The sequence below is a fragment of the Ovis aries genome, chromosome 11, assembly GCF_016772045.2.
Source record: "Ovis aries strain OAR_USU_Benz2616 breed Rambouillet chromosome 11, ARS-UI_Ramb_v3.0, whole genome shotgun sequence".
Taxonomy (NCBI): Eukaryota; Metazoa; Chordata; class Mammalia; order Artiodactyla; family Bovidae; genus Ovis; species Ovis aries.
In genome coordinates, this window is record NC_056064.1 from 55,097,390 (window position 1) to 55,541,444 (window position 444,055).

The 444,055-nt window shown below is 53.0% G+C and overlaps 16 protein-coding genes, 2 long non-coding RNA genes, 2 other non-coding genes and 2 pseudogenes across 66 annotated transcripts; 10 read left to right on the plus strand and 12 right to left on the minus strand.

Annotated features, from left to right (window-relative positions):
* Positions 1–4,707: 4,707 nt before the first annotated feature.
* WBP2 (WW domain binding protein 2) lies at positions 4,708–14,310 on the plus strand. Of its 4 annotated transcripts, none has more exons than XM_060395859.1 (8): positions 4,708–6,012; positions 9,207–9,315; positions 10,499–10,634; positions 11,277–11,369; positions 12,161–12,295; positions 12,480–12,602; positions 13,046–13,122; positions 13,242–14,310. In XM_060395859.1, exons 1-8 carry the CDS (start codon positions 5,855–5,857, stop codon positions 13,293–13,295), a joined length of 885 nt encoding a protein of 294 aa, XP_060251842.1. In that variant the 5' UTR covers positions 4,708–5,854; the 3' UTR covers positions 13,296–14,310. The 4 variants fall into 4 exon arrangements, with proteins under 4 accessions (XP_060251842.1, XP_060251843.1, XP_027829894.1 ...); XM_027974093.2 differs by lacking the exon at positions 4,708–6,012 and adding an exon at positions 6,884–6,999; XM_060395860.1 differs by lacking the exon at positions 12,161–12,295.
* On the plus strand, positions 13,442–29,962 carry UNC13D (unc-13 homolog D). Of its 7 annotated transcripts, XM_027974088.3 has the most exons (33): positions 13,442–15,159; positions 15,490–15,634; positions 16,380–16,415; positions 16,645–16,752; positions 16,840–16,899; positions 16,988–17,054; positions 17,264–17,444; positions 17,970–18,014; positions 18,120–18,188; positions 18,364–18,433; positions 18,592–18,696; positions 18,795–18,887; positions 18,962–19,065; positions 20,439–20,556; positions 20,665–20,789; positions 20,908–20,998; positions 21,080–21,136; positions 21,222–21,319; positions 21,421–21,472; positions 21,551–21,681; positions 21,751–21,871; positions 22,225–22,368; positions 23,088–23,183; positions 23,286–23,492; positions 23,690–23,758; positions 25,300–25,379; positions 26,631–26,736; positions 26,818–26,889; positions 27,238–27,321; positions 27,417–27,537; positions 27,732–27,855; positions 28,336–28,532; positions 29,244–29,962. In XM_027974088.3, the coding sequence occupies exons 2-33, from the start codon at positions 15,518–15,520 to the stop codon at positions 29,366–29,368; spliced, it is 3,273 nt and encodes a 1,090-aa protein (XP_027829889.1). In that variant the 5' UTR covers positions 13,442–15,159; positions 15,490–15,517; the 3' UTR covers positions 29,369–29,962. The 7 variants fall into 7 exon arrangements, 5 of the variants coding, with proteins under 5 accessions (XP_027829889.1, XP_060251836.1, XP_042112289.1 ...); XM_060395853.1 differs by lacking the exon at positions 27,238–27,321; XM_027974089.3 differs by lacking the exons at positions 13,442–15,159; positions 15,490–15,634 and adding an exon at positions 16,150–16,238.
* A 920-nt stretch (positions 29,963–30,882) lies between these two features.
* Positions 30,883–63,274, minus strand: UNK (unk zinc finger). 6 transcript variants are annotated; one of them, XM_060395856.1, is made up of 18 exons: positions 63,123–63,274; positions 58,670–58,900; positions 58,214–58,379; positions 45,106–45,315; positions 43,780–43,956; positions 43,519–43,649; positions 42,672–42,846; positions 42,064–42,181; positions 41,614–41,698; positions 40,337–40,479; positions 39,765–39,965; positions 39,129–39,194; positions 38,505–38,679; positions 37,606–37,707; positions 37,310–37,498; positions 33,995–34,176; positions 33,136–33,393; positions 30,883–32,340 (listed from the first exon to the last, which is right to left on the minus strand). In XM_060395856.1, coding segments are annotated over exons 3-18 (2,370 nt in total). In that variant the 5' UTR covers positions 58,216–58,379; positions 58,670–58,900; positions 63,123–63,274; the 3' UTR covers positions 30,883–32,184. The 6 variants fall into 6 exon arrangements, with proteins under 6 accessions (XP_060251839.1, XP_060251840.1, XP_027829892.1 ...); XM_060395857.1 differs by lacking the exon at positions 63,123–63,274 and adding an exon at positions 59,011–63,063; XM_027974091.2 differs by lacking the exons at positions 58,214–58,379; positions 58,670–58,900 and having other exon boundaries at positions 42,711–42,846.
* LOC121820659 (uncharacterized) lies at positions 45,315–54,881 on the plus strand. The gene is made up of 2 exons (XR_006061311.2): positions 45,315–47,564; positions 49,231–54,881. It is a non-coding gene; the product is annotated as an uncharacterized LOC121820659 (long non-coding RNA).
* A 3,945-nt stretch (positions 63,275–67,219) lies between the features above and the next one.
* LOC101108931 (histone H3.3A) lies at positions 67,220–70,657 on the plus strand. Its single transcript, XM_004013123.4, has 4 exons — positions 67,220–67,341; positions 67,803–67,940; positions 68,056–68,209; positions 68,307–70,657. Exons 2-4 carry the CDS (start codon positions 67,813–67,815, stop codon positions 68,433–68,435), a joined length of 411 nt encoding a protein of 136 aa, XP_004013172.1. The 5' UTR covers positions 67,220–67,341; positions 67,803–67,812; the 3' UTR covers positions 68,436–70,657.
* Positions 70,658–78,817: 8,160 nt separating this feature from the next.
* On the plus strand, positions 78,818–85,725 carry GALK1 (galactokinase 1). Of its 2 annotated transcripts, XM_015098950.4 has the most exons (8): positions 78,818–79,055; positions 79,784–79,973; positions 80,410–80,529; positions 80,719–80,854; positions 80,964–81,145; positions 85,088–85,238; positions 85,321–85,483; positions 85,580–85,725. In XM_015098950.4, the coding sequence occupies exons 1-8, from the start codon at positions 78,891–78,893 to the stop codon at positions 85,649–85,651; spliced, it is 1,179 nt and encodes a 392-aa protein (XP_014954436.2). In that variant the 5' UTR covers positions 78,818–78,890; the 3' UTR covers positions 85,652–85,725. The 2 variants fall into 2 exon arrangements, with proteins under 2 accessions (XP_014954436.2, XP_042112295.1); XM_042256361.2 differs by lacking the exons at positions 85,088–85,238; positions 85,321–85,483; positions 85,580–85,725 and adding an exon at positions 83,737–85,081.
* Positions 81,281–82,500, minus strand: LOC121820682 (translation machinery-associated protein 7-like; annotated as a pseudogene).
* A 111-nt stretch (positions 85,726–85,836) lies between the features above and the next one.
* Positions 85,837–118,331, minus strand: ITGB4 (integrin subunit beta 4). 4 transcript variants are annotated; one of them, XM_042256359.2, is made up of 41 exons: positions 118,072–118,331; positions 114,440–114,528; positions 113,362–113,444; positions 113,046–113,147; positions 112,703–112,907; positions 111,641–111,737; positions 111,283–111,454; positions 110,089–110,352; positions 109,727–109,816; positions 109,326–109,448; positions 108,721–108,885; positions 108,494–108,570; positions 107,384–107,586; positions 105,707–105,810; positions 105,505–105,603; positions 105,238–105,367; positions 104,524–104,646; positions 104,320–104,426; positions 103,553–103,586; positions 103,171–103,362; positions 102,810–102,913; positions 102,458–102,516; positions 102,297–102,320; positions 100,833–100,981; positions 100,567–100,746; positions 99,611–99,759; positions 95,755–95,959; positions 94,435–94,592; positions 93,914–94,094; positions 93,648–93,785; positions 91,261–91,443; positions 91,040–91,171; positions 89,276–89,455; positions 88,648–88,884; positions 88,345–88,503; positions 87,821–87,970; positions 87,106–87,294; positions 86,861–87,016; positions 86,612–86,776; positions 86,408–86,515; positions 85,837–86,276 (listed from the first exon to the last, which is right to left on the minus strand). In XM_042256359.2, the coding sequence occupies exons 2-41, from the start codon at positions 114,516–114,518 to the stop codon at positions 86,137–86,139; spliced, it is 5,595 nt and encodes a 1,864-aa protein (XP_042112293.1). In that variant the 5' UTR covers positions 114,519–114,528; positions 118,072–118,331; the 3' UTR covers positions 85,837–86,136. The 4 variants fall into 4 exon arrangements, with proteins under 4 accessions (XP_042112293.1, XP_027829887.1, XP_042112294.1 ...); XM_027974086.3 differs by lacking the exon at positions 89,276–89,455; XM_042256360.2 differs by lacking the exon at positions 88,345–88,503.
* Positions 97,319–97,390, minus strand: TRNAA-AGC (transfer RNA alanine (anticodon AGC)). The gene has a single exon. It is a non-coding gene; the product is annotated as a tRNA-Ala (tRNA).
* An 8,088-nt stretch (positions 118,332–126,419) lies between the features above and the next one.
* On the minus strand, positions 126,420–159,212 carry SAP30BP (SAP30 binding protein). 5 transcript variants are annotated; one of them, XM_027974081.3, is made up of 12 exons: positions 159,072–159,212; positions 157,755–157,864; positions 155,388–155,435; positions 138,872–138,914; positions 134,149–134,237; positions 132,024–132,115; positions 131,183–131,243; positions 130,441–130,492; positions 129,411–129,469; positions 128,571–128,651; positions 128,216–128,300; positions 126,420–128,000 (listed from the first exon to the last, which is right to left on the minus strand). In XM_027974081.3, the coding sequence occupies exons 1-12, from the start codon at positions 159,175–159,177 to the stop codon at positions 127,819–127,821; spliced, it is 1,008 nt and encodes a 335-aa protein (XP_027829882.1). In that variant the 5' UTR covers positions 159,178–159,212; the 3' UTR covers positions 126,420–127,818. The 5 variants fall into 5 exon arrangements, with proteins under 5 accessions (XP_027829882.1, XP_060251844.1, XP_027829885.1 ...); XM_060395861.1 differs by lacking the exon at positions 155,388–155,435; XM_027974084.3 differs by lacking the exon at positions 128,571–128,651.
* Positions 145,038–153,519, plus strand: LOC121820660 (uncharacterized). 3 transcript variants are annotated; one of them, XR_009595644.1, is made up of 3 exons: positions 145,038–146,003; positions 148,112–149,273; positions 149,468–153,519. It is a non-coding gene; the product is annotated as an uncharacterized LOC121820660 (long non-coding RNA). The 3 variants fall into 3 exon arrangements; XR_006061314.2 differs by having other exon boundaries at positions 148,112–153,519; XR_009595643.1 differs by having other exon boundaries at positions 149,002–153,519.
* Positions 159,213–159,358: 146 nt separating the features above from the next.
* RECQL5 (RecQ like helicase 5) lies at positions 159,359–189,232 on the plus strand. The gene is made up of 20 exons (XM_027974079.3): positions 159,359–159,527; positions 160,040–160,177; positions 161,178–161,299; positions 162,299–162,817; positions 163,748–163,850; positions 164,548–164,659; positions 165,807–165,969; positions 167,479–167,558; positions 184,697–184,915; positions 185,155–185,254; positions 185,386–185,422; positions 185,544–185,602; positions 185,689–185,762; positions 186,293–186,386; positions 186,617–186,751; positions 187,000–187,550; positions 187,694–187,784; positions 187,981–188,199; positions 188,378–188,447; positions 188,537–189,232. Exons 2-20 carry the CDS (start codon positions 160,051–160,053, stop codon positions 188,635–188,637), a joined length of 2,976 nt encoding a protein of 991 aa, XP_027829880.1. The 5' UTR covers positions 159,359–159,527; positions 160,040–160,050; the 3' UTR covers positions 188,638–189,232.
* On the minus strand, positions 169,864–171,350 carry SMIM6 (small integral membrane protein 6). The gene is made up of 3 exons (XM_042256363.2): positions 171,261–171,350; positions 171,106–171,181; positions 169,864–170,146 (listed from the first exon to the last, which is right to left on the minus strand). Exon 3 carries the CDS (start codon positions 170,138–170,140, stop codon positions 169,961–169,963), a length of 180 nt encoding a protein of 59 aa, XP_042112297.1. The 5' UTR covers positions 170,141–170,146; positions 171,106–171,181; positions 171,261–171,350; the 3' UTR covers positions 169,864–169,960.
* On the minus strand, positions 169,864–182,741 carry SMIM5 (small integral membrane protein 5). Its single transcript, XM_060395863.1, has 5 exons — positions 182,368–182,741; positions 176,967–177,126; positions 171,261–176,549; positions 171,106–171,181; positions 169,864–170,146 (listed from the first exon to the last, which is right to left on the minus strand). Exons 2-3 carry the CDS (start codon positions 177,091–177,093, stop codon positions 176,440–176,442), a joined length of 237 nt encoding a protein of 78 aa, XP_060251846.1. The 5' UTR covers positions 177,094–177,126; positions 182,368–182,741; the 3' UTR covers positions 169,864–170,146; positions 171,106–171,181; positions 171,261–176,439.
* A 2-nt stretch (positions 189,233–189,234) lies between the features above and the next one.
* On the minus strand, positions 189,235–219,846 carry MYO15B (myosin XVB). The gene is made up of 64 exons (XM_042256364.2): positions 217,669–219,846; positions 217,185–217,248; positions 216,909–217,018; positions 216,663–216,737; positions 216,246–216,342; positions 215,891–215,994; positions 215,664–215,727; positions 215,397–215,510; positions 215,095–215,256; positions 214,076–214,189; positions 213,905–213,963; positions 213,697–213,829; positions 212,592–212,687; positions 212,214–212,345; positions 211,145–211,270; positions 209,953–210,030; positions 209,630–209,748; positions 209,496–209,541; positions 209,220–209,344; positions 208,708–208,825; positions 208,310–208,473; positions 205,129–205,222; positions 204,418–204,474; positions 204,051–204,108; positions 203,719–203,849; positions 202,632–202,727; positions 202,294–202,529; positions 202,030–202,208; positions 201,729–201,801; positions 201,091–201,252; positions 200,704–200,804; positions 200,532–200,608; positions 200,328–200,412; positions 200,049–200,138; positions 199,790–199,893; positions 199,446–199,691; positions 199,136–199,217; positions 198,654–198,761; positions 198,317–198,575; positions 198,110–198,200; positions 197,777–197,996; positions 197,190–197,302; positions 196,922–196,981; positions 196,105–196,180; positions 195,853–195,971; positions 195,599–195,717; positions 195,373–195,514; positions 195,057–195,168; positions 194,796–194,953; positions 194,244–194,389; positions 194,011–194,071; positions 193,842–193,914; positions 193,403–193,479; positions 192,107–192,183; positions 191,890–192,005; positions 191,703–191,797; positions 191,524–191,601; positions 191,296–191,392; positions 190,956–191,101; positions 190,699–190,814; positions 190,297–190,442; positions 190,052–190,185; positions 189,830–189,970; positions 189,235–189,660 (listed from the first exon to the last, which is right to left on the minus strand). Exons 1-64 carry the CDS (start codon positions 219,708–219,710, stop codon positions 189,601–189,603), a joined length of 9,153 nt encoding a protein of 3,050 aa, XP_042112298.1. The 5' UTR covers positions 219,711–219,846; the 3' UTR covers positions 189,235–189,600.
* Positions 219,847–231,762: 11,916 nt separating this feature from the next.
* LLGL2 (LLGL scribble cell polarity complex component 2) lies at positions 231,763–264,820 on the minus strand. 3 transcript variants are annotated; one of them, XM_027974077.3, is made up of 27 exons: positions 264,688–264,820; positions 256,031–256,125; positions 253,714–253,803; positions 244,508–244,605; positions 243,246–243,327; positions 242,932–243,047; positions 242,479–242,637; positions 240,689–240,851; positions 240,422–240,554; positions 240,044–240,098; positions 239,326–239,480; positions 237,594–237,811; positions 237,419–237,486; positions 237,142–237,295; positions 236,948–237,052; positions 236,025–236,317; positions 235,760–235,910; positions 235,324–235,474; positions 234,545–234,661; positions 234,277–234,443; positions 233,581–233,845; positions 233,187–233,340; positions 232,977–233,005; positions 232,706–232,753; positions 232,446–232,488; positions 232,270–232,331; positions 231,763–232,106 (listed from the first exon to the last, which is right to left on the minus strand). In XM_027974077.3, the coding sequence occupies exons 3-27, from the start codon at positions 253,786–253,788 to the stop codon at positions 232,099–232,101; spliced, it is 3,069 nt and encodes a 1,022-aa protein (XP_027829878.1). In that variant the 5' UTR covers positions 253,789–253,803; positions 256,031–256,125; positions 264,688–264,820; the 3' UTR covers positions 231,763–232,098. The 3 variants fall into 3 exon arrangements, with proteins under 3 accessions (XP_027829878.1, XP_027829877.1, XP_027829879.1); XM_027974076.3 differs by lacking the exon at positions 256,031–256,125; XM_027974078.3 differs by lacking the exons at positions 232,706–232,753; positions 256,031–256,125.
* Positions 264,821–265,863: 1,043 nt separating this feature from the next.
* Positions 265,864–273,289, minus strand: TSEN54 (tRNA splicing endonuclease subunit 54). Of its 3 annotated transcripts, none has more exons than XM_042256382.2 (11): positions 272,472–273,289; positions 271,951–272,115; positions 271,776–271,839; positions 271,608–271,691; positions 271,170–271,268; positions 270,019–270,071; positions 269,007–269,099; positions 268,163–268,806; positions 267,308–267,368; positions 266,865–266,981; positions 265,864–266,371 (listed from the first exon to the last, which is right to left on the minus strand). In XM_042256382.2, exons 4-11 carry the CDS (start codon positions 271,671–271,673, stop codon positions 266,221–266,223), a joined length of 1,284 nt encoding a protein of 427 aa, XP_042112316.1. In that variant the 5' UTR covers positions 271,674–271,691; positions 271,776–271,839; positions 271,951–272,115; positions 272,472–273,289; the 3' UTR covers positions 265,864–266,220. The 3 variants fall into 3 exon arrangements, with proteins under 3 accessions (XP_042112316.1, XP_027829876.1, XP_060251856.1); XM_027974075.3 differs by lacking the exon at positions 272,472–273,289 and adding an exon at positions 272,283–272,349; XM_060395873.1 differs by lacking the exon at positions 272,472–273,289 and adding an exon at positions 272,283–272,349 and having other exon boundaries at positions 265,864–266,981.
* A 240-nt stretch (positions 273,290–273,529) lies between these two features.
* On the plus strand, positions 273,530–287,637 carry CASKIN2 (CASK interacting protein 2). 4 transcript variants are annotated; one of them, XM_042256380.1, is made up of 20 exons: positions 273,530–274,050; positions 274,726–275,273; positions 279,754–279,805; positions 280,351–280,448; positions 280,808–280,953; positions 281,055–281,150; positions 281,238–281,368; positions 281,552–281,660; positions 281,976–282,084; positions 282,306–282,400; positions 282,843–283,104; positions 283,226–283,347; positions 283,460–283,520; positions 283,634–283,725; positions 283,926–284,036; positions 284,115–284,216; positions 284,295–284,433; positions 284,571–286,019; positions 286,112–286,334; positions 286,718–287,637. In XM_042256380.1, the coding sequence occupies exons 2-20, from the start codon at positions 275,180–275,182 to the stop codon at positions 286,806–286,808; spliced, it is 3,582 nt and encodes a 1,193-aa protein (XP_042112314.1). In that variant the 5' UTR covers positions 273,530–274,050; positions 274,726–275,179; the 3' UTR covers positions 286,809–287,637. The 4 variants fall into 4 exon arrangements, with proteins under 4 accessions (XP_042112314.1, XP_027829872.1, XP_042112315.1 ...); XM_027974071.3 differs by having other exon boundaries at positions 273,530–273,602; XM_042256381.2 differs by having other exon boundaries at positions 273,530–273,602; positions 274,775–275,273.
* TMEM94 (transmembrane protein 94) lies at positions 287,447–322,897 on the minus strand. 12 transcript variants are annotated; one of them, XM_060395868.1, is made up of 34 exons: positions 322,796–322,897; positions 314,821–314,896; positions 313,162–313,358; positions 310,390–310,522; positions 300,667–300,786; positions 299,821–299,948; positions 299,394–299,530; positions 299,012–299,214; positions 298,498–298,649; positions 297,884–297,986; positions 297,575–297,661; positions 297,254–297,370; positions 296,823–296,879; positions 296,472–296,576; positions 296,199–296,363; positions 295,803–296,018; positions 294,954–295,269; positions 294,261–294,434; positions 293,797–293,899; positions 293,468–293,685; positions 292,636–292,817; positions 292,408–292,546; positions 292,045–292,160; positions 291,835–291,934; positions 291,385–291,493; positions 291,039–291,228; positions 290,733–290,810; positions 290,405–290,490; positions 289,914–289,995; positions 289,538–289,686; positions 289,361–289,455; positions 289,163–289,256; positions 288,831–289,001; positions 287,447–288,662 (listed from the first exon to the last, which is right to left on the minus strand). In XM_060395868.1, exons 4-34 carry the CDS (start codon positions 310,411–310,413, stop codon positions 288,590–288,592), a joined length of 4,089 nt encoding a protein of 1,362 aa, XP_060251851.1. In that variant the 5' UTR covers positions 310,414–310,522; positions 313,162–313,358; positions 314,821–314,896; positions 322,796–322,897; the 3' UTR covers positions 287,447–288,589. The 12 variants fall into 12 exon arrangements, with proteins under 12 accessions (XP_060251851.1, XP_042112304.1, XP_060251847.1 ...); XM_042256370.1 differs by lacking the exon at positions 313,162–313,358 and adding an exon at positions 314,443–314,583 and having other exon boundaries at positions 292,636–292,814; positions 295,803–295,952; XM_060395864.1 differs by lacking the exon at positions 313,162–313,358 and adding an exon at positions 314,443–314,583 and having other exon boundaries at positions 295,803–295,952.
* A 4,883-nt stretch (positions 322,898–327,780) lies between these two features.
* LOC105616430 (ferritin light chain-like) lies at positions 327,781–364,442 on the minus strand (annotated as a pseudogene).
* LOC114117029 (U6 spliceosomal RNA) lies at positions 346,563–346,665 on the plus strand. The gene has a single exon (XR_003590825.2). It is a non-coding gene; the product is annotated as a U6 spliceosomal RNA (small nuclear RNA).
* Positions 364,443–365,335: 893 nt separating the features above from the next.
* Positions 365,336–431,305, plus strand: GRB2 (growth factor receptor bound protein 2). 5 transcript variants are annotated; one of them, XM_060395010.1, is made up of 8 exons: positions 365,336–365,556; positions 373,874–374,089; positions 381,950–382,078; positions 419,010–419,107; positions 425,302–425,424; positions 426,546–426,605; positions 428,363–428,531; positions 429,277–431,305. In XM_060395010.1, the coding sequence occupies exons 3-8, from the start codon at positions 382,052–382,054 to the stop codon at positions 429,460–429,462; spliced, it is 663 nt and encodes a 220-aa protein (XP_060250993.1). In that variant the 5' UTR covers positions 365,336–365,556; positions 373,874–374,089; positions 381,950–382,051; the 3' UTR covers positions 429,463–431,305. The 5 variants fall into 5 exon arrangements, with proteins under 5 accessions (XP_060250993.1, XP_060250990.1, XP_060250991.1 ...); XM_060395007.1 differs by lacking the exon at positions 381,950–382,078 and adding an exon at positions 388,231–388,392; XM_060395008.1 differs by lacking the exons at positions 381,950–382,078; positions 426,546–426,605 and adding an exon at positions 388,231–388,392.
* The last annotated feature ends 12,750 nt before the right edge of the window (positions 431,306–444,055 follow it).

A 444,055-nucleotide genomic window follows, 5' to 3' on the forward strand; every position in this document is an offset into this window, starting at 1 on the left:
GGGTCTCACAGAGTTGGGCATGACTGAGTGACTAACACTTACTTACACTATACAGTGCCATGGGATAGAAGGGGGCTTCCTGGATGGTTTAGTGAGTAAAGAATCCATCTGCAATGCAGGAGATGCAGGTTAGGTCCCTTAACCCCTGGAGGAGGAAATGGCAACCCACTCCAGTATTCTTGCCTGGGAAATCTCATGGACAGAGGAGCCTGATGGGCTACAGTCCAAAAGGTTGCAAAGAGTCAGACAGGACTCAGTCACTAAGAAAAGAGCATACACATGAGATAGGAAAACGTCTCCAATGGGGCAGCAGCTGAGATGCCTGTGGTCTGAGCCCCAGGGGTCCTTGTATGGTGAGCCTCCTCTCCCCCAAGGATTTGGAGATTGTGACCAGCTATTATCTTTCTGCCCCAGCCCCACTGTGTGAGTCTGCTTGGGTTGAGCAGACTAACGAAGTAACACAAACTAGGTGGCCTAAACAACAGAAAGGCATTGTCCCCCAGCTCTGGGGAGGCTGGAGTCTGAGATCAAGGTGTTGGCAGGGTCGGTCCCTTCTCAGGCAGAATGTGTTCCAGGCCTTTCCCATAGCTTCTGAGGGCTTACTGACAATGTTTGGCAGGCCTTGTAGCACTCTGCCTTTGTCTTCACATGACATTCTCCCTGTGTGCATAGCTGTGCCCAAATTCCCCTTTTTATAAGGACACTAGTCATGTTGGACTAGGGCCCACTCTAATGACCTCATCTGAACTAATTATATCTACCACAGCCCTCCTTCCAAATAAGGTCACGATTTGAGGCACTAGGGGTTAGGATTTTGACACATGCATTTGAGAGGGGACACAGTTCAACTCACAACACCCACCCTGTAAACGGGGCTCTGTGGGACAGGGGCTTGTTGTTACTGTTCAGTCGCTCCGTCGTGTCTGACTCTGCAGCCCCACAGACTGCAGTACACCAGGCTTCCCTGTCCTTCACCATCTCCCGGAGTTTACTCAAACTCATGTGCATCAAGTCGGTGATGCCATCCAACCATCTCATCCTCTGTCGTCCCCTTCTCCTCTTGCCTTCAGTCTTTCCCAGCATCAGCGTCTTTTCTAATGAGTTGGCTCCTCGAATCAGGTGGCCAAAGTATTGGAGCTTCAGCTTCAGCATCAGTCCTTCCAATGAATATTCAGAGTTGATTTCTTTAAGATTGACTGGTTTGATCTCCTTGCAGTCCAAGGGACTCTCAAGAATCTTCTCCAACACCACAGTTCAAAAGCATCAATTCTTCTTTATGGTCCAACTCTCACATCCGTACATGACTACTGGAAAAACCATAGCTTTGACTAGACAAATCTTTGTTGGCGTAGTTATGTCTCTGCTCTTTTTTTTTTTTTTTTCTCTTTATTTTTTTTTTCTCTGCTCTTTAATACGCTTTCTAGGTTGGTCATAGCTTTTCTTCCAAGGAGCAAGCATCTTTTAATTTCATGGCTGCAGTCGCCATCTGCAGTGATTTTGGAGCTCAAGAAAATAAAGTCTGTCATTGTTTCCATTGTTTCCCCATCTATTTACCATGAAGTGATGGGACCGGATGTCATGATCTTTGTTTCCTGAATGTTGATACAGGGGCTGCTGCTGCTGCTAAGTCACTTCAGTCGTGTCCAACTCTGTGCGACCCCATAGACGGCAGCCCACCAGGGATTCTCCCTGGGATTCTCCAGGCAAGAACACTGGAGTGGGTTGCCATTCCTTCTCCAATGCGTGAAAGTGAAAGTGAAGTTGCTCAGTCATGCTCGACTCTTAGCGACCCCATGGACTGCAGCCTACCAGGCTCCTCCGTCCATGGGATCTTCCAGGCAAGAGTGCTGGAGTGGGGTGCCATTGCCTTCGCCCGTCCGACTCTGCTAAGAAGCTGCAATTCTCCAGTACCTGCTGCTCCCTGTCGGATTTTGCCAACAGGGGGCGCTAGAGGGCCTGCAGAGCGGGGAGAAGGGGGCAGACTGCTTCCCAGCTGCTGGCTGTTTCCTCATCACTGGAAGGCTTCCTCAACCCGAAGCTGCAGTTCCTTTGTTTAGCCGTTTAGTGGTGTCAGACTCTTTTGCCACCCCATGGATTGCACCAGGCTCCTCTGTCCACCGGATTTCCCGGGCAAGAATACTGGAGTGGCTTGCCATTCCCTTCTCCAGGGGATCTTCCAGACCCAGAGATGAAACCGGTGTTTCCTGCATTGGCAGGCAGATTTTCACCACTGAGCCACCAGGGAAGCGCAGCTGCAGTTCCTTAGCAGCAGCTTAATGCAGTTTGCTAGTTTCTCCATCCCTTGCAGAACTAGCTACCCTGAGCCCTGTTCAGAGACACCACCACCAGCGAGCATGTACCCCACTCAAAGAATTAGGTTTTAGTCCCCAGGGGCACTTCCTTCAAGCTCCTATGTTTATTATAATTACTCCAACTTTGCCCTTTGGCTCCTCCAGTCCTAGGTTCAGGTCCCTCTGGGACACCTTAGAATTATTTATTTTCACCTTTTCTGTTACCTAGCGATCTACCTTTACAGCAACATGCCTAGCTTTATACCTATGTTAATTCTTTATACTGAATTCTCTGTTCAGATAGTTGGACAATTTCACACAACCCCCCAAAGCACACTTCAGGATCCCCATTGACCACAACCTACCTCTTGGGATTGCTATGTGGGAGCAGGACAGATAAGGGGACAGGTTGGAGGGGTACCACTGGAAAATTCCCCAAACTCTGTTCCAGTTCAGGGCTTTGGAAAACACCCCTTCCCTCTCTAGGTCCAGTCATTCTGTCATCTCCGATCTCTAGCCCCTGCAGCCCCAGTCACAGATAGTAGGCTCCAGGCAAAAGCCTGGGGCTTTGTACCTTCAGGGTATCTGACAACTTCTGTGATCAGCCAGAGCTGGGAACCACTATTAAGGAACAGGAAGGCTTGCCTGCCCTCTTGGTTGAGAAAGGGGAAAAAGTCCCTCAGTCTTTTGAGTCTCCTAGCCCTTCAAAAGTGAAACAAAGATGTGACATCTAAAGAAAAACCCTCAGCCGTGCTCGGTGGTTCAGGGAATAAGCATCCATCTGCCGATGCAGGGGACACAGGTTCAATCCCTAGTCCAGGAAGAGTCCACACTAAAGCCCACAACTACTGAGTCTACACTCCATAGTCCGAGAGCCACGACTAATGTGCCACAGCTAGCCTGTGCACCTAGAACCTGTGCTCCGAAACAAGCCCACCGCAGCAAGCCTGTGCACAACAGAGTAGCTCCCCCCTCCCCTCCACCTCCGTCACTCACGGCAACTAGAGAAAGCCCGAGTGCAGAAACGAAGACCCAGGGCAACCATAAATAAATAAATAAAAATACTAAGAGAAACAAAACTCTCCTCCTCACCAAGAGGATGAGAATGACCTAAATCTCACTGACACACCCTTTAGTAAACTAATCAGGGAACTGCAAATATGGGACAGTTTCAGCTCCAGGAGCTGGGCGGATGCAGGTCCCATCTCTGGCGGGGTGGGGTGGGGAACCTGGTGGGGTATTACTCACATCAACTCCAGCACACTCCTGTCCTCTCCTCCACTTCCCCCACCCACACTACCCTCATCCTTCCTTTTGGAATAGGAGTTTTCAAAGTGAGGATTACGAAATCAATTTAGGGCACAAGGATTAGCAGATTTTAAAAAGACAACGTATTACAGAAAACCTCAGAGGACATCACAATATACAATTAAAATTGTCTCAATCCTGATCTGTGACTCTTTCTTTTTTCCTTTTTAGGTGATACACTTCACAGTCTCCTTCTGGGGAAAAATAGCATTCATGACAAAATGCTTAAGCAGTTTTTATTTACTTTATTCTTGAGGTATAGTTAATTTATAATGTGTTAGTTTCAAGTGCACAGCAAACTGATTCAGTTATACACACACCCCCATATATTCTTTTTCAGATTCTTTTCCATTGCAGGTTATTGCAACATACTGAGTATAGCTCCCTGTGATACAGTAGGGCCTTTCTGTTTGCTGCTGTTTGCTGTTTAGTCGCCAAGTGGTGTCTGACTCTTTGCGACCCCATGGACTGTCGCCCCCGAGGCGACTCTGTTCATCAGATTTCCCAGGCAAGAATACTAGAGTGTGCTGCCATTTCCTACTCCAGGGGATCTTCCTGACCGAGGGCTCGAACTTGTGTCTCCTGCTTGGCAGGCGGATTCTTTACCACTGAGCCATCTGGGAAGCCATACAGTAGTATATGTAGTATATGTTAATCCCAAACTTCTAATTTATCTCCACCTCCACCCCTGACATGTTCAACAACGAACTGCCCTTGAGTTCCTTAGTGTGGTCCTGGAAAGGACCTGCCCTGTCCACCGCCTGGGAGCAGCCCCAACAATGCGTTCACATGGTCACGTGTTTTATGAAACTTGCAAAAGCTGGACACTTAAGCCAGAATGGGTTAAGCCTGCTATCTTGTTCCACTCAGACTTCCTCTTCATCACATTTCCCCTCCTGTCATGAGGCCTCAGTGTGGCCACAGCATGGTGTGTTTATAATCCTGTGTTTTAGTTCTTACACAGGGCCTCCAACACGGGAAAGGCTTCAGGCTCCACAAAACGAGACTCTCTCTGCCACCAATCGGGGTTGTGCACTGTTGGCCCACCTTCCCTCTTATGGTACTTACAGCAGCTGTTCTTGCACACCCATTATTGGGTGAGTTTTCTCTTTTTTTTCCCTTTCTTTTTGAAATGTATTATTAACATTTAAAATGCACACAGCAGGGACCTCCCTCGTGGTTCACTGGTTAAGACACTGCGCTTCTACTGCAGGGGACACGGGTTAGATCCCTGGTGGGGGCACTGAGATCCTGCATGCTGCATAGCCAAAAAAATAAATAAAATGCACACAGTAAACAAACAGTAGAAAAGAGCATGAAAGTGAAGTCGCTCAGTCGTGTCCGAATCTTTGCGACCCCATGGACTGTAGCCTACCACACTCCTCCATCCATGGGATTTTCCAGGCAAGAGTACTGGAGTGGGTTGCCATTTCCTTCTCCAGAGGATCTTCCTGACCCAGGGATCGAACTCATGTCTCCTGCATTGTAGGCAGATGCTTCACCATCTGAGCCACCACAGAAGTCCATCCTTCAAGAGACTTAATACCTTATTTTTAGACAAATGTAAGTATATTTATACATCATTTGTTCAGACAAACCGTAGCAATCTTTTCATTTCAGCACACAGAATTTGACCTCATTCTTTTCAACAACTGCATAGATTGCATGCGTGGATTTTTATTTTTATTTTGGCTGTGCCAGGGATATAGGCTGTGCCCTGCCTTTACCACCTGGTGGCTCAAACAGTAAAGAACTGCCTGCAATGCAGGAGGACCTGGGTTTGATCCCTAGGTCCAGAAGATCCCAGTATTCTTGCCTGGAAAATTCCACAGATACAGGAGCCTGGCGGGTTATACAGTCCATGGAGTTGCAGAGTCAGACACGACTAGGAGACTTTCACTAACTCCCTGACCAAGGATGGAAACTTTGCCCCCTGCAGTGGAAGCAGGGAGTCTTAACCACTGGACCGCCGGCAAAATCCCATATGTATGGAACTTAACTTAACCTTCAAGGGCAGATTTCATCATGTCCCCTGATGTACTACTTCATCGCACTTGTCCTGCAACGTCCATCCTGGTTTTGCGCAAGACCTTATAGAAACTTACCTGCTTCATAATATTTTCCAGTTTTTTACCCTTAACCTAAGAAATCTCACTCAAAACGAAAGTCAAGCAGGTGAATCACAAAGTTGGCCACCACGTGTCAGGAAATTAGCAGTGTGCTTCAAATCAAACTCTGATCCCTTAAAATCAAAGATGCACCAGCACCGCCCCGGGGGTAGTGAGACACCACCACGCCCCTTGCCCCGCCCCAACTCCCACTCCCACAATTACCCGGAAAGACCCGCCTCGGAGGTGCCGGAAGTTTACAAAACTACAGCGGCGAGCGGGGGCCGCACAGTGGCAGAGTCACAGTGAGTCAGCCCTAAGCACTCGGTCTCTCGCTGTGCCCAGTGGCATTCAGTTCCTCCCAGTCTGGTTTAAATCTTCGAGCCTGGAAAATGCTGGGAGGGCCGGGCGGCAAAGCCATAATGTTCTAGAGGGAGCAGCGCCACCGCGAGGCCAGCTGCGGTGGACGAGGCGATGAGATGAAGGCGCTGGGCTCGGGTCCTCCTCCCCGCACCGAGATTCCCACCGCCCACTTCGGAGGGTCTGGGTTTGATTTCATGGGAGCGATCGCAGTTTTTCCTGACTCTTCTCTGCCAAACAGAAACTGGTCTTGCACTTATCTGTCCGGCTCAGAGATTACTCAAGTGTGTGTGTGTGTGTGTTGGGGGTGGGGAGGAGGAGCAGTCATGTAAGTTCTCCCCAAACGTTTGTAGATGGAATGAAGCTGCCCCAGTTAGTGATCAGCGCTCCTACAGCTGGGGTAGGTTACAACCTCCATCCTGTGGGTATGAGCTTTTGCCTCCAGCGCCTTTACGATTAGTTCCTCTGTGGCTAACCGAACTATTCATTCGGCTCCCTGGGAGGAAGCAGTGGAGGTAGGTGGGAATTAGTTATGCGACTCGTGGAGTCAATCGGGACCTGCGGTCTCGGAGACTACAAGTTCCAGAATGCATCCTTCCGCTAGCGTGTAGGGAGAGGTCGGGGTTGAGGGAGCGTTGCCTTCTGGGAGTTGTAGTCTTGAGCTTGTTTGTGATGCAGGCGCTACCCGGGGAGGGGGGAGGGGGCGAGGCCGTAAACTATTAGCACGTGACGCCCGGGATCAGGCGGTAGAGCCTGCCTCCGCACGGGAGCTGTGACTGGCTGGCGCTTATCTGAACGACGCCACCAGGGGCGGGCAGAAGAAGGGCGCAAGCGCACTGCGTCGCCAGGCTCGGGACCCTGTTCCGAGGGACTATGGCGCTCAACAAGAACCACTCTGAGGGCGGCGGAGTGATCGTCAACAACACCGAGAGGTGAAGACAGTGCGGAATAACCCTAGAGGCCCGGAAGGGCGGGCATCGAGCGTGTGGGCGGTGGGCGGCGGGGCGTGAACCCGTGGAGAGGGGAAACTGATGGGTCGGGGGGTAACGAACGGCTTGGGGCGGGGCTGCGGGAAGCTGAGTGGGTGTTGAGGGAGGGGCCGGGATGCTTTGATCAGCTGTGGGATGGGGCCGGGGCGGCCGGATGGGGCGGGGGCCTTGCAGAGACAACTGGAGCTTGCGGGTCGTCCTCGAACCCCTTGCCCAGGGTAGGAGACGTTAGGAAACGCGGAAAGCTTTAGACAAAAGTAATTGCCATTTATTTAGGCGTTTACTGTGTGTCGGGGAGGGGCGACATCTGTTCTGCCTTTTTTCAGTGTGTGAATCCTGTGCGGCAGGTGCTATTACACTACACACTTGACATGTAAGGAAACTGAGGCACAGGGAAGTTAAGAAACTTGCTTGAGCTCACAAAGCTGTAAGTAACAGCGAAGGAGTCTTGATTCCAAAGTCAGTAGCCTTAACTACCAGTATGTAGCCTTCCAGTATATTCCAGAACTGCTCAGTTTCCAGGTGAGAAACTGAGGCCCAGAGGTGAAATTACATAGTTAACGATCGTCAGATGCCTGACATATTTCCTATAAAGGTCAGTTTTTGCCTCTTTCCCTTGAATTCCTATTGGCTCGGGTCACTCCCCAGAGTGGTCTCCCACCTGTCCTGCCCACCCCCCACTCCATTCTGTCTCTCCTACCTTCCGCTCCTTGAACGGCTTCTCTCCTCTTGCTCCTTGGGCGTTGAGAATCAGACCAGCCAGCCCTGGTTGAGTGACCCAAAAGCACCTCTTGAAGGAGCAAAGAAGGAATCTGAGTCCCCAGAAGAGACTTGGTGGGATCAGAGTCTAGACACTGGTTAAGGCCAGCACTCAGCCCAGGGCTGTAACCCGGCATGCTTGTTGAGTCAGGAAAGCACTCAGGGAGCCCACAGTACTGACTCTCTCCATGGTACCGGCACAGGGTCTGCCAGGCCCAGCCTGTTCCTGATCATGACCTCTTTTCTCTGAGCTTTCCCTGTCTTTTCTGGTACTGGTCCTCTTTCCACTTACCCCTCCCCAGTGAAGGAAGTTGTGATATCTGGGAGGGCAAAAAAAAAGACAAATAGAACCACGTGAACTTGGGCTGCGTTGTCTTGTAATCAGAGAAACCTCACATTGCCCTGGGTGTGTAGCCTCTCTGTGTGCGAGCCAGTCCCAGGGTGGACAAACCCTGCTGATGCCATTTGGTACCATCTCCTGGGACTGTTCCTTCTCTCTCAGTGGGGCTTTTCTGGGACAAGAATGTTATCTTAAAAACAAAAAAGAATGTTACCTGTCCTCCTGGGCCTCCTACCTGGTTTAGGACTCAGTGCTGCTGTGTAATGGTGTGCCTTATTTTTAGCAAATGCTTGCGCCCCAGTTCTGAAAAAGTTGTGTAAACAGTAACTGAAGTCTCCATTCAGCATATAAAGCTTGATGTGTGAAACAGTGAACCTCACTCTTCAAGAATCCCTGTGAGAGCGATGAGAGCTATGGACTGTCACAGGAAAAAGCACGTGTGTGATCGTCTCAAGGATTCATGGGCTGATAGCCCTGCACACTCAGCTTAAGCACCCCAGGTTTAGAGGAACCCTGAAGTGAGCCCTTTGGTAAGGTGGAGAGTCATGTCTTAAAAAGTTATGCATCAGGCTTAAAAAGGCAAACCAACAAAAACAGAGCACCTGCTGTAAGGACCTGGAAGAAGAACAGAAGAGTTAACCCAGATGCTCTGACCCGATTGGAGGGATTATGGTGTCTGCAAAGCCCTGCGGCTCTTCTACTGCACTGGTCACTTTTTTTTCTCCTGGCTGTGCCCTGCGGCTTGTGGGATTTTAGTTCCCTGACCAGAGGTTGAACCTGGGCCTTCCGCAGTGAGAATGGGGAGTCCTAAGCACTGGACCGCCAGGGAAGTCCCTACACTGGTCGCTTTGGGGCTGTGTGGGTGGGGTTCGCGGAACCCAGCTTGCTCATTTTTTCCATGGCTGTGTTGTTATGCTCCTCACAGCAGTGTTGAAACGACCACATGCTGGCAGCTGCTCATAAGCAGCTGCTACCCAGGAGGTTTCAGTCCTTGGGGGTGACAGATTGTGACTCCAGCAGTCTCATCAGGGCCTGTCCTCTTTTCTCACAGCATTCTGATGTCCTATGACCATGTAGAGCTTACGTTCAGTGATATGAGGAATGTGCCAGAGGCCTTCAAAGGGACCAAGAAAGGCACCGTCTACCTTACCCCGTACCGGGTAAGTTCTACAGTGAGGCAGCTGGTTTGGAGACTCGTGGCTCCAGGAGGCTGATGTGAGAGCCTTAGGTCAGCCTCAGCCTTGTGAGTCTAGTGGCCTCTGAGCCCTGATGAATGTCAGCGTGTTTCTGTCACATCTCCCTGGTTCTCGAACCACCAGGCTCTTTGTGCAGCAAAACTGATGGCTGGACAGTGAATCCATGCAAATTCCCGAGCTGCTGCTGCAAGCAGTCTGGAGTTCAGTGCAGCTGCTGGAATGACCTGGGCCTGGGGGGAGAGGCCGAGGTACTTTGAGTTTTGTAGGAGTAGCCCGTGAGGCCCTTGTGCACGTCCAGAGTAGTAAGTGTGGTCTACAGGATTCAATAGCACAGCCGCAGTCTCTGGGCTGGGCAAAGAGCCCGGCCAAACCCGGCAGAGCAAGAAATGCCAACCTGCAGAATGGGCCTCACCTAAGAGGACCTCAGGCAGACTCAGAGAGACTTGCAGAGAAACACAAATGGATGTTCCTGGAAGAAGATGGCTGCCTGGGGCCACCTGAGAGCTGACTTAGAGGTGGAGCGGGGAGAGGTGCACAGGCCTTAGAGGAGACCTGGGTGGGGATGGGGAGGGATGTCTCAAAACCCTGTCTCTGGGGGTTCAAGTTGGCATCTCCAGTCACAGATTAAAGTCGTGGGTATAAAACAGCAGGTTCTCTACCCGGGGGGTGACAGCCTTGCTGATTGGGCAGAGTCCACGGGCTGGTTAGTGCCGCCCCTTCTCCCAGGGTCCACCACCTGCTGCCATTGCCCCCTTTCAGTTCTGTGGAGCTCAGGCTGGACGCCCGCTACGGGAGCCCTTCCCCGCCCCTCTGCCCTCGCCTCGCAGCCTCTTCACTGAGGCTCCGCGTCCGCCGCCTCCTCACCGCCCATGAGTGACAGAGCAGGCCGTCCTGTTCACACGTGTGGCCTGAGTCACGCGTTTTTCTTGCGAATTCACACATCTGGCCTCCCTAGCCCAGCTGCACGTGCGGCCTTTTACTCCAAAAGGCACCCTCCAGGGGTGGCTATTGCAGAGAGTGCCCTGGGGCTGCTGGGTGCTGGCTGCGGCCACCCACCCCAGCCCTGGGAGCGGCAGCCTCACACAGAGGAAGCGGTGGCCAGGCTGGCTGTGGTCCGAGCAGTGATGGCCCTTGTCTGTCCTTGCAGGTCATTTTTCTGTCCAAGGCGAAGGATGCCATGCAGTCCTTCATGATGCCCTTCTATCTGATGAAGGACTGTGAGATCAAGCAGCCTGTGTTTGGGGCAAACTACATCAAAGGGACGGTGAAGGCCGAAGCAGGAGGTGGGTGACGGCGGGGCTCTGGGCTCCGGAGTAGCTTCCAAGACCAGCCTTTGGGCTGCCAGCCATTCAGTTGCCAAGAGCTGGGAAATGCTGGCATTCAGGATGACAGCTCAGATCAGAGAGCGCCCGAAGGCGGCTCAACGACTGCAGACCCAGTGAAAACGCTCACTTCGACCTGGGGCGTGTGTCAGACGTTAGGTGTGGGAGGGCACTGTTCAGGTGCGTGGGAGGCAGGGGCCTTTTCCCTCGAGCTTGGCAGACCCCAGAGACCCCGGCACCATTCTCACTTTCCCCCACACTCAGCCTGGCCTGAGCCTTGCTGCTGAGCTCACGGTTCCCCTTTGGACAGAAGCCAGGCAGGGGGTGCAAGGGTTTGTTCTCAGCACCACCACCCCCTCCCCCGGGAGTGAGAGAGCTGCTCTGAACTTGAATCGGCTGTTGCTGCTTTATTGGGGGTGGGAGGCCCCAGCACAGCTGTGCTTACAGGACTGCAAAGGAAGTGGGCAGGGGGCCGGCCGGGTCGCAGCGCTGGCCTGTGATGTGTGTGGCAGGCCATTGGATGGGGCCTGGAGAGGACGTACAGCCATCTCTTCAGAGGGAACGCTCTTCTCCTGAGCTGTTGATGCGCTGTTCTCTTCTCAGGTGGCTGGGAAGGCTCTGCATCCTACAAGCTGACCTTTATGTCCGGGGGCGCCATCGAATTTGGACAGCGGATGTTACAGGTGGCATCTCAAGGTACCGAGGCTCTCGGAATTCGGGGCCGAGGACACATGGAATGCGTGTGCCATTTTGTTCATTTGGGTTTGTTTCCTTTTAGTTGTGCTCTTTAGGCAGTCAGGAGGTGAATTCCTGGGCCCCGGGCTGCCCAGGGCTGGGAGTTGGGAAAGGGAAAGGGAAAGTGTTAGCTACTCAGTCCTTTCTGACTCTCTGCGACTCCTTGGACTGTAGCCCACCAGGCTCCTCTGTCTCTGGAATTTTCCAGACAAGAGTACTGGAGTGGGTAACCATTGCCTTCTCCAGGGGATCTTCCCGACCCAGAGTTGCAGGCAGATACTTTCCTGTCTCAGCCACCAGGGCAGTGGGAAGGAAACCTGTAATTAACATCACCGCCCTGTACCCCAAAGGCTGAGGTTCCTTTGCCTGGAGCAGGTATAGGATGATTTGCCAGAGCCGTTCGGCCTCGAGGACATTTGGCCTCACGGAAACAAACCCAGCCTTTATGCTTCCTGAGGCAACCTGTGAAGTCCCAATGGCTGTGTTCCGCAGACCTCCTCACCTTGGCCCCAGGCTCCCCTAGCTCCGTTCTTGCCCCTTCCTGAGCCTCCTTCCTCCCATCCCTCCCACCACCCCATTCCCTTTGCCCCAGCTCTGACCTCCGTCCCCACCCAGACCCCTCTCCCCGTCCCTGCCCGAGGTGGCCTCGAGCAGGGAGGGCTGAGGTGTGTCTGCTGCGCACACCCAGGGACCCTGCAGCTCCCCGCACCTGAGGCTGGAGACACTCACTTCTCTCTCCCCTTGTACTGTAGCCTCCCGAGGCGAAGCCCCCAGCGGAGCCTATGGTTACTCTTACATGCCCAGCGGGGCCTATGTCTTCCCCCCGCCAGTCGCCAATGGAATGTACCCCTGCCCTCCTGGCTACCCCTACCCACCGCCCCCACCTGGTGAGTGTGTCCTTTGCTGCCCACCCCGCACCCCCGCCCCCGCCCAAGCCAGGGGGTTGCAGAGGGGAGACTTGTTCTTGGACCTGCTTCAGGACGGACGGAGCAGCCGGAGGGGCCTGGGGGGGCACCAGACAAGGGGCCAGGGCGGCGCCGCTCACCGGGTCCCATCCCTCTCACTGAGCAGAGTTCTATCCGGGACCCCCCATGATGGACGGGGCCATGGGGTACATGCAGCCCCCACCGCCGCCCTACCCCGGGCCCATGGAGCCTCCAGTCAGCGGCCCCGATGTTCCCTCCACTTCTGCAGGTGAGCTCAGCCCCTGGGCTGCTCCCCACGGGTATGCGGAAGCCCCAGATAACGCACAACCATTGGCCTAGGGACAGTCCCAGGGGACCAGCCGTGTGGTGGCAGGTGGTGGAGAGAGATCAGTAGATGCCAGCCCACTCTCTTGTCTTTAGCTGGCCGTGCTCCCTGGGAAAGGATTCCCTCTGTACCTCAGTCTTCTCATCTGCAAAATGTGCCAACAGAACCACCTGGGGGTGTCGTGGTGAAGATCGGATGGGGAGGAGTACAGGGGGTGTCTCAATAGTGCCGGAATCACTTAGGGAAGGTTAACCACTGCTTGATTCATGGACCTGGGTCCTTGGCACCAGCCACCCGAGCACTGGGGAGCCAGGGTTGCAGGGGCGGCCGGAGGCGGCGGGGAGGCCTGTCTGTGGGGCTTGTCCCGAGTGTGTGTGTTCTCACAGCTGAAGCCAAGGCCGCGGAAGCAGCTGCCAGCGCCTATTACAACCCGGGCAACCCACACAACGTCTACATGCCCACGGTGAGTGGGGCGGGCACACGCTGGAGGGGGACCCACAGCCCCAGCTGCTGGTATTCAGAGGCGGGAGAGACCTCCCCTTGTTCGGACAGTCCTAACATGATCTTTCCTTTCTTCCTCAGAACCAGCCTCCACCACCTCCCTACTACCCCCCTGAAGATAAGAAGACCCAGTAGACCCCGCCACCCCCTCCTCCTGCCTCCTCTCATTCTCCTCCCCTCCCCTTGGGGCTGAGTTGGGGCTGTGGGGCGTGATGGGAAGGGCTTGTCCTTCCTCCAGCTCTGATATAAAACAGTTATCAGGAACTCGCCTCGAGGGAAGGGGGGCCCCTTGACTTGGGGCGGTGCCTCCCAGTTTCCCACGTAAGCCCGGAGCCCGCTGGCTTCCTGCGCTGTCCCATGGCGGGGCGGGGGGCGTCCCCCCACCCTCCTCCGTCCCCGTTCTGCTCTCGTAGCTTCTGCCCATGGAGGGACTCTCTGGCCACCTCCTCCACCGCAGTCCAGCTCTCTGATTTTGTAGCTGCTTTACCCCCAGCCTCACAAGCCCTGCCCACGCGCCCGCCCCGGCGCCCTGCCAGGCCCCACTCACATTCCGTCTGCCCTCGTCTGTGCTTGGCTAAGGAGGGCCGCCTGCCTGCCAACTGCCCACCTGCATTCCATCCCCAGCCGGCCGCGCCCCTTCACGCTCACCTTCCCGTCCCTGCCTCGTCCTGGGTCTTCCTGTTGCCTCTGCTTTCAACATTTAGGGTTTCCCACCAGCCGCCGGGGGTGGGTGGTCTGAGGGCAGCCATGGCTGGGGGCAGAGCCCCTCTGCTGCCTCGCTGGGTTTTCTGGAGTTTGTTTCCGTTCACCTCGCCTTTCCCTCTAGAGAGGGCCTCTCGGACTGGAACTGGAGAATGCACGTCCACTTCATGTCCACTTGGGGGCCGCCGGGTGGGCTGGGAACCAGACCCCTGGGGCCTGGCCTGGACATTGACCATGAGCTCTTGCCAGCCCCTCAGCCTGCCTTCTTCCCTTTAAGCTTCATACCTGGTTGGCAGTGTGTCCCCTAAATGCACTAAAATTTTGCTCTCACTTGCTCCTGGACTGGCTGTGAAGAGAGGAGATGGTTATTTAGAGGATTCCCTATTTATTTGACCAAAAAAAATTCAGTTAATATATTAATGTGAAATAAATCCTGTTTGCACCTTGACTTGTCTGCTGAACATGTGAACTAGTAAAAATGAAGTGACTAGACCCCTGTCTGGCTCTGTGTGGTGAGGGAGGTGCTCTTGGGAAGGAGAGCTGTCTGGCCTGCAGCCGGGCCGGGGCGGGTCGGGAAAGGCTCCGTTAGATGGTGCTCCCTCCCATGTGAGAGCCCCTTGTTCGCTCAGCCCATTTGGACCCAGGATGCCGAGGCCTGTCCTGTGTCTCATGGGGGTTGCTCAGCAACAGTGTCCACCCACGGAGTGCCCCGGGGCCCAGCAGCTGTCCCGGGTGAGAGGCCTTGGACACAGGAGCCGGGCTAGATGGGTGTTTGTGCCACACCCCAGGCTGGCAGGGTCACTGCCCTGCCCTGAGGTGCCGGGCGGGTCTGAAGAGCCTCCGTTCCTGAGGCCGGGAAGGGTGGAAATCGGCCACAGCCCACATCTAGGCCTGCACCCCCAGGACCCTGATCTGGAGGGAGGTCCTGGATGTGCTGAAGCCCAGCCTAGCCTGAAGCGTCGATTTTCCTGTGCCTTCTGGACCAAGTCACCTCCCCAACCTTTACCTTCTGGCCAGCCCTGCCCAGCAGCCCCTGGGCTTGGCAAAACCCTCTGCAAGGGCATTTGAAGAGGACGCCCTCCCTGTGGGGGCAGGGGCCGTAGGGCCGTCCCTGCCTGGCACAGCCTGGCCTCGTCAGATCGGTGGAATGTCACCTGTGGAGCAGAGCAGGTTGAGCAGTTGGCTGGCCCCAGGGGGAGACGCCTCTCCGGGTCCCCACCCTGTGCCCTGCCCACTCCCCACCCCAACTCCAGGTCTCCGGCCCATTCCGGGGAAGCTGCGGGAGAGGACCAGCCAGGTGGGCCTCCCTCAGTCACCCGGGGGGCTGCTGTCCCCCTGCCCTCAAGCCCCTTGCTGGATAGTGCTGGACAATCCCTGGGGCCCTTGTGTGGAAGGCTGCGGCCGAGCAGCCTGCCTCTGCCTGCAGTCCGCCCAGGTTCCTCCCAGTATCCCAGCCAGCCCCAGGGAGGAAGGTGCAGGGGCCAGGGAGCCAGGGGCCCCCACCCCGAGGTGGTGAAACCCTGACCTGACCCTCCCCCGGGGCCTGCCCTTCCTTCCCCCTCCCCTGGAACCGGGTGGCAGCCCCGGGCTCTTTGCATAACCCTGCGGCTTCACTATCTTCCCCCAGGCGGAGAGGAAGGGCTGGGCTGAACACCATGGCTACGCTCTTCTCCCGGCCCCAGAGGCGCCCTCCCCTCTTGCGCCAGGCCATCAAGATAAGGCGCCGCGGGGTCAGAGATCTGCAGGATCCCCGGCCCCCACGGGCTCAGGAGGTAGGAGGGACCTCAGTGGGCAGCCCAGCAGGCCTGGGTGGGGCTCTGCTGGCTCTGGGTGCCGGGCCCCACCTCTTGCGGCTCTGCTCCTCTCTCTGGCCCTACCCCAGCCCCAGGTGGAGCCTTTGGGATCCCGGTCAGCGGAACAGGTGTTTCTCTGGGCTCCCCAGAGCCTCAGGCCCAGGGTCTGAGCCTCTCTGAGACCCCTCCCTCTGGTGGGCCTCCACCCACGGCACCTGCCCCTACCCCTGCTGGCTGTCCTGAGTTCCTCCAGTTCCATGGGCTCCATTAGGCAACAAGTATCGCTGCTGTGGGCTGGGCTTTGGGGGACCTGCTGAGCAACCCCCAGGCCCGCTGGGCATGACCCCCAGTCTCATACCTCGCTGCTGGGCCTCACTTCCGCCGCTGGGGTGTGGAGCGGAGCCGCCGATAAGCAGCCCTGTTTCCTCTGGGGAAGGAAGGAAGGAAGGTTGGGGCCAAGGGCCGTGCTGAGCTCACGCTGCCGGAGGGCGGCTGAGAACTGATGGACCCGAGCCATGGCAGGCCAGGGGACAAGGAAGGTGGCTCAGGGGCAGGACCCCCAGGAGGCCTGCCGCAGGAACAGGTGCGCGGCACCACTGGGCTGGACGCCAGATGCTGGGGCCCCCGAGCCCTCGGGCTGGGCCTGCCCTGGGGGGAGTCGTACGGGCATCCAAACCCCGGTCCTGGCCTCTGGGACACCCTGTCTTTTTGCCTCGCTCCCCAGATCGAGCCTTCATCCCACCACTTGTCGCCTGAGGAGGTAAGAATCAGGGTGTTTTGGGGGTATAGAGGGGCGCTGGGAAGCAGGCCAGCATCCTCCCAAACAGCCCCCTGCCAAGGCTGGGTCTCAACCCTCTGCCTTCCCTGTGCGTTCAGACACCTGGTCCCCGCTTCGGGCATGTGCCCTGGGTGCCAGGGTGGCTGGTGGCGCTCAGACCTTGTGGTGGTGGGTGGACGGGGGATCCCGCGGTGACCCTGCCATGTCTCAGCGGGCCCTGCTCTACGAGGAAGCTCTCTACACCGTCCTGTACCGGCTGGGGCAGCCAGAGCCCAACCATGTGGGGGAGTCCTCCGAGCTGCTGCGGTACCTGCAGGAGGTGAGCCCAGCCCCCTCCTGCCCGCCTCCCTGCAGCCTGGCCGCCCCCACCCCATGCCCCCAGCTTCCCACACTCCTGCCCCACCAGGCCTTCCGCATGGAGCCCGAGGAGCATCAGCAGATGCTAAAGCGCGTCCAGCAGCTGGAGGTAACCCGCCAGGGCCACCCTGGGCCATCAGGGGGGCTGGGAGGGCCAGCTCCCTCGGGGACTCAGCCCCCACCTCCTGTCACTCCAGAAACCAGTCTTTTGTCTGAAAGCAACGGTGAAACAAGCTAAGGGTATCCTGGGCAAGGATGTCAGCGGTGAGTAGGCGATGGGGACCCGGGGCCTTCTTCCCGGCTCCTTCCTCTCCCCGTCACAGCCTGTCCCAGAGTTCCCATCCCCCAAACATCCCCTGGGGCTCAGCTGGGGGCTGCTGGCCCCTGGCCCTTGGATGGGGAGGGGGTGATAAGGACTCTCCCTGGGAGCCTAGTCAACACCCTTACTGCCTCCCCCATCCCCTCCTCCCCAGGGTTCAGTGACCCCTACTGCCTGCTGGGCATCGAGCAGGGGATGACAGTGTCCGGGGGCAGCCCAGGCCTCCGGCGCCGGCAGAAGGCCGTGGTGAGGCACACCATCCCCGAAGAGCAGACGCACCGCACCCAGGTCGTCACCCAGACCCTCAACCCTGTGTGGGACGAGACGTTCATCCTGTACGTGGCCCTGCCCTGATTCCCACCCGCTCTGGTCGTCAGGGGCTACTCGGCTGTGGGGTGGTGGCCCCCATCAGTGAGATCAGCGGGACTTCCTGGCTTGGGGGAGAGAGCGTGGCTTGACCGGAGGTGGAGGCTGCTCCCAAGGCAGGGAAGACAGACCGGAGGCCAGATAGGGCAGGGCAGTGGCATAAATGCCACATGCTGGGGGAGGGGGGGTCAGGCACGGGTGGGTTAATGGGGATGCAGAAGGGGGCAATACATTTGAGAAGGAGGAGTTTGCAGGCAAGGGCTAAGACTTGAGGATGGGTAGCTTTGAGGACATGGGTAAACTCCGGGAGTTGGTGATGGACAGGGAGGCCTGGCGTGCTGCAGCCCATGGGGTCTCAAAGAGTTGGACACGACTGAGTGACTGAACTGAACTGAACTGACTTTGAGGATGGCAGGCTTGGGCCTGGGGTCCAGTGGCCTGGTCAGGGGGCCTAGCTATCCAAGCCCCTCAGCCATGCTCTTTTCTCACTACAGAGAGTTTGAGGACATAAGCAACGCCAGCTTTCATCTGGACATGTGGTGAGGGTCGGGCCCCAATCCCGCCCGCTGGGGTGGGGAAGAGAAGGGGCTGGGGGCTCCCAGGACGCCTTGTCCGCCTCCTGCTGAAGCCTCTGCCCACACCAGGGACATGGACGCCGTGGAGTCCGTCAGACAGAAGCTCGGGGAGCTCACAGACCTGCATGGGCTGCGAAGGTGAGTGCCGTGGGGTCCTCCCTGGGGAAGGAATCGGGGCTCCTTCTGCCCGCAACCCCCGCAACGTGCACCCCAGTGGCTGGGCTGCAGGCTCTGGCTGCGCCCAGGTGGCCAGAGGGAGGGAGCAGATCCCTGCCTGACCTGGCCAGGCTCTCAGCCCCTCTCCCTGGGACAGGATATTTAAGGAGGCCCGGAAGGAAAAAGGCCAGGACGACTTCCTGGGGAACGTAGTTCTCAGACTACAGGTGAGTGGAGTGGGGGTGACGAGGGGTCCAAGGGAGGGGTTCCAGGTCTGCACCGGGCGGAGCCTGGGGTCTGCCTCCCATCGCCTCCCTGGTCCCCAAGCGTGAGCAGCTCCTGCGGCTCAAGGGCGTGGGCACCTCTTGCCTGCCCGGCCCGCCAGGACCTGCGCTGCCGGGAGGATCACTGGTACCCCCTGGAGCCCTGCACGGACACCTACCCGGACCGCGGCCAGTGTCACCTCCAGTTCCAGTTTATCCACAAGCGGGTAGGCGGCCCGGCTGGGCGGGGAGGAGGGGCTGGCCCAGGCGTGGGGTCCTCTGCTCACAGCCATGCTGGGCTGCTGCCACCCCCGCCCACCCGCAGAGAGCCACCAAGGCCAGCCGCTCCCAGCCCAGCTACACAGTCCACCTCCACCTCCTGCAGCAGCTGGTGTCCCATGAGGTCACCCAGCACCAGGTACTGCCCTGCTAGGGCCGGGCGGGGCCAGGGCCTGCCTGCAAGGTCCTGACACCCCTCACCTGCCTCCTCAGGCTGGCAGCACCTCCTGGGACGGGTCATTGAGCTCCCAGGCGGCCACCATTCTCTTCCTCCATGCCACGCAGAAGGACCTGTCGGACTTCCACCGGTCCCTGGCGTGAGTGCCCAGCCCAGCCAGAGTACCCGAGGGCTGTCTGCACTGCGCCACCCGCTCCCTCCATGCTTGCCCTCCTTCAGGCTGGCAGCCCCAAGTCTAACCCTCCAGAGATTTGTTTGGGGCCCAAACTGTGTATTTTAAGTTTTGAGTCAGTTGCCAGCTGACTCAACTGTATTTGTTTTTTGCTACGCTGGGTCCTTGTCGCTGTCTGTGGGCTTTTCTCTAGCTGCGGCGAGCAGAGCAACTACTCTTTAGTTGTCACGTGTGAGCTTCTCACTGCAGGGGCTCCTCTTGTTGCGGAGCAGGGCTCCAGGGCGTGCAGGCTTCAGTAGCTGTAGCAACATGGGCTTAGTTGCATGGGGCATCTTCCCAGACCAGGGATCAAACCTGTGTCCCCTGCGTCGGCAGGTGGGTTCGTAACCATTGGGCCACTAGGGAAGTCCAGTCGCCAGCTCTTAAAATCTGGAGATTTTCTGTGCAGATTCACATCTCGGGCTTCCCATGAAAGATTCGTGCCGAAGTTGCAGGGCTGTCGCCTTGCTGGGCGGCAGAGGGTCAAGGGCAGGGAAGCCTAGTTTCCCCTGTCCATCGTCCATCATGGCTGCCTTCTGGACACTTCACTCCCTGACATCACCCGAGTCCTGGGCAGTTGAGTCTGCCGCCCCAGCCCCAGGGCCCCAGCAGGACTGCTGGTGGCGCCGCGTCCCCGGATGACGGAGGCCTGTCCAGCGCAGCTGTGCTGCCCCAGCCTCCTTCAGCCTCCCACTTGTTTCCGCTCGGCCCCCTCTGTGAAGTCTCCCCTCAGCTTTCTAAAGGGATGTTCTGGCTGACTTGGACTTGGACTTGGACTTGAAGGCTCAAGTCTCCAAATCTGATTTTTTGAAAGAAGCAAGAAGTCCTGAATTTTAAAATCACAAATATCCTAATTTAAGAGACGGGGCAATTCATTTACATGTTTTGAAAAGCCCTTATGGGAACAAAGGGCTTCCCTGGTGGCTCAGACAGTAGAGAATCTGCCAGCAATTCGGGAGACCCAGGTTCGATCCCTGGGTTGGGAAGATCCCCCGGCAAAGGGAATGGCTATCCACTCCAGTATTCTGGCCTGGAGAATTCCATGGACCGTATAGTCCGTGGGGTCACAAAGAGTTGGACATGACTGAGCATTTTCACTATGGGAACAAAAGCAATCCCATGGGTTACTTTCAGTTACTGGTTTTCAGCCTCTACAGGCTGATGAGAAACCCTGGGAGGTTTTGGGGTGGAGCAGGGCTGGAGAGGTTTGGGCACTGTCCACCCCTGACCCCCTCCCCCAGGCCAGGCAAGCCGTGGGAAAGGAGGTCCTCAGCTGGCTGAGGGCTTCCTGTCCGCCGCAGGCAGTGGCTGGCCTACAGCCGTCTCTACCAGAGCTTGGAGTTCCCTAGCAGCTGCCTCCTGTTCCCCATCACCAGCATCGAGTACCAGTGGATCCAGGGCCGGCTCAAGGCCGAGCAGGTGGGCTGGGGGGAGCTGCAGGGGGAGGTGTTGGGCAGGCAAGGCTCAGGGAATGGCTTAGGCCCCCTAAAGCAGCCCCTGCCTCACGGAACCTTCCGGGCCTTGCAGCTGGAGGAGCTGGCCAGCTCGTTCAGCTCCCTGCTGGCCTATGGCCTCTCCCTCATCCGGAGGTTCCGGTCTGTCTTCCCCCTCTCGGTGCCTGACTCCCCAGCCCGGCTGCAGTCCCTTCTCAGGTCGGTGGTGACTCCCGCCCCTGTTTGGGGGCACCTCTGGGAGGGATGGCAGTCTCCGGGAGGAATGAGGGGGGCCATAGGGCAGCGGCATCTTGGACATGGCTCTCCATCCCCACAGGGTCCTGGTACAGATGTGCAAGATGAAGGCCTTTGGGGAACTGTGCCCAGACAGCGCTCCCCTGCCCAGCCTGGTGACTGAGGCACTGCGGGTATGGCGCCTGTCCTGGGGGTGGGGAGGGCGTGTGCCTGGGCCTGGCACCCCTCCCTGCTCACGGCCTCTCTGCCCCCAGGCTGGCACCGTGGGATGGTTCCACCTGAAGCAGCAGCACCATCAGCCCATGGTGCAGGTGAGGGGCTCATGCCAGGTGGTAGGTGGTGGGACCAGATGCCCACCGCTTGAAGCCCTGCCTGGCTCATTTCTGTCCCTGCCAGGGGCTGCTGGAGATGGGCAAGGCGTTACTGAGCCTGGTACAGGACATCATTGGGGACCTGCACCAGTGCCAGCGCATGTGGAACAAGATCTTCCATAAGTGAGCGGGTGGTGGGGTGGGGGCGGTGCATGGGGGCTCGCACGGGGTCCAGAGGGACCCGGCTGTGTGCCGCCAGGTCACGCCTGCTGCCTTTCCTCCAGCGTACTCAAGATCGACCTCTTCTCTATGGCTTTCCTGGAGCTGCAGTGGCTGGTGAGGCTCCCCGTGTCCCGCGGCCGCGCCTCCCACGCCTGCCTCTGGAGCTCCGCCCACCACGGCTTCCCTCCGCAGGTGGCCAAGCGGGTGCAAGACTACATCGCGATGGTGGGCGGCTCGGTGACCCCGGAGGTAGGCGAGAGCCTGTTCCAGCTCTACGTCAGCCTCAAGGAGCTCTACCAGCTGGGCCCGCACCCCTCGGAGAGGTGGGTAGTCGACTGGCTGCCGGGCGAGGAGGGCTCGCAGCTCCCTAGGCTGACCCCCGCTCTCCCCAGGGATGGCGTCCTGGCCCTGGAAGGCTTCCACCGCTGGTTCCAGCCGGCCATCCCGTCCTGGCTGCAAAAAACCTACAGTGTAGCCCTGGCGCGCGTGCAGCGCGCGGTACAGATGGACCAGGTAGGGGTGGGGCCTGCTAGGGGCAGAGTCCCAGATTTGGGGGTGTGGCTTTCAGCTCTGCCGGGACCTTGCAGCAGGTGCGGAAGCAGCTAACCAGCTTTGAGCGCTGCTTTTGAGGCCAGTTCAGGTGTGAAACGCTGTCTCTTGTACTACTCCGGGGTGAACCGTGGCTTCCCATAAAGGCTCATCCTGGCAGCTTGCGGGCTCTGAGCGGAGCCCTGCTTGTGTGCCTTGCAGCCCCCTGCCCAGCTCTGAGCTTGCTGGCTGTATGAACTATGGATGCTTGCAGATGCAAGCAGGGAGGATTTGGCAAGCCTTGAACTCTCCTTTCTACACACTCCCCCATCTCCTAGCTGGTGCCCCTGGGGGAACTGACCAAGCATAGCACCTCCGCTGTGGATCTGTCCACCTGCTTCGCCCAGATCAGCCACACCGCCCGGCAGCTGGACTGGCCTGACCCGGAGGAGGCCTTCATGATCACTGTCAAGTTTGTGGAGGTGCAGCCTCATTCCCACTCCACCATTTCTCCCAAGTTCTCACCCAAGTTCTCATCTGGTTCCCTGAGCAGGGATTGGACCTGAGCCCCTGCATTGGGAGAACAGAGTCTTAGCCACTGGTTTCTTTATTTTAGTTGCTAAGTCGTGTCCAACTCTTTGTGACCCCATGGACTTTAGACTACCAGGCTCCTCTGTCCCTGGGATTTCCCAGGCAAGAATACTGGAGTGGGATTGAAGTACTAGGAGGAAAAAAATGTAATACTAGAGTGGATTGCTGTTTTCTTCTCCAGGGGAAGGGCTTGCCTGATAGATAGCTCAGCTGGTAAATAATCTGCTCCCAATGAGGGAGACCTGGGTTGAATCCCTGGGTTGGGAAGATCCCCTGGAGAAGGGATAGGCCCCTCACTCCAGTATTCTGGCCTGGAAAATTCCATGGACTGTATAGTCCGCAGGGTTGCAAAGAATTGGACATGACTGAGTGACTTTCACTTCACTTTTCTCCAAGGGAATCGTCCCACCCCAGGGATCAAACCTATGTCTCCTACATTGGCAGGTGGCTGCTTTACCATTGAGCTACCTGGGAAGTCCCAGTTCTCACCCTAGCAGCATCCAGAACACTCCACCTTAAACTGCCCAGGACACTGAGGTTCCTGTGCCTCTGCTACCTGCCTCTCCTGGCACCCTCCCCCACCAAACTGATCATCCCCTCCTCACCCCAGGACACCTGTCGGCTGGCCCTGGTGTACTGCAGCCTTATAAAGGCCCGTGCCCAGGAGCTCTCTGCAGGCCAGGACCAAGGCCAGGCGGCTAACATGGTAAGGGCCAGAGCTGGGGGCTGGCCTGGGCTGGGGGCGGAGCCGGCCAGTGCTGATACTATTCAGTAAAGCCTGTCTCCTTGTGTCCCTGCCCACCTGCAGCTGTGCGTGGTGGTGAATGACATGGAGCAGCTGCGGCTGGTGATCGGCAAGCTGCCCACCCAGCTGGCGTGGGAGGCGTTGGAGCAGCGGGTGGGGGCTGTGCTGGAGCAGGAGCAGCTGCAGAACACGCTGCATGCCCAGCTGCAGGGCGCCCTGGCTGGGCTGGGCCATGAGATCCGAACCGGCGTCCGCACCTTGGCCAAGCAGGTAGTTTGCTGGACCCACAGTGACCCCGCCCCACCCAACAGCAGCCTGAAGTCCTCTCCCAGCAGGACTGGGGTCAGTGCCCCGCCTTCTCCTCTTCCTGAACCTAAACGCAGGCCCCAAGCAACCTCTCCTGACCACCACCCGCCCCCGCCCCGACTCATGCCCTTGGTCTTCCTCTTTCCATTTTGTGTCTCTAGCTGGAGGCGGGCATTGCCAAGCATATCCAGAAACTCGTGGGCATCAGGGAGTCCGTCCTGCCTGAAGACGTGAGTGGCCCGCCCTGCTCACTGACCTTTGCCAGCAGCATGGGTCAGGGATTGCCAAGGGGCTTAGGGTGGGCAGGGGGCTGAAGGCTGGGAGGTGTCAGAGTTAAGCTCCCCAGACGTGGGCAAGGAATGTTCCCTCCTGGCTTCAGTTGCCTCCTTGGATGCTAAGAGTGTGGGGCTGGGTCATCCCATAGGCTCTCCTAGCACTGACAGTGTGGGGGGTGCAGTAGGGGAGGGCTTAGACTTTGCAGCCAGATAGCCCTGCATCCTTCTCAACTGCCTAGTCACATGACTGTCCTGGTTACTCAGGCCAGGTGACCTGAGGTTCCACATCTGCAATCAGGGATAGTAATGTACACCTGTGACTGTTTGGGAGACTAGTGAAAGTCGCTGAGTCTTGTCCGACTCTTTGTGACCCCATGGATTATACAGTCAATGGAATTCTCCAGGCCAGAATACTAGAATGGGTAGCCTTTTGCTTCTCCAGGGGATCTTCCCGACCCAGGAATAGAACCAAGGTCTCCTTTGCAGGTCTCCGCATTGCAGGCAGATTCTTTACCAACTGAACTATCAGGGTTTGGGAGAATGTTATTTATTAATTCATCAACTATTTAAGCACCCACTTTGTCCCAGGTATTGATTTAGACACTGGGGATATACATCAGTGGACACCATGATAAGAATCCCTGCCTTCCTACAGTTTGCATTCTAGTAAGCGAGGTTAAAAAAGAGCTAAGTATAAACTGTCACTGTAGCCATTATTGGAACTATACATACGTGTGTGTATAAATGTATATATGTCTATGCATGCATGCATGCTAAGTCGCTTCAGTCATGTCTGACTCCGTGCGACCCCGTGGACTGTAGCCTACCAGGCTCCTCTGTCCATGGGATTCTCCAGGCAAGAATACTGGAGTGGGTTGCCGTGCCCGCGTCCAGGGGATCTTCCTGACCCAGGGGTCGAACCCTCATCTGTTACGTCTAACCTGCATTGGCAGGCAGGTTCTTTACCACTAGCACCACCTGGGAAGCTCATATGTATTAGATAATGATAAACTCTCTAGAGAAAAAACAAGAGAATGGAAAGGATCAAAGGATTGCTTTTTTTTTTTTTTTTTTGCTGCACCATGTGACTTGTGGGATCTTAGTTCCCTGACCAGTATGGAAACCAAACCCCCTGCAGTAGAAGTATGGAGTCTTAACTACTGGCCCACCAGGGAAGTCCCTGAGGACTGTGGTTTTAGATAGTGGCCAGAGAAGGCCTTACTCAGAGGGTAACAGCTGAGTCAAGACCTCAAGGAAGCAAGAGAAGGAGCCATGAGGATTTCTGTGGGAGGAAAAAGGCAGGACCAGGCCTGGCAGGTTCAAGGGCTATAGGGGAGGCCAGCGTGGCTGGAGCCCACTGGGGCCGGGGTCAGCTCTGCAGACATTCCACCGATGGGCAGGAAAGCTCCTGGCCCTGTTTTCTTTCTGGGCCAGGGCGAGGGGATGGGGATGGGACCCAAATGGGCCAGAGCCAGACATACTGCTACCCTCCCCAGGCCATTCTGCCTCTGATGAAGTTCCTGGAGGTGAAGCTCTGCTACATGAACACCAACTTGGTGCAGGAGAACTTCAGCAGGTCTGTAGCAGCCGCCTGCCCTGCTGTGTCCCACCGCTTCCTCCTCTCCTGCCCCTCCTTCCCAGCCTCAGCATCCATCCTCGGGGGAGAATGCAGCCGGGTTCTTAAAATGCTCGCTGCCCGGGTCAGGGTGCTCAGGACTGCACAAGCCCGTCCACTTCACCTCCGGCTGAGCTGAAACCTGCCGGTCGCCCTCCCTTGGCCCTGGGCTGCATCGTCTGGGGGCTGCAGCTCTGGCCTCCCTAATATTCCTGGAAGCTGGTGTTCCTCTCCCATGTTCCAGGAGAGCTTCCCATTAGGGTCTCTTGGAGCAGGGCCCCACAAACAGGCAGCAGGGGGTATAGGTCAAGGGTGTGGGCTCTGGATGACCCCGATTCAGACTCCAGCTTCACTGCTGCTTGGTGGATGGCCTTGAGCAGATCACTCAAGTTTTCTGTGCAGTTGATCATAGTTCTGGCCTCTGTGGAGGACTAAATGAGTCATGTGAAGTGTTGAGAACAGAGCTTGCAACAAAGGAAGTGGTCGGTGACTGAGCCGCCGTGACGACGGTGACGATGATGCCAACTGGTCCCCCACATGGGGCCGCTGGCCCCCGGAGGCCTGCTCCTCTCCCTCTGGGGCAGCACAGCTTTGGGAGCCCATCTGAGGGCTCTTTAGTTGCTGTGTGTGGGCTCTTAGTTCCCTGGGACTAAACCCAGACCCCCTGCATTGGGAGTAGAGAGTCTTAATCACTGGACCACCAGGGAAGCCCCTAGACCTCCCGCATTCTTAAGCACACATTTTTTTTGTGTGTTTCTCTGCCTGACTCTACTTTGAGAAGTCAGTTACTTCAGGTCATTATTAGGATGGACTGTGGCTTGGTTTGCTATTTTTTTTTTTTCTCCCTGCAAGTAGTACCTGCTGATCCATAAGATCTTATTCACTTTGGCCACTCGCATCTTCACTCAAGATTCTGTCATTGGGGGACCACCCCTCCCCCCCTTGTGTATTGGGGTTTGATAATCCCACGAGGATTCTTCACTAGCTTGTAGATAGGACTGGGCCTGACTGCCCCTCACCCCCTCTTCCCTTAGGAGACAGCCCTCCCTCCCTACCCTGCCTGTGCCCCAGGTCCTAGTCCCACCAGGTGGAGGGTGGGGGCGGGGCAGACCTGGGCGCAGGCCCGGGGGCCCCGAGGCCTCCCCTTTCTCAGGAGCATCTCGGCTCCCTTCTCTGTCCTCCTGTCCTGCGTCCCTCTGCACGTCCCCCCAGCCTCCTGAGTCTGCTCTGGACACACACGCTCTCGGTGCTGGCGGAGGTGGCTGCCTCCCAGCGGAGCTGCCCCCTGGCCTGTAGCAGGCTGAAGTTTGCACTACAGGTAACACCAGTGACAACAATGATGACCCTGCTGGGACAAGTGCCTGGAGGGGCTCATCTCTCACCCCTCTGCTCCCTCTAGAACCTGGAGATCTGCTTCTACGCAGAGGGCTGTGGCCTGCCGCCCGAGGCCCTGCACACCGCCACCTTTCAGGTAGGGCCTTTGGGTGAGCTGGCGCCACTGGGGAGCCTGCCTTCCTGTGCTCGCCTGTGTCCAGGGCCTGCTGCATAATCTACAGGGCTCAGCGCAAAATGAAATATGGGCCCTTTCTTAAGAAAAAAAAAAAAAAACTGAAAAATTTAAGACAGCAACAGTAGAACCTTAAACCGAGCGTGAAGTTCTTCTAAAGCTGGTTGGGGCAGGGCAGCTGAGACACACCCGCGGAGCCCGCCGTGTCGGTGCCTCTGGCTGTCGCAGGGCCAACCCTGCCTTGTGGTCCCAGGGCGCCAGGGCAGCCCTGGGCTGCGGATGGGGGTGACGGTTCAGGGTGTGTCCCCTCAGGCTCTGCAGAGGGACCTGGAGCTGCAGGCGGCCTCCAGTCGGGAGCTCGTCAGCAAGTACTTCTGCTGCCGCCTCGAGCAGCAGGTGAGGCCCCGCGCTCCGCCGCGGTCACCGCGCACCTGGAGCCCCGCCCCGCCCGCTCGGCTCCCGCTGACCCCGCCCCTGCGCCCCGCCCCCAGGCAGCAACCACCTCCGAGGAGCTCGGGGCCGTCACCGTTAAGGCCTCCTACCGCCCCTCCGAGCAGAAGCTGCGTGTGGAGCTGCTCAGCGCCTCCAACCTACTGCCCCTGGACTCCAATGGTGAGTGGAGGCTGCCCCGGCCGCTCTCCGGGTCTGCGCTCGGGTCCCCCAGAGTTCCTGGCGCTCGGTGCGTTTCCCCTGGACCACCACGAGGGGGCAGTGCTAGCGGGCAGGGCACCGCTGCTGGGGTGCGGACTGCACTCAGGGCTTGGGGTATCATCCTTGGCAACGTCTCCTCCCGGGCCACTTGCCAGGCTCCAGCGACCCCTTTGTCCAGCTGACCTTGGAACCCAGGCATGAGTTCCCTGAGCTGGCCCCCCGGGAGACCCAAAAGCACAAGAAGGACCTTCACCCTCTGTTTGATGAGACCTTTGAATTGTGAGTGGTGCCTACACTGGCTGTGTTCCCCAACCCCAGACCGCCTCAGGCCTGCTCCTCCCATTTGGGGCCCAGGGGCTCCCCTCAGATGACCCGGTGTGAGTCCCAGGGAGGGGGCAGTGGGGACAAATGTTTTGCTGGCACATGCCTCAAGCCTGCACTCCTGCAGGTGGAGTTAAGGGGCACTGTTGGGGAGATGCCTCCCACATGTTGGACTGAGAGGCTTGCTTTCAGGGAAGGGTCGTGTATCTGAGGTCCTCTGTTCCACAAGACAGGGGGTGCCTGGGTACACAGGGGCCCCTGGTTGAAAGCATCAGCTCACAGTCAGAGCAGGCATGACAGCATGTGCCCCAAGATACGCCAGGCTGAGAGCTGACGTGATCCTAATCCCCACCCGTCTGGGCCAGCCTGTGTGCGGGGGTGGGTGGCCATGGCACTGTGCGGGGCGGGCAGCTGAGCTGACTCTGTCCCCCCGCCCAGCCTGGTGCCTGCTGAGCCATGCCAGAAGGACGGGGCGTGCCTCCTGCTCACGGTGCTGGACCACGACAGGCTGGGGACTGATGACCTGGAGGGGGAGGCCTTCCTGCCACTGCGCTCCGTGCCCGGCCTGACAGGGATGGAGGAACCTGGCGAAGTGCCTCAGACCCGCCTGCCCCTCACCTACCCTGCACCCAACGGTAGGCCTGAGCCCTTGGGCAGGGCAGAGGCTGCGAGTGCGGGGCCTGGCCCAGCATGGGGATGCAGGGCAGGGGCTGCCAGGCTCTGGAGCCCCCAGAGAGGCAACGATGTGGGGATCAGGAACACCTCCCTGGAGGCGGAAGCCTGTGGAGCTGGAGTGGGGCTTGCGTTGCTGAGATCTTAGGTCTGATCAAGGACCCGTGGTCTAAGCTAGGCTGGGTGTGCACGCCTCTCCCTGGTGGGATAAGGTCACCGCATTTTGCTTGGGGAGAGGGGCCATCTCTCTGCCCAGGGGGCATGTTTCTGCAGAGCAGCCCCCGAGCTCGATGAGAGGAGTAGGAATTGTGTCTGAGCACTTGTGATGAGCCCATTCTAAGCCCTGGACACATTAACCCTCATACCACTCCCTTACGACCACCCAGCGAGGCAGCTGTTGCTGTTCTCCTGATGGGCAAACCGAGGCACACTTTGGTTAACTGGCCCCAGGTTTTCGTATGAAAAGGTCACGGTTGCCACCTGAGGCACATCAGTGTCTTGCGCTGCAGCTGGGCTGAGAGTTAGGGCCGGCGCCGCTGCCAGGCTGTCCTGTGAGCGTGGCTGGGTGGGCCAATCCCTAGGCTCGGGAGGACGGGGCGGGACCACAGCCCTGGCCACTCGCCAGGCAGGCGCTGCGTCTCCCAAGTCTGACCCCCAAACGCCTCTCTCTGCAGGGGATCTGATCCTGCAGCTGCTGGAGAGCCGGAAGGGTGACCGAGAGGCCCAGGCGTTTGTGCGGCTGCGGCGGCAGCGAGCCAAGCAGGCCTCCCACCAGCACAGCCTGCAGCCGGGGCGGTAGCGGTAGTGGCAGAGGCTCAGTCCCTGGGGTGGGGGGGCCAGTCTGGGTTCTCCCGCCACAGGGCAACCCTCCCGCCTGGCCTAACACCCCAAAAGGGCCCTTCGGTGTGCGGAGCCCCAGCGTGTGGGGGCTCCTGCTGCCAGAGCTGGGCGCCCACAGTGATGGGAGCCCGGTTCACAGTATTTATACTCCCTCCCACCTCCTTTCGATCCTGACCTCAGCATTACCTGCAAACCCCGTCCCAGGGGTGGGGGGACAGCGGTCTGCTTCCCTCACCCCTGCCCCCCTCTTGGGGAGAAGTTACTCTGGCAGAGCAGGGTCTCAGCCCTTGTGTCCTGTTCTAGCCGCTGGGGTGGGGGCCAGGCTCCTGGGGCCTGTTCTTCAGCACCTGTGATGGAGGGAACCTGGGTCCCCTCCTGAGGGGCCTGCCAGCACCCAGGCTGACAAGCCGGGAGCCAGGGACCTTCTGGCTCAGAAGGGTGAGAACTGGTAGGCCGTGGGGACGGTTTGGCATGTCTGCTGAGGACCACTCTGCTGAGGACAGTGCTTACTACCTAGAAACTGTCTTAGCAAAAATAAAACAAACTAACAATCTGCTGTCCTCTCATAACACGACGTGTTGGCCTGCAGTGGGGCCCAGGTTAGTCAGGCCATGCAAACTCCCTCCTCAGCCCTCAGGAGACCTTGAGCTGCCCCGATTCTGGACCCCGGCCCACCCCTCACTCCCCCGTGTTACAGAGCAGCGAGGCGGGCGGGCGTGGAGGTAACTGATGCTGTGGCGGGGACTGGGGCAACTGGGATCACTGGTATTTTGGCAGAAGGCTTTGAAGAAACCACCCACCAGACATACCAGGCTCTGTGGCTGGTGCCAGCACGGGAACCTGGCACTCTGGTGAGAGCACCTGGAGTAGGGGGCCTCCCCCAGCGCAGGCTGAGCCCAAGGCGCCGCTCTAGACAGCAGGGCTTAGAGGAATGGCACCCCAGACCTGCCTAGGGGAATGGCCCACAGGCTGGGAGTCAGAGCCTGGGGTTCATTGTCATTCACTTAACCGTGGTTCTGTCACTTCTTAACCTCTGAGTCACTTAACCTCTCGGAGTCTGCACAGGGGTGATCAGATAAGGTCATCTCCAAGGCTCCGGGCAGCTCTGTTCCCGAGGCAGGGGGAGGGAGGTGGCCCGAAGGCTCCCTCAAGGGGCAGGCCCACCCTTCTTTTGATGCTTTTATGAGCAGGCACTGTCTGTTCCTGAGAAACTACTCAGGGCCTTGTCTGTTGGAAGACAGGTATACCAGTTGCCACTGACGACAGAGCTCTGAAGAGTTCTCTGGCCTGGGCGGTCTCTGGGTCCAGGATTAAAGGCCCCAGCAGGCCTGCGGCAGAGAACACACCGTCCAGGAGCCCGGAGCAGCCCTTGCGCCTGGGTGGGACAGCCAGCTGGGTGCCAGGCCAGCGCACAGTGGAGAGGCCCTCATTCAGGGCCCCGCTCTCCCGCACCCCCATGTAAACAAGCTGCCATCACAAGTTCATATTTTATTTCCAATATGTCTGGAGCTTTGATTTTTGCATTTTTGTAAAAAAGTTTTCACTTGATTCATTGAAAGCCCTTTCGTGCTAAGCCCAAGCTGGGGCCTGGGCCAGGCCAGACCCTTGGCGGCCCTCTCGCTCCCACCCCAGAACCCCGTGCGGGGAGCGGGGTGGCCTCCCTCTGCCCACTCTGCCCTCCCACCCCTGCCGCATCTCTCTGTACAGAACAATGTTTAAAATGGAAGCTAAGACACAACATACATCAGACAGGCACGCACACACATGCACACGGCGCCTGCTCCCCACTGGGGCAGGACGCCAGCTGCACTCAGAGAGCACCACGGAATGCATACAGAGCCCTGCCCGGCCAGGAGGGCAGAGCCGGGCCCTGCCTTGGTCCTCACGGTCCGCAGCTCCTCCCCGCCCACTGCCCTGCTAGCTGCCAGGGGGAGGGCTGTGCTGGGCTGGGGGGCAGCTAAGGGCCGCGGCGGGTGTGGAGAGGGCAGTGGCAGCCTCTAGGTGCCCCAGGGCCAGGGAGGCTGCTCCAGGAGCCCAGGGCTGCGGGAAGGGCTGGGGAAGACCCCGGCCTCAGGTACCTGAGGGGTAGAACGCCTGGGCTTTGCCCCTCGAGGAGCGTCAAGGGCCCAGGGTCGGGAGTGGGGCTGGCCCCACAGCTTTGGCCTGCCAGCCCAGACTAAATACACATTTGGTAAACCTAGGAGCTCGGCGGGCATGGACCCCCTCTCAGCCTCACAGCTGGGAACCAGGGTTGCCCCTGGGTCCTCCACACTCTGGCGGTTGCCCTGGCCTGGGGAGGCGGGATGAACAGGGCCTGCCCTGAAGGCTTGTCTCCTCCCCTCGGCCCCCTCGAGCTTCCACCCTGACCTGCTCAGGCCCCAGGAAAAAGTTAAAAATAGTTAGTTCCTACATAAAAAAGAGACAGAAACAAATTCCCTGCCAGAAGGCTGGTGGGAGAAGAGGGGACTTTGTCTCTGCAGCAGGAAAGGTAGGGAGCGGGCAGGGGGAGAACTGCAAAATAGTTTTTTTCTTTTAAAAAGTGCTTGGTAAGTCTGTTTTAAAGTGTGTGTCTATATCTATGTACAGATATACACACACTGTTCACACGCGGGCCGCCCACGCATACCTACACACGTACAGAAATGTATACATATACATAATCATATACATATACATACATACATACATACATACATACATATATATATATATATATATACTTTAAAAAGTCCTAGGTGAGAAGATCTGAGCCAGGCCGGGGCCGGGCCTGCAGGGTCACGACTGGAGGGAATGGGCCCGGCTCGGCTGGCAGACGGGGCACTCACTGCCCTCGGCACAGAGCTCACACAGCACGGCGTGTTGGCACGGCAGCACCGCTCGGTTCTGCTCCTGACACTTAAGGCATTTCACCGACTGCATGTGGAATACGGCCTGCGGAGAAAGGGACACCACAGTCACTGGCCTGGCCCCTCATGGGACAAGGAGCTCCCTCAAGTTTCACTCAGCCCCTTCGGGTGAGGAAACTGGGGCACAGAGCTCTAGAGCCTGCTCACAGCCCCCAAGAGGGCAGGGTCAGAGGCCAGGCTCATCGCCTTGAGGCACCCTATCTCTGCCTTCAGCTGCCAGTGGGCCCAGCGGGCCCCGGTGGGGTGCGGGAAGGCCAGGGCTGCTCTGCAGCTCCCACAGGGTCAGGCCTTTCCTCGCACCGAGGCTTCCTGCCTCATCTTGTTAGATCTTGTAGTGACCCTAGGTCCCCCGTGAGAACTCTGGGGTCTGGAGAGGGTACCACCGGGCCTGAGGTGACAGGGCCACATGTGGGGCCTGGCTGCCCGAAGTCCAGTGAAGGGAAGAAAGCTCTTCCCTGCTAGGTCGTGCTCCTAGGACCCGGCAGGGCACTGAGGAATGCAGACAAGAGCCCCAGGGACCTAACATTCTAGAACGTCTGCTGGCGTGCAGAGCTCCCAGGAAGGGAAGTGGTCAGGATGAAGCCTAGGACGCAGGCACACTACCGCAGCTCCGCTCAGGCCTGCCCTCCCAAGAGCAGGGTGGGCCCTGGCGCCCCTACCTCCATTCTCCCCTCCCCAGTGCGGGCGTCCTGGTTCAGCTCACCTGAGGCAGAAACTCTCAGGAGGAGGGTAGCCCACCCCGAGAGGCAGGGACCCATCTGAGTCCCAGCACTGGCCGAGGCCACTATGCAGCCTCACCCGTGCTCCCCAGGGTGCTGACCTTGTCCACTTGCTCCAGGTGAGCCCGCAGCCGCTTCTGGAGAGAGTGGAGGGTGGAGAGTGAGAGGGCCTCCAGGCCGGGGAAGGCGGGCAGGGCCTGTGGGTCGGGGCCCGAGTGCAGCCGCTCCAGCTCCTCCTGCAGCTTCTTCACCTGTACCTCCAGGGCATCCCGCTGCTCCCGGGCCAGCTCGCACTCTGCACCTGCCGCGCTGGCCCGCTCCCCGGCCTCCTCTGCCTCCTTCTTCCAGGCATCACAAGCCTGTGGGCCCAACACGCAGCACCTTGTCACGATGGCCCGCTACCCTTCTCCCCTGCCCGAGAGTGCGTCTCTGGGGGCCCGTGGGGGCCACCGCGGCCGTGGGGCCTGCTGGGAGCTGGGGCAGGTGTGTCTGGGAAGGGGGGCAGGGAGGAGGGCTGATGCTGCCTGCAGAAAAGAGAAGTTTCAGGACCTGCGAGACCTTCTGTGGGCAGGGCAGGGGGCCAAGCCCAGCGGAGCAGGGGAGCACCAGGCAGAGCTGGCCAGCACCTCGAGGGGCAAGCAGGCTGTGGCCCATCTCAGAACCCAGAACCCTGGACCCAGAGCTCAGGAGTCAGGACTTCTGCGGAGAAGCATGTGATACTATGAGACCAGACCACACGAACAGCTTGGAGAGGGGATTCCAGGCCTGTGATACCAAACACCCCAGGGTCCCAACTGACAAGGCAAGTTTTTCCATGGGGGAGAGAATAAACAGCCGCGTTTCTGCCCTGCTCTCCGGGACCCCTGGCTCCCCCAGCCCCTGCACCCACTCCATGTAAGACAGGCTCCGGCTGAATGCCCTGGGGCCTGGGGAAGGCGGGTGGGCCTGGGAGCTCAGTACCTGCTTGGCCTGCTTCCAGGACTCCTCCCACCGCTTGATGGTGCCGTTGGCTTCATCCAGCTCCTGCCGAAGCCGGGCCAGCTCGGCAGCCCCCGGCCCTGACAGGAAGGCAGGGGAAGTGCCCGGGGAGAAGCTTCCAGAGGCAAAGTGCTCCCAGATGCTGCTGTTCATCCCATTCAGACCTGCCCCGGGAAGGGGAGGGCCATCAGCACTCTGAAGGGCTTTGGGCCCGGGCCCTGTCAGCCCTGCCTGGGGGCTCCTGGGGGCTGTCTGTGCCAGGCTCCAGCAATGCCAGGCTGGGAACTTCACAGGGATGTGTAAGCACCACCTGTTACTTCTGCGTTTCAGCATCCCTGTCTGTAAAGCAGGGTTCCCCTCACTTGCCTCCCAAGGTGATTCAGCGAACTGGGGAGAGCAGCCAGAGAGCGTGGTGATTTGTGATCCCAACTTCCAGGCTAGAGGAAGGGGAGCCTTCTCGTGATGTGAGGGCCCAGGAGGAGATTCAGGAAAGCAAGACATGGGTCAGAGCCTCAGATGGCAGAGCTGGAGCAAGAAGAGCTCAGGGAGCCTTGGGCCCAGCCCCCTTGTTTTACAACAAGGAAACGGAGATAAAACACGTTGCCAGGAATCACAGAACAGTAAGCGGGAGAGCCAGTACAGTCAGGACATCTGGCTGTAAAGGCCTGTGCTCTGTGATAGGCTAAGCCATGTGCTTACCCAGTGCCCTCACCTGCTCAGCCCTCGCCTGGCCATTTGGCGGGTGTCTGCTTAAACAGACTGGTTCCAAATCGGGAGAGGAGTACGTCAGAGCTATATGTTGTCACCCTGCTTATTTAACTTCTATGCATAGTACATCATGAGAAACGCTGGGCTGGATGAAGGACAAGCTGGAATCAAGACTGCCAGGAGAAATATCAACAACCTCAGATATGTAGATTCTACCACCCTTATGGCAGAAAGTGAAGAGGAACTGAAGAGCCTCTTGATGAAAGTGAAAGAGGAGAGTGAAAAAGTTGGCTTAAAACTCAACATTCAGAAAACTAAGATCATGGCATCCGGTTCCATCATTTCATAGCAAATAGATGGGGAAACAGTAGAAAACCGTGACAGACTTTATTTTTTTGGGCTCCAAAATCACTGCAGATGGTGACTGCAGCCATGAAATTAAAAGATGTGTGTTCCCTGAAAGAAAAGCTATGACCAACCTAGACAACATATTAAAAAGCAGAGACATTACTTTGCCAACAAAGGTCCCTCTAGTCAAGGCTATGGTTTTTCCAGTAGTCATGTATGGATGTGAGAGTTGGACTATAAAGAAAGCTGAGCGCCGAAGAACTAATGCTTTTGAACTGTGTTGTTGTTGAAGACTCTTGAGAGTCCCTTGGCCTGCAAGGAGATCCAACCAGTCCATCCTAAAGGAAATCAGTCCTGAATATTCATTGGAAGGACTGATGCTGAAGCTGAAACTCTAATACTCTGGCCACCTGATGCGAAGAACTGACTCATTTGAAAAGACCCTGATGCTGGGAAAGACTGAGGGCAGGAGGAGAAGGGGGCGACAGAAGATGAGATGGCTGGATGGCATCACGGACTCAATGGACGTGAGTTTGAGTGGCCTCCGGGAGTTGGTGATGGACAGGGAGGCCTGGCGTGCTGTGGTCTGTGGGGGCGCAGAGAGTCGGACATGACTGAGCGCCTGAGCTGACCTGAGCTGTGGTTCATGGGGCTGCAGAGTCGGACACGCCTGAGCTGCGGTCCGTGGGGTGCAGAGAGTCGGACGCACCCGAGCTGAGCTGAGCTGAGCTGAGCTGCGGTCCGTGGGGTCGCAGAGTCAGACGCGCCTGAGCTGAGCTGAACTGAGCTGACCTGCTCATGCTGTGAGCCCCTGCTCTGCGGCCCCTGAGGTGCCCCACCTTCCGAGGGAGACCTATACCCACCTCTGGCCGCATTCTGCCCACATGCATCACTTTTATGACTTACTTCTTGCTCCTTTTCCCACTAATCCAGCCAGGATTTTCCAGAACCAAATGGATTTAAGAAAGTCTGTCTTCCAAGCAACACAAGCATGGCCATGTGACCAGTGTCATCCCATGTGGAGACACAAGGCCCTCAGCCCCATCCTGGAGGCAAGGCAATCCACCGCCTCTGTCCTCTCACTCAGGTGGTGTTTCCTCCAGGTTAGGTCCCCCCATTATTCTGAGTCACAGAGCCGGCCCTTTGCCTCCACACGAGTGAGGGTCTCTAAGTACGCTCTCATGGCTTGGCGCCTGTGCCTCCCCCAGCAGACCATGGCACCATGCCAGCAGGGATGCCTGAGCCCACACTGTATCATATACTTGCTCAGTTAACTACGCGGGGAAGGAATGAATGAATGCGTGGCCAGTATAGTCAAGATGCCTCCAGAATGTGTGAGGCAAGTCAGAAAGACACAGCTCTAAGCCTCCAAAGCTGACGGCTCAACGTCATTGCTAAGTGTCTCCAGAGAGATTAGGGCAGAACCCACACCTCGTCGGAAAGTCAAAGCGCACCTCAGAGGCTCAGGCTCAGTGTGACCAGGACGGCCAGCACCCTCAGGGGCCTCAGGGTGGGGGGGTGTTTCTGGTCTCTGGGAACAGCTGCTGGAGGGGGAGTCAGAGCAGCAGTTGCTGGTGACCGAGAGGCAGCGGGCTGGGCGTCACGGGTTTGCGTCTGTTCCACAGTGAATGTTCACCAGGCCCCTCATACACACAGGTCATACACACAGGTCCCCTCCTCACCTTTCTAGCCCCTCTGCTCTGACCTGCCTTCCAGAGCCCTGGATCTCACAGTTCCAATGGTGGGTTTGGCAAACAGCCTTTGGAGTTAGAGCTGCATCTCCCTGGCGCTTCTGCCGGCCAGGAAGGCCACCCTGCGCTGGGGGTGAGCCTGTTCAACCTCTCCCTTGGCCTCCAGGAGCTCTGGGCGATGGGCAGAGCTACCACACTGGCATAAAGAGCAGACGGACGCCCTGGCAACTCTGAGGCCATGTTTCACACTGTGTACTGGTCTGGCACCTGGCACTTCACTTGCATCATTTAAGCCTCAGCACCAGCTTACGAGGTGGTACTGCCATTATACCAACATGACAGAGGAAACTAAGGCAGAGAGGTTAAGTCACTTGTCCAGGTTCACACAGCTCAGAGCACTGTGGATCAGGGGCCTGACTCACCTCTGAGCCCAGATCCCCAGCTCTCACCTCCACTCTGTACTGCCTCCAGCCAGGACAGAATGCCCAAAGGCACTTTCCAAAAGCCCAGATTCCCGCCCCAGGCCTTAGGGAGCCATACTGGCTCTTACCCAAAGATCCATGGGATGCTGAGGTCCCCAGAAATGTGTTCTCTGACTGGCTCAGGTGGCCCTGCGGCTGCTGCAGGAAATGAGAGGAGAGGCTGACAGGAGGAGACGGGGACGCGGAGTGGAACGAAGCAGAGCTGCCCAAGGAGCCGGGGATGTTCACGGGCGCGGAGCTCTGCAGTAGACTGCCGCCTGCAACAGAGGCCAGGAGGGGGACCGAGTGAGGGCTGGGTGGGCCATGCGGGGCCAGGCTGCCCCCCAGGAGCCCGCCCCCACCCCTGCCCCCCACCGCCCAGTACCCATGGTGACGCTGCCTGGATGGGACACAGTGCTGTTGTCGAAGGTCTTCTCTAGGGCAGCCACCCCAAACTCGTTCAGGTCGAGGTCGTCCAGCGCGGACTCTGGAGGTAGAGTGAGAAGCGTATGAGCCGGCTGGCCTCCCGAGGGGCCACACAGTCCCCAGGTTCCAGGCCCCGCCATCTGGACCCACGTGCCCTTAACTGCCTCTTCTCCTGGCCCTGCCTCATCTCAAGGCTCCATAATGCCTGGGCTGCTCCTCCACCCAGACCGACCCCTGGCCAAGTCCAGCTCCAATGACTCTCCGTTCTGAAGCTGTCTTTGCTGGCTCCAGGGGGAAACAAGTCCCTGCTGGCAGGCCTCCTCCCGAGCTCCCTGAGGGCGGGCAGGTCTCTGGACCCTCGGTGGCTAGTGCCTAGCAGTTGCCCAGCACCCATCCACTGGGCTCTGTGGAGCCAAACGGGGAGCGCAGGAAGGGCCTATCTCATCTGTCACCCCAGTGCCCGTGAAGACTGGGCACCAAGCCTCACCCACACGTGCCTGGTAAGGAGAAGGTAGGAGCATCTAATGACCAGGTGCTCTGAGGACAGCTGGCAGGCTGTTCACAAGGACACCTGGTTGGGGCTGACTGACACCTGTGGTGGAATGAGAGTGCACACCCCCACGGGGAGAGACCCCTCTTCCAACCTGTACAGAAGAGCACACGGAAGGGCTCATGTGCTTGAAAGCCATCTCGGCCCCGCACCGTGGACACATGTTCCATCCAGGTCAAAGGACTCACAGCGCGCCCACTTTCTGATCTCCCAAGACCAATGTCTGAAGCGACCAGCCTCACTCCAGAGACCCAGTATCCCTGACTACAGACCTGCTCCTAGACTCGCAACAGAAGTGGCCCAATTACCTATGACCGACTCTACCGTGTCGCTGGTGGGGTAGAAGGGCAGAGCATTTGCATTCATGCCAGGGACGCTGCTGGTGCCAGCGGGGCTAGGAGGAGTGGCTGCTAGGCTGGAGGTGATGCTGGAAGAGATGCTGGAGGTGAGGGGGCTGCCCACGGGGAGGACGCCCAGCATGTCCTGCAACGAGAGTGAAGAGAAGATGGGGTTGGACACCCATGGAGGCCGTGGCCAGGAGCCGGCGGCAGGGGCTGGCTGGGCAGATGGGAAGGATGCATCCCAGCTCTTGGCTTGTTCCCTCAACACCTCCTGGGGGGCTGGAGAGGGAGACGTGTGGCCTGGAGACTGCAGGCCCCCTCACCCCTAAAACCCTGAAATAGGGAAGGGGGAAGCGGGTTCAGTGCCAGTGGCTCAATAAGTTTTTTGACTAATGAATGAATCCAGGTGGTGAGGGGCTCCAGGGCCTGACCCCCCCACGCCCTCTGGATTTGGGGGCCCACCTTAATCTTGCCCTCAGTCTGTAGAGAAAGTGGTGCCCAGAGCTCCCTGAAGAAGCCCCCTGGGGTTCTGGGCCTGTCCTGTCTGCAGCAGGTGCCAGAAGGGGAAGGCGGGGGCTGAGGGCTCTATACCTGTTTGGGCTGAAGCAGAGGCTGCTCTTGACTCCTGGGCTCTAGTGAGTGGGGTTTTAACTTGGCCTGAGAGAAAAGTCAGGGAGCAGGAGATGAATGTGGTGCTAGGAGACCTCCTGAGCCCAAGAGTCCTCCCAAGCATCAGCTTGTGGAGGCTGCAGGGACTGGGGCAAGGAGGTGTGAGGCGCTGTTGTGTGGTCCCCCTTCACACACACACACTCTCCTTCCCTCCCCTGGGGACGAAGGGGCATTGCCCCTCTCCTCCCTGGTGACTCCAAGTCACAGAGAAGCCCAGTTCCGGACCCCTCTTGTCCTGCTCCGCAAGGCCATACTGCTCCATCAAGGCAGCACGGGGCAGAGCAGAGACTGGATGCAGGGTCAGAAGACCGCGGTGGGAACCCCTAGCCCTCAGTCGATGGCTCTGATGCTGGGTGAGGTGCTTGCCTCTAACCTGCCTGTCTTCATCTGTAAGATGGGATGGCCTCACCCACTCTCTTAGTCTTTGAGAGGCTGGGATCAGGGACTTTCTAATTCTGGGTCATGCTCCCCGTAGCTGGGCCAGGACAACCCTCCAGGGCTTCTCTGGCCACAGGCAAAATGTGGCTAAACTCACTGGGCTGCCCCTGCATCCCTTACCTGGCATTTCAAATTTTTCAGGTACTCAGCTCCCATCTGGTCTTCCCTCTCGAAGCCAGGAGCCTTCTTATAGCTGCCAGGGGCAAGGCCAGACTCCCCAGGAAAGACAATGCCTTCCAGATTGGAGGGCTTCCGGATGGAGCCCGGTGGGGAGCCACAGAGGTTAGATGGGCTGCCGAGGCTGCTGTTTCTACAGAGGAGCTGCAGCGAAGGAAGAAAGTGGGCCGATAAGCAGGATGCAGGTGGGGGCATGGCTACCCTCCATCCCCTTGTCGGAGGGAGAGTCTCCAGCAAGAGGCTCAGTTCCATTTCCATTTGCCAGGGAGAGCAACCAGCACCCAGAACTCAGAACCTCATGAGGTGCTCTGTCCCTTCTACAGGTCTACCCAGGCTGATCGTAGGCTCTGGGGATACCACCCCAGCCATGATCAGCTTGTGACAGAAGAACTCTGGAGCTTAAAGGGCAGAACCCCCTGGGCAGAGGCCATCTCCCCAAGCACAGGGCAAGAGAGGCAGATGCTGGCTCTGGGCAGGAATGGTGCCCCCACCCTCACCCCCAGACAGGCACGTACAGCGCTGAGGTCAGGGGCGTGCGGGCTGGAGGGGCTCACGGGCACTGAGTCTCCAGCAGCAGACGGCATATACAAGACGGGGCCTGGCTGGGTGGGGCTGGACACAGCTGAGGAAGGCTGCAGGTCGTCACTGAGGGGGGGCTCTGCAAGAGACGGGGCAGGGTGTCAGCCAGCCCCTGAGCCAGCTCCGGCCCTCCAGAACCGCATCCAGGTCCCTTTAAAGGAGACCACACAGCCCCGCGTGTGAAGGGAAGGCGCCTCCTTGTTTCTCTCATCACACACCGCACTGTGCACTTACTACGTGCCAGGCAATCTGCATGATTCGTGAATCTTCACAATGACTGGAAGATAGGAGTAGTATCCTGGTCTCCATTTTACAGATAAGGAAACAGACTCAGAGTGTTTAGGTAAATCTCTCAAGGTGGCTGAGCTGGAAACAGAAGAACTGGGATTTGAAGCCCAGTCCACACGACTACGAAGCTTGGGCCATTCATCAGCTCTCCGTGCTGCCTTAGCCAGGCCCACCTCTGAGCCAAGTGTATGCTTCCCCCTTACTGGGCCTGCAATTTCTTCTTCACTCTAATCCCTGAGACAAGGCCTAAGGCTAGGAAGGGGTTAAGAACAGCCAGCAGTGGTCTGGGGTGGACAACGGCAGTAACTCAAGCCTGTCTCTGAGATGGGCAGGGCAGTGTGGAGCTGCACTGAGCAATACGGCAGCCTAGAACCACAGGCCACGGCTGAGACCAGAACGTGGCTGGTCTGGACTGGACTGTGCTATAGTTATTCAAGTACACACTGGCTTTCAAAGACTTGGTTTAGGGAAAAAAAACCCTTGATTTTATATTGATTATACTTTATTTTATGTTGGGTTAAATAAAAATATACTAAAAACTAATTTAAAACTATTTCTTTTTTTAGGTGAGGTTCCTTGAAAACCTGCGATGACGCAGGAGGGCTGCATTAGGTTTCACTTGGACAGCTCTGCTCTCAGCAGGGCCGAGCGCCGTGTTCCATCAGTGGTGTCCGCCAACGGGAGAGGCACAGTGGCCGGGGCTCTGCCTGGGACCCTGAGCGCGCCACCAGGGGCACAGTCCCTGCAGTCTCACCACCCTGGAAGCTCTGGGTTTCGAGCCAGCTCCAGAGAGGTGGGGTGGGGCGGCGGGGGAATGGAACTCCCAGTGTGGGCAGGGCCCACTGCTGGCTGACAGAATGAGCTTCGGGGAAGGGGAGCAGGGCAAGGGAGTGGGCCCTGCCCCAGGGCAGCGAGAAGAGCGTACGTTCTACATGGGCGAAGGCGCAGAAGGGTCCTCGGGGACAGCTGCCCGACTGCTGCATGTCGTTGCACTTGGTGGATTTATAGATCTGGAGGGCAGAGCAGAAGAGAGGCAGGTCAGGCCTGGGCAGAGACAGACGGCAGCCGGGGTGCCTTCAGCAGGGCTGGGTTAGAAGTCTCTTCTTTCTCCTCCCCACTCGAGGCCACTTCCCTAAGTCTCTCCCTACCAATTCCTCGCTCAAGACAGAGTGAGCAGACACGGCCACCCCCACGCCGGGGACCACCTCCCTTCCTGGGTCACACGTCCAGCCAGACCCAACCCAGCTCTCACAGAGGGATCTTCCCCACTCATGATTTTGGTCAGGGCTATGACTTTCCCACGTGCCTCTGGGCATTAAGGAGCCACGTTCACAGGACAACTGCCCCTCAAAGGATTCCCGGCTCCAAGGCCTACCTCGGGGTGGAACTGCTGCTCCGTGCGTGTGTGGCAGTACTGGCAAGAGTCTCCGTTCTCACACTTGCCAGGGTCTCCCCACTCGTCCCCGTGCTTTACGTTCGGACATGGAGATGACCTGGTTCAATAACAGGGTGCGTCAGAAGGATGCAGACTGGACCTGGGGAATGCTAACGAGATCACAGCTCAGGGCCCCTGTTAGGTATCCCGGCTTTGCAAAGCCAGGCTCAGAAACAGGGAAGATCACTGTAGAGTGAGCGCATTACTCGGGCCAGAAGCCAGGCTTTGCTTTGCTGCCCAGCCTGGCTACATCACCAGAAGGACACTGTTTTCTTCCCTTCAGCCAAGTCCTCCCTTCCCCCCAGCACTGTGCCGCAAAAGGAGAGCCAGGCTACAGCCACATCCTGGCTTGGCCCTGAAGACACCCTTCTGGGTCAGAACTAGAGGGGTTTCTAGTGAAAAGATCCTCATTTCACGCCAAAGGATCGTTCAGCTCTCCTAACCATTCCCCTCCCCTGTAGAGGGGTCCTGCGACCCCCGGGGCTGGCCTCCCTGCCCCCACCCCGGGAGCACAGTGGAAGCAGCCTCGGCCCTGATCTGTCACCTACCACCCTCCTCCCACGGCTGGCCTGCTGGTGCCAAAGGACCTGTATTTGTGTTTCCGGGGACTCCGCCGCCGGTCCTTGCTGTTGTGGTAGTAGGGGCAGGCGTAACCCTGACGGCACAGCCGCGGGGGCTTCTTACATGGCTCCGTCTTATAGTTCCCCAGCACGTAAGCAGTCTCTGCACGGGGGGCAGAGGCAGGGGTCAGGTGGGCAGGGTGGAGGCAGGGAAAGGAGAAGCTATTGGGAAAGGTCCAGGAGCCAAGATTTTGGTGACAGGAATGAGCAAGGTCCCCTCCTTGTGGGCCAACACCAAGTCTGCGACCCAGGAGAGAGGTAAAGAGGACACCACCATCCCTCACTAAAGAAGCTCACAGGTCAGAGTAAACAGGGAGTCCTCGGCAGGGCTGAGAATACACCTACTCGTGTACATACTCAGCCAACGTGTGTGTGAAAGCCCCTGAAGGTAGTTAGGGAGCACCAGGCTCCTCTGTCCATGGAATTCTCTAGGCAACAATACTGGGGTGGGTTGCCATTCCCTTCTCCAGGGGATCTTGCTGACCTAGGATCTCCCTGAGCCAGGTCTCCTGCATTGTAGGCAGTTTCTTTACCGTCTGAACCACCAGGGAAACCCCTAACACTTTGGGATGACAGGACCAGGGTCAGGGGTGGCCCTGCAGGACTGGGCTGCAGGTGGCTGGTGTGAGGTGGGGGGAGGGGGCACAGGCCTCCCAGGAGAGGTGGTGGTTTGGGGAGAAGGCCGTGGGTGGTGCTCAGGGAAGCTATGGGGAGGACAGGGGAGAGGACAGGCAGCTGGTGGCAGGGGCGTGGCCAGCCGTGTGGCCACCCTTACCTTGCCACCGCGGCTCCTCACTGAGGATTTTTTCTATCATGGCGTGGCTCGCGGCCCCAGCCGACTGGCCTTCCATGCTGCCCTCTACTGTGGTCTGGCCGTTTTGCAAGGCCTCCATTGCCTGGAGCTCCCTGCAGGGAGAGCAGCAGAGGAGAGACAGAGCAGGGAGGGAGCATGAGGAGGAAGGCAGTGGAGTGCCAGCTCTGCACTCCAGCTGCAGTCCTGCCCAGGGCCCTCAGCCCGGCACGGCCCTCAGCCCACCTGATGTCGTAGACAGGGGAGCGGAGGTCATGGGGCCCGTGAGCGAAAGCGCAGTGCAGGCCGTTTCTCGCGCAGTTGCCCTTTGCGTCGGTCTCGTGGATGCAGATCCCCGTCTTGTAGTAGCGGAGGTGGTAGCGGCGCTCCGTGTCCCCCGTGGTCCTGTGCAGGAACGGGCACCTGGGACACAGCGGGGCTGCGCGTCACTCCGCTTCCCCCGCCGCAGCGGGCTCCCAGCCCCGCCCTTTCCTTGCCCGTGGAAGGCTCTTCATGACCCGGAGGAGGCACTGATGTGGGTTGAGCAAACAAGCAGGCGACAAGTCCTGCTGTGGAACAGAGCCACCCTCCCGCTGCTAGTGGGGGCCGCAGCCCCAAGTGGCGCCTCGTGAGGCCTGGCGTTCCACGTCAACTTCTCAAAGGCTACTCAGTTGGGGCCCTGGGCTGTCCTGAAAAGAAGCTTCCTGGGGGCACTCTTGGGAGAACACATGCTGCCCAGGTCAGGGGTCTTCAGAGAAGCAAACCGCCTTGAGCTCTGGGTGCTACATTAGGCTGGGGGTGGGATAAGCAAGCCTCTGACCCCTGAGAGAATGGGGAGGGCTGGTGCGAGACGGCCAGTGAGGCGCACCCACAAAACCCCCAGGATGGCCCCCATCGCCACCTCTGCATGGGGGAAGCACACATTAGGCAGGATCACAACACGTGCCCTGAGGCCTTCCCAGGTTTGCCTTGTCGTTTGTTATGCCATCTCTTCACAGAGCTCTGTGGCAAAATATTTTGTTGTTCTTTTAGTCACTCAGTCATATCCGACTCTTTGCAATCCCATGGACTGCAGCCAGGCTCCTCTGTCCATGGGATTTCCCAGGCAAGAATACTGGAGTGGGTAGCCACTTCCTTCTCCAGCGGATCTTCCTGACCCAGGGATCGAACCCGCATCTCCTGGATTGCAGGCAGATTCTTTACCACTGAGCCACTGGAGGAAGCCCTGGCAAAATATTCAGAGTCAGCAAAAAGGGGAACTGGAGAGGCTCTGTGTAAACGGCTGTGGTGGGAACTGCGCAGGCTGAGGACGGGGTCCTGTGAGCTGCAGGGGAGCAGGACAGGAGGCCCAGGAAGCCACTTGGCTCAGGCATGGCCTTCAGGCTTAGGAGAAGAAAGGCCTATGCAGGGCCTCCCAAAAGTGGGGAAAGGAAAAGGGGCTTCCCCTGGGGGACGGCAGGCTCTGAGCCCAGGTCCAGGTCACAGGAAAGTGGGCCAGGCTGCAGCAGTCCCCTGAAGGCAGCCTCTGGCCCAGGAGACGGGCTCCTCGGAGGGCAGGCGGCCGGCACTCACTCGTCGCCTTCCGGGCAGAGGCCCGTGGCCTCGTCGTACTTGGTGCAGTAGACGTCGGGGCTGTAGTTGAAGGTGCCGTCCCGACGGCGGATGGACCGGCGGCGACGCTGGTTCACGAAATGCCAGTGGAAGCAGGTGTAGGGCCGGTGCTGAGTGCATTTGTGCTGCACAAATAGCGGGCACTGCTCAGTGCGGAACTCCTTCAGGTACCTGCAGAGGGAGCCCCCAGTGAGCAGGCCAGGAGCGCGGTCGCGGCCCTTGCTTCCCAGCAAGACGTGGGCCACCCAGTCCCCCAAGGGCCCTACTCTGCAGGGCCAGTTCCACTGAGACACCAGAGAAGACCAGGCTGAAGGCAGGACCTTAGCGTGAGGATCCTTCCTGACACGCAGGTCCCTTGCCAGCCTGCAGGGCAGAACCACAGATGCCCTCCCCGGTCAGCTGCCTCCCATGGTGACCAGGGGAGGGCTTCCTCAGTGGCCGAGCACACCCGAGGTTTCCTAGGCCAAACCACTGATCGCAGGGGAAAGGCTGCAAACATGAGCTTGAGGGCCCTCTTTGCAGTGTCCTGCAGGGTCTCCGCTATCTAGATCTGCCTGCCAGGCAGGAGGCCTCGCTCATTCCAGGAGCAGGGATGGGCACCGGACTGAGCACCAGGAAGGCTGCTGCTTTGGGGCTGAAAACCTAGATCACCAGGTGTCCCTTCAGACCCGTCCCAGGTAGCCACTGTCCTCTCTGCCAAGCTCTTCCCATAGACGTTTCCTAAAGCATCACCCAAACGTCCGTGAAGCTCATGTTAGAAGCATCTGAAGCCACTCCCTCTTGGCCATGCCTCAGGAACGACCACTTGCAGGACTGAGGTATTCTATTTCCATCCTGACTCACCCTGGCTTGGGGGCTGTCCTTCTGGCCTCGTTCCACCGTCTCTCTCCTTTGCTCTGCATCTAATAACCAAGACAACTCCAAGCCCCACCTGCCATCACCACCAGCGCAGGGCCCGACCCTCTTACAGAACGGTACCACCCATCTGTGTTTCGTTCACTTTGTGTCCTGGTGAAGTGTTTCTTCGATTCATCCCCCTACCCCCACCCCACACACACACTGGGGGACAGGCAGGCAGGCCAATTCTTATTCAAGTCCTAACAATGCAGGCGACAAATGGCTTGATAGAGGGTGTTTGATGCCACTGAGGATGGTTCTAGAAGGTACAAAAGGTTGTGGGCAGAAGGGAGCAGGGGGGCCAACTGACCTGGAGCCTCTGTCCAGACTACAAGCTCCACCTGGAGCTGGGAGGCCTGGGACACAGGGAAGCAGGCCCAGCCCTTGTCTGGTTCATGACGGGGTGCTCAGAGCCCTGCCGGCCTGGGCACATTGAAGGTGTGAGGACAGGGCCGAGACCTTCCAGACAGGTTTTCTTTGATGCTAATTAAAGTGCTGAAAAATCCCCCCAGCTAAGGGGAATTCCCTGGCAGTCCAGCGGTTGGGACTGCACACTTTCGCTGCCGAGGGCCTGGGTTCAATGCCTGGCTGGGGAACTGAGATCCTGGAAGCCAGGTAACGTGGCCAAAAAAAAAAAAAAAAAAAAATCCTCCTAGCCCTGAAGTGTGGAGAAGTGTCCAGGCTTCCGTGCTGGGCAGGGGGAAAGCTGGAGGTGGGTGCTCCCTAAAGATCACAGAGAGGTGTTTAAGGGGCAGTAACACTTTCAAATAGCGTCCTATTCAGTCAGCATCTGTTTGCTGAGCACCTACTAGGTACAGGTGCGGCAGTGAGCACTGAGGAACTGAGGTAGCAGGTCCTTACCCCCAAGAAGCCTGCATCACCATGGAGACACACCAGTGACAGGTGCAGTCAACTGTGGCAAACGCTGTAAGGACGGCTTGCTGTGGGTTCCTCGGGAACCCAGAAGAAGGATCCTTGACCCAGGTTGGCAGAGAGAAATGGGACAGGGAACGAGAGGCACTTGTGGGTGAAGAATGTAGGAAGGGTGTTTTAGGCAAAGGAAACAGTATGAGCTTAGAAACAGCTCTTGTTCGATTGCTCTGTTGTGTCTGACTCTTCGTGACCCCATGACTGCAGCATCCCCGGCTTCCCTGTCCTTCACTCTCTCCCAGAGTTGGCTCAAACTCATGTCCATTGAGTCAGTGATGCCATCCAACCATCTCATCCTCTGTTATCCCCTTCTCCTCCCGCCTTCAATCTTTCCCGGCATCTGGGTCTTTTCTAATGAGTTGGCTCTTCACATCAGATGGCTAAAGTATTGGAGATTCAGCATTAGCATCAATCCTTGCAATGAATATTCAGGGTTCATTTCCTTTAGCACTGACTGGTTTGATCTCCTTGCAGTCCAAGGGACTCTCAAGAGTCTTCTTCAACACCACAGTTCAAAAGCATCAGTTCTTCGGCCCTCAGCCCTCTTAGAAACAGTACGTGGAGGTGAAGAGCTCCAAGTGCCTTTGTGGAATGTGAGTAGGGTAGAACTCCAAAAGGGAAGTGATGGGGAAGTGAGGTGTGAGAGGGGCCAAATTTTAGGTACGGCATCTCCAGGCTGCAGGTCCATTTTGAGACACCAGGCTGAACCCTGCAAGGCTCCCTAGGGCCTCTCTCACCCTCTTTGGCACTGGAACTCAAGGTGTTTCTCCCTGTCTGATTATAGACAGAACTCTGCCCTGCGTGCTGTACACAGGGACCAAACCCTGGCACTGAGCTGGGACACTAACCCCTTAAACGGCTGGACTGACCTCTCTCAGGCAGCACATACTCTACCTGACTCCCAGCCCACAGAAGACTCATTCGGGAGATAACAGGTAGGGAATAGGGGTGGAGGAAACTGAACCCAGGGCCAGAGAAGGGTGAGAAGTAGTCAGGATTGGCAGATTAATTACAAAACATCCAGTTACACTGGAATTTGATAAATCAAATACTTCATGGGACATGCTTGTACTAAAAAATGGTCCATTGTCTGAAATTTCAATCTATCAGGCATCCTGCATTTTTCTTTGCTAAATCTAGCAACCCTAAGAGTGGCACCTATCTGCTTAGGATCGGGGCCTCAGTAGAAACCCAAGGAGGCTGTCCAGAGAACTGCCTGTCCTTTTGAAGAAAGAGGTCCTGGCAAGCCTGCTTCCGTGGGGCAGCGTGTCCACAGTGCTGCGTGCAGATGCTGGGGCTCCAAAGGGCTCCAGCTGGCAGGGATGCCCCGCAGAACACACGTGGAGGCAGCAGATTACCTCATCTGACGCTTCTTCATCTCCATCACCACCGCCGTGGGGCAGACACTCAAGACCTTTTAATAAAAGGGCCCCTTGCATCTGGCCTCCCGTGTCCAGGGGATGCTGCACTGCACCCATCATTCCTCCCAGAGCCCAAACGGGATTACTTTCTTAAAAGCCTTTAGCTTCCACCAGTAGCCACTGATAAAATCCAACTATTTGGCCTGGCATTTCAAGCCCTACACATCTGGCCCAGTGTACTTTTCCAGCTTCCTTTCTCTTGATTCCAGTAACTCTGGAGTCCTTGGTGTCTTGCAAAGAGATCTTCAACTTCCATGCCTTTGCACCTATCCCCTCCCTCACCTGGAAAAATCTTTTAAGGCTGAATTTAAAGGTAATGAACCTTCTGATGCCATCCCCTCCATGATGTTTTCCTTCACCTCTACCTACCCTCCCCCTCATGCCCTTGTCCCCAATTAAGTTATCATCTCTAAGTTTTTATGGCACTTTCTCTAGACATTTCTTAACAGTCCTTATCCTACATTGCATATTAATAATGTGTACATTTTCCTCTGTTACTAGATTATAAAGTCCTTGACAGCAAGCATGTAAGAACTCACTACAGTAACAAAGTTTGTTGAATGAATATAACAAGAAATAAAAAGTCGCACAAGGGGCAAAGTCCACAAAGTAATACCAAGAGTTTTATGATGCCTCCAGCAGGCAGCTACTGAGAGCTACGAGCCCCTGTGAAAAGGATCACAGTGCAGGAAATTTGTAACTCAGGGGATAGGGCAGACTGTCCTGCATAAAAGCCTCTTGTGAGAAAAGGGGCCAAATGACCAAATCCAGGCAGGCAGAGTACCCACTGTCATCCAACAATAATTAACGAGAAAAATTTCTAACCTTCTGCTAACAGAACTGTACCATCCACCACCTGGGAACCAAACTGTTTAGTGAGAACTTCCCGGCTCCCCTCCAACCTTGTGCTAACCGGCAATGCAGTGTCCAGACAGCAGAGAGAAACCCACTCAGAAGTCACTCTTTCATGGATTGAAATGAAACAAATTTTCAGAAGAAATCCACAATTTTCTCCTTTAAGCTCCAACCCATCTTGGCCACAGAGCTCAATTCTTCCCACACCACCTCCTGGGAGCATCCGGCTCAAGGATAAATGTTAATGAACACAGACTAGCTGCAAACTGCAAGGCCTCGGTGACCCACTGTGGCCAGGATCAGCCGAGAAACCACCAAGGAAAAAGAAAAAAAAAGAAACCACCCAGACCCTGAGTAAATAGGAGCTGACGGAGACAGCCACAGCTTCGCCTAGCAGAAGCATCAAGCAAGGTTAGAGGACACCGCAGCCGCCAGGGGCTCTCGCCTTGACCGAGGAGCAGTGCCAGCACGCGTGCCCCGCTAGGGGCTGACTGTCCGTCAAAGCCATTGCTCATTCCTGTTTAGGGTATCATATTAGTTATCCTCTAAATGGTTTACTTATAAAAGTAAAAGATCATTGTGAAAGTAACATGTTTACTTACAAATTTTAAATGCAGAAAAGGGCAAAATTATCCTAAGTTCCACCACAAATAATGCTAGACTTCTGGTAAATTTTCTCCCAGTATTTTTACACAAATATAATCATAGGTATCAAAGTACTAAATTGCTTTATAAAACTAATACCTTTCCCTAAAAACTTTAAAAATAAAATACATGCAAATATCCTGTTTTTAAAAAATCAAATAATACTTTTAATATTTACTGGATTATTTTTATTTTCCAAAGTTCTAAAAAAAAATGACAAAAATCTGCCTACTTGATATCTAAATTCACTCACTTGGCCCATTAACCCAACAGTGATAACACATAGGGGATTAACAATAAATTCAGTAAATTACATCATTCTTAAGTAGGTGTGAAAAGAAGTGCTAACTTCTACCAGCTCAATTTCCAGCTAAACTTTTTATTAATTTATTATTTTTGGTCACACGGTGCAGTTTGCGGGATCTCAGCTCCAAGGACCAGGGATGAAACCCGCACCCTTGGCAGTGCTTTAAAGCAGAGCCCTACTGCCAGGAATTCCAACTAAATCGAATTTCAAGCCGTCTCATCCATTTAGGTTTCTCACTCTTCTAGGGAGGAGTGTGAGAAGAGTCTGGATAAACAGAAAAGTACTAGAGATGACTGTTAGAAAAACTATGTAAATTTGGAGGCAACAAGCAAGCAGCAGCTGGTGTCTCAATCCATATCTAGCTCCCCACTGCTCCAAGAAGAGCGTTTGGCATGGCCTCACTCTGCCAACCCTGCAGCCAGGGACCCACTCCCCCCACCAGCAGGCTGACCTCCACAGCAGGGTCAGCACACTTTTCTGCCAAGGACCATACAGTAAGTAGTTTAGACTCTGAGGGCTAAGAGCCAAAACTGAGGATATTATGTAGGTACTTACGTAACAAGAGAAAAAACAAATTTCCACAAATTTTTATTGTTGAAGATAAATAACTGGTCACAATTTTTGGTAATACAGGTCTACTAATAAGAACGGGCTTGGGGGACAAGTATAACATTTGAAAAGTTGGGGGTCCCCTGCATCCAAACTTGGTTACAAATGTTCATCTGTTAATACTGACTCTGTAACAGGATTTGACCGATTTCCCTTTTGGAAGTGTCTGCTCAAATAGCCAGGTCCTGCCAAATGCTGTTATCATTCTACAAGCATGACTTTAACTGAGCATATATTAGTTTTGGAAGACATTTATAGAATTGTATTAGTGCCCTGATACTTTTCTCTTAATCACTTTCATCTGAAGGTTTGGTGTAAACTCCTTATTTGCAAATATTTTGAAATATGGAGACTTCCTTTGTATTCCTATCGAGATGCAAAGTCACTGCTCAAACGGTAATTTGTGTTCAGCAATTATATCCATGGTAAATCTGTGTAGGAACAGAGGTCTCACCTTTAACTTTTAGCAGCAGAGAAAGTGTATAAGGCAGCTTGACTCATGATTCAAATGTTAGTTGTCAAAACGACTTTCAGTTCAGTTCAGTTCAGTCGCTCAGTCGTGCCCAACTCTTTAAGTTTGCATATGTCATGTTTTTCCTTGTAATTTTAGAATGAATTAGGAAAAATCATCAAGTCTGCAGCAAAAGCTAATTTCCAAAGCCATTCAGCGTTTAGTAATATTGGCTGAAAATGGTTGCTTTCAGAAAAATTTCAATCTTGGCCCTTAATTCAAAAAACAAGAGAATTTTACCACTGCTAAGCTATCAAATGGTTGTGTAGTAGGGCATGTCAGAATATTCCGCTTTTATTTCTGATAAAAGTTCACGGAACTGAGGATGGTTAAATCCCACAAGAGGGAGTGAAGTTCATCACTGATCCTAGCATTTCAATAGCTCATGACAGATTAAATCATTTTCTGCTCTGCACATATTCCAACCATCATTTGTTGTGACAGATATTAACAGATTATACTTCAGGTTGCAGTGAATTAGTATTTTCTTGTCTTTTTTGAAAATATTCTCAGCTGCAGCTGTTTACTTAAGTAGACTATTCAAAGAGGCTACTTCTTCAGTCACTTCACACATGGCATTGACTCCATGAATAAAACAACTAAACAGCTTCTGTTGACTCATCAAGAGCCAAGAAAAACTACACAAAATCATTTGCCTTGTTTTTAATTGACTATTGATATAGCTCCCACTGACCTCAGCATTTTGAGAAATTGTTCTTGCTGAACGGCTAATGCTCTTTTAAACAAATGCTCTGGACATATTTCTTCAGTTCCTGCATCAAATGCAATTTAATTAATTCAATATCAGTATGGCTTCCCTTGCCTGGTTAACAAATGAGGCCTCATTTTCAGTTGTAACCTCATTTTCATTTTTGTGAAGAAATTCCTCTGTAACAAAACAGTCTCTTTAAAATTTTAATTTTTCTGACAGTTGCCTTCCTATGAGTTGGGAATATTGTGACAACTGTGTAGTCTGGGAATGCTGATGGACTCTTTCAGCACAGCTTTTTAATTACAGATAGCTCGGCCAACTAATTCAAGGACAAGAAAATCCACTCCGCTGTGCCCTAAAAACACGGTATTTCAAGTCCATTTTCCTCCTCCTCGCGTTCTGACATGATAGGCACTGGTGATAAAGAATAAAACACAACACTGTGGCACTAGCAACACTGTCAAGTTGTAACCAAGTCACCGTGATTTGTCGCGCACCGCACAGCAATTCAGAGCCGTTTCTATCACATGCGTGAATGCAGAGCAACCGCCTGGTCTCCATCAGAACTACTGAACTCTCTGGTTAAACTGCAAACGCGGCCATAAACGATATGTAAGCCAATCAGTGCGGGTTCCAATAAACCTTTATTTATGGATGCTGAAGATTAAATTGCATGCAATTTTCATGTGTCACAAGATATTATTCTTTTTCAACCATTAAAAATGTAAAACCTGCTCTCGGCTCGCCCATCGCACACAAGCAGGCAGCCGAGTGGGTCTGGCCCACAGCCGCAGGTCGCTGCCTGCCATCTGGCAGGGGGTGCTCCGCAGCGCCCCGCAGCCTCCCCTCACCCTCACCGTTCATCTCCATGCTTTTGGCCGTGCTGCTCCTGCCTCCAGATCCCCTCTGTGCTGTGCCTCGCTCTGCAGGAAAGGTTCCTGCCCTGCCCAGGGGTCTTAATGGCCTCCTCCTCTGTGCTTCCACCACACTGTTTGAACACAGCTTGTATGGCCCCACCACAGAGAATTTCAACTGCTCTGTACACAGCCAGATTTGCTCATCTTTGTACCCTTGCACAAAGCCAGCTTGCAGCAGGTGTTCAAGACGCGTTTGTCCAAGAAAAAGCAAAAACATTAAAGCATCCCAAGTGGTATAAGCCTGGTCCACAGCAGCTGTGCACTAACCCAGTGAAACACTGAGAGGCAACTTAGATGTTTCTCCTGGTGATTAAGAAACCTGTAACTTCTCTAGCTACCTTCCCCACAATGTCTGCATGGCCTTGCTCCTCACACTCAACGCTAAATTTAAGATCTTCAGCCTTACAAGCAGACTAGAAAAGCAACCAGTGGGATGCCTTGCTCTGTAGTTGTTGCTGGGAATGTGCAAAGATAAACAAAGATACATTAAGTGAGAGAAAAAAATATATAAATATAACCAGACAACTAGCTAAACTATATACAGAAAGAAAAACTGGAAAAGAAAAATACATCCAGTATTAATAGTAGATTTAAAAAAAAAAATTTTTTTTTTAATAGTTGATTTTAGCGGTTATCATGACTTTTCTTTACTGTAACAACGTTTAAGATAAAGAAAACTTGTTAGGAAAGAAGTCTACAATTTTACTGACAACTTGACAGGGAATCCTATCTGATCCAAAATTAAATAAAAGATATATGTTGCTAATAAGTCAGAAGAGTTAAGTGAAAAGTCAACTGTAGTAAACTTTTTTTATAAAACGAATGACTCCTAAAATGTCATCCTGCTTCTGATACGTAGTCTGAGTGGATTCATATGTAGAACGGTCAGATCTGAACAAAAAGGCACCCGGGCAAGACAATGATGGCCTCTGGAGAAGCAACAGGAAGAGATGGTGCAGCAACACTAGGTGGGCTTAGGACTCCCAACGTGCACAATGAACAGCAATCTATGAGCCCAATAAAAAGGAGACTGAGCCAACAGAAGCAGCCCACCCTGGACGCCTTGCAGCCTGGAGGTCACGGCCCTGCTCCTGGGAGCCTGGCTGTTCTCCTAGCCAGTCAGTGGCCACTGCTCCTAAGCCTCCCACGGGGGCCACAGAGATCTGGCAACATGACAGGTGTACCCATGTCCCTTATAAGTCACCACTGTTCGTCTCTATTACAGCTAGTCTTATAAAATCTGACTTTTGTCTGTTTCAGGCAATATACAAGCTTTATCGTGGAAAAAGTAATCTTAAAATGCAAGAAAGAAACCTGTTCTTAAATATTCCCTGTTGAGACCTAGTCATAACGTGACAGGATTCTAAAACTAGCAAAAGGAAAAACAAACAAGCCCCCCACCCCCCCAAAAAAAACTCATTATTGTAGTGTCCAAAGGTTCAAATGACACTTATCTACTAATATAGTCTACTGTTTTCCATATTCATATTAACCTTACTGGCTACTTTTTTTTTCTCCCATATATAACTCCTATAAAGAAATTTGATCACAGAGCTCATACTTCATGGCTTACCAAAGATTCTTCCTTTTTAAGTTTGAGAATAAAATCCTTAATTTCAAGATTATAAGAGCAGATAAGCAGTACATTAAGAATCCTAAATTATTTATGTGTGTGTATGTGTGTGTAACAGTAAGTATTTCTTACAATTTGCGAAGAAATCTTTCCTCATTTTTGAAAAACATGAGGTAAACTATTAGCAGTTCTAGATTCAACGTTTATAAAGATCTACAAACACATTCTGTTTCACACCCAACATAATCCAGAAACCATACAACATTCTAACAATAACACCAGGAGGATCTGCCACCCCCTCACCAAAAAAAAAAAGGTTTTTTAAAAAACCGCACCAGGGACTTCCCTGGTGGTCCAGTGGTTAAGTATCTACCTTCCAAAGCAGGGGACACAGGTTCGATCCTGGTCAGGAAACTAAGATTCCACATGCCAACGGGACAATTAAGCCTACATGCCACAGCTATTGAGCCTGTGGGCCACAATGAACACCCAGAGCAGCCAAAATTAAAAAAGAAAAAAAAATAGAGCTAAAATTTGTAACTGGTAAATATTTGGATAAAGCGCTGATAAATTCTGGTAAAGTGCTATCTTCTGACGTGATCCTGGTTTAGAACATTCTTTCTGGCAGAAAAGGCAAGTTCAAAGAGTATTCTTCAGGCAAACAAAATAAGCATCTAGTGAATTTCTGTGTATGTCTAAATCTGTAAGACAGGCTTTGATTCTATAACTAGGTTTTAGCCAAAGACCTTAGGGCCAGAAGCAATCTCCAAGATATAGTGAAACTATCCTAACACAGATACACACACACAGAGACCCACGGTACAACAGGCATTTTAGCAAGCAAAAATTTAAGGTGGGGAGTCACGCACTGCAAAAGAATTCAGCCCATTCTTCACTGGGAAAGAGCTGACACCTGTGAACTGTCCCGGCCCCAAGAATGAACACGAACCATGAACAGTATCAAATGATATACGTGGTTCCCTCTTTCTATTCTATAACTGTCTCCTTGGCCTAAGGATCTTGCAACGGGTAAAACTGAAGCAAGTTCATGTAATCAGTGACTCATATCATTGATTCTGGAGAATATGTGAGGACTATTGAATACTCCGGTTTATTCTTCTCTAAATCAGATAACACCTTGTTTTGATTCAAAGTCTTCTTGTATACAACTGGGCTGAAAAGCTTCCAATTTGATGAGCATTTTAGTACAAAGTCTGAACTGATGTGTTATTTTGAACACTGTTTTCTGTACAACAAAGTCTGTATCCCCGAAAGAGTAGATCTGTTTCGAATAAATTCATCATGTAAGATATAACCAGGCTGACGAAGGCTGTAAGAACTGCGACTGAAGTGAAATTCCAATGGATACAGAAGAGAGGAGTATGCTCTGAAGATAACACAGGCTCAAGCTGTTGAAGGAGACAGCAATGCTACTGAAAGCAGTAACCTGGGTGTTGTTCAGATACTGAGTAAGAACAGTACTCTCATGTGCCAAATGCCAGGCATGGTTTTCAGCGCTTCATATACATTAACTCACTGAATCCTCATAACAACCCCTTGGCACAGGTACTATAAGTATTGTCAGGAAACTGGTGCACTAGGGAAGTCACTCGCCCAAGATCCCACAGCTGTAGTGGTAAAGCGATCTTGCAACTCAAGACAGGCTGGTCCTGGCGTCCCTACGCTTCACCACCACGTGGACTGTTAACTATGCTTTTCTTCACTGAGCTATAGGAAAAACAACAGCAGCAACAAGTAAGTATAAGCGACTCTCCAGAAGCTGTTGAAAACATGTCAGGGAGTTTTTGACAGGCCATAATTACAATATCATAAAATAAAAACAAAAACAGAAGCGTTAACTTCAACATACTCTACTGGGTATATGATATTCATCTTGCGTATTCATTATAAAAGTACTTAGTTCAATAGTAAAAATCTGTTTGATTTGGTTTTAACTAAGAAAACACAAGTGTGTGCTTCTAATTTATGCGGGTTTTCTGTTGTTTTGTCTGTTGGCTGCACCATGCGACCCATGGACTCTTAGTTCCCCAACCAGGGACTGAACCCACAGCCGCTTCATTAGAAACATGGAGTCTTAACCACCAGACCACCAGAGAAGTCTAATTTGTGTTATGTCTGACTTAACACAAGTCCTGAACTACCCAATGCTTGGCACTTCTGAGCAGTAAAAGTAAAATAAAAAGAGTAATGCTTTTACCAAAATGAATACAAGCTTTTTAGATATAAAAACCACTGCTTAAAAACTTTCAAGTCATAACACACCACGCTAAAGTTTTATCAACCTCTTCCTTCCGAAAGCATTAACTATCTCTCTTCAATGGCAGCAGTTTTGTGAATAGACCAACATTTGATAGGTAAGTGGGAACACCCATCGGCTTCTCACAAGAAGTCATTCTGTTAGGATTCATGGTGGCCATAAGATGTTTCAAATACTAATGGGAAACAAATGAGTCAACTTATGAACACAAAAAGCAAACTGTGATGTAAAGAATAAGGAAAGGGAGGGAATATTTCAGTAAGTTCGGATATGACATGACAATACTATCATAGGCCTTAATATCTTTGTTTCCTAAATAAATTGAGCCACCAGCAGGAAAAAGGTCACCTCACAGAAAACGCTATGAGATTTTTAAGTTGCTAGACTCCTTTCCATCTTCTCTTCCTCATCAGCTCTTGAAACTGCTGTCAAATTCTACACACTGGCAAAGAAAAAAGGGGTGAAAGTTGAGGGATTTTATAAAGAAATTAAAAGTTAATTGTGATTATTTGAACTAAAAATATTATAGCCACTGATACATTTTAAATGCCTGAAACACACGGCCTGTCCTTACAGAAATGCCCATGTGATCATTAAAACAATTATCACAACACCTGTGAACACAATCAGTTCATTTTAGCAAAAAAGCAACCTCTTCTACCTCCCACCCACCCTACTAAGTAAACACAATTCATTTTATGAAGCTATTGGGAAAAGTATGCTTGTTCTATATAACGGTTGTCAATTCAGAGACAATTTAAAGTACAACTACGAACAACTAGAATCCCAAACTTGCTGAGTATTCACTTCTTAAAAGAATCTCCATAGACTTACAACATGGGGGCATTCACCTAGAATGGATATATGGAGATGAAGCCATTGAGAAGGCTGGGAGAAGGGTGCCAAGGAGCTTTTTGAGAACTGTGGTCTCTCCCATGCTGAATGATACTACCAAGCCCTGAAAGGCCATGTGTCTAAGGTTTCTTGAGTAGGAGGGACTCATACACTGATTTTAACAATCCCCCCCCCCTTTTTTTTTTTTCAAAAAAAAAACTGAGAAGTAACTTATACACTATAAAAAGTCACCATTTTAAAGTGTACATTTCAGTGGTTTTTAGAATAACTATCAACATGGTCTGATTCCAGAACACTCCCACCGCCCCCCCCCCCCCCAATAAACCCTATACCTATGTTCATAAGCACTGACTTTACCCAAACTTTCACCACAGATCTCTCTGTTGCCCATGCAGGTATTTAAGGTGGCTGGCTGAGGTAACTCTACAAAGAATCTATATGGTAAGAAAATAAGAAAACTACATTGTCCAGAAGGATACTGATCGCAAATTCTTGACATTTTTAGCAATCAGACTAACTGTAATTTTCATATATTGACTAAGAATAACAAGAAACTTACATTCAACATCCATCTTCACATAACACATTAGTGTGCCCCAAAATTCATCCAAGATGTTAAAAGAAGGGAAGACAATCTACTAGGATTAGCCATAACTGTCCACAGTTGTAATTGCAAAATACAGAAGATGCGTGTGTGGGAAAACCTCCTTTAGTATCAAGCATAGCTGGATCAAAAACAAAATAAAACAAAATGAAAAACTTAATCATTAAGCAAATATCATCCCCATTTGGGAAAATAATCTCTAGACCAGTCCTCTAATTAAAGTAACGCAGCTTTAAATGCAACCTGACTTTTACCAGGCTTCTGACCTAGCATCTTTCCTAAGGAGAAAAACAACCTTTAGACAAAGGTCTGGTAGGAAAGCCTGCAGGTGAGTGGAGCTCAGGCTGTTGCAGGATTCTCATTACCTAAGTGAGCTAATAGCTCCTAAGACACACAGGAAGGAGACCTCACCTTCAGGCATCAACGTGTTGAAAGCGGGAGGAAGTAGGTCCACGAGGATGTCTTGCTTTGGGGCACTTATCTGGGGTGCTATTTCCAGAGAAGGAGCTCAAGATGGATTTCTCTAAGTTGCTCTCAGAGTTGTCCAGCTGCCCTCACCAATAAGCCACAGTCTTTGTAGGTTGAGAGAAACCACCAGTCAAAGCAGATGCATATGGATGGTGGGGAAGCCTTCTTTAGTATCTAACATAGTTGGATTAAAACAAAAAAACTTAACCATTAAGCAAACTTTCACTTTAATCATTAATTTAGATGATAGCAAATATCAACTAGATGCTAAATTAAAGGCTTACCCTTAGCATGGGCACTTAACACTTAATGGGGATTTTGTAGGCTTGCCTGAAGGCCACAGTGAGCTCTCAATTTTGTCCTGCAAGGAATTAGCTCTCCTTGATAAATGAGCAAACAAGATCCAGAGATGTTTATTGGTAATTTAACTCATTCCTGCTGAGGCTGCTAAGGAATGCTTCCAGTGACTTCCACTGTGCAACAAGTTGTGCTCTAGAGTAATGTATTTACAATGTTACTGCAATTTGCAATAATGACTTAAATACTGTTCATTGCCTGGAGTTTCCAAAACACAGTCAGATGCAATCAAGCTAAGCTCATGAGATTTACATAATGCATACACTAACAGATTTCCCTCAAAATCATTTATCTATGGAAGTACTGCTACATTATTCTTGTTTAAAGATACCCAGGAAACAGTCCTCAATTAAAATGACAACTGGCTAGATAAGGCTATAAAGCATTTATTTTCTGTCTTCCTATAAGAGATCACCCAGTGGTCAGAAAGCTCCAAGAAATCTTTAATAAACTAGAATTTCACCTTCCTTTAATACAGAGCATTAAGAAGTCTGAGAATCAACTGCCAACTAAAAGAATCCAAAAATGATGTTTTTCAGGTTTATATCCGCTTATGGGATCAAAATAATGAGGTCAAAAATTGAATTTTTTTTTTTTGGCTAAGCTGCAGAATCTTAGTTCCCTGACCAGGGACTGAACCCAGGCCACAGCAGTGAATGAGCCAAGGTCTAACCATTGGATTACCAGGGAATTCCCAAAATCAGGGACTTGCCAAATCCCAAATGATAATTTTTGTTGACCTTTCAACTATACTTCCCTGGTGGCTCAGATGGTAAAGCGTCGGTCTACAATGTGAGAGACCTGGGTTCGATCCCTGGGTTGGGAAGATTCCCTGGAGAAGGAAATGGCAACCCACTCCAGTACTCTTGCCTTGAAAATCCCCATGGATGGAGGAGTTTGGTGCAGGCTACTATCCATGGGGCCGCAAAGGGTCGGGCACGACTGAGCAACTTGACTTTCACTTTGACTTCAACTATACACTTTTAACAATATTAATTATGTAGTAAAAAAAAGCCCAAAGTTAGCTAAATTTGTATTACTCCAAAATTTCCCATTCCTCAATCTCTTCTAAAATGTAAGATGGATTTGTTCTAAATAAAGCTGCATTTAGTCCCTGTCAAAAAAAGAAAAATTACCTAGCAAGAGGTCACGTGGTTCTTGTATTGAAGAACTAATACAAGCACATTATCATTTTATTTAGAGCTAATCAGACACATGGAATTGTACAACATAGGAAATTCTGATATAACCACTTTCTAAAAGGGTCGAATTCCTTAGGCCTAACACAAGCGCCCAATACACCAATTTTCTGAAAGGATTACTTTTTGTTTCTCTTAAAGTAAGATTATTCAAGAGCTTAAAAAAACACCCCAAAAATAATTATCTTTCAAACTGTTATGATAATCCTCTTGGTTTAGAAAAAGGAGGGCTCAAACTCTAGGACTTTGGCTGTGGGGTAAGAATAAAGGGCAAGAACCAAGCCAACAGGAAGGCAATTTTTACTTTTGATAGATTCAAAAGCATTTGCCAATACTGCAGTTATGATGTGTGTGCTTAGTTGCTCAGTTGTGTTGGGCTCTTTGTGGCCCCATGGACTGTAGATCAGTGGCATTCAATCTTAATACAAACCTTCTCTGAATTATTGCAAAATTACTGCTTGTCACATAATCTCAAATAACATCAGATACAAAAGAAATACACGAAATTAACAATTTATGTATAAGTAAGCTTTAAAAGGCAAAAAAAAAAAAAAAATTGACAGGTAAAAATACAAACATTAAAAAACAAAGGAGTCTGTATCTTTATTCCATGATGGGATCAGTGCAATCGATAAGGTCATCTTTAGATTGGAATAAATTCTAGAAATTCATGCTACGAAGGAGAATTAAAAAATTGGGGGGCAACTCAAAATTTTATAACAAATACTGAAATCAAAATTGAAATGTTCTTGTCTTCTAACCCCCAAGGACAACAAATGGGTTCAGAGTCAAGTATACTGGTGCGGCACTCAGCGTCTTTATGCTTCCTGCTCCTCAGACCCCATGACAAGGGAATGAAGCTTTCCAAATCATTCAGGTTTCTGAAGGCCCATAAATCTATCAAGAAAGAGTTCTATCTCTTTCTACCAACTGAATTCTACCTCTGATTTTTGGAGATAAAAACACACACACAGATACACATGAACAGATAACAGAAAATAGCGAGCCGTAACACCTCCAACCTTCAATCAGACCTGGGCTTTACATCTGCTACTGTCCATTTACTAAGCCACTTGAACAGCCAAGACTGATTACTCTGTACTTATCCCACAAGAAGCGGAAAGGCAGATTTTAAACAAATCTCACTTTAACAATGAGCATCAGGGACTTTCCTGGTGGTCCAGCGGCTAAGACTCCATGCTCTCAATGCAGAGGGCCTGGGTTCCATCCCTGATCAGGGAACTAGGTCCCACATATCCCAACTAAGACCCAGCGCAGTCAAATAAATAATTTTTAAACAATTAGCATCAAGAAAATAGACTTATATTAACATTTACACAACTGTTGATTAGTTTCACCTCTCAATTTCAAAATGGTTAGAAAGCCTTTCTAACACAGATTCCATAGTATACTCAATGACAACACAGAAACACAAGTTGCTGAAACCAATTCATATTACTCCAAATGTTATCCATATTTTACTGAAAAAACGTGATCTGAGCAACCAGAGATTATAAGTAAATTTCAATAGGATGAAGTTTGCAGATGTCCAAATCTAGACCATGCTGTTGGACCATACCCTTCATCTGATCACTCAATTCTCTAAGACCATCTCACCAAAATCAATGGCCGGATTGCAGAAAGAACTCCAGCAAGAAAGGATCAGCAAAGCAATCGTCACATTAGAAAAGTTATAGTTAACGTGAGTCAGACTGAAGTCAAGAAAAAGTTTCAAATGATTTCAACCAATAACAGAGACTCGTAAAACAACACACTTCTTAAAATCGATATTCCCTAATCTCAGAAGTTTCCCAATGGGTCTTACTTCCGTGACAAACAACAGCTCTTCCTGTCTTTTAGGTATTTCTACTCCAACAAATGCTTCTTGCACTTGGTTCACCAGGCAGCGTTATCGTGTGCCCCTCAAGAGTTGTTCAACCCCCAGGTTCCAAATCTCTAGCAAGGCTGAGGTACACTTGGGGATCTTTCTAGGCTTGTACATGACTTGGGAGCCCAAGGGGGATGTCCGGTATTCAAAGAACATCAGGGAAATGGAAACCAACATTTCACTCGACAGGAGGACCTGCCTCCTTTTCTCACTTTCTCCCAAAGCATCTAGCTCTAGGTAGTTGCTAAGAAGTACCCTGAAGGGAAGTAAAGAGAAGACAGAGAACTCCACTTAAGATACAAGCAGATTCTCAGGAAGAGGTTTTCCATCTCACTAGACTTGCAGAGCCGGCATTTGGGGCTCCCTCTGAGGCCACATTTGGGTTGGGCCTGAGGCCAACACTCGGACCCCATCACCCAGGCTGGGGCAACTGTTTCTAAGTGAATTCAATCAAGAGTGGCCTCCGTGGACAACATATGGGCCTTGCGGTCACAAAAGGCCTCTGGTTCCTAGTACGTGGGTCTCCTGACAGGACTTCATGCTCACTGTCCATTCATAAGCGGGTCTAAGGTTGGCCGCTTAGGAACTCATCCTGGTCGCGTCTTGGACTTCTTATCGCCCCCAAAGTGCCTGGGACTTTTTTACGTTTTTACGGTCTGAGGAACAGTTAGGCCTCGAAAGGTTCCGGCCTACAAGGTGTGCACTCCGCATCCCAAGCTCCCGCCTTCCCAACTCGGCGCCGGAGACCGGGTTTCCCGCCCCTCAGCCGGACCAAAGGTTGGTGGCAGTTGTAGGCAGTTGGGACCGGCCCCAGCAGGTTGGAACCGGTCTGGGCCGGGCCGGAGGAGGAAGGGGGGGAGGGAGAGGCCGCCTCGCGCTCTCCCTGCGCGCGTGACTCACGCTGGCCGCTGACGTCAGGCGTGCGCGCGCGGCGGGGGGGGGCTCTACGTACGTGTAGTGCTGCGGTTTCTCGGGCTGTGCCTGCAGCACCTGAGCGGTAGCGGCCGGGGGCGCCGAGGAAGCTGCGGAGCCGCCGGGCCCGGGGCCCTTCGACATGGTCCTGTCTTCCTGCCTCTTCGCCGCTCCCCTTTTATTATTCAGTCTGCGCGGTCCGCGCCGAGGCCCTAGTGCGGCTGCGCCGCGCCACGAGAACGTGAAGACCCCCCGCGCGGCAGCAAGGCTTGCTGGGAGTTGTGGTCCCAGGTTCGGCTGGAATTTTACCGCCGGCAGAGGGTTGCTGCCGAAGGAACAGACCACAATACCCAGAGAGCCTTGCGGGCGGTGTCCCGGATGCTGAGAGCCCGCGACGGTTTGTGGGGCTTGCAGTCCAGTTGCGTTACTTCTTAACTGCGTTTCCAGGTTCGTAGGGGAGCCTTTGCCTGCGATTGGAGCCCTTGGGGTCGAAAAGGCCCAGAGTTAGGGAGGGCCTAACGACTGCTGTAAAACCGTTCCAAGTGTAATTTCACTTTCAACAGGATAATGATTACCTCGCCTCCGTACTTAATCCCAACTTGGGTTCGGTTCTAATGCGGGTCCCTAGCAGTGGGCCTTTGAGCTGCAGGCACCTGAAGTCCGCCAACATCCTCATTCCTGCGGCGGGACCAAGCGTGAAGGAAAGTCGGCCTGCTGGAAGTCAGCTTGAGAAAGCTTTGCCAACGAAGAGCAATACAACACGATACTCTGTTCCCGCGCCTTTGCCGAGGCGCTCCATAAACCTTTACCAGCCCTGAAACCTGGAACTCCACACGACTTGAGTCCCCCAACTCGACACCTGGCCCTACCAACATGTTTCCAGTATATTAAGGGCCAAGAACGAATTTAATCTCCATCTAGCATAGTCCCAGGTACACTGGCAAGTTGCAGGAGTGTCGAAAAGCATCAGAGGATGGGCCTGGGTTTGAGTAGAGAGTACGACTTATAACCCACTCCACTTGCGTGCTCTGGCCCTCAGCCTTTCTACTGGGGAAAATGTCTCCTCCCCTCTTCCCGCCAGTTGGGCGAAGTACTTCACAGATATTTTAACACTTTGTTAACAAAGTTAACATTTAACTTTGTTTTCCATATTGAATCTATTCAATACCCTGTTGTACAGGCTAATTACATTTTATTAGCGTTAAATAATGATAATCTCATTAAAGAAACATTCGATTAACCTTGCGGGTGAAGCACTGTGGGCTGAATGGAAATTTTTCATGTTTAAGATTGATACATATCTATTTTATGTTGTTCCGAGTAACTTCATATCAGAAGCCAAACCCAAGTTGAGAAACTGGTGTTTCTTAAACAGACCAAATCAATTGTTTAAGCACTAGGGGTGTTTGAAGATGAAAAATTCCGAAAGGACGAAAAAGTTGTGTAAATTATGGTGTACTGCTTTAATCCTATTGTTAACAAATCCAAGTAATCAATTTATAGGTTATCCTCCAAAATACCCAAATGTGATTTGATTGAAGAAATACAGTTCAGCGTGCTATATTTTAAATGAGCATATACAATGAGCTTCAGAATAAGTGTGTACTAGTAGAATTGAGATATGATATCATCCAAACTGCTTAATTTAGAGAAGAGGAAACCGAAACTCAGAGAGGTTAAGAAACTTGTGCAAAGTTACTCAGCAAGTACGTGACAGAACAGGAATTAGGACAGTAATCTACACGCTGCTTCATATTCGGCATTGTTTTGATTGTATTAGCATTTTCGGTTGTTCCCTATTTTTGTGTTGTTTTTCCTCCTTTGCATTCACTTAGGGTTAGGAAAAAGAAAAACCTAGCGATAAGACTACCAAGTAAGAGGGACAGATTCCACTAATCGTTCTTAAATGGATGCATGTAAATCCATACCTAGTTTCAGTTCAGTTCAGTTGCTCAGTTTATCTCTGGAGGCAGAGATGGGCGAGGGTGTGGGGTGGGGATGGATCACTACTGTATTCGGTAGAAAGCATGAGACAGTTAGGGTTCTGGAATGCCTAGAAAAGCCTTGGAACACAAAAGTGGGTGTTAATTTAGGATCCTTTTCCTTCGCTAGGCCATCTGAGCAGTCAAAAAAAGATGGCAGGGTATTTTTCTGGTTAAATTCAAGGACACTTGACAGTCTTTTACCTGAGGTATAATCAGTGCCCTGTTTTTCAGCTTTACACAATTTCTGAGAACAGGCCAAGAACCTTCATCTTGGTTTCTCTTCTCAGCCTGGCATGAAATAATGTTTCCTCTACCCTAAACTTTGAGCAGAGGAAAGAAACTAAACTTGACTGAATTATGATATAAAGGTTTATAGATATATGATAATCAAATACATATTGTGCGTGTTATGATTGAGGGGGCCGAAATGACAAATTTGGAACTAGAGGTTGGGCCAAAGGTGTTTTTGCCATAGCTGCTTTAAATCAAACTCTTCATTTTTTCCCTCTCACTTTTGATGATGAGAGGGGTAACTTTTGACATCAGATGTAAATTTTTGAGGTATTTATATTTATGTAGTATAATTCTCTGTTGAATCTATATGTACCTGATTTTTCTGCTTTTTTTAATAATTTAAAATATTTGGTGAATCCAGGGTAAAAACTGTGGAGTAGAACGCCCAAGGCTTTGTTTCAATTTTCTGAACTTTGTTTGGCTGGTCTTAACCTTAAGCCTGCTTTGATATTTTATATAACTGAATCATCTGAAGAACTAAGTATTAAAATCCACTCAAGACATGTAGACAAAGGTAGGGATTACCATTATTTTTTTACATTTGAATAGAAAATTTATTATTTTCATTTTCCAAGTGTTTTCTTTTTCTATCAGGGAGGGGAAAAAAAAATCTTAAGGACAGTTGTCACTTGCTGCCAAATTGAGGGTAGTCTTTCTCTGGTGGTTTAGTCTCTTAAGTTGCCTCTGACTCTTGCAACCCTATGGACTGTAGCCTGCCAGGCTCCTCTGTCCATGGGATTCTCCAGGCAAGAATACTGGAGTGGGTTGCCATTTCCTTCTCCAGGGATTACCATTTTTATGTTTCTTCAGAAGTAATATATTCAAGGATAGACCGTTAAATACAAGGGACCGTATTTAATTTAGTTGTCTTTTGTTCTTGCCTGGAGAATCCCAGGGACAGGTGGGCTGCCATCTATGGGGTTGCACAGAGTCAGACACGACTGAAGTGACTTAGCAGCAGCAGTCTTTTGTTTATACTTTAGGTTTATACTTGCAAATACTGGTTTAGAATTGACTATTCCCATTCTGGCTGTAGTGATTTTGTTCAGTTGAATTACAGAATTTAAAAAAATATGTTGCCTAGTAAGTTACTCCTTAACTGTAAGCATATTGAAATCAGTGTTTTGTGGTGGTCTAAGGACATAAAAAACAGTCCTTATAAATAAAATAATTTATTGACATTTGTTTCTTTTTTATTTATTTGTTATTTACCTCTCCCCACCCCACCAAACAAAAGAACTGTATTTTGGTTAAAATGTATATGCCTCATAGATAAAATACTTGATAACATGATTTACTGAATTCTAATTTTCATTTACACTACTACCTATCAAAATGTTCATGAAAAGTAAGCAATCACAGGGAATGCATTTTATTTTACATTGGAAAATATTTACAAAATTTTCATGAAAATACCGTCTCCTTCATGGTATTAGCTTGATGCAAATAACGTTAGGCCCCTTGCCCTCCGGTCTGTCCAGATTAAGGACCAGTCCTGATAAGGACCAGTGCAATTCATTTGCATTGACTTTCTATTGTAGAGCTTTGGAACCAAGGGAAGGATCCAAACATAGCTCCATTTTATCCAATCAGAAGAGCGGCTTGGTGCTAAACTCTGATTCGTCCATTCTTCTTTGCATTCATCCAATCGTTAGGCCACTTTAACAGCCAATCAGTGGTCTAGATGTCCGCCAATCAGGGAACGGGGCCGAAGCACGGCCTTTGTGTCGGGGGATGTCAGCGCGTCGGCGAAAGCGTCAGCCAATAGAAAAAGTCATTGGTGTATGCAAATTAGGGTCCTATGACGCAGAGACGCAGCGTGAAGCGTGGGTATAAAAACCGAGGTATAGGGGGGCTTAGCGCGCAGAGCGGTTTGGTCGTTCGTTGGGGAGGGTTCGTGCAGTGTTTCAGCTACTGCGGCTCTTTGGGCAGCAGCGGCGGCGCGGTGGTCGGAGAAGCGGCCTAAAACTTCGGCATTAAGTAAGTGTTCATGGGTTTTATCTGTGACTTCAGGCTTGGCCAGCCGTTGATATCGCGGGTCGAGGCCGTTGAGAGCCAAGTGCCGACTGGTGCGGGCTACTCTGGCTGTTGGCGCCGGCTGTGGGGGCGGGTAGTTTTCCCTTGGGGTTTCGTTCCGGAACCGCGTCTCCGCCTTTTTCCCGCTGGTGATTCAGAGGTCCCGACGCTGGGTTCCGGGCAGCCGGGCCTCCGCCCGTCGAGGAGGGGAAGTGACTCCTCCCCGCGCCCCCCCCTCCCACAGGAGGCTGCTGCTACTCGCAGCCTGAGTCATTAGGGGAGGGGGAGGAGGCGGCGGCCCTCGGCCATCTGCCGTCCGCCTTGGGGCGCGAGGAGGCGGGAGGGCTGGGGCGCCGAGTGTCCGGGGCGCCGCACCCCGAGAGGCGAGCGTGCCTCGGCCCCGGAGTCACGGGTGTCTTCTACAGGTAAAAGAAAATGGCCCGAACCAAGCAGACTGCTCGTAAGTCAACGGGTGGGAAAGCGCCCCGCAAGCAGCTGGCCACCAAAGCGGCCAGGAAAAGCGCCCCCTCTACCGGCGGGGTGAAAAAACCTCATCGCTACAGGTAGGCAGCGCTACAGGGAGACGATGACTCGGCGGCGCTGCGGGCGGGATGCTTCCCGCGGCTCGCCGGCCGCTTTCGTAACCGGTGTCCCTTTGCGCTCTCCTGCTCGCTCCAGGCCCGGGACTGTTGCGCTTCGAGAAATCCGTCGTTACCAGAAATCCACCGAGCTTCTGATCCGGAAACTGCCTTTCCAGAGGTTGGTGAGGGAGATCGCCCAGGATTTCAAGACTGACTTGAGGTTCCAGAGTGCCGCCATCGGCGCGCTGCAGGTGAGCTGGCGGGGGCTGTGTGCGGCTGGGCGGAGGGGAGGGCTGGTGCGCGGCCCCCTCAGAGAGAGTCTAATAGTGTGGCTCTTGTCCTCCACAGGAGGCTAGCGAAGCGTACCTGGTGGGTTTGTTTGAAGATACTAATCTGTGTGCCATCCACGCTAAGAGAGTCACCATCATGCCCAAAGACATCCAGTTGGCTCGCCGGATACGGGGAGAGAGAGCTTAAGTGAAGGCAGTTTTTATGGTGTTTTGTAGTAAATTCTGTAAAATACTTCGGTTTAATTTGTGACTTTTTTTGTAAGAAATTGTTTATAATATGTTGCATTTGTACTTAAGTCATTCCATCTTTCACTCAGGATGACTGCGAAAAGTGACTGTTCACAGACCTCAGTGATGTGAGCACTGTTGCTCAGGAGTGACAAGTTGCTAATATGCAGAAGGGATGGGTGATATTTCTTGCTTCTCATGATGCATGTTTCTGTATGTTAATGACTTGTTGGGTAGCTATTAAGGTACTAGAATTGATAAATGTGTACAGGGTCCTTTTGCAATAAAACTGGTTATGACTTGATCCAAGTGTTTAACAATTGGGGCTGTTAAGTCTAACCATACATCACTGTGATAGAATGTGGGCTTTTTCAAGGGTGAAGATACAAGTCTTAACCACAGTGTAACTTACAGTTTCCTTAAAAAAAAAAAAGTAAACCTGGCAGCTATAGAATACACTATGTGCATTTATAATAGCTATTTTATATATTGTAGTGTCAACATTTTTAAATTAAATGTTTTACATTGACATGTGGTGGGGAGTGTTGTCTTTAAGGTGTGTAATTTAGAGTTCGATTGGTTTTCTCCTGAGTAGACTGCACTTGTTTACGTAGTAAAATGCTTTTCGCGTTATACCTTGCATAAGTCCTCATTCTACCACATGTTAAACTAACCTTCTAGCTGATAATGCAAACACTAACGGGGAGGGGGATTTATTTATAAGGGCTCTAGACTATAATACAAGTTACTCACACCAGCATCATCTGTTACTAATATAGTAGTTAGTGCAGCTTTTCTTTGTGTTGTGATTGGTCTCATAACTAGGTTGAACTTTTCTCTACCAAGGAGGAACAATACCGAACTTTTTCCTTGTGGGGTTTGTATTATAATAACTGTTAGGGTAAACTTGCTGTTGGGGAGGGACACAGCTTCAGCTTATTGAACCTCTGCCAGTTTAAATGGTGTTCATGTGGCATAGGTTCTGGGAAAATCACTTCATAGAGATGGCTTTCCAAGTGGTTTTAAAATTTATCCTTCTATTGGAAGTTTCTAGGTCAATTATGTATGTTGACTAAATTTACAAATAAACTTGTTTATTCAACTAAGTGTCAAAAACCTAAATTGAGTACCAAGCTTTTAAGATTAGCTGATTTCAAGTTTTACTTGATAGCAAAAGCAGTATTTACAAGAATAATTCTACAAAGCATGTAAACAGTCCTCTAGAAGCTTTTTAAAAATGCTATGACAACATTTTTGCAGTGTGGGCCTGTGACTAAAAGGCGGCTTCCCTGCCTCCCCGTATCTGTTGAGGAAAGGAAATTTAATTCTAGAACTCAAATTTGGGGTTTGTTCCTGAACCTATTTGTGAAGAACGTTTATAGATTTTTTATTTTTTAATTGAAGGATAAGTGCTTTATAGGATTTTGTTTCTTAACATCAATATGAATCAGCCTTAGCTGTAGGTGTATATATGTCCCCTCCCAGTATAGACTTTTTTATACAGTGAGTTACAAGTGCCCACAGGTGTAGAACTCGGTTTAAGTCTAAGCTGCCTTTTCAGTGTGAAACTAGTGTTCCTAACCAGTGATGGCCACCAGTGAAATGTTAATATGGGCGCAAGAACCACAGGAGTCAGACGCAGTCTGTATAATTTGAAGTCAGTGGCTATAGAAAGATACTCTGATACAGTTCAGTGGGATTTAAATTTGGACTAATTTCAGATATTAAGGGTTAAGAGGTTCCCTTGGAGTTAGATTAGGATTGAGAATTTGATAGTTTTTATGAGGTGCCAAAAGCGGAATCTGATAGAGTATAAACGTTTCCTAGAAGGTCCGTCATAACCAGTTCTGACAGTTGATTCATTGTGTTCCTGAAGAATGTTGAAATCCTAGCCAGTGGAATGTGTGGTGGTGGGAACCCTGTCCAGTGGTGGTGAGGCTCGTTGAGAACCACTCAAGTGGTTGACGCTTTTGCCCTTGCCTGAAGTGTGCATCCTGAGGTTGAATTTTATTGGGCAGCTTGGAATCTGCTGCTTAAATAGTAGAGCTTGCGCTTCCAGAGTTTATTTTTAACCCAGAAGGCGAAAAGTACTTTCTGGTTTTGGGAAACTTCCCATATGTTTTATCCCTGGGTTTAGGTAGTGCGAAAAAAGCAAACAAAAATAAAAGTTTTTAAAGTTCAGACTTTTAGCTTTATGGTCTTCATTTGGATGGTATATGTTTTCAGAGTTTTTCTCTGGGAAATGTTGAGAAAGCTTTACCTTCAGCTCTCCCCAATAGTGGTCTGGGGCTGCCCTGTCTGGCCCCTTGTAAGCACTGCTGCTTGCCTGGTGTCAAGTGTTGATGCTGGGACCTTCTGGCTCACCTTCAAGTAGGGCCGCAGAGAGAAGAGACGGCCTTGTCAGCTGAGCTGTCTTTGGATCAGCAGGAAACTGGGCTTGCCCTGAAGTTTGTGCAGGCAAAGGCCAGCCTGTACACAGGAACGGGAACAGCAGCAGGTCAGCAATCTGCCTCAGGCTTAGGGCCAGCCTGCCCTTCCATGGAGAAGGGTGAGCTTTCTGCGCGCCCCCTGTGGCCGCTGTGTCACTGCGGGTGGTGTGGCTCTCAAGGCACGAGAGCCTTGAGCATCTCTCCTGGGCGCACAGTCCTCACCCCTCCTTTCCCTCACTCCTTCCCCGTCCCTTGACTTAAGTCACCTCATGGCGACTACAGGAGTTCCCAGGTGGTGCCAGTGGTGAATTTTGCCTGCCAATGCAGGAGTGGGTTACATCCCTGGATCAGGACGATCCCTTGCCCACACCAGTCAGTATTCTTGCCTGGAGAATTCCATGAACAAAGGAGCTTGACAGGCTACAGTCCATGGGGTTGCAAAGAGTTGGCCGCTGAGCGCAGACAGCATCATGGTAGTCACAGCCCGTTTCCTTCAGCCCCACCCCAGGCCCTGATAGAAGAACACAGCTGAGCGTAGTGCTCTTTGTGCTCCCTGGCCTCTTCCCTCACCCTGTTGGTGGTCCTGCCTGTCTCACCATTCCTCGGGGATGTCACTGGCCCAGACCATCCCATTCAGCTGGGCCTGGCTTCTGGCCAGCAACTCCCACAAACAACCTGCCTTCCTCAGGGCGAGGCTGGGAAGAACAGACCCTAGCCCGGGTTGCTGACCGAAATCTTGCAGCACTCCCTGAGGGCATGTCCTTGGGCCAGGCGGCCAGCCTTTGGACTCCCTTTTGTCCACAGGTCTAGGGACTGAGCAAGGCTGTGGGCCAAGGTGGGTGGGGGCAGCTGAAACAGCTTCAAGCTTATGCACAGAAGCTGTGCTGTAAGGAGGGGCCAGAGGCCGTTGTCTTCCCTCCTGGGGTCAGGGGAGCGGTGCTCCCCCTGCTCTCCCTGTGGTCTGGCTGACTGCCCAGCTGTCCCTGGCAGTGAGGTGTCCCAGCTTGACAACCGCTGTTCCAAGCAGTTAAGGGACTTCCGTGTGAGGTGTTCCCAGCCTGTCCTGGTGTCCCCACCTGGGCACTACATGCAGTGTCCAGCAAGGGTGAGGACCATCGTGCATGCCCAGGAGCAGCACGTCTCAGCTTCTGCCCTGAGAGAGGACCCTCCACCCCCATCCCACCTACCCCAATGCCCTTCCTGAGGGAGAAGCGGAAAGGTGCAGTCACCTCTGCTATCAGCAAGACGGAGTGGAGGGGTCGCTTCAGCGAGGCTGTGACTCCTGGAGGAGCTGTAAGGCCATAAGTGATGTGCAGAGGAGCGAGGTTGGGCAGCCAGGGTCTGGGGTCTTTTCTCCAACAGCTGCCAGCCCCTGTTTAGGAAGTTGCAGTTCTGGGACCATACACAGTGGAAGGGAGAGTGGGCTGAAAGGGAGGAGGCCGTCTCCCAGCCGCCAGTCCCAGTGATAAGAGAGGCTGCTGGGCTGCAAGCTTGGGGCTGGCAGCCTTTGCTGAGAGGTGTGGGAGGGACTGCACACATCCCCAGGGAGGTGGTGCCCAGGCTCAACCTCTACTCCCTGCTGCTGCTGCTGCTGAGTCGCTTCAGTAGTGTCCGACTCTGTGCAACCCCATAGACGGCAGCCCACCAGGCTCCCTGCGAGGCTACCCCGTCCCTGGGATTCTCCAGGCAAAAATGCTGGAGTAGGTTGCCATTTCCTTCTCCAACCTCTACTCCCTACTCCCTCTCTTTTGGACACACTGGCCCCCAGGACCATTCCCATAAGCCCTTCACTGTCTTAAGCACTGAGCCAAGAGCACCAGGAGAGGGGACAGGATGGGGTTGGGTCCAAGGCCCAGTCTTCATGCAACCTGAGAGTCCGGCTGAACCCGGGGGCCTCTCCCCATTCAGTGCCCTGTCCACAGCCAGTCTCAGTTCTGCCCACCCACAGCGGCCTGGGGGACTGGGCCCGCCGCAGTGCCTGGGGCGAGGTACACGGAGAGTCAGCTGCAGCTGCGTCGTTCCCTGCCTGGCCATCAGCAGGGTAATCACCAGCCTAGAGGGCAGGAACTTCAGGGACACAGTGAGGTTCACCAAATAAGGACGGGGCCTGCAACTGGCCCCCGCTTAGCAGGGGCGTCTGGGGCCAGGGATGGACGAGAAGCTCCTGGCGCTCCAGAGGCAGGGCCTTTGGAGTCATGCCTGGCACACAGCAGAGACTCCAGGCATGTTTGCTGGCCAACCCAATGGCCCTGGCAGCCCCACAGCACAGCTGGTTGGATCTGCTCCCAGCCCAGGTGGCAAAGAATCAGTCAGGCTCCCAAGAGCTCTGCCTACTGGTCGACTTCCAAATTGGGACTGGGGGCTCCAGAGGTCCAGGAGAGCTGCTACCCTTCCTGTTCCTTACTGAGAGGCTGAGTTTGGGATCTTCAGTAAGCGGACATCACAGTAGGTCAGAGTGCTCCTGGGGACAGGGTGGTTGCCGAGAGAACAATCTCAGGATCAGACAGACCCAGGTTCAAGGCCCAGCTGTCCTACTTGGATGAGTTCCTTAATCCATTTGGGATTCTTTCCCTCATTCGTAAAATGGAGATAAAACCAGTGCCTACCTCGTAGGCTTGTAAGGATTTAATAAAACAATCTGTGCAAAGTCTGGTGCCTTTTAAAAGATTTGACAAAAGTCTGGAGCACTGACCATTCAGAACAGGCACTGAACAACCAGTGCTACCCTATAGACTGCATCACAGTCCTGACCCCAGGGCCCACCACAAACTCGGTATCAGTATTATCAATACTATAGAAATTGTCATCATTAATGAAACAGAAGGGCAAAGGGGACCCAAATCAACAACAAAAAAGCCTCCCAGAATCGCCCAGATGGCCTCTTAGCCATCTGCTGAGAGCAAGTATTTTCAGAGACTGTCTTGGGGAGATGTGGACCCAAGCCCCACGAGGAAACCAGTCTTGGGACTTCCTGGGGGTCCAGTGGCTAAGACCCTGCACTCCCAATGCAGGGGGCCCGGGTTCGATCCTTATTTAGGAAGCTAGATCCCACATGCCACAACTAAAGTTAACCAGTGTTGTCTGTAATTGCAATGGAGATGCCAGAGCTGCATGAAGCACACAGACATTCACTGCATGAAGAAAGACCAGGCCTAGCAGGGAGGCCCCAAGGATTAAGAACTGAGCACATGGATAAGCAGAGGACAGACTTTGGGTGGCAGTGTCCCCTTTAAGGTGCCACCCCCCGCCCCCTGCCTCTTGTGACATTTGGCCAGGAAATGGGAGGGAGGGTCAAACGTCAGAGACAGACTTCCTTCTGAACAAATTTTATGTAACATGCTAGACAGCATTCAAACACAGATAGTAAACAGTTCTTGTAGATGAAATCAGTATTTCAGAGTCCAGCGTGAGCCAACAAGAGAACTTGCCCTTGGGTCAAATTAAGGTTTTCCAGGAACAACTGAAACTGTACAAAAGATGAAGATAGGTGAAAAGGACATCTTTTCGATCAAAACAATGGAAAAAAAAAAAAGGGTGTGAGCTGCTTAGTGATCAGAATTCCTCCTCTGTCTTAGAAAGCTCTTTCCTCCTGTGTCGGGACATTTATCTCAGTGAGGGATGAGGGCCAGATTGAGACTATCCCCTATCAGACAGTGAGAGCCAGAGGCTTTTATCTGGCCCATTGCTTGCAGGAGAGTCCAACAATGTATTAATGGATGACTGATAATAATAGCAAATATTTATTCTGTGCTTACCAAGTGTCAGAGGCTGGGCTGGGCACTCTGTGAAGCTGATCTCATTCACTTCCTACTGAAACAGTCTGTCAGGAAGGAAATACCAGCCCCAGGAGAAACTGAGGCTCAGAGAGGGTAAGTCATCTGATTGAGATATCACAATAGTAAGGGCAGAGATTTGGGCTCAGAGTGGTTGGCCATCAGAGCTGAGGTGGGTAAATGATTCAAAGGGCAACGGATCCTTGCTCCTACAAGGGGTCTTTGCTCCCTACAAGGATGCATCTTCCTTGTAGGGAGGCCTGGTTTGAGTTTACTTCCATTTCAACCAGCCCCAAGAACCACTCATTGTTTATCTTGTTTTGTTTTACCTATGCCAAAAAATGCCTGTGCTTTACTGTCAGTGAGTGAGCGGAAGTCGCTCAGTCGTGTCGGATTCTTCGTGACTTCATGGACTATAGCCTGCCAGGCTGCTCTGTCCTGGGATTCTCCAGGCAAGGATACTGGAGTGGGTAGCCTATCCCTCCTCCAGGGGATCTTCTCAACCCAGGGATCGAACCCAGGTCTCCTGCACTACAGGCGGATTCTTTTACCGTCTGAGCCACCAGGGAAGCTGAGGAGTGCTCAAAAGGAGCAGACCATTAGATGAAATTTGGAATTGCTTTTATTCCTCATTTTTTAAAAAAACAATTTTATTAAGATACAATGCATAAGGACTTCCCTGGTTGTCCAGCTGCTAAGATTCCAAGCTCCTAATGCAGAGGGCTCAGGTTTGATTCCTGTTCAGGGAATTAGATCCCCATGCTGCAACGAAGATTAAAGGTCCTACGTGTTGCAACTAAGACCCAGGATAGCCAAATAAAAAAAAAAATACAATGCACATACCATACAATTTACCCATTTAAAGCAGTTTTAGTATATTCACAGATATAGCAATCATCACCACTGTAAATTTTAGAATATTTTCATCACTACAAAGACAAGTTGGTATTCTTACTTATCACCTCTTATTCTCCCATTTCTCACAGCCTCAAGCAACCGGTAATCTACTTTCTGTCTCTTTAGATTTGCCTATTCTGGACATTTTTGATCGGTAAAATCATATAATTTGTAGTCTTTTGTAACTGGCTCCCTTCATTTACTATGTTTTCAAGGCTCATCCATGCTGTAGCAGGTATCAGAACTTCATTCTTTTCATAGCTGAATAACATTCCACTGGGACTTCCCTGATGGTGCAGTGGATAAGAATCCGCCTGCCAATGCAGGGGACCTGGGTTTGATCCCTGGTCCAGGAAGATCCTACATCCCACAGAGCAATTAAGCGCATGTGCTACAACTACTGAGCCTGAGCTCCAGAGCCCTCAAGCTTCAGTTACTGCGCCCACACACCCTGGAGCAGGAGAAGCCCCCGCAAAGAGAATCCCAGGCACCGCTACTGAAGAGCAGCCCTCACTCTCTGCGGCTGGAGAACGCCTGTTTGCAGCAACAAAGGCCCAGCACAGCCAAAAATAAATAACTTAAAAAATAATATTCCATTGTATAAGCCACATTTGTTTATCCATTTATCCCTTTTGGATCACTTCCACTTTGGCTAATGTGAATAGTGCTGCTGTGAACATTAGTACACAAGTTTTTGTGGGGACACATGTTTTCAGTTCTTTTCAGCGTTGGTCAAACAATAACTCTACAATTAGCATTTTATGGCACTGCTTGTTTTACATTCCCATCAGAAGTGTAGGAGGGTTTTGATTTCACCACATCCTCACCAACACTTGTTATTTTCTGTCTTTTTAAAAAAATTTTTAGTCATCGTAATGAATGTGAAGTAGTATCTCATTGTGGCTTTGATTTTCATTCTCTAAATGACTAATGATGTTAAACATCTTTTTCACATCTTCTTTGGAAGAATGTTCAAATCTTCTGCCCATTTTTTTCTAGCTTTTAAAACTTTTCTTTATTGATCCCCAGGACTTATTATTAATCTTTTCCCCCCCTCATTTTAAAGTTACCTTTTTCCTATTGTAAGATATTTTTTTTTAAGACTCAGCACTTTATTATTTATTTATTTATTATTTATTTGGCTGTATTGAGTCTTAGTTTTGGCCCGTGGGAACTCCATTGCCTCATGTGGGATCTCTTGCTGTGCTGAGGGCACAGCTTTTGAAAGGACAGGGCATGACTTTTGAAAGAATGACATAGCCAGAGGACACAACAGAAACCAATTAGAATTAAATGGATCCAAGATGGCAGACAAGTCAACTTGATTTGATTCCCAATCAGCAAGCTAAATGACACACCCGGAGACTCCAGGATGGTTCCAAGGCCAACCATCAAAAGACCAAAAAGTGGATAATGGCCCAATTCCTGGAAATCTCTATCCCTTCCCCCAAATAGTTGAAATAATACCCCATTCAGCCTATGAAGTTACCCAGCCCATAAAAACTAACTTTTCAAGGCCACCGCACTCGCCTTCTGTAATGGCCCATACTCTTGGTTAAGTGTCTTTCTCTCTGATCTGAATAAATCCACTTCTTGCCTATCACTGTCTCTCACCGAATAGCTTGTGCAATGAGAGATCAAGAACCTGAGGTTCATTAGGTCCTGAAACCAGGTCTGTGATCTCAGTTGGAAGACCATGGGTTTTGGCTGAGTTCAAGTTGCAGCCACGTGGGTTCAAGTCCCAGGCAGGGTTTTGACTGGGTTTGAGTCCCAGTGCTAAGTCGATTCACTTATGTCGACCCTTTGTGACCCCATGGACTGTAGCCTGCCAGGCTTCCCTGTCCATGGGATTCTCCAGGCAAGAATACTGGAGTGGGTTGCCATCTCCCTCTCCAGGGTTGAGTCCCAGTACACGGATTTAAGTCCCAATATGAGGTAAACTGTTTCAATTGCAGCACAAGAGCTTATTTTTCCCCCCTTCATGTGGGTTCATTGCAGAAGGAAATGACAACACACTCCGGTACTCTTGCCTGGAAAATCCCTTGGACGGAGAAGCCTGGTAGGCTACAGTCCGGGGGTTGCAAAAGAGTCAGACACGACTGAGCGGCTTCACTTTCACTTTTCATGTGGGTTCATACAAGGTGGATTCTTAACCACTGGACCACCAGGGAAGTCCCTTTTATACATTCTTGATACAAGTCCTTTAAATATATGATTTGCGCTATTTTTTCCCATTCTGTGAGTTGTATTTTCACTTTTTTGATGGGGCCCCTTAGATGCACAAAAGTCTTTTACTTTGATGAAGTAGTTTGCCTATTTTCCTTTTGTTGCTTGTGCTTCTGGAGTCATATCTAAACAACCATTGACTAAGCCAACGTCCCAGAGGTTTACCGTTATGTTTACTTCTGCTGCTAAGTCGCTTCAGTCGTATCCGACTGTGCGACCCCATAGACGGCAGCCCACCAGGCTCCCCTGTCCCTGGGATTCTCCAAGCAAGAACACTGGAGTGGGTTGCCATTTCCTTCTCCAATGTTTACTTCTAGGAGTTTTCAAAGCTCACTTCTGAATGCTCTTGGGGCAACTTCTGAGCGGATCCCTAGCTACAGCCCAGGCCACAGCCCTCCACAAAGCTCCCCTCCCTAATTTCAAACAGTCTGCTTATATTTCAGCCTTTCCCTTCCAAGGTTTCCTATGGGGTGGCCAACTGTGGACAGGCTTGAAGGTTTAGGATGCATGTTGGTGAGAGAGATGTCACATTCAGAACACCAGACTCTGGGCCCATCACTGCCCACTACCATCCTCCTTACTGCTCCATTGCTAGAAGCTGCGACAGCGGGTCTACTCTAGGAAAGGAGCCTATAGAAAGGGACTCCACTAAACTCGGGCAGTCCTCTCTCTGTTGATCGTCTGGCCACCCTCTTAGAGATTCTTGATCAGGGGTTGGTGACCTCTGCAGGACTTTAGGACCTAGAGAGCCCTTTGGGAGACCCAGGTGTACTGGAGGCCAGCTCTGTAGCTCTGGCTGAGATAGACGGCTGGATGGGTGTGACACAGAGGCCAAGGAAGGGCAGTTCGGATCTCCCGGTCCGGCCAATCCCCGCCGCGGTGGGCTCCCAGCGATCCTTCCCGAAGCCCGCCGCCAGCCCGCCCCCTCGCCCGCGGCCGGTGGATTGGGCCGGCGCGCCGGGCGGGGCGGGGCCAGTGCGGGCCGGTTTTGGGCGGTGCGAGCAGCTACTGTGAGCAGACGCCGCGCGGCCTCGCCCCAGCATCCGCCCCCTACCCGACTGCACCCGGCGGAGCCGCCGGGAGAGCGTCATGGCCGCTTCAGAGCAGCCCCAAGTCGGGGAGCTGCTGGTCAAGGCCCGGAGAGCCTTCCTGGAGGAGTTCGGAGCTGAGCCCGAGCTAGCCGTGTCGGCCCCGGGCCGCGTCAACCTCATCGGGGAACACACGGACTACAACCGGGGCCTGGTGCTGCCCATGGTGAGGGGTTGGGCGGGAGGCGCACGCGTCCCGCGTGCACCGTTGCGCGGGCCGCTCTGAACTTTCACTCCCGCCGCGTGTGGGGCCCGAGCACGTAGAGAGGCCCTCGGACGGGTCATTTCCCACGTCGGGAGGCAGGAAGGCGGGAATCCTCGAGGAAGAAGGCCGTGAACTGCTGATCCTCGCCATCTCCCTGGGAGCCTCCTCACGGTGTGGGGGGATACGGAAGGGGGGGTCGCAGGGGTAGATCCGGGCGAAGTAAAGCCCTAAGCTACCTGGTCCAGACCTTTCGATTCGCAGAGGAGGCTCAGAGAGGGCTAGTCATCTGCCCAAGGTCACACAGGGGCGATTGGACTGCCTTAGCCTGGGGCCGTGTTCATCCCTCGGTGCAGCCTGGCAGGTTGAGTGAGTACAGTGCCTCTGAGGTTGCCTCCAAATGGGGAAGCGCCAAAAGGAGTTCTTCTGTTGTTTTTTTCCCTGTTGAACTCTCTCTCTCCCCCTTGCGTCACAGCCAGGAGCCCACGCGCAGGGCAGAGTTCAGATCTGCACTCCCGAAGCACTGACTCTTCCCTGGGACAGGACTCAAGCCCCCCCAAGGCCTGATGAGCTGTTGGGCTCTTCCCTGGGACACTCCACATCCCCTTCACCTGGAGCCAGGAGGCCAGCTGCTCGTCTGTCCCAGGCCCCCTGGTGTTGGGAGTTTTGCATACTTTTGTTTCTCCTGCCAGGCTCTGGAGCTCGTGACGGTGCTGGTGGGCAGCCCCCGGGCGGATGGGCTTGTCTCCCTCCTCACTACCTCTGAGGATGCTGACGAGCCCCGGCGGCTGCAGTTTCCCCTGCCCACAAGCCAGCGGCCACTGGAGCCTGGGACCCCTCACTGGGCCAATTATGTCAAGGGAGTGATTCAGCACTACCCAGGTATGGGGCCTGGGGCTGGGTCAGATTCCTGCCTCAGCCACAAAGCCCAGTAGCTCATCTGATCCGCTGTGGCTAGGGGTGCAGAGTAGAGATTCCCCAATGGGCAGATGAGGAGACTGATGCCCCCAGAGGTTCCAGAACTAGCCCTGGTTTGCCCATCCCACGATTGGAGGAGCCAGGATTCAAACCTCAACGTGTTGGTCTCCAGAGCCCTGAATCCTGCGAACTGGGAGACTGTGTCTCAGGACCCTCAGGGTGGCCGGGTGGAGGGCAGCGGACCCCTTGGCCCAGCAGGTTGGTGACCTCTGACAATTGAGGCACATCCCCCAGCAGCAGCTGCCGGACAGTTGCCTCCCTTTGTACCAGAATGCTTTCCCTTCTAGTGTTCATCCTCCCTGGTGGCCCGTCTTACCATCATCCATTCTTTCCTCTGCAGCTGCCCCCCTCCCTGGCTTCAGCGCAGTGGTGGTCAGCTCTGTGCCCCTGGGGGGTGGGCTGTCCAGCTCGGCGTCCCTGGAAGTGGCCACGTATACCTTCCTACAGCAGCTCTGCCCAGGTACCTCCCAGCCCCCACCCAGCCCTCCCCCGAGGTCCTGTGATCAGAGCTTCCTACCCCAACCATGGCCTTGGCGGGGTAGGTGGGGAATCTCCCTGGAACATCCCTGGAGCTACTGCTGCTCCCACCCGTCGACCCCCTAGTGCCTCCTCCCGGGCCCTAGCCTCCCCACCTCGCCCTGTGCCACAGACTCGGGGACAATAGCTGCCCGGGCCCAGGTGTGTCAGCGGGCCGAGCACAGCTTCGCAGGGGTGCCCTGTGGCATCATGGACCAGCTCATCGCACTGCTGGGGCAGAGAGGCCACGCGCTGCTCATTGACTGCAGGTCAGGGGCTCCCCTTGGACCTCCCACCTCATAGGAGCTCCTGGATGGAGCCTGCACGGCAAGCAGACACCCGGCCTTGTCATCTCCCCGCTCTCCATCTCCGCCCCAGGTCCCTGGAGACAAGCCTGGTGCCACTGTCGGACCCCAAGCTGGCCGTGCTCATCACCAATTCCAATGTTCGCCACTCACTGGGCTCCAGTGAGTATCCCCTGCGGCGGCACCAGTGTGAAGAGGTGGCCCGGGCGCTGGGCAAGGAGAGCCTTCGGGAGGTACAGCTGGAGGAGCTGGAGGGTGAGTGGAGAGTTGGCTGGGTGTGCTCTGTCCTGGAGACTGCTTGGCACCCCGCGGGGGCTGCTGAGTCGGGGCGGGGTGGGGTGGGGCAGGGTGGGGCCTCAGCTGGCTTTGGCCCAGATGTGCTTCCTCTCATCTCTTAGAATCTCTGCCATGCTTTGCCCACTCCTGATATGGCTAACGTAAGACTGCTTGATATCTCGATATAGTTTTTTATAATTTAAGAATTAAATATGCACTGTGGAAAATATAGAAAAGGACAAAGAAGAAAATAATGAACTATAAGATCGGTACCCAGAGATAGCCACTAAGCTTTTTTTTTGGCTGCACTGGGTCTTTGCTGATGTGTGCAGGCTTTCTCTTGTTCCGGTGAGCAGGGGCTACTTCCTTGTTGTGATGTGCGGGCTTCTCTTGTGGAACACGGGCTCCAGGCACTTGGACTTCAGTAGTTGCTGCCCATGGACTCAGTAGTTATGGCGCATAGGCTTGGTTGTTCCCTGGGATGTGGAATCTTCCCGAATCAGGGATAGAACCCATGTCCCCTGCATTGCCAGGCGGATTCTTAACCGCTGGACCACCAGGGAAGTCCTACTATTAGCATTTTAATATATTTCCTTTAATGGTCTTCTGTACTTGTATTTTCTTTTTAAAAAATACTTTAAAAAATTTTATTGAATTATGGTTGATTTACACTGTTGTGTTGGTTTCATCATCTGTATTTTCAAAGTTGCGTAAACACAGTGTTGCTATCTGCCCTTTTGTCGCCCTTAACTCTCAGTACACTTCCTATACCGTGAAAGGCCGGTCATCAACATAGCTTTCCCCCACCCCCAAAAGTTTACTCTTAAATGTACAGTAGGTTCCAAGACAACACTTCATCGTAGCTATAGGTGGCAACAGATGTGAATGGCAGGGAGTCCAGATGTTTAAACAGGAATGGAACTAAGAACCATCATTGCCTCAGGCACAAGGAATGTTTTTTGGCCAGATTTCTTAATTCCTCCTGTGGGCAGGGGCCTTTTGGCTTTGGCTTTTAGCTCCTCCTCTGGTTTGTGTTTGAATGCCTTATCTTCCTCGTCCCATCTCCTTGGCTTGCTTCTTGGGCTGCATCAGGGGCTGCTCGCCACCTTTGAGGTCTGACATGGTGCCTGCCACCCCTTCCCCAGACCCTGCTGCTGGAAGCGGTTTTTTTTTGGCTGCCTGGGGCCTTAGTTTTGGCATGTGGAATCTTTGGTTGCCGCATATGAACTCTTAGCTGCAGCATGTGAGGTCTGTTAATTTCCCTGGCCAGTGAACATTCCTTGGTTCCAGGCCCCCTGCATTGTGAACACAGAGTCTTGGCCACTAGACCACCGGGGAAGTCCCCATCAACATGGCTTTTTAAAGCTGCTGAAGCATTTCAGCATATAGGTGCCCTTTAATTTACTTAACCAGTTTCTGATAATCACATCTAACACCATGAGGGATGTTTTTATACATAATTCTTTCTCTGCGTTTTCCTCCTATTTTCTCAGGGTTCGATTGTTTGGAGTAGGATCACAGGATCAAAAGATAGCATGTATTTTTAAGTTTCCAGATGTACATGGCCAGGAAGATAGTCTGTTGAACAGTTTAAAGGTCATGTAAACATTAACTCACTGAAGTCTCTCACAACTCTGTAGGACAGATAACACACTCATCTTTAAAAAGGTTTCATTTATTTATCACTTTGGGCCGCCCTGGGTCTTTGTTGCTTCGCCTGAGCTTTCTCTGGCTGCAGAGATCCGGGGCTGCTCCTGGCTGCAGTGCTCAGCCTTCTCACTGAGCTGGTTGCAGGCATGAGTGCTTCGGTAGTTGCAGCTCCTGAGCTCTGTAGCTTGGGCTCAGTAATGGGTGCACAGGCTCAGTTGCTCCACAGCATGTGGGATGGATGCTCCCAGACCAGGAATCAAACCCTGGCCCCAGCACTGGCAGGTGGAGTCTTATCCACTGCACCACCAGGGGAGTCCCTCTCACTTTTTTGTGATGGGATGTATAGTGAGTGGCAGGGCTAAGACTTGATCCCAGGCGGATCAGCTCGTCCTCCTACCTTCGGGGCCAGGCTGCTGGCCTTAGGAGCTGCCCTCCCTGGCAGTGTGGGGCCCATTCCAGGGACCATCTTGTCCTTCTTGGTGAACCATCAGCTTTAGGCCTGCCCCACCTGCTCTGTGCAGGTGCCAGTGGTTGAGCTTTTTGCCCTTGAGCACTTGTGCTGTTTCTCCCCTCCTCCTCGGCCCTTCCATTCGCCCCCCGCACCCCAGCCCTGGAGGTTTCCGTCTCCCTCAGGAACCGTGCTTCTCTCTGCCTGCCTTTCTGTCCTCTGCCTGCCCCCCGCCTTCTGCTTTTAAACATGCCCAGTCTTTTAACATCCTCAAATGGAGTCTCCCTCCTACGCCAGTCCTCTGGGAAGGGTCCCCGATGCTCACAACCCCCATTTTCTTCTCTGTGTGCATGCTGAGTCGCTTCAGTCGTGTCCAACTTTGTGACCCCATGGACTGTAGCCCGCCAGGCTCCTCTGTCCATGGGATTCTCCAGGCAAGAATACTGGAGTGGGTTGCCATTTCCTCCTCCAGGGGACCTTCCAGACCCAGGAATCAAACCCACGTCTCCTGCATTGGCAGGCGGGTTCTTTACCACTCATGTCACCTGGAAAGCCCTTTCTTCTCTCTACTCATTTCTGAATCCTCTGAACCCAGCAGCCGGTCTCCCATGGTACCTGGTATGACAGCTCTCTCGGGGGCTCCCCGCAAAAACCTGGGGGCTGCCCTCTCCACCGCCTCAGTGCTGGATCTGCTTGGTCAGAGCCCTGTTCCTCCTCCCGGGCCTGCCCCAGGCTTCGTCCCCAGCTCAACTCCAGCCACCACTGCCCCACTGAGGACTCAGATGGGAGTCTGACCCCCCATTCCCACCTGGGGTCCTGGAGCCTTCACCTGGCCCTGGTGGAACTCATCCTTCTCCTGGGCACCTCTCCCCTGACTTCGCCTTGTCTGTTATTTCCTCACCCCTGTCACTCCGTTTGAAACTTCAGAGTCACCCCTGAGTACTTCCTGGCCCCCCAGCCCCTCGGGTCTCTGACCTCTTTCTCCTCCTCCCCTTCCTCCCCACATCGGGCCCCTCCTGGTCTCTGACGTTAATAGCCACCAGCTGGACTCCTGGCGCCCACCTCTCCCAGCGGGGCCCCTGCCCAAGGTGGTTACTTTTGTCAACTAGAGCTCAGCTCTGTCCCTCCCCAGAATCTCACTGGCACCCGGAATTAAGTTGCGAAGTCTCCTCAGTGTTCAGGGCTGCCCTTAATGACTCGGCTGGCTGTGCCCGCTTCAGCGTTAGCCAGTTGGACAGCCTGCTGGTTCCCTGGGGTGTCCCAGGCAGGCCTGCGCTGTACCCTAGTTCTGGATTCCTGGCCCTTGGAGGTTTCACTGTTAGTCCAGCAAAAACACCAGCAGGACTTGTCCTTTCTGTTCTGTCTTGGCCTCTGGAAGGCAGCAGTGTCCCATTCGCCAGAGAAGCAGAGTATGGGGCTCAAACGGCTGTTTATTGAGTACCCACCGTGTGCCAGGCATGCTGGGAGCTCTGCATGTGTCTGTCTCACTAAGTTCTCCCCACATCCCAAATGAGGTGGGTCATGCCCCTTTCTTTGGCCATACTGCCCAGCACATGGGATCTTAGTTCCCCAACCAGGGACTGAACCCGTGCTCCCTACAATGGAAGCTTACAGGGGGTCTTAACCACTAGACCCCCAGGGACGTCCTGGGTACCCCCTTTCATAATCGAGGAGGTGAGGTCTGAAACCTTGCTCCCCAACCCGAGGTTCCACCCACAGCTTTGTCAGAACCAGAGTGGAGATGCCCCAGGGCCAGCGGCCTGGAGTCCACAGGGGCCCAGAGGCCGTGGGTGGCGGGCCGCCTGAGCCCCTTTCCTCCCCAGCTGGCCGGGACCTGATGAGCACGGAGGCCTTCCGGCGGGCACGGCACGTGGTGGGCGAGATCCAGCGCACGGCCCAGGCGGCAGCCGCCCTGCGCCGCGGTGACTACAGAGCCTTCGGCCGCCTCATGGTGGAGAGTCACCACTCGCTCAGGTGAGGCCCCTGGGTGCCTGACCCCCCGCGAGCACACGTGTTGCAGCTGGGGCTGGCTCCAGGCTCCGTATTCTCTCCACAGAGACGACTACGAGGTGAGCTGCCCGGAGCTGGATCAGCTGGTGGAGGCCGCGCTCTCCGCGCCGGGGGTTTATGGCAGCCGCATGACGGGCGGTGGCTTTGGGGGCTGCACGGTGACCCTGCTGGAGGCCTCCGCCGCTCCTCGGGTGATGCAGCACATCCAGGTTGGCAGTGCTGGAGTCGAGGGGAGGGGAGGGCAAGGGAGCAGGAGGGATGGGCTCCCAGGGCCCCCCGAGCTCAGACCCCCCATCCCCCGGCAGGAGCAGTACCATGGGACCGCCACCTTCTACCTCTCCCAGGCGGCTGACGGCGCCAAGGTGCTGCGCTTATGAGGCCATCGCCGGGACAGCACACGGCGGGCCTCCCCTCCTGTCTGGGTGCTCAATAAACTTGTATCTGACTCTGATGCCTGCCTGCTTCAAGAGGTGTATGTGTGCTGGGGCATCAGAAAAGGGGGGTGTGAGAACCACTCCCTGCTCTGGACAGGGCCTAGAGACACGGTCAGGGCAGAGCCAAGCAGTAGCGAAATCCTTTATTATAGTGCAGAACAAAGCCAAGCCCTTGCCATGCTGGGTCCAGCTCTTTGGTTACAAAGGGGCTGGGGCCGGGGGCAGGGGGGGCAGCCAGAAGGGCCTTCCGGGACCTCTGCCCCCTCCATGCCGTCCAGAGGACACTGAGCCCCTGCACTGTGGCCAGAGGCAGCGGCCTTGTGATCAGCATGTGGCTGGGCCAGGCCACCAGGAGTCCAAGGATGGAGTAGCTGAGGCAGCGCCTGGGGTTGGGGTGGAGCGGGGTGTGTGTGTAGGGTTGGGGGAGCTCAGGTCTGGAAGAACTGTTGGTCCACGTGGGTGCTGAGGGTCCCACTGGTGGTCAGCGTCCGGCTCACAAACTCCTGTGTCACATGCCGGGTGAGGGAGCCACTTGCTTCCAGGTGCTGGGAGCCCAGGGTCAGTCCATCTGCAGGGGAAGAAGCGTTGAAGGACCTACCCCTGGGTCCTGACTGTCCCCCCCCCCCCCCGCCCTGACCCCTTCCTCTGTTAGCTCTGTGTTTCCTGGGAAGAGCCAGGGGGCCCCACTGGGCAACTCACCCAGTAGGAAGGGCTCAGTGGTGCTGGAGTGGGTGGTGATGCTGCTGTATTCCCCTGATGCTGGGTGCTGGAAGAGTCCCAAGTGGCCGCCCAGCTGTGGGAAGGGTCCTGGAGAGGGTGGGTGGGGGCGCAGTTAGAGGATGGTGCCAGGAGAAGGTGTGGCCAGAGAAGGGGCAGGGCTGGGGAAGGGGCAAAGAAGCCTGCCTCCATCCTGGGACTCGATGGTGATGATTCCTTCACGCTCCGGCCCGAAGCCTTGGGTGGTCTTTGCCTGCACCTTGAACTTGTAGGGCACGTTCTCGCTGAGGCCGGGCACGGTCAGCCGGCTCTCGGGGCTGTCGCCGTCAACCAGGAACGTGGTGGCTGGCTCTGGGCAGGGAAGATGCCTTTCAGCCTCTGCGGCTCCCTGTCCACACCCCCCCCCCCCGCCCCCCAACCCGGGGTGGGCAGCACCTCCTCCATGGGCCATCTCACACGTCACCAGGTAGCCCAGAATGTCGCCATCCGGCCTGCGGGGCCGCTCCCAGCTCAGCTGCAGTGAGTCGGGGCTCAGGGCAGTGAACACCAGTGGGCCCGGGGCACTGGGTGTGCTCAAAGTGAAGGCGGAGCCTGGGGGCAGTCGAGGAAGCTTGTCAGGGGACAGGTGGGTACCTGAGGGCCAGGCAGGGGCACCCGCGGGTGTGGGGGTGGCAACTCACCCGGCAGGGGGCAGAGCGGGCTCTGCGGGTGCACCTGGGACTCAATGGTGATGACACCCTCGCGCTCTGGGCCCCAGCCCTCCTGGCTCTGGGCCCGCACGCGGAACACATACGAGTGGTTGGGCAGGAGGTCCTCCACCACCACCGAGGTCTGGCTGGGGCTGGGGATGTTGAGGCGATGCAGCTCACCTGGGTGGGCGACGGGGGCAGACAGCAGAGCAGCCTCATTCCTCATCCCTAGCCCCGGCTTGATCCCGCCCCTCCCCTAGGCCACAGCCCAGACCTGGTCCTCCCCCAGCCAGGACCGGCTGTGGTTGGGGTACAGGTGGGGGCGGCCTTGTGTGGTGTGGTTGGTGGTTCAGGTTGTGCACTAGACAAGGAGTGGAATCTGAAATCTCATCTGTGTATGATAGCTGTTTATGGGCCCAGGTCATGCCTGCCCAGAAAAGGGCCACTTCTCATAGGCCCAGCAGAGAGGCCCTGGGTCCCTAAGCAAAACCTCGCGGGGGAAGTGATACGGAGCGAGGCCCAGGGAGACGGATGAGGATGCAGCGGAAGAGTGGACGCAGTGAAGGGGACAGTGGGGGGCTCGGAAGGGAAAGGCCCTCTCAGAGAGGCAGGGGGTGGCAGCGGGGGCATCAGTGGTCAAGCGGCTCGGCTGGGCTCCAGACAGCCCGAGCCCCTGTGTGTCAGCCCGCCAGCAGCCAGGCCTCACCGCCGTTCAGCAGCTGGTACTCCACACTGTAGCCCTGCAGCGCACGCTCACACTGCGGCTCCTGCCAGCTCACTTTCAGAGACGTGGGTCCGAGGGCGGAGAACACCAGGCGGGTGGGCGTGTTGGGCACGCCCGCAGCCAGGCGGGAGCCTGCAGATGGGGGAGGCCACAGTCAGCCCCCAGCGGGGGTGTCTGGGCAGGAGTCCCTGGTTCTCAGCCGCACCTCCCTGACTGCTGGCCGGGCAGCCCACTCAGCCCTGCAGCACCCTCTCTAAGCCGCCCAGTGCCTCCCCACCACACTCAGGTGGGTGCAGGCTCCGCTTGAGTGGCCGGCCCCCCACCCTCAGCTGGCCCCTCTCTTGCCGCAGCCCCAGCCCAGCACCGCAGGAGGACAGCCGCTTTAGGCACCAGCATGGATGTGGATGGAATGGAGGGTGAGGAGGCGTGGGCAGTGCTGATGGTGGGAGGATGGTGACATGGAGCTGGAAGGCCATGGAGACGCAGGACGGCCACCCCTGTACTACCTGGGCCCCACGAGGGCGCTGCTGGCTGCCCAGCCAGGATTATAGAGTCTCTTGAGTCCTCGGAGCGGGGGGCCCCGTTCATCTGAGCCCGACTCCGGGACCCCAGGGCCCAGGACAATGGAAGCCTGCTCCTCCCGTGTTCCCAGATGGGAGGGAGGCCTAGGGCAGGACAAAACATGAGTGAGCTGGGGCAGGTGTGCGTGTTGGACGGGGGGCAGCGTGGGACAGCAGCCCCTGTCACGCCTCCAGGAGCTGGAAGAGAGGAAGGACTGGCCGGAGGGCCAGGGAGGAGGCGGCACTCACTCTGGGAGGAGAGGGAGGTGAGGGTGGAGTAGTCCCTGGGCAGCGTGGCGGAGTGCGAGTGCTCCGTGCGCGTCAGCGAGTGGTAGTCCCGCGTGAGGGTGGACGAGGTGCTCAGCATGCGGTGGGACAGCTGCGGGCTCAGGTGGGCGCCGTGGGCGGCGGTGCTCACGGTCATCCTGTGCAGGGAGTTGGCGCTGCCAGGGAAGGCAAAGTCCATTCGCCCGTTCACCAGGTGCTCTGCGGGGACAGGGCAGGGTCACTCCCACAGGCCCGGCCGCAGACCCCGGAGCCCCGAGGGGCGGGCTGCTGCAGCCCTGGGAGTTCCAGGGGTTACCTACCTACCGGGGGCCCCCTGGCATCAAAACACCCAGCCTCCCTCTGCCCACCAGGGACAGAGGCCCCTGGAGGAGTCCACAGCCCCCCCAACGCCCGCAGGCTTCTGGAACACAGGTCCCCTGGCCTGGCAGGAGGCCCCCACGGACCCGACCTTCGCCAGGGCCTTGCAGCCCCAGCAGTCGGCCCCGCCCTGGGGAGGTCCCCTGGCTCTGGGGTCACCGGGCAAGGCAGCCTGGCTGCGGTGGGCTCTGGCTGGAGCCGAGGTGGGTGCGGGTGGGGGCATGCCGGTCACCTCCCTCCCCGCTGGCGCCCCGCGCGCCCCCATCGGCGGTGCCGTCTCCCGGGGGCCCGGAGTCGGAGGAGCGCCGGCTGCCGGCGGACAGGCGCGGGATGAGCTCCGGGGGCAGCCGCCACGTGACGCGCCGCAGGTCCAGCTCCTCCCCCAGCAGGGGCTCGAACTTCCAGCCGCAGCCTTAGGAACAACGAAGGGCCGCGTTGGCACCGCCAGGGGGCGCCAGGGGCGCGGAGAAGAAGCCGGTGGTCCCCCGGCACTGCGATCTGGGTGTGCGGCGGTGCGGGAGCCCGGCGGCAGGCGGGACCCTCAGCCCCGAGGTGTTAGAGGGCGGCCTGGGCCGCAGCTGGCGAGGGAAGACCCTCTGGACCAGAGCCCTGGCTGTGCCGCGAGCCGTGAGGCCTCTGCTCTGAGCCTGTATCCCGTATGGATGAGGGAGGGAGTGATGTCTCCCCAGCCTGCCTCCCAGCGTGTTCCAGCGGGCGGAGTAGATCTGTGTGGTGCCGACAAGCTGAGGAACCTGATTCATACCAGCTGCTCTCTACTCCAGACCCTCAAAACCCTCAAGACCCCTGAACCCTAGCTTGACTCCATGGAAGCCTGATGTAGGTAAAGAAGGATGAAAATACAAATCCTGGGGCTTCCCTGATGGCTCAATGGTAAAGAATCTACCTCCCCATGGGGGAAAAACAGGTTTGATCCCTGGTCTGTGACGGAACCAAACTGAACTGAACTGAACAGGGAAGATCCTGCATGCCGCGGGGTAACTGCTCTAGAGCCCAGGAGTTGCAACTACTAAGCCCTAGAGCCCGTCTTGCTCCACAGTAAGAGAAGCCACCGGGATGAGAAGCCTGCATAGCAATGAAGACCCAGCACAGCCGAAAATAAATTATATAAAAAGGAAATACAAATCCTGCTGGATTTTTACTCAGCCTAGTATGATTGGCATCCCATTTCACAGATCAGAAAACTGAGGCAGAGAATGTATGTGATTCATCTGAATTCCCACAGTGGTGGTTTAGTCACTAAGTCCTGTCCGACTCTTGCCCCATAGACCCCATGGACTGTGGCCTGCCAGGCTCCTCTGTCCATGGGGTTCTCCAGGCCAGAATACTGGAGTGGGTTGCCTTTTCCTTCTCCAGGGGATCTTTCCAACCCAGGAATTGAACCCAGGTCTCCTGCATTGCAGGCAGACTCTTTACCAACTGAGCTACAAGGGAAGCCGTCGGCAGTGAAGCCAGAGCTAAAATAGACCCCAGGAGTCCCAGTCGGGGGCTCTTTGCATCACACTGTACAGGAATCCAAGAGGGAAGTGGAGTAGGGCCAGTGCAAGGAGCACTGCTCTGGGGGCCCCCAAGCCAATCACTATTCTGGGGCTCCCGGACCAGGCTTGCCTCCTCGCCTGTAGCCCTGTCCCTGGGAGGTGTCCTGACTCCATGGCACAGCTGGTGAGCCTTCCACTCTCACAGCTGTTTCCAGTCTCATGTGCACGAGCCCGTGTGCATGTGTCCCAAACCCATGTCTGTCTGTCTGTCCTCACACAGAGACGTGCACACCAGTCCTATGAGCCATGTCGGCTTTGTCCTTTGTACCCAGAGCCAGAATGGTGCCTGTCAAATCGTTGATTGTGCAGAGAGGGGACTTTCAGTCTTGATCTTCTTGCCCAGTGGTCACTGGCCCCTTTGCTGTCTCTGGACACCAGCGACAGCCCCACCCTCTACTCAGGACCCCCACCATCCTCGCCGGGATCCCCGGCCCACTCACCGGTGTCATCAGAGACGCTGGGCCTCTGGCTGCCGGCCGGAGAGCGGAGCACGTCATCGCTGTACATGAGGAAGCTCTCGTAGTCCTCCCCACTCTGGGCGTCCACGATGGGGATGTCAGGGATGATGGGGACTGCGGGGTGGGGGGGAGGTGAGCCAGGGCCCAGATCTCAGGCCCCTGCCCGTCCCTGTCCACCCTGTGCCTCCCTGCCCCCTGCTCACTGGACATGGGTCGCTTGGGCTGGGTGGCCAGGTTGATGATGGCCTCCCGCTCAGGCCCCCAGCCTGCCCCGTTGCGAGCCTTGACTGTGTAGCGGTATGGCTGGGACTCGCGCAGGTTCTCGATGAGCAGCGTCCGCTTCTTGGGGCCGTCCACCAGCACCTTCTTCATGGGCCCGATGGGTCCTGGGGCAGGGAGAGTGCCTCAGGGGGATCGTCTAGCTTCCAGCCTGGTCCTGGTCTCGGATGCCCCAGGACCATCGCGCAGCCCTTGAACTGCACCCAGGGGTCAGGGGGACAAGGCAAGGAGCGAGCAACTGTTGATGCCCAGCCACGGGCCAAGCCCTGACGGGTGTGACTGGCTTAGAGAAGTGTCACCAGGGCTCCACGGGGTTCATCGCTAAGTTGAGTGGCAGAGACACACTAGACGCAAGTCAGCCGCGTGTCACCTTGACCCGTTAGTAAAGGTCCTGCATTCACGTGCATCTGTGCGAGTCTGGCTCCAGAGCCAAGAGTGCCCTCACCACCTGGGCCTCACCGTCCCCAACCAAACCCCAAATGCTCTGTTGGGAAATCCAAAGTGGAGACATTTGGGGACTTCCTGGTGGTCCAGGGGCTAAGACTTTGCTCTCCCAATGCAGGGGACCCGGGTTCAATCCTTGGTCCAAGAACTAGATCCTACATGTTGTTGCTGAGCAGCCAAGTTGTGTCCAAGTCTTTTGCGACCCCATGGACTCTCGAGGGACCCCATGGATCCCTCAAGGCTGTTCTGTCCATGGGATTTTCCAAGCAAGAACACGGGAGTGGGTTGCCATTTCTTCCTCCAGGGGATCTTCCCGACCCAGGGACTGAACCCAGATCTCCCGCATTGGCAGGTGGACTCTCTACCACTGAGCCACCAGGGAAGCCCCAGATCCCACAGGCCACAACTGAAAAGATCCTGCGCGCCATGATAAAGACTGATCATCCCGCATGCCCCCACAAAGACCTGGCACAACCAAAACAATAAATAAAAACTATTTTAAAAGTGGAGATATTCGGTCACTTGCCAAGGCTGCCCTGGCCACCTGGGCAAGGATGGGAGGAGAAAGGCAGGCCTGATCCTGCAGCCGAGGCCAGGCCGAGGCCTGCACGAGCCGAGTGCGCCAGGGTGGGATGGAGGTTGCACAAGAGCCAGTTAGCCTGGAGCAGAGGTGAGGCAGCTCCCCCACACCCAGAAGGGAGGACATGCAGCCCTGGGAAGGGTAAGGAAGAGACTCCAGGCTGCTCTGAGTGAGTTACAGTGCCTAGGGGCCCCAACCTGACAACATGGGGCTCTCTGGATGATCAGAAGACATCTCAGTGTCCGAGGGGTCCAAAGGAGGGCTCTCAGGGAAAACCCCACTTGCAAAGTTTGATGCTGTCTGATAAGAGAATAGCTGTGCTCCAAGAACTGGCTGATGTTGGACTGTCTGCCTGGGGGAGGCCTCTGAGTGCTGAGGTGGGGTCCACCCTGTCGCATCTGTCTGCCAGGGGGAGAAGGGAAGGGGACCACCCCAAAGGGCTGATGCCCTTGGGTCAGGAGGGCTTCCTCACACGTTTGTGAGGCAAGAGCTAAGACTGTGCGCCGGAATCATCAGTCACGCCTGGTTAAGATTAAAGACCGGGCCACAAAAGACTTCCTGACAGTGGTCCAGGGGTGGATCAGGGGTCGCCAGCAGGAGCCAAGGTGTGACGCAGCGGCTGAAAAGGTTGTGCTTGGTCAGCCAGGTGAACAGAGCAAGGAGCCTGAGGCCCAGAACAATCCTGCTGCCCTCTGCCTTGTTGGGCCACCTTAGAGTGCTAAGTCTGACCCACTTTAGGGTCCACAGGTTGTATCTGGGAGTGGGAAGCTCTCCATCCCTGGGATGGACTGAACATGTGAGGATGCAGAGAGGAGGGCCCTGTACCAGGCAAGAGTCGGGGACTGAGCTCCCCTGAAAAGTTTTCCGTCCTGACAAGTGCAGGGGTCATCTCTCCCTTCCAGGACAGGAGAAAAATAGAGTTCTGCCTAGTGCTCTGGCCTAGGGCTGCCAGATAACACGTTGCATGAAATGTACTAGAAAAACTGTTTGAAGTTCAGGGCGTCCTCTGCTTTTTATTTGCTAAATCTCTCTACCCTGACCTGAAGACACCCATGTAGAATTGAGCCACTCTCGTTAACCTGCTTGGGCAGGCACTCTGGACCTGTGACCCCACTGCACACACATAACCTCAGGCCTTCCATCCTCACCTGCCCTGGGAGCTTCTGGGCTCTGCTTTGGAATGCAACTAACCCAGCCCAAACCTGACCACAAACCTAATGATGCCCCCAGGCAACCAGACACTCCCCCTCCCCTCCCTGGAGACAGAAGGCGAGGGCGGGCCCTTACGGTTGTCCTCATTGACCAGGCCGTAGCAGACCTCATAGGCTGTGATCTCGCCGTTGGTCTCGGCTGGCTCGGCCCAGCTCAGCTGGGTCACAGTGGAGGAGACGACGTTGAAGGCCAGACGCCCGGGCTCGCTGGGCACTGGGTGGGGCAGAGGGGGTGCAGGAAGAGTGCTGTCAACAGCGGACAAGAGGGCAGAGTTCTGGGCGGGGCCGGGGCAGGGCAGGCTGGCATCAGGGTGGCCAGGGATGGACGTGGTGAGGCCTCACCTTCCTGGTGGGTGCGACAGGACACCGGGGAGCTGTAGGGGCCCTCGCCCTGCGCCCCGTAGGCGCACACCTTCATCTCGTAGTCGCAATATGGGTACAGGTTGGTGAGCTCCACTGAGGGGACCTTGCTGTCGAGCAGGTGGGCTTCAGACTCGGAGTCGCCCTGGATCCAGTACTTCACCTGTGCCCAGGGCAAGGCTGGTCAGTGGGGAGCAGCTGGCAGAGCCCACCGTCCCTCCGCTGAGCCCTGCCCTTACAGTCCCGTGGGCACACAGACGTGGAGGGATTGAGTGCCCTGCCAGGCGCACGCAGCAGGGCTGGCCCAGAGCACAGGTGTTTCTGGGTTCTGGGGGCCACATTCCAAGGACTTCTTCCTCCCTCAGCGGCCGATGGGGGTTCCCCACCCACTGAGGCCAAGCACGCCCTCTCCTCTCCCTGGGGCCCTCTCTGGCCTCAGCGGGCTCACCTCAACAGTGTATGCCCGGCCTCCCATCCACCTCCCTCGACGCCCCCCACCTTACCCGGTACCCTGTTGGCTTGCCAGGAGGCGGCAACCAGTTGAAGTGGATCTTCCGGGACCCGGCAGCCTTGGCATTGGGATTCTGTGGGGCACCCAGGTCACCCCGGGGTGGTGGGGGTGATGACACAGTCTGGTTCATTAAGTTCCGGTCCAGCTCATCTGCAGAGGGTCAAGCCAGGGCAAGGCAGTCAGCAGAGACTCCTCTCTGGCTTTAAGGGGGCAGGAACCCATCTGCACCACCAGGGGGCACCAGACGCACAGTTAAACACCAAGACTCCTTCCCCTTCACATCACATCACATGTATGGATATGAGAGTTGGACTATAAAGAAAGCTGAGGGCCAAAGTATTGACGCTTGTGAACTGTGGTGTTGGAGAAGACTCTTGAAGAGTCCCTTGGACTGCAAGGAGATCCAACCAGTCCATTCTAAAGATCAGTCCTGAATGTTCATTGGAAGGACTGATGTTGAAGCAGAAACTCCAATATTTTGGCGACCTGATGCGAAGAACTGACTCATTTGAAAAGACCCTGACGCTGGGAAATATTGAAGGCAGGAGGAGAAGGGGACAACAGAGGATGAGATGGTTAGATGGCATCACCAACTCAATAGACATGAGTTTGAGTAAACTCCGAGAGTTGGTGATGAACAGGGAGGCCGCGGTCCATGGGATCACAAAGAGTCTGACACGACTGAGCGAGTGAACTGAACTGAACTGAACTGAACCTTCCCCCTGCTTCAGGGGGACCCAGGAGGGTCTCCAGAGGGATGAGGGCTTGCTCTCTTTGTCCCTTTGGCAGCCAAGGCGTGACCCACAGGGAACATTTTCTCCTCCAATGCCCTTCCTCTCTCCCCTACCCCAAGACTCCTCCTCCGCCCCCATCCTCTTGGCAAACCTCTCCTCCAGGGTGGGCTCACAGGCCCCACTATACTGGAAGCTAAGGGCACATAAGAAGTGTTTCACCCCTTCTGAAACACTTGCATTTTAGCTTGAACTAAGGCTGAAGTCAAAGGGCTAAGGCTTAATGGTGGGATTCCCAGCCAGCAGCAGGCCCGTGGCCACATGACCCTGGTCTCTCTGATTGAGAGCAGGTTGTCAGATAAATACAAGATGCCTAGTTAAACTTGAATTTCACACAAAGATACTTTTTAAGAATAAGTATATCCCAGATAGCATATGGGATATATTTATACTACAAGTTGAGTTGTTATTTATCTGGGATTCAAATTTAACTGAGCATTCTGTATTTTTACGGCTGAGACTTTCAAGAAGCCCCAGCCCTCCCTTCCCACCTGCTTAACCTGACCCCAGGCTCTGGCTACCTCGGTCCCCAATGATGACAGTGGCAGACTGGGGCTGGCCCAGGCGGGCCCCAAACTTGGGGTTGCTGAGTTGGATGTAGAAGCGGCGGGTCTGAGGGCCCCGCAGGAGGGAGTCCATCTCCTGCAGCTCCAGCAGCTTCACCTGCAGCTCCTTCCAGGTCTCTCCAGGTTGGAACAGCAGCTCACCCTCCATGGGGATGTAGTCCTAGGAATGGGAAGGGGTCAGAGTTGGAGCAGGCCTGGGAGACGAGTCAAGGCTACACGCTCCACCCCCACCCCACAGCCAATGCAGAGACCCTCACGCACAGACTGTCCCACATGGACACGGAACGGCTCCTGTTTATACAGCACCTCTTGTGCATCAAGTACTTTACAGATATTAGCTCGTTTCTTCCTCAGGGCAGAGTGAGGTAGAGATATTACTGTCCCCATTTTACAGATCAGGTAACTGAGGCACACAGAGGTAAAGAAAGATGCCCAAGTTCACACAGGTAGTTGTGGTGGAGCTGGGATTTGAACCAAGGCACAGAGAGACAAGGATGCAGATACAGGAGGGTCCCACACAGGTAGGCACTCAGCCAGGGGAGCTGAGATTTGTAGGCCTCACCTCGGAGGGAGGAACTCTTCCCCACCCTGGGGCTCTGAAGTCTGAATCCCACCATCCCCCCGGCCCTGCTTCCTGGGTGGGTTGCTTCTATTACCTCCAGTTTTTATTTTTCAATGCCCTAGAGCTTTTTCCTGAACATCTTGGGATTAAGTCAGAAAACAAAGATCATGGCATCCGGTCCCATCACTTCATGGGAAATAGATGGGGAAACAGTGGAAACAGTGTCAGACTTTATTTTGGGGGGCTCCAAAATCACTGCAGATGGTGACTACAGCCATGAAATTAAAAGACGCTCACTCCTTGAAAGGAAAGTTATGACCAGCCTAGATAGCATATTGAAAAGCAGAGACATTACTTTGCCAACAAAGGTCCATCTAGTCAAAGCTATGGTTTTCCCAGTGGTCATGTATGGATGTGAGAGTTGGACTGTGAAGAAGGCTGAGCGCCAAAGAATTGATGCTTTTGAACTGTGATGTTGGAGAAGACTCTTGAGAGTCCCTTGGACTGCAAGGAGATCCAACCAGTCCATTCTGAAGGAGATCAGCCCTGGGTTTTCTTTGGAAGGAATGATGCTAAAGTTGAAACTCCAGTACTTTGGCCATCTCATGTGAAGAGTTGACTCATTGGAAAATACTCTGATGCTGGGAGGGATTGGGGGCAGGAGGAGAAGGGGACAACAGAGGATGAGATGGCTGGATGGCATCACTGACTCGATGGACGTGACTTTGAGTGGACTCCGGGAGTTGGTGATGGACAGGGAGGCCTGGCGTGCTGTGATTCATGGGGTCGTAAAGAGTTGGACACGACTGTACTGAACTGAGCTGATATGGGGCAGATGGATTGCAGTGTGTGTAGGGGGAAGCCTTTTCACATGATTCCACTAGGTGGCACTGTAAACTAACATTCAGATTCTTTGCTAGCAGTCCGAGCCACCAGGGAAGCCGAAAAATGTAAGGATGGAGGTACTGGGGATTGAACCCAGGGCCTCATGCATGCTAAGCATGCGCTCTACCACTGAGCTATACCCCCAGGCATATATCTGTATACACATACATATATACATCTGTATAGAAAGAGAGAAAGCAACTATCAACAATGGGTGAATCTATGTCAAGAGTAAATGGGTGCTAATTTTATTAGTCTTTCCATTCTGCTGTAGGTTTGAAGTTTTTCAAAATAAAAAGTTGAGAAATATTTAAAAATGTTAAAAAACATAGTTCACTACCAAAGGATCTTTATAAAGGGCTTCCCTAGTGGCTCAGATGGTAAAGAATCTGCCCGCAATGCAGGAGACTCAGGTTTGATCCCTGGGTGGGGAAGATCCCCTGGAGAAAGGAAAGGCAATCCACTCCAGTATTCTTGCCTGGAAAAATCCCATGGACAGAGGAGACTGGTAGGCTGCAGTCCATGGGCCACCAAGAGTCAGACATGACTTAGCGATTTAACACTTTCACTTTTTCACTTTCAGTGAAGTTATGGTTGTACAGATTCCTTTTTGGAATTTTTACTGGGAGCATTAGAGCAGTAATGAGAACTAGTCCTACCTATAAAAAGAAATAAAGAATAGGCTGTGTGTGCACACTTGCTCTCATGATTGCCAAGTGGGCCTGCAGGCCAGTGCGACTAACCTTTATTACTTTTGAGTGAAGTTTTGTTTCGTTTTTAATTTTGGGGCACACGCTGTGGCATATGGAACTTCCCCAAACCAGGATCGAACCCATGCCCCCTGCAGTGAAAGCGCAGCATCTTAACTACTGGTCCAAGAGGAAAGTCCAGTGAAGTTTTGATATGAATATTTTTAGTTTTAAAATGTTGGTAATAGTTATAAAATAGATAACTAATAAGAACCTATGGTATAGCACAGGAAACTCTACTCAGTACTCTGTAATGATCTATATGGGAACAGAATCTGAAAAAGAGTCGATATATGTCTATGTTTAACTGATTCACTTAGCTGTACAGCAGAAACACAATATGGTAAATCAACTGTATGCCAATAAAAAAATTAATTTAAAAAAATTGGTAATGGTAATAGGGAATTCCCTGGCAGTCCAGTGGTTGCTAAGTCGCTTCAGTCGTGTCCGACTCTGTGTGACTCCATAGACGGCAGCGCACCAGGCTCCCCCGTCCCTGGGATCCTCCAGGCAAGAACACTGGAGTGGGTTGCCAGTTCCTTCTCCAATGCATGAAAGTGAAAAGTGAAAGTGAAGTCGCTCAGCTGTGTCCGACTGTTTGAGACCCCATGGACTGCAGCCCACCAGGCCCCTCCATCCATGGGATTTTCCAGGCAAGAGTGCTGGAGTGGGATGCCATTGCCTTCTCCAAGTCCAGTGGTTAGGACTCTTCAATTTCATTGCCAGGTCCCTGGGTCCAGGTTTGATCCCTGGTTGGGGGACTAAGATCCCACAAGTCATGCAGCATGGCCAAAAAAATCAAAATACACAAAACGTTGGTAATTAATTTAGAAAAACAGACGTATAAGCCAAACTAAGCACGGACATGGCTGTTGTCTGAGAGTGATTAAGTTGCGAAAAAGTTGACACCAGCCCACCACGAGGCCCTCCCTGCCCTGAAGGATCGGTCCTGTGGCCTGGCCGACAGAGGGCCTGCCTGGGGACAAGAAGGCCAGAGTCTCTGGGCCATGGCAGAGAGGGCAGTCTATTTCTTTGAAGTATCTGGGTGGGTCCTGGAATGTTGCAAGGGGGACACGGATGGTCTGGACATGAGGAGGCCTTATTCAGGGCATCACTGGCCTTTTTGGTGAAAGTGAAATTGCTTAGTCCTGTCCAACTTTTTGCCACCCCATGGACTATAGCCCACTAGGCTCCTCTGTCTATGGGGTTTTCTAGGCAAGAATAGGAGTAGGTTGCCACTTCCTTCTCCAGGAGATCTTCCCAACTCATTTGAAAAGACCCTGATGCTGGGAAAGACTGTAGGCGGGAGGAGAAGGGGACACAGAGGATGAGATGGCTGGATGGCATCACCAACTCAATGGACATGAGTTTGAGTAAGCGCCAGGAGTTGATGATGGACAGGGTGGTCTGGGGTGCTGCAGTCCATGGGGTCGCAAGGAGTTGGACATGACTGAGCGACTGAACTGAACTGATGCCCCTGCTGCAGGGTGGCAGAGGGAACGTGTCCCTGGGAGGCCAGCCTGTGGCACCACCAGCATCCAGAGACCCAGGATGCCGCTGTGTCCGGCCCCCACTGGGCCCTTGGGATGTGCCTGACCTCGTGGCAAGGACTCACCCGGTTGCCCTTGGCGGTGTTGTCCTGCGTGCGGTAGGAGACCTGTGACTTGCCACTGTCCAGGATGCGCCGGACCACAGGGATACGGGCAACGTGCTCCCCGCTGCTGACCAAATACTCGGGCTGCTCAAAGGACACGATCCCGCTGGCTGCAAGGAGCCAGGCGCTGTTCAGGGATCTTGACCACAGTCCCCCTTTCAGCCCCTGCCCTCCCTCTGGCCCAGCCCAGCTCAGACTTCAGGAATCTTCTTATCACTCCTCACCCCTCTGCTCTCTGGGGAGGGTGGACATAGGGGCTGGAAAAGTCTTCCAGGAAAAGTTGACAAGGCTGAAACAGTGTCCAGCTGACATCCTGGAAGGGTCAGGGCAGAGAAGGGAGGCCAGGCAGCAGCAAGACCAGAGATGAGGGCTGAGACCGAGGGCCGAGGCAGAGCAGGCCTAAGTCCTGCAGCAAGTGGGGACGAGGGGTCAGCGACCAGAACAGACCCTCTGGACACCGGAAGGATGGTTATCAACAAGTCCAGTTTCCCCGAGGAACTAGCAGGGAAGGCAAGGTAAGTGACGGTGGTGTGACGCCTTGCCCGCCCTTCTAGGTAGGCCTGGGCAGAAGAAGCCCCAGGTCCCTTCTTGCTCTGATGTCCTGGCATCCTGGGGACCCATTCAGTCTCAAGTTCAAAGGCCACAGGACAAGGAGAGGGTCGTGGGACGGCTCCAGGAAAACTCAGTACCCTCTGGTGATGATAAGAGAAGCCCCCCACTGCACACTTATGAGAGAGGTATAGCCACACCCCCCTCACAAGAGCCTAATACCCATTTTGCAGATGGAGAAACCAAGGCTCAGAGGTTGAGTTGCTTGCCTAGGCCACAGGGCCAGGTCCCACTTCCACTTGGATGTGAGGAGAGACAAGGGTCCCAGAGTCCCCTTTGGGTCCCCGGTGGCCCCCATCCTGACCGACCTTGCTCCTTGATGATGGTGATATTGACCAGGCGGCGTCCGAGGGTGGCGGTGCCCACGGGCACATCAATGGCCTCCACCAGCAGCTGCTTCTCGTCGTCATCCTCGGGCCGGATAAACAGAGGCACCCGCACGTCCACCAGCTCCACGCCCTCCTGGAACTCCACCATGCCTCGGGCGTCTGGTAGGGAGCCATCAGACGAGGGTCAGGGGGCCACACGGGGGTGGGAGGTGAGAGGGAGGGGCACAGGGAGCCTGCCCACCTACCCTGGTCTGCAGTGAGTGTGTAATAGCCGGGGGCCACCTTGAGCTCATGGAAGGCCCCCTGCTCCACGTGCTTCTCTGTCAACTTCAACAGGGCCTGCTTGGCTGAGCGGGGAGCCATCAGCACCGTGTCCACAATGGTGTGGTCCTGCCTGGGGGCGGGGTGGGTGGGGAGTGTCAGGCCATCTGGGAGGCTGCCACGCGTCCCTGTCTGCCCCTCCTGCCTGTCCTCTCTGCATTGGGGCACAAGATTCCAGGCAACAAAAAGCGTTTTTTTCAGAGCCAGACAGATGCAGAGACCGGCCTGGCCCCGCCACCGCCCTCTGAAGCCTCAGGGTCCTTATCTGTGAGAGGAGGCTCCTCTCCCTGCCCACCTCTCCCAGAGGGGCTGATGACGCACACATGGAGGCGGGGCAGCAAAGATGCCAAGGGGACAGGCCAGACTGCCTGGCTGCAATCCTGGCTCTTCATCTTTAAATTTTTTTTTTTTCACCCAACCATATGGAAATTGAACCTGGTCCCTGGCAGCCAAAGCCTGAGTCTTAACTGTTGCTCCTGTGTTGAGCTCAATCGTGTCCGACTCTTTGTGACCCCATGGACCGTAGCCCACCTGGTTCCTCCGTCCATGGAATTTTCCATACAAGAATACTGGAGTGGGTTGCCATTCCTACTCCAGGAAATCTTCCAGACCCAGGGACTGAACCCGTGTCTTTTGTCTTTTGCACTAGGCAGGTTCTTTACCACTGAGCCACCTAGGAAGCTTTAACTGCTGAACCACCAGGGAATTCCCCTGGTTCTATCTTAATGGCTAGGTAACCTTGGGTAAGTTACTTAACTTCTCTGATCCTCAGTTTCCTCAACTATACAAAGGGCATAGCACTGATACCCACTTGAGTAAGAACCACACACACGAGTCCTTAAAACAAGGTCTGGCCGGTGGTCAGCACTCAAAGTGCCAGTCTAAATGGTTCTTACTGACAGCGCTGTGCCCGGTAAGAGCTGGGTTTTGTCTTCTTGGTATTGAACCCCACCCCACTCTTCCCTGGGGGGTCTGGGACTCGGGGTGGGAACTGGGAAAGAAGCGTGTCACCCACTGGACCATCTGGTTAGTAACCAGCGGTGCCTCCAGGATCAAGGCTTTTGGCCTCAGAGGAGGTCTGGCTCTGGGCACCGGCCATCCCTGGTACTGGGTGGGGGCTATTGCCTGTGTGAGGCCAGGGACTGGGTTGGCTCGTTTCCCTGTGGGTTCCTTGTTCTCATACAGGGGCTGGCTCTCGGTGAGGGCTTCATACGGGTATGTGTTTAGTGAAGGTCCTACCCCAGGACAGACCTGGACAGCCCTCCTCTCCCATGGGGCGGAGATGATGGAGACGGAAGTTGGGATGGGGGAGGTGGGGATGGGGGAGGTGGGGATGGGGGAGGTGGGACTTGGGGCTGGTACTGCCCACCGATGTGTCTTCAACTCACTTTTTCCCAGCGTTGGGCTGCTGCCTGTGGGGGACAAAGTGAAGACCGTGAGCCAGAAGGTCCCTAGGGGGCAGGGATTGTCTGCTTGGGAGAAATCCCCTGGCGTCAGCTATGGGAGCAATGCCCCACCCCTAACCCCATCCCGGGCGCCCAGGACCCACCGGAACTTGGTCTGCTGAAGGCTGTGAGCGCCTGAGATTTGTCGGTACACCTCGTTCAGCTGCCGGGCAAGGGAGGGCTGTGAGGCTGGGGCCCTGGGGGAGCCCCTGCACCCAGAGGACCTCCTGGGCGTGGCTCGGGGCATGGCCACAGGCATGAGCAGTGGCTCTACCCTTCTGGAAGCATTCACAGGAGGCAGATCCCAGGGTGACCCCCCCGGCCATGCACATGTCCGAGGAAGCCCTTCTCTCCCACCCGGTTACATCCAGGCGCCACGGCAGCTTCCCTCTGCCCTCCCACCACCCGTCTCACACCCGGCCCAGAGCCACCCGCTGCCGGGGACCAGCTCCTTACATTCTCTTCCACCTCCTGGCGCAGCTGGTCACACTCTCGTGTGCCAGGCTTCAGCAGGTTCTCGGTGCAGAGGCGGGCGAGCCGCAGGGACAGTCCGTAGGGCACTAGGGCAGGCGAGAAGAGGGGATCGTCAGTCCCACCATGGTGGGCACTGCAGAAGTCCCCTCCAGAAGCCGTGCTCAGGCTGGGGGGCACTGGGGGCATGTACCCCTCAGGAAGGGTAGGAGGTAACAGGCATGTGCCTGCACCTGATACCCAGAGAAAAGAGGAATGTTGGATCCCGGAGCAGCGAGCAGTGGTGAACGTGCCCCGGGCCCCAAGGGCAGCGCCAGGAGCCGCGGTGCCCAGCCCCGGCCCTCACCCAGCTCCGAGGGGTTGATGCCAGCAGCGTGCGAGGCAAAGCCTGGCCGCTGCACATTGTTGGTGATCTTCCATCGGACTGTGTCGCGCCCCTTGAGGTTCCCGCTGCGCAGCAAGGGCGTGTCCAGGTGGTCCGAGGCCATCAGGTTCTCTCGCAGCATGTAGTGGTCTTCCTTGAAGCCCACCATGTGACCTGTGGGACCTGGGCCTCAGTACGGGGCTGAGGGGCTGCTTTCTAGACCCTCCCCCACCACACCCCACAGGTGGGACCCCCGCCACGGTCCCCGGCCTCTGTCCCAGACTTGGCGCCTTGCTTCCCCTCCACCCCCGCCGAAGGAGGAGCTGTCAGAGCCCCACCACCCCCGCCGAGGCCAGGCCGGTACCTTGGTTGCAGCAAGGGAGAAGGGCCAGACAGGCCTAGGAGGCAAGGAGGGTGGGGATAAGAGCTGAGACGGCCACACTGGCCCAGGGAAGTCCCTCCGGCTACTGCCTCCCACCCACGCCAGTGGTCCAGAGGGGTCAGCAGTGCCTTCCCTAGACATCAGGATATCCAAGCAGTTACAGGGGCCTGGGTGTGGGCACAGAGGCGAACAGGGGCAGAGGGTACCCAAAATGCACGCCCTGGGACTCTGGTCCCACTATCTACTCCGGAAAGTAAAAGGTTCTGTGATCAAACCCCTTCGGGAAGCACTGAATTCCTTCCCCATGTAGTTTCATTATGCAAACAACTAGCTCGAAGGCTCCGAGAAGCCCTGCAGAGGAGAAACTGCTTTCTCAAAAGTATTTGATCACAGAACGCTTTTTCCTGTAACACACTTGAGTACGACCCTGGGGGCTGCTGTATGGGCGCCTCTGCCCCCTTCAGTATTCCACGCCGGGCCATACTCTGCACTCTCCTGTCTCCAGTCTTTTCTCCCAGGGAGATGGCCAGCTCCTGGTGGGCAGAGCCCTTCCTTCCTGTTGGCTGTTGTGACCCTTTGCACGCGGCTGACCCCCGGGCCAGGGACTCCCAGGAATTCGGCCACTGGTGGCTGGCAGAGGCGAGGGGCTGGGATGGGGATGGCACCAGAGCTGGGAGGAATGTGTGGGTTCACTTGGCCCCTGCCCTCTACAGGGACCCTGGTGGGGTCGGGACCGGGGAAGCCCCCACCTTGCAGCAGGCACAGTACTTCCAGCAGAGCAGCAGCAGCAGGACCGGGAACAGAAGGAGGAAGATGAGCAGGGGGATGAGCCACCAGAAGGTGCCCGGGGGGCATTCTAGGGAGGAAAGAGGAGGAGGAGGGAGCCAGTGCCATCCCCCTGAAGCAGGCCTGACAGGCCACCCATGCCCATCCCTGCCAGCCCGCCGGCTCACCCTTCCTCCTCTGCACCAGGACGGTGCTGTTGGGCCCAGGGGCGCTGTCACCCTCCACGGTGTAACTGTAGGTACAGTCGTCATCCTCATCCCGGAAGGAGCAGTGCTCCACCACCTCCTCCGCTGCAGACACAGACGGTCAGCAGGGCACCCAACCCCAGCCCGGAGCACCTCAGGGCCTGGCGAGGGGTCCGCTCCTCACCACGGCCTTGCTCTCGGGCCCACCTCGCCCATCACGGGGTTGGCATGGAGGAGAGGAGGCCTCTCCCTGGGGAAGAATGTGAGTTCCCGGCAGACTGTGCACATGGGGGGCGGGGTGGGGGGGTAAAGTGGGGGCTGCCCTGCCCAGGACCGTCAAAGCCTGCAGATCTGTGCCTGTCCTGGGCATCACTCAGGAGCTGGGCTTCTAGAACATTTTTCTGACCAGAGGAAAGGAGGCTGTGTGCCCCAGGGCCCATTTTTGCACCTTTGCTATGATCATGGCCCCCTCCCCAGGACTGGGTGCCCTGGCCAGACTGTGCGTTCCCTCCCTGGGTCTGTGTGCCCGGTCTGGATTCTGTGACCACTCCCCAGGCCTGGAACCCCTCTTTGCGGACTGCCTGTCCTCACTTTGGACTATGAGCCCCCTACCCAGCTCTACAGCCCCGCCCCAATGAGCGACACCCCCACCTCTCAGAGGTCTCCCCTTGCCTAGTTCTCTTGCCTGCCCTGTACCTTTCTTAAGCTCATCCACCATCTTGACCTTGAAGCTGCACTCCTCGCACGTGCGCCCCTTCTTTTCACCAGTGCCCCAGGCCTGGCACTGCACGCAGGAGCGCAGGTCCTCACAGAGGCCCAGGCGGATCTGGGTGGGCGAGGAGGAGGGGCAGACGGGCACTGTGCTGGGTGGCCCCTGTCAGGCCCGCTCCCGCAACCTCACCCCCTTGGGCAGCCCCCATGGCAATGGGTCCCTGCACCCACACCCAGCGAGTCCGGCCTCACCGCCGAGTAGTTGATCTCGCAGACGGTGTCCGTGTAGAGTGACTGTTGGTTGCAGTGGCAACGGCCGCACTCGCAGTAGCCACGTCCGTTACAGAGGCCCTGAGGTAAGAGGGGGCCCCCGTGAGCCAGCTGCGCCCCCATCCCTGTCTGAGAGGGGGGCCCGCCCCCTGTCCCCCACTGCCTGCCGCATGCCCAGGCCTACCCCGTTACTGTCGATGCAGGTGGCGTTGCTGAGAGGACAGTCACAGCTCAGGCCTGTCCAGCCAGGCTCACACACGCACTGGCCCATGGAGCAGCGTCCCCGGTCTGCAAAGAAGGGAAGGCGAGAGAGGAGCGGCACATTTGCACCTGCAGTCCAGCCTGCCCACCCGGCGGAGCTGCCTTGGGAGCTAGGCTATCTTCAGCCACAGGCAGAGTCATCTCTTCCTCTCTTTCCTGGAGTTCCCTTCTCTCCATTTTTCCAGTTCTATTCTGCCCTCTACCTTCCACTCTGCAGATGGAGTGATCACCCTAAAACACAAACCCAGACACATGTCTCCCCTGTTTAAGAACCTCTGATGAGTCCTGGCCAATGCAATAAGGTAAGAAAATGAAATAAAACATACCTATTGGAAAGTAAGAAACAAAAAACTGTCATTTGCCAGTATCAGAAATGTCCCCAAATAGCAAGAAGAATCTATAGATAAGTTACTAGGTTTCATAAGTTAGTTGAGCAAGGTGGCTGGATACAAAGTTAACATATAAAGAGAAAATGAAATTAAAACCTCCAATGATTCCCTTTGCCCAAAGGATAAAGTCCAATATCATTGCTACAATAGGGGTTGACTAACAGCCTGCAGGCCAAATCCAGCTCACCACCTGCTTTTGCAAAAGTGTTACTGGAACAGAGCCACACTCGTTTGCTTCCGTATTGCTTATAGCTGCTTTCTGCTACAACGGCAGAGCTGAGTAGTAGTGATAGAAATGGTTTGGCTTACAAAACTGAAAACATTTAATGTCTGGCCCTTTAAGAAAAAGTGTGGACTAGGCTAAAACTGGTACATCCTGGCCTGGAATCCAAACCCCTCACACTCTGGCCCTGCCTCCTTTCCAGCAGCATCTCCCTCCCTTCCTATCTCATGGCTCCACCTGTGCTAAATACCTGTCTTTCTCCAGACATCCTGGGTTCTCCCTTCATTTCTCTGAGTACACTGTGGGGTAGGCAGGTAAAGAGAAGAGAAGGCAGATAAAAGCAAGAATGAAGGAAAGAGTAGACCCCCAGCGGCAAGTATACAGTTGGGATTTAATAAGTATTTGGTGAGTGGATTTTCATTCAACCTCCTCCATTTACCCAGTCAGTCCTTCCCTGTGGCCCCTGTGGGTTCTGTGGCCCTTGCCCAGTTCCAGAAGCTCTGGCCAGCCTATAGGCCCCTGGCCTGGACCCACACTGTGTTGGGCCCTGTGGGATGCATTACCCCAGGCCCTGCCTGCCAGAGATGTAGCACCTTCCAAGAGAGGAAAGATCACCATGCCTTATAGCACCAATCCCTGAGACCGAGCTGGGTAGTACCCACCCTAGTGGGATGGGAGAGTGGAAAAGAAGGTGGGCATGGACTGGAGGACCTCAGGGAAGCCAGAGTCTTAAACATAAGGGTAATGTCATGCTGGTAGGGGCCTTGGGCATCAAGTTTTTGGAGAAGAGAGGTCCAGGTTGGGGCTGGACTTGGGGGCGGCACTCAGGGAATCTGGAGGAGGGCTAGGCCTGGACGTGGGGATTCTGACTCCTGGTGTGGCTCTCCCTACTTGGGCTCTGATGGGAGAGCCAGCGGGGCAGGGTGTGGGCTGGGCACCCAGGCCACCCCCAAAGCCCCGTGCCACCCCACTCAGGTCAGCAGCTTACCATTGCAGAGGAACCCAGAGGTGCGGGGACACTGGAAGTTGTCATATTCACAGAACTGACCCTCGTAGCGGCCTTCGCCGTAGCACACACAGTGGCCACACTGGCATTCGCCCCGCCCGGAGCACACCTTGTCCTCGCCCTCCCGCCGGCAGGGCTGCAGGTCGCTCTGGGAGCCGGTGGAGCAGTTACAGGTCTTGCCGCTCCTGCAGGAGGAGCCAGTCACTTCCCCACTGCCCAGCAAGAAGGCTGGGCCTTCACCATCCCATTTTACAGATGAGGAAACTGAGGCTCTAAATGGGTCTAAGTTAAGCAGACAGCAGTGGTTGAACTGAACTCAAACCTCAGTTCCCTGAGACCCTCCCTCTGTCCCCTCAAGTCACGACAAATCTGTTGAGTGTCTTGAAGCTTGAAAAGCCCTTACTCTTACTATCACTCATCCATGACTCACTTCTGCTCAGGGAATAGGGGCCCATGGCTCAAATGTGCTGTGTGCTCAGTCGTGTCCGACTCTTTGCACCTCCATGGACTGTAGCCCACCAGGCTCCTTTGTCCATGGGATTTTTCCAGGCAAGAATACTGGAGCGGGTAGCCATTTCCTTCTCCAGGATGGCTCAGATACTAAAGGTTCAAAAGGGATGGAGGGCAAAGTCAGCTTCCCCCTCTGCCTGACCCACAAGACCCTGATGGCCACCGTCCTGATTCTTAAATGACTTTCCAGAGATAATCCAATATACCAAGGTATTTTTTCAAGAATTATCCAGGGTTTTTTTTTTTTTTTTTGCGGGGGGGGGGGGGGGGGGGTGGGGTTGTTGCACTGGATAGCTTGCAGGATCTTAAGTTTCCTGATCAGGGAATGAACCCACAGCTCCAGCCATGAGAACACCAAGTCCTAACCACTGGACCATCAGGGAATTCCCAAACCCATGTTTTTCAAAGTGCTTTGAATTTAATCCACCAACTGGATGTGCCCCTTTCTCAGCCTTTTCTATGCCCGGCTGCCACCCTCTCCTCAGCCTGCCTCCATGGTATGCCCAGTGTCAAGCGCTTGCAGGCCCCTTCACTGGGAGCTGCTGGCATCCTGGGTGCCGGCTTCACCCCCTCCACACTTACCAGCCCTCATGGCACACACAGTGTCCGCACATGAAGTCCCCGTGGAAGCTGCAGCGAGATGACCGCTCCTCTTTTTGCTGGAATGAAATCGTGGTGAGGTGGGTGGGGGAAGGGCAGGAGATGCTTGCCAGCACCCCGAAAAGGGAGCTCTGCTTTGTTACTCGGGTCCCCGGGTGGTCAGCTTAGCCTTTCCCTGCCCGCGCCCCCTGGGCAGGGCTGTGTCATACCAGCTCACAGGAGCACACGTCACAGATGACGCCCACATCCATCTGGAGGCCGTTGGAGAAGGATGGCTTCAGATGGATGGTGCCCTTCTGGTCTGCCTCCGGCAGCTGGCACACATGAGCCCCATCCAAGTCCTCGATGGCCCGCAGCTGCACTTGGTATGTGCCCTGCAAGGACCCCGCTTTTAGCCGAGGCAGGCCCAGCTGGACCAGCTGGGATGGCAGTTCTACCTGAAAGCTCTCAGCCCTAAAGCTTCAGAAATGTGTCTGGCCCCTGCCACCCAGCTCCTTGCCCGTCCTTCCTCAGGGCTGCCAACTCGCTTCCTCCAGGCAGAGTCAGGATAACAAGAGCCCGACAGTAAGCAGAGCTGCCTTTGGCCCGCTCGTTCAGCTGAGCAACCTGGGCTCCATGTTGACTGATCTCCGCTTTACAGCTGAGCACCAACCAAGGGCAGGGCAGAGCTCAGCCAAGAGGCTGCTCCAGGGGGCTTCAAACCCAGATCTGTCTGACTCGGGAGGCCACGCTCTGGATCTCTGTTTGGGTAGACCCCACCCCACAGGGTGCTGTCCCCATCCTCCCCTCTCTCGGGGCCCCCATGGAGGCATACCACTTCCCCTCGCCGGATGAAAAAGGACCCCGTGTCCGTCTTCTGGAACATCCTAGAGGTGACCTCTGTCCGCAGGCCTCGAGGACTGTCCAGGGCCCGAATGTCCAGGTTGGAGCGGATGCGCTGAAAGGGGGCAGGTTATCGATGACCTGGGAGGTGGGGCCCAGACCCGCCCGCTGCGGCCTGGCTGCCTGAGCTGCAGCCTTACCTGCACGGAGGCCTGGGTGCCGGGGGCTCATGGGAGCAGAGCCTGCAGGAGCCTGGGGCCAGCCCGGGGGGCTCCTCAGGGACCGCAGGAGGCCCTTCCGCCCTCCCATCCAGTTTCCCCATCCTCTGTCTTCCGGCCATCTCTCCCGCCCACCCCCGCCACCCTCGGGCCCGCAGCCCGCACTGGCCCTCACGTTGAAGGCTTCCTGCAGCAGATCGACAATGTTGGACGAGTCCTCCTGCAGCACCCCCAGTGAGGAGACGGGGAAATAGGACGACAGCCTCTGCGGGAGAGAAAGCCGGGCCCGGGGCTCAGCCTCTGACGGGGGCCATCGCTCCGGATCCAGACGGGAGCTCTGGGGCTCACCCGCTTTGCGGGTGGGGGACGCTCTCAGCTCCTGCCTGCTGGGGAGTGGGGTCAGAGGATGGGCACATGACCGCCTCTTCCCACCAGGGCCCATCTGAAGTTTCCGGAAGGAAGGAAAGGAGGGTGGGGGGTGTGTCTGAGAAGTTCCGTGGGTCCCTCCCCCGAGCCCAGGGAGGCCCAGCCCCGCACCTCGTAGTAGCTATAGGAGTAGTTGGTGACGGCGAAGATGGGGATGATGTTGTGCTGGCCGAGCAGGCGCACCAGGGTGGGCACCGACGGGTAGTCCTGCATCTTGTACTGAGTGTAGGTGCCCGTGGGGTCCAGGTGGCACTCCTCGTCGTTACGCCTCATGATGCCGGCCAGCACGTTGGCCCCGTCGGCCTCGTAGTGGAAGGCCGACTCGGTGGAGAACACTAGCAAGTGGGTGCTGTCAGGGCGCCAGCCGATGTCCCTCTGGGGAGAGCAAGGAGGGGGTGCCCGTGGAGCAGGCAGCCTGCTGACGGCAACGTCACAGCGCCACGCACCATCACAGCGAAGGCGGGTCCCAACGCGGTGCTCAGCAAGGACTCGGGATTCACAGCCTCTGTGAGCAACGCTCATGACAAACAGCGCCGGGAGGATGACCGGGGTGGGGAGGGGGCACAGAAACCAGCCATGGGGAGCAGGAAATGGACGCAGGGATGGTGCCCACAGCGGGCACCACGCAAGATGGGAGCCAGTTTCAGCCAGCTGTCCCCTCAAGGTCTCAATCACTCTGCAAGCATCTCTCAACTGCATAGAAAAACGGACACCACGCCAACGTTCAACAAGAGACTTAAAACAGGGACAGCAGCGCATGGCCATTTGTTTGAGAAATATATAGGGTGGTTTTGCAAACCATGTTTATAAAAGCAATAGGTTGGGGGGAAAGAAGGGCAGAATATAACGTGCACTGATTTCGACTACACAAGGGAACAGTACACGCTGCCGGGGTATCAGGCAGCTGTCTCTGTGATGGTGGTAGAATTATGGGCAATTTCTGTTCTTTGTTTTCCAAATTGTCTATAACATCAGTGCATTATTTTTTAAATGAAAAAATTGATGTGCACGTAAAAAGTGCCCTCTTCTAGCACAGCTGGAGATGGGTATTAGCAGGGAGCTTGGGGCTCGGGGCACTGAAGATTCCAGAACGCCGAGGCTCAGGTCCACCTTGGTGACCAATACAAAAGCAGGGTAAGACTGCTCAGGCCCCAACACCTCTAAACTTGGATTGGAATTGAGGGTCCCCCAGAGGGTCTGAGCTTGTCTGAGAGCATGGGGGCCCCAGCTTGGCACCAGAGCAGGCCAGGGGGCAGCTCTTGACACAGCCCTGGTCTAGAACGGAAGGAGCCTCCCCGCACTCACGGTGCACACGGCTGTCTGCAGGATGGCATCAAAACCTCCTTCGGGGGCATCCAGGTTGCCTGAGATGCGCTCCCCCTTCAGCTTGTTCCGGAACTCCTCCACGTCTTCCGTCAGGCTGATGACATTCTTGAAGGAGAAGGGGGGATCACTGTTGGGCCAGGGTTCCTTCAGCCTGGGAAGGTGGGAAGGGGAGCATCACGGAGAGAGAAAGTCAGGGAAGAAGACCCCCATGCCCCGCGCCCACCCTCCTTGCGGACCACCCCTTGGCTCAGTGTAACCCCAAGATTTTCAAAGTGCCTGGGTGGAGAGGAGGTGGGCCACCTGGCCAGGACCCCCGTCTACTTGGTAGATCACTCACTTCTCAGGCCTCATGTCCGTCTGAGGGACGCTGACTTTGTCCACGAACTTGCCAAATCCTATAGTGTAGTCGCTGGTGAGCTGCCTTAGGACCTGAGCTGGGCATCAGTAGGAAAGACGGGGGCAGCTGTGGGTGGGATTGACGGAGAGTAGCACAGAAGCAGACACGCTGCCATGTGTAAAATAGTAGCCGGGGGATTCGCTGTGTGGCTCAGGGGCCTCAACTCCGGCAGCTCTGGGACAGCCTCGAAGGGTGGGATGGGTGGGAGGTGGAGGGGGCTTCAAGAGGGAGGGGGTCATATGTACACCTACGGCTGATTCATGTTGGTGTATGGCGGAAACCAATGCAATGTTGTAAAGCAATATCCTTCAATTAAAAATAAATAAACTTTTTAAAAACAAAAAGAAAGGGCAGCTGAGCCCCAAGAACCCCACATCCACATAAGTGTTGGGGGCTGGTTTGGGAAGGAGGAAGAGGAAGAATAACTTAATAACTTAACGTCAACGCTTTGCATGTTTGGCATCAGTTGGTGCACACAGCAGCCCTGTCATTATTTACAGATGAAGGGAATGGGACTCAGGGGACCCAGAGTCACACATGCAGCAAGTTGGAGGGGGCGGGTGGGGAGCTGGACCAGACATCTGTTGAGCTCAGACTTAACCTCAGCCTCGTAGCAGCCGGGACCCTCCTTGTCAGGACCAGAGGAGGGCATTTCCTGGCAGTCCAATGGCTAGAACTCTGGGTTGCCACTACAGAGGCACGGGTTTGACCCCTGGTCAGGGTATTAAGATCCCACAAGCCACGTGACACGGTCCAGCCAAAAAACCCAAAACGGACCAGAGGGGGTCTGGGGCCCACCCAGTGGGGCCCTCCTCTGTACTGCTGAGTGGTTACTGGGGGTCTGGCCAGGACTCTCCTCTGAGAATGGGGAGGAGTTCTTGGGGTGCTCAGAAGTCCTGTCCTTTCTTGAGGAGTGGGTATAGCTAGCCTGAGCCCTGGCCTCCTGAGCAGCTGGGGGTGGGGGAGCACCCTCTCCATGCCCCGCAGTCTTCCTCTCCATACCCAGATCCTGCCCCATCTTCTTGAGGTTGTCCAGATCATCAGACATGGAGTTGGAGAAGTCCATGAGGATATACAGGTCCATGGGGCTCTCCAGGGGCTCAAACACCTGCAGCTCGAAGTGCCGCTCCTCGCCCGGCCGCAGCCGCACCCGCAGTGCCTGGGGGGACACTTGGCTGCGGCGCAGCGTGGTGTCGATCTGCCTTTCCTGTGCCCAAGGGAGGAGGACAGCTGGCTGGAGGGCCTCTCCAGATCTAATGGAGAGACCGCTCAGCCAGGGGACCCCATAACACCCCATAAGCAGCTGGCCTTGAGCTTGCCTCCCCCTACCCCCAACCCCGGGCACCTCCATGATCTCGTAGCTGCTCTCCATGACCACCACACTCTGCAGCCGGCAGCCGGCAGCCAGCAGCTCAGCCTGGGTGTTGCAGCGACGTTCCTTGAACACCTGGCCAGAAGGAGACGGGGTCAGGGGGGCCGTGCCTGTCCCCGCTGCTCTCCTAACCCCGGATTTACACCCCTCGATTTTCCTGAACCCTTGCCCATTGTCCCACGCCCGGCTGGCCCAAGGCTGGGCCGAGGGTGGGGCAAATGTGGACTCGGCCAGAGCCCAGGGGTGGGTGCACAGGCTGGGGAGGCGGTCCGGCTGGGCAGCAACACACCTCGTCCGTGCAGTAGGCGCAGTCCTTGTCCACGCGGATGCACTCGGTGCAGCTCTTCACCTGGGCCTTCTTGCAGCGGTTCGCTGCGGAACAGAGCGGGGTGGGCCCACTGAGATAGGTCTCCCCCAGGACCAAGCCCTCCCCTTAAGCATCCTCATTTGAAAGAGGTAGGGACTCTCTTCCAAGATACAGAGGGGGAAACAGAGGCCAGTGGCTATGTGGTTAGCAACCTGAAGAGCCAGGTCTCAAACTGGGATTTTCCACCCAAGTCTGGAGGGAAGGAGGGTAGGGGCTGAGATGGAGGCGCTGGCCCATTTGCTGGCGGGGACATCCTAACCAGCCCCCTTGCCTGCTCCTCCGGGACTGTGTTTCTTTTATCAGCGTCTCTAGTGCTGAGCCTATGCCCTGCACATGGTAAGTTTTTAATAAATAAATGAGGTGAAACTTCAGTTTCCCCAAAGGTTAGGATACCGTCTGGTTTTGTTCAGTTAAAATCACAGTGAGGACCCGCCCTTGCTAGTGGGCAGGGCTCCTGGACTTTCAGGAAAAGGAGTGCTGTCAATGTTTAGCAGTGTCCCCGGTGAGGGCAGGGAAGCCCTGACTTGCAGCATTTACCGATTTCCAAAGTATAAATGTTCCCACCACGGACTGCTTTGAGCTGCCAGCCATGGCGTCCACTGACAGGCACTATTCCATCAGTAGGAGCCCTTTGCGGACTGCAGACACTCAGAGAGCCTGTGTCGATCACCTCCCTCTCCTTCAAATTCCCATAAAATCTTTCAACTCCGCTGTCCAGGCCTTAGCACACCCTGCAAGCGCCTGCCTTCTCTGAGTGGATGTCTTTTCCCTCCTTCAGACCAAGTCTCCTTGCGCTTCCCTAAGTGTTTGGGCCATGCAGCTCAGGATCATAGCTCCACAACCCTTGAAGTGGGTGGTGGCTGTTTGCTGAATGGCTGAGTGAGGGTCTGGGCCAGACACTGAGTAACAGCCTCCCCCCACACCCCTGATACCTTAAGGGCAGGGCCTTGAAAGCTGAGGCCCCACCAAGGAGGGTGCTGCAGGGGCGTGTCCGACTCACCCATGTCCCCGGGGAAGCTGACGCTCAGCAGGGCTGCCAGCAGCAGCCTGGTCCACGGGCTGGGATGTGGCCCTGCCATCCTCCTCTTCCTGTAAAACACCCACAATTGACACATGATGCCTGACAACCCTGGTCCACGTGTCAGCTCACTGGGTCCTCATCAGAGCTCCACCGTTCCCATTGCACAGCTGTACAAACTGAGGCTCTGAGAATTTTAGTGATGTTCCGAGGCCACCTGGCCTACAAGTGGCAGGGCCCAGGACCCCTGATCCCTCTTTTCCTCTGCCCCCTTCCTTGGCATCCCCAGAGTGTCCAGATGCCCTGTAGGCCTACGCCCTGCCAGGGAGGCCCCCACCCTCTCACCACTGAGGACTGTGGGCTCTGAGCTTGTCCCACCGCTAGATCTCTTGTACTGGGCTCCCTGGAGGGAAGACCAGGGATTTTTTTCCACCCTCGCCTTTCAGACCCCACTGGGTTGGGTCAGGCTTGGAAGGGACAGGGCCACCCTAGAGGGCCCTGGCCCGCTTACTTGCCCTCCGGTGATGGGATACAGACTAGAAGGAGGGGGACCCTCCGCAGTACTGGGGGCCTAGGTAAGGGAGGACATGATTTGCTACTCAGCTAAGTTCTGTAATGGCTGCCTGGCCCATCAGAGGAGGGGGTCCCCGCACCTGTGCCTGCCCGAGTTGAGCTGGGGGATTCTGAGCAGATCACCCTTTAGAAAGTTAGCCTGGAGGGGGATTAAAAGCCCCTGCAGCCCACTCATACACACACACACTGCCAGCCACCCCAGGACACCCCATCTGCCTTTGAGTCACTGTTTTTTTTAAAACGATTTATTTATTCATTGCTTTTGGCTGTGCTAGGCCTTCTCCTCAATTGCGGTGAGCAGGGTTCTCCCTGCGGTGGGTTCTCTACTTGCAGCTCCTGGGCTCTAGGGCACAGTCTCAGTGGTGTGGCACACGGGCTTAGCTCCTCCTCGGCGTGTGGGATCTTCCTGGATCAGGGATTGAACCCGTGTCTCCTGCACTGGCAGGCAGATTCTTTTATCACTGACCCAGGGAAGGCCCCTTTGGTTCAACTTTTAAACCATCTCGAGTCATTGGTGACCTTCGGGGGCAGGCAGTGACATTCCTGAGAACGTTTCAAGATGGACAGCCTGCTGAAGAGAAGAGCTGGCCAGAGGCGCCTGGCCTGGCAGAGCTGAGGGCAAGAGTGACCGCCCGGCCTCCTTCTCCAGAGCCAGTCACCCAGCAGCCCGCGACTAGGCCATGCCTACTGGCCCTCAGCCTTGAGTCCTCGCTCAGGCCTTGGCTTGTGGGGCAGGCACACCCCAGGCTCTGGGGAGACCCGAGGGGCTGCAGGAGGGCATGCTTCCGTCTCTCCGAGGTGGCGACCAGGAGCTCCACCTCATCCACAGGCAGTCAGCTGGGGAGGAGCCCGCCTCTAAGATGGGCCTGGGGTAAGGGTGCCCCAAGCCAGCCGAGGAGGGGTGCTTCTTGGGGGGAAATGGTTTTCCTGCAGCCTTGGGGCACAGGCACCACACCCACAGGCTACACAATACTGGCTGCTTCCCCGGGCTTCCCTGGGGCACCATTATACATGCAGGTACAGGCACTGCCCAACCCGGCTCTTACTCACTCTCCTGTGCCCCCAGGCTGGGCACACAATGGGCAAGTGCCCAGCATGTCACGTACATAATCGCCATTTAATCTGCACAGGAACCAGTGGGGGAATGACTGCCTGCTCCCCTTTGTCCAGACGAGATGGGGCAGTGCAGCAGCAGCACCCCCGCCCCATTTAACCTTCACATTATATTCAGAGACTCTAAAATAGCAGCGATGCACACAGGAGTGTTGTGTTTTTCTCAACTTGTGTTTTTAAACTTTTTTTTTTTTTCTAAGGCTGAATCTTGCAGCATGAAAAATTTTAGTTCCCCAACCAGGAAATGAACCTGTGCCCCCTGTGTTGGGAGCATGGAGTCTTAACCACCGGGCCACCAGGGAACTGCCTAAAAAGCTTTTTTGTTTTTGGCCACACCGAGTGACTTGTGGGACCTTGGTTCCCTGACCAGGGATTGACCCCAAGCCCAGACAGTGAGAGCACCGATTCCTATCCACTGGACCACCACTGCATGCATGCTCAGGCGTGTCCGACTCTTTGCTACCCCACAGACTGGAGTCCGCCAGGCCCCGCTGTCTATGGGAGTTTTCCAGGCAAGAATACTGGAGTGGGTTGCTATCTTCTCTTCCAGGGGGTCTTCCTGACCCAGGGATCGAACCCGTGTCTCCTGCATTGGCAGGCGGACTCCTTACCACTTTGCCACCTGGGAAGCCCTGGACCACCAAGGGGCCTCCCTAAAAAGTTTTCAAAGTAGTCATTGGTGGGTGAAAAGATGTCACATAAGAGGACTGTGGGCTTCCTGGGAGATGTGACTGTGGCGGCATGGGAAGAGCCCTTGGAACACAAACCCTCCAGGCTACTCTGGGTCCCACCAGGCGCAGGGCCTTTTTATGTAGCAGCCGGGTCCCGGAAGTGAGTGCTTGCCACCCACTGTTATCACATAGCGGCACACCCAGTCTGGCAGGCTCAGGGACATACATACTCTTGGACACACGCTATGGCCCACATAATGTGGGCTCAGCGTTCTCCTGATACCTACCCCATGGGACCCCCGCTTGGCACGTCTGCACCCGCCCTCCACAGCTCTCTTCCCTCCTGCTTCCCTATCCTCTGGCCCCTCTGCTGCTCTATCACCCGCAGATTCAAGGCCAAGGAGACAGATGGACACCCCTTCCCCACTGTCCCTCCTGCTTTCCTTTACCCGCTCAGCCCCCTGGGACAGAGACCTGCAGACTTCACATCCAGCTGTGGTCTGAGGCAGCCACAACCCCGTCCAGCCTTGGGCTCAGGGTGTGGCCAGGCCACTGGGGAGAAGAAGGAGCCCAGGAGGAGCCATCTAGAGGTCCCCACCTACAACCGGAGAGGGCCACCCAGGGCTGAGAGGGTGGGGACGGGGGGCTGGCCCTGGAGGAGGTCACAGTGGTGGGCCATGAGGTCAGGAGGGCTTCCTGGAGGAAGGGTGTCCTGAGCTGACTTTGGGAGCAAGGCAGACGTGTGCCCAGCCAGGAGGAGAGGAGAGTCAAGGAGTCCCCAGACCCCAGCTGCACGGTGGCACCACCCAGCCAAATCGGAGGGTCTCTGCCTCTAGGTGGCTGCTTCTTTTTGAACCCCAGAAGTGCCCAGCCCAGTAGGCCACCCACCGGGCCCCTGCCCACCACTTCTCCCAAGCGCCCACCCGACGCCCAGACCTCTCCCTGCTGCCCTCCTCCACCCAGAGGTCTGACAACCAAGCGCCTTCTCCAGCTCTGCCTGTTCCCTTTCCGCCGGGGGTCCCCTGGACACACCCGGGCAGGCAGGGCACCTGCCCTGGGCGGCCGGCCTTTAGGAAAGGAAGAGCTGGGGAAACAAAAGCCGCCGGCCCACCAATCAGCTCCCCGTCGGGCTGCCCGGGGCTGGGGTGCGCACTCCCTTTCCGCTTCTCCCCTCGGAAACCTCCTAGAGCGCGCCCAACCTCGGCGGCTCGGGGCCCTGGAGGGGCGGGCGGAGTGCGGGGGGATGGCTGGACCTACCTTGGGGCGGACTCGCACCCTCCCCGCGCTGGGCTCCGCTCGGCGGCTCCAGATGCGGCGCGCGGGCGAGCCGGGACGGTGCGGAGGGCGGGCTGCAGGGAGGGCGGGCGGCGGCGGGGAGGGGACCGCTTTATGGGGCGGGCGGCAGGTAGGAAGGAGGCGCTGGTGAGTCAGGCCGGCCGCATTCCTGCGCGCGGCGCGCACCTGTCGGGGCAGGAGCCGGGCGCTGCCGCCTCTGGGCCCGCCCCCCGGAAAGGGCTGCGGCTCCCGCGGCGCCCGGCCCCGCGCCCCGACCCAGGGCGGCGGGGCCGGGGAGGAGCCACCCGCCTCTCTCCGGTCCAGCCCCGGGGGCCGAGCCTCCTCGCCCCTCCGGGCTTCAGGCTCGGGGGCCGGGTTGCCCCCAGCTAGAGGCGGCCCCTCCTAGCCCCCTTCTGGGACCGCCGTCCCTCTCCTCCAGACCCTGGGCCGGGAGCCATCGCCCCTGCCCTGGGGAGCCGTCGGGAGCCCCAGACACACAACCCGACAATCATACACCGCGCATCCCCTCTCTGTGTGCCAGCGCCGAGGACGAGCCTTGGGCTGCCCCAGGCGGGGTCTGCCTTCCCAGCATCTTAGCCTCCCCAACTCGCCAGCGCATTCACCCCGTGTGCCCAGAGGGAGCTCTGGGCAAGGACTGGTTCTCTGAGTGTCTGCAAGCAAGCTAATTAAACCTTCTTAAAGCGAGAGTAATGCCCCTCAAGAGGCAGCACCCACCTGAGGTTACAGCTGTTCTTGACGAGCTGCTGCACAAATCTGACCCCACCCCACCCAGCTCGTCCTCTCTCAAGTGCTGCTGATTAAGTGGGTTCACCTCTCTGGTGTTGCTCCATGACCTCAACTTGGTCTTTTTCTCTGGCTCCACCTTGCACAAAATGAGAGAGACCCCCAACCAAGCAGCTTCAAGCCAGCATCCTCTTGCATACAGGGACTGAGGCTCTTTTACACCAGGCTGGTCCCTTTACTTGGGGTCTTCCCACTCTCACCCAGCCTGGTTTATCCTCCTCATCCTTGAGGGCCTTATGCTGATGTCACCTGCTCCAAGGAGCTTCCCTGACCTCCCTGAACCCTGGACTGGGTTGTGTACCCCTGGGACATGTTTTGTTTTTTTTTTCATTTGCCACACTGGTTTGAAATAATCTGTTTAGGGGTCTCTTCCCTATTGCAGGGTGAACCCCAAGGATGGGCACGGTGTAGCACATCTTTTGATCCCCAGCACCTAGCTCAGTGCCGGGCACATAGCAGCTGCTCAGTAAACGTGTAGTTGACACAGCCTCCCTGAGCCTCAGCATTCTCATCTGTAAACAGGTGCAAACACTGCCAACTCTCAGAGTGACCCTAGGAACAGCTGGGATTGACTGAGGAGCAGCCAAGGACAGCAAGCACTCACTGCAACTGCGCTAGCCTCAGATCACCCCTTTGGCACCTTGCCCAGGCATCTGAGATCTGCTCTGCTTGGGCCAGGGGCTCAGAGGCTGGCTCCTGGAGTCGGGAGCTCTGTGGCAGAAGCCCCAGTTTGGTTGGGGCACCCAGGTCATGCCCGACGGATCTGAGCTACTCCAGCCGTCACCCAGCCCACCCCGGGAAATACAGGCTCAGGGAGCAGCCTGCTGGCACCATCAATCAGGGGGTGTACCCCACAGTGGGGGCTGCTGTTGAGCCCTCCAAGAGAAGGAGAGCCCGGCCCAGAGGCAGTAATGCCACAGACCCCACTGAGCCCAGCAACCCCTTCCCCTCTTCATTCCAGACCCTTTAAAAAATGACTAATGGAGGGCTTCCCTGGTGGCTCAGTGGGAAAGAATCTGCCTGCCAATTTAGGAGACATGAGTTCCATCCCTGGTCCTGGAAGATCCCACATGCTGTGGGACAACGAAGCTGGTGTGCCACAACTAATTGAGCCTGCGCTCTAGAGCCCACCAGCCGCAACTACCGATGCCTGAACACCCTAGAATCCGTGGTCCGCGACAGAGGACGCTGAAATGAGAAGCCCTCACACTGCAACTAAAGAGTAGTCCTCACTCGCAGCATTTAGAGAAAAGCCCGCACAACGAAGACCCCGCACGGCCAAAAATAAATAAATAAAATCATTAAAAAAAAGTGACTAGGGGGACTTCCCTGGTGATCCAGTGGTTAAGATGCAAGGGTCCAGTGCTTCAAATGCAAGGGGTGCAGGTTCAATCTCTGGTTGGGAAACTAAGATCCTACATGCTATATAGCACAATCCAAAAAAAAAAAAAAAAGACTAGGAGAGCAGGAGTTTGGCAGCAGTTGAGAGGTGAGATGTGCACCCTGAGAGGCCCTCAGAAGACAAACCATGAGGTCCCTCGGGTTTCTTCAAGTCTGGAATTTCATTACCCAGAACCTGAGTAGGGACCTGGGTTGGGGGGTGGTCCATGAATCATCTGAGATCACGTGAGAAACTCAAGGTGTATCTGACACGGGAATGTGGGTTTTCCGGGAAAGGATCCTTTGATTACACTGAATTCCCAAATAGGTACTGGTCCCCAAAGGGTTAAGGAGCTTTGTACTACATATTACTTCTATATAAAAAATAAAAATAAAACAAAACCCTCTATTGTCTGATTCTGCAGCCTTAGGGCCAGAGTGAGTCTGGTATGTAGTGGGGTTTCCTTCTGCAGACTTTGCCTAAGAGCTGAGGTCCCTGAAAGAGAGGTCCAGGAACCTCAGATGGCAGCTGCCGCCTACCCACGCTCATTCCACGGCCTCAGGGAGGCCAGACTTGCTCCCTCATTAGTTCAATCATTTATTCATTGACAAGCATTTAACGAGCTCTTATGCCAGGTGCTGGGGATCGCAGAGGAATGAGCCACACCACCTGCTTGCTTCACGGAACTCACAGTTTAAACCACAGGCATCCGAGGTGGACGGCGTATTCTCCAGGGATGCACCACAGGAGGCACTACTTTTTGCTTGACCGTGTACATCAGTTACGGTACCCGTTTCTATAAAGAAACAACTTAAATAATAAACGGACAGTGGATGTGTGACCAGAACAGTTTGGTGACCTGTCTAGAGACCTTGTATTAATCCCCACCACAGTTGACTGTTTAATCTTTCTTCCTCCTAAAACAGTCTCTCCCCTCTCTCACCCCCAAACATTGACTTAAAAAAATCATTTTATTTGTATATTTTTGGCTGTGCTGGGTGTTTGTTGCTGTTCGGGCTTTTCTCTCATTGCAGGGAGCAGGGGTTACTCTCCAGTGGTTGTGCAAGTGCTCCCCATTGCGGTGGTTTCTCCTGTGGAGGGTGAGCGGGCTTAGGTAGTCGTGGCTCCCCAGCTCTAAAGCACAGGCTCAGTGCTTGTGGCAAACGGGCTTAGTTGCTCCTTGGCACGTGGGACCTTCCCGGACCAGCGATCAAACCTGTCCTCTGCATCGGCAGGTGGATTCTTAACCATTGAGCCACCAGGGAAGCCCGACACTATTTTTTGCTTGACGATGTATGTCACTTATTGGAAGAGTAAGCACCTCTTCGGAGGTGCTGTGTTCTATTGGCTGGCGCAGGATGTTAGCTGCCTCACTATCTCTCTTAATTGTAAAAATGCATTTTCACTTTTTGATTAAAAATTAAGTAAGAGGCAGTGATGGTGTTTTGTCATCCTGCCCTTTTCCCGACAAACTTTCACTGAACAGTTCTAGCATCCATTGTTGATCCTTGCTTGAATCAATTATTCTTCGGGGGTTGAAGAGTAGTGACTTTCTGTTTCTATATTTAATAAAAGGTATCCTTCAAATTAAAAAAAAAAGATTTCCTTCATCAATTGGGAATGAATTATATACCTCCAAAATACAGGGTAAAATCTTTTCGAGTTATAGAACTTTGAACAATTACTATTACATTACAAAACAACCACAATGATTTTTTAAAATTGTAGTAAAAACATAAAAATTACATCATAATCATTTATTTAGGCTGTACTTCGTGGCTTGAAGAATCTTAGTTCTCTAACCAGGGGGTGAACCCAGACCGGGGCAGCGAAAGCACCTAACCACTGGACTGCCAGGGAATTCCCTTAATCAGTTTAAGTGTATAGATCAACAGTGTTAATTATGTGCACATTGCTGGGAAACAGATTTCCAGAACTTTTTCATCTTGCCAACTGAAACTCTATACCCATTAAATGGCTCCTCACTCTCCACCTCCACCCCTGATTAACCATCATTCTATTTTCTGAATCAGTGATTTTGACCATTCTCAGTTCAGTTCAGTTCAATTGCTCAGTTGTGTCTGACTCTTTGCGACCCCATGGAGGCTTCCCTGACCATCACCAACTCCTGGAGCTTGCTCAAACTCATGTCCATCGCGTCGGTGATGCCCTCCAACCATCTCATCCTCTGTTGTCCCCTTCTTCTCCTGCCTTCAATCTTTCCCAGCATCAGGGTCTTTTCCGGGGAGTCAGCTCTTCACATCAGGTGGCCAAAGTATTGGAGTTTCAGCTTCAGCATCAGTCCTTCCAATAAATATTCAGGACTGATTTCCTTTAGGATGGACTGGTTGGATCTCCTTGCAGTCCAGGGGACTACTACTACTACTACTCTGGTACCTCATGTGATTGGAATCACACAGTCTGTCTTTTTGTGTTTGGTTTATTCCACTTAGTATAACGCCCACAAGCTTCCTCTCTGTTGTAGCATATGGCCGGGTTTTCTTCCCTTAAGGCTGAATAATATTTCATTGTATGTATAGACCACATTGTTTTTATCCATTCATCTGTTGATGGGCATTGGGTAGCTTCCGCCTCTTGGTTATTGTAAATTAAGCTGCTATGAACACGGGTGTGCAGTCATTATCTTCCAGACTCTGCTTTCAGTTTTATTGGATATAAACCCAGAAGTGATGGACCACGTGGTAGTCCTATTTTTAATTTTTGAGGCCCACCATACTGTTTTCCATAGCAATTGCATCATTTTATAATCCCGTCAGCAGTGCACAAAGGTTAATTCTTTTAATTCTAACTTTCAGAGTAAAGAGTTGATATATTCAACTCGAATGGTGGCAAATACATTTTTTTTTTTTTTCAAATCAAATGCCATGCACGGACGCATTTTCACTTATCCAATAGTTTACACTGGTGATGTTCTGATATAATAAGCAAGATATGTTTGGTTTTTGTCTATGGTTCTTGGAAAAGCTCCAGAGCGATATAAGTGAAAGGAGTCTTTGTTATTCATAAGAAGCTCTTTTCAATAACAATAGAGTTTATGTTAATGAGGTGACTTTTGGAAAGCCACTGAGGTTGGGGGCACCGGTTGCCGGGGGAACCAACTACGTGATTAGAGTTGGAACTTTCAGCCTCAATACTCCCCCACCCTCACCCAACCCCCAGCCTCCAGAGAAGGGGGACGGGTTAGAGATTGACTTTCATCTCCAAAACAATGTCCAATGATTTAATGAATCATGTAATGAAGTGTGTGCGTGCTCAGGTGTGCAGTCATGTCTGACTCTTTGCGACCCCGTGGACTGTAACCTGCCAGGCTCCTCTGTCCATGAAATTCTCCAGAAAAGAATACTAGAGTGGGTTGCCATTTCCTACTCCAGGGGATCTTCCTGACCCAGGGATCAAACGCCCGTCTTCTGGGTCTCTTGCATAGGCAGACAGATTCTTTACCACTGTGCCTCCTGGGAAGCCCCTGCCTAGTCATCAGTCTGGCATAAAACCATAACCAGAGCGGGTTCTGACACCTCCAGATTGCTGGGTACGTGGAGCGCTGGGAGGGAGGGTGGAGAAACCAGAGGGAGCTCCGCTCCCTCACCCTGTACTGAGTCCTGTGCTTCTCTTCCTTCTGGCCCATCCTGAGATCCTGTTGTATCCTTTCACAATAAACCGGTAACCTAGTAAGTAAACTGTTTTCCTGAGTTCTATGAGTCCTTCTAGCAAATTATTGAGCCCAAGGAGGGGTCATGGGAACCCCCAATTTACAGCCAGTCAGTGGGAAGTTGGGGAGGCCAGGACTTGCAATTGGCTTCTGGGCAGCAGACAGTCTTATGGGATGGAGCCCTTTTCACCTGTGGGGTTGGTGCTGACTCTGGGCAGTTGGCATCAGAAGTGCTTGGTTGTGAAAAGCCCACGCACTTGGTGTGAGAGCATAGCAGTGTACAGGCAGCAAGGGAGTTTTTCCTTTTTCACAATAATTGGTCAGTGGGAGGTCTTTTCAAACCAGTTCCTTGAACTTTGAAACCCTCCTCGCAGTCCTCCCTGCTTTCTGGGACACACTGGTGCAGCTTCACTTAGATTTCTGGATTAACCCTTTCTCTGCGAGCAGCCCTGGTTCCTTTTTGGGAGGGAAGGTTAAGATTCGGGTGCTTATTGCTACAACGGGCCAGCTATTGCTTCTGGGTCCTTCCGAAGGACATAGCTGGGACTTTTCAGTTTTGAATCATGAGCTCATATTGATATTTCCAATTCAAATTTAAAATGCGTTTTCTGTGTCTTTCCTCTCTATACTTTCGGTTTTGTATTTCCTCCCTGTCTTACACAAAAGCATATTCCCTGCACTGTTCAGCACCTTGCTCTTTCTTTTTCTCCTGAGGACCATTCCAAGTCTGGAGACTTTTCTTATTCTTTATGGTTCAAAGGAACTTGACTTTTTTTTTTTATTATTATAAAGATTTTATAGTTTTGGTCACAAGGCCTGTGGGATCTTAGTTCCCTGACCAAGGATTGAATCTGCGCCCCTGCAGTGGAAGTGTGGAATCTGAACACTGGACCACCAGGCAAGTCCCTGGAGATTTTCAACATGCATGAAGGCGTTCCTCCGCATTAGGGAGAACACCCACACCCTTTCTCTGCAGGTGTGTATCTCTGCTGTGCTCCTGTCTTAAATAAACAAACAGTTTCTCTGTATGCACCTCTCACATTCTGATTTAAAAAAAAAAGAACAACAACAAAAAAACCCTCTTGCATAAAATTAGAGTGCAGGACTTCCCTGGAAGCCTGATCTAGCGGTTAAGACTCAGTGCTCCCAAGGCAGGGGCCATGGGTTTAACCCTAGCCTGTCTGGGAACTAAGATCCTGCATGCTGCATGGTGTGGCCAAAAAATGACCCCTCCCTCCATCCCTCCCATCACCTGGGCTCTCGCCTCCCGCTGGCTATTTGGGACAGATTCTGCAGGCAGTAGTGTTATCTGAGACGCAAGAAAGAGTAGGGAGCACCAAGAAAGGAGCAACTAACACCCGGGGGAAATCAGGAAAGGATTAAGACAATCTGACCTGCAATGAAGAAAATCTTGCAAGTGTCGGTGCTGAGGTTGGGAGTGAGAAAATTGGGAGGAGCCAAGCATGGGGGTGTGGGGGGTGGGGAGGAGGAGGGGGAAGGCTGGAGAGGTGATGAGAATGCTGGTGGCCTTGCCTGCCTGGCTCAAGTGGGCTCTCCCGTGGTCAGCAGACCATGTGACTTCGTAAGAGCTGGGGGGCAGGAAGATGCTGGCCAGACTGGAGCTTGGATGGAAGAGTTCGAGTCAGCAGATGAGGAGGGAGCAATTGGGGGCTGGGGCAGCAGCGACAAAGATGGGGAGGGGTTCCTGAAGTGACCCACAGGATGCGGGGCGAGCCCGGGGTAATCCCGATGTCATCACCCAAGATGGGGACCTTGGGGAGAGGGTGGGGATGTGTGGGTGGGTGGGAGTAGAGTTCAGCTTGGACAGACTGTGAGCAAGGACAGGGCACTTTGGGACACCCGGCCTTCAGAGAAGGCAAAGAACCTGCCCCTGTGGCTCCCTCAGTGGGACTGTGGTGGGCAGGCACTAAACCTCATTCGCAGGAGAGCTAAGCGAAATTCAGCAGGACTAATGGCCTTCACCCACTCACCAGGCTAGTACGTGCAGCAGCTCTAACTCCGGGCCGTACAACTCCCAGACTTCTCTCCCCAGGGCCCTTGCGACTCAGGCCCCGAGGGGGAATAGCCATTACTGATCGGATGGCTCTGTCTGGGAGTGCCTGGAAGAGTCGAAGGCCATGATCCAGGTTGATTTTATCATCTCTAGAGGGTGCTTCCCTCCTTGACTTAAAACAAGGAGGAGCTGGACTGACAAACAGCAAGCCTGGGTAGAGTACTCTATAAATGTATCCCTGGTGGCTCAGTGCTAAATTAGCCACTAGTGCCTGCTAATGCAGCAGACACAAGTTCAATTCCTGGGCTGGGAAGATCCCCTGGAGAACAAAATGGCAACCCACTCCAGTATTCTTGGCTGGGAAACCGTGCGGACAGAGGAGCCTGGTGGGCTACAGTCTGTGGGGTTGCAGAGTCAGACATGCCTGAGCAACAGCAGCGATGCATAAATCATCTCGTAGATTGCTCACAACCAGCTCAAAAGGCTTTATTACCATGATTTGAGAGAAGACTTACGGAGCAAAGGGCCTGAGACACACACGACTCAAACACAGTCTGTTTTAACGTGGGCTCCAGAGCAGAGGTGCTGACTCCGAGGTCCCAGCTGCCGCCACATGAGCTCCCTGCGGCCCTGGCGGAGGCTGCAAGCAGGAAGCCCTCTCTCTCTTGAGGGCTGCGAAGTTCCTCAAAGGACAGGGAGACCTGATCTCTTCTGCAGCTGAGGATGTGTTTGGGGGGAGAGCGCAGGGGTGGCTCCATCTCTGCTCTGGGGGCCGCAAGGCTGGGTTGTCACACTCCACCAGTTATGCACCAGCATCCGGTGCCTCCTGGGGACCACTTTTCTGAACCCCTGCCCACTCCGGGCAAGCAGGTCAGCTCTTCACAGCCTGGCTTCCTTCTCTGACGCGCGGCCTTTCCGCTGGCGGGGAGAGAGCTGCCCAAGAGCAGGAAAAGCACTCTTTCCCTCCAGACCTGGGACTCCAGGCCTGCCAGCTGCTGGGAAATCTGTTCTGGCCCCAGAGGAGCCCAGCGGCCACTGGAGCTGCCCGAGGGCTGCTGTGGGGCAGAGATAACAGGCGCAGGAAGGGTGGGGTGGCGGATCCTCCCAGGAGCTGGACTTTACGTAAACAATGAATAGCTGCCCAGCCAGGCCAGGAGGTGATTCATCTCCCCACTGCGACCTGCCCTCTCCCTGCGTGGGCCAGGGGTCAGCTCCCGCCCTTCTGGAGACTGGTGATACTTCAAAGGCCAGGGTGTGTCCAAGAGGTGGTTGGAGGAGGGCTCAATCGCGCCCAGGGGAGGACAGGCTGGGCTCCTGTCTGACAACTGGCGGGGTTCAGAGCTCCAGGACCAGGGCAGCGGGAGCCCGGGCCTTCCCCCCTCAGGACCCCTGCCTGCCCGCGCCAAGAGACATTCACTGGGAATGACCGAGGTGACTTCTCCGGCCACCCCCTCTGAGCCGGCTGCAGGCTGCGGTCACCCCGCTGTGCCTGAGGTGAGGATCCCAACCAAAAAGATGAGAGGACACTTGAGTTTCACATTCGCCTGAAAACAGACTGTAGAAGAGACCAGGGCGTCCGAGACGCCGAGATGTGAAGACGCAGCACTTTTAATTGGGCCCAGACCCCGTGGGGGGCGCTGTCCACAGAGCCCTGCTCCTGTGCAGCCCCGTCTCTTCCAGGCCAAACGCCACCTGGAGCTCCTCGCAGGCAGGAGGGAGGGGAACGGGTCCCAGTCCTGAAACGTACAATGGAGTACCTCCCAGGAGGCCGAGGTCTCATCAGGTCCCAGAGTGGCTCCTCCCCTCCATGGAGGGGAGACTGTCCGAGCCACCCTAAGCCGGTCCCTGGGGTCCCTTGCGTCACTGCTTGGCCTTCTTCACGATGGTGCCCACGGCAGAGATAACGGTGGTCTTGGAGCCGCTGGCACTGGTGGTCACGGTGACAACAGCTGGCAGGGTGGCCGTGGTGGTGAGGATGGTGGGCTGGGCTATTGTCGTCACCGGGATGGCCGAGTCCCACTTGCTCTTTCTCTTCTGGGCGTCTAGGGACGAGGCCAGAGAGAAGTCAGGACCCACCTAGGCCAGTGGTCTGAGACCAGGGAGCAGAAACGGCAGGCCACAGCCCCAGGAAGCCGAGGGCAGCCGGGGAGCCGGGACCCACCCCAGGCCCGCAGCGCCATGGCCCTGCTCCCGCAGATACGGCAGGGAGGCCCTGGCTGTGTCTGCGGGGGGCGGGAGGGGGGGGAGCCGCCCGTACCTGCGACGGCTGTGCTGGCCGTGGTGGTGGTGGTGGCCGGGGCGTTGGTCGTGGTACCCTTCTTGGTGCCCGTCACAAACTCAATCTGGGGGCGAGAGGGACGAGCGTGCGTTAGGACCTGCGCATAGCGTGCATGCCAGCTGTCTGCTCCTGGGGGGACAGGAGGCAACCTGGCACCGCACGAGGGAAGCACTGAGAACCAGCTGTGACTGTCGAGTGGGGGAGGCACTGGAGAGGCGCCTGGAGAGGACGGTTACTCCCCGGAAGAGAGCTTCCCGCAGACACCGGGCCCCTCCCGCCACGGCCATCTCTGCGTGCTGGGGCACCCCTGCCCGCCCAGGCCCCGCCCTCACACCTCGGGGGAGGCGGTGCCCGTGCGCACAGGGGAAGGACAGCTCCGGCCCCCAGGTGCTGCAGACACGTCCCTGCAACAAGCCTGGGGTTTGGAAAGGGGGAAGGAGAGAGAGTTGGGAAATTCAATCAAGGGTTAAGACTGAGGACCCCTGATCGCCCCAGCACCATCTCCCAGAGGGATCAACCCTGTGGCCCCGGGGAAGGGGGTGGGGGACACACGTCCTGGAGGCCACATGTGCTGCGGGAGGAGGACCAGGCTAAACTGCAGGTGGAAGGGCGGGCGTCCTGCGGCTGTGTTCTCTCTCTCAGACTCCGGTCAAAAAGGGCACAGCCCAGAGGACTTGGTCTCATGGCCAAGTCTCCATCCCCTGAAGGACCCAGGCCAGAGGCAAGCAGCATGCTCAGGGTCCTGGCGTGAGGGGCCACCTGGCCATGGAGACACACGGAAACACTCAGGCGGGCTGCAAAGGCCAGTGCTGGGAGCCAAGGACGGCACAGACCAGAGCGCCCGTTCTCTGCTCAGGCCGAGGAGACTGCCGATGGGCCCAAAGGGAGAAAGCCCCCAGGGCTCGGCAGCGGTAAGGGTGTGTATCGGGAGGGGAGGGGACACAATGCAGCCAACATTAAGACCCCGAGAAATCAAGCGGAAGCAGCCTGGGAAGCGTCTTCAGGCTGAGTCATGGAGGCTTAAAATCCAGCACATCTAAGGCTGCTCAGAGCGTGGCTGGGTGATGAACCGCGGTGGGGGGCTGGGGGTGAGGGAAGCCCCCTGGCTCAGCCTGCAGGACCCATGTGCCCCAGACAGTTGCCCGCTTCATCAGGACATCCACCCATCACTTACTTTGGTTCGCTCCTTTTTGGCCTTTTCCAACTTGTCCATTTCAATCTTCTGGGCTTTGGCTATGAAGACAGGACAGGCAGTTACAGAGCAGCTGATTAAACAAGGTAATTCAGGCCAAAGAACCTGGACTGCCGCCTGCCGCTCTCCCGGGGCTGCTGTTTGCAGCATCTCTTTGTGATCGGCAGAGTCACGAGTCAGCACGAAGCCGGGCCTCACAGTCCAAAGGCCCTGAAGCTGGGGCTGCGCACCCCGTCTGGAGGGGTGAACTGCTCCTGGGCTCCAGCAGGCTGCAGCCACGGGGTAATGCTGGCCTAGGGAAACCACCTTCTCAGCAACCGGGTCTTAGATTTGCATCGTTTCTTTCCTGGCCTGGCTGCACGGCACGTGGGATCTTACTACCCTGACCAGGGAATCGAACTCGAGCCCCCTAGAGTGGAGGTCGGAGTCTTAAGCACCTGACCACCAGAGAAGTCTCTGGACTTTTAGATAAAACACTAGCGGTGAATTCAAATTAAAGCAAGACAGAACTTACAGGGGCCCAACCACACATGCCTGCGGGCCAGATCTGGTGGTCCACAGGCCACTGGTTTGGGACCTGGTACCCGAGGGAGCGGGCCCCTTGAAACTCCTCCCAGTCCTCGCAGCCAGGCCCCTGCACAGAGCGCTGCACTCCCGCCGGCCCCCTGCCTGGGACCCGTCCACACCTGCTCAGCCAGCCTCTGTGCACCTTCAGACCTCGTTCAGACACGGTGTCCTCCACGAGGCTGCCCACCCTGCCCCGGGCCCCGATGAGGTGGCCCAGCCTGCATCCTCATCACTCCACTCGTTATTCCCGGAATCTCTCCTTTGATCCTGTCTTCTTTGCTGTGTTGCAAGCTTAAGTCAGGGACAGGGGTCTGGATGGTTCAAGGCTGCATACTCAGCTCCTCAGACATGGCCGAACACGGAGGAGACCCTGAAACCTGTGTTGCCTAATGACTGGAGAGACAGACAGACGGATGGGTGAGCGGGCAGATGAACGGCTACCCACCTAATGCCTCATAGTAGGAGTCTTCAGACCAGCCATGGGGGTCAAACATATCCTGAAAAAGAAAAGTTCAAAGTTGCTGCTGCTGCTGCTGCTGCTAAGCCGCTTCAGTCATGCCCGACTCTGGGCGACCCCTGAGACGGCAGCCCACCAGGCTCCCCCGTCCTTGGGATTTTCCAGGCAAGAACACTGGAATGGGTTGCCATTTCCTTCTCCAATGCATGAAAGTGAAAAGTGAAAGTGAAGTCGCTCAGTTGTGTCTGACTCCTAGCGACCCCATGGACTACAGCCTACCGGGCTCCTCCGCCTGTGGGATTTTCCAGGCAAGAGTACTGGAGTGGGTGCCATCGCCTTCTCCATCAAAGGTGCAGAAAGGGCCAATAAATGGAAATGACTCAGAAACCACATGCTTCTCCCCACGTCTTTCCATGGATCTTCCTGGGCTGGAATCTCTGGCCTTAAAGGGCAGGGAGGCTCAGATGCTATCCCGTCTCCAGCCAACCCTTCTTAGGACAGTGAGGGCAGAGAAGCACTGTGGACAGGCTGATCTACAGGGCACGGCGAGTCCACGCTAGCCCCTAACCAAGCAGAGGCCCTGGGGCTCAAACAAGAGAGATGGGGACGGCTCTCCTCTGCTGGCAGTGTGCCACACGGACCTTTCAGTGGGTCCAGGTTGAAGCCAGTGGGGAGGGCACAGGGCCCTGGGTCCCCTCCCTCACCCGCTGCCTCTGCAGGTGGCGCATACCTTTGGATAGTTGGTGCCGAGTTCATCAATAGCACAGAACTGGATGAGCTTCTCATAGATGCTGAAAGAAGAAGGCCACAGGGTGCTGAGTAGGCCTGAGCCTGAGGCCCTGCGCAGCACCGGATCTCAGGAGGTCAGAGCCACTTAGCACTTGTGTGCAGACCAAGTCTTTAGCCCAGGTGAACTGTTCTAAACAAGTTTCCAAATGGGAGGGCAAATGTCCGCTGACTTGACATTAAAAGTCACTTCTGGCCTTCCAACCTTCCACAGAGAGGGACTGGGGCCAGCGGGCAGAGCGAGTATGATGTCAAGATGAGGTTTCAACTGGACGTCAGACTTTCAGTCTGTGGGGCTGGTTGGAGCATCCCCACTTAGGCCCACAAGGGCAAGGGCAGCTCTCGCCCTGGGCTCTTTCCTGGATGTGTCACTTGCTTGAACGTTGGAGAGAGTGAGACCCAGACACAGGTCTGTCTGTCAAACCTGCATAGAGTCAACAGCTTTCTAGAGGTAGGAGGACCTGGGGTGACCATCCAGACAATCCCCTCCTCGTACAGCTGAGGACACTAAGGCCTCAGGTCATGCTCTCCAGGAGGAGAGAGGGAATGAGAGCCCAGGCAGGCCCCACCCAGCCCACGTCTCGCGGCTTCCCCTCTGCACCTGCTGCCTGGCTCTTCAATGGCAGACGAAGCCTCAGTGAGGTTAACGCAGTCTGGGTGATGGTCTCTCTGGGCTCAGCTGGGATCTGAGCCGGGCTTCTCCCTGCACCTCTCTGGAGGCATTCTTGTCCCCAGTCCAACATCACTCCTCCCACCGCCCCCCTGCTGGCTCATGGAAAACTCACCTAGGATTCCGAAATTCCTTCTTCCTCTGGATAATGTAGTTCATGTCCATCCCCTCCTTTATCTTCCGCTCATACAGCTTCTGGATCTTGTCCTACGGAAGGGAGACAGAAAGACGATGGTGACGGAACCTCTTGCAATCCCAGCCTGTGGTCACGTGCTGTGGACACGAGGACCTGGAGGAGCTGAGTGAAGCCCTGCTCCGGCCAGACGGTCTTCATCCACCCAGCGCAGACGAGACAGATGGAGACCAGCCTGCTTTCGCTGTGCTTTCTCCTGATCCCCTCTCGGTGGTCAGCAGTGGGAGGAATAAGAAGGTGGAGCTAGAGAAGCCATGGCGAAGACAGTGAACAAACCCTCACTTGGGAATCAGCTGCTGAATCATCTGAAGAGGAGTTTCAAGAGTTAGTGTTGACAGGTGGGGGCTGAATGCTGGATTTTAATTTTAACACGGGGTTAGTCAGACCCAGCAGGAGACCTGGGAAGGCAGGAGGAGAGGTGTCACAAGCCTCCCCAGTGTCCTCTGAGGGGAGGCTCACTGCTGGCCGGTCCTTGCCACTTTACCAAGAGGCATTGCTGGGGGTCAAGAGCCAAGCCCTGCTCTGGCTCAATGGGAAACCAGAGAACCACCTGGCGGGGTCCAGGCCAGTGTAACAGGTGTCCCCAGGCCCACAGAGATGATGCTGGCAACAGATGGCGTCAGGGCTGCCCAGGGAGTTGAAGAGGCCCCAGGAACCCGAGCCTCAGGGCAGGGCTACCTCTGAGGAGGGGCAGGCTTACCCAGCGAGGCTGGCGCTAGCCCAGGGCAGGGTCTCTCGGCAGCCTCCCCTACTAGTGGCAGCTAAACACAGACTGTCCAGGAGGAAACCACTTGGAGTGCTCTTCACCTGCAAGAGGAGGTGGGCGGGGGGCGGGAGGGGTGGCTCGCCTGAGCGAGGTCCTCTGGAACATTAGGAAAGGTGACTCACTCCTGTCAGGAGTCAAGACTGCCCAGGGAAAGCACTGAGCTGGGGAGAGAGGTCTGTAACACGCTTGCCAGGAAGAGAGAAGCCGAGCGCATGCCTCCATGTCCTCGCTCTGTGGGTGATGGAGGCAGGCCTTCCCGGGAGGCTCAGCAGGTGGAGGCACCGCTGTATCTTACAGATGACTTCTCTGTGTGCCCTCGGCTGTCAGGCTGGTTCTTCTACCTCAGGGGAACTAAAACCTTTGCTCATGGTTTCTGCCACTAGCAGGATCTAAAAAGGAGAAACATTTTGATCTTGAAGGCTGGGGCTGGCTATCTCTGCCTGGTGGCTGCTGGACTGTCCTTACAGGCTGCGGCTTGCTGCCTGGAGTGTGAGCGACATGGGGCCGGGGGTGGGGTGCTATGTGGTGGTGATGGGGAGACGACTCAGCAAAGGGAACGGATTTCCAGGAAGAGAAGGGACTGTGTGCTGCAGCCCTGCCCCGCTCGGCACCCACCCAGGTGGCCGCATTCCAGCCCCAGGCCCCGTTAGTCACCCCTCAGTCGGCATGTGCGAGGGCTTGCTGTGTAGCCAGAGGCCCCACTTGGGGGCAGCCATGGGTGTCTGCCCTACTGTAAGGTCCCCTTCAAAGGGGAACACGCAGAGGGACAAGGAGAAACCGCCACTGAGGCTGACAGGGAGGAGTAAGGCCAGCTGTTCCCTGTGGGCCTGCTCCCGAGGTGACCGCACTCCACACTCCATCTCCGCAAGTCAGGGATCATCAGACAAGAAGCCCATGAACTGCCATTTCAGGAAAACGAGGGTTGAAGTGTACGCATTCACATGCTATGCATTTGCATTCCTACTTGTTTCCTGAACATTCTGATGACCCCTCAGGTTCTTAGCCAAGTTCCTTCAGAGACATTCCCTGAGCTCAGGGATGCCCAGAAAAGGCATGTTGTTTGCTCTGCTGGCAGTGTCCCGGGGCAGGCAGGGGCCCGGCTGAGGCTGCAGAGGCAGCCGGGGCTAGGGCGCCGGCTCCTAGGAGCGGCCTAAGCGAGGTCACCAGGACTGCAGGCTCCTTCCCACTTGGGCTGTTTCTTTTCCAGAAGCCACTTAAAGTCAGACCCAGCCAGACACCTGCCCAGTCTGCACGGGCCTCAGCAGCTGAGCGTGTGCGTACCTGTAAGTGGTTTGAGCACCGGCCGGGGGGTTCCGGAGGGATCTTGATCTCATCAGGTGACATGTTCCGGACTCTTTCAGAAAAGGAGGCTGTGGAGAGAACAGAGGAGTTCTGTGGGTGCGCGGGAGGGTCAGGGTGGGGGCCCGACATGGACAATAAAAAACCCTTCAAGACAGGAAAGGCACAGAAAGCATTTTCAAGGAGAGATCACACACTATAAAATAGTAAAACAGGGCATGCGGAGTGGCTCTCGGAGGGTGCATCTGAGTTGAACTTAAATGACCTGAAGGAACCGGTAGGTGCAGTGGGGAAAGAAGTTCAGGCAGAGGTCATGAGCGGCCACATCACAGCCGGGCCCAGAGGAAAGACTGTGTCCTGGGGGTGCTGGTGAGTGTTTAACACCAGCTGGGAAGTGGGAGAGGCAGACCCACGACCCGCAGCATCTGCCCCTTTCTCTGGTGTAAATTCTCCCGTCACGGCCAATCAATTTCAAGCTACCAGTGTGAAGTCATGAGCTCAGGGCTGGGAAGACATGCACACACGGCTGTGCCTCCCACGGGCTCTGCCCCTGCCACACCCTCCCAGGATCCCGGGAACTCAGAGCTGCTTGGTGCTGTCCCCCCACCTCAGGCTCTGCTACCCAGGGTCCACCACAAGCTCAGGGTTCCCTGGGATTCGGGACTCAGCATTCAAAACTGCTTTGTACATAAATGACATCTATTCAATACAAAATGACCTGCTGGTTATTAGCTTTGGGTCCTTCAGCAGTAAACCAATCAACCCTCACTCGGTCCACTTCACTCCTGGGAACAAAAGGCCTGATTCTGCAGTGAAGACCCACAGCTCCCAAGGGACAATTCCCTTGGCGATGTGCCCCTGCCCACCCAAGTTTCTCTCTCCCTCCATTCCCCTCCCTGCTGCCTCCGGCCACTCTGGCAACTGCAGAGTCGTGCTCTGGATCACCCAGACAATATGCTACTTGTTGTAAGACTCTGTCTGTGCTTTTTAAGACGTTCGCTCATGAAAAGGACTATACAATGAGCAAACAGCAGGCGGAGCAGGGTGGGGCAGGATGAAGGCAAAGAATGAACCACCCAGCACCACTAACACCCAGCAAGTACTCACTGGGTACCCGACATGTGCCGGCCCTGGCGGGACTCTCTCAGCCCCCAAGCGGCCGCCTGGACTGCCAGTGGATGGCCGGGTGAGCCTGTCCCTTCTTCCCCGGGGCTGGATTAATATTTTCTTAGCAGATAAGGTGCTTTGATTTCTGCTTTGAGCTTCACTTCTCAGCTGCTGCCAAATGAGCCTGCACACACTGCGGTTGGAGCTCAAGCCCAGGGACCATCTCCTAACAAGTCTACAAGCGCCGATTCTCACTGTTGGAGGAGCCTCCCTGAATGTGCCCCAGAGCAGGGCATCGGTGTGTCATCCTGCTGTGGACCAAGACACCAGTGCAATCTGGGAGCACGTTCCACCATGGGGCCGTGTGCTTCTCTTTGCTCAGCCCCTTCTGTCTCCTGAAGCAAGGGTGACACCTTGATCTCATCCCAACTTCCTCCTTCCTCCCAGCCCTGGGAAAGGCAGGAGTTCCAAGCCCGAGGCTCAAGAAGGCTGCAGAGGCCGGCTGAGAGTGGGATTACCTGGGCTGTGCTGGTTCTTGCGTTTTGTAAGCATCAGCACCAAAAGCCAGGAAGGCCAGGGCAGGCTCTGGGTGCACAGCAGTGGGAGACGGCTTCCCTGGGGTGGGGAGTGTGTCTGTGCACGTGACAGAGAGACAAAGAGTGCCCTTTGGCATTTGCCAGGAAAGCCTTTTGGAAAAACAGGGTGTGACGCTGTTGCCATTAGCAACCCAACCACTCAAGTGGTACAGTGTCACGGGGAGGGGAAGAGGTCCCAAGCTTGTGGGCTAGAACTGGGCTGGGAACAGGAGAGTTCCTCTCTGGAGCAACAGCGAATGAAGGGACACATTCAGGAAACGCGGTAGAAGTTTCTCTTGCAGATTTCAGGAGCAATCTTCCTGCAACTCTGTCCTTCCTCTCAGAATGCATCTAAAGCAGAAGACATCAGACCCGCACATAGGGTGGTTGGAGCCGCCACAGAGCCTCAAATCAATCTCCCTGGAAACACATCGAGATGTGTGTCCAGGCCCTCAGGGGCAGCCCAGGTCTGTGGCTGCTCTGGGTCTGCTGGGGTGTTCTGGGCGGGCACCGTACTCAGGCTCTGAGAAGGGTGACGTCAGGGTGATTCACCCCGGGTGCACGCCCAACTCACAAAGCAGCGCAGGTATCCACAGCTGCCAGGCATGGATTTGCACAGGAGTGGCTCGTCAGCGGGGCGTGTTTAACGGTGGGAGTGAAGGCACGCCTGGTGGATGCGGTGGGGCTGGAAGCAGGAGGCAATGGAGTGTCTCTGCCTCACCAGAGACACAGAGAACTCGAGTGGATGACCACCCCAGGGCCACTGCTCCAGGACTGCCCACGGGGATCCTGGAGGGGAGGACTGGGTGTCCGCTCACCTGTCAAGCAGCTACAGTGCTGGGGAGCCCTCAGCCAGCTTCTCTGCTCCCCTTTGCTCCATTAAACCTGGGCCTGTCTACACAAGTGAAAATGCTGTCCACGCCAGCGGAGCAACCTGAGTCCTCCAGCCAGAGGCACGGATGGAAGGCGCTGGGCCCAGAGAAAGGGGGGACAACCAGGGCGCCATGAGCGGAAGCCACTCTGCAGGTTGTCCACCATCTCCTCAGTGAGAAATGGGAACAGGAATCCAAACTATGAGGCTTTAAGTTTCACCCATGTTTTCTATGGGAGAATGGATTCAAGAAACTGGTGTAACCCCACAATGAAATATTACCAATCAAAAAAAAAAAAAAAACCATGGATATGCTCAAAAACATGGAAGGGTCTCAAGAACATTATGGGAAATGAAGAAGCCAGACAAAACAAACAATGAGTCCGTCTGTATTAATGGTTCCTGGGCAGGGGCAATTTTGCCTCCAAGCTGACATTTGGCAAGATCTAGAATCATTTTTTGTTGCCGTACTTGGCAGGGAGAGGAGATGCTATTGGCCTCTAGTGGGTAGAGAAAAAGGAAGCTGCTAAGCACTGTGTAGCGCACAGGCCAGGCCGCCACAACAAAGGGCCACCCAGCCCTGAGGGCCCGCAGTGCCGAGGCCAACAAAGAAACCAATGTATGAGAAACTCTAAAGAGACAAAACTATACTGATCACTGCTGCCTGAGGCCAGAGGAGGAAACGTGTGCAAGGGACACTCTACAGTCACAGAGACATCTTCAGGACTGCGGTGGGGGTTCCATGCTATGTAAGCGGCACCTCACAAAGCTGCTTTCAAACAGTGACAAGGAGAGGAAAAGTCAAAGCTGTTTATGGGCGAGTTTAGGGCCGAGATGGCTGGAGCCCACGCACATTCCTGCCAAGCAAGTGCCGCTAGGAGGAGCAGAGAGTGCTGCCTGGCTGCGTTCCTGGGGGGAGGCTCTGCCCCGAACCCGGCTGCAGTGAACAGCAGGGACGGGCAGCGGGGAGGGCGAGGCTGCAGTCCAGGGCCGCCCCGCAGACCACCTGCTTGGGGAAGGCCACGGGCTTCCCAGGGGGCTTGCTCTGCTCCCTCTGCCTGTGAAGCCAACTGCGCCACCCCTATGGCGCCATTTTCCCAAGATCAGGCTCTTTGGTTTTAGGAAAATTTGTTTTTTTTTTCAATAGGAGAGGAAAGACTCATACCCCATTCATCAGAAAACCCCGGGCTGAAGGGCAGAATCCCGCTGAGCATCTAGGCTGCTCCACGTGGTCAAGGTCCTACCCAGTCCTTCCCTCAGGAGACAAACATAACGAATGACGTTCACTTCCTTCAGTCACGATAACCAGAATGGGTCCCCACCTGCCATCCCTGCTGAAGGCATCTTGTCCAGAAAAAGGACAGGTCGGAGGGGCTGCCGGATACAGCATTTCCAGCCTGGGGCTCCCCCGGGCAGGGCGAGTGAGCCGCAAAGGCGCCATCTGGGAGAGGGGAGCAGGAACTCCGCTTTGTGAGGATTAATGGAACGGGCGGGAAGAAACGGGCAGTCTCGCCACAGAGGGGGAGGGCCAACCCCCCAAAATGTGAGGCTGGGCCAGGCCTCGGGGGAGCCCTGACAAAGTCCATGGCAGAAATGAAAGGAGTCAAGAGACCTTCTGAAAGGCTGCAGAGGCTGGGCTAACCCGGGGCTGGGATGACACGTGGGCTGTGTTCCAGAACCGTAACCGCCCTAGCCAGTTACACAAAGGGCCCCAGGCTCCAGGGCTGGGAGGCATGCTCCCTCCCGGGGACAGAGCAGCATGCCAGCAGAGGCCACATGCTTGCACCCTGAGCCCGTGAATACGCCAGCAGAGAGGCTCGGGGGGTCCAAGGCCGGAGGCCAGGCGCAGAGCACAAGGAGAACAAGCTCCCAGCTAGAGGGGCCCGAGTCCCTCTTGACGACACTGGCAAGTGACCAAAGCTCCGTGAGATGCACCATAAATACGGTTTTCAAAGAACTGTTCCCTGGGTGTCTCACCCAGACATCTTAGGAAATGCCAAAGGCCCTGAGAGTTAGAGTCTAGAGACAGGCTCGCAGCTGAGCTGCTGCCTCGGCAGCAGCAGAGAGAAGCCACCTGCGTGGCTGGAAGCCAGCTGGCTCTGGGTGAGGCTCAGAGACCTGCCCCTGGTACCTTCCACCCCAGGGTACTCACCAACTAATTCCTGGGGATCTCGCTTTTCTACTTCCGGGTTATCCTGTAAGAGAAAAAAGAAAAACACAAGGAGTAAGTGTGGGGCTCCCGACCCAGAGTCACTCTCCTTACTGACACCACTCAGAATTTTTTTAGGAAGGAGAAAAGGTGGAAGCATTGCAAGGAACCTGGAGAGTGAGCCAACACTTTGGGGGTCCTGAGACCCCTGAACCTCCAAATATCCCTTCTTCCTTCATCAGAGCAGCTGGGATGCTCCAGCCACCTGCTTCAGTCTCTCCTCCACGGCCTAAAGCAGTGACCAACACCCCTAATGCCAAGGAGAGCAACCAGCAGCCAGCCAGCCATCACCTGCAAACCTGCACCCTGCCCAGGGCTCCCCCGGGCCTGGCAAGCCGCCCCAGAACACAGCACCTCCGCCTGGCGCCCAGGAAGCAAGAGGTGGCTAGAGAATCTCAAGACCAAAATGCAAGATACCATCTCCTCCCAAGAGATTTTTCTCACTTTCAGGTTCAGCAAAAAAGGGAGGCTTTATCACAAGGGGGCAGTTCACGGAACTGGGAGCAGGCAGGCAGCAGACCTTCAGGGAGTCAGTCACACACCGCCCTCAGGACAGCCCAGTTCAAGGCACATGGCTCTGTCTCCCAGCTCACCTGCTGGTTCTCTTTACACTAGCTCAGTCTCTCCAAAGAAAGCTCTCTCTAACCCTTCATGCAAGCCCCTGCCCCCAGCACCCACTTCCACGCTGTGTCCTCTGTTCTGGAGGTATACAGAGCCCTAGGGGCAAAGTTTTCTCATCAGACCAGTCCGGATCTCACTGCTCAAAGCAAAGGCTTCCCTGCTGATCCAGTCGTTCCAATGCAGGGCGCACGGGTTCAATCCCTGGTTGGGGAACTAAGACCCCCATGTGATCCAGTTCTGGCCACGGTCACATGGCTAGGCACCTACTTTCCTTGCTTCTGCTGCCCCAAACACACAATGGTAAAAACATACCTGCTCTCCCCATTTCTGGAGAAACCGAGCCCCTCAGCACAGGTCGGGGTCTCAGGTACCATGACATGGTAATGATCACAATGGCAGAAGCTGTGCTCACGAGGCTGGACCTTGTGTCCCCTCCCTTTGGTCAGCGAGGGAGGAGATAAGACAGCAACAATCGTGGACCTGATGGGCACGTGGAGGGGGCTGGGCAGTGCTGTGTATGTCACTCACACGATACGACTTGACACCAAGGTGACGTCTCAGAAGGCAGGCACAGGGAGGCCACCAACCCCCCACCCCCCAGGCTCTAAGACCAGAATAGCAGTTCTTAACCTCCTTCTCCAAAAAGTCCCTAGGATAGGCCAAAACCCCCTCATTCTTTGGAACACTGCAGCTATTCATTCGACCTGGATGGGCATAACGTCCAGGCCAGGCTGCTTAGCAACGATCGCCCCCAGTCACCCGCCCCCTGCCAATCAGGTGGGCAAAGTGGAGGCAGCTCCAGAGGGCTGCCGCACCAAATTCAGGTTGGTCATCAATCAGCTGCTCCACAGAAAGTGGGTCTCGGCGGGCCCCACAACGATCCCTTTGTAGCTGTGACTCTGGGGGAACCCAGGCTAAAGAGTGTGGCACACTGGGCTGTAAAAGGTCCTTAATTCTCCCTCCAGGGGACAGCTGTCTGGGTGCTCACTGTGGGAAAACATCACTTGGACACATCCTACCTCCCCTCTGGGGCCATCTGGCTGGTCCCACAGGCCTGATGCATTAACCCTTCAAAGGCCTCCTAGGGTTCTTTCCCAAAGCGCTGCCCTGGGCCCTTTGGAGGCCAAAATGCAGAGCAGCATGGAAGGAGGCAAGCCAGCCACGTGGGAATTCTGCTGCCTGCTCCGGGGGCACAGGAAGTTAGTCACCAGACAAGTGAGAAGTCTCTTCAAAGGAGAAAGGACAGGTTCCTCGGTTCCTTGTAAGATTAAAAGGTGTGAGGTTCCTGGGCCTGCCTTTGCCGGGTGATGGGAGGTGGAGTGGGTGGGCAGAGGCGGGGATTCCTGCATTTCACAAGAGCCTGGGCTGGCTTAGCTGAGCTTTATTTAGTCACATCTTGGGGAGAAAAAGAGATGATGGGGCAAAATCACACACAGGAAGTCTTTTTTCTACTACTTTCAGGCTTTCCTTTTTTGACCTGGCTCCTCATTTTCTCCCAGATTTATCTTTCTATACATGCTCCCCTCCCCAAATTAACCTGGTAGTTGGTTTCAATAGGACAACTAGTCTCTGCTTTTCTACACTCACAGCGTGCACTTCAAGTCCCATGAAACTACGGCCTCTTATTTAATTCCAAACCAGCACCCCCGGAAAGAAGTTCTGCACCCTCGCCCCTTCCCAGCTGGACTCCGGCTCCACATTTTCTGCAAGCACAGGGATCCGACGGAAAGCAAAGACCCTCCTGCCTTGAGACAACCCCAAAAGCCAAACACCTAACTGAGCCTCCGCAGGCTAGGAGCCACAAACTACAGCAAGGCTTTGGAATCTCTGCTTGTTGAGATCCCCAACTTGCGTCACAGGCGCCTGTGTGATTCCTAAGGCCCTGGAGAATCCGAAAATGGGACTCTGTGCCTCCTGGTGGCCACACCTTGTTACGCTTCAGCAGGGAATTCCTCTGCCCTCTGACGTGGACCAGAGGGCTGTGGGTTTGCTGAGCTCCTGGGCATCTGGTTTGGTACCAAGGTGCCCCTGAAGAAGAAAGCCGATGACCCAAGTGCTTCCAGATCCGAAAGGAGCCTGACCCCCCGCTGCCCCAACGTGAGCCTGAGAGGGGCTGTACTAGACGCCATAAGGACCTGGAGCCATGGCAACACATGCTCTCGGAATGGAGTTGGCTGCAGGACATTAGGGGATGCTGAAGGAAGTCCAGCAAGGAAGGAGAGTCAGGGCGTCCGGTGAGACCCCTGAGGACAGGCGTCAAACACCCCAGAGATGCTTTTTAGAACCACTTATGCTCAACTGTCCATCAAGGCAACTTTCATCCAATGAAAGCTGCTTTAGGGGTGAGAACGGGGCTCCACATTCAACCCAAAGACCCATAGGAACAGTCATGCCTCAGATACCAGGAATTTAGCACAAAAATGAACAAAGTGCAGGATAGTTATCTTGGAAGCCAGCCATGGTGCTGGAAAAAACAACTGATGAAGTATTTAAAAGGGCTATCTCCTTAGGAGATTGAAGGAAGGTTCACACATTAAACTGCCAGCAGTTCAAGAAACCGGTTTGACAAAACCTGCTAGTGAGAGACTTGGTATATCCTTAAGGCAGGAGGGGAGCAGGAGAGGACATGAGCAAAAAGCAACAAAAACCCACTGTTCCTTTCCTTCCCTCAAAGCAGGGTTTCAGAAGGCTCAAAGGACACCTGCCCTGACTTGCATGAATCCACCCTCCCTGGCCTCCAGGTGGATATTCTGTTGGCCACAGAAATGAACTCAGCCTGGAGATCCAGTTATCAGACAGATGACTGTCTGCATCAGCCGGGAGGCATGAGTCTCAGAGACCTGGACAGACCTGGCGTGACAGCACACGCCCCCTCAGACACCCCAGGGGGCTTTTCACCCGGTTCCTCAGGAAAGTAGAGACAGGGCATCCTGCCTGGGAGAGCACTGCACACAGCAGTTCCCAGGGGGAGAGGCCAGGCAAACCTGGTTTCTGCTCTCCAGTTCAAGTCCTGTTCAGACACAGGAAAAACAAAGCAAAACAAAATCCGCATCGTCCCGCGGAGCCAAGTGAGAAAGGAGGAAGGAGAACCCTGACGCCTCTCTTCAGACCATCTGCACCCCCTACTCTCCCAGGGCTTAAGTCCCTCTGACCAGGGTGTGAGGCAGCTGCCATGGGCTGGGGCCGTCCCGGGAGGGCTGTGATCTGAACCTCACAATTTTGGTTTTGCAGTTAATCGTGTCTGAGACTTGGAAGAATCTAACAGCCTTGTGGCAGGGGCCGCATTTTTAGGAATTACGGAATCTGAGATGTGGTTCCCCCTGCAGAGAATGTAAAACTCCAGCCACCGGCAAAACCGTGACCAGAGCAGAGGAAGGAAGTGAAAACAATATGTCTCCATGACGCGCGACAAGCGGCCACGGGAGCTGCAGGGTTTACTCAGCAGAGGAGCGGCAGCTCCTGGTGACAAGGATGGAGGTTTATTTACAGCCAACACTTCATGAACCCTTCTGAGAGCCAGCCCCACAAAGTGCACTCGAAGCTCTGGGGTCCAGCCTGAGACAAGGCAAGCTGGCAGCTGGATTCCGCCAAATCTAAACTCTGCCTCTTCTCCCCACGTTCGGGAGCACTATGCACAGAGAAAACCCTCTGAGCAGAGGGCAAAGGACAGCCGCGCCCCACTCCAGGGGAAAGAAATGTTCCAGACTAGGTTTTCTGGCCGATGATGAAATGCTGCATCTTAAAAGTAGGGGGCAGCTGGGGAGGCAGATCAGAGAAACAAAGCCTCCCAAATCCTCTGTCCTCTCAGACCTGGGGCTCCTGAGCAGTTACAAAGCCCTGGTGACGTCGCACTCCATGAGCAGAGATCCCACTTAAAAAGAACCCTCACTGTGGCCTGAGGCCCCGGGCACGCTCTGCTGGCCATGTTGGCCTCCTCCCCTGCACCAGGCTCCCGGCAAGGCAGCTCCCTGGATCATCCCGTCCCCCACTCCGGCCTAGGAAGCCCCCTTTAGACTTCAGACCTCCACTCAAGGAAGCAGGCCTCCACCCCACCCCCATCTGGCCAACGAGAGGACACCTGCCCAGTTCTGTGTTCTGTCTTACTTACCACTGTGTTCCCAGCACCTGCAACAGTCAGTGCCCTGCCCACAACAGGTGCTCAAACACTGATCACACACACACACCCCCCGCCACACACCCTCCCCTCCTTCCTGCCGCCACCCACACCTAACCAGCCAGTGGTCAGTTTTTCTTCAGCCCAGTTTAGGGTTTCAAAGCAAACATCACCTGCAGCGCTTGAACCGCCAGACTCCAAACCTGTTCAAGTCCACAGGGAGTTTCAATGTGTGGACTCGACATCAGAAAGAAAGGTAGCAGAGGAGCTAAAGGAGCAGAACTGCAATAGACGCTGGTGACAGGATAGGCTGGGAGGTGTGTGTGTGGCGGGGGCAAGCACCAATACTGAATTTAAAACACCTTAAGTCTACCTTGTTGCTTCTGATCTGAAGGCAAAAAAAAAAAAAAAAAAAAAGAATTACTGTAAAATTAATTCATCTATTTATTCCACAAATAACTTATCAAGCATTTATTACGTACCAGGCAATGGGCCAAACACTGGGCATGTGAATCGAACAGAACTCAGTCTTGGAGAATAATGTTAGGTATCATGCTAAACACTTCAGTGAAAGATCTCATTTAGTTCTCATGACACCCTCGTGAACTTGTGGGCAGACAATCCTGCTGTTTCAAGAGCCAAGGAAGCCCCGAGAAGGCTGCCTGAAGGCTTCAAACTGATGGACAAACGAGGTTTTCTGTGACACCTGAGTCACTTCAGGATGCCCAGAAAGCAGCCATTCCAAATGGCTCCAAGCTCCAGAATAAAATCATCGTGGTCTGACAGTGTTGGGGGCATGGACCGAGAGGCAGGAACCCCAAGACTTAGCGGCCATCACTGAACCCAGCGCCGAGTGGGGGCAGCCCCCTGAGGCGCAGACCCCCGGCAGGGGTTGCTTTACCTACACACCCAGGAGAGCCCAGGAGAAAGCCCATTTCCTTCAGTTGTATCCTGATGGTTAGGACTGGGCCACTGCCACGGCAGGCTGCCTGCCTGCGGATGGAAACACTCAACTTATCAGAAAAATGGGCGGAAGCTAGTGGGGCCATTTCGGATTCAATGGACTTGCCTTCACCCCCAGCTCACTGCTGGGAAGGCTCAGCTCCACAAGCAGAGAGGTTTTTACAGGAAAGGGTTAAACAGGCGTCTGCCAAGACAAACTAAGCCAGCTCCAGGGCTGGCCTTGGAGATGGAAGCAAAGGCAGGGAGGGGGGAGGAACAGTCTCTCTGAAATCCTGGCTTTGGTAATGCCCATGGCTCCGCATGGTGTTGAGCCTCTGTCACGTGGACCCACCCAGGCTCCATGTGAAGGCAAGCTCTGGCTGGAGCCACCTCCCAAGGGGAGACTATGCTGACTATTTCAAACAAAACCACAGATCTGATTCAAGACACTTGAAGATGCAGAGGGGGGATTCTTTATCACCTAGGAAGCCCAATTTTAATACAAATGAGTAAAATCCTATCAAACCAAGGAATCCTACAGTAGCATCTCAAGGGACATGGACTGAAGCAAGAAACAGAGGTGAGAAGTGCCGGATCCCTAAAGACAGGCAGCTTCCCTTCTACAACACAAATTTCGAAAAGCTAAGTCCTCACCGGGGAAGGAGGCACCCAGCCACACCTTGGTTAGAAATCCGTGGCATGTGGCCCCGAAGGGAAGGAAGTCTGCTGGGGCCTGCTCGGCTAATGGGCGGGTGGACCGGGCATGCAGCGGCTCCTTCTTGGATGCAGAACCGCGCAGGGGCAGGGTGGGGCGCCTGGGAGTCTCCACTTCAGCTGAGTGGGGCAAGTGCAGTCAAGAAGGTCCTGCTGGCAGCTGCGGGGCTGCCAGGATGGGGGGTGAGAGGGACAGTAGTGGTCCTTCTTCCCTTTGCAGGAGATCACAACTCCCAGCAACCACAACGTTTCTCCCAGCGGTGTTTTGGCTACACCTGTAGCCAAGCTGCCTTCTGAAGGCGGCGAGACAAAGGACCTACCTTGAATTTCTTTCAATCTGGACAAGAGAACTATTTGCACAGCTCGCCCTGCCTCTGTCCTTCTGTCTGCTGCTCAGATCAGATATCACCCAGATGGACTTGCAGACCCTAGCCTGGGGTGGGTGGGTTCTCCCTGGTGTGCAAATTCTGTCACTTACTCTGTGAAGACCACCTCTGCCTTGTTCAAGAGCAGCCCAAAAGAAGGCCAAATGGCCACTCACTGTGGTGAGAGCAAGACAATGCTGGTGGTAAACAGGCCTGGGTATTTTCAACAGTTCAAAGGCCAAACACAACAGCCAGAAGACAAGACTGGATGGCTCACAAACCGGGAATGGTCAAGGGCCATTTCCTTCTCTGCGCTTAGGTGAGTCATACTTTTTTTTTTCTTTCTAATCAGTACTTAAAAGGATCATGGGTCTGGAAGCCACAACACCGGGGCAGGCAGGAAATGAAAACCAAGATGGAGGGACCAAGCATATATCCTCCTCCTCATACCCTAGACAGAACTCACCAAACATTAACATACATCCATCAAGTCTCATAACACCACCATAAGGCAAACTATTATTTCCATTTCACAGAGGAGCAAACCGAGGCAAAATACAATGAAGTAGTTTCTTGCCTGTAAATGTCAACGTTGGAATTCAAACCCCAGCCTGACTGCAAAGCCTAGAAATACCATTTCCCAACTTATTGCCTCCTCCCTTGAGACTAGGAGGCTGTGAATAGCCACAATTTCTATGAAACCCTTGGTTCAACCATTGGAAAAAGTGAAAGTGTTAGTTGCTCAGTTAAGTCCGACTATTTGTGACCCCATGAACTAGAGATAGCCAGGCTGCTCTGTCCATGGAATTCTCCAGGCAAGAATACTGGAATGGGTAGCCATTCCCTTCTCCAGGGGATCTTCCTGACCCAGGGATTGAACCTGGGTCTCCTCCTGCATTGCAGGCAAGATTCTTTACTATCTGGGCCACCCAACATTGAAGAGCCAGGAGGTGAAATTCCTCTCCAGCAATGACTCCACAGCAGGTCACAGGCAGGCAGGTATTACACCCTCCACTTAAGGAGAAGATGGCCAGATCTATTATCTTTTAACTATAGTGATCAGGGGAAACAGCTCAAGAATTCATGGTGCCCCAGTGAGTAATGTCTGAGTTTACATGAACGGAAGGGCAGGTCCTGAGGACTTAATCACCTACACACTGGGTGCTGCCACCCCGTCCTTAGCCTAGAGACTTCCTGGGCGCTTACAGAAGAAATGCTACTAAATCCTGAATCCTACTGAGCCAGCCTCCCTTACTGGGTGAACAATCCCGCAGACTTCCAACGAGAACTTACATTTTAAAGAATGAATTATTTCTTGTGACTTGTGTGAAGAGCACGGCACATTTCCTGTCTGTCAGGGACTCTCACTGAAAAGAAATTGCCTATACAACACTTTAGCCAACAACTACAAAAATACTTTCATATTTTGCTATTCTGATGTGCCATTTCTGGATTTTATCTTAGCTGAATATATGAGAAGGACTAAGAGAACTGGTGTGAAAAAATGTATTGTTACTACTAGAACAAACGTTGGTGAATCTCAACCTCGTCATCATTCTCCATTTGTTGAAGGTATTTAGAAAACTATAAAAACAATCTTTCCTATAGCAGTTCTATTGAGATATAAAACCCACCTGTAATTCTCAGGTGTAATTTTTCATTTATGTCATGCTATTATAGAATTAGGTTTCCCAGGTGGCTCAGAGGTAAAAAAAATCCACCTGCCAATGCAGAAGACACAGGTTCGATCCCTGGGTCAGGAAGATTTCCTGGAGAGGGAAATGGCAACCCACTCCAGGATTCTTGCCTGAGAAATCCCATGGACAGACGAGCCTGATGGACTAGTCCATGGGGTCGCAAAAGAGTCAGACTAAAACAACATTATAGAATTACCCAGACTACTGCAACACTGAAGATGTTTATAATACAAACGAGAACAAAACCGGATACAAAATAGTTACCCTATTACACAGGCAAACCAACAAAGATGGAAGAATGAAAATGGCTACACTGTCAGGATCATGGTATTCGGTGATTTTTTTCTTTCATTAAATATTTAGTCTTGCTATTATGATAGTCTGACAACAAGATACACACAAAAACAAAACCCTGACAAGATAACCACCAGAAAAAGTGCCATATGACCCTTTCCATGTCAAAGACCTCTAAGAGGCCCACATTTAAACTCTAACAAGATAACCTTTGCTCTCCCATCCTGAAAAAGAATTCTCAGTAAAACAATCCACAAGGGAGGCTTCCCCAGAAGCTCACCAAGCAAAGGCACACAATGGCCCATCTCCGCTGGCTGCAAAGACCCTCTGGTTCCTCTGCCACCCCCACAGCCTGTCTCTGTAGTATCCTTCAAGATGACTAGAACCCTATGCTGCTTGTTCATGAAAAGTCTGGCGTCTCCCTTTCTGATTCCAGAGGTACAGCCAACAGACCCAAAGCCCAGGGAGGAAAGCATCTTGCTCTGCACGGATCCTGCGGAAGCTGGCGCCTCTTTCCTTGCGTGGTCACTAAGAGAATGCTGGCAGGCTCCTGAAGTTTTTCCTAGAATGGGTGTCAACAACAAACTCCTGGGAAACAAGCTCTGTGGGCTGCTTTCAGTCTCCAGGCCTTTGATTCTGACATTTTCAAAGATCATTAATAATGCTGGGATGGGGAGAAGCGGCTGGAGAGGACAGGAAGAGTACAAGTTATTGAGTCAGTTCTGCCCTAGGCAAATCCTTCATCTCAATTCCAGGTCAATTAATAACACTTGGTGACCAGGACGCTCGTTCTTCTTGAGGGAGTTCAGGTGTGTACATGCAGCCACTGAAGGCAGAAGCCCACTCACCCTGCTGAGCCAGGCCTCCACCAAGCCCTACTGCTCTGAAACTCTATGAGTATCCACCAATGCAGCAGTGCCACACTGCCAAACTGTCCATCAAGGCACCCCAGGAAGTGGCCATGAAATTTATAAATTTCAAGGGAAACAGCAATTACTCGACATCTTGTCTGATACCACACTAATTTATGGGTTGTTTTTCCAACGAGGCTACACTAAATTGTGGGGCTTTCCAGGTGGCTCCGTGGTAAAGAACCTGACTGCCATTGCAGGAGACGCAGGTTCAATTCCTGGGTTGGCAAGATTGCCTGGAGACAGAAACAGCAACCCACTCCAGTATCCTTGCCTGGGAAATCCCAGAGGAGCCTGGCGGGCTACAGTCAAGAGTTAGCCACCGAACAGTAACACATTAAATCACGAGGACACTGATGCTGACCGTTTGGAGAACATTACTTACTGAACAGAACTGTTATTTCTTTTGGCCTAGGAGTTCTGTGAAAAATTCCTGTGACACCAAGGATGCTGTGAACTGAGAAACTATAGTAGCTTCTGACCTCCAGGATGGGGACGTAGAATCAGACTGCCGAACGTTGCTCAAAACTCCATCTCAGGCTGAGAAAGAAGACATTCCTACACATTCTCCCCTATCGCTGCCACCACTGCCTGGTATCACAGCCCTGACTTCAGACGTGCCCAGAGTGGTTGAAGTTTGCCTGTTGGCCCACAACTGGATGGAAGCCACGCCAGCGCTCAACCCAGGTCTTCCGACTCCAAACCCACTAGACTGGCTCTGGGTTGTGAATTCCCCATTTTTGCACTTTTGGGGTTTAAAGGATTATTGAAATGCTTTCTCTGAACTGGGGTTGTTCACGCCTTTTAAAAAATGCTGGAACAATTTTTTTCTCCACCCAATGTCACCTTCTTGACCCAGAAACACTATTTTGTTTTGACAGATGTTTGCTCCTTGGGCTTGGAGGATTCCTTCCCCGGGTCAAAGCCTGGACCAGCGCGCCTCACCCCGCAATGGGAGGCTGGGCCTCCCAGTGAGTTGCCCACAGGCTGCTCCAGCTCACCTGTGCCAGCTCATCAGTGCCCGTGTTTTGTTTGCAGAGGAAGACAGCGTGTCAGGGACAGTGGGTTGAGTGGAAATACCTTTATCTACAGGAACAGTGGGAGTGGGGAAAAAATAAACAAGGGGAAAAGTTCCAGGGCAACCAAGGTAAAACAAGGACAAAGGAGGGTGGAGAAAGGGAAACTTGTGGGCCAAGGGCAAACAGATGGAGGAAGCACTTGAGCTTCGGGGGCCCATCCCTGCGGTGAGGAGCCAGAGGGCTGCCCCGCCCAGTCTGCCTCTGTCTAGGACAGCAGCGCCACCTTCTGTTCAGTAACCAGAACACCTGAGTCTGGCTGCTTGCTGAGGCGAGGTGAGAACAAGATCTGATAAGTGCCCCGCGTCCTGCTTCCTGTGGGACACTCTGTCACCTCCTCCAAGCCCCTCTTCTCTGGTTTAGGGCCAACCCCAGGGCCCGATCCCTGCCACCCTGGGCTGATGGATCAGGAACACATGCTCCCTCTGTTGGGGGAGTAGGGGGGTGGGGGGCAGTGGGACCTGGAGAGTCTCATTTCTTCCTCAAACTCCCAAATACGGGACTCTGCACTCATAGGTCAGAGAAGGCAATGGCACCCCACTCCAGTACTCTTGCCTGGAAAATCCCATGGACGGAGGAGCCTGGTGGGCTGCAGTCCATGGGGTTGGTAAGAGTCGGACACGACTGAGCGACTTCACTTTCACTTTTCACTTTCATGCATTGGAAAAGGAAATGCCAACCCACTCCAGTGTTCTTGCCTGGAGAATCCCAGGGACGGGGGAGCCTGGTGGGCTGCCATCTATGGGGTCGCAGAGTCGGAGACGACTAAAGCGACTTAGAAGCAGCAGCACTCATAGGTAACTCCAAACATCAGCGGGATAAAAATGAGGGCTGTTTCCAGTCTCCGTATTCTACTTTTGTATTCCCAAAGTCAACAGATAATAAAGTTGGAAAATACACAACTTTGCTTATCCACAATGCCAAGTCCTTTCCAAAGAAGCACCTTGGGGGTTTACTCCAACTCAAACCCTCACATTTCTTTTAGGACACTGGTGACTAGTAGTTTCATAAAAGGCCCAGAAATAGAGTTCACTACCTCCTGAAGCAGCTTGACCCACTTTTGGCCTGAGAAGATGGGTGGTTCTTTGTTCAGTTCAGTTGCTCAGTCGTGTCTGACTCTTTGCGACCCCATGGGCTGCAGCATGCCAGGCTTCCTTGTTCATCTCTAACTCCAGGAGTTTACTCAAATTCATGTCCATTGAGTCAGTGATGCCATCCAACCATCTCATCCTCTGTCGTCCCCTTCTCCTCCCGCCTTCAATCTTTCCCAGCATCAGGGTCTTCAAATGAGTGAGTTCTTCGCATCAGCTTCAGCATCAGTCCTTCCAATAAATATTCAGGACTGATTACCTTTAGGATGAAGTGGTTGGATCTCTCTCTAGTCCAAGAAACTCTCAAAGAGTCTTCTCCAACACCACAGTTTAAAAGCATCAATTCTTTGGCGCTCAGCTTTCTTTATGGTCCAACTCTCACATCCATACATGACTACTGGAAAAACCATAGCTTTGACTAGATAAACCTTAGTCGACAAAGTAATGTCTCTGCTTTTTAATATGCTGTCTAGGTTGGTCATGACTCTTCTTCCAAGGAGCAAGTGTCTTTTAATTTCATGGCTGCAATCACCATCTGCAGTGATTTTGGAGCCCCCCAAAATAAAGTCTGTCACTGTTTCCCCATCTATTTGCCATGAAGTAATGGGCCAGATGCCATGATCTTAGTTTTCTGAATGTTGAGTTTTAAGCCAACCTTTTCACTTTCCTCTTCATCAAGAGTCTCTTCAGTTCTTTGCTTTCTGGCATAAGGATGGAGTCATCTGCATATCTGAGATTACTGATATTTCTCCTGGCAATCTTAAATCCAGCTTGTGCTTCATTCAATGTTGTACACATTTCTCATGATGTACTCTGCATATAAGTTAAATAAGCAGGGTGACGATATACAGTCTTGACATACTCCTTTCCCGATTTGGAACCAGTCTGCTGTTCCATGTCCAGTTTTAAGTGCTGCTTCCTGACCTGCATACAGGTTTCTCAAAAGGCAGGTCAGGTGGTCTGGTATTCCCATCTCTTTAAGAATTTTCCACAGTTTATGGTGATCCACACAGTCAAAGGCTTTGGCACAGTCAATAAAGCAGATGTTTTTCTGGAACTCTTGCTTTTTCGATGATCCTACGGATGCTGGCAATTTGATATCTGTTCCTCTGCCGTTTCTAAATCCAGCTTGAACACCTGGAAGTTCACAGTTCATGTATTGTTGAAGCCTGGCTTGGAGAATTTTGATCATTACTAACATGTGAGATGAGTGCAACTGTGCAGTAGTTTGAGCATTCTTTGGGACTGGAATGAAAACTGACCTTTTCCAGTCCTGTGGCCACCGCTGAGTTTTCCAAATTTGCTGGCATATTGAGTGCAGTACTTTCACAGCATCATCTTTTAGGATTTGAAATGGAAGCCCAACTGGAATTCCATCACCTCCACTAGCTTTGTTCGCAGTGATGCTTCCTAAGGCCCACTTGACTTCATTACGTGAAGGCAAACATCTTCCCTGAAATTCTCTGCATTACTTGAGTTCCGCATGCGGCTGCCACCACCCTGCCCTCATCCGACCTTCAAACAGACAGAACTTCCAGCAATGCCCTGGTCTTCCCTCTCCCAGCTCCTTAACTTTCTCCACCTGACGTCATTTTAAGTCCCCTCACCTCTGCTCTCCTCAGAGAGAGCACACTCCAGTTTAAAATGCGGCTTCCAAAATCCCAAAACAAGCCCAGTGACACGTGTGGCTGGCCTGGGAAGTGAGCCAAGGGGGCGCTGGTCATCACAACTAACTACTGAAAGCTAAGTGTCTGTTACATTTTGTTAATCCTCATGAAACAAACGAGGCAGATTTGATGATGCAGGTTTATCATCCTTGGGATGCTCTGCTGCCCTCAACATGGCTCAAGACCCCCATGAGGCTAGCAGCCAATGGACATGCAGAGGGCAATGAAAGCAGCTATCAGTTAACTAACATTACCCACCTAAGATTTTTGGTTTTGAAGAACAGTGGTTCTCAAAGTTGATCTGTGGACCCCTGGGGGTCTACAGGGTCAAAACTCCTTTGTATAACACTGAGTAAGATATTTATTTGCCCTTTTCACTGTTACAGGACTTCCCTGGTGGCTCAGATGGTAGTGTCTGCCTACAATGAAAGAGACCTGGGTTCAACCCTTGGGTCAGGAAGATCTCCTGGAGAAGGAAATGGCAACCCATTCCAGTATTCTTGCCTGGAAAATCCCCTGGATGGAGGCGCCTTAGTAGGCTAAAGTCCATGGGGTCGCAAAGAGTGGGACATGACTGAGCAACTTCACTTTCACTGTTACATTTACAGAAGTAACAATGTAACTTGTTGTCCCTTTAGAATAAACTGAGGCAGCGACACAGAGTTAGCAATAGTTAATTTTCGATTAAAAAAAAAAAGTCAATTTTACTTAGGAATATCCCTGGTGAAGCAGTAAAAATGATTAACCTTGATCCTTGACCTGAGTTTTTTTTTTTTTTAACATTTTGTGTGACTGGGTTACAAGCTGAACAAGCTGCTTTCTTCATGGAACATCATTTCCGCTTGAAAAAGTAACTGACAAACTAGTTATTCAGACTTACGTAGTTGGCAGGCATTTTCTTAAAGACTAAATCTGTCACTCTCTCATGGTTATTTACTGGCGATAACATTCATATTCTCTAGTAAAGACTAGAATCTGAGAAAATACCTACTTCCCACTGTGAGCATGATCGCTGTCTGATATTTATTGACTTGTCTGATGAGATCAGTAACGTTGTTAACAAATAAGCATCTTTTTTTGACACTGTAGAACAAAATGTGTCAACATTTAGGGGACCCACATAATGCAGTGAGCCGACACTGTCCAAATCACCAGTGTTTAATGATGTGATATCAAGCAGGAGAAAAACAGGCATTTATAGTGGGAGAGACCCAAGGATTTTAACCAAGGATTGATAAGGATTCACATTCCTGATGCAACTAATCTTTAGGAAACTACCATCTGCTGAGTTTTGATGAAGCGTCAGAGTATACCCACAAGGACTTGTAGGGCTACCAAAATACTGTTTTCCAATGACCTGCCTGCATCAAGCCAGAGTTTCCTCAAATTCTTCAACCAAAACAACATAAGGCAATAGACCGAACACAGAAGTAGCTATAAGAACCTATTAATAGCTGCCTATTCAACTAGACATTAGACATTAAGGAGACTTGTAAAATGCTAAAATTTTGTTCTTTTTTTTGGTGATAATTTCTCATAAAAATGTTACTTATGTTAGTATGTAATAGGTATGTTATTTTAAAATTAAAAAAATGTATTTAAAACATCAAAAGATAAAACCAAAATGAACAGAAGTTCTTTGGGATTCTTGCTTTTGACTGTGTAAAGAAACCAAATTGGTGGGTGGGTGGGAGGTTCAAAAGGGAGGGAATATATGTATACTTATAGCTGATTCACACTGTTGTACAGCATAAAGTAACACAACACTGTAAAAATTATCCTCCAATTAAAAAAAAACACTTTTGAAAAGTGCTATAGTAAAAAATTAAAAGCAGATCTTAAAAAGCCAATGTAGGAAGAAGGGCCATCTAGTGGAAAAGAGAGTTATGACATCAACTCATTTGCTGACAGAATAAACGACATCTCCAGCGACACATCCTAACACTAGAAACTTCACATACTTAAGGCAGAAATATGCAAAATTAATGGTTTGAAAAGCAAAAGTATTGTTAAATACTGACCGAAATAAAACTTAAATGTGACAGAAAAATTCCTGAAGAGGGAGGGGTGGGAAGGGATTGAGGCGGAGACTAAGACCTGGAAGACAGTGTGACGCCAGCTTAGGCAGAAGAGGAAGCTGCAGCAGGACGAAGCACAGGGAACACAGGAAACGCATGCTGGGGACCGTCCCTAGTCCTGGGAGATGCCACGGGGACTCGGTCTTTCTGCCCCACCCCCATCCCCGGGCTTCTGCTGGCCACTGGGGACCAGAGGACATCTGAGCTGGTGGAGCTCAGTCTGGTTCCGACGCTCACCCTCCACGAGAACTGCGTCGGGTCACCCTGAAAGCTGGGTTTTGTGTTGATTTCCAAGGGCTCCCTAACATGGGGGATGGGAACGGGCTGTGTGTCTGTGTCTTAGCCTTTATCACAATGGGGTCAAAGATGTGTGAATTACTCTCAGCTGCTACTGGGATGAAAAATAAGAAATGACAATGCTGTTTCAAAACAAACCATTCTGTATGGTTTACTGGAGGGTGGAAGGGCACTTGCTTGGAAAAACAAGGCTTAGGCTCAACATCCCCAATAGCTGGGAGAGGTCTCATTTTGTCTGGCCCTCTATGGCCCTTCTTCACGTCTGGACAACTAAAGAGAACCCACAGTGCATGAGGCAGCCCTTGTGGCTTCCTGACTCTAAAAACATTCCCACACCTAACCCACCTGCAGGGGCACAGACCCCACAAAGCCCGCCTTTGTAGGGGGCTGCAAATTAAGCTGCCTCACGACAGTCCAGGGTGGTCTCCAGTTCTCTTAAAGCTGGGTTGATCCCCACCCCCACCCCCTCAAATCACACTGGTTGCATGGTATGTTAGTGGGACAAATCTGGAACCAGACATATGAACTGAGCCATAATGTTAAAAATGCCTTGTTCATATCCAGCCACCCCACCACAACCAACACCAAATACCTTTGGGTCATCAGCCTCAGGTTTTTCAGTCTCTGAATCGTCATCTTCCTACAAGACAAAGAATTTAGAGGATTAAGCTTAAAGGAGTGGGCCTGAGGTTCTCACATGCACAACTAGGGTATGGAACAAATTTACCCAGCCTGGGTCATCCCACCAAGAATCCCTCCCCTACCATATGACCCAGGCTCCAGAGAAAGAGGAGGGGAAAAAGAGATGTTCTGGGTAGGAAAAACAGAACATCAGCCGCTCAAAGTCCTTACTCCAGCAGGGCCATAGTCTATATCAATGAAAAATGCCTGAGATTAAAGACTACACACACAAAAACGGAGAAAGGTTGCAATACACTTGAGAAAAGATCAGGCCCCACAGGATAAAGCAGGCATGGAGCTGCCAATGAAATACCCATGATTTCAAAGTACAGGAATCCTTTTTTCCTTCTTTGCCTTTCATGTACACAAAGACATCAGACTCCAAGCTCCCGGGACAGCTTTCACCTCCCTGAGTGCCATGACCTTTCACCTAAACGCTATACCCGAGCGCATCAACCCAGCAATATCTGCACATCAGCATGAACAGTAGGAAGGCAGGCATCAAATGACCAGGGCAAGTGATCTGGGAAAGGCAGGACTGTCCTGGGACCCAGCTGAGGGCACTACGCCTCCATCCAGACTTTTGGAGAACTAACCCATTCTAGGCAGCCTTGTTCCTTATCCAAATGGCCTGCCTGACATGGAGCACCATGTGGGCATGCCATTTTCCAATGTGTGCCCCAGCCTCACACAAGCTAGTCCACCATTCCACTGAAACCCAATGAAGGTCAAAAATCAGCTACCCTGTCAGGCAGCTGTCTCCCGTGTCTGTTCCACGACGAGCACACCCCAATGCACGGGAGCTGTAATTTCACATCCAATGGAAAGTTTCATTTGAAAATGCTGTTTTCAGTCACTCTAAATGACCCCCTCCCCATATGAAAGAGCACACCAGATGTGAATATAACCACCACCTGAGAGACTTCAACTAGCCTGATGGTTCTGAGATTGAATTGTTCTGCAAGGTGTCAAGAGAGCCACAGCTTTTAAATACAATCTGTTGCAAATGAAACCCATCAGGCCAAATAATCAGAGATGTAGCTCAGCTAAATACAGGCACAATTTAGAATGTATACATTGGGACTGGATGCAAGGATTTTACTAAAATGCGGAATAAAGCTTAAATATGGTGAAAATTCTATGCAAAGTAAATGCAGAAGAACACCTCAAAAACACACATGCAAATTTCCTGAAGAAAATAGTTACTGGATGTTAAGCCAGTATGTACTCACTTAAGAGCAGTCAGGAAAATGGAACAACTTACAAAGCTTTTCTAAACAATTTTAGTCAATTCTGAATTATCAGCAAAAATGGGAGAGGGGAAACCTCAAGGGATAAAAATATCTTCCAAAAGAACAGAATATACAAAAGGTATTTTTTGTTTAATTTGTAAAGCATTGTAACTCTAACGTTTATGTAGCAATGCATAACATTTTCAAACAAACAATACAGAACATTCAGTTCAGTTCAGTCGCTCAGTCATGTCCGACTCTTTGCGACCCCATGGACAGCAGACGCCAGGCTTCCCTGTCCATCACTAATTCATTAGGTGTTTTAATTAAAGCTGTTGCTAACCAGCCAGATTTTATACTGAGGTACAAGTTTGTATGTCTGTGTTAAGAACCAGTCTGAATCCTTGTTTTTCTCTAGAGTTAAGTTCTCCAAACTTTTAAATTTTAGGGGACAGTGTATCTAAAGTCCTTCTGGTTAAATTAAGATGCAAGTTCTTTTCTTTGCTAGTCAGCACATACTAAACTTTAAGCAAGATTTGATGATCAAGAACACTCTGATAAAAAGTGCCAAGTAGAACATCAAGAAAGGATTTAATAAATATCAAATCACAAATAACAGTCCTTCCCAGTCTTTTTAATAAACTGAAAGATTCGAATGAGCCCCAACCGAGATTACAAATAACACAGAATTGACTGCAGATATAAATGATACATCAGTTGGGATGAATGCACTGTTTCAAATGGAATAAATTATCTAAGCAGGGAAAACCAACATAAAACACCTATTGATATCTGGGTTAAATAAAATTGTCCACAATTGTTGCCTCCAAGTTTCAATACAAAGGTTAATACAAAATGGTTCAGGTGAAAAAAATTAGATTTTCAAAGAGAACTACAGATATCCAATCCAATTCTCTCAACGGATACTAAACACACCAAAAAAGGAGGGGAGGGGGAAATGGAACACTGTTGGTACAGGTCAGAAAGTTTCCGACAAATGAAATGATGCTTTGAGCAGCTGTGGATTTGGGAATAGATTTACCTACCGACGGTTTGCTGTTCTCATCCTCCTCCTCTTCATAACCATCTTCATCACCCGCAAGGCGAGAGAAGTCATCCTCTCCATAGGCTTCGGATACCAAGCCGCCTTTCTCCTCTTAAACAGAAGAGAAAAATAAGATGAATGACTGGGAAAAAGAATGGAGAAAAACACGAGTCATTTGAGTGGCCAGGACTATCTCTTACGAGACAAGGAAAACCTAAATCTCATTTAAGTGACCTCTGGCCCAGATTCCGTTTTGGGGAAGACTACAAAATTTAGTGTATGAATTCATTAAAAGAACAGGAAAGAAAACCAAGTAATATTAAATTTCATTTTTAATGCTTCCAATCCACCTATGCCAACTGAAGCATACTTTCCTCTCAACTGTTATATCGCTTTGTTTAAGCCCCTCTTTTGATCTGCCTATGTCTACTTTGTATAATAGGCACCAATGAACCAGTCTTCTCATACAAGATGAGGACTCTGTCATCCTCATTTTTGTGAGTCCTCCCCTAGGAACTGGATCTTAAAACAGGGGTGCCTTGAGAGGTTCCCAATCATATCTACTTGAGAAACAAAATATTTTTCTATGTTTAAAACAAAAACAACAACCCCCGCCAAACAACGCAAATTACCAGCAGAGAACTTCCAGACAGGCCAAGACCACTTGCACTGAGAAGCTAACAGTCCAAGCCCCTCCATCACTTCCCAATGAGGAAACCAAGGCTCAAATATGTTGGGTAACTTGCTGCCTCTCTTCACTCCCATATAAATCTGTTCCCACTTCTTACTACTGTTATTCTCAACGTGAGTACAGTAACAAAATATTGATGGGCTTTGAACAACTCACAAAGTAACGGAATCGCCAAGAAGCCTTGGAAGGATCACAAACGCTCAGGTCCTTCCCCAGATCTACTGAATTAAGACTCTCTCGCGGTGGAGACCGGAGGTACAAAGCTCCAAGATATGTCTGGGGCATATTATCAATTAAAAGATTCGCTCTTCCCCACAAACAAGCCCGGAGAAAACAGGTAGTGGTTCAGTAGCCTTGGATCCTCTCTCCCCTTTGTCCATCCTTCTGCCCAGCACCATGCCCAGCACGGAGACTTTAAGTAAATTACGGAAGGATAATCGAATCCAAGGAAGGAGACGGTCCATTCGTGCTACAGAGCGTATAACGCTCGGTCTAGCCCAGGATCCTGAGCGCCCTTTAGGGCTCCGGGGCCCGATACTTGGGGTACAATGACCATCTCTTTCCCTCCCGCCGGCTAGGGGAGCAGTAACCTGATTCTCCCTTTCCGGTTCCCTTCTCGGGCCTCACCAGCCGCGCTGCCTGCCGTTTCAACTCCAGCCTCTCCGTCAGACTCGGGCTCTGAATCTTCCGCGTAAACTGCCAGAGACGACAGAACATTCTTCTTCCCCGCCATCTTATTTCCACAGCCCCGGTGTGGCTCACTTCTATGACTCCAAAGAGCCGACTTCCGCCCAGAAAGGCGACTTCTTCCGGATCCCAGGAGACCCCGCGCCCCTTCCAGACCGGGAACCAATCAAAACGGCTCTTTCGGCGCCTGGCTCCGCCCCTCGTGCCACCGCTTGCATAACGTCATCACTGCGCGACGGACACAAGCTTCTGTGGGATATACCTGACACTGCTTTCCCAGCAGTTTGGCTTTTCAGTTACCTGAGGCGTATGAGGGTCTTCGAGTAGTTCCCGAGCCAGCGGGCATCAGCGGCCCGACAAGAGCCCTTCGTTTCTCGGAGCCCACGGCCGGCTCTGATATCTTGGGGTTAAGAGAGGGAGGCTTTCGCTGGGGAAGGGAGAAATGAGCAGATCTGAGGCTGAGTAAAGGGGAGAGCTGCCATCCGGGGGGTGGGGGAGAGGGTGATGGGAAGAAGGGGTCAGGTCCCAGAGGAAGAATGGTTGTCAGTGGCCGTGCTTACGGAGTAGAGGGTGGATCTTAGGGAAAAAATTCCATCTTCTCTAAACTGTTCCGGACATTTGTGTTTCTTCTCGTGATCTGATTTCTAGCTCTGCGCTGTACGGTGCCCTGGGATAGTTCGAAGATTTTATTTTCACTGAGCATAAAAATAGAGATGTTAATTACTCAAGAATGTATTGCTCCAGGCTCTTCACCTGGAGCTATATAACTTGAAAATAGTGCATTGTTTGAGCATAATAAAGCAAATTTATACTCATAGAGATTATAAAATAAGCAGTCTTTTAAAAGCAGAACAGAGGTTTCTAGTTGCAACCATATGATCATCACCTTTGCCTTAACCTTTGGCCACTGTTGGTAAAGATGAGTACCCATCCTTCCTCTCCTTTTGACCCTGAGCGTCGAGTCCGGAGCATGTTGAAAAAGGTCTTTGGGTTTGACTCTTTTAAGACGCCTTTGCAGGAGAGGGCGATCATGGCTGTAGTGAAAGGTAACGTTACCAAACTACCTGTGTTTACATTTGTGCTGCTGCAGAGCACTTTCCTTTTTAAAAAATATTTATTTTTATTTATTTGGCTGCATAAAGTCTTAGTTGTAGCTGTGGCACGTGGGAACTAGTTCCCTGACCAGGGATCGAACCCAGCCCCCCTGTATCGGGAGCACAGAGGCTTAGCCACTGGACCACCAGGGAATTCCCTGCAGAGCACTTTCCTTCTGACCCTTCCTACCTCCCCGCCTTTGGGCCATATTTGGTTTTGGAGATGTAGACGTGTCACCCTAAACTTACTTACAGTTTTATCGGCAGAACCACCCAACTGTTCTGATTCTGATAGTTCACAGTCAGAGCTAAGGTTGTCTTTGAAAACACTATATATTTCCATTCTCTTTTGTTTGGTGTAGACAGCAGTGTGTGTGGGGGTGGGGTGGGGGTGTAGTTGGCAGGAATAGTCTTAAGGCAGTCATCTTCCAGGTAATTTTTTTGTTGAAGATAGAGTGGCTTGGGTCCCTGGTAGGGAAGGAGTAATAACATTATAAACTGGAGCTGTGTTGATAGATGAAGATTGTCAAGGGGGGAGCAGGAATGTAATGTCAGTGACACTGTAACATTTATAAACAAAATCCCTCTAAGTGATGTTGTATCCATGTCTATGCAGATATGATCACCCATCCAGAAGGATTCAGCTTTCGTTGAATCCTGATTCAGCTCAACCTGATTCGGTTCAGCCATCCGTGTCCCAGCAGACTCCTACTCCTTACCCTTGTAGTTGTTACCGGTTCTGAAAATGATTGGCTGGCATTGCTGAATCTCCCTGGATCGCTCCCCTTGTCCTAGAAAGGATGGGAAGGGAATTGCAATTATATTGAGACCCTTCCATGTGCCAGACACTCTACTAGGGGTTTTTCTTACATTATCCTTTAATTGTCAACAGCCTTGATGAGGGGAATATATAAAAGGCAGGAGCGTTGAGATGTCCTCTTGTCTTTTGCAGGTGATCAGGATGTCTTTGTGTGCATGCCCACTGGGGCAGGAAAGTCCCTCTGCTATCAGCTCCCTGCTCTGTTGGCTAAAGGCATCACCATCGTGGTCTCTCCTCTCATTGCTTTGATTCAGGTGAGGCTCAGGTGAATGAAGATGGCAGGCCAGAAAGTTTAGGGGACTTTTTTCTTTTTTGGTAGCTGGAAGTTTACTTCTTTCACTGGTCTTTTGCCTCTTGCTTTTCTTTGATTTGTCTTTGTCCCTCTGTATTGGGTTTCTGAATTGCCTAAGTGTGGGATTCTCCACTAGTGCATATCACTCTGGTGGGTTATGATTGAGTCCTCTCTGTTTTGATGGCCTGAGGTTCTTACCTTCCTTTGTAACTTTTTGTCTGGAGGAACATGGAACTGTATGTGTATGTACACGTACATTCTCATATGTATACACGTGCACTGTTGATGTTCTAGAAGATGCAGATGGGTAGAGAGGTAAATTGATATGGGGGAATCCCTGGTATGTTCTGCTTGCTTCTGGTGGGCATACAGCTGTGAGACAGAAAAACAGATGAGAAACTTGTTGGGATGTTGTTAACTGTACTTCTGGCTATATTTAAAGCCTGCAGCTGGGCTGGTAGAATCAGAAATGAGGAAGTGTGGCTGTGTGGGTAAGAGCCATCCACCATGAGGAAAAGGAGAAAGAGAGCAGGCAAGGCAGAGAACAACAGTGACCGTGCTTCATGAGTGTGCCCTAGTCTCAGGCTTTGTGCTAAGTGCCTTCGGGGTGTCAACTTGCCTCTGAGGCATAAAAGTTCATTTAATCCTTGCAGCAATCCTATTAGGTAGTTTTACTCTTTTTATAGTAAAGAGAAAGAAAATGAGAAAGTTGAAAGTTTAAGGACCAGCTGAAGAGCATGTGGTAATTGAGCTGGGATTAAAGGATTAAAGCCGTGTCTGTCTAGCTCCACACTTCCACGACTTCCTCTTTACCTCTTTTATGCAGAGAAGACACGTTGGAGGGTGGAAGGAGGATAATTTATGCCTGTGAACTACCCTCAGGGAGTCACGGAGACATTTACCTCTGAGTCCTGAGGGCCACTTACTGTCTGCTCTGGGCCTCTCCCCCTTCTGCCTTCAGGACCAGGTGGACCACTTGCTGGCTCTGAAAGTCCGAGTGAGTTCCCTGAACTCGAAGCTGTCGGTGCAGGAGAGGAAGGAGCTGCTTTCCGACCTGGAGCAGGAAAAGCCCCAGACCAAGCTTCTGTACATCACGCCAGAGATGGCGGCTTCCACCTCCTTCCAGCCCACCCTGAACTCCCTCGTGTCTCGCCACCTACTCTCCTACCTGGTGGTGGATGAAGCTCATTGTGTTTCCCAGTGGGGGCACGACTTCCGCCCTGACTACCTGCGTCTGGGAGCCCTGCGCTCCCGCCTGGCAGATGCCCCGTGTGTGGCTTTGACCGCCACGGCCACCCCGCAGGTCCGAGAGGATGTGTTTGCTGCCCTGCACCTGAAGCAGCCAGTTGCTATCTTCAAGACTCCCTGCTTCCGGGCCAACCTCTTCTATGACGTGCAGTTCAAGGAACTGCTTCCTGATCCTTATGGGAACCTGAGGGACTTCTGCCTTAAGGCTCTTGGACAGAAGGCTGATAAAGGGGTGAGGGCACCGAAGTCAGGGGTCGAAGGGCCAGCGGGGTGCTAGCCGCAGCATAGAGGTAGATTCTCGTTTCTAAAAACTTTGTTTTTTTCCAGCTTTCTTAGCCAGGACTAGCTGTAGCTTCTTTTTTTGAGGGGCTGCACTGTGTGGCGCAGAAGGCAATGGCACCCCACTCCAGTACTCTTGCTTGGAAAATCCCACGGATGGAGAAGCCCAGAAGGCTGCAGTCCATGGGGTCGCTAAGAGTCAGACACGACGGAGTGACTTTACTTTCACGCATTGGAGAAGGCAATGGCACCCCACTCCAGTACTCTTGCTTGGAAAATCCCATGGATGGAGAAGCCCAGAAGGCTGTAGTCCATGGGGTCACTAAGAGTCGGACACTGAGTGACTTCACTTTCACTTTTCACTTTCATGCATTGGAGAAGGAAATGGCAACCCACTCCAGTGTTCTTGCCTGGAGAATCCCAGGGACGGGGGAGCCTGGCAGGCTGCCGTCTATGGGGTCACCCAGAGTCGGACACGACTGAAGGGACTTAGCAGCAGCAGCAGCACTGTGTGGCATGGAGCATCTTAGTTCCCTGAGTAGGGCGCAAACCTGTGCTCCTTGCGGTGGAAGCCCCAGCTGTAGCTTCTTAAAACTCTCACACAAGCGTTTTGGTTGCCTGGCATTGTTTCACTGCTGGGGTTCCTGGACTCCTCCTTTGCAGACCTATCCAGGGCTTGAGGGGAGGAGGCAGAAAGGTTGGAAAGGTTGAGTTCTGAGCCAGTGTGGTCCCGCCTTGTTAGAAAGTGGCGGGGCTGTGCTAGGTGGTCTGCCTCAGAGGAGATCGTGAGGCTGAAAGAGCCACTTCTGAAGCGGCCATAGTACGATGGGCTGGGTGTTTTGTTTTCCCAATGCTTGTTTTCTCCCTGTGTCTCCACATTCAGTTGTCCGGCGGCGGCATCATCTACTGCAGAACCAGAGAGGCCTGTGAACAGCTGGCCATAGAGCTTAGTTACAGGGGCGTGAACGCCAAGGCGTACCACGCAGGTAAGGGGCGCCTGAGCTCCGTGGCTCTCCTCACTCGGAGAAGCCTCTTAGCCAGTCTCTTATTCCTTAAGAATCCTGGCTGATCAGACGGTCCATCATCTAGTTCCAGATACCCAGGCAGAGCTAAAATGATTCACTTAAATCCACAAAAAGGTGCCTAGACATGAATGAGATGTAAAAGGACCTCCTGAACTCTAGTCGTCACCCTGTGCCCACCCAGCAGCAGGTGATGAGTTTTTTTAGTCCAGGAATTGGTGCTGTGGGAAGAGCACAGGCTCTGGAGGCCAATAACGACGTGGGTGTTTGGGGGTTGCTTTTTGTCATATTTATTTGGCTGCACTGGGTGTTAGTCGTGGCACTTCTTGTGGCATGCGAACTCTCAGTTGTGGCATGTGGGATCTAGCTGCTGACTAGGATCGAACTCAGGCCCCCTGCATTAGAAGCATGGAATCTTAGCCACTGCACCACCAGGGAAGTCCCTGGACTTGGGTTTGAATCCTGGCTCTCCCATTTATGAGAGAACCTTTGCCACCCACAGGCCAGGGTCTTTATGTTGACTGGCTCAAGCTCAGCGGCTTAAGTGCCTGACCCAAGGTCATACACCTGGTGGGTGATGGTTTCACAGTGTGTGTGCAGGTAGGCCCCAGGGGAAACCCACAAGAGATGCGAGCTCCCTTCCTCGCCCTCTCTGTTCTAGGGCTGAAGGCTCCTGAGAGAACACTGGTGCAGAACGAGTGGATGGAGGAGAAGGTCCCTGTAATTGTGGCGACCATTAGTTTTGGGATGGGAGTGGACAAAGCCAATGTCAGGTGAGTTCTGGTTCTTGTCTGACTCTGCCATTCGGGCCCTGGCTCAGGCTGGGGGCGAGCCACCTGGTGCTCTTCCTGGAGGACCAGGACTCTGTGTCCTTCTAGGGCCAGGGGCCGGGGGGAGGGAGCGGGGAATGGAGGCCCCAGGACAGCGTCCCTGGTACATAGTCCAGATGCTGACAGTCCTTGTGTGGTCTGCCGCCTGGCGGCAGAGAAGCATGGCCAACCCTCAGGCTCACCCTTTAACACAGTCCTGCTCACTTTCATCTTAGCAACTGGAGCTTGTGAGAGAGTGGAATGAAGTATCTGAAAGCCACTCCCTATGGGAAGGCAAAGGCAAAGATCCTGTTACTGTCTCCCCTTCTTGCTGCTTACTGGACAGTCCAGCAGAGATGGGTGTGTCCCAGCCTCCTATCCCCACACTGGCCACTGTTGGGGTATCTTTTACCTCCAGCCACTCTTGACCTTCTGGAGACATTATGAGCTACAGCCCCAAGTCCTTTGCTCAGATTAATACCAATAGTAATGCCTTGTGTAACTTACAGAGCACTTTTGCACAGTTGGTCTCATTAAGCCTCACAGTGACCCTGCCTTGGTCAGGGTAGGAATTAGACCATGAACTACACTTGAGAGAACATGGACTTTGGAATCAGGGCTTGAACCCTGGGTCAGCTGTGTCTTGTTAGGGGCCAGCTTTGGAATCAGACACCCCTAGACTCAAATCCTAGCTCTACCATCCCCTAGTACCAATTTACTTTTCTGAATCCCAAGTTTATTGTCTATAAAACGAGGCTAGCTCACGTGGTGATGACTGTAATGATTAAACAAGACAAACGTATACTGGCTCATAGTGGGTATTTAGTAAGTGTTATCTTTTTTGCTCTTCAAAGATGTTGTCGAGGACTTATCCGGCTCCTAAGCGTCCTAATCTTATTTAAATCCACCACTTTTTCTATGGGCTGCTCCATGGCAGGGAGGCCTGCTGGCAGGCTGCAGGTGTCCTAGCCTTGTTACTCTGGGGTCCCGTCTCTCCCTGCCAGCCTCCCCACTCCTGGTACCTGTGAAGGGCCCTGCTCAGCCATCCCAGAGTCTCTCCTGCCCTCGGCTTCCCCACCACATCTCATGCTGGTTGTCCCTTGGATCCTAGGTTTGTTGCCCACTGGAATATTGCCAAGTCTATGGCTGGGTACTACCAGGAGTCTGGCCGGGCGGGCAGAGATGGAAAGCCTTCCTGGTGCCGCCTCTACTACTCCAGGAGCGACCGCGACCAAGTCAGCTTCCTGATCAGGAAGGAAGTTGCAAAACTCCAGGTGAGTCCTGGACAGTAAGAGCCCTTCCTGCCCGAACCCACCGCTCCACCATTTCACACAGCGTATTTCTGAACCCAGATGGAGCTTCTGTAATCTGGAGGGGTGCTTCTGAGGCTTGAAAGTACAAGGGGGCGAATGTGGTGTTGTTGGTAGATAGCTTGTAACAAGGTTAGACATTTTTCTTTATACTTAGTTTATCTTCGTACAGTCTGTTGTGTGTGTGTTATTTTATATAGAAAGAAAGTGAAGTCGCTCAGTCATGGCCAACTCTTTGCGACCCAATGGACTAGTAGCCTACCAGGCTCCTCCCTCCATGGGATTCTCCAGGCAAGAGTACTGGAGTGGGTTGCCATTTCCTTCTCCAAGGGATCTTCCCAACCCAGGGATCGAACCCGGGTCTCCCGCATTGCAAGCAGACGCTTTTACCTCTGAGCCCATAGTCAGGAGCAATCCTGCCTTGGTGGTCCAATGGTTAGGATTTGGTGCTTTCACTGCCATGGCCCCAGGTTCAGTCCCTGGTCAAGAAATTAAGGTCCTAAAAACTGTGTGGCCCAAAGAAAAAGGATTAGCATTAGTCCTGTGTGTCACCTGGGGCTGGAGATCCGGTGAAGATACTTTTGTAATGTAAATTAAACATCCACAAAGCTACCTTTTCAAAAGACCAAATACTTGGATACATAAATCATCTTAAATTTCTATAAATCCTGAACCTATGGAAAAATTCTGTGTGGTGAAGGTACCATCAAGAGAGGCAATAGATAAATAATAGACCTGGAAAAATATTTAATGTAAAAGGTAAACCAAAGGTTAAAGTGGGCAATTAATAGAGAGCTTTCCCCAACTGACAAGAAAAAATAAAGGATATGAAACAAAAATTCCCAGAAAAACTTATCAAATAATATATCCAAAGATGTTAAAATCTGGTAGTAGTCAAGGAGGTGCAAATCAAACTTAAGTCTGACACATGTGTAAAGAGCTCAAACCCTGCTGCTAGTGGGCACACGTAGGAAGGAGTGTCTACACTTTGCCAGGAGAAAAATGCAGGGTTACAGTCTTTTGCGGAGGGACGCAATCTGGCAATATCTATTTAAATTTTAAAATTCAGGTCGGGAATTCCCTGGTGGTCCGGTGGTTAAGACTCTGGTCCAGTGGTTAAGACTCTGTGCTTCCACCACAAGGGGTGAGGTTTGATCCCTTGTCTAGGAATTAAGATCCCACATGCCAAAAAAAAAAAGATAAAGAGTATATATACATAGCCTATTTCTGGAACTGAGTCACCTGAAATTGCTTTAAAAAAGTGACTGGGACCTGCCCTGACTAGAGCTGGAACTTTGGGGAATTTCTATATTCCAAAAGCTGCTCAGGTGATGCGTGGTCAGGTGTGGAGGAGGCTGTTTTGTGAATGTCTTAATTAGTGTCCCTTGCTGTTTTTCTGTCTCATCATTTGTTGGGCTGTGTGGTCATCCAATTATGTGAGACTTTTGCTGAACAGTTGTTTCTTGTCTCCAGGAAAAGAGAGGGAACAAAGCATCTGATAAAGCTGCAGTCTTGGCCTTTGATGCCCTGGTGGCCTTCTGCGAAGAGTCAGGGTGAGTGACGTATCTCATGTGTGGAGCCAAGTGTTGAGACCTTTCCCTCCCCCGTCACCATGCGTTAACCTGCTCATGCAGGGCAGCGCCTGGGCCAGCAAGGGACCCCTGCCTGCTGAAGGCCGTCGTGTGGGATGTTTCCTGTCAGGGAGCATGGAAGGTGGTACCGCCCACTTTTCCATGGAGGGCCTCAGAAACTCTGGCCCTGTGAGGATTCATTGCGTAATTTGGGCGGTCACCCACCCATCCCACTCTACCCACTTCCAGAGTGGCTGGCCCCGTGAATGACTCAGTTCCAAGAGATGCGACCAGTTCTGCGCCACTGGCGTTGTGGTTGTCACGTGCCGCGGAGCTGGACCACTGGCTTCACTTGTAGGGTAGTCAGTCTCATCCCAGACCCAAACAGAAACGTGGCTCAGCTTATCTCTTAGGGGGCGGAGGGGCGGTATTGTGCTTGGAGAGACACCATATTTCTAACGTAACAGCAGCCTGCCCACTTTGGAAACCACGTATCTGTTTGATCCGCATCTGCTGCCAGAGCGGCTATAAAAGAGCCTGATAGCTGCTCAGGGTGGGTGCCGGGCACGAGCAGCTGGGGGCACACTGTGAGGGACATCCAGGAGCATTCGAGACAGGCTGGGAGCCCTGGCATTTGTATAGCGCTTGGCTCAAGAAAGCTCTTTGATTCCTCTGCTCTCATTGGTTAGATCTCATTGGACAACCTGTAAGGTAGATGCAGAGCTGATGGCTTCAGACATCGAGTGGACCAGAGAGGTCGTGGTCACGAAGCTCACAGTAGGACAGATGCTAATCCCCATCTTCTGATTGTCAGGGACATGCACGTTTTCATACACACACACCATCTTGGTTTTTGCCGGACTAGATTCTGGAAGCACGGAGCTGATTAAGTGCACGATACTCGTGTCCAGCAGAGGTTTGAGGGTTTCCTCTGGAGACCAGAGAGGCTCTTACTTGGGCCGTATGTTCTGACTCTCACCCCCTCCTCTTCACTGATGAGTTGGTGGCCCCTGGGTTGAAGCTGTTCCCTTCTCTAAGCGGCCATTTCTCATTTGGCCTCACAAGACCACACCCAGCAGAGGTGGTCAGAACCCTTGCCCACAGCCCCTGTGACCAGAGCCCTTTGTAGGCACTCATACTATGAACTGCTAAATTAGGCCTCCTTCAGCTTCTTGAGTGAAGCACTTGTCCTGAGAGGGCTCTGTGTCCTTGCTGGGGATCAGAGTCCCCTGTGCTGGAAAGCGCCCTGGCTGGGTTCTTGTTGGGGATGAGTCTGAGGCTCTGCAAGGCTGTCCGGAGGCTTAGCTCTGCCACCTCTAGGCTGCAGCAGCTCACCACACAAGAGGCCAGGTCCTCCCAGGGGCCTCTGCCTTCTATCTCAGCCCAGGGAAGTGGGGCCTCTTAATGTGTCAGGGGCCGGGCATTGGGGGGCTTCCTGTTGCCCTGTAAGCCGCCTTATCTCCTGTCTCTCTTGTTGCACATAAGGGTGTCTGATGCCAGGACTTCCAGGCCCTGGGATGGAGTCAGCATGGCTGGTGTGGCTAGATTTGAAATTACTCTTTGAATGAAAGAGAATGTCTCTTTATTGCACAAATGGTACATAGCACAAAGGCAAAGCCCCTTCTCCACCAGACATTTGCTGCTTTTCTAAGAATAGCCTGGTTTGAGGTTGACATTGAAGCAGCTGTTTGCGAAGGGAGGGCACCTGGCAGCAAGGGGCAGGCCAGCCTGATGGCGTCGGCAGAGGCGGGGACATGTCTACAAAGGCTGCATTGTAGGCGGTGCGTGGGGGCTGGGGGGCTCTGTGAGGGATACCTGGGCACCTCTGGGACCAAGAGAAAAGACATGAAGGCCAGTGTGGGGCATCCAGCCGGCTTCCTCTCTTCTGTGTGCAGCTACTTTCTCTGAGCACGACCATGAAATGCATTTGATTACTGATGACGTGGCCAACTTTACCTTTGAGTGTAAAAAGGAATAGTAATTAGGTGGAAAGTAACCTCTGGCCTAGAGACCTCTGCACCCTGAGATAGGAAGAACTGCTTTGGTTTAGGCCTAGATTATACTGGGCTCTGCTGTCTCGCAGGGTCTCCAGACTCAGAGAGCCAACAGTTCAGCCCTCCCTCTGTTTATCCATTCCTTTGCTCATTTGTTCAACCAGCAAACATTGATTGGTACTGACTCTAGGCAAGGCACACCAGAAAAGGGGGTACAATGGGGAACAGAAAGAGACCCAGCCCCTGCTTTCTGGTACTTGAACCAGTGGGGAAGACAGGCATTTATCAGATAATCATATGAAAAATGTTTAATTCCAGACTGTTAAAGGGCTTTGAAGAAAGAGTACATAGTGTTTTGAGAGTGGCCCCCTTGGCCTGCAGAAAGTCAGGTCACGACTCTTCATTCTGGTTGGTCGTTTTGGTCATGGGGAGGAAATCAAAGATAATAGCAAACAAGACGAGAGACAGGACCGTGGTGAAGAACAGGATGATCACTGCCAGGCCCCCCAGGTCCCAGGGGTTCTGCCAGAACTCCATCTTCCAGGAGTATTTCGATAGCATTCTGTCCATTTGAACCTGGAAGGCAGGGACAGACGCCCTGAATGCCAGGGCTTCTCCACAGCCCTCCCCATGTGCTACTCCCTACTCCCCTAACTTCATTCTCTGGTGCCATCTCAGAACAGCAGCCACCTCTGCAGTTAGTGGGCATTGAAGGGACGCTGGGTCATGGGGCTCGGTGTCTCCGGCAGGCAGCAAATGGGCTTTCCTCCTCCGCAAAAGCGAAAGCAGGGACTGGCACCAAGGGCAGGGGTGGGGAGGGTCCAGTGCGCTCTGCCTTCCCCAGGCCTTTCCTGAACAGCCCTGCTGTGATCAGGGACTTTCTGTCCCATCCCTGACACCTGCTCAGCCAGAACCTGAAAAGCACTGCTGTAGGGCCTTCCCTGGTGGCCTAGTGGTTAAGACTCTAATCCTGACCCCAGTGCAGGGGGCACAGGTTTGATCCCTGGTCAGGGGGTTAAGAGCCTGCACACCATGTGACACGGCCAAAAAATAAGTGAAAAGCACTGATATAGACCCTTCCCGGTTTTCCTGCCTCAGTTGTGAACTGAGAGGTCTGCACTGGAGCCAAGGAGTGGACAGACTCAAGCTGGGGGCTCAGCCGGCTTCCTCAGAGGCAGGACCAACTCGTCATCTTGAAACATGGCTGAGCCGGGCAGGCTGCAAGCCGGTAGCCAGTTGAAGGGAGTGAAGGCGGAGAAGGGAGGTGCCATTACCCGGCTCTGCTGCTCTCGCTCTGTGTCCTAAGAGAGGGTGGGTCAGGGGAACCCTTCAGAGCCACGCTTTGTGGGGCCTAGCTGAAGACACTGCCAGGAGACTAGAGCTCTGCCCCGACTCAGAGAAGCAACTTTTGGGAGGAAAAGGGGTCGCTCTGATGGCTGGCCCTGACCAGACCTGCCTCTGTCACCAGAGCAGACAAAGGTGGCCTAGGGCCTGTTGCCGAGCAACCGCATTCCCTTTCAGCCTTTCCCACTTACCCCTTCTGCTGTGTTCTGCCCTCTTGCGATGCTGTTTTGGAGGGCTGCTCAGGGCGTGTGGGTTGAAGTGTCCTGGCTGAGACAAATCAGAATTGGAGTTGGGGGGGAAGAGAATGGCTCCAGGGCCCTTGCCCCAGGCCACCTGTCCCCCTCACCTGTGTCCACTGAAAGGACCTGCTCAGGAGGCCCCAGGGCTGGGGCGCCACCCATGGTTGCTTGCTTTCCATGGCACCAGGTAGATGATTAACCACAGCTCCTGCTGGCACCTCCTGGAACCAGCATGGGGGTGTTTATCACCAGTGAGGCCCCGGCTTCCTGCGGAGCCCTGACTTCTCCCTTGGTATCTTTGCCTCTCAGGCCTGGCCTCAGCTGTTTCTTGTGGGTTCCCACCCATGGTGTGATGGAGCGGCCAGGAAGTGGAAGTGGGGCCTGTGCCCTGGTGCGTGGAACCTGGTGGCCGCCATCCCTCCTTAAAAGATGGGAGTCAAGTGTCCACAATGGCCAGGAACTGCGCTGGGCACCTTGTGTCCAGTTGTGAGCAAGAGAAGCAGGCTCTGCCCTCCCAGGGGTTCCTTTCTACGGCCTGTTCGAGTCATGTGGGAGTATTTCTGAAGGCCTGTGCCCAGGCCCCTCCTCTGGGTGTGTTAGAACCCTGTGGTTGGTAAAGCTCTCCAGGTGATTCTCATGTGCAGCAGGGGCTGGAGGAGGTGGTGGCCGAGTTCCGTGAAGTCCTTCTTAACTTTCCTGGCCTCATTGACCCGGGCTCACCTGCTGCCTCGCATTTCCTTCTGTAAAACACACTGACTAATGAATGCCCTTGGCCTGCCGGGGTCTAAGCACACCCTCGGGCTTCCACTCCATCAGCTTAGTTGGATTCTTATCGAGAGTCAGCTATTTGTTCCCCAACCTGTTTTGTGGCAGCTGTAGTTGTTATTATAATTACATAATTGCACTTAACGTTACATGAAAAGGAAGCAATGGTAATAGCCGAAACCCCAGTTTTACAACCAGGGAACAGGCACGGAGCAGTTAGGTAGCTTACCCAAGGTCACACAACTAAGAAGTTACTGCTCTGAGGTTTGGACCCAGCTGTTCCACTCAGCTGCACAATCTGAGCTCTGAAGCACTATGTTGGACCTCAGAACAAGCAGAGAGGGAACGTATTTCTTTCTGTAAATACTACTTGACCACTTTAGAATCATTCAGATGGCATTTCTGTCAAAAATAGATGTGGACAAGACAGCTGTAAACAGTTCCTAAAAATGCAGGAGGATTTCACAATCAGGTTTCTTTGCAGATGCCTTTTTTTAGAAAGCCGACTTTTACTTTTTTAATTTAAAGCGCTATTTGCTTGTTTGACCGTGTCGGGTCTTAGTTGAGTCACATGGGATCTTTTGCTGCAGTGCATGGACTCTCTGGTTGTGGTGCACAGGCTCAGAAGTTGTGGCATGTGGGATTAGTTGCTCCGAGGCAATGTGGGGTCTTAGTTCCCTGATCAGGGATCGACCCTGAGTCCCCAGCACTGCAGGGTGGATTCTTAACCACTGGACCACCAGGGAAGTCCCCTTATTCTGCCTCAAAGAAAGAAAAATTAGCGAATAGACAAGTCAGGAGACCTGATCAGCAAACCCACACTCAGAGAAAAGATGTGTGTGTCTGTGTTTCTTTCCATCTCAGATGAGGAGTGTAGAGTATGTATGTCTCATATACGCAAACATTGCTTTAATTGACTTTTTCTATTAATTGCTGGCCCAGGTCAAAAAATTCTTCTGAAAGAATCACCAGGAAGGGAGTGATATGATGGGAAGAGGTAGAGAATGCTGTTGGTGCCCTTGGCATGTCCTGGGGCCCAGGGGACTCCCCTGGGAGGAGCAATGATTAAGTTGAGATGTGAAGATGATGTAAGAGTTAGAATTAGGGGACAGCAGCCGGCTGCTTCCCAAGGAGAGTGAAGAAACATTTTCTAAGTACAGAATTATTTTGTTTTCGATAATTTTTTAAATGATCATTTTGTTGTTGTTTGTATCATGTGGCTTGCAGAATCTCAGGAACCTATGCCAGGGGATTAATCAGGAACTGGATCTGGACCATGGCAGTGAAAGTCCAGAATCCTAACCACTAGACCACGAGGGAACTCCCTGTCCTCTGTTTTTTAGGCTGTGGAATTTGTTGTTACCCACAAGCAAATATATTGTCCTGAAGGTTGTTATTTGTAGATTGCTTTCAAACATTAAGTTTCAGGAAAACAGATTTCAGAGAAAACAGTGTTGTGTGGCCTCTGCTAATGAGATTCTTGCACCGGTGGCTTGACTGTAGTTTCTGAGGTGTGATGTCTGGACAGTGAACTGTGCAGATCCGAAGCGGGGAGTGAAAAATCCTTGTGAGACACCGAGAGCACAATCGTGGGCATTGTTGGAGCAGAGGCCACAGGCAGGAGCTACGGCATGAAGAGGCGCGGAGATCAGCGCCGAGACGGCGGGGACGCTGCGGCAGGGACCAGGGACCGCAGGCAGACGCGGCTGGCAGCCTGGTCCAGGGTGGCACGGTGGTGGGAGCGGAGAGGTCTGGTCACCAGCGTCAGCCGGGTGTTCTCTGGGCTTGGACGGCCTGACAGCGCCTCTTTCCTGGCCCCCAGCTGCCTTGTTGTACCTCCTTGTATATTCCTTCCTACAATAGAGGGGGATTGCTGTCTCCTCTCCATGCCTATCTTCCCCAGAGGGCCGATCAGAGCGTGTCAGGCTGCTGTTGTGCGCAAGGAGGTTTGGTTGGTTGAGCCGCGGGGGCTTGGAGCCTGCTTGGGACCTGACCGGACAGCTGCGGGGGAGCCACTGGTGGCGGGGCTGTGCTCCTGGAAGCCCGCGAGGGTGGGGACGGCATCTTATTTGGACTCGGCAGTTAGGTGCTGCCTGGCCTGGAGGAGGAAAACACGAGTGAACTTCCTGTCCACCTGCAGGTGGCCAGGGCTGCCCATGGTCCCCAGTTCTTGGCAGCTGCACCCAGGAGCCTGAATCTTTTCTAGAAAAGAGGCTCAGTGTCAGTTACCCTGACGAAGGATGTTCTCGATGCTGATGAACCTGCTGAAGGAAGATCACACTGGGCTGTGTCTTCTGAACCGACGCCTTCCTGGGGAGCCTCCAGCTTCGGGTGCTAGACCCCGAAAAGGCAGGGCTTCACATGTTCCCGCCTTCCCTGTGTTTTTCTTCTGGGAGGGAGCCGAAGATGGGCCCCACCCCAGCTCTTAACTCCTAGGCCACACCCGCTCACAGGGAAGGGTGTGGGGTGTGGCTCTTTGGGGCCTGAGATTGTTAGGTGGTGGGTGATGGAGTGGAGCCTTATCAGCACTGCAGCTGGAGGCCTGGGTGTGGTGAGCCAAGGCCCCGGAGCCAGACAGGCGGGTCCTGCCACTGTTCAGCTGGTCCAGTTTAGGCGAGTTACCTACTTCCTCACCTTTGAAAAGGGGATCAGAATGGTCCCTTTGGCATTAGGTAGTTGTGACAATTAAATGGATTTATCTGTGTCAAAAGGCTTCAGACATCCTGCGGGTGGGATGAGCCCTGGGTGCATTTTAGCTGCCTCTGTCCTCACTGTTACTGTTATTACTATCATCACTATTATTCTGACCCCATTCTTTCCTGATGGTGGTAGAAGGGTAGAGTGTACAGACAGATTCTTGCATTTCTTTTATTTTCTGTGGAACCATTTCCTCTCTGGGACTTCCACCCAAACCAAACCCGTTAGATAAGTCCCTGGACACTGGGGAGGGAAACCAACCAGGGAGAGGGCTTCTCCTGCCGGCCTGCCATCTGGAGATGGTGGAGTGGCGGGGGCTGGCATCCCCTCTCCCCTCCCTGTTTCCCGAGTGGCTGGGGCTCTGCCTCTAGGCAACCAGGGCAGGCTGCACAGGCCTAGACGATGGAGGTGTGTAAAGAACACGGGGCTCTTCATGGTTCTGATGGACCGGTATTGGGGGAGGGCAGCAGGTACTGTGAGAGCCTCTGCCTCCCCTGCGCTCATTCCTGGGTTTGTAGCTCTACCTGGAAAGTTCTGTGGAGAGAAAGTAAACTGGAGGGCAGGAGGCGGGCAGTGCTGCGTGTCAGCAGGAGCAGTCCTTAAAACGGGTCCACGTTGCTCTGGCTCAGCCCCCCAAATGGAGGGGCAAATAAGGATGCTTCGTATTGGTGGAGTTCTTAGGATATGCCCAGTGTTGGGCCAGGTCATCGTGCCAAGGCCATCTTGGTTTATCCTCACAGGCTTACCCGAGGAGGAGGGTACCAGGATTGTCCCCATTTCACAGGGGAAGGAAACATGGCCTTGGAAGGTCAAGTCACATCTGTTCGTGTAGCTGGTCGGGGGTGGGGGGTGGTGGTGAGGATTGGAACCCAGACCATCTGGCCCATTGGGGAGAGGATGTTGCGGTCGGGAGGCAGGTTATGGACTTCAGTAGGGACCTCACCTCTCTTATTCCGGAAGTTTGAGGGGACCTGCTAGGACAGGGCATGCCACCTACAATTAATAGCCGTGGTGACTGTGGCGTGGCATTCTTGAGCCCGGCACCTGCCTGGGGCAGATGCAGCCTCCATTGCGGCCGACCAGGCATCTGGGAGGCGGCGCTCGGCAGGAGGGCAGCCCTCCCCTGGTTCCGGAGTCTTGCCCCCTTGCCCCCTTCCCCCCAACGTGGCATTCTTGCCTGCGTGTTTCTCCAGCTTCTGTGGGCACAAGGAGAGCAGAGGCTGCAAGGAAAAGTCACAGGCCACACCCCGGGGCTCCTGGCATGCCGCCCTGCCGATGCACAGGGCCCAGCCCGGGGAGTGGGGCACCGCAGAAACACATAACCAGAAAGCCTTTACTGGAAAGAAGCAGGCAAACACTGGAAAGAAACAGGCAAACCCTGGAATAGAACACTGACATGTTCCCCACTCTGGGGGGCGCTTGGGACCCAGTAGCTCCTGCACGGAGCCCCTCTGACTGGCCTGCTGCTCTCTGGCATGGGGCCCCGAGGGCCAGCTCCCCACAAATGCGGGCTGTTCTCCAAGCTCGGGGACCACGCTCTGTGCTTTGTTAAAAAACTCAGGTCGGCAAAGAATCCCTGGTGGTTTTCTATCTTCGAAACCATCGATCCCTCCTGGGCACCTTGCAGGTGAGAGTTCTGTGGCTGAAACAGCCCATTTCCTTGCTGAGGCTCCAGGTCTCTCAGTCAGCGTCCAGGTCCCTGGGCTCAGCCAGGGCTGAGCCGTGGGTCTTTGTCTTGAGGGGTGAGGGCTGCGGGGCCAGGCTGACACCTGGGTCGTGGCGTCGGCAGTCTCCTCTCTGGCTTCTCGGCCATCTCCCTGGCCCTCAGGGTAGGGTCATGGGTCCCACTTGGGTCCTCCTGCCTCTCCGCCTGGGCCAGCAGTACTGACAGCAGCAGAAGCCGCAGGCAATCAGTAGCAGCAGCACTACAGTGGCTGGAGAGGGTGGGGAGACAGCAGAGAGCACGGGAAACTCAGACCGGGTAGGGGAGAAAGCGCGCACCTCACTTCTGAAGAAGCCCCCTTGGGGGCCTGGAGGACCTTCCCCAAAGGTCTGCTAACGGGTCAGAAGCACTGAGAATCTGGGGAGAGGAGTGACTGTCCCCACGCCAGCCCCCAGAGCTTTTGCTCCCTTCACCCCTGGGCCCTGGTTTTCAGCACACCCCCTCCCCAGGCGCAGCATGTCGGAGAATAGGGGGAGATCCCCTGCCCCCCACCCCACCCTCTGGAGACATCTGCTGCTCCTCCTCTGTCTGGGGAACCACCCAGCCCTCCGACTGGCACCGTGGTTTCCTCTCCCAGACGCAAGGAAGAGCCCTGGGTGCCAAGGAGACTCTGGGAGCCCCGGCTTACCTGTGAAAACCACCAGGACCGAGAAGGCCAGGACCTCCACGGGCTCGGCCTGCGGCAGCCTCTGCAGCTTGAGCAGCAGCCTGTCCCCGATGGAGTGTATCTCCTGCACGAGCTTGCTGGCTGCCATGCTGCGCCGGGCCCCTGCTGGGTGCCTCCTGGGCTGCAGAGCAGAGAGAGGGCCTGGCGTCCCCGTTGAGCTGGCTCCCGAGAGTCCGCCCTCTCACCCACCCCGGCCCGCAGAACGAGTTTGTCAGGTCTCGCCCATCAGAGTCCGGTGCCTCACCAGGAGGAAGCGAGCTGTGGGGCCCCTCGCTCAGCGCTGGCACTGCTCTGGCCAGGGACACGGGGGAGCCTGAGGCCCCGCCGGGCACAGCCGGCCCCGGGAGGGCTCTGCCAGCAGCCAGGGCCAGCCACACGTGCTGGCCGTGAAGGTGACTGCCCTGCTCCACTCCTTTGTTTTGAGACACAACTCCTAGGTGTTGTCAGGGTGTCTGGTATGGACACAGCTCCCTGGATGGTTTCCCGGTAGGGACACAGGCTCTGGGATCCCAGCCTGGCACCCTTCCCTTTCTTCACTTTTGGGGATAGCGGGCTGGCTTCTCCCGGGAGCAGGCTGTTGGGGGCTGCTGGCCAGGGTCGGCCAGAGGTGAGCGCTGACTGAGGGGGCGGTCTGAGGCCCCCTGGGGTCCCCACCCCTCTCATCAGCCCCGTTTCTTTCCTCATTCGGTGTCTTCCTGTGAGAAGGTGGGGTGACACCGTGCTCCTCCAGTTTTCCCCAAGGAGTCTTCTTTCAGGATGGGACCAGGCGTCCCAGGGAGGGTGTAAGCACCCCGCTCTTACTGGCTGGGACCTGCTCTTCTGGCTCTCAAGAGGGTCCTCTTCCCCCCCCACACCCCCCGCCCTCCTGAGTGGCTGGTCAGCCTCCAGGCCCCCTGACCCAGGGCTTCCTCCAGCCCGTCCTGCCTGAGGGGCCGAAGGTGAAGGCCCAGGCCAAGTCAGTGAGTCAAGGCACATTATACCCGAGACTTTCTTCCCCTAGCGCCTTACCGGTGGGCACGAGGGAGCCAGTGCCTCTTGAGAGAGGGCTCAGAGACAGCCTGGGCCAACCCAGCCTCAACCTGTTCACCGAGGCGGGGCTGCCAGCGGCCTGGGGCCTGCGCCAGGCCTTAAGCTCTTGTTGCCACCGCCCCGTCCCTGATCTCTGCCTGGCAGGTTCGCCCGGTGCGGGCTCTGGTCACCCCCGGCCCTGCCACTGCAGCGGAGCGTCCTTAGAGCCGCCTGGAAGGTCATCCGCCGGGCCCTCCGCGCTGCCCTTGGCCGCCTGCCCTCTCTGGCATGCGGCCTTTGCTCGAGGAGGGGAGCCCCCCTCCTGCCCAGCCCTTCCTTCTTGGGCAGCTCTGGTCGTTAGAGGGTGGGACCTCCTGGAGGCCTCATAAGCCCCACCTGTGGTCACTTAGGCCACTTCTTCCCCCCCCACCCCCGTCCGCCTCGTGGTCCTTCAGGGCCTGGATGGTGGCTGGCACAGGTGCCTCCTCCACAGGGTTCCTGCTCCTGTCTGGCCAGCCGGCCCTGTAGCACAGCATTTGAATCATCCTGGGTTTGATGCTGCCGGCCTCCTCCCTGCTTTTGTGACTCGGAGTCACTTTGTCTCTCTGGGTCTATTCCTCCCCTCATTTTACATGAAGACGGGGTGCCCACCTTGAGGCTGTCAGGAGGGAGGGTTGGGCCCAGCGCCGGGCTCCGGGAGTGCCCGGGGCACGTGGGGAGAGGCCAGACGGCCTTTGGGTGCAGTCACGGCTCCCTCCCTGCGCACGCCTTCCTCCAGCACCTTTGGGGAGTGTCGTCTGCGTCCTTCATGCCAGGATGTCTGTGGTGTGTGAGGTGAAGGAAGGTGGTGGGGGGCCGGCTGGAGGCGGGGAGCTGTGTTGTAAGTGATGATGCTACCGCAGGCAGGTGGCGATGGTTCCGTGGAGGACTGGATGGTGTTCTGTCAGAGGGCAAAGCTCCTGGAGTCAGAGCCCCCCAGCTTCTCCCATGCCGCAGCCCAGGGTATGCACCGTTCTACAGAGGAGATCAGGAGCCCAGTCTTCCAATGTCCTGGGAGGCATAAGATTCTAGAATGCCATGCGTCATCCCCTTCTGCCTCCTTTCTTTTGCACCTGGGGACCCTGAGACTGGAGAGAGGAAGGGACCTCTCCGCGGTCACACTGTGCCTCCCTGGGCGCCTATCCTGGGAAGCCTGATCTTTGCAGACAAGATCAGGAGCCGTGCACCGAGGGCCTGGCCCGTGTGACAGGCTCAGCACAGGACCAGGGCTGCGGAGACCAGCCCCACCCACACATGGGAGTCTGGAGCACAGCAGTCTTCACTCACCGGGCCGCGCCTGCTCTTTGAGAACCTCCTGTGACTTGTCACCAAAGGGCAGATCTTTCTGCGAGTCTTTCTGTGTCAAGTTCACGAGGACCCCTTTCCTCAGGTCACACCGAGCAGACCTCCTCCCGCTGACCCGTGGAGCAGGTGTGCACAGGAGCGTGGTCCTGGGCCCCTAGGCATCCCGCACCCCAGGTTTCCTGGAGGATGAGAGGCTGCCCGCCTGGCCCATTCCAGTGGGCCGACTGAAGCCCTCAGGGAGCGTGCACCAGGCTCCAGGGCTGAGCTGCTCTCGCCTCCCTTCTTTAGCTGCACTTGGCCTGTCTTTCTCAGCTTGATTGGCCCAGGGCCTGCATTGCCTAATGGAGCCATCAGAGACACTCCTTCAGAGGAAGCAGGGAGCGCAGGCTGGCAGGGGGGCTTTTCCACTTGTGCCCCCACGTCTAAAGGCTCAGGAGGGATTGCAGAGGGGGTGGCTCCGCTTCTGAGCGAGAGGTTGCTTGGAGACCCTGGTCAGTCGGGGTGCGGAGGGGGTGCAGGTGTGATCCCCAAAGCAGGGAGGAGGAAGGTGGAGCGGAGGCTGAACTGCTGTGCAGGAAAGGCGGGGCCTGTTGGCCCTTCAGGGCTTAGGAAGTGAGAAAGCTGCAGACTCATGCCCGGGGGGCCCGGGCCCCACTCTGGGAAGAGCGTCCGTCCACGCCAGCTGCGGGCCACAGACTCGCACGGCCGGGGCCTGTGGGGACCGGAATCAGCCAGCTGCGCCTGGGTCAGCCCCGGGGGTGCCCGTGGGATCCCGTCTGCACTGGGGACAGGCGTGGATCTGCCCCGAAGACCGGAGCCCCCTTTGCTCTCCAGTTGCTATTTCATCCTTTCCAGCTTGGCCTTGAGTGAAAGGAGCCTTAGTGGGCCCCATGGGGGAGTTGGAGGGGGCTTGTACTCCTAGAGGGTGGAGGCACATTCCAGCAGGTCCCGGGCGGGCTTCCCAGCACACTATTTAAAGCAAGGCCAAGGGTGCCTGACGCCGGGTGCCTGATATAACCAGCCGTCGTCAGGTGACCGTGTGGCTGTGGCCCAGCTGTTGCTCAGCAGGGAGCCCTCAGTGTTCCCAGGTGTGGCCCGGGAAGAGGGGGCCCTCCAGGGAGGGCTGCCTCTTGTCCCTTTAACCTTCCTCCCATGTTTGGAGGGAGATGGGAAGGGAAGCCCTGTGGGCCTCTCTCTATGTTTTGCCAGTCTTCCTAGCTCAGTTCCGCCACACTCCTTCCCAGACTGTACTTCCTGCCTATGAACCAAGGAAGCTAGAGTATCTCCCAGCCCCATGCCCGGTAGCACCTCAGTTAGGAGCAGCCAGAACAAGTGGTGGCTTTCCCTGGCTCTCGGCCCGTATGGCCCTTCATGGCCCTGCCCCAGCCAGAGGGGCAGCCTGCAGAGCAGGGAGATGCGCCAGGCTGAGGGAAGGCTGGCAGAGCTGGAGGGACTAGGACACGTGCCTTTGGGTGGCATCTCCTGGCACAGAGGGCCTTGCAACTGAGCAGCAGGCGTCCTGCAGGCCAGACAGCTGCCACCTGGTACTGAAGCGGCCCTGTTTCCTTCTTGCCAAACTGACGCTCCAAGTCCAGGCACAGCTGTTTGGTGACTGATAAGGGCGTGTTGGTGCCTCAAGGGTCCAAGGGCTTCTTGCCCTGCCTCGTTATTTTATCAAGGTGGGTTCATCCACCCTTACTTGTTGGAGAAACAACCGGAATAAGGCATAACTAAAGGCCGTGGGTGTCTTAGCAGATTCCCGAAGCCTAACCAGTGAGGCAGAGGTGCCCACTGTGTGCTGCGCTTCCAGCCTTAGCCCCACCTTGCGGTGGAAGGGAGACACTTGAGCCCTCAGCAGCCCAGGGTCTCCAGCCCCATAGCTCTGCTTGCTGCTGCTGACTCTTCCCAGTCCCAGAGCTGGGCATCACCCTTGTGTCCCCGCTCAGGGACTTGTGTTTGAGGGGCCCCGTCCACTTGCGTCCTCTGGGCCTGCAGACTCTAATCCCCACCTGCCTGCCTGGGCCATCTTGCGGTGGCTCACCGCTGCATCCCTCCCTCGCTCGGCGTCTGTCCCCTCTCTCTGTCATCACCGCCCATCACTGCAGGGCTTTTAAGCCTCCCCAGCCTGCAGCCCAGGCCAGTTCCTACAGCCTCAGTGGAGCCAGGAACACACAGGCTGATGTTTGGTTTCTACCGTAACCTGGGTGGTTGTTTTCCTTCCTAGGTAGATGTGGGCTTGTTTGCCTTGGGGAAGACATCTGGGGGGTAGGGGTGGGGTTGGCTGGGGAGGGAGCCTTTAATGCTGCTTGTGTGAGGACAGGGGAGGCTGGAGCAGTGTGTGTGGAGGGGTCTGCACTGTGGGCCCAGTACTGGGGTAGGGCATTCCCCCCCCAGCTTCACTTCTACCCCACCCTGGGGTTAGGGCCCTCAAGCACTGGCCTGGTGCTCAGGGAGATTTGGGCTCCTGAAGATCTCAGTGGGCACTGGGAGGAGGACCTGGGCCTAGCCCCCCCCAGCCAAGAACACCAAGCGTCCCCCTATAAGAGGGGAGCTGCTGCTGTTGTTCAGGACATCCACATCCTGGGTGGTTTGAACTGGCTGGGCCTCAACTGGGAGAAAGCAGGTACTTGATCCCGGGGGAAAAGGGAGGCTCAGTGGGCAGGCGAGAGCTCCCTCCCCGGCCAGGCCAGCCAAATCCCTTGTTTAAGCCCCCTGAATAGAAAGAGCTTAAACTAACTTTTGTCGAGTAAGCAGGCTCCCCAGGGCCCTCTGCCTGCTCAGCAAACAGAGAAAACCACCCTGCGATGAGGGCTGTAGCCTCAGCCCCGGGGCCGTGCTGGGTCCCAGCAGGAGAGGGGAGAGCCCAGGCTCGAAGGGGACGCTGTCTGGAGACTGTGCCATAGTGTGTCCCCCAGGACCCTCTTCTCCGTGTTCGTGGTGGATCCACCCTCAAGGCAGGGGACCCTGGCGGCGCCCTTCCCTCCTCCCCGCTCTGTGACCGGCCACTCACCTGCGAGTCAGGTGCGGCGGGGGGCGGCCACAGGTGCAGGGCAGCCCAGCGGCCTCGAGTGTCTCTCCTCCCTGCCTCCCCCGGCCAGCCCCGGCCGGGCTCACACCTCTTCCTTCCTTTGCGGATGCGTCTTTCCTGACCCGCGGCTGCGCCCCGGGTGCCTCTGCTCAGCGCAGCGGAGCTCCTGGCTGTTGACAGCCAGCTGCTGTCTCGGCCTCCGCTTTTTTGTTGTTGGTCGTCCTGGAGATTCAAGTGTCAAATTACTCGGGGCGGCCGCTCAAGTGGGGAGCCAGTGCCCTTGCTGTGCCCAGAGGGAATCCCTGCCGGGAGGGCGTCCTGCAGGCTTCCTGTGCCTGCTCCCTGCCCCGAGGTCTGCCCTCCTGTTCCTCCTCCTCTTCCTCTCCTCCCTCCTGGCTGGTGTGGGCTGGGCCTGGGCTGTGAGCTGATGAAAGAGGAGGGCGACTCGCACGTTCCCTGGCAAGGATGACCTCTGGGAGGCTCCACCTGAGTGGCGAAGTCAGGAGGGAGGGGGCTTGCAGCTCTCCAGCCGTTGGCACCCCACGGCCCCCTTGGGGGACCCATGTCCCTCAGCCCCCAGTCTGTCCTTCAGGCGACTCCCCAGCAGGCCCCCGTCCTCTCTTCTCCTGGGAAAGAGAGAGGGGGAGCTGCTGGACCACCCAGGCTGTCAGCCCTCTGGCGCGACATCTCGGGGAAGGACTCGGGAGTCCCGAGTGACCGGGGAGTAGCCCAGGCTTAGCCCGTCCCTCGGGAGGTGGCCCCGGAGGAGAGAGGACACTGCTGCTCTTTTCTCGACAGTGTCTGCTGGGGCTGTCTCCACACTCCCGGCCCGGCCAGCAGGGATGGGCTCCACAGAAGCCCAGTGGCCAGCAGGGCCATTTGACATTTGGCTGGTCATGCCACCCCAGCAGACCAGGCGGTGCCCAGAGCAGGACAGGGGCCGACCCTAGCCCGCATCTGCGAGCTGTCAATGGAGCCCTTTGAGTGTGAGCACAAAACGCCAGTGAGTCAGGGCTTGGGGGAGGGTGCGGGGAAGGAAGCCAGGCTTGTGGCCTCACCACTCGGATGCCAGAGTGTCCCAGAGGCCAGGCAGGCGGCATGGACTTGGGCGGCGGGGTGAGCAGCGTGGGTTTGGGTGCGGCTGGGATGGCGCCCTCTGGTGGCCGTGCAGCCAGCCCACCTTTCCTCGGGGCGGTGTTCTCCGAGCTGGCCTGGGGTCTCCGCTCCTCAGCCTGTTCCTTGCAGCCCCAGGCAGTGCTTGTGTTTAAGTCGTGTCCCAGGTAGAGCAGTGGTGCCAGCTCTTCTTGTCTTTGGGATGTAGTACCTGGATGGCCTTGCCTCTGCCCTGGCCTCTCCAGAGGCTTCGCCCACCCTGTGCTGCATGCCTGCTGCAGGGACCATTGTTTGTAATGGCCCGGATGGAGCTGTGCCCTCCCCCCCACCCCCGGTCTCTACATCTGCCCCAGTGATCCACTGGGCCCCCACAGGAGAGACTGCTGGAGGCTGGCACCCCAAGGGGGCTGTGGTGGGTCAGGGCAGAGGAAGATGTGAGGAGGAAGACCACGGCCAAGGCTGTGCTCACCAGTGCCCGGCATGGGGTGCCAGCCCAGAGCTGCCTGGTTCCTGTTCTCAAGCAGTCTCTCGGTTCCGGGCCGTGTACACTGGGTCAGGCAGAGGCTTGTTAGGGACAACAGGGAGGAGTCGCCAGGAGACAGAAGCAGAGCAGAGCACCGAGGTGGGGTAGGGCTACTTCCTGCTGTTCCCTCTCCCACTCAGCAGAGAGTGAGGAGCGGTAATAAGAGCCCTAAGTGCTGAGTGCTGTGGCGCACTCCGCAGCGCTGTCTCAGCTCTTACGCTGCCCAAGGGGCCAGGGCTCTCCTTGTACCATGTTGTAGGCGTGTTATGCTTGAGGTGCCTAAGCTTCATTTCAGGAGGTCAGACGCTTTCCCCAAGGACACAGCCTCAGCTGCAGAGTCAGAGTCTGCACCCAGAGGCGATGCTCCTCCCAGGGCGCCCCACTACCGGAGGATGGAGAGGGTGCCGGGGCCTGGAGCCCAGAGGAGTGCCCCATGGAGAAGCAGAGCGGGTTCGTGCCCTGGCTCCCCTGGGCACATGTGTTACATGGCTTTGAGGAATCTCCTTCAGCTTGTTGTCCTCATCTATAAAATGGGCACCCCACCCAGCCCAGTGATGCCTTGTAAGGCTTGCCTGAGATGCTGGCCACAGTGCCAGACAGCCATGCTCAGGCAGAGTTTGGGGGCTGGGTGAACAAACGCTGGCCCGAGCAGGTCCCTTACCACCCCTGCTCCAGGTGCCGCCATGCTGCTATTGCCAAGTACTTCGGGGACTTGCCCCCCGCCTGCACCAAAGGCTGTGACTGTTGCCAGAACCCTGCAGGTGTGCGGAAGCAGCTGGACGCTTTGGAGCAGAGAAGCAGCTGGAACAAGACCTGCATTGGGCCCTCCCAAGGGAACGGCTATGACCCCGAGCTGTACGAAGGAGGCCGCAGGGGTTACGGGGGCTTTAGCAGGTAAGGGGCCATGAGGCCAGGGCCCCCCAACCCACTAGAAAGAGTCTGGCATTCTCTCCTTGGGGCCAAGGCCAGATCAGAAGTGATGCATGCCCCCGCCCCGAGGGCCACAACTGGGGCCAGGACATCAGCGTTGCCCCCAAGCATCCAGGGCATCAGAGACATCACTGCCCTACCAGACGTGTGATGGGAGGGCAAAGCCCAGACCCAGGATGGCTCACGCCCAGCCTGTCACCTAGGTATGACGAAGGGTCTGGAGGCAGCGGGGACGAGGGCAGAGACGAGGCCCAGAAGCGGGAATGGAATCTCTTCTACCAGAAGCAGATGCGCCTGCGCAAGGTGAAGGGGGCAGGGTTCAGGTGGCTCTGGCTGGCCCCTGTTCACACCCTCTCAGCCCCTCGCTTATGCTAGACTCGGAGCTGTGTTGCTATGGGATAGGATGACTCACAGGACTTCATGTCATCTTCCAGGGCAAAGACCCCAAGACAGAAGAATTCGTACCCCCAGGTCAGTACAGAAACGTCCCCTGGGCTGGTCCCAGGGTGTGGGTGGAGGATAGCTCGTTGGGGGGTCAGGGACGCGAGAGAGCAGGCAGTAGGGTGGAAGGACTCGCCTCTCCTCCCCGCAGATGAGGACTGTCCCCTGAGAGAGGCTGCCAGTAGGAAGATCCCGAGGCTCACTGTGAAGGTAGGAGGTGGGCATCTCCTCACACCTGCCCTCAGGCTCCTCCCCCCACCTGGGACCTGTGTGACCACCTTCCTGCCCTGATGCAGGCCCGTGAGCACTGCCTAGGGCTCTTGGAGGAGGCGCTGAGCAGTAACCACCAGGCCGCAGGTTCCGCTGACGGGTGAGTGTCGTCAGCTCCCCCCCGGCTTGTTTGGGCGTGTGTGCTCTGTCCCTCAGTCGTGTCCAACTTTCTGCGGCCCCATGGACTGTATGTAGCCCACCAGGTTCCTCTATCCATGGGATTCTCCAGGCAAGAATACTGGAGTGGGTTGCTGTTTCGTCCTCCAGGGGATCTTCCCGACCCAGGGATCCAACCCTGCATTCCTGTGTCTCCTGCATTGGCAGGCAGGTTCTCTACCACTGAGCCACCTAGGAAGCCCAGTTTATTTGGGCACCTCTCCCCAAATTGTGACTCATCTTCTTCCCAAGGGGGTGTCGGTCTTCACACAGCCCCACCGGGGGCAGGCTGGGCCCTGACAGGCTGCCAGGAACTGCCGAAGGACAGTAAGCCACAGGGGCCCAGACAGTCCAGGCTGGAATCCCTGTGCCCAAGGCCATTCCCACCAGGCCCTGAAGCCATCTCCAGGGTCCCCTGCAGGAATCACAGGGCTGACCTCAGGCCTGACACCTTAATCCCATTGCTGCCCTCAGACTTGACCTCCAGGCCAAGGCAGTGGAGCTGGAACACGAGACATTCCGCAGTGCCAAGGTGGCCAACCTGTACAAGGCCAGCGTGCTGAAGAAGGTGGGCGCCAGGCAGGGGCGGGGGGGGGGGGGCGGCTTCCCACCCAGGGGGCCACTCATGTAGGGGGAAGCCCGGCTCCCCGCCTTCCCTGGCTGCAGGGATTTCTGGCCAGCCCCGTGGGGCTAGAACTTGTCCAGTGTCCAGTTGCCTGCAAGCGTGAGCCACAGAAGTCGCTAATGGGAAGCCTGGAGCTAGCGGGTGCCAGCCAGGGCGTTTCCCCCCTGCCCCAGGTGGCTGAGATCCACAGAGCCTCGAAGGAGGGGCAGCTGTACTGTGTGGGAGGCAGCACTAGCAGCTGCAGTGCCCAGGCCAAGCCCCCGGAGCCCACCGAGCACGACATCCTGCCTGCCTCCCAGGTATACTCGGTGAGTCTAGCACGCCACCGGCGCCCCGGCCCCTCGCCCTTCATATTAGCACCGTCCTTGCTCCTCCTGGCATCACAGCCCTGACCCTTGCTCTCCCCTGCCCTGGAGCCCCCCCAGCACCTCTCACCAGCCCAACACCCAAGCCTTGGCCTGCCCAGCCTTGCCTTCCCCGGCCCCCGTGGCCACACCTGGACCTGCCAGCGAGTGCTGGAGGGACCTGTGGTCAGCAGCCTCTTTCCTCCTTGCAGCTCAAGCCCAAGCGGGTGGGAGCCGGTTTCCCCAAAGGCTCCTGCCTGTTCCAGACGGCCACAGAGCTGATGGAGAAGACGTGGGTCCCGGAGCAAGAGCCCCGGCCTGAGCAGGGTGGTGAGCAGGGTGGTGAGCAGGGGGCCCCCAGCCGGCCCTGTGACCGCCAGGGTACGGAGTGCGCCGAGCCCCTCCCCGGGCTCCGAGGAGAGGCCCCCGGGAGCGATGCTGTTTGTCAGGGGCCCTCCCCCGAGGAGGAGAGAGGCCCTGCCCGGGGCAGCCCCACCGCCAAGGTCCGGGTCAATAAGAAGCAGCAGCTCCTGGCCGCCGCGGCACTCAAGGACTCTCAGAACATCACCCGGTTCTTCTGCCGAAGGACCAAGAGCCCGCCCCCACTCACTGCAGCCCTAGGGGCAGATAGTACCAGCCCCTCCCGTGATGGGGTGTGGAGACCCCTGATGCTCCCGGAGAAGGGCTCAGGGCAGGAGGATGGAGCCGTGGGGCGTTTGGCTGCCCGCCCCGATACCAAGGAGTGCGCTGAGGAGGGGCCGAGGTGAGCGTGTGGGCAGTCTTGGCATCCCCTTGGCTCCCTGGGCCTCTGCAGTGGGGCTGGCTCCTGCCACGGGCTTCGCAGGGCTGCCCGGGCTGAGGGGGTAGAGGCGACTGGACCCTGATGCCTGCTCCCCCTCCGGCCAGTGCCTGCCCGCTCAGAGACCAGAGGCCCCCCGAAGGCCAGCCCAGCCACACAGAGGAGGCACAGAGAGGCAAGCGGCCCAGACCCCAGCAGGTACCGAGAGGCACGAGGCTGCCATGCTGGAGCCTGCTTGGGGGGCCCCGAGACAGTTGTCTCCACTGTCCACACCCCAGGGCAGATGGGCCGGGCCAGAGGGAGCCAGCGGACGCAGAGGCCCCGTCTTCCAGAAGGAAGGGAGGGGCCCAGAACAGGGGACCCCAGAGTGACCCTCCGCTGTGGCCCTGCCCAGGAGAACCCGGGGAACCAGGCTCAGAAGAGGCCACGTCCCTCAGCCAAGGCCTCCATCCTAGCTGAGGCAAAGGGCAGCGTCTCAGCCAGCAACCAGAGCCCCCCAAGCCCCCAAGGCTCCTGCCAGCTCTCGGCACCCAGCATTTCCCTGAAGGAGGCTGCGAGTGTGGTGGTCAAGTGTCTGACCCCCTTCTACAAGGAGGGCAAGTTTGCATCCAAGGTATGATAGGTGGATGGGCCCTGTTCTCCCCTGAGTCTGGAGCACTGGGGTGCAGACGGAGTGGGGGAAGCGTGAGTCCAGGACAAGAAAGGCGGAAGCCCGCGGCCCCCTCCAGGGTCCGCCTTGCCCTGGGTCCTGGCATGGGTGCTCCTGGCTTCTCCCCACCCTCTCTCTCCAGGAACTGTTTAAAGCCTTCGCCCGCCACCTCTCACACTCACTGACCCAGAACCTCTGTCCGGGAAGAAGCGGTGAGTGTGAGCGGCACCGGCCGGGAGGGACTTGTGGGGGCTCTGCCGGGAGGGGCCTGGCCCTCACGCCCCCTCCCCCCCAAATCTAGCGAGGGAAGAGGCACAGGACGTCATCGAGCAGTTGTTCCGCGGCCGAGCCCGGTGCGAGAGTGAAGCCGACTGGCACGGCCTGTGTGGCCTGCAGAGATGACCGATGGGGTCCGATGGGGCCCGCATTCCTGCCTGCCCCCCAGACTCCAGCGTGGCCCACCCCGGCCTCGCTCAGGACCAGGGAGGGTGGGCGGCCTGCTCCCAGGCTCTCCCCGCTTCCAGCCACACCTCACTTTGGAAATGGGCCCGGACACCTCCCAAAGCGCGGTCAGCCCACCTTTCTTTTTGCTCGCAAAGCCTGAGGCCCTCTTTCTCCTTGCCTGCCTGCCCTCCTGGCCCTCGCAGTTGGGTTTTCTGGGCCAGATCCCCAGGTGAGAAAGGGGCATATGGTGTGGTGGCTGCGAGATGAGCAGAAAGAAAACAGTCCCTCCACCTCTTAAAACACTTTAAACTCAGGGCGAGGCCCAGCAGGCCAAGGCCATGGAGCCGATTCAGGAGGAGCCCCTGCTGCCCTTGGTCCACCCCCACCGCCCTCTCCCCCCACGATGCCGCCTGCAGCCCAGCCCAGAGGCAGAGCTCATGCCAAGAGGGGCAGCAGCCCGCCCTGCCCCTGCTCAGCTCCTGATCAGGAAGGCCGGGTGGGACATCAGCATTTACAGGAGAATAAAGTGTCCAGTTGGACACGCACGCGCGCAGCCCCGTTCTCTCAGGAGTTTTATTTCCTCAGCAGCCGCGCCTCCCAGGTCTGGGCACGTGCTGATATGGGGCCAGGGCCCAGGTGGACATCTCTCCCAGGCTGGGTGACCCCCCCAGACACCCAAGCCGAGTTCCTGCAGTCCCCACCACAGGCCCACCCCAGAGCGAGGCTCGCAGAACTTCCCCAGTTGAAGTCCCTGTGGCAGCCCCACTCTGGGCCATGCTGCAGTGGATTCCAGGACAGCCAGGTGCTGAAGTCCAAACCAGACTGGCCTCACCACACCCAGAGGAGATTGTCGAGGTGAGACATGGGCCGGGGAGGGGTCCCGTCTCCATCTCTGCCCCCGCCTTGGGTGCAGCACGGCCCCTAACTGGAAGGAGGGTTGCCGTCCAGCAGGAAGGTGATGGTGTGCTTCAGCTCCTGGGCCTGTGCAGGTGTGGCACATGAGGGCAGGGCTCCCCTGCCAGCCCCCCGCCTTTGTCCCCCAGCCCCGCCATGCCAGAGCCCTGCGCAGCAGCCTGGGCCCAGGCGGCCGGGCACACCGGGCCTGGGTGAGGCACTTACCACCTTCTCAGGGCACGTGGAGGCCACCCACCTGTGGAAGCTCAAACCAGATGGTCTGGGGGTTGTCGGCTGAGCCGTAGTTGAGTTCCAGGCCAGGGGAGCCCTCTGCCTCCAGTGGGCTCAGCAGGTGGAGCCGCTGCAGGTCCCTCAGGGCAATGGAGCAGCACAGTTCCTGGGGGGCGGGGTCAGTGTCGGGGGGAGCCCAGTGCCCCGAGGGTGCCCAGGCCAGCACGGGGGCAGGAGCCCGGCCCACCTGGGAGCTGGGGTCCATGAGGACGAGGTGCTGGCGGTTCAGCCCCAGGAGGCCGGGGCTGGGCAGGGCCGGATTGCTCACTCGCAGCACCGGGTAGACCGTGTACCCGAAGAGGGGCAGCTCGCTCACGGCCTCTGCAGACGGAGAGCAGGGCTGGTGGAGAAGCTGCTTAGCCCCTCTACCCTTGCCCCTCCTTCCTGGGTGCCCCCTTCCCGCTCCCTGGCCGCCCCCTGCCCCAGACCCACTGATGAAGCTGATCTGCGCTTCCTGGGAGCTGTATCCTTGTAGCTGCCTCAGTTCCCGGCCCATCAGGCTCTTAACGGTGGCCACGTTCATCTGCCATTGCTGCTGCCACTGCTGCTTCCTCGGCAAGTAAGCCAGGAGGTCTTGCCTAGGACACAGCCTGGTCAGGCGAGGCTGGGCAAACAGCTGGTGCTAAATCAATGAACCAGTGGCTACCGTGGGTGAGACCAGGGATCCAGACACATGGATGAGGTGTGGGCCCTGCCCTGGAGGAGTGTGGGGTAGGATGGGGGACAGGTGTACACAGCCCGCTGGGTTAGGGTCATGAAGGGCACCAGTGGCCTTGACTTTGGAGGAGGGGGTAAGGGGGTGACAGGAGGCATGGGGGCTGCGTTCACGCTCACTCTGAGGGGGGCTCCTCCTTGTTCCTGCTGAGCTGCTGCAAGGCAGCCAATCTGGCAAGTCGGGTGTCTTCCTGGGGGCTGAGCCCCAGCTTCCCCTGCAGGTAGTCCCGCAGCACCTGAGCGGGACGGGGGCAGCAAGGGGGTTGCTCCTGAGCCTCAAGCCCACTGCTGGCACCCTCCCTTCTTCTTTGAGGGCAGGGATTCTTGGAGGGCCCCTGCCCAGGCAGCTGAGGCTGGTACTACTGTGTAAGGCAGACCTGGCTGTAGTGGGTGCTGATGTAGGTGGGATTGTCAAAGTGCAGCTGGGTCCCCCAGCCGAGCCGCCGGCTGTGCAGGCTCACGTCCGGACCCCCCAGCACGCTGTTGAGGTACTCCTGGGGCCAGAGGGGCCGCGCCAGCTCACCTGCACCGAGAGTCCAGGTTCCCAACCTGAACAGGCTCACCAGGGCCAGCCCAAGCCCCGCCCACGGCCCGCCCAAGCCCTGCCCACGACCCGCCCACGGCCCGGCCAGCCCCAAGCATGGGAACTGCCTCCCTCAAGGCCACAGCAGTGGAATCCACCCTGACCGTGCTTCCTCCCCAGGCCAGGTGGCTCACTGTCCCCTTTGATGAGGAAGAGGGCAAACTCCTGCACTTCCTGGGGGTCCGTGATGCCCATCTGCCTGCACAACTCCTCCAGCACCTCTGCTGCCACCTAGACATGTGGACAGAGCCGTGATGGGGGTGCTGGGGAAGGAACAGGACTTTGGGGGTAGGGGGGGTTCCCAGATCTGAGACCCACGGCTTCCCGTGTCTCCCCGCCCCCTGCTGTGGCCCTGCACTCACCGTGAAAGTGCGGATATTGGTCTTGTAATCCACACCCCCAGGCAAATGAATTAGGACCAGGTGGACTACTTGTCCTTTCTGCCAGGACAAGCGCAGGGTCAGTGCACCCGTGAAAGAGGCCCCAGCTCCTGCCACCCACTGGGAATCCTGGAAAACTGCCCGGCTTGCACCCCCAGTACCAGGAAGGCCTGCATCTCGCCTGGGGAGGGCAGCCGCCGGCGACCCCCATACTTGACTGTGCGCTGGAGGTGCTCTTGGCTGCTCTGGGCCAGCTCTGCAGAGAGGAGCCAGGCCGGGCTGTGAGCATCTCCCTGCCCCTCCCTGAGCAGCCAAGACCCCAGCCCAGAAGCCCCTCCCTGCCAGCACCTTGGTGAGGACCCCAGTCCTGCAGAAACTTGGTCACGTAGGGCATCAGCGTGTTCGACGGGGGGACGCAGCCCGTGAGGAGGCTGAGGAAGCGCCAGCCTCTCGCGCAGAGTTTCCTGCAGGGCAGAGAGCCTGGGCCTCAGGCTGGCCAGGCCACGGTGCTGTGCTTTCCCTGAGAGGCCCACCCCTGCCCCCTCCACCCCCATCCCCCACTCACGGCCGGGGGTGTCCTGTGACCTGCTTGATGGCCTGGCAGTAAACCTCGTCCCTGAGATCCTCCTTCTCCTGGCAGAACTGTGGGGACAGGAGGGGCAAGGCGGTGGGGCTGGGATGGCGTGGAATCTGAGGTCAGAGAGATCCTGCTAATGGCCACGGGCAGGGGCCAGGTTGGGGTGACAGCGACAGTCCTCTCTCAGGCTTGGTCTCACTCGGCTCAACAGCATCTGTACCGCTGGCCATTCACCAAGTCACCAACTTCACCCGCTTCCAGGCCGAGCTGGGTCCTGTCCTCTTTCTCTGGTCCCTCTGTCCCAGTCATCTCAGCTGACTCCCCTCACCACCGGGACCTCTAGAGGCTGCAGTGCCCTTGGGCCTCTGTCTGCACTCATGACACCCTGGGCCTGCCTCCAGCCCAGACATCTCCCCTGAAGCCCAGACCTTCCACTTGAAGACCGGGACTTCAGACTTCAACAGATTCCACCACAGGCCAGCCCTGCTCCCTCACTCAGGCATCCTTGTGGGAGACCAGCCAGTGCCCTGACCAAAGCCTTGGTGTCATCCTTGGCCGCTCTCTCACACCCCACATGCATTTTATAGCAAACCCTTCCTGCTGCCTCTGGGCCTGAGCCAGCACCATGTCTAACCTAGGATCATGGCACTAACCCTTCCCTTGCCCTTAAACTCGCAGAATCACAGACAGTAGCCAGAGCAAACCCATGAATTGTAAGACACGTCTGTCTTTCAAACTCTCCAGTGCTTTCCCCAATCTTGAAAACGCAGACGTCTTGACAGTGGAGGGCAAGGCCTCCACACTCTGGACCCACCGCCCTTCCCGGTTCTCACTCCACTCCCCCTCACTCGCAGGCACCAGTCTCCTTCCCCCCCCCCCCCAACCCCCCCGGCCCCCACTCACACGCATTGCCCTGAGGCACGCAGGCCTCACTCCCTGGCCTCCTTCAGGCCTCTGCTCCAGGATCACCTTGTCACCAAGCCTGCTGCACCACAGCAGCCCCGCCCCTGCTCTCTCTCTCTCTCCAAGGCACTCTTGGCCCTGGGCATGTTGCATGATGGTTTACCAACCGTCTCCTCTGTAACTAGGTTGTAAGCTCTGTGGGGCCTTGACCAACTTGGCCCAGTTGTCCTGGGCCCAGCATGTAACAGCTGCTCAATGAACATTACTGGATGATTTGAACATGTAAAGGGGATGCCCTGGAGGCCCAGCAGGAAGATCGAGAGGGGCCCCCAGGGCTCACTGTCTCCCCTGCAGCTTCCGGCACGTTCAGCCCGTGCTCACCTTCAGCAGCCCGTAGAGGAGATCCAGCTCGTTCTTGCCCCGCGGCTTGGACTGGTCCCCCATAAACTGCATCAGAGCTGTGGGCAGGACAAGATGCATGGTGAGCCGTGGCTGGTGCCATCGCTACATGGGGCCATCTCGTGCCTTGCTGTCAAGATGCATGGGAGCCAAGCGGGGTGGCAGTCCCAGCCTTACCAGTGAGACAAGGTTCAGGGATGCTGTGGGCCCCAGGGCTACACAGAGCGCATAGTGAGCTGGACCCACCACTGCCTTCCAGCGCAGACCCCATACAAGCCACAACCCCTTGAGCATGAGTAGAAGTGGGGAGGGCCATGTGGCGCAGGAGCCACCAGTGCGCCTCCCTGAGAAGGCAAACTCAAGAAGGCGACTGGACTCCTAGGTCACAGGCACAGGGACCCAAGAGGCTGTGGCCACTCACCCTGGAAGCTCTCCACAGCTTGCCTGTTCGTGTCCTCGTCACTGAAGCTGATGAGCGATTTCTGGATGGGAGCCTGCAGCCAAAGAGGCTGGGCTGTAGGTCTGGGGCCGGCGGGGCAGGGCCAGCGGGCAGGTCCGTGGGCTTGGCTGCCCCCCACCGTCCCCTTTACCTTGCTGTACTGCACCAGGCTGGCCGTGGCCTTCTCAGCATCTCCACTGGTCTGGGCCGGCCTGAGGGGGGATGGGGGAGTACACCCCTGCTTGCTCAGCCCTCCCACCCCCCAATCCCAGGCTGGGTCTAGAGGGTACAGAAAGCCCTGGCTCGGGGGCTTCAAGCAGGGAGGCCCACTTCAGGGGGACTGAGGATGGGCTGGCGCGGGGTGGGGGCAGGAAGGGCACTCACAGGGTCTGGGGTTTCCGGAAGTAGCGCAGGGCAAACTCCTGCATGGTGTAGTCAGAGTCTGTGGGCAGGGCCACATAGGCCACAGAGGGGGACAGGCTGGTGGCCGAGTTGTCACTGCGCGCCTGGCTCCAGGGGTGGGTGGGGAACTTGGAAACACAGGAGACCTGGTGCCACCTAAGGGTCCACTGGCCTGTCCCAAGGCCCTGCCCCAGCCCCCAGCCCCGCCCACCCCAAGAGGAGCAGGCAGAGCAGCTGCAGTGAGCACACCACCAGAAACCAGAAGGTCAAGAGCCATTTATTGAGCATTTTTCAGGCGCCACCGTACTAGGTACCACGAGGGCCGCGTGAGGGGCGGACAGCCCCGCCCTGGCCCGCGGGGAGCTCAGTCTTGCTGCGGAGCAGCAGGGCAAGAAACCAGGAGCGGGCGGAGGGGCGGCACCAGGCCAAGCGCTGCCCGCCAGGCAGGGGGGTGGTCCTTGGCTGCCTGGGGCCACGGAGCCCTTTCCTCGGCTCCTACTGAGGCCTTGCCTCGGCCTCTCCCGTCTTCCTCACCTCCGATGCCCTATCCCACTCTCTGCGCTGCAGCTGACCCTTGTGCCCCTGGCTGCTCCTCTGCTCCGTCGAGAAGAAAGAGTCCGGAGCAGCTGCCGGCTGCACGACGTCAGCAGGGAAGAGTCCGGAGCGGCCGCCCGTGGAGCCGAACTGCCAGCCTAGAGACGCCCAAGGACAGAGCCTCATCCACGCGCCACCCCGCACCATGCCCACTGGAGGCGCCGCCTCATCTGCCTGCCACCCTGCTTGCCCCGCAGATACCTGGCTCCAGGGTGGCCACCGGCAGCAGCTTGATGAGGTCCCCACGTTGGAAGCTGAGGAGGCTGTGGTCATCGGTGATGTAGCTTCGCAGGGCGATGACATAGCCAGAGTCCTGCAGGTGGGCAGGCGGGTGAGGGGCCAGCCTGCTGTGACCCCTTCCTACCTGTCCCCCCTGCCCCCTTGCTGGCCTCACCCTCCACCCAGCGTCCCCGACTCCAGGCAGCTCAAAGGAGCATGGCTGACAGCCCCGAGACCAGCCAAAGCAGACTGGGCAGCAGGCAGCAGTGGTGGAGGCCCCCAGCCAGCCCACACTTGCCTTCTTGAGCTCGCTCAGGAAGAGCTCGACCATGGCCTTGATGGCTCCCGCCCGAGCCGTGTGCAGCACCAGCTGTTCACTCCTCAGCGACAGCTCCAGGGTGGAGCCAGCCGGGCACTCCACGCCCAGCACCTCAGCAAAGCTGCACCCAGGGTGAGGGCATGAGCCGGGGGGCCGTCTCACCAGCCCACCCCTGCCCCCAGCCCCAGCCCTGGCCTCCGCTAACCTGTATGAGCAGAGAGTCTTCAGCTGGTCGGGGTGCAGGCTGGGACCCTGGGTCATCTTGAGCAGTCTCAGCCCCCGGTGGGACACAGCCAGCAGCTGCACGTCGCTGCCGCTCTCGCCCTGCTCGGAAGGCGGTTGGGTCACAGCCCGGCTCCCAGCTCTAGGCCACCGTCCACCCAGCCCGCCCCAGCTCTCATCCTGCTCCCAAGGGATCCAGCTGGCACCCAGCCCGCTGCCATCCCCAGCCTCACTGACCGAGACAGGGAAGATGCGGGAGAAGTAATTGGCCCAGTTGTCCCTGGCGGCCACCACGATGCGCTTCTTGACACCGTCCTCAGCCATGTCCAGTGAGTCCAGGCCCACCTCCAGGTCTCCTGTGGCAGGAAGAGCCCCAGCCTGTCCCCAGGCTCCTTCACAGTGGGGACCCCAGGGTTTACTCCCTCCCTCTGGACAGGCCCAACCCCCGTCACCCAGCTCTCTGAGCCTCCTGCAGTCCCTGGACCCTACCCAGCAAGTCTTTCATCTTGCGCCTCTCGTCCTGGGAGATACGGATGCAGGACTCAGCAAAGGTGTCCCTTAGGATCTGGGGGGCAAGCCAGGCAGTCACCACCCTGTCCTGAGGCCTCAGCGCAACCCAGATGCAGCCATGCACGGAGGGAAAGCTACAGAGCCCCGTGGGCGCGACACTGAGGGACGCAGGGGCTTCCAAGCTCAGGGCCGTGTCCACCCAGAGCTCCCACCTGCCCCCCCAGCTGCCTGCACTAGTCGAGCTGCTATCCCTCCTTCAGCTAAGCCTCCCTGAAAGAACAGACCTGGGGGAGGAGGGGTGCTGTAGAACTGGGGGGAGCAAACCCGAGCCTCTGGGAGCATCCACAGGTGGCAGGCAGGCGCCGGCAAGCACCTGCTTGTGCCTGGCCTGTGCTGGGTGCTGCATACGCTTCATTTTGAATCCTCGTTATAAGTCAAAAAGGGGTTTCCCTGGTGGCTCAAACAGTAAAGAGTCTGCCTGCAATGCGGAAGACCCGGGTTCGATTTCTGGGTTGGGAAGATCCCCCGGAGGAGGGCATGGCAACCCACTCCAGTGTTCTTGCCTTGGAGAATCCCATGGACAGCGGAGCCTGGCAGGCCATGGAGTTACAAAGAATTGGACAGGACTGAGAGACTAACACACAGAAGTCAAAAACGGTCCTCATTCGGAAGGATGTTGTGAGGAATAAATAAAGGAAGGCAGGGCTTGAAGCATGCCAGCGCCCCACGGTGGTAACCTGGCCAGGGGTGGGGAGCGCGGTCTGTCTGCACATACCCCTGCGGGGCGGGTGCTCACCTGCTCACAGAGGAGCCTGAGGCAGTAGGGGTGGCCGAAGTTCTCCCGGGGGTAGAACACCTGGATGGGGGCACGGGAGACGGAGAGTGGCTGGGGTGGTCCCCCGCCAGCCTGGCTCCCACCCCACCTCGCCTCCTGGGCTCAGACGAAACCAGGCCAGGAGGTGGGCAGTAGGGAGCCGACGCTGGGGTCCCAGGCTGGCTCCTCCACAGCCTGTGCCCCGCCCCCCACCCAGAGTGGCTGGGTTGAAGCCCACCCTGGTGCCCACCTCCTTGCGCAGGAACAGCCTCCAGGGGGCGCTGGCGTAGGAGAAGCACACGCTGCCGGAGGGCACGAGCAGCTGGGTGGAGACCCCCTCATCCCCCATGGGCTCCACCAAGCCTGGCAGATGGAGGGGCCGAAGAGCATTGGGTGTGGACCTGCCTGGGGGCATGGGGTGATGGGGGCACAGGCAGAGAAGACCCTCCTCCCCAGAGCCCCGCAAGCCGGGCCAGCTTCACTTCTGTCGCCTCCCTCCCACTCGCCGTCCCAACTCCCGCCTCCAGCTGTCCCAGACGTGCGTGGGGCCTCCCTGACCACATCAGCAGGGCCACTAAATTCCTGCCGGGGCCAACGCCCTGTGTGTGACAGTCCGTCTGTGCCAGACAGGCCCCGGGGGTGCCCCGGCCCTGCCCCCCGCGGGAACGCGGAAGCTGGGGCTTCTCGCCCACGGCTCCAAAGTCCAGAAGCCCAAGCCGCTGACCTCGGCGCTGTGAGCTCAGAGAGGTCTTTGGAAATCCCCCCCCCCTACCGCGCCCCCTCAAAGCCCACCACGCCCCCCCAAAGCCCACCGCACAGGAATGTGGGGTTCCTTACTGCGGGACTCAGCTGGAGGGCTCGCTGGCTCCCAGGGTGGAGGCAGTGGAGGTGCTGGCGGAGGGGGCAGTTTCTGGGCAGTGGGTGGGTTCTGGCCAAACAGCTCTTGAAGGGGCCCCTGCTTCTCCTTGATGGAGCTGGAGGGCATCAGCCGTGGTCGGGCCCTGGGTCGAGGGGCCACGGGTGGTGGTGGGGCCTTCCCTGGGCTGGGGGACAGCGTCTGGGGAGGAAGGGAACACACAGAGGCTGTGACTCAGGGCCAAGTTCACCCCGGGGAGCCTCAGGAGGATTCCAGAATGGAGCGGCCATGCTCTGGACCAGAGGGCACCTCACCTGAGGGGGCGAGGAGGCACCATTGATCCCCAGCTTAGCCAGAGCCTCATCCTTAGGGTTGTTTTTCTTTAGAAAACTTTGGGGGGGCTTCCTGAAAGAAGGAAGAGGTCATGAGTTCACAGGGTGACTCTCTGGGGAGCGGTTAGCCCCTCCTTCCCCTCCCCTCTTTCCTTTCCCCTCCTCCCTCCCCTCCCCTTCCCCTGGCACCTCGCCGGTTGCACGGGCACAGGCACGGGGCCGGGGCGGCTCTGGTACATGCGGATGATGTTGCGGATCTCCCTGCTGGGTTCTGCCCGGCAGGGCTCAGGGTCCGAGCTACGCACCACGGCTTTGCCCCCGGCTGGACTGTGCCCCCTGCCAGGCCCCAGCTCCGTGGCCGGCTCAGCCTCAGCCTCCTGGGCAGCTCTGGCTGCACCTCGCGACGGTGGCAGCTTCTTCAGCACCGGGGGAGGCGGAGGTGAGGGCCCTGCCCAGGAGGAGAGGAAAGACATGAGACCCTGGGCAGAACCCCAGAGGCCCAGCCTGCCCTCCGCCTCCTCACCACCTGCTCTCTCTTCCTCCTCTTCTGGCTCCTCGTCCTGCACCGCCTCTGCCTGGGGGATCGCCACCTTGGCTGGAGGCTTCGTGGTCTTCACCTTGCTCGGCTGCTGCCCTGTAAATGCCCCCCAGTTGGTCCTGTCTATTACCTTCCACTTGGCCCGCCCCCCTGAGCTTTCCTGGTGGCTCAGATGGTAGAGAATCCTGCCTGCAATGCAGGAGACCTGGGTTCAATCTCTGGGTTGGAAAGATCCCCTGGAGCAGGGCATGGCAACCCACTCCAGTATCCTTGCTTGGAGAATCCCCATGGACAGAGGAGCCTGGCAGGCTACAGTCCATGGGGTCACGAAGAGTTGCACACGATTGAGCGACTAAGCACATTGGGCTCCTGGACGGGCCACCCGGACCAGAGGGCAGCCCCCTGTCCCCTGGCCAGTCGGGGGCGGTGTCTGAGTCTCTGTGTCTGATTGCCTTCCCAAGGGCGCTCACCCAACTTCTGGAAATAGTCTCGTTTCTGTTGGAAGCTCCTGGGCCGTGGGTGCCTGTCTTCAGCCTCCTGCGGGGCCTCCTGCTGGCAGGAAGGGGAACAGAAGGAGCAGCCTTGCTGGCCAAGTTGCCGCTCGCACAGCGCACGCACTCGGACCTGCGGGGCTGAGGCTGGGCAGCATCTTTTCTGCATTGCCCTGCGGCCCCATCCCCAACCCCCTGTCTCCCACATCTGCAGCCTTGAAGCCAGCTGCCCATCCCATGCCCTGCCATCTCCCCAGCCTTGGCTCCTCACTGTCAGGCGGGCACCTACCAACTCCAGGCCACTCTCTGGCTCCTTCTGGTGGGTGGGTGTCTTCTTGGGCTTGTGGGTGATGGCCGGAGGAGGTGAGGTCGGGGAAGCTGCTCTAGGGGCTGGGGCCGGGGCCGTGGCTGGGGCTAGAGCTGCGGCTGGAGCTGGGGCTGGGGCTGGGGCCAGGGCCAGGGCCTGACTCTGCCTCAGTTGCTTTGCCTGCTGCTCCAGGGACAAGGTCATGGCCTGGGTGGTCATCTGCTGGGCCTGATGGACAGGGCGTGATGCGCCGGATGAGAGCCAGCCTCGCCCCTCCCTGCAGGCTGGTACCCACGAGGCAATCCGTGGGCCCTGCCCGTCCTCACCAGGATCCGCGCCTGCTGGTTGATGAAGTCCTGCTGCTGGGCCGCCAGCTGCCTCGCATCCACGCTGGGAAGCACTGGCTGTGGCTGTGGTGGTACCACCATGGCTGGGGTGTGGCGGGCAGGCAGGCAGTCAGGGCGGGTTAGCGCCATGGCCGAGCTCCTACTGTGCCCTCCAGGTGGGACCTTCCCTCCTCCAGGCCCAGTCCACCACACCCCCACCCCCCAAAGAAGGGACCGGGCAGCCACAGTCCAGTCTTACCTGGGACTGGCCCCATGGCTGGCATCATGGGCATGGGTGCCGGCATCATGGCTGGCTGGTAGCTGGGCATCTGCACCATCCCTGGGTACACTGTAGGGACAGGGTCCTCCCACGTCAGTGCCCACCTGGACAGCCTCCCTCCAGCCCCAGGCGAGGAGATGAGCACGGGCCACCGGGGTGCGGGCTGGAGCTCTGACGGCAGCTGTGTGGGAAGCCCGGGCCACGCCTCGCCCCGTCTGTGGGCAGGGAGACCCCAGATGGGCTCAGCCCCGCACTCACCCATGGGGTAGCTGCCTTGCTGCATGGGCCCCATGGCACCCCCTCCCTTCATGCGGCCAGTCAGAGCCCTGCCTTGCTCCAGATCCTGTGAAGGCAAAGGTCACAGGTCAAAAGGTCAGAGCTAGAGTCCTAGGAGGGCTGGGAGGGGCAGCAGAGGCCCCGGAACAGGAGGGACTGGGCTGGGCTGGGGCGCAGGACACTCACGCTGAGGCCGGGGGATAGGACGGGCTCGAAGAGGTGGTCCAGGAAGCCATCCAGGCTCCCTGAGGTCCGGGAATCACCTATGGAGGGCTGGCGTCACCTGCTGGGGGCAGGGGCTTCCTGCAAACCCATTCTCATCGCCCTGCCCACCTGAGTGTGCCCACCCCCACCTTACCTGTGCGCCCCTTGCTGGGCAGTGTTGGGGCTGGACCTGGAGGTGGGCCTGGGGGCAATGAGGGGGCCTGGATGCTGGGGGCCAGGGGGATGTTCTCGGCTCTGCAGGAGACAGTGGGCCCAGCTAAGGGGTTCACAGGGCCACCTCCAGCCATGGAGGCCCAGCTAAGGAGGTGGGGTGCCCAGGCTGAGGCAAGGTGTAGAAGCTGCTGTGGAGAGGGGCGGCGGTGGGGGGGGGTGTTGGGGTCATCCCCGCGGGATGGGAGGAGGCTTGGGGGCTGGACCTGCGGCAGCACCAGGGAACCCCAGGGTATGACAGGGTGGCGGTGGGGTCGCCTACAATAGGATAGGGGCAGGAGCAGGCCAGGGGTGCTGGGGTGGCACCTACAGGCCACGGGGGGCGATGGGGTAGCTATGGGGCCTGGCCGGGTCCCCCGGGTCCTCGGTCTGGCCGATCAAGTCCAGCACGAAGTCGCAGCCGGCCAAGTCCCTCCAGGAGTCCCTGCAGTGCAGTGACACAGACCAGCCGCGCGGGGGCGGGTCCAGGCCTCTGGGCGAGACAGGGGCAGGGAGGACAGGGTGGTCAGCCAGGCAGGTGACCATCCAGAAGCAGCAAGGACCTGGGGGTGCGGCGGGGGGAGGCACTTGCAGAGGGGGGTGAGAGGACCCGGTTTCCGTTATTTTTCTGCAAAAAAGGCCCCCTACCTCTGCGTTGGCTCTGATGTATTTGTTTTTGTTTGTTTTTATGTATTTTTCTCCTGTATTTATTTTACCAATTTGATCAGAATCTGGGCCAAATCTAGCAGGAATACTCCCTACTCGCTCTCCATCTGGAATCTGCTGTCTAGACCCTGCCCGCCGACCCGCACACCTCGCCCCCACCCCTTGGGCTGCAGGCCTTGGCCTGCAGGAGCAGCCGCAGAAGGTGCTCAGTGGGACAGCAGGCTGGGAGGGTGAGGAGGACTCAAAAGGAGGATGGGACAACGGTCAGTGTCGGCCAGACTCCCCCATCCCTGGCCCCCAGACCTGCTCTGTAGAATCCACCCGGCGAACTGCTCCCCCGTGGTCCAGGACTCCACCTCGGCTGAGTAGCACTCCTCTGCAAGGAGGAGGGGCAGCGGTGAGAGTGAGGGACAGCAGGGTCCACCCTGACGGGGAAAGGGGTGCTGTCCCATTGGAGTCCCACCAGCAGGATGACAGGGAGGTCAAGATCACATCGGGAGGTCAGGATCACATCGGGAGGGCTGAGGTGGGAAGGGGGTCAGGGGAGGGCGAGGGTGCCGGGCAGACTCTGCCGTGGGAGCCCTGAGCAGGACGTGCGCCTCACCGCTGAAGGTGGACACATCCAGCGCCATGCGGCCCCGCCTCCATCCAGCTGTCCACTCGAGCTGGGTGGGTGGGTGGGCACGGGCAGACCCAGGGTCCAGCTGCGTCTGCTCCAGGGCCCCCAGCAGCTTGTGTTGGCACAGCGCTGCCATGCCCCTGGGGGCCTGGTCAGAGACAAACCTGCGGGCACAGCACAGGGCCGCTGTGAGCCTGGGGTGGCCTGCTGACCCCGTCCACGGGGCCCCCCACCCACTGAGCCCCCTACTTGAGCAGTGGCTTCTGCAGGGTGTGCATCGGAGGGAAGGCGCTGAGCAGGACGGCCATGAGGGCCCAGCCGCGCTGGCTCTGCTGCTCATCGGGGTTGCGCCAGAGCTGGGCCACCAGCTGGCTGAAGAGCTCGTCGCGTAGCCCCGGTCGGCGCTGCCCCTGCCGCACCAGGTACTGGCCCATGGTCTGCTCCTGCCAGGGCGCCAGCGACCCGTCCCCCAGCAGCCACAGCATCTGCGGACACCAAGCCAGGGGAGGCAGGTCGTGCAGGGCTCCCTGTGCCCACCAGCACCCCGGCACAGGCCCACCCTGTCCCCTCCCCGCTGGGTCACTCACCACCTTGTTGATATCCAGGGCATGCTGAGGGTTCTCACCGTCCAGCTGGGTGAGGGGCTTGGTCAGCAGCTGCCCAGGGTGGGGCAAGGAGGGCTCCTGCAAGGAAGGGGGCGGTGCCACATGCCTGAGCAGAGGCTGATCCGTGCTGACCTGCCAGACACAGGGCCAGGGGAGCCCTGAAGGAACCTACGAGAGGAAGATGAGCTGGAGAGGAAAAGCGCCTTAAAAATACACCTTGATTGGGCTTCCCTGGTGGTCTAGTGGTTAAGAAGCCACTTGCCAATGTAGGGGGCACTGGTTTGTTCCTTGGTCCAGGAAGATCCCACGTGCCACGGGGCCACTAACCCCATGCGTCACAACTCCTGAGCCCGCGCACCACAACTGCTGAAGCCTGCACCCTAGAGCCTCTGTTTCATAACGAGAAAAGCCACCACAATGAGAAGCCTGCTCGCCGCAACCAGGGAAAGCTCTCTCAGCGCCAAAGACGCAGCACAGCCAAAACAAAAATAAATATTGAAAACCATACACCTAAATTACTCTTTCTGATTAGAAAACTAAAGCCCGTGCATATGGAAAACTCAGAAAACAGGGAAAAGGATGAAGAATAAAACCCACCATCAATATGCCACTGCGAGGTACAACCAGAGTTAACATTTTCACCTCTTTCTTCCTAGTCTTACTTCCTGTGTGAAGGTACACACGTCATCTCCCCACCCGCCCAGCTGTTGCCTGGAACATCGGGACCGTGCTCGACGGGCACTTTTGAATCTTGCTTTTGTTTCCAACTCTGTTGCCTGGACACTCTGCTTTGTCATTAAACACGCTTTAAAGGCACAACTTCAGCGTTCACTGGCAGGGCAATGCCGCAGGTGTAACAAAGGTGTGGCATCACTGATAAGTAACAATAGACTGAGATGTGGGTTCAACGGATTTTCCGAGCAACGCAGTTGCATCCACAATCCCCACAACAGGAGATGGAGGAGAGGGTTGGAGAAAGAAGGACAAACACAGCTTTTGCCTGTGTTTGGGGGCTCGTGTCTGGGGAAATTTGGGCAGCAGCCAGCAGAGCTGAGGCCTGGAAGCCCACCTGAAAGCCGACGGAGATGAAGCTGGAGAAGGGGAACTGGTTGATGTCAGGTGGGAGGGTCAGGCTGGGCCGGGCGGGAACTTCCGGGGGCATGGCCTCGGTGATGCTCTGGACCCGGGTGTGCTGACGGCCTGGGGTGACACAGGAGGCAGCCCAGAAATGCCCAGGTAAGGCGACTGGCCCTGGTGTCGCCTCTACCTCCCAGCATCAGCCTCTGGCTCCAGTGCAGAGGGAGCCAGGCAGTGAGCTGGGGGCACCCAGAGAGAGCATCAGAGGGAGTGGCTACCGGGAGAGGAAGGGGTTGTGGAAGAATGAGGCCCATCACGACTCACCTTCCGCTGTCTTCAGCATGGCGGCAAGCTCAGCCGGGATCTCCAAGCGCCCCAGCTCCTGGTGGAGGGGAGCAATTGACCAGAAACTCAGGGAGGGGCACAGGGACCCAGGGGCCCTCCTCACCCCTGGGACTATAAGCTTCCCCTCCAGAGACCAAGAATTCTAGTCCTGGGCACTCCAGTGGGGCCCCTTGAGCCCTCAGAGGGAAACCGAGGGCACCCAGGCCTCTTCTTGGGGGGCACAATGGATGGGCCTGAGGACAGGACCCATCTCGGCACCCCTGGGACCCCACGCTCCCCCTCAAGCCAGGCCAGGTTCAGCAGGCTCACGACCCAGCAGACACTCTCCAGCTTCCAGGCCACCTACCATGCTTGGCACCGTCTCGAAGGCCCCGATGCTGTGCCAGCTGCGCCGACGCCCAAGCTGTTGGGGGAGATGCGGGAGGAGATGGTGTCCCCGTGAAGCGTCACCCCGAGCTCCCTCGATGTTCCCTCCTTGCTGGGCAGTTCAGCTGACCCCTTCTCCTCCCAGGAGGCCTGGGCACCAGCGGAACAGGTGTGGATGGACCCCAGGGGGCTGGCGTCTGCCCCTCGCCCTCCAGAGCCCTCACCAGCTGAAGCGCTGTGGGTGTTGCTGCCCGTCTGCCAGGACCGGGAAGAGGACAGCAGGAAGGGAAGAAATGGTCCCTGGGGGACAAAGTCCAGGCAGGGAGGGGCAGGAGAGAGGGCGGCGTGTAGGCATTGACCTTCGAGCTGCTTTATGGCCCTCACGTCGGAGTCATCGGGCAAGACAGGGAGCAGCCCAAGGGGCCCCTGGAGGGGATGGAGGCACCCCAGCTGGCAGAGAGAGTCAGGCCCTGGCATGAAGGAAGGCGATGAGCTCCCAGAGGCCCCAGGCTGCCCCGGCCAGGCAGCGGGGATGGGACACTCCGCCAGTAGTGGTCCCTGAGGCCTCGCCCCTTGTGTGGCTGGGCGTGGACGGTGGTCACTGTCTTCGTTGGGCCAGCTTGACCGGCAAAGGCTGGCTTGGGTTCTCCCCTGAGCACACCCCAGGCAGCACCCCACCCTTGGGCTTCACCTGTGGTCTCCACCGTCTCCAGAGCAGGGGCCGGGCCGCCAGCACGATGGTGTTCAGCTGCCCCAGAGCTGCCCGCCGCCGGAGGTAACGCTTCCTGGAGGCCGGGAAGGGGGCTAGTGAGGAGTCCGCGTTCACACCCAATACCCAGATCCTCCAAGTCAAGACATGAGTGTAAAACCAGACCCCAGTGAAGCGCCCAGCTGCCCAACAAGCAACAGGGAAAGGACAGGACAGAAGAGCAAGTGAACCCAGAGGCTGCTGTGCACAGGGGGTTGAGGCCTGAGGCTCTGGAGCCGGCCACCCGGGCGCGTTCCTCTACTGTTTCGTCACAGCAGTCTTGGATAAGGTCTTTACCTCTCTGGGTTTTGGGGTTTTTTTTGAATATGCTCATGGCTTGTAGGATCTTAGGTCCCCAACCAGGGATTGAACCCACACCCTTGACAGTGAAGTGCTGAGTCCTAACCACTGGACCACCGGAGAATTCCCTACTTGACCTCTTTGTGTTTTATTTTCATCACCTCTAAAAGGAGAATTATTGGATTGTCTGCTCCACAAGAAGATGAAATGAATTAAGAGGTGTGTTTGGAATAGAGTCTGACACATTACTATTTAAGAAGCAGAACTTTTTTCCCCTCCCCCCAAGAAGAACTCCTAAAAATGAAAAAAATTACACCTCGGGAAGTCTAATAGATCCCTGAAGAGACAATATCTTTGAGAATTTTCCAGATATAAGAAAGACCAGACTTCTCAAGGAAGCAGCCCTAAGCATCCTAAATATTTAAAAATTAATCTATATACACTGCTGCGGCTAAGTCGCTTCAGTCGTGTCCAACCCTGTGCGACCCCAGAGATGGCAGCCCACCAGGCTTCGCCATCCCTGGGATTCTCCAGGCAAGAACATTGGAGTGGGTTGCCATTTCCTTCTCCAATGCATGAAAGTGAAAAGAAAAAGAAGTCACTCAGTCATGTCTGACTCTTTGCAACTCCATGGACTGCAGCCCACCAGGCTCCTCCATCCATGGGATTTTCCAGGCAAGAGTACTGGAATGGGGTGCCATTGCCTTCTCCACTATATACACTACTAGATATGAAATAGATAAACAACAAGGATCTTATTTTTTATTGAAATATATTGGTTTACAACGTTGCTGGTATATAGCAAAGGAATTCAGTTACAAATGTATACATACATATATATCTATATAGAATATATAATAGAATAATATTCACTATCTTATAATTACCTATTATGGAAAAGAATCTGTAAAAGAATATATAGAGAGATATATGTGCATGTATATATTTGTAACGGAATTACTGTGCTATATACCTGCAACATTGTAAACCAATATACTTCAATTAAAAAAAATCTACAGCTTTTTTTTACATCAAAGTACACTATCAAGAGAGGAGACTAAAAAGAATAAATATATAAAAAAGAGGAGACTGCTTGTAAATCAAATATTTAATAAGAGTTCAGTATCCATAATATATAACGAATGCCTACAACTCAATAAGAAACAAACCACCCAATTAAAAATCAAGCAGAGGACTTGAGTAGTTGTTTCTCCAGAGAGACACACAGATGGCCCAGGAGAACATGAAAAGATGCTCAACACCACTAGTCGTTAGAGAAATGCAAATCAAAACCACAAGGAAATGCCACTTCACATCCACTGCTGCTGCTGCTGCTAAGTGGCTTCAGTCGTGTCCAACTCTGTGCAACCCCATAGACAGCAGCCCAGCAGGCTCCCCCATTCCTGGGGTTCTCCAGGCAAGAACACTGGAGTGGCTTGCCATTTCTTTCTCTAATGCATGAAAAGAGAAAAGAGAAAGTGAAGTCGCTCAATCGTCTCCGACTCACATCTTCTAGGTTGGTGATAATTTAAACCGCAGAAAATAACAAGTCTTGGCAAGGATGTAATGAAACTGGAAGGTGCACACACTGCTGGTAAGAAGGCAAAATGGTGCAGCCACTAAGGAGAACAATCTGGCAGTTCCTCGGAAAGGTAAAGACAGAATTACCAGATAACTTGGAATTCCACTCCAAAGTAAAGACCCAAAAGAACTGAAAGCAGAGATTTGAACTGTACCTTGCATGCTCATGTTTATAGCAGCCTTATTTGCAATAAGCCCAAAGGCAGAAACAACCCACACGCACACTCAACAGATACATGGATAAACGGCTGTGGTCCACTTACACAACGGAACAATTTCCAGGTGTAAAAAAAAATATGATGTTCTGACACATGTTATAAAAGGTACAAACCCTGAAAATATGTTTAGTGCAATAACCCAGATGTAAAGGGAGATATTGTATGAGTCAACTTAGATGACATGTCTGGAATAGGCAAATTCACAGAAACAGAAGGTATACTGGGAGTTACCAGGGGCTGGAGGGAAGGGGCCGCGGGGTATGATTGTTGAACAGGTACAGAGTTCTTGCTGGTGATGAAACGATTTGGAGGGACTTCCCTGGTGGCTCAGACAGTAAAGAATCTGCCTGCGATGCAGGAGACCTGGGTGTGACCCCTGGTCAGGGAGCTATTAATAGATTCCACATGCCACAACCAACGATTCTGCATGCTTCAATTAAGACCCATTGCAGCCAAAAAAAAAAAAGAGAGAGTATTCTTGCTGCAGGGTGGAGAATGGACTAGAAGAAAGGACAGTTGGACTTCCCTGGTGGTCCAGTGGTTAAGAATCTGCCTACCAGTGTGAGGGATATGGGATCAATCCAGGAAGGAAGATCCCACATACCATTGAGCAGCTGAGCCCATGAGCCACAACTACTGAAGCCTGCGTTTGTACTCTAGCCCGCGCTCCGCAACAAGAGAAGCCGCAGCCACGAGAAGCCGTTGCAGCACAACGAAGAGCAGCGCCTGCTTATTGCAACTAAAGAAAACCCACATGCAGCAATGAAGACCCAATGCAGACCAAAAAAATGCAAACCACTAGTCAAGGAGTCAAGACAGCAGGTTTGAGTAGCCTCAGCAGGTAATGAGCTCCTCATGGCTGGGGGCATTCAAGAAGAGATAGCAGAGGTATGGGCAGGGGTGTCGGCAAGAAGAGTCCAGTGCCGATGGGATGCAGGCAGACAGACTTGCATCGAGGCCCTATGTCTCCCAGAGCCTGCCCCGCCACGTTGAGGAGGCCTACAGTCTCAGCGCCCCCCGCACACCTGGCCTGGAGCCCACGCACATGAGCCTGCTTCCGTGGCAGGAGGCGGAGGCGCTGGTGGGAGATGCAGACGCGGAGGCCTCGGTGCAGGGTCAGCAGGGCCTGGGCGCGCTGCTGGGCCCGGCACTGCTCCAGCTGCTGCCAGCCCGGCTCCCGCAGCAGTACCTGGGGGCAGAGGTGTGGGCTGGAGGCAGGCCAGGTATGCAGGCTGGGACCACCCTGCCCTTCTCCCGAGGCCTCAGCCTCCTTCCAGGCAACCCATTCTCCTGGGGTGCCCGGGACACCCAACCCACTCTGTCTCCCCACCACCTGGAAGGACCACTGGATTCTGAGAGGATCCCAGAATGCTCCTCCTACTTGCCAGCCCTCCCTGCCTCTCTGCACACACACACCACCCACCTGGGTGGCTCCCAGGTGACAGAGGGGTGACTCAGCTGCTAGCACCTGGTTCAGGATGATGCCACACCTTTCCCGGTCAGAGAGCTCGCCCTGCTCCTCAGTCCCCAGGGCCCGGAACCTGCCCAGGGATAGATAACTCAAGTCAGAACAAGCACACGGGCACCTCTCCCCACACTCATTTGATCCCCGAGCCCCTTGGGTCCATTCAGTCTGTAAGTCATTCAACAATGATTATGGGAAGCACCTACTATGTGCCAGACACCCAGGAGAGTTTTGCTAAGAGGAAGAGAGATACCTGAATGCACAGAGGCATGCAGAGGCGTGGGGGTGACTGAGGAATAGTGGAAGGAGACACAGATGGAGGGAGAGGAGAGAGAGAATGGAAGAAGGGTCCCTGGGAAAGTGGGTCCGTCTTCCCTAGAAGGAGCCCCAGGTCTGGCAGCCACTCCAGGGGGGCCTGCCTAGTGAGTCCTGGCCCTGAGGTGCCTGTTTCCCCCTATCCTGGGCCCTACCTGTCCAGGAAGGCCTGGAAGGGCAGGCGAATGGGGAAGTTGGCACTGCGGGTACACACTGCCTCCAGGATGCCCGCCTGGCGCAGTTGTTCTGCCACATGATCCACGTCGAAGAGGCCTGGAAGCTGTGGCCAGGCAGCATGGCAGAGCCAAGGACATGGAGTCGAGGGGCTCACAGCCGTGGGGAGCACGGGGCAGGGCACAGGAGGGGCGGGGGTGCTGAGAAGGCAGGGCAGGGACTGGAGGGCTCTGCAGCCAGGTGCTGGGAGGGCTCACCTTTCCTGGATTGGGGCTGAGGCACTGGATGAAGTAGACATGGCTCCTCGTGGGTGGAAAGGGGAGTCACGTGAGCACAGACTGGCCCCCTATTCAAACTCCCAGGGGGTCAGGTATGGGGGCACTATTCTCACCTGCCCAGCTGGGCTAGGAGGTCCCCCAGGGACTTCTGGAAGCGAGCGGCCAGCGTGGGTTTGCCCGGTCCTCCTCCGAACTCATCAGGCTCTGCTTCCTGGAACAGGCGGCTCACCAGCTGCGGGGTGAGACAGGGACTGCGCCGGCTCGCAGGGCCTGTCGATAGCCCAGCCTGCCCCCCAGCCCCACTCCCTGGGGCACTGGGGTGGGCCAGCCAAAGGTTCAAGGTGCCAGGATCTTGAAGGCCAGCCCCTTGGGCAAGACTGTCTGGGCGAGGAGGACAGAACAGGGTCGGGGGGTATAGGACGGCCAGCAGGGGCACCTGGAGCTGGCTCTGGGCAAGCATCTCCACCACGGCAGGGTCAAGATGATCCCGGTTTCTGTTTAGAAACTTGTGAACCTGCGAGAGACAATGTGAGGTGGGGAGGGGAAGTCAAGGAGAGAAGGCGGTGGAAGCCAGTCCCTTTGGCAAGTGACCCAGCCTCTTCCCTCTGTTAATAGTCCAACTTCAAAGGTGGCCTTTCATCTCACACCATGTACCAAAATCAACTCAAAATAGAAGGATCAAAGACCTAAATGTAAGACATGAAACCATAAGACTCTTAGAAGAAAACAAAGGGAGAAAGCTTCATGACACTGGATTTGGCAATGATTTCCTGAATAGACACAAAAAGCACAGGCAACAAAGGAAAAATAAACTGGATTTCATTAAAATGAAAACCTCTTGTGCATCAGAATACAGTGCTGAGAGTGAAAAGAGAGCCCACAAAATGGAAGGAAATATCACATATCAGATAAGGGATTAATATTTAGATTAATATCCAGAACGCCTACAGTTCAGTTTAAAAAAACAACACAATTAAAAAATGGACAAAGGAATTGAATAGATATTTCTCTAGGAAAGATACACAAATGACCAAGGAGCACATGAAGAGATGCTCAACATCATTAATCACTAGAGAAATGCAAATCAAAACCACAATGAGATACCACTTCCCACCCACAAGGATGACTTGCTCCACCCCAAACCAGTCACCCGAATATACCATTTATACCAGGCCCCCACCCCCTTGAAGCTCTCCTCCTAGGTAGGTGTGGAGTCATCATGAAACTCAGAAGGGGGAGAGGAGGTCCCTTTACTGAGTACCCGGATGTGCCAGGCACCTGTCCCACCACTTCCATGTAATTACATTAATCCTCAGGACGCTATAGGACAGGTTCCCCTTCCCATTTTACAGATGAGGACAATGGAGACACAGAAGGAGAAGCAGACTCCCTGAGGTCATCAGAGCCAGGTCCCATGCATATGCTCTGCCCCTCTGGGTCTGGAAGGTCCCAAGGCCTTGACTCCCCCATCACACAATGCTTGCCCAGAGCTCAGTGAGTCATGCACTAGGTGAGGCAGAGGGGCCCAGGCAGAGAGAGATGGTTAAAGCCTTGGAAGAGGTCTCCCTACACTTACCCCACTCACCCATCAGGTGACTCCCCAGGGTCACTCTGCCCTCACCCGATACCTGGTAGGTGACGGTCCCGGCATAATGTCGCACGGTGAAGATGGGAAGGGGCAGCTGGGGCTTGGTGTAGCACGGGTGGTCGCCGTGGTGATAGTGGCACTTCTGCAGAAAGGTGTGGTCCGTGGCCTGATGAGAGGAAGAGATGCTCAGGCCTCTGCCGGTGTGGCTCCCCTGGCGGGGCTGTGCCTCTCTCCCCTGCCCCCAGAACCACAGACACTGAACACACGGCGAGCTTTGGTTTGGTTCCCAAGCTTTTTTAGAAAGTCGCTCCTTATCTGAGTCTTTATAAAGGGCACAACCTCTTTCCCAGGGACTATTTTGAACAATCAAGAAAAAACATGGAAGACTTGCACACCTCAGTCAATAAGATTTGGTGGCTTAGAGACGTTTGATAAAATAATTTAAAAGAAACTGGGCTGGGGGACTTGAAGGCAGTTTTGGCAATGACTCCTGGGAGACTGGTCTCACAGTTACAGGTGTTTCTGAGCAAGTTTTTCAGATACTTTTAAGAACCCATCCAGGAACTTCCCTGGCGGGCCAGTGGTTAACAGTCTGTGCTTCCAATGCAAGGAGTGTGGGTTTGATCCCTGGTCAGGGAAGTAGGATCCCACATGCCTTGTAGTGTGGCCAAGAAAATAAAAAAGGGGGAAGGATACAGTACATTTAAATGAAACATTAAACAGATGGGATGTGTTTTTTTTTTAAAGATTCACATATATAAAAAGTCATCCAGTAAGAGGCTATTTTATGGAGTTTAAGAACTTATAACAAGACTCGATGAAACCCCAAGCCCCTCGCGCAGCCTGCACAGTCCGCACCACCCAGCCCCTCAGGCACGATGGTCCCCCTCCTGCAGTGAGGACTCTCAGAGAGGTCAGCACTTCACTCAGGATTATCCAGAGACTAGAGATCTGAACCTAGTGTGGCCACTGCCTTCCCAAGCTGTGCTGAGGGCCTGTGGGCAAGGTCCCAGGACCTCAGACTTTATTTCTCCCCTGAGAGGCCCTGCTGGCCCTGGCCTGGTCACCAGGCACCCCCCGCTCCTTGTCCCCCAACACGAGGGGCTCACCTGGGACAGCCATGTCTGGGCATCCAGGATACTCAGGAGGCTGTGTGGCTGGTCTACCAGGAAGTCCAGGCAGGACTCCTGCAGGGCCTGGGGGATGGGCACCCAGGGAAGCAACTCCCTCCGACACTCCTCCTGGGAACAGCCAGCACTTGGTTTGTGGAGACCACCCGTGTCCATGGGGGGCCTCACCCGAGCCAGAGCAGGGCTGACCCTCCCATTGTACAGATGAGTAAACTGAGGCTCGGAAGGACTGAGACGGCCTACAGCAAGGGGGCTCTGGGGCGGGCTCTCAGTGCAGTGCTCTCTCTCCCCTAGGGATGGCTTCTGTTCTAGGAAACAGCTGGGCATCCCTGGCCTCCTCCAAGCCCAGTCCTGTACCTCCTCCTGGGCGAGCAGCAGCCGGTTGTACCACAGCTGCAGGCGCTCACTGCCCAGGTTGTTGTACAGCTGCTCCAGACCGTTGACCCGCAAGGCCTGGGGGCACGTGAGCAGTGAGGTGGGCACCCACATGAGGTGGGGGGCCCGGGGCAGCTAGGGGGGCCAGCACACAGGCCTGGTGCCCTTCTCCCCGCTCCCACCGCTGCCCACATTCTCCCAGCACCAGGCAGGATGCTGCCCCAGGGCTGATGCTGCCGCCTCCAGGGTCAAGTCCAAAGACTCTGGCCCAGGGTGCGGCCGCCTCAGTGCTGCCCCTGCCCCAGCCCCAGCCGGGCCTCCCCTCCAGCAAGCTGTCCCCCTGCCTTCTGCCTCAGCACCGCTGTGAGCCTTTGGGCCTCTGATCATAGCCGTCCTGTGGTCTGGAAGGCACCTTTTCCTACAGCCTAGCTCAGGGACTATCCGAATGCCACGTTCTCACAAGCAGAGTTCCAGGCTGCCGCTTCCAAGAAGCCTTCCAGGAGTCCTCCTGTTAGAATTCCAGGCTCCTTCCTCTGTGTCCCCAACACCTGGCCAGCAAGCCTAGCAGAGCCCCTGCTTCATGCAGCTTTGTACAGAGTTTTGTACATGCTCAAAAATACACACAAGTGTGCATATGAATATACACACACACACAGGTGCCGTGGAGAGGAGGCAAGAGCGGAGGACAGTGACCGGTGCCCGTCTCATCCCTTTTCCCTGGCCTGAGGGGGCCGGATATTCTGGGAAGGGGTGACGAGCTTATGGAAACTCAGGGTGATTTGGGGGAGTCCCCTTCTCCCCCCGCCTCTTGGACACAGGAAGTGAGACTGACTCATCCTGAGGTCTTTCATCGCCTCAAGGCTCCATGAGACTCTGAAACAAAGCCAAGTAGGCAGGGCTCTCCAGAGGTGACATCACGCCTGGACAGGGCAGGCAGCTGTACCTACGAGCGCGCAGCTGTCTCATGGACCATCGTATGGTCAGAGAGGCAAGCAGCGCACGAGTGTGCCCCACAGAGCTGCTGGGGTCCCCAGGAATATCCAGGATGAGGTGGACACCCCTTTCTGGGCCCCACCCCCGGGGTGACCTCAAAGCCGTAGACATCAACGACAGAGATGGTAACCGTGCTGCCTGCCTCCGCAGGGGACGCCAGACGCGCGTTGGCCGTCCTCAGAAGCCAGGTGAAGAGCCGTGCGTACAGGGCCTTGGCCAGGGTGTCCCTGGGAGCGTGGTGAGTGAGCCCCGTGCAGCAGGGGCCAGGCCCACTCCCGGCTCTCTCCTGTCCTCAGGGCTACCTGGCATCGATGGCGCTTTCCATCGGTAGGGATCTCGAGACCTGGCCATAGGGCGTCTCCTGAGGGTGGAGAATGTGCAGCTGGTGCACCAGGCCCAAGGCCCACCCCGGGGCTCCCCAAGCCTTTGGGTGGTCTGCTCAGGCCCCCCTTGCCCAGGACCCCCAGGCTCACCGTGACCCTCCGGGTGACCGCTCCCTCCAGGCGCTCGGGCGGCACCCGCAGCAGCCGGGCTGCGGCGTGGATCTCAGCCCAGCTGGACACGGCGGCCACCTCCTGGGACTCCCTCTGGACAGAGGCGGGAGGGAGCAGGGAGCGCTCTGCTTGTGGACTGGCTGCTTCCCACAGGCGGGGGCAGAGCCACGCTCAGACCAGCAAGGTGCCCGTGACCCAGAGGTAGACCTGGGCCGGGGGAGGGGCTGGCTCTGAAGTCTGAGGGCCTAAGTGTGAATCCGACCTTACCTCTGTGCTAGCTAGTGGCCCCGACAAGTCTTTTCCCCTCTCTGAGCCTCCACTGTCTTGTCGTTAGAGGGGAAATAATAAGCTTTATGTGATGGTGTTCTCTGGAGCACTAAATGGACTTCCCAGTGGCTTAGACTCCATGCTCCCAATGCAAGGGGCCTAGGTTTGATCCCTGGTCAGGGAACTAGATCCCTCATGCCATAACTAAGACCTGGTGCAACCAAATAAATATTTAAAAAAAAAGAAACTCTATGTAGGGAATTCCCTGATGGTCCAGTGGTTAGGACTCTGCTCTATCACTGCTGAGGGTGTAAGTTTGATCTCTGGTTGGGGAACTAAGATCATGCAAACTGCTCGGTGTAGACCCCCCACCCAAATACACACACACACACACACACATATATGTGAAGCCCCAGGTACATCATAGCTGCTCAGGTAACACCAAGCACCCCTCTTAGGGTGGTGCCTTAGTGGGATGGGATTAGTATAGAGGCAGAAGACCCTAGTCTCAGTTTTCTCATTTATAAGATGGAAATCCAAAACCATTACAATATTGTAATGTAATTAGCCTCCAATTAAAATGAATAAATTTATATTAAAAGAAAAAAGATAGAAATCCATCCACTTTCCGGGACAGCGGTGAGGCCCTGTGGGTGGCCTCCCACACTGAGGTTACCGCTGATGATGCAGACGAGCCAAACCACCGATCCAGCATCTCGGCGGAAGCTCACCTCTAACGAGGAGAAGCAGATGTTGCCCAGCTGCAGGATGGAGGCCAGCACAGCCCAGACGGCGGTCAGCTCCTCGGTGCACAAGCCCAGTGCCTGCAGGGCGCTCACCAGTCCTCTGAAGTCCTGGGCATCGTCCTTGTCCTGGAGACTGCAGGCGCGGCCCTGCCAAGCACAGCAGAGCTCAAGGGTGAGGGGCCGGGGATGAGGACGGGCCTCCCATGGCCTCCCTCACCTACACCCCGAGCGGGGACCCCTCCCTAGGCAGGCCCTGTCGCCCAGCACCAGGGAGTGCCTCCCCTCACCTGGTTGAGGTAGTAGTAGGTCTCTGGCCCCTGCAGGGAGAGCTGTTCCCGTTCCACAGGGTCCAGCCCCGCCAGCAGCTCATAAAAAACATGGAAGCTCCGCTCAGCCTGGGCCTCGGGGGAGAAGGACTGGCTTAGGGGGAGTGGCAGCCAGGTCTTGTGCCCTGGGAAGCAAGGACAAGCCCCCAGGGGAAGGCAGGCCGGGGGAATGAGGGGTCACAGCGCCTCCCTCTCCCCCGCGCTGGGAGCAGCGGGCCAGGGTCATACCTGAAACACCACCCTCGAGGTCTCGAGTAGATGATGTGACGCAGAAGCGCCCACGATGACCCCACTGTGGGCACAGGGCACGGTGAGGGTGCCCAGGGCACACATGGCCCAGGGCCCCTGCTCAGGTGGGACCCACCAAGGGCTGGACCCAAGGGTGGCAGTCTCAGGTTCCCAATCTGGGGAACAGGCCGTGGGTGCCCCTGCCCACCTGGACCCCTGTCACTCACCACTGCAGGCAGAGGCACAGGACCTGGCCGAAGCGGCTGGCATTGGCGTTGAGGACTGTCTTGGCATGGCCAAAGCTGCTGAGCAGGGGCAGCACGGTGTCCAGCTGGGTGGGAGGGGGGACATTCAAGTATCTCTGGGCGTAGCAGCCCCTGATGAGGCATCCCAGACAAGGATACTATGTAGGGGCTCTGTCGGGCCACGGAGGGGTCAGTCTCCCCAGCCCACCCTCCCCGCAGTAGGCCATGCCTGGGGCTGCCCCTGAGGAGAAGCCAGAGGCCTGAAGACCACTCTCCTGGCCCAGGGGAGTGGGAAGGTCCCTCTTGGACCCCTGGGCAATGGAGAGCTGCCCCTCACCCGACACCCTCTCTCCCTCGTCTGCTCCCACTCCAGGCTGTGTAGGAACTGCACCATCTTTTTGGCTGCCTCCGTCTTCCCAGAGCCGCTGTGCCCACTGCAGGAGAGAAAGGCTGGCAGGGCCTCCAGGAAGGGGCACATAGGGTGACCCCAAATGAGCCCCAAAGCGGGGATGTGCCCACCTGGAAGTGACACCCACCCTAAGAGAGGCTCCCAGAAATGCAGAAACACAGATCCAGGGCAAGGAGGCCAAACAGCAAAAAAAGGTCCCAAGATGCCTCCTCGTTCAAGGGGCACGGTCTTAGCAAGTCCAGAGCTGCTTCTCAGCAGTGGACCGGACGGGCAGTTTCCGATACAGACCTCACATAGCCCTCCTCCTGGCCCTCAGCGTGGCCTGAGGGCTCAGCCACCACTCACCCCAGAAGGATGCAGGTGGCCTGCCCCGTGCTCTCAGACAGGCTATACGCCGATGCCACAACAGCAAAAATGTGTCTGGGGGAGGAGAGTGGAAGCAGATGAGAGAGAAGGTTACCAGCGATGGGCACCCTGCGGTCTCCTGGGTGCAGGCAGGTCCTGCCCACAGTCCCCTGGACCTCAGTCAGTGTGACGTGCTAGGGTAGCCACCCGGTGGGAGCAGAGGCCTGGTGGGGCAAGTTCACATACGGGGTGGTGTTGGGGGTCTTCCCAGGGCGGTAGCTGGCTAGGACCTCAGGTGCATAGAGAGGCAGGGCCCGGTGGGGGTTCAGAGCTAGCAGGAGGGGCCCCCCGAAGGTCTGGGAAGAAAGTGAAAGCTCTCATCAGAATGTGGAGGGAGCAGGGTTCGGGACCCAGCCCAGGGAGGATGGAGGGGGACACTCTGGGTGGGGTGTGCCCAGAGGGCCCTCTGACCCCAGGGGAAAGGGAATGCCAGCCCACCACACCCTGCTGGGTCCCCCATACGTAGATTCGGCCCAGGTGAAACCTCTTCTTCAGACACAGCAGCACAGAGCTGTCGCACACTGGCCTACGGGGCGTGGGGTGGAGAGGGGAGTTGGGAGCAGAAAGAGGTTCTGGGTTAGCGCCCCGGCTGGCTGCAGAGACACCTCCACCAAGTCGCGCACCCTCTCCAAGGTGGTCCATAACACAGCCCTCCCCCACCTCCAAGCCGGTCCATAACACAGCCCTCCCACCGCCACCCCTGCTGAATAAGAGATCCCACCGTGGGCGCAATAGGCAGGACTAGGCTGCTGACTCAGAAGGAAGCTTTGTGCCAATTAGAGAAAAAAAGGGCATCTGGATTCTCACCCCTCTCCTGCCCCTTCCAGCCTGACGACCCTGTATGGCAAAACCCCTTCGAAGGAGACCCTCCATACAAATCGGAGGTAGGGTGGGATAGGAGAAGGTGTGACCTAGGCAGGGCAGGTTTGGAACCGCGCCCACTCACCGCAGCCGGGCCAGGTCCTCGGTGTCTTCCAGGCCTTCCCCCACACTCCAGCCGTCCGCGCCGCCGGGAAGAGGAGGTTCCTCCGGGCCGGGCACGAGGCTCAGCTCCAGGTCCCTCTCCAGCGCCTCCTCCACCTCGTCCTCTGGCTCCCACCGATCCCTCAAGGACCCGCGGGGGCCGGGGCTCCCCTCCGGCCGCCGGCGGGTCTCCAAGGTGAGTCGGGGCAGCAGTGCTTCGGTGCCAAGCCCGGGGCCCTTGTGAGGGCCAGAGCCCTGCGCCCAATGCACCGGAGCCGCGGCTCCCAAGCTCTCGGGCTCCGCTTCGCTGCTGGAGCCCGTCTCGTCGAGGGGGGGCTCTTCGTGGGGATTCGGGCCGAGAGAGCCGCGGGGAGACTCCGCCACCCCTTCGACACTGGCCCTGCGCCCTGCACTGTCCGCAGACGCCCCCGCACAGGACCAACCGCGCCCCTCCCCGGCGGGGGCGTCCGCGAACCCTTCCTCTGAGCTCTGGCGGCTCGAGGTCCTCCCTGCCCCGTGGATCCTGGGGAACACGACGGCGAACTTGGGATCTGGAGTCGCGTGCTCGTCCTCGGATGGATCGTGAGCTGGGCTTTCTGCAACCTGCGGGGAACTCGGGCCGCCGCCAGGGGGAGGCCTTGGTCGCCCCCAGAGCCCCGCGACGCCCGCCAGGCTCAGCGCTAGACGGCGGCGGCGCGGCCCCGGCCCGCGGCTCGTCCCCTCGCTGGTCCCGGGGCCCCGCGCGCCGCCCGCGCGCCCCTGGAGCCGCAGCCGCAGCCACCGCAGGAGCCCCAGGGCCCGCGCTACGCGCACGAGCCGGTCCTTGAGGCTGCCGCGGCGGGGACCGGCGGCCTGGGGAGCAGGGCCTGGCGGGGGCCTCGCGCGGAGCCTGCAGAGCGCCACTAGGGCGGCCAGCGGCCCGTCTCCCCGAGACCCCTCGTCGCTCACGCCCACCGCCTCGTGCGCCTTCCCCACCACATTTCCAATCTGGCGGCGCTGACCCCGGGCGGTCGAGGCCTCGGCTCTTTCGGGCGGGGTGCCCCTCGGCTCAGCTTCGGGCTGCACCCCATCGTCCCTTGCATCCCCGCCCTGCCTGGGGTCCTGAGAACCCCACGAGCTCCGGGGGATCCAGCTCTCGAGGAGGCTGGAAGCTGCGGCTTTTCTACCCTGGTCAGCCTCGCCGGCCTCGAGGGCCTCGCGGGTCGTTCCTGGGGCTGCTCCTGGGCTCCGGCACGGCCCGGCCCCCTCCTGACTCGAGTCTGGGTCTGTCCCGGAATCCTCTGTCTCTCCCTGGGGCCTCGCCCCCGACGATCCTTCTGGGCTCTGGGGCCGCGAGGGGGGCTTGTCACTGCCTCTGTCGTCGCTGCTGCTCGGCCTGTCGCTGTTCCGGGGAGCTCCTGGTGCCTCCAGCGCTGACTCTGCACTGGTTTGAGTGCCCCCCGAGGCCATGTCCGTTTGCTCCAAGTTGAGCCTCCGCTCTGGGGTCCCACCACTTTGGCTGCGGCTCTCCTGGGCCTCGTGGGCTTCGCTGTCCAGGCAGGAGCTGGCCCCGTCTCCACCCGACGTGTCCCTGTCGAGGCTCGGTGTCTCCCGGCGGCCCCGCTGAGCCGAGCGTCCCCGTCGTTTTCCTCTCCTTCTGCCGCAGTCGTGCTGGCGTGTCCTTCCTCCTCTTCCGAGACCCTTCTCCTCCAGGCGCCCCCCGTGGCCGTCCCCCGGCTTGCTGCTCTCCTTAGCCTGGCATCCCCCACGAGCATGCCCGCTGCCTCCTCTGCCCTCGGCGTCCGGCGGCGGCCCCGCCTCTGCTTGTCTGCAGTCCCCGTTCTCCCCTCCAGTGGGCTTCCTGTGGGCACTGGGAGGCTCCTGGCCTCGCCCGGCGCTGGGCTCCCTGTGTGCCTTACGATGGCCCTTTCGGTGTCCCCGGCTGGGCACGCTGTCTGCGCTGGCAGACCCGGATTCCTGCTCCCCCGAGGGGGGCCTCCCGGGTCCCTCCAGGTGCTGGGGCGCTTTGCCCTTGCTCCTGCCCATGGCTTCCTGGTGGCTGTCTCCTCTTCTCGCCCCAGGAGCCGGCTGCCCACAGGCGTGCCCTCAGCAGCACACCACACGGGGCTCTGGGCTAATAGGGGCTACAGGCTCCATCTACCCGCCCCCCAAGGGCATCAATAATGCAGGTGGCTGCCGGTCCTGACCTCCAAGGCCAACAATAGCGAGGAGGCCAATCAGGAAAGAAGAGCTGCAGGTGCGGACAAAGGCCGTGGACAGGGCAACCGTGCGGCCCTGAGTTGCTGCCAGCCTGGCACCGGGCCCGACCGAGGGGGCCCATGCTCTGCTCCTGCCTCACTACTTTGGCATCGGGGTGGGGGCTGGTGCCAAAAGAACCTGTGCGGGTCATCCTCCTTGTCCTGGGGGCCTCTAGGGGACCCACCCTCCTCCCTTAGCCCCTTGGAGGCTGGAACCAGGCTGACCTTGGTGCACGGCCAGAAGCCAGTGAGGGTTGTTAATTTTGTTATTGTTCTATATTGTGAAATATAATTTAAAGAAAACTGCATAAAACATAAATGTACACCTCGGACTGGTGTAAAGTAAGTACATGCTTCTTAGTCATGGAACATAATCGGACCCCAATAAATTCCTGAGCACCCAGATGTGTGTGTTGCTCTAATATTTAATTTTTTTTGAACAGGTAGTCCAGAAGATGAAAGTTTCCCACTCCTGACCCACAGCTATTCATTGTCCCCTGAGGTTACCCATTTCTTGTATTTCCTTCCAGAGCTATCCAGGCAGAGAAAAGCAAGTATTCTTTTTCCCTCTGAGAACAGGTGGAAGCTCTTCTAGCTCATGGTGCTCCACTCTAACAGATTAACTTGGAGATTTCATAATAGTAAAAATCTTTTTTTTTTTTACAACTTTGTAATATTCCAGCAGATGAATGTGCCAGAGTTTAACCAATTCTTTATTGATAGTGCAAAAATTAATAAAGGAAACACTCACTAAATGGAGGCCAGAGGCCAGAAGGGGGAGTCCTTATACACTTAACCAGTTCACCTCGATATAGAGCCCAAGAGGAAAAAATGTACTTTGGGTCTCAGGCAGGAAGTGACACGACTTTACTGCTGGCAGCTGGAGGAAGAAAGTTTTTCCCCTTGCCGGGCAATAACTCAGCCAATGAGAAACTGTTAAACTAAGCCAATGAAAACCTGCTATACTTCAAACTCCCAGTTTCCTCCTATGGACTTTTTGTTTATAACAGCCTCTCCCAGCTTCCCCTTTTCCTCTATAAGAGAGCTTCCTTTATAAAAAGTTTTCCTTCCTGCAGAGGTGTGTGTAGTTGGCATTAATTGCTGTCCCATGTTGTAATTCGTTGCTGGTAAAATAATTGGCTCTTAAAATTATTTTAGGTTAACAGACTTTTACGACTGAAATGGAGGCTGCCTTCATCTAACCTTTTGCTTCAATTACAGACAACATTGATTCCCTCTGTGTCCAGGCCGAATCAATTCCTAGAAGTGGAATTGCAGGGGCATAGGGTGTGTGCTTTTGTATAACTTAAGAGTGCTCCAAATTTTCCTCCGTGGAGGCTGTACCAGTTTACACTCCCACCAACAAGAGAGGAGACCACCCATCTTCACATGGCACCGAGGCAGGATATCATCCAACATTCTTTCCCCTCTGAAACATGACAGATCTAAGTGCCCCCACAGGACTCCTGTGCCCCTGCTGACCTCTGACCTCTCCTCAACTGGGAGCCCCACCCAGAATCAAAGTGGGGGAAGTTGGCATTCCAGGTTGTGGCGCTTTCCTCGGAGGGCTCTCCAGTTAGCTCCTACCTGCCTCACATCACTAGACCATGCAGGTGTGACCTAAATCAAGTCCCTTAAGATTATACAGTGAAAGTGAGAAATAGACTTAAGGGACTAGATCTGATAGCCAGAGTGCCTGATGAACTATGGATGGAGGTTCCTGACATTGTACAGGAGACAAGCATCGGGACCATTCCCGAGAAAAAGAAATGCAAAAAAGCAAAGCGGCTGTCTGAGGAGGCCTTACAAATAGCTGTGAAAAGAAGAGAAGTGAAAAGCAAAGGAGAAAAGGAATGATATACCCATTGAATGCAGAGTTCCAAAGAATAGCAGGGAGAGATAAGAAAGCCTTCCTCAGCGATCAATGCAAAGAAATAGAGGAAAACAACAGAACGGGAAAGACTAGAGATCTCTTCAAGAAAATTAGAGATACCAAGGGAACGTTTCATACAAAGATGGGCTCGATAAAGGACAGAAATGGTACGGACCTAACAGAAGCAGAAGATGTTAAGAAGAGGTGGCAAGAATACACAGAACTACACAAAAAAGATCTTCATGACCCAGATAATCACAATGGTGTGATCACTCACCTAGAGCCAGACATCCTGGAATGTGAAGTCAAGTGGACCTTAGGAAGCATCACTACAAAGCTAGTGGAGGTGGTGGAATTCCAGTTGAGCTATTTCAAATCCTAAAAGATGATGCTGTGAAAGTGCTGCACTCAATATGCCAGCAAATTTAGAAAACTCAACAGTGGCCACAGGACTGGAAAAGGTCAGTTTTCATTCCAATCCCAAAGAATGCTCAAACTACCGCAAACTGCACTCATCTCACACTCTAGTAAAGGAATGCTCAAAATTCTCCAAGCCAGGCTTCAGGAATACATGAACCGAGAACTTCCAGATGTTCAAGCTGGTTTTAGAAAAGGCAGAGGAACCAGAGATCAAATTGCCAACATCTGCTGGATCATCAAAAAAGCAAGAGAGTGCCAGAAAAAACGTATATTTCTGCTTTATTGACTATGCCAAAGCCTTTGTGTGGATCATCACAAACTGTGGAAAATTCTGAAAGGGATGGGAATACCAGACCACCTGACCTGCCTCTTGAGAAGTCTGTATGCAGGTCAGGAAACAGCAGTTAGAACTGGACATGGAACAACAGACTGGTTCCAAATAGGAAAAGGAGTATGTCAAGGCTGTATATTGTCACCCTGCTTATTTAACTTATATGCAGAGTACATCATGAGAAACGCTGGGCTGGATGAAGCACAAGCTGGAATCAAGATTGCCGGGAGAAATATCAATTACCTCAGATATGCAGGTGACACCACCCTTGTGGCAGAAACCAAAGAAGAACTAAAAAGCCTCTTGATGCAAGTGAAAGAGGAAAGTGAAAAAGTTGGCTTAAAGCTCAACAATCAGAAAACGAAGATCATGGCATCTGGTCCCATCACTTCATGGGAAATAGATGGGAAACAGTGTCAGACTTTATTTTGGGGGGCTCCAAAATCACTGCAGATGGTGACTGCAGCCATGAAATTAAAAGACGCTTACTCCTTGGAAGGAAAGTTATGACCAACCTAGACAGCATATTAAAAAGCAGAGACATTACTTTGCCAACAAAGGTCCATCTCATCAAGGCTATGGTTTTTCCAGTAGTCGTGTATGAATGTGATAGTTAAAGCTGAGCGCCGAAGAACTGATGCTTTTGAACTGTGGTGTTGGAGAAGACTCTTGAGGGTCCCCTTGGACTGCAAGGAGATCCAACGAGTTCATCCTGAAGGAAATCAGTCCTGAGTGTTCACTGGAAGATCTGATGTTGAAGCTGAAACTCCAATACTTTGGCTACCTGATGCAAAGAGCTGACTCATTTGAAAACACCCTGATGCTGGGAAAGATTGAAGGCGGGAGGAGAAGGGGACGACAGAGGATGAGACGGTTGGATGGCGTCACTGCCTCAGTGGAGATGAGTTTGAGTAAACTCCGGGAGTTGGTGCTCTACAGGGAGGCCTGGCGTGCTGTGGTCCATGGGGTTACGAAGAGTCAGACACGACTGAGCAGCTGAACTGAACTGCCTCCCACCCACCTCTGCACATCTGGAGCCAGCCTGGGTGGAGCTGCCACAAGAACTCACGTTACCTAGGAGGGCCACTCATGCCCAGATGCCTGGTTTGAGCAAGGAGTTGAAAGTGCCTTGGCCTTTGCCAAGGAAGCAGCTGTCCTGAAGGAACACAAACAAACGGGTAACGTTGGTTACATTTGACTCATAAAACTGGAGTCTTTAAAAGTCTGTACACTCTGCTTCCCCACCACCAGTACTGAGCAAGGCAATGGCCAATCAGGTTCAGAGGGCTCCTTTCACCTGCCAAAAGCAGATAACGATTGATCAGTTGTCGCATTGATAACGGCATACCATTGCCAGCAACATACCTGGGTTATTTCACAAAACATGATGGTGAGTGAAGAAACCAGTCGTGAAAGAGTTATAGAATTCACTGTCTGATTCTATTTATATAAAGGACAAAAAGAGGAAACTGAGCTAAGTTAGTTACAGGGCAGTGCCTGGGTTGGGGGTGGGAGGTTGGTAGTGACTAGGAGGGTCACAAGGAAGCCTCCGTGGGTGATACTGTTCAGTCTGTGAAGATTTTTTGGGTTGTACTCCTTTGACTTGTGTTATGCTGTGTGTGTTTTATAATAAATAGCATAGAGAAAGAGCTCTGTTTTGTCCTGGACTAATAATGATGATAATAATAAAAATAATAAAAAATAGCTAACACTTCAGGGCTTACTGTATGACAAGCATTGTTCTACATACTTTACTAAAAATTCAATTAACTCTTTGTTGCTGTTTAGTTGCTAAATCGTATCTAACTGTTTTGCTGATTGTAGCCCACCAGGCTCCTCTTTCCATGGGATTTCCCAGGCAAGAACCCTGGAGTGGGTTGCCATTTCCTTCTGCAGGGGATCTTCTCTATCCACTGATTGAACCCAAGTCTCCTGCATTGGCAGGAGGGTTCCTAACCACTGAACCTGCAGGGAAGCCTTCGTTTAACTCTTAGCAGCACTCCAAGGGATGGGTGGTATAAGGATTCCCATTTCATGGATGATAAGACTGAGGCACACAGCTGAGTGTCAGAACTGGGATGCCCACTCAGTCTGAAGACCTGGCAGGAGAGCTACCAGCTATACATGGAACTTCAATTTGTCCAACCCGTTACAGTGTGTCCTGTGAGCACTGGAGCAGCCGGAGAGCTCCATACTCCCATCTCCAGTCTCCAGCCTTCTCCTGGGCCCTCCTCTCTCTCCTGTTGATCCAGGTCAGCACTTGTTTCTCTTTCAGCTGGGACTTCCTGGTGGCTCAGAGGTTAAAGCATCTGCCCGCAATGCGGGAAACCTGGGTTCAATCCCTGGGTTGGGAAGATCCCCTGGAGAAGGAAGTGGCAACCCACTCCAGTATTCTTGCCTGGAGAATTCCATGGATGGGGAGCCTGGCAGGCCACAGTCCCTGGGGTCACAAAATGTTGGACATGACTGAGCGACCAGCACACAGCTGGGAAGGCAAGGCCGCCTCTGATCCCTTGAGCCTCAGCTCCCTTCCCAAGCTTCATTTCATCCAAACCTCCCCAAACCTTAGGAAGGGGATATGGTCTCATTTCATAGATGGGGAAATGGCTCAGAGAGGGTAAGTGGCTTAAGGACATGTAGGCAGTAAGTGAGGAACTGGGGACCCAGTTCGAGGGTCCTGCCATGCTGCTCCACGGCACTTCTGCTGGGACTGGCTTTGGAACCAGACAGGCTTGGTTCCCCACGCCCCCCACCTCCTGGCTGTGTGGTTTCCAACAGCCTCCAGGGAAGCCCTCAGACAAACCAGGGGAGAGGGGCGCCACCCCCACTTCCTCCTTCCCACCTGTCCTTCTTCCACTTTGCTCACAAGGGCTGTGACCACCTCCTCCACCTGTGCGAGTCCTCTTCTGGCTCCGCACACACTCCCTCCCTCCCTCCTGAGCGACCTCCTCCTCTCCTGGCCTCACTCACCTCACAATAACCTTCACCTCCTTTGTTTGGGTCTTAACTGGGAGCCCAGTCCTGTGGGATGTCCCAGATTCTCATTGAATCCTTACCGTCCTCTGAGGTCTGCCCTATTATTACAGCCCATTTTAAAGATAAGTAAACAAAGGTGCAGGAGTGAGGCCAGATGACCTGCAAGGTCACAGAGCCAGTCACAGACAAAGCCAGTGATAAAGGGTAGGACTGGCCTGACTTTCAAACATATAATGCCGAAGGCCCTCAGAACTAAGTCTCCAGACCAACTGTGTCCAAGGCCCTTGGAATTGGCAGTGACCCTCCTGCTCACGCATCCTGTCCATCTGGCAGCCTTCCTGGTCAACTCACCCTCTCAGTGCCTGCTTTGCTCTTCCTGGACACCCCACTCCTCCACCGGGATTAATCTCCTTTCCAGAACGCACCAAGTGCTTCCGTGTGTGCCTGCCTAGCCACACAAATTGCCGCTCATGTTCCCAATATGACAATGTTTTCTTTGAAACTGAAACAGTCGAACCACCACCATAAGCTCACTCTTAGAAGTATTTAAGGCCAAGCTTATCCTTAATGGGCACAGGGTTAATCCATTTTCAAAATTTCCAAAGAGATCTCTAGGTATTTTCAGGTGTGTGTACTTGCTGTTGACTTCCTGTTCGAGCTGATTAACTGGATCATTGCTGCAGCCACAAAGCCCCTCTGAGTCATGGAAGTGTTGGCTCTGCCATTTTCTTCTGGTTTATTGGTGTTTGCATTAGTAGTAGTATCTCTAATCCCTAGTTACTTGGCAGGAAACTTCATGTCGCTTGTCCATTTGTGTGAGTTAACTTAGCTAAATGGATAAAACATATGGAAGCCCCCATAAACGGGCAGTCACAAAAGCATGCCTTCTTCCTAGGCAGGGGAAGGGCCACCCAGCTCCCCCAGTGTGATGGTCTCACTCCTTCCTTGGTACCCACTTTTGGTGCAGGATCCTGACCCACAGACTGAAGATCCCGGTGTCAACCCAAGTTTGAAACAGCAAAGCTTAATTTGTGGTAAAAGATAAAGACGTCTTGGACTTCCCTGTGGTCCAGTGGCTAAGACTCTGCATTCTCAATGCAGGGGGTTCGGGTTTGATGCTTGTTCGGGGAACTAGAGCCCACAAGCCACAACGAACAGTTCGCATGACGCACGTGAAGATCCCACATGCTGCAACTAAGACCCGGCGCAGCCAAAGGAAAAGGATAAAGACATCCTGTGCATCAAACTCTTATGATGTTATCCCTGATCCTAGCAGAATGTGGTCCACTGGAGAAGAGAATGGCAAGCCACTTCAGTATTCTTGCCTTGAGAACCCCATGAACAGTATGAAAAGGCAAAATGATAGGATACCAAAAGAGGAACTCCCCCAGGTCATTAGGTGCCCAATATGCTACTGGAGATCAGTGGAGAAATAACTCCAGAAAGAATGAAGGGATGGAGCCAAAGCAAAAACAATACCCAGTTGTGGATGTGACTGGTGATAGAAGGAAGATCCGATGCTGTAAAGAGCAATATTGCATAGGAACCTGGAATGTCAGGTCCATGAATCAAGGCAAATTGGAAGTGGTCAAACAAGAGATGGCAAGGATGAACGTCGACATTCTAGGAATCAGTGAACTAAAATGGACTGGAATGGGTGAATTTAACTCAGATGACCATTACATCTACTACTGCGGGCAGGAATCCCTCAGAAGAAATGGAGTAGCCATCATGGTCAACAAAAGAGTCCGAAATGCAGTACTTGGATGCAATCTCAAAAACGACAGAATGATCTCTGTTCGTCTCCAAGGCAAACCATTCAATATCACGGTCATCCAAGTCTATGCCCCAACCAGTAACGCTGAAGAAACTGAAGTTGAACAGTTTTATGAAGACCTACAAGACCTTTTAGAACTAACACCCAAAAAAGATGTCCTTTTCATTATAGGGGACTGGAATGCAAAAGTAGGAAGTCAAGAAACACCTGGAGTAACAGGCAAATTTGGCCTTGGAATGAAGCAGGGCAAAGACTAATAGAGTTTTGCCAAGAAAATGCACTGGTCATAGCAAACACCCTCTTCCAACAACACAAGAGAAGACTCTACACATGAACATCACCAGATGGTCAACACCGAAATCAGATTGATTACATTCTTTGCAGCCAAAGATGGAGAAGCTCTATACAGTCAACAAAAACAAGACCGGGAGCTGACTGTGGCTCAGATCATGAACTCCTTATTACCAAATTCAGACTCAAATTGAAGAAAGTAGGGAAAACCGCTAGACCATTCATGTATGACCTAAATCAAATCCCTTATGATTATACAGTGGAAGTGAGAAATAGATTTAAGGGCCTAGATCTGATAGATAGAGTGCCTGATGAACTATGGAATGAGGTTCGTGACATTGTACAGGAGACAGGGATCAAGACCATCCCCATGGAAAAGAAATGCAAAGAAGCAAAATGGCTGTCCGAGGAGGCCTTACAAATAGCTGTGAAAAGAAGAGAGGCGAAAAGCAAAGGAGAAAAGGAAAGATATCAGCATCTGAATGCAGAGTTCCAAAGAATAGCAAGAAGAGATAAGAAAGCCTTCCTCAGCGATCAATGCAAAGAAATAGAGGAAAACAACAGAATGGGAAAGACTAGCAATCTCTTCAAGAAAATTAGAGATACCAAGGGAACATTTCATGCAAAGATGGGCTCGATAAAGGACAGAAATGGTCTGGACCTAACAGAAGCAGATGTTAAGAAGAGGTGGCAAGAATACACAGAAGAACTGTACAAAAAGATCTTCATAACCCAGATAATCATGATGATGTGATTGCTAATCTAGAGCCAGACATCTTGGAATGTGAAGTCAAGTGGGCCTTAGAAAGCATCACTACGAACAAAGCTAGTGGAGGTGATGGAATTCCAGTTGAGCTGTTTCAAATCCTGAAAGACGATGCTGTGAAAGTGCTGCACTCAATATGCCAGCAAATTTGGAAAACTCAGCAGTGGCCACAGGACTGGAAAAGGTCAGTTTTCATTCCAATCCCAAAGAATGCTCAAACTACCACAAATTGCACTCATCTCACACGCTAGTAAAGGAATGCTCAAAATTCTCCAAGCCAGGGTTCAGCAGTATGTGAACCGTGAACTCCCTGATGTTCAAGCTGGTTTTAGAAAAGGCAGAGGAACCAGAGATCAAATTACCAACATCCGCTGGATCATGGAAAAAGCAAGAGAGTTCCAGAAAAACATCTATTTCTGCTTTATTGACTATGCCAAAGCCTTTGACTGTGTGGATCACAATAAACTGTGGAAATTTCTGAAAGAGAGAGATACCAGATCACCTAACTCTTGAGAAATCTGTATGCAGGTCAGGAAGCAACAGTTAGAACTGGACATGGAACAACAGACTAGTTCCAAATAGGAAAAGGAGTCTGTCAAGGCTGTATATTGTCACCCTGCTTATTTAACTTATATGCAGAGTACATCATGAGAAACGCTGGACTGGAAGAAACACAAGCTGGAATCAAGATTGCCGGGAGAAACATCAATAACCTCAGATATGCAGATGACACCACCCTTATGGCAGAAAGTGAAGAGGATCTAAAAAGCCTCTTGATGCAAGTGAAAGAGAGTAAAAAAGTTGGCTTAAAGCTCAATATTCAGAAAATGAAGATCATGGCATCTGGTCCCATCACTTCATGGGAAATGGATGGGGAAACAGTAGAAACAGTGTCAGACTTTATTTTTGGGGGCTCCAAAATCACTGCAGATGGTGACTGCAGCCATGAAATTAAAAGACGCTTACTCCTTGGAAGAAAAGTTATGACCAACCCAGATAGTATATTCAAAAGCAGAGACATTATTTTGCCGACTAAGGCCCATCTAGTCAAGGCTATGGTTTTTCCTGTGGTCATGTATGGATGTGAGAATTGGACTGTGAAGAAGGCTGAGCGCCGAAGAATTGATGCTTTTGAACTGTGGTGTTGGAGAAGACTCTTGAGGGTCCCTTGGACTGCAAGGAGATCCAACCGGTCCATTCTGAAGGAGATCAACCCTGGGATTTCTTTGGAAGGAACGATGCTAAAGCTGCAGCTCCAGTACTTTGGCCACCTCATGTGAAGAGTTGACTCATTGGAAAAGACTCTGATGCTGGGAGGGATTGGGGGCAGGAGGAGAAGGGGACGACAGAGGATGAGATGGCTGGATGGCATCACGGACTCGATGGACGTGAGTCTGAGTGAACTCCGGGATATGGTGATGGACAGGGAGGCCTGGCATGCTGCAATTCATGGGGTCTCAAAGAGTCGGACACGACTGAGCGACTGAACTGAACAGGGTCAGCACCATCATTAACCCATTAACTACATGGACTCATAGAAACTTCACAACAGATAAAGAAGGAATACTATTATCACCCTATTTGCCAGGAGAAACTGATGCAGAGCAGGTAAATAATTTGTCCAAATGCGACTTGCTGGGGTTGAAGCTACAGCGGTCTCTAGAAGAATAACTCTAGAACTCATGTCCATTGGGTCGGTGATGCCATCCAACCATCTCATCCTCTGTCTCCCAATTCTCCTGCCCTCAATCTTTCCCAGCATCAGGGTCTTTCCTAATGAATCAGTTCTTCACTTCAGGTGGCCAAAGTACTGGAGCTTCAGCTTCAGCCTCAACCTTGCCAATGAATATTCAGGGTTGATTTCCTTTAGGATTGACTGGTTGAATCTCTTTGCAGTCCAAGGGACTCTCAAGGGTCTTCTCCAACAACACAATTCAAAAGCATCAATTCTTCCATCTGGGTAAGCCCCTACTATTCCTCCAAGGAGAAACAAGGGAGCTTGAGTGGTCCCTGTTCCCAAATTCAGAGCGTGTCTTCAGTGGTACATGCTGGAGGGCAGGTACAGAGGATGCTCCCCCCGGGGTGTCTGTCTTGGGACCTGGAACTCAGCTCCTCCTCTGCTCCCCATGCTCATCAGTGTCCTTCCAACAGGCCCTCTTCCAGCTCAGGCCAGGGAGTCTCCTGTGACCCAGGGCAGTGCCCTTGCCCCCACGAGGCTCCCAGGGCTCCCTGACTGGCCCCGGCATTTTCACTCACTTCCTGCCAACCACCCTTGGCTCTTCACTCGTTCCACTGTGAGGAGACCATGTCCTTGCATGCTGCTGTGCCTCCCTCCCCCTCAGCCAACTCCTGGTCACCTCTTCTGTCCCAGCGTATGCCTTTTATTTTTTGGCTACTCCACAAAATGTGGGATCTTAGTTCCTCAACCAGGGATCAAATCTGTGTCCCTTGCATTGGAAGCTCAAAGTCTTAACCAGGGAGGTCCTCTAGTCACAGCTTAATGTCACCTCCCCAGGCACATTTCTCCCAGGCCCCCGGATTTCCCTCATCTTAACACTTCCTGCACTTGTAGGGACCGTGAGCCCCACAAGGGCAGGGGCCACTTTGTCTTGGCCACCTCTGAACCTCAAGCACCAAGCATAGAGTAGGCGCTCAGTGAAGACGGGTGGGGAACTTCATGGTGGTCCAGTGGTTAAGCATCCGCCTGCCAGCGCAGGAAGACATGGGTTCGATCCCTGGTCCGGCAACTAAGCCTCTGCGCCAACCACTGAGCCACGCTCTAGAGTCTGTGCTCTGTAACGAGAGGCCACCACCACAAGCCTTCGCTCTGCAACTAGAGAAAGCCCATGCACGGCGACAAGAGTCTGTGCGCCTCAACCAACACGCAGCACAGCCAAAAATAATTTAAAAAACAAGATACCGGGTGGGTAAAGATGTAGGCCAAGAAGAATCAAGTCCCTGGCTTGTGGAGACCTTAACCTCCAGGCACTGACCCCACCTCAGTGGCACCCCAGAGTCCTTCCCTGAAGTCCAGGAGAAGCCATCAAGTCAACATCCTGTGAGCATCTTCCCCTCCTGACAGCAGGGAAAGGCCGGCCAGGGGTGGCCAGGGCCCTCCTACGGCCCCCCACCCAGGGATGCAGACAGACAAGACTCAATTCGGTTAACTTGTCATCATTTATTCCCAAAGAGAGAAGGCATGTGGTGTTCAGACACAACCACGTAGAGTTCATGTATCTGATTCCAAATAGCTTAAAAGAACCGACAGATCCTCCTGAGCACCAGCCTGGTCCAGGGGATGGACCCCAGGGGGCAAAGGCAAGGAACCAGCTAACCATTGTTTCTATTTACATGGAAAAATCTCTGTACAAGCTAAAAAGAAATTAAAATCTTTGGACCAGTCCAGTGAAGAGGTAATAAGGTGTTTATTAAAAACTTTTTCATCCGGAGGCAATTAACATTTATAATTTAAAACCCAACCCACTACAAAAAGGGGGAGGGGGGAAGGGGGCTTCAAAACTGTGCAACTTTGACGAAGGGACCAGGAGAGTCAGGCCCCAGGGAGGGACAGCCCTGGGCCGTGGGGGTCCCCACTCTCCTGAGACCAGGAGCAGCAGCAGGCTGGACCCTGGGGTGCCCCCAGCCCCGGCACGGCCCCGTGCCGGGCTTCTCCAGGTAGGCGGGGCCCCGCGGAGGAGCCCTCAGTAGTGTGATCACTGTGCAGGCAGCACACGCGTCCCGTTCACTCCGCTGCAGGAGACAGAGCACCAGAGCGTGAGCCCAGACACAGAGGCTTTCCGGCCAGCAGGGCACGTGCCAGGGCTGGGATGAGCCTAAGGGTCCAGGAGAGCGGGGGCGGGGCCTCCTCCTCCTCCCACCCCCCCAAGCCCGCAGCAGCGCCCAGAGCCCCTACCTCCCCCGTTGCTGAGGCTGTACCCCACGGCCACTCTCTGAGAACGCCAATCGCCACAGCTCCTGTGTGGGCAAAGTCGGGGCTGTCACCGTCCACGGGACTCCGGACGAGGACCCTCATGCCCACAGCTCTCCTGGCACCTGGGGCCCGCCCCGGTGAGCTGGACAGTCACTCACCCTCGGTCTCCCTCCAGCGTGCTCTGGATCTCCTTCAGAACCCCTGCAGGGCAGAGGTGGAGAGCAGAGGCCTGGTGAGGCCAGCGCAGGTGGGGCCAGATGCCCGCCTCGCTCCCCCTTCTGCTGACCCGGTGAACCAGCCTGCCTTCTTCAGGAAACCAGCCCGCGTTTCCACCCTGGCCTTCCAAGTACCGCCCCCCACCCCCGCCCCCACCCCGAACATCCCTCCTGCCAGCCCCACAACTCCTGCCCCGACTCACTCTCGTCATTGAGCAGAGCGTGCTCCATCACAGGGCCCGACCTCCGCTCTGAAAGGCAGGGGCCAGGCCACGTGAGCCGTCGGCCCTCTGCTGCCCCGGCCCCCTCTCTGTGGGGGTGGGGGTGCTGGAGCCGGAGCCCAGGACCGCAAGGGAAGCTGTGTGACCCCCAGCCCACATGTTGCCTGACCACCTGGGCTCCCCAACCCTCCCCAGCTGCCCTTGCCACACCTCTGCCCCCACACGCCCCCGGCCCCAGAGAGACCTGTCTTACCTTCTCCGTCACTCTGGCTCCCTGAGTTCCTATGGGGAAGAGACAGTAAGGATCAGGGGCACGAGGCTCCCCACTCTGGCTGGGAAAGGGTGGATGGGGTGGCTGGCTGAGTTTCGGGGGAAAGGGACCCTGGGCAGCCCCAGAGCGGGCACCCCAGGGAAAGTGGGGCAAGGAGCGGCTGGAGCAAAGGCCGTCTGCCCTTCCACCCACCTGGCTCGGCCCAAAGACTTCTCGGGGCCTGATCCATTGCGCGGGTGGCTGCGGTTCTTTGACTCTGCTGAATCCACCAGACATCGGGGCTCAACTAGCCACTTGGTGGAAAGAGAGAAGCGCTCAAACTCGGAGGGTGAGATCAGGTAGAAACCTGGGTTTGGGGTGGAAAAGGCTGGCAGGTGAGGGCAGCCCGAGTTGGCCCTGCACGACCCACCCCTGATCCCCACCTTGGGGGTCACTAGGGACCAGAGCCTATAACAGTTCTCTGCCTAAGGATCCTGGCTTTGGCTGAAATACCCCAGGCTGTCCTTCCCAGCAGCCCCCGCGACGCAGTGGGAGCCCCAAACCTGGCCCGGGGGCAGAGGCCCCGCCGGGCCCGCCCCCCGCATACCTTGGCCGTATTTGGTGAAGACACATGATGCGATGCCGCTGACATCCTCCCGGCGGATGCAGCTGTACCGCACCTGGGGCTTGAGCAGGGGTAGTGACACCACCTGGACGTCGCCCAGGTTGGTGAGGACGGCCAAGTGATGCTCCCCGTAGTCCTCGGCCCGACAGCTGCCGAAGCGGGCCGCGCTGACCCGCCGCACCCGCGAGCCCTCCAGGGCCGTCAGCTTCAGCTTCAGCCGGGCACTGACCTTGGGCAGTGTGAACACCTAGGGCGCAGGGCAGCCAGTCACACCGGTGGCCAGACCAGTTAGCACTGCTTCATCTGGCCGAGCAAGGACTTCTCGCGTTCCTGCCCGGTGCCGCTGCTGGGCCTGGCCCTTTGCCACCTGCCCAGCTTCCTGGCGAGGCCTGCTCAGCCCCAGTGCTCCTGCCCTCGGCACTTAGACGTGTGGTTACTGCGCTCGGACTGCGAGGATGCTAGGGTCTCTTAGTTCCCTGTCTGCATCTCCTCTCCCTTCCACAGACACAAGTCCTGCTTCAGTGTTCCTACCACTGACCCTGCGGACTCCACCAAGACCCCACTTCTTTCTGGTGCCTCTGCAGCCCTCACACAACTACATACACAACTTTAAAGGAGTCCCAGCAGCTGTCCGTTGTGGAGGGATCCCTGGGGGCCCTGCCTCCTCCCATAAGGCACCTTGAACTGCTCCTCTGACACGACGAGCAGCTGGTGGCTCCCCTGCATGTCCGGGCTCTTTGACAGATCGTGGGCCACTTCCAGGGGCTCGGGAAGGGGCACGCTGCGTCCATCCAGCACCAGGATGCCCACCACGGGCGCTCGGTGCATTAGCTGGATCTCCTTGGCTGTGGGATGGAGATAGGCGGTGGGGATGGAGGTGAGGCTGGAGATGCCACCCTGCCCCCAGCCTAGGCAGACAAGTGCCTTTGCCCTGCCCAGCACTCACCCTGCTCCGCCCGCACTGGCTCATCCATTCTCCGCTCGGCAGGGGGCACGCGCAGGGCAAAGGCGTAGACAGTACCGCCATTGGTGCCAGCCCACAGCGAGGGGCAGTGGCGGGAACCTGCCAGGAGGCCGAGGTTTACATTTAACCCCTGACTCTGGGGCTCAAGGGAAGCCAGGAGACCTAGCTCACTACCCGTGTGACTCCAAGTTCAAGCCAGCAAACTTCACAAGCCTTTCCTCCTCTGTGAAATGGAGCTGCTGTGGGCCCTACCTATGTCCTGGTATAGACAGGAAGGGCCTGCAAGGCTCCCTGACAACCAAGGGTCCCGTGAAGATGATCCCAAGCCCAGGACAGCTCAGCCCTCGAGATACAGCAGCAAAGAGCCCTCGGCCCACCCTTACCCTAGCAGGAAAAGAGACACAGTCAGCTTCCAGAGGGCCTCCTGGGTACCAGCAGGTATGTGGCATGTCCCAACACATGCAACCATTCTAGGAGGAAGCTACGCCCCATTTTATAGGGGGAGAAGCAAGACCCAGAAAGGCTAAGTGACACATCCAAGGTCACGCTTCTAGAGCACAATGGGGCCTGGGTATGGAGCTAGGGCGACCATACCCAGAGACCCAGTCCACACAGAGAAAGAGGCAGGCATGGGGGCTCCGGCTCTGCCCGAGCTCACGAAGGGGCAACCCTCTTAAGGGCAAATCAGCCAGCAGCTTCCAACACACCCTCAAGCCAGAAGATGCTTGCCCGGGCTCCCCCATCTCAGACCGGCCACTCACTGTCCCTCAGGTAGGTGTCAGCGAAGTAGAGGGTCCGGACGAAGCCTGTGAAGGAGTCCTCTGCTGACCGTGCCTCGATCTTGCGCTGCACGGGCGCCAGCTCCATGTTCTGCAGGCCGGTCCGCTCTGCCCTGCTGCTCCCCTCCTGCACCTGCAGTGGGTGGACGTGGCCTGAGGGTGGGCAGAGGCCTTCCTTCCCCAGGGGGCATCGGATTGCTCCACGCTTCCCTTCCAGGGAGGACTGGCTACCGCACCGCCTGGCCCGCCACCATTCGCCTGGTCTCACGGACCGAGGGCGTGACCCTGAGGTGTTACAGAGACTTCCGTTCACACTTGGGGACACAGAGGCACAGAGAGGCAGAGCGATAGCTCCGAGGTCACTGGGTCGGGCGGGGGAGCTTGCGGCCGAAGCAGGCATGGCCGGCCCTGGCCTTACCTCTCCCGGAGGGCCGGCGGGCCTCCGCTTCCTGCTGGACACCCGGCTGCGGCGGATCCGACGGAAGGACTGACGCAGGGACTTCTTCAGGGACTTCACGCGGGACAGCGGGCCCTCCAGGGCGAGCTGGTCACTGGGGTGCAGCGTGCACCTGGGGGCCGGGGAGGGGGGACGCAGGGCCGTCACGCTCTGAGGGACACCCTGCCGATTCAGGCGCTGATCCCAGACCCAGGCCCCCGCCGCTCTGGGTGGGTGGGCTGCTCACTTGACAAAGACCTGCCGCCGCTGCTGGTGGTCAAAGAGGCCAAAGCCGTGGCTGGTGCCAAAGGCCACGAGCCGCCACTCAGAGTGCAGGGCCAAGGAGGTGACCACAGCCGGGGGCTGGCACTGCACCAGCACGAAGGGCTGGAAGCCGGGCTCGAAGCGCACCGGCCCTGGGCGGGCACACAGGCGCTCGTGGCCCTTCCAGCGGTAGCCCTCCTGGTCCCGCAGCAGGTCGGCCTCCACCTGCTCCACCGCGTGCTCTGCCTCCTCGTCGTTCAGCTCCAGCACGAGCACCTGGGCGGACGGCAGATGGGCTGAGCCACCCTAGCTCCAGGGGACAGCTGGGCCCCGGGACCCCGATGGCAGGGGACCCAAGACACGCGCCAAGGCCCAGGGTCACAAGTGCCCAACTTCTGGCCCTTAATCCTGGCTTCTGGAGGAGAAGTCGCCATTCCAAAGGTGTCCTTATAATGGTATCTGGGAACTCCTATTCACTGGGAGGAGTCAAGGGCAGGTGACGCTCCTGGCGACACCATCAGTGGGCACTCACGAGACTAGCTCCTGGCCCAGTGTGTGCATGCTAAGTCACTTCAGTTGTGTCTGACTCTTTAGACCCCATGGACTGCAGCCCGCCAAGCTCCTTTGTCCATGGGGATTCTCCAGGCAAGAATACTGGCGTGGGTTGCCATGCCCTCCTCCAGGGGATCTTCCCAACCCAGGGATGGAACCTGGTCTCATGCCTCCTGCATGGACAGGTGGTTTTTTTCTTTCTTTTTTTTTTACCACCGAGTCACCTGGGAAGCCCAGGCTTCTGGCCCTGCTGCCCCAAACCTCCCCACACAATGCTGAGAAGGAAGCTCCTGGCCCTGGACGCTGCCCTGGGTCCTCTGACCACTCCTCCCCACGCCTAGCCCGGGATGCTACCTGCCCTGCTGTGCCGGCCACAGCCAGGTAGCCGCTGTATTTGCAGAGGAAAATCTTCTGGATGCCCAGCCGAGGATCGTCACTATAGGGGTCAAAGGAGCCCACCTGCCGAGGGAGAGGAGGCCCATGAGTGGCCTTCAGCTCTGGGCCTGACCCGCCCCCACCCTCCCTGGTGCCCAAGCTCTGGGCCTCACCTTGCGGAGGGGCGGCCACTCTTCCTCGCCCTGGGCACTGAGGCTCTCGTTGGGGTCTGCGTCAGTGAGGAACACCCGCACAGTGCTGAGTTTGTAGAGCAGCCGCAGGCAGACGCCGGAGGCGTCCCAGAACCGCACCGTGCCATCCTCATGCCTATGGGCGGAACCGGCCTGCCTCCCGTCAGAGGGCTGCCAGGCCGGCATGCAGCCCTCTGGGCTCTGCTCCCACCCCGCACGTCCCACCTGGCAGGAGGAGAGTGCCATCGACGTCACCTACCCTGTGAGCAGCAGGTCCCTCTGCGGTGGGGCCGGGGCCAGGCTGGTGCCGCCGTCAATGGGCCACTCCTGGAGGAGATGATGACGTTCACGGGTGGGGCGCAGCCTGCGGTGAGGCGGGGCTGGCCCTGGGGGCGGGGCCTTCCTTGGGCGGGGCCGGGCCGGGCCGCACCTACCATGGTGGAGAAGTGTGTGCTCTGCCGGCTGCCAGCTGCTATGATGCGTTCCCACAGCTTCAGTGGGATGTTGGAGACGTGGTGGGAGCAGGTGATGGCAGAGCAGTGCAGGGAGGCCAGGTAGGGAGGCTGGACTGGCGGCCAACCAGCCGTCTGCAGGTCAATCACCACCAGCTCCTCCTCGGCCAGCACCACCAGGGCATAGGGGTCATCGAAGGCTGTGGGGACGGGCCAAGGGTCAGGGGCTGCAGGAGCCACAAGGAATCAGTGTGTCCGGCCTGGCCCGGTCCTGTGGAATCTGAGGCTCAGGGGCTGTAGCCAGGGAATCTGTATTTTACAAACAGGCTCAGGGACTTCTTTGGTGGTCCAGTGGCTAAGACTCCATGCTCCCAAGACAGGGAGCCTGGGTTCAATCCCTGGCCAGGGATTGAACTAAATCCTGAATGTCGCATCTAAGGATCCTGCATGCCACAACTAAGACTGGGCACAGAAAAATACATACATTTAAATAAATATTTAAAAATAATAAATTATTTGAAACAGGCTCCGAATCCAACAATGCATAAAGAACTATATGCCATGACTAAGTGGGATTCATCCCAGGTATGTAAGGTACCCCAGGTATATCAATATTTGAAAATCAATTAATGTAATGTATTGTGTCAACAGGCTAAAAAAGGAAAATCACATGAGTATAACACTGAGTGCAGAGAAAGTGTTTGACAAAACCCAATACCCACTTATGATTAAAAAAAAACACAAAAAACCTCTCAGTAAAGAAAATAGAGGGGACTTCCTCAACGTGAGGAAGAATATCTAGGAAAAAACCTACAGCTGATGTAATGATTGATGGTGAGAAACTTGAAGCTTTCCCACTGACATCAGGAACAAGGCAAGGATGCCTCCTCTCACCACTCCTATTCAAGCACTAGCTAACGCAGTAGGACAAGAAAAGGAAATAAAAGCTATGCAGATTGGCAAGGAAGAAGGAAAACTGGTTTTGTTCACAGATCACCAGTATAGGAAATCTAAAAGAACTGACCCAAAACTGGCCCTGGCTGCCAGCACGCTGTCAGATGTGAGGATGGAAGGGGCTGAGAAAAAGAGGAAAAGCAGGTTCACAGTCTCCCTCCAAGGGCTGCCCGCGAGGCCTGGAGAGCACAGCCCAGGGCGACCAGAGCCGTCCCACAGCCCCCCTCACCCAGAGGCCTCGGGCCTGTCGGGTCACAGCCATCTGGGGAGGAGTCATCAGGAGATCTCCCGCCAGGCCTCCTCTCCACATTTCGACACCGGCCCTTTCTGGTCTTGCTTGTCACCCAATTTAGGAAGCTGACTCAGCGCTCTGTTGGCCTGGCTGAGCTCCAGGAGGCCAGCTCGAATGGCCCCACCCCACAAGGAGGGCTTCACTATGTCCAAGTGAGTGTTAAACCCAATAGTGCAGATCTGGCCTGCTCTGGGCTAAGTCCCAGGTGAGCCACTGAAAGGCAAGGAGAGCTTTAGGGTGGGCGGGAGGTGTGGCCAGCAAGGACAACCCCCAGGCCAGCAGGGAAGGAAAGGGAACAGCCCCCGGTGGGGCTGAGGGATGCAAGGGCAGCAGCGCTGGGATCACCTGTAGGACCCCCCATCTTTGTTTACGGGGAGGGCCCGCCCTCCACACCCACTCCCGCCCTCCACACCCACTCCCGCCCTCCACACCCACTTCCGCCCTCCACACCCACTTCCGCCTGCCTACCGGCCGCAGGGTCCACCTCGACGAGGACAGTGAAGTCAATGATGCGGGAGGTGAAGTCGAAGGCTGTCTGCTGGCCGCTGTGGACCACCGAGATGCAGTGGCGGTCCCCGTAGCTGGCCCGTGGCATGCCGCCCTGGAAGATGGTGAAGGGCAACCTGGTAGGCACAGAAGAGCAGGGGTGGGCTGGGGCTCACCGCGCGGCTGAGCCGGCCCAGGGACAGTCCTGTGACTGGCCTCCAGGGCAGGGCCTGGGAGGGCGGCCAGTCTCAGGGCGAGTGTGCCCTCAAGGTTCCCAGGAGGGGCTGGGGTGGACCCCGTCTTGTCCCAGCTCAATAGCCCGGGAGAACGTGGGGGTGAGCAGCAGGGCACGCAGGCTATGGGCTGAGTCTGCCACCACGCCCACTTCAATCAGACCCCATCACCCTTTTCCGCTTCTGTGCCAAGTTTCCCGGTATGATTCTGTTTGGTAAGACAGAGTTTGGAACCTGCTGATCTCAATTCTCTCTCCAGGAGGGTGAAAGGGAAAGAAAGGGAATGTTTTTTTCAGGAATTTGCCAGAGAGAGATATGAATGTCCACCTCTCTGTTGCCTGGGGACCCAGATGTGGGACCCAAAGGCATCCTTTATGTACCATCTTCCCCAGGAAGAGGCCTGACCAGCCTTTTTAGCTCTCTAGGAAGACTCTAGAAAGGGACTAGGACAGGGCACTGATACCTACCCCTGCTTGGTGGTCAGCCAGAAGATTTTGGTAATAGCTTTGCAAGGAAAAGGACCTAAAAGAGAAGGAACAAGCTTGAACGCTCCTCCCGCTTTCAGAGGCCCGTGGGCCGCAGCACAGACCCCTGCGCACTCACAGAGCGCATCTAGGCTTAGGAGTCTTGCCCGGAGCAGTGCCCAGAGAAAGCCACACAGCGGGCGTCAGAAAACCCGCCGTGTGGCTGTCATCACTGCCTTCACCTCTCCACCCTCTCCGGGCCCCAGCTTTGCTCCTCTGAGTTGGGTACCTACACCTGGAAACCAGGAGATTGGCTGGGGACTGGGGAGGACACTGCCCCGCTCACTGGCGGGTGGCCCCGGCGGCGGGCAGGGCACTGACCATAAGGCACACAGCTGCGCAGGGGCTCCGGCTGCGGGCTGTCGCTGACCATGCGCCATTGGCAGTAGCTGCCGTCAGAATGGCAGCTGACGATCAGACGGCTGTCCCGCTGCCAGAAGACGTTTTCCAGTTGCTTGAGGGTGGGAAAGAAGAAACAGCGTGCGTGGGCTGGGGCTGGGGGGTGGTCCCATCGCCTGCGCCCCCCTGCCTCAGACAGGGGCTGGATGTGTCAGGTGGGCGCCGGGGAGCAGCGGGTGACGTCCTTACCTGGCTGCTGAGGAAATGACAGAGCACGCGGCTGCCCTGCAGGTCCCAGATGACGACGAGACCCCGGCTGTAGCCAATAAGGATCTGGTTGGGGTCCCAGGGATGCTCCTGCAGAGCCTCCACCATCTCAAACACCCGCCGGTGGCGTGCCTCCTCTGGCAACCTGGGCAAAGGGACACTGTGAGCCAGGTCACCAGCCACCAACGCAGCACGGCTGAGAGTGTTGGCCACCCATTAACTACACACATAGCACCTGCAAAGCAGTGGGCGCTGAACGTGTCAAGCATGGAAAGACTGCTAAGATGCGTCGTCAAGGGGAGAGAGAAGGAATGCATAGAGACGGAGAAAACCCCCCAAGGATGCAGACACAGGGGGTACAACCACCAGGAAAGGCCAGGATGTGGTTTCTAGGAAAGTCCATGTGATGGTTACCTCTGGGGGAGGGAGGGAGTTGTGACTGAGAGGGGCAGGAGGGGGATCCTGGGTTGGTAGGGGCGGGGCTGGCAAAGTTCTGTCTTTGCCCAGAGTTGGCTGCATGGACACTCGCTTAACAAGAATCTGTTAAAATGTACATTCAAATTTAGTGCATTTCTGTAAGGCAGTGGCATTCCATAAAAATAGTTTTTAAGCCCCACAAAACAAAACTCTGTTATCAGTTCTTGTGGCCTTGAGCCCCTCCTCCTCTTCTGGGCCTGGAATGCTGATGTGAAGTCTGGAGGTGTTGCAGCCAACAGAAGCCTATGAGGCAGCAGGCACGGGACCAAGAGCCAACACCAAGGATGAAATGGAAACAGCCTGAATCCTGAGGGCGCTTCTATGCTCAAACCCAAACCTAACATGGTACATTTAAAACAAGGATTTAAACTCATAGGAGGGATTCCCAGGGCACTCAGGCTAGGAAAGCCCAGCAAGGGCTCCTCCCTGACCGACTAAATGCCCATCGGTGTGGGTGAGGTGGGTGCTGGCTCGGCCACAATGAGGAGTAGGTCCTTCCGCTGTCCTGCCTGCAGGCCAGGCGGCCCTGTTGAGCACCAGCCATGCCCGGCCCCCTGCAAACAGTCCTGCTCCAACCACGGTCACACTGCCCAGTGTGACTCTACCCTGCCCAGCGCTCAGAGGGACCCAGCCCCAAGCATGGGCCGGAGCCCTGAGGAAGCTCGAGCCTGAAGGGGCTGCATATCCCGGCCCTGCGGTCTCCACCGGCTCCTGCTGGACTCTTCCGCTGCCTCCCTTTGGGGACCTGGCACGCCCTCCCCATTCCCAGACCTGATCTGAACTCCTCTCTACTTCAGACACCACCGTCCAGGAGCAAAGATTCTGAAACGATCCCAAGAACCCTACACGTTGTGGCCGTCGGGTGTCTGGGGCCGTGGAGCCTGCCTGTGAGCGAACAAGTAGCCAAGACTCCAAAATGTGAGCATCAGCAGAATTCGACCAGGGAGGTCTGGGCCTTGTCTGCCCTGTGGCAGAGCCCCCGGGCTTTGAAAGGGGTGGTACCGGTGCCAGGGACACCGGGCTGAGAGCGGCATTGTTGCACGGTCTTTATGAGCCTCCTTTTCCTCCTCTTTAAATGGGATGACAAGTACTCCCAAGACCCCTTTTGGTGCTGGGGTGCTAATATTTTGGAGGGCGAGATTCTCAGTTTGGGGGACAGGTTGGGGGGTGCTCAGAGTCTGCCCTCCTGTCCCCACAGACTTTCTAGGAGAGAAATGATAAGCTCCTGAGGCATCACTGGGGTGGAAGGGAGTGGGCCGCGTCCACCTTGCGGGCATGAGGGGCCCGGGGCTCACCGCTGCAGCACGGCGTCTGAGCTGATGGCCTGGTCCTCCAGCACGTGAAAGGCCGGCAGTTGCACTGCGAACACGTTGCCACTCTCGGTGCCCAGGTAGAGCAGCTGGCGGGAGGAGTGTGGCAGGACCACAGTGATCTGCGTGGCGCTGGGGGCAGCCCTGCAGATGGGAAGGACGGCCTGTGAGCCGGCTACTGCCCAGGCAAAGGGGGACCCACGGCGGGGGTGGGTGGGGGGGCGGAATCCCGCAATTCCCTCAGTGGCGCCAGGGACACCCAGGCCTGGGGTGCCCTTTAATGGCGTCCACAGCGATTCAGACCGCATAAACATATTTACTGTTTTCTGCCAAGGCTGCAGACCGATGGCAGAGAGCTGGGGCTCAGGATGGGGTGGGGGGGGGCAGCCCGCAGCCCAGCCTGCTTCCTGGCTGGGGGCGACAAGACTGAGTTCTCACCCTGGGGGGCCACGTAGCGTGAACGTCTCATCTTCCTGCAGCTCCGACACCCCACCTTTGACTTTCAGGCTCCACAGGTGCAGGCTGTTGTCATCCAGCAGGGTGACCAGCTGGCACTGGGGAGGGAACGGGGCGGGAGTGGCCGGTCTCATTAACCAGGGCGGGGCAGTGTTCCCGTGGCCTCAACACACCGGGGCTGCCCAGGGTGTCATTGCAGAGATGCGGGTCATGAACTGCGGCTGGGAAAAGGCAAGTTTGTCCCGGGTCCTCTCATTAGCACCAAACCCACTAAGAAGGGCGTGGGGTGGGCTCACCTGGCCAGGCAGGAAGTGGATCTGCACCACAGCATTGTTCTCGCGGTGCAGGCCCATGAACTCCACCCCTGGGGCACCATAGCTAGGAGGGGAGGGCTCAGGAAACAGCTCCAGAAGGCAGGACCCTCCTCCCACTCCCGGAGTGCAAGTACTCAGCAGAGAGGGGCTCCCTCCCCCAGGCAGCGGGACCCCTCTGTGTGGGGGGGGGTCAGGTGGGGAGGAGGCAGAAGTAGGCCGGCGGGGCTGTCTTCTTAGAAGGGTGAAGCCTCATCTTGGCAACTGTCAGCCTGCCCACTGCAGCCCCGTTCTCCCTGAACCCCAAAACCTGAGCTGTAGGAGACCATCAGCCACCACATGGTGGCACTGGTGAGGAGACACACAGCGGGCACCTGTGGGCCCACCCACGGCAACCGGGAGCGCGAGTCTTAGCACTGAGAGCTGTAACCAGGATATGGCCGTGGGCTGGCAATGATTAACCAGCTGAGGGAGGGCTGAGCCCTGTGGGACCTGGCCTCTGCACCCCTGTGCGTACACCACCCCCTGCCTAGCTCCCCACCCCCATCCGGCAGCAGAGGAGCAGGAGGGAGTTACTGCTTTGCCGAAAGTGCCAGCTGGGCTCTCCCCGTGTGACCCCTACCCCCACCTCCCAGTCCCCCTGGGTCTCACCCTGGGGGCTCAGGTCAGATCCAAGGGTGGGACTCACAGACTTGTAGCCCAGCCCAGGCCAGATGACCTGAGCAGTGATCCCCCATCCTGGCTTCTGAATAGACCCACTGGACCATGTTGACCCTCAGGCCAGGGAAAGACTGTAAGGACAACCAACCTGTGTGCGTGCGTGTGTGTGTCTATGTAGACTGTCTCTGCCAACCTGTGTGTGTATCTGTATGTGTATGAGGGAGTGCACATGACCAGGGGTAGAAACTAGAAGAGCAGCTGCCTTAGGACAGCTCCTTTGACTCAAGGCCACCCTGTCTCTAGTTTGGACAGAGCCCTGGGGCCAGTCGACTAATTCTTCCGGGGTGGGGGTGGGGAAAGAGAAACAAACCGCAGCACCACTGCTCAGCCCATCCCCTCCCTGCACTCGCTGCATTCAGGGCTGACTCCTAAGAGGGTACTTGGAACGTCCCTGGAACGAGAGGGGTCACCCACAACTTGTTTTTATATGGACAGTGGAGGAGTCTTTTCTCGAATCTCAGCAATGCCAAGGCCCCCAGCCCTTCCAGGGCCTCCCTGGGTGGGAGCCAGGAGGACAGAAAGGATACAGCTTGACAGCTCCGGAGCGGGTGCCGATGGCCAGGATGCGCAGGGAGGGGCTGTAGCCGAGGGCGCTGGGCTGGTGGGGGAAGCCATGCTCCACTGTCTGCAACGAGAACCAGGCATGCACAGGCCTGCAGACACGCCCCCTCTGCCCCTCCACAGCTGGGGGCAGGGGTCAGCACCGGAGGGTGGAGCTGCAGGACAGAGCCACTGGCAGCTGGAAGGAGGAATTCAGTCGCATCCCAGTCCCTAGCTGGGCCCACCTGGGTCACATCCTCTGCCCATTCCTGACCTGGTCCTTGGCCACGTGGGCCTCCCTGGGAGCTCATTCTCCCCAGATGCCTCGGGGGCCCCCTGCTCTCCAGGAACTCTGACACGGTTACTCCACTGCCTACCCTGTGGGGAGCCTACCCAGCCCTCCTGCCAGGGTGCACGGCAAGTCTGTGGGGCTGGCACAGGGGAGGTACCAGGCGGTTTGGAAGCCCGGCTGCATCACAGCTCCAGGTGGGTGTGTAGGGTCCGACAGAACCCACAGCCACCCTTCCTGACTCTGGGCGACCCAAGGCTCCTCCACCGCTGAACCCCTGCCACTGTAAGCTCTCTTCCACCATCTTCCCACGGAGGAAGCTTCTGGAGTGCTTCTTTGCTCATTTCTCTTTCTAGAAATAATACATGTGGTAGAAAACCTGGAACATACAAACGAACTTGAGAAAGAGAACAAAAGTCACCCACACTCTTACGACCAGAGTAACCCTTGCTAGCAAGGCCGTGTGTCCCATTGTAGGTGTGTGTGGCTGTATACTTGCAGATAGCGACTTCAGAGGAAGACACACACTCGATGTTTTCACTTATATGTGGAATCTAACAAAACACAACCACTAGCAAACATAACCAAAAGCAGCAGACTCACAGATGTAGAGAACAAACTAGAGGTTACCAGTGGGAAGGGGTCAGGAAGGGCATACAGAGGTGGGGAGTGCGAGGTACAAATGACTGAGTCTAAGACAGGCTCAAGGACGTCCCATACAATGTAGGGAATAGAGCCAACCCTTTGTAATAACTGTGGTTTCCCCGATAGCTCAGTTGGTAAAGAATCTGCCTATAATGCAGGAGACCCTGGTTTGATTCCTGGGTCAGGAAGACCTGCTAAAGAGTAGGACACAACTGAGCAACTTGAATACTTTGCAATAACTGTAAATGGAAGTAACCGTTCTAAACAATTTTTTTTTTTAAATTTTGGGATTTCCCTGGAGGTCCAGTGGTTAAGACGCTGTACTTCCACTGCAGCGGGTACAGGTATGGTCCCTGGTTAGAGAATACATATATATACACAGAAGTTTTTAATTTTTTAAATAAAAATATAAAGTATAAATTAAAAAAACAAAAAAAGCAGAGACTTAGGTTGGACCGCACCACATGGATATACACACATACAGCTCTATGTTCGGTCTTCCTACCTAAAACCAGCCCAGGCTGTTCCAAGCACCCAAATGACTTTTTAAAAAATTATTATTTTATTTAAATTTTTGCCGCACTTCACAGCTTGTAGGATCTTAGTTTCTCAATCAGGGATTGAACCCAGGCCATGACAGTGCCAAGTCTCAACCATTAGACCACCAGGGAACTCCTAAAATGACTTTTAATTGGCTGAAGAAGAGTCTTCAGGGGGAGGCACCCTAACTCACTAGGCCTCTATTATTGAGTATTTACTTTGTTACCCGAGGTTTTGCAACTGATAGTTACGCTGATGACTATTCTTGCTCTCCTATCTCTGCCTATAACTAAGTATTTCCTTAGGCAGATGTCCTGGGGTGGAATTACAGGTTAAAAATGTATGGATGTAAGCACTAGAGACGGAGATTGACAAACCATCTTCAGGAAGGTTTTCACCTGTTTCTTAGTCGGCAAGCCTCAACCCCTAGTCCCCACTCCAGGGGATACTGAACCTGTAGAGCTAGGTTAGAGTGGGACACAGGATGTCAGCCACCTACTTTGAAGATATTTTTTCTTTTAAACCATGGAGACTGTCCTGCAGAAAAAGGCTTCCCCTGTGAGGCAGCTCTCTGTAGGCCCAAGGCTCTGCTCTGGGCTTCACTTGGCCTCCAAGGAGCAGAGAGAGATAAGTCCTGGTGACAGCTGGGGCGATAGCTTAGCAAACCCAACTGCTGCCTGCCTGCCCGCCCTGGCCAGTGGATCCAGGAAGGAGGCCCTGTGCTGGGGTCGACCAGGGGACGAGAGCTCCAAAGAGTGGCTATTCTGGGATGCATAGGTGTGGGCCCCCGCAGGCCCTGTTCTCTGCCAGGGACACAGTCTGCCCTCTAAGTGGCTGTACCTAGAAGGGGGCAGCAGTGGGCCGGCAGGAACCCCCACCCGCTCCAGTCCAGGTTCTTGTTCAGCTATGCAAAAAATGCAGAGCCTGGAAAAGCCTTGGGGAGATAGCAGGGTATCTGGAATGTAAACATTTCCCAGGAAAAGGAGGGTGATGCGGTGTGTGGGACAAGCTGCCCCAGGAGCCCCCCTCGGCCGGCCCCAGGTTGCTGGGGCCTCCCTGGGCTGACAGCGTTTTCCCATCATCACCAGCAGAAGCAGCTCAAGGCCAAAGCCTCCGGAATTTGGAGGACTCTGGAGGAAGCACCCAGCAGGAGCCTGGTGGGGGGCCCAAGCCCTGACGCCCTGTAAAATACCCATAAACCACAAATAGATCCTGTGTCCTCGCAATGTGGCTACTGCCACTAAGAAACTGACCTTCTAATTGTATTTAACTTAAATTCAAGGATGGGCCCTCACAATTCAGTAATTAGAAAACTTTCCAGGTTATGTTCTTGGGTTCCAGAGCAACAGGGGCTGGAGTCAGGCAGGCCAGAGCGTTGAATTTCCTTTTTCAACTGTAAATCTTCCAAATGCTAAATATAGATCACGTATTCCAAAAGAAAACGTAATGGCCAAATTGAGATGTGCAGTAAGTATAGAATAATCCTTTTTATTTAAAAAAATTTTTTAAGAAAATCTAATATCTGTTGACTACATGTTGAAACAATAACATTTTGGATATACTGGGTTGAACAGAATACCTCATCAAAATTAAACTCACTTATTTAAAAACTGTAATGTGGCTCCGACAACATTTTAAATTGCGTACGTCTCATATTCCCATTGGACTAGGGTGCTGCCTTAGACATGTCTGCCTCGGGACATTGGCAGGAAAGTCAAGCCAAAGAGAAAACAGCTTTCCGTCAGGGGCTCAGGCCACATGTTCTCCTAACATCTCACCCGAGTCACTCCTGGTGCAGGTCACTCTTTCCTCCAACAGCAGCGGGAGATAAAGGTCAGGTCTATGGTTCAATCACTTGTACTCATAGCTCATTTCCTTTCGAGTCCTGAGGACACTATGCCACCCTTCCCTCCCAAACCACATTCTTTCTCATAGGCTGGTTTAGAAAGAACAGGAACTGAGTCAGGCCCACGAAACTTAGAATCCTCAGCTACCACTTAAAAGGTGTCTGGAGCTGGGCGAGCTATGTTGCCTCATTTCACGTGTGGTCCCCAGGACGATCCTAAAGACTGCATTGAGCAGGGCTGCCTTTGGCTTGGAAAAGATGAGCCTCAGGGCTCAGCTGGCCTCACAGGGCAAAGGCCTGCTCCTTAAGGCCCCTGCCTCCTTCAAAGATTCTCTCTCATTCCCTCATATCCCTCAAGGCGTCTTCTCCAAGTTGACAACTTGGGAGGGACCAAAGCTCCCTCAAAATCAAATTAATGGAGGAATTCCCTGGTGGTCCAGTGGTTAATACCCCATGCTTCCAATGCAGAAGGTGTGGGTTTGATCTCTGGTTGGGGAAACAAGACCCCACGTGCCTCACAATGTGGCTGAAACAAAATGGGAGAGAATTTAATGGTGACCCTAACTGGCTCAGTCAATCCTAAAGGAAATCAATCCTGAATAGTCATTGGAAGGACCGATGCTGAAGCTCCAATACTTTGGCCACCTGATGTGAAGAGCCAACTCATTGGAAAAGACCCCAATGCTGGGAAAGACTGAAGGCAGGAGGAGAAGGGGACGACAGAGGATGAGATGGTTGGATGGCATCACTGACGCGATGGACATGAGTTTGAGCGAACTCTGGGAGATAGTGAAGGACAGGGGAGCCTGGCATGCTGCAGTTCATGGGGTCATAGAGTCACACTGAACAACAACTAACTGGCTGGGGCCAAGAGAGTGGATTCGAGTGTAATTAGTGTGGAGACGGGGGCTTCCCCAGGTCCGGGAGTGGGCACAGGGGCCCTGCTTCCTTCCACAGGCAAATAAGACCCACAAACCCCTGACTGAGGCCAAGCGACATGAGGAATATGCGCTCGGGGACCCAGCAGAACAAGGAGCCGTGGGGACCCCAGGCCAGTTATGAGGGGCCTCGGTGGTCTTGCTGGGGTTTGGATATAGGGAGAGAAGAGAAGTCAGTGAAAGCCTGAAGGGAAACAGGCAGGAGGTGGACCCCTAGGGCCGGAGACGCTGGGAGAAACAGAGGCTTCCACAAGGCACTGTGGCCTGTGCTCTGGGTGCCCCTCACGCTCAGTTGCCCCTCTCTCCAACTCCTCTCGGCCTTTGAAGACTCGGTTCCCCTGCCTGGAGCACCAGGCCCAGGTTGGCAGCGTTCCCCAAGGCTGGCGGAGGGTTTAGGCACAGTTCCAGGACCCCGGAGCACGGCAGATATCAGACCTCCCTTAAAGGAAGCAGCCCCCGGGTACGGGAGGGGCTCAGCCCCAGGGTTGGTGCGGGGGGCCCTGTGTGGACTTCTAAGGCACAGAGCAACCCCCATCAGCCCTCCGCCCAGGACGCAGGCCCGGCCCTCCCAGCCGCCTCCAGCTCTGGTTCAAAGCAGAGGCTGACCAGAGCCTGGCAGCTGTGGGCTGTCCTCCCTTACCTCCCAGGCCCAGCATCCAGCCTACCTGGCACTGTCCCCGCCCTGCTACCTGGCTCAGGTGACCTCTGCCAAGAGAAGGGAGAACAATGAACCCTTTTGACAGGGAGTTGGGAAAGGAGAGATTTGTAGGAGCCGCCAGACTGCAACATTAGCCCGGTGCAGAGAGAAAGCCCGTCTGTCTCAATCAGGTTCCCCGGAAGGAGGACAGCAGAGGGAGGGAGAGAACAGAGGTCCCCCCTGCGCCCAGAAAAGGGGGATCCCGTCCAAGATTGAGGGCTGAGGAGCCCCTATCACTTGCCGGAGGCAGGGAGGAAGGCTGCCCAGGAGTGCCTGGGGGTGTGCTGGGGGACGGAGTAGGGGACAGGGAGGCACTGGCCCAGGCTGGGTGTGGTCAGCCCAGATTCCTGGTGCTGGCAGCAACCTGGCCCTCCCTGGGAGCCTGTCACCTGACACCAGGGGCCCAGCCATGCAAAAGCCAGGACCAGCCTGCCCTGGACAGGGGCAGCTGGTCAGGAACACGCTGTTTGTTCAGGGCCTGGGGTGGGGGAGGGTGGTCCCAGGCAGGAAGGGCCCAGGCGCCCTTATCAGCCGGCTGGCAGGTCTCACCAGGGAGGCCGGGCTTCGAGGGATTTTTCAAGGAAGAGATTTTACTTAACCTGACCGACGTGCCCTCGGGGTCCCTTCCTCCCTCCTGTGGGTCCCACAGTCCCTACATGTGGTCCCCGGCGGCCCTGCTGGCATGGCCAGCCGACTCCTCTGTCCTCCCGACCGGACCAAGGACCTAGCATGCGGCACGGTAAGAGTCAGGGCCAGCACCCTGAGGCCTCAGCTGTGGACAGATGGAACTGGGTGCTGTGTTCCAAGTCGGTGCCCTCCAGGTGCTCAGGCCGTGCAAGCATGGAGCCCTCAGTTTCACCTGCAGAAGCGGGAACACTACCACCTGAGTCGTCAGGAGGAGGCAAAGACGAGGCTGACCCTGTAGGGTACCAGCCATTTGTGGGCGCCATTCAAAGCAATTTAACTTACTCAGCTTACCACCGGGGTGGAGGGGTTACTGTAATACCCACTTTACAGATGAGGAACCTGAGGAGCAGAGAGAGTGACGTTTCTGCAGTCACTCAGTGAGCTGGCATCTAGACCCAGACCACCTGGCTCCAAAGCCCTTCGCTGCCTGGCCCAGAGCCCCCGGTGAACCGGAGCTGCCCTTCAGACAATCAGCCCCCAGCATGGGCTTCTGAGCATCTGTCCACAGTGCTCCTTCCCAAAGACACAGGACGTGCTGCTCTCTCTGAGGCACCTCCCTTGCAGCGAGTGTCAAAGAGTTTCACCAGAAGGTGATGGAGGCAGAGACCCAGCGCTGGTTTAGAAGTGGGCATCTGCAAGCCGCTTGGGACTGGCCAATGATGGTGCCAAGTCCCACTTCCCAGCTCGGTGCCCTGCAGACCAGCCCTTCCAGGGCAGACACTGACTGCTTCCCCAGATGTGAGGCTCTGAGCTCCAGCTCTGTGCATCCCACTGTCTGCTAGGACCTGGTCACACACCTCTGCTGGAGGGTGCCAAGACCGTCCAAGTTCAACCTCGAGCCAGATAGCATTCACAGCTGTGCTAATACCGGAACCACTGGCCACTTAGGCCCCTCGACTTACACACTAACTCATTTAATCCGCACACCAACACTGGGGGCTAGTTTCTACCAGCCTCTCCATTTACGGATGAGGAACTTGTCCAAGGGGGCGACAGAGGATGAGATGGCTGGATGGCATTACCAACTCGATGGACAGGGGTTTGAGCAAACTCCAGGAGATGGTGAAGGACAGGGAAGCCTGGCATGCTGCAGTCCACAAAGTTGCAAAGAATCAGACATGACTGAGCAACTGAACAAGAACTTGTCCAAGGTCACCTGGCTGGTGAACGAACCCAGGCAGTAAGGCACCACGTCTGGAGACGTTTCTGGTTGTCATGTCTTGGGGAGGCAGGGCCGGGCATGCTGCTGCTCCTGAAGGCCCCAAATGTCAACAATGCCAAGCCCAGCGCCCCACTGCCACTGCTGGGCCCCACCCAGTCAATGCAACGTCTCTTAAGGGCTTTGAGCTTACCTGCTTCAGACTGAAAGGTTGAAAAAAGTCCCAGAAGCACCTTACCTAAGTCATAAATAAGATCGCTCACACCCCTGCTCTAAACCCACCAGGCTCTGGTGTAGCAGACCCAGACTCCGAGGTTCCAGCCTCCCTGGACCTCACGGCTGGGGGCGGGGCTTGGGCTCCCCAATCACCGAGGATCTGACCTCACCCTCCAATCCCGACCCTCCAGGCTCCACCGCTCACCCAGAGCCTAGATGAGTCTAAGGCCCTCACCTTCCCCAATGATCTCCCAAGACTTCCCCCACTTCAGACCATCAGCCCTCTTGCTTACACCAGATTATAAACATCCTGGAGGGCAAAGGTCTTATCTGAGATTCTCAAAGCCCCAGCCCTGGGCTGTGTATACAGTAGGTACTCAAAGCATGTTTCTCAGAAGTGAATGGAAGGAAGAAGGAATTCCAGGAGTCTCCCCTTCCTCTCCCCAGCCAGGCCTGGGGGTGGGGCAGCTGAATTTGGGGGCAAGGTGGGGGGCCGATTCCTCTACCTTGGCCCCACCCCAGCTCCACCCTATTGCTCCACAGTTGGAACTTGAGGCGGGGGTTCATCCCTCTTCGCTGAGCCTGTCTATCCGGTTTGCACTGGAATCAGCCACCTTTTTGGGGTGTAAGATCCCAGCGTCATCAGGGGCAATGGAAGGCAACAGCTGTCAGACTCAGGCCCCGTGGTGGGTGCTGAGGTTCTGAGACCCGCACTCAACACCCATGAGCTGCTCCCTTGGGAATGAGAACGGCAGCTCTCCCATTCATAACACCTGCGAGTGCAAACACACACACACACACACCCATCCCAAGGCCTAAAAGCCCCACCCATGGCTTCCTTACCTCAGTGGGAGGAGGTGTTTCTTCGGGGAAGCCCTGATCCCAGAGGTGGGTACCCTCAGAGCCACAGGTCAAGAAAATTAGAGGAAAACGGCAGAGTGCACTGGGACCCTGACCAGCCTTAAACACGCCCCTGGGAGCTCTCTCTCCCTGGGAGGCACGCAGCCCCAGGAAACAGTAGCTGGCACTCCAGGGCCACTGTGCCCAGCCCTTAAATGATCTAATTCCACGTGGTCCACATGATGGGCCTACGCAGTGTGTGATCGGCACTGGCTCTCCCCTCTTCTAAGAGGCTAAGCTGGATTGGAAGCCCACCCGTCAGCGTGGCCTGGAGGGACCCTAGGTGCCCCTCTGAGGGGAGGAGCACTCTGCTGCTCCCCTTCCCACCGTCCACCTTCTGGAGGGGATGCCGGGGCCTAGATCAAAGCAGAAGTGAGAGGGGCTAATTACCCCGGATTGGCTTCAGATTGCCAGGTGGCCTTGGAGCTAATAAACCGCACTGTGCTCCTTCCCCTTTACAGCCTGGCTCCAGCCTTCCCAGCGCCAGGCTTCGTGGAAGCCCTGTGATCTTGGGAAAAGGACACTCACCCTGGGGGGGTGGGGGACTTAGGAGCAGGTGTGGGGTGGGGGCAGTCAAATGCCACCCTGCACCTTCTCACAGGTGCCTCTCCCCACCCGCCCAGGCACAGAACCTGCCAGAAGGAACCATGCGTCCCCCCTGTAGGGAACGCCGTGTTTTCTTTGGGGAATGATTTGAGGAGGGAGGGGACAGCTGTAGCCTGTGGCCCCAGGGCTCCAAGGAAGCTGGCATCATGGGAACAGGACTACACTCTGCAGGACTCACTGACATCTCATCCTCCCTAGCCCTAAGCCTCCCCCATAAGCCTGGGGGAGGTAGGCGGGGTGCATGGTTTTATCCCCACGTTACAGGTGGGGAAACTGAGGCTGGGAGAGATGGAGGTACTTACCGAGGTCAGAGAGAGATGAGGGGCAAGGAGAGCCCACTGCTGGGCATCCTGCTCTCCTTGCCCAGGAAAGCTGCCACCCAGACCCCATTTCCAAAACCTAGGTCCCAGGGGGCACGGTGGGTGGTGCCAAGTAAGCACTATAGTCCAGGTAAAGGCGACCCCAGTGCCAGCCCCCGCCTGGGGGGAGGGTGACACCTTCTGTTCGTTTGTTTGGCTGCGTGGCACTTAGTTCCCCAACCAGGGATCAAACCCGCACCCTTGGCAGTGAGAGCATGGAGTCCTAACCACTGGGCCACCAGGGACGTTCCTGCGGGAGGGGTACCTCCATGCCCACCATCCACACCCGGCCAGCCCACCACTCCCCTTACCTTGTTAAACTGGAAGAGGTCCCTCTTGAGTCTCTCCCTCGCAGGGTCGTGTCCTGGCCTCAGGAACCTCCTCATCTTGTGTGCGGCCCCCTGGGGAAAGCGGGGAAGAGCTGAGCACCTGGCGAGGGAGGCCCCAGAGCCCGGCCCAGCACCCAGTGCGGGCAGCCTCTCTCCCCGAGCCTGCAGGTGGCTGAGCCCCGGGCCGGGCCGGCTTCACTCCACCCTGGGCTTCCCCACGGCCCATCCCTGGAGTGCACCTCCCTAACAGGAGACCGGAGGGAGGAAGCCCTGTACCCGGAGGCCCACAGCCAGTTAATGCTCTGACGCTTGCTCCCAGCCACCTGCAGGACTTGTAAAGCCAATGGGAGAAGCTGGGGGAGGAAGCCATTTAGCCCAGCTTTATAGCTACAAGAAGGGCCAGAGGCCCTGAGGTTAATTAAGCTTAATAGTTAACCTGTTTTCTGGAGAACCATAAAACTCTGGTTACCCAGAAAGGGAAATTTCACAAGCCTCTGTCTTCAGAACCGGGCGGAAGTGGGAATGCAAAGGCGGTCCACCTGGGCTCACAGATCAGAACCCAGATGGGAGAGGGGAAAGGCCCAGGGGAACTCCCGTGGCGGGTCAGCACTCCTGCAGACTCGTCCTTCCGACTTCAGGGAAGGCTGTCCGGGGGCTCTGGGCTGAGGCTGCTTCCACCATCCCACCCTACACGGGGGACCCATGCGGGAGCTGGGTCCACCCCCACAGCTGCCGGGGCCTGCGCAGCCCCAGGCTTCCGCCCCACCTCCCTGTCTCATCTCTGGCTCTCCCAGGTCCAGCGCCCTTGGGCTCTGACGGGGTGCGCTGGTTTTCCCACGGGCCCAAGGGGAGGCTAATCAGGAGAAAAAAACCTGCTCCCAATAAAGAAACCAGCTCAAAGCCCCCAAACTGCCCGCCCACCACAGAACGCATTCCCCAGTCCAAGGGGAACTATTTCTGGCTCATCCTTGGGGAAGAGGGTGGGATCACATGGGCTCCAGCTTCCTGCTTCCAAGAGCACAACCTCCCACTGACCACAGGACGCCAGGGCCTGTCCTTGGAAACATAGGGGCTCAGGCCCACCCTGGAAATGGCTTCCCATTTAGGGGGAGCCAGAGAAGGCCCCACTCCTCCAAGGACCAGCAGGCAGTCGGGAAACTCCTAGGTGCCTGCTTGACCTGAGGCCCTGCAGCAGGTTTGGGGAACAAACATGGGAAAGTCCCCCAGGCTTCTGGGAGTGAGAACCGACCGAGCACTGGGCTGCAGCGACCTCCTGGACAAACAGCTGAGCTGGTGGCCAGGCATTCCAGCCGTGGGGGAGGGTGCACCAGCTCATCAGCCAGCTGCCCCAGGCTCCTGGTGGTGCCACTCCCCCTCCCCCAGCCTTGGCCTCTGGGTCAGAAGTCAGAGAAAGCCAGGAGGGTCGCCCAGGAGGAGAGGGGCCTGCAGACTCCAGGGCGAGGCTGCCCTGGACTCTGCCCCGGAGACCCTTGTAGGGCCTGGGGTCAAGCGGGCACAGGGCCATCTGTACCGAGGACCCACACAGGCACAAGGATGACACTGCACAGCCCGGGGAAGATGTACATGTCGGGGGGCCGGGGGCAGCCCCACCTGGGAAGGGAGGACGGACGCTCCATCTACCCAGCTGCCCCTTGGGGGCCCTGCTACCTAGCAGCACTGAAACACACTTGTGAGTTAGAACAAGGTGTACCCGAACCTCATTCTGGGTGTTCACCTTCCAGAAGCCTCCTTGGAAGGTGAGTGGAATATCCCCACTTGGCAGACAAGGAAAGGAAGACCACAGAGGCTGGGCAACTCATCACATCACTGAGAAGGGATGGACAGAATGCAGATTGCCCCCAGGAGTGGTGGATTCCCAACTCTTGGGGCCCTGGGAGGCAGCCAAGGAGGCATACGACAGGACAGCGGATGCCTGGTTATAGCCCCGGGTTCAAAGGCACAGATGCACGTAGACACACTCCCACATGCCTTCAGCTTGGGGCCAACCAGGCAGCAGCGTGGCCACCGGCATGCTGTGGCTGGGCAGGGCTGGGTGGCCTTGCCTGCCCCTGCCACTCACTGCCCCGCGGGCTGGGACACCCGTGGCCTGCGGGGACGGAGTCAGGACCTTGGTGGGTACACACTGCATGTGCTGCTCACTCCAACCCACCCTTCAGAGGAGCTCCCAATACAGAAGCACCGCCCAAGATGAGGCCTGAAAAGAGCCTTCCCGTCTCGAAGGAGGACAGCTCTGGGACGGGCTGGACTCAGCTCCAGGCAAAGCCTCGGCTCCACTCACCCCAGACAAGCAGGTTCTCTGCGGAGAAGCTTCAGGAACCTGGGCCTGCCTGGAGCTTCCGGGGGTGGAACAGATGCTATCGACTCAACCCAGTCCTGAGCGGGAGAAAAAGACGTCAGGGAAAAAGCCCAGGGCTGGGGACGCAGAGCTAGGGCTCACAGCTGGGTGGCCCTCAGGTAGTTCCTGGAGGCCGAGAACGCTGGTCTGCAATGAGTTATCAAACTCCAGGGCCTGGCACGAGGCAAACCCCATCCTAGGACTGCACGCACAAGACCCTCTGACAGCCAGTCGAGATCCTCTAGCTCGCCAAGCTTGCACCCTGGCAGGGGGGTGTGGTGACTCACAGGTACACGAAATCAGTCGGCGGGCTGGTTTCAGGCAGAGATCAGAGCCTCCAGGAAAATAGGGGAAGACGCTTCAGTGGAGGGACCAGGGTGGTCAGCAGGACCTTCCTGGGTCTGGGTCTCTGCATCTGCCATTCCTTCTGCCTGGGACGATTTTCCTCCAGACACTCTAGTGCCTCCCACCCTCGTCTCCTCCCCCATGGAGCTCGCTGAATGAATGAATGGAGGTGACAATACCTCCACCCTGTCCTGGATGGTGGGAAGCAGTATGCCATGGGAGGATTCGGCGCAGGGCGTGTCAGGTGGCCAGAACAAGCTTGCGTGTGCCTGGGGGGGCCAGGCGCAGGCAACAGGAGGGACGCCGTGGGTCGGAAGGGGGTCCTGGTGGGCCACAGTGAAGAGCTTCAGTTTGTCCCCACTGGGAACCCCCTGACAGTCCTGGGCAGGGGCCTGACGGGGTCCGCCCTCCCCTCCCCAACTGTGTCCCCCTCTGCTTGGCCCTCTGACCATCTGCTAGACCCTCCACACAAGTCCGATTCACTCTGGTTTCCATGCTTTTGTCTTCATGATTCTCTCTGAAATAACCTTCTTGCCCCTCAGGCAGCATATTAAAAAAAATCACCTTCCGTACAGCACAGGGAACTCTCCTCAATGTTATGGGGCAGCCTGGATGGGAGGGGAGTTGGGGGAAAATGGATACATGCACCTGTACAACTGAGCCCCTCGCTGTTCACCTGAGACCATCACAATGCTGTTAGTCAGCTATGCCCCAATATAAAATAAAAACTTTTCTTTTTTAATCACCTTCCAAAAGCATTTGTATTTGAAGCTATCTTGACCATGGTCACTCACTGTGCTCCCTCAGCGCTGGACCACACCTCAGGCTAAAATGATGTCTAAAACCACTGTGGACTCAGGCACCCACTGAGCTCCATGGATGCCCTCCCCAACCTTGTCATGCTGGTCATTAAGCTACTAGGAAAAATCAGAGGCCACCTAAGTGGCCAAAAGCAGGGGACGGGTGAGGGGTGCTCAGCCCCACGACGGGAGGCAGACGGTCACGAAAAGGGCAGGAGATGATGGCTGTGGAAACATGTGTCCAATGTATCCGGGAGTCGGGAAGAATCTACTAAAAATATTTACATAAGTTGACAACACACTGGAGGAGTTATGGGATTACCAGCGATGCTTTTCCTCCTTTCTGATTATCTGCCTCCCAGGAAGGGCGATAAGAAGATCACACAGAGGGGGGCCCAGGCAACGGTCAGACTCCTGGTGGGGTTGGGGGGGATGCGGCTTCCTGAGAAGAAACACCTTCTCCATCCCCTGAACTTTCTGAAGACTGCCCAATAGAACTTTCTGAAGGCTCCCAAGAGGAGCCTGGTGGGCTACAGTCCATGGGCTGCAAAGAGTCGGACACGACTGAGTGACTAACACCTTCTTGGCATCAGATGTGGGGGGCACCTTAGCATTTAGGGGCCTCGACTTCTTCTCCCACATCCCTCGTGGTAGAAGCAGCTCTGATGCGTATGGCGCTCCGTCTCCAATCCTGCCCACCACAACCTCTGTCTGTCACCAGATCTACCTGTGGGCCACCCTCCCTGCTCTGCCCAGCTCTCTGGTCCCTCGGGGGTGGCCACTTAGGGCTTAGGGTCTGCCGGGCCACGAGGCTTGCCGACCTGGGGTTCATTTGTACTTGCTCTGCCCCGCAGGTCTGTGCTTCGTGCCTGGAGCTGGCCTGAGAGGCCCCCGTGGGCCACTGGCCTGGCCAGCCCCTCCCTTTCACTGCTCCAATCGTCCAACACTACTTCTGGCTTAAAATTGGTCTCCCCTCACCCCGATGCCCACCCTGGGAAAAAAAAAAATAGGAGAGCTGCCTACTTGGCCAGATGTTTGTTGATTAGTCGCTAAGTGGCGTCTCTTTTGCAACCCCAGGGACCGTGGCCCACCAGTCTCCTCTGTCCATGGAATTATCCAGGCAAGAGTACTGGAGTAAGTTACATTTCCTTCTCCAGGGGGTCATCCCGATCCAGGGATCGAACCTGCCTCTCCTGCATTGGCAGGTGTGTGTGTGTTTCTTTTTTTTTTTTTTTTTTTACCACTAGCCACCTGGGAAGCCCACCTACTTGGCCACAGGCTAGTAAAATCCCACCTGGTCTTCCCTTCCCATCCTCTGCTCAGACCCTGCATGGGTAGGGGACCCACACACACCTGCTGAAGGCAGAGAAGAAATACACACATGGGGGTGGGCTTGTCTCGGCTCCCTGCCCTAAGCAGCACTTCTGATTGTGTCACAGGGAGGAAAAAGGGGGTTGGTTCTCATAACAGATGGCTTGTCCCACGCTGGCATGGTTTGGGGCACCTGGGCTCATTTATCCCCAGGAAACAAAGGCTTGACCAAGCTGTGCCAGCCTGTCCTGGAGGTGTGCGATGGGCCAGCCCCCCCAGAAGGTCCCTCCATGGCCTGGGCTGCTGGGAGAGGCTACATCTGGAAGCAGCGCTCTGGACACCTGGGGCCCACGGGAAAGAAGGCTCCTGGAGCCCCGGGAGCACGTGTCCCCTGTTCACAATCGCTGGGAGCACGTCTGGCGTGGGGCACAGCCCCGGCTCAAGCCAGCTCCCCACAGCCTGCTGCTGCTGAAACCGCCCTCCCTTCCCCGACATCCTGTGTGAGGCCCGCGCACAGCTTTGGCCTCCGCCTGCAGGGTGTGAGCACGCCCCTGCACCTCCCACCCCGGGGGAATGGTAAGGCAGGGCTCTAAGCGCCCGGGGCAGCTGCTGACCCCTCCGGCATCTGCCCGTGCCAACTCAGATGCCCACGGCTGCTCTGCTGGCGCCTGAGTTGTCCAGGGAAACCCAACCCCCTAGAGGCACCAGGCAGCCCCTGGCCAGCAGCTTAGCAACCAAACCTTGGCTCACAGGGCACCTCTGTGGAGGTGGGACTAAACACAGGAGGCGGCAGCCACAGTACTGCCGTCACTGTTGCTGTTGGGCAATAAAAGTGACGGAGAGGGAACTGTGGCCAGATGCTGCTTGAAGCACTCGACGAGCATCCTCTCATGTAATTCTCCCAACTACTTATGAAACAGCTAATTCTGAGCGCTAGCAAGCCTGAGAGGAGTCCAAGTCCCAAGCTGAACTCCAACCAGACTGCACAGCGTCCGCTCAGTTCAAGCCTTGCTCCCAGGACAAAGGGGCTCCCCAAGGGCCCTCGCCCTCCCTGGCTGGCTCCAGGTCAGTCACCACCCCTCCTGCCACACTGCCCATCCCACGGAGCCACAGGCCAGTCCTCCAGCCCTGGACGGGCCGTCCTGCAGGGTGCGGGGGTGGGAAGTCAGAATGCCTGCGTCTCTCCACATCCCCATTCAGTCCTCACCTGCAATCTAACCCCAGCCTCCCTCCAAGTGACAGACTGGGACTGGCCAACTATGGGGAAAAGCAAAGCCACTCTGGGGAGAAGACAGACGACGACTTGTCTGGGGTGGGGATGGGTAAGCTGCCTGGTTCATCCCATCAAGCTCCATAACATGACCTCCGACTTGCCTAAAACTTGAAAGGCCAACCCATGGAGCTTTCAGGATATGTCAGCCCCAGGACAGACATGCCTCACCTTCCATGGTCGTATCTCCAGTGCTTAGGGCCCTGACATGTGAAAGTGAAAGTGAAGTCGCTCAGTCGTGTCCGACTCTTTGCGACCCCATGGACTGTAGCCCACCAGGCTCCTCCGTCCATGGGATTCTCCAGGCAAGACTACTGGAGTGGGTTGCCATTTCCTTCTCCAGGGGATCTTCCCGACCCAGGGATCGAACCCAGGTTTCCCACATTGTAGGCAGACGCTTTAACCTCTGAGCCACCAGGGAACCCCCCTGACACATGAGAGGCACCGAATTTTATTTAAATAACTCCCTCACTTCCTGTAGGGCTTCCCTGGGAGCTCACTGGTAAAGAATCTACCTGCAACACAGGGGATGCGGGTTCCATCCCTGGGTCAGCAAGATTCCCCTGGAGGAGTGCATGGTAACCCACTCCAGTATTCTTGCCTGGAGAATTCCCTTGGACAGAGGAGCCTGGCGGACTACAGTCCATAGGGTCCCAAAGAGTCAGACACAACTGAGCAAGGCAAGGCATCTTCTGCAAGCCTGTGCTCATGTGTGACCTTTTCCATGAAGCCCACCCTGACCCCTTTCTAAAGTTGCAACCTGCCTCCCTCCCAAGGGGTCTCAATCCCCCACCTCAGTTTTTATTCTAGCTCATATTGCCTTTTAGCAGATTATTTATTACCTACACTTATTCCTGGCCACTCAAGATTCCCATCCTTTAGAACAAGAGTCCTGTGACAGCCGAGATCTTTGCTTGGTGCAAGGATTATGCCTGGTGTCTAAACCACACCGCACATACAGAGACACTAACAAATACCTGTTGAATAAATGAACAGCTGGGACTGAATGAGGATCAAGTAGGCAAACATGTTCTCCAGGTAGGAGCCACTGATCCCAAAGAGCACTGGGCTGTGGCCCCAGGGGAACTTCCTGTTCTCACGTCTCTGGCCAAGGCTGGGGCCATGCGACACCTGACATGGGGCCGTGGATACCTCATGGCCCCTGTCTTAGCCCGAAGTTTCAGGAGACCCGGCTCCTTGGCAAGGAGAGCCACCAATAACATTATTTACTAGAATCAAACAGTCCTGCGCCCAGATGTCCCTCTCATCAAACGCTGGGAACACTGAGTCAGGTGTCTCGAGAAAAGTCTCCGGTCTCTGCTGGATTCCTGAAGGGTAGAGTCAGGTGCCTAGCTGCTTCCCTGTCCCCACGCCCAGAGGAGCCTCTCCTAGCTCAAGAATTCACTGTGGCTCCTGGGGAGGGGAAGGAATGGGGTGACTCCTCTGAGGACCAGTTTCCTCTGAGAGGCAGGGTGGGGGAGAGAAGGCCACCCCCAAGGGAGGTGGACAAAGGCCCACGGGGACAGCCCACAGGAAGGGGAGGCTTTCCCAGGGAACCCTGGGGAGCTGGGGCTGGAGGAGGGCAAACAGTACCGGTGGTCCCATGGGGACCCCATCTTCTGTCCCACACCCCACTTCTTCCTGCAAAGGACTCCAGAGCCAGGGGAAACAACGTTGCCAGAGACCTGCCGAGCCTCGAGCCAGGAGGAGCCCTGATAGTGCTATCGCCCGAGTGAGATAAGAAGGCCTCTCCGGGCTGAGTACTCAGGATAAGTGGGTCCAGGCAGCCAGTGCCGCTCAAAGCAGCCAACCCAGAGGCAGAGGCCATGGGCCTCCTGGGCCTTCGCCGGGCCCCTGATTCGGGTGTCTCAAAAGCTGCGGCTGACATGTCTGGGAGGACCCTTCTACAGAGGCCATATTGCCCCTGACTCCCGCCAGGGATGCTCAATGTCTCCAGTGGGGTAGACGGCAGGGCGCAGGCCGATGGCAGAGGATCCCACCCTTCCCAGCTCCATGCACCATCTTCTCTATGGGAGGGAGGGTCCAGGGGCCAGGAAGTCCTGGCAGGAGATATCTCTTCCCTGAATGAGGCTGACGGAACGCATGACGGAGTTCAGAGAAAAATCTTAATGGCAACAGAGCAGCCCAGGAACGCGCTTCCCCTACTCACTGACCCCGCCCCCCCCCCCCCCCCACCAGGGTGCAGAATGTGTAACAGTCAAGCCCTCCCCCAAGCACAAAGCAGAGGAGATTAGATTGTACACACACACACACTCCCCCCAGGAAAGGCTGCCCCAGCTGGGGTCTAGCCATCAGGCCTCAGTCCCAGCTTAAGCAGCAGAAACACCGAGGGCCACTGGAACCGGAGCGAAAGTTAGGAGAGGCCTCAGCCCTCCAAGAAGCAACAGCCTCGTTCTCAAAGTTCTCATTCTCCAGAGGTTTTCAAAAATCGGGATTTCTGGACAGAGAAGCCAACTGCCCTCATGACCCGTCCGGGCTCAAAAGGCCCCGGCATTTGCCCTAAGGCTTGCTGCAAGTGACCGCATGGCTTTTATGCTTCGTGGGGAGGCTAAGCAGCCCGCCCTCACCTGGCGCCGGCCAGGACCAGGTGTTTATGATATTTTTCATCCTCTTGTCAACATCTGTAAAAACAAGGCTCACCGAGGTTCGGCACGGTTAAGTAACAGAGTCAAGGTCATGTAGTGAAAAATCAGCATGGCACAATTCAAAACTATACCAAAGCCTTACTGAGGGCTTCCTGGTTGTTCAGTGGTAAAGAATCCACCTGATGGAGACACAGGTTCAATCCCTGGTCTGGGAAGATCCCACATGATGCACGGCAACTAAGCCCATTTGCCACAATTATTGAGCGTGTGCTCTTGACCTCAGGAGCCACAATTACTGAGCCCACGTACTGCAACTATTGAAGCCTGTGCACCGTAGAGCCCGTGCTCCACAACAAAAAGTCACTGCAACAAGAAGTCTGCACACCACAGCTAGAGAGTAGCCTCCACTCGCCATGACTAGAGAACAGCCCGTGCAGCAGAGAAGACCTAGCACAACCAAAAAAGATTTAAAAAAAAAGGCAAGCACTACACCTGAGGCAAGACTATAAAGCAAGAGGGAAGTTTTTTCCCTCTTGGGAGCTCCTATTACCTTTAAAATTTTTGACCCTATTATGGGTTATCTGGGATTAAGACACTTTTTAAATGCTACTAAGAAGTTGGGTTTCCCTTGTGGCTCAGTGATAAAGAATCCACCAGCCAATGCAGAACACATGGGTTCGATCCCAGGGTCCGGAAGATCTCCTGGAGAAGGAAACGGCAACGCACTACTGTATTTTTGCCTGGGAAATCCCATGGACAGAGGAGTCTGGCGGGTTACTGTTCATGGGGTGGGGAAGGAATCCAACAGGACTTAGTGACCAAACAATAACAAAGGACTAAGTTACTACGTTAATAAAATTATATTAGTCTGCTGCTAAAGGGGATGCTTCTTTGACTCAGAGAAGATTAGGGATGCAGGATGACCCAGACCTTGGAAATAACTGCCTAAGGGCTCCCACCGAGACTGGCCCCATCTAACTTTAGAGAAGAGCAACAGGCACTCGGAGCACCTGGAGTTTGGTCTGAGTCCTCACTGACGAAAGTGAGCACTGCGGGCAGATGGTTGAAGAAAACCAAATCCGAATGCCCTGTGCATAACATAAAGAAGCTGGCCCATCTCTTCCAGGGCCATTCCCATGCTTCAGCTCACAAAACCCAGACGGTCTTCCTCAGAAGCCACTTCTGCTCTTGGCTCCCCGCTGAGCTGGGCCAGGGCTCTTCAGTACTGCTGCTCTGAGCCTCCCACCTGGGGTTTCCTGTCTCCCTGACACACAACCCCTCCTTCTTCCCCTCTCTGCTCAGAATCCCCTCCCCAGATTGAAAAGACTCTGAGTTGGAAGCTCCAGGAAGGGTGCCTAGAGCCTAGGTTAAGATGCCCTGCATCTGGCACAAGGATCCCCAAGGGAAGGGCGCTGAGTCTACGCCCCGCCCACCTCACCCAAAGCTCACCTGTCTCAGGTGAGAGCCTCAGGGGGCCACTACCATAGCTCTCTTGGTAATCGTCAGTTCTACCAGCAGCCCAAGCTCAGGGTGCCTGGGAACCGTCCAGCTCCGAGAAAACCAAGAGCAAACTGCACTTTCTTTGACACACAGAATTTCTCACTTCTCGCCAAGTCCCAGCGTCTCGCAGCGCAACCCCACCCCGGTGGCCGTGGAAAAGAGGCTGGGTCTCCATCACGTCCCCCAAAGGGATCCAAAGCTGCCTGGGGCGGAGAAAGGCCCCAAGACCCAAGTCCCTCCCGCGGGCTTCCTGCGTCCGGGGATTAGGAGGCACAAAGGGCCGGCAGGCAGAGGGCCCAGATGGCAGGGGCAGGGGCTAAGCCGCCGACGTAACGCGCTCCGGCCCCTCGGGCGGAGAGAGGGCCGCCGGGGGCGCGCGTCGCCAGCCTCTCCGGCCAGGCGCCTTACACGTGGGGCCCGGGGCTCGGGGGCTCCGTCTCCGCCCGCGGTGACCCTCGCACTCTGCCGGGCCGAGCACCTGTTCCCCGCTCTACCAAGCCAACACGACTGTGCAAGCCCGAAACCCAAGTTCTGTCTGTGATCGCGGGCGGATCGGGCACGGAAAAGTTCCCAGCCGCATTTTCTACAGGTGTCTGTCTCCCAGACGAGCGGAGCGACGGGATCCGGGGAGAGGCGAGCGGACCCGCGCGCAGCCCTCCCTGCCCGGGGAGGCCAGGGGTCCCGGGGCCCTCCCCTGCCTTCCCACTCCGGCCGGCGAGCGCCCCGAGGGGGCGGCCTCTGCCAGGTGGGCCCCGGCCCGCACCTCACCTGGAACCCCAGACTGGCCCCCGCCCGAGGCCTCCGAGTCCTCCTTCGGCCCCGGCCACCGGCTCCGCTCACTCCGCCGCAGGCCCGCAGGCTGCTGGGCGGCCGTCTCCTTCCTGCTCACCTCCGGCGCGGCGAGCAGGGGGCGGGGCCGCCGCTATTTACATAAAGGGAGAGCCGGCCCTGAGCGCCGGGCCCCAGCGGCCCCGCCCCCGGGACTGGCCCCGCCCCTAGCAGTTCGCGGCCGTCGAGGCGGGGGCGCCGCGCCGGCGCCTTCGGGGAGGCGGGACTGCGCTCAGGCCAATCCACGGCTCCGTCCCGCCCGGGGGCGGGGCCCCGGCCCGCGTGAATATGCACGAGGCACTGCCAGCCCGCCCCCAGCCTCACCTGCGCTCACCTTGGGCCGCAGGACTCCCGCGCCGCGCCCAGTGTCCCGCCGCCTCCCGGAGGAGGAAATAGTTCCCGGAACGCGCGCCTGCCCCGGGCTACCTCCCAGGCCCGGCTGCAGAGGGGAGTGGTCCCTCCCACGACCCGGCCCCGGGCTGCCCCGGAGGGAGGGGCAAAGCCCTGCCTGTGCTTCCTGAAAGCGCCCAACCCTATCAGGGAGGGGGACGGGCGGACACAGGGCCAAGTTTCGAGACCCGAGAGCTAGGTGCTTTGGGAACAGGGGCGTCGCCGAAGCACCTCCTCTCCGGGAGGCCCCAAGCCTGAGCCCTCCTCCGAGCCCTGCCTCCGACAGCGGCAGCAGCAGAGTTTTTAGCACAACGAGGGAGGGCAATTGGAACGACGAGAGGGGAGAAGAACGGGGGGCGCAGGCCAGGCCCGAGGCCTGGGCCGTGGATGGCACGCTCCACCGCACAGTTTGAAACGACTAGCGTTCGAGCCACGCCGACGTGGCGCCTCTCCGCCGCCCCTCTACCCGGAGCCGGCTGCGTTCTGGGAAGGACCGGTGGAGTGCCAACCTCCCACCTCGGACTACCTTTCTGAAAGCCAAACTAACTAGAGGTCAGTGACTTCCCGGAGAAAGGCTTGGGGTCGCATTTCTGCCCTCCCACGGGCTGCTTCTAGCTGTTGCACCAGAGAAAGCAGCGCTGTGGGTGGGGAGGGCCTGGGGGCCAATTCCGAAGGATGGTGGGGTAGGGAGGACTCTTCCAGTAAATCCAGCCACAGCAGAAAAGGATATATATATATATATATTTTTTTTTAATGGCTTTGGCTTTATCGCATGAAGCAGGCACCCTCTCATTTAAAGGCACAGAGTCTTCTCTTCTGCCCCACCTCACTGGCCTCTTGGAATCTAGTCCTGAATTCCAAGGGGATTACTGCAAGGCAGCAGTCTCAGACCTGGGGCTTGGAAGCGCTGCAGAGGCCAGGTAGCGGGGCAAGGCTTTGCTCTCCTGTGAGCATCAGACACCCAAGGCCAAGGCCCAGACTAGCCTCTGAAGCTACAGGTCAGAGTCTGGGTGTAGGAGGCAACTGCGATGGTCCCTGAGAGTGGACAGTCCAGGTCCCCCAGGGCAGACCCCAGCTGGGTGCTCAGTGTTCCAGATCCCTGGGCAGCGTGAAGTCCCTGAAGCTGTAGAAGGAGATGTCTCCATGATCCACCAGGGCAAAAATCAGAGGGACATCCCCACTCTGGTAGGACAACCGCTTGAGGGTGCAGAGGTCTGGGACCAGCTCATCAGATCTGCAAGAATCGAGGTTAGACTGAGACCTGCCTGGCAGAGCCCACCCATGAGTTTGGGAAGCCAACCCTCCTAAGCTCCCAGGGAAGGCTGATGTATGACAGGAGTCGCGGGGAACGAGAAGCCTGGCCCCGGGCTCTCCTGTCTGCAAACCACATGGCTCTGATTCTTCAAGTAACACCCAGGCCCCTGGTAGGGTAAGGAGCCTGGGAATAGTGAGGGTCTTGCCTCTCTTTTAGCCCGGAAACCCCTCGTTCACATCCTTCTGCTGGCTGAGCCTGGTACTGAAGTAGCCCAGAAGAGAAGCTACTCGAAAAGGACAGGAGTGAGAGCTGAGGATGAGGAAGCTTGGGTTCCCGTAGCACTAACTGGTGGTGTGACCTCTCTGGACCACTGGTTCTTCTCAGGGACTGACAGATTAGCGGGGGCGGGGCATGGAGGGGACATCCACGTGGTTCACAAGAGGACTCGCAGCTGCGCTCACTGGTCTCATACCCGCTAATGCACAGCCGGACATAGGGCTTGCCAGGGTTATTCTTTCGGAAGGTGGCCACGGCGTCAGCCTGGTAGACATCAAAGCTGATCTCCAAGCCCCCAGGCTTCTCCAGCAGCCTGAGGACATAATGAGAAACCTTAGGAGACAGGGGCACCCCTCTCGCACCTTTTCTTTCCACACCACCTTTTTCCTCCCCCAGTTTCAGGGAGCAGCCTCCTCCAGGGAGACTAAGGAGGGGCAGTGACCCTATCTCAGAACCAGTGGGATAAATCATCAATCTACTTGGCTCTTACTCCTGCAGACACACATGAGTATTATTACCAGGGTAGGGGCCCCTGAAATGATCCCCCAGCTCATGCCCAACCTCAGGAGTCAAATCCCAGCTGCCAACTCCTGCTGGTGCCCTAAGTACTATAGAGGTGGGCACAACCTGGAGACTCACCGGGCACCTCCATCAGCAAGGTGTGTCGTCTGCAGCACAGAGATCTGCTGAAGGACCATGGCTACAAGGACGGTGAAAACAAGGCACTCATGAGGAGAATCAACCATCCAGACCCCCTGACATCTCTCAATCTGCCATCTTGTTCGGGGTTGCCAGATTTAGCAGGTTTTTTTTTTTTTTTTAAGTACAGGTATGTCTCATGCATGGAGAAGGAAATAGCAACCCACTCCAGTATTCTTGCCTGGAGAATTCCATGGACAGAGGAGTCTGATGAGCTCCAGTCATGGGGTCGCAAAGAGTTGGACACAACTGGGCGACCAACACATGTCTCATGCAATATCTGAAACATACTTATACTAAAAAAAAAGTTATCTGAAATTCAAATTTAACTGCTCTGGCAACCCCAATCTTGTTCCTTACAATGCACCACATTCCCATAAGGATTGTAGTCCTGAATTCATTAGCACTGTTCTTGCCTTATTCTCTACTCTTAACATGTAGGGTATATAGGAGATCCTTTCATTTGGTCAACATATTGCCCCCTTGTTCCCCTCTAACAGAGGTGGAAGAGCAGGGGACCACAGCCATCCACATGCATCTCGTTATGATTTTAAGGATACGGTTGTAGTTTACATTCCTCCTCGCCTCTCCTTGGGCACTGACCAGGCTGTTTCTAAACCTTCCCACGAGCCTCTTTGCTGCTTCCCGCAGTGGACGATCCCTGTGGGTTCCACTCCACCCACCGCTCTCTCCTTCATCTTCCTTAAGCCTCCATCAGCTGCAGTCAATGCACGCCACTTTTAAAGGCATGTGATTCCTCAGCTGCCCATGGCCTATGGCAGGGTGATGTGGTACCTGGGGAGTCGGCCTGACCGGGACTCAGCAAGGGGGTGACAGGCTGGTCCCACAGGTGTGGGGGCCGGCTCTGGGTCTTCTGCAGGTGCCGCCTCTGCAGCAGCTGCTTGTACTCCCGCCAGCTGGAGCAGCGCTGCACCTGGGGGTCAGCATTCACATCCTCGCAGAAGTGTTGGGCCTCTGCCTGCCGCTCCCGTTCCCGCCGAGACAGCTTCTCCTTCCGCTGGTTGAGCCTCTGGCACCAGGACTCGGCGTCTGTCTCCCGTCCAGCCACGTTGGCCGGGAGCAGCTCAGGGGCGGGGGCAAGCAGGAGAGTATGGCGGCTGTCTGCAGCCATGTTGGGGAAGGAGATCTGCTCAAAGTTCCAGCGGGGCTTACAAGCCCCCATAACCCCGTCTTCTATTTTGCCATTCTCTGGGCTGCATTGTGCCCCCTCCCTGCCCAGACCAGGGCAGGGTTCCAGGGACCCCAGCAGCTGAAGGGGGCCTACGGGGCTCTTTACAGGGTTTGACTCCTGGGGTTTCTCCTCTGGGCGGCAGCTGTTGTGGTTCTGGGGAGGTGGGCTGCAAGCTGCTGGGCTCTCAGGTGTTCCATCCATCCCCTGCAGGGGGTTCTGCAGGGCCTTGGGCTTCTTATTAATAGACCTGAGGGACGTGGGGAGGAAACGCAGTCCATCTGCTCCTGACTGCTGAGGTGCACGTGACCCCCACAAGCCATACTGCCTCCCTGAGCCCCTGCAGGAGCCGCCCCAGCCCAACTCTTAAGCCCAGGCATTCTCCAAGGTCCCGAACACCAGCACTTCCACAGAACTCTCCCTGTGGGGTGGCCACGTGGGGAGCATTACTGAGAGCTGGAGCTTCTCCTCTTCCTCTTGCCCTCCAGGCACTGGGCACCGCTGTCCAAGTTCAGCTGCCGCTCGTACGGGGACAGGACGGAGCTGTGGGTGAGAATGGGGTAGGGGGTGGGCAACTGATCCACCTCCTCAGTCTGGTGCTCCCCTTGGAATGTGTGAGGGACTGGCCCAGACTACGTCAGCGGGCCAGGGCTAGAACTGTAACCAAGGGCGGGAGCCCCAGGCAGACCCCACACAGAGTAACGGGGGCAGACACAGGGGCCTCCCTGCGCATCTTTGTCCAGGCCTCTGGGTCTCATCAGTGGTACCTTTGAACAGAGGTTCCCTGACATCAGAGCTCCTGCAGAGCCAGCAATAAATAACACTGGTGAGAAAAGTTAGGAGAACTGGAAAACTTGGAAAATAAAGGAAAATGAAAATAAAACCCAATGGATACCAAGGTAACATTTTGTTTCCTACAAACACACATATTGACTGTCTTTCTCCATATCTTTCTCTGTCAAAAATGACACTGTACTAATATACAGCTGTTTGGTCCTTTTTATACTCAACAATATATTATGGCCCTTTATTCTTCCCCGCCATGATTTTTTTCTTATGGCTGTGAGGCTGTACTGTCCATTATAGTAGCCCTAGATACAAGGGGCTATTTAAGTTAAATTTAAATCTATTAAAATTAAAAATTCCACACAAGCCACATATACTGGACAACACAGACATTAAATATTTTTGTCTACAGAAAGTCCTATCAGATAGTGCTGATCTAAGGGATAAACTCTAATCTGTGTGACCACGCTTTCCCTGTTTGGCTTATAGGAGGTTTCCAAGATCACTGATTTTGCAAAGTGATGGTGTTTTGTGTAAGCTCCCCTAAACACAAGTTCTGTGGGGTAGTGCTTTTGTTCTCTGCTATTCTTCAGCAGCCAGCACCCAGTAAGCAGTCAGTGTTGTGCTTAGTCGCTGGGGACTAGGATAAATTCGAGGGAAATAAACAGGGATTTACCTTGGTTGGAATCGTCGAACCACATAGCCGAGTCTCTTCAGGTGGCTGAAGACCTCAAAAAGACAAACCAGAAGTCAGACATCCACTTATGAAAACAAACTGTTCTCCACACAGAAGCCATTCACCACACCCCCAGATTCCAAACCCTGGTACTGGCAGGACCATACTGTCTAATAAACACCCTCCCCACACTGAGGTCTCAAGTCTCTGAGTTCCTGTCTCTCACTGGCCTTACCCTGGGCACAAATGACAGCAGTTTCTTGATTTAAATGCAAATCCCAAAAAGCTGATAGCTGATGGACCAGGGAAAAAACTATAAGCCAAAATATTTTGACAAAAGCTGTCACAAGTGAAGCTCCTGACTACAATACAGACAAGACAAACAGAAGGAGATGGACATCCTGCTGCCCCACAACACTTCCAAAGATGGGTGGGTTTTGGATGAACCGCATGTTCCTCCGTGTGGCCCTGCATCCGTATATGAGCAATGTATGCAGGTATGCCCCAGCTTGCTTGATCTCTCAGTAGCATTCAACGCAGCCAAGCACTTCCTCCTGAAAAGACCTTGTGGTCTCTCTGATGCCCCCTCTCCTGGTCTTCTCCGCTGCTGGACACTCCTCACATCCGTTATCTTCCCCCTGATCTCCTCATATTAGAGTGCCCCAGATTTCAGACACAGGCCTCTACTCTGGCCACACCTCCCTACAGCCTGGTGGAGCCTGAAATATCCATGCCATCAAGATCTCCACATTTATGTCTCTAGCCTTGTGCCCCTCCTCCTCTGTGTTTTTCCTGGCACTCAACTCTGAAGTCAACCATCCATTTGCTTTCTTACCTATATATTACCCAAGTGCCACCCCTAGGACATAAGCCCTTGTCAGTCTTGGAGCCTCAGCACGTGGCTCTGTGTCCAGCACCTTGTTGTTTAGTCACTAAGTTGTGTCTGATTCTTTTGTGACCCCATGGACTGTAGCCCGCCAGGCTCCTTCTGTCCATGGGATTTCCCAGGCAAGAATACAAGAGTGGGTTGCAGTTTCCTTCTCCAGGGGACCTACCCGGTTGATTCAGAGTCTCCTGCATTGGCAGGTGGGTTCTTTACCACTGAGCCGCCAGGGAAGCTCTTGTAGGTTCTTATAAAGGGTGGCTGATACCTGGTACTGCAGGAAAGTCACTGTGTCCTCGGTCAGCAGCAGCTGGTAGGCCTCTTGGATAGACAGCGGAAGGTCTTGGTGGAAGAGCTGGATGGAGCCCTGAAAGTGCAGCCCACAGCTCAGCTTGTGAACCCTCCCTGTGGTGGCACGGCCAAGGGAGCAAATTCCCCACTCTGCTATCTGCATGCTACACCTCACACCCATCACGGCAAGAATCAGGCCGGCCAGGAAGGGGCACGGGGAGAGGGAGGCAGCGTCACTAACAGACTGGAAAGCCTGCTCCCTGCGTGACATTCTTGTCAACTGCTCCAGAAAGCAGATTACAAGCCCCCGCCCCCACCCGAATACTCGGTTGTAGACACCTTTTCCCTGAGTAGAAACGCCCTTCCGGTTCCTTGGTCACAATCCCCTCTCCACTCTCCCAGGGGCCCCACTCACACACTCCAGGAGATACAAGGCCTCTTCTGGATGAAGCCGCTGCCGGCCCTGCTCTGAGAAGCCCATGGTCTGCCAGAATTTACCCTGCGGGGGACCCAGAGCACTGTCATGAAGGAGTCCGGGAAGGCAGAGGAGGCGGGTCCCCGGTCCCTGAGCCCCGCCGCTCACCGCAGGAGACTTCAACTCCACGAAACCTTCTTCTGGTTTCCACTCGGCGGCCACCAAACTACCCCTGGCGAGGAGCAGGGAGAGGGGTCCGTCCCAAACCCACCGGATCAGACTTACCGGGTCCAGCAGCCCAGCCCGCCCCGGCTCCGCCCCCGCCCCGGCCCGCCCCTCTCACAGGCGCTCCACGCGCTCCTCGGCCAGCAGCTGCCAGAGCTCCTGGCGGCACAAGCGCAGCCGCTCGGCCTGGGCCTCCGAGCCGTCAGGGAGGAAGTCCTTGGGGCCATGCGAGCGCTGGGGCAGCTTCTGGGACCGGGAACGTGCGGCGAAGAGCTCCGGGGCACTGGAGGAGAAAGGGCCGCGGCGTTAGCGCCGCGCAATCGGGGCCGCTCAGCCCAGGCTGGGGATCCCCGGCTCGGGTGCCCCGGGCTCTCTCCCGCGCCTACCCCACGGCCACGGCTCCTCCCCCCCACCCCCCACCCTCCACCCCCAGGCCCGGCCACGCCGCACCTGAGCACGCGCCCGGCCGGAACCTCCACGGAGGCCGACTCGGGCTCGGGATCCATCGGGTGGGGCTGGCCGACGCTGCGCGCGCACCGCCCCGCCCCAGCCCCCCCCGCCCCGCCCACCTCCGGGAGTCCGCGCGGCCCTAGCGCGCGCGTGTTCCACCGCCGCTCCCCGGGTCTCCGGTCCACCCACCTGCTTCCCACCTTCCTGGGTGTCCTGGGTCCTAGCGCCCGACGACAAATGTGCGCCGCGATTACTAGGGGGCGGAGAGCTTGCTAGTTTCTGGATTTGTAGGAGCCCCGCCTGCCTCTGGGGCTCCTCTCTAGTAGTTCTCGAGGAGGCTCGCGTTTGAAAGCGTCGTATGAAGAGTTATAAGGGTGACCCTCCCCTCCGCAACCCCGGACTGCCTAGTCCGCACCACCCAGGCTGGACCGGGAGGAAGGAGGGGTTAGAGAAGGGAGAACGCTGGGTTCCCCAATTCGGCTTCGCACACTGAGGGTCACCACGGGCCTCCAGGTGTAGGCTAGGGGAGCCAGCAGTTCCTTCAGGTCCTTCTGTTGGGTCCCTGCCTGGGGGCTCGGGAAGCCGGGCTTCCAGGACTTGGGGGAGCGGCGGGAGGCGCTGTCCGACCCACGGCGGTGCTGAAGCGCCACCCCAGCCGGTAGTTAGCGCCTCCCGGAGCCTGGGGTCTCCGCCGCCGCCGCCTCGAGCCGTCCCCACACGGCCCGCTAGGTGGCACCATCGCTCCGACCAGGGGCCGTCGGCCTGTGACTTCGGGTCGCGGGCGGAGGTCGCTGCGGGAGTCCCGGGAAGGACGAGGGGCGAGGAAGAAGAAAAGGGGGGTTCCCAAGTGGGATTCCTGGGTCTCGATTCCCAGCTCCCATCACATCTCGTCCTCTCTCGCACCCCGTCATACACAGGGTGTCTCTCCCGTCCGTCTGAACTCCAGAGCCTCAGGTCGCGCGCCCGGGCTCCAGTCAGGATGCCGAGGCTCGCTCTCTAGTCCCCGCCCCCCGTCCCCGCCCGCGCAGCTTCACCTGGACGCATGCGCAGACGCTCGGGCCTGGGGAGGTGGGGCGGGGCCTCGCACGGATCGGGGCGGGGCCGCAGGCTCTGACTGACAGCCCAGCTGCGCGGCCGGGACAGTCCCTCCGCTCCCGATCCGGTGGGAGGGAGGGGGGAGGGGCGGGATTTCCTGCGGGAGGCGCCGAGCCGGCCTTGGAAAAGGAGGAGAAAAAGGGGGGGGGGGCAGTGGGAGCCGCCGTCCAGGGGGCCAGGGACCGAGCAGGACCGGCCGGACCCCCGGCGGGGCGGCTGGGAAAGGTGAGACTGCGGGGCCTGATCTGGGGGTCAGCACCCTTGAGGGCGGGCACAAAGTAACTTTTCTTGCGAGATCCGCGGGCGTCTTCATCCGTCGGGTCCTTCTGTCCTCCTCGCGCCAGTACAACGTCTCCCTGCATCAATCCCTCCGGGCACTTGGCCCTCCGGTCCTTCTCGCCGCTTTGTTCCCCGGTCGGCCTGGGCTGGGCTGGGTTGGGGGGTTGCGCGGCGCTGGACTGGCATTCCGGGGGGCGGGGGAGCCAGCCCGACCCCATGCACTGCCAGGGGCGCCCTCCCCCAATGTCGGGCCGCGGGCTTTGAGCTGGAGTGCCATCTGGTTTGGGCTTGGGACTTCTGGGGAGTAAGAGAACCCCAGCTAGGGCCCCAGGCCTGCCGCGAGTCTCATGCCACGGGACTCGGGCAACAAATTCTCGGCCACTGAGAAACTGACGTAAGCTTTTCTAAAGTGAAGTCGGGGCTCTGGGGCTCAGATTCAGGCTTGGGAGGGCGGACAGCCCCATTTAGCAGCAGTACCCCAGCTCTCATCTCTGTTCTCTGCCCGGCTGCTTCTGCATCCTGCACTAGGGTGAGGATGGGTCAGCAACAGGTGCTGTAAAGCCTCACTGTCCTGCAGGCAGACCCTCAGCCAGAGACGGGGGGCCATAGCTCCCCACTCCACCTTCTGAATTCATAAAGAGCCCTGGGGCTAGGGCTTCCGGTGATCAGGGCAGAGCCTAGATGGGGAGGGGTGATCCCTGCCAGTCCTCCTGTGCCTGACCCTCCCAGGCCCCACCTTCTGGCCCACCACTTGTCTGTGGGTGTCAGAGCCTCAGGCTGTGGAGAACAGGCTGCTGGCCCGACCTGCCCCCGTGTGTCGTGCTGCCAGGGCCCCTCCTGCCCAGAGTTGAGGTACTGCCAGGTGCCCTGGGGCCTCGGTGACTCAGCCTCCCCCTCCCAGAGCACCCCCTCCCCCCCTCCCAATACTCCTCTCATGCATGGCAGCTCCCTCCCACTTAGAGTGGCTCAGCCTCTCCCTTGACTTAGAAGGGCAGCCAGGGTAACTTGGGGGCTCCCTGGAAGCTCTGTCCTGTTCTTTCTCTGAGCCCTGCTTCTGGGACCCTTACAGACTCCAACCCAGCCTTCAGCAGACCCTCAGTGGATCACACCTTTTCCAGACCCCCGAGACCTGGCCGCCCCTGCTGCCCAAGGCACGAGGGAATGCTGGCTTCTCTCTGGGTGAGCACCGGTGCTCCTGAGCCGTGTTGGGAAGATTGGCGCCCCCAGTCCCGGCCCATCCCTGGGCTGTCGGAAGCTGCAAGCTGATATCTGTCCAGATTTCCACACAGCCTCCACCCCCTCAGAGATCAGCTTTCCTGCTTGTGGCGGCAGCTCACGAAGCACCTTGAAGGAGTACCCGTCAACGCCTACCAAGAAGCCCACTGCCTGGGACACCAGACACACTCTCCCCCCACCGGATGCCCGGCCCTTTGGGATGGCACCCTGACATCTCGGCTTAGACCAGTTTCCCTGCCTCTGCCCCGGACCCCTGAGCCCAGAGTCCAGCCCAGGGACCAGGAAGGATGGGTCGAGAACAGGACCTGATCCTCGCTGTCAAGAATGGAGATGTGACTGGTGTGCAGAAACTGGTGGCTAAGGTCAAGGCCACAAAGACAAGTGAGTACTTGGTGGGGTGACTGTCTACCTGAGACCCTCCTCTGAGTGCCAGGCTGTAGAGAGAGGCCTGGGGGGAGTGGTCACTCTGATCTGGGAACTTGGGGTGGGAGTGCCTCAATGTGGGAACATCAGAGAGGAAGTTGGGTCCCCCTTGCCGTGTATACTTAAGCAAATCTCTTAACCTCTCTGGGCCTCAGTTTCCTCACCTGTAAAGTAAAAGGATTCAAGTACATTCATTCTAGTTTGGGGGGAGTGTCTACTGTGTGCCAGGCTCTGTTCTATGCTCTGAGCTCTAGCAGTGAACAAAACCAACCCAAATTCCTGCCCTTGTGGAGTTGCCTTCAGCAGGTGGTTTTTCCAGCATGTTCTTTGGAGCCAAAGGGTTTCTGGGAGTGGGTTGGGAAAGACTGAATAGGTAGCGCTCCACCCCTGACCCCTCAGTCCAACCAGAGCATCTCTGTGTTTTTATCAATTTGATGACAACATTTGTAAGATAGCTTTTTTATTATTATTTAATCACAGCATTGGGACACGTTTATCGTGGGCTCCTCTGAGTGTAAGATAGCTTTTTTTTACAGGGAATTCTGCCCAAAAGAGGGGTTTTCCTGATAGCTCAGCTGGTAAAGAATCTGCCTGCGATGCAGGAGACCCCGGTTCGATTCCTGGGTCGGAAAGATCTTCTGGAGAAGGGATAAGCTACCCATTCCAGTATTCTTGGGCTTCTCTGGTGGCTCAGCTGGTAAAGAATCCACCTGCAATGCGGGAGACCTGGGTTTGGATCCCTGAGTTGGGAAGATCCCCTGGAGAAGGGGAAGGCTTCCCACTCCAGTATTCTGGCCTGGAAAATTCCATGGACTGTATAGTCCATAGGGTCGCAAAGAGTCAGTTACGACTGAGCAACTTTCACTTTCTGCTTAAAACAAAGTTCACATTATCTAACCGGTTATTGAAGCCTACTGGAGGGTGTGTGTCCAAAGTTAATTTCCTGAGAGAGAGAGGTCTCTCTGCAGCCTGGGGTCTCTAGTCGATGGGGCTGTGAGAGCTCCGTGTACAGGTGGCCACACCTGACTTCCAGCTCCTGAGTAACTCTGCAATGAGATCCCCTCCACCCCCAACCAAGAAGAGTAGACCTCTGGGCTTCAGGGCAAGCTCCCTGGACTGTCCCAGGAGGACGCTGGACTTGTCCCCTGAGTTCCTCGACCAGCAGGGACAGGAGGGGAGAGAGGATCCTCAAGTGCTGGGGCTCTAGCCCCAAGACACAGCTTGGCCCCTGCACAGGAAGGAGTCCCCCGGGCTACCTGAAGATGTCTAATTATCCCCACCCACACCTGGGAGTATGGGTGCCCAGAGAAAGGATTTTAGGGGCCTGGGAGTTGTGCACATGTGTGAGTGCCCCCACTTCCACACCAGGGCAGGACACCCAGGTTGTCGGGAGATGGAGTTGGAGAGGGTGTTCTCTGTGCCCTGGGGAAGTGGGTGCAGGGTGAGCCCAATAAGGGGAAGGTGCCAAGGAGGGCCCTAGAGACCCAAGAGTGGGAGCCACTCCCCTCTTCCCCACACCTCGGTGTTGTTTTTGGCGATCTGCCCAGTGGGGCCTTGGCCTCGTAGCCCTGGGGCCTCAAAATGAGGCCCTCAGGGAGGCAAGTGGCTGGAAGCTGGTGGCGGGAACTTTGCAGCTGGGGTCCTAGGCTTTGGGAAGGCCCCTGGTGCTCAGGGGGGAGTGTCTGTGGGGGAAGATGACCATTCGCCCACAGACATAGAGTCATAGGGATAGAGGCTATGCACAAGCATAGAGTCATAGGGTCCTGGGACTCCCTGTCTCTCTGGGACTCCCTGTCTCTCTGGGACTCCCTGTCTCCTCCTCTCGGAGGACTGGGAAAATTGGCGACAAAAAGGAGATCCAAAGTGACCTTTGCAGACCCTAGGGTTCTTCCCTCGTGGCTCAGTTGGTAAAGTTTCTGCCAGTAAGACTGGAGACGTGGGTTTGATCTCTGGGTCTGGAAGATCCCCTGGAGAAGCAAACGGTAACCCACTCCAGTATTCTTGCCTGGAGAATCCCACAGACAGAGGAGCCTGGGAGGCTACTGTCCATGGGGCCATACTGTAGTTGCCTCTATTCTCTGTGAGACAGGTACTTCTATATCCACTTATAGATAAGGAAACTGACACTCAGAGAGGGTTAGTGATTTGCCCAAGGTCACACAGCAGTGGCGTGGCAGATCACACCACAAGCTACCGCACTCGGCTGTCCGTCAGAATCACCCAGGGATTGTTCTGAAAGTGCCGACTCCCTGGTCTCCCCCAGAATTACAGAATCATCACAGACAGCCCGGGACTTTGCAGAATCATAAAGTTCTTCAGGTGATTCTGAAGCAGCTCTCAGAAGGGAGGGGCTGCAGGCTCCTGCTCCATACCCAGAAGGGTGAAGGGAACTGCCAGAAGGGAGGCGTCAAGGGCTCCCTCTTTCCCCTCTGGGTGGTGGCTCGAGCTTCCTGGCTGTCCAAAGAGGGGTGCGCCCTGAGCCTCCTCCGTTGGGTACCAGGTCACTGGGGGACTGGCCTTCCCTGCCCACCTGGGTCCTCAGGGAGCATGTGCCTGGGAGGAGAGGGCGACCGATGCCCGGGCCTGGCCTCCACCCTTCCTCCCTCCTCCCTGCTCTGAGCTGTCCCCTTCTCCGACCAGAGGAAATGGAGCGGGCTGGGGGTGGCCCGCTGAGCTCACATCCTCCGCGAGCCTAAATCAGGAGTGCGACCCTTCCACTCCCAGAGCCCAGGCCTGGGAAGAAGGTGGTGGCGCAGGGGAAGTGCCTGGAGCTGCTGCCAGGAACCTAGGACCCTCCGCCCTCCCCACCAAGGTCCCCAGCCCAGTCACTCGGAGCCTCTCCCCCACCGCCTTTCCGGCCATTGTTCTGGAAAAAAAAAAAAAAAAACAGAGAGTCACCCAGGCTGGCCCTGCCCTTGTTCCCGTCACGTTGTCCTGCCACTCCCCGGAGGGGCTGCCTCTTGGCCACCCGGGACCATCCAGGCAGGCAGCAGGTGGAGGGACTTCCCTGTATTGACCGCCTTGCCCTTAGCGAGGCTCAGAGAGGTCCCAGGGCTGGCCAAGGTCACACAGCTGGGCAGAGGGAGAAGAATTTGAACCATGCGCTTCCTGCTCCTCGGGCCTCTGTTCTGTCCACTGCGCTGAGCGGTTCTGTGTGACGAGGACTTTTCAAGGGGGCTGCAGGATGGCTGGGAGCAGCCTCCCCCACCTCGCGGCTTCGTCACACTTCGGCTCTTACCTTTTCGGTGCAGCGCCATTCGGCTCAGCCCTGAACGTAGCTGTCCCCCCTCTCCCTGTCCTGTGCGCCTCCTCACTGCACGCTTGGTCCCTCCCTATTGGAATGAGGCCCTGTCTTGCTGGGGTATTCAGGGGCCCACCGGGGCCTGGGGGGCAGGCCTGGACCAGCATGCTTGGCACCGTGCCTGGCTGGGTTGAGCCAGGCCTCCTCCTCCTCCTTCCCGGCAGGGGTGGGTTCCAGTGGGAGGCAGGGACCGCCTGTGACAGCACTCTCCTCTCCCTGAGGACCGCTGCCCCCCTCCTCCCGCGCCCTGGCTCACCCGTGGAGCACGCCTGCACGAACCCTGTCCCCGAGAGGGGACTGATCCGGTGTCCTACCCCTGCCCCGGGGCATGGAGCTGTCTGCCAGGAGCTCGTGGGGTGCAGAGTCTGCAATTCCTCCCCTGACAGGGGCCAGTGGGGGGAATGGTACCAGCTTTCACTGGAGACACTGCATCGCAGGAGTACGGGCTAATGTGTAAGGAGCGCTAAATGCTGATAGCTCCCGTCTTTCACGAGGGTCAGGCGTTGTACTCACAACCCTCGTGCGTGGCTTCTATGATCAGCCCGTTTTACAGATGAGAACCCTGAACCAAAGAGGTTAAGTGACTTTCTGTAGATCACACAGCGAGTGCCTGGCAGAGCCGGGACAGGGTGTGGGTCTGCATGATGCCACCTTCCCCTCTAGCTCCACTCAAGGATGTCCTCTGGGCCGGGCACGTGGCCCTTGGGTCCAGCCCTGGCATCCGCCCTCTCACCCTCAAGCTTCGGGCTCCTCTCTCTTCTCTCTCAGCCCCCTCGGCCCCGTGGAACAATGAGACTGGCTCCTCGGCCCATTCAGACAGGAATGCTAACCATGCACTCGTGGGCCTGTCCTTTGAGGGCACAGCAGGCTGGGGGGCCCCCCATCTCCACCCCCTTCGACTATAAACAAGTGGGGCTGGGGACCCGGGGAAGCCAGGCCACTGCAGCAGCTCCCTGCAGTCGGTGCCCTCCAGCTGATGGGCCAGGGTGAAGGGCCACAGGGACCAGACAGCTTGGCGGGCCATGGGACAGGTGCTTTTCTGCACTCCGAGAGGTCAGCGGGAGCCGAGCAGTGGGCAGGAGGGACCCTGGGTCGGGGTGGGTAGGGGTGCCCTGACACCTCTGCTCTAACCCCCAGAGCTCCTCGGCTCCACAAAGCGGCTCAATGTCAACTACCAGGATGCTGATGGGTGAGTGAGAGCCCCCTCAATCCCTCTTGAAAACCGCGTGGTGGGGGAAGGGCGGGGAAGGATCAGGGGCCTGGAGTCCCTTTCCCTCTCAAACCCGGCCCTGGAAGCATGTTCGCTGAGCGCTCTGGCCCATCTGCCTGCATGCCTGCCTGTGAGGCTGTCCCTGAGTGCGGGGAGGGGGCCTCACTGAGGGGCCTCCTTGGGTCCGATTCCTGCTGGGCCCCATTTTCTCCCTGGAGGGTAGGAGCCCTGGGGCTCCTGCTCCCACAGCCCCCTCCCCTGGGCCCGCTGAGGGGGAGGCCAGACAAACAGGCCTCTCAGCCCAGACACTAAGCCCTTTCATGCCGCAGCCCAGCAGCTCTGCGCTCCCACGGCACGGCTGGCAGGGTGTGTGTGTGTCGAGGTGGGGGCGGTGCGGGGGGGCAGCCACAGTGGGCAAGTAACTCAGCCATGCCAGCCCCCAGGATGAGTCTGCCCTGGAAGACCAGGATTTCGGGGGTGGAGACTGCTGCCTGACACCCCTGACCTGTGTCCCACCACGCCAGCTTTTCGGCTCTCCACCATGCCGCCCTGGGGGGCAGCCTGGAGCTCATCGCCCTGCTGCTGGAGGCTCAGGCCACCGTGGATATCAAGGACAGCAATGGTGAGAATCTAGGCACGCCCCACCCCAGACCCTGGGGTCAGCATGCCCCTGCCACATCACAGCAGTGCCAAGGGATGTGGGCGTGGCTTCTCAGAGCTTGCAGATGCTGGACCTCGTCAGTCTTCACAGCCTACTGGGGTCGTGGGTGGTACTGAGAGCCCATTATCCAGCTGGGGAAGTTGAGGATACAAGGCCACCAGATCCTCTGTGGTGGGCACAGTGGCCTTCTGGCTTCAGCCCAGCCTCTTCCTGGCCACATCCAGCTTCCTCTGGGTCTTCTCCCCTCCAGCCGGGCTCAGTTCTTTCCCCTGACCCCAGGCCATCCCAGGACCTCCCTCAGAAAATGTCCCCTCCTGCAGGCATGCGCCCACTGCACTACGCGGCCTGGCAGGGCCGCCTGGAGCCCGTGAGGCTGCTGCTGCGCGCCTCTGCAGCCGTGAACGCCGCCTCGCTGGACGGGCAGATCCCACTGCACCTGGCTGCACAGTATGGACACTACGAAGTGGTGCGTGAGCCTGCCAGCCTACGGGGCGCTGGGGCTGGGGGCAGGGGCCGGCACAGGGGGCCCGGCCAGATGAGACCCTCACCTGGCTCCCCCTACCCCAGTCAGAAATGCTCCTCCAGCATCAGTCCAACCCATGCCTGGTCAACAAGGCCAAGAAGACACCCTTGGACCTGGCCTGTGAGTTTGGACGGCTCAAGGTGAGGCCTGCTGCCCTTGGGGTACTGGGTTCTGGGCGTGCGTGGGGTCTCCGGGGGGAGGCCCTACCCAAGTGCCGGTTGCCACAGGTGGCCCAGCTGTTATTGAACAGCCACTTATGCGTGGCCCTGCTGGAGGGGGAGGCCAAGGACCCGTGTGACCCCAACTACACCACACCCCTGCACTTGGCTGCCAAGAATGGCCACAGAGAGGTCATCAGGTACCCACCGGGGCTCCCCCAGCTTCCTCCTCTTCCTATGGGACTGTTAACGTCCCCTCAATGCCCTGCCCCACTACCCCCTTCACCGTTGCTCTGGATCGCTCTCCCAACCCCCAGCGATCAGCTTCTTCTCCTTCCGTACCCGCTGCCCCCCACGCCAGTCACTTGCCCTCCCGTCTGCAGGCAGCTCCTGAGAGCCGGGATTGAGATCAACCGCCAGACCAAAACAGGCACAGCGCTCCACGAGGCCGCGCTGTACGGCAAGACTGAGGTGGTGCGGCTGCTCCTGGAGGTGGGTGTGGACCCCTGGTCACCCCACATGTGTATACAGGTCCCCGCCGGGTGCTGGATCCAAGACTGGCTGGGGAGGCAAGAGGAGTGTCCTGCATGGGTTGGGGCACAAGTGGTTGGAAAGCAGATAGATGTGGTTCGAGCTCCAGTTCTGCCTTTCACTGGCTGAGTGTTGAGCTCATCCCAGAACAAATTTGAGCTTCCATTTCCTTGTGTAAAATATGAAAACAGTAGCTACTTCCTGGGTAGCTGTGGGAATTGGGAGAAGCGGCCAACCCGGTGCTCAGCACAGGCTGACCCCGCTCTGTGTGCCTAGGGAGGAGTGGACGTGAACATTCGGAACACGTATAACCAGACGGCGCTGGACATTGTGAACCAGTTCACCACCTCCCAGGCCAGCCGGGAGATTAAGCAGCTCCTGCGGGGTGCGTGTGGTGGGGAGAAGACCCAGCCCAGGGGCTTCAGAGCCACTCCAGAGGGTCCCCGGGAGTGGAAGAGGAGCGGATGTCACATTCCTGGGGCTGGCCGGGGGGATGCTGTGGGGATGAAGGGGCAGGGACCTGGGGGAGGGTCATAAAGGGGACTGGAGAGGTGGGAAAATGCCCTGGGAACCCTCAAATGACATCTGTCCTCTTCCTTGTCTCAGAGGCCTCAGGGATCCTGAAGGTCCGGGCGCTCAAGGATTTCTGGAACCTCCACGACCCCACTGCCCTCAACATCCGGGCAGGGGACGTCATCACGGTGAGGACCCGAAGCAGGCGTTCCTCTGAGAACACAATTGGTTGCTGTCACTTACTTGGGCACCTGCTGTGGATCAGGCTCTGTGTTAAGGTCTTTATTTGCACGATCTCATTGAATTCTTTCCCATCTAAGTAAGGTAGGCGTTCTTATCACTTCCTTTTTTAGAGCTGACAGAATTGAGGCTTAAAAGAATTAAAGTGATTTGTCCAGAGTCACAAGCTAGCCTGCAGTGGAGCTGGGGTCTGAACCCAGGCTGACTCCAGACTCTTTGTTTGCCCTGGAGGCAACCCGGGGGTTGGGCTGGATGCTGGTAGGGGCAGGACTATAGGCCCACTTGAGCATCAGGGGGTGCTCCCTGTGGGGAGGGGAGGAGCTGGACCATGGCTGCAGGCTGGCCACTTGGCGCAGGAAGTGACCATGCCCCCCTGCCCATCTGCCACAGGTGCTTGAGCAGCACCCAGACGGCCGCTGGAAGGGCCACATCCACGAGAGCCAGAGGGGTACCGACCGTGTGGGCTACTTTCCCCCGGGCATCGTCGAGGTGGTCAGCAAGCGGGTGGGTGTCTTGGCGCCCCGCCTCCCCTCTGTGCCCACCCCCCTGCGCCCAGGCTTCTCCAGGACACCGCAGCCCCCTGCCGAGGAGCCCCTGCACCCCCTCACCTATGGCCAGCTGCCCCGGGTGGGCCTCAGCCCAGACAGCCCAGGTATGTCCTCTCCGGGAGCGGGTATGGCGATGCTGGGCACCGGCGTGAGCGTCTGGCTCTGGCCAGCCAGCTGTGGGTGGGGCCCACCGGGGTTCTGACCGCTTGGCTCCTGCCCCCGCAGCAGGTGACAGGAACAGCGTGGGCAGTGAGGGCAGCGTGGGCAGCATCCGCAGTGCTGGCAGCGGGCAGAGCTCCGAGGGCACCAACGGCCACAGCACCGGCCTCCTTATCGAGAACGCCCAGGTGGGTGGGGGGTGGGGGGCTCTTGGGACCAGGGCTGAACCCCTTCTCCTCCCCTTCCCCTGCCTCCCACTGCCAGTTCCCCAAACAAGAGACATCGCCTTCCTATCTCCAGCCGCTGCCCTCTGCCGGAGACGACCAGGTGCCTCCAGGACTACAGCCCGTGTCCCTAGCAGGTAGGAAGGGAGGTGGGGGTCTGGGTGGGCCAGGAGAGATGCAGGTGGGGGTGCCGAGGACCTGGCACCCCTGCATCCTGCCATCCTAAATGCATTTCTCTCCGTCCTCAAAGACAACCCGAACCACCGCCCTCTGGCCAACTATCGCTCAGGGGAGCAGCACTTCACCCAGGACGTGAGGCCTGAGCACCTGCTGGAGGGGAAGGTGTGATGACCTCCATCGGGGAGGTGGCCATGGGCCCAGAGGAGGGGGCAGGATGGGCCTCAGGGTGGACTTGAGTTCCTGTTCGGACCGGGCCCCTGGGCGGGGGCTGGGGTCAATGGCGGGACTGTGGCCTTGGCACTCAGCCCCCTCCCCCAGCAGGCTCAGCACCATTAATGGCACCCCCTCCCCCCAACTTGCAGGATGCTCAGGCCATTCATAACTGGCTGAGCGAGTTCCAGCTGGAGGGCTACACTGCCCACTTTCTACAGGCCGGCTACGACGTGCCAACTATCAGCCGCATGACGCCCGAGGTTGGTGCCACAGCGGGAGGGCAGGGCAGGAACCCGTGGCCAGGGGAGGGGGCCTGACGGCACGACTTTGTGTGGCAGGACCTGACGGCCATCGGGGTGACCAAGCCTGGGCACAGGAAGAAGATTGCCTCGGAGATCGCCCAGCTGAGCATCGCCGAGTGGTTGCCCAACTACATCCCGGTGAGTGGGTGGCAGGCACAGGCTCCCACCGCTGGCTGAGCCCTCCTGGCTTGGGGGCCAACGGTGCGGCTCTTGCAGGCGGACCTGCTAGAGTGGCTGTGCGCCCTGGGGCTGCCTCAGTACCACAAGCAGCTGGTGAGCAGTGGCTACGACTCCATGGGGCTGGTGGCTGACCTCACCTGGGAGGAGCTGCAGGAGATCGGCGTCAACAAGCTCGGTGAGGACCGCCCTGGGCCTTCTGGCTGGGCCTCCATGTGCCTCCGAGGGCCCCCAAGATGTTTCGTGCTCAGGAGGGATGAGGGGCACCCTCTCCAGCCCCAGCTCACCCTGCCGCCTCTATCCTCCTGCTCTCAGGTCATCAGAAGAAGCTCATGCTGGGGGTGAAGCGGCTGGCTGAGCTCCGGCGGGGCCTACTGCAGGGGGAGTCCCCAGGGGAAGGTGGCCGCCGGCTGGCCAGGGGCCCGGAACTGATGGCCATTGAGGGGCTGGAGAACGGGGACGGGCCCCCTGCGGCCAGCCCACGCCTCCTCACCTTCCAGGGCAGCGAGCTAAGCCCGGAGCTCCAGGCGGCCATGGCAGGGGGCAGCCCTGAGCCACTCCCCCTGCCCCCTGCCCGCTCCCCAAGCCAGGAGAGCATTGGGGCCCGCTCACGGGGGTCCGGCCACTCGCAGGAACAGCCTGCCCCTCAGCCCAGTGGTGGGGACCCCAACACCCCACAGGAGAGGAATCTTCCAGAGGGCACAGAGCGGCCCCCAAAACTCTGTTCCCCACTTCCCAGCCAAGGGCCCCCGCCTTACGTCTTCATGTACCCCCAGGCCTCACCCTCCAGCCCAGCCCCTGGGCCGCCTCCGGGTGCTCCCCGGGCCTTCTCCTACTTGGCTGGCCCCCCAGCCACTCCTCCGGACCCCCCGCGGCCCAAGCGCCGGTCCCACAGCCTGAGCCGCCCCGGCCCGGCTGAGGGGGAGGCCGACGGGGAGGCCGAAGGGCCAGTGGATAGTGCCCTGGGCAGCTACGCCACCCTCACTCGGCGACCAGGACGCAGCACCCTCGCCCGGACCAGCCCCAGCCCGACCCCAACGCGGGGGGCTCCCCGCAGCCAGTCCTTTGCCCTCCGGGCTCGCCGCAAAGGCCCCCCGCCCCCACCCCCCAAGCGCCTCAGCTCCGTCTCTGGCTCTGCCCCGGAGCCCCCACCACCGGATGGAAGCCCGGGGCCCAAGGAAGGGGCCGCGGGGCCCCGGAGGCGAACACTGAGTGAACCCACAGGCCCCTCGGAGCCCCCCAGCCCGCCTACCCCGGCCGGTGCCGCATCGGACACGGAGGAGGAGGACCCCGGGCCGGAGGGGACACCCCCGTCTAGGGGCAGCTCAGGGGAAGGGCTCCCCTTTGCGGAGGAGGGGAACCTGACTATCAAACAGCGGCCCAAGCCGGCGGGACCCCCACCCCGGGAGACGCTGGTGCCCGCCGGCCTCGACTTCAACCTCACAGAGTCAGACACTGTTAAACGGAGGCCCAAGTGCCGGGAGAGGGGGCCACTGCAGACAGCACTCCTGGCCTTCGGAGTGGCGGGTGCCACGCCCAACGCCCCTGCCCCCCAGCCCTCGCAGACCCCCAGCGAGTCCTCCGCGGCCTCTCCCAGCCCTCCCCGGCCTGACCCAAGCAGCCTTCCCACCCCCGGAGCTCCAGCCCCTCTCTCCCCCAGCCTCCCGGCCCAGCCCCTCGGGCCCACCCTGGAAAATATTCGGCGGCCCGGGGAGACGGAGCCCCCGGCTGCCCCCGCTGCCCTCATCAAGGTGCCTGGAGCAGGTATGAAGCCGGGTCTTGCAGGGAGAGGGTCGTGTGGGCAGGGCCTGTGTCCGGCTCAGCTGAGTCACAAGCCAATCTCTCTGTCTCTGCAGGAACAGCCCCCAAGCCTGTGTCGGTGGCCTGCACCCAGCTGGCATTTTCTGGCCCTAAGCTGGCTCCCCGGCTAGGCCCCCGCCCGGTGCCCCCTCCAAGGCCGGAGAGCACGGGGGCCGCAGGCCCGGGCCGGGCCCAGCAGAGACTGGAGCAGACCAGCTCGTCCCTGGCAGCTGCACTGCGAGCCGCGGAGAAGAGCATTGGCGCTGAGGAGCGAGAGGGGTGAGGGTGCTGGGAGAACGGGAAACTTAAGAGCAGCTCCTCCCACCCCCCGAGTCCTTCCCCCAAGGTCTGGGCATGATGGGGAGGGGACATCGGTGTCATGGCAATCAGACCCTCAGGCTGGGGGGGGGGTCCCCATGGGGAGGGGTCACCCAGATCTGGCCTGCAGGCAAGTGGCACTTAAGAGGCATGCAAGCTTGGACGTCACTTCTGTGAACCCCAGCGCCTCTGTGGGAGGAAGGGTCCGTGACTCCCGTGACCTTGGGAGGTTGTGAGAAACGGGACAAGATGCACGCCCAGTGCTCGCCCCAGCCAGGCCCTGTGCCCAGGGCCAGCAGGGTGCAGACTGCTGGCTCGTCTGACCTGGCCCTTCCCTGCCACAGCACCCCCGGCGCCTCCACCAAGCACATCCTAGATGATATCAGCACCATGTTCGATGCCCTGGCTGACCAGCTGGATGCTATGCTGGACTGAGCCGGACCTGCCAGCAGCCTTCGGCAGTGCCTACCGCCACCTCCCACAGTGCCCACCGCCCTTCCCCCCCCAGCGCAGAAGACACCCCCACCGCCCAAGCGGGGTCCCTCCTGCCACCCCCAGCCTGCGGCCGTCCCCACAGCAGCCCCATGCAGAGCGGAGGGGACTTTTCAGAACCTGACGTCTCAGCAAAGCCCCCCAACCCCACCCCAAGCGTGTAATCTGAGGGGAGGACCTTGCTTCTCGGACAGGGACCCTGGTAAGAGCTTCCTGTCCTGGAAGAATGGTGGCCAGGCTTCTGGGGTGCCTTCTTTGTACCCCACCACCTCCCCAGTGTCTCAAGTGCCTGTGCCAAGGTCCCCTGGCCACCCACCATGCGGTCCTGGAACCCTGAGAGGCTAGAGGCGGCAGGGCATCTGGCCCGGCCCCCACAGGTGCACACAGGACGTGTCAAGGGCCAGGGGCCTGCTCTCACCATCAGCAGCACCTAGGCAGCCTCAGGCCCTGCCCCTGCCTGCCCTCAGTGAGGCAAAGCTGTCTGTGGTGGGGCTGGTGGGATTAACAGGTCCCTCGAACAGATCCCCAGAGTCCAAACGTTTCCAACTGTAAATGTTATTTTTTAAGCAGAGAGAAATGCATATATTTTAAATGGAATTTATTCTATCTATAACTGCCTGTGAGGACACAGTGGGGGAGGGGCTTCAGACCACAGGGAGAGCACCCACTGCCCGCCTGGGGATGCAAGCCTGACATGCCTGGCCCAGGCCCCAGCTCTGTAAGCATTTAACCTCTTCCCCCAACTAACACCAATAAAAGTGTCATTCCACAAGATCGTGCTGTGTGTGTTTGGATGTGCGCCGTAAACCTCTGAGCCCAGGGGTCGCGCCTGAGCCCGACCTGAGTGGCCCCCCACAATGTAGAGGGTGGGGAGAAGGCCTGGGCCCCCCCAACTCACCTTCAGGGAGGGGATCCCTCACTGGCCCGACCCTTGGGTGGGCCCCTTTGTGGCTGCCTCAGGGACCAGCCACAGGTTTTGCTTCAGGAGTTTATAAGTTTTAATACAAACCAGTCTATTCATTCCCAAAAGGCTCATTTCCAGTAAAAAATATACACCAGTAAAAACATTCTCACAGGTTAATCGGGGCTGAGGCTGGAAGGAGGTCCCGGGCCATGCCTCCAGGACTGGCTCCATGGTCTGCCCAAGGGCGGCCCAGGAGGATGTTCTCGAGCCACGTTGGGGCTTGGCTCCGTCTTTGGGCCCCAGCGTGCGGCCCCCACAGAGGAGGAGCGGGCTCTGCCCCAGGAAGACAGGATGAAGAGGGCCCGGGGAGGGTGCCCTGCCGCCCCAGCCTCCAGCGGCGCCCTGGAGGACCGCCAGCACATCCCAGAACTGCCCTCCCACCAGATGCCCCACGGTCCACGGCTCTGCCCAAAGGCCAGGCGGCACTTGGTCAGGGGGCCCTGGAGGGGGGCAGCCCACAGGTGGAGGGGGCCGATGGCCCCTCTGCTAAGCACACGAGGTCATACAATCAACAGCCTGGGGGTCTCCCCATGGCAAGGAAGAGCCAGACGGTCCTGGACGGAGGCTGCAGCTCCACATCTCCGCAGGAAGCCCCGGGACGGGGACCACAGCCGGGTCTGACACTGGGAGCTGGGCCTCCAGGGCCACGCGGCGCAGGAGCAAACCCTGAAACGTTCATGATATCAACTCCGCAGATGCAGAAATGGGTGCGGCTTCAGCCCCAGAGACCATGGCAACTATGGCCGCCATGGCCAGCGGCTCAGAAGGGAGAGTTCATGCCCAGCTTAGTTTCAAACTGCAGCTTCTGTCGCTTCTGGTAGCGGACGCGGACCCTGGTGGGGTGGAGATTGAAGACCAGGTTAGCGCAGACGCCGAGGCCAGGGATGGACAGGATGCAGAGGATAGGGTGCGTGCAGCAGGAAGGCTGTAGCAGGGTGAGGCAGGAGGTGACTAGGGAACATGCCTGAGCCCAGAGGGGACACGCCCTGCTGGTGGCTCACCGGATCTCATGCAGCTTCACGACCTCATTGGTGACCACCACGAGGACCAGGGACAGGCAACCCAGGAGCCACGTCAGCAGAGGCACGTCCTCCAGGCCGAAGTGGACACGGCTGTCCCTGTGTGTCCACAGCTGCAGGTCCACTGCCGTCTGGGCCACCTGCCCCAGCAGCCTGCAGGAGGCGGCAGCCCCGCGTCAGTCGGGGCCCCCTGCTTCCTTCCCTGCCCTTCTTAGCAGGAGGCGTGCCCGGAGGGTGCCGTTCAGCCCCTGGCCCAAAGCCCACCTCGCATCACAGCCCCTCCCCGGCTCCCGCCCTCCACCCCAGAGACTCACACCACAGGCACGGTCACGGCCCACCACAGGTTCGTCAGGGGGCTCTTCCTCCACAGGGGCTTGGTGCGGTGCACGTGGGTGATGGAGATGAAGACTGGGGAAAACAGGGTCGTGGCGCGTGTCAGACCTCCCACGGCCAGAGGCCCTGTCCCCGGGGAGTACCCCCTGGCCCCCCCCTGGCTCCAGGGCACCCCTCACCAGTGTGTAGGACAATCAGGGCAGCGGCGAGTTTCTGAGCCGACAGCAGCCCGTTGGCGAAGTCACGAAACCAGGCTGGGGCTGCGTCGGCGTGGCTGCCAAGGCAACATGTGGGCTCAGCCTCCTTGGGGCCCCGGGGAGGTGGCCCCAGGGGTGGGGGTTCAGGGCGGGACCCACCTGGGCAGCATGATGGAGGAGCAGTTGGTGAGGTTGCGGGCCCGGGACCTGTCGCAAAAGCTCTGCAGTGTGAAGGCAAAGCAGATGAGGCACGAGCTGATGGTGAGGCTGAACTTCAGCAAGAAGCACAGCAGGAAGTAGTGCTGGGTCTGCGGGAAGCCGAGACCCATCACTCGGGTGCGTGGGTTCACAGGGTCCTCGGGAAGTGGGCAGGCCCGGGGGGGGCGGGGGTGGATAGGAGCAAGGAGCTTTCCCCACTCTGTATCACCCGCCCCTTTGGTCTGATGGAATCCCCCCTCGCTCCCCCAGGGCTCAGCCCCCTCCACACTCACCTTCCTTGGGAAAAGCCCAGGCCTATGGGCTCCGTGTCGCTTACCTTCTTAGGAATGGACTGAAGGTTCTTCCCCGTTGCCATAGACATGATGGAGCTATGTGGGGGCTTTCCCAGCAGAGAGATGCTAAAAATCAGGGACACGGTGAAGGATAGGGACTGTGACCCTGTGCCCCCAATTCTCTTTTTTTTTTAATTATGCTTTTCCTTTTAAAAAATATTTACTTCTATTTATTTATTTGGCTGTACCGGTTGATCCAGTTCCTCAACCAGAATTTGAACCTGGCCCCCCTGCACTGGGAGCATGGAGTCTTAGCCACTGGACCTTCAGGGAAGTCCCCATGTCCCGCAATTCTTCCCTAGGAGAAGCTTTTCAGGAGTCCCAAGAGTGAGGGCAACTGTGCTGGGCAGACAGGCTTTGACAAGGAAGGGGGCCCCCAAGATGGGGGGCACTAGCATGGCTTCCTGAACCTGGGCTCCTGGGGACACTCGGGGACATCCTGGCCCTGGACATGGGAGGCGACCCGGCCTCTCACCTGAGCAGAGGGTAGCAAAAACAGGACAGCCACAGGATGTCGGTGGTGCTCAGGATTGGCGGCAGCTGGACGAGGCAAGAGAGGAACTAGGCCAGGAAGAGCCGGGAAGCCCAATTAGATTCCAGCAAAGAGTCAGATGCTGGGAGCCCCGGGGCTGCCTCGGCCTGCACTCAGAGGGCTGGAGGGGACATGATTCTGCCAGCGGGGGTTCTCAGAGGCTCTGGGGGGCCCCCAGGTTGTGCTGCCTCCTCCCAGCCTCTCAACTGGCCCCGGGGCACAGGAGCCGAGGGTGGGGAGGGTGCCGATGCCCATGCTGGCCCCACCTCACCTGGATGACCACAAGCGTCAGCTGGCACTGCAGCAGGAAGAGGAAGCACTTGCGGATGCCGTAGGTGGCGTGCCGGGCCTAGGGAGTGGGAAGGGCGGGGGGTGGCCGCGCTCAGACCCTGCAGCTGACACGCTTCAGCCAGATGTGGCAGATGGTCACGTTAGCAAGCGGCTGAGGCAAACTAAACCTCCTGGGAGAGTTGCGCCCAGAGGTGAAGCGCCCCCGGGAGCCCAGGCAGGTCCTGCACAGCGACTCCCCACCCTAGCAGGCTCTGACCTCTGCCCCCGGGCACACATGAGCCCCCACCTGCTCGATGAGCCGGATGATGCTGATGGTTTCCTCCTGGCGGAAGGTCAGCGAGCAGGGCAGGCTGTTGAGCTGCCCTGAGAGCTGCAGAGGGGAAAGGCCATCCGAAGCCTGGGCCATGCTGGTGCTGGTGGCGTAGCCGAAGGTCTCCCAGGAGCAGCGGGATGGGTACAGGGGGTCCAGGGCGATGCTGCTCAGCATGGAAAGGGGAAAGCGTGCCCATCAGCTGGGGTCCGCCAAGACCCCATCCATCTCCCAGGGGACGGAGCCAGACCCCTGCTTCCTCCTCTCCCCGCCAGGCCCAGGCCGGTCGTGGGGAGTCCTGGCTCTGGGCTGTCACGCTGACCTGACATCGCTCTGGAGGAAGAGGCAGCTGTTCCGCAGGTTGGCGGAGCTGCCCAGGCAGCAGGTCACCTCCCCGTACTCCTGCATGATCTTGATCATCTCACACATGGCTGAGGGGGCAGAGTCGGGGCACAAGGGTCAGGCCGTTGGAGCCCCACCTGGGGCACTGGGCAGAGACCCACAGGCCAGGGCAGGAGACGACAGAAATCAGCCCCTCTTTGGAGCCATCCTACCCCCAACATCATAAACATCATACAAATACTGTCACTTCTGAGTCCCTAGAATGGGCTATGCTGGGCTCCTGCCCACGAGACTCCCCGGCTCCTCCCAGCCCAGCTTCCTCTGCTCCCTACATGGGAAACCAACACCCCTCCGGAGCCCGTGGGGTGCCAGGGGCTGGCAGTGCTCCACCCGGGGTCAGGCTGGACGAGCGCCCAGTCACAGCACTCACTCTCGGGGGTGCAGTCGGTGAACAGGGGCACCAGCAGGGGCACGTTGTCGATGTTCTGCAGGTGGGGCCGCACCTGGTGGATGCCCCGGGGCAGCTTGGCCTGCAAGGAGCAGAGATGCGCGTGGCCTCAAGGCCCCTCCTCCCTCGCTGGCTCCCCTGCCCTAGGCCAGCCCCGTTGCCAACCCCAAGGCTCCAGGGGCACAGTAGTACCCGATTGCAGTCTTCCAGGAAGCTGGGGAGGTCGCTGTCCGTGGGCTGGAAGCTAATGAGGTCCGAGTGACCCTCCTCCTCCATTAGAAGGAGTCCTTCCGCGTCGTCTCGGGACGCTGCAGGGACAAAAGCCTGTCCCTCACCATGGGGCCAGCCTTCTGGGGGCCTTTCCTAGCCCTGAAGATGGCACAGGGCCATCTTCTCGAGCTCTCCTCTCCCCCGACCCTGTAGACTGTAGCTACTGCAAGGGATCAGAGCCAGCTTCCTAGGAGGGGTCCCAGGAGGTTCTTTCTAGCTGCGGCTCCAAGGAACGGGGGGATGGCCCACACCCACCTCGTGTCCACAGCAAACCTCTGCCCTCACCCTGGTTCAGGTCATCATGCAGGGAGCCAGCGTGGCTGGGGCTGGAGGGGGGGATCTCGGAGCCGGGCATGTCACCATTGGGCGTGAGGGAGATGTGGCAATTCCAGCCCGTCTCCAGGCCCATCTTCTCCGCAAACACCTGCACCAGGCAGACAGCGATGATCAGAGGGGCCCCAGAGGCCGTGGGGAAAGGGGCAGCAGAAGCAGAGGGGTCAGTGGCTCCCCAACCTTGCTTTTGAGCTCATCCTCCAACGAGAAGTAGACGAAGCGGATGCAGGCGTTGACCAGCCCGTCGATGAGGCGCACAATGTCCAGGCGGGCCTGGTACTGGGAGGACACCATGCCCATGAAGATCTGGCCGCTCAGGGCCTGCATGCAGTCTTCCTTCTCCAGCACCTCCCCGATCCCTTCTTCAGGAGGCACCAGGCACAGAGCCCGGCCAGGACACCCAGGAGCCGGCGGGTTCCAGGAGGCAGCCCGGGGCCACACACGTGGGCGCCACGCCCAGATCAATGAGCACACGGGCCCCAGGGGACCACACACATGTACAACCAAGACAGGAAAGGAGCCGACAGACACGGGGGCGGACGGGGATGGTGGGGGAGAGACAAGGAAAGGTACTCATCAGTCAGGTGACCATCCCTGGTCCCAGGCCAGGAGGCGGGCCCCACCCTCAGCCTTGGCTTCAGTTCACGGGCTCTTGGGTCACAAGACCCCGGAAGGCTGTGTGTCTGACAGAGTGGGGAGGGGTGCATGGAGCTCTGAATCTCTCTGTTGCAGCAGTGTTTGCGACCAGGTCTTCTGTCCGATTCCAATCAGGCTGAGGGTGCACACACACTACTGCTTTCTAACCTCAGAAAAAGCGCTTTTCTACGTCTGGAGCAGCACCACGAACCATGAGCAGGGCACAGCTGACGCTGAGGAACCTGCCCACATCACCAGACGGAGCCACCAAGGTGTTCCAGGTCCAGCGCTGCCTGCTGTCCCCCCTGCTAGGCTCTCATCCCGGCCCCCGCAAGCTCTCCCGGCCCCTGGCCCCTGGGGGCGGGGCCCACGGTACCGTCTGAGCTCCAGCTGCCGCGGCGGGCGCTCAGCTTGATGGGAATGGTGCTGGGCAGCTCACACGTGGTGAAGATGCTGTTCTGGCCGGGCGCCTGCACCAGCTCGATGCACTTGCCATTGAGCTGGGAGGACAGGGCACAGCTCATGGGCTTGTAGGCGAAGGCAGAGCAGTAACCAGACAGACAGGCTCGCTGGTAGAAATCCAGCACTTTCTTTCTGCCGGGGAAGAGGGCGGAAGTGAAGCGAGTGGTCCCAGGGTGTCCCGACCTCTGGGTACCCAGCCAGAGCCGATGGTTCTCACCACTGGCCATGTGCCTCCTCACCTACCTATCGGAACCCGAAAGAGGGTAGATGTCAGCTCCGTCCCAGAAGTCTGTGCAGGCCTCCAAGACCACGTCGGCTGTGCCGTGGGACAGCATCTGCTCTGTGCCTGAGGGTAGTGGAGGACCAAGCCCTGAGTGCCCCAAGCCACCGCCCCTCCCACTGACCTCTGAGGACATATCTCCAGCCCTGAGAAGGATGCTAAAAGGAGCCCCTGGGTGAGGGATGGGCCGTGGGAATCCGCCAGGCATCATGGCAACAAACCTATTGCCCAGGCCACTGAGTGCGTAACATGGACACAAGGCCGCTGGTCCTCCAGACAGCCCCACGACCTGCGGTATCCACCGTCCCAGCCCCCGTCCCCAAAGCCCATCTCTGCCACGTGTGAGGTCTCGGGGAGGAGCTAATGCTCCCTAGAGAGAAGACACCCTGAAAAGAGCCCCACCCCACCACACTCCAGGGAGGCTCACTGGTGGTGGTGTCCTTGATGAAGAGGCTGATCATGTGGCTGAGTGGGGGCCGCCGCTTGGTGACGCAGGACAGCCTCCCCAGCGAGGTCTCCTTCATGGTCTCAGCACTGGGGAGACGGTAGAGTGCGAGGTGGTTCCCCTGCGTGAAGAGCTCCTTGGCCCCGGGAGTGAAGCCTGCGGGATGGGTGAATGGATGAATAAACAGATAACATGCAGTTAAAAGGGCTGATTGGAAGCTCAAAGGGATGCTGGTGCTCTTGACTGAGGCCACACCTGGCCCTGCTGTGTTTGAAGCTGGGGCATCTCGGGGGGATCCCCACCCCACACACCTCCCTCCCTTCCTGGCGGGGAGAGAACCCCAGTCAGGCCAGGCTGCTTCCCTTCGTCCGTCCACCCCACGGGCAGTTATCTTCCCAGATAAGGGAGCACCATCAAGCGGTGGTGCCTGGTTAAAGGCGCTGATCAGGGAATTCCCTGGTGGCCCAGTGCTTAGACTCTGGGGTCTCATTGCTGAGGGCACAGGTTCAATCCCTGGTTGAGGAACTAAAATGCCACAAGCCACATGGCACAGCCACAAATAAATAAATGCATGGATGGGTAAATAAATGAATACATAGATGAATAGATAAAGGGGCTGAGGCCACACCTGGCCCCGGGGGCCCAGCCCCTGGGAAGAGTCGCCAGGCTGCATACCGATGAGGCGGGCGAGCTCGCAGAGGCCCCAGGGCACGCGCACGGGCAACACAGCGCTGCGGCTCTCCTGCAGGGCGACGTTGCACAGGTGGTCTGAGAACCGGCAGAGCCGCTCAGTGACGCTGGCGTCGCACAGGTTCAGCAGCACATTGAGGCCCAGCGGCTTGAGCGAGGTGAGGTGCAGCTGCCAGTTGGAGTCATCGAACTGGATGCAGGAGGGGTTCTGCTGGTCCTGGGACAGGCTGAGCATCTCCAGGTGGTAGTCACACACGAAGTCCTCGGCTTCGTAGGGCTCCCCCTCCAGCCTGTGCTGGGTCTGGAGGACAGGAGGAGGGGAAGGCGGGGAGCTTAGACTGAAGTTGGGGGGGTGGTGCAGGCAGTGCCCCTGAGAGAAGGCACCCCCTCCCAGCAGGGCACGCTCCAGCTTACGCTGTCCCGGCCCTCCCCACACCCCTCTGCACCCTTCCTGGCTCCGGGGGCTTCTAGAATCCGTGCCCAGCAACACTGTCACCAGCTCAGAGGAGGCTGTCGAGACTGGGCAAGAAACGGCCAAGCCTCGCTCTCAGCCAAGGGAAATACCTTTAGAGGGAGCTATTGGCTCTCTGTCTCTTGAAGGCTGCAATCAGCAGGAAGGGTCTTGCCCCATTGACCAAAGCCGGAAAAGGGGGAGGGGCCTACTCTGCGGGAGAACCAGGCACGAGGCCTCCAGAGCTGAGAACAGGGACCAGGATGTCTGAGCCCCCGGGCTCCACCTGCACCAGGCTGGGCGGCACCTCTATAGCGCCCCCAGCAGAAGACGCCAGGGTGCCCCACGACAGACGAGGCGGCCACTCCCCAGTCCCCTCTCACCTTGCAGGGGTCGTCATCTTCGCCGCCTTCAGTGTCCCTGCTGAAGCTCACGCTGGAGCCAGACAGGTGTTTGCTGCGGCTGTGTGCCCGGTGGTGAGGGTGGGGCTCGGGCGCCTTGGGACCGTCGCCTGGCCAGTTGCCGCTGCGCTCCTGCTCATTGGAAAGGTGCAGGGGGACGTTCAGGGAGCCGGCCAGGAGGGCGTCGCGTTCGTGGGGCTGAGGAGAACAAGGAGCACAGGCCTCGGACCCCACTCCTGACGTCGCCTCGGGCTAGGAGGCTGGGCCGTTACGGCCCCCAGGGGCCCGCCTCGACAGCAGCTCCTGATGCCTGAGCCCTCCTCCTCCTCCCGCCTCGCCTTGTCCCCCAAGAGGCCGCCAGCCTGGCCCAGGCCGCACCTCCTCCTCCACCTCGGGATGGCAGAAGGAGCGGGTGGACAGGTCGTCCGTGAGGTCCTCGTGGCTGCTGTGTGGGGGCTCCACCTTCCCGCTGAAGAACAGCACGGTCTCCGGGCTAGGGTTGGGCCACGACAGGATCCCCTGTTTGTCCACACAGCACAGGACCTGCAGGGGGAGATGGCGACCGGGAAGGGAGGCAGCGTTCCCCAGGCTGCCAGGGTGCTCCGGAGAGCCACCTGCCGAGGCGGGGTCCTCCCGCGGGGCCGCCCTCACCGTGACGGAGCCCAGGCTGTGCAGCAGGCTGGAGCTGTGGCTCAGTGTGGGCGACGTCCCCTGGATCACCCGCAGGAAGTGGCCCCAAATGCAGCGCAGCATCTCCTGGGGGCAGAGACAAGGCACTCGGCCACATTTCCCTGGAGATGGCCTTGGGGACCGAGAGGAAATGGTCTGGGGGGAGTGTGCGCCCCCTCAGCAGTGACACATTACCCATATGGGATGGGGAGGCTAGAGGGGCTCTGAGAGGGAGGCTCAAGGCCATAATGCAGGGGTACCCAGGGGCTCCAGAAGGGGCCTGGGGGAGCTGGGCTGGGGGTACAGGGCCAGCATCCATCCGGGTGAGGGTACCTGAGGGGACACGGCTTCTGTATAGCTGCTGAGAGTGTCCTCTGAGAACTTGGCCAGCTGCACAGAGAAGAGGGAGTGAGACTTGGGGAGGAAACTGCCACCATCCTGCAGGCCTCGGAGCCGGCGGGTGGGGGTCTCGCACCTCTCGGTGAAGGACACCAGGCAGCCCCGAACCCCTGTCTGCTGAGAGCAAGGGTAGATCGACACCTGGCCGTCCCCGGGGCCTGGTCTGGAGACCCTGCTGGCTAGAGAGGCGGAGCCCTCAAAGAGCTGCCCAGGGTGGGCCGTGTGCTGGGCTCAGGGCGGGAGGTGGGGCGGCCGCACTTCCGCCCTCTTTGCTGGGGGCACAGCCCACTCTGCCTTTCTGTTCCTGTCTTTGGCTCTTTCTGCACTGTCCCACACCCCCTCCCCGAGGCCCCGGAACAACTGACCAGGGAGCTGGGGGAGGCCTTGCTCATCTGGGCCAGGACACGGGCTTCTCCACAGGCGGTTGCCAGGACCCAGAGGACCGGGAAGAGCAGGGGGAGGATGGGCAGGACGCCATTCACCTGGGAAAGAGCGAGCCCCAATGAGGCTCCTGGGGCCCTCCCGAGTAACAGGGACCGCTCGGGGCAGCGGGTGGGAAGGGGGAAAGGAAAGCAGGCGCTCCGAAGCGGAAGTCTGGGAGACCCCTGGGCTGGGGGTGGGAGGGGCAGTCAGGGCACCTCGAGGGGACCCAGTCTCTGTGGAAAGAGAGGAGAGGGTGGTCTTACCTGCAGCTGGAGGAGGGTATATTGCCAGGTGGTGACACCCGGGGCATTCAGCATGAAGCGCAGGGCATTGGTGATGAGGAAGCTGGCCTGTTGGGGACAGAAGAGATGCTGCCTTAATGCCTCACCCCAGGGGGGACCCAGGCTCTAAGGCACCCCACTTTCTGCCCACTCACACTCCCCCACCCCCGGCACTAGCCAGCTCACGCCTGGACCCTCCTGTCTTTGCTCACAGGCTTGCCTGAGTCTGGCTCCCAGGGTCCCCCAGCCCCCGGCCCCCTGCTGCCTCTGCCATGGCCCGGCCGCACACACCAGGACCACGGGCACCGCGTAGCGCAGCATCACCGACTGCACCGTGAACCTCTCGTTGTCCAGAGCGGTCACCGGGCGGGACAGGGCCATGTCCAGGCACCACCTGCAGAAAGAGATGGTCCTACACTCGGGCGAGCCTTGGGTCCTGCAGCTCCCTGCTCCCCTCCCAGGCCCTGGCCCTGGGAGAATGGCCTCCTGGCCACTGTGGCCCATGGCCACCTCTGAAGCTGTCCCTTCAGAGTCCAGACTGAGAGGGGGTCAATCATCCAGTTGAAGAATTCTCACGAAAGGGACTTCCTTAACAATCCACCCTGCAGTGCAGAGGACGTGGGTTCGATCCCTGGACGGGGAACTAAGATCCCACATGCCGTGGAGAAACTAAACCCACGTGTCGCACCTACTGGGCCTGCAAGCCACAACTAAGACCTAACATAGCCAAACAAACTGGAAAAAAAAAAAGAATCCTCACAAGAAGCTAAAGCGAAGGCCCCGCAGATGCCTGCTCTAAGGGGCCCAGGTACGAACCAAGCTCCTTCCTGTCGCCATAGCTGGCTCACGGCTCACAGGGGGGAGGCTCTGGGGGGAGAGGTTGGGGGACAGCGCAGCGCCCCCACCTGATGTTGTCGATCACGGGGGTCTCAAGGACACGGAAGAGCCGGTGCTGCTGGGGGTTCTGCGGCCCTTTCTTCACTTCTCCCCGGGGGGACGGGGGCGGCGAGAAAGGGGGGAACAGGTCTCCCGGCTCCAAGACGATGTGCTCGTCGTCCTGCCGCAGATGGGGGAGCAGGGGGAGGGTAATCAATGGGTCCCGGGGAAGCCACTCTTCCTCGACTATTCCAGTGATGCAGAGACCTCTCACCAGGTTAAGAACCATCAGTGAGCAAGGAGTCACCTGGGGTAGGGTGGGAAGAGCCTGGGGGACGGGTTTCCTAGCAACTTGAGGATCACAGAGAAGGAAGAACATGACGAAGAGAAAGATGTTCCAGGTTTTCTCCGTTTTTTCCTAGAGCGCTTGCCAGGAAACCCGCGAGCTGGGCAGCAAGCGTCAGGATTAAGCCCCGGGACCCTCCCACCACTGCTGGTGGACGTTCCCACAATTTCCAGGGAAGGAGAGGAGCCCCCAGCTACCTTGATGCCCCGCAGGGAAGCAAAGGATTCCTGGCCCGGCCTCAGAGCTATGATGTCTCCTTCCACCAGCAGGCTGACCGGCAGGTTGACGAGATGTCCATCTCTATAGGCCCAGTGCAGAGACCAGGATGGTGCGAACGGCATGTGGAGGTCTGGGTACATGGCATCTGGCCACTTGACCTCCTTGCCATCCCTGAGGGCATCTGATGAAGGTGGAAAGTGGGACACAGCCTCACCCGGAGCTCCACACACACCAGCCGGATCCAGCACGCACCTCGGGATCCGGGTCTGTTCTCCTCGCTTCCCCGGAAGTCCTGCATCAACCCGCGCCCCTCATTCCAACACTGGCCCCTCTGCAGGTCTGCGCCCAGCCCGGCCTCACCTTGGATTTGGCCAATGACGCCCCGTAGTCTCCGTTCTACCTCCCGACGCTTCAGCCGGTCTTGCCGCCCAGTGAGGATGAGGTTGAGGAGCAGCAGGAGGAAGAGCGCGCAGGCGTTCCCCAGCTCCACCCCGCGGCTGGCAGTGAGAGGGGAGGGTGTCCTGGGGGTCCTGGCCGGCGTGGGGGTGGGGGTGCTCTGCAGCCCAGCCAACCCAGGGCCCCATGCTGCCCTCCCCACTACCTTCTGCTTCTGACAGCAGCTGGCCAAGCAGATTCCCACTTGACCCAGGCTCTGACTGCGGGGGGCAGTTCCCTGTCTCCCCAGGTGGGTACAGGGGACAGGAGACAGACAAGCCCAGATGCTGTGCTGCGAGAGACAGGAAGAACCCCCCCACCCCCACCCCCGCCAGGGCTGTGGGCTGTGTACCTGCCGGCCGGCTGGCCCCCGCAGCAAGCGAGCAGCAAGAGCGCGGCCAGGAGCATGAGTGAGGCGCCCGGCCAGTGGAAACAGGAGCAGCGGTTCCCATGGTGCAAGAAGCTGCTTCTCCACATCTCCTGGGGGAGGAGCCGGGGAGTAAGAGGCCGGGGGACAAGGGAGGGGGCAGGAAGGGGCCGGGACCCTCTGACCTGCTAGGATCTGACTGCCTTCCTCCCCAGCCCAGCGGATCCCGCCCCCTGTGGCTGCCTCCATCACCTTGCTTCAGTCCCAGCTGGGGGTCAGGACATCACTCTGAAAGGAACCCTGACTCCTTTCTGATTTTTAGGGATGCCTCGGTTGGGTCATGCTGCCCAGGAGGACAAGCTGAGTCCCAGCCCTGAGAATGGGCCTCTCAAGCTTTTCCGCCATCCCAAACTGTGGAGCCCTATACCACGGCCACGGGTGTGGAGCCCTGGACCAGGGTCACAGGATGAAAATCTCTGAAACTGACCAAGCCCCATAGCAACTGTTGCCATGAGCCTCCAGATCTAAACTGGCCAGTCCCCTGACTCCATATTAGGTCAAATACCCACCCTATTATCAGCCCTATGGCATCCCATTACCTAATGCCATCATTCCAGTAGGAATTTTCTCTGTCTTGAGGCTATAAAAATTGGCTGCCAGCCTTTGAAAGGGTTCGGCTCTCCCTCGAGCCGGCCTGCTATGCTAACAGCGTCTCCCACTCTAGAAAACTTTCTTCTCCTCTCATTCTGCCTCATGTCTGGAAATTCTTTTCCCACCCGTGCATGGACCAGGACACCAGCTAGGCTCTGGGCTCCCAGGAGGACGCGTCACCTTCCACGTGAGACATTTCTTCCGCTCCTTCAGGTGTCCGTCCAGCACTGCCTCCAGCTGTTCCTTCAGAATGCTGAGGGCCTTCCGGGTGGACAGGCCCAGGGCCAAGGGCGGCTCGCCCTAGAGGGGAGGGGGGTGGCGCTCGGCATCCCACGGGAGGCCCAGGCCCCCTCCCCTCCCGCCTCCCCAGAACCTTCATCCCTCCTCCCAAGGCCTCGCCCTCCCTCCCCTTCCCTGGCAAGCGGTAGGGGTCATGAGCATGTTCCCCACCGAGCTAAAAGATGTACAGGTACACAGTCCCCTGATCATTCAAAAGCCCAGTTTAACACAAAACTAGAGGGACTTCCCTGACAGTCTAGAGGTTAGGACACCACGCTCCCAATGCAGACGGCACAGGTTTGACCCCTGGTCAGGGAACTAAGATCCCGCAGGCCACCTGGCAGTCAAAAAGTAAAATAAAACAAGGCCAGAAACACACCTTTCTAGGCTCAGCATCTTCTAACTCTCCTTTCACTCAACTCCCAATCCACCGCCATCAGCAGCCCAGTACCACTTGGGCCATGCTCACCGCCCAGCTCCCCTTACTGCACTGTGGCCATCTTTCCCAGTTCTCCGGCTGGAAAATGTGGATTGTTTAAGTGTGAGGGGCTTCCCTGGTGGCTCAGCCGGTAAAGAATCCGCCTGCAATGCAGGAGACCTGGGTTCGATCCCTGGGTCGGGAAGACCCCCTGGAGAAGGGAAAGGCTACCCACTCTGGTATTCTCGACTGGAGAATTCCATGGACTGAACAGTTCCTGAGGTCGCAAAGAGCAACTTTCACTTTCTAAGCGGGGGAGAAGAGAACTAACCTAGAGGTACTAGCTTAAAGTTCTCCTTAGTAAAACCATGAAGAAGAAAAACCCCACCAACTTCTGTTACTGTCAGTTCATTAAAGGGAAGCCACTGTAACACTGACAGCGAGAAGAACGCAGGCTCAGAGCAAGGTTGCTCCCAGGCTGCTTCCAGGAAAGGGCCTGTACTGACCACGCCCCGCGCTCCCGCTCGCTGAGGGTGGGTGGAACAAGGCACGGACCTCTGCCAGCGAGACCCCCTCTCCCGGGCTTCTCGCCTCCCCTGTCCTGTCCGCCTACCTCGCAGTCCCTCCTATGACATCTCCACAACACTGTGAACGTTTCCAGGGCAACATCAGCCACAGGGATTCGCCTGCCAGCAATAAGCTTCCAATGCCTAAATCTGACCACTAGCCTGACCACTGTCCTAAATTCTGACCCGTTTCTGACTGATCCACAGCTCTTTCATAGGTATCTGTGAGTCGACACGTGCAAAACCCCGAAACTACCGCCCAGCTCTCCCCACCAAGGCCAGTAGCCCTCCTGCAAGTTACCCTCACCCAGGCATTTCAGCCCCTCCCCTCAACCCTTGCCTCCCCTTCCCACCTCCCAGTCCCTACCTTCCATCCCAGCCAGGGAGAGTGCATCTGATCAACTGACCCTGTTTCCCTTTAAAATCCAGCCCAGACTCCTGAGCATGGTCTGGGATCTTCTCCAGCCTCTTCTCCTGCTGTTCCTGCCACACACCCAGCTCCGTGAGCTCATGTGCCAGCATCTTCCTGTATTTTCCTAGCCAAGAACACACTCCCTGCCCCAGACAACTCTTATTTCTCTGAGACTCGGCTCAACCACCACCCGCTCTGGGAAATTTTCCCAAAACCCAGGGCTGCACATACTGGGGGAGGCTTGTATTCCAACGGCACTGCAGGGTGACCTGGCTCACAGGCAGCACCGAAGGGCACCGGCAGCATAGGCTTACTTGTCTGGCTCCCCCACCAGCCAGCCAGCCAGTTCCTTGAAAGCAGGTGGTGAATTCTTCCATGTCTGTGCTCTCCCACCAGCACAGGGCAGCGGCTCAATGAATACTTGGTGAGTGAATGAGTGAACGTAGCATGAAGTGCATGTAGCTTCACTGGTATCAAGGACACCTTAATCAGCGTTGTCAAGTGTTCAGCCACTCAGCTGTGTCTGACTCTGTGACCCGAGGGACTGCAGCCCGCCGGGCTCCTCCGTCCATGGGATTCTCCAGGCAAGAACACTGGAGTGGGTTACCATTTCCTATTCCTGGGGATCTTCCCGGAGCAGGGATAGAACCCGCATCTCTCGTGTCTCCTGCGTTGGCAGGCGGGTTCTTTACCACTAGTACCACCTGGGAAGCCCAACCCAGGACCTATGGCAGAACTGCCTGGAGCTTTTACAAACGTGCAGGTCCAGGTCCCCATGCCAGACCTACCCATCAATACTTCTGGAGGTGAGGCCCACCCTGGGTGGATCTGAGGCACAGATCCCCAGCTGGGGGTCCAGGGGAAAAGAAGGCCCCCAGGGAAGACAGGGCCTGGGGGAGCAGTGAGTCTTTCCCAGGGCAACCTGAAGAGCACCAACGAGGGCTTTCACCAGGGAAAGTTCTGAGCAAGGAGAGGGGAGGCCTAGCCCTGGGGCGCCAAGAAAGGGTCTGGGTTTATCCAATGGGTCCCGGCCAAGTGTCACTAAGCCAGTGGGGCTGCCCGGGTTCACAGCCCTGCCTCTCTGCTCCTACCCTCGGGGTCCTGCCCTGACTTTGTCCACTAACGTTTCTGGATTTCCTCCTCCCTGAGGGTCTCCATATTCCCTCCACGCCATGGCAGCCTAGCCCCTCACCAGATACACATCTCTACCACTAGGGGTTGATGGCCTGGGGTGGCATCCCCTGGCTGCAGACTGGGCACCGCGGGCCTGTCGCCAGCTCTCTCTCAGCCTGAGCAGTGAGAACGGGCCCCAGAGCGGGTACCACCCAAAGACCTCCCAGCTCCTTTGCTTGAACCACCCTCCCCCCCCCCCCCCCCGCATCCTGCTCTCCACAGAGGCTCTGGGGGATTATGAGATGAGACCTGCCTCTTCCAAGAGGGAAGAACTGGTTATTTCAGCTCAGGAAGAAATGGGCCTCCAGGCAGGGAGCTGGCACCCCCTTAAGGGTAAACACCTCCCTCTGGCAGGGATCCGGGCCGAGAGCCCATGGTCCAGAAAAAAAGGAGTGCCAGGTAAGGCCAGCACCTCTGCCTAGACTCCTGGCTGGAGGGAAGAAAGCCTCCAGGGGCAAGAAGGAGAGAGAAAAAAGCAAAGGGTGACCAGGGGTCTGTCCAGGGCCAAGGGGCTGGCCCCAGAGGGGGATGGCTGCCCCTCTCATCACCGGAAAACCCTGGAAGAAGAGTCTGGGAGGCCCGCCTATCATTCCCCTGCCCCATCCTCCTCTGGGCTCAACCCTCTGAACTCCCTTCCCCAGCAGGGAGTGCGAGTTCCCAGGGTGGACTTGCCTGGGCCAGGTCTCCAGAAACTAAAGTGAGTACACCTCTTGCGGGCAGGGGAGGGCTGGCTGGCAGAGGTGGACAGGCTGTGCGCCAAAGGGCAGGAGAAAGCAAGGGCTGACAAAGCCCATGGGGCTGCGGAGTCACCCGGAGAGCTGCTTGGGCCGGAACGGGTGCCAGGCTCAGGAAGGCTAAGGGAGCAGCCGGGGCGCAGCCTTCCTCTGGCCGGACCTTTAGACCGTGGACACTTGGCAACTGCCCTCCGCCTGCCCTGCGGCTGGCCTGTACCCGCTGTCTTATTTCAGGCACCCCAAACCCCCTGAGCCCCCAACCCAGCAATCGTTTAGCTCCTTCTCTGCCTCCAGGTTCTTGGAACCTGCAATCTGCTCCCCTCCAGGGGTAGGAGGAGGGGCCAGAGGGTGGCAGAAGCTCCCCAGGCAGTGGCAGGTGAGCACGGAGCCCCCATGAGTCAGCCCCCCGCATGTTGTGTCTGGTCTGGAGCACCCACTCCAGACTGGCGATTAAAGGCAACACAGCAGAGGGAAAATGAGCCACTGTAATTATATGCCTCCTGAGGAAAGCGCCTGCCCGCACAGAGGCCCCAGGGCCCAACACCGCCCTCCAGTCGGCCATCCACGGCCCGCAGATCCAACTGTTGTGGCTGCACTGGAGGCACGATGACAACCCCCTCTCCAGCAGGAGAGCCCGGGCGTGGGGAAAACCACTGCTTCTCTGCTTTTCCCGAGGCTTTCCCACCCACGAGGTGTAAGAAATGAAGCGGAGGAAATTGGTCAAAGAAAAGGCTCACGGCGGCCCTTCTCAAAAGCACCGAGTGAGGCTGGGCACCCACAGCGGGTTCGGTGCAAGGCTGGGGCTGGGGTGAGAGGTAAGAACCCAGGCCACACGCACTCTATCCAAGGTCTCCTCCTCTCTGTCCAAGGCCAAGCGGAGAGCCTGTCCCGGGGGGGGGGTGCTCAGAGGCTCCTCCTCCCTGCCCCCAGGCACCTCCAGGAGGCACGCCAGAGCGGAGGGGCAGCCCTGCTTCTTCCCCGACACTGAGGTTTTCTGGGCAGAAGCAACCATGTCCCACTCTTTGAGCTGCTCGGCCTCCAGGCCTCCACTCCTGAGGCCCCAGCAGGGGCGCGCTCAGGAGGGCCGCCATCACACCCCTCACTCCCTCTCCATCTCATCACCAAAGGAGGACACGGGTCAGGCCCAGGGATTCAGGGAGCAGCAGGTGGTGATGGGTCCAACCAGAACCGCAAGGAACCTGCTCCAGAACCGAATCCGCTCCCCAGGGCCCAGAGCTAGGCATCTGGGTCAGTCTAATGAGGCTTCAAGAGCCAGTACACCTGGGCTGCCCTGTGCCACCGTGTCAGGCTTCTCCGGTGGCCCAGAAGCATCCCCGGTCAGGACTCCTCTGAAGTTCCCTCAGCAAAGCAGCCGTCTTCCTTCCTGTTTGACCTGTTTCGGGAAAAAGTGGACTCAAGGTCCCCTAGGCTCAGGTGGACCAATGATGAACTGGCCTCGGCCACAGCACGAAACCGCTAATCAGAACCAGCTGACCCTCTGCCAGGTCCCCTGGGTCACGGCCTTCATGGCCGGTGCAGCGGGCAGGGGACCCAAAGCTGGACTCCACGATGTTGGAATCACCGGAACAGAGATTAGGCCACGTCCTCCAGGACATATGACAAGCATCACCACGAACCTCATCTGAGCTGGGCCAGACAGACCGGAATCGACTTCACTGACAAGCTACTCAAAACCTTAAGCAGGGGCCCCTCCTCCTCTTCCTCATACGGACCAGGCACTTTCGCCCATCTTCTTCCTCACCTCCTGCGGACAAGATCCAGGAAGAAACCCTTTCCCCCTCCCAGCCCTGGTGGCTCCTGTCTCAAGACCCATGTGGTCCAGCGAGAGACGCCTCCTTCAGGGCCCCGAGGACGGGCTGGCATCCAAGCCTTGTACATGGTGACCCGGGTCCCGGCATGCCATGAGAGGGTGCCCCACGGGGAAACACGGGCTCCTGTCACGCTCTGGGTGACGGTGGGTGACTCAGGGGCTGGATGGGCGGCTCCACACCCCGGCTTCATGGTTCCCACTCCCAGGCTCCTTCCACGGTCCTTGCTCCCTCTAATGCAGGTCCAGCCTCCACCTTCGACCCCACCATTAATCCAAAGCCTCCAACACAAAGCGGGGAAGCTGGGCGGGCAGGACGGGGCTGTCAAGCCCAGCCGGCATACTCACTTTGCCGCCTTTGCCCTGCGGGGCCGTCCACAGCTCTGCCCGCTTAAAGAGCATGGGGCAGCGCCTGGGCCACAAGCGAGTCAGCTACCGGGCTGCCAACACCGCCCCCGGGGAGGGCGAGAAGGAGACGGGAAACGGAGAGGGTGAGGGAGGGCAGGGGAGAACAGGGGAGAGGGCTGGAGCGCGTGTGAGCGAGGAGGAGCCGGTGCAGCGGCGGCAGCAGCGGAGTGGAGCTTCAATCTGCTGATTAATTCAGCCTGTTCCCAGTCATGCTGCAGATCGAGGGAGGGAGGAGGCGGAGGCGGAGGCCGGGCTGCCGGTGCTGGAGGGTGGGGGGGAGGGAGCAGGGAGAGGGGGGACCGGCAGGGGCTCTGCCAGATGTCGGGGGCTGGCCCGTTCAGCAGGGGAGGCACCGCGGGGAGCCCGGGGGTCGGGAGGCGCCCACCAGAGGAGAGGCTGGGCAGGAAATGGCTGCTGTAGGCCCGCAGCCCCGAGGGCAGCTGCCCGCATCAAGGAGAACCTGGCCTCTCACCGCCCAAATCCCTTTCCTGGGGCCCCTGTCACTGGGCGAGGTGAGGGGCCCTACCGGGGAGTCCCCCGGATCCCTGACACTCCAGCATGGAGCCATGCCAACCGCAGCCCTCTCCTCTGTTAGAGCTGCGGGAAGGAGGGGAGCGGGGACTTGAGAGTTATTAATAGCAGCACATCCTAGAGGAGGGGAGAGGACTGACAATCGAGAAAACCGGAGCACTGACTTCCAGGAGGGCAGAAACCAGGGGACCGGAGAGGGAGAAGGAAGAGCCCCTGAAAGGAAGCCTCTGGGGATCCCAACAATGGGCCAAACTCCCTCCCACCAGGTGGGGGGCCTCCAAGGGCCACTCATCGGTGCCAGTGCAGAGCTCAGCCAGCAGCCGTCCACCAACTCCACGCGGATACTCCTGCCCAGGTGCTGCTGGGACAGGACACCGGCCTCGTCCCCGCAAGAAAAGGGGGACTGGGGACCTCCTGGGGCTCCATTCAGGGCCTGGGCATCACTCCGGGACCCTGAGTTTGACACACAGGAAGCTGTCAGAACGGACCCCCTGGATGACATGGGGGCAAAAGACCCTGAGAGCGGACAGGAGAGTTCTCTGCCTCCCTCCAGGCCACCCTGAGGCTGGGGCAGGAACACCTCAGCGGAGAGGAAACGGCCTAACAGGTCCAAAACCTGAGCGCGGGCTGGACCTGAGACAGTCTCTCCAGGGCCCTGCTTCCTAGACAATGCCATCTCCTCTGCAGCCAGCCTCTCCCCTCCCCCTACTCTAGCACAGTTCACCGGGGGTGGGGGTGGGGTGGGGGTGGGGGTGGGGATGGGGGTGGGGGGGCCCACCCCAGGCCCCGCCAAACCCAGAGCTGAGCGGGGATAGGAAAGGAAGGGCCTGGGCTATCCGGAGGTTAAGGGCAGGAAGTCTCCTGGAGGAGGAAGGGGGAGGAGGGGTTGGCTTCAGAGGCAGTCACTCCAGTGTTGGGCAGCAGCTTCAGCAAAGTGCCCGGGAGACTCCTGACCCCCAGCCCCGGCTCCCAGGGCACACTCCCCTTTAGCTTTCTATAAAGACACTGCTCTGGGGGAACCACAACTAAGCAAGCACTGTCTCTCCTGTGCAACAACCCATAGAGTCCAACCCAGGTGCTCCACAGCCCCCAGCACAGCCTTCCGGTGTCTGGTCCCCCCTTTCCAACACTGTCCGCTGCAGCAAGTGAAAGGGGAACTTCTGCATCTGGGAAGGAGAGACCCAGACTGTCACTGCCAATGGCACGTCCACCACGGGCTGGAGACGGGAGAGGGGTGCCTCCCGAGGACACTGAGGACAGGTAGGTCACAAAGAGGAGGGGGGCGAGATGCAAAGGATCAACCGGCAACAGCCAAACAGTTGCCAGGCAACGACAGACAACCTCACCAACAACTCCCAGTATGTCAGCTCACCCACTCCCACTGGAGGCCCCAGGGATCCACTTTAGAAGCCCACATTTATACAACTCACAAGGTACCTCAGGTAGAAACGTCATCAGGTCTATTACTTAGCTGCTTACCCTATAAATTCCTCGAATAGTCTGTCTGTAAGCCAAAGGCCATCCCCCCCTCCCTCTCCACCCCCCCACCCTCTCCACCCGCCCCCACCCTCTCCACCCCACCCACCCTCTCCACCCCACCCACCCTCTCCACCCCACCCCCCTCTCCACCCCACCCCCACCCCCCGCCCTGGGGCCTAGAGCTCTACCAACCCACAGGGAGCATTCCATGAATACAATTGATGATGGTGGTGATGGTGCTTTCTAGATCAGGAGAACATCTATCCAGAAAGAAAAACAAGAGGATGAAGGAAAAGCCTCCCCAACAAAAGGCATCCAGCCTGGGTTCACAAGTGTTCTTTGGGCTTGAGAGAGAAGCCAGCCCCTGGACCACAGAAATCTATTTCCCTGATTCAATAGTAATGAATGTTTCAGCCACAGGCTGGAACCAGAGAAAGATACTGTCCTCTGTTTTGGGGACATTCAACCTCACCCAGGCAGGCCACCTCATCACCACATCGTAACCTTTGGAGGGAGGGCGCTCCCTGGAATTGAGCAGTGCAGGGCCCTTGCAACTGTACACAGCAGCTCTGCCCCCAGGCTGGGGGTGGGAGAAGTGGAGCTTTGCCTGCATGCCAATCCCGGCTAGGATGGACACCTGCACAGCAGCCAGAGGCCTCTGTGAGCAAGAGGCCTTAAGTTCAGGTCCACGAGCCTGGTTCACAGCCCATCTAGAGGCACGTGATTCCTGGAGCTGAACATGTCCGCAGTCAGCCAGGTTCCAGTGTGTGGACCCACGGCTCCTTCCCCAGACCTCCCAAGGTCTCTTTGGCAGGAAGATCACTATCGTAAGTTCAAGTCAATCAATATTTACTAAGCCCTTGCTACATGCCAGGCTCTATGCTAGGAGCCAGGGACGCTGAGATAAAGCGGGACAGACAGATGGTGTCAACACGGCATAGCAAGTACGACGGTGGAGGGGCTGTGAATGCTGGAAGAAGGGATGAGGAAGTATCTGGAGAAGGTCATGCTTAAACCAGATCTTGAATGAAAGAAAAGTAGAAGCCTGGCAGGAGAAGGAGGGGAAGGGGATTAGGTAACAGCCTAAACACGAAGTGTGTACCCAAACTCTAAAGCACTCAGAATTACCAGTGGTGGGACTTCCTTGGCAGTCCAGTGGTTAGGTCTCTGTGTTTCCACAACAGGGGGCACAGATCTGATCCCTGTTCAGGGAACTAAGATCCCAGAGGTTGCACAGCACCCCCCCCGCCAGAAAAAGAATTATCAGTGGTAAACAGCAAGGCAGGGGAGGTGTGGGATGCTGGGCCAATGGGCAGAAGTGGGCGTGTGGAGGGCTCTGGACCCCACAGTAAAGATTTTGGCAGGCGACACAATGACTTTTAAGCAGGAGCAACAAAAAAAAGGTCAACTCTGCGTTTGGGGTAGCTTTCCCTGCCCACCCAGTGGAGACAGGAGGTCAGAGACAGGGGGACCTGTAGGAATGTGAGACTGGCGTCCAGGCAGAGATGTAGGGCAATCTTCATCCCAGGAGAGGGGTGCTCAGATCGAGGACAAATCTAGCTCTGCGTAAAGATGGTGTATGTGGAGGCTGGGGGTGCCCAAGTCAGGCTGCGGGTGGGGGCCTGCCGCCTGGACCGCCGGGGGGCTCACCCCCAGCTGATTCAGCAGCTGCGCCTGGAGTCTGACTGGGGAGCTCTTCCCTAACCAGAGAGAGGGCGCCGGACAATACTCAACACGGCTCGGCAGGTTGGGGCAGACAGCAAACAAGTGAAATTACACAGCCCTGGGCGAGGAGTGGAAACTGGCTGGGACCCAACCCCGATCGGGGACCGGCTCCACGTGGCCACGTTCACTGGTCCACCCTCTGCCCTTGAGTCCCAGCTCCCGGAGTCTGTGCATTCCGGCCGTCAATAGCCTCATCGAGGGATCAGATCACGTGCTCGAAGCCCCAGAACCACACACCCCACCTCTCACTTTCAGTGTCAAGCGCCCTCACGAGGACCTCTCAGGCAAACACAGGTCGGAAAGTCCAACAGAAACGCACAGTCCCCAGGAGGGCAACCATCACGGCCTACCTCGTGCTTCTCTTTCAGGTCCATGGGCCCAGAGTACTGCAGGCATGCCCAGAGGAAGGTGGCCACCCCCGAAAGGAAGGTTCCTCTGCAACATGTACGAACCCCAGTGACTCTGTCACAGTCACCGTGACATCTGGGGGAAAAAAAGAAGAAAGAGGTCCCATGGGGCTGCTTCTGTGAAACACAAGAGGATCACCTCAACAGTCGAGCAGGATGTGGAGGAGACGGTGCCCTGACCGCTGGGCCCCAGCCTGTCCTGGCAGCTGGCAGCTTTGTGAAGTCAGGAGGGAGACGGCTACGGAGGGGATGCTGGAGGGCTGCAAGCTTCCCCTCTTTTAACCCTCATTTTTGGAGGCATGTACGCTTTGTTCCTTTCAGCGAGCAGGAAAAGCCGTGGCTCATTAGCTCTTTATTTTTGGCAGCACTGCATGGCATGCGAGATCTCAGTTCCCCAACCAAGGACGGGACCCACACCTCCGCAGTGGAAGTGCAGAGTCTTAACCACTGAACCACCAGAGGAGCCCCTCCTCGTCTCTTTAAAAGAGGAGGTATGGGACTTGCCTGGTGGTCCAGTGTTTACGTGTCCACTGCGGACGGTGTGGGTTCGATCTCTGGTTAGGGAACTAGGAATCCTGCATGTCACACGGTGCAGCCCCTCCCCCAAAAAAGTGAAGGTAAACTGGAATCTGGATACAACCGGAATAATCAGGCAAATGGTGGAGAGTGGCAGCGATGATCGGGGTCGAGACTTGCTTGCTCCACCTTGTGGGAAACACACCGTATGCAAACGCGGGCCTCTCTCGCAGCTGGTCAACGGGGCAGTGCTCACCTGGGCAGGTGCCCCAGGCTGAAGGGTCCAAGGCAACAATGATGTGGAAACTGAAGACTAGTCTCACCTCCTCCTCCCTCCCCATATAATCCCTGACCCTCACCCGTTCACACTTTATAATTTCAGATGAGTGTTTGCGTAAAGAGTGCCTGCATGCGTGCGTGCAGGCTAAGTTGCTTCAGTCGTGTCCAACTCTGCGACCCTGTGGACTGCAGCCCGACAGGCTCCTCTGTCCATGGGATTCTCCAGGCAAGAATATTGGAGTGGGTTGCCGTGACCTCCTCCAGAGGATTTTCCCCACCCAGGGATCGAACCCACGTCTCTTGTCTCCTGTATTGGCAGGCGGGTTATTTACCACTAGCGCCACCTGGGAAGACCAATTAGCTGCGGAGAGAGCAAAGTAACCTGCTCTCTAACAGTTCTCTTGTGGCCGACAGCACAGCCTTGTTAAGCGGAGCTGCTCAGAAGCCCAGGAGAACTGTCTAGAAACAATTGAAAAAAAAAAAAAAAGCTGTGTCCAGAGGACCCCACGCAGGAGGCCCATGTGCCGCAGGCACTAAATCTGACCCACGTTCCCATCTGATCCCTCACGGGCCTGCATGGCTGAGTCTGCCCGTCCCTCTGCTTTGCCAAGCAGGGCTCTCACAGTCCCAGAGGTCACAGGCAGCCAGCTGACATGGGATCTGGGGAGGCTGAGTGCACATCTCCCAGAGGCCGCTCTGACTCGGGCACCCAGGCCCTGTTTACAAGGACAGCTCAAGGTCCCCATGACAGCCCGTCCCAGCGGGGGCTGGAAGAGGCAGTCACCGCACAGAGAGAGGCATCAGGAGCCAGGCGGAGATTCTGCTCAACTTCCCCGCCAACACTACCAGGGTGAGATGACTGTGCGGCCAGCTGGAACCACAGCAGCTCCGAAAGGGCAGCCAGGAGCACGACATTCTTCTGTGAGTCTCTGTGTTCCCATCACTCCATACATGGGATTCTGGGAGAGAGCCGGCCCTAACTGCCTAATTCGAAACCAGTAGCTGTGTCCTTAAAGGGCCAGGTCTACTCCCCGCCCATGGTGAAAAAAACCCACAGGCTTCAAAGCCAAACACCGGTGGGTTCAAATCCTGGCTCCATCATGTGCCAAGTGCCAAATGACCTTGGCGAATCACCTGCCTCTCTGAGCCTCAGTGTCCTTGTTCAATGAATGGGAGTGATGATACCTATTTCACAGTATTAATATTGATACACACCCATACGTGGATGTGTGCTAAGTCTCTTCACTCATGTCCAACTCTGCAACCCTATGGACTGTAGCCCGCCAGGCTCCTCTGTCCATGGGGTTCTCCAGGCAAGAATACTGGAGTGGATTGCAGTGCCCTCTTCCAGGGGATTGTCCTGGCCCAGGGATCAAACCCAGGTCTCTGATGTCTCCTGCACTGGCAGGCAGGTTCTTTACCACTAGCGCCACCTGGGAAGCCCAACACACATCCATAAAAATGACTAAAATGAAAAATACTGACAGTACCTACTACTGGTGAGGACACAAACTTGAAAATTACTGGTGGGACTATCACATGGTATAACCACTTAGGAAAACATTTTGGCAGCCTCTGATAAAGTAGAGGTGATGGCTGAAAAAGGCGGGGGTTAGAGGCACCAACCTCTGACACCACCACCTCATCCTCGGAGTGTGGTGGAAAGTCCACGTGTAACTTTACAGTCAGCCCTCCAATTTATGGTCCTGCCTTTATGGATTCAACCAAACATGGATTATGTAGCATTCTGGTTCGTATTCAGTGGAAGAAATATATATATAAGTGGACTCATGCAGTTCAAGGGCCAACTATAAACACTTATTAAATGACCAAGTAATCAAAATATACACCCTCAAAAATATTCATAGCAATTTCATTCAAAGTAGCCCCAAATTGGAATAATGCAAAATATCCACTCACAGGTGCGCAAATGTCCACTCAACACTGAAAAAACTAAGATCATGGCATCCAGTCCCATCACTTCATGGCATATAGATGGGGAAACAATGGAAACAGTGAAAGACTTTATTTTCTTGGGCTCCAAAATCACTGCTGACGATGACTGCAGCCATGAAATTAAAAGATGCTTGCTCCTTGGAAGAAAAGCTATGACAAACCTAGACAGCATATTAAAAAGCAGAGACATTACTTTGCTGACAAAGGCCCATACAGTCAAAGCTATGGTTTTCCAGTGGTCATGTATGGATGTGAGAGTTGGACCATTAAGGAGGCTGAGCACCGAAGAATGGATGCTTTCAAACTGTGGTGCTGGAGAATCTTGAGAGCCCCTTGGACTGCAAGGAGGTCAAACCAGTCAATCCTAAAGGAAATCAATCCTGAATATTCACTGGAAGGATTGATGCTGAAGCTGAAGCTCTAATACTTTGGCCACCTTTGGCCAGCCAACACATTAGAAAAGACCCTGATCCTGGGAAAGGTTGGAGGCAGGAGAATTAGGGGATGACAGAGGATAGGATGGTTGGATGGCATCACCAACTCCATGGACAAGTCTGAGCAGGCCTCGGGAGATGGTGACGGACAGGGAAGCCTGGTGTACTGCAGTCGATGGGGTCGCAAAGAGTCAGACATGACCCAGCGAATGAACAACTACCACTCACAGGTGAATGCATGAACATGTTATGGTTAATGCACATGATGGAATTCTACCCAGCAACAAACACATACATGCAACTGATACACACAACAATGTGGCTGAATACCAAAAACATCTGGTGAGTAAGAGAAGCCACTCACAAAAGAGTGCCTACTGTGTGATCCAATTTACATAAAAGTTATTGTTGTTGTTTAGTCATTTAGTGTCTGATTCTTTGCGACCCTACCGACTGTAGCCCACAAGGCTCCTCTGTCCATGGGGTTGCCATTTTCTTCTCCAGGGGATCTTCTAGCCCTAGGGATTGGATCTGTCTCTCCTACACTGCATGTGAGTTCTTCACCACTGAGCCACCTGGGAAGCCCACATAAACTTCAGAACAGGAAAAACTAATCAATCATGCCAGCAAGCAGATCAGGAGTTGCCTGGGGTCAGGGAGAGGGAATGACCACAAACGACACAGAGATCTTTTGTTTAATATTGTGACTGTGAGTGGTGGTTATGGGATGTATACATTTGTCAAAATTCTTTGAACTATATACTTAAGGGATTGGCAAAAATATTTGTTCGGGTTTTTCGCAACATCTTACTTTTTGGCCAACCTGATAAACAGGTATGTTTTATTGTATGAAAATAGACTTGCTTCCATAGAGCTGATTCTCAGAATGTACAGTGGAATCTGAGGTATAGCCGATCTTTAAAATGCCTGGCACATGCCGGATGTGGCCGATCTAAAAGAGAAGGATAATGAAGCATTTATCCAGGGCCGACAGTGTGTTACAATGGCAGATACTTGGTAAGTCTAACGAATGGTCCTGTTTTCAAAGAACTGTAAGATGAGGTCCCTTCCCTACAGGGATTTAAAATACAGTGGTTTGGGCTATTCTGAAAAAAAGATAACTAAAATTCAAGTTGGCCTTGAAACACTAAACGAGAATTGCCAACAGGTGTGTAGGAGGAAGACTTACCTAAGCAAGGGTCACGAGTCCAACCAAGGCACCGAGGAAGAAATGCAGAAGCCTTTTTGAAAGACAGTGAGCTGACCTATTTGGTTAGAGGAGAAGGCCTGGGTAAGTCAGAGTGAAGAAATAAATGAAGGGCCACACAGGACAGGGAAATCAGAAACTCTTGCAACAAAGGCACCCTGAGGAGTCACTGGAGGTCTCTGAGTAGGTCTCGGGATTTTAAGAGGGTAGAGAATGGATCAGAGGAGAAAGGGAAAGAAATTACAGGCAGAAGAGTTAGAAGAAAATGACAATCACCCTGGTTCGCTGTGATGAGTGTCTCAACAAAGGAGGAGATGAAAATGAAGTGGTGGATGATTCCTGTTGCCAGGCTCAGAACCAGCATCAAAAGGAGCTAAGTAAGGGATGGGGGCTTTCCTGGTGGTCCAGTGGATAAGATTCCTCCTGACAACGCAGGGGACATGGGTTCAATCCCTGCTCCGGGAAGATCCGGCAGGTCTCAGGGCAACTAAGTGCGTCCAGAGCCCGTGCTCCACAACAGGAGAAGCCACTGTAGTGAGACGCCTAGGCACCTCGACTAGAGAAAACAAAAAGCCCGCACACAGCAGCCAAGACCAGCACAGCCAAAAGTAAACAAACCATTTTCTTTTTTAAAAAGAGAGCTTAAGTGGGTACCCAACGTTCAGGTTGAGGACTAGCTGAGGAGCTGGCTGTCCACACCTCTCTGTTAACTTTGGTGGCATTCTAGGCACACCCAACACATCAAAAACACAATTTGGTGGACTTCAGCTAAACAGCGGTGTCCAAAGTGTGCTGACTGATGCGGGAGGGAGGGAGGTTTTTAATCACAAGTCTCAGAGTTCTGTCCTTGGTGGCATCCTAGTCAGTAGTTTTATCAGTGACTTGGGTGAGGAAACAGACGGCATGCTAATCAAATTCTTGGGTAGCACAAGCCTGGAAAGGAGATCAAAGCCAAGCTCCAAGAAGCTATCAACAGGCAGAAACGATGGGCCAAATGTAATAGATTCAACTCAACTGTAAGAGATTCAATATTAATTCCGGTCCTTAGGTTCAAAAACTACTGTATAAAACATTCTAAAGCAATTATCCTTCAGTTAAAAATAAATTTAAAAAGCACTACTGTAGAAAACACTGTAAAGCAATTATCCTTCAATTAAAAATAAATTAATTAAAAAAAATTTTAAAACTACTATATAAAACTACTATAAATGGCTTGCATGATAAGTTGTTTCGGTCGCGTCTGACTCTTTGTGACAACACGGACCACAGCCCGCCAGGCCTCTCCCTGGGAAGATGGGATTCTCCAGGCAAGAATACTGGAGTGGGTTGCCATGCCCTCCTCCAGGGGATCTTCCCAGCACAGGGATCAAACCTGCTGTACCAGCAGGCAGGTTCTTTACCACTAGCACCACCTGGGAAGCGGTTTCAAAATAAATGGCATGGCCACCCAGAGTTCATTCATATTTAGGTCAAAGAACTGATGCTTTCAAACCGTGGTGCTGGAGAAGACTCTTGAGAGTACCCTGGACAGCAAGGAGATCAAACTAGTCAATCTTAAAAGAAATCAACTCTGAATACTCATTGGAAGGACTGATGCTAAAGCTGAAGCTCCAATAATTTGGCCACCTGATGAGAAGAGCCGACTCAGTGGAAAAGACCCTGATGTTGGGAAAGACTGAGGGCAAGAGGAGAAAGAGGCAACAGAGGATGAGATGGTTGGTTGGTGTCACCTACTCAACAGACATGAGTTTGAGCAAACTCTGGGAGCTAGTGACAGACAGGGAGGCTTGGTGTGCTGCAGTTCATGGGGTTGCAAAGAGTCGGACATGACTTAGGAGATAGAACAACAGTAACAACAGACATGCTAAGTACCCCAAAAGAGAAAAGTAACTCTCCTGCTTGTACATTTCACAGCACACCTGAACTAATTTGTTCATTTGTGCATCATACACTGCGAAGGACACTGACGAAAGTGGAAGGTCTCCCAACAGAAACAGCCAGGCTGGAGAATCGATGACATGAGAAATAGTGGAAGGAGCTGAACCAGGGCTAACCAGGAGCTGAACCAGCTGAACCAGGAGCTGAGCTAAGGGCTAACCACCCTTAGCTAGGACACATACCACAAACATGTCAGGTCTGAGCAGGGCTAGAAGGGCACGATGGCTGCCAGGGGAAAGAAGGGCCAGGCTTACTCTGGGAGGCTCCAACGACAGGGCCTAGGCTAGGGTAAGGAGGCTACAGGGAGGCTGACTGAGACGCAATATGACAATATCTTTCCTTCGTTTTTGTTTTTTGGCCACAAGGCTTGTGGGATTCTCAGTTCTCTGACCCAGGGACTGAATCCAGGCCACGACAGTGAAAGCCTAGAATCCTAACCACTGGGCCACCAGGGAACTCTCGAGCAATTTCATTACATAGTTAAAACTGCATTTAAAAAATGGAAGAGGCTACCTGAGAGGCAATGGGCTCCCCATCACCAGAGGGATCCAAGCAACAGTGGGAAATTATGGAGCTAATAAATACATCAGGCAGCAAATAAGAAAGAGATGACCTTCTATGGTCTCTTCTAATTCCAAGAGACTATGAAATCAAGAAATCCAGGAGCGTCTACCTATGAAAAGGTGCTCAACTCCACTCACAGTAAGAGACCATCAGATTAGACTACCCCAAGGGAACAAAGCTGGAATATTTTCACCACCGGACTTCAAGGTTCTGTAAAGCTACACTAATCAATGCAGTGTGGTACTGGCCTGGTAATAGGGTCTAGAAATAGATCCAGACAATTATGGTCGAATGATTTTTGAGAAAGGTACAAAGGCAATTCGCTGGAGAAAAGACAGTCTTTTCAACAAATCATGCTGGAACAACTAAATAATCAGATATTTAAAAAAAAAACTCAAAAGTTTGTAAATATAGCTTGCACCATATATAAGAATTAACCAGTAATGGCTCATAGAGCTAAATGGCAAAGTAAAAAGAAGAAATAATAAGAGGAAAACCTTTGTTAACTTTGGGTTGGATTTCTTAGAGTCAATACCAAAAGCACAACCTACAAAAGATATTAATAAATTGGAACTGAGTAACTGATGACAGAAGTGGGAGGAAGAATTTTCACTGTATATGCTTTTGTGCCTTTTGAATGTACCATGTGAATGCACCACATGTATCTTAAATAAAAAAAAAAACACAGCAACCTCTCACTTCTGGGTATATACCCACGAGATGTGATATGAGGGATCCAAACAGATATGTGTACACTCAGCAGCGTTATTGACAACAGCAAAAGTGGAAGCAACCCAAGCGTCCATCAACAGATGAATGGATATACAAAATGTGTCTGATGCATACAATGGACTATTAGTCCATCTTAAAAAGGAAGAACATTCTGACGTGTGCTGCAACATCAAAGAACTTTTCAGGCCTACACTATTTGAAATAGTGAGTGAAAGTCGCTTAGTCATGTCCGACTCTTTGACTCTGTGGACAATAGCCCACCAGGATCCTCTCTGTCTGTGGAATTCTTCAGGCAAGAGTACTGGAGTGGGTTGCCATTCCCTTCTCCAAGGGATCTTCCCGACCCAGGGAATGAACCAGGTCTCCCACATTGCAGGCAGATTCATTACCATCTGAGCCACCAAGGAAGCCCAAAGTGAAATAAGCCAGTCACAAAAGGACAAATACCGTATGTTTCTTCTGACACGAGGTTCCTAGAGGAGTCAAACTCCTACAGACAGAAAGTAGAATGGTGGTTTCCGGGGACTAAGGAGTGGGGAATGGCGGGGGTAAGTGTTTAACAGGGACAGAGTTTCCCTCTGGGAAAACAAAACAGCTCTGGAGATAGATAGTGGTGATGGCTGTATAACAATATGAATGTATTGAACCCACCGAACTGGTTAAAATGCTAAGTGTTGTGTTATGTATATTTTACCACAATATATTTAAAAAGTCAGCAACTTCTGATTTTTAAATTGGTTCTGGCTTACAAGCAGTGCATTCCATGACGACTTTAGGGATGTTTATGGTCAAATTCCATAAAGGCTTTAAAAAAAAAAAAGATACTGACATTAAGAAAACTAAGTTCATATTATATAATTATACTATTCATATTCATACTATTCATTCATATACTATTCACACTATAGTATTCATATTCTTAATTATAATATTTCTAGTTTCCCAAAGGCCACTGTGAGCCCTGAAAGGGTCTCCTTCCCTAGGGGACCCCTCATTCCGCATCACTTCAGGCCTCTGGATGCAGGCATCAGCTCAGGTCTAATCTGGCCCTTAACCTACTTGCCATGCCATGTGATCCTGTTTACTACTGGCTCGGCAGCCGCAGGCAAAGCTTATTATTAAGCTGGTCACCAAACCACACATTCTGGCTGGCCAGTCCGTTCGGAAGGAAAACATTCCTGCTGCGGCTTAGCCTTTAGTTCACCTGTGTACTGTAAACAAATCTGGGCCTGCTCAGAAACGGGGGTTCAAAGAATGTTTTTAAAGCAGCCTATCTTTTAGGTAGAAAAAGATGCTCTCATGAAAACAAGGCTGACACACAGCAGAAATTTACACAGCATTGTAAAGCTATTATACTCCAATAATAAAATTTTTTAATTAAAAATCTCATTTGGAGAAAAAAAGCACTTAGCAACTTTTGGAAAAAGTGAAATAAATTATGATGTATGGATTAAAAAAACAAAAACAAAACAAAAACAAAAACAGGACTTCCCTGGTGGTCCAGTGGTTGAGAATCCATCTGCCAACGCAGGGGACACGGGTTCGATCCCTGGTCCAGGAAGATTCCACATACCTCTGGGGAACTAGGCCCATGTGTCACAACGACTGCAACTACTGAAGCCTGAGTGCTCAAGAGCCCACACTCTGCAACTAGAGAAGCCACTGCAATGAGAAGCCCTCACACAGCAATTAGAGAGCAGCCACTGCTTGCCACAACTAGATAAAGCCCTCAAACAGCAACAAAGACCCAGTGCAGTCAAAATAAATGAGTAAATAAAAACAACAATGCTGACACAATAATCAGATTAAAAAGATTAACAACACCCACTGATCAGCGGAGATGTGCCAACTAAGACTGGGAACCTTCACACTTAAACACCAGGAGTGAGTGGATTTGGGAAAGGTTATTATCAGAACTCAAACTTGAGTTGGGTGAGGTTCAGTCGCGCCTTGGGTTATAGGTCATGGTCTCCAACCTCCAGGGTCTAATGCTCAATGATCTGAGGTGCAGCTGATGTAATAATAATAAAAATAAAGTGCACAATAAACATAATGCACTTGGATCATCCCCAAACCATCCCCCCGTAATCCACGGAAAAACTGTGTTCCGTGAAATCGGTCCGTGGTGCTAAAACGGTTGCGGACCGCTGGGTAGTTCACATTTACAATAGCATGCTTCCCTCTCTATACAGAAATTGTTTCCCAAACTCAACATTAGGGAAGGACCAGTGGGAGGAACCAAAGGATTTCAACCTGCCTTTCTCATGAGTTCCGCAGGAGTTAAGCTTTCCAAAAGGCTGATTCTCAACCCTTGGAGCTGGTCCTCCCTAGCAACTTCTCAAAATAGAAATGTGAAGGGCTTTCTGTTTGCTCCCATCTCACCGCCCAGCCCTGGCTCTCCACAAACAAGGAGGGGGTGGAGGCGGTTCAAGGGCAGTTAACTCTCACTTCTTTGGCAGCTGGTTATCAACGGGATGGTTTGTACTCCACCTCCCTGGGCAAGGCACTTCTCCATGGTCTTAGCCAGTTTCCCTACTTGTCGTTCTGACAAAAATCAGTGAGAAAGGAAGGTGCAGCTGAAATAAGCCTTCCAGGGTATGTGGATTTTATGTGAACATCTAGCCCCAGTTTCACACTTAATGACAGTCTACATTCTAGTGTCTTCTGATCTTCATAGTGATATTTTTTCTATTCCATGGATCAGTTTTACCTTTTTCTTTTTTTTTTTTCTTTTACCTAACTTTTTAGATAATGAACCTGGTGCCCTTTTTCCTTATTTAAAACTACCTCGCTGGAACACGCTGGCTCTTCTTTTGCCCAGATCACCATAAAGACATACCACCATAATATTTCTTCTTCACTGCTTCTTGACTTTTTCCTGTTTCCACACTGCTCTTATACACAATCACACTCCCTTAATAACACCTCTAATTACAGTGCTGAGTTCCCTGAAACCAAGAAAGTGCTACCTTGCCCTGACTCCACTCGCCCCACCCCCACCTCCCCTGAGAATCACTAATTTACACCCACAAAGAGAGACCACAATAACTATTAGTCAGCCAGTGAACTACTTGTTGGTTACTTAAAATTAATAAATGCAAAATATATTAAGTAAATGCTAGACCCCATGCAAAGGATTCCCTGCCAGCTCAGATGGTAAAGAATCTGCCTGCAATGCAGGATACCTAGGTTCCATTCCTGGAGTGGGAAGATCCCCTGGAGAAGGGAATGGCAAACCACTCTGATACTCTAGCAGTCCGACATGACTGAGCGACTAACACACACACAAAGATCCCATGCAAGGGATTCTATACATACAGACCACCTTATTTAAGGCTCACAAGCACCCTACAAGAGGCTGAGAAAAAATAGGGAACTTGGTTTTCTCGGATCACACCTAGGAAAGGACATGCTCTAATGGGTAAAGAGCTCAAGAATCTGGATTTGATGACCTTGGTGACCCTGGCCCTGGCCCTTTGCTTCTCTCAACAGTTAGTCCCAGGCCTCCCAGGTGGCTCAGTGGTAAAGAATCCGCCTGCCAATTCCAAGACACATGGGTTCGATCCCTGGGTGGGGAACATGCCCTGGAGAAGGAAATGAAAACCCACTCCAGTATTCTTGCCTGGGAAATCACATGGACAGAGGAGCCTGGTGGTCTATACAGTCCATGGGGTGGCAAAAGAGTAAGACATGACTTAAGGACTAAACAACAATAGTTAGTCCCCATATCTGTAAAATAAAATGTTAAAACTCCCACTTGACTTCATCTTCTAAGAGTACCCAGGCTTAACTGAAGTGTCTTGGATAAAGCATGAGAAAACTAGCATCGTCCTGGTGTACAAAATCACACACCAAGAAGGAAAATAGGATTCAACACAGCACTCCCTACCTTTCCCCACCTCTCCAAGAGCCACACACACACAGAGGGTGGGATGAAGCAGCACGTGACCATATCAATGAGCACTCCGAAGTGCAGCCGGTGGTTACACACCAATGAAAGAGCAGGGTTTCCCTCGTATCTGGCACCGGGCAGGGCCTCACGTTGCTGCACACGAGGGACTCTAAATACAGGCTTCAGCGGTGAGGCGCTGAGGAGCCAGAGCACAGCAGAGGCAGCAGTTTAAAGGGTGGCAGTGACTCCTGCTGCTTCCAAGGAGTCTTGAAACCTTCGGGAAAGGTAGAAAGGGGCGGGGAGGGGGAGGCCGGGCACGCTCCAAACTGCAACGTCCGCCGCTCTGCGCGGAGAAGCAACCTCCGGTTCCGTCCACCTGGACACCGGGGTCGTGATCAGCACAAGGCCCCGGCGGCATTTGAGAGCGCGCGCAGGGGAGACAACCGTCCGAACTGAGGGCCGGAGAGGGGGCACTCCCGGAGACCCTATGAATAAACTGGACGCCAGCGCTGGAGGCCGTCCGGGCAAGGGCCCAGGCACGGTCACTCCCGGGGCAAGGAGTCTTTTGTTGGCGGGAGGCTTCGATTTTTGACGCGGGACCCCCAAGGGGCCAAGCCAGGGCCGAGGGGCAAGTGTGAGCCCCTGAGAGGAAGGAAATGGCCAAGAGCTGGAGGCAAAAGCCAGTTCCTGGACTCCTCGACCGAAAGGGATTCCCTCGAGGCCATTCCCTGGGTGCAGACCCCAGACTCCCCTCCCCTCGGCCAGGAATCCCGAGGCGGAATGCCGGGCCCCGCTCCCCTTGCTTCGGGCCACGGGCCTTCTCGTACTTACCGGGGCCCGGGGACCGGTCTTCCTCGCCCGCGTCCTCTCCCCTCCCTGCCCCCTCCTCACTTCACGTCCCCTCCTCCAGGGGCCGCGGCCATGTCCGTTACTGGCAACTCCAAAGGGGTTTGCCTCCTTCTCCGACAATGGAGACCGCTAGCTCGCTCGCTAAAGTCCTGGGCGCCGATTGGCCAAAATCCGAGACGGGGAGGATTTCCAGCTTGTTATTGGCAGAGTGGAGCGCGAGGCTGTAGCCACAAGCGCCCCTCTGGGAGCCTGGCGGAATTGAGTGCCAAATGCTGCCGGAGGGAGAGCTCACAACCGCTGTCCATCCTTGAGCGTCGCTCTCCGGCGGTTTCTGAGCCAGAGGTCTCAGTCAGGGACGAGGGCACGGCTTTCAGCTCGATTCATTTTCCCACGGAATTATCCTGGAAAGATCGACAGGGCCTTCCGCCCCCCGCCTTTCTTTTTAAAATAAGCCCTTTGCAGAGCAGAGCGCCTGTGTCTCCGACTTCTAACTACCCGCCTTGTTGCTGGGAACAAATGCCTTAGAGACACCTCGACGCTCAGAGACCTTGGAGGGAGTCCCTGGGGACCAGTACTGTTCCAATCAAAGCTGGAGAATCTAAGGCAATCCTGCAGTTTTCTCCTCAGCTTAACTGAACTCTAAGGGGAAAAACAAGTTTAAAAAAAAAAAATTTTTTTTTTTTCTAGAGACTTCTTCTGGGAGACCTCTCTTGGGAAAACAAAGCAAGCTGTGTCAGTATTTACTTCTCTTTTCCCAGAGATCTAAGTCTGGAGAGTTAGGGTTTTGTTTTTTGGTTTTGTGTCTGTTTATAAAATTGAAGGACAGTCATGGCTGGCCCTGGGAAGTAAGAGCCCCTTTTCTCTATTAATGAATTTAATTATGTAATTTAAATTTCTCTTTCTTTGCAGCTGGACAAGAAGGTGCCATTTCGGTGCCTACCCTTGTATGTTTGAACTGTTTTATCTGTGTCTAGAACTGGTAGACTTGAATCTTAAAATAAAACTGATGGAATTGTGTGACTTTCCTGCAAACAAAAATCTGCAGTTTATCTCTGCATATAGAAAAAGTCCAAATCTCTCTGCCTGACGTTCAAAGCTCCTCATAAATTGACTCAGACATACATTTCCAGGCTTAACTCCCACAAGCTGAGCTATTCCTACAGCCACAGATTTACCACTATCCCCTAGATGCCTTTGGGACTCTCCCACCTCTGTTCCTTTGCCCAAGAGGATTTTTGTGCTTTGCAGATTCCTTCCTACCAATAAAGCCAGTGTTCAAATACACACCCATCCTAAAAGTCTACCTCAAATACTACCTGCCCAAAAGCCTTCCCAGACTTTTAGTCATTGAAACTCTCTCTATAGCATTGTGCTTTTGTACCCTCATTGCATTGCTGCCTTTACAAAAGTATGCTTTGCGCAGAATAATTTTTGTAGGACTTCAGGCTCCTTGAAGGCAGCTTGGTTATCCTGGCAGTCTCCACAGCACCTTACCTGGAGCCTGGTACCCAGTTTGCTGAGTTGAACTAGTCCATTGTCTGTTATCTTACTTCTTTTTACCTCATCCCAGAAGGCTTTGTTGTTCCCTCACTAAGTCATGTCCAACTCTTTGCCACCCTGTGGACTGTAACTTGCCAGGCTTTGCTGTTCATGGGATTTCTCGGTAAGAATACTTGAGTGAGTCGCCATTTCCTTCTCCAGGGGATCTTCCTGACCCAGAGAGTGAATCTGCATCTCCTGGATTGTCAGGCGGATTCTTTACCACTGAGCCACCAGGGAAGCCCCCACCCCCACCCCCTTGCATAAGCTTATATAGCTGCATTGATATTACCCGAAAGATGTAGGGTTCAGCTGCTCGCCACTCAAAAGCCAATAAATCAGCCAGGTTGCTGGAAAGGAAAATTTGCTTATTTCAGATACAGGCAAGTGGTGGAGAGAGCAGTTCAGTTCAGTTCAGTCGCTCAGTCGTGTCCAACTCTGCGACCCCATGAACCGCAGCATGCTAGGCCTCCCTGTCCATCATCAACTCCCGGAGTTCACTCAAACTCATGTCCATCGAGTTGGTGATGCCATCCAGCCATCTCATCCTCTGTCATCCCCTTCTCCTCCTGCCCTCAATCTTTCCCAGCATCAGAGTCTTTTCAAATGAGTCAGCTCTTTGCATCAGGTGGCCAAAGCATTGGAGTTTCAGCGTCAACATCAGTCCTTCCAATGAACACCCAGGACTGATCTTTAGGATGGAATGGTTGGATCTCCTTGCAGTCCAAGGGACTCTCAAGAGTCTTCTCCAACACCACAGTTCAAAAGCATCAGTTCTTCGGGGCTCAGCTTTCTTTATACTCCAACTCTCACATCCATACATGACCACTCAAAAAACCATAGCCTTGATGAGATGGACCTTTGTTGGCAAAGTAATGTCTCTGCTTTTCAATATGCTGTCTAGGTTGGTCATAACTTTTCTTCCAAGGAGTAAGCATCTTTTAATTTCATAGCTGCAGTCACCATCTGCAGTGATTTTGGAGCCCAGAAAAGTAGTCAGCCACTTTTTCAACTGTTTCCCCATTTATTTGCCATGGAGTGATGGGACCAGATGTCATGATCTTAGTTTTCTGAATGTTGAGCTTTAAGCCAACTTCTTCACTCTCCTCTTTCACTTTCATCAAGAGGCTCTTTAGTTCTTCCTTGCTTTCTGCCATAAGGGTGGTGTCATCTGCATATCTGAGGTTATTGATATTTCTCCCAGCAATCTTGATTCCAGCTTGTGTTTCTTCTAGCCCAGCATTTCTCATGATGTACTCTGCATATAAGTTAAATAAGCAGGGTGACAATATGCAGCCTTGATGTACTCCTTTTCCTATTTGGAACCAGTCTGTTGTTCCATGTCCAGTTCTAACTGTTGCTTCCTGACCTACATACAGGTTTCTCGAGAGGCAGGTCAGGTGGTCTGGGGAGAGCAGAGGTCTGTCCAAAGGCTAACTCCCCCACCCTGACAAGCAGGGAGCGAAACCTTCTGTAGGCTAAAGGAGGGGGCTACATGCAGAAACCACACAGTCACCTCTGACAGTCGTCTTCACATTGGTCGTCGGCGGTCTGACCAGCGTCATCTTGGTTGTTTTAGGTGCAGTTAACCTTCGGTTTCAGAGTCAGCTTGTTTCCATTTCTTTGAAGCCAATTCTCAGAACTGTGACAGCTTATTCCACGGTTACAGTCTGGTCATCGTGTAGTTAACTTCTCCACCTGGTGAGGGTTTCAGCATCTATAAGACAACTCAGGATATGGCTCAGAATATTATCTGTAGCCCTCGAGCAGGAACTAAAGGTCCTTGACTATGCTTAGTGACTAGACTATTATTATTTGGCCTCCTCTGACTGTTTTCCTTTGTTTCTACATGTTCTCACTTCTCTGACAAACTTATTCGACTAAAGTGTTCTGCAGACAAAAGGCAGGCAGAGGACATGAGGGGCAAGGACCATAGGGTCCTGCTGTGTTTCATTTGGAAGGTTAGCAAACGTAACACAGTCATCCTGCCCTGTTCCACATTGTACCCCAGTCGCCTCTGCCCATACTTATTTCTCTCTTCTGTTAGGTTTTATGAACATCACACAACAAATCTGAGCTTTATTCTGAGAGATCAAAAAGCCATTGGAGTGTTTTATGGATTTTTAGAATTTTTAAAATTTATTTTTGGCTGTGCTGAGTCTTAGTGGGCTTTCTCTCGTTGCAGTGAGCGAGGGCTACTCTTCACTGCGGCATGTGGACTTCTCATTACAGTGCCTTCTCTTGTTGCGGAGCACAGGCTCTCGGTGCGAGGGCTCAGTAGTTGTGACCCAAGGGCCCGAGAACACACACTCGGTAGTTGTAGTGCACAGGCTTAGTGCTCTGAGGTGTGCGGATTCTTCCCAGATGAAGAGTTGAACCCGTGTCCCCTGCATTGGCAGGTGGATTCTTATCTACTGTGCCACCAGGGAAGTCCCGGTTGGAGGGTTTTAAGTGAAAGAGTGTCCACGATCTGCCTGGCATTTTTAAAATCCTCAGTTTGGCTGCTGAGTAGAGAATGGCTCATAAGGAAGCAACGGTGTCTTTGAGAGGCCCAGAGAGGAGGCATGGCACTAACCCAAGCAGCCCCTTGCTAAGGTGGCGGCAGCTGGGCAGCAAGAAGTAGAGAACTTAAGAGATCTTTACAGGTAGACTAGGAAAAAGTTAGTGATCAGTTGAAGGTCTGGGGAGAAAGAAGGTTTCTACACCCTGGATTTCATATGACTGTCAATTATATTTTTTAAATCTTTATGGAATTTGTTATAGTTGCTTCTGTTTCATGTTTTGTTTTTTTTGGCCAGAAGGCATGTGTGATCTTAGCTCCCCAGCGAAGGACTGAACTGCCCCCCGTGCATTGGAAGGTGAAGTCTTAACCACTGGACTGCCAGAGAAGTCTCGCATATGCTGTCGGTTATAATGACAAAGTATTTGCTCAGCTCCAGTTGCCTCCAAAGGGGTAATTTAGAGCAAAGTACCGAACAAACCATCAGCCAGAAAACATTCCTCTCTTTATTTATGACTTCGCTTCATCTAGATGGAGATACGAGAGGTGAGTCAGGAAATGTGAGTAACTCAGCAGGGCTGATTCAAGGTTTTGAACAAGGAGTGACACGCCGAATCCCAGCCACACGGCTGCGCACTCCTCCCAGCTTATACGGGAGCATCCTTCATCTTGTGCCATCCTTTCAGCCTAATCAGGTGTTTAAAGGTGACAGGGTGAAATTGTTTAAGATTTAACTTGTCTGAGCTAAATACCACGATTGGAATGAGTCCCTTGCCAGAAATCACAGTTTCGGGATCCACATTCTGCAAATGGCTAAGTATTGGTTTTTGCTGCAGCCAAAGTTTCAGACCACCCAATGTACACTTACAAGCCTCTTTGAAAGGATGGACCAAATGATCAAAGGATGTGGACAGTTTACATAAGAAACTACATGTTAGGACTTTTTTTGTTTTTTATGCTGCAAAAAGCTTTATCCTTTCCATTTGGTCCAAGGCTTGAGACAGGGCTCCAGGGTGTTAAAAAGCTGTCTAGTGGCTGCAGAGAGGGGCTTCAGGCAGCCCTGATGTTGGGTGGGTTCTTCAATGGCCACTGGTCTCCAGAAGCTCCTAGTAAACTTCTGTAAGCCTTTGGAAGAGATACTCGCCCAACCCAGCCTGGAGACCAGCCAGCCTGCGGAGGTTGGTCAGGTGGTCGCCCAGCTTCTTGATGAGTTTCACTTCCTCATCTAGGAAGTGGTTCTCCAGGAAGTCACAGATGTGGGGGTCTCCGCGGGCAGAAGCAGGCCATGAAGATCCAACAGGGCTTGATTCAGGTTCTTCTCTACAAGAAGGGCGGCTTCCATGGCGTCCTGGGTTTTACCCCACTCATCTTGAGATGGCTTCTGCACGTCCAGGAAGAGGGCGCGGCCTTCACGCTGGTTTTGCAGTTTCTAGAGACACTCCACGCCCTGGCGCTTCTCCTTGGCCAATTCGCGAAAAAAGTGACCCACACCCTCCAGGGCCACATCGTCGCGGTCAAAATAGAAGCCCAGAGAGAGAGAGGTGTAGGAGGCCCAGGCATGTTACCCAGGCGGTTGATGGCGGCCTCCCCCTCGGTAGAATAATTCTGACGAATCTGGGAGCTCGTGATTGGTCGGTAATAATGAGTTTAAAAATGGTGGCTGGTCCCGGTGATCGCGGACAGCTGAGTGGCTAACTCCGGAGGTTGCGACTGGAAAAAAGGTTGGAGGGTGGTCGGAGGCTGGAGCAAGGGGCGTCCTTGGGTCTGTTCCGTCCAAGCACTGTTGAATCAAGAGACAGATCCCCGGGGCCGCGAACGCACTTCCCATATTAGGACTTTCAAAATTTTTATTGGAATATAGTTGATTTGCAATGTTGTATCAGTTTCAGGAGTACAGCAAAGTAAATCAGTTATACATATACATATACCCACTCTTTTTTGTATTCTTTTCCCATATAGGCCATTACAGGGTATTGAGCAGAGTTCCCTGTGCTATAGAGTAGGTCCTTGTGAGTTATCTCTTTTATCTACAGTAGTGTATATATGTCAGTCCTAACCTCCCAGTTTGCCTCCCCCCACCAAACCCGCCTCCCCCCCCCCCCCCCCCCCCCCCCCCCCCCCCCCCCCCCCCCCCCCCCCCCCCCCCCCCCTCCACCCCCCCCCCCCCCCCCACCCCCCCCCCTCCACCCCCCCCCCACCACCCCCCCTCCACCCCCCAACCCTTACCCCCCTCCACCCTCCTCCACCCTTACCCCCCCTCCACCCCCACCCCCACCTCCCCCACCGCTTTTCCCCTGGTAGCCATAAATTTGTTTTCTATATCTGTAACTCTATTTCTGCTTTGTAGATAAATTCGTTTGTACCCTTTTTTAAGATTCCTTATATAAGCGGTGTCATAGGTATTTGTCTTTGCCTTACTGCACTAGGTCCATCCATGTTGCAAGAATTGTTACTTTGGCAGACAGTTTCAATCTCACTAATAACCAAAACACATTAAATTAAAACAAACCCCGAGGAGCCGTTTCTCATCTGTTCTGTTAAATAAAATAATAAAATTTAATAATGCTGAAACTGTAGTGAAACTGGTAAGTTTAAACACTAATCTTTTATTGCAATCTATATGGCCTTGGAATGCGGAATGAAGCAGGGCAAAGACTAATAGAGTTTTGCCAAGAAAATCCACTGGTCATAGCAAACACCCTCTTCCAACAACACAAGAGAAGACTCTACACATGGACCTCACCAGATGGTCAACACCGAAATCAGATTGATTATATTCATTGCAGCCAAAGATGGAGACGCTCTATACAGTCAACAAAAACAAGACCGGGAGCTGACTGTGGCTCAGATCATGAACTCCTTATTGCCAAATTCAGACTCAAATTGAAGAAAGTAGGAAAACCGCTAGACCATTCATGTATGACCTAAATCAAATCCCTTATGATTATACAGTGGAAGTGAGAAATAGATTTAAGGGCCTAGATCTGATAGATAGAGTGCCTGATGAACTATGGAATGAGGTTCGTGACATTGTACAGGAGACAGGGATCAAGACCATCCCCATGGAAAAGAAATGCAAAGAAGCAAAATGGCTGTCCGAGGAGGCCTTACAAATAGCTGTGAAAAGAAGAGAGGCGAAAAGCAAAGGAGAAAAGGAAAGATATCAGCATCTGAATGCAGAGTTCCAAAGAATAGCAAGAAGAGATAAGAAGGCCTTCTTCAGCGATCAATGCAAAGAAATAGAGGAAAACAACAGAACGGGAAAGACTAGAGGTCTCTTCAAGAAAATTAGAGATACCAAGGGAACATTTCATGCAAAGATGGGCTCGATAAAGGACAGAAATGGTCTGGACCTAACAGAAGCAGAAGATATTAAGAAGAGGTGGCAAGAATACACAGAAGAACTGCACAAAAAAGATCTTCACGACCCAGATAATCATGATGATGTGATCACTAATCTAGAGCCAGACATCTTGGAATGTGAAGTCAAGTGGGCCTTAGAAAGCATCACTACGAACAAAGCTAGTGGAGGTGATGGAATTCCAGTTGAGCTGTTTCAAATCCTGAAAGACGATGCTGTGAAAGTGCTGCACTCAATATGCCAGCAAATTTGGAAAACTCAGCAGTGGCCACAGGACTGGAAAAGGTCAGTTTTCATTCCAATCCCAAAGAAAGGCAATGCAAAAGAATGCTCAAACTACCACACAATTGCACTCATCTCACATGCTAGTAAAGGAATGCTCAAAATTCTCCAAGCCAGGGTTCAGCAATATGTGAACCGTGAACTTCCAGATGTTCAAGCTGGTTTTAGAAAAGGCAGAGGAACCAGAGATCAAATTGCCAACATCCGCTGGCTCATGGAAAAAGCAAGAGAGTTCCAGAAAAACATCTATTTCTGCTTTATTGACTATGCCAAAGCCTTTGACTGTGTGGATCACAATAAACTGTGGAAAATCCTGAAAGAGATGGGAATACCAGACCACCTAACCTGCCTCTTGAGAAATCTGTATGCAGGTCAGGAAGCAACAGTTAGAACAGGACATGGAACAACAGACTGGTTCCAAATAGGAAAAGGAGTCTGTCAAGGCTGTATATTGTCACCCTGCTTATTTAACTTCTATGGAGAGTACGTCATGAGAAACGCTGGACTGGAAGAAACACAAGCTGGAATCAAGATTGCCGGGAGAAATATCAATAACCTCAGATATGCAGATGACACCACCCTTATGGCAGAAAGTGAAGAGGAACTAAAAAGCCTCTTAATGAAAGTGAAAGAGGAGAGTGAAAAAGTTGGCTTAAAGCTCAACATTCAGAAAACAAAGATCATGGCATCTGGTCCCATCACGTCATGGGAAATAAATGGGGAAACAGTAGAAACAGTGTCAGACTTTATTTTGGGGGGCTCCAAAATCACTGCAGATGGTGATTGCAGCCATGAAATTAAAAGACGCTTACTCCTTCGAAGAAAAGTTATGACCAACCTAGATAGTATATTCAAAAGCAGAGACTTTACTTTGCCAACTAAGGTCCGTCTAGTCAAGGCTATAGTTTTTCCTGTGGTCATGTATGGATGTGAGAGTTGGACTGTGAAGAAGGCTGAGCACCGAAGAATTGATGCTTTTGAACTGTGGTGTTGGAGAAGACTCTTGAGGGTCCCTTGGACTGCAAGGAGATCCAACCAGTCCATTCTGAAGGAGATCAGCCCTGGGATGTCTTTGGAAGGAATGATGCTGAAGCTGAAGCTCCAGTACTTTGGCCACCTCATGCAAAGAGTTGACTCATTGGAAAAGACTCTGATGTTGGGAGGGATTGGGGGTAGGAGGAGAAGGGGACGACCCAGGATGAGATGGCTGGATGGCATCATGGACTCGATGGACGTGAGTCTGAGTGAACTCCGGGAGATGGTGATGGACAGGGAGGCCTGGCATGCTGCAATTCATGGGGTCGCAAAGAGTCGGACACGACTGAGCGACTGAACTGAACTGAACGTTGTTATAATATCTGTGCTGAGCAATCTGACAGCAGGTGATAAAGAACCATAAAAGAATCAACTCTTGATTATCTCTTTTTATCATAGTACTCCTTTAGAAAATAATTCCAAACCTTTGTGTATGGGGGTCGGTGGGGGGGTGGCAGATACAGCAATGAACAAGTAGATGAAAATCCTTCCTCTCTAGGAGCCCCCACTGTAGTTTGGAGGTCTGAGGGGAGCTGCTGACAGTTTTTTTTTTTTTTTAAAGTAAATAAAATAGTGTGTCAGATGGTGGTAAATCATATACAGAAAAATAGCTGGGGAGGTGCACGAAGAATGCTGAGGATTGGGTTCGTTTGAGATGCGGAGACCACAGAAAGCTTCAGTGAAAACATGTATTTGAGCAAACACCTAATTAAATGCATTTTGCACTAGGGCCTGGCAACCCACCCCAGTATTCCTGCCTGGAGAATCCCATGGACAGAGGAGCCTGGTGGGCCACAGGTCCATGGGGTCACAGAGAGTCAGACACGACTGAAATGACTTAAGTGTGCACGCACACACTCATCTATAAGTATTATTGTATATACAACAGGACTCTGGATGATGTTGATCTGGACTTTGGAAATATAATTCAGCCTCTACCTGTGAATTCTCTGGATAACACTTACAACCCTCTGAACTTTGTTAGATGTTTTTCTGAACAATGTGTGTGTGTTTTAACATAGTTGATTCTTTTGCAGGATCTGATGGCCAACACCAACTCCTTGAATCTGTTAGCAGAGTGGAGTGGATACAAGTGGGGCCTTGTAGTATAAGCAGGGGCTTGATATTTCTCAACTCCTGAATATATTTGTTTTCTTGTTTCTTTGTTCATTCAAATGATGACAAGGTCCAGGGGGTGGCATGGGAGTCAGGGGCTGAAATAACCTGGTTGTTAGGGATTCTTATCACATAAGAGGGCAGGAAACTTAGTAGCCAGCTTGCAACTACAAGAAAGTTAAGTTCTAGAGATGGAAAACACATCATGATCATAGTCAGCAATACTGTGTTACATACTTCAAATTGCTAAGTGAAAGACGCTCAGTTGTGTCCGACTCTTTGAGACTCCATAGACTATACAGTCCATGGAATTCTCCAGGTCAGAATACTGGAGTGGGTTGCCATTTCCTTCTCCAGGGCATCTTCCCAGCCCAGGGATCGAACCCAGGTCTCCCACATTGCAGGCGGATTCTTTACTAGCTGAGCCACCGGGGACTAAGTCTTTTGTTTTTTGCTGCAGCCGTTTGGCTAGTGGGATCCTAGAGTGCAGAGTCCTAACTAGTGGACCACCAGGGAATTGCCTAAAAGGCTAGGTCTTAAATGTCCTCCACACAAAAACAGAAATGATAATTAATTAAGAGACGCGTTAGAGGTATTTGCTAACACTACTATGGTGATCATCATTGCAATATGTAAAAATGTATTAAATCAACATCTTCTACCCTTGGACTTCCCTGGTGGTCCAGGGGTTAAGACTCTGTGCTTCTGACATAGGAGGCATCAGTTTAATTCCTGGCCTGGGAACTAGGATTCCACATCTGGCACAGTGCGGTCAAAATTTTAAAAAATGTGCTACCCTTTAAACTTGTTTAGTCACTAAGCCATGTCCTACTCTCTTGCACCCCCATGGACTGCAGCCTGCCAGGCTCCTCTGTCCATGGGATTTCCCAGGGAAGAATACTGAAGTGGGTTGTCATTTCCTTCCCCAGGGGATCTTCCTGACCCAGGGGTCAAACTCACATCTCCTCCTGCGTTGCAGATGGGTTCTTCACCACGGAGCCACCAGCAAAACTCACCCTTTAAGCTTACACAATGTCATATGTCAAGGATTTCTCAACTTAACAAAACAACAACAAGTTAGCAAGTAAGCTCCTGGATGGGGTGTCCACTCAGGCTTACAGTAGAACTCGGAGCCAAGTGTGAAAGGTGGGATCCCAGAGGACCACCGTGGGGCATGCACCTCAGAAAAGGGAGTTTTCAGGATGAAAGAAGCAGAATGGTCTGGAAGGAGCCATGAAAGCCTAGAAAACAATGCTGCTGCTTCCCTTCCCAACTTGGATTTGGGAGAATTCTCCCTCCACTCAAGAGCTTCAGGAGAAGTGGCCTCTTCATGGGAAAGTCACTCTCAGGTGAAGGAGGGGGAAGCCAGAGAGTCCTCTGAAGATGCTGAGGCTGTTGGAGATTTTCTTCACAAAGAAACAGGGGCTTCAGCTAACACAGGAGGAAGGTTTAGAGGGGATGGAAGTGGAGGAAATGGCCCAGAGGCTGTGAAAGAGGCGCTGATGACAGGGCCTGGCATTTGGAATCGGGCCTGAGGATAACTGGGAGGTGAGGCAGCTGAAATGGTCTGGGATGTTGGTTCTTGAGTGGGCAGTTCATATGTTCCTCCCTCAGCTGGCAGGAGCCGTTTCTCTCTAAGATGTAAGTGATATTTTTAGGAGAAAGTGGTAGTCATATCTCACTGATGAAGGCCTTCTCTCGAACCCTTTGATTCTCTTGAGGGGTCTTCTGGGGGAACTTTGTTGTAAGTGATGCTGAGAATGAGGCAACACTCATTTGCTCTCCTGAAGAGCAGTCCTGAAACAAGGGCACAACTTTACAACAAAATGCAAGCATTTGGCTACATTCCATTTCCAAAATCTTTGTTTTTTGGCCAAAGGGCTGAGTCCTAACCATTGGACCACCAGGGAGCTCCCACTCTTTCTGAAATTTAAATCTCTGGATGATGTGAATATCTCCATAAAGACTTGGTTCATGATAACCTCCAATGGGAAACAACTCAAATGTGCATCAACAGAAGGATGGACAGACAATGGTGGTATATCCATGCAAGGGAGCACCCCACAGCAATAAAATAAACAGATCACCGATACACATCACGATATGAGTGAATTTCACGGACATTATTCTAAAGGCAGGAAGTCAGAGGAGGTTACACACCATATGATTCCATTATATGAACTTCTCAGACAGGGATTGGGGTGTAGGTGAAGACTCACATCAAAGGGGCCTGAGGGGGACTTCTCTGATGGTCCAGCGGCTAAAACTTTGCACTCCCAATGCAGAGGACTGTGTTCAATCCCTGGTCAGGCAATTAGATCCCACATGCTGCAACTGAAGATCTCATGTGCCACAACTAAGACTTGGCACAGCCAAATAAGTAGTTTTTAAAAAGAGACATGAGGAAAATTTGGAAGGATGAAGCAAGTGTTGTATACATCAATTAGAGTGAGACTTACATAGCTTTATCTATTTGTCAAAACTCATCAAACTATATGCTTAAAATCTGTATGTTTTCATGCATTTAAATTATACCTCAGTAAGAAATACATATATAGGCACATATTCTTATTGAGGTATATTTGATATTAAATATATACATACATATATGGATATATGTGTTCAGTCACTAAATTGTGTCCAGCTCTTTGTGAGCCCATGGACTACAGCACGTCAGGCTTCCCTGTCCTTCACTATCTCCCAGAGTTTGCTCAAATTCATGTCCAGGATATATATGTATCTTTAGATAAATATACATAAATAGCTATATATATATCTTTATATACGCATATATCAATGCAGATGTTGAAAGGTGGTGGCTCAGTAAAGAATCTTCCCGCAATGCGGGGGACCCAGGTTCAGTCTCTGGGTCAGGAAGATCCCCTGGCAAAGGGAATGTCAACCCACTCCAGTATTCTTGCCTGGAGAATCCCATGGACAGAGGAGCCTGGTGGGCTACAGTCCATGGGGTCACAAAGAGTCAGACACGACTGAGCGACTAACACTTTTCACTTTCATATGTATAAAACAATCTCCTCTCTCAACTGGGTAAGGTCTTCCCCAGGGTAATTTAGCAACAGCTGGAGACATTCTTGGTCATCAGATTGAGGACTACTATTGGCATCTAATATGTAGAGGCAAAGAATTGTTGCTGAATAAGCCACAGGCCCAGGACGACCTCCACGACAAAGAGTTATCTGGTCCAAAATGTCAGTGGCACCAAGGCTGAGAAATCCTGTGTAGCCTCAGGTGAGACACCGTCATTATGTCCTCTTACGATCTTTGGGATTCCAGATAGGAGAGGCTTCTGTGTTGTTTCCTTTCCAGAAATAACGGCAGCTCACTGACAGCCAGATCTTCTGAGTGCCGCCAAAGCAGCCGTTTTAATCTTCCATCATGAAAGCCACATTTCACCGCTTATCAGTGAGTGGGAGCATTCTTGCCTGGAGAATTCAGTGGACAGAGGAGCCTGATGGGCTAAGGTCCATAGGATCACAAAGAGTCAATCGAAGCGACTTAGCACGCACGTGCTCTGCCTGTTGTAGTCAGAGAGTTTGGTGCACTTCATGGAGGGGCTGCAGCGGAGAATCCTGCTAGAGGAGGTCAGAGGTGTTTTTCTGGGGATCCATCAGTTATTATTACCTGAAGCAAAAGGAGAACGCTCCCTCCCCCACCCCATGCTTATAAATAGAGAAATGAGACAGTCGGGTTTGGAAGGAAGAAAGATGAATGTGTAGATGAAAGAGGAGCCAGTGGAGACAGGAAGCCATAGGATCTGGTCCAGGTGCCAAGTGACAAGGCAGCCAGCATCCTTATGCCTCGCCTCAACCCCAGGAACTGTTGTCAGCTCTTTATCTCCAAACCCCAACTCCCACTTCTCCATCTGGCATTCGGGGCTCCTTCTTGCACTGTTTCTTAGCACCTTAGGTACAAACATCATGTCATTAACTAGCTTTTAAGCTCTGTGAGAGGATGGACAGCACTTTACTGCTCTAGAATCCCTCATAGATAATCAGATTGGTGACTGTTTACATGTACCTTCGTGTCCTTAAAGTGGTACCAAAAGTCCTGAAAAGGAAGGAAACTGTCTTTGTCTAGGAACATATTTGATAAATATTTTCAAGAAAGATGAGATCGAAAAGGCCTAGGTCAGCAAGCGCCAAAGCAGTAAGAGAATGAGCCCAAATGCTCTGCCTGAAAAAAGGAACCCCCAAATTGGAGCTGGATGAGAAAGAAAGGAGCAGAGAGGAAGGCGGAGCCATGTGAAGGGAGGTTGCAGCCTGAAGTGTGCAAACAGCAGAGCACTTTTAGGGAAAAAATATACCCTGGTGTGGATTTAAAACTGCCTGTGTTTCAGGAATTCCCTGGGAGCCATTGGTTAGACTCCATGGTCTTATTGCCAAGAGCACAGGTTCAGTCCCTGATCAGGGAACTAAGATCCAGCAAGCTGTGGGAGGCGGCCAGTAAATAAATACAATACAGTTGCTGGTATTTCTACAATATAAACCCCTGCATCTGTGAAATCCTTCAAGAGGGAGATGTACTCATAAAGATACCTGTGTGAGTGATTGGCTTAGTGAAAATTAAGGGGCAGTGTATGGACAACGGAACTCCACCAATAGAACTGTGGGAGAATCCTTGAAGGAAACCAGTTCAGCTGGGAACAAGAAAAGCCCATGAGCACACAAGATTCTGCAGAGAATTCTTTTGAACAGGGTTCAGGTTAATGTTGTCTAGATCTAAAAAGACCAAGGAAATCCCTGCTGTTCCTGAACAACATTTACATAGCTGTCACAGGGGTCCTCTACTCTGGGATATGCCAATGGGAGGAGGCAACCAGCTTCCTCCCAGTGCAGGAGAACACTGGCTTAGCTACAGAACGGGGCACGTTAATCAAATAGGACGGAGCACTTCACAGAAACAGTAAAACATCCTGCAGGGGAGTGCTCTATGTCAGTGAGCAGTTAGGACTGTGGAGGATAACAGACGTGCTTCCTGAAACATAAACAGCTACTCTTGGTGCACTCCGCCCTTCTCGGAAGAATACATGTTTCTGTTGGCCTCTGGGTCACTCTGGTTCACCTCCCACATCACTGGTTACTCCTTCTCAATCCCCTTACTAGCTCCTCCTCTGATCAGCACCCCAGATATCAGAGTAGGAAGGACCTCCTCTCTTCTCTGTTTGAGTCTCACGTAAGTCACATCACGTGGTCAAATTCAGTCTTGCCATCCTAAATACCATGTATTTGCTGGTGAGTCCCACACTTATATCAGGCTTAATCTCTCCTCTTTTCCCCAGATTCACTTACTTGACAGCTCCACTTGGATGTCTAATAGACATCTCAAATTTATTATTATTTTTTAAGATTTTTGATGCGGACCATTTTCCAAGTCTTAATTGAATGCGTTACAGTATTGCTTCTGTTGTTTACTATCTGTTTTTTTTGACTGCAAGGCATGTGGGATCTTAGGCCCCCAACCAGGGATTGAACCCACACCCCTTACATTGGAAGGTGAACCCCTAGCCTGGGGACCACCAGGGCAGCCCCACAGGCATCTCAGATTTAAAGCATCGAAAGCCAAGTTCACGGCCTCTTTCCTTTACCCAGTCCTTTCTTACACGTCCCCTGTACAGTAAGTGGCACTAGCAATACCCAGCTGCTCCAGCTAAAACCTGTCGTCTCTCATCCCTTCCCTTTCCTCACTTTCTGTATTCGACTATCGGCAAACTCTACGGGCCCTAACTCCAAACCACCATCCTAATTCACCCACTTCTCTCATTCCAGCTCTACCACTCCCGTCCAGGCCACTGTCTAGACCTGCTGTACTACTGCAACAACCCTAATCAGGACCCCGTTTTCTTCTCCAGAAACCCCCCCACCCCACCAATCCAATCTGCACAGTGGCCCGAGGGATCTTTTCATAGCATGACACACATCACATCACTTTCCTGCTTGAAATCCTTGCATGGCTTCCCATCATACTTAGACTGAAATCTCAAGTCCTCACTATGATGTATTACTTATCTATTGCTGTGTAACAAATTGCCCGCAAGTTTGGTGGGTTGTTTTTTTTGTTTGTTTTTTTTTTTTTGTCACGCTGTTGTGCAGCTTGTGGGATTTTAGTTTCCTGACCAAGGACTGAACCCAGGCCCTCGGCAGTGAAAACACAGAGTCCGAACCACTGGAGCTCCAGGGAATTCCCCTAAACTCAGTATTTCAAAAACAGTAAGCATCTATTATCTCAGACAGTTTCTGTTAATATGAGTCAGGAATCTGGGAGCAGCTTGGGTGGATGATTCTGACTCCCCATCTGACATGCCCCTAGTCAAGATCCCACTAGTTTTTCGATTAAAAAAAAAAATTTCTCAAATGATTTATTTACTTTTACTTTTTGGCCATGCTTTGAGGCATGTGAGATCTTAGTTCCTGGGCCAGGGATCCAACCCTCACCCCCTGCGTTGGAAATGCAGTCTTAACCGCTGGAACATCAGAGAAGGTTCTTAAAATTTTTTTTTGAGTACTGATCTCTATCTTCTATATTTTCTTGTTTATTTGTTCGTTGTCTGACTCCTCCATGAGGCTACAAGCCTCATCGGAACAGGAAATTGAATCTATTTTGGTCACTTCTGCTTTCCCAGCACTTAGAACAGTGCCTGGCACATATTCATGACTTTGACAAATGAGCGAATGAAGGGCTTTCCAAGGTCTGATGAAGTATCCACGAGAATATGCACCTGCTTCTGACTTCATGCTTTCTAAGCACCCTCTGACAGAGACTTGAGTCTCCTAACCAGCCAGGGGATGTCCTGGGAGACACATGTGACTGATAATAATATCATAACAGTTAACCTTTAGGTGAACCCAAGGTTAATATTGTTAACCCTTGTGTAGGGTTTACTATGTACTATGCACTGTCTGCTCTATATAACTCATAATAACCCTATGAAGATAGAAATACTATCATTCCCAGTTCAGAGGACAGAAAAGTGAGGCCCAGAGGGTCCAAGTAGCTTACCACCAGATCACAGGGCTAATAAGTGACCAAGCAGGATTCAAGCCAGGCGGTCTGGCTCTAGAGGCCAAGTTTTGTTTGTTTTTTTTCAAACAGCTTTATTGAGATATAATTCATATGTCATTCACAGTTCACTCATTCATGAGTGTCATTCAGTGGCTTTTAGTATGTTCAGAGTTGTGCCGCACCACCACACCAATTCAAGAAAAATTTCAGCACCCCAAAAAGACACACCATCGCCCCTAACACTCAATTCCATTTGTCCCCAACCTCCTCCCCCAGTCTCAGTAAACCTAATCTACTCCCTGTCTTTACGGCTTTGTTTATCCTGGACATTTCATGTAATTGGAATTATACAGCCTGGGACCTTTTTAAAATGTATTTAGTCTATTTTAGGTTCCATGAGGTCTCCATTGCTGTGCGCAGGTTTTCTCCTGTTGCGGCCACCAGGGGCTACTCTCTAGCAGCCCCTACTCTCTACAGCACAGGCTTTAGGGCTTGCGGGCTTCAGTAGTTGAGGCACAGGGGCTTAGTTGCTCCACAGCATGTGGACTCTTTCCAGACCAAGGATTGAACCCCTGTCCCCTGGCAGGTGGGTTCTTAACCACTGAACCACCCGGGGAGTCCCAGGGATCTTTTGTGACTGGTTTATTCCACTCAGCACGATGTTTCTGAGGTTCATCCATGGTGCGATATATACCAGCACTCCATTCCTTTTCATTATAGAGTAATTTTCCAGCATATAGCGGATAGACCACATTTTGTTTACCCATTCATCAGCTGGTGGCCATTTGAGCTCTTTCCACTCTTTGTCTATTATGAATAGTGTTGCTATGAACACGTGTGGATGTGTGTTTTTGTGTGGATGTGTGTTTTTGTGTGGATGTGTATTTCTTTGGTAGATAGCCATCTATGTGTGAGATTGCTGGGTCATGTGGTACAGAAACCAGGCTCTTAAACGCTTCACTATACAGCCTCCTGTAGTGAATAAATACCTTGAGCCAAATGGTCAGTTTGGCTTAAATTATATCAGTCTTTTAAAATATATATTAAAAAATATTTATTTGGCCATCCTGGATCTTAGTTGCAGCATGTGGGATCTAGTTCCCTGACCAGGGATCAAACCCAGTCTCCCTGCATTGGGAACACAGAGTCTTAGTCACTGGACCACCAGGGGATGATATCAGTCTTGAGGGTCTTAACGCAATTGACACCTGCCTGACCCTAGAATCTGATCACTTCCAGGTGACCCAAGAAGTGAGCGGTTGGCCTGAAAATGACAGAAAATGCCTCCAGAGGAAAAACTATTACCAGTTTCAGAGTCCTCTGTAAGGTCCTTCCCGAACAAGGTTTATGCTACTTCGTTTTCTAAGAGGAGAGATGGATTTGAACCCATCCACCTGCCTGTTTTTATCTATGGTCCTTTTGGATCAGGGGCAGAAACTTAGGAGGTGACTGGTTAGTGTCTGGAGGTGCTGTCAATATCCGAAAGTAGAATATCCTTTTTTTCCAAAAAATTAGTCATTTAGGGATCAAGTGCCACTGAGGTCTTTCCCAGCCCTTCAGCTCAGGCTTGAACCACCTGTCAGCCCCTTAGGACCAAGGCTCATCCACTCACCGTGATGGACATTTCTCCCCAGGGAGCTTGTCCCACTTCCAGAGTCAGGATGTGTAGATGGAAGCAAATTAGCTATGGGACTCTCAAGACCCACCAGCCTTAGAGAAAGATCAGAACAGGGACTTTCCTGGTGGTCCTGTAGTTAAGACTCCTCACTCCCAGTGCAGTTCGATCCCTGGTCAGAGAACTAGATCCTACATGCCACAGCTGGGAGTCTGCATGCCACAACTAAGAAGCCTCATACCACGCACCATCACTAAGACCCAGTACAGCCAAAACAAATCACCAAATAAAATACTAAAAGCGAAAAAAAGAAGGAGCAGGCTGGATTTGCCTGCGGGAAACACCTGGGACCACCCCTTCAGGTGTCTCTCTCTGCTGAACTCTGGACAATCCTTTGTCAGGTCAGTGGTGTCGCACCCCTCAGCCCACCTTGCGCACCTGAGGGGGCCAGCCTCAGGGTGGCCCTGGCGCAGTAAGGACTGCATGATCAATGTCAGTTCAGAAAGCAGATGCCCCCGGGGAGGCACTCCAGGGCTCAGGAGAAAACAGCCCCAAGCCTGAGCAGGTCACAGGTTGTTGCCTTGGTTTTGTTTTGATTGTATCATGGGTGTGGTGACTGCGCTGTTCAGAACCAAACGAACTTTAGTATTGCCTGAATGTCTTTATTGGACTGAAGCTCAGGTCTGTTTGCTGTTCTCATAATAAACCCCTGAATTCACTTGCCACCTTTCCTTTGGGTGAGAGTTGGACCATAAAGAAGGCTGAGTGCTAAAGAATTGAAGTTTTTGAATTGTGGTGCTGGTGAAGACTCTTGAGAGTCCCTTGGAGAGCAAGGAGATCAAAGCAGTCCATCCCTAAAGGAAATCAACCCTGAATATTCATTGGTAGGACTGATGCTGAAGCTGAAGCTCTAATACTTTGGTCACCTGATGCAAAGAGCTGATTCATTGGAAAAGATCCTGATGCTTGGAAAGATTGAAGACAAAAGAAGAGAGCGTCAGAGGATACGATGGTTAGATAGCATCACTGACTCAACGGACATGAATTTGAGCAAACTCCTGGGAGATAGTGAAGGACAAGGCAGCTTGATGTGCTGCAGTCCAGGGGGTCACAAAGGGTCGGACATGACTTAGCGACAGAACAACAACAACAGAGCGTTTTTTCACTGATGACCTAGGACATCCCTGTGAAATGGGCTACAGAGCTGATTAACATCTTATCATATCCGTAGCCTAGAAGGCCGAAAAGTAGGACAACCAGGCCAAGTGGTTTTGCTTAGGATCATGTAATAAATGGACTTCCCTGGTGGCTCCGACGGTAAAGCGTCTGTCTACAATGCGGGAGATGTGGGTTCGATCCCTGGGTCGGGAAGATCCACTGGAGAAGGAAATGGCAATCCACTCCAGTACTACTGCCTGGAAAATCCCATGGACAGAGGAGCCTGGTAGGCTACAGTCCATGGGGTCGCAAAGAATCAGACAGGACTGAGCAACTTCACCTCACTTCAGGTAATAAATGGGCTGTGGGTCGAGGACTGAAAATAAGTCCCAAGCTTGTCATTCAATACACGCTGCCCACAGTCTGAGAGCTTAAGCCCAGTTTATGAGGGGAGGGGACATGTGGTTGGGGAGCAGATTCCTGCGGCCTGCACCCCGGCACCCTCCGGATCCCAGTCGATTCAAACGTGCCCTTTCAGCTTCTAGACTGGAAGGGAAAATCCTGGCTTAACTTGAAGGTACAATATGTAGCTGTCTTTGTTTTCTTTATCCTTGATAAACAGCCAGGCGAATCCAGGCTATTCCATAGTTGCAGAAGAACAATCTGGCTCAGGTTATTCATGTGTAGTTGAAGATTTAGAAACTGAAAAACTGATAAAGACCAAATTTACCTGATTTGGGGAGGAAAGAGAAAAAAACTCAATAAGAAAAAACACACAGTTTTCTATTTTTCTATTTGGCATTGTAATATCAATTGCTTGATAAAACTCTTAATTCCCAAGTTAAGAATGATGTTTAAGAGGTCGTCTAGGGGGAGAAATTATGTTCCTGAAAGATAAACATTTGAATTTCCCTTACCAAATGAATTCTCACTGAAAGAAGTATTGCTTCTAAAGGGGGGAAAAATCAGTTCTTGGAAGATGAAAAAAACAAGATTTTGTAAGAGTTTGTGGTCTTCCAAAACTCAACTCTACCCTACACAATCTTATTTCTTAGTATTTAATTTCCTTCATGAAGGAGAAATTCAGTTTACTTTTTCCCTCCTGGGGGAAATTTTTTGTAAAAAAAAAAAAATTAAAGTTTAAAACATTGCTCTAGGACTTCCCGGGTGGTCCAGTGATTAAGACTCTGCCTGCCAACGCTGGGGACACCAGTTTGATCTCTGGTCTGGGAAGATCCCACATGCTGCAGGACAACTAAGCCCGTGCGCCACAAACTATGGAGCCCGAACTCTAGAGCCTGTGCCTGGCAACGAGAGAGGCCACTGCGACGAGAAGCCCGTTCATTCACCGCAGCTAGAGAGCAGCCCCACTTGTCGCAACTAAAGAAAGTCTGGGCGAAGCCATGAAGACCCAGTGCAGCCAAAAATAAACATAAATTAAAAAAAAAAAAACAAAAAAACAAAAAAAACACTGCTCTAAGAGAAGCTTCCATGTCTCATGGGAAGACGCCTTTAGCCACAGAACATCTCTAGCTCCGATTTTGTCTAGAAGTCTTGATTATTACTTGGAAGTCAGACTCCCAGGGTTGCAATACTGGGATGGTGGCAATCAGTCCTGCATAATCTGGAGGGTAGCATCATGCTAGGATCTGTCAGGGCCATGGGTGAGTACTGAGAAAGGAGAGCTTCCCAGGGCTCAGGCTGTCTTCATCCCCTTTGCTTCCACATGGCTCACTCCAGGGGTTGCTCCCATTTGCAAATGGTTAATTTCAAGAGCATCACGAATACAAACTTTGAGAAGGAAGGTGGGAGAATCTCCCTTAAATGTTGTGTTGGTGCTGATACCGAATCATTGTGACCTTCATTATTTAAAATCAAATATATGTCCCAAAGGCTTCTCTGGTGGCTCAGTGGTAAAGAATCTGCCTGCCAATGCAGGAGCCTCAGGAGACTAGGGTTCGATCCCTGAGTTGGGAAGATCCCCTGGAAAAGGAAATGGCAACCCACTCTAGTATTCTTGCCTGGGAAATCCCATGGACAAAGGAGCCTGGTGGGCCACAGTCCACGGAGTTGCAAAAGAGTTGGACACAACTCAGTGACTAAACAACAACATATATCCCAAAGCACTCGACCTTGGACAGAACCTTCAGACCAAGAATCTTCCTTGCTGCTGTTTCCCAGGGTCTGTTATTCAAAGGCAGCCCACCGAAGGTGGTTGCTTGGGGAGGTCGAGGTGGAGAGAGTTACTTGGACTGGAGGTGGACAAGGACCCACTCACTCTTGATCAAATGAGATGACGCACATGAAGATCCTGGGTTAGATGAGATAAAGCACGTGAAGATGCGTGGCTTGCAGTATCTGACTTTCGGAATCTTAGTTCCCGACCAAAGGATTGAATATCTGCAGTGCAAGCACAGTCTTAACCACTGGACCATCAGGGAATTCCCTGTGAAGATGCTTTTATGCTGCAAAACTATATAAAGTATTTTACAAATCCTCTCCCTAACGGTGTGAATAAGCTACATGAAGCAAGGCAAGTTTATTTACGGGTGATGACCAGATCCTTGCCTTGATTTCAACACAAAAACTTGGAACAATTGATGGCTCTTTACAAAACTTCTTTGCTATCTTTGGGTTATAGGGGCTTCATGAGAGTGTGTGATATACAATCAGCTGTTAGTCCACCTGGCCTTCTGCAGCCTCATCTCGAATTGCTGGCTGCTTAGCTATTTTTCATTGCAATCCCTTCTTTTCTTCTGTGTCCATAGAAACTAGCAGTTATGCGGGGACTTGTTCTTTCACGGGGCCTTTAAGATTCTCACAGCTTTGCTCTGAGCCCGAGAGCTTTCCAGCTTCAGCCAGATATAGGGCTGGTGCACGTACTGGTGGCGTCTTCAAACTCAAACCAGAAGTGTCCCCTTTTCCATCTGAATGCTGCCTGAGATGTGTCCCACTGAGAGGGTCCTGGCTCAGGATTTGCTTGCGGGGGATCAGAGGCTTCAGACTTTGATAAGCCCATGAGTCAGTCATTCTGCGTAATAATCAGTGCCCCCAACACGAAAAGACACATGTACTGAGAACCCAGCTTTCCTTTGGCCGAAGAATGTGTATTAAATCTGTTTCATCTCTTTTGTAGCTTTTAAGGGCTTGTTTGACAAAGGAGTTTGTGAAAAAGTTCCTAATAAGTTTGGCAGCTGACACATCAGTGTTCTTTCAGCTACAGAGGCAGCAGGCTGTGAGGGTGACAAGTGGGGCCCAGGGCTTCCCTGGTGGTCCAGTGGCTAAGAATCCCCCTGCCCGTGCAGCGGATGTGAGTTCGATCCCTGATCGCGGAAGATTCCATATGCCAAGGGGCAGCTAAGCACGCGAGCCGGAACTACTGAAGCCCAGGCACGAGAGCCCGTGCTCCGCCACAGGAGCCACCGCCACGAGGAGCCCCCTTGCTGCAACCAAAGAAAGCCTGTGCCAGCAGTAAAGACCCAGCACAGCCATAAATAAATGCAGAAAGATTTTAAGAAGAACAAAATGTTAGCCACTCAGTTGTGTCCGACTCTTTGGGACCCTGTAAACTGTAGCCCGCCAGGCTCCTCTGTCCATGGAATTCTCCAGGCAAGAATCCTGGAGTGGGTTGCCATTCCCTTCCCCAGGGGATCTTCCTGACCCAGGGATTGAACCCTGTGTCTCCCACATTCCAGGCAGATTCTTACTGGAGCCAATCAAACCCATGTTTAAATAGCAGACCTGATACTTACCAGCTATGAGACCTCTCTCTCGAAGCCTCCGTTTCTTCACCTGTAGAATTTGGGTAACTAGAGAAACTTCTCACTGACTTGTGGTTTTGTTTGGTTGGTTGGTCATGCCACGCAGCTTGTGGGATTTTAGTTCCCCCACCAGGGATTGAACCTGGGCCCTTGGCAGTGAGAGAAAGGAATCCCAACCACTGAGCCACCAGGGGATTTCCTGGCTTGTTAAATGAGAAAGTGAGATAATGAACAGAAGATGCTGAGCCCAATGCCTAGGCCACAGTGAGTGCTTAGTCAAAGGCAGATGCAGTCCTTGTGAAATGGGGAGCTGAGTAAGACGGAAGGAAAAATCTGATTTGGAGGAAAAGGAGTTAAGCGGTGTGCTTTGGCAGCACACATACTAAAATTGGAACGATGCAGAGAATATTAGCACAGCCCCTGTGCAAGGATGACACGCAAATTTGTGAAGTGTTCCATAGTTTTGAATTTCTGTATGACTCAGGAAACTCAACCTGGGGCTCTGGAACAATCTAGAGGAGTGGGAAGGGATGAGATGTGAGAGGGAGGGGATGTATGTACGTATACCTATGGCTGATCCATGCATTATGGCAGAAACCAGCATAATACTGTAAAACAGTTATCCTTCAATTAAAAATAAATAATTTTTTAAAAAAGAAAATAAAAAAGGAGTTAAGTGAAATTCCACACAGTTTTATAAACCTTATGTTAAAAAAATTATCATATTTATTTTGGGATATACCTATTCATGCACATGAATAATTCAAAAGAAACAAAGAAGGATAAAAAATAGGTCTTCCTCCCATCCCTCATCTCACGGTTCCCCTCTGTGAGGCAACTAATATGCTAGTTTCCTGAGAATCTTCCCAGAAATTTTCAATATTGAAAAAATTTGTTTGAAATAGACTCACAGACTTAGAAATCAAAGTTATGGTTGCCAAAGGGGAAAGAGATAAATTAGGAGTTTGGAATTAACAGATACCTACTACTAAAAATAAAATACGACTTCCCTGGCAGACCAGTGCTTAAGACTCCACACTTCCAATGAGAAATAGGTTCGATCCCTGGTCAAGGAACTAAGATCTCACATGCCAAAAACAAAAAGGTAACTAACAAGGACCTGCTGTATAGCACAAGGAACTGTACTCAATATCTTGTAATAACCTATAAGGGAAAAGAATCCAAAATATATATATATAAATGAATTATTTTGTTCTACACCTGAAACGAACAGAACATCATAAATTGACTATATTTCCTTTTTTTTTTTTTAAATCAGCTTCAGAGGGAAATGAGTTTTAAAGGGCAGAAGACATTGATGTAGTAAAGACAGCTGCCTGTGTGTTCTTGTTGGACCCCAAGTGGAGGGAGTATTTTGAAAGCATATTTAATTCTTTGCAGCCTGAGCCAGACTGGTTGAAGTCTTCTTAGCTATAATAAGACCCACGGGCTCAGAAAAGCAATATGATTCAGAAGCAGGATTCACAGCTCCCCAAGCAGAGCCCCTCATGTGAGGCAGACGCTGTCAGGGCAGGGCAAAGCCAAACTGTAAGATCTGAACTCTGGACTGTGGACTCATTCCCCACATTCCGCGTGCGCCAAGCCCGCATTGCCAACATTCCCTGAGGGTTTAGGGCCTCTGCTCTCCTCTCGGACAGGGATACTCTGGGTCACATAGTTTTGCCTTCAGCTGCTGGAGAGGCCGGAGGACAGGTTAGAGGAGACAATGATCAGAAGCCAAGGGTCCCTTCCTGCATTCTCCCCGCTGGCCTCCTGGAGTCCAGTTTCTATTCTGTAAAATACACATATATTTATCCAGGATCCACTGGGGAAATTTAAACCTGCTCAAGTCCCAAGACGCACCTGTTTAGTAGATAAACAGGGCTATTTGTTACCCTACTGTTAACACGGTAACCGTGCATAAATATGGAGCCAAGAGAGGTCACCCACTTACCGCCAATCTTCTGTCAATCAAAAGGGTACTGAATCACCAAACTGAAAGATTTTGCGACCTCGGTAACACATTCCAGTACTTTTTATGTCAGAAAGTTTTCACTTGGATCTAATCTGAATTCACCAAGCTGGAATTTATCCAGCATTCAGTCATTAAGGAAAATAGTGGTGATCATCTTCCGTGTACTTGAAACATTCATTAGCCTTTGTCCCTTTAATACTAACTGAGGGACTTCCCTGGTGGTCCAGTGGCTGAGACTCCACATTCCCAGTGCAGGGGGTCCAGGTTCTATCCCTGATCAGGGAAATAGATCCCACTTGCTGCAACTAAGGAGAAGGCAATGGCAACCCACTCCAGTACTCTTGCCTGGAAAATCCCATGGACAGAGGAGCCTGGTAGGCTGCAGTCCATGGGGTTGTGAAGAGTTGGACAAGACTGAGTGACTTCACTTTCACTTTTCACTTTCATGCATTGGAGAAGGAAATGGCAACCCACTCCAGTGTTCTTGCCAGGCTTCTGGAGGGGGAGCCTGGTGGGCTGCTGTCTATGGGGGTGCACAGAGTTGGACACAACTGAAGCTACTTAGCAGCAGCAGCAGCTGCTGCAACTAAAGATCCTGCATAATGCAATGAAGATCCCAAGTGCCACAATTAAGACCCAGCGCAGCCAAATAAATAAATATTTTTAAAAAATATTAAATGAAAGCCCATCCAAGTTCTTTCATCTTCCATTTACATTCAATTTCTAACCCCTCATTTACTCCTGTGACTGTGGGCTCTCTTTTCTTGGCCTCCAATCCAGGCCAGAACTTTCTCGGTTCAGAATATCAAGAAAGACCTCTGACAGCATCTTTTACTCCACTCTTCTCTTCCCATGCATCCTTCAAACCTTTGGAGCTGCTTGCCTTGTTCATCTCAAGCTGGCATGTCTATAAGCTCAGCTATATAAAGCAGAAGATTTTGCCCATCTGACATTCCTAAATCTCAGAGCGAGCGAAGATGACACTCCCTTCTGGTCTGTAGGCAGCCCTGGTATTTATATTGCTCTGAACTCATGATGATGCTTGCAGAGATTTAATTTTCCTAAAGCTCAAATGCTCACGTTAATTTGGGAGAGGGTGGAGATTTGATTTCTTGAGCGGAGTCAAAGAATGAAGGACAAAGTTTGATTCCTAGACCTAAAAAGGTTTCTGGCAAGACCGTGAAACAAGCTGCTTTATTATTTTGGAACTCAGAAGCAGAAAAACAGAGATAGCCTGAGTAAACTTCCCGGAGTTTTGTGACTGGGTAAAGTCTCATGAAAAGCTCAGGTAGACAAAAAAGACGTAGACAAAGGAGGAGGAAGAGGAAGAGTTTGAAAAGTAAAAAGCATTATAATTGAAGTATAAGCCATCCTATCCTGTTTTCAAATAAAACAAGCTTTAGGGAGAAAACAAGTAGACTTGAGCATTCCCTGGTGGTCCAGAGGTTAACGCTCTGTCTTTCAATACAAGGGACTGGGTTCAATCCTGGTAGAGGGGGGCGGGGCGGGGGGAGGGCAGTGCTGAGAGATCCCACACGCCTTACAGCCAAAAAAAAACAAAACGTAAAACAGAAAGTATGTTGTAGCACATTCAATAAAGACTTGTACAATGGTCCACATCAAAAAATCTATTAAAAATAAGGAAAGCAAGCAAGTAAAGATACATTACCTACTATTTCTCACAATATCCTTCCATTATTATGACTGAGGACCCTGAAGTTTAGTTAGATGAGATAAATTGGGCCAAGTGCCTAACACAGAGCCCTGAAACATAGTTGGAACTCAGAACAAGTTCGTTCTCTTTCTAACTGTATTGCTATTAACAAAAAGGGTTTATCACTTTGCCAACAAAGGTCTGTATAATCAAAGCTATAGTTTTTCCAGTAGTCCTGTACAGATGTGAGAGTTGGACCATAAAGAAGGCTGAACACTGAAGGACTGATGTTTTTGTTTTTGTATTTTAGGATTGATGTTTTTGAATTGCAGTGCTGGAGAAGACTCTTGAGAATCCCTTGGACTGCAAGGAGATCAAACCAGTCAATCCTAAAGGAAATCAACCCTGAATATTCATTGGAAGGACTGTTGCTAAAGCTGAAGCTTCAATACTTTGGCCACCTAATGCAAAGAGTCAACTCACTGGAAAAGACTCTGAAGTTGGAAAAGATTGAAGGCAAAAGGAGAAGGGGATGACAGAGGACGAGATGGTTAGCACCACTGACTCAATGGACATGAATTTGAGTAAACTCCAGAAGAGAGTGGAGGACAGAGGAGCCTGGAATGCTACACTCCATGGGATTGCAAGGAGACGGACGCAACTTAGCAACTGGACAACAACAACAAGGGTTAAAGGAGTAATGCAGTTGACATTCTCCTAGCTGCCAATTAAACCCTCAGCTATATGGTCATATAAAACACAGGCAATAAATGGCATCTATAACCAAACTGCCCAAGGAGGATTGTTCCCAGAGACAATCTGGTGTAAGTTGTCGGGCCACCTTGGGAGGGGCCTTGAGATGCCATTGAGTTCCTGCAACCAGTCTTGTTTCCCTTAGTCTTGACAATTATCTTAATGTCATAGTCCAAGTCCCGTAATAACAGTAATAATTATCACAAGCTCACTTTTCTTAAGAGCTTACTGAGGACTAGGCTCTGCTTTAAACACACTCCACACATTATTTCATCGAGGCTCCAAAGACAAAATGTTCAGACACTGAGGATCCTTGCCAGATGGGAGGACACCAGAAACCTGGCTGCTGAGCTATCGGAATCTGAAAAAGTTTGAGAAAGCGAGAATAAATTCCATAACACTCTGCACTTTGGTCATAAAACCAAAAGATTAGGCTAGCAGAGACGAAACATGTTTCACAGGAGAAGGCAGGGGAAATGCAGCGTTGTGGTTTATTCAGTAAACCGGGAAATATGACTTGCGTTCTCCGGTAACCACAAAGAATTGAAACGTGTGGTTAAAGATTTAGGGGTTAGGGAGAGCGAGGGGGTGGGTAGTCTTGTTCCTTCTTGATTTCTGTTCGAGTTCCAGGGAATTGGGGTTTCCATTGCAAAGGGTGCAACTGGATATTTCCTCCACGTTTCATCGTTGGGACCTGGCAAACGGCATTTCCTGGCACTCGGGAGCAGCGAGTCCCAACAGAAGCGAGGTCGAATCCATTTTTGGAGCCAAGCGCCAGCATTCCTTTGCGGTGAGTTCTGCAACCTCAAGGTAGCGCTTCCCTAGAGTGACCTCTAGTGGTGACCACGGGGAGTCGCCCAATTTTCCAGCCTATGGAAGAATCACCCTCGAAATGTTGCCTTTGTGGCAACAGAAGCCTCTCGGTTCTTTCCCTCACTAACTGCCCTGTGGTTGATGATGACAAGTAGGGCTGACAACATGAGCAACTCATTCCACTTGCTAATCAAAACCATGATGAATGCTTTCACATAGGGCTTCCCTGGTGGCTCAGTGGTAAGGAATCCGCCTGCAATGCAGGAGACTCAGGTTCGATCCCTGGGTGGGGAAGATCCCCTGGAGTAGGAAATGGCAACCCACTCCAGGATTCTTGCCTGGAAAATCTCATGGACACAGGACATTGGCGGGCTACAGTCCATGGCGTCTTAGAAGAGCTGGACATGACTGAGCGACTAAACAACAACTCTTTTAAGTACAACATGAAAACTCTGAATATGTTTAAATGTGCCCAAGCTCCCGGCTGTGGCAGCAATCGCCTTGTGTTGGAATGAGACACTTGTCCACCCGCCAGGGGTGCAATCTGCCTGGTCACAGAGTGGCTGTGAACATTTTCTCTCTGGAGGGACCTTAAGACTTTATAGGAAAAATAATGGTGACCATCTACAACATGTGTTGAGATCATCTGAGGGTTGGGAGTATAGGTGTGTCCACTCAGGAAAAAATAGCTAAGAGATAAGGCCCGATATGTTTTTTATAACGACAGGGAGTGTATCCATATGAGATTGCTAAAATGCCCACAGGGATAACTAGATGTGTGTCTAAAAGTTTATGACTCAGAAACATTTTGCATCACTTTGATGACGCATTATCTTATTTTGTTTCGTTTTCACGACAACTGTTTGGTGAGGTATTATTTTCCTCATTTTAAAAATCTATCTATCTATATATATATATATATATATTTTTTTTTTTTTTTTGCCATGTCGTGTGGTGTGGAGGATCTTAGTCCCCCAACCAGGGATTGAATCGGCAGTCCCTGCAGTGGAAGAGCAGAGTCCCAGCCACTGGACCACCGGGGAAGCCCCTATTTTCCCTATTTTTTTTTCCTCAAGGAGGAAATTGTTGCCAACAGGTGATCGCACCTATTGGAGAAAGACTGTGCTGGAAGCACCTCTCTCACCATATAGTGGTGAGTGAAAGTCGCTGTTAAAGAGATGGGACTACCCAGACCACCTGACCGGCCTCCTGAGAAATCCGTATGCAGGTCAGGAAGCAACAGTTAGAACTGGACATGAAACAACAGACTGGTTCCAAATAGGAAAAGGAGTCCGTCAAGGCTGTATACTGTCACCCTGCTTATTTAACTTCTATGCAGAGTACATCATGAGAAACGCTGGGGTGGAAGAAGCACAAGCTGGAATCAAGATTGCTGGGAGAAATATCAATAACCTCAGATATGTAGATGACACCACCCTTATGGCAGAAAGTGAAAGAGGAGAGAGTGCTGCTGCTGCTGAGTTGCTTCAGTCGTGTCCGACTCTGTGCGACCGCATAGACGGCAGCCCACCAGGCTCCCCCGTCCCTGGGATTCTCTAGGCAAGAACACTGGAGTGGGTTGCCATTTCCTTCTCCAATGCATGAAAGTGAAAAGTGAAAGTGAAGTCGCTCAGTAATGTCCGACTCTTCGCGACCCCATGGACTGCAGCCTACCAGACTCCTCCATCCATGGGATTTTCCAGGCGAGAGTACTGGAATGGGGTGCCATTGAGTTGGCTTAAAACTCAACATTCAGAAAACTAAGGTCATGGTATCTGGTCCCATCATTCCATGGCAAATAGATAGGGAAACAGTGGAAAGAGTGACAGACTTTATTTGGGGGGGGCTCCAAAATCACTGTAGATGGTGACTGCAGCCATGAAATGAAAAGACGCTTGCTCCTTGAAAGGAAAGTTATCACCAACCTAGACAGCATATTAACAAGCAGAGACATTACTTTGCTAACAAAGATCCATCTAGTCAAAGCTATGGTTTTTCCAGTAGTCATGTGTAGATGTGAGAGTTGGACTATAAAGAAAGTTGAGTGCTAAAGAACCGATGCTTTTGAACTGTGGTGTTGGAAGACTCTCGAGAGTCTCTTGGACTGAAAGGAGATCCAACCACCCTAAGGGAAATCAGTCCTGGGTGTTCATTGGAAGGACTGATGCTGAAGCTGAAACTCCAATACTTTGGCCACATGATACGAAGAACTGACTCGTTGGAAAAGACCCTGATGCTGGGAAGGATTGAAGGTGGGAGGAGAAGGGGACGACAGAGGATGAGACGGTTGGATGGCATCACCCACTCGATGGACCTGAGTTTGAGTGAACTCTGGGAGTTGGTCTTCACTCCTGGCTCTCACACAGCTCTCACAATCCGTCAGTGAGATGCAGTCACGTGTCTCCATGATCCGTTGCTGCCACTTGAGGCTTCTCCCTGACTGAAGATCTTAGGTCTGTCCATACCCACAGCCCTTCTGCGTGTCTCCAACACATCATCCTAGTTCAAGCTCACTTGGATGGTTGAAACACACTTCTGAAATTGTTACACATTTCTTTGTTGACTGTGTCGTCTGCCTTTCCCCTCCTGGATTGTAAGCTCCATGAGAGCAGGAACCTTATCCATTTAAATTAATCAGCGCACCCCCAGGGTCAATCATGATGTGTATACAATGTGTTTGTAGAATTAATGAGTGTACGAAAACGTAACTAACTCAACAATTCCACAGTCTATTAAAATACTCATGTCTAGAGGCCCTAGCCCAGAGATTCTAACTTATCTGGGATGGGGCTAGGTATCAAGATAGTCAGTCCTAAAGGAGTCAGTCCTGAATATTCATTGAAAGGACTGATGCTGAAGCTGAAGCTCCGGCACTTTGGCCACCTGATGCAAAGAACTGACTTACTGCAAAAGACCTTGATGCTGGGAAAAATTGAAGGTGGGAGGAGAAGGGGATGACAGAGGATGAGATGGTTGGATGGCATCACCCACTCAATGGACATGAGTTTGAGGAAGCTCTGGGAACTGGTAATGGACAGGGAAGCCTGGCATGCTGTAGTCCATGTGGTCACAAAGAATCAGACACAAGTGAGCCACTGAACTGAACTGACTGATCAAGATAGTACTTATTTTTTGCTGCACCACACAGCTTGCAGAATCTTAGTTTTTCAACCAGGAGTGGAACCCTGGCCATGGCAGTGAAAGCACCAAGTCCTAACCGCTGGACTTCCAGGGATATTCAACATTTAAAAAAAAATTTTATTGTGGTAACATATCCATAACATAAAATTTATCATTTTTTACCATTTAAAATGTACAGTTCAGTAGCATTAAGGACATTCATGTCTTTGTGCAAACATCATCACCATCCATCTCCAGAACTTTCTTATCTTTCCAAACTGAACTCTGTCCGCCACAAATACACTTCCCGTCCCCCTTTCTTTCTTGCCTGGCTTAGACTGCAAGCCCCCCACTTTATCTGGTACTTTGCATACACCCTCAACACCCTGACCCCTCACCTCTTTGGTGGTATTGGCCTGGCAAATCCCAATCTGGCAAAATCAGGCTCTTCACCTGCCCTGTGTCTGCAACCAGGCAGCTGAATGTAACTGGTTAAAACAGGCAACCAGGTGGAGTGGCCTCTTTCACGTTAACAATCGTAAATCTGAGTGGGATCTTAGCACTACCCGCAGTGTTTCCTAAATTCTCTTGAACCCCCACAGTCCAAAAGTTCAGTGTCATACCTTCTAATCCAAACAAACCTCTTGCACTTGGGTAGTGACCTCATGCACCTAACTGAGAAAAGAGAAGCCTCTGCCCGCCACCGCTGCCACCCACTGATCTACATCTGTTTTCACTTACGCGGCTGCCTGTCCACGAAAATGGATGAATTGCAAGGACTTTGCTCCTCAATTCCCTTCTCTCTCCCTGTCCTAAAGTTTCCCTCTCTACTAGATAATTCCCTTCAGCACACATGCCCTCATAGGTCCCATATTTAAAATCCCTTTCTTGGCCATCCAAACCCCACTCCGTTTTTTAAAAAATTATTGTATTGAAGTGTAATTGATTTACAATGTTCTGTTAATTTCTGCTATACAGCAAATTGATTAAATTATGTGTGTGTGTGTGTGTGTGTGTGTGTGTGTGTGTGTGTGTGTGTGTGTAGGATTTCCAGGTAGCTCATGGTAAAGAACCCACCTACCAATGCAGGAGATGTAAGACACTTCCTGACCTTCCTGGGTCAGGAAGATCCCCTGGAGGGGGGATCCCCTGGAGGAGGGCATGGCAACCCACTCCAGTATTCTTGCCTGGAGAATCCCATGGATGGAGGAGCCTGGTGCGCTACAGTCCATGGGGTCGTCGCGAAGGGTCAGACACGACTGAAGCGACTTACATGCACGTGTATGTGCACATATATGTACGTTTGTACCACAGAGTCTTTTCCAATGAGTCAGCTTTTCGCATCAGGTGGCCGAAGAACTGGAGCTTCCAACGTCAGTCTAACATCAGCTTTAACGTCAGTCCTGCCACTGAATATAGCATATGGTATATGGTACTCACGTACCGCCTCTTCTTTATCCATTCATCTGTTAATGGACATTTAGGCTGTTTCCATGCTTTGTCTATTGTAAATCGTGTTGCTATGAATAAAGGAATCCATGTGTCCTTTTGAATTATGGTTTTCTCTGGATATATAATCCCGAGAGTGGGCTTGCTGGATCATATGGCAACCCTATTTTTAGTGTTTTGAGGAACCTCCATACTGTTTCCCATAGTGGCTGCATCAATTTACATTCCTACCAACAGGGTAGAAGGTTCCCCAAATGCTACTCTTTGCTCTGCTACATAGCAAAACTCTCATAGAGACGTGTACCTGCTGCCTGCACTTCCTTACACCCCATCATCCCTCTTTCCCCCCAGTGCTTTCTCTAATCTCCTCCCCCAGACTCTCACCCCACCAGTTACTGAAGATGTTCTTGTCAATGTCACCCACAGTCCCCATCTCTCCAAATTCAATGGTTGAGTCTCCATCTTCACCTTGCCCATTCTCTACAGCAATATTGGACACAGCTGACTGTCCCCTCCATATGGAAACTCTTAATTTCCCCATCCATAAAATGGGCATAGTCGTAATATCTACCATGTCTGGTTATTGTGGGGACTAAATGAAATAACATACACAAAGCCTTAGACATTTCCTGGCCTCAAATTAGTGCTCAGATCCTGCCAGCTAGTCTTTTTTTTTTTTTTTTAAGTTTACAATTTTTTTTAAAAATAAATATTTACTCATTTGGCTGTGTCAGGCCCTAGCTGCGCCACATGGAACCTTTGCTCTTAGCTGTGGCAGGTGGGGTCTTTAGTTGCAGCATGTGGGATCCAGTTCCCTGACCAGGGAATGAACCCAGGCCCTCTGGACTGGCAGTACAGAGCCCCAGTCGCTGGGCCACCAGGGAAGTCCCCCTGTCAGAGTCTTAAATACAGTATTTTCACATTTCATGGGAGGATGAATTCATGTAATACTTGTCTGTTGTATGGATGGAGATTGTGAGTGACAGTGACAAGAATATTCTCTGTAGCTGGTAAGGTGCAAGTCTAGGGGAGGAGATTAGCAAAAGAACTGAGGGGGGAAAAGGGGCAATGAGGTGTAAGGAAGTGCAGGTGACTTGTCTAATTAAAACTTAGTTTGCAAAAATAAAAAAAGATTAAAAAGCAAAAAGACATCAGAGGTGCAAATAAATTTTTTGAGATGGGAAAAGTTAAGAGAGAAGAGGTAGAGTCTCCTATGTTAGAATATTTATTTTTCAAACATATAATTAAAACCAATATCAGAGGAACTTCCCAGTATTAAAATTGCGAATACGTCTTTCTCGCAGGGGTAGACACAGTGGGGAAATTTCCACCCTTTGGAGACATCACTTGCAATTTAGCTCAGACCAAAATGGAATTGACTTCCCGTCCTTAATGAACAGAATGTATTCTAATGAAAGAGTCACGTGGAAACTGAAACAGAAGGGATAGAGAAGGGCCAGCCTCCTTGAACTTGACTCTGGCATCCTACAGAGAGCTCTGAGGATCAGAGTCCATTTGCTTATCTGGGCTTTTATTTTTAATTTGTTTACAGTGTGGTGCTAAGAAGTGCTACCCGCCCAAGACCTTGACCACACCAATGGGCTTTACTGGCATTTCACAGCCTCAGGCAGCTTAAGACCCCAGGGAGTGCCCTGGGGGAAGAGTCCCAAGTTCTCTCCTGACCATGGCAACTCATATCCTGATTCCTGTAATCTAGGATACTGGGGTGGGAAGATCCCAGAATCTCCACGGCTCAATTACTCAGTAAGCATTGTCTCTCTCTCAAAGTCTGCTGCACAGATGACCAGCCTAAGGATATACCTGCAGCTGCTTATTTAAAATGCATATTTCTGAGCCCTTCCCAGACCTAAGGAGTTGACTATCTCTGGGTCACTGGAGCTTACATTTTAAACAGGTCTCCGAGCAATTCTCTTGTGTATTAAAATGTGAGCACTGCTAATGTTAGAGAAGAATTGTTGGCCCTTTTCTCAATTTTAAGGATTCCCTGGTGGCTCAGACAGTAAACAAACTGCCTGCAATGCAGGAGACCTGGGTTCAATCCCTGGGTGGGGAAGATCACCTGGAGAAGGAAATGGCAACCCATTCCAGTCTTCTTGCCTGGAGAATTCCATGGACAGAGGAGCCTGGCAGGCTACAGTCCATGGGATTGTAAAGAGTTGGATTCAACTGAGCAACTAAACATTTTGTCCATTTTAAAAACTTGCTATTTGATCTAGAGGCAGAAGACAGGACTCAGCTCCAAAGAGGCAAGCAGGCAGCCAGGATATACAGGAGTTTTTTCAGCAAAGACCAGGTGTTTAGAACATCAAAAAGATTCCTGTTAATTAAAGAAAACCAGATATCTCCCATTAAGGAACTTAGTGCTTTTCTATGAATGGGAAGATGCAAGAATCTGGGCTCACTGAAATCATTCCTTTGAATTGCACCTCAGTTCTCTGGGGTCAGTATCCTGCTTATCTCCTTCCTAAATCCCCTCAAGGTGCCTGAAGTTGGGGATGACTGCAGTCACTGAGGGTTTGGCAGTTAGCAGCCCCTTTGTCTCCATCCTGAGTCCCTCAGGGCTCACCCTTTGGGGCACTGTATTGTGCTGGTTTGATGGCTGCAATATCCTTTGTTTACTGGTAAGGCAGACAATATTTTTCATCCACACAGACATCAGGAACTCTGGCCTAAAGGGGAAAAGGACAAGTATCAATAGATGGCTCATAAATGGTCTTATGAAAAATAGGAGTGATGGAGTTGCAAGGGTGCTATCAGAACCCACTGGAGGGACCAGAGCTTCATAGGAGGCTCCCTGGTGGAGGTGGCCCTGAGCTGAGATTTGGAAGACAGACAAGAGCCAGGTGATGGCAGGGAAGGCAGGGAGAGGAGGCATTCCAGCCCAAAGGGGCAGTATGCCAAAACCTCAGAGGTAAGAGAATTGTAGGGTCATTCAGGAAGCTGCAAGTCATCCAGAAGAGAAAAGATAGAAAAGTTGAAAGAGCTGAGGCCAGAGTTGCTGGCAGGGGCCAGCCAAGAGAGCCATTTGGAGCAAGCTAAGTACCTGCCCTGTGACCACCTGATTGAATTTGTATTTCAGAGTCCATTCTGGCTGCAGTGTAGATAGTGACTTGGAAGGGGTAAGATGATTGGTCAGTCCATCAGGAAGGATGGTAGTGTTTGAGCCAGCTAGGGTGATAGACACAAAGTCAGGAGATTGAGGAAAGGAAGGGACAGGACTTGGGGTCCTAGTGGTAGGCTCAATATCAGAGGTCACCCTCCAAGCCCGAGAGGAGTGTATGCAGCCTTGGCTCACAGCTGTTGTTGTTCAGTTGCTCAGTCATGTCCGACTCTCTGCAACACCATGAACTGCAACACGCCAGGCTTCCCTGTCCTTCACCATCTCCCAGAGCTTGCTCAAACTCATGTCCATTGAGTCGGTGATGCCATCCAACCATCTCATCCTCTGTCACCCCCTTCCCCTGCCTTCAATCTTTCCCAGCATCAGGGTCTTTTTCTAATGAGTCAGCTCTTTCCATCAGGTGGCCAAAGTACTGGAGCTTCAGCTTCAGCACCAGTCCTTCTAATGAACATTCAGGACTGATATCCTTTAGGATTGACTGGTTTGATCTCCTTGCAGTCACAACTGCTGCTGCTGCTGCTGCTGCTGAGTCGCCTCAGTCGTGTCCGACTCTGTGTGACCCCAGGGACAGCAGCCCACCAGGCTCCCTCGTCCCTGGGATTCTCCAGGCAAGAACACTGGAGTGAGTTGCCGTTTCCTTCTCCAGTGCATGAAAGTGAAAAGTGAAAGTGAAGTCGCTCAGTCGTGCCCGACTCCTAGCGACCCCATGGACTGCAGCCTACCAGGCTCCTCCATCCATGGGATTTTCCAGGCAAGAGTACTGGAGTGGGGTGCCATTGCCTTCTGCAGTCACAACTAGAACAGAGGAAATTCTAAGATGAGAACTTCCAAGATCAATGGAGCAGGTAGGAATAGAATTTCAGTGACCCATTTTGGTTGTCACTGGTTGTTTCCATCTCTCCCACTAAGAGAAACTCATAAAAGTGGGCTCAGAGGAAGTGCCTGCAATGGGCTTCCAGGGTTCAGGCAGTGCCAGGGTAGTGTCCACTTATGACCGGCAGGGGGCAGCACGACAACTCACAGAAACCAAAAGGAGAAATCGTTTCCGACGACTGTAAAAATAACCGCAAACCACCCCCCAACTGAAAAGAGGGACGTTTTGGTGATTAATTTGTGCATTCCAAAGCGATTGATGTGGCTAATTTGTAATTAGCAAGTTTTGCTACAGTTTCAACAGCTTTTCACACCAGGGTGTACCTTGCACCTCTTGTTCCGATTTCTTTTTGCTATTAAACACATATTCTACCTATTACTGCCTCTAGTGCGGATTTTTCCTCTGCATGGAATGATATTGAACAGCATTCTCTCAAATTTCTGAGTCTGTCGGCAGAGAGGGGTTTTTAATCGAAGAGACAGTATAACAAATGAAGTTTTGTTTTGTTTTTGTCATCCACAATTGCTTCATTTCAGCATAATTACTTAAATTATTTAAAAGTATTCCCTTCCAAATCTGGCCCATAGGCATACATTTTTGCAAAGACATAATCAGAGTCTGTTTTATCATTTTTTAAAAGAAGCTCATATATATATATATATATATATATATATATATATATATATATATAGTTCTGTTCTGCTAAGTTATCTAGTCTCTTCTGAGATCTCACCCACTTCCTGAACTCCAAATATTACATTGCCCAGAAAGGCAGCCACATGTTTATCTCCACTCAACCTCTGCTGTTTATTCATCCATCCCTCCATCCATCCATTAATTCATTCCATGCACTGTGCTGCAGACTGGGAATACAAATGTGAGAAGAAGGTGTGGTCCTGTTTGCGAGCTTGTAGAGCCTTTGGTGGTGGATGGGGAGGGCGGAGAAGTGAACAGACCATTATGCTGCAGTGAGATTGGTGACCCAGTGGTATTTTTGAGGAAGAAACCCTAAAACTGACTTGGGGGCCTGAAGAAAGGGGAAAAGACCAAGTGAGCAGAGGAAACTGCAAGTGCAAAGATACAGACACTCAAAACATCATTGCATCTTCCGGAAACCACAGGGGTTTAATATTGGTAGAGTGTATGTTGGCTGGAGACTGAGAGAGTAAGGCTGGCAGGCAGGGACCAGATCCATGAGGGTCTTGCACAGGTCTTAGGACACTGTCTTGTAGGTGATGAACAACTTAGTCCCACTAAGTTTTTCACCGGGTCTCACTGGGTTTTTCACTCTGCAGCTAGAGTGAGAATGTATTTTGAAGATGAAGAGATGACCAACATGCACCCAGTGCTTCAGTATCCCATAGAATCAAGCGGCAAGTGGGATCTTAGTTCCCTGACCAGGGATCGAACCTGTGTCCCCTGCAGTGGAAGCTCCGAGTTCTAACCTTTGGACCACCAGGGAAGTCCCTCCAGTCCCTAGATTTTAGCAGTGCTGGAAAGTCTTGGTATTCCCCTCTCCAGATGCTTCACCCATGAGCCACATTCTTCTTCATCCCAGGTGTAAATGGCTTCCTGGAGTTCTTTCTTAATGTCTGGGCTTTGCACATGCTGTGCCCTCTCCTGGAGCAATCTTTTCCTCTCAGGCTAATCAGAGTCTGAGTTGAAACCTCTGGCCTCATTCTTCCCTGGTCCTGGACTAGATCAGGTCCCCTGCTCTATGTTCCAAAGCTGCCTATCCTGAGTGTTATATTCTCAGCAGTGTGTCTTCGCCTTCAGACTGTGAGCTCTGTAACAGATTATCTTGCTATCTCCAGAGTAGAGGCTTAGCTAATGTTGTAGACAGCAAGAATGAATGCATGGAGCTTTTGGACAATGTACTTGTTATTTCTACCTGCGTATTTTTCAGAATGAACTCTGCCCTTCCCAGGTAGGGTATCAGTATTTTTCTACCTGCCCCTTCCCAATACATGCCCTACCCCCCAAGTCAGCCCCATGACCCCCATCTCCTGCCCAGTCAGCTCCTCCTCTAACTGGCAAATTTCTCTGCCCACTCAAAACAAAGAACGGCAACTCTTCCCTCACTTCCTCCTCCTCTCTGCTCAGCAACTAAGTCCTTGCCTTTAATTTCTATTTTTTTCCCCTGACACCATGCTAGAACCGTTTCAAAGTTGGGGAGCAAAATGGGTTTTACAACAAGACAGATCTAGGTTCCAATCTCAGATCTACTATATTTGGGTTTCCTTGGGTGAATTTCTAATCTCTTTAAGCCTCAAATTCCCAGTTTGTGAAATGGGGATATTATACACAGTAGAAACACTATGACTTTAGTACAAGTCAGGCGGTAAATAGATACCTCTTGTTTTCATGTCAGACATCTCCTGCTTAAAAACCTTCAGAGGTTGTTACTTGTCAGGGAAGCCTAAACTGTGCATCTTGGCCTTGCTTCTCATTCAGCTCAGTTCAGGCGCTCAGTCGTGTCCGACTCTTTGCGACCCCATGAATCACAGCCCGCCAGGCCTCCCTGACCATCACCAACTCCCAGAGTTCACTCAGACTCACGTCCATCGAGTCAGTGATGCCATCCAGCCATCTCATCCTCTGTCGTCCCCTTCTCCTCCTGCCCCAAATCCCTCCCAGCATCAAAGTCTTTTCCAATGAGTCAACTCTTCCCGTGAGGTGGCCAAAGTACTGGAGTTTCCGCTTTAGCATCATTCCTTCCAAAGAAATCCCAGGGTTGATCTCCTTCAGAATGGACTGGTTGGATCTCCTTGTAGTCCAAGAGACTTCGAGAGTCTTCTCCAACACCACAGTTCAAAAGCATCAATTCTTCAGTGCTCAGCCTTCTTCACAGTCCAACTAACTCTCACATCCATACATGACCACTGGAAAAACCATAGCCTTGACTAGACAGACCTTAGTCGGCAAAGTAATGTCTCTGCTTTTCAATTTGCTATCTAGGTTGGTCATAACTTTTCTTCCAAGGAGTAAGCGTCTTTTAATTTCATGGCTGCAATCACCATCTGCAGTGATTTTGGAGCCCCCCCCAAAATAAAGTCTGACACTGTTTCCCCATCTATTTCCCATGAAGTGATGGGACCGGATGCCATGATCTTTGTTTTCTGAATGTTGAGCTTTAAGCCAACTTTTTCACTCTCCTCTTTCACTTTCATCAAGAGGCTTTTTAGTTCCTCTTCACTTTCTGCCATAAGGGTGGTGTCATCTGCATATCTGAGGTTATTGATATTTCTCCCAGCAATCTTGATTCCAGCTTGTGTTTCTTCCACCCCAGCGTTTCTCATGATGTACTCTGCATATAAGCTAAACAAGCAGGGTGACAATATACAGCCTTGACAGACTCCCTTTCCTATTTGGAACCAGTCTGTTGTTCCATGTCCAGTTCTAACTGTTGCTTCCTGACCTGCATACGGATTTCTCAAGAGGCAGGTCAGGTGGTCTGTATTCCCATCTCTTTCAGGATTTTCCACAGTTTATTGTGATCCACACAGTCAAAGGCTTTGGCATAGTCAATAAAGCAGAAATAGATGTTTTTCTGGAACTCTCTTGCTTTTTCCATGAGCCAGCGGATGTTGGCAATTTGATCTCTGGTTCCTCTGCCTTTTCTAAAACCAGCTTGAGCATCAGGAAGTTCGAGGTTCACGTATTGCTGAAGCCTGGCTTGGAGAATTTTGAGCATTACTTTACTAGCATGTGAGATGAGTGCAATTGTGCAGTAGTTTGAGCATTCTTTTGCATTGCCTTTCTTTGGGATTGGAATGAAAACTGACCTTTTCCAGTCCTGTGGCCACTGCTGAGTTTTCCAAATTATCCTCCCCCTAAATCCTAAACTCTGGTCAATCTGAAATATTGGCTGATTTCATCACTCTTTCCTCCTTGCTTTCATGTTGCAATTCAAACACCAAGTCCTCCCTGACTACCAGAGCACCAAGTAACTGGCTCCCTCCTCTGCAGTCCTGTATGTAGTTCAGTGGCCCTCAGGACCAACTGTTTTGCCTTGCAGACTAGGCAACTCTCTTCTAGAAGACAAACTGCTGAAAGCAGAGGCTTTGTCAGGTTCATCTATCACCCTGCATAGTGCCTGGCATGCAGCTGATGCTCAACAAATACTGAGTGAAAGAACAATTTATTCTCGTCATTTCAGTGGGCTTGTTTTCTCTATAGGATCAGATTTTAGGTTATTCTCACCTCTAGCTATTTTTTTGGCTTCCAGGAAGCACATTACCATTGGATGCTCTGTTCTCTCCTTTAACTGCAAGGAGCTTTTGGAACTGAAAAATAAGAGTTACTCCTCCAAGCCTGATCTTCTGCCACTCCCCGGTTATGAACTGAACTTGCTAGCATTGCAGGGAACACGACTCTCACGCCTCCGCTCCTTTGTACGTGCATGCTGGTCCCTTTGCCTGGAATGCCCTTACCTTGGCTTCTCTGGCGAACTCCTACACATCCTGCAAGACCCGGCTCAGTCATCACCTTCTCTGGGAAGGCTTTTCTGAGATAGGCAAAGTAGCAACCCCTCTCTCCCATCTTTTTAGCTTCCTCAGCGTTACTCCAAATAATTCTAACAGTATTTGTGGTATTATTTGTTTCTGTTTCTTTTTCTTCCACGCCTCTAGACCCTGAATTCCTTGAGGGCGAGGATTTCTGTTCATTGTTGTACCTTCTAGAGTTAGCACTGTGCTTAGCCTGTATTAAGCACTGGATTCAACGGATGAACGAATAGGTTAATTCATCTCATACTGCAGAGTTTGATGTGAAGTGAAAGTCGCTCAGTCGTGTCTGAATCTTCCATGGAATTCTCCAGGCCAGAATACTGGAGTGAGTAGCTTTTTCCCTTCTCCAGGAGATCTTCCCAACCCAGGGATCGAACCCTGGTCTCCTGCATTCCGGGCGGAGTCTTTACCAGCTGAGCCAGCAGCGAAGCTCAAGCATACTGGAGAATCTGTTTGGACCAAATTCTCAAATATTTCAAGACCTGGTCCTCTATTTGGAGTGCTTCAGGCTGGAGATTCCTTCCTCCTCACCTCCCCCCCACCCCTCAATCCCAGCCAAATTGCCTCGGTTTGGTGGAAGGGGAAAGGAAGCGATCAGGACGTGGAGGAGAATCATTTCTCCGAGTGAGCGCTAATTTACCCGCTCTGGCACCGAAAGGGTTCCAAAGACCGGGGTGGGTGGAGCCCGGCCGGTGCCACCTGCTGCGGGGCGGCCCGGCGCCTGCGCCCCGGCCCGTCGCCGGTCTACCTGCGGGGGCCTGGCGGGGTGGGGCGCTTGCGCTCTGGGCCTTTTCCGCCGGGGAAAGTCTCGCGGGGGTGGGGCGGGGCGGGGCGGGGCCGCGCGCGCAAGTTCTCGCGGGACCCCGAGGAGGAGCGGAAGCTAGGCGGCTGTGCAGCTTCAGCTACCGGACGGCGGCGGCGGCGAGGACGACGACGACGACGGGGAGGACTGTGGCGGTAACGGCGGCGGGGACAGGCGCTGCCCTCTGGGAGCCGCAGCGGGGTCGGCAGCCGCTCGCACCGCTGAAGAGGGGCCGACCGGGCCAGAAGCCGAGCAGCTGCGCCACGGTGAGCGCGGCCGGTGGCGGCGCCGCTGCCTCGGTGCCCCGTCCTCCCCGCTTCGGTAGCGGGAGTTGGCCCGGGGTGGAGGGGTGGCCCGGGCCTGGCGAACCGGGGGCTGCTGGGCCTGGAGGTCGGGAGAGTGGAACCCCCGGGCTCGGAGCTCCACGTTTCCCCTTTTGGGGCGCTTCCTTCCTGGGCACCGTTCCTCCCCTGACCCTGGACAGAGCCCCAGACCGCGGCGCAGGAGGACGGGGTGGGTGGGTTCCTAATTGAATTTCACGCCTTTTCCGTGAGGGTTTTGCGCCGCAGGGGCCCGGGGAGAAGAAGCCCCAGAGCACCGGGCGCTCATTCCGTGAGTCAGTCTGACTCGGCACCGGGAGGCGGGGGTTTCGCGGCGGTTGCGAATGTGGTAATTGATGCTTCTTCAACCTGCTCGGCCACCACGTCACCATCTCCGGGTGTTTGGGGGCCGAATTTTGGGAGAAAACCCACCACTCCTATTAAATCCTATGAGCGAGGACGTTTGCTACCGGAGCTAGTCGAAGTGGCTTTGTTTCTGTCGCGTTTTGTTTTTGTTTGTGGGGGACTACTCTTTGAAAAAAAATTTGTCAAGAAAAATAAGCAGCAGTTCACTGGAATGCTTCGAGGTGAGATGGGAGGGAATCCCTGATGTTTTTCATTTTGGAGCGCTCTCCGTGTATCTGATGGTAAGCCCTGTGAGTTACAGCTTATTTAGGGAGTTAAGTCAAGGTTGGCTTCACGTACAGTAACAGTATAATTTGCAGGGGAGCCCAGGTGCCCTCGAAGTCTGTCTTTGGGTACTGTTGATTCTCGGAAAAAGCGAGAAAGACATGTGAGAGAAATTAGCGTTAGTCTCCTTGGCTTTCTAGTGCCTCTTTCGCTTCCCTGCTACCCAGTTGTCTCGTTCTGTTTCTCTTTCCACTGCGGACACTAAATGCTTACTTGTATAATGCAAGTCACTTGCCCCCTCCCCCCCGTTTTTTTCTTATCTACTTCCCTTTCCTCCTTATTGTCCCCTCTCTGGTACAGTTTTTTGAGGTTTCGGTCTTTGGCATAATTTGTTTTCTCCCTCATTTAAAGATCCCGTGTCTCTGCCGGGAAGATGCCCTCTTTCTTGCTTTATCCTTTAGTTTTGAGCGTTCACTGTGTTCCTGCAGCCAGCCAGAAGGGTTGCTAGAGAGCCGTGCGAGACTTAAGTTCTCCCCCCTGGGAACTGGGAGGTGCGAAGGATTGAATTCAGCCTTAAGTAATCAATACTGCCACTAGGCCCTAAGTGTAGCTTGATTGTGCTTTTGTGTTTTACTTGTTTTCTTCGCGTTTAGGTAACGGTTTTCTGCCTGTTCACGCTTCTCTTCCTATGTCTCTGTTAGTGAAGGAGATTGGGTCACTTTGGGGCTTATGTTGGCTTTTAGTGGGGGTGATGAATGTTAAAAGCGAAAACCAGTGATAGCCCTGTATTACAGTAGAATTAAGATAGCCTGATATATTTAAGGAAATAAAACTTATTTAGACCATTGATGAATTAAGTAAAAGCCTGTTGGTGGTAATAGTGCTAATCTGTTCCTTACCAGGCTTCTGAGACCAGGCGTCTTTTCCTGCATCTGTTATAATCAGCCTTCTTTGTTGTTGTTGTTTTTTGCAGAAAGAAATAACTTTGTTCTGTTACTCCTTCCTTTGTTGAGAATTTTCTGAACCCCAAAATTAAAAAAGGTTAATTCTTGTAATCAACTTTCTTTGATACTAAAAGCAGGCACTGAAATGCTTGAGGCAGTTTACTTACTCAGCCAGTGTATACAGATTTGAGGGACTGCTAGGTTTTAAATACTACTAGTCAGTGGTACTTAGAGATTTTTCTGCATGATTCCTGTTATCATGTTGCATGTTGTACAGCAACAGCTCTAGTTGTTACTTAGAAGAGTAGTAGATTTTGGAGAAATGAAGTAATAATGAGTAGAGACCCATCTTGTCCATCCTGAGAGAAACTAATAGTTACTTCCTTAATGCAGAAGAACTTTCTGGCAGTCTTGAATTCCACTGAGAGTCTTTGGTTCTGTTTGTCAAAGTTGGCTTTTTCCCAGTTGTGCCAAGTGAATATGTTTTCACTCTGCAAAGACATGGTAGTGCACGGTCTGAGATACAAAGTTTGAAATCTGGTCTAGAAGCCCTTACAGTACAGCCTTGTTTTGTTTTGTTTTAATTTAGCATGCATAAGAGTTACCTGTGGGACTTCCCTTGTGGTCCAGTGGTTAAGATTCTGAACTTCTGCTGCAGGGGGGCGAGGGTTCCATCCCTGGTGGGGGAACTAAGATCTCATGTGGCGTGGCGAGGCCAAAACAGAAAACATTACCCGTGAATCTTGTTTAAAATTAGGTTCCGGGGCTAAGGTCACACTACATTGCAGAACTCCAGAAAGCGCCTCACATTGAAGCAGTCCCTGAATGGGCTGATTCTGATGTAACTGGACCAAGGGCCAAAATTGTTACAGGATGCATCTGTAAATTCGTGAAACTGCAGTGTGACTTTAAATTACTCAACTTAAAATTACACTTTATGTAGACAGTAAACAATTAAAAGCCTAACAGAATAAGTGACTACAGATGTGATCAGTTTTACATGTGGGAATATTTGCGCATTGTTAGGACTTGGATTTGGGGCTTCCCTGGTGGCTCAGCTGGTAAAGAATCTGCTTGCAATGCAGGAAGCCCTGGTTCGATTCCTGGATTGGGAGGATCCGCTGGAGAAGGGATAGGCTACCCACTCCTGTATTCTTGGGATTACCTGCTGGTTCAGCTGGTAAAGAATCCACCTGCAATGCAGGAGATCCCTGTTTGATTCCTGGGTGGGGGGGACAATCCCCTGGAGCAGGGAAAGGCTACCCACTCCAGTATTCTGGCCTGGAGCATTTCATGGACTATAGTCCATGGGCTCTCAAAGAGTCAGACATGAATGAGTGACTTTTACTTTCAGGACTTGGATTTGGAGCTGTTGAAGTTTATATTTACTGGTCAATGTGCTTAATTGCATCCGACTTTTTTGTGACACCATAGACTGTAGCCCACCAGGCTCCTCTGTCAGTGGGATTTCCCAGGCACGAATACTGGAGTGGGTTGCCATTTCCTCCTCCAGGGGATCTTCTCGACTCCGGGATCGAACTCACATCTCCTGCATTGCGTCTCCTGTGTTGTAGGCTGATTCTTTACCACTGAGCCACCAGGGAAACCTATATTTAATGGGACTGTTAATTTGCCTACCAGAGCGTTCTCCTGAGTCTGTGTGTAGTTGGAACTCTAGATTTACTGAGAGCATGTGGGATGTTGAAGAGGGCCCAGTGATGCTGGTTAATACCTCTTAGCGCTTTACAGCAGGGACTCAGCCTTTACAGGTTTTTTAATTAGCAAAATGACTTTATAAGGTGTAGGTGCTGTGATTTTCTTCATTTTCCAGCTGAGGGACACTAGGAATTAGAGAACGTGAGTTATTTCTCCAGTGTTGCCCACCCAGTTAATAAGTGGTAAAGTGATAACTAAATCCTGGTCTAACTCCAGAGCATCAGGAAGGTTTTGGGTTTTGTTCTTTCTAACTACAACAGCAATACATGCTTATGGTGAAAACAATGAAAGTACAGTTGAGGCATGTGGTACAGCAAGTAAACATATTCTGTCTCACAAAAATATCTCTGTCTTACTTCCAGAGATAGTCATTGTTAACCTTTAAAATTTTTAAATAACACACTGATATGATTGTTTTATAGAAATGGAATAACTAATTTTTATGCAGTTCTTTAAAGACACGAGCATATGTCTTGGTGCTTATATAGAAAGATACTTCTTAGTTAGCTTCATGGATATTGATCAGGGTTACATGTATTTTGCACATGGTATTTGTGTCACTGTTTTAGTGAGATCAATCTGGAACGTGATATTGCTTGTTCAGGGACGGATAGATGTCTTAAAATTATCAATAAATGCTATAAAATTACTCTCCAAAAAAATTGAATTAATTCCCTGCTAGAGTGTGGACTGTAACGGTTTTAATAATTTTAATCCAGTTCCAAGCATATTGTTAGATATATAGTAATTCTTCAAAATGTTAATAAACATTGGATAAAGAGTCTGAGAATAGTATTGCAGAGACTGGATAAATCTTTTAAAAGTTGGCAATTAGTAGGTGAAAGAAATCTCATTGTTTAATTTGCTGGGTTTTTTGGGGTGGGGTGTTTATTGTTTGTTTTGGCTATGCTCTACAGCTTGGGAGATAACAGTTCCCTGACCAGGGTTTGAACCTGGGCCATGGCTGTGAAGGCCCTAATTTGCTATTTTAATAATGCAGATAAACATCTGCTAAGTAGATGTCCATTTTAACTTATTTTTGAGTGACTTACTGTCAGTCTCTATGGAGATGTCAGCTCCGGGAGTTGGTGATGGACAGGGAAACCTGGTGTGCTGGAGTCCGTGGGGTCGCAAAGAGTCGGACATGACTGAGCAACTGAACTGAATGTCAGTCTCTATCCAAAGCGCTTCATGTATGTATATTATCTAATTTAATGCTTACTAAATCAGTAGGTGATATTATCTCCATTTTTACAGAAGAGAAAACTGAGGCTTGTTTAAAAGGCTTATTCAAAATTACGGCTGATATGCATCAGGGTCAGTACTTGAACCCGGGTCAGCCTGCCGATGCAGGCATAACACTAAGCTATGTTGGTCCAGTGTCCTGTATTTTATTTTCTATGAATTTTGGGAAGGAGAGAGTTGCATAGAGAAAATAAAATCCTACGAATACCTTTGTGTGCCTGTGAGTGCTCACTCATGTCTGACTTTTTGCAACCGGAGGGACTGTAGCTCGCCTGGCTCCTCTGTCCTTGAGTTTTCCCAGGTAAGAAACCTGAATCGGACTGCCGTCTTCTCCAGGGGATCTTCTGACCTAGGGATCGAATCCGAGTCTCTTGCATCAGCAGGTAAATTCTTTACCGCTGTACCACTTGGGAAGCCCGCAAATACCTTTAGGAGACTGCCTTTTAGGATGCGGTGCACATTGCTTTAAATGAACAACTCCAGCTGCACTCACCGCCGTTGTAACATTGCTTGAGATGGGCTGTAGGATGTGGGCTGGTTACAGTTCAGACACACTCTCATCAGACTTTAGTGTACTCCCAGTCCATTTTCCTGGGGAATCAACAGCAACATACACTCTTAAAATCATTATACATTGTGTGTACTTTTAGGTTTCTTTCTTTTTAAGTAATTAGTGTGGCGTATGTGATAGAATTTGTTTCTGTCTTTAGTGAAACACACCCTTTTGAATTTCTCTAGCCTGGGTTCTTTTCTGTGGCTAGCCTAACAAGCTGACCTCCTCTCGTTTCCTCTGTGAGACACTAATTTTTATTTGGCACAGCTACAGAGCTACTGATTGGTTTCATTTCTATTCAACTGTATCTTACAAAGCAATTATTGCTTGAAACACAGTTTTCATGAGTGTTAGTCTGTTTAAGCTTCCTCTAGAAAACCTAAGGTAGAAAGTTGAGTATCAGGAAAGCAAATGTTGAAAACCATCTTGATTTCTAGGGTCTGGCTGGCTGGTCACCCTGCAGTTGTCTGGAATCCTGAATGACGAAGTTTATGCCCTGTGACGCATAGTACCTTTAGAGCTACAGTGCTTTGGATTTTTGTCTGATTTCTGTTTTTCAAAAATGAAACTCTGTAATTTTTTTTGACCTGTCCCAACAGTCAGACCTGGAGACCAGTGAAAATAAAGGATCAGGTCAGGGTAGGGAAAAGTGTATGGAAAATGTTGATAGGCGTGTAGCAGAGATTTTTTTTGGAGAAGCTGTAAAAAAAATTTTTTTAATATGTATACACTGAAAAGTAGGCAGAAAAAGGAGAAAGTTGTTAATGCCGGGAAAACTGAAAGATTGTACCAGAAAGGAAGACTGGTTATCATAGGTTATTTAAATCACCAGTGAACTATATTTCCTAATGTAATAGTATGAAAAAGTGTTAGTTGCTCAGTCGTGTCTGACTCTTTGCCACCCTGTGGACTGTAGCTTGCCAGGCTCCTCTGTCCATGGGATTCTCCAGGCAAGAATACTGGAGTAGGTTGCCAACTGCTTAAACCAGAATGTGTGGCATTATAGGGATGGGCTGTTTTCGCTCAGTCGTGTCTGAATCTTTGCTGCCGTCTATGGGGTCGCGCAGAGTCGGACACGACTGAAGTGACTTAGCAGCAGCAGGACTGAAGCCCACCAGGCTTCTCTGTCTGTGGGATTCTCTAGGCAAGAACTATTGGAGCGGGTTGCCATTTCCTACTCAAGGGGATCCTCCTGACCCAGGGATGGAACCCACATCTCCTGCTCAGCACAAATTCTTCACCACTGAACCACCTGGGAAGCTATAGGGATGGGGCAAGGTGAAATTGGCAGGGGTGAAACAGCTGAGTCCTTGTCTTTTAGGTGACAGGTGATGGCTGGAATAAACTAAGAAACAGCAGCAGAAGCATATTATTTAGAAATAGTAAACTTAAAGAGAAACTATAACCGAAATTGAGGGTCCTTGCTTGTGGGTGTTGGGTAGGGAACTGTTCTTTTTAATAAGCCTTTTATTTACCCTGACTTTAAAAATTACGTATATGGATTCATTTCATTAAAAAGCAACTATGGTGAGTGTAAGTAAAGGGTGTTTAAGGACACACAAATACTCTGAGACTAGTGTTCATTTTTTTATACATATATTTGCTGGGACTCTTTCTTTGCTTTCCTCTCTTAGAGCCAGCTCAGCATAATATATCCTAGGTATGGCCTGACTGAATAAACATGAGTTTAGTTTATTAGTTTACCTGCCATGGAATGTTTGGCCTTCAGAATTCGACTGAAGGACTTTTGTTGCCTGGTGAGTCTTTCCTCCTTGGTAACACTCATTTCCCTGTAATCTTAATATTCCCAGCTGGTTTACGCCTCAGTCTTTTTGCAGCTATGCTTGATTAATGCCCCAATTGTTAACTTTAGAACAAAAGAATGATAATCACTCCTGCCCCTCAAATGAGTCCTCTGCTAGATAGTAATTATCCACCAAAGGGTGTCACTATAAATAATCTGTCCTCATTCTGCCAGGGTCATTGTTGTTTTCTGCTTTTATTTAGCCTGTATGAAAACAGTGACTGGCCAAACAAGAACGGGGCTTCATTTTCCTTTAGTTGTGCAAAAGCCAAGGTTGTGTTTCAAATTCAGGGCTCCAAACTCTTCACTCCTCTGCGGTGATTGTACTGCCCAGGTTCCTTCCCCATCACCTGGTACATGACCCAAGGGTCATTACAGCGTCTTTGCCTGCAAGATGCTGTTTGGATCAGTTTAGTACTCCTCTGGCTCTGAGAAAAGCAGCTGTTCTCAGGGTAACTGTGAGAGGCTTCTGTTTGGCCTTTTGGCACCATTTCCTAGGCAAGCTATCTGGCAGCTCAGATTCTGAAAAAGGGATTGCTTTCAAGTGTAGATCAGGACTTAACTGTGCTCGTTAGGCTAGTTAGGAATGAGTCGAGGCTGCTTCTGGAATGCTGAGCCTTGGACGGCTGTTTCAAGGGCTGTTGGGGCCCCTGAAGTCTTGGGGGTCTTGGTAGGGGAGCCCTGTGCAGGAGTCCGTCTCCGCCCACCAGAGATTCTGAGCTCCATCTCCTTTCTCTGGTCACCTGAGCTTGCCCATCACGGATCGCGAGTGGAGAGCAGCCAACTGAATAAGAAAGTAGTTCGCACGGTCATGCTCCCACTTTCTAGGGGAGACGGAGGTTTCGTTTCAGAAAACAGTTAAAGCAGCCCGGGACCAAACCCACGCTGCTGCCTTTTGACTGTGGAGAAGGAGACCCAGCTTTTTCAAAAAACCGGATCGGTTGGTAGGAGAAAGGAGGGAAGGGGCCTGTATCACTGAGAAGAGTAGGGGGCCATCCCCTGGGGCAGGCCTTTCTTCCGGTGGACTGCATTTCGTGCCTGGAGAGCAGCAGAGGGTCGAGGGAGGAAAGGCGGAGACCACCGGGACTCCAGCCGGTTCCTGCACACCGAGCACACCCAGCGGGAGGGAAGAGGAAGTGTGATCGGGAAAGGCCCGAGCCGCCGCCGCCATTGGCCGGCAGGCCTGTCAGTCGCCTGGGGGCTGAGGCTGAAAAGAGGAAGAAGGAGCTCGGGGCTCCTGCCTGGAAGGGAGGGCGGAGGGCTGAGCCCGACCGAGCCAGGGGGCGTGGGGGCTGGGACGGCAGGCCGACGGGCAGGGCGGGGCTGCCTTCGATCGGGCCACTTCTCTCAATCTGCGCTCTCCTGATTCAGGGTGGCATTGTGTGTCCCGGCGTGCGGGAGCCAGTCCCCGAAGAGAGGCGAGGCTGAGCCCAGAGCGCTGGGTCGCTTCAGCAGGGAAGACTCCCTTCCCCCCTGCTCCAGGCTGCTGAGCCCTGAGCCCCGCTCAGAATGGAAGCCATCGCCAAATATGACTTCAAAGCCACCGCAGACGACGAGCTGAGCTTCAAAAGGGGGGACATCCTCAAGGTAAGTACTTATGCCCAGCTCTCGGTGAGACGGCCTCTCCGTGTGCTCACCTGCCTTCTTTTGCCCTGATAACACACAAAGAAGCTGTGCTTGTCCTTGTTTCATTGCCCACTTTAACATTTACCATCCTGGGTGATTTGGAAAGCTAGATACCTGGTGGAATATCAAATATGACTTCAGGTGGTTGGGGTGATGTATGGTCCTTAACTGCCTTTGTGTGAATGCCTAAGTATTCATATTTGCTTGTTAATATTGGTAGTTCATGTAGAGTGTTTTTTTTTTTTTTTTTTTTAAAGAAGGATTTGTGAAAAGCACTCAATTAGTCTTATTTTTGGAGAAGGAAATGGCAACCCACTCCAGTATTCTTGCCTAGGGAATCCCAGGGACGGGGAAGCCTGGTGGGCAGCCATCTATGGGGTCGCACAGAGTCTGATATGACAGAAGCGGCTTAACAGCAACAGTCTTATTTTACATAGTCAAAAGATTTTTGCATTCTGGAATGTGATTCTAGTAGGTTAGAAATTAATTTACCCTAGTTTAGAGAGGGTTAGAAGTACATGGCAAAACTTATTCAAGAACCTCAGTGTATTCTTATTCTTTGTGAAACAGCCAATGGCGTTCTAAATAACAAGGTTCAACTTGCTATTGTACAACAGAAATCGATTTTCTTGAAAGAAACTTGAGCAGTTACCTCCATATTAAGACACTTAGTTGCACGAAAGAAACCTGCTGACAATTTAAAAATAAGCTTCTTTACAGTTTGCAGCTCATTTTGAGCCCCACTATTTACGTGATATTCGCCTTCCACTTGGCACGTGTTAATTAGGGTAGCATGATGGCAGCTTGCCCTTTTGGATACGTAATTCATTTTTACACGGGTGGGTGTTATCGAATAGTGCATCAACCCTGGGAAAAACCTAAAGTTTAATGTTTGAGTCTTCACTGTGTCTTCAGTTTTGACTTTTTCCCACTGACCCTCAGTCAGATGGTTGGAATTTGCCAACCGGTTGTTTATTACTCTTGAATGAAATTATTATCATTTTATAAAGAAGAAAGTGGGAATACAGAAGTATGATTCTTTATCAGAGGGCTTGTGGCTTGTTTTTGAGTTTTGTGGGCCTGAGGGGAGTCCCACTCTGGCTACCGGAGGCGCAGAGTCCTGCTCCTAAGCTACCTGCACGGTGGCTTCCCTCATGTTAGAAGCAGGCTGTGCTTCATAGAAGGTGATGAAGAGCCCTGTAAGGAGAAGGAGACTGCGTGTGTTCTTTTCAGCTGTTTTTGCGATGCCAAGCTTTTTGACAGTATTCTCAAAGTAAGCACGAAATTGTCAGAAAGCAGACAAAACCAGCTGAGTGAAATACTATACGTCGTCTGTTTCTGTTTCTTTAGGTAGAAGTCACCAAACTTAGACCCTAAATTATTCTATCATTGATGTACAGAGGAGATTGATGTTTTCTTAGGTGATTACTATTTTCAGCAGATAGCCTTCTCCTGATACCGTAATAAGATTGGCTCTTCAAAGAGGAAGAAAAAAAGTCAAGTAGCCACATTTGTCACTTGTACAAAAATGCTTTGGGGGGGTCAAGCTTCGGGTTTTTGTTTGTTTACTTAAATACAAATTAGAGGTTTTTGTTAAGCTTACCCTAGAAACTTGAAACTTGCCCCTAGAAGTTCATATTTTTTCTTTAAGTCTATCCAGCTGCACATTTAGCACTGAAGCAACAGATCAAAACAAAACTGAGCTTGAGATCTGTTTTAGAGAATTTTTAGGTGAGAACTTTGCCTGTTGGTACGTACTACCACTGAAGTGAGTCTTGATCACGAGCATTTTGTAAGTTCTCCACCTTAAATCAGTAAACTTCTTGTTTAGTCACTAAAGTTGTGTTTGACTCTTTTCGACCCCATGGACTGCAGCACGCCAGGCTTCCTTGTCTTCAGTATTTCCTGGAGTATTTGCGCAAACTCATATCCATTGAGTTGGTGATGCCATCTAACCATATCATCCTCTGTTGCCTCCTCCGCCTCTTGCCTTCAATCTTTCCCAGCATCAGGGTCTTTTCCAGTCAGTCAGCTCTTCACATCAGGTGGCCAAAGTATTGCAGCTTCTGCATCAGTCCTTCTAGTGAATATTCAGGGTTGATTTCCTTTAGCATTGATTGGTTTGCTCTCTTTGCTGTCCAGTGACACTTGTTCAAACTTCTTGAACAAGTGTAATATCCTTTCCCATCCCACAATGAGTTTGATACTGTAAATTTTTAATGAAATTTTTATGATGGAGGAGAAAGTGAATCAGAGTGCTCACATTTACTTTCAGAGTGTCTGGGGAAAGAGAAAATACATATGTTTGGTTCTTTCCAGTTTGGCAGATAACCGGCATATGAAGTCATAATGCCATTATTGCTTTTGAATGGTAGCCGTTAGCTGTTTGTTAGTAATCTTGTGGCTTTACTCCAAAAAAAAAGAGTGACGATACAGTAGTTGCCCTTTGTCTCATAATTCTGTGAAACAGCTGAGTGAAGAGGAGGGACACTGCTTTGTCTTAAATGCTATTATTTAAAAAATAATTTTTTTCTTTTGATTATTAAAGAAGTAACTGGCTTCATTTGGGTGGCTGTGATTTGTTTTGCTAACTCTTTAGGTTGTTAGTTGTGAGCTAAATTATGGTTAGAAGTGGCTGGAAAGCGTTGACCAGATTCCCTCGATTGAAATAAGCATATATTTTCTCTTTGTTGATAAGAGGTACACATACACATGGGCATTGAATACATTTTATTTGAAGATAATGAAATAGAAAGGGGCTCGGCCCTCTGCCTCTGGCTAGAGTTCCTGGTTAACTTTTGGTGGGTGTTGATGCCTGTCCTCCAGCACACCACTTCCTTAATTTCTATCTATGTATCGATTTGTACTGCCCTGAGGAAAGAGAACAAGTTAAAACGGCTTTTTGGAACCCTTAAGTAAGGCTTCGGTATATCTGCCTTTGTTAATTTCCCTGTTTAAAAAAGCTTTCTTTTTTTGAAGGAGGGCACTGGGACATAGCGAATGAAGGGAACTGCTCTGCTTCTGCAGTTTCAGGTCTTACATGGCTGCTGCTGCTGCTGCTGAGTCGCTTCAGTCGTGTCCGACTCTGTGCGACCCCATAGACGGCAGCCCACCAGGCTCCCCCGTCCTGCATGGCTGAAAGGAACCTAGATTGCACCCCCATTGAAGGGCAGCCTTGAGATAGCCCCAGGGGTTCTCCACTGGGGCCCTGAATCCTCTGCCCTAGAATACACAGAATGCTGAGCTTATCTGAAGTTGCATCTGCCTTCTAGTGGCTTTTTTGTACCTCTACTTCAGCTAGGAATTAAGAGACTGTTTTGAGCTCTCAAACATGGGCTCATTGCATTCTTGAGCTGGATCCTTATTTTCTAGAGACAGACCTTTGACTCTTGAAGAATACCAGCAGTAGATCATCTCATGATCTTTGTCTGGCACGAACCTCCTTTCCAGGTTCCTAAACTGCTTTAAAACTCGGTCTTGGTGGCTTTAAAACTCGTTCAGTGCTGGTGGCCCTGTTTCACGCTTACATAGCATCTCCATGAGCCACATTCTGGGGTAAGTCGCCTTGAGAGTTGGGGGGAAATAGATGTACTTTGTCCCTTCAGGAACTCTAAAATAAGAGAAATGAGGTAAATATGTGAAACTGTGCAAGAGTGTGTAAAATTAGAGGATCTTCAGAACAGGAAGAGACATCCGTATTTTACAGGTGAGGAAATGGTAGCCGTGGAGGTTAACGTGGCACAGCTGTTAGTGCTGATCTGGTATTTGAGAGAATGCTGAAGTTGGGTCACACACTTTAACTGCCAGTATAACTTAGGGGGAAAGAGATTGGTAAGGGCTCAAGTCGGAGAGAGCTGCGTGCAGGAGGCGTGACTTGCACTGGTCCTTGTGTTGAGCAGGGGGAGGGGGAGTGGGACTGGGCTTGTTGTGTTTCAGACAGGGATGTTAGAATAAGGTGATAGTCTGTGACAGAATGGAAAATAAAATAGAATTGGAGCCAAGCAAGGAAAACTCAGTAAGAGTTTGATCTTGTCTTTAAGCCTCTGAAGGTTATTAGCTGATGTTGAAAGTATTCTCTGTGTAAATCTAATGATTTCTAGGAGGGGAGCCTGGAGTCCCAGCCTCCCTGGTCACAGTTATCAGGCTGTGAGATATGGGCCTGCACAGGTATTGGAGACTAGGAGTGAAGGACAGGGGTGCTTTGAGTTAAAGGAAATATAATGGGATTTCTGCCTGTCAAGGGTGGTGGTGGGGGGCATTTGAATACATTTCCTGTGTAACTGAGAAAAGAATGTCCATCGAGTATATGCTCCTGAGAACCAGGAACATGAGCTAGGGTTTGATTAGTTACAGTTTTCACAACAGCTCGTGAGTCCTGAATTTCCGTGCACAAGTCTCATTTCAGGTGTTTGAACATCATACCTAAAAAATAAGATAGGGTAGGGTTTTTTCCTTCGGTGTTTCAAAATGAGCGTATTGATATCGTTTTTGAAGTATTTCTTTGCCTATTGATAAGAATTGTTACCAGTCTCGTTAACTAAACTGAAAATGTTGCATTTAACCCTCAAGAATGAGGGCAGTTTGCATTCTCTTACAACAGTTTGCCTTTCATTGTATGTATTTCGCCCTCTGCCATCTGAACGGACTATTTCTAAAAAGGTGCTAAGGATGAACTTTCAGTTCCTGTGCAGTGTTCCTTTTCGAGGGAACTGGGGCCCGGGGAGGTGGGGGAACTGGCTGAAGACCAGTCATCGCTGTTTGGAGAAAGAAGTGTCTAAGGAAACACACTGTTCCTTTGGGGTCTTCAGTTCTGACCACATGAGCCATTATAGTTAAGTCATCATTGAATGGCTACTGTTGACGGGGCATTTAATGTGTGCCTCAGAGTTACATGTGATTTCTGATTTGGGGCATCGAAAGGTTGGCATTATTAGTGCCATCTCATGGGTGCAGAAGTTAACTAATGGGCTCAGATAAGAGGCAGAGCTGGGGATTGATCTTCAGCTGGCTACAGTACTTCCCCTGCAGTACATTAATGCCCCTGTTAACCATCAGGTGTGAGTAAACCAGAAATGGAAACTTATCGGCAGTCCTGAATTGCTCACCTGGGAGGCACGGACAGCCGTCTCATGGCACTGTCTGTGCGTAGTGACATATTAGACATCCTACCTAAAGTAAGCGGAGGGTAATAATAAAGGAAATGAGGTGGGGAAACGGGCATTTCGCCTGTCCAGTGAGAAGAGCTGATGAACATGGGCCCACCCTCTCTTGGCGAGGGTGTGAGGATATGGGTTTGTCGCCTCCCGCCAGTAGAGGTTTGTGTGAACACAGTTGGTTTTTCTCAACAGTGGCTTGGTGATACAGGTTAGACCATAAAATGACCCAGCAATTCTGCTTTTAAGAATTCAGTCTTAAGAAAATTCACACACATATTTTTAAAAATCGTAGATATAAGGATATTTATTTCAGTGAATCTGTATACCACCTAGAAAAGAAATTTCTGCAGTTAAATTATGAAATAGGATCATTTTTAAGATGCACTTCAGAGATTTTAAAAGATGTAAACAAAGGCATCTTCGAATCCATAGAATTACCTATTAGGGGGAAAAAACCTTACAAGAACTGATTATGGTGCCTGTAAAGTGGGCTTCCCAGGTGGCTCAGTGGTATAAAGAATCTGCCTGCTCTGTGGAAGATGTGCGTTTGATCCCCTGGAGGAGGAAATGGCAAGCCACTCCTGTATTCTTGCCTGGAAAATCCCATGGACCAAGGAGCCTGTTGGGTTACAGCCCATGGAGTTGCAGAGATAGGCACAACTGAGCGACTGGAAAAGAGCAATGCCTCTTCTGAGGACAATGCTGGTCTCTTTGGCAGGTGTGTCCTCTCTCCTGCCTCCTGGTGGGTGTGGAACGAGAGACACCTGTGGTGGTGACCTGCTCCAGGCCTGACTCCCCTGCAGACCCCGACTCTGCCGCTGGCAGGTCCCGCCGTGGGGTCTTGGGAAGCTCTGCTTTGGTTCTACCATCCTCAGAATGGGAACAGTGGCGTCTGCCTTCCTACAGTCACAGTGAGGATTCAAGACCTGGTACATTAGTGTGCTTAAGGCAGTGACTTGCATTAAGCAGATAGTTGTGCTCCCTGCTGTTAATTGTATTAATATTTCTCAGACACACAAGAGGCAAGAGGGTGTCTTCCAGCCACTGGCTCAGGTAACTTAAGTCACATGACTTGATGCACATAACTGGCCAGGTGCTTGTCCTAAAATTACCTTAGACTCGGAACTGTGTCCCCTGTCCCAGAGCTGAGCTGAAAGCATGATACTGGTGGAGGGTGTGTGAAAGACAGTGGCTCCTTTGTTCTTCTCTCTTAGGGTTAAACCGGAAAGCAGAGAGGTGGATATTTAGCCCAGCGTCCTGTTGGGGACCTCGCTGTTGTGTATTTCTTGGGCTGAGTGGAGCTTTGGGATTATGCTTTTGGCTAGTGTTAGAAATGATAGATGAAACAGCCTTGGGAAAAACTCCTTATATTTTATATAAGGTATCCTTCATTATTAGGCCTTCCCTGGTGGCTCAAATAGTAAAGAATCTCCCTTGCAATGCAGGAGACATGGGTTCGATCCCTGGGTTGGGAAGATCCTCTGGAGAAGGGAATGGCTACCCACTCCAGTGTTCTTGCTCAGAGAATCCCATGGACAGAGGAGCCTGGAGTCTTTGGTTATTATAGGCGTCCCCAGGCAGGACTTGTGGGAGAATGTTCTCTATGGTCTCAGTGTCTAGGAGAGGTATATTTTCCCCTCAGACAGCGTTTTGAAATCTTAAGGATGCTATAAACAATGCCTTGGTATGTTTCCTTCTTTATCATGTAGGAAAGCTTAGAGCCTGCTTTGGTCTCATTTCTAGCAGTAGCTCTTACATTTTCTGTCCTAATGTTTTTATTGAAACAGGTAATAATTACTAGTGGTTAAATAGTGTTTTTTTCATGCTAACAATGGCTTTGATTTTTAACTAATTTTATTTTTCTTTAACAGCGGAGCTTTAAAATCTACATTTAGCAAAATGGCAAAGACTTTTATAATACTTTGCTTTTGAAAACTACAGAAAGCATCAGTTTTTTTTAAGTGAGAGGAAATGTATTTTGGACCTTGAAACTGTAAACTTCACAGAGAACAAGAGAGCAGTGTGTTTTCAGTCAGAATATTGATCATTGCGTGTCTTCTTCGTGTCATTATTTCATAGGTCTTTTGCTTTCCTGGACGAATGTGTATGGTTTGAAATGGATTGCTAGAGGAAAAAGAATATATTTTCATTTTATTATCAGTTTTTCCATTTTTCTTAACATTTAAAATTATTTTAACAAATGTTAATAGAAAAAAATAGGAAATTCAAAGGCCTCCATAAACTCCTCACTGCAGCATTTTTGCTATTACAGATCTCTTCGGGGCTTTATCATTGCACAGACGTTTTTATAGTGCTAGAATTGTAGCAGAATTAAAATACAGCATATATTACCATTCTCATATTTGTTTTACTAATTATTTTTAATGGTTTAGTATTTTTAGATATTTGTAAAGTTAATATTCTATAATTGACGTAGATATTTTCCTATTGCTGGATTCTTGTTTCTATTAAAAATTTAGTGCATAATCTCAGAGGAGGCTTTTGATTATGTCTGATGCTCTGTTGTCCTAAAGGACTGAACAGATCACCTACTTGAGATCATGTTAAATGAGAATGGCCCGTAATCTTAGAATGCACAATAATAGTGCAGCTAGTGTTGGCTTCGTTCTCTGTCCTCCTTTAACAATAGAACATCATTTCACAGTTTGACAGTGTTTTATGAGACTGTGGAACCAGATCTGCGACGTGACTGAGTCCTCCTCCAGCATCTAAGACGCCCCACAGCAGCACACAGTTTTTCTGAAGCATGTTTTACTTCATACTGTCCTTTCAGGTGATTGATTCGCTTTTTTATAGCTGTCGAGTAGACAAGTAATTTTGATAGCTGAGAAATTTAATGTGTATTCATAGATGTCGTTTTAATTCAGTTTTACTTCTCTGGCTAAACGAATCCCTTCTAGAGGGAGATAGATCATCCATCCTCACTCATGTTTGGAAAAAGATGGGAAGACAGACAAACCAGGCTTTGTTGAGTTGATGCTGCAAATGTTTAGCTTTAGAGCCAGGAGGCTCTGCTGAGAGCTTTGGAGAAAAAAGTAGAGAGACTTATTGAAACATCCTCACGCTCTTACACGTACTGCAATACAAGGGGAAAAAAAACTGTCATGTTTTCTGATTGTTGGGATGACTGAGAACTGTTGCTTTCTATAGCATGCTTTTCTATAATGGATATTTTTATAAGCATATATTAGTTTCATAATCAGAAAAACCGTAAAAAAAAAAAACACTACAGTAGTCTTCCATATGTCAGTGTATAAGTCAACAAACGTTTTAGAGTCTCTTGCTTTCTTCAAAGGACAAAGAAATCACAATGGACAGCTTCATAGACTAAATCTGTTTCAGTTCTTTTTGGTGCAGGCGTGCAAGGATCTCCACATTATCTAGGTCTACTCCATAGAATGACTAGATGTAAAATAGAGAATGTACAGCAATAAGCTAAAAGCCTGCTCTGCCCTTTTCCTTATGAAAAACTAAGATTGGCCCTAAAACTGGTATTGCTGCCCAGATTTCTAGTTAAATCTCGCTTATCTTTTCCCTGCACCTGATACAAAACTAATGTAATGTGCTTTCTTACTTATGTAATTTTGATTTCAGTCTGTCTCCAAACTGGACTGAGATTAGTAATGCAGCCAAATTGTAGTTTTTCAGAGGTTTAATTATCCATGTCTCCTTCCTTGTCTGCTGTCTGCATTGAGCTTTAATCAAGTTCACATTTTATTTATCAACATCTATAAAAATGTTTAGCTTTGAAAAGTAAAATTAAGAGAAAAAATAAGGATTTGCAGTTATTAGTGGGTTTTAATTATCTGTAGTGCACTCAAAAAAATCAGATGTCTGTATTTCATGCTTTTTAAATGTTTATCAAAGTAGTTTAATAGAAAAGTATAAAGGAACATAATCCCTCCTGTCAGCCAGATAACTTTTTGAAATTAAATAAACATATGTTGTACTTGTTAGCAGATGTAAAAGGCAGGCATTCCTCCCATAGAAAATAACTGTTCTGCTTTTCTGTAACCTTCAGGGAAAAAAAAGCATTTAGCGAATATAGCCATAGGTGCTTGCACTATACTTTCTGGGAATGATGAGAAGCACAGTGAAGCCACGCGCAAAATTGTAATAATGAAAGAAAGCAGGTGCTTCGTCTTTGGAAGGAAGGGTGGGGTTTCTGTTTAAATGTACTGAACCTCTTTAGAAAAAAGCAGTAGCTCGAAAGGTTTCTTTGCCAGCCTATCAGAGAAGATAATAATGATTAAGACTTTCTCAGAGTCACATGTTTTAGCTGAGTCAGAGTAGATCTTGAACCTGAAATTGGTGTTAATTTTCCCAGGAGCTGTGCTAACATTGTCTGCATCTGATATCCAAATGAATCTGTGGCTAGTGGCCTCACTTAGTGCTAGAAGTGGAAACTTGTAGCCCTGCAAGTCTCTTCCTGGAGACCAATAAAGTCTCCAATACTTCGGCCACCTGCTGCAAAGAGCCGACTCACTGGAAAAGACCCTGATGCTGGGAAAGATTGAGGGCAGGAGGAGAGGAGAAGGGGATGACAGAGGATGAGATGACGGTTGGGTGGTGTCACTGACTCAGTGGACATGGGTTTGAGCAAACTCTGGGAAATAGTGAAGGACAGGGAAACCTGGCATGCTCCAGTCCATGGGGTCACACAGAGTCAGACACGACTGAGCCACTGAACAACAAATGTAGGTTGCTGACTGAGAAGGAACTAGCGTTTGACTCGGAAAGTCATTCTCTTTGTGTTCAGGTGCCCTCTGTCTGCCTTCTTGGAGCAGCTGATGTACATATACATACCTGAACAGTTGTTGCCCTTAAAGACTATAGAAGTTATTTTCAAATGTAGCTATTAGTGTGTTGGTATTGTGTGTCAAAAGTGTAAGCTTTCTGCATGTTCTTTCTCTCTTCTTTCTTATTAGATATTAAAGGTCTCGCAGACGAAGCAGACTTCTCATTTGCATATTCTCCGATAACCTGATGAAAAATGATTGATTACCTGCTTTAGGAGGGGGTTGACTTTTATAAATAGAAGAATAGCAACCTCAATTTGAAGTGAACTATGGGACACTTTTTCCTTTAATGTAAATATTTATAAATACTTAAGAGTATAGCCTTTAATTTCCCTCTATATGCTGCTTTAGTTGCTTCCCATAAATCTGGGTGTGCAGTGGTTTTTGTTTTCATTAATCTCAAAATATTTTCCAATTTGTTTTTTTTTTCTTTGACCTATTGGTTATTTAGGAGTGTGGTGTTTAACTTCCACATATTTGTGAATTTCCCAGAATTCCTTTTGCTGCTGATTTCTAGTTTAATTCCATCAGGCTTACAGAGCATGCTGATTAAAGTTCTACATTTATTGAGGCTTGTTTTATGGCCTGGCATGTGGTCTGTCCTGGAGAAGGTTCTGCTGTGTGCTGTTGGTTTGAGTGTTCTCTGGATGTCTCTTAAGTCTAGTCGGTTTTTTTTCCTTGAGTATGTGTCTTGATAGTTGTAGAATTTTGATGAATTCTTAACACATTATTGACTGGTGGATTTTTGCAGAAACGAACACCTGTGGCATTAATACGTCTCTTGTCAGCAGTACATTAAGACTGCTTACCCCGGTGTCCTGGTGAATTAGATGAGCAAACTGAGTTTTTCCTAGGCTAAGGGTACAGTGCTTAGTGCAAAGGGTTTAAGATATAGATGTATTTAATAATTCAGTTTTGAGAGCTATGCTAGAGGTATGCACAGTGTTCTGAATGAAAACAGACTTGGTAAGACAGGTGTATTGAAAAGTTTTCTGAGCTAATTTAGAAATACTCATAACTGCTCTGTCCATCCAGATATGTCTGACGTACTGAGGCCTTTGTTTCTAACATTAACAGAGCTTACTGTCAAACTCGGAAGAGTTGTTGGAGTTGTCCTAGAACATGTAAACTTGAAAGGTTAATTGCCTTTCAGTGTATTTGACACTTATAAAAGGAGACATTCTGATAACAACATGGCCCATGCAGAGAGCTTCCAAGTGATTATGTGTCATAATCAAAACACTTCATGTTTTGTAACCATCAATCTCAGTTTTATGTCCATGACACCACCACCCCACTTTTTAAAGAAATATTTATGGAAATAGGTTTCTATTACACAGTTGTATTTAGAACATGCTGAGTAATGTTTTTAAGGGGGATTACTTTAAAGTAGAACTTTCCAGCTATTTAAAATAGCGTGAACTTTACACTAGTCTTTTGGTAACTTCAGAAATGGAAAGGATTGAACATTTTATTTTCTCCAACACCATATGAATGTGAATTATATTTAACAAGCTTATAGTCCAGCATGGTATACACCTGAAATCTGCTATCTAGATGTTAGTTTCTAAAGTTTAAAAAATCTGTGGTCAGAGAAGTGGAAAATTGAATACCTTTTCATGAAGCCTTTGAAAGAAAATTGCTCAAGTAAATAAAAAACTTCAAGATTCCTCTTCATAGACTTGAAAACATTTACTGAGCTAAACATGTACTCAGTTGTTTATCAGATATAAGAATGGGAGCCCCAAAGTTCAGTGTACTGTTTACAGGAAGGGTAGAATAAAATGTCAGTGCTACTTGCGCTCTTAGCCAGGGTCCCTCGACAGGATTCTCTCATTAAGATAAAACTGAAACTGCAACAGCATCTTTACTGAGCATAGTTCCCGGGTTTTGTTTTTGTTTTTTACTTTTTTTATTGGAATATAGTTAACTGCTGGGAAGAATTAAGAGCAGAAGAGGAGGTGTCAGAGGATGAGATGGCTGTATGGCATCACTGACGCAGTGGACATGAATGCACTCGGGCAAAGTTCGGGAGATGGGGAGGGACAGGGAGGCCTGATGTGCTGCAGTCACGGGGTCATAGAGAGTTGGACACGACTGGGCGACTGAACAGCATAGTTGATTAACGGTGTTGTGGTAGTTTCAAGTGCGCAGCAGTGACACATGTATCCTTTTAAAAAATCTTTTCCCATTTAAGTTGTTATGTAATAATGAGCAGAGTTCCCTTTATGAACCTAGGGGTTTTTTTTTAACATAGATTTTTTTTTTTTTTTAAAGCAAGTTTATTTTAGAACATTTTAGATTTACTGAAAAACTTGCGAAGAGAGCACGGAAAGATCCCCTATGTCTCACACCCAGTTTCTCACTAACGTCTTACATTGGTGTAGTACATTTGTTAACCACTCACTAGTGAACCAATGCTGAGCCACCATTTTAAGCATTTTTATGCCTGCACTGGGCCTTCATTGCTGCGCATGGGTGTCTAGCTGCGGCAAGCAGGCCTTCCTGGTAGGGGCTTCTTTTGTTTCGGACCACAGGCTCTAGGCACCTGGACTTCAGTCGCTGTGGTGTGCGGGCTCAGCAGTTGCGGCCCCGCGGCCTGTGACATCTTCCCGGGCCAGGGCGCAGACCTGTGTCCCCTACACTGGCAGGCAGAGTCTTTACCACTGGGTCACCAGGGGCGTTCAGGACGTGTTATTATTTCTCAGGCTTCCTTCATGTTTCCTAGTGTCCTTTTTCCTGTTCCAGGATTCCATCCAGGATGCTACATTGTTGAGTTGTGTCTCCTTAGGCTTATCTTGGCTGTGTTGGCCGAACATAGATTAAAACACAAACACTCAAAGTTTAATATGTCCTTTTGATTTTTTGATAGTCTGTACTTAAGAATTGTTTCCTAAAAGCTCATAAATTGTTGTTTTTGTGGAAGATGTTATTGCTCATGTAACGCTTATTGACATTTTTAAGGTTGGACCATTCAAGTATTTGGCTTCCGTGCGAACTGATGATGCTGGATATTGACCACATTCTTCCATACTATAGCCAGTAGCCTTATATGACTGTTGAAATTAGGTAAAGTATTCACTTCTTCACTTGCACTGGCTGTGTTTCAAGATCCTACTAGCTGTGTCTGGCTAATGGCTGCTATATTGGACAGTGCAGCTGTAGGACATTTATGTCATTGTAAGAAGCTTCTTTGGACAGCCCTACTGTAGAATGTCACCACCAAATAACGGTGTTTTTGTGTTCAGAGTATTTTGGGTGTCAGTTGGAAATGCCGGGAATCATATCTTCCCTGTCGGTGCAAACCATTGATGGTGACCTTGGTCTTTGGAGATGGGGCCCTTGGGCAGAATCAGGTCTGGGGAGGGAGAGGAGGAGGCTGCTGTGGACCGACAGTGGAACTGGGGCAGGATTTCTCTTCCTCTCCTTGCAGCCCTTTGACTTCCCAGACCCTTTTCTCCATAGCGCTGAGCCTTTTCTGCCGCCAGCCACGCAGACAGAGGCAGATACTAGGGACCCCTGTAGTCATCCCGTGGAGTCTGAGGCGTGCTCGTCGAATGGCTCCACTGGGGTGACACACGGTGTGTTGTGGAGTCCAGTGCTGCCTCTTCTAATTTGAGTTCCTTGTGTCATTGGACGTGTAATGTGGTCTCGAGCTGAATGTGCAGACTGCAGCATCTGAGGCCCATCCAGAGCGCAGAGGCAGCATTTCTCTGAATTCAGCAAAACCATAATTATCGTGTTTTCTTTTCAGAACTCTGTTTTACATAAATATCTTGGGCAAAGTCTTACTCTTACTGTAGTCATTTTGTTTCTTTGTGTTAAATTACATTGACAGTTTGCACAGTTAAATATCCTTACCCTAAAAGCTCTACAGTGTTTCATTAGTGAACATAACTTGCCAGAAATGTCAAATAATGGGATGATGAACCATTGTAATTATGTTTAAACAGTATTTGGTCAGTTTTCAAAAATGAGGTGCATCGTTTCCCTGAACACCGAGCTATTTCACACTTTGTGGTCTTCAGACCTGCCATTCCTTTTGTCCAGTATAACCTTCTCTCGTGACTTACAGCAAGCCTGCCTGAGTTCCAGAAGTCTTTCTCGATGCTTTTCTTTCCCTCAGGTGCCTCAAGAGGTGCCACTGTGTGCTGGCCCTTGGCGTATTGATTCCCTGGGTCTCGGGTTCCTGTGTGTCCGTGTCTTGCAGAGCGTCCCGCAACATGGTCGTTTCGTTTGTTGGAACAGAAGAAGCGTTGAAACCCACACCAGGTCCATCCCTCTCAGTGTAAATTGAGTCCATAGTTGGATGTTGTCTGTATTACCCAGTATTGCCCTGTCGGAGGTCAGACTGGGTTCTTATGTTGCCTCAGCTGTTTTTGCATTTCTTTAGGTGACATAAACCAGAAATAGGAACTCTGGAATTTCTGCTGTAATTTGTTATTCCCTTACTTTGCCGCCACCTGAGTCATGCTTCTTAGCTACTATTCCTTTGTGTCTCTCTAAGGTGTAATTACACTTTACTATGCATGTGATCTGAAGACTGTTTAGCCAGTTTTACTTTTGTTACTGTCCAAAAAACATTCCCGATTTCCACCAATTTTTATTTTTGGACATTTATTCCATCTATAGTCATGATGGCATTTTATTTCAGCAGATGGTTCATAAGATGTTGCTTTATAGAAGGAGATTGCAAACCTTTGGCTTTCTCTGTTGAATTCTTTTTTTCTTTAAGTGCATAAGAAAAACAAGGAAAAAAAAATTTACAGGACTGATTCAGAGTAACCCTGATGATTTGTTCTAATTTACATAGTTTTATGTAAATTTACGTAGTTCTAATTTACATAGTTTATACAATTCCCAGCCTCAGGGTCCATAGAGAACTGCTCTGCAGGGGCTGGACTGCAGGAAGAGGAGGCTGGTCTTATCTGATGTTCTCTTAAGTTTACTTTGCTGCTAAAAGTGAGGTGGGTTGGGGGAAGAATTTCTTCTTGTTTGTCAAGCTTTGCCAGAACACTTCACTTACGAACAACTGTGTGAACTCTTATTGGTGTTCCTGCGTTTCCAGGGACGCTTTCTGACCCATTAGCAACACACCCAGGACTGGCAGTGTGCTTCATGGTGCCAAACATCACTGAAGCCAGCCTAGAACGCGCCCAGCCCGAGTAGGATCCTGGAGTCAGAACAAGCAAGTGGTGCAGGTGCTCTTAGAAGTCTTCAGGAGAGGGAAATGCAGGCGGATCTGACAGGCTAATGACAGTTTGTTGATAGACTTAACATTTTGGTTCTTCTAGGCCCTGAGTAGTTGGTTTCAGTCAACAAGACACTAATGTCTCTTTTTAAATTTGCTCATGAATTTTCTCTTGGAATGTGTGTATTCTGGTGATAAACCCATAGCTTGAATGTTGTTAGGATATAAAAAAATAATGAATTCACATCTCTAGTAGGGCCTGGCTTTAGCTTTGACTCTGTTAAGTCAATCTAAGTCTCAGTTTTAAGGATTCATTAGTTTTAAGTTTTTGTGTCTCTTCATTGATGAGATTTTGGTTCATGTTTTGAGGAAATAATGCTGTCCTTAAAGGAGTACATACGCTTTGAGTCGTTTTTCTAGTGGTGGGTATATACAGGGGGTGGAAATGGGGACGGGCAGGAAGTTCTTAAACACCCTCACTGTCTTAACCGGTGCCATTCTTAGATAGGCTGGCTGGCTGGAGTCAGTCAGCGTCTGGCCAGCCCAGTCTGGATCAGCCCACAGTCCTCATCTCAGGAGTCTTATTTTGTGACTCTGTGCTGAGCTCAGAAGCAGCAAAGAATAAACTGGCATTTTTCTCCATCAGGTCTGTCAGCATCTTTCAACTAAGTAAAGCTGCTTGTGGTTGTTTATGTCTTCTTAAATTTCTCTTTTGATTCTGGCCTTATAATGTAAAGAAACGTTCAGTTTTGCTAGAACTTTAGCCTGCTGCTCCCTTGGTCCAGCTTCAAATCATTTAAATGAGATAGTTCCGATACGTCCCATTTTGAATTCTGAGGCGCATCTAGTGACACCTTGACATTAAATGTAGAAAATTCTCATGTAATACATTTCTCAGATTCTCTTTTTATAGACTACATTTACGTTGGTCTGCAAGCTTTTGAGTGTGTGTGCCAGGGAGACATTTTCAGTATACTGGGGACCTAGAGTTGAGCTGGTGAGGCTCTCTGTATACATCCCTGGGAAGTAGGTTGTAAAGAAGACTGTTCCACTAAGTATGTCTTCTGATTAAACATTGTTTTAGAGGACTTATAGCAAGAGAGAATCAGGTGTAGTGATTGTGTACTATAAGTCATTTTGGACTCAAGGTACTGGGAAATGGTAGCTACTGTCTGAGTAATCAGGCCTTCCCGGTGGGAGGAAACAAGAGAACAGAATGGACTTGAGCCTGGCGATACCTTACAGAATGTGAAGCTTTCATATGAGCCCAGAAATTTAGCTCTTACTGAGCTCATGCAGTCTTGAGAGCCAGGCAGGCTCTGTACCAAGTACTTTGCTCAATTCCTCTCAACAGTGAAAGAACTTTTTCAAGTTTGTTAACACACAGGTTGAGTAAGTTGCATAAAATTGCACAGCTAGTCGGTGAGAGAATAGATTTTTGAGCATAATTTGATCTGGTTCACATTTTGAGCTAATCAGAAAGCGACATTCATGTGATGAAAGAGCAGTGTTTTCTAACAGGTCCTGGAGCAGTGAAATTACCCAGAGTTTTCGAAAGACTGTTCTGAGTAGTATGGGATTAAAGAGGAGAAAGAGTAGAAGCAAGATGGAGCACAGGGATGGAGGCCCGGCTGGAGCCAGGCCAGCTCGGTTCAGGCTTCAGCGGTACCTCGTTTGCCATAGTTGTGGTGTTGGGCAAGTTTTTAAACTTCTTAGTGCCAAACTTTCCTCATTGGAAAAACGGATGATAATAGCACTTACCTTATCAGATTGCTGTGAGGATTAAATTAATTGAAACATGTAAGCAGTTAAAACCGCAAGTATACAGTTAGTTATTATCAAATAGGAAGCAGTTGTTTTTGTTTTTGTTTTATGGGGGATGGGTGGCAAATGGAGGCTTGTGGGGTCTTAGTTCCTCGACCAGGGGTTGAACCCAGTCGGCAGTGTGAGCACATCATCCTAACCACTGGACCATCAGGAAATTCCCAGAAAGTAGTTTTGTTGCATGCAAGCTCCTGAAATAAATCAGTGGAAATGATGTGTGTGAAAGTTGCTCAGTTGTGTTCGACTCTTTGCGACCCCATGGACCATACAGTCCATGGAATTCTCCAGGCCAGAATGCTGGAGTGGGGAGCCTTTCCCTTCTCCAAGGGATTTTTCCCAACCTAGGATCTAACCCAGTTCTCCTGCATTGCAGGCGGATTCTTTCCCAGCTGAGCCACAAGGGAAGTGCCCTAATGGAAATGGAGAAGAGTCCAAATCTAGAGGGCATTACAAGGGAAGAGGCCATGTGACTGGGGAGATGCGGTCCAGTGGGAGCATGCTAAGGCTTTGAGGCTGGGGAGAATGTTGGCGTCCTTAGCAGGATGGGAATGTTCGTGGTTATCTATTGGGGAAGATAAAGGTTGGATGTTAAACCATAGGAAGAGGATCAGCTGTGAACAATAGCAGTGTCGAACTCATTCTCACGAGGGAACTTCTTTCTGCATCTTCCACAGCAAGCAGCAGCCTGAATGTTGAAGAACATGAGAAGGACTGCTCTGGGCAGTTCCTATTAATATTTCACTAGCTCTCAAAACAGAGTAATAAATGGGAGCATAACCCTTTGTGGCAAATGCCTCATTCCATTGCTGTAGATTTTCTAAATTAGTTACAGTTTTTAAAATTCTATTTGTAGCTAATGGTAAGAATGTTGTTGTTTAGTTGCTCAGTCATACACATCTCTTTTGCGACCCCATGGACTGCAGCCTTCCAGGTTCCTCTGTCCATGGAATTTCCCAGGCGAAAATACTGGAGTGGGTTGCCATCGCCTCCTCCTTGGATCTTCCCAACCCAGGGATCAAACTCGTGTCTCCTGCGGCTCCTGCATTGCAGGCGGATTCTTTACCGCTGAGCCACTGGGGAAGCCTTATTGATTTAGAAAAATTCAAGTGAGAATTCGCGATTGTAAGACCCTGAAGTACTGCCACGTTGTGTTAATTTCGTATTTGTCGCCTCCCCCATTATGCTGCTGTGCTTATTATGGTGCACTTAGGAAGAGCTTTCTGACTAGGGTAAAATGATTACAGGTTCAACAGCTGATTCATATAAACAGAAGGACGAAAACAAAGGCACCGCTCCCCAGGTCTGGTGGAGGGACTGTTAACAGTGCTGTCACTTGGCAAAGAGAAACTGTGTTTGACTCCATGTCATTAGAGTCCTGTCCGCATGCCACTCCAGTACCTTGTCATACACTCAAAATGTGACTAAAAACGAGTTCTTCCATTTGTGCAGCCTGATATGTATCACAAGCTGTTTTTCCTGGAAATCTTCTGGGCTTATTGGTGATGTGTTTAGTTGTGATTGAAGAACTATTTGTTGAATCCCTGGTGCAGTGGTTCTTAAACCTAGTTGAAGGTCATACCCCTTGAGGCTCTGGTAAAAGTATTTCCCCCCTCCAAATGTATGTAAATAATCCATATTTAGAATGTCTGCCTTCTTTTGTGATAGAATATGTTAGGCAATAAGACAAATCAACATAAATATAAAGTAGTTCTGCCCCCCCAAGAATTTCGTGTTGGGTTGAGTAGAAATGACTCATTTAGAAACAGTTATGTTTAAATGTAATAACATAAGAGTGCCCAGGATTGTACATTATAGTAGGTGTTCAGTAAATGACTTAGTTACTGTAATGGTTGCTAATTGTTGAAGGCATTCAGAGAAAGAAGTTGTTGGGGGTTATAGGTAGGGAAAAAGAGAAGCCCTGATCCTAAGTGACTGATTTGTGGGGAAAAGAGAGAATGGCATTTCAGGTGAAAGGATTCACAGAGGGTTAGAGTATGAATGGAATATGAGTTTCAAAGACAGTGATTAATCTGGCAGTCTGTTTTGTAAATTAAAAATATATATGATGGTTAATGATCAGTACCCAAATCCAACCCAATCTGTTGCCCAGAAATAATAAGTTTATTTTATTATCTCTCCTAATAATCTTTTTTTTCTGGACATTTAAAGATGGTACTGTATATGAAATTGCCTTTTTAAATCAGAAGACATCTCGTTAGCATCACAGGGAAAGGGAAGTGTGCCCTTCTTCAGTTCAGTCGCTCAGTTGTGTCTGACTCTTGCGACCCCATGAATCGCAGCACACCAGACCTCCCTGTCCATCACCAACTCCCAGAGTTCACTCAAACTCACGTCCATCGAGTTGGTGATGCCATCCAGCCATCTCATCCTCTGTGGTCCCCTTTTCCTCCAGCCCCCAATCCCTCCCAGCATCAGAGTCTTCTCCAATGAGTCAGCTCTTCGCATGAGGTGGCCAAAGGACTGGAGTTTCAGCTTTAGCATCAGTCCTTCCAAAGAAATCCCAGGGCTGATCTCCTTTAGGATGGACTGGTTGGATCTCCTTGCAGTCCAGGGGACTCTCAAGAGTCTTCTCCAACACCACAGTTCAAAAGCATCGATTCTTCGGTGCTCGGCCTTCTTCACAGTCCAACTCTCACATCCATACGTGACCACAGGAAAAACCATAGCCTTGACTAGACGGACCTTTGTTGGCAAAGTAATGTCTCTGCTTTTGAATATGCTATCTAGGTTGGTCATAACTTTCCTTCCAAGGAGTAAGTGTCTTTTAATTTCATGGCTGCAGTCACCGTCTGCAGTGGTTTTGGAGCCCAAAAAAATAAAGTCTTGACACTGTTTCCACTGTTTCCCCATCTATTTCCCTTGAAGTAATGGGACCAGATGCCATGATCTTCATTTTCTGAATGTTGAGCTTTAAGCCAACTTTTTCACTCTCCTCTTTCACTTTCATCAAGAGGCTTTTTAATTCCTCTTCACTTTCTGCCATAAGGGTGGTGTCATCTACATATCTGAGGTTATTGATAATTCTCCCGGCAATCTTGATTCCAGCTTGTGCTTCTTCCAGCCCAGCATTTCTCATGATGTACTCTGCATATAAGTTAAATAAGCAGGGTGACAATATACAGCCTTGACAGACTCCTTTTCCTATTTGGAACCAGTCTGTTGTTCCATGTCCAGTTCTAACTGTTGCTTCCTGACCTGCATATAGCTTTCTCAAGAGGCAGATCAGGTGGTCTGGTATTCCCATCTCTTTCTGAATTTTCCAGTTTATTGTGATCCACACAGCCCTTCTTGCCTCACAGCAAATGTTTTACAGTTTGGGTTGATTGGTCCAGGTTACAGGACTAAGCCAGTCTGTGTTGGGTAGAGGAGATAGACTTGTTCTGGGGGATTTGGTTGAGGGGGCGGTCCCACCCAAGCTTCATGGCTGCCTCCTAGAGGCCCAACAGAAGTTTAGGAGACCACCCATTGTCTACCCAACCCATGCTGTTATAAAGAACATTTGTAACAGCTGCAGAGTGTCTCCACTGCTGAGTGTGCTTGATTTAACCCTTTCACTGCTGCTGCTGCTGCTGGACATTTTACAGTGTTTCCTCCCCCCTCCCCTCACTATTTTAAATAAATGTAGTTGACCATCCTTATTATATTTAAAGGCGTTTTAAAGAAGAGTACAATATAATACCTGGTACGACTTAAATATAAAGGGAAAGAAGAAGTAATTGTGAAAACGGTCGCACCATAGACTCAGCGAGTTGGATAGTGGGGAGACTTAGGAGGGTGAGTGCTTCTGGTATCGAATGAGGTCGTCCTGGGCCGTTTTATTCATCTTTTGGGCATACTTGAGCAATCTCTTGGTACCCGCTGGTTATTAATTGTTCCCACTTAAATTCTTTGGTTTTATCTTTTAAATTCTTCTGTTTTATCTTTTAAAAACACTAAAGGTACTGATGATGGCTTTTTTTTCTTTTGCTCATTTTCTATCCCTCACCTTTCCATTATACTTTGATTTGAGCTTTTCCACCTTGATATAGATGGTACCAGATGTTTCTTTCAGATGAAACCAGCCAGTCACTCCCAGCTCAGTTGTGAAGGTAGCATCATGCCAGAAGATGTCTGTCCCCTTCAGGTTTTACTGTGTTCAGCTTCTGTTTTAAATGCACACTGGTTTCCTCTGAGTAAAAGGACAGCTGAATTTCCTGCACCATTGCAACGAAGTAGACGTCGTTAAAGTAGGATTTAACATTTCTTTGATACAAGATTCTGTCTGGGAAGATTGAAATGATTCTAATTTAGAGGGTTTAGAGTTTTTGTTTTTGTTTTTGTTTTTTTTTTGAGACAGCTGAAAGTAGGGGGTCTGGTGTAAGATGAGCCAGTGGCTTCTGCCCGCTTCGTGGACTTTTTCCCAATTTAAACATAAGCGTCTGGGTGGGCTGCCGATGGGGCTGCTGCAGGGTCGCCATCCGACACCTGCCAGCTTGTGAAGCTCACATACTCTCAGTGTCACCATCATTTGATACTACAACTGCCAGAGAATGTCCTAAAAATAAAGATGGCCAGGAGCAGAGGAGGAGGGGCTTAACAAGATTAGTTTATCTTGACTTTTTCTTCATAGACTGCTATGAGGAGTTTTGGTATATGGCTCAAAACTCCCAAATAAAAGGAATCTTTGTGTTTGCAGATTGCTCTGCCTTCCGAAAAAACAGAAGGAGTTATTCTGTTGGAAAGTTGATCTGAGGAAATAATAGTTGTTCATTTTCTTTTTTCCTACATGGACTTCGAAAAACTTTTCTGGTTGACTGAGTTTAGGTTGGGTGCCAGATACTTGCATATGAGACAGTTTAGAGCAATCATTCTGAGCTCACTGTCCATAGCATTCTTAATCCAGAATAACTCTATTCCCTTAGCTGCAGAAAGCATAAAACCCTAACGGAAACCTAGCTAGATAATTGATTCTGGAAGTTTTAGACAAAATAGTGTGGACAGCACTCTTTGGGAGGCCTGTTAAGGACAGTGTAGAATAGCGAGAATTAAGCACAGAGGTTACAAGCATGGACTCTGGCATCGGTCAGACCTGAGTTCCAGTCCCATCTCTTCCATTTAAGCTGTAGCTCCTGGGCAAGTTCTCTGGCCTGTTTGAATGCACCTTAGATTCCTCATTTATAAACAGGAATAATACCTACCCAACCTTATGGAGTTGTTATGAGGAAGAAATGGCCTAATATGTTGTACATTTTGGCATGTGATAAATTCTTAATAAATGTAAGCTGTGTTATTTTAGTTGTTTATCAGAGGAGAGGTGATTCACCGAACAGGCACCAAGTGTTCGCCTGCTGTAGGCTTGCAGCAAAACCAGGCTCGACTTTGTGAGGGCGTGGCCGCGTACATGGCTTCGCTTGTGCGGTTTCTGTTCACTAGTAGAGGTGTTCACAAGGAGAGTGGTGGTGCTCGATTTCAGAGTGGACACTTCGTTGGGTTTTGAAGAGTGAACTAAGACTAGGTGAACAAACATGGAGGGAAGGGCATTGCAGGCAGAGGCTGAACGCACAGCAGGTGAGCCGGGACTGACAGAGGTGGCTGCAGACAAGATGGGAGATCTTCGTGGGGGAAATGGCAGAGGTAGTTGGAGAGTTGGGCAGAAGCTGCATCATTAGGGAGATCGTATGCCGGACTAAAAAGTACTGGACTTGATTCTTCAGGGGTCGGAAGTTTTGAAGGACAGTAAGCACAGAAATAACATCAGTTGCATTTTAAGAGAGAAATTATAGCAGAGTGGTAAAGGAAGGGAAGTCCGGGTTTTGTAGAGATGATGGACATTTTAATTGAAGAGGACATGTACTTATATAGTAGAAGGAACTATACTCAGGGATGGATAAGAAAGAAGTCTAAGGCTACTTGGTGGCTATGGGTATTGTTAACTGAGAAAGGTAATATGGGAGATGAATACTTTCTGGAACATCTTGAGTTCCATTTGGTTGTGGTTAAGTCTGAGATGCTTGAGAGACCTCCAGGGAAAGAGATTTAGCTGTTGAGGTTCTTTTCGGCTAGAGATATTTGCATATATCCAAGTAGAATATGGTGGAGAAGGAAATGGTAACCCACTCCAGTATTCTTGCTTGGAGAATCCCATGGACAGAGGAGCCTGGGGAGCTACAGTCCACGGGGTCGCAAAGAGTCAGACACGACTGAGCAACTTCACTTCAAGTAGAATATGGGAAGCCTAGTGTGCTGCAGTGCATGGGGTCGCAAAGAGTCGGACACACATGAGTGGCTGAACTGAAGTAGAATATAGCCAGTAATGGAAGTTTGTGGAGAGGCGAGCTTTTCCTAAAGTGAAAATGTAGCCTTAGCACACCACCAAAAAGAGAGCACGTGACAAGGAACCAGCAGGAATCGGTGCTGTCCACGGGGGCATTCCTGCTGTCCCCAAAACAGGAAAGAGCCATTGTAGAATCTACCGAGAGTCTCTTAGATCGACTTTCTGGGTCACAGTTTTTATATTGACTTTCTGGTACACGGGTCAGCTGCATCTTTGTGATCTTTGTCTGATTTGCTGTTAGGACAAGCTTAACAAAAATTTAGAGTTGTGCTTTCACAAAAAAGACTCAGTAAAACATTTTGTAGATTTAACATTCTTTGCATTTACACTTTGGGTTTCTGATCAAAGAGTAGATCCATCACTACCCTCTAGATAATCCACATAATTTTACAAGGTGGAAAAGGTTTTCCAGAGAGAAACCTTCAAAGTGGAAGGTGCTTTTATGGGTGTAAATGATAGGCTGATTTTAGAGGTCAGGAGTGGAAGACCTGGCACCCACTCCTTAGTGGTTAGGGATTAGGCATGAAGAAGATAATTTGGGTGTTCAAAACCTTTGAGGAAGGGTCTCTTGACTCTTTTAGAAACCAGGGGATCTGTGTAATGAAGAAGAATCTCCCTTCCCCCCAAAGCAGACACATAGCCTTTGTGACAAGTATGGCATCAGAATAAACTCCCACTCACACCTTTATTTTCGCTTCTGTTTCTTTCAGTTACCCAGCTCAAACAATTGTAGATTTTTTTTTTTTTTAACCTTCTAGACTGACTTTTCTTCCTCTACTCCCCAACGGAGAAAGCCTTTCACTTTTAACTGGAGTACTTTATTTGGCTGTCGGTGTTTTTCAGATTAGTAATCGGGTGATTCTGGCTGGAGGTGGGGGGCTGTTCTGCCCTTTTGAAGATTGGCCCACACACCATTGTACTTAGGTGCCCACACAGGAGCTGAGGCAAGCTGGCTGAATTTTGAACGCAAAAGCGTGATCCTGTGGGTGGGAGAGTATATAGTTCTGGAATCTTTAAAGACAAGACAAAGCCCATATACCTAGCTGGGCAGGTGGGATAAACTTTACAAAGGAGCGCTTCTGTTTCTGTTTTCCTTGTCCTATATCCAGCCATTTCAAATACTGAGAACAAGAATAAAGTGACAGTTATTTAACATCTGTCATCTGTTGCTAACTATCTATTGCTATCTATTGGGTAAAAATCAATATATTAAAAAATATTTGCTGGCTCCCAGATTGTTAGTACTTCCTGACTTGTGTGTGTTCTGAGTAGTTCAGTAGAGTAAATGAGCTGGGTCTTATATTCTCAACAGGGATGATTTCTCCACTCCCCCCAAACGGGAGAAATTTAGTGATTGGAGGGTGAAAAAAAATCTTGTTCTTTTTATCAATACAGTACAGAAATTGATACGCATGTATCTGTGAATCAACTTTTCATGTGTCTGGAGGGGGTGATTTTTTTAATTTTAAGGCTGAGACATAGTGGGCATTTTTACTGGTACCTGCCATGCCCTGAGCCCAAGGCTCTGAGGATCTTACTGCACCTTCTTTATTGTTCTCCTCTCTAAATTGATCTAAGGGTGATAAGCTCTGTCGCTAATCTGAATGCTTATGGGTATTATTAGGATTGTGACCAAAAAAAAAAAAAGATGTGATTCTAACACTAGGAAATACAGTAATGCTTGAAAAATATATTTATACAGTTCATTGGGAAACTTTGGTTTAAACCAAAAATAAGCTGAGAAAAATACTAGATGTGGGAAGACATGAATTCTGTGATATTTGCAACATTACAATTTACGGTATTGATTTAATAGTCTGTATGAGTGGAGTTGCTTAGTAACAGGTACGTAATGGGCGTAATATATTTTGCTCCTGGAATCATTTTTCAGAGATATTAAAACCTATTAAATTGGGAAATTTCCCCCTAATTTGAGGAGTGTTGTCCTGCATGCCTACTCCTCACCCTTCCTCAAACCATGGATTTTAGGTTGGTTCCTCAGATTCTTCAGTATTTCCCTCATACCTTCAATCAGGATGTCTGGTATGTTGCAAGTAGATATATGAGACTTGCCTTCGCTAGTGGCTCAGACGATTAAAAAAAAAAAACCTGCCAGCAATGCAAAAGACTGGGTTCAATCCCTGGGCTGGGAAGATCCTCTGGAGAAGAGAATGGCAACCCACTCCAGTATTCTTGCCTGGAGAATTCCATGGACAGAGGAGGCTGGCGGGCCACATTCCGTGGGGTTGCAAAGAGTTGGGCACGACTGAGCGACGCTCACACACAAACACACGCACACAAGAAGTAGGATGGTATATCCTAGCAGATGAAGCCGTTGGCATTTGTGATGACAGTTAAAGAGCCAAGCATGGGGACCCGTTTCTCTTAGTTTCCCTGTCACTGCTCATGCCGCAGTGATTTGTTCTGGCCTATTTTTCTGTCCGTGTGCTGCCTGCAGGAAAAAGTGCATCTTTGCCAGTCTGTGGTTCCCTTCCTTCCTTTCTTTTCCCTTCTTCCCTTTCCCAGGAGGCAGCTTAGCACAATGTCTTTTAGAACAAGCAGACCTGAATTTGAATTGAATTACAGTTTCACTTTTTATTAACTGTGCAGTCATCTGTAAAAATGCTCTCTCTGGGGAAGGTCGTCCTTAATATACATAAAAGGTCATACAGCAGGTGCACAATAAGTGCGTTGTGCCTTTTTAAGATATTACTTTAAAAAAGAACCTAGCATTCCAGCCCAGCACTCTAATTTTATGGGGGATTTTATGAGGCCCAGACAGGCCAAGGCGCCGGGGCAAGGTCAGCGGCAGGGAAGGGGTGTATGTCGCTGGTTCTCGGTGTTCTTTTCGCTCCACTACGCCTCCCTTCTGTGTCATGTCGTTCCTTACTCTGCACACACGCATGGAAATGATGGTATTTTGCTTTCCTGTGTGAGCTAACGCTGAGTTTGACCTAAATTGCATCGGTAGGGATTACATTTGGGTACATTCTTAAGGATAGTTCTGTGGAAGCCTTCTAAAATAGGATAATTATCTTGCCCATATTGGTGACTTCATTTACTTACTAGATTTTATAATAGGAAAATGGATTGGAAAATCTCCTAAAATCCCATCTGGTCCTTTGATTTTTGTGTGTGAAGGACTTAAAATTACCAGGAATTGTTCCAAACACGTAAAACTGGCCCATGTTGTCCAGAATTGTCTTTCTAAGATGTGAGTGTGTATGTATGTGTGTAGGTGGGTGAGAGAGAAAATGAGAGACACACACACACACTAGTGCTTGAAATCTGTTGAAACCATATTTTTGAGATTTAAGCTACTGAAGCATTTGCTTATCATGAACAAAAAGAAAACCAGGCATAAAAATTGATTATGTAATAATCACATTTCCTCATTTGCATTTGGGAGATAGCTTATCATTTCTTTTAAGGAAGATCTAAAATATTTTGGGGACATACTGTTTCACCAACGAAGGTTTTTCTTGGAAGATATGTCCTTGAGGACACCAGAGTGAACAGATGTGGCACCTGCCCTCAGATGGCTCAGTCTCATAGAAAGGACAAGTAGTCACAATATATTGAAGGTGGTGTGATGATAGAGCTGTGGTAATAATACAGAGGTCCATGATTGCAGACAGAAAGTGATCCTGAAACCTTGACTTTGCCGTCTTAACCAGAGGAAACACGTATACCGAGTCTGAAAAATCATAAAACAGCTGGGCAGTTGGGAAGCAGCGTGCAGTAGCAGTAGTATTGTTGGAATTTGGAGTGCAAGGAATGAAACGGCAGGGAGACTGGAGAGTTGGGGGCCAAGTAGTGGGAGGCACAGTGTTCATTGCTGTGCTGCCTCACACCGGGCGGGAAGTGTAGTGGGCTTTGGCCAAACGATTGATAAGGTTTGCCATATTAGCCAAATGAATTGATCATCTCTGTCTTTCCACTTACGTTAGTTACAAGATTCATTGTCCACACAGGTAAGTATAGAGTAAGAAAGATAGCTTTGTAGGTAAGTAAATATTTAAAGTAAAAATGACACCATTAGGCCTGCTAAGATGAATTGATAGCAAATTGCATTTTACCTTGTTTTTTTTTAAATCCTTATGTTTAACATTTGTTTAGAGCTTTAAAGACATAATGAGTTTTATTAACTATTTTCTCCATTATAGGTGATTTGCTGCTGCTGTTGGTGGTGGTGGTGATGGTGGTTTTTAATCTCAATTTAAGTTATATTATAGCCTTTCGTAGGTCGTCTGTGAATATACTCATTCCCCACTCCCTTCCAGTGTTTGTTAACTGTTACACAATACAAAGAACAGTCAACAAAGAGAGGTCACAATATGAGAGAATTTGTTGTCAACAAAGGTAGAACTGTCGTTGAGAATAATAGACAATAGTACTTCTGCATTAAATTGTCTCAGAAAAACTTTGTGGCATTGGAAATAGTGTTCTGGTACTTTTGCTAAAGTTTCCTGCATCTAGAGCTCTGTTTAAATAAAGCAAACTCTGTCAAGCCTCACCCACTTCCAATAGAGTTCCTAGGCTGCTTTTGTTTTTATAATATTTATTTGGCTGCGTTGGGTCATAGTTGCAGCCCTCAACACTTGGGATCTTCAGTCTTCCCTGCGGCATGCAGAATCTTTTAGTGGAGGCCTGCAGGATCTTTAGTTGTGACATGCAGGCTCTCAGTTGCAACATGTTGGATCTAGTTCCCTGGCGGGGCCCCCTGCTTTGGAAGCGTGGAGTCTTAGCCACTGGACCACCAGGGAAGTCCCTAGACTGCCTTTGTGTTGCCTCAGTTTTAAATGTGAATACACAATTGAGAAGCAGTGAGTATTAGAGAAATGAGAAACCTTTGAAGGATTTTAAGCAGATCCACAGTCTAGCTTTTTTTTTTTAATATGTAAGCTTTACTTTTCAGAACAGTTATAGATTTACAGAAAACTTGCACAAAGTGTTCAGGTATGCCCCACACCAAATTTTCCCTCTTTTTAGCATTTTGCATTAGTACCTTTTTTTTTTTTAACAGTTAGTGAACTGCTCCGGGCAAATGTGATTAACTAAAGTTGGTATTATCCAGATTTCCTTAGCTTTTCCCTAGTGTCCTTTTTCTGTTTCAGGGTACCACAGTACACTTAGTTGTCACATTTGCTTCACCGCCTCCTGGCTGTGACAACAGGTATGGCTTACATTTTAATAATGTTATTCTGAAGGGGATAAAGTGAAAGCAGTGAGACCAGTTGGGCAGAATCCGGGCAAGAGCTATTGGCAGCTTCCAGAATTCTAGCTGTGGAAGTGGAGAGAAGGGGTTGATTTAGGGTATATGAAAGCCATCTGACTATATGAGAAAATTAAGAGAATGAGTGTTGGTAGAGAAGAAAATAGGTTCTGGGATGGAGCCCTTGGGGCCCTTTAACAGTTAATGAGATAAAAAGAAACTAGCAACGGAGACCAAACGAGCAGCCAGTTCAATAGGAAGAAAACCTAGGATGTGTTGTATCCTAGAAGCCAAACTCTTCACTGCAGAGTAAGTGACCACTCTGTTGTGGCTTCTGATGGGCCCGGTCAGATGGGGGCGGGGCACTGACCTTTGGATTCAGTAACAGGCCATCGGAGAAGGTGATGGCACCCCACTCCAGTACTCTTGCCTGCAAAATCACATGGACAGAGGAGCCTGGTAGGCTGCGGTCCATGGGGTCGCGAAGAGTCAGACATGACTAAGCGACTTCCCTTTCACTTTTCCCTTTCATACATTGGAGAAGGAAATGGCATCCCACTCCAGTGTTCTTGCCTGGAGAATCCCAGGGACGGGGGAGCCTGGTGGGCTGCCGTCTGTGGGGTCACACAGAGTCGGACACGACTGAAGTAACTTAGCAGCAGCAGCAACAAGCCATCACGATCACTGGGGACCACTGAGTAGTCGCAGTGGAGAGAGCAGAAACATACTGGGAGTGGGTTCAGGCAAGGTGAGTCGGGGCGGGGAGTGGGGCATGGGGAGCCTTGCTGGGGGGTGGCAGTGGCTGTGTAAATGCTACACCGAAAGAAAGCACTGCAAACTAATATTTAACTGTAGTTAATAATATATATGCAGAAGTATGTAGGAGAAGGAGTACTGATGTCTGCAATTTTGAGATACATGAAGAAAATAAAATAGGGCTTTCCTGGTGACTTAGTGCTAAAGAATCCACCTGCCAGTACAGGAGACAAGTTGGATCCCTGGTCTGGGAGGATCCCAAGCCTGGGAGCCACACTGCTAAGCCCATGTGCCACAACTACTGAAGCCCGAGCGAGCATCCTGGAGCCTGTGCTCCCCAGAGAGAAGAGGCTGTGCTCCCCAGAGAGAAGAGCCTGCGCAGCAACAGAGGCCCTGGACAGCCAAAGATAGACCAATCGATAAAAATTTAAAAAGACATTGCAAACTAACATTTAACTAATAATAATATGTTTTTGGAGAAGTATTTGGAGAATGCTGATGACAGTAACTTTGTTGCATTTAAAAAATGGATTAATGGGAGATTGTATAGATAGATATGTGATAAAGCACATATTGTTAATGGCATAATTTAGGTGGTGGGTAAATGTGTCTTGGTTGGTAAAATTCTTTAAACTTTGCTCTGTGTTTGAAAGCTTTCATAATAAAATGTTAGGGAGAGAGAACAGGAAGAAAGAAACTGGAGACGGGATGTCAACAACTGTTCCAGGGAGTTTTGATGTAGAATCAAAAGAGGTCTGTTTTCATCCCAGTCTGAGAGTTGGGAGAAATAATAGCGTTTTTATTTACTGATAGAAAAGATCTAGTAGAGACAAAAAAAATTGATGATGTGCAAGAAATAAGGGAAAATTACTGCACTAATGTCCTTGAGCAGGCAAAAACGTAGGGTCTAGCACAGAAGTAGAATTTTATGTGGTTAGGAGCATGGACAAAAGAAATAGAAGGCAGAGGGTAAGGATTACAGGTACAAGTGGCTGTACACAGGTGGGGGGAGCTTTTAAGGATCTCTTCTGTTTGCTTCTGTATTTTTGGTGAAATAGAAAGATCCCGAGAAGGCAATGGCACCCCACTCCAGTGTTCTTGCCTGGAGAATCCCAGGGATGGGGGAGCCTGGTGGGCTGCTTTCTGTGGAGTCGCACAGAGTCGGACATAACTGAAGTGACTTAGCAGCAGCAGAAAGAAAGATAGTGGAGGAGCTGTTGAGGCTTAAGGAGAAAATGAGATCGTCGTCTAGAAGGGTGTGAATGGACTCAGGAAATGCCGTGCGAGCCTGCTGGAGGTCTTTCATGAAGTCAGATAAGGAGGAGAACAGTGCAAAGGAAAGACTAGCAGATTTTTAAAAAAAAAGAAGGTAATTTCTCGCAGGTGATGGGTGTGAATTTTTGGAGGAGGAGGGACCACTGAGTCTACCCAGCAATTTGTATAAAAACAGATCCACCCTCAGATAAGTTATTGTTAAACTTCAAAATGTCCAAGAGAAAGAATAGGTTCTAAAAGCATCTAGAAAATAAAGAAACAAGTCTCTGTTAAGAAGTGATAATCAGATTGCCAGTAAACTTTGGATGAACAACTCCAAATACCAGAAAACAGTAGCTTCCTAATTCTGAAAGAAATGCTGTTCAGCCTAGAATTCTGCTGAATTCTATACCTCACTGAACCAGCATGCAGTTACAAGTGACGAATCAAGGCAATTTCAGACATGCCAGGACTGAAATCATTTGCTTCCCCAGCACCCTTTCTTGGGGTGTATTACTGGTGCCCTACCGTAAAAACCAAGAATGAGGAAGCCTTGAAGTCTAGGAATCCACACATCCAGCCAAAGAAAGTATCAGGAAAATCCCAGAGTGATAGACTGAAGAGGGAAATGAGTATTTAAGACATTTTCTTACATATACCATCCTTGAAAAGTAGTAATAATTTTAAAATATATAAAAGCCAGAGAAATTGTGTTAAATCCATTAGAACTCTAGGGAAAACAGAAGGCCACCCAGTAAAGGGAGTACAAATTTTAAAACCAGCCTCACTGTACCTCCCAGGGCTGCAGACTGTGACTTCAACAGGGAGAATTCACCGGGGCATTTTGGTTCTGGTCAATTCAGATTTAATAGTTGAATCATTATAGCTGTGTTATGCATAGCCATTCATAGCCTTTGACCTTATGGGGAGGGATCGAGAGGTCAGAAAGGCTCAGTAATAATCATTTTGCGGTGGCCAACAGTGGTCATACCTGAGTTGATCATCATATGGCTGATGATGTTTATGGTTTGGAAAGCTCCTTGTTATTGTGGGCAAGAGAGGAACCCTGTATGCCTGGTTTCCCCTTGAGTTTCCAGGCAGCACTGACATTGTTCTGTTAAGTCCTGTAGCGACCCAGAATTGTGGGTGGCACACTAGCTTCCCACTTTAAATACTGCCTGAAATCAGGAAGTCTTTCTTGTAATCTGGAATTGAGGGCCTGACAAGCCCGTTGTTTGCTTTAATACATCCTATTATTTAGTCCTCTTAGTCCCCCTATTCTCTGCAGGTTGTGACGTTTCTGTGGGACGAAAGTGCTGATTTTCTGCATGAAGCAGCGTGTAGGTGCTCAGATAAAACTAATAGGCGGAGCGGGGCTAGGCTTGTCTCCCTTTGACAGCACAGGCTGAGAGCAGAGCTGCATGGCTGTGCTCCCGCTACCCCCATCCCTCGGGCCTCCCTCCTGCCTTCTGAGCCTTGCAACTGCCTGAAGGAGGCCGTGAAAACTAGTTAGTTACAAGACAAGTCTCCCTTCTGTTGGTAAAAGGAGGGGTAACTCAGCCTGTCTGTCAACAACAGCTATATTTGTCTCCAATTCCGTTACAGAGGTACCCCAGAAAAAGTTGCTATATCCTGAATTCTCACGTCTGTTTTCTTAATGAAAATGTCTGTATTTGGGGTCACTTTGGGGAGCAGAGAAAGTTTAATATGTGAATAAGTATATGTTAGGGTATACTAGTTCAAATTGAGTATTTTCATAGAGTCTACAGTTTGTACATTATAGTTATTTGAATTGGTTGTTTGAAAAAGTTTTGTGTAGACGTTTACTTATACATTAATAGCAATCAAAACATCACCTCAGCACAACTGAGGGATTATCCCTTTTATACATTTTCACTTTATTTATGGTGAAGAGTAAACTTTAAGTTTTAGATTATGTGGCCTTGGAAAGCTAGTGATACAACTTGAAATTAGATCTCACCCTTGACTGTACTATGTTCCCTGTTCCTGCAAACAGGGTTGGGGGGGTAAATTTAAGAGTGTGAAAATAATGCGTATGGGTTTCTTGTGTTCATCTTAGAGTCTTCTCAGGGCAATCAGAATCCCCCCACCCTAGTCAGAATGTCCCATCTCTTCTGGCCTGGCTTACTGCATTAGCCCCTTAATTAAGTGGTCTTCCTGCTGCCACTTTGCATCCCTCCCAGATCTCTGTGCCACACAGAAACCAGATTCAGCATACTTGAGAGCAGGTGCAGTCAGTCCCTGGTCTCCCAGGACCCGTACTCCACTCTTCGGAGCCCTGCACAGTGTAGCCAGTTCCCTGTCTCTCTAGCCTCCAAGCCTTGACTTCTCACAGAACTCCTTTGGATCTGTTATTTCCATTCCAGACCACACCAAACCCCTTCCCACCCAAGAGCCTCTACGTGTGCTCATCCCTCTGCTTGGGGTATTTCTTCTGTCTCTCACTTGTGTCCTCCATTCCCGCCCCTAAACCTGGCTAAGACCTACTCGTACTTAGGGTTTCCAGTTGAAATGATACTGCCCAGGTGAGCTTTCCTTGCCACCTCTATGCATGATCTGATTAGGTCTCCCCAAGGTGTGCTCGCGTCCAGAGCACTCTGAACTTTCTATCATAACCTATGATGCCTTAAGTTACATGGTTCCCTTCCCTTCCATGCTGTCAGCCCTTGTAAGGAAGGATCATTTTCGTCTTATGGTCTCCCCAGGACTGAGCACAGATGCTGACTCAAAATGAACAGTCATAATTGTCTGCTCCTTGAGTCTTAACACAGTACATCTTGATCATTTGATTAGAATAGAGTCCTAAGAATGGCTAGGCTTTACTGGGTATGAAAATTCAGATCTTTGATATTTAAGGCTAAATTCTTCTCAGTGAAACCATACACCTTTTTATACTCCCACCAGGAACAGCCGGTCATCATCACTGAATATTAACTTGTTTTCATCTTTGCCAGTACAGTCATCCAAAAAGTAGAGGAAGGGGGTATTCTGTCAAATCTCTGAGGGATAGAAGACTGGAATAGACCACTTGATCTAGTTACCCTAGGCAGGCCCACATGATACCGCAGCCTGAAGGTTTCTGGGCTCTAAGACTCTTCAGCCTTCCCAGTGCCACTTGAGCAGCATGGTGGAGACAGCGAGGAGGGGCAGTGGAGTAGCCTCGCCCTGGAAATTACCTCTGAGAGGCAATGCCATGCCATTGAGCCACATCCAGTCATCCACAGTGCCTGTTACTACCATTCGTCGCTTAAACATGTGACCGCTCCATTTCGCAGAAGGGCAGTTTGTAGCCTTGCAGAGAGAGGATACCAGCTGTGTGACTTACCAGCAACTCCCTCCTTTTTTGAGCCCCAATTAAAATATAAAAGGGACGATGGCCTTGTTTTACCACACCTTCTTACCTACTCTGAGTTGCTCTGCCTTTAAGTTCTTGCTCTGTCCCTGGACTATTTGAAGTTGGCGTTTTTCTAGTTCCTCCAGACATGAACTGAATTTTTTCTACATCACCCAAGCAGCTCATTTGGAAACATGTAGCTGTGACTTCCATGCTGCTGCTGCTAAGTTGCTTCAGTCATGTCCAACTCCTAGCAACCCCATGGACTGCAGCCTACTAGGCTCCTCTGTCCATGGGATTTTCCAGGCAAGAGTACTGGAGTGGGGTGCCATCGCCTTCTCCCATGAATTCCATAGTCAGCTCAAAATCAGCCATTTCCCTTTTCCCACTTTCTACTTATTCCCTTATTATCTTACATGCATAGCTCCCTTAGCTGTAAACACTTCCAAAGGTAGGACTGTGTCTCTTCCCCCATGCCCAGATCCCATCACAGCTTCCTAGCACAAAGCTGTCAGTGTAGTACACACTCAAACATGGACCAAAGTGCAATTCAAAGAGGAGAGCAGCTGCAGCTAACTCGTCAGTACCGCCTAGTGCTGGCCGGATTACAGCTCCTAGGTCTTCATTGCTTAGTTCCCTAACTACTTTAATAGTAGACAGAATTATTTAGTGGCTTAAGAGTGGTGGACCTCAAGAGTCTTCTAAGTTTTCTTCTCCCAAGTAGTTAGTAGAATTTGGAATACTTCCTGTGATCTGTTTGCCCTGTAACTGGCACTTTATATGATGGAATATCTCCTTAATCAGTTCCAGAGGATGGATAGAACTGATTTGAGGGGAATCTCAGCCAGGGTCCTGGTGGGAAACACATGACACACCTAAATTGGCTCACCTGAAGAGATTTTATTAATGAGACTGTTTACAGGAAAGCTATGGGCAGGGTTCCCCTGGAAACCGCAGGGGATGGTGCAGTACCCAGAGCTAGAAAGCGGGTTACCATCTTGAGGCTTGGAGAAAGAAGACTGTAGCGTGCAGGAAGAGGGAGGCGCTAGCAGAGCCTGGAGGAGGCGGCGGCAACTGAGCTGAGAGGGCTGAGACCTTAGCTGAGGGGTCGAGGCCGCCCACAGAATCCCCAGCAGGAAGCCTCCATCTGTTAGCCTCCCGTTGGGGTTGGGGAACCAGAGAGCCGTCGCAGGTCCATGCAGGGCACAGGAAGGTGAAGGAGAGTGCCCACTGGACCTGGAGAGGCTCAGGAGCACCGTCTGCCTTTGCAATTAGGCTGTTTACTCACGAGGACGCTAAAAGGACATTCGCCAGCAGCTCTATATAGCTGGTTTTCTAAAGTCCTTTATAGAGAGAAAAAGAGAATCAATGGTCAAGAGGGAGGCCACTGAGTCCCATCTACCCACCGAGCTCTTTTGATTCGGCCTCTGTAGGTATCCTGAGTCTGTCTGCTTCCCTCCACCGCACTTTGCCACTGCAGTCCCGGTGCTGGCATCTTTCACCTGGCGGCTGTGGTGGGTCTCACCTGGTCTTCCCTCCGCTTCATCCTCACATTGGAATGTTTGAAAAAGGCAAACCTGACTGCCGCTCTTCAATGACTTCTGATCACTTTGAGCTCCCGATTTTCTCACTGGAGCTTTCTGCCTGGACTGCTCATAGGCAGTTCTTTGGGTGTCCCCTCAAATATTACTCTCTGACCACATTCCCCCTCCCTCCCAGACTAAAGGAGGTCCCTGTCTTTTCTGCTCCCTAATCCTACACTTGACACAGCACGAATCCACATTTTCAGTTTAGTATTTATACTTAACCTGTTTAATGGCCTGCATCACCTCCACCCTGGCAGTGGAGTGGGGACTTACCATGCCAGCCCAGTCCCTCTGTCTCTCATGGGATTACGGACTCTCCTGCCATGGAGCTGGGTTAGCTGCTTCAGAAGTGGAAAATGCTTTTGGAACTAGGTTTTTTCGGTTCAGAACGGTAGCACCCTAGGTGTAAAGACCCCTGGCCTTGAGATTTACAGTCATAGATTCTCATGCAGTTGACAGTGACTAAGCTCAGTGACAGATGCCTTTTTTTCCTATTAGATTCTGTGGTGTGGCTCTTGGGTCCCACCATGACTATAAATCAATAGACCCTATTTAGTTCACATCTTGGATCAATAAGCCTGAGTAAAACTTAGTAAACTTTGTTGTCATTAATTTGGGGGCAGAAAAGGACTTTTTTGGAAACTCCTGCTTTTTTTTGCTGAAGCAACAGGAAGTGAGTTAGATCATAGAACGTAGAGCTGATGAACCTGAGCAGGTTTGCCTGTCATTAGAAAACAGGTGACTGCTGTTCCCCTGGCTTGAGAGGCTTTTGTTATTTTGTTTGGTGTTTTTTGAGGAGAGAGTTGTAGGATTTAGCCTAAAGTTGAAAGCCTTCCGTTAATGAACAAGGACAGCAGCTAAATATATGCCATTAAAGAGTTAGCCGTGTGTGTGTGTTAGTCGCTCAGTCATGCCAGGCTCTTTGCAACCTCGTGGACTGTTGCCTGCCAGACACCTCTGTCCATGGAATTCTCCAGGCAAGAATACTGGAGTGGGTAGCCATTCCCTTCTCTAGGGGATCTTCCCAACCCAGGGATCTTTACCCAGGAAGTTTTGTTATTATTTTGGTTATTTCTGATTAGGAGTTTTGATACCATTAGTAAAGGTTTTACTAACTTAGGGAAGCTTAACCAGTCTGTTGGTCAGTGGCTGCCAAGTGGACCGAGGGAACCGTCCACCCTTCCACTTGCCTGATAGCAAGTTGGGAAGTCTGCCGTGTTCCTTCCACTCAGAGTTCTGTGCAAGCTGAGCATAACTAAAGATGCAGACAGTGTAACCTGCGGTTGGGACTAGGGGAATGTAACCTTCCTCACACTTCACCCGGGCTTCCCTGGTGACTCAGACGGCAAAGAAGCCGCCCACAATGTGGGAGACCTGGGTTCAGTCCCTGGTTTGGGAAGGTCCCCTGGAGGAGGGCATAGCAACCCACTCCAGTATCCTTGCCTAGAGAATTGCATGGACAGAGGAACCTGGGGGCGGGTACAGTCCATGGGGTTACCAGAGTCAGACAGGACTGAGTGACTAAGCACACTTCACCCAGGAAGCTTTCCTGTAACCCCTAAACTGGACTTAGGTCTTTCCCCTTGGTATTTGGAACTCAGACATTTTCTGTTGAATCAGTCCTTGCCGTAGTGCCCATGATTCCCCCCTCTCCTGGCATCCCCCTGTGGTGTTGCCACAGGCGGTTCACCAGACTCCAAGCTCCCTGGGGAGGGAAGGGTGGCCATTGTGTCCTCAGTTCACCTGGCTCAGGGCTTAGCAATCTCATTCCTGGCAGGCTGTGGCAGGATTGTTGAGTTTTTCAAATGCACAGCATTTTCTCTTGAAACTCCCTCATATTTATCTTTGTTTCTGTCCACCATGCTCCCCACCCCCCACCAACTGCCCCAAACCCCCACGGTTGAAATCGTGACACTCTTGAGAGCATTGCATTCTTCTGGTGAGCAGTCAGCTATACCAAAGTAATAGGTCTTCCGCAAGTCGCCAAATACAGAAGACAATTTTGAATGGAAACTCTTGTACCCCTTTGGTATCTACAGAGTTTATTTTGGGGTACTGCCTGTGCATTTAGGTTTCACTGCCTCCAGATTCATCTGGGTGGAGTAATAGTTACATAAGTGTGAACGACCTTCCTGTTTTGTTAAAATGTCATGGGCAACTTTCTTAATGACAGCCAAACCTGGAGAGGTTGATGAGAGTACCCAATCCTTTTTTTTTTATTTTTTTATTTTTTTTTGAGTACTGAAATATTTCTCAAAGAAAAATAATCTTTTGGTTATTCTTATAATTATTCTTATGATAATTTGGTTAGTCTTCCTAATTGTTCATCCTCCTACATATGTGAACATTATAAAGGAAATCTGTTATTTAAAAAAAAAATGCGGGAGTGATCCTGAACTCTTAATAGTTGATCGTGATTGTGTGTGAGAGAGAGAGAGCGTACGGACATTTTTCTTTCTGCGTCATCTTGACTGCCATTCAGAAGAAGGAAAAAGGTGAAGATCTTCATTATTGTCCTTTGTAAGCCTTTTGCTGGAGGAGTTGTAGCTATAAAATTTAGCAGCCTGCAAAAGTAAGTCACTAGCCCACTCCAGTGCTCTTGCCTGCAAAATCCCATGGATGGAGGAGCCTGGTAGGCTGCAGTCCATGGGGTCGCTAAGAGTCAGACACGACTGAGCGACTTCCCTTTCACTTTTCACTTTCATGCATTGGAGAAGGAAATGGCACCCCACTCCAGTGTTCTTGGCTGGAGAATCGCAGGGACGGGGAGCCTGGTGGGCTGCTGTCTGTGGGGTTGCACAGAGTCGGACACGACTGACGCGACTTAGCAGCAGCAGCAGCAGCAGCCGGACATGCATGCTGAACCAGGCGTCTTACTGGTTCAGGAAGTCCCCATGCTGAGAGCTGTCAGTTGGGACGCATATAGAGACCTTCCCTCCCTCGTCCACCCAGGACATACTCTTTCATCAGTCATACTGAAATTTCCTTCCCTGCCTACCCACCCCACTCTTCTACTTTTTTAGCTTGGAGAAAGTTAGAAGTGGTAGTGTTGCGGGAACGATTTGGGGTACTCCCTTTTGAAGTATTCCACATGGTGCTTAAGTTACAGGAATATGGATTGCCTAATTCTGTTACTTCCTTTATTTTGCCTCTCTTTCTTGGGGGGAACAGATTCATGATGATCAGTCTTCTTTTGAGGGTCATTTCAAGAGATATTATTTTCACAAGGCATTTCATGGTAACGTGTAACGTATGGTGCCCTTTCTCTTGTCCCCAGGCCCAGCTAGCTCTGATCCCATGTGCATTACTTGGAACAAACCCCCCTACATACAAATCAGTTCCTCAGAATATGCTCGATGCCATTCTGAGGATTGTGGAGAATATGGATGAGAGTGGCGTGGAGCCAGGCTCTTAGGGTGCTTGCAGTTTAGGAGAGGACAGAGCATTTGGGTGCACAGTACTAAAACAGCGGCGGGTGAGGTGTGAGTAGATGGGGAGGAGGCAAGGTGCGAGGCTGAACGTGGAGGACTGTTCAGAGCTGGCTGAGTTGGCTAGCTTGGCAAACTGAAGGGTTCACTTCGAGAAGTGGGTGAGAAGGACAGAAAGTAGTTGGTGGCTAAATTATGGAAAGTGGAATGCCAAACTGAGAATAGCTTGGACCCATAGGAGGCTCCTTAAGACTTCTTAACGGGAAAACAGTGGTGTTTGAAGTGATTCAGAGCACCAAATATAGATTGAGGTCACACCTGGTCAGCCTTAAACGATGACACCTGGGCCTTTAGGAGACTTGGCCTCTTGATTCACCAGTATTTCTCTTTTGAACTGATCCCCGTTCATAGCAGCTGCTTAGGGAGGGTAGCGAGACCTCTCTTGGGCGACAGGAGAAAAGGCACCACGTTACTGGTTGTATTCAAGTGGGATTATACAAGCGATGAGTGATTTTTACCAGTGGAAGGTTTGGGGGTTTTCTGGGCAAAACCTAGCATGCCTGTGTGTCTGGTGGTCAGAAAGTAAAGTTGATCAACAAATGCCCTTTGGATTTCTTTAGTTTGGTAAATAGAATCCTTTCTTAAAAGGAAAGTAATGTAAAAAGAATTTAGGGCTTCTTGATCCCCAAAGAAGTGAATCTTCTGGAAATATCCGATTCAAAGGGAACAAAAAACACATTTCCTGGCACAGATATTATACTTCTGTTGAAAGAGATCATCACCATAAAGCAAAAATACCCCCTCGATGTGATATCATTACATAAATACTTTTTTAAATGAATAGATTTTCTTTTAATAAAACATAATTTGGTGTTTACACGCATTTTTATAAATCTGCCAAAATTGAGAGAGCTTTTAAACTTCATATATGCACTTCTCAGCTTTCTGGTCTTTAAGGGCCCACTACCTGTCAGCTGTCTTGATGGGGTTGAAAGGTACTGCTGTGTCTTTACGGAGGTGTAGGCTTCCATCATGGAGACTGGCCTGCCGAGAATTTGAGGGCTGTTGCTCTGTGCGCTTACATGAGCAACTTAGGTTTCTGTGGGGCCAGGAGCCTTAATTATTAAACTACGTTTAAGTTGATCATCTCATCATTAAAATTCAGAGTAACTCGTCTACAGTGTGGGTGTTTTTCATGATTTGGCACACAGTGGAGCAAGCAGCGTAGCCAAGATGTTTTTCATGTTGAGCAAAAACTGTAACAGATGGAGCTGGTGATTGTAGAGCACTTATTTAAAGTGTTCAGAATGAATCAGTGTAGTTTGAGGCCGACACCGTCATCCATACTAAAGGAGTCTGAGAGGCTGAAGAGCATCCTAAGAGTTTCTAATAAAATATGTAACAGGCTGAAGAGAACTGATTTTAAATGGCTGTCCCAGTACTGTTACCCTAGCCAGGGCCGTGTCCAGTTGTTCTTCGGGTTATAATCTTTAAAAAAGCCTGTGTGTGTGTGTGTGTTTGAAATTTTGTGGTAGGATCACCATAGCTCTTTACATTGTCTCCATGTCAGGGCAGTATTTCAGTGTTGCCTGAGTGGGATTGGCTGATCTTTAACGAGCTGGGAAACCTCACTTCCTTATGTAGAATTTCTGTAAAGCAGGGACCAGCTGTACTGGTATTTTTATTTTTATGTGGTGAAGGAGCTTAAATATGTAATCTTTTTTTTTTTTTTTTTTTTTACAAATGCTCTCTCTTATACATTGCTTCACAAACTGATACAAAACTGGATAATTTTTCCCTGAGGAAGTGTTGAACCCCATGCAAGCTGTTAGAATGAATATGGAAAGCTTTGATGGGTACTGTTCTAGAACTGCACAGCTTTTTTGTCTCTTTTAAATCATGGTTTTTATTTTGTTTATTTATTTACAAATGACTGGATGTGTTCAGGCAAGAAAATACCCCCCATATTTCAAAATACAGCAGTCTATAAACAAACTTTATCTTCCATTTCCCTAAAAGACAACATTTTTTCTGTAATTTGTATAGAAATGCAGTGCCGTTTACCACTGATAACCCTCTCAGTGCTAGGTATTATCACCACTTTATAGATGGGAAACCAGAATCTTGAAAGTGGTCGTTTGCCCAAGGCCACACAGCTCCTTGTTGGGGAAGCTGAAATTTGAACCCACGTGAGCCTGTCAAATCCTGTCGCATTAGGTGTATGCTGAGGGGTCTGAGACCTGAATCTTCGACCTTTGGCTTTTTTTTTTTTTTTCCTAAACTATTTGGAAATCTTTAAGTTGGCAGTATAAATGGAAATTTGCATTGCCTTTAGAATAGTCTCAGATTGGGGTGGGGTGGGGGCAACAGTGAATCATGTTATCAGAATTATCTAATATAGAAGGGGTGGGGAGGTTCAAGAGGGAGGGGATATATGTATACATTGAGCTGATTCACTTTGTACAACAGAACTACCAACACTGTAAAGCAATTATACTCCAATAAAACATATATATGCAGAAGTATAACGTGTGAATCCTCTGAGTTATCATTTGTGCAGAAAGTTCTTATTTCCGGGAATTAAATTTTTTCACAGGTTAGTGATACCAGGCTATCATGGCGGGGGTTTCTGAAGCCTCACTGTGTTCTTTTCTGCTCGCCTGTGTATGTTTGGTGTGGAAAGTTTGTGCTGGAGGTGAATGAGGCCTTGGTGTGTGTTGCTTACAAGTAAATTGGACTATAATATTACTGTTCTCTTGACTGAAATATTTCTTTCAGTTGAAGTATGATATACATATAGAAAAATTATATATCATATGTGCATAGTTCAGTGAATTTTCACAGGCTGAATATACCCAGGTTTATCAGCTTGCAGGTTGAGAAATTTAGCTTTAGCGACAGCTCAAAAGCAGCCATTGTGTCCCTTCCATGGAACAGACTGCAGTAGTTTTAATTCTCCTTTGCAAACCTCAGACCGTTCCTTATCTTTTAGTTTTCTTCCTGATTGTGACTGTGATCTTACTTTCAGTCTTTTTGCAACCAGAAGAACAAATGGAAGCTTCACTAAAACTTGTGTCTTCCTCCTCTCATAATCTCATCTCTTGATCAGTCTGCTTCCGTTAAACCAAAGTGTTTTGATGGCTACAGAGTCATCACTCGAGGGAATATGGGGGTTGGCATAGAACATGCAGCTATGGGGTAACAGCTAAAAACATTCCTTGGAATTTTCAAACCAGAATGAAAATGTGGTGGTTGAACTCAGTCATCTCTTTTGTTAAGAGGTCATGAATGAGTGAAGGGTGAATTGCCTGTGTTTCGGGGAAGTGGTGATAGGAGCAGTCTGCTCCTTCTCAGAACTCTGCCTGGGCTTGAGCAGATCACTTGGGGAGGGCGGGAACTTCACCTAGGGCCACAGCACATCCAGCAGGGTCTCTGTAGGCGCAGATGCGTCTGGCCCTGGTGCCCTTCTCAGCTCTGCTTTAGACTCACTTGTCTCAATTTGTGCCCTTCACTCTCTCAAGCATTTAAATTTCCTTTCAGCTCTCACATTGTGCCATCTGGGCTTTCCTGGTTTGAGTTGTGAAAGCTGCTGGCTTGCTGGGTGGCAGCCTTGGTCCTCGCTCTCCGTGGCCCTGGCTTAGCAGGGCCCTTTCTCTTGCAGAACCAGTCTGCACTGAATTTATCGTGTATGGAGCTTTAGAAACACACCGCAGCAGCACCGGGCTTTCTGGCAAAGCAGTATTCTGGATACTAGAATGTTCCAGAGAACTAAAATTTTACCCTCCCATATTCAAGCAGTACGTGAAAAATAATCTAAGTGTTGGGAAGTTTCCTGGTGGTCCGGTGGTTGGGATCCTGGGCTTTCACTGCCGAGGCCAGGTTCATCACTGGTTGGGAAACTGAGATTTCACAAGCCATGCAGCCAAAGTAATGATGATGATCTCAATGTATTGGTTCCTTATTTCCCTACCTTTCTGGAAGAAGAGCATACTAAACAACAGTTATTAATTTTGTTCTGCAGAAAACCGTAATTCTAAAAGTGGGGCCAAATCTGGGGGTTGCCCTGGAGGTTCTTTTGTTGTTGGGTTGTGGGCATTTTTTTAGGGGGAAGTTTGCCTCTGTCTTAGGTTACAAGAAGAATGTACAGTTCCAAAAACTTGGTGTGTAGCACCTTTGCTGCAGGGTTATTAGTCACCAATTAAAACTGTCCTTTTTTACCTTACTCTGTTTTTAGGTCCAAACAGGCCATGATGCTTTATGAGATAATTACTAGACTGCATTTTTCTCCCAGCCCTTCTCTTTGGTAGACACGAGAATCCTGGCCTGAAGCTCCTCTGCTCTCGTGCTCTGGAATCTTCTGTGATCCGTGTGGATTAGCCATGGTGCTCAAGGCCAGACACTGATGTCATTGGGGCAGGGAGCACCTCAGGAGCCCCTCTCTCTCCAGCCATTGTCCTTGGTGTGCGGGTGTGTGTGCGCTTTATGCTTGCCTAGCAACAGAATGACTTCTCTGTTCACAGTACAGTTTTTGAAAAAAATTTAAGGGAAAATATGGAAAGAAAAAGGTTTTCATCTGCGTCTGATGGGATTTACCAGCAGCTGGTTTTTCTTTTTTTTCCCCCAGCTATCACATATATCCGCCCTTGCAAGATTTGCTGCCTTGGCCTGTGCGCACTTAGCTCAGTGACTGACTCTGAGGACTTCAGGTTAGGCAGCGTCACAAGTAGGCACCAGCTTTGTAAGACTCCTCCGTTGCAGCCTCCTTTCAGAAGTGAAGTCGCTGGGAGGCATCTTGAGTGCAGCTTCACCATTCGTTGGTATCTATCAGCCTCATCTGTCCTTTCCAGAGTTGTATTTCACTTTGAAATGCCAGTGCTACATGTACACCAAGCAGCCCAGGTTGTAAATTGGCAGTGAGCCCAGCATCGTTCAGCGTCATGAGTAAATAATTTTTTAAAGAATTTTACCAGCTTCCTTTTAGAATTTTGCTCCGTAGGATAGATTAGCTACCGTACTAGTCAGCTCATTAACATTTTCCTTTGTTCGCGTTGTGGAGTTGGCCTCACATTTCAGTTTCTCTTTTTAAGTTAATAGTTTTAAAAAATGCCTTATACCCTTTGCCTTTTGTTAGAAATCTGGGATTCAGAGGGCGGATTTTATACTGTGCCTAGCTCTATTCTGCTTCTTTTAATACTCTGCAGATGACAGTATCTTGGCCTGACCTGTCCATATAAATGTCAGTATTGGAGAGCACCTTCCTTTGAGTTCTGAAAATCTATGTGGTCTTCACTAGCTCGTAACCTTGGATTACGTCACATTTCTAGGTCTGTTTTCACTTTGTAGAATGCAGTGGCTCAGTTGTACGGTCTCTGGGTCTTTCCCCTAATTAGGCTGGTTGGTGTGCTTTGAGCATTCTCTAACTGCCCTTGAGGATAAGGGAAGTAAGACTTGCCGTGTTTCTTCATGAAAATACGTTTTTCGCGTACAAGGGCACGTAGCGGTGCCTGACCCACACTTGGGGTAACCCAGAGACAGTATGGGGAGAGCTCTAGGTGGGGTCTTGTGGTGGAAATCTGCCTGAAGACCCCTGGACAGGCCTCAGCGCGCTCTGCTGCCGCCCACCTGTGCAGGCACACCTTCCCGTGCCTTCACTCTCTGGCCTGCTGTCCTCCAGAATCTCCTCGCAGAAACTCACCTTTTATTTTTCCCTCCCTTTCCTTTTCTGCTGAGGCATTAATGCTAGATTTTTAGGAGCCTGAACTTCTCATTTCCAGGGACAACTCTTTTTAAGTTGCCATAACTCGGCTTGTTGGAAATCACAAGTTCGGCGTCCATGTGATCATACTCCAAAAGAACACCTTTTACAAACAAACCCAAAAGGCACCATAATCACCCTCATGGCTTCCCACCCAAGAGTGAAAAGGAAATGACTGTTTTCTCTCCTTGTTTGAATTATTTTCAGGTTTTGAATGAAGAATGTGACCAGAACTGGTACAAGGCAGAGCTCAATGGGAAAGACGGCTTCATCCCCAAGAACTACATAGAAATGAAACCACATCCGTAAGTTGGGCTCTGCTTGACCATCCAGGGTCAGACACTCCTGCTTGTTTCTAAAATTGAGATCATCGGGATGGATATCATGCTTTTTACTCTGTTTTCCCAGGGAATTAACAAAGCACCTTGATTTTCCATGTTCGTAAGAGTATATAACGAGAGCATAATAGTCAATAATTGTCTTTGTTTTCAGTGATAATTGTCAATGATCTGCAAATGATAAAAGTTAGGTCCGTAATTATTATTCTATGAAACCCTTGGTGCCAGGTGTGTTTTGCATTCTGCAAAAAATGCCAGATTCTGCGCTTTTTGAGTTTTTAGAAGAGGTACTTGTCACATGGTTTTGTATTGGTATGTTTGATTTTCCTGTGGGACCATGTCTTAATAATCTTGATACCACCAGAGCACAGTACTGGGCCTGTAATTGGGTCTTGGTCAGTGTTACTGTAATCACTGCCCTAGCCTCCATTTGAGTGTTCCCACTTCAGACAAAAGAACAGGCTGCTGAGAACAGTGGGGAAATTTTTGTTTTTAATTCCAGAACCTTTTATGTTGCTGTGTGACAGGGTGGGGTTCTGGGAGCCCTTACAGGCCACTTCCCTCCCACCCTTCTCTCCCCCATCTTGCATCCTCTCTGCTCCTGCCTCAGACACAGTCGTTTTCTTATATGTGAGGGAGAACAGAGGCTTTCAGCGCTCAGGTGAGAATGCCGCTGAGACAGAGAAGTGGTAGGTCTTTCCTACTTGTTTGAACAACAGAATGGTGAAGAAGGCTCTTAGACGGCTGCCCATTTGCCCCTCTCCCTCACTGTCACTGTGGTGATGTGTCCCTGGTGCTTCTCTTCCCCCAGATACTGGAGCAAAGATCTTAACCTCCACTTGTCTTACACAGACCTCACGTCATCTTACCCAGGTGCCATAGAGTGCACAAGGGCCTTGACCATGGCATAGTGCATTGCCCTCTGTCCTGCAAATGGAGAAGCTTCCAGTATTTCATTTTAAAACGACTAACTTATGAATATAGTTCTCATCTTTTTAAATAGTTTATTGGAGTGTAGTTGAGTTACAATATTGTGTTAGTTTTTAGACTCATTTTTCATAAAGGTTATCACAGAATAGTGAGTAGAGTTCCCTGTCTTATACTGTAGGTCCTCGTTGGTTATCTGTCTTACATACAGTAGTGTGTGTACATCCTAAGCTCCCGATGTATGAATATAGTTCTCGTTATAAAAGACTAACAGTGTAGAAAACTATAGAGCAATGTGAGTTTCTCCCCACAGATGTACCCCTTTTTCCAGCAAGTGAAGGGACTTAAATGTGCCCTTATGAACCGAGTCAGCTCTAAGATGATGCTTTGCCTTCCATAGAACAAAACAAATGACTTCGGAGCTTCCCCCTGAACCATCTGTCAGGTTCAGGTTGTGGTCACTGAACTCTTACACAGTTCTCATTACGTGCAGAGACCAACCTTGGTACTGGGAAGTTAGGTTCTATAGTTAAATTATGGTATAAGAAAATGGCTACACAATTAATAGGAAGTTCTGTGAGAGATCACGTCCAGGAAGCTATCACCTGGAGAGTGAGGGGTGGGTTACCCTTCAGTTTGGTAATGGGAAGAAACCTATTAATGTCTATTCTGTATAGACACAGAACTGTCTGTAATGAAGCATCTGTGGGGTCTTCAAGGAAACTGCTTATGCTTCAAAAAAAAACCCAGCACCTTTTGATGGGTCACTAAATGTTTCATGGAATGATTTACAAGGAGAAAAACAGTCTAATTTATGAAGGATATTTTTCTAGTTTTTGTTTGAAACTTGGACTGTCTTGTATCTTTATAGCTATATGAGATTGATTTCTCCCCACTTCCCCTAAAAAGATACTAGATTCCTTGAGGAATTTTTGTCTTCTGCTTTTATACTCCCTTGCAACTCAGGCCTTGTTTCTGCACAGAGTAGCTCAGTAAGTAGTTTTGAATTTGATACTCAGACCCAAATGCTTGCAGAAAGGCTGGGACCAATTTGTCCATGACAATAAAAGCCAAAATACTAAATACTCAGAGGCATTCCATGGAAGAGATTCCTGGCCCCTTGTCAATGGACTGGTAACGTCCCTCATTTGAGGTCCCTGTAACATTAGATTGGCGAGTTTTAACATTTAGCCATTAACATTTAACACTTTAACACGACTGAGCAACTGAACTGAACATTTAGGCATGCAAAGACCCTCATGCTGGGAAAGATTGGGGGCAGGAGGAGAAGGGGACGACAGAGGATGAGATGGCTGGATGGCATCACCGACACAATGAACACTGGTTTGGTTGGATTCCGGGGGTTGGCGATAGACAGGGAGGCCCAGCGTGCTGTGATTCATGGGGTCGCAAAGAGTCGGACACGACTGAGCGACTGAACTGATGCCTGGGTTACTAAAATGTTGGTGCAAGTGGTACTATCCAAGATACTCCAAAAGACAGGCAGATCATTACAGATTCCTGGGACGTGTGCTAAGCACACTTCTGCATTCTTGTGGCCACTTAGGTTCCATAGTTGCTTTGGGGACTGTGTGGGCTTTTCACGGACTGCATCACAGAATATACCCCTCAGGGAAAGCACTTGGGGAGTAGTCACTGGGAGTCACACAGGGCTTCCTACCTCCTGGTCCACGCAAGCCAAAAATGTGCACGTCTGCTCCTGCAGTCTTGCCTCAAGAGATCCAGGATTTGCTCAAGCTTTTCTGTGAAGGGCCGGATAATAAATATTTTAAGCCTTAGGGCCATGTGCAGTCTCTGTCCTGTCACGTATTCATCTTTGTTTGAATTTTTTTAAATAACTCTTAAAATTTTTAAAATAGTCTTAGTAAGTCATACCAAACTCAGATAGATTTAGGCCAAGGGTCATACATAGTTTGCTGACTTCAGCAGTAGATCCAGTGATAACAAAATCAACTTAAGTTCCCTTTCATTTTCATATTTCCAGGCTGAAGGGAAATTTCAGAACAGCAGGCTGTAATTTTTTATATTAAATAAACTGTCTGCCGCTCTAAATCTTTGTTTTTCTTCAGATTGTTTCAGGTGACTTAGGCATTTCAGATCTGACTGTTGAAAACATAGGAAAAGGCCATCCTCCTAGGATAGCTGCAGTTACTGGCCTGATGGTTGAAAAAACCACTCTCATGCCTGCTCCTGTCTCCCCACTATAGGGGACTTCGGAATAATAATTGATCAGGAAGCATCGAGTCCAGGCCCCGTGGTGCTTCCTTCCCAGACTGACTGGAAGGCAAGCAATGCTCATCCATCCGAGCTCTGAAAAAAGAAACCATAGTACAGAAAAGACCACGACCCTGAACCAGGGGGTGTGGTTGGCCTCTTAGGCCTGTTTCACGAGGCAGAGCTGCTCTGTGAATGGATGCCCAGCAGCACAGGGTCAGAGTTGGCTTCAGAGCTGTGGGAGGGCGTGGAACACCCTCCCTCCCCGTCCCCTCTCTCCCCCTTTTTAAAGTTTTTGTTAGGGAGGAAGAGGGAGGTTTAAAATGGAGTATGATCTAATACAGCGTTTGAGCTAACAAATTAAACACAGACTGCGAAATGATTGTTGGCATTAGTGTTGCAGCGTGAGTTGTATATACTGGGGTGGATCCAAATATATGCTCTTCACATTAAATGCCTGTGGATGTGTGCCTATGGGATGTAATATAGACTTGAATTGGAAATAAGCTGCTTCTTCCCATGGTATAGCATAAACCCATATTCTTAAAAAAGTTTAAACAGTTTGACCATAGCCATATAATTCCACAGAAATATCACCTTTCATTGCATGCATGCTCAGTCATGTCTGATTCTTTGTGACCCATGGACTGTAGCCCTCCAGGCTCCTCAGTCCATGGAATTTTTCAGGCAAGAATACTGGAGTGAGTTGCCATTTCCTCCTCCAGGGGATCTTCCTGATCCAGGGATTGAACACGAATCTCCTGTGTGTGTCTTGCATTGGCAAATGAATTCTTTACCACTGAGCCACCTGGAAAGCCCAAATATCACCATTGAAAGAAGTTAGTTATAAATAATGTGAAATGCTAAGGAAGTGTACATAGTATTAAACGTTTTAACTGAGAGTGACAGCTGTTCCTCACGTAGCATCATATCCCTTCTATTGTAAGACATCCTTTCTCTCGGTGGAGGTTGCGGGGGTGTTTAGTGAAAATAGGAGCAGACACCAGACTCCCCAACTAATTTTCTGTCTTTCAGTCGGGGTACTTATAATAAGGGTGTGTTTACTTTGTAAAAATTCCAATCAGTACTTTGCATCACTACAGCTTTTTTTTTTTTCAAGTTGAAAATAAAAATTAGTTACTTTCAAGCTGAGAGCAAAAAAATACTTCCTCTGTATCTGTATCACCGTGCACCATAAGGGGAAGGTCTAAACACACACACACACCTACCTGCCAACAATCACTGCCTCTGGGGAGTTTGGGAGAAAAGTCTTGCTTTTTATTTTTATTTCACGCACATCTAAGCTACTTTAATTTAGATCTATTACTTATACCTTAAAAAAGGAAGACAGAAAGGAAAATGCCTGCCTGGTGGGAAGATGGCTGGCAGTCTATGAAGAAAGAATTGAGCTTCACTCCGCCTGCCTCTTAGCCCAAGGACTGCCGAGGAGGGCATGTGCGCTGTCTACCCAAGAGCACAAACCAAACCAGAAAGTACCTACAAGGGCGCAGCACTGGGAGCTGTCCTTTCCTGGCTGGCCGTCATTCTGCTGTTTGGCTGCCTGATTTCTCTGGTGTGGCCTTCCTTCCAGGCACTGGAGGACTCACCCTCGAGTTCTTTGTAGGCACAGGAAGATAGGAGGCACCAGCTCTCCAGCAGCTTGGCAGTGCGTTGCCTCCAATGAGGTAGACACAGGGCTGCAGATTTCAGGCCTGTTTAAAGTCACTAATGGCAGCTTCTGAATGCACCCTTGCCAGCAGCCCCCCGTCGTTCTCTTTGAATTTTAGCAGAGTGTATTATTTCAGATTGAAGGCACAAGGAGAAGAGGACGGCAGAGGATGAGGTGGTTAAATAGCATCGCCAACTCAATGGGCATGAACTTGAGCAGACTCCGGCAGATAGCGGTAGACAGAGAAGCCTGGCGTGCTGCAGTCCATGGGGTTGCACAGAGGCAGGCGTGACTTAGCGACTGAACAGTAATGACAGTTATTTCAGAGACATCTTGCATGCAGTCGCTTATAAGTAAGATAGATATATGTTAGATGTATAACTTTAAAGGACCCTTCGCTGCCTGTGTTATTCTAGTTTGCACATTTAATGCATGTTAGTCAGATGAAGCGAATAGGTCTTTATCAGCTACAAGTGGTGTCAGTTGCTTTTTTTTAAAATAACAACAGTAAAGACAGCTCTGCAGAGAGAACCCTGTTTTCACAGTCATCTGTCCTAATTCGTTGTGGCTTTCCTGTGAGAAGTGAGGCGCCTGTGACCTGAAGCTGTTTCAGAGATTTCTTCTCTTCCTCCTGCCCGCCCCAACCACTCCTGCCCTTTTCCATGACTTCACCCACTTTTTCTTGTGACCCCAGTGAATCAGCACTGGGAGAGGAGACTGTAACTTGCTCCAAATGCAACGAGCTAGCTCTGCACCGGGTAGACCATAGCATTCCTGGTGGTTCCTGAAAACCAGCCTCTGAGCCGTGACGGCAGAGAGAGGCCTTGAAAGGAGCATCAGCCACAGCTGCCTGCCGGGGCTGCTCCCTCCCAGCCCGAGCCTCTCCCCTTGGTACCCTTAGAAGTGGCCCAGCTTCTGGGCCTCCCAGCTTTCCTGCCCCGCCTTCTCTTCATCCCACTGTAGAGGCTGCAGGAAGGCCTGTCTCACCTTAAGTGGTTCATTCTGTGCTCCAGTCAATAGATCTGGGCTTTCCCCCGGTGCCTTGCTGATGAGTCAGCCAGGGGCCCACTGCGCTTTGGCTCAGGAGGCCCATCTTTAAGTGTCTTCCTCTGTAGAGAGTGGCCCACGATCGTGTCTTATGAGTCACTTTCTGGAGAGTGGGGAAGGGAGGAGACAGTACCCCTCGCAAGCCGGGACGGGCGTGTGCTGACAGGAGGGCTGAGAGGGAGGCCCTTCCCCTGGTGAGGAGTGTGCTGTTACGTTTGGGAGGCTGGACATCCCGTTTCTTTGTGGGGAAGCAGATGTTGACTGGCTTGCCTTCCTTCCTTAGGTGGTTTTTTGGCAAAATCCCCAGAGCCAAAGCAGAAGAAATGCTCAGCAAACAGCGGCATGATGGGGCCTTTCTTATCCGAGAGAGCGAGAGTGCTCCTGGGGATTTCTCCCTCTCCGTCAAGTAAGTATTTCCTGCTCTGACTGCCTGGAATCCTGTCTCCAGCTGATGGACATTGTGAAGCCAGGGGCCAGGTGTCTGGCTCCACACACTGAAGGTGGCAACCTAGGAGAGGTTTCGTCTAAACAGCCTGTTTTAAATCGGAAAACTGTATATTAAAATCCTCATCTCTGGCTCCTCTTAAAAGTTGTCTCTCGCAGCGCTAGATTTAGGTGCCCGTGTGGAGTACTCTTGCCTGGAAAATCCCATGGGCAGAGGAGCCTGGTGGGCTGCAGTCCATGGGGTCGCTGAGGGTCGGACACGACTCAGCGACTTCCCTTTCACTTTTCACTTTCATGCATTGGAGAAGGCAGTGGCAACCCACTCCAGTGTTCTTGCCTGGAGAATCCCAGGGACGGGGGAGCCTGGTGGGCTGCTGTCTGTGGGGTTGCACAGAGTCGGACACAACTGAAGCGACTCAGCAGCAGCAGTGGCCGAGCAGCTGAGCGTCAGAGAGGAAGCACCTGTTACTGCTCCCTGTCCCCATCAGCCCGCAGTGCTCCCCGCCACCCTCTCTGACAGCAGCTGGTCATCAGGTCAGCTGCCTTGTGCACCTTTTCCAGGTGTCCAGCCAAAGGCTGCCAGCATCAGCAAAAGTCGACCACAGGAGTTTGGGGGCTTTTTGCTTTTCCCAGGGGTAAATTTAAATGTGGAAGGGAGCTGATAGGCAGTGGGGGAAGGCAGGGAGTCATACCACTGTGGGGATCATGGAGAATATAAACTGGAACTTTGAGAATTCTAAGCTAATCACTCCCCACCCACGACACAAGGATTTTGACTCCAGTTGTCCTTTCCATATGTGTTTTGACTCTGTCCATTTCTAGTTCACATACAGGAAACCTGCCCTGACCCCACCCCCACCCCAGAAATCTTACTGATGACCTCATCGTTTATGTGATGAGGGGCTGATTAAATTTAAACTCAGGTCACTTTAATATACATTAAAAATGAAGACTGTAAAATAGTTTATTTGCCATTTACGAATGATATCAAGATTTTTCAGTTTCAGAAATCAACTCAATATCTTGTTTCATTTTAGGACCAAATGTGCGGTTAAAGTGTTGGGGTTTTTTTTTTTACTGTAGGTTTAAATCGAAAATTTTTTGTGTTCCTTTTCTCTGTGAAGATGTGGGAGGTGGTTTCAGGTAACGTTTTCAGTATTCTCAGCTACATTTCCAGTATAGTTTGGTTTTAGTCCCATCATGAAAAAAATCAAGCCCTCTAATGATCAGCTTTCCTCTTCTAGCAGTGGCTTTTCTTTTTTCTTCTTATAGGCTTTACTTTTCTAAAGAGCAGAATTTATGTTCACTGCAAAGTTGAGTGGAAGGTGCAGAGGCTTCCCGTGTGCCCCTCACTCCCACACGCGCAGAACAGTGGCTTTCTGACGTGCCTGACTACACACATGCAAACGAGCATCTGGTGGGCGAGGAGCACCTTGAGCTGGCAGGGTTTTTAATGCTTCTTATTAACTTGCGTTTCCTTCTCTTCCTTACACCTTACACAGACCCAAGGATAAACCCAACTGTGGAAGACGAGGTACAGGCAGTTAATCCTTGACTGGTGCCCACAAGCCCCTGGCTGTTCACGTTTGGTTGTCTGATGACCGTGATCCCTGCCCATACTCGCCAGGTGTTGGGTGCTGGAAAGCTCCCATTTTCATCAAATAAAATCTTTAAAGAGCTCATGTTTTCCTTGCTTTAGAAATAAAATTTGAAACAGGTGTCATAACCACCTCTTAATAACACAAGCTCCCGAGCCAAGGAGGTTCAAGGATCCACAGCCTCAAGTTTTCAAGGTGTTGGTCATCTGTGGTGGAAAGACTCCTGTCGTTAACAGCTCACCCCATCAGGGACCCTGTACCCCTTTCAGAAGCCACGTGCTATGCACAGCAGTAGAGGGCTTCCCTGAGCCCAGAAGTGCCACTTAAATACGTCCTTCTTCAGTAAAGCTTTCTTGCTCATCCACCTTTTTTCTCATGAGCTAGCAGTGCAGTTTCTAAGCTCTTTGCGCCTGTACTCAGTGACTGCCTTCGAGCTCAGTGCTGCCACCTGCTGGGCTGGTTTTAAGAAGTAGTTTCGCTTTAACACGGATGATGGGAGGACGAGGCTCCCATTTGTTCATTTAACAGATGTTCATAGAGCATCTTTGGATGCCAGTGGGGACCTTGAGGACTCAGCAGAGAGCAGGACAGGTGGGCCCTTGCTTGAGCTGATGTTCAAGGCAGAGAGCATGATGGTGGTGGGCCATTCCCACTCAACCAGGTCATGCTGTTTTTCTGGGCCATTGTAGAGAAACCACTTGTCATTTCTCCAGGTGGTAGAGAAGCCTTTGGGGGGTGAGGAGGTGCCTGGGCCTTTATTTATTGTCCCTACATGTCCTTTTCTTCTGAGACCTTTTCAGCGTGTGTAGAACTAAAATCCCTGATTAGAAAACACAACTTTAAATTCTTCCCAGTTATAGGAGAATTGTTGGAAGTGTGTCCAATCCCTCCTTTTCTCACCTCATTTCTTATCCTACCTTTTGTAGTCTTCAGACGTCACACAGGATTTCAGTTCTTTTTTTTTTTTCATTTGGCACAGTCCAGGGCATGTAGAAGCATTCTGTAGGTTGGGGCTTTTTTTTTTTTTTTTAACAAATGTCTTCAGAATTAGGTTAATAGGGCTTCCTGTCCGGCGAGATTCTTCCTGTTGTCGCTGGCAGTCATCATCCTGATGGAGGGTCTCAGGGCACTCTCCACCTACTAGGGAGTCAAGTTGTGCTGCAGTCCTGGTCTCCTCAGCCTGGGAGGGCATGGCCGAGACACCAGGTCTCCAGGGATCCTGCTCGATGGGCAGGTGGCCCCTGGGCAGCCAGCACAGAGCCCTCTGGCCCCGTCTCACGTGTATCCTCTGCCCCTCCCCAGGTTTGGAAATGATGTACAGCACTTCAAGGTGCTCCGAGATGGGGCTGGAAAGTATTTCCTCTGGGTGGTCAAGTTCAACTCTTTGAATGAGCTGGTAGATTATCACAGATCTACATCCGTCTCCAGAAACCAGCAGATATTTCTCCGGGACATAGAGCAGGTGCCACAGGTAAGCCTCAAAAGAGAGGTTGGGATCATTCTTAAGCAATGAAGAATAGCTCCTTAGGCAAGCAGGTGTGTTTTGTTTGTTTTTTGAAGGGTTACTTCAGGGCCTTCTATGCTCATTATTAACTTATGTTAAAGATTTGGATTTGAAACAGTTCTGCATTTCCCAGAGTCTGCTTCTCTGAAGCAGTGTGCTGCAAAAGTTACCCTGTGTCTCTAGGACGAGGGTCTTTAACACACCCTCACACACACTTTGCCTGGAAGTAGACTGTGAGGAAAGTCACACCTGTAAGGGGGTGGGGTCCACACTCATGGCTGAAATCCTACGCCTCATGTACTGGTTGGCACCACCCTGTTGTGTACAAGCTTTATCCTTTCGACTTTCCCTAAGTGACGCAGTGATGGAACTGAAACATTTCCTCATCTGGGATTGTAAGCAAAGCTCCAGGGGCTGCTTCTGCAGTTCTTTCCTGAAGCAGTACCTGCTGCTGGATGCTAGGGCGAGGCTGGCCACCGCAGTGGGGGCCCTGCAGTGGTTTCCATCACTGGTGAAAGATTACAAACACCCCCCCACCCCCCCCCCCGCCGGAGTAAACTCCATAAGATTTGTGGAGGGGGAGGAGAAGTGAGGGGTTATTTCAGAAGGTGTGGAAAGGCTGCCCGCGTTCGTTTCCCCGTCACTGGTCCGCTTCCAGGGGGCTGGCCACGGTCAAGGGTGCAACGTGTTTTCTCCCTGCCCTCTTCTGCAGCAGCCGACATACGTCCAAGCCCTCTTTGACTTTGACCCCCAGGAGGATGGAGAGCTGGGATTCCGTCGGGGAGACTTTATCCACGTCATGGATAACTCAGACCCCAACTGGTGGAAAGGGGCTTGCCACGGGCAGACCGGCATGTTCCCACGCAATTACGTCACCCCCGTGAACCGGAACGTCTAAGAGTCAAGAGATTATTTAAAGAAAGCAAAAAATTTTAAACACACACAAAAGAATTAAACCCACGAGCTGCCTCTGTCAGCAGCCTGTGAGGGAGCTCAGAGCACCTGGCTGGGTCACCTGGTGACCGGCTCACATTGGTTGGAACTCGGGGGGGTGGGAGGGGGAGTTGGATATAACAATGCCAAAACTTACCTATAAATTAAGAAAAAGAGTTTTTATTACAGATTTTCACTGCTGCTCCTGCTCTTCCTCCTCTGTCCTTTTTCGTCCTTTTTCCTCTTCTGTCCATCAATGCATGACATTTACTGCCACATATAGTCCTAGCTGATGCCAGTAATAAAAGAAAAGAAACCACGTGGGCTGATATTTTCTCTATGCAAAATGTCTGTTTTAGTTGGGAAGACAGAACAGCCGCTCCTGTGTTCTGCGTTTTATATACACACAGGAGCAGGCGGCCCCTGCCCTTCAGCTTCTGCTAGAGGAGGGAGGGCGTGAGTGGGGGTGACAGGAGGGGCTGGTGCCCCCCAGGGCCTCCTGCGAGCCAGGCGCCAAACCTGTGTCTTTTCTATATCCATTTCCCTTTCAAGTGGTGTTCCTGAGCATGCTGTTTTTCATAGTGCCTTCTGCCTATTTCGAGGGTTGCTTCTGAGTGGTGTTTTTTTCCTTGTTTGTTTTGTTTTAAAAATAAGTTAAAGACAGTCAGCCAATTTGTCTCCTACTCTGTGTAAATATTTTCCCCCCGGGGAGGGGAGGACAGGGTAGAGAAGAGGAGCAAGCGAGAGGAGGATGTGGGCGTCCTGCCTGTGGGCAGCCAGAACCTTGAAGGTTCAGCTTTAACATTTGTAGCCCCTGGAGGTTAAGGGAGCCAGGGAGCAGTGGAACCAGGTTACCACCCTCCCCACGTCTGACTGCATCTGGCTGTGGGGGCGGGTGGGGGGGCCGGGCTGGGTCCTTGACCTTGCAGTCTCGGGTGTTATCTGTCCCCTCCTTAGTCCCAGACAGCCACAGTAACCAGTCTCTGGAGCCAGCCAGTTTCAAGTGCAGGAAAGTCCAAGGAGTTTAAACTGTATCAGGTTCTACCATGTTCTACACTGGGGGAGAAAACGAGCATTTTCGCTTCATCTTCCTTGCTCTGAAAGCTGAGGGTATCTGTTCATGGCTCTCAACTGTTGTGTCCCCTGCCTGACCCGCCCAGGTGAGCTTCAGGCCGTGCTTGGGAAGCATCTGGGGGGTTTTTCGTTTCTGCATTCACAGCAGGCTGTGTTCGTAGCTGCTCCACCTGGCCCCCCGAGAAGGAAGTGTCTCTGACGCAGGGGCAGACGGAAGGAAGGTTGGAACTAGGAAGGCCAAGTCCGTGGCAGAGCTCTGTCCGTCTGCCTCCTGCCGGCTTCTTGTCCCTCGTGGTGATGCCCCGTGAGCATCCTCTCTCCACCCGCCCCGTTCCCACAACAGACACAGAGCCGCTGGGAGTTGGTGGTGGCCTTCAGCTCCTGAAGCGGTCAGTCAGCGTCTCTGCCAGACTCTGGTCGTGGACCAGGCTCAGCCCGGAGCGCCTGGGGCCCAGGAGGCGCCTCCCTGGACAGAGCATCTGCCACTCTCCACTTGCTTCTCTCCTGATAATACAAGGAATCTCTGGCATTCTGCACCTGGACCATTTGATTGTTTTATTTTGGAATTGGTGTATATCATGCAGCCTTGCAGAACTAAGTTTTGTGTGTATATATTTAAAAAGAAAATCAGTGTTTAAAAAGACCTATGTACTTAATCCTTTAACTCTGCGGATAGCATTTGGTAGGTAGTGATTAACTGTGAATAATAAACATACAATGAATTCTTCACTGTATTTTTTTTTTTACTCCTTTGCCTTAAAAAACCTAGAGACTGTCAGGGACTGGGGGCGCTTGTGCTCTTATTTCCGACTCACCTCACTCTGGGGAACCACATGGGTCTCTTGGGCTCCGGGAGGAGTGATGCCCATGTCATGTTGATCAGAATCCCTGGGAGCAGGTTCCTAGTGTCGTAGGAGGCCCCACCCTCAGCTCCACCATTAGGGCGGAGGGCACCCGCGGGCACGCCTGATGGTTCTGACCGAAGGCACGGGCCACACTTTGAAAACCAGCCCAGATCTAGTACTTAGGACCTAGTGTGGCTGGCCTGATTCTCGTCCCGCCCCTCTATCTCCATCAAGGAAAGACGGACAGAAGGAGCCGTGTGGAAGGAGTCTCGGTGTCCTGAGTCATCGCAGCAGTCTCGGCAGCGCAGTAGGCCTCTTCAGGGTGACCCTGAACCTGTCACCACCCACATCACTGGCAACAGGAGGTGAAGGAGGACTTGTTTAGAGAGAAAACACCACCAAACCTGAGGAGTTTCCCTTGTGTCCTTGGAGCCCAGCGCACTGCCTTGCTTGTGTCCAGCCTGCTGGGAGCCAAGGGGCTCAGGGTCCACTCAGGCAGGCTTCTCCAAAGCTGATCCAAAACGGGGCCGTTGGAGTGAGAACCTGCAGGCTCCGTGAGGTTCTTTTGCCCCCTTTTGACTCATGGCTTCAGAATAGCCTCAGAATTAATAGGAAAATGACTGCTTTTGTACTAGTCCGGTCACAAGTTTCTTGGTGGCTGTGTCCCCCTCCTCCCACACTGGTCTGTCGCTTCTGGGCGGGGAGCACCTCTGGGGAGAGACTCTGCCGTGGGACAACTCAGCCAGCTTTGACGACCGAAAGCTCTGCTGGGTGAGTGGGCTCTGCGCTGTTCTCTCCTGAGCAGCCTTCCTGACCCTCTTCTTACCAGTGCCCTGGGAGTCTGTAACAGAAGCTCGATGGAGACCTGATTGTGGAGGGGATGGCGGTGATAGTGCCTGCCCGGCACTCCCAGGCAGGGGGCAGGTTGGAAGGAGAAAGGTCATGGGCACCATGTCTGCCTTTCCTCAACACTCCTCCCTCTAGTAGCTGATCTTGCTTTCCCAAACAAGTGAACCAGCGAACCTGAATTGACATGCAAATTCCCCAGGTTCCATCTGAGCCCTGTTTTTCACAGAACAGCATGGAGAGCTTGCTTGCTGACAGAATGTGTGTGCCTTTGGGGGCTTCTTAGACTAGGGCTGGGGAGTTACAGACCCCTCCCTTCACCCAAGACCCCAGGTGGGGCCTGATGAAGCAGGACTCCACTACAAGGAGTTGGAAGTGGGCAGCTCTGGAAGGTTGGGGTTTGGGGATTTTTGTTTTCCCAAGGATAGCTTTCCCGAGATTCAGTTCACTATGTGGAAGTCACTTATTTCCTTTATTTGGTCATGCCATGCAGATTGTGGGGTCTTAGTTCCCAGACCAGGGATCCAACCCAGGTCCCCTGACATGGAAGCTTGGAGTCCTAAGCACTGGACTGCTGGGGAAGTCCTACAAGCCACCCACTCAATGTAGACCATTCGAGGGCTTCCAGTGCAGGGACTGGGGGTTTGGTCCCCAGTGGGGGAACTGACATCCCACGTGGTGCAGAATTTGGCCAAAAATTAAAATGGAGCGGGGGGAACCCTTTAATAAAGTAGCCCGTTCAACAGTGTTTAGTAGTGTTCACAGATGATGCAATCGACTTTAGGACTTTTCATCATCCTGCAAAGAAACCACGTGTCTGTGATCTGTTACTTCCCAGGCCCTGGCAGCAGCTAATCTGCCTTCTGTCTCTGTGGGTTTACCTATTCTGGACATTTGACATAGGTGACATCATACAGTACGTGGTCTTTTGTGGCGGGCTTCTTGCACTCAGCATCATGTTTCCAGGGCTTATCCCTGGGGTGACACATACCAGGATGCCATTCCTTACGGCCATTAACACGCTTTGGTGTGGAGACACCACGTCTTTTTTATCCATTCATAGAATGATGGGGGGCGTCTCACATGGCTCAGTGGTAAAGAATTCACCTGCTGTGCAGGAGAGGAGGGTTTGATCCCTGGGCTGGGAAGATTCCCCTGGAAAAGGGAATGCCAACCCACTCTAGCATTCTTGCCAGGGAAGTCCCATGGACAGAGGAGCCTGGCAGGGCTACAGTCCGTGCGATCACAAAGAGTCGAACGCAGCTTAGCGAGTAAACAGCAGCAATGATGGGCATACAGGTTGTGTCCACTCTTTAGCTGTCCTGAACAATGCTGCTATGAACATTCATGTGTCGGGGTGTGCAAGGACAGACCCTGAAGGACTTGAAGCAGAAGAGCAGACAGTCCTTTTCAGCTGGAACAGTGGAGAACGGGGACCACGGAGAAGACCCTCTTGGTGAGCAGTTGTCCTGGTGAGCAGGAGGGGGCACAGGGGGAGCCACCAGAAGCTGGCTGATCTGAGCCACGTGTGGGAGGACAGGTTGGGGGGTCAAGGAAGAGGAAGGGTAGTGATGACCGTGGGGATCCTTCTTGAGCAGCAGGGGCCCTGAGGCGGTTGTCGGTTGAGACAGGGAGCAGGGGTGCGGTGGGGAGGGAGGGTAGACAGTTGCGTGTGAGGTGCCTGTAGCCAGACCTCTGTTCCCCTCTCGCTCGGGAGACAGATCTGGGCAAGGGACTCGGATCAGGGTCAGAGGTGTGGAGGTGGCCCTGAAGTCCCCGCCCTGGGCCAGAGATCACACCTGCCTCTCAGAGAGGGAGCAGGGAAGGATGCGGGCTGAAGCCCTGAGGAAAGCCAAGCCCTGAGACCTGGATGAGGAAGCAGCAAACGAGAGAAGGTGGGGACGGAGAGGCAGGATACAGACAGGGCTGCCGGCGTGGGGTTAGCTGTGCGTCCAGGAGCTGGCCCCCAGGGCCATTCTTCCCTAGGCTCCCTGACCCCCACTCTCTTTCCCAGCCTATCCTGATGGTCCCCAGACTGCCCAGCACGCCTTTTCCCTTCTGCCGAGAGACCTTCCCCGGCTGCCAGGTTGCTGAGAGGACGAAGTGCAGCCTCCTGACCCACACGTGTGCTGAGAGGACAGAGTGAGCTCAGAGTTGCGAGACCAGGGCTTTGTTCCAGGCTGTGTGGCCTTGGGCAGAGCCCTTCACCTCTGACCGCTTCATTCATCTGCTTAAAAGCAAGCCCTGTCACCAGGGTGCCCTGAGGGATCTGTAGACGTCTTACAGACCATTAAAGCGTGATGGGGGACTTCACTGGCGGTCCTGTGGTAAAGGTAACTGGGGGAAGAAAGTAAGTACGATGGGACTGGTACTGATGATGCCCTTGCTGTTCAAAGCCTTTTACAGTCAGCCAGTCCTCCAGCCCTTTGGCCCACTGAGCCCTTTCTGAGTCCCGGCTTTGCCAGCATCCACCTTTCTCTCTGATCTGAAGCCAAGGTCTCTCCTCCTCTCTGCTTGTCCGCTTACCCCCAACCCTACATACCCCACCCTCTGAGAACACTTCCTGACCAGCGCCCAGTGAACACTGCTCCACCGCCGTCTCAGAGCCCCAAACGCAGGAGTGCCCCTTGACCCGTCCTGTGACACCACCCTACCCACCACCTCCAAGCCCCGGGCCCTGCTTCAGCTACCGGTGGATCTTGTCTACAGCCAGGAGCAGCGGTGCCACAGTGAGGAACCCAGAGGCTGGGGTGGCCTCGGACAGGTCACCTGTGTCTGGGGAGTGAGTCACCAGGTCGGTAACCTTGAATCAAGTTACCTTTCTAAGCCTCAGGTCAAGAAACAAGTCGATAAAAAGAAAGTGAAGATTGCATGGGCTAATTGTTACTCACTGCTGGCTCCCACAGCTGGCAATTCATTCAGGGTCCAGCGCACTCCTGCTCAGCCCTGTGCCCACCCACAACTCTTGTTCTTACTGAAGGCAATCCAGTATTTTCAATTTTTTTATATTTAAGTCTTTGATCCATTTGAAGGCTGTGATCAGTGAGAGTTTGGGTCCATCTCTGTTTCCAGATGGCTACCCAGTTGCTCAGATACCATGTATTAAAAGAGCCATTGTCAGCTCTCAGATTTGAGAGAATGCATTTAAAAAAAAAAAAAAAAACCACTTATTTTGTATGGGGGTATAGCCCATTAACAATCCTGTGATCTTTCCAGGTGAACAGCAAAGGGACTCAGGCATACATATACATGTAACCATTCTCCCCCAAACTCCCCTCCCCTCCAGGCTGCCCCATAGCCTTCAGCAGAGTGAGAGGATGTGTTTTGTACTGAGTTTCCGTGTGGCAGGGTCCTGTTCCTCAGCCCTTGCAAAGCGTAGAGGGGCTGCTTCCCCGAGGCTCCCCAGCAGTTAGGACCCCTGATGGGGCTGTTCCTCCCATCGCTCTCCCTTCTCGCCTTGTCCCAGCTCTTCTTGTTTACATTTTTAATGTAAACTTTAGAATCAGCTTGTCTAGGTCCAGGAAAAAAAAAGATGCCTCTGGGTGTTTTTATTTGGATCCTGTTAGATTTGTAAGCTGCCTTCGGAAGAACTGACATCTTCATGACGTTGAGCCTTCCTGTCCAAGGACACAGTGTATCTCCAGTTTCATGTCCCCTGGGAGAGTTTCAAAGTTTTCCTCCTGGAGGTTTTGCACATTTCTTGTCCTATTTATTCCCAGATATTAATATTTCAGTTTTGTGGATATTTTTTTTTTCTTTACATGAGCTAAGTTGCTTCTGTCGTGTCTGAGAAGAGCCCACCAGGCTCCTCTGTCCACAGGATTCTCCAGGCAAGAATACTGGAGTGGATTGCCATGCCCTTCTCCAGGGGATCTTCCTGACCCAGGGATGGAACCTGCATTTCTTTTGTCTGCTGCCTTGGCACTTGGGCTCTTTACCGCTAGCGCCACCTGGGAAGCCCATTTTACTTTTTTACTGTCTTTTTTTTTTTTTTTTTAACTTTTTATTTATTTTTATTTTGGCTGCACTGCATGGCTTGCAGGAGCTCATTCGTTCCCTGACCTCAGGGATGGAACTCGGGCCTCTGCAGTGAAAGCAAATCCTAGGCCAGCAGGGAACTCCCTGTGTTTCATTGATTTTTATTTTTATTTTTTTTAAAGATGAGGAAGCAGGAGAGAGCACAGGAAAGGCTCTCTTTTTTTCTTTTTTTAATATTTATATATTTCTCAGACTGTGCTGGGTCTTAGGTGTGGCTCATAGGATCTTTCGGTTGCGGCGTGTGGAATCTAGTTCCCTGACCAGGGGTGGAATCCAGGCCCCTTGCATTGGGAGCACAGAGTCTCAGCCACTGGACCACTGGGGAAGTCCCTTATTGATACTTTAAATCAGCCATCTTTTCCCTGGTCTTTTCATCTCACTGGTGTTTGTCTACATATGGGAAGGTATCGATTTCTCTAGACAAATGTTGATCTCATTTCCCTACTTAATTCTTGGATGGTTCGAAGTTTCCGTCCTAAAGGAAATCAGTCCTGAATATTCTTTGGAAGGACTAATGCTGAAGCTGAAACTCCAATACTCTGGCGACCTGATGTGAAGAACTGACTCATTTGAAAAGACCCTGATGCTGGGAAAGATTGAAGGCAGGAGAAGGAGACAACAGAGGATGAGATGGTTGGATGGCATCACTGACTCAATGGACATGAGTTTGAGTGAACTCTGGGAGCTGGTAATGGACAGGGAGGCCTGGCGTGCTGCAGTCCATGAGGTCACAAAGAGTCGGACACGATTGAGCAACTGAACTGAACTGAAGGTGTTTGGCAGTTGATCTCACACACAGTGCTGTGTTTAAATCTCCCATTTAAACCCCTCGAGAAGGCAAGCTCCAAGAAGGCTTTTCCACTGCTTCCAGAGCTCCCTGCACCAAAACCAAGCAGACAGCATTAGCTTAGGGAGCAAATACTGAGGCTAAGAGTTGGAGGGGACTTCCCTAGTCATCTGGGCTTCTCTTTGACTCAGCTGGTAAAGAATCTGCCTGCAGTTCGGGAGACCTGAGTTTGATCCCTGGGTTGGGAAGATCCCCTGGAGAAGGGAATGGCCCACTCCAGTATTCTAGCCTGGAGAGAGTCAGACACAACTGAGTGACTTTCACTTCACTTCACTTCCCTGGTGGTCCAGTGGCTAAGACTCTGCATTCCCAGTGCAGGAAGACTGGGTTTGGATTCCTGGTCAGGGAACTAGATTCCACATGCCACAAGTAAGAGTCTGAAAGCCACAATTAAAGATCCCATGTGCCAAAATGGAGATGGAAGATCCCATGTGCTGCAGCTAAGACTCGGCACAGTCAAATAAATAAATAAAACAAAAACCATAAAATAGAGCTGAAGGTGCGCTCTTAGATGAGATGCCTTACAACTCCTATAATGAAATTTGTTTAAATCTGCTCAAACATCTTGTGTGAATACAATTCAAAATATTTAGTTCTGAATAAAGGATATAAGTCCTTCTGTAAACACTTCCTGACCATATAGTTGCTCTTTCCAACACTTTGGGAGCCTGAGAAAACTAACCCGCAGGGAGCGATTATGTTTCTCAGGACAAAATGTCACATCTGTCAGGATGGCTATTTTTTTTAAAAAGGCAAAAAACAACAAGTATTGATGAAAAGGCAGAGAAAAGGAATCTTGTACACTGTGGGTGGGAATGTAAATTGGTGCAGCTGCTTTGGAAAACAGTATGTAGGTTCCTTAAGAAATTAAAAATAGCCTTCCAGGCAGGTAAAATTCAGCCAGGCATTCAGGGCAATGGACTCTCCATTCTAGAACCACGGCCCAGTTTGTCCATAACCTTGCCTAGAAGCCCTGCCATTGGTCGATGCTGCTGTGACTTAAAGCCCCAACTGGCCATATTTTGAAACAGTTGAGCAGCTTCCTCCAGCTCCTGCTGAGGTCCCTACAGCTCATCAGAGCTTGGAACAAACTGTCCATATTGCTTGAACTGGTAACTGCAAACAGCTCACAGTTAAGGAAGCTCTGCTGAACGGTTTGGTGGCCACTGAGCTGTGGATGTGGTTTTATGTTGGCAAGATCCTGGGCAAGAGTGGCATCATCACCTGTGATGTTTGAAGACCAATCTTTAACATGTGACTATATCTGCTTCATTGTTTGAGTGCTCCAGGACCACATGGAACAGACTGGTATTTGAATAAAATAATGTGAAAGTTGCTCAGTCGTGTCTGACTCTTTGGGACCTCATGGACTGTATAGTCCATGGAATTCTCCAGGCCAGAATACTGGAGTGGGTAGCCTTTCCCTTCTCCAGGGGATCTTCCCAACCCAGGGATCGAACCAAGGTCTCCCGCATTGCAGGTGGATTCTTTACCAGCTGAGCCACAAGGGAAGCCCATCAGACTGGTTCCAGGAAAAGGAGTACGTCAAGGCTGCATATTGTCACCCTGCTTATTTAACTTCTGTGCAGAGTACATCATGAGAAATGCTGTGCTGGAAGAAGCACAAGCTGGAATCAAGATTGCCGGGAGAAATATCAATAACCTCAGATATGCAGATGACACTACCCTTATGGCAGAAAGTGAAGAGGAGCTAAAAGCCTCTTGATGAAAGTGAAAGTGGAGAGTGAACAAGCTGGCTTAAACCTCAACATTCAGAAAACGAAGATCATGGCATCTGGTCCCATCACTTCATGGGAAATAGATGGGGAAGCAGTGAAAACAGTGTCAGACTTTATTTTGGGGGGCTCCAAAATCACTGCAGATGGTGATTGCAGCCATGAAATTAAAAGACACTTACTCCTTGGAAGGAAAGTTATGACCAACCTAGATAGCATATTCAAAAGCAGAGACATTACTTTGCCAACAAAGATCCATCTAGTCAAGGCTATGGTTTTTCCAGTGGTCATGTATGGATGTGAGAGTTGGACTGTGAAGAAAGCTGAGTGCCGAAGAATTGATGCTTTTGAACAGTGGTGTTGGAGAAGACTCTTGAGAGTGCCTTGGACTGCAAGGAGATCCAACCAGTCCATTCTAAAGGAGATCAGTCATGGATGTTCTTTGGAAGGACTGATGCTAAAGCTGAAACTCCAATACTTTGGCCGCCTCATGCAAAGAGTTGACTCACTGGAAAAGACTCTGATGCTGGGAGGGATTGGGGGCAGGAGGAGAAGGGGACGACATAGGATAGGATGGCTGGATGGCATCACCGACTGGATGGACAAGAGTTTGAGTGAACTCCGGGAGTTGGTGATGGACAGTGAGACCTAGCGTGCTGCGATTCACGGGGTTGCAAAGAGTCGGACATGACTGAGTGACTGAACTGAAGACAATGTGTCAAAAAAATTAAAAATAGAACAATCAGATGATCCAGCCCTCCCACTTTGGGGTTATTCCAAATAACTGAAATCCAGATCTCAAAGGGATATTAGCATTCCGATGTTTATTGCAACACTGTTCACAATAGCCAAGATGTAGTAAAACCCAAATGTCCGCCAACAGATGAATGGATGGGACTTCCCTGATGGTCTAGTGATCAAGAATCCATGTTCCAGTGCAGGGGACATAGGTTCGATCCCTGGTTGGAGAACTAAGATCCCATATACCACAGGGCACCTAAGCCCACGTAACACAACTAAAGAAGCGTGCATACTGCAGTGAAGACCCAGCACAACCGGAAACAACAACAAAACATCAGATCCTCCAAAAAATGTTAGATTATACAAGGAAAAAACCAAAACAGGTGAATGGATAAAGAAGGTATCTCACACACACACACACGCACACACACACACGGGAATACTGTTCAGCCTTAACAAGAAGGAAATTCTGCAACACGCAACACCACCAGTTACCATGGAGGGCACTATGCTTTAGCGAAATAAGCCAGTCACAGAAGGATAATTCCACTTGGACGAGGAATCTAAAGTAGTTAAATTCATAGAATCAAAGAATGGAATGGTGGTCACCAGGGGCTGGGGGAGGGGGAAACGGGGAGTTATTGATCAATGGGCAGAGTCTTTCAGGTCACCAACATGAAGAAGTCCTAGAGCTCTGCTGTACAACGTTGTACAATAACGTTAAGCACGTGAAAGTTTAAGAGGATAGCTCTCATGCTAAGTGTTCTTACCACAATAAAATTTTTAAAATTAAAAAATATAAAGAAAGATCACTTGACTATAATAGCTGGTTCTGGAACCTCATGGGAGAGGGAAAGTGGGTAATAGCCATGTGACGAGGAACAAAAATAATCTTTGCAAAGCTCCGCCAGGATTCTGGTGCCCGAGGAGCCCTGCTCCGGCCGACCCTCCTCCTTTGCTGGGATGCATGGGGAACAAACACCCAGAGGCGGTAATGAGGGTCTTGCCAGAGCCCTTAGAATCTCAGCCATCTCGTGAACAGTCACCCAGTTTCAGCTCTGGTGAGGACCAGACCAGCAAAAATACTGCCCTCCTGCACGCCATCTGTACCCCTCACCCTAAGAGTTAAAAATCAGAAGAAAAATGAATATTTTATGTTTTATTTTTGGCCATGCCCTGTGGCACACAGGATCTTAGTTACCCAATGAGGGATTCTTTACACATATATATTATGTATTTATTGGTTGTGCTGGGTCTTCATTGCTGCATGCAGACTTTCTCTAATTGTGGCGAGCAGGGGCTACTCTTCATCGTGCTGAATGGGCTTTGCATTGCGGTGGCTTCTCTTGTTTCAGAGCACAGGTTCTGGGTGCAGAGTCTCCAGTAGTTTTAGCTTGCGGGCCCTAGGGCGAGTGGTTGTCGTGCACAGGCTTACCTGTTCCACGGCATGTGGAATCCTCCCGGACCAGGGATCGAACCTGTGACCTCTGCATTAGCAGGCAGATTCTTTATCCACTGAACTGCCAGGGAAGTCCCCAGATGCTTATTTTATAAGTTACTGTTTTCCCTCCCAACCCTTGCTTCCTTTCCTGGCCTGAGGAGCTGGTCTGAACAGGAGAAAAAGGTGGTTGAACATCCTTCTCCTTCCACCCTCTGCTCCTCTGAGACTCCCAAGGCAGGAGAAAGTGGGCAAAAAGCTCTGAAGCCTGTCTCAGTCAGCTCTGGCTGCTGTAACAAAATGCCAAAGACCAGGGAGTCCAAGATCATGGTGCCAACAGATTCGGTTCTTTGTGGAGACTCCCACGAGGGGAGAGAGAAAGTGAGAGAGACACAGACAGAGAGCACTCTGGAAATCAAGACGCTAATTCACCCTGAGAACCCCACCCTCATGACCTCATCTACAGCTGATTCCAGCTCAAAGGCCCCACCTCCTAATACCCTCGCCTTGGGGATTAGGGCTTAAGCATATGATTTGGGGGGATGCCAACGTTTAGTCCGGGCTTCCCTGATAACTCAGTTGGTAGAGAATCCGCCTGCAATGCAAGAGACTCCGGTTGATTCCTGGGTCCAGAACATCTACTGAAGAAGGGATAGGCTACCCACTCCGGTATTCTGGCCTGGAGAATTCCAGGGACTGTATAGCCCATGGGGTCGCAAAGAGCTGGACACAACTGAACGACTTTCACTCAATGTGCAATCCAGGACAAAGTTTGTAGCCGTAGCTTCCGACCCTCCTAGCTGTGTAACTTTGGGCGACTTACCCAACGCCTCTGAGCTTGTTTCCTCGCGAGTATGATGGCATGGCACACAGTGTCTGCTCCCAAGGTTTTGGGGAGAAGTGACTCGTATATGGAATACCATGCGCGATGCCAGTAGCCTCACTCAGTACATGTTTCATCTGTCCATCAGTGGCAGAGAGGCTGTCTGTAAGCCGTTTCCCCTCTTCCTTCTATACAAGAGGAATGCTCGATTTTTAGCCCATACCTGGTTATGCAGAGTATTTGTCCCCGCCACTCTAGCGTTTAGGTGTGGCCATGTGACTAAATTCTGACCAATAGGGTCCAAGTAAATGTTCCCCTGGCAGCTCCAGGCATACTCCCCAGGACTCCTTTCTCCTTCCATCCATCCCCCATCCTCTTGCTGGAATTCCACCCGCTGGCCTGGGTCAGACAGTGAGGACCACACCCTAGAAGCAGGGCATGGTGAACTGGAAAGAGTCCATGCCCCTGGGAAGTTTGTGGGGATAGCTGCCAGACCAGACCTGGACAGGACTTCGATGAATTGAAAGCGCAATTATCATGGAACCCTGTCACTTTCCCAGCCTCTGAATATTATCCTGTACCCTGTTGTTCAGGACTGTCTACCAAGTGGCCAGTCTCCACACTTCCTGACATCGCATTTTCTCCAGAATTTAAGGTACCTCAGAAGCAAGTGTCTCTCCCTCCAAAGTGAGCCAAAGAAAGACATCCAAAGATGCCCCCACAGTCTTTCTCTGCTTGACTCTCCCACCCGTCTAATCCTCCTCCACGCCCACATTGCCTGTCTATAAATACCTTCCAGGGGTGGAGGCGTACGTGGAAAGGGGAAGTCATTTCACTGGGAGCCTGGCCGAGTCTCGTTTCTTGCTGCTCTCACAGCATCTGCTGAGCACTTTGAACATGGATCGCGCTAGGCACTGGAGACAGACCCAGAATAAGAAAGTTATCAAACACCGACCTCCGCTCCAGACCTGAGGAGGATACTGAACAGTGATCTATCCCAGGACAGGGGAGGGGACAAGAAGATGAGAGGGACCACAGGCTTAGACGGGTCAAGAAGGGCTTCAGAGAGACACCGGGGGAAAGAAGGAAAGACTGCATACGCACGAGCACGCGGCATCAGAAAAGTAGACAATAGCAAGTCACGACAAGGATGTGCAGACACTGTCCTGGTCTCTACTGTGGCTTCCATCTCACCACTTCACCTTCTTCCACTCCTACCACCCGGTGACCTAACTCTACCCTCAGAGGCCTGGAGGACTAGAGCAGGATGTAACACAGCAAAAGGCATGGGCGTTTTTGAGAATCCATGTCATGGTTCTTTCCTTTTTGTCACCAAATAATAGTCCATTGTGTAGATATACTGGGCTTCCCAGGTGGCGCTAGTGGTAAAGAACCTGCTTGCCAGTGCAGGAGACATGAGAGATTCCGATTGGCTCTCTGGGTCTGGAAGATCCCCTGGAGGAGGAAATGGCAACCCACTCCAGTATTCTTGCCTGGAGAATCCCCTGGATGGAGGAGCCTGGCGTGCTACCATCCATGGGGCTGCAAAGAGTTGGACATGACTGAAGCGACTTCGCACAAGCACAAATGTACTACACAGTATGGTGCTCTATTGATGGATATTTAAACTATTTACAAATTTGGGTGCAATGAACATTTTTATGCAAATTTTATGGTAACCATGTTTTCATTTTTTCTTGAATAAACACCCAGAAGTAAAATTGTTGGGTCATAGGTATAAGATGTTTGGTTTAATAAGAAACTTCTGGGCCTTTCTCCACGTGTTTGTACCATTTTACACTCCTACTGGCTTGGAAAAAACCCTGATGCTGGGAGGGATTGGGCAATGCCTGAGAATTACACAGTTGCTCCACAGTTCTGCTAGCATTTGGAGTTGTCAGCCTTTTTAATTTTAGCCATTCTGGGGGTTGGGTGGTGGTATCTCTTCATGGTTTTAATTTGCACTTGCTTTGACTAATGATGCTGAGTGCTTTTTTGATTGCTTATTACCTATTTGTTAGTGATTGCTTATTACCTATCTTTCTTTGTGAAATGTCTGTTGAAATCTCTGGCTTAATTTGTTTATGGGGTTGTTCATCTTTTTAATGTCAACTTTACATTCAGATTTGAGATTCCCAGATGTAGTCACCCCCCCAGTCTGCTGGGATGA

What these genes read in the sequence shown, in the direction of transcription:
- WBP2 (XM_060395859.1), top strand. Translation starts at nt 5,855, where the DNA reads ATGCACCAGCACCGCCCCGGGGGTAGTGAGACACCACCACGCCCCTTG. An exon ending in GGTGAAGGCCGAAGCAGGAG is followed by an intron (nt 10,635 to 11,276) that starts GTGGGTGACGGC and finishes TTCTCTTCTCAG; the next exon opens with GTGGCTGGGAAGGCTCTGCA. An exon ending in CTACCCACCGCCCCCACCTG is followed by an intron (nt 12,296 to 12,479) that starts GTGAGTGTGTCC and finishes CTCACTGAGCAG; the next exon opens with AGTTCTATCCGGGACCCCCC.
- UNC13D (XM_027974088.3), top strand. Translation starts at nt 15,518, where the DNA reads ATGGCTACGCTCTTCTCCCGGCCCCAGAGGCGCCCTCCCCTCTTGCGC. An exon ending in TGCTGCGGTACCTGCAGGAG is followed by an intron (nt 16,753 to 16,839) that starts GTGAGCCCAGCC and finishes CTGCCCCACCAG; the next exon opens with GCCTTCCGCATGGAGCCCGA. An exon ending in TCACTGTCAAGTTTGTGGAG is followed by an intron (nt 22,369 to 23,087) that starts GTGCAGCCTCAT and finishes TCCTCACCCCAG; the next exon opens with GACACCTGTCGGCTGGCCCT.
- UNK (XM_060395854.1), bottom strand. Translation starts at nt 63,226, where the DNA reads ATGTCGAAGGGCCCCGGGCCCGGCGGCTCCGCAGCTTCCTCGGCGCCC. An exon ending in TGAAAAATTTGAAATGCCAG is followed by an intron (nt 39,195 to 39,764) that starts GTAAGGGATGCA and finishes CTTTTCTCTCAG; the next exon opens with GCCAAGTTAAAACCCCACTC. An exon ending in CCTGGAAGCAGGCCAAGCAG is followed by an intron (nt 33,394 to 33,994) that starts GTACTGAGCTCC and finishes TTGGGCCCACAG; the next exon opens with GCTTGTGATGCCTGGAAGAA.
- LOC101108931 (XM_004013123.4), top strand. Translation starts at nt 67,813, where the DNA reads ATGGCCCGAACCAAGCAGACTGCTCGTAAGTCAACGGGTGGGAAAGCG. An exon ending in AAAAAACCTCATCGCTACAG is followed by an intron (nt 67,941 to 68,055) that starts GTAGGCAGCGCT and finishes TGCTCGCTCCAG; the next exon opens with GCCCGGGACTGTTGCGCTTC. An exon ending in CCGCCATCGGCGCGCTGCAG is followed by an intron (nt 68,210 to 68,306) that starts GTGAGCTGGCGG and finishes TGTCCTCCACAG; the next exon opens with GAGGCTAGCGAAGCGTACCT.
- GALK1 (XM_015098950.4), top strand. Translation starts at nt 78,891, where the DNA reads ATGGCCGCTTCAGAGCAGCCCCAAGTCGGGGAGCTGCTGGTCAAGGCC. An exon ending in AGTGATTCAGCACTACCCAG is followed by an intron (nt 79,974 to 80,409) that starts GTATGGGGCCTG and finishes TTTCCTCTGCAG; the next exon opens with CTGCCCCCCTCCCTGGCTTC. An exon ending in GGGTGATGCAGCACATCCAG is followed by an intron (nt 85,484 to 85,579) that starts GTTGGCAGTGCT and finishes ATCCCCCGGCAG; the next exon opens with GAGCAGTACCATGGGACCGC.
- ITGB4 (XM_042256359.2), bottom strand. Translation starts at nt 114,518, where the DNA reads ATGGCAGGGCCACATCCCAGCCCGTGGACCAGGCTGCTGCTGGCAGCC. An exon ending in GAAGATGGGGCAGGATCTGG is followed by an intron (nt 111,738 to 112,702) that starts GTATGGAGAGGA and finishes ACTGATGCCCAG; the next exon opens with CTCAGGTCCTAAGGCAGCTC. An exon ending in TGAGATGGCCCATGGAGGAG is followed by an intron (nt 86,777 to 86,860) that starts GTGCTGCCCACC and finishes TTCCCTGCCCAG; the next exon opens with AGCCAGCCACCACGTTCCTG.
- SAP30BP (XM_027974081.3), bottom strand. Translation starts at nt 159,177, where the DNA reads ATGGCGGGGAAGAAGAATGTTCTGTCGTCTCTGGCAGTTTACGCGGAA. An exon ending in CTGAGGCTGATGACCCAAAG is followed by an intron (nt 138,915 to 155,387) that starts GTATTTGGTGTT and finishes TTTCTCTTACAG; the next exon opens with GATAACCCGGAAGTAGAAAA. An exon ending in GGCCAGCACAGCCGTCGCAG is followed by an intron (nt 128,001 to 128,215) that starts GTACGGGCGGCT and finishes CCTCGTCCCTAG; the next exon opens with ACGCCCAGAAGAGAAAGAGC.
- RECQL5 (XM_027974079.3), top strand. Translation starts at nt 160,051, where the DNA reads ATGAGTACCCATCCTTCCTCTCCTTTTGACCCTGAGCGTCGAGTCCGG. An exon ending in GTGGACAAAGCCAATGTCAG is followed by an intron (nt 164,660 to 165,806) that starts GTGAGTTCTGGT and finishes CTTGGATCCTAG; the next exon opens with GTTTGTTGCCCACTGGAATA. An exon ending in GCCGCAGGTTCCGCTGACGG is followed by an intron (nt 185,763 to 186,292) that starts GTGAGTGTCGTC and finishes TGCTGCCCTCAG; the next exon opens with ACTTGACCTCCAGGCCAAGG.
- SMIM6 (XM_042256363.2), bottom strand. Translation starts at nt 170,140, where the DNA reads ATGGACAGAATGCTATCGAAATACTCCTGGAAGATGGAGTTCTGGCAG.
- SMIM5 (XM_060395863.1), bottom strand. Translation starts at nt 177,093, where the DNA reads ATGGCAGCCAGCAAGCTCGTGCAGGAGATACACTCCATCGGGGACAGG. An exon ending in GGTCCTGGTGGTTTTCACAG is followed by an intron (nt 176,550 to 176,966) that starts GTAAGCCGGGGC and finishes CACCCTCTCCAG; the next exon opens with CCACTGTAGTGCTGCTGCTA.
- MYO15B (XM_042256364.2), bottom strand. Translation starts at nt 219,710, where the DNA reads ATGGGCAGGAGCAAGGGCAAAGCGCCCCAGCACCTGGAGGGACCCGGG. An exon ending in TCAGCCCCAATCCAGGAAAG is followed by an intron (nt 209,345 to 209,495) that starts GTGAGCCCTCCC and finishes GCCTGGCCACAG; the next exon opens with CTTCCAGGCCTCTTCGACGT. An exon ending in TCATCTCCGTCGGCTTTCAG is followed by an intron (nt 202,728 to 203,718) that starts GTGGGCTTCCAG and finishes CCTTCCTTGCAG; the next exon opens with GAGCCCTCCTTGCCCCACCC.
- LLGL2 (XM_027974076.3), bottom strand. Translation starts at nt 253,788, where the DNA reads ATGAGGAGGTTCCTGAGGCCAGGACACGACCCTGCGAGGGAGAGACTC. An exon ending in TGACACCTACCTGAGGGACA is followed by an intron (nt 234,662 to 235,323) that starts GTGAGTGGCCGG and finishes GCCTCCTGGCAG; the next exon opens with GTTCCCGCCACTGCCCCTCG. An exon ending in GCCAGTGCGGGCGGAGCAGG is followed by an intron (nt 234,444 to 234,544) that starts GTGAGTGCTGGG and finishes TCCATCCCACAG; the next exon opens with CCAAGGAGATCCAGCTAATG.
- TSEN54 (XM_060395873.1), bottom strand. Translation starts at nt 272,338, where the DNA reads ATGGATCCCGAGCCCGAGTCGGCCTCCGTGGAGGTTCCGGCCGGGCGC. An exon ending in CCGGCCGGGCGCGTGCTCAG is followed by an intron (nt 272,116 to 272,282) that starts GTGCGGCGTGGC and finishes TTTCTCCTCCAG; the next exon opens with TGCCCCGGAGCTCTTCGCCG. An exon ending in TGGAGTTGAAGTCTCCTGCG is followed by an intron (nt 271,692 to 271,775) that starts GTGAGCGGCGGG and finishes GGTCCCCCGCAG; the next exon opens with GGTAAATTCTGGCAGACCAT.
- CASKIN2 (XM_042256380.1), top strand. Translation starts at nt 275,180, where the DNA reads ATGGGTCGAGAACAGGACCTGATCCTCGCTGTCAAGAATGGAGATGTG. An exon ending in GGTTGCCCAACTACATCCCG is followed by an intron (nt 284,217 to 284,294) that starts GTGAGTGGGTGG and finishes CGGCTCTTGCAG; the next exon opens with GCGGACCTGCTAGAGTGGCT. An exon ending in GGCGCTGAGGAGCGAGAGGG is followed by an intron (nt 286,335 to 286,717) that starts GTGAGGGTGCTG and finishes TCCCTGCCACAG; the next exon opens with CACCCCCGGCGCCTCCACCA.
- TMEM94 (XM_042256367.1), bottom strand. Translation starts at nt 314,501, where the DNA reads ATGGAAGCAAGTCTATTTTCATACAATAAAACATACCTGTTTATCAGG. An exon ending in CCTGATTGTCCTACACACTG is followed by an intron (nt 289,257 to 289,360) that starts GTGAGGGGTGCC and finishes TGTTTTCCCCAG; the next exon opens with TCTTCATCTCCATCACCCAC. An exon ending in GCCGTGACCGTGCCTGTGGT is followed by an intron (nt 289,002 to 289,162) that starts GTGAGTCTCTGG and finishes CGCCTCCTGCAG; the next exon opens with GCTGCTGGGGCAGGTGGCCC.
- GRB2 (XM_060395007.1), top strand. Translation starts at nt 374,012, where the DNA reads ATGGAAGCCATCGCCAAATATGACTTCAAAGCCACCGCAGACGACGAG. An exon ending in CCAGGTCCATCCCTCTCAGT is followed by an intron (nt 388,393 to 419,009) that starts GTAAATTGAGTC and finishes AATTATTTTCAG; the next exon opens with GTTTTGAATGAAGAATGTGA. An exon ending in ACATAGAGCAGGTGCCACAG is followed by an intron (nt 428,532 to 429,276) that starts GTAAGCCTCAAA and finishes CCTCTTCTGCAG; the next exon opens with CAGCCGACATACGTCCAAGC.